Source organism: Grampus griseus (genome assembly GCF_964374135.1).
Source record: "Grampus griseus genome assembly, chromosome: 2".
NCBI classification, from domain to species: domain Eukaryota; kingdom Metazoa; phylum Chordata; class Mammalia; order Artiodactyla; family Delphinidae; genus Grampus; species Grampus griseus.
In genome coordinates this window covers 144,000,849-144,577,564 of record NC_139018.1, presented here as the reverse complement: position 1 = coordinate 144,577,564, position 576,716 = coordinate 144,000,849, and the positions used below count along the sequence as shown (strand labels likewise).

The 576,716-nt window shown below is 43.0% G+C and overlaps 6 protein-coding genes and 1 pseudogene across 12 annotated transcripts; 4 read left to right on the top strand and 3 right to left on the bottom strand.

Moving 5' to 3' along the window:
• Nucleotides 1–83,531: 83,531 nt before the first annotated feature.
• On the top strand, nt 83,532–96,478 carry MINAR1 (membrane integral NOTCH2 associated receptor 1; the record flags this gene model as incomplete). The annotated part of the gene is made up of 3 exons (XM_082648043.1): nt 83,532–85,835; nt 90,644–90,898; nt 96,281–96,478. The coding sequence occupies 3 exons, from the start codon at nt 83,532–83,534 to the stop codon at nt 96,476–96,478; spliced, it is 2,757 nt and encodes a 918-aa protein (XP_082504169.1).
• A 6,170-nt stretch (nt 96,479–102,648) lies between these two features.
• LOC309819333 (frizzled-3-like) lies at nt 102,649–104,178 on the bottom strand (annotated as a pseudogene). Its single transcript has 2 exons — nt 103,091–104,178; nt 102,649–102,686 (listed from the first exon to the last, which is right to left on the bottom strand). The product of its transcript is annotated as a frizzled-3-like (transcript).
• Nucleotides 104,179–132,881: 28,703 nt separating this feature from the next.
• Nucleotides 132,882–387,486, bottom strand: MTHFS (methenyltetrahydrofolate synthetase). 4 transcript variants are annotated; one of them, XM_082647170.1, is made up of 5 exons: nt 387,316–387,486; nt 379,325–379,586; nt 289,799–289,851; nt 146,179–146,271; nt 132,882–132,901 (listed from the first exon to the last, which is right to left on the bottom strand). In XM_082647170.1, the coding sequence occupies exons 1-4, from the start codon at nt 387,430–387,432 to the stop codon at nt 146,194–146,196; spliced, it is 510 nt and encodes a 169-aa protein (XP_082503296.1). In that variant the 5' UTR covers nt 387,433–387,486; the 3' UTR covers nt 132,882–132,901; nt 146,179–146,193. The 4 variants fall into 4 exon arrangements, with proteins under 4 accessions (XP_082503296.1, XP_082503294.1, XP_082503297.1 ...); XM_082647169.1 differs by lacking the exons at nt 132,882–132,901; nt 146,179–146,271; nt 289,799–289,851 and adding exons at nt 336,446–336,669; nt 342,496–342,545; XM_082647168.1 differs by lacking the exons at nt 132,882–132,901; nt 146,179–146,271; nt 289,799–289,851 and adding an exon at nt 335,127–336,669.
• On the top strand, nt 327,367–327,894 carry LOC309817871 (riboflavin kinase-like; the record flags this gene model as incomplete). Its single annotated transcript, XM_082647057.1, has 1 exon — nt 327,367–327,894. The coding sequence occupies one exon, from the start codon at nt 327,367–327,369 to the stop codon at nt 327,892–327,894; it is 528 nt and encodes a 175-aa protein (XP_082503183.1).
• Nucleotides 387,487–393,104: 5,618 nt separating the features above from the next.
• Nucleotides 393,105–401,728, bottom strand: BCL2A1 (BCL2 related protein A1). The gene is made up of 2 exons (XM_082648988.1): nt 401,284–401,728; nt 393,105–393,307 (listed from the first exon to the last, which is right to left on the bottom strand). Exons 1-2 carry the CDS (start codon nt 401,701–401,703, stop codon nt 393,200–393,202), a joined length of 528 nt encoding a protein of 175 aa, XP_082505114.1. The 5' UTR covers nt 401,704–401,728; the 3' UTR covers nt 393,105–393,199.
• A 58,662-nt stretch (nt 401,729–460,390) lies between these two features.
• Nucleotides 460,391–535,588, top strand: ZFAND6 (zinc finger AN1-type containing 6). Of its 3 annotated transcripts, XM_082649741.1 has the most exons (8): nt 460,392–460,600; nt 472,124–472,199; nt 511,247–511,370; nt 518,978–519,148; nt 520,396–520,504; nt 521,386–521,486; nt 531,737–531,850; nt 534,673–535,588. In XM_082649741.1, the coding sequence occupies exons 4-8, from the start codon at nt 518,995–518,997 to the stop codon at nt 534,819–534,821; spliced, it is 627 nt and encodes a 208-aa protein (XP_082505867.1). In that variant the 5' UTR covers nt 460,392–460,600; nt 472,124–472,199; nt 511,247–511,370; nt 518,978–518,994; the 3' UTR covers nt 534,822–535,588. The 3 variants fall into 3 exon arrangements, with proteins under 3 accessions (XP_082505868.1, XP_082505867.1, XP_082505869.1); XM_082649743.1 differs by lacking the exon at nt 472,124–472,199 and having other exon boundaries at nt 460,469–460,600; XM_082649742.1 differs by lacking the exons at nt 472,124–472,199; nt 511,247–511,370 and having other exon boundaries at nt 460,391–460,600.
• Nucleotides 535,589–546,228: 10,640 nt separating this feature from the next.
• On the top strand, nt 546,229–576,400 carry FAH (fumarylacetoacetate hydrolase). Its single transcript, XM_082647357.1, has 14 exons — nt 546,229–546,446; nt 550,755–550,865; nt 552,176–552,297; nt 552,786–552,835; nt 553,196–553,286; nt 560,504–560,601; nt 560,690–560,742; nt 563,087–563,186; nt 563,953–564,083; nt 565,871–565,946; nt 568,087–568,133; nt 570,567–570,668; nt 571,433–571,550; nt 576,158–576,400. Exons 1-14 carry the CDS (start codon nt 546,366–546,368, stop codon nt 576,235–576,237), a joined length of 1,260 nt encoding a protein of 419 aa, XP_082503483.1. The 5' UTR covers nt 546,229–546,365; the 3' UTR covers nt 576,238–576,400.
• Nucleotides 576,401–576,716: the final 316 nt, after the last annotated feature.

Below are 576,716 nucleotides of genomic sequence, written 5' to 3'. Positions count from 1 at the left end.
TAGAGCATGGACTTGAGGATATGGGGAGGGGGAAGGGTAAGCTGTGACAAAGTGAGAGAGTGGCATGGACATATATACATTACCAAATGTAAAACAGATAGCTAGTGGGAAGCAGCTGCATGGCACAGGGAGATCAGCTCGGTGCTTTGTGACCACCTAGAGGGGTGGGCTAGGGAGGGTGGGAGGGAGAGAGACGCAAGAGGGAAGAAATATGGGGACATATGTATATGTATAACTGATTCACTTTGTTATACAGCAGAAACTAACACACCATTGGAAAGCAATTATACTCCAATATAGATGTTTAAAAAAAATAAGTACAAGTGCTGATGCCCTAGGTCAGAAGTCGGATGTCCCAGCTCCAGCAGAGAAAGCAAATTCCTCTGCCTTTTTCTATTCAGTCCCTCAATGGATTGGATGATACCCACCACATTGGTATACAATCTTCTTTACTCAGTCTACCTATTCAAATGCTAATCTCTTCCTGAGATAGGCTTGCAGACACACCCACAAATAATATGTTACCTGCTCTCCGTGTATCTCTTAGCCCAGTCAAGCTGACATATTAAATTAACCATCACACCTGGGTTGGAAATATCCCCTTCCCTGAACTTCAGCTCTAGCAGGTAGATGTGAAAACGCAAAAAAAAAAAAGAAAAGATAGAGCCCCGCCCTAGGCTGGCTTGTCAGCTAGACTTTAGGCACTTCCTACACTTTGAGCCGTTGGCAAACCACATTGTTACTCTGGGTGGATCAGATCCTGAAAACTCTACCTACCAGAGTGGATTGATTGGTTTACAGAATCGAGGGACATGGACATTTCCACCAACTTCTGAGTATCAAGGCACGATTAGTAATCACCACAAGTTGCTTTGGGAGTCTGTCATCAAAGCAGAGGGCTGGCAACCTCTGTTAGGTATTCCATCCGGGCTGTGGTGGACCCTGGAGGATCACGCCTCACTATTACCAAGGCTGCATCTTGACTGACTGGAATCCAAAGTATCTACACCCCCCGCCCCCCCCCCCCCCCCCCCGTTAGCTGCTCTCTCTTGCAAGCTGTATTAGTTTGCTGGAGCTGCTGTAACAAACACCACAGACTGGGAGGTGTAAACAGCAGATTTATTTTCTCATGGTTTTGGAGGCTGGAGGTGTGAGATCAAGGTGTCAGCAGGGTTGGTTCCTTCTGAGGCCTCTCTCTCTGCCTTGTAAATGGCCATCTTTTCCTTGTGTCTTCACACAGTCCTTCTGTGCACGTCTGTGTCTAAATCTCCTCTTATAAGGACGCCAATCATATTGGATTAGGGTTCACCTCAGTGATCTCATTTTAACTTAGTTACATCTTTAAAGGCCTTGTCTCCAAATAGAGTTTCATTCTGAGATAATGGATGTTAGGACATAAATATGAATTTGGGGGAGATGCAATTCGGCTCATAACAGATGGAATTGGATAAATCCAACTCTTTTAATTTTTTCTACTTAAAAAAAATTAAATTACGTTCTTTTCAGAACCTCTATTTTGTCAAGATTAGATACATTTCATAGCTTGAATCAGGCACTTATTTCCCAGCTTCTTTTATGAGATATTGGTCGTACTCCAGTCTCATTGGGAACATGCACAGAGATGCCTGGAGTGCAGAACAGTTTGGTAGCAATCGCGTCCTGACTCTGCCATCTGGGAGCTGTGCAAGGGTGAGCAAATCACATGGTCTCCCCGCTCAGAGCCTCTGCGTTCTCATTTGTGATACGATGTGATATTAAGGGACATGGATAATGATGTTCATTGCAGCATTGTGTGTGGTGATAAAACATTGGTATAAACTAAATGTCCATCAGCAGGAAAAGAGAGAAGCAAAATGTAGTATGTGAGAATACTTTACAACGGTTAGAAATAAATAGAATAGCTCCCTATACAGCAACATGAAATGGTATTGAAAACATACTGTTGAGTGAAAAAAAAAAGTTGGAAAATTGTTCAGTGTGATACTACTTATGTATCACTAAGAACACACAGAAAATAGTATTCTGTATGGCTTATGGAAACATATGAATTTATGTCTGTGTGTATTAACTATACTATACATGTACATACTAAGATGATAAAGACACCCACTGAATACAAAGTTGTAAAACAAATGGTTACCTTTGGGAATGGAGGATGGGAAATGGAGATGGGGAGGGATGGAGGGGGATTTCTATTTCATCTTGGGGTATTCCTTTTTCCTTTTTTTAAATTAAAAAAATCTCAAGTATATATGACAAAATATTAGCATTTGTTAATTCTGGGTGGCACATATGTGGGTGTTTGTTGTATTACCTTTTGTACTTTTCTGTATTAAAAATTTCAAAAGCAAAGTAAATACAAGGATGGTAATAGTACTTACTTCACCTCTTAAGGCTATCGCAAGGTTTCCATAAGAGTATTTGTGAAAATTCTTTGCAAAATGAAAAGCTCTCTACAAATATTGTTTTATAGCTAATCTGTTCCATTTGCTGTTGATTCTGTTAACTTCCATTTCAAAAGTCTGCGTGGTCTGATAGCTTCAACCTTTGGGCGGTGTTGGCAGTGATTATGGTAGTGGTCATGATGGAGGTGACAGTGGTGGTGGTGATGATGCTGGTGGTGGTGAGGGTGGCGTGTGTGAGGAGTAAAGTCAGATCTGTGATCCAGTTCTGTGCCTCACCACGCACTGCCACAAAATATAATACACTTCTGGGCAGAGTGTCTTACTTCTACGGAACGAGTAAAGTCTACAGAGGCAAACTGCATGAATGTGTATCTCCCACTACTCCCAGCAAACACTGCTCGATGTACTGTATTTAGCACTGTATTTTTTTTTCCTGTAAATACCAAATGAATTCCATCTTTTTCTTGGAACTGCGGCAATATGAGGAATGACCACAAGAGGGCAATAGAGAAACATCAATAAAGCTTACTTTTGCTTGGAGGGTTGGGCTGGTTAGTCACTGCTTCGGAGCAGAGACAGGTGTGCTGCCGAGGAACTCAGTTCGTGGGAATTATTCAGGGCTATTCAATGCGTCACAGAATGCCATGGAATTTAAGAGCTGTTGAGAACTACCTAGTTCAACTACTTAGTTCAGCCCCAGCCAACATCTTGACTGCAACTCTATGAGACTCATCCAAGGAGATGAGGAGCTGTAGGCTGGAGGATAAAGTTTTAAAGGAGTTTTGCTCTAAAGCTTTGCTGTGTTTGAGCTGTAGCCAGAAGGAGATGTGGGGTAGACTGTTTCTAAAGAGGGTGGGTAGTGCAACATATGGGAATCTCATGGAAATGCTCAAGTAGAGAGAGAAAAGGGGGAATAGTAAAGAGAGAGAGGGAAAGCTACAAACTGAGATGAAAAAGACTACCAACTCAACGGAAAAAAATGGGTCAAGTGTCCAGAAAAAAATCTTTAATTACTAGTGCTTCAAAATAGATTCCTTCTCCTCTCTTTCCGAATAAAATACTTCATAAAATTAAATGGGGAAATTGGGTTTAAAAAGTCCTCTTTGACACACATTTATGTGGCACAGACCATTGGTTCCATTTTTGGACAATCACCCCCATTGCTGGCTCTCCAGAAAGCACAGGTCAGCATTCAAATTAGCTCTGGTACTTGGTGAACATTCAAGGCTCTCTACTCACCTGCCACAAGTCTATGGTTGTTTTTTTGGAGACAAACTCTGTCCAGCCCCAGCATGCAGGGTGTCCTGTGGTCAACCCCAAACAGGGCTGTCAATACGATTTCAGATACAGCAAAGCAGGGGGATGCTTACAAGGTTTACTTATGGGCCATGTTCCTTTGAAAATTGATTTTTCTTTATGCACTTAAGCTTTCAAAGTAAAATAAAAGTCATAATTTAAAAATAATCTTTATTTGTAGCCAAGACGATTCTGTATGTGGAAACCCCAGGGTAATTAATTAAAAATCTATTAGAACTAACAAGAGTACAGTAAGGAGGCTGGTTAAAAATATATACAAAGTCAATATTTTCTTGCAAACCAAGAGCTGGTTAGAAAACTTAATGGAAAAAAGATCCCATTTACTATAACAACACAATTATATATATTATACCACTAGAGGAAAGAGCTTTCTTAAATGTGCAGGAATGTTATGAAGAAAATAACTTCCTTGAGTTGTAAAGCAGTATCCACAGTACGGTCCCATTTGGGGTTAAAATATGCAAACACAGGGCTTCCCTGGTGGCGCAGTGGTTGAGAGTCCGCCTGCCGATGCAGGGGACACGTGTTCGTGCCCCGGTCCGGAAAGATCCCACATGCCGCGGAGCGGCTGGGCCCATGAGCCATGGCCGCTGAGCCTGTGCGTCCGGAGCCTGTGCTCCGCAACGGGAGAGGCCACAGCAGTGAGAAGCCCGCGTACCGCACCAAAAAAAATAAAAATAAAAAAATAAAAATGTGCAAACACACACACAACATGCACACACGTTCTTGCATAAATAAAAATCCCAGAAAGAATATCATAAAAATTTCACCACGTATTTTTTTTTCTTGATGGCAGATCAAGTGTGATATGTAGGTTTTTTAAAAAATATATATTTTAATTTTATTGGAGTATAGTTGATTTACAATGTTGTGTTAGTTTCAGGTGTACAGCAAAGTGATTCAGTTATACATATATTCATTCTTTTTTAGATTCTTTTCTCATATAGGTTATCGCAGAATATTGGGTAGAGTTCCCTGTGCTATACAGTAGGCCCTTGTTGGGTATCTATTTTTTATATAGTGGGCTATGTATGTTAATCCCAAGCTCCAGATTTATCCCTTCCCCCAGGTTTCCCCTTTGGTAACCATAAGTTTGTTTTCAATATCTATAAGTCTGCTTTTGTTTTGTAAATAAGTTCATTTGTATCTTTTTAAAATTAGATTCTACATATAAGTGGTATCATATGATATGTGTCTTTCTCTGTCTGACTTACTTCACTTAGTATGATAATCTCTAGTTGCATCCATGTTGCTGCAAATGGTATTATTTCAATCTTTTTATGGCTGAGTAATATTCCACTGAATATATGTACCATATCTTCTTTATCCACTCATCTGTCGATGGGCATTTAGTTGCTTCCATGTCTTGGCTATTGTAAATGGTGCTGCAGTGTGATTTGCAGATTTTGTTTTGGGTTTTGCTTATCTATGTTTTCTACTGAAAAAAAAAAAACTGAACACATATTCTATAATAAAACAAAATCTAAAAAAGAAGGAAGCCTCACTACCTTCAGCAAAATGGTGCCACTCCTTCATTTTTATTGATTCTTCCCATTGTGCAACGGTTGACCTCTTCGGGAGGACTGAGTGACCCCAGCTTTCCCATCACAAGCAGGGCTCCAGTCCTGGGAGTGGCTGGAGTTTCAAACCAGACCTCCATCATAACCAGTTACCTGACATGGCTCGACCACTCCATGCACCCTTGCCTGGCTTGGTGCACACTGTGACCCTCCCCAAAGGGACAGCAGATTAGAGAGTGGGAGAAGAACAAGTGCCAGTCTTTGCCCCTTGGTTCAGGTCTGGCTCAGCATCTGGGGTGGACGTGCTGGCAGATGTGAGCCTTCAAGAAATCCAGCTTCGGGGCTTCCCTGGTGGCGCAGTGGTTGAGAGTCCGCCTGCCGATGCAGGGGACATGGGTTCGTGTCCCGGTCCGGGAAGATCCCACATGCCGTGGAGCGGCTGGGCCCGTGAGCCATGGCCGCTGAGCCTGCACGTCCGGAGCCTGTGCTCCGCAACGGGTGAGGCCACAACAGTGAGAGGCCCGCGTACAGCAAAGAAAAAAAAAAAAATCCAGCTTCAAGGAGTCAGCCTTGACCCTATCCTGCCTGGCTTGTCCTCCCTTTCTCTGAGCCCGTCCTTTACCTTTTCCATCTGTGATTTTCTGGGAGTCAGCTGCTGCCCACTTTACAGCTAGTTTTTAATGGATTGACTGATCAAAAGTTCAAGAAAGTGCAATTTGATATTAAATTTTAAAGTGAGAGGTTTAATTGTAGATGTTTTGGCCCGAGCGAACGTCATTATTGTAAATTAAATGTCAGAGATGTCAGCAACCTAACAGTTTTCTCATCCAGCTCTTTGTCATTACTGGGAGAGCTGGCCTTAATGGAACATTCTGATGATCTGTTTGCTGACCCCCCGGCACGTGTCTGGTGTAGCAAGTACACAGGAAGAGACCACCTCTAGACCTAGAATCAGTGTGGGTCTGTGTGATGCTTTCCCGCAGGGATGCGGCAATCCAACAGAGTCTTGTTAGACTGGGGAGGAAAAACAGTCTGCTCTGAAGAGTTCAAAGTGTTCTCCAGCCCCAAATATTCCCCCACTAGAACGAGCCCTTCATTCACTGAATAACAGGGTGGGATTTTTGTCCACTTTCATTAGTGATGTATTTCCAGTGCTTTAGAACAGTGTTGGCATGTAATAGGTGCTCAATATACACTTAGTGAATGAAGGAAGGAATAAATGAGTGAAAAAATGTTTATTTAACGCCTATTATGTGCTAGACACTGTTTAAGACCTGGATCACACCAGTGAACATCTGCAGTTGTGAACTGACAGCGAAAGCCCCTCCTGTCAGGAGTTTCCAGAAGGGAAGATGAATGATAAATAAATGTATATCGTCTCAGATGGAGAACCAAAAAAAGCAGAGTAAAGGGATGGAGAAGGTCAGCAGATGGTGGCGGGCTAGAAAAGGAGATCAGGAAAGCCCACTCTAAAAAATACAATTGAAAGTGCTCATCTCTCTTACCTCGCATTTCCACTTTTAGAAATTTATCCTACAGAATCTCAGCAACGCACAGAGATCTATACGGAGATTCTCACTGCAGCATTCTTTATAACTTCCTTAAACTAGAAACAACGCAAATATCCATCAATACGGTAAATAAGTTAGGATATATCGACACTATGGATTACTAAGCAGACATTCAAAAAGAGGAACATTTATATGTGTTGACGTAGACAAAATGTACTGAATACATTAAGTAAAGCAGAAAAGCAAATCTCAGAATAGAGTGTGTAATACGAGCTCTCTTTTGTGAAAGAATGTATGTATCTATATGCGCATTTGTAAATAAATACACAAACATATACAAATATGTGTATGTTTATTTATGGATAAAAATGTTTGAAAGGATACACCAGCTGAGTAGCGAATGCCTCTGGGGAAGGGAGATCTGTTTTCCATGTTATACTCTTCTATATTTAAAACAAAAGCATGCATTAGTTTTAGAATTTAAAAAATTTTTTGTTTTTTGTTTTTAAACAAAACACACTCTTCTTGAACTAATGTTATACCTCCTTCTCCTTAGGGTCCTTCTGTCTGTGGATGTGTCTTCATACCCCTCCCCCACCCAGCTCCTGGGGCATTCAGAGCCCTCTCTGATTTCAGTTGATATCTGAGTCAGTAAGAAAAGCACTGGCCTGGAAAGCAGGAACCATGGGCTCTACTTCTTCATTATGATGGAAAACCATTGCAAAAGTCACTTCCCCTCCTAAATCTCAGTTTCCCCATCTGGAACACGGATGTACTGGTCTATAGCATCGCTGAAGTCCCTCCATGCTGTCATACCCTAGGATTCTTTGATCCTGTGATTGTAAGTCCAAATGTCATGAAAATTCTGTATCAACATCCTTCTTGGGAGATGAAACGCTTTGTTAAGCTACTGGTCGGTCCCAGTTTCTACATGAGCACAGGTTGGTTTACCAGATAAAGCAGACTACAGACCCCTAAGGGAATGGGCATGTGAAGGGTGCCTGTTTACGTGAGGAAAACCAGGACATGGGGACAGACCTGGGGGAACAGGCATGCCCATTGTCCTCCATCGGGGGCCCAGGGCACTGGAGAGTGGGCTGAGGGGTGCCATGCTGGGAAAGGCTGTGCTGGAAGAAGGTGGCCTGTCTTGGAAACCCTGTCATCAGCTAGGAGAGGTGGAGGCCTTGAGGCGTGCCGGACAGAGGTCAGGACTTGAAGCTAGCGCACCTGGGTGTGACACCCATCTCGCCGCTTCGAAGCATAAAACTTTAGGTGACTCACTCTTTCTTTCTGGGGTTTCAGGTATCAGACCTACAGGGTATGTCTAGGCAAATGGTCCACCAATGGGCCTGACTGAAGAAAGTTCCATTTTGTTGGCCACGAATTGCAGTTTAGACTGAGCAGGCTGCGAGTGACCGGTGCCTGACTGGGGTGGAAGGTGGCAGGGATGGAATGTGTCTTTTATGACAGTCACCTGAAGGAGCCGGCTTCAAGGTCAGGAGGTCGAGGACAAAGGCATCCCCTGGCCTGGTCCAGAATAGGTCACGGGTCCACACCAGGCCCTCTGACCACTGCCTCCCCACTCCATCAGCGGGAGTTATATTCAGCTAAGAAGAATTACTTTCAAAGATCCCAACATTTCCTTATCTGCCAAAGCTAAGAAGGAAGCTTCTCAGGAAGTAGGCCAGCTCTATGCAGCTTTCCCTGGGTGTAAGCTATTTGCATCTTGAGGAGCAGTTTGCAGAAAACTTTTCAGGTAAGTGAGTAACAGATAGCGGGGCAGGAGGGCTGTGATCTGAACAGGTCCCTGAAGGTCAGTCTGGATAAATCGGGGGAGCAGAGAGAAGGGGGGATGGGGGGGCTTTTCTTCCCACCTTGTCTGGACTGCACACCATCTCTGCACTTACTAGGGGTACGGGGGCTGGAACCCGAGAGTGGAAGCAGCAGTCCCACTTGTGGCAGGAGATACGCCATGGACGCCCCAGAGAGAGGTTCTCGGACAAATAAGATTTTGCCCAGGACGGGGAGACAATGTGGGGCAGGAGGCTTATGTAGCCGGAAGGAAAAATAAGCAATTCAGAACCAAAGCACTGTATCTGCATCTGTACACTTAAAAGTGGCCTAATTTATTTAAAGGTGATGGATCCTTATACAGAAAGATCACCTAATGGACCTCTGAGTTGAAGAGGAGGCTTCCCTTCCCCTGGGCAGGAGGGGAAAGAAAAGAGGAATACACGGCTCCCTAAATAAAGGATGCAGAGTTTGGGAGCTGTTTTCTGGCCGCTGGAATGACTGAGGGGATCTCAAGCACAGAAAAGAGAGAGAAGGGGAAATGAGAAGACGCGTGTATCAAAAAGGTGACAGTCAGTGGATCATACCCAGCAAGAGAAATACATGAGTACAGACACGTAAAGACCTTATTATAATACCTGGAAGGCCAGGAGCCCTCAGGAGTGGCTGTTATTTCCCCTTAGGTGCGCACAGAGCAGGTCTCTTCCTTACGATTCAGGAAGGCCCATCAGAGGAATAGTCGATACATTTTTAGGACATTAAAGTCTAGTGTTAGATTTAATCTGTTGCCTGTACTTTGCTGTAATCTCCCTCCATTACTCCAAACCTTTAGCAAAATCTGGTAAAGCCAACCAGTGATGGTTAGTGAGACTGCATGAAAATGGAGTTAGGAGCTGGGGCCAGGGTAGGGGGCGGCGAGTGGGGAGAGAGGAAGGTAGCCGCAGAATCTGGGAACAAGAGTCCAGAGAAAGCAACAGGCTGCAAGGAGGGCCAACCGGAGTATCGAATCTACTTGGAAATGCCTGGGACCTTTGGGGTGGGGCCGCGCTGGGCGGGATCCACACAGAACACGGGATGGGATTCGAGGCATCTTATGTGGGTGCTACAGTAGAGGGTCCAATATTTAAAGCGTACATCTTAATGAGTTGTGACATATGTATACATCCGTAAAACTATCACCATAATCAAGCAAATGCACATAAAATCACCTCAAAATTTCTTCATGTTCCTTTTGAGTGTTTCCCACCTCTTTTGCCTTCTTATCCCGGACAACCACTGTTCTGATTTTTACCACTAGAGATTAGGTTGTATTTTTAGGAATTTTATTAAAAAATTAATAATGCAGTATTTATTCTTTTTTATCTGGTTTCCTTCACACAGCATACTTATCTTATGATATATTCACGTGGCTGTATGTGTCACTAGTTTACTCCTTTTCATTGCAGTAATTTTTCTGTTTTATGAATATACCATTATCTATTCCTTTAAGTGTTGATTGACATTTGGTTTGTTTCCAGTTTGGGGATATTACAAATAAATATTCTATGAGCATTACAAAAAATAAATAAATAGAGGGTCCAGGTTTGCATGGCATGTACTTGATCATGCTGTCTGAAGAACCAGGGCTGTTTAGGTGCATAAACAGAATCTTCTGGTGCACACAGTTACTTTTAAATTTTTTTTTGATAAAGGACGTTCCTGAAACATAAGAAGGAGGCCTGCTCTGTACAGACTTAAGGGCAGAAGAAAAGGGACAATAACAGCTACTACTGAGGGCGTTTGATATCCCAGGCATCATAATAAGGGCTTTACATGTTTTTATTTATTTATTCCTCACAGGGACATACTGTGGTGTAACACTGCAACATGGGTGTCTTTGCACATCAGTAATTCAGAGCATCCCAAATGCAGTGCTTTAAATGGGTTATAGATGTCCTGAGACATAGGTGTCTAGAGGGCCAGAGCTGCAAGCTGGTTGTCCACTCAGCCCCATACAATATTTTCATTTTCTATATGTGCTGTGAAGTGAAAAACAGTCCAGAAACACTAAATTAGACAGTATTCTACAGAATCACGTACAATAAATGTATAATACTCCGTATAAATATATGTAATTGAGATTTTTAACCAATTCTCTGCGTTCAGGTTCCAATGCTGTCATTTGCCAGTGGTGTCGATTCAGCCTGCGTTCCTTCATCTGTGAAATAAGGACCCTAAATTTTATCTCGTATAAGTTTTGTGAGAATTAAAGGAGGTAATCCAGGTGAAAGTATTTAATTTTAAATCATAAAACTATTTAAACTTTCAATTATAGTTACAATTTTTACATATTTTGCCTAAATAGCTATTAAATTGATCACCCCAAGTTATCTCAAGAGAATCAAGTGAAGCATTTAGAACTAAAAGGAGATTTCAAAATGTGTCCTGTTATAAAATAAATATACCAAACCTAATTATTTTCCTTTATAAGAGCATTAATAACTTGGATAATATAAAGAATAAAAGATCGCATTAATTATTGAAAAATAGATACCATAGGAATTAAACATTCTAGGGTCTATGAGAATAATAAAACATTCTAGGGTCTATGAGAAGGAAAACAAGGTCATGAACAATGACTTACAGAAGTAGAACGACATTATTTTATAGGTCCTGGATTGCAAAACCAGTTAATTTATCAGAATTAGTTAATACATTTACTATAATTCCAATTCCCATTTCAGTGGGATTTTTGGGAGGGAAATTTACCAAACTATTTAAAGTTGATATAAAATATTTATTTACGCATATAAATGGCTGTAAAAATTAAAAAGGGGGAAGGATATGGGACTTCCCTGGCAGTCCAGTGGTTAAGACACCGAGCTTCCAATGCAAGGGGCACGGGTTCGATCCCTGGTGGGGGAACTAAGATCCCACATGCAATAGAATATTCCAGATCCAGATCAGGTATATATAAAAATTCATTAGATGACAAAAGTAGCATTTTATGTTGAAGAGGAAGAACTTGTCAATAAACAGATTAGGAATAACCAGACAACTATTTGAAAAAATAGATTTTGTGATCTCCTCCCATACATTAACATAAATTTCAGGTGGATTTAAATGTAAAAAAACCCCTCAAACAAACCCTTAAAATCACTAGAAGGAAATATAATTACTTACATAACTTTTATTTTAAAAGGACTTTTTACTCATAAAACAAAGGTAGAAATTATAAAAGAAAAGGTTGATAGACCCAGCTAATAACTCGTTCAACCTTTGTGTGTCAGATACCAAACGTGACAAATAACAAGCTAGGAAAAATCCTTGCAAACTGTATCACAAAGAAATGGCCAATAACTTTAATATGTAAGGAATGCTTACAATTTCCTTTTTAAAACTCCAAGTGGAAAATGACAACCAAAGGCAGGAAAAAAAATCATTCACAAACTACAAATGGTCAATAAATATATGAAAACGATTTCACCCTCTCTAACAACATATATTCATACTAAAAGAATAGGATAGTTACAACTGGGCAGCAAAAACAATAATTTAAAAAGCAAATTCTCAATTTTCTTCAGTTGTAATGTAAAGCAAAAGCACATTTGACTCTTTTTGTCCTGTGAGCGCCTTTCCATCATGCATGTCTTTGGGAAACCTAGTCACTGAGATCCCAAAGCAACTTGAATGTTAGGCACATAGCCTGGGGCTGACTTGCAAATCTAATTCTCCAGGGTGATGGTCAATGTCCCATTGGCTGTGTGACTTTGAGGAAGGCGTCACAGGACCCTTGGCACTGAGCAATCCAGCATCCCTCTGTGTATTTAACAGGATGTACTTTAAGATGCATTTTTTTCTTTCACCGATTGCCAAGTGACGGGGTTTGAACTCAGAGGATGCTAACTTCCAAGTCAGTGGCAGAGATTAACGATGGCTGCATTCTTGTTTTCAAAAGGCACAGAATAGTTTCAATTCCGTTTTCTATGCTCCCTCAAGATGAACGGATTCTTCAATACTTCCACTAAGAAAAAGTTGGAGATGAATCTGTGCCTTGTAAATTGTGGAGAGACAGGTAGAATTGTTCACTGATCACCCCCAGAGCCCTCCTCAGGTTGTCTGGAAGTGGGCTACCTGGGACTGAAGGTCACCTGCTGTCAGCTGAGAGAGGCTGGGCACACACTTAGTTTCCCATGGAACTAAAGGCTCCTGTGCCCCTGAAGCTAGAACGTCACTTCTTACAAAGTCACCAAGTTCTAGCATCTGGTGTGTGAACTCGGACAGCATGGCACCCGTGCACTGGCGTTTCCTCTCTCTGCGTGCCAGGCTGCTTTCATGCTGGCACTGTGCAGATGACGTAGCCAAGGCAGGGCCTACCCTTGGAGCATACCATGGTTTGCCCGACGTGCTCTGCCCCTTTGTACTTCTCCATGGATGAGGACAGAGCAGGGGACTGTATGTCTCATCGTACTAGCTTGTACGTTTCCCCGATAAAACCCGTTCCTTACACCCATTCATGTATAAGGTGGCCTTCGGCCTCCCCTGTCTCCACATGAATGGACCTTCTTTAAGTCAGTTTAATTCATTCCAAAGTAGGCCTCAGCACCCTGGGCATTCAGAATGGACTTAATACTTGGGTGGTTCGCATCTTTTAGTTCACAGAGATAGTGGTTGTTAAAAGCCACGATTAGCCCTCGGTCCTAGAGAAAGAAATAGGGAGTGTCTTCATGCATATTAATGATTTCTGGTAATGATCGAATGACCTATTATTGCTTTCATTCCTGTGTTTGTTGGGTAAGTGGATAAAAATAAAACCTTCCAGGTTGTCAAGTTCCTAAACGAATCATTTGGTAGAGCCTCTTGGCTCCAACTACCTGGTCTGGAGAGCTGAGAGGGAATTTCAATATTGCAATATGTCTAGGAAAAAAAAATTTCTCATTGGTCCTCAACTTTCCAGGGTTATCCTGGAGTTCTGGAGTTCTATACCTTATTCTGAATTATAAGCCCAAATACTAAACATTCAAAAATAAAATATATAAATATGTAGAACCAGACCCCACATTACACTGGAGGGGCTAGGGTTGCACCAGCAGTTTTGAGAATCTGTTAGCTCCAAAAACCATGAGGTGACCATGACAGACCTGGCTCAGTGCTGCTGTTGGTGACAATGACAAGGAAAAAAAGTGGCATTGGAGCGTTTTTCTCTGGTATTAGGAAAGAAGCCCCAAAATGCACAGGTTTTCACTCAAAATAGGTAGGTGAACAGCAATAGCAGTTAAGGGTGCTGTAGTGGACACGCATGGTTTTTCCCTGCTCGGCTCCATTTTCCCTAATTCTGGTCAGCGCTTCTCTAGCTTTCCTTGGGAATCACCCTTTTCCTTTTCCCACTCTCTGTGTGGTCCCGCTAGAGCTGATTGGAGCCCAAGCTCCATTTTTAACTGACCCAGGCTGCTAGGTCCTGGATTAGTCATGCAAAATTACAACACAGAGCGTTCCATTCTTCCTTCTGGGTGGAGGATTTGGGTGGAGACCTAGAGCCATCTTTAACTGAATGCACCTCATCTGGTACCCGACATAGGCCAATATTATGCAAGTATGGTACGAGAATAGAGCTAGTCAGCAGTTGACTAGATACGATAGAGAATTGAGTTAGTGAGGTGGACATGATTTCAGCACTAAGATGGAATGGATAAAGGATATTAAAAACAAGGAAAACTGTTGAGAAATAAGAGGAGAGATAAGAGGACAGTTCCAGGTGATTCAAAACAAGCATTGTGTAATTCATCCCATACACCTACCTCTTTTTTGTAGTGTGCTGGTAACACATCAATAAGCTATTAACCTTGGTTCTTAGCCAATGCTTGTTTAATTGCCTAGACTACCTGGTGACCACAAGGGAACTGGGGGTGTCTCAGTTGAGAGTATAAGAAAGAGTCGATTATAGGGTTTGGGCTTGTGGCAGGTGATCTGGGGGAGAGTTTAGGGAGAGGAGCTTGCTCTGGGCTAGATGCTGTCAGGAAGTGGGGTAATTCCATGACTGGGTGTCTTAACAAATCTGATCTAGAAGGATGGACGAGCAGTGTGAGGCCCAAATTGTCCTTGGTAAAGAAGCAGCAGATGCTCACATCAGCCAGAATGGGGATGTTTGCTCATGTTGTCGTTTGAACAGTACTCCTGTGTTGGCCAAGTTCACCCACGATGGTGGAGCGGTCGTGTTTGTGTCTTGCCTCAGCTCAGCTTGGCCAGAGTGATGGCCTTGTCTGATGTGGATGTTCTGTGAAAGGGTTCGTGTTCACAGGAGAAGTCCGAGGCCCGCTCCTGGCTGCCAGGGGCTGCTGGTCTCTGTCTCAGGAGGGAGGGAGATGCCTTTTTGCCCCCTGCATCTGAAGTCACCACCAGCAAGTGGCAACAGCAGCCCCCAGGCAGCGCAGGCTCCTGGGTTCTGCTCAAGCAGCGGCACAGAGCCTGGGCTCCGCTCCAGCATGAGTGACATCTGGTAACTCTAGGCTCCTAGTTGCCTGCAGCTCCCACGGGCTAGCGGACTCCGCTTTCTCTCTCTGCTACTCCTTCCCTTCTGACCCTCTGAAATTGCTAGAGTGGTTCCAGTTTTCCTAACTGAACACTGGTTGATAAGCTGGTTTATAAGCAGGCCTGCTCTTCAATGTCAAATGTCTACCTCTGCTTTTCTCACCTCCCAAGTGACAGGATTTAATGATTAACGAAGTGTTTTTCAAACGGAGGCCGTGGATCCTGAGGAATCCACAAGCGTCTTGAGACTGGGAGCTCTGAAATGGAAGGAAGGTTGGGGGAGCCCTTTGGCTCAGGGTGGCTCTGTGAAGAAAACCGTCAGCCTCGTGAACGCCTTCTGCCTGTGTGGCTTGCTTTGGCGTGGACACAGATCTGGCTTTTCTCTTTGTGGGGGTGTTTTCTATCACCTGAAAGTACAAGCAGCCCTGCACTGGTCAGAGCTCAGTCACAGGGGGTGTGAAAGGCGTCTGATTGCAGAGTTTTCCCAGCCAGTTTCTGCAGACAGGCAGACAAGCTATTAATAGTTTGCTGGTAATCGAGCCGAAACTATATGCGTTGGGTTCTCTTGAAACTGCCTTACGTTTTAAACTCTAAAACATTTGAGACTGTATCTTTAAAAGATGTGCCAGATAGGTCCCACTTCAGGAAAACCAAATACACACAGAAATGTGGATTCTTTTTGTTTTTTGCGGTACGCGGGCCTCTCACTGTTGTGGCCCCTCCCGTTGCGAAGCACAGGCTCCGGATGCGCAGGCTCAGCCCAGCCGCTCCGCGGCATGTGGGATCTTCCCAGACCGGGGCACGAACCCGTGTGCCCTGCATTGGCAGGCGGACGCTCAACCACTGCGCCACCAGGGAAGCCCAGAATTCTCCTTTCTTATCCGTGCCCCTACTGTACCCATAATGTGCTCAAGCCTTTTCAAGTGGACTTTCAGGTTATGTCCAAAAAATGAGCTTTTCCCTTGTTTGTCTGATCAGCTTGAAAGGGCGTATCCACTGTTTCTTGATTTATCTATATGGGATTGTCCAGACCCAGCTCACAGCCTGCCTTAGACCAATCTAATGAGTGGTGGTGGAAGGGAATGGAGCCCTTGTGTTTCTGATGTTTGCAGATTCTTTTTAAGATTTTTCTTTTTTTTTTTGATGTGGACCAATTTCAAAGTCTTTATTGAATTTGTTACAATATTTCTTCTATTTTATGTTTTGGTTTTCTGGCCCCGAGGCATGTGGGATCTTAGTTCCTTGGCCAGGGATTGAACCCGCACCCCCTGCATTGGAAGGCAAAGTCTTAAACACTGGACCCCCAGAGAAGTCTCTGCAGATTCTTTTTAAATTTTACACCTGCAAACAAGCGCCTACTAGTTATCTCTTGCTACACAATGAATCTGTGTTTTGTAAACACCACTAATCATGCAGATAAGACCAGTCATGGGCTGTTTTCTCTTTTACCTTCCAGTAAAGGAAAGGGCTGCATTTTCAACGCGATTATACCAGATTATACTGGTCTGGGAGCTTTGTCAAGAACTGTCCAGCAAGACATCTTAAATCTCTTTGGTTTCCCTCTTGGGCTATTTTCTTTGGCTGCTCAATTGTCTTCAACTGCAAAACGTTATAAATACAGCTTAATGCAAGCAAGCCCACCTTCCGATGAATTCCCCATGCCTCCCAATAGTACTTAATCATCTGTCCCTTTCACTGCTGCAGATGAACAGAAGATGAAGTACTGGTGTGAGGACAAACTCAGCATACAAAGCAAGGTTAGGCAGCCTCTTTGAGCTGCTCTGCCTCTGGGGTTCATGGGCTCTATAGTTGGTTTGAGGCCTTTCCTGCCTGACGTAAGGTGACCTTTTAGGATCTGTTAAGCAGCTAGAAATCGCTCGAAGCTTAGGTGGAGTCAGTTAAAAATTCCCACACGGAAAATTGAGTAGAACCTAGATGGAAACTGATGAAATGCAAATACATTGTCTCCTATCCCCAACCTCTCTCTCGGCCATATGCCTGTCCAAGTACCTGCTTCATTAACAAGGATTTGGGGGTTTAGGGATATTTCTGGATGAAGCATGGCTAATTTTGAGGGTCTTCTTATTTAGGCTGATTTGCAAATGAACCAAGGTCAACAGGTGGATCAGACCAACCCCGCTTTGGGCCATACCTCCTTTATCAAGTTGCCTCCCAGATACTGAGCCCCAAGAAACGGGGTCTAGGGGATGTTTCAAACTGACCAAAGCTCTTTGTTCCTGGAGAAAGCATCATCTCCAAAGCCTGCCCTTCTCCCTGCCCTGGTTGCTGGGCAGGGAGACCGGGCAGACATATGAAGTTCTCTTTTTCTCCTTCCTTAAACCTTCGCACCAGAGCTGGCCCTAAATTGCTAATCCGATGTCACCCCCATGCTGGATTCACCCATGGCTTTTCATGGCCTTCAGAATTCCATATAACCCTATAAAAGTGTCTAATCCTCAGAGTATCAAGGGCCTCATGTAAAGGGCCCATATTAGGAGCCTAGTAAACACCAGGTAGGCTGACATCGCTCTGGCCTTTTCATCCTTGTCAAGTCAGATGCAATTCCCTAGTCCTTTGGTGCTGGGCCCTGAGGAGGGAGAGGGAGAGAGGCTGTTTGTCCCTCATTCTCCAGGCCACCAAGTAGCACAATGTCCCACCTCTGCTCAGTCTCTCCCTGCTTAGATAAGAGCAGACATTCCCTGTGTCTCCACTGCTCTCTTCTTGGGTGATCCCTCTGTGTGCGCTGCTTGGGAAAAGAGGGTAGTGTGTTGGGCCAAAGCCGCCACCACAGGGGAACGGAGGGGACATGCTTTTAGGTGACATCAGAAGCCATGCAGAGAAGCAAGGTGGGTGGCTGATTGCCAGACCCATTCTGTTCTCACCCCCACACCCAAGGTAAAAAGTAGAAATATGGCCGCCAGGGCAAACCAGGTTAGAGTTAGGGTTACCTCATTCAATTAGTTGCCCTTCTACCAGACCTCCTCTGACGGTCACTTCCAAGTTCAGGGACTCACAGTCTTAACACTTAGTCTATTTACTTAACAGAAAATGTTTCTTCCATTAAATTAAAGTATAGCACCCTGTAATTTCTGTCCATCAGGACCTCTATTTGATCACTTCTGGAGTTCTTGGGTAATTTTAACAATAGCAGAGACAGAGGCCATTTGGAGATAGATTTTATTGGTCATTTTGCTTATTACAGTTCAAGGAAGTTATACAGTGTCAAAGATTTTGTAAATTCCAGAATTGCAATAACGCCCCAGTCCAACCCACTTCTTTCTCACCCCAGTTTGACCCTGCAATGACCCATGTGTTTGAATGGCAGTGGTGGAGGGAATTTATCAGGAAACTTCAGTTTGTCAGGGCTGCTTACAGACTGAGGCACCCAGATTAAAACAGTGGTGCAGCGGTGATCTGACCAGCACAGAGAGATCCCAAACGACCCCTCCTTTGTTCTGGAACCAAGGCTTCCATGAATGTCTCTAAAATAGCATTAACCTTTTTGTGGTCTCACTGAAGTGTTGACATGTAACCATAACCTCAGAATATCTTTTGTTTACCATTGTTATGGTGGTTGTTATTTATTTATTTTCATTATTTTTTAGGGTATGCGCAGACCTTGTTCCTCCTTCCTGGCTTCAGCCAGCTGGCCTAGATGGGATCACTGTTATAGTTTTTGCGGAACTTCAGGATTGCCATTCAGAAAAGCCTCAGGTCCCGTGGCCAGTCCAAGTATGAATTGTATTCAGTGGCTGCTCTGATCAATGGAAGTTGAGATGGGAGCTGTACATCCAGCTACTGGGGGGTCTTCATGAGGCTGAGAAAGCCTGGGAGTGCCCATTGGCAGAGCCACTTTGGGGAGAATTAGAGAGATATTACAGAGTAAAGATCACAGCTGCCGTTAAAAAGTACAGAATGTCTCGATGAACATGAACACTCTTTTCTTTACGATTTTAAGTTGGGTCATTTTCTTGTTTACACGGGCCCATTTTGTGAGGTGGAGTGGGTGTACCATCTGAGGTATTCAAATAGCAACTCCAAATGGATTAAAGCCTTAAATATGGGCTTCCCTGGTGGTGCAGTGGTTAAGAATCCGCCTGCCAATGCAGGGGACATGGGTTCGAGCCCTGGTCCAGGAAGATCCCATGTGCCGCGGAGCAACTAAGCCCGTGCGCCACAACTACTGAGCCTGTGCTCTAGAGCCCACGAGCCACAACTACTGAAGCCCGCATGCCTAGAGCTGGTGCTCCGCAACAAGAGAAGCCACTGCAGTGACAAGCCCGCGCACCGCAACAAAGAGTAGCTCTCGTTCACCGCAACTAGAGGAAGCCCTCACGCAGCAACGAAGACGCAACGCAGCCAAAAATAAATTTAAAAAATTAATAATAATAATAAAAAGACTTAAATGTAAGACCTGAAACCATAAAACTCCTTTTTCCATAGGGAAAATGTTCCTTGACTTTGGTTTGGCAATGATTTTTTTGGCATGACACTAAAAGCACAGGTAAAAGAAAAAAAAAGCAAAAATAAACAAGTGGGACTATATCACATTAAAAAGCTCTGTACAGCAAAGGGAACAATCAACAAAGTGCAAAGTCAATCTACAGAATGGGAGAAAATATTGTAAATCACATATCCGATAAAGGGGTGATATCCAAAATACACAAGGAACTCATACAACTCAATAGCAAAAAAAACAAATAACCCAAATGAAAAATGGGCAAAGGACCCTGAATAGATATTTTTCCAAAGAAGACATATAAATGGCCAATAGGTATATGAAAATGTGCTTAAGATCACTAATCGTTAGGGAAATGCACATCAAAACCCCAAGATATCACCTCACACCTGTTAGAATGGTTATTATTATTATTATTATTTTGCTGTACGCGGGCCTCTCACTGTTGCGGCCTCTCCCGTTGCGGAGCACAGGCTCCGGACGCGTAGGCTCAGCGGCCATGGCTCACGGGCCCAGCCGTTCCGCGGCATGTGGGATCCTCCCGGACCGGGGCACGAACCCGTGTCGCCTGCACCGGCAGGCGGACTCTCAACCACTGCGCCACCAGGGAAGCCCCTAGAATGGTTATTATTAAAAAGACAAGAAATAACAAGCGTTGGTGAGAATGTGGAAGAAAAGGAACCTTGTTCACTGTTGGGAATGTAAGTTGGTGCAGCTGGTATGGAAAACAGTATGGAAGTTCCTCAAAAAATTAAAAATAGAACTACCTTTTTGTAAATGCATGTTACCCTTTCATCAAAGGTATTCCTTATTTAAATTTCTGGGAGGAATAACTAAAAAGCTTTCTCAATTTGTATTAAGTGATGATGTCACCCCTTCACTTACATGCACCTTATTTAATCAGAAAGGATTGGGAAAATTGAAATTTTAATTTCAATATAATTTTGTCAACACAATATTAGTTTATAAAATGTCTTTACTATTTTACCTGCTTTATTTTACTTTATTTGTTTAACATTTTTATTGGAGTATAATTGCTTTACAATGTTGTGTTAGTTTCTGCTGTATAACAAAGTGAATCAGCTATATGTATACATATATCCCCTCCCTCTTGCATCTCCCTCCCACCCTCCCTACCCCACCCCTCTAGGTGGTCACAAAGCACTGAGCTGATCTCCCTGTGCTATGCAGCTGCTTCCCACTAGCTATCTATTTTACATTTGGTAGTGTATATATGTCAATGTTACTCTCTCACTTTGTCCCAGCTTACCCTTCCCCCGCCCCGTGTCCTCAAGTCCATTCTCTACATCTGTGTCTTTATTCCTGTCCTGCCTCTAGGTTCATCAGAACCATTTTTTTTTTTTTTAGATTCCATATATATGTGTTAGCATACGGTATTTGTTTTTCTCTTTCTGACTTACTTCACTCTGTATGATAGACTCTAGGTCCATCCACCTCACTACAAATAACTCAGTTTCATTCCTTTTTATGGCTGAGTAATATTCCATTGAATATATGTGCCACATCTTCTTTATCCATTCATCTGTCGATGGACACTTAGGTTGCTTCCATGTCCTGGCTATTGTAAATAGAGCTGCAGTGGACATTGTGGTACATGACTCTTTTTGAATTATGGTTTTCTCCGGGTATATGCCCAGTAGTGGGATTGCTGGGTCGTATGGTAGTTCTATTTTTAGTTTTTTAAGGAACCTCCATACTATTCTCCATAGTGGCTGTACCACTTTACAACAGTGCAAGAGGGTTCCCTTTTCTCCCCACCCTCTCCAGCATTTATTGTTTGTAGATTTTTTGATGACGGCCATTCTGACCGGTGTGAGGTGATACCTCATTGTAGTTTTGATTTGCATTCCTCTAATGATTAGTGATGTTGAGCATCCTTCCATGTGTTTGTTGGCAGTCTGTATATCTTCTTTGGAGAAATGTCTGTTCAGGTCTTCTGCCCATTTTTGGATTGTTACCTGCTTTATAAATATTTTAATTTTGGTGGACATCTTGGGACTTCAGATTTAGTGTATTAAGTTGATGGAAGATATTTGTCATATAACCTAAATAGCAAAGTCAGTCCTTGTTGGCAAACCAGTTAGTCAACTCAAGCTTACTTTCTTCATTTAATAAAATTAAAGAACACCAACTTCATTTTTCAATGTGTTTTAAAGAACATTATTTTTAAAAGAACAATTGAGAAAGAACTTAAACAGCACATCTAGTGGGATATATTACCAAAAGCAATCAATAACAAAATGATATATATATATATAATATAATTATTACTCTTTATTTACTAATATACAGTGTAAAGTGTAGTTAAAATATTGTTATTTTTGAAGCAAGGTGTATGAAGCATGGTATTTGCAAAGTATGTGCTTGTATATTGAACACTGATGTCGAGCTTTTTGAAATAATTCAATAAGAATCATGTATAAAAATCAGAAATAATTATGTTAGGTGTCACAAGCAAACTTTTTTTATGTATTTAATGAAAGTGTGAGCATAAATCAACCTGACAACTGGCACATAATTTTGTTTTTTGTTAAAAGGAGATAGAAAAATATTAAACACTTTATGAAATGAAATAACACATTTTGTGATATGATGTGTTAGAATAGGTTTCACTACCTTACAGAATGAAGTGCACCAAATCTGAAAAATTACAGAATGTTTTTATCTGCAGGTGGCGTTAATGGATATTGAAAAATGCTGGTAGCTCAGAAAGCATTCTAGTCATGCCTAAAAGAATCGGCATCACTCAGCTGCCCCTGTCCTTCAGACATAAATATATCTGAAAATAATCGTTTACCATTAAATACCGGGAGGAAACACATTTTCTGGGGCTCTTTGCTCTGTTCTCAGGGGATTCTCCCTCAAGAGTGATCCTTTATTGGACAGTATTTGGGAGATGGAAGAGGTGAAACCCCTCTCACTGCCTCTCTCTGCAATATATCCCACTTTAGAGCATCCTAACACAGGCCGACACATCTGGGTTCTAATGCTTTACTTCACCCTCATAGAAATGCCTCCAAGACCTGCAGACAGAGACTGGGCCATAGACAAGCCCACTGTGCTTTGATTAAAGGAGCTGTTCCCAAGGCAGTATTTTAAATTGTCTCTTTGACACCCGCAGTTTTTTACAGCTCGGCGCAATGTACAGTAGTAAGATTAAGGATGGGCGAAGGCGTTCCTTTCTTCTTTGTCAAAAAAGCCACTGTGAAAGGGAAGCTGGGAAAGGAAAAATCTCCATGGTCATTCCGACCTGTTCTCAGGCAGATTTTAGGAATGGGAGTTGAGGCATCTAGAAATTGATCCCCTTTTAACTCTCTAAGCAAGGGGGATCCTTGCAGAGTCTCTCCCCCCTCCCCTGCCCCTCCCCCTTTCCTCCAAATATCCCTCCTCCTCCTCCTCCCCCACTTTTTCTAAAATAAGAGAAAATCTCATTTTATAACTTAAAGATCAATTATATAGGCCAAGGGTGACTAAGGCATCCTTAAGGAGACTTCAGTCTTAGAAATCAGTTCTGAGAGACTTGAATGTTCTTTTTACATATAAATTTGAACTCATTAAGCCTCCTCAGCTTAACACACAACTAAAACTATTGAAGATAATTGCCAATAAATTACAACCTCTTAATTCCTGGATAAGACAGACAATGCATTAATAAAAAAAAAATGTGTATATATTTCACTCAGTGGAGGATACATGAATTTTCAGATCTTAAAGCAGAGTATATTCTTTTTCTTTCTTCTAGAATCTTTATGGTTTCATGGTTTTCACTCTTTTAAATTAATTTTTAATGGAGTATAGTTGCTTTACAGTGTTGTGTCACTTTCTACTGTACAGCAAAGTGAATCAGCTCTACGTATACATATATCCCTTTTTTGGATTTCCTTCCCATTTAGGTCACCACAGAGCACTGAGCAGAGTTCCCTGTGCTATACAGTAGGTTCTCATTAGTTATCTATTTATACATAGTAGTGTATATATGTCAATCCTAATCTCCCAATTCATCCCACCCCCGCTCCCCCCTTGGTATCCATATGTTTGTTCTCTATGTCTGTGTCTCTATTTCAAGCAGAGTATATTCTTATAATTTCCTTTTTAAACATGATTGATACATGATTTAAACATGCTCTTATAATTTCCTTTTTAAACCAACCAACAATTTAACAAGTGGAAGAAGGAAAGAGAAATCTACAATGTATATTAAGCTTTTGCTCTCATTAGCCAAACAAACATCAAATGAACGTGTTTTACCACATCTGCTTAACTTGGAAGACTCACTATTTTGCTCACTCTTGCTCTGGAAGTTTTATATGTTTTATTTTTATTTTTTGCAAAGTCTTCTTTTATCACGGTTTGATGCTCACTGGCTTAATTGCTCCATGGGAGGCAGTTCCCACTGCCGGGTGGCAGCATCCCCTAGTTGCTGGTGAGCTTTAAGGAGGGGAAGAAACAGGGGCAGGTCTGTAACCTCGACAGTCTTGACCCCATGACCTGCGCCAGGGCAAAGTGCACACAAGCCTCATGAACCCAAAAGGAAAAAAGCCACCAAAGACAGAAGCTAAGGTGAACATCTCTGAGCCTCATTTTCTGCTCACTTCAGCACGCACGGCTCAGGAGGTGCACACTTAGCAGAACAGGATGAAGCTTAAAAGGTCCTCGCAGGGAGCAGGGAGCAAGTGATCTGTGGGAAGAGTCCGCATTTTTTCCCCGTGGGGAAGCCCTGTGCCGTTAGCTCCTGACCAACTCACTTGGGTAGTAGCTTTTGTCTCGAACAATTGCTGGCTGTCACAGAGGGTCTGTTCCCTGCACCAGGGGGCCCAGGCTGGGAGGCCAGATTTGGTACCTTGCCTGAACCCTTCGGAGAGGACAAGTGATGCCACGGCCACTCTGACCTGGACACACCGCGATGGAGCTCCTTGCTGCCCCTGAGGGGGTGACAAGCACTTTCCTTTGCCTGATTCTGCTTAAAAGGCTCTATGTGCGGTGTGATTGCAAAGTCAGCCCTGACTCTCTGCTCACCAACATCAGAGGTGTCCCTCCTGTCCCCACAGCCCCGTCTCCTCCCCCCACCTCCACAGAGCTTAGGGGGCTGTCGATGCTGAGAGGCAGCCTGTGAAGTCAGGAACATTGCCCCCAAACGTGACCATTTCTGCCACTAGCCGGGAGGTGAGTTAAGCCTTCTGTGCCTCAGTTTTCTCATCCGTAAAATTATTTGCATTGAATTCTGCATTGAGTTCTCCCCTAAAGTACCTGCTTTAGAGGAGCTTCTATCCGCAGCACCTCCCCCGAGGATTAAGGCTTGGATTTCCCTGGACTTTACCTGAAGGGATCCCCTCCCTTCTTAGTTTTGCGCTCTGCAGTTGGTGACGTGAAACTCACTCAAACCTCCTGGTAGCCCTCAGCAATCTAAGCCCAGGAACAGACAGAAACCGAGACTACAATGCAAGCTCCCATGGAGGCCGTGGGCTCTCTACACGGCTGGCTTCTGACTCTGTCCTCAGGAGCCAGAATGAAATGATCAGCTATCCCGGGCATCGCTCCTGGAAGGAACTTCTTTCTAGGAAGGCCCTAAGCTGGCTGGACCTCCGACATTTCCTCTCTGATCTGCCTTACAGAAAACAATAGCTGCGACTAGCCCTAGCTTCTCTTAGTTGACAGCAGTACCTGCTTGCAGCTGCGTCTGCTGATACCCACAGGGAGAGGACCAGGCCAGAACATCGCTAAATGCTGGTGTAAAGGGATGAGCCATCCTGCCAGCGGACGCCTGGTCTGCACTGGCAGCGTGCACCCCACGGGGCACTGCTGGCCTTCCCCAAATTACCAGAGTCTGGTGTGGTCTGTCATCTGCTTCTCACAGTTCCTCTTGGTACTTAGCTGTTTTGGTTTGAGACCGGCTGGGACCTGGGACCCTTTGCTGCAGTGCTGGCACCTGGACACACCTCTCCTCCAGCGACAAAATACAAGGAAACCGTATGGAACTAAAAATAACTGCGTGCATGCGCAGTTAGGGCAAATTCAGGACAAAAGATACAAAAGACCAAAAAACCCAACTGCCATTTCTGAAGAGCCAGGAGCAAACGCAGGGTACTGCGCATGCCCCCTGCACACAACACCACCTAAGGGGATGGGCAGAACATCTAAGCCAACCCTCCGGCCCGACCCCTGGACGCACCCCTACCCTCACCCCATATAAGGAGCAAGCTCTCCCCAGGGGAAGGCGGGGGTGCCCAACAAAGCCTTGCCTGAATTTCTTGTCTGGCCTCTGATCAATTTCTATTGACTGGGGAAGGCCAAGAACGTTGGTTGGTATCAGATTTACAAGGTGGTTGACTCTGACCGCGCCCCCTCTGCTCCCTGCTGGAAATCCTTACTTTTACTCTTTCCTGTGTCCTCCACTTCACTGAATTTCTACCATCACTGCTATTGGCTTCACCAGCCATCTATCCTGCCTCATCCCCTATTCCTGGAATTTTGATCAGATCCTCTGCTTATGGAGTAGTGTTTTTAGACACAGAGGCTGGGAGCTTCCTTTGGATTGTATTTCATGAGTGTCTCATACGCTTGTTCCTAACAAAAGAGTATGTTCTTTATTCCCATTGACCCAAAGTCAACTGTAATGACATCAGTATGACCAATTTCCTCTCCAAGGGCCTCAGGGCTCCACCAATACCAAGACCACCACAAAGAGTTCCAGTGTGATCGCCATCTGGGATTTACCTGTTCTGCCTGTTTATTGCCAGCACGTGTTCCATGGGTCATGGCCCTCTAAGAGTTAGAGCACGAGGCACCAACAGCTCTACTGCCACACCTTGTCCCTCTCCCATGCACTGGTCATTGCTGGCCTTGTTATCTGTACAATCATCTGTCTCCAGCGACCAGCCAGCCACCTGATTTCCAATGTGGCTCACTATTTCCTGGTTTGGGAGACTATTTTCAAGGCTTTCAAAGATCATATCTTTTTGACCCCATGGTGCCCCCTTAGATGGAGAAAAGAAATGCACTGAACAGGAGCTCTGGAAGTTTAGGAGGTCTCCAAGACCACTCACAGGTTCAATGATTCACTGGGACTCACAGAACTTAGCAAAGCTGTTTTTCTCATGGTTATACCTATTACAGCAAAGGATACAGATTAGAATTGGTAAAGGGAAGAGGCACATAGAGCAGAATGTAAGGCCTGGGGTTTCCAGGTGTCCTCTCCCCGTGAAGTCATGTAGATGTGTGACAACATGCATGGAGTATTGCCAGTGAGGGCAGCTCACTTGAGTCTTGGAGACCTGAGTTTTTATTGGGCAGTTGGAGCTGTAGTCATGGCTACACTGGTCCAGCCAAACTTAGTCTCTAGCCTCAGAGGTCAAGCTGACATTATGTGGCCCATGGCCCCCACCATGAATCACGTTATTGGTGTAGACTCTCTGGCTTGGCCCAAGATAAACAAAACCTCTTTTAACATTCCACAGGTTAAAGGTTCCGTCGCAGGAGCTGGGGGCAAAGGGCCAAACCTTTTTTGGGTAAGGTTCATCCTTTACCGCACAAGCATTAAGATCCCAATAATTCCATGGTCCTGTTTCCTGGGAATAATTCAGTCCTGAGGGGAGATTGGAGAAACTCATCTCCCACCATCAAAGAGCTCCTGAATGTTCCATCCTTCAAAACTCTAGGAGGAAAATTCCAATGCATATGGGAGAGTGGTGGGCTCTGAGCTGGCCCAGGGGTCCTGATAGCTTCCTGTCCACCGCGAGTAGGGTAGAGGTACCAAGTAATGTACACCTTCTCATTTCTGCAACAGTCCCGAACCTCAGGGACCCACGCCAGGCTGCCTTCTTTCTTCTGTTCAGAATTTACTGCCTCCATTCTGGCATCTCCAAGCTTCTGTCCTATTCCATTGTATTTCCAGAGAAAATCCCACATGGGATCTCCTGGGAGGAGAAGAAGGATTGATTCCAGGGAGACCAAGCCCCTCCCCTTGAAGAGTTGACCATCTAGCAGGAGACACAGTAATGCAAATGAATAATTACAGTACTATGTGATTAATACTGAATGAAGGACTTGGAGGGAGAGGGAAAGGGAGGACTTGGAGAAAGAGCAGCATGTCTGGGAAAGGTGAGGGTGCTTGTACAGCTGGAGGAGAAACGTGTGGCCAGAGATGAGGCTGAAGATGGGGCAGGGGCCGGATGTGGAAGGGCTTCCTATGCGATGCCAAGAGCTGCGAGATTTATTCTGAAATCGCCTGGCAATATACCTACTGGGCTTAAGGGAAATCAAATGCAACAAAATTCCCTCTTGTCTACTGTGTCTAGTGTGCTAGGTGATGAGGTGGTGGGGATAACGTAGCATAAAATAACAAGAAATAATCAGACCTTTTTGCTACAAAGGCCTAGTGAGGCAGAGATGGGGAAAGCGGCCCCTGAATAGTGGATCTGCAGAGAGTTAATAGGAGTCATTTTGAATTCATTCAGTCTTTTTTTTTTTTTTTTTTTTTTTGCTGTACGCGGGCTTCTCACTGTTGTGGCCTCTCCCGTTGCGGAGCACAGGCTCCGGACGCGCCGGCTCAGCGGCCATGGCTCACGGACCCAGCCGCTCCGCGGCATGTGGGATCTTCCCAGACCGGGGCACAAACCCGTGTCCCCTGCATCGGCAGGCGGACTCTCAACCACTGCGCCACCAGGGAAGCCCCCATTCAGTCTTTTAAACCTGTTTTCTATTCTCTATTCTACTGTCTCAGATCCCCAGCCCCCGGTGTATAATATTTTGTGTGCAAATTTCTCTCCCCACCTGGACCTGTAGAACATGGTGATTAAGAATAATGGGTCTGTCACGCAGAGTGAAGTAACTCAGAAAGAGAGAAACAAATATCGTATATTAACGCATATATGTGGAATCTGAAAAAATTGGTATAGACGATCTTATTTACAAAGCAGAAAAAGAGACACAGGTATACAGAACAAATGTATGGATACCAAGGGGGCAGGGGAGGAGGTGGGATGAATTGGGAGAAGGGAATTGACATATATACACTATTGATACTATGTATAAAATAGATAACTAATGAAAACCTACTCTATAGCACAAAGAGCTCTACTCAAATGCCCTGCCGTGAACTAAATGGGAAGGAAATCCAGAAAAGAGGGCATATATGTATATGTATAGGTGCTTCACTTTGCTGTACAGTAGAAACTAACACAACATTGTAAAGCAACTATACTCCAAAAAAAAAAAAAAAATCAATGTTTCAATTTGAGTCCAAAGGTGGGAAAAAGCAGATGCCCCAGTTTGAAGGCAGTCAGGCAGGAGGAATTGTCTCTTACTTGGGGGAGAGTCAGGGTTTTTTGTTCTGGGCCTTCAACTGATCGGATGAGGCCCACCCACACCAGGGAGGGCAGTCTGTTTTATTCAGTCTACTGATAGAAGTGTTAATCTCATCCAAAATCATTCTTACAGACACACCCAAAAGAACATTCAACCAAATAACTGGGCACCCTGTGGCCCAGTCCGGTTTACACACAAAATTCATAGCCACACCCACTGTTCTGATGTGTCCCAGACTGAAAGGTTTCCCAAACTGGGACTCCAGGGTTACAGCTGAAAAAGTCCTGGCGTGAGTTGCCCATCCTACATTGCATGAGCCCAAAAAGCCAAGGAAGAAGAGGAAAGAGAGGTCCTGGGGGCATGGAACCCCCATAATGTGTTCAGGGGGCTCAGAAGTTCAAGGTCTGGGGGAATGGGGCCGGGAGTGGTGGCAGATAAGAGCAAGAATGGCACCCAGGGCCACACCTTGAAGGGCCTTGAATTTCATGCCAGGCAATGTGTCCTTTATCCAGCATGCAATGAAGGGTTTTAAGCCAGGGTTTTAATCTGATTTACATTTTAGAAATGTCTCCGACCTGCCTCGCTGTATTGGGTGGAACACTCCTGGTATTCATTACTCAAATGCCAACCTAAACGGGCTCTGGAAAGGCTAAATCAGAATTGCATCTGTGAGAACTGTCAAATGTACTGCTGCTCTTATCTGCAGCGCCAGCTGCAATTGGGGAGTGTGGATCCAAGCCAGCTGGGCTGGTACACGCTTTGGGATGCTTCGGTCCCCATGGGAGCAGAGCCTCTCCCACCCTTTGAGCTCCTGTTACAGCCAAGGACCCCTCTCTACCTAGCAACTTGGGTGATTTACAAGGTACACCAGATCAGGAAACTGCTTCCCCTCCCATACCCCCCAACACCAATGGCTTTCCACTGTACAGTAAGCCCCCTACCTATGAACAAGTTCCGTTCTGAGAGCGCGTTCATAAGTCCAATTTGTTTGTTAAGTCCAGCAAAGTTAGCCTAGGTACCCAACTAATGCAATCGGCTATATGGTACTGTACTATAATAGGTTTATAATAATTTTCGCACAAATAATACATAAAAAAAAACACAAAAAGTAAAGAAAACATTTTGACTCTTACAGTACAGTACCTTGAAAAGTGCAGTAGCACAGTACAACAGCTGGCATCCAGGGGCTGGCATGGAGTGAACAGGAAAGAAGAGTTACTGACTGGAGGAGGGAGAGGAGGTGGGAGATGCTAGAGCTGAAGGATCGTCAGCAACAGGAGACGGAGGGAGAGCTGTGACGTCACTCACGCCTGACGTGGATGGCACAGGGTCTGGTTCCTCGCTGGATTCAATTCTATCTACCCTCTTGAAAAAATGATCCAGAGATGTCTGGGTAGTAGCTCTTTTTTTCTTGTCATAGATGACATGGTAGCACTGGATTGCATTCTGAATGGCTGCTGCAACCTTCATGTACCATTCTACTTACATGATGGGACATGCGAACACACTTTTGCATCTTTGAAAGTTCGCTACTTGAAGGTTCATATGTAGGGGACTTACTGTCCTAGGGATAAACTCCAAACACCTAACCCCACCTCAAAGCCCAGCTCCTGCTTTTCTCTTTAGCCCGTCTCACTGTGCTCCAGGCACAGGAACCTCCTTTCTCTCTGTGAAACATGCTACACTCCAGCCTCAGGACCTTTGTACCTGCTCTTCCCGTTGCGGGAGCATTTTGCTCTGACTCCTCACATCACTGGTTCCTTCTAATTCTTTAGGTCTCAGCTTCGATGTCACTTCCACAGAGAGGCCCTCCTTTACCACCTCATCCAAGTAAATCACTCTGTTATTCTTTGTCATAACATTTGTTTTTTTTCCTTCCCAGATTCTTTGACAAACTGTAATCATTTCACCTATTACTGTATTTAGTTATTTCTTGTCCATCTCTCCTACTAAATTGAAGGTACCATGAAGGCAGGAATTTGGACTACCTTGTTCACCTTCAAGTTTCCAATACAACATTTCCTGGTGCATAAAGGCATTTGATAAATATTTGCTAATTAAATGAGCGATGCAAAAATAACTTCCAGGGTCTAGAACTGATGCAAACTATCTAATTACCGTTACTGCTAGAATGTCCATCACTAGGCACACTCAAGGCTGGTAATTGCTACATTTGCCCTTTTACGATTCATCCCTGGGTGAAAAAGCACCAAGAACATCTCAGAGAGTCCCAGAGGTTCCTTAATACACCTTTCAGACCCCATTGTGCAGCCACAACCCTTGTTTCTAGTGTTAATCAGAGACAGTGATCCTGCCAATGTGGTAACTCTTTTCCTTGCCTGCCGGTCTACTGGCCTGAGAAGCCCCACGTGACCAGCTGGTAGTCATAGCTTCCAGTGGAAGCTGGAACCTTACTGTATTCCTGGCAGAAGTCCTCCCTTGCTGGGAATCACAACCTATGACCCAGCAGAATTTAGAGCTATGGGGACAGAAGCATATGTTTTGCAAGAAAGTCATTGGGAATGATGATAAGAGAGGCCACTGCTACTTCTGCCTCTTGGTTCCCAAACGTGAACTTTCTATATGCTGGGGGCATAGCACCAGAATGGCCCTTGGTTCACTGCATGTATTTCTCTCTGGAGGAAAGAGCCCTAATTCTCCAGGTGTCGTCCCCAATTTGGCATTTACTCTCAAAATTGCGAACGTGCATTTTCATGTCCAATCACGTAAGTTAGTTCACGAGCCTGGAGTACATTGTCACATGTGTGCATCCTCTGCAAGTGGTTGTGTTTTGTGCACTTTACTGTACAGTACTGTAGAGAGTACAGTACCTTTGTTTCAAGCCCAGGATGTCTGGAAGCAAGCATAAAACAGCGGTATATAGACAATTGTGTTAGTTGGGCACCTAGGCTAACTTTGTTGGACTTAACGAACGAATTGGACTTACGAACGCGCTCTCGGAACGGAGCTTGTTCGTATGTGGGGGACTTACTGTAGTTGGATTCACGTTGATGAGGGAGAGCCCATGCGGTGGTGCCCATTTGTAGCATTTACACCTGCCTCTGTGGTCTCTCCATCCATGAGCTCATTGTCCAAGGTCTGGGACGGTTGAAGAGACCTTGGCTGCCACTCACAGGATACAGCAGCCTGTCCCCATGGCAGTTAGCTGCATGCCTCCTCTGCACCGGCTTCATGTAAGACAAATTCTGTACCCTCTATGCTCTTCCCGTATGTCTGTCCTCAGGTCTCTTCCTCAGTCTTTCTGATCTCTGCTCTCCCCACGTTGCTCCTTCCAGACCCTTGACTAATTAGCGAAGCATTTGTCCCTACTCAGCAGCTGACGTGCACTCTAACTTCAGGCCACTTCTCTGTCTATGGGTTTTTTTTTAAGATTTTTTGATGTGGGCCATTTTTAAAGTCTTCACTGAACATGTTACAATATTGCTTCTGTTTTATGTTTTGCTTTTTTGGCCCTGAGGCCTGTGGGATCTTAGCTCCCCATCCAAGGATTGAACCAGCACCCCCTGCATTGGAAGGCAAAGTCTTAACCACTGGACCACAAGGGATGTCCCGATGTCTAGGTTTGATGTGCTCAGCGCTGCTCGCTGGGAGGAATTCCCTTCACGGATGTCCTTCAGCACCACCCTTGAGTGGGGACGTTGGTGGCAGCATTCCTGTTTTTGCGCGAGCCAATCCATTTATAAACGAGGGCCGAGTTTTTCTTCCTCTGTCAGTTAATCAGTTAACCTCCCCAGCCCCCTGCCCTAGGCCATGGTATCAGCTGAGCAGCTGCATCACAGGTAGGAGACTTGGGGCTTTGGGCTTCCCATCGAGGCCACCTCTGAACCTGTTTGGACTCGATTCTGAATATATAACCTCCATTATGACTCAGCGCAGCCAAAAATACCAGCTTACAATTACTTAGCTCTAATCCCATAGTCCCTTGCAACCCGGGGTCAGAAACGCAGGCATGCCCAGCTGCGCGCTAGCCATGTTTTTCCGACGGCAAGCGGCTTCCTGCTGCAGATAGTATAGCCTTGATCTAGAACTCTAGGGCTCTGAGCCACATCTCTCCCATAAGGTTTGCCAGAGACTCCGCAGAGCACTCTTACCCACCACAGGTTCTTCTAGCCCAGCTGGATCCTCCAGCCTTATGGCCTGAGTGATACGGAGCTTGGTGCAAATGGCTGTCAATGTAAACTGGGACGTATTAGAGAATCCTCTCTCTCGCTCTTGCCCTGCTCAAAACTGGAAGCCTTCCAGCATGCCTGAGAAACGGGCTGGAGTAATATTCCCAAGGGCTGGGTATATGCTGCTTTCAAAATCCAAAAAAAGCCTACCAAACCTCATTCTCAGTGGTAGAGGGTACAAGGGTTAACAGCCCACCTTAGAGGGGAACGCCTGGCAAGGCTCAGACCACAAAATGCCTGGAAACTGCACCAGTGTGACCATCCTCTGAATTTCCATGGATTTTATCTTCCATATTCTGGAGCACGTGTTTTCAAATATGCACCACTTCCTGCTCATCAGGTCCAGTTAGCCTGACGTCATCCACATAGTGGACCATCAGGACGTTTTGTGAATGTCAAGACAATCAAGATCTCTGTGGGCTCTGTTGCGACAGAGAGCAAGAGGGTTACCATGGGCCCTACAGCGAGGCGGTGAATGTGAACTCTCGTCCTTCCCACAGAAAGGTGAGCTGATTTTTATTCTCTTTACTGATGGGGTTTGAAAGGAGCATAGGTGCCAGATCAATAACCACATCCCTAGTGCCCAAAGCTGTGTTTACGTCTTCGGGTAAAGATACCTCATCCAGCACAGCAGTTGCAATTGGGGCTATCATTTGGCTTGGTTTATAGCGTCCACCAGCAGCTACTAAATCCTTCTATTTTTTGCAAAAGACACATGGATGAATTGAATAACAGAGACATGATGAAAACCACCACCCTTGCATTCTTGGAATCTTAGTGGGTGGCACTAGTATTTGCCATTTCACCCAGGAGGTGGTATGGCTTCTAATTTGCTGTCTTGGTTGGAGTGAAAGGCTGTTTCAGGGGCTTCTGCTTGTCCTTCCTGTTTTATCTCTTCCTCCACAGGTCAGGGAATGAATGAGAAGTTCTGCCAGCTATGCAGCATAATTATATACTTGCAACCAGGAAAAATAACTGGAGGGTAGATCTGTGGATACAAGGGATCCACTGTGAGAGAACTTGGGCTCGAGCTCCAACTAATCTCCTAAACGCCTAACTGGGAAGGTGGGGACCCTTGACAGCATTTTGGATTCCTTACCAGGCTTCCACTGCAAGAGGCCTGGGTTCGATCCCTAATTGGTGAAGATCCTGCATGCTGTGCAGCGTGGCCAGATAAATAAATAAGAATTAAGTAATTAAAAAAAAATGCACACACAGAATTACTCTGGTAAATAGGCACAAGTCGCTTTGGAGGAGGACTGGGGGAAACGCTTATCTCGCCCCTGACCACGGGGTGCTTGCTATGTGGCAATTCTATCCCCTCCATTTACTATTTATGCTGACTGTCACCTCCATCGCCTAGTTCTATGGCAGAATTGTATACCGTCAATCCAGGCTAACAGATCACGGTGGCCGCTGAGCGTCTCAAAGATGCTTCTGCCGTCAGCAGATTTTGATCGCCTTCTGCACCTTTCCGGGGAAGTCTTCATGTGATGGATTCTCCCTTTCTCCCAACTCCCCGACCCCTCGTTAGTATGCTGCCCACGCTGATGTAGTATCTCTACTTCGTTTCCTGACGGCTATTGTTGTGTCGAAGCTTCGAGGAATAGCTGATTCACTTTGTTATAAAGCAGAAACTAACACACCAGTGTAAAGCAATTATACTCCAATAAAGATGTTAAAAAAAAATAAATTAAGGGCTTCCCTGGTGGCACAGTGGTTGAGAGTCCGCCTGCCGATGCAGGGGACACGGGTTCGTGCCCCGGTCCGGGAGGATCCCACATGCCGCGGAGCGGCTGGGCCCGTGAGCCATGGCCGCTGAGCCTGCGCGTCCGGAGCCTGTGCTCCGCGGCGGGAGGGGCCCCAGCAGTGAGAGGCCCACATACTGCAAAAAATAAAATAAAATAAAATAAAGTTAATTAATTAAAAAAAAAAACAACTTCGAGGAGACATGCCAGCAGCACGTTTGACTTGTTCCCCATGACCTTAGGAGAGCATTAAACGCTGCTTCGTGAGGTGGTGCTTCTATGCCAGCCAATTCCCCCCAGGGCAGCTTTATATTCTCCTCACCCCCCTTCCCTGCCCAAGACCCTGGGCCATTTGCTCCCCCAGTTCCTGCCAGCACGGATTACCCAGGTCTGGAAATGTCTTGAGGTTGCACACTGTGTCTTCCTGGAGTAGGAACCCTATTTCCCTGTTCTGGTCATGCTGAAGCCTGGCCTTTGTTATTGGTCTGGAGGCAACGAGGGAAGGAGGGGCAGACCTTGAGGCAGATCTTGGGGAAGCAAATATCATCTTGCAGGGTTTTAGGCCAAAGGCTGACAAACTACAGTCTGCAGGCCAAATCTGGCTCCCCCTCTCTTTTTTTTGGCCACGCCTCGTGGCATGTGGGATCTTAGTTCCCTGACCAGGGATCGAACCCGTGCCCCCTGCAGTGGAAGCACAGAGTCTTAACCACTGGACCGCCAGGGAAGTCCTCACCACCTGTTTTTGAAAATAAAGTTTTATTGGAACATCTCCCCGCTCATTTATGTATTGCCTATAGCTGCTCCCAGGCTGAAACAACAGAGTTGAATAGTTGCGATAGACTCTGGTCTGCAAAGCCTAGAACATTTACTATCTGGTCTTTTACAGAAAAAGTTGGCTAACCCCTGCTTTTTCCTGGAGCCTATAGATTCCATTAAGGATTTATAATATCTGCCTAATGAAACATAACAAAGAAGAGAGGAGTTAGGTAGGCAAGGAAGTGGGCCATGCACGGGTAGAGAACAAGACTGGATTTGTCCAGCCTTACAGCACTGCCTGTTACTAACTGCGAGACCTGGGACAAGTCACCCAGCATCTTGAAGCCTCAGTTTTCTCGTTTATAAACCTGAAAGTACTAGTTTCTATGCCTTCTACTTTACAAAGCTGACGTAAAGACCAAATAATATGATGGATATAAAAATCACCTGGAAAACTACAAAGGGCTGGAAAATTTGGAGTTACATTATTTGCTACTCCATGTCATGACCTTCAAAGGCACAGCTGGGGAAAAGGTCCTTCATCAGCCCCTTTCCTGTCTGACTGCGCAGGTCATCTCAGGAGGACCTGCAGGTTTGGTCTTCAGCCCTAATCTCAGGGCTGCAGCCTCAGGTCTTCTGCCAGGCTGGCTCTCACCTTCTGCAGACTCCCACCTGATGTGTGAACCCCAGAATCTTTTCAGACACCCACAGAATCTATGATATGGGTGCAGAGGAGGGTTTTGAACTTTCGATACTGACTTGGGGTGGTGGTAGTAATAGAGGGTCTTCAAAGAGGTGCTGCTTGAAACTATAAAAGGGATTGTAAACAAAATCATTTGAGGAGAGAAAAGAGAAGTGCTCCTAGGAGAGAAACTACAAGGATGCCTAAATTTCAGTGAGCGTAAGGAGGAAAGGATTGAACCAAGGAACTAGAGAAGGAGTGAAAAGGGAAATTGGAGGTGGGGTGGTGTTCAGAAAGAATGGCACCTGGAAGCCAGAAACTCTGTGTTTAATTCTGGGATTGTCATTTCTTTGTTGTGTGACTCTGGATAAATCACTTGATCTCTCTGGGCTTTGATTTTTCTCAGCTTTAAAATGGAAATGGTGAGCATTCCTGCCTCCCAGGTTTATTGTGAGATTCGGAAGAGAAAGGACTGTAGAACTACTGCATGTAGGGGCATTTTAAAAAACTCAGCATCTTCCCCAGCACAGGGAAGGAGCGTCCGCGGCGTCACTGTATTTACATTTTCATCTTGCTCTCAATCTCCCTTCGGGTCTCTGTAATTCCATTGTCTTAATACAATCTAAATTAGAAAGATAGGAGAAAACTTCACACAGATCCCCTTGTTAGTACATAACTTCTCTCCAAAGCTTGATTCTGTGATTGTTTTTTTTCTGAAGCCTATAACTTGCATTACTAAGAAAACAGCAAGATGTCCTGAATGTCTAGCAACCCATTTCCAACATGATGCCTCTTATAATAAGAACAGGTCAAGGAGTTACAGTCTGCAGGTGCAGAAAAGGCTTTTCTGGAGGAGCAAAGGTTTATTTGGTCTCAGTTGGGAGGCAGTGTTTTGGAACAGTTCAAGATTTTCAGATATTCAATGCCAAATCCTCTGGCCAAAAGATGTCCTCACAAGTTTCTATAGATAAAATCATTATAGGAAATCAATGTGCTCCTGCATTTTCCAGTATAACTCAGCCATAATGCCCCAGATACAGCCAGGGGAACCCAGAGCTAATGACTGGGCTGGGGTGAGGGGGAACTTAGGCTGCATTTGCAAAGTCAAAAGCACTGCTCAGAGTTCATAAAAATAGGCCCACTCAACAGTTATTTGATGGACATTTATTTCCCTATCTGAGCCTCAGTTTCCTCCACTGTCAGCTGAGGCCATTAGAATAGATTTCCTACACTTCTCTTTCAGAATATATATCCTGTGCCTTTACTGAACATTCAGCCAGATACAGGCGCTTTGTCTGAATGTTTTCCTCAACCTTCTGTTTTATTAGAAAGTTCTGGTTTGCCTTTTAAGAAAAGAATGTCTTTGGTTTGCCTAGGGCTTGCTGACAGCTACATATTGTGGGTGCAAATGTGTTCCAGAGGAGAAGGGGCCCCGGTCTGGCTGCAGCAAAAAACTCCCTGGGTGGCTTTCGATTAAGCATTTTGCTGTTCTGAGCCTTGCTTTCCTTAACCGTAAAACAAGCCATAGGACATACAAGAAGCTGGTAACCTTAGTTGCCCCTAGAGAAGTAAACGGATTAGCTGGGGATCAGTTTTAGGAAATGGTGTGCTGAATTTGCATAAGAGCCATACTCCATCAGATAGGTACTTTGCACCGTACCCTGCGTACCTTTTGGACCCTATGAATTTCATACACACACATATACCACCTATTCATTAAACAAATACATGTTTAAAATGAACTAATTCCATAGACCTAGGGAGTTTGTATATTTCCTCCTGGAAACAGAACATACTATTGTATTTCTTGTCCATGATTCTGTCTGCTGAGAATGGTTTATAACATTCCCTTCATTTATCACCTCATGATTTTATAAACAAGGCATTAAACATGATAGCTCTATACAAACCAAGTCAAATGACAAAGAACGCATCCCGTTCTAATGCGGATTATTAATAAGTGTGAAAAAGCCTAGTTCTGTCTGTGAGAATGAAGCCTCCATTCCCTTTTGCTGGCAGCAGAGAAGAGGACGCTACCATCAAATTGCATCTTTTTAACTGGCGGGAACCCTTGCAGGGGCTACTGTGATGTGGTCAGAAAAGGACTGCCAGCACCACAGAGAGCCGAGACAACAGACAGAATTTTCCCTGAAATTGCAAGGACATTGGTTTAGTTAACATAATAAATTCCACGACCAACTTAATTTAACAGGAAATGCCTGCTGTTTGGGACCTATGAAATGCTGCCTGATGATATCCCATAGGCGTTTAAGCTTCAGATTAGGGGGAAAATATAAGATAGATGTGTGACATATATATGTTCTTACAAATGTATATGTAGGAATGAGGGTACCTGGGATAAAGGAGAAACACAGTTATGAATGTTGGCAGCAACATCTCAGAAGCAATGATTTGAAGAGATTCAATCTAAATTATAATTTCCCAAGTCAGTCACAATAAATTTCCAGAAACAGTTCCTGCCTTTTGAATGCAGAATGTGTTGACAGGAAGATCACGTCATTACCATAAGGTGTTTGATGTGAGTCTTGTTGACCTCTGACCTCAAAGCATCCTCTGTGTTTTTGTCTTTCAGATTTGAAACCTGAGCGCTGGAAACATCTTGGTTTTTCACACTTGGCAACAGCAAAGAGATTTGCAGAACTCCAGGCCTGATAATTGCGTTTAATCACTTAATGTATGCAGGAAGAAACATTTTCAGAGAGGTTGGGTAACTCACCTAGGGTCACACAGCCAACAGGGACAAAGCAAGAACTAGAACTTGTTCAATACACTTGATGGTTCCCAAGAGCTGGCAGCTTCTGAATGGTGAAGGTGTGACCTTCCTGGGTAGGGGAAGATCATTCGGGTCACCATTCAAAGTAAATTATTCCCCAAAGAGCCTGGGTAACCAACAGAAATACAGCATGCAAGTGGAGGGCTTTATCCAGGCCCATTCATGGCTCTGAATTTGGTCATTTGAATCCTTTTGTCCTTTTTAACAATTGTCAGATTCAGAGAAAGGCTGTAGTTGTAGACGCTGTTCCCCAAATGCACTGACAATCACTTTCCAACATTGGCAGCTACCCTTAGAGCTCTGTGATTCGTCCCATTATTGACCCATCAAGGAGTATGACACATGCCAGGTGCTCTGCGGAACCCAGCGGAGGAGCTGCTCTTCTGTGGAAACAACCAGGAAGCTTTTTGTTTATTTATTTATTTAGGCTGCATTAGGTCTTTCTCTAGTTGCGGCGAGCGGAGCCTACTCTTCGTTGTGGTGCGCGGGCTTCTCATCGCGGTAGCTTCTCTTGTTGCAGAGCACGGGCTCTAGGCACACGGGCTTCAGTAGTTGCAGCACACAGGCTCAGTAGTTGTGGCTTGCAGGCTCCAAGGCGCAGGTTCACTAGTTGTGGCGCACAGGCTTAGTTGCTCTGCAGCATGTGGGATCTTCCTGGACCAGGGAATGAACCTGTGTCCCCTGCATCAGCAGGCAAATTCTTAACAACTGTGCCACCAGGGAAGTCCCAACCAGGAAGTTTTGATTCACTCTTTCAATGAACTTCTTGATTGGAGTAGTCATCTTCTCAAAATAGATGGAGAATGAGGTTTGAAGATGGGAAACTGTCATCCAGGTAAGGAACCCTTGCTTTGTCCCAGTTCAGTTGTGCAAAGGCATGTTCATTGAGCACAGATCATTGCTGGACAGTGGGAGGACTCAGGAATGGACTTTATGTAGTTCCTGTTCTAGCAGGAACCGCACTGTCTAGTTGGGATAAAGAAGGAGATGCAAGTCTTGGGCAGTGCCCATCCCAGCACCATGCAGTGGTGGGGATGCCTTAACACTAGCCTTATCACGACAGTCATAAGTGGCAGAACTGACCCAATTACAGAACTGGACACACCAGGCTGTTTTTTTTTTTTTTTGGTATGCGGGCCTCGCACTCACTGTTGTGGCCTCTCCCGTTGCGGAGCACAGGCTCCGGACGCACAGGCTCAGCAGCCATGGCTCATGGGCCCAGACTCTCCACGGCATGTGGAATCTTCCCGGACCGGGGCATGAACCCGCGTCCCCTGCATGGGCAGGCAGACTCTCAACCCCTGCACCGCCAGGAAAGCCCCACCAGGCTGTTTTAACTTCATGTTATTAAATTATCAGAGCATATTCACTGAGATGGACATGAATTGTTTATGGCTGTCCAGCACCCGTGCCATCTTCTGTTGAAAATACCAGCCAGCTTTTACTTCTCTGCCACTGGATACTGTCCTGGGGGTTAATTTGCTTAGACCCTGTCCTTCTCTAGTTGTCAGAGAATGCCTGCTAGGCTCTTTATACACGCCCTCCCTAAAGGTGAATTATAAGGGGAGAAACAAAGGACTGAAGGAGCGGCGGTCCCTGCACCTGTGATGCCAGACACTTGTATGGTCCGTGCTGACGTTCCAGCCTTCTTTCTTTCCTTTAGGCAACCTCACAACCTTCCCAAAAAATTCTCTTTTCACTTAAGCTATCCAGATTCAGATCCTGTGACTGCATGCAAAGGGCCCTAACATGTATATTAAGATCCCTTTGTATTGAATCCATACCTACCAAACAACCTTCTACTTATACACGTACCTTTGATCTTTCTATCTCCACTCATCCGGCACACAATAAGTGCTCGGTAATTTTTGTTGAATAAACGACTAACTAAACAATAAGTGTATACAAGTGATTATGTCAAGATAGGGGTTGCAGTCAGGACCCAAACTGTGAGAGTGGAGGGAAGAGGACAGCAGGCTGTGGGTGAGAGGCAAACCAGGGGTGATGCTAAAGAGAAAGTGTCCGGGGACTTCCCTGGTGGTCCAGTGGTTAAGACTTCACCTTCCAGTGCAGGGGTGTGGGTTTGATCCCTGGTCAGGGAGCTAAGATCCCACATGCCTCATGGCCAAAAAAAACTAAAATATAAAACGGAAGCAATATTGTAGCGGTTATGGTAGGGACTTTTTAAAAATGATCTGTGTCCAAAAAAAATCTTTAAAAAAATAAAAAGAGAGTCTGAGCTGAGGTTTTTGTTTTGTTTTGTTTTTTGCGGTACATGGACCTCTCACTGTTGTGGCCTCTCCCGTTGTGGAGCACAGGCTCCGGACGCGCAGGCTCAGCGGCCATGGCTCATGGGCCCAGCCACTCCGCGGCGTGTGGGATCTTCCCGGACCGGGGCACGAACCCACGTCCATTGCATCGGCAGGCGGACTCTCAACCACTGCGCCACCAGGGAAGCCCATGAGCTGAGTCTTGATGGACAGATCCAGTTTGGGGTAGGGTGGACAAAGAGGTTAAGAAAGAACGAGGATGGCACAGCTGTAGAGGGGGCTGCTCCTAGCATGGTTCAAGGCAGCGTGTGGCCTCCTTGGACTAGTCACCTCGATTTCATAAATATTTGTTGAGGACCTACTGTGTGCCTAGGGAGGCACTGTAGATTCAGAGATGAATAAAACCAGGTCATGTTGGGGTGGGTTGGGGAAATTACCCGGAGGACACCCATCATTATAGCTCAGTGCAGTACTCAACGAGTGCTCCAAGGAGGGGTGCAAGCCAGCACGCTGGGGCTCCAGAGGGGTTTAGAGCCTGAACATATCCCACTCGTGATGAAAAGCAGAGCTTTCCAGCAAGAGTAAGAAAAGTAAGTCATAAACTTCAACAGCAGGCCTGTGTTCAGAAACCATAGATTGAATCTTAGAGGTTGCTCATGTCAGGATGGGGAATTCACAGAGATACATCATTGGGTTCCTAATACAGTCCAATGAGGTTCCGGGATGGGTCTCACACAGGGGAAGGAGTGACAAGGTCCAGCAGAACAGAGCGGGGAAAGCACAGGATCTACGTGAAGAGCCGAGAGTTGCCCTTTGGCTCAAATGGAGACAGGCACACCCAGTGACCAACAGGCGCCTACTGGGAGGCCCACGACAGTGGGGTTGAGGGGTCTGCCTTACCAAGGTCAGCAGTGGGGAGCAGTCACCGACGCTCTCTGAACACGTCAGTGGCTTGATCAGGCCATGGGCCATTTTAATAAAGCAACAAATGTAACTTCTTGCCCCAAAGCAGGAAGGGGCCTGCAGATGGCCCAGTTTAGGTTGTTTGCCTTGTTATTAGCAATTTCCTAGTCACATTTGTCATTACAATTGGGGGATGGATTTATTACTTATTATTTTTCTGCCCATGGTGGCGGAATTTTTTGAAGTCACAAATCAAAATCAATAGTAGTTGTGGAAACTCAATGCAGGCACCGTCAAACCAGGTCACTTGGGACTGGCTGGATCTTTCCTTATGCGTTGTTCCAGGGTCTAATGTCTAAGTAGATCAAAGCCATATAAAAAGCAGTGCTCTGGGCTTCCCTGGTGGCGCGGTGGTTGAGAGTCTGCCTGCCGATGCAGGGGACACGGGTTCGTGCCTCGGTCTGGGAGGATCCCACGTGCTGCGGAGCGACTAGACCCATGAGCCACAACTACTGAGCCTGCGCGTCCAGAGCCTGTGCTCCAGTGAGAGACCACAACAGTGAGAGGCCCGTGTAACGCAAAAATGGAAAAAAAAAAAAAAAAAAGCAGTGCTCCCAGCAAGGTCAAGAAACACAAAACAAATTTTAATTGCAGGCCGTATGCTGAGAACATAGAGCTCAGGAAACAGCTCAGGGGATTTAATAAGCAAAGGTACCATGGTGTGACAGGAAAAATTTTTTTTTTTGGAGTAAGGTAATACTTTTAATGAAAATTTTATAGCAAAAACTAGCAACTCTTATCTCCCTTCCTACTCCATACTTCCCAATCCTTGTCCTCATGCAAAGGTATTTTCTTTGTTGCCATGGTAACGTGTATAATTCCTTTTGTAGTTTTTAAGCATAGCACACCATAAACTTTTTTCTTTTTCAGATACCACATTAATTTGAGTTTAGCGACTGAAGAACATGCCATCTAAGAGAGCGTACCACACTTTTCAGAACCCTTCTCTTAACACTGGAAACTTTTTTCTATCCTAGACAAAGCGGTCGCAGATACCGTGGTGGACAGCTTTGGGGAAATGTCACTCTTGGCTTCCTACTCTGGCTTTTTATAAATCAGACTTAAAATTCTCAGTTTGGCCTGTTAATTGGGCCCCTGGTATGGAAATTTCAAGCATCTGGCAAGTTTCTTGCCTGACGCTTCTGGGGAGGAGGGTCTGATTTGTGATAGGACAGACTTCTTGGCCCGAAATCCCAGCCAGCCAGGATCAGCTGCCCATTATCAGAAATTCCCAGCTTACCAGCTCCGTGATCTCTTTCCAGGGGCTCTCAGTCTCATCTTACCAGGAGAGAATCACTTCCCTGATGATAGCAGTGTTCTCTGATGGGGTCGTTTACTTTCAGATTCATGGAACAGTAAAGAAATCTCCAAGCATCCTGCAAAGTTTGATGTCTAAGGCAAATTTGAAGGTGGTGATGGTGGGGAGAACTATTATGGAAATAACTTGAGACACTGAAGGGAGTTAGAATAGAAAATGGGACAAGTGAGAAGAAATCTAACAACATACTCCTGACTGCTATAAATTCATAAGAGTGGAACAGACTGGGAACACGGTGGCTGGCTAATAGGGACATTGAGGGTCTACCGTCTCAGCTCACAAGTTTGCCCAGTCTCTAAGGACGTCCTCCCCCTCAGATTTATACAGTAAAAGAAGCCAAATGCCCAATGTGATCCCCCTCCACTCGGCATCCTTACCGTGACTACCCCATCTGGACCCAGGGTAGCTTGTGATGTTAGCTGACAATGAATTCTTTCCTCTAGGGAATCTGGAAAATCTCCCTCTTCCCAGGAAATTGTAAAGTTTCCCTTTAGGTGGACAACTGCCACGCACCGTATTTACAGCACAAGTAAACTTGAATCAGCTCACCTGGCCTTGTCTTCCTGCAGAGAGGGCTGACACGCTCCAAAAGGGACAGACTCTCTGTCCAAGTTCAATTCCTGGCAAGGGGCTGCTTTTAACTTTTCTGTCCGCTCCAGACATAAGAATTTGGGTTGCAAATATTGTTTGAGTTCACACAGTTCAGCTATATCTCCTTAACAATAATAAGAATATAAATCACACAGTTTAGCAAACTATTAACTTAAGCCCCTGTCTATTAAATTCCAGATAAGTTCCAGGCATCACTGCAGGGTGAGTCTTATTAACTACCAGTTAATAATACCTTCTTATCAGTGTAATATTTCTCAACTAGGAGTGGGCTTAGACATCACCTACGGCACTTGTGAAATATGTACATCCTGAAGACAGGATTCTCCTCCAAAGCTGCAAGGCTTTCTGCTGAAATGACTGGCCAGGCTCTGACCGTGATGGTAAATGCCACCCGGAGGGGCTTCTCCCTCATTAATTAGAGATTCCCTCTTCAGTCTGTTGTACCCGTTCCATTAGGCTGCAGCAGCTGCAGTTAGAAATTCTCTATATGCTGCTGCAGGACCAGAGTGTCTCTGTCTGACTATCTCATTTCCACTGCAACATGGGTTACTCCGTCTTTTACGAGGCAGGGAATTTTTTCCATTTTCAAAAGTAGGGAGCAAGCACGCAGCAGTGCCAATGGGAAAGAAGCCAGGCTTAGAGCAGACAAGAGTCCTGACCATCAGGAGATTTGGTTTGATGCTCTGGGTTAAAAGCTGGTTCCGGGTAGATATAAATGCATATGTTGCAAATGCTCACAGGGACTTGAAAAATAGCTACTTCTTAAGGCTATTGAACACTGGTTTGGCAGTGCTATTGATGCTGTTTATCTGCACTTGCGATGAAGTCATGTTTTACTAAACAAAGATGAACTTTGGTCCAGTCACTGAATTATCATATATTTAAATTAGTGTCATCCAAGTTAACGAGTTTTAATGTAATGCCAAGTGCAGACGCAGGGACTAGGAAGGGTAGAATGGATCATGTGATTTTCCTTAGCAATAAAGGATAGGAAAGCTATGAATTGTTTATGGGAATCTGGAGGTAGGAAGCCTGACTGCATTGGTTACACGCAGCTGCGTTTAAAATATAAATATAGGATTTTAGAGAGAAAGAAGCTTAAGATCATCTTGTCTACGTCTTTCATTTTGCAGGTGAAAAAAGGCAATCAAGGAGGTAGAATGATTTGCCCCAAGTCACACAGAAAAGCTATTAAGGGCCCTAAACAGATGTTATTTAAATAAGATATTTAGGTTTAAACTGGCTTTTAAAAACACCTCTGTGAAGACTGGTTTTAATGCCTTTGACTTGGGCGGTCCTCTGCCCTGACCCTGCATCCACCCTGCCCATCGACAAACTCCATAGAAATGATAGAAAAGCCTTTTCTTTTCTTTTTTTTTTTTTTTAAGTGTAGTCACCCTTGTAAACAACACTGGATGCTCTCAGCCTTGAATCTGTGAAGGGTCCCTGAAACATCAAAAATGGTCAGGATCGATATACGCTACTATGTAGAAAATAGATAACCAATGAGAACCTACTGTGTAGCACAGGGAACTCTACTCAGTGCACAGTGGTGACCTAAATGGGAAGAAAATCTAAAAACGAGGGAATATATGTATATGTATAGCTGATTCACTTTTCTGTAGAAACCAACACAACATTGTAAGCAACTATACTCCAAAAAACAAAACCAGTCAGGAACCAGCAAGGCAAGCCTGCAGAAGAGATGGCTCAGGACACCAGGGGTGAGTGAGTGCTGGCACAGAAAGGTGGGAACAGTACTGAGGCTGCTTTCTGTCAGGAGGTGGGAGAAGCTGGGGGTGGGGGAGAGAGTCAGGTGGGTTGACCCCATACAAACATTCTCTCCTTCCCCAAGCAGCAGGAATTATGTTTTCCTCCAGTGGGAAGAATGACTGCAGGTACTTGGACTGGAAAGGACAGGCAGAGCCTGTTCCTGGGAGAATGGGGAACATGCACACCTAGATGACCAAATTGCGCTGGGAGCCTGGCCAGCTTGCCTAACTGTACTGAGCACGGTGCAGACTGCAGGACTGCTTCTTCCTCTCCCCCGACCCCTCCCGGGCCAGCCGCAGATCAGCTAACTAGGAGTCTCAGCTAATAAGATGAGAGTCACCTAACAGTTGAGAAGAGCCATGCAACTCGTGCAAAAGATACAAGACATTCAAAAAAAGGACGAATTTAATCCTAAGGTAGCACACGCTGCCATGCTGTGACTTTGGATGTAAAGTGACGGGCGTGGGTCCACTTCTGCCACAGGGTATCATTCTTGCCTTTGTGGGGATGGGGAGAGAGGGCAAGACGGGGTAGGGAAAAGGCTGGCAGGGAAGCTGGGAGCAGAGTCCTCATGCTCAGGTATTATTCTGAGACTGAGCTGATTAAATGAGCCTAACTAGCTAGGAGAATTCCTGATGCCCTGGAAACCTCAGAAGCCACATGACTCAAACGAGTCTCTACTGATATTCAAACCAAAGCGGACAACCACTCTCAGGTTGGTACCATACTTCAGCTGGAACTTAGAGGGACTTGGATTTTATAGTTGCACCGCTGTGCATCTCAGCGGGCCAGCCGTGCTGGTTTGGGCCCTGGTCTTTCACTGATGGCGCCATTATGCACCCCTACATTGAGAGGGCTTTCCTGTGTAAGTAAAATAGCCTCGAACTTCCCCCACCCAAAGAGCAGATATAATTATGATATAAGAAAGAAATTTATAACCATGATCTTGGAAATAAAAAAATAAATGCTAAAATAAAAATTCCAATTAGTGAGTTGCATAGCCAAATGAATAGAATTGAAGAATGAATCAATGAACTGCAGATTGAACTGAGGAATTCTCTGAGGTCACGGTTAAAGGAGAAAGTGACAGGTTAAAGGAAATATTCAAAGACATGAAGGATAAATCCAGAAATTAAAAAATCCTTCTAATAACAGTTTTAGAAGAGAATAGACAGAAAGAGGGTTGGGGTGGGGGGGATGCAAGATCTGGAAAAAAAAAAGCTAAGAATTTTCTACAACTATAGAAAGACATTCATCTTCAGATTGAAAACGTCTACTGTTTGTTGAGTTGGATGAATTAGAAAACAAACCCACAGACAACACCTGGACAAACTGTAGTGAAATTTCAAAACTTCAAGGATAAATAAGGAAAATTCTAAAAACTTCCAGGAAATAAAGATAGAAGATTTATGCATGAATGAGAATCACATTTACCTGAGCAACATTGGATGAAAGACAATGAAGGAAAATCTTTAAGGTGCTGAGGGAGGGGAGAAAACCTTTTGCTTCTAGAATGGTCTATCCAGTAGATTATCATTCTACAGGAAGAATGAAATATAGGCACTTTTCTAAGGACTCAGGTAAACTTGCCACCTACAGATGCTCCTGAAAGAATGGCTACAGGATATATTCCAGCAGGAATAAGGAAGAGACTAGTAGGAAGAAAAAGAATCAATTATAAATAGAGAATATATTCATACATTACTTGTGCAATTAAAAATAATTTTTGAAAGATAACTTAAAAATATAGCTTTAATTAAACTGAAAATCCTAAATATGTTATAGTGGAAAAGGAAACAACCATATATTCGATGTTTAAAGTCTAGACAATATATTTACACCATAGAGCCATTTCAGAAAATCTCTAAAACAATTTTAAGGCTTTCAGTTCGCAATGAACTCAGACAAAGATGGTCTATTGACCATATGAGGTTATCGCCCTCTCTCTTATGAAATCCACTAAAATGATGGTAAGGGAATAAAAAAAAGGCACAGATTCCAAAGAACAGTGTGAGTATGAGAGGGGAAATCAGCTGAAAAAACACTTTTTTTTTTTTTTTTTGGAAAAATAAAGGAAATAGGGGAGTGGTAAGTGATCTAACCCAGGGAAGAAACTGTTCTCTTGTGGTGAGTACCGAGGTGAGAGCCAGTTTCCCCGACAAAACCTGGAGAGGCTGGCACTCGGAGGTACAAAAGAAGAGGTAGAGGGCTGAAAAGAAGGAGATAGGGGAGACTCAGACTGGAGACCAGATGACCCTCCACACCCTCTGCCCACTCCTCTGCACAGGACACAGGCAGCCAGGTCTCTCCCTAGGAAGACACAGGGAATGTTCACCAGAGAAATGGAATCAGAGACTTGAGGTGCCTGGAAGGATGCCCCATGTGTACACCCTTCCACCCCTCTCCCACTAAGTCTGATCTGAATTTCTACACCCATCCTTGGGATGGGTGTCGAAATTCATCCCCATATGCACAGTCCAGGCAGGCTTAGATTCCTCGACTCTCAAGGGTGAGCCTCCATCTTCCGTGACGCAGGTAGGGCCTATCATTACACACACCTCTAACTTGTGGGCAGTCTTTCTACCTCTGTTCACAGGTGGAGAAGCCCCTCTGGGGGCTTCCCCTCTCTACGCAGAGAGCTCACATACAGACTCCCGCTGGGCTGGAGGCCTTGACTCAGACTGTGCCCATGAGGGCATTGGTATTATAAGGCTGGGTTGGCAGACTTTTTCTGCAAGGAGCTAAATAGTAAATATTTTAGGCTTTTTGGACCAAGAAGCAAAATCAAGGGTACTTATAATATAACCATTTAAGTTGTAACCGTTTAAACATGAAAAAATTCTTACCTCCCAAACTGTACAGAAATAGGCTGTGAGCTGAATTTGGCCCCTGGGTCGTAGTTCGCCATCCCCTGTTCTAAGGGATATATTCAAGCCAGAGTCTTTGACAGACAATTTGCTCTATTCCAGCACATCCCTCTAACTCTTATAGTCTATTTCATCTCCTGCACCTGGTATTGCTTTTCTTTCTTGACTTTGAACTTGGCTTTATATTTCAAAAATTTTTTGTTGTTATACTTTATGCAACATTTGTATGTTTTCGGAGCAAGAGGTGGGTCTTTCCACATAAGTTTATTTTGTCATTCAGGCAGAAGTCCAAGTATCACTTTCATAAGGACAGCAAGATAATGAAAGTCTTTAAAGAAGTCTTTTTGAACGCGTAAGCATGAAATGGAACTAAACAGAACGTTCGAGTTGCTTTCCAATGGACTCCCTACACCCTTACCCCAGCCATCTATCCTGCAGGCACGTAATTGCTTCTTGGCACTGTAGTAACTGAAAACAAAGAGAGAAGAGATGAAATTCAGGTCAGAGTGGTCTCCAAACAACCTGGGCTACCCCATTTGCTGTGTGGATCAAAGCAGGGAGCTGACAAGAAAGCACTTTCAAAACAGAAAGTTTTGATGGGGGGAGGTCATTTCACTAGCATAGGTCAGTTCTGTCACTGGAAAGGAGTTTTGGTAAAAATACTCAGTTAAGTTTTTTGCTCAACAAGTTTAAAAAAAGAGGGAGTCTCTATCCCAACTAAAATGTGTTTTATTCATTTTTTCATGACAGATATTTTCAAATCTGGTTATATTAGCAGGTAGACTAAAAGGAGTTCTTAAAGAAATGTCAGCTGTTATAGAAAATATTTCTTCTTGGTAAATAAATGCTACCAGATGAGACCATAAAACTAATATCTTAAATATTACACAAGCTAATCAGGAACTCTTTTTTAAAATATTTATTTATTTTTGGCCGCGTTGGGTCTTCGTTGCTGCGCCTGGGCTTTCTCTAGTTGTGGCGAGCAGGGGCTACTCTTCGTTGCGGTGCATGGGCTTCTCTTGTTGCAGAGCAGTAGTTGTGGCACGTGGCCTCAGTAGCTGTGGCTCGCGGGCTCTAGATTGCAGGCTCAGTAGTTGTGGTTCTCAGGCTTAGTTGCTCTGCGGCATGTGGGATGTTCCCGGACCAGGGCTCGAACCCGTGTCGCTGTATTGGCAGGCGGATTCTTAAACACTACGCCACCAGGGAAGCCCCAGAGAGTGCCTTCTTAAGTCCAATTTGTTAGCCTAGGTAAGTCCAATTTGTTCGTAAGTCCAATTTGTAAGTCCAACGAAGTTAGCCTAGGTACCCAACTACACAGTCGGTTATATAGTATGTACCGTGCTGTAATAGGTTTATAATACTTTTCACACAAATAATACATATAAAACAAACAGACACAAAAAATAAACATTTTAATCATGGTACAGTACCTTGAAAAGTACAGTAGTACCAGCTATCAATACATCACCGCTGGTTTTTTGCTTGCTTCTGGACATCCTGGGCTTGAAATAAAGATGCTGTACTACCATACTCTATACAGTACTGTACAGTAAAGTACTAAAAAGCACAACCACTTGTAGAGGATGCACGTACGTGACAATGTACGCCAGACACGTGAACTAATTTATGCGGTTGGACATGGGAATGCACGTTCACATCTTTGAAAGTCCGCAACTTGAAGGTACGTATGTAGGGGACTTACTGTATATGGTTTCAGTAATTTAATTTTCTCATTTGATCTTCCTAATCACGCTCTGATGCAGTATGGCTTTGAAGTCACCTTGTTTTAGCAGAGTTTCCAAGTGTCTCCTGGGAGAGTTGATGGTTGAATTTTGCATAGTAATCCAACCTTTAATAAGTAAGTTTAAAATACTCACAAAGATTAATAGGACCTACGTTTTAGTTTTGATTCTGTTGTCGTATTTTATGTCATGCTTCCTAGTATTAGAGTTTCTTTCATTATATGCTTATTTGCTTACTTGGGGTGAAGTGACATTTGAAAACTCTCTTAAAACAAGGTAACTTCAAAAGTTGAAAATTAAAGACTGGACAAAGGCATACTGAGAAAATAGAGACAAACAAACGAAAAGAGCAAAGGTTACCATCTTAAATTCAGACAAGGTGGAATATCTCTGTACCAAATAACGTGGAAGGGACATTCATAAAGCAAAAACTATGGAAACTGAACGGTGAAACAGACAAAAACATATGATTACTAAGAAAGCTTACTTCAGTCAATGACAGAGCAAGGGAGCAAAAAGTGAGCATTAAAAAAAATCTAAGTAACATATTTAAAAGGTATAAATTGATATATTTTGAAGTCTATGCTCAGCAAACAAAAATTCAGAAAATCTGACCATTATTCAAGCCATGAAGAAAATGTCAAATTGTCCCCCAAACTGAAATCATGCGGATAAGTTTTTCTATTCTGTGGGGAGTGTGTATTGGTATAATCTAAATGGAGGGTAAAATTTTTTTTTTCTTATTTTGTTTTAACATCTTTATTGGAGTATAATTGCATTACCATGGTGTGTTAGTTTCTGCTTTATAACAAAGTGAATCAGCTATACATATACATATATCCTCATATCTCCTCCCTCTTGCCTCTCCCTCCCACCCTCCCTATCCCACCCCTCTAGGTGATCACAAAGCACCGAGCTACCGAGCTGATCTCCCTGTGCTATGCAGCTGCTTCCCAGTAGCTATCTATTTTACATTTGGTAGTGTATATATGTCCATGCCACTCTCCCACTTCATCCCAGCTTACCCTTCCCCCTCCCCATGTCCTCAAGTCCATTCTCTACATCTGTGTCTTTATTCCTGTACTGCCCCTAAGTTCTTCAGAACTGTTTTTTTTTTTTTTTTTTTTTTTAGATTCCATATATATGTGTTAGCATACGGTATTTGTTTTTCTCTTTCTGGCTTAATTCACTCTGTATGACAGTCTCTAGGTCCATCCACCTAACTACAAATAATTCAATTCCGTTTCTTTTTATGGCTGAGTAATATTCCATTGTATATATGTGTCATACCTTCTTTATCCATTCATCTGTCGATGGACACTTAGGTTGCTTCCATGTCCTGGCTATTGTAAATAGAGTTGCAATGAACATTGTGGTACATGACTCTTTTTGAATTATGATTTTCTCAGGGTATATGCCCAGTAGTGGGATTGCTGGGTTGTATGGTAGTTCTATTTGTAGTTTTTTAAGGAACCTCCATACTGTTCTCCATAGTGGCTGTATCAATTTACATTCCCACCAACAGTGCAAGAGGATTCCCTTTTCTCCACACCCTCTCCAGCATTTATTGTTTGTAGATTTTTTGATGATGGCCATTCTGACTGGTGTGAGATGATACCTCATTGTAGTTTTGATTTGCATTTGTCTAATGATTAATGATGTTGAGCATTCTTTCATGTGTTTGTTGGCAGTCTGTATATCTTCTTTGGAGAAATGTCTATTTAGGTCTTCTGCCCATTTTTGGATTGGGTTGTTTGTTTTTTTGATATTGAGCTGCATGAGCTGCTTGTAATTTTTGGAGATTAATCCTTTGTCAGTTGCTTCATTTGCAAATCTTTTCTCCCATTCTGAGGGTTGTCTTTTCGTCTTGTTTATGGTTTCCTTTGCTGTGCAAAAGCTTTTAAGTTTCATTAGGTCACATTTGTTTGTTTTTGTTTTTATTTCTATTTCTCTAGGAGGTGGGTAAAAAGGATCTTGCTGTGATATATGTAATTGAGTGTTCTGCCTGTGTTTTCCTCTAAGAGTTTTATAGTGTCTGGCCATACATTTAGGTCTTTAACCAATTTGAGTTTATTTTTGTATATGGTTTTAGGGAGTGTTCTAATTTCATTCTTTTACATGTAGCTGTCCAGTTTTCCAAGCACTACTTATTGAAGAGGCTGTCTTTTCTCCATTGTATATTCTTGTTTCCTTTATCAAATATAAGTTGACCATATGTGTGTGGGTTTATCTCTGGGCTTTCTATCCTGTTCCATTGATCTATATTTCTGTTTTTGTGCCAGTACCATACTGTCCTGATTACTGTAGCTTTGTAGTATAGTCTGAAGTGAAGGCGCCTGATTCCTCCAGCTCCATTTTTCTTTCTCAAGATTGCTTTGGCTATTCGGAGTCTTTTGTGTTTCCATAAAAATTGTGAAATTTTTTGTTCTAGTTTTGTGAAAAATGTCATTGGTAGTTTGATAGGGATTGCACTGAATCTGGAGATTGCTTTGGGTACTAGAGTCATTTTCACAATGTTGATTCTGCCAATCCAAGAACATGGTATATCTCTCCATCTGTTTGTATCATCTTTGATTTCTTTCATCAGTGTCTTATCGTTTTCTGCATACAGGTATTTTGTCTCCTTAGGTAGGTTTCTTCCTAGGTATTTTATTCTTTTTGTTGCAGTGGTAAATGGGAGTGTTTCCTTAATTTCCCTTTCAGATTTTTCATCATTAGTGTATAGGAATGCAAGAGATTTCTGTGCATTAATTTTGTATCCTGCTACTTTACCAGATTCATTGATTAGCTCTAGTAGTTTTCTGGTAGCATCTTTAGGATTCTCTATGTATAGTGTCATGTCATCTGCAAACAGTCACAGCTTTACTTCTTCTTCGCTGATTTAGATTCCTTGTATTTCTTTTTTTTTCCTGATTGCTGTGGCTAAAACTTCCAAAACTATGTTGAATAATAGTGGTGAGAGTGGACAACCTTGTTTTGTTCCTGATCTTAGAGGAAATGGTTTCAGTTTTTCACCATTGAGAATGATTTTGGCTGTGGGTTTGTCATATATAGCCTTTATTATGTTGAGGTAAGTTCCCTCTATGCTTACTTTCTGGAGGGTTTTTCTCATAAATGGGTGTTGAATTTTGTCAAAAGCTTTTTCTGCATCTATTGAGATGCAGGGTAAATTTTTAATATTGATAAGTTAAATTACATCTATCCTTTGACTCATCAGTTCTACTTTTGAGGATTTATCCTACAGATGTTTACTCTCAAAGGTGTGAAATCATCTGACCAAGAATATTCATTGTATCAATGTTTTAATAGTAGAACTTTTGAAATTACCTACATATCCATTCATGGAGACTCATTAAATAAATTATGGTCATCTGTACAATGGAATATTATGCAACCATAAAACAGAATAAGACAATTACATGTAAATCTACATATATCTCAAAATAAAAAGTTTAATTTAAAAAAAGAAGGGAGCTTGATAGATGTTTGATCCCCCAAATATCTTGTTGATGGTGAAAAAAATTAATTTATAAGACAACGTGTATAGAATGTTGTCGTTGTGTAAAAAAATAAAAGACTATGCTGATTTACTTTTATTTTCATAGTCTGTCTTTGGAGGGACAAGTAAGAAACTGGTGAGTCAGCTGTCTCCAGACAGGGTAATTGGTTGGTATCTTTAGAATATTGTAAAATTTTGCACTGTTGTCTGTTGTAAATGTATTACTTATTTAAAACAATAAATTAAACAATTTATTTAACAATAAACAAAGTACCACTCCCATGACTCCTCGATGGCCTCGCCTCCTCGGTGTCCCCATGCCATTCTGCACTCACTGATCACCCTGAATTATAAGGACTTCTTGGCATCTGTCTTTCCCAGTGGACAGTGAGACTTTTGAGGGCCATATGTCACTCATCTCAGTATAGTGTAAAGGTTCAAAACATAGGTTCTAGAGTCAGACTACCTAGGCTCAAATCCCTGCTCCAGGTCTGTGACCTCAGGAAGTAATTAACCTCTATGCACCTCAATTTTCCATCTGTAAATGGGGATAATAGTATTATCCATCTTACAGGATTCTTGTATGGATTAGGTAAGGTAAGACTCAGAACTGATATCTGGCATGTACTAAATTCCAAATGACTGTCAGCTCTTGGTGACATCTCTGCACTCAGGGGCAGCTAACAGAGGGCCTAGCACATTGTGGCACTCGATGTTTTCAAGGAATAAACAGGTGCATACCCCGCCGTGATCCAGTGCTCACAAAGCTGCCTTTCTTTTTGCTTAGCTGGTTGATAATTCTGGATGATTCAAGTTGTCCAGTAACCTGACATCCCTGACATGCTAAAGGAGATGGTTATTTCGGTAGAAACCTGGAGGCATGCCCATTTGTGTCAACCCTAAAAATATTTTTGTTTATCTCAAGGATCCAGATAACTCCAGGGAAATAATGTGATCTCAGAATGAGGCTTAGTTACCAGACTTTCAGCTAGAGAGGCCAGCCTTTATCTGCTCACAAAATAGCACCTGAAACGCCAGCAATTCAAGTACAGCATAAATGGATTTTTCTTAAGTACTCTTCTCCAATGAGTTTCCCTTCAATGAACTCCTCTTTGTCAGGAAATATTATTTAGGTTGGCTGAATTGAAATCCAGTTTCTTTTTGAAGTTCAGTCAAGTGGAGAAAATGTTAGATCAGCATTAGAGAATTCCTACTTTCTGGATGACCTTGGTGGAGTCATTTCATACATAGCGCTGTGGCTTTCTTCTCCTGTCTGTCAAGTCATGATAAGACAACAAACATATAAACCAAACCCCTGCTCCCTGACATCACGAGGATACTGTGAGGTTAACATCAAGCTTGGGCTGGGAACTGCCCAGATAAAACACTGTGGAAATATAGAGCTGATTCTACAGACAGGCTGAGCACCTACTGTGTGCCAGTCCTTCTACTTGGATCTGGGGACTTAAAAACGAATGAGATTCATGTTAAATAATTTTTTAAGAACACCTAAATCATTTGAAAAATATTTGCTGAGCCCCAAACTATGTTTCAGGCACTGTTTCACTGCCTGGGATACATAGTGATCAGAATGCACAAAAATTCATCCTTTTGTTTTCCAAGTAAATTGGGTGCTGTCAGATACTTGGGTGCTGTTGAAAAGAAATAGAAGAAAAGCCTAATTATTTCCCTCGGGGATTCATATTTCAATTCTCATCTTCTACCATAAGCAATAACATCTAGGGATTGTCTAAACATTCTTGTGTGATTATGGTCTCAGTAAGAAGGAGTCATAGTTTTTCTGTAACAATGCGTGACTCTTATCTCATCCGGACCCTGCAAATCAGTAGGCAATTAGGAGGCATTGTGTCCCCCAGACTGCGATGCCCAAAAGCTCTTGGTTTCCCCACTCACCCTTGTTCCAGAGCACCTGGTCTCTCTCCTCTCCCATCTCACACAATGAAATGAAAAAACTCAGGGACTTCCCTGGTGGTCCAGTGGTTAAGACTCTGCATTTCCACTGCAGGGGGCCCAGGTTCCATCCCTGGTTGAGGAACTAAGGTCCCACCTGCCACATGGTGCCACCAAAAATAAATAAATAAATAGATAGATAATTTTTAAAAACCACTCAAACCATGGACAGAACTCCTTTTCCCTTCCCACCACCTTCCTCCCTCACTCCCAGAAGCCTCACTCTTTGAGGGGATAAAACCTAGCAGTTAGGACAGTGTTCAGGGACTCTCTTCTGGGCACCCCTGAGACTTCCAGAGTATGAGAATTTCCAAGAGTGGAAAGCCAACCTCTCATTGCCAGTCAGGACTCTGGGTTGCCAACCTCAGGTCCTGACTCTGGTCTACATGGGTGAGAAGGGAATTTATTGGAAGGATCCTAGGAGTTGACTGAATGAGTGGGAAGGCCAGAAAATCAGGCTTGGGAAATGCACTGAGGGAAACTGGGGGTGGGGTGAAGCCTGAATCACAGTCAAAGCCTTGTTTAGGGCTCTGCTGTTCCCAGTACTGAACTCAGGGCATTGCACCCTAGAGGTCGCTGCCCCCAAGGGAGTAGAAATCCCAGACAGCAGACCAGGATGAGGTCCGGCTCCGAGCATCCAGCCACAGGGGAGCTGAACTCACCAGGCAAAGAGCGCTTCCTGCAGCCCCCCCTCCTGCCTGGGACACAGGGCCACGGCGCACATGAGCTGCCTGGTGTGCACTGACCAAGTAGGCAGGCGGTCTGGGCTCGGGCCCACCTCTCTCCTCTCTGGCTGTGTCACCTGGGCAAGGCCCTGTACTCTCCGGGCCTCTGTTTCCTCAGCTCGTCCGTGAGAAGCTTGCAAGGATTCTGGGATGCACAGAGGACAGTCACCAGACTGTCACCAGATTCTTTTGCACCATCACTGGCTTCAGATTCGTAGCATCAGGCAAGAGCGTTGGGTTGGCCAAGCTTCAGCCACATGCCCTATCCGCCGGGGTTCGGGAGGAGAGGGGGTATTGAAGTTTCACGAAGGGTCAACTTCCTCCAAAATAAGAAGAGAATTCAGAATCTGGGCAGCCAAAGAAGTTAACAAATGTCCTTTCCACCTGGCAAACAGCCCACCACAACAGCTTCTGCTTGGAAGGGGCCACATGCAAAGCGGAGAGTAGAACTCAAGGGTTCATATTCGACTAGGGTATGTCCAACCTAAGGCCCAGGCTTCAGAAAATGCCCACGGGTGCTGAGAGACTCACCTTGGTCTGAAGAGGCCCTGGTCTGCAGCCTGAGTCAGGGAAGCTCCTAGGCAGCATGGCGGTGCCTGAGAACCACTCCTGCCCCGTCCCGCCCCCGGCAGCATTTCAGGACATTTGGGCCGCAGCCCACTGTGAACACTGGCGGAGGATTCATAAGACCTCAGTCCCAGTTTCAGATCCGTTACTAATTCACAGCTTGACTTCAAAGTTTACAGCTCCTCTGGGCCTCATTTCATGACTGGTAAGCTGCTGACACAGTCTCTACCCATGTAACTCACCGTGAAGTAACTGGGGGTGACTGTGTACCCCACACCTGCACCTCCAAGTTGTCTTGAAAGCCTGTCACTGTACTTGAAATCCCTGCCACTGCTGCAATTCCCCTGGGAAAAGATATTACATCAGAAAGGCTTTCTTTGGGAGGTAAAGTAGAGACCACTGTCTTCCTATAGTTTGAAACCAACGTCTGAAATGATCTCTGGGATTTATTTCTACTCGATAGATATCTTTTTAAGTTGTCAGTTCTGATCCAGGACAAGTGAGCCTTAATAGGCTGGGATCTAGGAAGACCCAGGTTCAGGGGGAGGCCTACTGAGTTCTGTACTGGCAGGTGAAAAGCCTGGAATACACAGGAGCAGTAAGGATACAGGATTCTTGGGCTGCTCAGAGGAGAATCAGAGAGTGAGGTGCGAAGCATTAGCCATGGGGCACCCATGCCAGGGGCATGATGTTTTTTATTGTGCTGTTTGCCATTTTGTCAGGCCAGCAAAGCAACATCTCCTCTCGGGATCTAGAAGTAGATTACAGCTCAGCCTTTCAGGCCAGAGGAGGGAACAGTTTCCCTGTGCTTCAATTTCTTGTTCTTTGGTACAAACAAGATTTTGTCTAGACGCACAAGATGCAAGGCCTTCTCCTTCCTCCCTTCTCCCTCCCCTCCACCCTCCCTCCCTCCCTCCCTTCCTTCCTTCTTTTCTTCTTTCCTTCCTGCCATCTGAAAAGCCACAAACATCTGCTGAGTGCCTATTATGATACTTCCAACTTTGCACTTATTCGGTCTTCCCAATGAAACTATGAAGGTTCCTATTCCACTTCTGGAGATGATGAAACAGAAACTCAGAAAAGGTTAAGAAACTGTGTGTGTCAAGTCAGCAGGTGAGCTGGAGATAAAAATGTTTGCCTAATGATACCACATCCAGTGTCTTTTTCTAATACTTCAATATACTTAAAATGTACCCAGAGGAGATCTAATTATGATGGACCAAAAGGTATTAATGTGTGAATATACACAGCCTTCTCCCCTACCTCTATCACTAAAGAGAATTCTGATTTCGACCACAGTTTTCCCTTTCCCTGTCTAGAAGGAGGAGAAAATAGGTAGATCTACATTGCAGAGTAAGGGAAGGAAGGGGGAGAAGCAGAAAGATGTATGCTATGTACTTAGAGAGTATCTGGAGGATATCGGTGAGAAAGAGACCCTGAAACAGCTGAGGTAAGAAGGAATTACAGAAGACACAGCGAGGAAGATGTTAGTCCCTGAGAAATTCGGATGAAGGACTTGATTAATGATACATTTCTTTTGGCTGCTGGACTGTGTTTCATTGACAAGGATACTTTACTGAGACTGGGTCACGGGGATCCCCATAGACTGCTGAAGGTTTCATAATCAAGCTCGGATTCTGTCTGAGGGAAACCATGTTTCTCAGCCCACATATTAAACGTAAGTAAAATCCTACATTTCAAGTGTTAAAGGATAGAAAACAAGCCACGTAATTTGTCCATGTTCACACAGGTAGTTTATATCATTTAATGGATGTCTATAATCAGATCTTCAGATTCCAAATTTAGGGTTGTTTCTCTTACACCATGTTGGGTTTTCACATCTTTACCAATGATATTAAGAAATGCAATGTGGGGACCTGGGAGGGACTCCATAAGAAGTGGGGGGAAAGTCGAGGTTGGGGCTTCCTTGGTGGCACAGTGGTTGAGAGTTCGCCTGCCGATGCAGGGGACACGGGTTCGTGCCCCGGTCCGGGAAGATACCACATGCCGCGGAGCGGCTGGGCCCGTGAGCCATGGCCGCTGAGCCTGCGCGTCCGGAGCCTGTGCTCCGCAACGGGAGAGGCTGCAACAGTGAGAGGCCCGCGTACCGCAAAAAAAAAAAAAAAAAAAAAAGTGGAGACTGGATGGTTTCCGGGTGCTGATTCCATTTCTGTTTGTGGTCTGGTGCCTGGTCCCCCATCTCCTCCTCTGTCTCCTTCTGTTCTCCAGACGAGAAAAGGAAAAACAAACAAACAAAAAAACCCAACAGCAACAACGAAATTTTACTTACCCTGGGAGTGTAGTGCTATGAATTTATATCATTTTCCCCCAACTTTATGCTTTGGGTCCACAGAGAAATGGTGACTACGGTTTGGTATCATTCTGGCACAGTGAGTGATGCAGAGAAATGACCTTCACTCTTCCCCAGGAGGGCAAGATGGCATGGGTACCAGGATGTCCCTTGTGTCTGTAGAAAAGTAAAGGGACTCATAGAATTCCAGCCTCTGTCCAGAGAGTAATGCCAAAGCGGGTGGCCAACCAGAAAGTGAGAGGACTACCTCCCAAGGCTTCTGGGACAGGCTTAGGGAAGTTGGGAGCCAGGAGGGAAAGTCGTTTGTAACTATGGATACAACTAGCCACCTTCTGGGTAGAATCTAGTGATGTTAGGGTCTGAGATCTACACTCCGCATGTTCATTTTACGCTGTTTTAAGTTTAAAACGTTGGTTTCCAAACAGTTCTTCTGGAAAAAAATTTAAATCAATCTCTAGCCTGCCTCAGCTGAACTAAAGAGAAAAGAAGATTTTTGTCCCTTCTCACCTTTTCTCACTTTTGTCCATTTTGTCCCTTCTCACCTTTACAAAGTTCTGGTTTTTCCTCCCAGTGCTTAGTGTCTATGGTGGTATTTTGTGGAGAAATGGGAGAAAGAACAAGAAAAAAGTAACACTTATTGATATATATATATATATATTATATATATATATATATAAAAATTTGCTTAGGTCTCAAATAATTTTCCTCTGAACTCAAGGAGCAATGAGGATCCTGAGAGGCTCAAGGTCACTTCAGCTATCACTAGACCTCTTACCTTGACACACTTTATTCCTTGGACTTACGTCTCTCTTTGCCAAAAACAATATTGCAACAAAAGACAGGCAGTACTATTTACGATTTTTAAATCTCCGGGGCAAGGTAGAATGAATCAGACAAACTTTGCTCCCATCTTACCCTTTCAGATCCTTTCCCCCTCTCTATAGAAGGGGTTTCAACTTGCCTCACGAGAGGTACTAAGAGGCAAATGGATTGTAAACGTCGGGCAGTGAGGAGCTCTGAGAAAATCAAGTAGTCAGCACGTATCACCCCGATCAGGCATTATTTAAAGTATCCATTTATTAGCAGGTTCACTTTTAGAGCGCTGTCGCCAGCGACATCCAGGCAGCGCGAGAAGGGAGGCTGAAACACGTCTGAGTCCGCCCCCGCCCCGGGGCCGGCGCTCAGACCACAGGTAGCAAACGTCTGCGCTGGGATCCTGGCTGCGCTCCCGGAAAAGCCACCGACTGCGGCCCTGGGAGAGGGCTCTGTCCCCGCGGAGGTAAGCTCCTCAGCCATTCTGTTCCGCGACTCGGTAGGGGCCTTTGCTTTCCTTTTGCAATGGGATCTGTCGGTTCTGCAACTACACTCTTTTTGCTCTTTTCTTGACGAGGGGACCCAAAGTGCTGTTCATTGGAGCTTCCCCAGCCGCAGGGACAGGATCCGTATAGATGGTGGCCCCAGAGGCGGCTGCTGCGTTTCAGCCCCACTGCAGCGCGCCGGGCGACTCGCAGGCCTCCAGTTCTAATGGATGTATCCAATTTGACTTTTGGAAACCCTGGGCTTGGGGGTGTGTGTGTTTGTGTATTTGTGCGTGTTTGGGGAGGGGGTGATCACGTGACTGCCAGTCGCTCCAATCTGGGTACCATTTAAGCCCAGTGCAGCCAAAAGGGAAAATCAATGAGCGAAGTGACCACTCTGCCCTGGCCTTGCAAAGGACTGCGGAGTCGGAGGCCGGGGAAGGGTGAGCCGAGTGCACCGGGGAAGAGGAGAAGCGAGGACGCCGTTCGCCCCTGCTTGGCCGCTGGGGGCCGCAGTCACCTTCAGCTTAGGGGAGCGGGGAGACGCGAACCCCTTTGGCGGCTCCGGCCGCCGGGCTCCCTCCAGCGCACAGCCTCGGCTCGCTCACCCCCAGAGCTGCAGCCGCGACCCGGGACCGAGCGGACGTCGCCTTCCCCGAGCTCTGGCTGGGCCCCCATCCCGCCCTACCCGGTCGCAGCCTCCAGACAGGCAGCCACTCGGCGCGTCTGCCGCGCCCCTCCCGGGCCCGCCCCCTCCGTCCCCCGGGTGCGCGCAGTCGCTGCCCGTGCGCCCTGCCTGCCAGCGCGCCCCGGGCGGGCGAAGATGAGGAAGCTGAGCCGAGCTCTCTGCTGCCCGCTTCCCGGCCCGCGCCGCTCACCGCCCGCAAGCCCGTGACGCGGCGGCGCCGGCCGAGACACAAAGACCGCGGCTGGAGCCGCCCGGGGGCTGAGGCCACGTCCCGGGGCCGCTGCGAGCCAGAGAGCCATGCGAGCCGGTGCCGTCCGCCCGCTGCCCGGGAGAAGCCCGAGCGCCCGCCTTCGCCGCCGTGCGCCGGCCCCAGTCCCGGCCGCAGCCCGGTGGGCGCCGCGCAGGTGAAGGCAGAGCCCGACCCGGGGCGGCCGACGCCACAGCCGCCCCAGCCCCCGGGGTGCGGCCTCTGGTGCGGACCCCGGGGTGTCCGAGAGGCGGCGGGGCCCGGCGGGTTCCGGAGTCTTCCCGAGCCGCGGCGTCTGAGGCCGGGCTGACCCCGGCGGGAAAGAAGTGGGAGCCCCGCAGGGCGGCGTGGGCCCGGCGCCGGGGGAGCCTCGGAGGTAACTTCGTAGAGCCCGGGACGGGCGGGGGACGGGAGCGCACGTGTACTTGAGTGTGCCGGTGCGAGGTGTGTACGCCGTGTGCCCGCGGCTCGCCGCACACGCGCGCGGGGTGTGAGGTCTGGGGCTGCGGGCGCACCTCCCCGCCTCCCCTCGGCCCCGGAGCACTGCGGGCCGCAGCGTTGGGCGCTGTGATGGGCAAGGTGTGTGTGCGGTGCTGGGCTTGACCAAACCTGGTGGAGAGATCGGGGCTTCGTTAAGCGAGTCAACGGGAAAGGATCATGCAGTTTGGGGCAAGTTTTCATGGCTGAAAATTCCCTTGTAGAAAACGGTGTCTTGAGGGTTAAATAGGCGAGCACTGTGTGCAAAAAAGCCTGACACATCAGAGGCGCAAAGTAAGACGGAAAGCTGGACGAACCCCAGCTGGACCGACCAGTGCCTCCAATTCTTAAATTGAGATTTCCAGTCACGTTGACGTGGAATGGGATCGTTGTTCTTCCCGAGGAGATAAGGATGTTCAACTTCACCTGCCAGAAACACAGAAGCCAGGCCTGGCGGGTGAGGAGCGTGCACTCACACCCTGTCTACCTCGTACATCTGCAGCATTCCCTACCTGTTCCGCCCTCCCTCTTTAAGCGAGTATTCCTCCGGGCTACCACATCCAGCCAGGGTAACCGTTTGTCTACTCTCTCAAGGGTGCCGGGAGCTTCTGGCGGCATTTGAGCCGCTTCACTGGAACAGTGCCCAATCCAGCATTGTTTTGCTGGAAGACTGTAGCCGTATTAAACTGTTGTGTAAGGTGGTTGGGTTCAGGCACACTTTTCAGTGGGAATTAAGTATCGTTTGCGGAAGACCTCAGCTGGGGGATCCAGAGTCTCTGCGATAAACAATAGAGATCAAAAAAAAAATAGAGATCTATCTTAGAGGCTTCTAGCCCATTTGTCTTGTGCAAGGGGCAAAGTCCATGCTGCCGCCCTCATGGCTGTGATTGGGAGCTTCACTGCCCCAGCTGGCTGCGATATTACGCGTGGCATAGAGAGTTGCCAGGAGTGGTTTGGCAGCAGGGTATCGAGCCAGGTATGCACCCCTTTCTCCAGCAAACAAACTGTCGCCACCGCCTCCCCCAGATGGAAAAGTTGGGTAAATGACCCTTCCTTCCCATTTCTATGACCACCAGCATCCCTGGAGTCCGCTCTGCGGGTAGAAGACAGCAGACAGCTGTGGCCGCAGGATGTCTTTTGGAATGCGACCCTCGCAGCAGTATTTTGAGGACAGTTGAAATAACAGAAGGAGCTTCAAGAGAGTAGGGTGCCTGCTGCTGCAGGGAGAGTTGTACACCTCCCCGTTAGGGGCTTTCTTTCTGTGTATCAGAGGAAGGTAGAGCAGGAGACAGAAGGGGGAGTCTGCAGAAAGAACACATTTAGAGATTTTCTTAGGTTACTGGAACCTGGAAGGAAAACCTTAAATGTCTGGTCAATAGAGTCTGATTTTTATTGTGCGTGTCTGAGAGGTTTGTATAAATCTGAGTCTGTGTGCAAATAAATGGCCAGGGAAATAATAGCTCAAACAGTGTATTTGCATTTCTGATGATTTTGGTGAGGAAGTGTTGTACAGCAGTTAATACTTGGGAGACAGACAAAGGTTTCTTTGTTGGTGATGTGTTCTTTTTGAATTTTACATATATAAAGTCCTTTTTTTTTTTTTTTCCTGGCCAGTGCTAGAGACAAAATTGATACATCTTTTCAGCTTCCAAAGCTTTTGTAGCTATTAACCCTCTGATATTCCCTCCGAGACATTCAGTTGCCTCTGTGAGGTTAAGATGTCTGTCCTGTCTCTACCCACTGCACACAGAACTGGTCTGGGGGTTTTCTCACTCAGGAGTCCCCGAATAAGCCCTTTCTCAAATCTTGACAAAGGTGAAGCAGAAGGCGGTGTTGCATCTATGGCTTTGTGCTTGCGGGGGCAGGGATTTGATAACCAAGAGAAGGAAGGGGAAGACCCTGCTCCCTGCTTCTGCCAAGTGGTGATGTGTGTTCTCAAAGTAGCCGGGAAAGGTTCCAGATTCCTCTGTGGCTGTGTTGCTAAAGCCCACTGATTAGCTTTTCCCACTGACATTTGGAGCTTACCTGCAGACTTGGTGTAAATTGGAAAAAAAAAAAAAAAAGAGGGGTATGGAGTTTAGAGACAGGCAGAGGCAGCTGGTGGCCAGCCTCAGGTATGCTTCTAACTTCACGCTATGACCCTGGTAAGTTACTTAACTTTTCTGCATGTTTATATAAAATGACAGAGCATCAGACTAGACCATTCGTTTTTTTCCCCTCCTTCTCTCTCTCTAAGAGTAGAGCTCTTTAAGCGTAGAACTCTTTAAGTTAAATCTTATATGAAAGTTAAGTATATGAAACAGATTAAAGATGAGGGTGGGACATGGCAGCCTGTTCATTCCCAAGGTAATGTCTGAAGCACCCTCTTGGAACCGTTTACGGCACCCCAGAACACAGTTAAGAGAACCCCTAGAAGCCTTCTCTCCAGAATGTGCCATATTCCCCCTCTGAGTGTTTGAAATGAACTACTGTGGTCGCCTAGTTCTGTGTTATTAAGGAGGATCTGGCGCCTGGTCCTCTTCGATGGCTAGCTAACCCCCTACAACGTGGGCTCCAGAAAGATCAGGACGTCTCCAGCCCGAAAGCTCCTAAACAGAGCACAGTAGCTGGCAGGTACGTAGGTACTTAGTAAATGCCTGCTGCATGGATAAGAAAGTGAGGGAGTAAAGTTATTTTGACCGAACAGGGACTAATGGATGGAACGACTGCAGTATAAACCTTAGGAGGGCAGGGACTTTGATAGACTTGTTGCTGCCTAGCACAGACAGATTTTGGCTCATTGCAAGAAAAACCTTTAAACTAGTTCAAGTTGGGAACCGATTGCTCTAAGAGGTCAGCAGCACCACGCGTATGGTGGTTATTATTCTGCTAATAAAGAGTCTGACTGTCTCTCCTTCTGGGAACATGGAGGATTGCAGTTCCCTGGCCACATGAAATTAGTTGTGGCCTTGTGCCTTGTTTGGCTGGGAGCTTTCAGGGTTAGCAGATGCCTCACTTCTTTGTTCTCCCTTTTCCTCTGCTCCAGGACAGTCAAAGTTCCATGGGATTTCCCTGGCAGTCCAGTGGTTAGGAGTTGGAGCTTTCAAGCTGCTGTGGCCTTGGGTTCAATCCCCGGTCGGGGAGCTAAGATCCCATAAGCTGCACTGGGGCTGCCCCTCAGCCTGGGCCCCAGGCTGAAGGTGATGTGGGGCAGAGCCCCTGGCTGACTCACCTTGGTCATGTCCATGGATAAGAAATAAACCACTGGTGTTTTAAGCCACTGGAATCTGGGGACAGTCCTGCTGCAGCATAACCTAGCCTATCCTGATGGATGCAACGTGTAAAGAGCTTAGGATAATGCTGGTCTGGGATCAGAACACATCAGCATAGCAGTGTTATCCAGGAAGGCCAGAGGTTGCTGAGACAGGGCTTCATGGCGATTAGAACCTTGGTGTGATTGAGGCATGTGTTGTCATCTTTGCTGGTTGCAGAGTTCATTTGCTAATATACCCAGGCCAGTCTTTTAGAGAAGGACCCGTGATAACCAAAGGCCTGACGCATAAGACATAAAACGCTGGCTTAATAGGTTAGTGGGAAGAAAGTGAATCGTTAAGTGTGTTCACCGGTCAGGGAGAAATGCCCATTAGAAGGCAGATAATAAAAAGAAGCTCTTGGGCTTCCCTGGTGGCGCAGTGGTTGAGAGTCCGCCTGCCGATGCAGGGGACGCGGGTTCGTGCCCCGGTCCGGGAGGATCCCACATGCCGCGGAGCGGCTGGGCCCGTGAGCCGTGGCCGCTGAGCCTGCGTGTCCGGAGCCTGTGCTCCGCAACGGGAGAGACCACGGCAGTGGGAGGCCCGCATACTGCAAAAAAAAAAAAAAAAAGGAACTATTTTGTGAGCTTGGAATGAAATGTAGGGGAGTTAGTGGAGTGAGCTGCAGGGCCAGTGTCATACGGCTGTGACATGCTGTTGTTTCCTTTTTTATCCAAGTTCGAGAACTACCTGCTGAATGCACTACATACACACACACAGACACCATTTAATGCCATCTTTAGCGTGTGATGTGTTGAGCACGATTACTGTATGATTCTTCTGGGGCTCTGTTGTCCCATGTTCTCAGCCGACGGGAGCTTTCACGGCAGGCTTTTCTACTGGCTTGGCCTGTAGGAACGGTGGCCTACAAAAGCTCTCAGCCAGCGAGCCCCCCACCTCCTCTCCGCCGTGGAAGCCTTCCTCAGAAGCCCTTCCACCTGCTGTGCCCTCTCCTCCTGCCTTTCTCCTTGTGTCCTGGCGAGCAGTTTTGACTTCCAGTGGCTAATGTGCTTTGATTACCACGTTGCGGCCTCTGTAACATCACTGGGATTTTGAGAAAGAAAAAATGTATGCAGGATGCTAAACATGCAAGCTTTATGGTGACTTAAGGAGACTTCAAGTAAACAGCTGAGAAAACAAACCAAAAAAGGTCAATAGCCCAGTAGGGATTGATGGGAGTCCTGTGGGTGTGAAGGGCTCTAGAACCTCCTGGAAGCCTGGAGGGTTGACCACGGTCGTGAGAAGGCCAGCCAAGAGACACGGGAATGGGGCCTGGAGTTGAGGTTGGAGAACATGGAAAGCCGTTTGGCATTGTGGGTGCAGGATGGAGAGCAGGTGGCAGGCAGGTGGGTTGGGGGGGATGGAGATGGGTAGTGAGTGGGCATGGGTGCGGTGGGTAGTTGGCTCTGGGCCCTCTCTCCCTATCTGTCCCGCCGCCACGGGTGCACTTCCTGTGCCGTGTTGAGCATACCTTGTGCAGCTCTGCCTCTCCCACCGAACTGTGGGCCTCTGGAGGAGTGGGACAGTGTCTCAGTCCCCGTCTTGCCCCAGTGACCGGCACGGAACTGGCACAGGCTGGGCAGTGCAATAACGCTGTCCCTGTGGAGGAGGGAATGAGCATCGCGTCGGATGATTCAGAGGCCCTCTGCAGGGGCGGGGGAGGCCTGGCTCTGTAGCTGCCGCATGATGAAAAATGGAAAGATTCAGTCCGGTAACCTCCGTCTGAGTCAACAGTACGGTGTGGCCACTGGAAAGATCCTTAGCTGAAAGATGGCGTCCGGAACGAGGAAGGGGACATCCGTTATCTTCTGTACTTCAGTATAAGGAGGCTTGACTCCAGAAGCCCACGAGCCAATTGGAAATTATTTAAAGTACCAGGGTGCATCAATGCCAAGATGTGTCTAGTCCGGCATTCCCAGGCAACTGTCAGGGCAAGGACAGTACCAAAGCCTCTTGGGGATCTTTTATTGTACTGTATTGTATTGTATTTTTTAGATTAATTTTTATTGGGGTATAGTTGCTTTACAATGTTGTGTTAGTTTCTGCTGTACAGCAAAGTGAATCAGCTATACGTATACATATATCCCTTCTTTTGTTGAACTTCCTTCCCATTTAGGTCACCACAGAGCACTGAGTAGAGTTCCCCGTGCTATACAGTAGGGTCTCATTAGTTATCTATTTTATACAGAGTATCAGTAGTGTATATGTGTCAATCCCAATCTCCCAACTCATCCCCCCCGCCGGGGGGGTCTTTATAAATGTAGATTTCAGGCCTATGCCTGATCTGCATGGGCAGAATGGCTGGGCTTGAGGCCTGGGCCCCTGTTTATCCCCCCACGGTTACAAGTGCTGTTTGGAGTTGCCTGAGGAAGGGGAAGATGCGAGTCAGAGACCTCGTCCCCATCAATAGGAAGGATACAGGGCGGTTGCAGCTAGGTCCTGAAGTGAATGGTTGGAGGACGCCGGAAGGATCAGTTCCCTGTCTTGGGGCCGTGGTGCCCAGGCAGGCATGGGTCAGGGTTGCTGTGAGCTTGGAGAATGGGGAGAGGGATGTGACAGTATGACCTTGCCCGTGTCCAGGGTTTTAGGATGTATTTCAGGATTACAGTACAAGAGAGTCCTTATCAACATCACGAATTATCATTATCCTCAGTTGCCAGTCAGTAGAGGGTTCTACCTGACAGGCTGGGCAAACCAGATCTTATTTGATCAATTAGAGCAAAGCATTTGCCTTCTGAGAAGGACTGCAAACCTTCCAGCTATGTCAACCCTAAATATAAGAAAGTGGAGAGGACAAGACTTCCTTCCTTGCCTGTGTGCACTGGTGGTCAGGGATTCAGGCCCTCCATTAAAGAGGTACCCAGCCCCAAGACGGCCATGTCCTAACCCCCAGAACCTGTGAATCTGTGACCTTACATGGCGAAAGAGACTTTGCAGATGTGATGAAGATCTTGAGATGGGGGGATCATGCTGGATGATCGAGGTGGCTCAAAGTAATCACAAGAGTCTACCAACGGGGAAGAGGAGACAGAAGAGTTAGCGATGGAGATGTGACCACTGGAGTAGAGCTCAGAATGATGTAATTGCTGGCTTTGAAGCTGGAGGAAGGAGCTGTGAGTCAAAGGAAACTGGGCAGCCTCCTGGAGCTGGAAAATGCAAGCAAACAGATTCTCCCTTAGAGCCTCTGGAAGGAGTGCAGCCTTGCTGATACCTTGACTAAAAACCCATTTGGTCTTCTGACCTCCAGAACTCTAAGATGATAAATCTGTGTGGTTTTAAGGCACTATATTTGTGGTAATTTGTTACAGCAGCAATAGGAAACGAATACAGCACAGCCTCTGAGATGATCGATATTTGCCACCTAAGTGTTGGGAAGCCACAGAACTTTGCAGAACCAGAGGTGTAACTTTAACTTTTTCTGGGGAATCTGATCAGACCTGATCAGATCTTCACCTTGGTCAGTGTTTCTTGAATCCTAAAACTCTACCCTCTCTACAGTGAACTCAACAGAGGCCAAAGGTTCCATCGACTGCAGTTTCGGAAACACAGTAATAAAAGTTCAACACTGTCCCCAAAGTGTGAATAGTCACTGAGACCACATAGCCACCGCAGTTATAAGACAGCCACACACAGGATCTAGATTATGCATTTACATTTATAATGAAATGAAAATAAACAGGTAAATTAAGACAAATCATAGAAAAATGGCATACCATTTTTCCCAAACGGCATGTATAGGAAAATACATGCAAGGAGGGTTGGAAAAACTTTCCTAAATGAGAAATGAACTAGAGGGTTCTTATACTGTTAGGAAACATTTGACTTCCCTCAAATGGTATCTGTCTGTACCTCTTCATCCCAACAGTCATCATCTGGTCCAGGGCCTCATCTCTTCCTGGGAAGTCAAAGGTCAGGAGGGAGGCTGACATAGGGATGATTTTAGGTGGATAGAGGGGAAGTTAAGGATGCTCCCAGCTCGCATTATTTTTTCACTGTAAAATGGAACATGAGCGGTGCCTGAGCTATTTTTGGAGATGTTTTGGTAAAGAACATAAACACCTTGGAGCTAAATATTATATCAGAGACAATAAACTAATAAATAGTGTTTATTTGCGCATCATATTGTATAAAGTGCCTTCCTGGCCAACCAAACATGCCAGTCATGCTTCAGCCTCAGGACCTTTGCACTTGCTGTTCCCTCTGCCTGGGATGCTTGCTTTCCTCTGCATGTGGTTTGCTTGTGGTTTCCCAAATAGGTATTTGGGAACTTCATTCAGATGTAATCTTTCCCCTGAGGACTTCTCTGAACATCTTATTAAAAATTGCAAAAAAAAAAAAAAAAAAAAAAAAAAAAATTGCAGGCCCCATCCCTGGCCCCATGCTTTCTAACCCCTCCTCTATTTTTCTCCATAGCATTTTCCACCATCTAATGTACTATTCATTTTACTTATCTATTTTGCTTATTATCTGTCTCCCCACTAGAATATAAGCTCATGAGGGTAGGTGTTTTGTTTTTCTTTTTTTTGGTCTTTTTGAATACCCAGCTGTATTTCTTTTATTTTTTAAATTTATTTTACTTCATTTCTTTTTTTTTTTGGCTGCATTGGGTCTTAGTTGTGGCGTGTGGGCTCTTCATTGTGGTGTGTGGGCTCCAGAGCGTGTGGTCTCTGTAGTTTGCAGCATGCAGGCTCTACGTGAGGCATGTGGGCTCAGTAGTTGTGGCGTGCAGGCTTAGTTGCCCTGTGGCATGTGGGATCTTAGTTCCCCGACCAGGGATCGAACTCACGTCTGCTGCATTGGAAGGCAGATTCTTTACCACTGGACCACCAGGGAAGTCCCCCTGCTGTATTTCCAGTAGTTAAAACCATGCCTGACACATTCCAGTTACAAAATAAATATTTTTGAACGAATAAATGGGTGTCTCATTTGACCCTGTTAGTAATTCCAGGAGGAGGAATTGATATCTTACTTTTCTAGGTGAGAACACCAAAGATCAGAGATAATAATTTACTTCCCCAAGTTTCCATCGCTGGGGTTTGCCTACACATCTTTTCTTCTTTATTTTTTATTAGAAAATCACATATTCCGAACATTTAACTAATACAGACCTAAAACAAAGGGAAGGAAAAAGCACTGAGAGATAGTTTTTATTAACATTTTGGTATATAGGGTGTGCATATAGATAATTTTATATCCTATTACAATATGCCATTTAGAAGCACACTTTTTACTTAAGAGTACATCATTAAAAATTAAACACGTCAATATGTATATCTATGCAACATGGCTTATTAGTGGCTGCATGACTGCAATTTTATATAACCAATTGTTAGCTACAAAGGTTATTGCTGATTTTTTCTTATTATAAGCAACATTAAAGAGAATATTCGTAGCACTTGTTTTTACACATATCTGATTATTTCCTCTAGATAAGTACCTACAGGTGTGGATTTGTTTTATTTAAAGGATGTGCATATTTCAAGTTTAATGCAGATTACTTCCTGGAAGGATCACACAAATTTCTCTCTCTCCAACAGTGCTTGGGAGGGCCCACTTTCCCACATTCTCCCCAACAGTGGTCTGAGTCTTCTTAACCAATCCCAATTCAGCAGGCAAAAATTCCATAGCATTTTGGTGCTTCTTCGCCTTAGAAAGAAAATATCATTTTTATTTTCTTTAGATGTGTAACGATACGACAGTCAGACAAACTGCTGTTTTAGTTTACTTTCTTTGTTTATTAGGATGTTGCCCATTTTTTCCTTTGCCTTTCTGTCTTTGAATATTGACTCCTTGTCTTTGGGGTGGTTCATTCTTTCGTATTAATATTTAAAGTTTTCTATAAGATGCAAAAAGTTTCTGCATTCTTTTCTTTTTTCAATTTCTGTGATGTTTACTGACAAGGTAAGTCATTTTCATTTATCGAAGTTGACGAATCTTTTTCATCATGGTTTCAACTTTTGGAATCTTGTGTGGAAAAATCTTTTCACAACTTCAGATTATTTAATCCTGGCTCAGATTTCCTTCTTTACATTTAATCTGTTATTTACTTTTGTATATGGCAAAGAATGAGAGCTAACTTAATTTTTTACCAACTGTTTAACCGATTTTTCTAATAATACTTAACTATTACTTAACTATTCAGTAACATGCTTTACTGAATAAAACATTATTTTCTCGTTGACTTGAAATGACACCTTCCTCATAGAATGAATCCTTAGCTACGTTTAGGTATGCTTCTTGTCCTTTTATTCTGTTCCATTGATTTACCTGTCAAATTATACTTATAGGAGCTTTGTATAGTAGGCTTTAAAATTTGTCTATCCAAATAGATTGCCATTTCGACCCAGAATTCTTAACTAATTAAAATAAAGCAAATAGCTATTTAGCGTTCCCTTTAACACACAGGCCTCTCACCATAAAAATGCAAAATCAGCAAAACATAAGCAACAACAAAAAACTGTCATCAATTTTCTTAATAGTTACCTTTACAGCCTTATTTATAAAAATTTTCTTTTGGCTCTGTTTTGACAGGTCTAAGTGGGAACTTGTTTATCTAGTTTTTAAAACTGATGTTCATTTTAAATCAGCACATATTTTTTAAAATGCAGAAAAGTACAGAAAATAACCTAAAAGATGTCCACGTACCATGGAGATTAAATAGGTGTTAACATTTTGTCATTTTTGCTTCCATGCTTTATTATTTTTTTTAAAGAAAAGACAATGTGGTAGTTCAAGTTCTACCTGTTCCTCCTTTTGTTTAATCGCCAGCGATTCACCCCACTGGAGAAGGAGGATTCTGTCCCTAGGGTTATGGGAATGGTCGCCTGACATCTGACTCTGGAAGATGAGACTGAAAGCAGCTTGTTAATCACATAGACTCACAGTCTGGGGGGAAGACACAGCACATCACACAGGGCCACACCGGGATTGACTTGGGAGCAGAGTGAACAAGCAGGGTCTGAGAGGGGCAGGCTTCATAGTAACAAGAGGGTGAGGTGACCCCTGGTTCCTGTGGGAGGATGTGATTGGCTTGTTTGAATATCCCTGGTCTGGCAGGGTACCAAACCTGCTACCCAGGGATAAGTAGGAACCACCTGGTCCCTTTGATGAGGATGGTAATTTGGCCAGGGGATCCTATCTGTGGGAACACAGTAGGGAGAGGAGCTTGTGGCTAGATCATTCGAGACCCTCCAGGTCTCACCAGATGTCAAGACAGCACATAATATTGGGCCTTAATTTTAGGCGTTAAACCACATTTTTCCTTCCCTTTCTTTCTCTCCAAAGGAAACCACTCTGCCAGACGTGGTATATGTCATTTCCATATATGTTTTTGTACTTTCCTTTTTATATATACATCCCTAAACATTCTATTTTTTTAAAAAAATTATGTCAATGATATACGTCCATTTGCAATTTTCTTTTTCCATGCATTTTTATGTTTTTGAAGTTTATCCTTAAATTTATTTTAAATAAATGCATTCATATTAGTTGCTGTATATTATCAATTATTTGAATAACCCCAAGTTTATCTTTTCCTCCACTGTACTATTTTACTATTAAAAAGTATTTTAATAAACAGTTTTGCCTCCTTCTGAGCCCATGTGAACGGTTATCTGTGGTAACCATAGATAAGCAACATAACCAGAGGTGGATTTGGATGGCAGTAGGATTTGTTTATCTTGAGCCATATCCATATTGCCAAATTGCTTAATGTTTGCCAGACGTTAGTACGTATAACATGAGATAGATACTATTATCATCCCCATTTTACAGCTGAGAAAACTGAGACAGAGAGACTAATAACTTGCTCAAGTCACACAGCTGGTAACTGGAAGAGCTTGGATTTAAACTTGGGCAATTTAGCTCTGGAGTCATGACCTTTAACACTTACACCATTCTGCCTGTAACAGATACCAACTATATTCTGATTTGGTTTTGACTGATACTATCTTATCCCATCTGCATACTTTCATCCTTTCTGTGACAACATGTTTAGGTATGTCTGTTATAGGTAGCATTTGACTGCAATATTTTAAAAAAAATTTTTAATCCAATTTGAGAGTCACAGTCTTTTAACCAGTAAATTTAGCCTATTTACATTTTCTGTGTATGTTGTATTTGGAAATATTTCTGTCATCTTATTTGTAATTTTTACTTGTCCTAATGTGTCTTTGCTTCTTTATTTCCCACTTTCCTACCTTCTTTCTATTAATTGATTGACTTTTATTTATTCCATGTTTTCTGTACACTGGTTCAGTAGTTTTACATTAAGTTCTACAATTTCTTCCTGTTCTATTAGTGGTTATGCATAAATTTTTTCTAATATACATTTTTTTACTTAACATTAAATGTATTTAACATCCCTTTTCTCCTCTGGAGAATACAGGTAGTACTTAGAGAGTTTTAACCCTGATCATTGCCCCTTCCATTTTACCTCTAAAATTAGTAATTGTTTTATACAGAATTAACTATATGTTTACCTCTTTCTTTAATCTGGGCTCACTTTCCTTCTCTCTGAAGGAGCTTCTTTAATAGCTTTTACAATGAGGAGTGTGAGTGACAAACTGTCTGAAATTATAATTTTTTCTTTATTTCTGAATAATAGTTTATCTGGTAATAGAATTGTAAAACTATAAGTTATTTTTCCTTAGCACTTTAAGGATTTTATGCCTATGTCTTCTGATCTCTATTTTTATTCTTTAAAAATCTGTTTTTAGTTTTACCATTTTCTAGGTAATTCATTTACCACCTTCCCATTTTAAGGCTTTCTTTTCGCTTCTGGTGTTCTTCAATTTCAATATGATGTGTGTTGGTGTCTAAAGGTGAATTCAATTTTATATGCCTTATTTGGAGTGTATGTTGCACTTTGAGAATTCAAGTTTTTAATTCTGGAGCATTCCCTAGACATTATCTCTTTAATTATTGACTTTCCACCATTTGTTTTTATCTTTTCTGGAACTCCTGTTAGACATTTGTTAAAACTTCTCCTTTGCTCTATGCCTTTTAACCTCAATCTCATATTTTAAAAATCTTTTTATTTCTCTGCACTGCATACTGCTAAATTCCCTTAGATATATATTCCAGTTCAACAATTTTCTCTTCCCTTATGTCTAATATGTAATTTGCTTTGTCCACTGTGATTTTTATTTCAATGATTATTTTTAATTTCTAGAAGTAGTGTTTCATTCTTTACCAGATGCATATGTTCATTTTTTCACATCTTCTTTAATTTGGATTTCCAAAATGTTTAAATATCTTTACTTATTTAAAATATACTTATAGCTTTTTAAAGATTGTTTTCCATTTTGTGATGTTCTTGAAGTTCTAATCCTCCTGATTATTTTGTGTCTGCTGACTGTTACTGTTGTGTATTCCCTCTTGCGTGTTGTAATTTTTAAAAATAGTATTCAACATTAGTGTGGCTTCTTTTCTCTTTGGGGCACCCTTGATTGTTTGGAGCAGTTTTGCACTTGTTTTGCTTGTATCCAAAGATATCAGCAACATAGAACCTATTTGCACATTAATTTCTTAACTCAAGAGACCTTAAACCATCCAGCAGCATAAATTGAGCCCTAACGTATTTAAGGCATCAGCCCTGTTTTACATTCTAAGCCCTGTTTTACATTTAACCGAGAGCCCAGGCAGAAGCTGACGAGTCTCCTTGCTTCCTGTGCTCATAAGCAGGTTTTCCCTCTATTTCAGACTCTCACTTACAGTTAGAGAATAGTCCTTAAAGGGTCCCGTCTTTCTGCAGACATCTTTCCCACTCACCATCTCATGGAGGGCCGCTTCTATTCTAACTTAGTAGAAACCTCCTGCACCAGCTCCCCCAGAGCAGCTCCTGCACCAGCTCTGTGATTTTCAATCCTGTCTCTGTTTCTGGCACCTGGAGATTACCTTGCTCCCTTGCAAGCTTAGCTGCACACATTAAGAAAAAAAAATCATATTTTATCCAGCATTTCTAGGTGTTCATAATGGGAAGCTCGTCCCATTTTCTAAGCTTGCCTTCTTGCCAGACCTGGGAAATGCTTCATGTCTTGATTTCTTAATCAAGGGCTTTGCACTAGGGTTGAGCTCTGTGGGGATACATCTTGGCAAAGAGGAGCAAAGCCCCCTTCCCATCTCTATGCTGCCCTCTTTAGCAGCTTTGTGGAGGAAAACTGCCATTAAGAGAGAAAGGGGTCTCCTTTCCGTTTGAAATGTATCATAGGTGACACAAGGGGAGGTAGAAATTCCCATCCATAAATTTTAGATTCCTAGAGGAATACCTTCCTTTCGTAGTTTCATTGAATCCAGAATTTCACTGAATCACAGTAGCATTCACCATCCTGAAAAAAAAACAAAATCCAAAACAACAAGCCAGGTCAGTATCTGGGCTGGAATTACACAAATGCTACAGAGAAATGCTCTTTACTGTGCTTTTCATGAGTGTAAAGTGAGAACATTGTGCCCACGTTCCATCTTGGCCCATTATTTCAGTGTTGGAAAGATCGATATATCATGGCATATGGGAAAGCTTTAATAAGAACACTTCAGGGACTTCCCTGGTGGTGCTGTGTTTAAGAATCCGCCTGCCAATGCAGGGGACACAGGTTCGATCCCTGGTCCAGGAAGATCACACATGCTGTGGAACAACTAAGCCTGTGCGCCACAACTACTGAGCCAGCACCCTAGAGCCCGAGAGCCACAACTACTGAGCCCGCGTGCCACAACTACTGAAGCCTGCTCGCCTAGAGCCCGTGCTCCGCAACAAGAGAAGCCCCGCTCACAGCAGCTAGAGAAAGCCTACGCGCAGCAACGAAGACCCAATGCAGCCAAAAATAAATAAATAAATAATTTAATTTAATTTAATTAAAAATTTAAAAAAAGAAAGAACACTTCACAACCGAGTTTTGCTAATCCAGTTCAAGGTTGGTGTCATTTGTTCTCATCAGATTTTGGAGTTCTTGGCAGAAGGGAAGATGAAACCTTTAAGGGAGTTGGTGGAAATGAAATTCAGAGAGCTTGTCTTCTGTCCAAAGATTCATGCAGCAATCCTGCAAGTTATATCCCTAAATCGTGTCCTTTTCTTCTGCTCTGTTTTGATCAACATCCGATGTCAAGGCTTTGAGCAGATAAAAATGCAGAAGGTCATGAAAAGGTGAACATTCACTTCAGCCTCTTACACGGAACAGCTATATTTGTCACAGTTGGAGCATGACATGAGAAAGACACACAGTGTCATGAGGTAGTGGGAAAAAAATCTGGCATCCGTTTTCTGCCCTTCCCAAACCTACAGACTGCTGTGTGGTGGAAAGAGCCATGGATCTGGAGCTGGAAGAGCCTGGAGTGGTCCTCCTGGCTGTGTACGTGCAGGAAGCATTGCCGAGGAAGAGAATGTGGACCCCGGTCTGTGCACCCTGTGGGCGGGTGCCCACCTGAGCCACAGGCCCGGCCTCTCCAGCACCTGCTCTGTTGGTGCTCCCAGCTCCCACTGCCCACAGAATCGAGTCCAGACTCCCAGCCATTCAGCGCCCTGCCTTCTCTAAATGCCCTCTGCTTGCCCAGCTCCACAGTCAGACTCTGCCCCGCCGTACCTTCACGCCTCTGCCCTTTGCCCTGGAATCTGCCCCCTGTCTCCTTCCTCCAGACCATGAAACACCGTCTTCCTCCTCAGTCTTCGAGGCCTTTGCAGATGGTGCCTCCTCTGCGATGCTGGCCTTTCCCTGTGGCTGGGATTCTTCGCACTCCCTCCGGGTCCCCGGCTTCTTGTTTATGCTTCTCTGGCACCTGACAGCCAGGACTGGCGTTTCTGCACAGACACTTGTGAAGATAGGCAAGGTGTCAGAAGCCCTGCGTCCTGCGGCCGATTCTGCCAGTAACTCTCCAGGTGGCTTTGGAAAATGATGGCCCTAGGCCCTGTTTTCCAGTTTGTAAAGGCGAGGGGCTTAGCCTGGGTGCTCACCATGGTCCCTTGCACAGTGCCATGTACACACTGTTGCTCAGACAGTTTGTGAAGCTCCGAATGGCTGCAGAATCTTCAAGAAGACCCGAGGTAGTTGCCCGGGGTGGGCATCAGGAAGGTGACAAGGGGGGCCCTGTCTTAGAGTGACGTGTGATAAGGGGGCTGAGAGGACACCCCTGTTTATTCTGAGTGGATAATTCCAACCTCTGGCCTCCAGAACTTCCTCATGGAATCAGTTTATGAACTTTCTTCTTATTTAAAAAAGAGATGAATAAAGAACTCTGCGCACAACCTGTTCTCCTCTTGAGGTGTAATCCAGAGAGGCAGTAACTCACGGGTTTAATGCGGATCCCTGAAAGCACATGATTGAGGACAGAGTTTTCTACAGTGGGAAACTAAAAGTCTTTTTTTTTCAAATAAATTTATTTATTTTATTTATTTATTTTTGGCTGTGTTGGTCTTCGTTGCTGCATGCGGGCTTTCTCTAGTTGCGGTGAGTGGGGACTACTCTTCGTTGTGGTGCGCAGGCTTCTCATTGCAGTGGCTTCTCTTGTTGCGGAGCACGGGCTCTAGGTGCGTGGGCTTCAGTACTTGTGGCACGTGGGCTCAGTAGTTGCAGCACACGGGCTTAGCTGCTCCGCAGCATGTGGGATCTTCCGGGACCAAGGCTCGAACCTGTGTCCCCTGCGTTGGCAGGTGGATTCTTAACCACTGCACCACCGGGGAAGCCCCTAAAAGTCTTTGAAGAGATTGAAAATGTGAAAACTAGGGAGGCCAGAATGCTGCTTTGCACAGGTGTGTCTTGCTTTCTCTGTAGAATGGAGTCATTGCCCCAAAATGCTCACGTGGTCCTACTTCCTAACCTGCAGGAGGTGCTGTGAGGCAGAAACCCACGGAAACTACTAGATTTCCCACTGCCACCGCTGTTCCATGAACGACTGCTGTCATTTGTGGAAGGGCTGTCATTGGAGGACACTTTATGAAGTGCTGTACATGAGCTTGTTAATTAACCCCATTGTTACAGGTGAGGAAAGTGAGGTTGGGGACTGTAGGTGACCTTCTGGAGGTCGTGTAGCTAGTGACGAGCAGGGCTGGAATCTGTGAGCCCATCTTCTCAACCTTTAGGTTGCACTGCCTCTTGCAAAACCCAGCTCCTTTACTTTCTTTTTTTTTTTTTAAGCTCAGTCAACATTTTACTCAGAAATTCGTTAAAGATTTGAAACCTTTTTTAAAATTAATTTTTATTGGGGTATAGTTGCTTTACAATGCTGTGTTGGTTTCTGCTGTACAGCAAAGTGAATCAGCTACACGTATACATATATCCCCTCTTTTTTGGATTTCCTTCCCATCTAGGTCACCACAGAGCATTGAGCAGAGTTCCTTGTGCTGTACAGTAGGTTCTCATTAGTTATCTATTTTATACACAGTGGTGTATATATGTCCATCCCCATCTCCCAGTTCATTGCACCCCCCTTTCCCCCTTGGTAACCATAGGTTTGTTCTCTACATCTGTGTCTCTATTTCTGCTTTACAAATAAGTTCATCTGTATCATTTTTCTAGATTCCACATATAAGTGATATTATACAATATTTGTTTTTCTTTTTCTGTCTTACTTCACTCTGTATGACAGTCTCTAGGTCCATCCACGTCTCTGCAAATGGCACAATTTCATTCCTTTTAATGCCAGCCCCTTTACTTTCTAAATGGGGTTTCTCAATCCCTCAGTCTGAAACCCGACGCTTCAGAAATACCTGGGTGGCTTTAACAACTCCCGAGATTCTGGACTCCTCCCAGGAATTCTGATTTAATTGGTCGGTCTGGGGTTGGGGGGCCAGATCTCAATATGTTTTAAACCATCTGAGGCAAGTCTTTCCTGTGTGAGAAACACTATTACCAAGGTGCGGACAGAGGCCCGCTGAGCACCGAGAAGGGAGCAACCGATTCCAACTGAGATCAGTGAGAGGTTGGGGGAAAGCAAGGCTGTTGGAGGCGGGCCCTGGAAGGGAAGCAGGGTTCCCGGGGTGTGGGCCGTGAGAGGGCACAGGCCTCCCTGGGGGAAATGCAGAGTGGACATAGGAGATGCAGGCAGGGGAGGCCTGGGCTGTGAGGATTGAGCTGGGCGGGCGGTTGGGGACCACTGGGGGTCCTGATGAGGTCCTGATGGGTCTGAATTCCAGAAGCCCGGCTGCTCACGGGCTCCCCAGGCCGGACTTCCTGCCCCTGGGGGTGGATGCACGTTACTCAGCAGGTGGCTCCCGAGTGCGGGCTGGGGTGGGACCCGGCCAGCCACGTCTCAGCGCCTTAACGGGGGGGGGGGGGCGTGTTCTCCTGCCCCGGGAGGGTGGGGGGGGGCGTGTTCTCCTGCGCCGGGAGGGGCTGTGCAGCCCTGTGAGTGGCGCCTGCCGCCTCCAGGTGCATCCCGTGATTCCGCAGAGACCGCAGAGACCGGTCGCTGCAGGCGGTGTGCTGGGGGTGGGCGTCCAAACGCCAGGGAGGGGGGCTCTGTGGACGCCTTGGCCTTTCCGCAGAGGCACATCGGGCTGTGCTGGGAGCTTAAGAATGTTCAAGCCCTGAGGACTCGGCTGAGAGAGCCCAGAGAGAGAAGGGGTGTGGGTGAGAGGGGGTGTGTGCCTCTCCACGTGGGTGTGGCAGTGAGGGCGTGTGTACGTGTGTGAACTGTGGCCGAGAGTCGTGTGTGCGGCTGTGTGTGTGAGGGTATGAGTGTGTGTGTGCGTGGGCGTCGCTGTGTGTACACACACATACACGTTCCACGGCAGGTTCACTCAGCCCCCAGAGCTTTCGGGCCGATGTTCCTTCCTTGCCCTTTTGTCACTGAGATGAGAGCCTGGGCTTTGGCCTTCTACCGATTCGGCTTCAGGTCCTCCTCGTCCGTGTAATCCCTCCGGCCTCATTTTGCTCACGCCTCCAGCAGAGGGTGCAGAGTGGTGGTGCCTACCTCTCCAGGCTGTTGCGGACGTTTCCTGTAAAGCCCCGGTGCATCGTTTCATGTGTTTGTTGGCCATCTGTATGCCTTCTTTGGAGAAATGTCTATTTAGGTCTTCTGCCCATTTTTGGATTGGGTTGTTTGTTTTTTTGATATTGAGCTGCATGAGCTGCTTGTAAATTTTGGAGATTAATCCTTTGTCAGTTGCTTCATTTGCAAATATTTTCTCCCATTCTGCGGGTTGTCTTTTCGTCTTGTTTATACCCTGAGAAAACCATAATTCAAAAAGAGTCATGTACCACAATATTCATTGCAGCTCTATTTACAATAGCCAGGACGTGGAAGCAACCTAAGTGTCCATCGACAGATGAATGGATAAAGAAGATGTGGCATGTATATACAATGGAGTATTACTCGGCCATAAAAAGAAATGAAATTGAGTTATTTGTAGTGAGGTGGATGGACCTAGAGTCTGTCATACAGAGTAAAGTAAGTCAGAAAGAGAAAAACAAATACCGTATGCTAACACATATATATGGAATCTAAAAAATAAACCAAAAAATGATCATGAAGGACCTAGGGGCAAGACGGGAATAAAGACGTAGACCTACTAGAGAATGGACTTGAGGATACGGGGAGGGGGAAGGGTAAGCTGGGACGAAGTGAGAGAGTGGCATGGACGTATATACACTACCAAACGTAAAATAGATAGCTAGTGGGAAGCAGCTGCACAGCACAGGGAGATCAGCTCGGTGCTTTGTGACCGCCTGGAGGGGTGGGATAGGGAAGGTGGGAGGGAGGGAGACGCTAGAGGGAAGGGATGTGGGGATATATGTATATGTATAACTGATTCACTGTGTTATAAAGCAGAAATTAACACACCATTGTAAAGCAGTTATACTCCAATAAAGATACTAAAAAACAAAAAAGCCCCAGTACACAGGAGGTGGTCAGGCTGCACTGCCTGTCCCACTCAGCCCGCCGCCTCCACCAGTTCACATCTGTCCCTTGTGGCAATGCTTTTGCTCCTCCTGGCATGAGACAGAGCCTGCTACGCATCCCACAGCATGCCCTCATCCCGGGCTGTGGTCTATTGGGGCCCTAGCCCCATGGCAGACCCCAGGCAACTCAAGTTCCCTCTCCCTTCCTCAGTTTCCTCATCTGTGAAAAGGGAGTGCTCTTCGCACACCACAGAGCTGTTCGTGTGGCCAGAAGAGGTAGCTGCCAGGGGCTGCGTGCTGCAGGCTGGATCCTGTTACAGTCACAGAGCCAAGAACTCTGCCTTTTCCTTTGAGCCTCTCTTTTGCTCCTTAGTCCTCTATGGCTTTCGTTAGCATAGTGTGGAAAATCTACATGGAGTTTCTCTATGGTGATTCACCACCACATGCACACACACCAGGCCTGTGGCCATGTGCCCATTTGCACAGGGGCACTTGCCTGTCTTCCCGGCCATTCATAATCCCCTCAATTTCAGTCTTAATAGAAAATGACTCAGGGTTAGCAGATCACTTGTGCTTCCTTTATTCACTTCAGGAGACACTGGGCCTTGGTTTTCCGAGTTCTTTTTGGACCTGGGATTAATACAGTTTTAGCCACACAGAATAGAACAGAAAGTTGAGACAGTCTCGTGGGAAAGTGGGGTTGGGCTGCAGCTCTGATGATTCTAGTTGCGCCTAGCTGCTGCTTTCAGTGCTCCGTGCCTGTTTCCTCATCTGTCGGAGAGTAATAGTGAAAGAATCCTCCTGAGATTGTTATGAGAATTCTAGCAAAGAGTATCTCTGAAAGTGCTTTGTGTCACCAGACTATGAAATATGATGTGCATGAGTGGTAGTTGCTCTTCCCTCAATTACATTCATTTGTCCTCCACGCTGGTTTCTGTGCCTATTTATTTCCTTGCAGATCAAGCGTGGCAGGTTGTCCCCACCTTTAACTAACCAGAACATCCTGACATGCAGGGCTTCTATCACACGGACTGGGCGGCTGGGGCGGGGCAGGGAGAGCTGCGTGGGGAGACGTGGGTTTTCTGTGACTTGTTCTGGGCAGGAACAGAGCCTCTCGGGGCTTCATTGCCTTTTCCATACAAGAAAATCCAAACCACTGGTCTCTGCGTGTCCCCGCAGACGTTCGTGGAGAGAGCTCACTAATGTGTATAGATGCCCATGGAGAGCACTGCCCTCAGGGTGGACAGAGACCCCATGGTCCAGAGCAACTGAAATTTAACACCCCCCCCAACACAGACACTGTTTCCCTAGAAAATAGTCTGGCTGTGTGTGGGCTGAGTCAATTTTTTTTTTTTTTTTTTTGTGCGGTACGCGGGCCTCTCACGGCTGTGGCCTCTCCCGCTGCGGAGCACAGGCTCCGGACGCGCAGGCCCAGCGGCCATGGCTCACGGGCCCAGCCGCTCCGCGGCATGTGGGATCTTCCCGGACCGGGGCACGAACCCGTGTCCCCAGCATCGGCAGGCGGACTCTCAGCCACTGCGCCACCAGGGAAGCCCTAATATAATTTTAATGTTTGTAAGAAGTCATCGTATATGGTAACCCGTTTTATTTATGCGTTCCCCTAATATTTGGATATTTAAGATGTTTTATTTTTTCACTATTATAAATGCCATTGTAATGAACATCATTTTTTTATAATTGTAACTATTTTTAAAAAAATTTTTGTTGGAGTATAGTTGATTTACAATGTTGGGTTAGTTTCAGGTGTACAGCAAAGTGAATCAGTTGTACATATACATAATGAACATCTTTATGCAAAATCATAGTCAATAATTTCTTTAGGTAGATTACTGGGAAGCGAATTACAGAGTATATTATAAATATTTTTAAAGCACTTATGACATTTTTTAAACCTTAAAAAGTTTTTCCTTGCATTTCTTTATGTGGTTCATAACCAGCTTGACTTAAAACTCCACTGGTGTTTATAATCCTTTCTCCCCCGCTTCTCTTTTTCAATATTGTCACCCCGTAGAGCTGACTCGAAGTTTCAGTGTCATCAGCAAGGCTTTGAAATTCTAAATGATGGAGACCAATCAGGAAACTTCCCTCTTCTTGGTGAAAATCTTGGAGGAACTGGACAGCAAGCAAAATACCGTTTCCTACCAGGACCTGTGCAAATCCCTGTGCACCCGTTTTGATCTGTCCCAGCTCTCCAAACTGAGAAGCGTCCTCTTCTACACGGCTTGTCTCGATCCCAATTTTCCAGCCACGTTATTCAAAGACAAGATGAAATGCACCGTGAACAACCAGCAATCGAAGAAAATCATGGTGGCGGCAGATATCGTGACGATATTCAACCTCATCCAGATGAACGGGGCTACAGCCAAAGAGAAGCTCCCCAGCGGCCGGCAGAAGATGCGCAAGAAGGAGGCGGCCTTTGACTTGGGCCGCTCGGACACGGAACTCTGCACCGCAGCCCAGTGTGAGTCCCTCAGCTGCGAGCTGAGCGACCAGCCTTTCAGCCGGGGCTACCCCACCCGCCAGTCTTCCAAATGCCGCAAGATGGACTGCAAGGACTGCCCGCAGTTTGTACCTGCCTCCGAGCCCAACTTCCTGCTGGGGGTCAGCAAAGATGTGAAAAACCGGGCGGCTTCCCTGGACAGGCTGCAGGCTCTGGCCCCCTACTCGGTGGCCAGCCCTCAGCCCTGCGAGATGCAGAGAACCTATTTCCCCATGAACATCGAGAGCGAGTCCATGTCCGATCAGGACTCCCTGCCCCTCACCCAGGGCATCAAGGAGACTTTCATCTCTAATGAGGAGCCCTTCGTGGTCCAGTCCTGCGTCCAGAAAAGGAACATCTTCAAAGAGGAGTTTCACAACCTGATGACTGTGTCCCCCGAGTTAGCCAGCCCCGCCAACAAGGCTGAGGGCGAGCACGGGAAACCCCAGGGCCGCAAGGAGTCCCACAAGACACCCTTCCCCAATCACAGCTTTGAGATGCCCTACAACAGCCAGTACCTGAATCCCGAGTACTCCCCTGTTCCTGACAAAAGGCGGGCAAAGCACGAGAGCTTAGATGACCTTCAAGCCTCCACGTATTTTGGACCCACTCCAGTGATGGGGACCCAGGAGGCCAGGCGCTGTCCCGGGAGGCCGGGTAAGCAGACCCCCTGGCCGGCCAAAAGCTGGAGCCTAAACACTGAAGAAGTTCCTGACTTTGAACGGTCCTTTTTCAATAGAAATCCCTCCGAGGAGAAGCTCCGCTATCCAAATCCCAGCAGCCAGACCGCCAACTTCCCAACCCCAGACAGGCGCCCAGCTTACCTCGTGCCGCAGGAGCAACAGCCAATGCTCCCCGTCGGCTACGCGGCCAAGCCAAACGGGCTCAAATCTAAAGAGATCTCGTCCTCCGTTGACCTGGAGAAGCATGAACCGGTCAAAAAGTTTAAAGACAAGAGCATTAGCTGCACCAGCAGGCAGCTCAGCTCAGACACCAGTAGCGTGGGCACCCAGACCGAGCAGCACGTCCTGGAGCCCAAGAAATGCAAAGACTTGTGTGCCTCTGGGCAGGGCAAGTACAGTGACAGGCACGCCATGAAGCAGTCAGATGACGACTCGGAAGTCGTCAGTGATGACATCAGTGACATTTTCCGATTTCTTGATGACATGAGCATCAGTGGCTCGACGGGAGTGATGCAGTCATCCTGCTACAACAGCACAGGATCTTTGTCCCAGCTTCACAAGTCGGACTGTGACAGTTCACCGGAGCACAACCTAACCAAAATCGCCAACGGGCTCCCCAGCAGCAAAGGAGAAAAGGGCAACCGGCCTGAAAACAGCCACCACTCGGAAGAGGAATTGAAGACCAGCGTGTGCAAACTGGTGCTCAGGATCGGTGAAATTGAACGGAAGCTCGAGTCGCTGTCGGGTGTCCGCGAGGAGATCTCCCAGGTCCTGGGCAAGCTCAGTAAGCTGGATCAGAAGATACAGCAGCCCGAGAAGGTGAGTGTGCAGATAGATCTGAATTCCCTGACCAGCGAGGCTCCGTCCGATGAGAGCGCCTCTCCCCGGATGTTCCGTGCACACAATGGTTCCCACGGGCCCAAACTGGAGAACTCGGCCGACTGGTGCTCCTCAGACGCCAGCGGAAGCAACAGCGAAAGCCTTCGTGTCAAGGCGTTAAAAAAAAGCCTCTTCACCAGGCCATCCTCCAGGTCCCTGACGGAGGAAAACAGCGCCACAGAGTCCAAAATCGCCAGCATCTCCAATTCGCCCAGGGACTGGCGCACCATCACTTACACCAACCGCGTGGGCGTCGGAGAGGAGGATGTGAAAGACAGAGGCCCTGGGGAAAGTAAGGACTGGCATCGAAAATCTAAAGAGGTAATGCGCGTGTAAGCTCGCGTAACTAGGCAGCAGCCTTACTATATAGCCCTGGTCTGTTCCCAAGCCTGGAAGCTTACATTACACGAAAAAGAGGCCTGCCCTTCTTGTGCTCGTAATCCTTCCAGACCTTCCACGTTAGAGCAGAGAGGACAGCATAGCCTGGTGGTTGGTCCCGCCAAATTGTCCATCAGCCCGGAGGAGCACACGCTGCTGTGTTGCCGATGGGAGAAAGCATGGCTCAGATATTGGACTGGTGGTTCAAGACCTGATTTGCATAGAATGGGGAACATGGCAGAGCAGACAAGCATCACCAGCGATTTCTTCCCGTCCTTTCTGAAAGGGCAGGGTGCAGGCAAAGCAAAGGAGGGGAATGACTTAAAAGCGAGCTGGCTCCTATGCCCCTTTCACATACTTTGTGGCACGCGTGGTGTTCCTTTTTAAAAGTTTGAGTTTTTTTCATTTTAAGATCAATAGATGATTCGTAAGAAAAGAAGATAAATTAAGGAAATTATTCACAGTTCCACCGCCCAAGGATGGCAACTCTTAATATGATGTCTTTCTTTGCTTTTGAGGTTTTTTCCTACAGTTTTATGGGAACGTGAGCGTTTTTACCTTTATAGTCAGCATCTTTCTGTCAGTGCTGGAGTGAGCACACACACACATACTCACATTCTTTCTTCTTCTCGTCCCCTGCAGTAGGGATGATTTGTTTCAGCGGTACTTGTGGCCGCTGTTCCTCCTTCTAAGTAGGTTCCATTGAACCCTTTCTGGCCAAAGTGATGCCATTTCAACTTGTTGCTCGTCTCAATTCCCTTCCCTGATTCCAAAGGTCAGTGGACAGACCACGGGGCCTCCTGAGGGCTCGGAGGACCAGTCATCAGAGAGGGAGTGAAGAGGTGTGGCTGCAGACATTGAATACAGAGAAGGAGGCTGAGTCCCTCGAATGCCAAGAAGGGCAAGCTTAGAAAATGGAGCCCTAGGGAAGTTTTCAGGGTCCAAAGCAGGGAAAGAGAGTAAAATAAGAAGTGATTTTTTTCTGATCCCAAAGGAACCTCTGGTACCTGTGCCGGCCACTGTTCTCTTCGGTAGCCACTTACAACACGTGGCGTTGGACAGAAATCAGAATATATTATGGGCCGACACTCCGACGAGATGCCCAGCTGTGGGTCTTCTCCTCTGGTGCTGCTGTCGTGTCAATTAGCTGCTAGAGTCTGGCCAGGTTCCTGGAGCCCTGGGTCTTAGGGAGCATTGAAAATGGCCATTTAGAGCACGCCAGTGGTTTGACACTTCTGTAGGTGTATCAGGTTTAACTGAACTAGCCATGCGTCCAACCCATAAAATGTCAAAGCCCCCAGAAACCACCAGAAATAAGCTTGAGAAGGACCCCTTGAACTGCACAGCTCAAAGCTGCTGGTGTTTGGGGTGAGCGGTCTTCACTGGGCCTCCTTCTGTGACCTCATTTCTGCCTCCCGATGTGTGGCTCTCACCACCCCAGGGCCGATGCCTGCTGTGGTGGGGACCAACCCTGGGGCCCTTCTGAACTTTGCTCCCAAATCTCAAACTGCTGAAGGCCAGCTCCCCCAGATGTCTGCCGTGGGCTGAAATCTGCGGGTCCCAGCTAGATTTCCTGTTCCTTCAAAGCCAGGCTTCCCTCTCCCTGTACCCATCCTGGGGTCGCCATTCTAGCCATTCCCCAAACTGAAGGGGCGTCTCTCACCTCTGACTTCCCTCGTTGGCTCTCTCACATCCAGCTGGGCTACTCGACCCTGTGGATTTATCTTTTGTGATGTTTCTTGCCGCTTAAATCCACCCTCCCTCCCCCAAGTCCAGGCTCCTCCCACCTCCCACCTGGGCTTTGGGGGCACATTTGTAACTGGTCTCTCTCGCTCATCACCCCCCCACCTCTGCCGCCACTTCCATCTCATCCCATCCACCACTGCTGTGCTTCCTTTCCTAAAGCTCCACTCGGGGGTGTGCAGTGCCTCCTGTTCCCAACTCCTCCTTGACTCCCCTTTGCTCAGCAAAAAGTTTCAAGCCACTCAGCCCGGCCACTCAGAGCCTGGGCCTGTCATGTCCTTCTCCCCAACAGGAGGGCTCCAGGTCACCTGGACCGGGCCCTCCTCCACCTTGATACGTCTGCCTGGTTTTCCTCAAAAGTGCCACCCTCGTTCACTCAGTCACTCATTCAGCAAGTACTGATGAAGCATCTAGGATGGCCAGGCCCCATCCCACTGTCAAACCTTCACTCACGTGATTCCTTCATCAAAAGTTTCCTGTCCAGGGACTTCCTTGGCGGTCCAATGGTTAAGACTGCACCTTCCAATGCAGGGGGTGTGGGCTTGATACCTGGTCGGGGAGCTAAGATCACACATGCCTCGTGGCCAAAAAATCAAAACATAAAACAGAAGCAATAGTATAACAAATTCAATAAAGAGTTTAAAAATGGTCCACATCAAAAAAAAAAAAAACAGTGTCCTGTCCACCTGCTCGGTGCTGATCTAGACCCAGTTCCCCTCAAGGCCTCTTCATTCGTAAGCCTCTGAAAGCATCCCAAGATCATTGCTGGTCTCTGATCTCCTGCCTTTCATTCTCTTTGTTCCGACAGAGTAGATACCAACCTTTATTTTAAAAGTATCTTAGGTATACACACCGACTGCCATGCTAGAACGCAAACGCCTCCACGGTAGGAGCAGGGAGGCAAGCGTGGGCAGCGGGTAACTTTCCATCTCAGAAGCGAGAACAAATTCAAATCCTGGCTCTGCCACTTCCTGGCTGTGTGACATTGGGCCAGTTCCTTAACCTCTCTAAGCTGAGTTTCCGCATCCACGGCGGGGATTATAATGTTATAGCCTTGCCGATGTTCTCGAGAAGCTGAAATGGGATATCGCGTGTTCAGCCCCGAGCACAGCAGGAGACACGCACAGTCAGCCCTCAGTTCATTGTAGTTATGATGCCTTGTTGTTATTATTGGCACCTGCCCTGCCCCCAGCTCGGCACGGGCCCTGCATGCCGTGGGAGCCCTCTGAGTGTTCGGTAGTGGTGATGAGCTGAATGAATAAACTCAGTGACACCTTTTAGAAGATACTTGGGTTTGATGAGCTAGAAAAGAAGAGGACACCTCACTTCCTTATTTGGATTTGGCCAAGTTTATCCTGCTTTCTCTGTAGCAGCATCAGCGGTCCTAATGGTTTGGAAGGGCTCCGAGTTATACTGTATTTGAGCAAGGGCCGATGGGTCTAGTTTGCTGGGAGCTGGGAGCGTGCTTCTGGTCCCCATCCACGTGTAGGATACGCACACTCCCACTCACACACGTTATCTCATCAGCTGCTCACACATAAACTCTCCCTTTCCTGACACCTGAGCCCATTCCCCACCTCTTGCTTATCCACACCGTCCCTCACTCATGTTCTTATGTTTCCTTTCTCTTTGTCTGTTGCTCACACCCACAGCTCTTCTGGCTCTCTGTTTCATGTGCACGACTCCATGATGTTGGGATCCATCCCTTTAAAAAGATTGGAGTGCCTTCTCCTTGGTGGTATGATTTTGCTGAGCGGGTGATTAAAAGGTGCTCACTGGGCTTTCCTGGTGGCGCAGTGGTTGAGAGTCCGCCTGCCGATGCAGGGGACACAGGTTCGTGCCCCGGTCCGGGAAGATCCCACATGCCGCGGAGCAGCTGGGCCCGTGAGCCATGGCCGCTGAGCCTGCGCGTCCGGAGCCTGTGCTCCGCAACGGGAGAGGCCACAATAGTGAGAGGCCCGCATACAGCAAAAAAATAAATAAATAAAAGGTGCTCACTATTGTGCCCTGCCTTCGGGGAACTCACAGTCCGGCGGAGGAGACAGACAGACAAACAGGCAGTTACAGTTCAGTGGGACAGTGCTGGCCGCAGGCTCTGTACACAGTCTGAAGGGGTCACGTAGATGGGCGCTGACCCGGTCTTGGTCAGGGAGTACTTCTGGAGGACGTGACATCTATGTGGAGATCGGAGGGCCTCAAGGACTGAGAACGTAAGTGATGGCAGCTGTGTTGGGCACCTTCCTGCCTCCAAACTGTGGTCCACACTGTTCCCTTGTCTTGAAGGCCACGCAGAGGTCTCTGAAAATCACTAGAGGCTCCCACCACGTGCTTTCTGGCTTGGCTTCTTCCATCCAGAGACGCAGTGTGGCATCAGTGGTTTCAGCCAGCTCCTAGGGGGAAGGACCCCATATCTTTTACTCCTCAGTGCCAGGTAGAAATTGGTAAGAGAAAGAGGGGGCAGTGACTTCCCTGGCAGTCCAGGGATTAAGACTCTGCGCTTCCTTTGCAGGGGACGCAGGTTCGGTCCCTGGTCGGGGAACTAAGATCCCGCATGCCGCGTGGTGCGACAAAAAAAGGAAAAAAAAAAAAGGGGGGGGGGAAGTACTATGCAGTAGTTAAGCAAAGCTTCTCTGAAGCCAGATGATAGATTTAAATGCCAGCTCCTCCCGTTGGCAGCTGTGCACCTTGGGGTAAATTACTGAGTCTTTCTGGGCTCCATTTCCTTAGCTGAACAATGCGTGTTAATGATAGTAGTCATGGTATGAGGGTTAGATAAAATCATCTCTTCCTGGCATAGAAATGTTGGGTCGTTTGAGTATTATCAATGTCATAAGCTTTTCCTAGTAAATGTCCCCCAGTCCAGATATTCTTTTTATTTGCTCGTGAATAACTGCATGTTGCTACCCGGGCAGAGCCCAGTGGTGAAAAGCTGGTGTCTGCCCACTGGCACTGTGGGCTCTCTGACGGCATCTGTGTCGCTCTCTGGACTCCTCTGTGCCCCTCTGCAGGCAGACAGGCAGTATGACATCCCCCCGCAGCACCGACTGCCCAAGCAGCCCAAAGACGGCTTCCTGGTGGAGCAGGTGTTCAGCCCTCACCCCTACCCCGCCTCCCTCAAGGCCCACATGAAGAACAACCCTCTGTACACAGACATGCGGCTGACGGAGCTGGCGGAGGTGAAGCGGGGCCAGCCTTCCTGGACCATCGAGGAGTATGCTCGCAACGCGGGCGAGAAGGGCAAGCTGACAGCCCTGGACCTGCAGGTGAGCCTCTCACTGCCCCGGGTGGGGGGAGCCCAGCCACACCCTGGCGGATGCAGGAATGGATAGCGGATGCCCTAACCGGCCCGCTCCCTCACCTTCAGCTCCCTGGGTCCCCACCGTGGAATTCGGAACCTGCATAACATCGTAGAGCAGAGATTGTTCGCAAGGAGATTGCTATTTCGCTTATTGCTTCGTAAACATGTAGCAGTGGGAATGCTTGCTTGATTGATTGATCGACTTTGGCCATCCGATTTGCTAACGATACGTTTAAGACCCCATACCAAGTGCAGATTCTCGTATTTGCTCACAAGACCTCAGCCCAACTGTTTAATGAAACACAAGCTGATTTCTCCTTCCCCATGTAGCACGTGGGATAAAAGCATATTTGTGGGAGCCGAGCTATGGATTATGTTTCCATACGGAGCAGTCCCAGGTAAGCACCGTCCCCGGAAGCTCTGTGAATACAGTTGTGGCTGGAGGGCATGCTTTCTGTTCAACCACAGGCAGGGCTGGGTGTTGGCCACTTCCATTGTGGTGGGCAGTTCCACCTGGTTCCATCCGTACTGCGTCTATCTGTGTGTCCGCATCACCTCGGGAGCACAGGAAGCACCCTGCCCCCACCTGCCAGCTAGCTTGGTGGGCGGCGAGGCTATCATCCCAACGCCACCACTCACGTACGGGTCCCGGCAGGTCCACACCACTTAAAGGGCAGTTGGAGAGATGCCAGTGGGGGGGTGGTGGCATGGCAGGGTCTCCCCTGAAATGGCCTCTCCCTAAAGCCAGGAGGGCTGCAGGAGGTGCAGTGCAGTGGCGAGAAAAGAAATGTGTTTTCCCGCAGTGTGTGGGTTCTAAGCCAGGGTTCCTTTGCTGTGTGGCCTGGAATGTTCACCTGTTTGAGCTTTGGTTCCCTCACCTGTTAAATGTCCATAATAATATCTAACTTTCAGAGTCACTGTCAGAAATGAAAATAATGTATTTAAAGTACCTGGCATTAAGAAGTCACCGAAAAGGCATTTTGGCGCTGTTGAAATGATGCTGAAATCGATCCACTCTGTATGGGACTTTTTTTTTTTTTTGCGGTACGCGGGCCTCTCACTGTTGTGGCCTCTCCCGTTGCGGAGCACAGGCTCCGGACGCGCAGGCTCAGCGGCCATGGCTCACGGGCCCAGCCGCTCCGCGGCGTGTGGGATCTTCCCGGACCGGGGCACGAACCCGTGTCCCCTGCATCGGCAGGCGGACTCTCAACCACTGCGCCACCAGGGAAGCCCCGTATGGGACTTTTTAATCACGGTCTCTCACACAAGGCACAGTGGCCTGCAGGCGGGAGTGATGATGTTCATCTCAAGTTTATAAATGAGGTACTCGAGGCCCCAAGAAGCACAAGAACTTGCTGTAGGTCTGACAGGTCTAAATTCATAATGGACTATCTGGCAATAAGACTCCTGTACTTCCTCCTATGTTGCCTTTCCACCATGTCATTTTTCTGTTGATGACAGTATAGTAGAGCTTCATGTCACACAAATGACTGCAGCGACGTTTGTTTATGTTGGGCCCTAAATGACAGCAATTATGGGAAGGGACATCTCTGGCCAGATCTTGAGAGTCAAGTGGGTGGTGATATCAGGACCACCTCAGAGGTACTCCTGGCCCCTGTCACCTCCTGCATGTTTTGTCCCCATGCCAGCTGCACGCCACTTGACCCTTCAGGCCACGTCCTCTCCTGTCACCATCTTGCTGGCAAGCAGTCTAGATAGGATTTGCTTCTCCTGCAGGAGGGTCCCAGTGCTCTGCTGTGGCTACCACACCACAACCTGTGGGTATTAGGATGCCACGAGCTGCAGGCGAGTCACAAAAGGCCCAGAGGTGTGAATGGCTCACCTGGTGGAATAATCAATGTTTCACCAGTATCATGGGATGACCTTGACAGGAGCAGGTTAATTGGATGAGTCATAGACTGAGAAACATCTTTTTAAAGTTTGGGAGGCAGAGTCTGGGAGATTTCGCTCCTACAGATACATGCAATTTTAAAGTGCCAATTTTTAGGAAGCGTAAAGGCAAAATTATAAAAACTAAAAGATCTTTAGATTAGAGAGCTTTAGGTGACATCACTTAAAAATGCAAAGGATAGTGTATCTAGTCTCAAAAAAATATAAGACAGGAAAGAGTTCGATAGCCTTTCGAGGGTGTTTGCAGCAAAACAGAACAGATATCAGGAGCTCAATGAAGGCAGAAAGGCACCACCTTACTTGTTTTCATCGCTTTGCAGAGACCCAGGTACTGTCTTAGGGCAGCTTCCGCATCTGGACCATCTTCTTGGGGCCCCATGGCGTCAAGATGTAAATTTGCCATCTATGGCCACTTGAGGGTGCAGCAAAGGTACAGGCCCCGTTTCCATTTCCAGCGCTCAGCGGGAGTAATTAACAACCGAGGATGCCCCCTGTGTCCCACTGGGTGGCACGAGAGCTTGCGGTTATTGGAAAAAGTAATTAAAAATAATAGACTTCACAGGATGAATCCCAGTCCCTAAAGCATAGCTACCTATGAAAGGAAGCCAGTTTCCTTCTGTCTGAGCTGGAGGGAAAAAGACAAAATCTGATGTGTCGTTTACACACTGCTCACTCCTTGGCCCGCCTTGGGAATATTGGGAAGAAGAGGTGGTGTTTCAGCCTCCCTGGTCAGAGCCTGTCTCCAAAGTGTCAGAGCAGGGAGAGCTGCCCCTTCAGCCTTCCACCCAAACCCGCCCAGCCCTGCAGACCAGTCCCCAGCTTAACATGCCCACCTGGCTCCCTGGCTCCCCTCTAGGGTACCCAGGCAAACAGACCGATCCCAAGTGCCCATGGAGGACAGAGCTGTGTTGGGCAAAGAGCTGCAGCCCAAGCATAAGGACACTTGTCCTAACAGCCGCAGCTGGGCAGTGGCAGAAGTGCCCTGGGCAACTCAGGGAGACCGTGGCTCCTGGGACTTAGCGGAAGTGCTGGAGTAGGAGCTTCTTGCAAAGTCTGAACAGGCAATCCTGCGTTTTAAGGACTCTTCCATCATGGAGCATGTCCTGTTTCTCATGGTGTGGGTCCTCGCAATGGCCAGCATTGCCTACCGCTCCTCCCCGCCCTTCCAGATAACATGAATAATTGGAAAAGTCTTTGAACATTGTGCCTCCGTGAGGAAGGGGACCTGGGAGGATTTCAGGGACCCCGAAGTCCCATTCTCTTTTCACTATGTAACGTTGTACAGAATATTCTAGAATATTGGCACACTCTTCTCTAAAGGGCCAGAGAGTAACTGCTTTAAGACTCTGCAGGCCTTACAGTCTCCATCACAACTGCTCAACTCTGCCAATAATTGTCTCGAGCAGCCATGGGCAACTTGTAAATGACTGGATATGACTGTGTTTCGACAAAATATTATTTTGGGACACGGAGATTTGATTTCATATGATTTTCACATACCGCTGACTATTGTTTTCCTTTTATTTTTTTTCAATGATTTAAAAATGTGAGAACCGTTCTTAACTGGTAGGCTGTACGAAGGCAGGTGCTGGGCTGTATCTGGCGCCTGGGCTGGAGTCTGCTGGCCCCTGTACTGGGAGGCCATTAGAAACAGGAGAGCAGGGACTTCCCTGGCGGTCCAGTGGGTAAGACTCCGTCCTCCCAATGCAGGGGGCCCGGGTTCTATCCCTGGTCAGGGACCTAAGATCCTGCGCGCCGCATGGCCAAAAAACAAAACAAAACAAGAACAAAACAGGAGAGCAATAAAGCAGCCAGAGGAGTCCACGGCATGTGGGTCGTCCGCATCCCGGCAGGAAGCAGATGGCATACTCACGGGTGATGCGAGCGGGAAGGAGGGGACTCTTGGCGGAGGTGTAGGCAGGGTTTAGAGCCCGTAAAGCGCCCAGGGACCAGCATGAGGGAGAGGCTGTTGCTGCCCTTGGATCTGAAGGCCAAGGAAAGGGAGCTGTTTCTGAAACCCACCAAGACCCACAGCTGTGAGAGCAGGTACCTGATAGAACTGTGGCCCATCAGGGAGGGAGCAGGGGGAACTGTGCCCCACTGACTGAATCCACCTGGGATGTGTCCATATTGGCTGGTCTCCTGGGGGTACAGAGCAAGACAGAAAAGAACAGAGAATGGTTCTGAAAGGACAGGTGGAGAATGACTAATAGGGGTTAGAATAATCAATATTCCAATAACATAGTACATAGTGCGTGTGTGTGTGTGTGTGTGTGTGTGTGTGTGATATGTAACATGCCCACCTTTATGAGCATTAAACAATCTGAGAAAATCTTCAAAATGGATATTTTGCTTGTGTTTCAAAGATTTAGACGACCTCACTTGGAATTGCAATGTGTTGCTGCTTTTATGTGACAGTCGCATTATTAAATGTTTGCCGTGAGATGAGAACACACTGCCTTTCTTTATGGAAATAGATTATAGCCATCCACGGGGAATGGGATTCCTGGGTGATAACAGGTTAAATATAATACTTCTCCTGCAGACAGGCACTAATCTCAGGGAGGCTGGGAGACAAATGGCAGTGGGTGGGGGTCTCTCCCACTGGGGACCCTGCACCTGGCCTGGGGGTGGCCTGCCCCTGGTCTGTAGACCTGGCCTGTGAGCAGTGGCCTGACAGATGTTTGAAATGGAAATATTTTTATGTTTTGTTTGACCTGCTTATCTGGGAGGTGCCTTTGATTGTTCAGTGAGGCTTTACTGAAGAACTGGGAACCAAATCAGAGTAGTACAATAGCCTTGCTTTAGGCACCTCTGTTCTTAGGGACCGTTAGTGGAGAATATTTTTCAGCGACTTTCCCTGCTTCCCATGCAGCAGGGCCAGCCTGTTCTTGGCCGTACGCCCTTGAGGCGTAGAGGCTGGTTTCTCGGCCCTATTTTGCTTGCTCCCAGGAATTCCCTGGGTTTTCCTGTGTCAAGACCATTGTGACCTGTTTTTTTAAAAAATATTTATTTATTTATTTAGTTGCACTGTTAGTTGTGGCAGGCGGGCTCCTTAGTTGCAGCACATGGGCTCCTTAGTTGTGGCATACAAACTCTTAGTTGTGGCATGCATATGGGATCTAGTTCCCTGACCAGGGATCGAACCTTGGCCCCCTGCATTGGGAGCACAGAGTCTTATCCACTGCGCCACCAGGGAAGTCCCCCATCATGACCTTTGTAGTAGGAGAGGGGCAGGTACAATCTGGGATGTGCGGGAGCCCGAGTCCTTGGTGGTCCACCTCGGGAGGGGCTGGTGGGCAGCGCTGGGCTCCTCGGTCATCTCCCCTGCAAGTTGCAGACAGCCCTGAGATGCTTCAGGGGTGATGATTGTCGGAACGTCTTGAACCTGTTGCACGTATTCACCATATTTCTAACATCTTCTCTTCACTTTTAGACTCAAGAATCTTTAAACCCAAACAACTTAGAATACTGGATGGAAGATATTTATACTCCAGGCTACGACTCATTACTGAAAAGGAAAGAAGCCGAGTTCAGACGAGCCAAGGTCTGCAAGATCGCTGCTCTGATCGCTGCAGCGACGTGCACAGTCATCCTGGTCATCGTCGTGCCCATCTGCACGATGAAATCATGAGCCGCTGGACGTGCAACGTTGCCTACGGCTCATGACGACCGACGTCTCCCTCTGTAGTTTAAAATCACGTGCCAGTGGGGCCACGGTTTGTTGAAATAGAAATCACAGAGGCTTTTCTGCAAACACTGACGATGGCCTTCAGAAAGTATACATTCTAGAGAGATATCTACCTACCTATTAGCTTTGACTTAATTCCATGGATGAATTTTAAGAGTGCAATATCTTTTCCTACCAAAAGAATGTAATGGACTACCAGTAGATACAAACTGAATTCCAAGCAAAAAAAACAGAGGAAGATTAATTGGTTGGATTCTTTCCATTTTGATGAACTTTCATGGCGGGGAATATGTTATAGAGGAGATGGTTAATCCATGCCTTTTTTAGGGAAGCTAAGGGAGATAGCAAGATGAGAATAAAAAAAAAAAAAAAAGCATGGGTTCTCTTTCCCTTAATGTTCTTAGACCATCACTGGCAAAGAAACAGGGTATGTATCCATAAAGGGGGTTACTTCTCTGCTGACTTTTATCAAGGGCTACCGACTTTTCATTCTTGCCCTTCTGTCATCATTACAGTCTTCATTGCACATCTTCATGGAAACGTTCTGGACCTTCTTCCTGGTGCCCCGGGTAGGAAGGTGCTGGACTGTCAAATCAGGCATGGCGTGAAGTGTGCTCTCTGCTCAATAGGCCAAGGTATTCAGGCCAGGAGACCTTCCTGTGCCCACCTCAAGGTGTGGGAGAGTTGCTTGCTCACGACGTACGATCGATATCTGAAAGTCACGGCATCCCAAAGGGTCTCCCATTCTTGCTCTGGTGTGTGGTTCCTCTCAATCTTCTGTCTCCTGGTGGTACCCGTTGCTCTGCTTCTCACACATGAGTTGAAGAATTTGGAACTTGTCCTTGTGCCTTGAAGAGTAGAGACAATGGCTGAACTTTCACATTCTAACTATAAACCACGGTTTCCATGCACCACTAATACCAACCATTTCCAATGGCTTTAAAAATTTTTTGAAAGCTTGTCAATAATACGACAAAGGCTGTGAGGTATTCTCAACTACCCCAACACCTACTCCAGAGTTTTGAATACTTGTCAGCTGTGCAAAAAAAAAAAAAATGATCTATTTAACCGTTTATCTATCTATAATGTCTATCTAAATACCTAAGTTTGGTTTATTGTCATCTCTGTTAAATAACTTGAGAGCAAGGTTTCTCCAGTGTAAGGAAGCCGTTGTAATTTCATTAGAATTTGATCTCAGTTTCCACCTGCTGAATGGTGCTTTGACATAATTGGACGGAAAGAATCCTTTTCGGCATTTGATCCTACTGTCTTGTTACAGGTTAAAGGAAAACGATTGATAGAAACTAGCTACCTTAATTCTTCTGAGAACAAGGTGGATTATAAATAAATGCTGGTGGTAAGAATCATCACTCTGGATGATATAATGCACTCCGGAAAGAGAGGTTTGGGAAGCATCTCAGATTTTAAAGCAATAGGCGTTCAGCTTCCATCCTAAAATCTTCCAAATAATGCTTAGCTTGTTGGGTCGAATCCTATTGTTCACTGTAAAGGGCAGTCAGAACATTTCATGTTGTTAATAAATAAGGGATGGATGCTTTCATCTGTAGTGAACCTTCGTTTTTAGACGTCTTCATGTCACCTATTTCTAGTCTCACGTGTATGTACAGATTTTCAGCTAGGTGACTGCAATTTAAGCCTTAGTATGGAAAACTGAGGATTTATCATTGAAAATGAAAAAATATATATATTACTGTCTACTGTCAGAATTTTAGTCTTTTGGTGCTCTGTTTGGGGTTGGGCACATTCAGTAAGGTTGTTTCTTTCACCCCAAAAGGGATTCTAGATGAATACCCTCGGGAGTTGGGTGTTGCCATCCCAGCTCTCCTCCCAACCAGTACGGCTCTAGAACACATCCCAGTCCTGCCACTGTCACCTTTATCACAGGTTAAGCCACGAGAGCAGCAGAGATGGGTTGTTCCCAATCTCTTGCTCTATGATTGGCAGAGAAGTGGAGATGCAGTTACCCAGGATAAGAAAAATTTGTCAGATCCCTTTCGGACTCCTTCATTTGCCAGGTAGGATCATGGTGGATGGACCAAACCACTATTGCCACTGCCCTTGGGTGAATCTATTCCTAATGGGCCCTGTTGGGGCCATGTGCCTAGCTCCGTAGGGAGGGCATGATTAGAAGCCCCACCCCACGCATGGAAGAGAAGGGACTCTGTAGAATTTTCTTCTACTATTTTCATATCTGGAGAGGTTGTGAAAGAAATTTAATCTTGCTCTAAGTCCAGTGTAGCTTTAAAATTCAGCTCAGCATCGTTGCCACGTAATGGAAACATCCAGACCCGACAATACCCCTGGGAAACCACACAGTGGTGGCCCAAAGGCAAGGTGGTTTCCTCTGGAAAGGGATTATCCACGGCTTGAACCCTGATGGAGGCTTGGGGCCTTGGAATCTAGATAAGGTGAAGTTCACAGTTGGGTCCTTTCTCTGCATTGATCCCAAGCTTGTTACACCTTCTTTCCCTGGACCCCAGACTCACTCCAGTTCCTCCATCCTGTTTGCAGAAAGGGTCAAGACCAGAGTCTGGCCGGGAAGGAAGCATCTACCCATCCCTCTAACACCTGCCTCTAATCTCCTGCTGCTGTGAGCTCCCTGGAGGTGACATAGGGACTGGCCTGACTTCTGTAGTGGGCGCCAACTTCTACCACGCTCTCTGGCATTTTCACGTGAAATATGATTTCTTGTGCCGAAACCAAAAATCACTACACTATCAAAACTCGCTTCATTTCTCTTGCATTTAAAAAAATGAACAATCAGATGTCGTTAAGGGATTGTTCTGAAATTAGATCTCTAGCCAATGATTAAAGTTGGAATCATTTCATCCTCTTTTTCATTCTGAATTTGCTTGGAACACAGCCTTGCAGAGAAGCAAAAGAATTTCCCAGCTCACAGTTTTCAGATATTTTACGCCAGTATCCTCTCCTTTAAACGGAAAATACAAGTCAAGCAAATCATACTTATGTCACCCATTACTAGCTGATCATAAATTGTTAGTATCTTAGGGCATGTAGCTATGTAGTTGGTATCTGCAAGGCTAGCTTGATAGATGTGCTAAAACTCACTGTTCTGAATGTGCCGTAAGTTCTGACACCCTTATTGGAATCAAGGCAGTGCTGTTTTTGTTTACAGTTTATCAATCTAAGAGCAATGGCACCTCGTTTTCTTAACAAAAAAAGCTCTGCCAATAGTAAATGATTCTGTTAAGTGGTATCAAAATGTGTGAATGTTGAAATTCAACATGCTCCATATTATAACCAACCTGCAAGAATATTGTGGTCAACTGTGTGAATACCAAATCAGAGTATACTGTATATTGTACTTCGGAAATTTGTATTTAAAGGCAAAAATATTAGGAATAGTTGGTATACTTGGGGAAAAGGGTATTACATATTTATTAAGTAACAATGAGGAATGCAACAAACTTCCTTATTTATGCCTTATGAGTAAAGGGGTGTGAAGTATTAGGTGAAGTTTTATGCGCAAGACTCTAAAGGAATGGGTATCCGTGAAGGCAGGGACTTGTCTTTTCTATGTTTGTTCTGAAAAGCTCTCAGCACACTCTTGGTGCTTAATCATTGTTATATAATACCAATCACTAAGCACATTTTTAGATCTTTTTTCAAATGGCTTGTGTAAACTTTGGTTAATGTATAATGGTTGGTTTGAAGCATCTGCCTCTCCAAATATAATCGAAAATAAACTGAAACCTGATAAAATAGCATGCCGTGAGATTTTATTCTACGCGTGAATTGTAAGTTGTCAGTTTCATGCACAGATCATAAGCGTCCAGCTTGATGCTTCTTCACAAAGGGAACACATCCATGTAATTGGCACCCAGATCAAAGACCAGAACATTCAAGCACCCCAGAAACCTCCCTCAGGCCCCCATCCAGCGAAAACCTTGCAAAGAAGAACTGTCCTGACTTTTAAAGGCACGTGTTAGTTTTGCCTGTTTTAAAGCTCTGTGTGAATGTATTTCATGCAGTGTGTACACTTTTGTATCACTCAACATGATGTTGTGAAAAACATCCATGCTGTGGTGTGTGGATGTAGTTTTCTCATTCTCATTGCACTGATTGTGAATATAGCACGATTTATTTATTCATTCCACAGTTGATGGACATTTGGGTGGCTTCCAGTTTGGGGCTGTGAATATGCTTGTATGTGCATTTCTGTAATGGGTATACCTAGGAGTAAAACTGCTGCATCATGAGATGTGCTTATGTTTTGCTTTAGTAGACACTGCCAAGAAGTTTTTGAACATGGTTCTACCAACCTACAGCCCCATCAGCAGTATATATGGGAGTTCCACGTGCTCTACATCCTACGAAACAATTGATACTGTCTGTCTCTCGTCTGAGCCATTCTGCTCGGTGTGTAGTGGTATCTCATTGTGTATCTAATTTGCGTTTTTCTGGTCACTAATAAGACTTGCTACCTTTTTGTATGTTTATTGACCATTTAGATCTCATATTTTGTGGAGTGCCTGTCCACATTTCTGCCAGTTTCTATTAGGTTTTTGTCTTTTTCTTATTGATTTGTAGACATTCTCTACAAATTCTGGAAATGAGTCATTTGTCAGATATACATTATAAATACGATTTTCCATTCTGTGAGCTGCATTTTCTACTCTTTTAACGGTGTCTTTTTGATCAATGGAAGTTCTCTATTTTAACATAAAATTATTTTATCATTTTCTTCTTATGATTGGCAATTTGAGTCCTGTTTGAGAAATCTATGCAGACTCCAATGTCATGAAGATGCTGTATACTTTCTTTAAGAAGCTTTATTTTATTTTTCATGGTTAGATCTGTACTCCTTTTTTTAAATTTTTTTAAATATTTTTAACCTTTTATTTTATATTGGAGTATAGTTGATTAATAATGTTATGTTAGTTTTAGGTGTACAGCAAAGTGATTCGGTTGTACATATACATGTAACTATTCTTTTTCAAATTTTTTTTCCATTTAGGTTGTTACATAGTATTGAGCAGAGTTCCCTGTGCTATACAGTAAGTCCTTGTTGGTTATCCATTTTAAATACAGCAGTGTGTACATGTCAATCCCACACTCCATATCCCTTCCCCCCACCTTTCCCTGCTGGTAACCATAAGTTCGTTCTCTAAGTCTGTGAGTCTGTTTCTGTTTTGTAAGTAAGTTCATTTGCATCATTTCTTTTTAGATTCCGCATGTAAGTGATATCATACAATGTTTCTCTTTCTCAGTCTGACTTCGGAGAGAGACAATCTCTTCTTTCTTCTGTATGACAATCTCTAGGTCCATCCATGTTGCAGCAAATGGCATTATTAATAATGTACTCTTCTTGGGGGGACTTCCCTGGCACAGTGGTTGAGAATCTGCCTGCCAATGCAGGGGACACAGGTTCGAGCCCTGGTCCGGGAAGATCCCACATGCCACGGAGCAACTAAGCCCGTGCGCCACAACTACTGAGCCTGCGCTCTAGAACCCGCGAGCCACAACTACTGAAGCCCACATGCCTAGAGCCCATGCTCCGCAACAAGAGAAGCCATCGCAATGAGAAGCCCATGTACTGCAACGAAGAGTAGCCCCCGCTCGCCACAGCTAGAGAAAGCCTCCGCGCAGCAACAAAGACCCAACACAGCCAAAAATAAATAAATAAATATATTTAAAAAAAATAATGTACTCTTTTTGGAATTGATATTTATACCCGCTATGAGGTAGGGGGTTAAGATACGTTTCTTTCCCATTTGTATATCCATTGATCGGTACTATTTATTAGAAAATTCATCTTTCCCCCTTTGACATTGGTCTGTTGAAAGTATATATGGTTTTCTGGACTTTTTATTCTGCTCCATTTGTCCTGTCATCTGTTCTTGTGTTAAACACAACATTGACATAATTTTTTCAACCCTGAGACGTTAGGCATTCCTCGCCATGAAGTAAATGAATGATAGCTTACTTGGGCAGAAGGCTGAGCTTGTGAAATCATATCATGGAGGATGGTGAAGAGGGAATTCACCCAGCTTCTTTTATGTCATCCTGCCACTCACAAACGTCACTGAGTTCCCAGCTTGAGTCATTAAAGAAAAGTGATTAAACATGAGTCACGGCACTTTGGCAAAAGCAATTAATATCTTGACACCTAAACACAGAAAGAGGCCTCTGACGAGACCTTGGAGAATGTTAGAGAGACTATACCATGCTGGGTATAAGAATGCTTTTTAGTTTTATGATAAAATATTAATTCAGACCCACAAATCCAAAGTTTGCATACAGATGGACTGGACCTGGATTGAATTTTGCCTAAGTATTCTGAAAAAATGAATTAAGAAAACAATATAAGTAATCTTTTTTTTTTTTTTTTTGCGGTACGCAGGCCTCTCACTGTTGTGGCCTCTCCCGTTGCGGAGCACAGGCTCCGGACGCGCAGGCTCAGCGGCCATGGCTCACGGGCCCAGCCGCTCCACGGCATGTGGGATCTTCCCGGACCGGGGCACGAACCCGTGTCCCCTGCATCGGCAGGCGGACTCTCAACCACTGCGCCACCAGGGAAGCCCCAATCTTTTTTTTTTTTGATATTGTCACTTTCAATTTTATTCATCACTAAAAGGATGATAGTTGGAGTCCCAGGATGCCCCACGGCACTGGCGTGAAATAGCAATGCTTTCTTCTCAATAGCTTCACTATCCCACTTTGGCACAGCCACCAAGAACCACGTGATGGTAAGAATTACCCACCAAACGCTGCCAGCCACAGTAAAATAAACAGAGTACAATTAAAAGCATGGTACAGGCTTTATTATGAGATCCTTGTGTCACTGTGGAAGCCTTATACTGTGCAGGGCTAGATGCATTGCAGGCTACTTGGTCCTCAAGCAAAAACACAATAAAGAAAATTAATGATACCATCATGTAGCAGACTGCATAAAATATAATAGGTCTTTCAGGATAATGGAATCTTGTGACATCAATCAAAAAAGTTAAAAAGTAAATAATGTGGCAGAGAGGCAAATGATTGAAATCAATCCTATGAAATACGGAGCAAATGAAAGTTCTTCTCTCCTAAAGTATATATTTGGACAAGGAGGTGAACAATCACACACGTGTGAAAAAGAATAGCCAAGATCAGGATCAATTTTCAACTCTCGGGGACACCGAACACCATAGTCCCTCTGCACTGCCACTGGGGCTCCTTCAGTAGGATCTCCAGCTAAATTCACATCCACAAGTCGAGGATACGGCTCATCACAATCTGGGAACCTACTGCATTCCATATCTTCAGGCCAAGGAACACCAAACATCTCCATGAGCTTCAAACACTCTCTGTAAGCCCTCTGACAGAGCCTAGGGCAGGGAAGTGTGACATGTCCGTATTCCATACAAACAGAAGCATAGAGTGCACAAATGGCTGGAAATCTCGAGAACAATCCAAATTCACCCCAGGGTGGAATGGCTTCATCGCTAAAGCTGCTGTCTGTTGGTCATAATGTTCAGAAGATTAGGCATGAAGGTGGTATTATGAGGCAAATCTTGGCACATCCTGAAGGTAATAGGTTCACAAGAAAACAAACTGTGTCCACCTATATGCCCCACACACAAAGTCAAGGGCCACAGAATGAAGACGACCCAACTCATAGCCACGCTTCCTCGACTGAATGAGATTCAGATGATCAGGCCTCCTCAATATGTATTTTAGATCTTTATACACGTGCAGGCCTCAGCTTGAAAGTACTTCTATCTTACTGTTAAGTTCTTCAAACAGATACTCTTTGCAGCGTCAGAGGTCTGTTAGCTTGGTCTCACAAAAGGCATTTGTTTTTGGTTTCACAATATGGGAAAATGACATCATCTTGCCTCTTCTTTTCATTTTATTACATAGGGCACCACCTGGCCCACATATCAAGTTGATCAACCACATTCGCAAACCACAGATTCCATCTTAGGAGAAGAGCTATTTCTTCCTTTGACTGAAATATCTCACACCTCGGGGCCAGGCTCCTGGGGGCCTGCAGCGCCGGCCGGGGGTGGCCGCGGGTCCGTCACGTACATGGAGAGAACGAGGACCGCCGGCGAGCACGCACGGACCAATATAACTAATCTTGTAGGAGAAAATGTTTATTCTCCCTAAGAGGACAAATCAATTGCAATATGCCATTGTACGTCATTTTAATCCTACATTAATTTAGAGTCCTCCCCCCAGGTACTAGCAAAAGTCAATACTTGGTTAATATTGGATGTACCTTTTTAAAAAGCATACACCACTTCTTTCCTCTAGAATTCAGGCTTGGCCATAGCTGCCCTTGGCTTTCTCCAGGGTGAGCCTGAATTATTGAGATTTTGCTGTACCTGGAATTGGTTTATGTCTTCACTACTCCTTGTAACGGAAAGAAGAGGGAGAAGGTACATATGACGTCACATAGAAGTGATAGTGTGTTACGTGAAAAATATACCCGTCTCCAAAATCAGGAAAACTTTGGAGTTCCTGGCTGGAACCAGCCACCGCACTTCAACTCACACAAACACTGTTGCTTTGCTGTCTCAAAATTGACTTCAACTTGTAGCAGTTTTTGAAATTCCCTGAAGATTCATTACATCCTGGACATAAAATTATTGTTAGGAATCAGTAGTGCGAGTGTGGCTAGAAAGGATAAAAAAAAGACATGATGAGGAGGACCAGGGGAGGTTGGAGGTTCAAGGTTCTGGGGAGGGGAAGATTTGAAGGGTCAAAATAAGAGATAATGATGATCGAGCGCTTGTTACATGGGAAACACCCAGCGTGCATTACCTCATGTAGCTCTCAAAACCACCGCCCAGTATGGCAGGTGCTCCTTGGGGCCCCATTTCACAGATGATGAAACTGAGGCCTGGAGAGGGAATGTGAGTGACCCAAGGTGGCACAGCTGGTGAGTGGCTGAGCTGGGATTGGAAGTCAGGCCTGTGCTCTGGCCACGCACTACTCCACCCTTACCCCCAGCTGAAGGGGGCGGTGCTGGTACCAGCACCAGGAGGCCTGGAGGGGATGCAATTGAATTGGGCACAGCAGACCCCAGGGAAGCCATGAGCAAGTGTCATTTAAAGAGACTGGAGGTGGAGTAGGTGGACAGCTCATTGTGATGTGCAGGAGAGGAGGAAGCAGGAGCTGAAGAGCAATATTGTAAATATTGTATTAATACAGTAAGTTCCCTAGATACGAACCTTCAAGTTGCAAACTTTCAAAGATGTGAACATGGGCTTCCCTGGTGCCGCAGTGGTTGAGAGTCCACCTGCCGATGCAGGGGACACGGGTTCGTGCCCTGGTCCGGGAAGATCCCACATGCCGCGGAGCGGCTGGACCTGTGAGCCATGGCCGCTAAGCCTGCGTGTCCGGAGCCTGTGCTCCGCAACGGGAGGGGCCACAACAGTGAGAGGCCCGCGCACCGCAAAAAAAAAAAAAAAAAAAAAAAAAAAAAAAAAGATGTGAACATGCATTTGCGTGTCCAACCACCTAAGTTAGTTCACGTGTCTGGCATACATTGTCACGTGCACGCATCCTCTACAAGTGGTTGTGCTTTTGTGTACTTCACTGTACAGTAATGTATAGAGTACAGTAGTACCGTACCAGTAAAAAATAGAAGTGTTAATTTCTTTGGTACTAGTGCAGAACTTCTTGGAATATGCAACCTTAGAATAAAATATTTCAGGACTTCCCTGGTGGTCCAATGGTTAAGACTTCACCTTCCAACGCAGGGGTTGTGGGTTCAATCCCTGGTCCAGGAGCTAAAATCCCACATGCCTTGTGGCCAGAAAACCAAAACATAAAACAGAAGCAATATTGTAACAAATTCAATAAAGACATTAAAAATTATATTTCAAGCCCATAAAATAATTTCACTCTGAAGAATTTTGAATAGGAATGTACATTAGATATTAGAGATATTGGGTTGATAGGTAAAACTCAGTTACCATTTTTTAATCCAATTACTTCACTGTGACCACGTTTGTTAAAACCAAGTTCAGTATTATGTGTGGTCTTTATGATTTATTTGGATCCCTAGTATCTATGTTTATTTCAGCAGACATAATATAATCGTGTGAAAAGTATTATAAACCCACTACAGTACAGTACTATATAGCCAATTGTGTTAGCTGTGTACCTAGGCTAACTTTGTTGGACTTAACAAACAAATTGCACTTACAAGCGCGCTCTCAGAATGGAACTTGTTCATATGCAGGGAAATTACTGTAGAGTAAATGATGAGAAGGGGGTGGGTGATGGAGGAGGCGTCATCAAGGGAGGCTTTCTTTTCTTTTCTTTTTTTGCGGTACACGGGCCTCTCACTGTTGTGGCCTCTCCCGTTGCGGAGCACAGGCTCCGGACGCGCAGGCTCAGCGGCCATGGCTCACGGGCCCAGCCGCTCCTCGGCACGTGGGATCTTCCCGGACCGGGGCACGAACCCATGTCCCCCGCATTGGCAGGCGGACTCCCAACCACTGCGCCACCAGGGAAGCCCAAGGGAGGCTTTCTTTAGGAAGCAGAAGATTATGGCCTGGTTACAGGTCAAGGGACAGAAGCCCAAGCAGACAGAAAGGTTCGTGTTTTGAAGGAGAGGGACCCAGGTGCAGATGGAGGGCTTCACCTGGCGAAGAGAGAGCAGAGTGAAGACGTGAACAGGTACAGCGCGCCCGCTGTGTCTGTCCTGCTCCTTATCTCATTTACTTACTGATCCCAGATTCAAGGGGTCATGGTCTGCAGATGAGGAAATTCAAGATCAGGACAGGCTGACAGACCTGCCCAAATCTGCACAGACAGAAAGCAAGCAGGCAAGAACCAGACCTGTGTCGGTCGACTCTGAGGCCCGTGTGTGCGCTTCCTTCCTTCCCCCAGGCCCTGCAGCCCATCTCCTGCTGGGACGGGGGCGGGGGGTGGTGGTGGTGGGTGGGCAGAAGAGCTGGAGGGGACAGGGAGGCCAGGGAGTTTATCACTTGCTGGGAAAGACAGAGAGGTGATGGGCAGTTAGGTTGCTTCCATGTCCTGGCTATTGTAAATAGTGCTGCAGCGAATATTGGGGTGCATGTGTCATTTTGAATTAGGGTTTTCTCAGGGCATATGCCCAGTGGTGGGTTTGCTGGGTCATATGGTAATTCTATTTTTAGTTTTTTAAGGAACCTCCGTACTTTTCTCCATAGTGGCTGTATCAATTTACCTTCCTACCAACAGTGCAAGAGGGTTGCCTTTTCTCCACACCCTCTTCAGCATTTACTGTTTGTAGACTTCTTGATGATGGCCATTCTGACTGGTGTGAGGTGATACCTCATTGTAGTTTTGATCTGCATTTCTCTAATGGATAAAGAAGATGTGGTACATATATACAATGGAATATTACTCAACCATAAAAAGGAACAAAACTGGGTCATTTGTAGAGACGTGGATGAACCTAGAGATTGTCAAACAGAGTGAAGTAAATCAGAAAGAGAAAAACAAATATCATATATTAACGAATGTATACGGAATCTAGAAAAATGGTACAGATGAACCTGTTTGCAGGGCAAGAACAGAGACGCAGACCTAGGGAACAGATGTATGGACATGGCGGGGAGGGGGATGAATTGAGAGATTGGGATCGACATATACACGCTACCATGTGTAAAACAGACAGCTAGTGGGAACCTGCTGTATAGCACAGGGAGCTCAGCTCGGTGCTCTGTGATGACCTAGATGGGTGGGATGGGGGCGAGGTGGGAGGGAGGTCCAAGAGGGAGGGGATAGATGTATACGTATAGCTGATTCACTTCGTTGTACAGCAGAAACTAACACAACATTGTAAAGCAACTATACCCCAATAAGAAAAAAAATAAAAAACAATATTAAAAAAAAAAAGCTCAATAAATGCTCATGACTATTATAAAAAAAAAAAAAAAAAAAGACAGAGGGATGAAAAGGGATGGTCCGAAGGGGCTGGTGTGGGGAATTCTGCAGCCAGCAACTGGGGAGACCTGGCCAAGGGAGACCTGGTCAACTGGGAAGGCGCGCAAGGCCCAGCTGGGCCTGTCAGCATCAGCAGCTCCCTAATGGGAGGGGCTCAGAGCTCAGCAAGGAGGGCCACACACGTGAGGGCGGAAGTGAAAGGCCCGGACACGGCTTCATGTTTTCTCTTCTCTCACTTTGGCCAGGATGACTCACGTGTGCACCGCATGCGGTTGTAAGTATGCGTGTGAGCGTGTTAGCATACCCGAGGCGTGTGTGGGTTTCCGTGTATGGGTGTGAGAGAGTATGTTTATGTTTGTGTGAATGTGTGGGTGTATGTGTGAGGGTCTGTGTGCTTGGCCAGTGGAGAAGAGAAGCCTCCCTGGCTGTGCGGCTGGAAGGCAAACACATCCCTCTGAAATAAATCACTGTCTGCAGTGCTGGCTCCAAGCTACGTGCCAGGCTTCCTGAGGCTCGGGCTCTGGCTCCTCCGGCCTGGTTCCCTATCTCCCCTCAGAGTGGCCCCAGATCTTTGGGCACGAGGATGTTCTGTGCGGGTCTGAAGGGCACCGTCAGGTGGGAGCCAACCTCGTGCAGGGTCTGCAAATGCCTGTGGTCACAGCTGGGGCTCTTCTGTGGGGCGTCCTGACCCAAGTGCACCCACCTCCTGTGTGTCTGAGTCTGCGTGGGAAATCCGGGTGCATAGGTTATACCCGAAGTGTTTTATTACTGAAATGCAAGCAGCAGGGATTGAATTAGAGAGAGAGAGAGAGAGAGAGAGAGAGAGAGCAAAGAGGCACATTTGTGGCCCAGGAAGTGTAATTCAGCCAAACATGTTGCGTGTTCCTAGACTTTCCTTGTTTGCCTATAAACTGATTCCCTCCCTCCCTCCCTCCTTCTTTCCTTTCTTCCTTCCTTCTACAGACTGTTTATTGAAGCCATATGATGTGCCAGGGACAGTGCCGGCTGCTGGGCCTAGAGGAGGGAACAGTCAGACACAGGTCCTGGCCTCATGATCTGAGTCTGTCAGGAGAGACACACATGGAGCAAGTCTTCACCCCCATGGCACACGAGCGTGGAAGGGGAAAGGTGTCCTGGGATCTTGTAATAAAAGGCTCTTAGTCCCGGAGTGCGGGGTGGTGAGCTAGGTGACAAGAGCTTTCAAAGAAGCCCTCCTTGGGAGTGAGAATCACCTTGTGCTCTCCGTGGTGCCCACCCCAGTGTGAGACCCTGTGCCTTTAAGGAGGCCTCGTCCACAGGGAAGGACCCTCCCCAGACCTGCCACGGGACTGGAACTGCAGTGAACCTCAGTCCCAGGATGGGATACACAGGCCTGACACCAGCCCAGGCCCCAGGTCTCACCTCTGAAAGTCTAGTTGGCCGTGACTTCTGACGCTCATTCAAGACCCATGGGATTTGATGATTCCAGCTGTGTTATGCCCCTTCTTCGTGTCAGCTCACTCCATCCACGGCCAACTAAGAACAGTAGACTCTTACAATGAGCCAAGCATCACGCTTGTGTGCACCACCATTCTTTGAAGTGGGTACTATTGTTATTGCCAACCCAGTTTTACAGTGGAGGAGACAGAGGCCCAGAGGGGTCAGGTAACTCATCCAAGGTTAAAAAGTGGGGATGTGGAATTTAAACCCAGGTGTTGTGGAATCAGAGTTCACATTCTTGTTGACTCTGCTATGCTGCCTTTCAAAGCAAAATCTAAGTTGGCTTCTCAGATCTCAAAGATTCCTTCACCCCTTCACTGCATGTTTGAAAGCCATTGTACCTTGAGATCTTACTATATAACGACACTGGGCTAAACTCTTTATTCATCTAATCAATCTTAATAAAGTGCCAGCTATGTGCTAGACAGAGTCCTAGATGCTGAGAATACAGGGGTGAACAAAACACACAGTTTTCCTACCCTAATTATAATTGAGTGGGGATACATAAGATATACAAAGAAGCTGAAGAATAATAGAATAGAATATCAGACATCGATAAATGTCATTTGTCTCACTCAGTATTTACCCCATCTTTAATAAGCAAGTATTGTTATGCCCATTTTATAAATGCAGAAACTGAGGCTCAGAGCGATTTGTAAATAGATCCGAAGTTACACAGCTACCAACTTTGAACTTGGACTTGATTCAAATCCAGATTTCTCCAACTTTGAAGCTGAAGTTCTTAGCCATCATACACTCAGGCCGTCGTCAAAGAAGGAAATACTACTTTCATTTATCTTTGCCCCCTCCCTCTTTTCTTCCAGCATCCCTGCTGAAAAAAGAGGTGGGGGGGGGAACAGAAGCTGAGGGCTGGGCGGACGATACTCCGGAGCCACCTCCTGAGGTCACCTGGCCATTCTCCTGTCCTGGGGAAGGGCTATCCTCATACGTACAGACTACCTTGTCTCATTCTGAATGAGAAAGTCATGCAGAACTAAATCAATCAGAGGTCTCTTTGACATTAGAACTTCTTTCGTTTATTTTTCTCTCCACCTCTTGTGCTGACAAATGTGTTCATGTAAAGACAGAAAAAAAAACAGCCGAGCAATTTGTCACGGGAATATCTTCCCTCCTGGCCTTCATAATGAATTGTACTGGTTAAAGTTAATCAATCATTCCCATAACTGTTCCTGTAGATGCTTCTTTTTTTAAAGGGCCCCCAGACTGGTCGCTTGAATGTACTGTTTCCAGGGACTCTGTGTGCACATGGGTAAACCCAAGTGCTCCTTGAGGGGGAAGAGAATCACAGTGAGTAGGAGTCCGTGTCAGGCACCAAGCTGGCTGCTGTGGATGCATTACCCCATCTCCTCCCAGCAATCCTCCCACATCCTGGGAGTCTGGAGTTTCCTCCCTTTTACAGGTGATCTTACAGGGAGGCAATCAGGGGAGGTCTGTAGGCTAAGGGGACTCAACGTCTAGGGAGCAGAGCTGCGATACAAACCCAAGCTTGCGTCTCCAGAGCGTCCACTTTGCCCTTCTGCATTCTAGTGAATAGGATAACCCTGGCCCCTAAAGATGCATTGCATGTCCTTACCAGATGTTCCCAAGTTTATTCTCAAGAGCATAAACATGTGTTGCTGTTCTCTGAATCCCCAAATCTTAATTTCTGCCATCTGGCTTTGTCCCTGTGAAATGGGGACCTAACAACTCATCTTCTCATGCGAGGCATTAAAACCACAGATTCCATAATCCCAGAGGCCCTCCCAAGCTCCCCCGAGTCTTCATATCGCAAAGCTTCACATGTTCCCTGAATAGGAGGTAGTGAGAAAATGGTAAAGACTTGAAAAAATTCGACCATAGGACATATATTAATTTCTTGTGATGCTGATGCTATGGGAGAAATATTGAGTAGCTGAGCTCTGAAACCAGCAAGCATTTAAAAGAATTGAAATTATTTGTGTTTAGCACTTTCATTACTTGTCTTCAATCTCACCGTTGCCAAAGCGGTTTGAAGAGGACTTGGATGTTGTTTCCGTGTATTTACTCATGTTCCACTGGGTTAAATATTGCCCTGGTATCCATTCCTGATTCGCACAGCAAGCCAAAGCAAAGGAGCCCAGATGAACTGTCACACATCCCCACTTAATGTGGTTTTAATTCTGAGACAAATAGGATCACAGTGAATTTCAGTGAACTGTCCGGATTCTTTTATTTGAGTTTGCTGGGATGATTGGTGTGTGGAATCAGAGGGCTGTGGGTTGAAGTTCGGCAACTGTTTCATTAGGCAAAAATTCCGGTTGCCGTAGTGCTCATTGTAACAGAGTCTGAATTGCACGTCCCATTATCTGTACTAATGAAGGACAGGAACACCACCAATAGATGTCAGCTTGAGACGGGTCACAGGCTTCCTTGGAGCCCGTGGTTCTTAAATCTCCATCTCTACCACATCTAAAATTTAGCAAAAATAACATCATCTTATTTTCTCATGATACCTCCATTCCTAGGAACTCTTACCCGTTTTCATGAAATCAACTGTAGGAATATTGTAGAAGAAACTGAAATTATAGATGAGGGACTGGACTCCTTGATTTTTGAGGTTCTTTTAGGTTCCAAAATTCTGGGCTCATCTAAGCTCTCAATAGCTCAGTTAGCTCGGAAGATATGGTCCAATTCTTTTTCTTTTTCCCTTCCCCCCACCCATCCCCCCGGTAACCATAAGTTCATTCTCTAAGTCTGCAAGTCTGTTTCTGTTTTGTAAATAAGTTCACTTGTATCATTTCTTTTTAGATTCCGCATATAAGGGATATCATATGATATTTCTCTTTCTCTGTCTGACTTACTTCACTCAGTATGACAATCTCTAGGTCCATCCACGTTGCTGCAAATGGCATTATTTTGTCCTTTCTTATGGCCGAGTAGTATTCCATTGTGGATCTGTACCACATCTTCTTCATCCATTCCTCTGCTGATGGACATTTAGGTTGCTTCCATGTCTTGGCTATTGTAAATCGTGCTGCAATGAGCAGTGGGGTGCACGGATCATTTCAGGCCATCGTTTTCTCTGGATATATGCCCAGGAGTAGGATTGCAGGGTCAAGATATGGCCCAATTATTGGCATAAGTCCAGAATTACCTATATTTATTAATTCAGCAATTAGATACTATTTGCTCACTCTGGGGTAGGCACTGAAGACATAGAGATGAAAAAGCTTGGACGGTCCCTGCCCTCCAGGAGCACTCTATCTAGTGAAAGAGATGGTCGTGATGACTCCAACAGAATGTCTCATCATCACCTCAGCTTTCTGTATTGCCTGCTGGAATATAAACCTCCTTAAAGGCAAGATTACTTCCTATAAACAGATCTGTCCCCCAAACCCAGAATAGGGCTTGGCACTTAGAAGACATTCAAACAATATCAATCAGATTAATAAATTTTTGGATGAATAGCATTAAGGAGATGTGATTAAAATATGGTAGGGAGAGTAGACAATTTCCTTTCTTGTTTTGAACTGTGTTTCTATTTTTTTAACCTTTTATTTTATATTGGAGTATAGCCGATTAACAATGTTTTTTCAGGTACCCAGCAAAGCGACTCAGCCGTACATATACATGTATCCATTCTCCCCCAAACTCCTCTCCCATCCAGGCTGCCATATAACACTGAGCAGAGTTCCCTGTGCTATACAGTAGGTCCTTGTTGGTTATCCCTGTTAAATATAGCAGTGTGTACATGTCAATCCCATACTCCCTGACTATCCCTTCCCGCCACCCCTCCCCCCAGTACATATATACAATGGAATATTACTCACCCATTAAAAAGAATGAAATAATGCCATTTGCAGCAACATGGATGGATCTAGAGATTGTCATACTGAGTGAAGTGTCAGAGAAAGAGAAATATCATATGATATCGCTTACATGCAGAATCTAAAAAGAAATGATACAAATGAACTTATTTACAAAACAGAAACAGACTCACAGACTTAGTGAACCGTGTCTCTTTCAATGCAGCTGCAGTAGGACCTTAAACAGTACCATAAGATTGGTCTTTAATCCCCATTTTCCCATGAGGAGACTCAAAGAGGGGCAGGAATTTGCTGAAGGTCATACAACTAAGTAAATGACCTAAATGAAAATCTAAATATCTGATACATACCTAAGTGAAACTTGACTTCAAGCCTGTGTGCTTCTACTGGACTCTTCACCATAACTTGTCCTAACCACGTAATGAAAATCTTAAGCACTAGGTCCTTTAAATAAGTCACCCTACCTGATTGCTAAAGGAACCTGCAAGGTGGGTTTTGGTCCTCTTCCCATCCTAATCACTTTTCTTCAGCTCACCAAGGATTGGCAATGACCTTGTGTTATTGCCCTTCTATAGATTAGAAAACCAAAGGTGAGCAGTGAGTAAATGTCAGATATGTCAGTAAATGTCAGAACATTGGTCTTTCTGTTTCCAGACCACACACACTCCACAGCACTTTCACACCATGTGGGTGTCTTCAGAATCCAATCACGTGTTTACTCGTTAAATGTACAGACAGCTGGACAGTGGCTAACTTTCAGTTGCATTGCCCACACCTATACCTGTACAGTTACCTTTTTGTTTTGTTTTGTTTTAATCTTAACTTCTGACACACTGTTTTATTTTATTTTTTAACTTTTTATTTTGTATTAGAGTACAGTTGATTAACAATGTTGTGTTAGTTTCAGATGTACAACAAAGTGATTCAATTATACATATACATGTATCTATTCTTTTTCAAATTCTTTTCCCAATTAGATTGTTACAGAATATTGAGCAGAGCTCCCTGTGCTATGCAGTAGGTCCTTGTTGGTTATCCATTTTAAACATAACAGTGTGTATATGTCAGTCTCAAACTCCCTAACTATCCCTCCTCCCCCCGTTCCCCGCTGGTAACCATAAGTTTGTTCTCTAAGTCTGTGAGTCTGTTTCTGTTTGTAAATAAATCCATTTGTATCATTTCTTCTTACCTTCTGCATATAAGCGACATCATATGATATTTCTCTTTCTCTGTCTGACTTACTTCACTCAGTATGACAATCTCTAGGTCCACCCCATGTTGCTGAAGATGGCATTATTTCATTCTTTTTTAATGGCTGAGTAATATTCCATTGTGTATATATATATATATATATATATATATATATATACCACATCCATTCTTCTGTTGATGGACATTTAGGTTGTTTCCATGTCTTGGCTATTGTAAACAGTGCTGCTATGAACACTGGGGTGCATGTATCCTTTTGGACCATGCTTTTCTCCAGGTATATGCCCAGGAGTGGGGTTGCAGGATCATATGGTAGTGTACAGCTCCCTTTTTGGACCTGGCTGTAGGGCTTCACTTTTTTTTTTTTTTTTTTAATGGTGAGATGGAACACATCAGACTTGAATCAGCTCTTAAAGTTTGGTCATTAGCACACTTTGTCTTTCAGAATGAGGAGTACAGCAGCAAAACTCAAGCACGTGAGAACAGAAAAGCATTCGTTCCTCGCTCTGAGTCTCCCCTGTCCCTTGGTGAGGTAGAGGACCAAGTTTCTGAATGACTGGGGAAAACTGTATAAGTAATTGATAACCAGAAAAACACTACTTGTAATTCTATGCTTGACAGTGAAGATAATGCCTTATCTTGGCAGTTTTCATTAGGGTCTCCTGCCATCAGCCCCTCCTGATACAGGTCACAAATACTGGCAATCTAGACCCTCTTCCGGCCCCACTCTCCTAAGCGGGCAACGTCAATGGGAGAAATGCCTGCTGTAACTAGACTATGTCATACTGTTATAGCCTGTGGGGCAGATATAATAACAGAAAGCAGGAAACTTCCTTTCCTCCATTCACTCCATCGTCTAATTTACAAAATGGGTGCATGACGTACGTCATGCCACACAAATGCCATGGTCATGTTGTAGGAGATGATTAGGGCTGGGATCTGCCCTCCACTGTGCTCAAATATTCTGTGACTTTGAGACGTCACCTCCTTCTTCTGGACCTCGGTTTCTCCATTAAAAACAAACATATGAACAAGCAACAACAGTAAGACAGTCAAGATGATTTAACTTGAGAATCAGCAAGTTCTCTCTGAATTCTCATATTCCATGATGCTATTTTAGAATTTTCAGGGATATTTTAAGTCCATCAAGAATTATACAGGTTCCATACGTATGTGTTAGTATATGGTATTTGTTTTTCTCCTTCTGACTTAATTCACTTTGTATGAAGTGAAGTTAAGACTCTAGGTCCATCCACCTCACTACAAATAACTCAGTTTTGTTTCTTTTTATGACGGAGTAATATTCCATTGTATATATGTGCCACATCTTCTTTATCCATTCATGTGTCGATGGACACTTAGGTTGCTTCCATGTCCTGGCTATTGTAAATAGTGCTGCAGTGAACATTGTGGTACATGACTCTTTTTGAATTATGGTTTTCTCAGGGTATACACATATGGAATCTAAAAAAAAAAAATGGTTCTGATGAAGCTAGGGGCAGGACAGGAATAAAGACACAGATGTAGAGAATGGACTTGAGGACACGGGGAGGGGGCAGGGTAAGCTGGGACGAAGTGAGAGAGTAACATTGACATATATACTACCAAATGTAAAATGGATGGCTAGTGGGAAGCAGCCGCATAGCACAAGAAGATCAGCTCATTGCTTTGCAACCACCTAGAGGGGTGGGATAGGGATGGTGGGAGGCAGACGCAAGAGGGAGGGAATATGTGGATATATGTATACATACAGCTGATTCACCTTGTTATACAGCAGAAACTAACACAACATTGTAAAGCAATTATACTCCAATAAAGATGTTTAAAAAAAAAGAATTATACAGGGCATCACATCCATTCTTCGGGAGATGCAGGTCCCACGTGAAACTCACATTTTCTAGTCATCAGGCTTGGGAAGAGAAATATCATTATTTCACAATGTCCCTCAAAGAACAGAGCTGCCAAACTGTGTCATTGTGTGGACTCCCCGCAGTGATACCCTCATGTGGTTTCTCACCGGTTTCCTCACAGGGTTAAGACAGAGGAGGTTCTTGTGCACACACAATTGAACAGGGGAAAGGTAAACACCCAAGCTACTTGAATTTAGAAGCACCTTTGTTTTGTCCTCACTTGAATTTAATTTCCAAATCACAATATTACAGATTTAAATAGAAGGTCCAGAGGTGCCAGGGAAGAGTAAAAATAGAAGCTAGAATGACAGAGGGGACCATCCTCCAGTAAGTGGTATCTGACTTATTAACAGACGAAACAGAAACGAAAATTGATTTATAAATGATCTTGGGGAGGTAAAGGCTGCTGCCTACATTTTAAAGTTAATGTGCAATTATATATGAAATTCTTAATTACACTTGTAATCCTTAATTACACAAGCAGTATAGGAATACATTTCCCTTTTCAAAAATTAAAACAATGTAGATAGGGCTTCCCTGGTGGTGGGTGCAGTGGTTAAGAATCTGCCTGCCAATGCAGGGGACACGGGTTCGAGCCCTGGTCCAGGAAGATCCCACATGCCACGGAACAACTAAGCCCGTGCGCCACAACTACCGAGGCTGCATGCAACAACTACTGAAGCCCGCGTGCCTAGAGCGCATGCTCTGCAGCAAGAGAAGCCACCGCAATGAGAAGCCGGCACCCCAACAAAGAGTAGACCCCCTGCTCGCCACGACTAGAGAAAGCCCACGCGCAACAACGAACACCCAATGCAGCCATAAATAAATAAATAAATAAATAAATAAAAACATTGCAGATAAGCTGATGTCCTCACTGATCAGACCTCACCTTCTCCATCCTGAGTTCCTGTTTGATGCATATCCTGTAAGAACATTTTCCTTGATTTTACATAATTTTGATATATATTGATAGATCCATAAAATTATATCATCTAGTAGTACATTAATTGTTATTGATTTTAATAGCACATATAATTTTATTCTACAACTTGTCACTCAATGAAATGACTTGAGTTTCCACCCACGTTCCTATATACATTTATGTTGTTTCAAGTTTTTCACTTTAAACACGACTGCAGTGAGCATTTCTGTACCTGCCCCTTTGGGTACATATGGGTCGTGGGTGAATTGTTCTTCAAAAGCAGCTGTATCATTTTATAGTTCTACCGTTTCCTGTTTAAGTGTCAACACTTTATATTATTTCCAAACTCTCTTGATCTTGCCACTCTATGGGTGAAAAATGGTGTCTTATTGTTTTAACTTGTATTTCTTTATGAGAGAGTTGAGTATCTTTTCATTGTATATTTTCTGTTATTTACTGTATATATTATATGATCACTTTTCTATTGGGTTATTTGCATTGATTTTTAGGAATTGATTTTTAGGAATACTGATTTTTTCCAATATTTGTTACAGATGTATTCTCCCAAGTTGCAGACACCATGCCCCTTCCCCCCTTAAGATATTTGTGTGTGTTTCCTAAGAATAACGATATTCTTTTATGTAACCACAGTCCCGATATTAAATTCAAGAAATTTTACATTGAGGCTATAATTTTATCTAGTCTAACCACTCATATTCCAATTATTTATTTGTCCCAATAATATTCTTAATAACCTTCTTTATTCTTTTTTTTTTTTTTTTTGCGGTACGTGGGCCTCTCACTATTGTGAGAGGACCTGCTTGCCCTTTTCTCATACCTACTGAGAAAAATACTAGCCTGTATCCACCCAACTGCCTGCTTCTTCCAGTCCAATACCTTGGCTTCTGAGTACTGTTGGAGAAAATTGAATAACCATGCAGATTAGGGTCATTACAGATGTGTGACCTCTGAGCTCAACAAGGCCTTCCACATTGCTTGGAAATACTTTCTTATTTCTCAAGTCAGCTTTCATTTACATTTTTTCTCAGTAAACTCTCCTGACACCTCCTAGCCACCCCACCACTCATCTTCCACCCACCTTCTCTTCCCCTGATATTCATGTACACACTGTCCATCGGGAAAGTAGAAGTTGTCAGACTAGACTTCTTGGAGCTCAGTATTTTGGAAATCTGTTTTATTGTCCGGGGTTTTAGTTTTGATGGTGTCTTTTTAGTACTCATATAAATTCTTACTGTAGGTTTCTGGAAGGAAAACCTAATACAGTAAGTCCCCTACATATGAACCCTCAAGTTGCAAACTTTCAAAGATGCAAATGTGCATCTAGTTCCAGCAAGGAACCAGAACCTGTGCCATCCACGTCAGGCGTGAGTGACATCACAGCTCGCCCTCCGTCTCCTGTTGCTGACGATCCTTCAGCTCTACCATCTCCCACCTCCTCTCCCTCCTCCAGTCAGTAACTCTTCTTTCCTGTTCACTCGATGCCAGCCCCTGGATGCCAGCTGTTGTACTGTACTACTGTACTTTTCAAGGTACTGTACTGAAAGAGTCAATGTTTTCTTTACTTTTTATTTGTTTTTTAATGTATTATTTGTGTGAAAAGTATTATAAACCAATTACAGTACAGTACTATATAGCCAGTTGTGTTAACTGGGTACCTAAGCTAACTTTGTTGGACTTAAAAATACATTGGACTTACGAATGTGCTCTGGGAATGCAACTCGTTCATATGTGGGGGACTTAATGTACCTGTTCCAACTTTCCTAGTTTTCCTTTAATCAAAAAACAAAAACAGGGCTTCCCTGGTGGTGCAGTGGTTGAGAGTCCACCTGCCGATGCAGGGGACATGGGTTCGTGCCCCGGTCCGGGAAGATCCCACATGCCACAGAACGGCTGGGTCCGTGAGCCATGGCCGCTGAGTCTGCGCATCCGGAGCCTGTGCTCTGCAACGAGAGAGGCCACAACAGTGAGAGGCCTGCGTACTGCAAAAAACAAACAAACAAACAAACAAAAAAACCCAATCCCTCCCCTCCACTACCATAACAACAACAACAAAAATACCTTCAAAGATAATGGAAAAAGTCAAAGTAGTACACAGGCAGAGAAATTAGTTTCCTAGAAGGAAAATCAGCTGGCTCAGACTTTTCCTTCACAATATTAAATTCCAGAAGATAATGAGAGTTTTTTGCAGAACATTTTTGTGGAAAAGAAATCTAAATACAATAATTTTTTAATGAGAGAAGGCAAAGAATGACATCATAGATAAACACATGACCATACATCCCATCACTCAGATACCTTTCTTGCAAAAACTACTCAAAATTTTCCTGTGGACAGACATAAATTAAATACATGAGTGGAGAAGCTGAAGCTTAAAAGGAAGTGGGGGGGCTTCCCTGGTGGCGCAGTGGTTGAGAGTCTGCCTGCCGATGCAGGGGACACAGGTTCGTGCCCCGGTCTGGGAGGATCCCACATGCCGCGGAGCGGCTGGGCCCATGAGCCGTGGCTGCTGGGCCTGCGCGTCCGGAGCCTGTGCTCCGCAACGGGAGAGGCCACAACAGTGAGAGGCCCGCGTACCGCAAAAAAAAAAAAAAAAAAAAAAAAAAAAGGAAAAAAGAAAGTGGAAGAAAGCTTGGAATTCCATTTAATGATAGAATGGATTATATCTATAGTGTTCGCAAATACATTATAGTTAGAAAATTGAAGGAAAAGGCCAAAAAGTTTCTTGTAAAGATTTAGAAGAGAAATAACAACAATCATGTGAAGCTCATCTAACTCTTAAGTCTATGTAGACCTCACCACAACTGCCCATTCCCCAGGAGCTGGACCCGATCGACATGAACAGACCACTCAGCTATGTCTGTACTAGGTGATTCTGCTTCACTGGCCACAGGTAGGCATCTGACTCAAGCTAAGTCATTAATCATCCCTACCAAGAGTCTGAATCTTGTACCGAGAGACGCAGCACCTGAGCACCTTTAAACGGAGCTATGTTAGAGTCCTCCAGAGTGAAGGCTCGTGAAGCCCTCCAACTAGGACCACTGAATCTGCCCTGGTCCCTGTCCATCTCAAGGCATGGCCATAGCAACAAATGTCCTCTTTAAGTTAAGCTAGCCATGGTCCATCTCTGCTATTGTTGACCAAACGAAGCTTAACTAATGCAGAAGTTGCTGTGAGCAGTGGAGATTTTCAATTATCAGGATTTTAAAAGGAGTGTGGTGAGGAGAGAAGTGAGGATGTGCTTGAGACAGGCTGGGACCTGGGACCTGGGACCCTTTGCTGCAGTGCTTGCACCTGGACACACATCTCCTTGAGAAACAAAATACAAAGAAACTATAAGGGACTTAAAATAACTGCATGCATGCACGGTTGGGGCGAATTACGGACAACAAGATACAAAAAGACCAAAAACCCAAGTGCCATTTCTGAAGAGCGGGAACAAAAGCAGGGTACGGCGCATGTCCCCTGCACACGACACCACCTAAAGGGTGGGCAAAACACCTAAGCCACCCCTCCAGCCCGACCCCTGGACACACCCCTACCCTCACCCCATATAAGGAGCAAGCTCGCGCCCCCCCCCCTCAGCTAGTGAGCAAGGGAACCTGGTGTTTGTTCTCGCTCCCCTCTGCTGCAGCAGGGGTCCCAATAAAGCCTTGCCTGAATTTCTTTTCTGGCCTCTGATCAATTTCTATTTATTGAGGAGGCCAAGAACTCTGGTCAGTAACATGCTCACCTTCCTATCCTTGTCTGGGAAGGTGGCAATATTTTCCATGAAATAGTGACATAATTAGTGAAACTGTTGCCTATTTGCTCTTGGGACTTGATTCAACAGTAATTTCATAGGATTTTAGCATGTTTCAGTTACTTCTTTAGACTTTATGGTACAAGATGAGAGATACAAACTCCAGTCCAAGATAGCCATTCTAAAAATTGATAGAGAATAGCATAAAGTATGTGACTCTGTGAAACAAGGCCTTTTATGGACATCACCAGAAATCTGAAGCAGCTGAGGATCAAATAATCATATACCTTGCAAACTGCAGCAGTCAACTTGGCCGGTTCATCATAAAGCTAAAGTTAGTGTCCTGATCAGAAAATGGTAGAGTTACGGCACTTAGGAGATGTCATGTCTGGGAGAGGCCAGAGGAGTCTGGGCATCCTGGGATTTCCCGTTGCCTCGTTTGTTCCTCTAAATCACCTTCAAAAGAAAATGAGTGGAAGGGGATTTCCCTGGTGGTCCAGTGGTTAAGACTGCTTCCAATGCAGGGGGTGTGGGTTCGATCCCTGGTCAGGGAGCTAAGATCCCACATGCCTCGCGGCCAAAAAAACCCAAAACATAAAACAGAAGCAATAATGTAACAAATTCAATAAAGACTTTAAAAATGGTCCACATCAAAAAAATCTTAAAAAAAAAAAAAAAAGAAAGAAAATGAGTAGAAGAAGGGATAATCCCCAAAGACTGTGAGCCTGGAAAAGAGAGGGTCAACATCGTGTTAGATTTCCTTGCCAGATGGGACTTCAGCTCACCTCCCATAGGGGAAAAGGAATTTGGTGAATCACACGAAGTAGAGCCCTATTTGCATGTATGAGGGAAAAGGATGTGTGCATATATGTTTGCACATGCGTGTAAGCCTGTATGCTGGGAAGTCAAGGGGAAGAATGTAGTGAACATCTATTGCTTGATTCGCTCACCTTCTCTTATTTTTCTGGAAAAGGACTTTGTTCTCCTCCATCTACATGGAGAAGAGGAAGCCGTGTTTACACGATATTGCCCTGTCTCCTGGCTACCTAACTCAAGCTCTATTGGATTCAAGCTGAATCAAAGTCCTTTCTCACAAATTTCAAATTCGAATTAAGATATCGAAATATCAGCCTGTCTGCTCTCTGTGTCTGGATGACACATTCTGGAGCCATTACCAGTGACTGAATTCCTTCATGTGAACTAGAGAAAGAAAGCTGGACTGCAGGGCAAGCGAAGTATCAAAAATGCATGCTGAGCAGAACACATAAGAAAGATCTGCCTGAATCTTTAACGCTGCTCCAGTGTGTCTGTGAAAGCTGACTGCATCCTTGACTGGGATTTAGGATTTCCTTGATTTGCATAATTCCTCTAAATTCTTCATATAACATACTTAGTAGTAGTAGGCACCCTTTGGCTTAAGGTTTCTATTTCTAGCAACCAAGAGAATTTTAATAGCCATGATCATATATAGAATTTACATTTTTTAACTTTATCTTACATGTATCACCCTTCTCTCAAGTTTCATCAACAACTTTAACGAAATTTTATCACAGCTCTTATGACAGTGAACAGTAATTATTTTGCACATAGACCACCCACTATACTATGAATTCATGAAGAGTCAGGATGGTGTGTGTTCATCTCTTTTTTTTTTTTTTTTTTTTTGAGGTACGCGGGCCTCTCACTGTTGTGGCCTCTCCCGTTGCGGAGCACAGGCTCCGGACGCGCAGGCTCAGCGGCCATGGCTCACAGACCCAGCCGCTCCGCGGCATGTGGCATCCTCCCGGACCAGGGCACGAACCCGTGTCCCCTGCATCGGCAGGCGGATTCTCAACCACTGCGCCACCAGGGAAGCCCTGTTATTCATCTCTTGATCCCCAGACTATCAAGGGCTAAGTTGTCTCACTGAGCACCTAAAACCAGGTGGCAGTGTCTGCAGTGGGAACAGAATTTCCTGCCTTGGCTACTGTTTCCGAGGGAAGCTCCTGACTCACCTGAGAGTCATGATGTGTCCTTGTCACCCCAGCACAAGAAGGCCAGGAGATTGAGATAATGGGAACAAGTGGAAAATTTCTAGGGGAATCACAAGCTCCAGCACGTCTAGAGCTGTACTGCCCAGTATCCCAACCAGTAGCCCCACGTGGCTCATTGAACACTTGAAACGTGGCCAGTCCGGAGTGAGATGTGCTGTTAGCATAGCATACACACTGGCTTGTGAAGACACAGTAGGAGAAATACAATATAAAGTATCCCGTTAATAATGTTTACACTGATTACATGATCTATACTATATTGCTTTATATAAAATATGTCATTAAAATTAATTTCACCTGTTTCTTTGTACCTTTTTTTCCAAATTCTGTTTTTTTATTGAGGTGTAATTAACATATAGCATTATATTGGTTTTAGGTATGCTACATAATGATTCAATATTTCCATGTATTATGAAATGATCATCGCAATAAGTCTAATTAACATCCGTCACCACACATAGTTATAATCTTCTTCTTGTGATAAGAACTTCTAAGGTCTATTCTCTGAAACAACTTTCAAATAGGCAATACAGTATCATTAACTAGAGTCACATGCTGTGCATTGCATCCCCTGGACTTACTTTATAACTGAAAGTTTGCACCTCCTGACCCCCTTTACCCATTTCACACCTCCCCCCGACTCCTGACCTCTGACAGCCAACAATCTGTTCTCTGTATCTTCCAGTTTGTTTTTTTCTCTTTGTACCTTTTTAACATAGCTACTAGAAAACAAAACGACACATGTGGCTCTCCCTGCGTTTCTGCTGGACCGTGCTGTAGACTTTCTTTGACTGAGGATAGAGAACAGGGAAAAAGGAGGAGACGCAGGAGGGGGGAGAGGAAGGTGAAGGAAGAGGAATTGTCTTTTTTCCGTGAGGAACTTTGCTTCAAAGTTAACATTCATTGAACACTTACTATGCTGTAGGCACCAAGCAGAGAACTTTTACATGTAATATTTCATTTAATCTTCACAACAACCGTATAAGGTTTCTATTACAACGATCCCCACGTTATTGGTGAGGAAACTTAGGAAGTGCAAGTAATTGGCCCAAGGTCCTATAGAGAGGGAAATGGTAGAGCTGGGGTGTGCACAGGAGCCACACCCACACTCTCATCCTTTATTCTTCATCCTCTGTCCTCTGTGTAGTCCAAGCTAGAAGCTCTGTGTATGTTCTTGCTGACTTCTCCCAGAATCTCTGGGCCAAAGCTGCATTGTGTAATTTTCTTTAGGAGAGAGTTCACTGTTTTTTCCTTGAGCAAACATAAGAGGAGTCCTGGTGGATTCAGTGATTCTGCATATCCGATCTCAAACCCAGCCTCCCTGGGACCATCACCACCCTGCATCCCTTCGTGGTAGAGATGGAAGACGCCGGATTCTCTGAAACCCTGGCTCAAGAAAATTGGATGGGACCTAATCAGCTGAAAAAACAAGGCTGCAAATTGATCCTGACATGGGAAGTCATCAAGTACCTGCAACGAAATTTCCAAGCTGTCAAAACTGTTCAATATGCATTCACTTAGAGCGTGTGGGATTAAGAATTCCAATTCTCCACCAGACACCAGTGATGAGCGGAGAAAATGAATGGGGCATTATGAATCTAATCTTCTGATGCTAATTATCCCTGGAATAGCACAGGACACAAACACCATCTTCCCCTGTAGCAGCCTTGAGAGTGCAATTGGATTTCCATCTGGTTCTTTGTAACCAGGGACCCCACCACTTGGAAGATGAGCTACAGTGCTTACTTAACACAGCAGGGATCCAGTCCTGATGATGGCTGTGCACCTTCTGGCCTCTCTTGGCACCAGACAGCAATGCTGGGTCCTTTCAAGTCAGGCGATGGCACCAGGGCTCCCTGGAGTTTCTCAGTCCAGGTCTGACTACAGGGCTGAATGCAGGACACACACCCCAGGAGCTCTGGTGTATCAGTGTCCTAGGGCTGTCATAACAAAGTACCACAGACTGGGTGGCTTAAACAACAGAAATGTATTGTATCCCAGTTCTGGAGGCTAAAAGCCCAAAATCAAGGTCTTGGCGGTGTTGGTTCCTTTTGAGGGTTGTCATGGAGAATCTGTTCCATGCCTCTCCTCTAGCTTTTTCTGGTTTGTTGACAATCGTTGGGGCTCCTTAGCTTGTAGAATCATCATCCCAATCTCCACTCTTGTGTTCACACAGAGTTCTCCCTGTGTGTGTTTGTCTCTGTGTCCAACTTCCTTCTTTTCATAAGAACACAAGCCATACTGGATTAGGGTCCACCCTGATGACCTCGTCTTTACTGGATCATCTACAAAGACCTTGTTTCCAAATAAAAGTCACATTGACAGGTGCTGGGGTTAGGACTTCAGCATCTTTGGAGGAGACGCAATTCAGTCCACAGCACCTGGGATGGCCGGTGTTCCCTAGGAGGACAATCCTGTCCCTAAACAACGGTCCAGCTTGGAGGCAAAGTCATCTGTCCACTTGACTATTCCCTGCCACAGACATGGTTTTTCCCTGGGACCCTTGCTGTGGTGGCTGGGGACAGGCAGTGCCCTGTTCTCTCTTGAGCCCCTGGAGCCCTTGGGAGAAAAAGTTCCAGAACCATGACTGTCTTGCTCTGTGCCACCTCGGGCACCCAAGGGTGGGGTGGGTGGGGGCAGAATGTACCTGTCTCTGTCTTTATTCTTCGCCTGCACCTGTAACAGGCAGTGTGTCACCTAGATCCATATTCAGGTCTAGGCTCTGCCATTTACCCTCCGTGTGACCTTGGAATGTTCTTGGACCTTGTTCAGCCTCATTCTTCTCATCTGTCAGTAGGGACCAGGATGCTCACTTCCTGCCACACGTGCTGAGGAGGCGGTTTGGGTAAGGCACGGAACACAGGGTCTGGCGCAGAGTTGGTGGGTAATAAACAGTAGCTTCCATCACTAAGCCTCGCTTAGGCAGAGCCTGACTTGGGAGGGAAGCAGCTCCCACCCTCTGAGAGGCCACCCAGCAGATGTCATTCTGAGGACCAGCATTTCCAGCAACCATTTCTTCTGACTAACCACATGCGTGCCTGGCTTCACACACTCTTGAAGATTCTCACTGTACAGCCTATCGGCATTTGAGTCCCAGAGACAAATGCTGGGCTCAGCAGCCCTGGAGTTGGGAGCAAGATGCAGAGAGGGAGAGAAAATGCATGTTAATGAAGGAGACTGGAAGACTAATAAGAATTCCATTCGTGAGGATCTACCAGAAAAACAACACCCTTTGACCAATCTCCCAGGGCCCAATTAGACCACTGCTTTGGCAAACTTGATTTTGAGAGGTGAGTATTCTTTCATCTGTGTCTTAGAGAAGAAAGGAGAAAAAGAGGGAGGGAGGAAGGAAAAGACGAGAAGAGAGGAGAGGAGAGGGTAGGAGGAGAGGGGAGGGGAAGGGCGGGGAGAGGGACAGAGAAGGGGAGAGGGAGAGGAAGCAATTGAGAAAAATCTATGCTCCTCTTCCTAGAGTACACGTTCATCTGCTCTGATGAACTCTTTCTCAAAAGACTGATGCACGAGTTACTCGGACCCCTCTGGCTCCAGGGATGGGTCAGCTAAAGGCACATGCTCATTGCTTCCACAATGCTCCATGGGTCGCCTTGGAAGTCTGTGCCATTCTTGTCTATTCATGCGCCTGCCATGAATATCCGGTGACCTCCTGGTGGCAGAGACTCTGCCTTATTCGCCTTGGACTCTCAGGGACACGGTAGGTGCTCAGAAGGTTTGTAAAACAAGGCAACGCAGTTGAGTTTTACAACGCAGATGAGATGCGTCCACTACCACACACATACGAGGAGGAAAAGAACGGTCAGCAAAGATGCTGTCCCCCCAAATCCTTGATGCCAGCCTGCATTTTGTCAACAGTTGGGATCCATATCAGGCCAGGAGTCCTTGGAGGGGTGTCATCGTCTCTCCTTCCTGCTGGCTTCACGCCTGGTGTAGGGTGGACCAGGCTGGCAAGACGGAGGGCTCTCCTTCTGGGAGCTACTGTGTCCTCTCACTGTTGCCCTGCTAAAGAGGTATTGCATGAATGAAGTCACCTTCTGTCCTTCTCTGGGACTTAGTGTTTCCATCTCCAAGACAGGAGTGGGTGGACTAGACGACCTCTAGGTGTCCTTTCACTATCAGCGCGTCTCTCTACCAACCACCAAGGCAGGTTGCATTGTGCACAAAAGTTACCCAACTGAGGAAGCAGGTCACTCTGGGAAACCAGCGTGCACTTCATGTGCCAGGCTTTGCTCCATGGCTGAGGCCACACCCACAGGAGAACATAGGCACCTGTTCCTCCTTTGTCTGCCCAGAAGGGTTACCCTTTTCTAATCCAACTGCCCAGGAGGGGCTATTTTCTGATTTGTCCATGAAAGGGAGTCTTTCTTCTAATTCAAAAAGAAGTACTGGGACTTCCCTGGTGGTCCAGTGGTTAAGACTCCATGCTTCCACTGCAAGAGGTACGGGTTCTATCCCTGGTCGGAAAACTAAGATCCCACATGCTGTGTGGTGCAGCAAAAAAAAAAAAAAAAAAAAAAAAAAAAAAAAAAAAAAAAAAAGATAATAGATTGAAATGTCAAAACATAGCCGAAATTAAAAAAAAAAAAAGAAGTACTGTGTGGGCTAACATCCACCCTACAATCAACTGCAACAAGAATGACCCAGTAATTTTCATCCAAGTGTGGGAACAGGAAGCTCATCTTAGGCTTCAGTTTTCTAGATCTTTTCCAGAATGTTCTGTGAAGCCAGGCTTTGAGGTTATGCTCCAAAAGGTACTTTCCTTTCCTTGAATCTTCATGATGCAGTGATGGGGGGAGGGTGGCTTCCCATTGATGTCCATTATTAACACCTTCCTTATGTGTTAGAGCCCCAGGCTTACCGCGCTGGCCCACGCCATGCCTCTTTGAACTTACGTGACGGTTAATTCTGTGTGTCAACTTGGCTAGGTCACCATTTCCAGATATTTGCCCAAACACTGATTCAGACACTGCTGTGAATGCATTTTTTAAGATAAGATTAACATTTAAATCAGTGGACTTTGAGTAGAACACATTAGCCTCCATAATGTGGTAGGGGGGCCTCATCTGATCAGTTGAAGGCCTCAAGAGAAAAAAGATGGACTCCCCCAAAGAAGAGAGAATTCTGCCTCCAGACTGCCTTGTGGGCTCAGGCGGAAGCATCAACAGCTCCCTGAGTCTATACCTTATTTCCAGGCTGTCTCCCTCTCTGACTTGGTCCTAGTTTTGTGCCCCCTGTGAAATCTAGGTCTTCAGGAAAGGGTGTGCTAGGAGAGTGAATGAAAGAATTTTTCTGGGTTTCCAACCAAATACGTCTCTCCATATCTGTTGAGGATGCCAACAGGAAAACAAGTCTGGGTGGAAGGGCTCGAAGCTAGGTAGCGACAGGCAAGCCTGTGGGTGATAAAAAGTCTGACCCCTGGGACAGAAGAGGGTAAGCTGCCCTCGCCATCCAACTCAGCACCTGCTGACCCAGGTGAGCCACCCAAGCCCGCTATTCGCATCCTAAGGTCCAGGGCACTGCCCTCCAGATTCCACTCCAAATGAGCCTGGTTTAGGGCATTATACTTACTGAAAAATTGACGAGTCATATATCTCAGACGTTGGACCCATTTCCTGAAGGGCCTACTCTAGTTACAGAATCCTACCTTCAAGCCCATTCTACCAAGGAGAATTCATAACCAGTGACATCCGAAGGGAAAATCGCCTGCCAGGAGAAGGCAGGACAGTGCCTGAGAGTGGACAAGAAGTTCCTCGAGGGGAGATGTTGGATCTATTGGCCTCAAGATCTCCAGGACCCAGCACAGGACCTGATACAAAGGAACAAACCTCTGCTCAGCCGAAGGCCAGAACAGAGCCCGGAGGAAAAGCCTGGAACACGCAGGATGCAAAAAGGAAACTGCAGGAAAAGGAAGGCATCTGGAAGCTTGGAATGGGCACAGGATTAGGACTTTTCGGTTTATAAAAAGTACTTTCTGTTACCCTCCATCAGCTCTTTCTGAAGCCACGAGGATTAGGGTTACACATGTCTCAATCCCCATGTGATAGACAGAATCTCAGGAAAGTCTATCGACTTGCCCACCCAGTCAGAGCCGGAGCTTGAACTTGAACCATCTCCTTCCAAATTCCAAGCCCTGTGGAGGGAGGAAGGTCCCAAGAAAGGAACTGGGGTGTTCTTTTCTTTTTTAAGATTTTTTTTTTTTGATGTGGACCATTTTTTAAGTCTTTATTGAATTTGTTACAATATTGCTTCTGGTCTATGCCTTGGTATTTTTGGCTGTGAGACATGCGGGATCTTAGCTCCCCGACCAGTGATTGAACCCACACCCCCTGCACTGGAAGGCAGAGTCTTAACCACTGGACCGCCAGAGAAGTCCTTGGTGTGTTCTTGATGAGATGACTCATTCCCTTCATAATAATCGGCCTGGGGCAGAACTGGATGAAAGCTACCTCCAGGCTAATTATTTTTCCCACCAAAGAAAAGCCGCTATCCACAGATGCAGTCTAGTCCCCCGCATTCTGACACCGATTCCCATGCGGAAGGACACGAGAACAGCTCAGCTCAGACCAGTCCCACTCTGTAGCCTTGCTTCTAGCAGCTAAAATTATCATCTTTGTGCATCAATTCGTATCAGGTTTGCAAATTTACCAGCGGCACTCCGATTTGCAAAGAAAACATAACTTCTTCATTTTCCACGATGGATGTAAGGAAATTCAATCTGATCTAATAATGTAAAACAGTCTCTTTAGAGAACTCAGCTTCTTTTGGATAAACGTTTTGTACTTTTTAATCCCTTTTCACCTCGCTTATCTCCAAGAGGGCATCTGGAGGTGTTGATACAAGAGAGCTGGTCTGTGTGACCTAAAGGTGACGAGAAAGACCTCGGATCCACACGGGCCACAGGCCCACGGTCCCTTCCGGCTCCTGTAGTCTGTATGAGGATGCCGCTGTCCACCTGATCGACAGGAGCCCTGCTGGCACCAGAGGCTGAAGCCTGCCCTCCTTGGCTCTGTCTGGGCTCGGCAGTCCTGCTATCTGGAGTCCAAGTCAATCCTCTCTAGGACCGCGTGTCCCCTGAGGTCTAGCTGTGCTGCATGGCCAGTTCTTGGTCGGGATGATCTGCCATCTGGCCCGCAGCTACAGTGTCCCTCACCACAAGGCAGCAACACCCGTCTCCCCGAGTCAACCTCCCAGCCAACGCCATCAATCCCTGTGATCTTCTAGGGGGACCAGGAAAAAGGGGACAATGTCCTCGCCCTCCCGCCCCAGCCCCAGGAGCTGAGGAAGCCTCTGGAGGCTTAGCTGGGAGGTTCCTCACTTCAGCTGGGAGAGGGTCAGAACACACCTCTTTCCCTACTTACTCACCTGCTTCTGACAGCCTCCTTCCTCCCGCAGTTTTTTTGAGGCCAGAAGGGGTGGGCTTTCCCCTTCCTTCTTCCCTGATAGAGACATCCCCTATCCTGTACTTTTAGGAGGCATCTGTCGTCCCCTTTCCTGGCACTTTGGTGGTGGAATGGCTGCCAGGAAACGTCACGTTTGGGTGAGAAGGACGAAAAACCGTCTGGTACTTTTGAAAGATGACCTCAGTACACAAGAACACCAGTTCCTCTGGCCAAGCTTCCAGACTGGGCAGAAAACCACTCTTCTGGCCACGCGTGCTCTTAACACCTCAAAGATAGGCAAGCAGAAGGGAAGGGAAATTACTTAGACCCGAAAGAGAACCGATGTTTTATAGCAAGGTGAACATTTATTCCAACACAGAGCAAAAAGCTACACTTTCAAATTGGTCAGGGGAGCCTCATGGCTGAAGTCCAAGCACTGAGCCCCTAAAGACACAGACTGACCTTGAAAAATGTTCATTTTATAGGAATATTTTGCTAGTAGCATTCGGGGCAAAATGCTCAATATCTGGCAATATCTGAGGTGTCCAGCCCAAACGTTTGACATGGCAGCCTCATTTGCCAAGGTCGTGCCTCTGGGTCCCATATGGAATGAGAGGACTCTGGTTCCAGGACCACAGGCTGGCTCCCTGGGGTAGGCCAGCTGCAGCAGAAGTCTGAGCTTTTGGTGTTAACGGGAGGCAATATGAGTGAGTGAGTGTGGCTGACTCAACACTGTAAGTTATCCCTTTGGAAAAACATGCATCTTAAAACTCACATTCTACCAATGTAAGAACCATGGTTCATAACCCTCCTGAATCTGCCAACAAATCAACAAAATGTGTGTGTGTGTGTGTGTGTGTGTGTGTGTGTGTAAGTGAGAGATGAGGGGCGTAAATTGATTTGTTTTGTTTTTTCCAAACATTCAAAGGGGTATCAGACCTGTATCAGCGTCCGATGGAATGAATTTACTGCAGGAACTTGGTTACACTGGTGAAATGTGGAGAGGAGGAAACAGCAAATAATAGGAATTCATGAAATAGAGGACGAAATCTGTAAGAGAATCAGCAAAGCAAAATAATGGTTCTTTGAAAACGTTAATAAAATCGATATCTTTCTATAGGGGCTTTTAAATGTGTCCACAAATTCTCTGACAATCTTCTCAAAAGTGGACCCTAATCCTGCTCTCCTTGTGGGTGGGCTGTACCTCTTAACTCTCTTCCAATGAGAGGAGTAAGTGGAACTGATGATGTGTGATTTCAAGACTTTGCTGTCACTTGGATCCCTATCTCTGGGGGAGGCCACCTACTATGTTGTGAAGACACTCCAGCAGCCATAGAGAGAGATTCACATGGTGAAGAACAGAGGCCTTGAGGAATCCGAACCGCCTGCCAACAACCAGCAATGACACGCCAAGCATGTGACTTAGCTAACGGGGAAGCAGACCCTTCAGGTCCATTCCCAGATGAGTGCAATCTCAGACGGCACCTTGACTGCAACCTCGAGGGAGACTCTGAGCCAGACAGCCAGCTAAGTCATCCCCAGGACCCACTCCCTCACACAAGTTGTGTGAGATAATAAATGCTTCTAGTTTGAAGCTACTGAGACTTAGGGTAATTTGTTATGCAGCAAGACATAACGAATACACCCGTTACTCCCAAAGGAAAGCTAATCAAGGAAAAAAAGAGAGAAGGCACAGGTCAATATCAGGAATAAAAGAGAGGATATCACAAAAGACCTAACAAACATTAAAAAGTTGTAAAAGTTATTTGCAGAATCTTGTGGTCATAATTTAAAATTTTAAAAAGAAAAAATTCTTAGAAAAACACAATTCACCCAAACTGAACCAAAAGAAATGGAAGACTTACAGAAAGAAAATTCCAAGCCTGGGTCCAAAGAATGCCAACTCGTTTCATGAGGCCAGTAAAACTGTGATAGAAAACCTGAGAAGGACATTACAAGAAAAATCAAATATAAGCCAAACTCTTTATGAATATAGATGCAAAAATCCTAAATAAAATATAGCAGTTCAAATCCAGTGATATATGAATTTTTTTTTATTTTAGCAATGTATGGTTGCTTTAACATTCAAAAATTAATTATTATAATTCACCACTTTAATGGAGAAATAGGAGAGAGGTCATATGATCATTTCAAATACGCACAGAAAAAGTATTTGGTGAAATTCAGTATCTGCTTATGTTAGAAACATTTAGAAAGCTAGGAATAGAAGAGGATTTCCTTAATCTGATAAAAGGTATCTACAAAAAGCCTGCTGCAGTCATTACACTTATGGAGGCCTCCCCTGAGGCTGATAATGTATCAGAGTTTCTTGCTACCCTCAGTTTACTCAACACTTCACAGGGGATTCTAAACCATTGCTAAAATAAGAAGATAAAGGAATTAGAAATGAAGGGGAAAAAATTATATTTAGTCATAGATGGCCTGGTCACATAAGAAAAATCCAGAGAATATGGATATTTTCCTCGAATTGGTAAGTGCACTGAGCATACAAGCTCCCTGTTGCCTGTACCCCAGACCCAGGCTTCCAGAGCAGTTTCTTTCTGGAACCTTGCCAGTCATCAGTGTGAGGAGAAAGAGCTGATGAACCATGATCTGACTCTGAAATCTTTTGCCCGATGTAACCCGCATTACCTGTGTCACATGTCGTTGGCCAAAGCACGTGACACAGCCACTCTACAGGGTAGGGCACGTCATCCTCCTGCAGGGAAGGGCATGGGAGAGGGGAAGTGATGCTACAACCTGTCCTAAGAGTAAGGGGCAAAGGTGTGGAGGACAGAGAAAGAAGCAGGGAGAGATACAGGAATGATGGCAGGTGACAAGACACCAGGATTACAGGAGAAAAGTAGCCAGTGAAAACTTCCTGGGGCAGAGTTGCCAAAAGAACAGGTAGGTCTCATCCTCATCTTTATACAGTAAGTCCCCTACATACAAACGGGTTCCGTTCCGAGAGCGCAATCATAAGTCCACTTTGTTCGTAAGTCCAGCAAACTCACCCTAGGTACCCAACTAACACAATTAGCTATATCATACTGTACTGTAATAGGTTTATAATACTTTTCACACAAATGATACCTAAAAAACAAACACACAAAAAGTAAAGAAAACATTTTTAATCTTACAGTACAGTACCTTGAAAAGTACGGTAGTACCAGCTGTTTTACTCTTGTTTCCGGACATCCTAGGCTTGAAATAAAGATACTGTACTACTGTGCTCTACACAGTACTGGACAGTAAAGTACACAAAACCACAACCACTTGTAGAGGATGCATGCACGTGATAATGTACACCAGACACATGAACTAACTTTTGTGATTGGACATGCAAAAGCAAGTTCGCATCTTTGAAAGTTCACAACTTGAAGGTTCGTATGTAGGGGGCTTACTGTACTTGTTTGCTTTGGTATAACATGAACTCCTATTTCACAAACATCTGATAAAGTCCATCACATACATAAACGCTCTGCAACAAGAGAAGCCACCACAATGAGAAGCCCATGCATTGCAAGGAAGAGTAGCCCCTGCTCGCCGCAACTAGAGACAGACTGTGCACAGCAACGAAGACCCAACACAGCCAAAAATAAAATAAATTTTTAAAAATAAATAAATTAATTAAAAAACATAAAACAAAAACTTAAATAAAAAACTTAAGGAAATTAAATTTTGCACGTGGCCAAACATGTGCTGTGTGCCAGCACATTGGACGTTGCGTATCGTATGCACCCTTCTGTCTACGTATAGACAGAGCCTTAGAACAAGTAAACACCAGGTCTTCATCTATCAGCATTCAGTCCATGTGCTGGTTTGGGTTTCCTCAAAGACAGACTTTACGTTGAGGGTGTGAGTGCAGATAGTTTATTTAGGAGGTGATTCCAGGATGCAGTCATAGGAGGGAGGAAGTGAGATAGGGGAGAAAAAGTAACCAGTAAACAGTGTGTTAGCGTGCAAAAACCCGACTGGGATAAGGAGAAAACTGGATATTAATCCTAACCCAGAGCCATAGAGCCAATGTAAAATACTTGTGTCAGAGTATTGCCAGAAGGGGCAAGGGAGCTGGGGTATACCCCAGTTGCCTTCAGTCATTCGTTAAGGGCTCCTTGAAGCAAGGCACTAATTCTCCAGTACTTCCAGCTTGTCCCAGGCTCTGCCATCTACAAAAGCCCTCAGGCAGAGGGATGCAGAGACTGGCAGATGGAAATCAGCCCTACTAGACCATAATGCCCAGAGCTGAAGAGACACAGGTGGGGCTCTGACAGCCACCTCTGCTTCCATTACATCTCCTGTCTTCCAAACCATCCCTGTTTGTCTGTTCCTTTATGTTCTAGCATTTCTTGCTGACTTCTATGCAGATTTTGATGAGGGATAGGGGGTCTCCTGTCCTCTGCTCTGCACTACCCTGTTTTAAGAACCGACATCAAATGTTTACCCACCAGTAGGGTCTGAAGCGGATGCAACAGAATGACCAGGACAAAGGCTTAAAGTGATCAAAGTGTTTTCCATCCCGATCCACAATGAAGAAGCAGCCTCCGAAATTAGCCCCATGGTAGAACAAGCGTCAGCCAGCCGGCTGCTTCATTCTGCCAGCGTAGGCTCCACCCTTATTCTGAGACACTCGCTCCCTCCTGGAGAAGAGCCCCCATGTGCTCTCTCGAAAAGCCTCACCAGGGACCTTCAGCTGTAAATAAAGCCGTGGCTGAACCAAGCCCCGCTCAGAATAGCAAGTATCTAAGAAGATCTGCATGGCACTGTCTTCCCAGCAGGGAAACGCTGCCACGGTGCCCATCACACCCTTCCTTAATTATCTCAGCATAGCACAGAAGCTAGAAAGCCCCCATCATTAACTTTTATGGAGGATGTTTTCCAAGAGGATGCCCATGTCCCACCCCACTCTTCAGAACTGGCAAGTGATATACCCAGAGCTTGCAAAGAGTTTGAAAAGTTGAAGGTGGCCACGATCCATCTAAGACAGTTATTCTCAACCAATGGTGTTTTTTTTGTTGTTGTTGGTTTTTCTTTTGGGCCGCTCCGTGCTGCATGTGAGATCTTGATTCCCCAACCAGGGGTTGAACCCGTGCCCTCTGCAGTGGAAGCACAGAGTCTTAACCACTGGACCACCAGGAAGTCCTCAACCAGGGGTGTTTTTGCTCTCCCCTTCCACCAGGAGACACTTGCAACGTCTGGAGAAATGTATGAGAGTGTGCAGGTGCTAGCTGGCATCTAGTGGGTAGAAGCCATGAAAGCTGCTGAGTGTTTTACAAGGACAGGACACCCTCCCACAATAAAGAATTATCTTGCCTAAAATACCAGTGGTGTTGAGGTTGAGAAACCCTGTTCTAAGGAGATAATTCTGCTGGACCCTTAGACACCCCCTTGCAATCGTATTTCATCCCTTCAACCCTGACTCTGCCCCTCGCAGACTTCCTGTTTTGCTAATTAAGCTCTAAACAAGACCTCCTTCCACTCCCCAACCCTGTTATGGTCTCAGAATTCTCTCCTCAACTCAGCAGCTGGTCCCTTTCATCATTCTAGTCTCAGAATTTCTCTCGCAATGTCCCCTCCCCAAATCTCTTACATGTCAAAGTTCCTCTTCCAGCAACCATCTACTTTTCTTCATTCTAAGCCCAGAATGTCCCCATCTCTGCTGTGAGCCCATCATCCCCCACACAAGCCTTTCTTGGTTCTTGGATCCCAATGAAGAGGAACTTCTATGATGCCCTCCCAGCTCTGAAACAGCAGCTCTGGAGCCAACCCTGCCCAGGGAGCAGACATCCGAGTGTCTGGCTAAGAAGATTCTAGGATTCGGGTTCTGACAGCTGGAGCTCTCATTTCGGGTGCCCATGCTACCCGGTAATGGTGAGACGGAGGCCTCTCTGTGTGCTGGCTGCGATAGCAGACAGGCTCCCTGCTGTAGTAGCCAGCCCTCCCTCAAGCAGAGTCTTCTTTGGGCCTGGGGTTAGGATGAACAACCTGAAAGCTTGAGCACTGAAGGTCCAGGGATGGTTGGCTTGGGACTGTCCTGGTTTTAAAAATGAAAGTCCTCCTGGGCTTCCCTGGTGGCGCAGTGGTTGAGAGTCCGCCTGCCGATGCATGGGACGCGGGTTCGTGCCCTGGTCCGGGAAGATCCCACATGCCGCGGAGCGGCTGGGCCCGTGAGCCATGGCCGCTGAGCCTGCGCGTCCGGAGCCAGGAGGGCAGAGCAGAGCTGCGGCCTCACTCTCCACTTGGGCTCATTTGGGACAGGGGGGTTCTCCCTGATGCTTCTTGGGTTTAGGTCTGGAAGTCTGTCTCAGAAACTCAGACTTGATAGTTTCACGCCATGTAGTTAGGTTCAACAGACCTCCTCGGAGCATTGCAATATACTTCCTACTCCTTGCCATGGGGACAGAAGACATGAGACCACGGCTCCTGCACCGGAGGACCTCTGGGTCTAGTGATGTGTGGAAAGACAGACAAAGTGCAGAGTGGCAAGAGCTATGACAGAGGCCAGGGATGGGAAGGAAATGGAGAAGGCAGTCAGGGAAGGCTTCCTGAAGGTGTCAGCACCACAGAGTGCAGGCCGAAAGGACAGAGAAGCTTTGCCAGGCAGCAAGGGAGGATTAAGGAAATATTTTCCAATTGAATGAAATAACAAGAAAATAAATACATTGAGAAGCCTTGGCAATGCTTATAGACTTAGATGGAGTGGAGAGAAATGCAATTCTCTTTGATCATGGAATGAAAGCATATCTGTATACTTATAAGGTAGGCTTACCATTTTTGAAGACGTATCTCCACCTATTGCCCGTTTTTCATTTTCATAACCCCCGCTTGAGGGTAGAGACAGAGACTGTTATTCCAATTTACACTGGGGGAAGTTGGTCCCACAGAGATAAGCAGTTTGTGCAACTCACATGTCTAGTTAACGTCTCCAAGTTTTGACCTTGAGGGAGGCTGCTGAGTACAGCGTGGACCGCCTGGGCTTTGGAACCAGACAGACTTTGCAAGATCCCACATTCTTTTTTGTTTTGTTTTGTTTGTTTGTTTTGCGGTACGCGGGCCTCTCACTGTTGTGGCCTCTCCCGTTGCAGAGCACAGGCTCTGGACGCGCAAGCTCAGCGGCCATGGCTCACGGGCCCAGCCGCTCCGCGGCATGTGGGATCTTCCCGGACCGGGGCACGAACCCATGTCCCCTGCATCGGCAGGCGGACTCTCAACCACTGCGCCACCAGGGAAGCCTGATCCCAGATTCTTTACTTACTAACTCCATGACCTTAAGCACATTACTGAGCCACAGTTCTCTCTTGTAGGAAATGGGGAAAATAACATCTCCTGTGCAAGGGCTGTCGTGAGGATGAGATGAGGAAACCGATTTCAAGGGTCTAGTAAGAGCTTGGACCAAGTAGGCCATTAAGAAATGGTTTCTAACAGACATAGAGAACAAACATATGGATACCAAGGGGGGGAATTGGGGGGAGATGAATTGGGAGATTGGGATTGACATATATACACTACTATGTAGAAAATATATAACTAATGAGAACCTACTGTATAGCACAGGGAACTCTACTCAGTGCTCTGTGGTGACCTAAATGGGAAGGAAATCCAAAAAAGAGGGGATATAGGCATAGGGAGAGTTGATCCACTTTGCTGTACAGCAGAAACTAACACAACGTTGTAAAGCAACTATAATTAAAAAAAAAAAGAGAAACCAAAAACAAACAAAAAAAGAAATGGTGTCTACAAGAGTTTGGGCTCTTAATTATGAAGACCAAAGGATAAGTTTGCTGTTAAACTGAAGAAGTTTCCCCTGCTTAGATCTTTCGTTTGTGGGTTTGCTTGCTTGTACTTCCATAACTCGATTCTTGGTGTGCTCAAATTAATTAAACAACCTTTCTTCAAGGATGAGAAAGCCGATGTGCTTTTGAGGGGCTGCTAATTACACTTGATGTCTCCTTTAATAATGTGAGATTAAAAAGAGCTGAAAGTGAGATTCTTAAGTGCACAAGACAACCATGGTGATGACACGTGGATCTAGACTGAATCCGTAAACTTGTGTACTTGGATTCTTTTCTTCATGTAGTGCTTATATATATATTGAAACCAAGGAGCAGAAGATATTATCACTGATAAGCCACTTCAAATGGCGATGCAGTCCAACCTCCACGCTTTTATGACAAGCAGCTGAGGAGAGTGGATTCATGCAGCTCCCTTATCCCTGACCCAAAGCCGCTCATAGGATTCACCTTCCCCCCTGACTGCCTGGTGATGGCCTTGGTCATTGTTGCTGGCTTCAACTTCAGTCTTATTTGTTCCTTTTAAAAAATAAAAAATAATAGCATTCTTCTTCCCCTTTATCTACATAGAAAGAACAGTTACCATTTCCTTGGAGATGCTCTTTCTCTGCCAACGTTGAGGGGTGAGGACCCTGAGGGGACATTGACCCCATGTCTGCCCCCAGCTGCTCCAAGTCTCCCTACTTCATCTAGGAAACAGCAACACAGATGAGAAAGAGCACAGGCTGGTTAGACAGGCCTGAGCTCACATCTTGACTCCGCCACCAATACTGTGACAAGGACCGTGTTTACAACTTCCGCGGAATCTCCTTTGCCTCTAAAATGCAGGTGGTGAAAGCTACCTGTAGAATTGCTATGAAGATTAAATGTGGCCAAGTCTGTAAAGCACCTAGAACAGGGCCCACACAAGGTAAATGTTAAATCAATGAGGTTTTCCCCTTGCACGTGGTCACTGCCTCAAAATCCAGCCACTGCATTCATTACTTTGAGTCTCGCAAAATCTATTACAAAGACCTGAAAGCAGATGAAACCCAAAGTGATTTTAGCCAGTACCACTGCTATAGTCATTATTCCATCATAAGACTCCAAGGGCTCACTCCAATAGATAACCTACACATCAGAGTCTACCATGAGCCTTCTGTGTGCCAGGCACTGAAGTCGTGTCTGTGACCAGGACATACATACTCTCTACCTTCTGGAGATGATAAATAATGGGTGAATGTCCACCTTCAAAGTAGCATAGATGGTTTCTGGGGGCTGGGGAATAGAGATGGAGATTGTTACCCACAAGGAAGGTGGCTATGATTTTCCCAAAACGCAGCAGGGCAGGCAGAAGGGGCCATAAGCAAGAAGAACCTCCATCGGGGAAAGGTGCGTATTTCCAGTCAGGGCTACAGTAAACCCCGGGGGCTACCTGGGAGGACCAGTAAGAAGTATCTCCTAAGGAGAAAAAAGCAATAAGGGGCAAGCCCAGTCCAGGGAAAGTCAACGCCTTTGATCCGGCTCCGCCGTTGCTACAACAAGGCTCTAAGAATCCGAACATCTAGGATACCTTAGTAAAGGATGCTTAGACGGAAAGTCACACGGTGTGGGGGAAGGGTTTATCTAGTAGCCATTTGACCAGAAGCGTGAAACTGCCTAAGAAAGCAGAGACTGATCAGGAGCTAGAGTCAGGCAATCCTAGTACCAGCGCTCTAGCTGGGAGGCATTTCTGCACCATGGGGTTTTGTGCAATTCTCAGAGAAAGAGAGGCTGTGCCGTGCTGACCTGTGGCTGAGGAGAAGAATCCTTGGGGTCTGAGTCACAGGTCAGGATCCAGATGCAGCAGGAGGCTGGATGACCTCTTTACACTGCAGCCAGTTCAACAAGCCCAAAGTGGAGCTCAAGAGGCCACGAGCAGACGTGACATCACAGTGGTTCGTGGGGGGCCAAACAGGATGCTGATGTCCTTGGACAGAGTCCTCGGTCACAGCTGCTGCTGTTCACAGCACTGACAGCAACCCCTAACCAGAAAACATACAGCAGGCACTACTATATCTTCTTTGCATATGCCAAGGGAAATTATTTATATTGAACTTGGATACACGTTTAAAATTGTTTTGATTCTGTTTTTGCTAAGTCACTTGTTTACGCAAAGTCCCAAAGGTCTCTTTGAATTAGAAATTTTAGGTCTTATTGAACTAGAATGACCCCAAACTAACTACACCCAACTCATCATCCCGGGGCAGTGGTTCTCAACTAGTGGTAATTTTGCCTGCCTCCTTCCCCACAGTCCAGGGGTCATTTGGAAATGTCTGGGACGTTTTTAATTATTGTGATCGGGTGGTGTTATTGGTGTCTGGTGGACCCAGGGATGGTGCTAAAAATCCTACAATGTTCAGTACAGTTCCCACAACAAAAAATTATCCAGCTTGAAATGTCCATATTACTAAAGATGGGAAGCCCTTCTTTAGGGCAGCGCTGCCCCTAATATTCGCAGGGTCTAGAACAAGTATGCAGACACAGGGCCTTGGCTTGTGCCTGCCCCACCCTTCCCCTCTGCCCCAGCTCCTTCCTGCACTGGGAGAGGCCTGGCACACACTTATGCAGACAACCCTGTCTGCACGTGGAACTCTGTCCACACCCCCATAAACCTAGAGGAGCACGGATCATGGGGACAGCTGCAGGGAAAAGCAATATAGACTCTGGTTGCAGACTTGGGGACCATCGGGGCAGGGAATTCTGAGGCCCTGAATACTTGAACAGTAATGTGGCGGGGGAGGGGGGTCACCATTTCATTGCCCCTTAGAGCAAGTTACAGCCAGAGGAGAGCTAGGGCAAGGCCCTGTAAAGCCTGGGCCCCGGGCCAGGGGCCCTTCAGCCAGAGTCTGTGGGCAATGCCGCTGCAGGCTCTACGCAGGTGTGAACCATGAGTCCAGGGCATGTGACGCCACCAGAGCCGGGAGCTTAGGGATGGTTAGGAACTAAACATGACCCTCTGAAGACCTTGGCTATCTATTCGGCCCCGGCCCCCCTCTGTCAGCTGTTTGGACCCCAGAAGGTGGGGGAAAACCAAGTTTCAGAAGAAAGGCTCATCAGAGAGCAAAGGCCTGAGAGCCTGAGAAAGAAGGAGATCCCAGGGTGAGGACAGCAGAAGGGGAAGAAGCAGCGTGAAAACAGCCATGAAATTCCAACCATCTGCCAGTCCTCTTTGATTCCCCTGACTCTGAGATAGAAACATTTCAGCTCCTTTCCCTCATTTGACTTCACCTAACTTTATGCTCTGGAAAATGACCCGGTGAAAATGATGTGCCCAGACGTAGAAATTGGAGAGTGGAATGAATGACCCGCTGCTCCCAGACGTGTGATGTGCGATGTCTACCTGCCCTGGCATCCTTACCTCCCAATGTCCTTCCCATCATTCCCCTTGCTCCACCCCTCCCCCACCTCCATCACTGTCTCAGTTCAGGTGCTCATTATTTCTCCCATGAACCATGGCAACTGCCCTAATTGGTCCCCCGATAACAGTCTCCACCAGTGCATCCTCCACATAGGCTGCTGGAAAACCCTTCCTGTAACACATCTCCAGACACGCCACCCCAAGTTCAGAACCCTTCCGCGGCTCCCCTCGCCCACAGAGTACTGCCCGCCTGCCTTAGCATGTCACTGTCCCCTGACTCGATGGTTTCTGCTCCAACTTCAAGGTTCCTGTTTTCATGCCTGGACCCACCAACCTGGGGAGCTTTCCAGGTTTATCTCCCAGAACTCAAAGCCCTGTTACATCTGTAACTTCTCCAATAATGCCTCTCAGACCTGACACCTTCAGGGCCCAGAACTTTTTCTACATTTCCAGTGTAAGTCCAGGGGAACGGCCAACAGAGGAATCATCACCGCATCCCAGAGGCGCTTCAGAAATACCATCAGGGACGAAAGCTGAAGAGGTTTGTAATAGACACCGAGATGCACTGCCCAACTCTCCCTTCCAGGAAGGACCTACCCTACTGCAAGGCCAGGAGTCAGCAAACAGCTGTGGTTGTCAGCTCCTCCAGGGCCACCTCTGCTGCAGAGACCTGCCTTGCCGAGATGCCCTTCCCTGTGCAGCTCTCACCTGGTGACTGAGGTGGGAGTATAAAGGCCTGGTCATTTGGGTCCAAAAGAATGCAACTCTAACGACCACTGCTTGCTCCAGAGAGCCCTCTAGGAGCAGCAAGGTTTTGTTAAGCGTACATTGCATTTTCACCTCTCCTTTTGCCCAGTTTGACTGGAGCCTCCAGCAGAGGATTCGGTTCTATAGGAAGACGAGAAAACACACTATTTACCAAACCCAGAAGGAATGCGCCCCCACTGCACTAAGTCCAGCAGGGGCCTCCTCTGTAGGCCAGGGCTGACAGCAAAAGAGGCTGTTACAGAATCTGGCTTATGCAGGGCATGGGGGCTTAACCACCAAAAGCCAACAAGTTGCAATTATTGTAATGACCAGTGAGGACAGAGCAGTAGCTATGGGACCATGACCCATAATAGACTATGGAATCTCTAGAGGCCAAATGTATGGGCAATAAACAAAGGTACTGGCCAGCTTATAGCAGCAGAAGAATTCAAGGCTAGATGACCAGTAGGTTGACAGAAGTTGCCCCAATGTACAATGCTACAACTTTTGCCTGGTTTCTGTACCTGAGTCAAATTTTAGACTGAGAACTCATGGACCAAACAGGTGGCTGGGTCCCCAAGAGGAAGGATCCCGCAACATTCTGGCAAGTATGCACATCAAATAATCTTCCTGTCCTTTCACAAAGGAACCTACAACTATGTACTAAGGTAGCTGTATACCAAGGAGAGGAGAACGCCCAGATATTTCAAGGATTGTTAGTCACAGTTGACATTGATCCCTAGAGACCAAAAACTTCATCATGGCCCTGCTGATAGGGAAATATGGGGGCCAGGTAATAAACAGATCCCTTCCCAACGTCCAGGTTATGGAGGGTCCGCTACATCCACAGACTCATACAGTGATCACTTTCCTGGTCCCCAAGTGCATAATTGGGATTGTAACACTCAGCAGTTCATTGGGTCCCTGGCCTGTGGGGTACTAGCTGTCTAGAGGAAAAGCCAAATGGAAACCTCTGAAATAACCCCATCCTGACAAGAGAATAAATCAGAAATCATATTGCATCCCTGGGAAGGAGGCAGAGATAAGTACTACCCTCAGGTAGGAGCAGAGGTGTTGTCACCCGCATGTCTCCAGGTAATTCTTAAGTATGGCCCCTCTGCAGAAAGCCCATGTATCCTGGAGGATGGCTAGAGACAACTGCAAGCCCAACCAAGTGATAACCCTGATCACAGCTGTAGTTTCTTTGTTAGGACAGATTAATATGGCTTCAGGTACATGGTATGTGGTCACTGATTTGGCAAATATGTTCTTTCCTATCCCATTCAGAAAATAGGAATGGAAATAGTTTGTATCCACATGGAATGGACAACAATATACATCTACGATTTTGCCCCAGCCTGTTTGTGTGTTCGGTGAGACCAATGGGAAGATGAGAGTGTGGATTCACTGTGGGCAAGTTGATGCCTCAAAGACCCCCTTGTGCTCTGAGATTATACAATTCTCTCTCTTATTAAAGCCCAGAGCACATCTTTTCATCTCCCGAACATTCCCAAGGAACCAGAAGCCATTGATGTGTATCAGCAATTTAAATTGTTTTGTCGATGTGCATTAAGTTGCACTTATCTGCATTAAATTCATTAACCATTGGACCACCTAATTATCCCATGTTTGCAGAGATTTGAGAATTCATGGTCCTTCCCTTCCTAAGGAAAAAAATTTTTTACGGGCCACGCCTCTGTCTCCGTGCCTTGCCAATGCTTCAAGGTGGCAGGCATGCCGAGTCAGGCAGGATGGCCTTGGAAGCTCAGGAACTGACTCAGCCTGGACGGGGGGAGAAACAATGAAAGAAAGGCAGCCTGGGGTCCAGAGACACCAGAGGGTGGCTGCATCATCCCTGCTCTTGCCTTCAGATCTGGCCCAGCCTCCTCCTTCCCTGGACTCATGACACATTTAATCCTGGCTTCCGCCCCAGCAGCCCCATGTGCTGTGGGGCCCCAGCCTGCCATCTATGTTCCGACGGGATGAGAAAGGGATGAGAAAGGAGGACGAAGGAAAAGAAGTAAAACCTGTAAAATTCATCTTTCATAGGCTATAAAGGGGAGTTAAAAGTTGTGCTTGTTTAGAAAGTTTAGAAATGCTGACTGTAGCTGTAAGAATGTTCATGGAATGTCTCATTGATCGTAAATTATTTTTTAAAAATTAGAGGGTTACTTTTTAAAATTCTTTAAGACAGAAAATGAAGTATAAAACAATCGTTTATCAAAACACACATCAAAAATCAAAAGAGAAGACAGAGGACAAGTAGACATAAAGTGGGATGACAGATGATAAACATGGTGTGGTGTTTATAAAAATGAATGTAAGTGGCCTACCAAGCTATTTAAAGATTGTACAATTTTTCTCTTTTTGGCTGTGCCTCTCGGCCTGTGGGATCTTAGTTCCCCGACCAGGGATTGAACCTGGGCCACAGCAGTGAGCGTGCCGAGTCCTAACCACTAGACCACCAGGGAATTCACTAAAGATTGTATTTTTTTTAAAGTTACCGTTAAGTTGTCCGTAAGATATGTTTCTGCAGCAGAAAGATTCTAAAAGTTAAAAATAAATTCACGGGCCAGAATATGCCTGTCAAATTCAAACCAAGGAACAGCCAGATGAATTCTGGACAGCACAGTGTTTAAAAGCAAAAGTTTTACATAAGACTTGCAAGCACATACAGCAAAATACTATAAAAATGCACAAGAAATGAAACAAAAATGTGCTTTTTTGGTTGTTTTAGGGAGAAAGTAATTTACCGTTATCAGTCTATTACAGATGCAAGTAGACAAGAGATTAAATAAGGACATAGAAAAAATGAAAGACACAATAAATGCAGTACCTATAACAGACTTATACTAAGTTTCATAATCCACAAATATGGATTACTTTTTCTTTTGAAGTATACATACCTGGTCTATAAGCAAAAAATGATTGCATACTAAATCATATCTATAAACACAAGAGAAAAAGTTTTATAGATAATACTTTGAGATCACAATGCAATAAGTTAAAAATTCAAATAGATATTAAAAAGAAAAAATACTCAGACATCTAGAAACTAAGAATAACACCTTGCATGTTGCTGAGACAAAGAGGAAATTGAAACCGAGAGAGACAGAAAGAGACAGGGAGAGATTGGAGAATAAGTGAGAATGAACTTAACACTTTTGTAACAGAAAATCACATCAAGGGAAAAATAAATACCAGAAAAATAACTGAAGGAAAGAAGCAATGGAATAAGAAGAAAAGAGAAAAGCAGTGAAATGTAGGGTTTAAAGGGCTCCAAAGGGGAAGTCAAATGGACCTGGGTTGCTTGTCTTCACTCCAACACACACAGCTCTGCAACCTTGGAATATCTGGTTAATTTCTCTGTGATCCATTTTCCCACGTTTCTCATCTGTAAAATATGGGTAACAGTGCCATTTTTATAGGGTTGTTGTAAAAATTAAATTCAATAATGTCTGGTAAAGCTTAAAGCACAGTGTCTGGTAAAAAACTGATAAAGGATGAATGAATCTTAAGAGTTTGAAGTGGTAGTTACTGTTTCTGTAAGAATGGTAGTAGTTATAGCAGTGTTACTAAAAGCTACAACTCTTAAAGGCAAACAGAACAATCAGAACAAGCCTCTGGTCAACCTTTTACCAATATAAGAAATATAAAATAGATCATTAAATATGAGAATGAGATTCTAGTAACTAACAGTACAGGAAACATTTTAAGTATATGGCAATATTACATATAGTTGTAGGATAAGAAATTTATCAATTTCAAGGATAGTTATTCCTCACGTGTGTGTGTGTGTGTGTACGCATGCGACTGTCTGTATGGGTATGAGTATGTATAAAGATGACACAACACACACTCACACACCCCTAAAACAGACAGGGTCAAAAGCAAAAGGAAACACGAATAAGTCATTAAAATTTCTCAAAGGTCCTCACGGATTTATTGATAAACCTGTCTAAATATTTAGGACATTTACAATCTCCACCCAACACCATAAGTTCTTAAGTACTAAAAAATTTTTAATTCATCCTATTTGTTTCTAATTTCTACATCTGAGAAAAAGTTTGAAATGGATTAGAAGAAAACATCAGAGAATATTTTTATAGGCTGAGAGTAGGGAATTATTTCTTAAAGGTAAAAAGCACTGATCACAAAGAAAAATATTTTAAAATCTGACTACATCAAAATGACAATTTTTTTATTTGAGGTATAACTGATGTACAATATTATGCAAGCTTTAGGTGTACAACATAGTGATTCACAATTTTTAAAGGTTATACTCCACTTATATTTATTATAAAATACTGGCTATATTCCCTGTGTTGTACAATATATCTTGTAGCTTGTTTATTTTATACATAGTAGTTTGTACCTCTGAATCCTTTACCCCTATTTTACCCCTCCCTCTTCCCTCTCCCCACTGGTAACCACTAGTTTGTTCTCTATATCTATGAGTCAGCTTCTTTTTTGTTATATTCACTAATTTATTTTATTTTTCAGATATCATACAGTACTTGTCTTTCTCTGACTGACTTAATTCACTTAGCATAAGGCTAAGTCTATCCATATTGTTGCAAATGGCGAAATTTCATTCTTTTTTATGGCTGAGTAATATTCCACTGTATATATGAACCACATCTTCTTTATCCATTCATCTGTTGATGGACACTTAGGTTGCTTCCACATCTTGGCAATTGTAAATAATGCTGGTATGAACATTGGGGTGCACGTACATGTTGGAATTAGTGTTTTCTCTCTCTCTCTCTCTCTTTATTATATATCCAAGAGTGGAATTACTGTGCCAAATGGTAGTTCTATTATTAGTTTTTGAGAAGCCTCCATACTGTTTTCCACAGTGGATGCATCAATTTACATTCCCACCAACAGTGCACAAGGGTTCCCTTTTCTCCACATCCTCACCAACATTTGTTATTTCTGGTCTTTTTGATGATGGCCATTCTGACAGGTGTGAGGTGATATTTCATGGTGGTTTTGATTTGCATTACCCTGATGATTAGTGATGTTGAGCAACTTTTCATGTTCCTGTTGGCTAACTGTATGTCTTCTTCGGAAAAATATATTCAGATCTTCTGCCCATTTTTTTAATCAAGTTGTTTGTTTTTTTGCTGTTGAGTTGTATGAGCTGTTGATGTATTTTGAATATTAACCTTTTATCTGTCATATCACTTGCAAATATTTTCTCCCTTTCAGTAGGTTGTCTTTCAGTTTTGCTGATGGTTTCCTTTGCTGTGCAAAAGCTTATAAGTTTGACTAGGTCGCATTTGTTTATGTTTACTTTTATTTCCTTTACTTTAGGAGACAGATCCACAAAAACAATACTACGATTTATGTCAAAGAGTGTTCTGCCTATGTTTTCTTCTAAGAGTCTTATGGTTTGGGTCTTACCTTTAGGTTTTTAGTCCATTTTGAGGTTATTTTATCAATATATGATGTTAAAGAATGTTCTGAAAAATGACACTTTTTGGCATGATAAAAATGCAATAAAGTTAAATAAAAAGATTAGAAAATATATGTGTGGCACTTCTAAAGACAAAGAATTAATTTCCAAAATACCTAAAGAGCTTCTACAAATTAACAAAGACAAGAACAACAGAAGAACAGAAAAAGAATGAGCAAAGATAATGACCAGGCGATTCCAAGATATATGATGCACAACATAAAAAATACAAATACCTCTATGTTCTCTAAAAATAACAAAAATCACAGCAAAACCAGGGAAAATACTCTGGAAGTATCCCTATCAACCATATTGCAGTGAAGTGATACTTTGGTTTTGACTCTCTCTCTCGCCATCCCCATCCCTGCACTGTATTAGGAAATGGAACATACATATATCTGTGTATCTTGCACTGAATGTGCTGGGCACATAGGCCCACAATCAATGTGGAACTGCTGAACTGAATTATGAATTATATTAGGGGCACAAGGAAAATGGTTATTTACAAAAGAGGAAATCTGACTAGAAAACTGACATATGGAAAAAGATTTAGGCTCCCCAGTGATCAAAAAATTGCAAATTAAAACAACCAGGCGTTACCATCTTTCACCTACTTCATCAGCAAGAAGTCAAACAAGATCACAGCCTGGTGGCCTCAAGCAACAGGGCAGCCAGGTTGTGACCACTCTCACCCCCTCACTGGAGCAGAAGTTGCTGAAGATTTACCATGGTGGCTTCAGCACTGCTGTTTCTTTGATTTGCTTACCAAAAAATGCAGTGAAAACCAAGTGTAAGCACCTTGGCTGCCAGAGACCCTGAATGCCCCATCTTTCCCTACTAGCAGTTACCGAAGAACCTCAGAAGGCCATTTTAATTTCCTCTCCCTGTTCATCTGAGATCTGGTTTCTCAGGCAGCCGAGGTGCTGGATGAACGCAGGGAAACCCATCCATCAATTCTGTGGCTGCCGTAGCATGGCGATTTTGAATCTTGCAGTAAAACAAGATTAATGGGCTTGACTTCAGTCGGTTTGACATTTCAGCAATGAGGGTTGTTTGCCAGGTTTCTACACCCCTTTCCTTCTTGTCTCCCAGCCATTTTGTAATCAACAGCCAGGTCTCTCCTGCTCCTTTGGATTCCTGAAGAGAAATCATGGAAAAGGAACAAGTATGGCAAGCTTGGAAAAGGCAAATCACTCTGATTTCTGCTCGCCTTCAAAAGCTAGTGGGGATTTCAGTGGGAAATGGACTCTCACAGCCATGGTGATGGGACCAAGCATTAATTGTTGAATTGTCTGAGTGATCATTTCATCCAGCCAAATGCGCCTGCCACGTATCCAGCACTGTGTGGGCAGCTGGGAGAGGGGAGAGGGAATATAGAAAGAATTCTAAGGTGTCTTCTCTAAAGGGGACTGAGGGCTGTTGGCATGGTTAGAGCTCAGGGACGTGGTTCTAAATAAAAGTACAAGGAAAGAGCAAATGGGTTAGAGAGCTGAGGACAGGCTTCTTGGGGAAAGTGGGATTTGAGTTTTACTTTAAAAGAAGATGGGGGGCTGGAAAAAGATGGCGGACTAGGAGGACACGGAATTCACGTCTCCGCACAGCTAGGGCACCTACCAGGCACTGGTAGGGGACCACAGACACCTAAGGGGATGGGAAGAACCCCCAGCGACCAGGTAGGATGTGGGGCATGGGGAGGACTGAGGGGGGAGGAGAAGTGGAGGCGGGATGAGACTGGCGCCCCTGAGGGGTGGCGGGGGGAGGGGAAGGGATCCCACGCCCAAAGGGGGTTAATTGGGGGACAATTTCCGGGGGGCCAGGTTTCCCCTGCCCACTTGGGGAGGAGTTCCTACACCCAGCGGGACTCACCCATGGTTAGGGGTCCAGTGGGGACAGGAGAGACCCTGGGGGAGACAGTGGGGAGGAGTGTAAAGTAACGGAAGGGAACACGGCCAGTGCGTTCCCTGGCCACTTAGGCACCAGGGAGCCTATTGGGCTCCCAGGCCTAAACCTCTGCCCTCGGAGCCTCCCTCCTGCCACGCAGAACCCAAGCCCCACCCCACACCCCCATCCAGGGCCCTACATCTACACTCGGAGACCCCCTTCAACTCGCTGGGCCTAAACCCCACCCACATACCCTCACCCAGGGCCTTACCTGGAAACTCCACACTCCAGAGGCCCTCCTTTCCTGGTGCTGCCTCTCCCCTTCCACACAGGTCCTAAGCAGAGGCCCCGCTCCTTGAATGTCGCCCCACCTAGGCCCCGCCCCAAGGCCTTTTCTGGCTGCTGTGTCCTGACCCTAGGCCCCACCCCACACTCAAACATCACCCCCAACCCTGCAAGGTCCACCCCACCCTAAACCCCTCCCCTGCCTAAGTCCCACCCCCACCTAAACCACACAACCATAGACAAGGCTTTTTTTTTTTTCCTCTTTTAGATTGGGGTTCTGTTTTACCTTGTTGATTCATCGTTGTTGATTCATTTATATTTTTATTTCTTCTAATAAATATTTTATTTTTCTAATTTTATTTTATTCTTTATACTTTGTTATTGTTCTCTCCTTTTGGCTTGTTCCCCCACCCTCACCTTTTGTTTTTCTTTTTTCTGTTGTGGTTTTATTTTACCTTGTTGCATTTGCTTCATTATTTATTTATTTATTTTTAACATCTTTATTGGGGTATAATTGCTTTACAATGGTGTGTTAGTTTCTGCTTTATAACAAAGTGAATCAGTTATACATATACATATGTTCCCATATCTCTTCACTCTTGCGTCTCCCTCCCTCCCACCCTCCCTATCCCACCCCTCCAGGCGGTCACAAAGCACCGAGCTGATCTCCCTGTGCTATGCAGCTGCTTCCCACTGGCTATCTACCTTACGTTTGGTAGTGTATATATGTCCATGCCTCTCTCTCGTTTTGTCACAGCTCACCCTTCCCCCTTCCCATATCCTCAAGTCCGTTCTCTAGTAGGTCTGTGTCTTTATTCCTGTCTTGCCCCTAGGTTCTTCATGACATTTTTTTAAAATTCCATATATATGTGTTAGCATACAGTATTTGTCTTTCTCTTTCTGACTTACTTCACTCTGTATGACAGACTCTATGTCTCTCCACGTCATTAAAAATAGCTCAATTTCTTTTCTTTTTACGGCTGAGTAATATTTCATTGTATATATGTGCCACATCTTCTTTATCCATTCATCCGATGATGGGCACTTAGGTTGTTTCCATCTCTGGGCTATTGTAAATAGAGCTGCAATGAACATTTTGGTACATGACTCTTTTTGAATTATGGTTTTCTCATAAACCTTGGAAAATTTAAGAAAATTAAAATCATATCAAGCATCTTTTCCAACCACAATGTTATGAGATTACAAATAAATTAGAGGAAAAAATGGTAAAAAACACAAATACATGAAGGCTAAACAGTGTGCTGCTAAATAACCAAGAGATCACTGAAGAAATCAAAGAAGAAATTTAAAAAATACGTAGAAACACATGACAACAAAAACACAACAATCCAAAATCTATGGGATGCAGAGAAAGCAGTTCTAAGAGGAAAGTTCATAGCAATTCAAGCTCACCTCAAGAAACAAGAAAAATCTCAAATAAACAATGTAACCTTACACCTAAACAACTAGAAAAAGAAGAGCAAAGAAAACCCAAAATTAGTAGAAGGAAAGAAATCATAAAGATCAGAGCAGAAATAAATGAAATAGAAAAAAAGAAAACAATAGCAAAGATCAATAGAACTAAAAGCTTTTTCTCTGAGAAGATAAACAAAATTGATAAACCTTTACCCAGACTTATCAAGAAAAAAAGGAAGAGGACTCAAATCAATAAAATTAGAAATGAAAAAGGAGAGATTACAACTGACACTGCAGAAATACAAAAGATTATAAGAGAATACTACCAGCAACTATATGCCAATAAAATGGACAACCTGGATGAAATGGACAAATTCTTAGAAAAGTACAACCTTCTAAGATTGAACCAGAAAGAATTAGAAAATATAAACAGACCAACAGGTAATGAAATTGAAACTGTAATTAAAAATCTCACGACAAACAAAAGTCCAGGACCAGATGGCTTCACAGGCGAATTCTACCAAACATTTAGAGAAGAGCTAACACATATCCTTCTAAACTTCTTCCAAAAAATTGCAGAGGGAGGAACACTCCCAAACTCGTTCTATGAGGTCACCATCACCCTGATACCAAAACCAGACAATGATATCACAAAAAAAGAAAATTATAGACCAATATCACTGAAGAACATAGATGCAAAAATCCTCAACAAAATACTAGCAAACAGAATCCAACAACACATTAAAAGGATCATACACCACGATCAAGTGGGATTTATCCCAGGGATGCAAGCATTCTTCAGTATATACAAAACAATCAATGTGATACACCATATTAACAAATTAAAGAATAAAAACCATATGAACATCTAAATAGATGGAGGAAAAGGTTTTGACAAAATTCAACACCAATTTATGATAAAAACTCTCCAGAAAGTGGGCATAGAGGGAACCTACCTCAACATAATAAAAGCCATATATGACAAACCCACAGTAAACATCATTCTCAAGAGTGAAAACTGAAAGCATTTCCTCTAAGATCAGGAACAAGACAAGGATGTCCACTCTCACCACTATTATTCAACATAGTACTGGAATTCCTAGCCACAGCAATCAGAGAAGGAAAAGAAATAAAAGGAATACAAATTGGAAAAGAAGAAGTAAGACTGTCACTGTTTGCCAATGACATGATACTATACATAGAAAATCCTAAAGATGCCACCAGAAAACTACTAGAACTAATCAATTAATTTGGTAAGGTTGCAGGATACAAAAGTAATGCACAGAAATTTCTTGCATTCCTATACACTAACAACAAAATATCAGAAAGAGAAATTCAGGAAACACTCCCATTTACCATCACAACAAAAGGAATAAAATACGTAGGAATAAACCTACCTAAGGAGGCAAAAGATCTGTACTCAGAAAACTATAAAATACTGATGAAAGAAATCAAAGATAAAATAAACAGAGGGAGAGATATATTTCCAAAGAGGACATAAAAATGACCAATAGGTACAGGAAAAGGTACTCAACATCACTAATCATCAGGAAAGTGCAAATCAAAACCACAATGAGATATCACCTCACACCTGTTAGAATGACTATTATCGAAAAGATAAGACATAATAAGTGCTGGCGAGGATGTGGAGAAAAGGGAACCCTTGTGCACTGTTGGTGGGAATGTAAGTTGGTGCAGCCACTATGGAAAACAGTATGAAGGTTCCTCAAAAAATTAAAAATAGAACCACCATATGATCCAGCAACTCCACTCCTGGGTATTTATCCAAAGGAAACGAAAACACTAACTTGAAAAGATATCTACACCCTCATGTCCATTGCAGCGCTATTTACAACAGTCTAGACATGGAAACAACTTAAGTGTCCATCTATTGATGAATGAATACAGAAAGAAAAAATATCTGTGTGTGTGTGTTTGTGTGTATGTGTATAAAATGAGATATTGATACCATTTGGCCACAATAAACAAGGAAATTCTGCCATTTGTGGCAACATGGATGAACCTTGAGGGCATTATGCTAGGCGAGGTAAGTCAAACACCACACGGTCACACTTATATATGGAATCTAAAAAAACAAAACAAAAAACCTAACTCATAGATACAGAGAACAGATTGGTGGTTGCCAGAAATGGTGGGGGGAAGGGTGAAATGGGTGAAGTCAGTTCAAAGGTATAAACTTCCAGTTACAAAATAAATAAGTCCTGGGGATGTAATGTACAGTACGGTGACTGTAGTTAATAGTACCTTATTGCTTGTTTGAAACTTGCTAGGGAGTAGATCTTAAAATTTCTCATCACAAGAAAAGAAAATTTGTAACCTTATTCATAATCATATTCATATGCATATTATTCATATTCACATTCATAGTATAATCAAGCATATGATACTGGCATAAAAACAGACACATAAATCAATGGAGCAGAATAGAGAGCCCAGAAATAAACTTACACATATATAATCAACTAATATTTGACAAGGATGTCAAGGTGTGGTGATGGGTATTCACTAGACTTATTGTGGTGTTCATTTTGCAAAACACACATATATCGAATCATTTGAATCATCACTTGAAACTAATATAATGTTGTATGTCAATTACATCTCCATTTAAAAGAATTTACTTAAAAACGGATATGGAATGACCAGCAAGATATTAATTAAGTGAAAAAGCTAGGTATAAACCAATATACCATGCGTGTAATATATATATACATATATATACACACATACACACATATATACATATAATTAATATATACACACATATACATACATATTCATATATGTACCTATAATCTGGATATGCATGCAATATCTCAGGTAGGATATATAAGATTCCAGTATCACTAGTTGCCTTTAGAGAAGGGCAGTAGGTGATGGGGGCCAAGGAAGGGGGAGGGATCCTTTCTTTTCCCTATGATCCCTTCTGAGTGTTTTAAATTTGGTATATATGTGTATATTGCCCACTTAAAAGCAAATAGGGAAAATTTCTGAAAAATATGTCAGAAACTATTCCCACTAAAACAACTACCAAAAAACTATTACAAACAAAAAGCAAACACTCTAAATAGGAAGTCAATTGGGCAAAAGACGAGACCAAACAATTCTCAAAAGAAGAATGGTCAGGGACTTCCCTGGCTGTCCAGTGGTTAAGACTCTGTGCTTCCAATAGAGGGGGCATGGGTTCGATCCCTGGTTGGGGAACTAAGATCCCACAGGCTGTGCAGCGTGGCCAAACAAACAAAAAACGGTAATAAAGGTGTATTACAGAGAGCAGTCAAAATAAATGTCAACAATTGGTCCGTTTCACAGAGAAACAGCCCCCAAACCCCACAGTTTCTCAACCCAAAGTGCAGGACGGGCCAGTGATCGGCTTAGATTCTCCAGCGTGGATCCCTAGAGGGAGGGGGTAAAGAGGAAAGGAGGGAGTTAGGAAGGAGCGAAGTAGGAGAAGGAGGGAAAGAGATAAGGATGGAGGGATGACACCTGATCTGGTCCTTGGGTGGGGAGTGACAGGCGGGAGACTGGGACAATTTTCTCCCCTGAGTGGGAAACAGGATCCGAGGCTACATGTTCACTTTTCCAATCTAAGGCTTATCATCCCTTACAGTATTTATAATCACAGCCCCATGCAAACTTATGTGACTTTTCTTCCCTTTCCCTGTTTTAAAGTAAAACCTTAATGAGTCAAAGAACAGAGCCTTCAGGAAGAGATTCTGAATGAGCTCAACTGCCTCCTTCACAAGTTAACTGTTTCTAGAATAGTCATAATGGCAATTAGAAACAATCCAAATGTTCAATAATTACAAGCTGTTGGTTGCTCTGCTCTACTTTTCATCTCACCTCATTGAATTCCCCCAATAGCCCTATAAGTTAGGATTTATTTCCATTTTATAGATGAAGTGGTGGAGGCTCAGAGCATTTCAATAACTTTCCAGGCATCCCACACGCCAAACGTGGGGTGGCCAGGGTTTAAAACCAGGCTGCACGGTCCTCTTACATGATTTCCATATGGAGACCATTTTCTCTCTACGTCACAAGGCCGTACAAATAGTGTGGAAGGGATGGCCACATTTATAGCCAGGGATAGGCATGTCCCACCCCACCTGTCACCACACCCCACATGGATCAGAGCCAGAGTGAGGAGACAGAGCCAGGACGGGTCACTTGCTGACATTAGCACAAAGAGAAATGATTAACAAATCAATGAGATGAGTTTCCATGGACGCCATCCACCTAAAGTGATATCAGTGTGCTCCTGGATGGATGAAGGAGCTTCTGAAATCTTAATAACCAGCCTCAAGGAAGACAGGCTGTCAGGCTGAAAATTGTAAGATCCCATTGTTCAACCTTTGTTTAAACACCACTGGGCCAGGCAGTAGAGTGGACAAGAAGCTCTATTGCAGCCAACAAAGCTTCTGTTGACTAATAAGGAATTTAAGAAAAGTGAAGTTGGATGAGTCACTAGTACTTGTCCGTATCTATCCAGGAGTGAGACCTATCTGAAAAGCATCACCCCAGACACTACACGTCATCTCTCGTCAGTCCTCATGTCACTGCGCCTTTGTGCTATTTGATCACACCTGCCCTCTCGTCTTCCTTTCCTGCCTCTCTGTGTTACTCTCTCAGTGTCCTAACCTGGGATCTCTTCTCTGAACACCCCAGTTGTTTGTCCGTCTTCCACTTCCTCTAGTGACCAGGACTTTCCAGGAATGCCTACTGACAAGCCCCAAGCAGCATGTTCAGTCGTTACCCCATCTCCACCTGATGTCTCTCTAGCACCTGTAACCTCCTCCAAGCTGAAATCACCTTCCCCTCCTACCCTTCTGTCTCCTCCTTCAGTGCCTATCTTGGGTAAAGAGACCACCATCCTGGACCTAGAGACCATCACACAGAGTGCAGTAAGTCAGAAAGAGAAAAACAAATATCGTTCAATATCACTTATATGTGTAATCTAGAAGAATGATACAGATGAACCTATCTGCAAAGCAGAAACAGAGACACAGACGTAGAGAACAGACGTATGGATACCAGGGCGGGGTGGGGGGGAAGGGGGAGTGGGATGAATTGGGAGATTGGGTTGACGTATATACACTACTGATACTCTGTATAAAATAGATAACTAATGAGAACCTACTGTATAGTACAGTGAACTCTACTCATTGCTCTGTGGTGACCTAAATGGGAAGGAAATCCCCCAAAGAGGGGATATGTGTATATGTATAGCTGATTCACTTTGTTGTACAGCAGAAACTAACACAACATTGTAAAGCAACTACACTCCAATAAAAATAAATAAATAAATAAATAATAAATAAGAGACCACCATCCTTCCAAGCACCTGAAGGAATAGACTCAACCATTCCTTTTATTCATCTCCAGCGTTTCATCAGTAATCATTTTCTAATTGATCTGCTTCCTCAACATCTCATAGATCTAGCATCTCTTTTCCATCTCCGTTTATACAACCTCGGTGTGGGTCCCATCATCTTGAAGCTTGCTCTATTGAAAGTACCTCCTAATTCGTCTTTTTGCAACTTACCTAACCCTAGCTATGTGCCATCATTAGTGCTAACTTTCTACAAATCCAATCATGCTTTCACTGTTTAAAAGCCTCCATTGTTCCTGAGTCCACACAGCCCATTAAAATCTGACCTCATCTCTGTTTTATTCTTGTCCTTGTTCCCCTCCCTCCTCTGTCTCACTGCCCCTTGTCACTCACAGAAGGCAGTGTCCAGCCTCCGGTTTCTTGGTTGGGACCCTCATGTCCCCTCTCCAGTCAGGGGAGACCCACTCTTCCTTCCACACTGGCTCTGATTCCCTCCAGAGGGAAAGCCTTTCCTGACTTCCTGGAGAACACCCCTCTCCTCTGCTATGTGCCCACAGCTCTTTGTTCATCAAGATAAAGAAGACGAGGGATCAAAATAACAGGAGCCAACTCTTCCTGGGTGCTTGTGAGCCATGCACTGTGCTCATCGCTAACTTAGTGCCTTATCTCGGTGAATCCTCACCATAGCCTTCCGAGCCCACCTGCTTTAAAGGCGAAGAAGCCATTATCAGCACGTGTGTTCCGTATCCTCTGTTTCCTTACCTGTCTCCCCATTAGATTGTATATGAGCTCCTGGGGATAGAAACGGTGATGTGTATATTCTATTCGCAGTGCCTGGCAAAGACCAGACACGTGATGAAAAGCTCATTAACCCCTGAATGGAGGGAGGAAGAGAGGGCGGGGCGATAAAAGGGAAGCGAGAAGGATAGAAGAAAAAACAAAGGAGAAGGAGAAGGAGAACATTCCAGACTCTTATCACAGCCTCAACCTGCAATTCCACAGGAAGATCCTGCTCCCTTTGCTCCAACTTCACACATACCAAGCATCCTTCTGACTTGCAATCTGTCTCCTGAGCACACCTTCCCTGTCACTGGTCCAGGCTCTCCAATAACAAATTAAGAAAGTATCGCTGGACTATACTTGGCCTCCCGTGGGTTTTTAAAGTTTTCTTTTATATTTATTTTATTTATCATTATGTGTTTTTTGCTGCGTTTGGTCTTCATTTGCTGCGCGTGGGCTTTCTCTAGTCATGGCGAGCGGGGGTTACTCTTCGTTGAGGTGTGCTGGCTTCTCATTGCGGTGGCTTCTCTTATTGCAGAGCACGGCCTCTAGGTGCGTGGGCTTCACTAGTTGTGGCATGGCGGGCTTGGTAGTTGTGGCTCGCAGGCTCTAGAGCACAGGATCAGTCGTTGTGGCACATGGGCTTAGCTGCTCCGCGGCGTGTGGGATCTTCCCGGACCAGGGCTCAAACCTGTGTCCCCTGCATTGGCAGGTGGATTCTTAACCACTGCGCCACCAGGGAAGCCCCTCCCGTGGGTTTAATGTGACTTGTGTTCCCCGGATCTGGCTCCTCTGTGTGACCAAATAAAGCCAAGGTTAAGATCATCCAAAGCTGGTTCCAGACCTCGTGCGGCCTCCAGGAAGGTGTAAATCTGCCTTGCCCTGTTCTACCATCCCCCAGGCTACGCCTAAACACTTTCTCTGTCTCTCCCCCACTGTCTCTCAAACCACCTTCACCACAAATAGACAAGCGATGCACCAAAACTTGACTTTCCCATTATTTCAGTTTCCCTCCCTAGACAGCTCTTGGGGCCTAAAGTTGATCTCATATTCAGATCTATGTACGTCATGTTGACAGAAGTATCCAGGCTGGCTGGCTCAACAAGCTGAGTCTTTCTTGCATTAAAGCAACAAAGAAGCTGGCTTCTGATTAACAAGGAAATGACTAGATGGGAGAAATTTCCCAGGCTCCCATCCAACAATTCATATAAGGTCAGAAGAGGGTACTGTTCAGAAGGCAACGCCACAATATTGACTTCCTGAGATGATATATCGGAGCAAGAAGAAGGACTTAAAGAAATCAATCTCACTGAGCTTGGCTGCACAGAACTGGTTTTGTTGTGTGATGTAGCCCCAAAAGCTCAGTTACTTCTTTAATGCATGTGAGTCTGTGCCTCGTTTTTCATTAAATCTGTCATTTGACAAATGCAGGTTTCCACATGGCCATCCCCGGGGGTGGCTGGCTGGGAGAAGGCCTGTCTGGAATGGCCATTTTGGGATCCAAGGGAAATTAAAGTATACCAAGGCCATAACAAAGGCCCTGTGCAGCCTGGGGCTGGGGTAGGGACACAGGGTCAGGCTTGGTCATTGTTCCGCATTAGGGGGAGCCTGTTCCAGGGTCTATAACCAGACCAAGAACACAGGGGAATCAGGTCTATTCCAGTCCCTTCCTTTAGCTGATGAGTTTGCTTTTCTCCAAGGAAATGAAAGGGAACAGAAAAAGATTCAGCACATATTAAGCACTTACTGTGTGCCAGCCACTGGGCATTGTACTCTCTATATACCATCTCATTTAATTCCTACCACAGCACTTTGATCAGGACATTCTACTTCATGGATGAGGAAACTGAGGCTCAGAGCTGGTAGAACTTCGCCCAAAGCCACATAGCTAGGAAGAGGTGTTGCTGGAACTTGGGGTCAATTTCCTTTGGCCTGTGTGACTTGTGCTCCTGGATAATTTTGGCCAGAGGGACAAGGACTAGTCTTACAAAAGGGTCTCCCAGGCCATTAGATGTCTTCAGGCCCAGAGGAGACCCTGTTACAGAATGAAACTTCCCAGTGAAAGGTGATTCAAATCCTGTAATTCATGCTGTCTGCACAAAATAATCTCACACATTACAAGGTTTCATACATGCATAAAAAATTATTTAAAGTGAATCTATCCATTGATACTTAGATAGATAAGATGTTTATATACTTGATATTAACCAGGTCAGTCTGTGTGTTTTGTATTTATATCTGAAACAAGGCATGTGTCCAACACGCACATGACAACACAATAATATCTTACATGATACCATGGTTAATAGGAAATGCAGTCCTAGCAAAACAATGAAGATGTGTTTGATGAAAAAATATTCTATACTACTTTAATTTTTAAGTTTAAGTTTAAAGTAATTTAAAAAATAAATAATTCAGTTCCTCAGTTGTACTAGTCACATTTCAAATGCTCAATAATCATATGTAGCTAGTGGCTGCCACATTGGATACCACGATTTTATATTACTTTAGTTCTACTTTCTTATTAGCCTTCCAAAAATTAGTTCTTTTTGATATTATTAGTTTGACAATAAATGCTTATTTAGATAGCTTCTTATATCCCAAATGTTCTTTTGCACCCAGTGTTTTTCATATTGTATTATATTCTTTAGTACTTGTTTCAATAATGATCTATAAGTAGTAACCTTTTATTCAGACTTTGAAATTTTTCTCTTATATTCTCTCTCTTGAATAATAACTTACCCAGGTTTGGAATTATAAGTTGTCAGTTATTTTTCCTCAGTACTTTGAAGAATAACATTTAAATTTTTATAGTCCCTAATGATGTTGAAAAGAAGTCTTCTGTCATTCTAATTACGAGAAGTTTTTTGCTTTGTTTTTAGTTTAATGACTTTTTTGCTTTTAAGACATTTTGTTGTTACTGGTCTGTCATCTCATTATGCTATGACTAGTTATGGAGTTTATCTTGCTCTGTGTCAATGCACTTTTTCAATGAACAGAATTGTATCTTTAACTTGGAAACTTCTCATCTACTATTTTTGCAAATATGTTCTCTGCCCACTCTTTCTGGTACCCTTATTAAATACATGTGAATCTTCTCTTTTCTTTTATGTCTCATATTTTTAATCTCTAAACTCTGTGCTATACTCTAGGTGGGTTTCTCAGATCTATCTTCCAGTTTACTAATTCTTTCTTTAGCTCTGTTTAAACTGCTATTTAACTGATCCAGTGTGTTTTTCAGTTTAATGACTGTAAATTTAATGACTATATATATATCTTATCTATGTAGGTTCTGTTTTTTCCTATATACTTTTTAATGTATTGTTTAGTTCTTCCATTATTTTAATCACTTTAAACAAATTTATTTTGTGGTCTCAAATGGTTTTAATATTTCTAATTGTTTGGGCAAAAATCCTATTTTTTTGTTGTATCTGCTTTACCTCACAGTGATCCAATTCCTTATGCAGTTTGTAGTTTATTATTGTGAGCTCATATTTACTAGATATTGTTTTTTTCCCTGAGATGTCCCATATGCCATAATTTTGGACGTATCTTACAGAAGGATATTTTATTTTGTTGGAGCCCCAGGAATTCTGTCCATCCTTGATGCTTGCAGTTTACACATCTGGTGGCTAGTAAAACCCCATAACCTATACCATGTAAGGTATAGGCTTGGGACTTCAGTTTCTACTCAGAGCCCCAGGTGTGTAGCAAGCTCCCCTGCAGTTTCTCTGGGCTAGTGGATAGAATTTCTATTGCTTCTTTTTATAGAGTAATCCTAGCATGTTCAGGTTCTTTATACAGTTTACTGCCTCAAACATGCCTAATATTTATACTGGGACAGGTTTTGTCCCAGTATAAATATTAGAACCCTCAGTACCTATATCTGGTCCCCCTACCTCTTAGGGTTTACACTGCATCTGCTCAAGTGACCTCCTTCATTCCTAGAACCTAGGGACTTCTCTCCCTGTTTTCAAGCTTGGCTACATATTTCAGAAAAATTATATCATTTTTTAAAATTTTATTATTTATTTATTTTTGGCTGTGTTGGGTCTTCGGTGCTACGCACGGGCTTTCTCTAGTTGCAGCGAGTGGAGGCTACTCTTCGTTGCGGTGCATGGGCTTCTCATTGCAGTGGCTTCTGTTGTTGTGGAGCATGGGCTCTAGGCGCACGGGCTTCAGTAGTTGTGGCACGTGGGCTCAGTAGTTGTGGCTCATGGGCTCTAAAGTGCAGGCTCAGTAGTTGTGGCGCATGGGCTTAGTTGCTCCATGGCATGTGGGATCTTCTTGGACCAGGGCTCGAACCTGTGTTCCCTGTATTGACAGGCGGATTCTTAACCACTGTGCCACCAGGGAAGCCCAGAAAAATTATACCTTATAAGCAAATGAGCGTGTTTTTTGTGGGAAGAAGGTATACACCCATGTCTCCATGCAAAGGTTTTTGTCTTGGATGTTCCTCCAGCAACATTTGAATTATACAGTATGAGCAGAAAGAGAAACAGCATTTATCAAGCCAAGGGGAAAAAAAAGTCTTATTACTGTCTTCCCTCAAAATTGAAAAATACTGTTCAAATTCTTTCTTCCAGGGCAAGAATGTCTTTTCAGATCTCTTACAGATGTGGACAGAATTTGTTAACTCTTAGCTGCTCTTACTGACAAAACCATTAAGGCACTCCTGTGCCTGCCCTGCCCTCTCCGAAAGACCTTATTTTAAGAGCAGGGCAGCTCAGCAGGAACCACAGAGAGCAATTCCGTCCTTAAACTCAGAAGCCCTCGTATATATCACTCTAACACTTGGTTTTTCTTATTCCTAAGGCCAAAGAAATGACAGCTTGAAGAAAGAGAGAGTGGTATGAGAATAAGTTCCAAAAAGCAATTGATTCATGTGGAACTCTCAGGAATGCTTTTGTTTGTTCCTTTAGGACTGTAGGGAGGTGGATAGATAGTCTGGCCGGTTGGCAGGGGCAGAAGTCAGTTATACATCCCATATAAGCTGAGTCCAAACACACACACCAGCTGCTTTCTCCCCTCTGGTCCTGGGACATAGCCGTACTCTAAGTTGCCTCTTTCCGTGTTACCTCCAAGTGCATTAAGGTAAAAGAATATGGAAAAATCCATTTACTCCTTTAGGGAACAGAGCTTGATAAAAACCTTTATCACAGTTTTGTGTACTTATCCGTACTTACCTGTCAGGATCCTTTGACTTCAAGCAACAGAATTGATTCTAATTTAAAAGGAATTTTTTTGCAGGAATACTAGGAAGCTTGCTTTCCTTGTGTCAGTCTTCATATTCCCAGGCAAGAGAGTCTAAATGGCATCACTTGGGTCACATGTCTATCCCTTGGTGATGGTGGGGGTGGGGAAGGAGATGGGGTATCATTACTGACAGAATCAACCATTCCACAACGAACGGGGAAGGGATACAGGAAGATAAAAATCAACAAACCTCCAAGGCCTTATGGGAACCAGATACAGCTACTGGGGCTGGAGCCTTCACATTCATACTGAGACAAGATAATGGACTTAAATTACTTAGCACAGGACCTGGAATATAGCAGGTACTCAAAAATATATTTTAGTTCCCTTCTTTCTTAGAACTTTACTTTAAAAAATACACCTTGGGCTTTCTTGGTGGCTCAGTGGTTAAGAATCCACCTGCCAATGCAGGGGACACAGGTTCGAGCCCTGGTCTAGGAAGATCCTACATGCTGCGGAGCAACTGAGCCCGTGCACCACAACTACTGAGCCTGTGCTCTAGAGCCTGTGAGCCACAACTATTGAAGCCCGCACACCTAGAGCTTGTGCTCCACAACAAGAGAGGCCACCACAGTGAGAAGCCCACACACCGCACCGCAACGAAGAGTAGCCCCGGCTCGCTGCAACTAGAGAAAGCCCACGCGCAGCAACGAAGGCCCAATGCAGCCAAAAAAAAAAAAAATTAAATTAATTAATTAATTAATTAAAATAAAAAATACACATTCGCAACACCTCTAATCTTTTCTAATGTAATGTGATTATTTATCTATCACTTAGTTATTGAACAACTGAGTTTCAGGTGTTGTGCTTGGTGCCATGACCAGCTATGTCCTGGAGTGAGATGTGGCCCCTGGGAGTAGAGAATTTGGATTGGAAGAATGTGAGGGGTGGAAAGGACCTTAGAAACCATCAAATCAGAATTTCTCTTTTTCAAATGGGAAAAAATGAGGCCCAGAAGTGATAAATGACTTGCCTATGGTCAAAAGGACAATTTGTGATGTTGTCAAGGGTGGGACCCAGGTTTCTTAACTCAGTGAGATACCCTAAGTAAAGCACCCAGTGCTGGACCTGATGTATAAGATGTTTCAGGGCTTGGGAGCTTCCTCTTATCTTCCAAACTCTAAGATAAGAGCCTGTAGGGACCAAACAATAAATAAATGAGTAAAGTAAATAAATGAGGCAAGCGTTAGAAAACCTTCACAGTGAAAGGAAGATGGTTAAGGACAAATGACCCTCGGCTCAGTGGTGGGACTGAGGCAGACTAGACTTCCCACATCCTATCCGAATCCAGGATTGGCCTCTACCAGCCCCAGCTGGCTGCTGCCATGCTGTGATGTAAGCCCAGTGATGCAAGATCTCTAATTTTTCAAGAGAAGCTCATATTTGGGTATTTATATGAATTCTCCATGTTTTAAAATGTTGCTTCAAATTACTTTTTATTGTAGCTTCACAAAACATAGTTTGGGTTCACTCTAACCTCGGGGCTACCTAATTTACCTTCCAGGAGTTTCTATAGCCTGAAACTCTGTGGAAAGAATTCAAGGGATCTGTGAACTTGGTTGGGAAAAAAATTATATCTTTATTTTCACTTACCTCCAGCTTAAATTTAGCATTTAATTCCATTTTAAATGTAGGTTACAAGTCTCATTATCAATACCTGTAACTTTTGTCCCCAGTAGAAATCACAGATGCTTTTATAAGGCAAATCAGTTGTCATAGATATTTAGAAATATAGTTTACACTCCCACTACTTTGAAATTAAGTGGATATTAAACTCTCCCCTGGATCTCAATCTTCCTGCCTGCAAAGGCCACAGCCGACCAATGATTGAGCATGCCTGCACCTGGTAGAAGTTGATGAGGTTGTGCGATTTGGTTACTCCCAGGGGATGACCTAGTCACCTATGTGGCTTTCCATCATTCCCTCTATCTGCAATTGCTGGTTGATTAATATGAGAAAGACGTGAGTCAAAGATTATCCCAGGGTAAAACGTTCAATTCAAGCTAGGCCACGACCAGTTCATTATGTTTTTAAAAAATAAAACTTAACTTTAACTTTCCTGAATTTTAAACACATTTCCTCGTTATTTAATGGGTTAATAAAGAAGTACAAAGTGACTATATCTCATATTCTTCATATCATTTTTAGCATTTCTATAATTATATATTAATACATTTGGTTAACTCTGTAGTCCTTTGAATTTTATTTTATGCATTTAAAAACTTGATTCCACTATCTAAAATATAACACAAATGAGCTTATCTATGAAACAGAAACAGACTCACAGACATAGAGCAGGCTGGCGGTTGCCAAGAGGGAAGGGGAGTTGGGGAGGGATGGATTGGGAGTTTGGGATTAGTAGATGTAAACTATTATATATAGGATGGATAAACAACAAGGTCCTCCTGTATAGCACAGGGAACTATAGTCAATATCCTGTGATAAACCCATAATGGAAAATAATATAAAAAAGAATGTATGCATATGCATAACTGAATCACTTCGCTGCACAGCAGAAACTAATGCAACATTGTAAATCAACTATACGTCAAGAAGAACAAAATTTTTAAATAAAAAAAATTTTAAAAACCCCGACCATGCTACTATGCCCTGGAAAGCTAAAGTGAAAACAAAAACAAACAAAAAACAAAAGACTTGATTCCGCTAAATGCCATGTGGTATCCTGGATGGGATCCAGGAACAGAAAAACGATTAGTGGAAAACTGATGAAATCTGAGTAACATCTGGAGTTTAGTTCATAGAAATGTAGCATTGTTAATTTCTTAGTTTGATATCTATACCATGGCTATGTAAGATGTTAACAGTAGGGGAATCTGGGAAGGGCATACATGAATTCTTTTACTACCTTTGCAACCCTTCTGTAAATCTAAAATTATTTCAAAATAAAAAGGTTAGAAAATACTCTCACATTTCCAAAAAAAAAAAAAAAAGTCCATAGCCTCATGAGACTGCTGAAGGAGTCCACAATGCAGAAAAAATTAAGAATCTGTGCAAGGTAAGACAGGTTTTCTTAGAGCCAGGGCTATATTGATGGGAATTTGGGCTAAGCTAGAGGGTGGACACTGGTTCAAGTCCAGCAGGATCTCAGAGGAAAGAAAAGGATCTGACTGCATTCAGGGAACTTCTGGGATCTTAACCAGGCATCCTAGACTCCCTTCAATCAAAGCAGAGCCTCATTTCCAACCAGTCTCCAGAATACTTCTCAAATTTCAGCTATGATGAGATACTGGCTCCCTCTCACTTCCGTGTCTCTGATTCTCTGACTTCTTTTCTGGATCAAATCATATTTTTCCAAGATTCAGTTTACTCACTACCTTAGGAAGCTGTCCTTGATCTCCTACTATCACATCCCTGCCTGCATCCAAGCTGGGACGCATGATTCCACACGTGTGGCGATTCCTCGGGGATTCCACAGAGCCCAGGGCTTCCACCCATGTGGCATTTTCATGTCCTAGTGTGTTCATGTCTTCCTTTGTCATCCCCCTCACTAGGCTGTGGGCTCCTCCGTGGCAGAACTGTATCCTGCTCATCTCTGTATTCCACAAACAGACTCCCTGAGATGAAGTAGGTACCCATTTGTTGAAGGAGTGGGACAGGCAAAGACTCCGTGTGGAGAAATTAAGAAACAATGTCTTTAAGGGCAATAACAGGCATGTAAAGGCTTCCTGAGACCTTGAACTCTTGTGCTACTCAAGTCCAGGCCTGGGAGCTCCTGAACTCCTTCAGAGGACCCCAACAATATTAGGGACCATGTTATCAACCTTAGCAGGACCCCTGAGCCCCAGAATCAGCATTCAGATCCAGATGTGTTCCCTGCACTAAGAATCTCCTGGCCTCACAACTCCTGGAGCTTAGGAAGTAGGATGGGGTTTTTCTCTCCTTGCCCGACCCAGAGGAATGAGAAGGAAACCCTTGTTCCAGAAATAAGCTCCACAGACCTCTATCTCCAGCCCAGCTGTCCCCCACACCCACGTCAGCCCCACAAGGTTTCCATGCCTGGCTGGTCTCTGTGCCCACTGACTCCAAAACAGTCCCCTCTGTAACGTCTGAGACCCTCCTGAAAGGGGGAAGCTTCGTGGCAAAGAAAACAGGCTTTGCAGTCCATGGAACACGGGTTTAAAATCTGGCTCCATCCCTTGGCAACTCTCTGAAAGGGAAAGCTGCTTGCTCTCTCTCTGTCTCAGCTTCTGAATCTAGGGTAGGAGTGGACATAGGACCATGTGACCATACATGAGCTACTGCACGTGAAGGGTTTGGCATGACCACAGAGAGCGGCTGTAACAAATATAAAAGGCATCCTTTGCTAGTAAGAAGAACAAAGTCTAACAAGGAAGATAGACAAATTAAAAAAACAAAACTATCAATGTGCAGTAAACTGTGTGGTCTACTAGAAATAGATGGAAAGAAGTCCCAGGAGCCATGGTAACCCAAAGTTAGTGACGTCTGACCTGTAATTTCAGAGATGGGCCAGGAAGGAGTCAGTGGTGGTGGTGGAGGGGGAGGGTACATATTGACAATCCTAGAGATGAGACAAAAGCAAGGCCTTTCTAGGGAATTACAAATAGTTCAACAGGGTCAAGAGAGGGCCTGAGCAGTGGGTGCTGCCTGAAACATGAAGCCAGAATGTTCAGCTCAGCCTCCCCTAATCCCCTGGCATTTGCTAGGGCCTCAGATGGGGCTCTTGCCTCAAAGCCTTGATGATACTGCAGTTCTACCTCGGGCTGAATTTGCCAGAGACTCTTGTGCAATTTCTTTTCTGGATTTTATAGCAGATCATCGTCAGAGGGGTCTTCCTCTGTGTCTCTCAGATGCTGTTCCCCATCCTTTATTTGGCAAGGTTTTTTTTGGTAGAACCCATTTCCATCCATGTGGCACTCTCATGCCCTAGTGCGTTCATCTCTCTCCTTGTCATCCCCCTCACTAGGCCGTGGGATCCTCTAGGGCAGACCTGTAACCTGCTCATCTCTGTATCCCAGGAACAGACAGCATCCCTGAGATGAAGTAGGTACCCGTTTGTTGAAGGAGTGGGACAGGCAAGATATGATCGTTAGCAAAGAAGATGGTTGTAAGCAAACAAGGTGGGAAGACTGCCCTTGATCTGACTTTCTGTCTCCTTTTGAAATAGCCAAATGCCTTCCTTAGATCACAGTCGAAGATAAATGGACATGTGCAGATCCCAGTGTAGTTCCCAGATTCCAGACAACGTCTATCTACTGGAACTCTAGTGAAACTTCAACCCTGGATGCCATTTCTCTAATATCACGGACTGGGGGAACTTTGAAATTCCTGTTCCTAGCATACACTGACTGCTTTCAGAGGTTTCCCACTCTTTCAGGAATTGCACTTCCTGCGATATGATGTGTCACTTCCTTTCCTACTTACCACAGGGTTCTTTTCTGGGAGTTTGCTGTCAATAAAGCAGAAGTAGCGGGCAGCCCATGAGGAAACAAGAGCCGGAACACTTCATATATCACGCGGGCCGTGGGCAGTTTTCTAGGTGGCACAATCCCTGGTCACTGGATCAAGAGAAAGATACAGGAGGCAGCTGGGTACCATCTTTCCATGAGCCTTCAGGTGGCCTTGGCATCATGCCGCATAGCCCAGGACTTCCATGGGAATCCTGGTGGGGGTCCCTTGACCCAGCTCCACCGACTCGGCGATTAGTAGAGCTCCACCCAGATTCAGACACAGGTATGTCTATCAGCCCTAGGCGTAGGGGGAGTGAATCTCTATTTTCGATGTACCTTCACAGGTATAATGGGGGCTGTGGAGAAGCTGTGATGAAGGTTGCTGGGCAGACATTGTTATAGACCTAAAGCCACCAGTGGTCTGTTACTAACAAATCTGAGGACATTTTCTGGCCTCCTCTTCTTGGATTCTCTGTGTTTCAGACACTGTCAGCTGTTTCCTCCCCATCTGCTCCCACCTCTACTCCAGCTCTGCCTCTGCATACTGCTGCAGAAACATCTGCAATTCTCTGGACCCGTGGCTCCCACTCTTCTGAGACTTTCCACACTTCCTTCTTTTTGGCCATTCCTCTGCCCCTTGCCTATCTAGAAGACTCTCTCATTGTTAAATACCCTTGACTGAGGTTAAGTTTCCTCGGCTCTCCCACAACATGAGCCAAAACAGAACTAAGTTGACTCATGGACACAGAGGTATATTTCTTGCACACATGAGTTTGCAGTAGAAGATGTATTGCCTCTCTACGCCCCTCTTGGTCTAGACTTGGGATACTTAACAGAGGGGTCCATGTCTTATTCACCTTTATCTCTCTAGCGTCTCTTATGGAATTATATAAGTGCTCAATGAATGTGTACTGAATAACAGTTTTAAATTAAAAAATGATTCTCAATTATCTTAGCATATTAAACTGACATTCTTGACTGGCCATCTGACTTCTCCATCCGGTGAGGATGTCCTCAAAGGCAAACACTATGTTATTGCCTCTGGATTCCATTCCCGACGTTTAACTCAAGGCTGGGAGCATAGAAGACAGACACTCAGAGATGATTGGCCGATCAAAGGAATGGATGAAGAAGTACATGAAAGAGTATGCTGGTGGGAAAGAGAAAAAAGGAAAGCTGCCTCTTTCTGAAACTTCCTAGCTGATTTCCTCATCCATAAAATAAAGATAATATCTATTGCACGGAAATGTTTTGACGAGGAAGTTAAAGGCAACAGCATTTGCGAAAAGACTTTGCAATTCAAAGCATGCAGGAGGCATCTTAAAAATGTGAAAAACAAAACAATCAAAAATCTTACTCATTGATTACCTACAGATATGCCATTTGAAATATTCATTCCCCCCCCCCAGATCCAAAACAAGAATAATAGTCCCTGTCTCTGTGGAATGAGATCTACTTGGAATTCCTTATAGGTGCATAGATTACAATTGCAATGTTGGTTAAAAAAGAAATAAAACAGAAGAAATTCCCTAGAGAATAATGTTTTTTTTTTAAAAAAGGAATCCAAAGTCAACCCCTAAAATGTTTATTTAAAAATTGAAAATTGTGAGCCCTATTGCAAATATAGTACTGTTAGATTACCTGACATTATGATTCATAAAATATCACCAGGCTGCTCAAGTACATATTATAAATCGTCTTCCAGACACCTGGCTGGACACTGTCTCTGACGGCTGTTTCCACAGCCAGGAGCGTCGTCAGAGTTGGTGGGCGCCTCACCTCGGGAGCTATGACTCATACAGACCCGCTGGGAAATTCAGTCATTAGAAGCAGTGCAGTAAGGCTACAAAATGGCAGAGCAAGGGGTCCCCTTGGAGGCTTTCTCCATGCTTGCCAGCAGGGGTGAAGTGCATTCTATGGCATTTGAGGTCACATAGCCTCCCAACCTGCATGCTTCCTTTTCTCCACTGTAGCCTCCAGGGGAGGGGGGGATGGATTACTTTGCTCAGAAGGCAGAATCAGCAGATGTTACTGATAGGGGACTGGAATTCTGCACTGTGGCTACCACACAAGGCTTTTTTTTTTTTTTTCAAAGCCAAAGCAGCATCAGTAAAGGTTTTAGCAATAAGCCTGCAGTTGCCATTTTAATAGATTCAGTGTTGGGTCATATGCAAGATCTGCTATTTAAGATGTGCGTTTACAGGCCACCATTGAAAATAGCTGCCTTTAAAATTCCTTGGGCTTCAGACCTTCTGCACGGGGCAAGACTCTGTCACCAGAGTTGTAGCTTTTATCAGCATCTGTCTTCCCTGGTCTGCTGGAGACCCTGACCTCCTATTGCAGACATCTCTACTAGGGCATGGGATATGACATTTGCCCCCTTTTTGTCTCTGATAGCAAATGAGAGATCAAGAACACTGGGCATTGGCAAATGAGAGTGAAACAATCTAAAAAGAAATAGAATTTAAAAATCTTCTCTGTGAACGCTCTGCCCCTAAGAGTATGCTCCAATCACATGACCTTGCCTTTGACCCATCAGTTTTACTCTCCAGGGGCTACTCATGTGGAGTCTTGAGCTTCCCCTAGAGGCCAGGGCATGTTAGGATCAGGAACCACAGCTCCACGTGAGAGGAGGACATAGCCTTCCTCTTGTGGCCAAAGATTTAGCACCTGAGGAGAGCCCTGGACATCCTATGTCCATCAGGTCAGAGTCTTTCCCTGACCCTCACCTTCATTTCTGAGTCCAACACAAATGATACCTCCATTCCCTTGCCTGGCGTCCCCAGCTGATAACTGTTAGGCTGGGTGGGGACCAGGATGCTGAGCCCTGACCTCAGAACTTCCAGCTGCTGGGTGCTGCTCTGAATGGTCCATTCACCCGGAAACAAGATGTCCATGATGACACAGCACCTTCTGTCCTTACGCCCCACCCACCGGAGCACCCCTACCCCCCCCACACACACAGAGAAATGGCCGTGCCAGCCAGGCATAGGTCAAAATCAACCCCAAATCATTATCTAATAAACCTTGATTTCTCTCCAAGGGCCACTTACAGCCCAGACGATGCTCCCAGGCTCCAGTCCTGCAGAATCCGAACTCATCTTCCCTTTCCATTAGCCTTGGGGGCTGAGGTATCCACTTGCCTAGGCAAGTCTCCCCCAACCCCTCATGAGCCAGGCCCTGTCCCCAGCACCCATTCTGAAGAAACACAGTTCCGGAAGTGGATGGGTTCACTGTCTGCTCCAGCAGACACAGAGGTGGGTCTTTCCTGAGAGGAGAGTTAAGCGCTCCCTCTGCTATAGGCACTATGTCAGCACACCCACAGGACTGGGTTTCCCACGAGGTCTACTAAGGAGATGGGCAAGGCAGAGATGTAAAAAAAATGGAGAAAATAATTTTTTAAAGAATATGGATATTTCCAAAAAGGAACTTTGAATTATCATAAAAGGAAAAATCAGAATTTTGGGGGACTTTCTCTCACAGCTTTTATGGTTCTGTGGTGTTTTAATTTGAATTATGTATGAGACCAAGGTGTCAACATGGATCTTCATGCTAAGGCCTCTGAAGGTCAAGTCCATCTCTTCCTTGGGGGTTCAGGAAAAGCTCCCCAACAATCGCTTTCTGGAGCCATTTAGACAAAGAAGGGAGATCCTCTTCTGCTTTATACCATGTTTCACTGCCGTCTTGTTTAACAGAAAAATAAACCTGTTGGGGACGGGTTTGCATGTCTCTGGGTACAGTTAAGGACAATGGGTAATATATTGTCTCAACAAATATGTAACCACATTTCACAGTACCCTGGGGAGGGGCCGTTTGCTGCTGCCAGCGGCTGGCTCTATATCTTCGAGAGAACCATATTCTAAGCACTGCAGACATGATACATCAGCAGAAAAGGATGGTATTGTATGAGCCATATGAATGGGAGCTGTAGGAAGAGAAGCTTGAGATAGCGGGGTGGGGGGCGGCACATAAGCTTCATATAATTACTGCCCCTGAATCCAATCTTGAGATCTGCATCACACCCTGAGATTCTAAGGGGGACCACACCCCTGAGATGGATAAAATGTTAAAATGCTCACTTTCTCTGGCCTGCTCTCTTGCCACTAGCTGTGCCCTTGAGATGAGTTTGAGATAAGCTGGGACCTGGGACCCTTTGCTGGGATCTGGGACCTTTTGCTGCAGTGCTGCAGTGCTGCAGTGCTTGCACATGGACACCCCTCTCCGCGAGCAACAAAATACAAAGAAATTGTACGGGACTAAAAGTAACTGACTGCATGCGCAGTTGGGGCAAATTCTGGACAAAATATACAAAGAGACCAAAAAAAAAAAACAAAAACAAAATGCTACTGCCACTTCTGAAGAGCCCAGAGCAAAAACTGGGTGTCGGGAGCAAAAGCAGGGTACTGTGCATGTCCCCTGCACAAAACACACCTAAGGGGTCGCAGAACACCTAAGCCACCCCCTGGCCCGACCCCTGGACACACACCTACCCTCACCCCATATAAAAAACAAGCTTGCCCCTCCTCAGGGAGCGAGCAATCAAGGGAACCTGTTGTTTGCTCTCACTCCTCCCTGCTGCACAAGGGGTCCCAGTAAAGCCTTGCCTGAATTTCTTGTCTGGCCTCTAGTCAATTTCTACTGACTGGGGAAGGCAAGAATCCCGGTCGTTAACAGGTTTAAAAGAGCCCGTTTATCCCTAACTCCCCTACACAGTATCTTGTACCATGCAGAACCTTCAGATGGGTTGTTTCCATTTGTAGAACTTTCCTCTCTCTGCACTCCCCTTCCCTCCACTGTCTGTAGTAGTTCACCCTGTAGGCCTCCCTATTAGATAGCAAGCTTCAGAGGGTGGACACCACATCCCACCCCTTTCTGGGCATCCATCTCCCACCGGGGGTTGGGCTGAGCACATGGTGAAGAATGGCTGCTTACTAAAAGCTTGTTGAATTGAGATTCATCAATTCAGATTCATCAATCCATCAATTCAATCATCACAATTCAGATTCCTGAAGATTCAGTTCCCGAGTTTAAATACATCAGAACGATTTTCTTCACCTTAACACAAGTTAGCAATTTCCCCAGCTTGAATCTGCCGTGGTGAACTCCTCCAGCAGAAGTGAAGCAAGACTATAAACTGTGCCCGAGTTTGGGAGCTTTTTAAGGAAATGGGAAGTGACACGTTTGTTGGCAATACGCACGAGTGGGAGCCCAGGTCTGGCCTGAGTAGACGAACAGAGATTCCTCCGGCCGTTACAACGTTCACCTGGGTCAACCTGTGGGAAATATCCACATCCTCTTAGCTCAGTAAAATCACTGTCCGTTTCCCTGTGTATCAATACAGTGCAAAAGACCAGATTTCAGAAGGTGAAAGCCAGGCATCTGAAAGACCAATGGCTATCTGTCTGCTCGGAGGTCCTCGGCTTGGTAACACCATGGAGCTGCAGAGCAGTTACAAGTATCATTGGCTGAGTTCCTCCTAAGTGCCAGCATGCAGACCACACAGGTTACTTAGGACAAGGTCCCTGAGCTCCAGGGGATCAAAGTCTATCTGGAGACAGAAATGAGTAATGTTACGTAGTCGTTACTGCATAGAGTTAGCACCAGGGACAAGCGTGGTGAAGTGGCACTAGACCTGACCAGGGGTGGAATGCCAACCACAAAGACTTCCCAGCCCCCTGAGCTGCATGTTGAGAGACAGGAAAGGATTACATGGATGAAGGAACAGTCAAGGGATGAATGAAGATCACTGAGGCCTCCTGCAGGAGGGAGTTATATGTAGTTCAGAACCGCTGAAGTATGCATGAGGAGGGGAGAGGCTGGGGAGGTCTGCCTGGGATGGGACAGGGTAGGGGGACCACGCTAAAGAACATGAGCAGATGTTTCAGCCCAGAAGCAGCAAAGAGTCGCGAGGGGTCTTGGGTGTAACTGGGGACTTGCTCTGTGTTATAGAAAGATCATTGAGACACAGGTCTGGAAAACAGATTTGAGAAAGGTAAGTCTGGAGGCAGGAACACCACTTAGGAAGCCACCAGGTGAGAGGCAAAGGAGAAAGAATCGAAACCTATTAATCAGATTAAATTAGTGAAGCCAGTGATTAAAATAGACACAGACAGGAGAGGAAAGCAGAAGTAAAGGGTGCTCGTTCCAGGTCTCTGGTAACTGGGAGGAGGACAATTCCATGGGAATGGCTGAAGGAAAGCACTGAAGAACAAGGAGGCTGGTTTCCAACGTGTCTACTTTGAGGTTCCTGCAAAACATTATACGGGAGAAATCTACACAGCTAGACGTATGGAGCAAATCACAGGAGAAGAAGGCTGGGCTGGAATTAAAGTTTTTCACAAAATATTATTGCCTGTGCCTTACAAAGGGAGACTGAGTAACTGAGTTTGGGAATACTGTATTCTGTATCCTAGACTATACCCCCATCTTGGAGACCCTCAAGGCACTGTAGCATATTAAGTTTCCAAGATATCCTGCAACAAAGACATCTTCTTCATTTCATGTTGCCCAAGCTTATTTGTCGGTGGAACGCCTTTTCCAATAAGGAAATGGCAACCAGATGTTGACATTGAGGGCCACAGCTGGGGATGGCCGGTCATAGATGATGGGTAAAGCCACAAGAGTGCAGATTGGTCCGTGTGTGTGTGTGTGTGTGTGTGTGTGTGTCTGTGTGCCTGTGTGTCTGTGTGTCTGTGTGTTGGTGAGGTGAGAGTTAAGGACAGAATCCCAGCAATATTCACTCGTAACATCTATTTAAGCCACTTGAGTCTACCCTTACACTATGGTGCTGATGGCCACAAAAGGAGAGCTGTGGCCTTTTCTGCCTCATCTTTGGTCATCACTGAGTACCTGCCTCACTTGCCTATTGACTTTGTGTAATAAGCAATACGCATTGATTCAACAATTACTTAGTGACCAGCACTGTGGCTAGAGAGACAAAGGAATCACTGGCTCATGACCTTGGGGTTGTACAGTCTCACCTACCTACCAGTCCCGTCTCTTCTCATCTGCCCTACTGTACTTCAGACTGTCTTCTAAGGACCTAGAAGACTTAGGCTTACTTCACTGGTCTTTTCCCTCTGCTGGCCATCTTGATTAAGACTACCTTCTCTGATTTGTATCCCCAGAATCCAAGTCTGTGAGCAGCCCTGCCTAGACTTTGGAGGACTTTTAGAGAGATCACAAAATGTATTGATGTTGAGTAGGGAAGGGAAACTTGCAAACTTCCAAAAAAAAAAATAGTACTCTGAGAGATAAGAAAAGAACCAAAAGAGTTCATATAAGTCAAAATAGAAAAGCATTTCTAGGAGATTGATCAACAGTATTCAATGTCCAGTGAGGTCCAGAAAGGCAGCCATGAGACCTGGCAAGCAGACACCATTAAGGACTTTCACGAGAAGGATTTTGGAGATGGACTCAAACACTGAATTCAAGTGGTTCAAAAAATGGATGGGGTGAGGAGAAGGACACAGGTGTCAACTTCGCTTTTGAGAAGTATCATTCTGAAATAAAGTGTAAAAGAAGGCCATGGATAAAGGGAAGAGGGCTAAGGGAGACTTTCCAGATGAGAGAGGGTGAAACAATTTGATGTAGAGGAAGAGTCAGGAGAGAGGGAAAGTTGAAAATACAGAGGGTCACAGCAATCCCACTCCTGGGCATATACCCAGAGAAAACCATAATTCAAAAAGATACATGCACCCCAATGTTCACTGCAGCACTATTTACAATAGCCAGGACGTGGAAGCAACCTAAATGCCCATCAACAGGGGAATGGATAAGGAAGATGTGGTACATATATACAATAAAATGTCAGCCATAAAAAATAACGAAATTGTGCAATTTGTGGAGACGTGGATGGACCTAGAGACTGTCATACAGAGTGAAGTCAGAAAGAGGAAAACAAATAACGTATAATATCGTTTATATGTGGAATCTAGAAAAACTGTATAGATGAACTTATTTGTAAAGTACAAATAGAGACACAGATGTAGAGAACAAATGTATGGATACCAAAGGGGGCAAAGGGGTGGGATGAATTGGGAGATTGGGATTGACATACATACACTACTATGTATAAAATAGATAACTAATGAGAACCTGCTGTATAGCACAGGAAACTCTACTCAAGGCTCTGTGGTGACCTAAATGGGAAGGAAATCCAAAAAAGAGGGGATGTATGTATACACATAGCTGATTCACTTTACTGTACAGCAGAAACTAACACAACGTTGTAAAGCAACTATACTCCAATAAAAATTATTTTAAAAAAAGAAAATACCGAGGGTCAGAGAGCTACTTCAAGGAGTGAGATCTCTGAGAAGCTGGGAGGGATAGAACCCAGCGCTCAGGAGAGACTTGAACGGGAGGAAGGGCACCAGGGCTGGAAGGAAGGAGGAGAGACTAGCATATTAGTTTCCCAGGACTGTTATAACAAAGTACCACAAAATGGGTGGCTTAAAACAACAGACGTTTATTATCTTGTAATTCTGAGTCTAGAAATCCAAAGTCAAGGGGTCAGCAGGGCCTTACTCTCCCACATTTGCAGGGGAGAATCTGTTCCAGGCCTGTCCCTTATAGCTGCTGGAGTCACCGGCGACCCCAGGCTTTCTACGTCTTGCAGCTGCGTTGCCCCAACCTCTATTTCCACTGTCACTTGGCACTGTCCCCTGTGTGTGTCTGTCCAAGTTTCCCCTTTTCATAAGGACACCCAAATCATACTGGGTTGAGAAGGTGGTGGTCTGTTTTTAAAAGCTTCCTCAAGGTAATTAGAAAGAAATGTTTGGATGTGAATTGCCACCGGGTGCCTACTATGGGTCGGGCTGTGCATTTGCATAAAGTACCTCATGCCTAGTGCCCAGAAATTCCATCCATCGTTAACTTTAACGTTCCCGGAAGAGAGCTTTGGTTCCGGAAGAAGCGCCAGGTTGGTCTATGGATCAGTGATTCACTCAATTTACACCTAATGAGACTCATATAACTAATTCTGCCACTCTGTTGCTCAGAAAATTGCACTGGTTCCCCCTTTAAAGTTACAAAATAAAGTCCAAGTTCCTCATCTGATTCTCACGGCCCCCACGACCTGTGTAACATTATTTCCTGCTATTTTCCTTTGCATACCCCACACTAGGATACGCCCCTGCGTTGCATCTTCCCCCTCGCTCACACTCGGAGGGAAGAGTGTGTCGGGTCTCACACTCTTCCCTCCGTCAAGCACACCTGCCTCACTGCCATCACTGCTGTCACCCTGACTGCTTCAAGATCCACTACATATGCCAACTCCTTTAGGGACTTTTTCCTGACCCTTTACAACCGGAAGTAACATCTCTCCTCTCACCTGTACACATTTATCTGCATCCCCATGACATGACCATGATCAACCTATCACCACTCTCAAGTGAGAATAAATAGGGAAATTTTATAAAGGTGAGCTTCTCAAAAATCAGAAGAGACCACAAATTATATGATTCCATTCATATGAAATGTCCCCAGTAGACAAGTCCATACAGACAAAAGTAAATTCGGGATTTCCAGGGAATAGGGAGTTACTGCTTAAGGGGTTCAGAGTTTCTGTTTGGGGTGATGAAAAAGTTCTGGAAGTAGTGATGATGACTGTACACATTGCGAATGTAATTAAAACTATGGAACTGTACACTTTAAAACGGTTAAAATGGTAAATCTTTTATGTATTTTACCACAATAAAAAAATAGTAAGAAAATCAGGTGGTAGATTTTTACATTTCAAGTATAAGAGAGACTATACATTTACTGTTGTTTTTTTTTTTTTTTGCCTAAGACAACACCCATAATAACGCTCATAATTCCTGCCATCTGCCGTCTGGGTTCCCCTTTTGGGTTCCCCTGTCCTCGGGCTCACTTTGCTGCAGTGGTGATCACATACAATGTTTGCTGGGCTTGTGGACACCCACGGTGAACCTCAGGACTTAAGCTGGTCTGCCTGCACTGTTCTCAGGGCCGGTCATACGCAGCTGGGTCCGCAGAAGCCTGTGGTCCACAAACAGATGGGAGTTTCCTCTCAATTTACCCCCTGTGAACTCCTTCCACACCACTTAGCAGTCTCCTCTCACAACCAGACCCTGAGGGTCAATTTGGAGGTTGATGACACCCATATGGACGATGCTTGAACTGAACGTGGGTGCAGCTGTTGGGGGCTACTAGGACCAGATGTTCAGCTAATGATCTTCTCGGGCTCAAGAGGAGCTCGTCTGAAGCGGTGTTCATAGGAGACTGCCTGCTGAGAAACTACTGGTCTGTCTTAGAAAACCACTGTCTTTCAGTGAGCCTTAAATAGCCTGAGTTTCAAGGACTTAAGGAGAGAGAGAGAGAGGCGAAGGTGTGGAAAAGCAGAGGTCACCCACTGGTAGGTGTGTGCCTTGCAGCTATGTTTTGCTCGGCCCTCCCTGAATTTTTAAAACTCAGTTTCCATGATTTACAAATTGCTCACCCAGTCGCCACCTCCTACATCTCACACCTGGCTTGCTTTCTCTTCTTCACTTCACCTGCCTGGCCAGAGCATGCGTTCATGTTTGTTCTTCCCAGTTTTAGGACTCTGAGGCATGACGGTGATATCGACTAGGGTTCTCGGGGCCTTACCCAGTCAATAGAAATTGACTAGAGGCCAGACAAGAAATTCAGGCAAGGCTTTATTGCGGCCCCTCTGCGGCAGCGGGGGGAACGAGAACAAACAACAGGTTCCCTTGCTTGCCCGCTCCCTGAAGGCGGGTGAGCCTGTTCCTTATATGGGGTGAGGGTAGGGGGGGCTTAGGTGTTCTGCCCGCCCCTTAGGTGGTGTTGTGTGCAGGGGGCATGCGCACTACCCTGCTTTTGCTCCCAACACCCAGTTTTTGCTCTGGGCTCTTCAGAAGTGGCAGTGGGGTTTTTTTTTTGTGTGTATGTGTCTCTGTATCTTTTGTCCAGAATTTGTCCCAACTGCGCATGCACGCAGTTATTTTTAGTCCCTTATAGTTTCTTTGTATTTTGCTGCTGGAGGAGAGGTGTGTCCAGGTGCCAGCACTGCAGCACTGCAGCGAAAAGTCCCAGGTCCCAGTCAGTCTCAACAGGATTCAATGACTCCTCCTGAGCTGCTGTTTCTGGGTGAACGTTGAAGAGTGGCTCATAGGCAGAATAATCATGTCTTGTCTTTGTTTCTCTAAAATGGAGGAAATCTGTTTTCAGCTCCCCTTCAAAGAACACAATGATTCTTTTTAGCGAAAGGAGTTTTGAAGCTCTCACCCGATCATGCAAAGAATACAGCCACATCAGAGATCCTATAGGCCCACGGGGCAGTCAGATAAGGGATCCTGAGTTCTGAGATCTCAGCCACGACTGTCACCAGCCACCTGTTGAAGGAGGCAGAACATTCGTACGTCTCAACTGATACAACCTCGTCCGTCGAGATGGTTCTTTGTGTAAAGGGCATGCCGCAGACTCTCATACCCCAGTTCCTTGTCCTTCTGGGGGTTCAGAGGCCACATTTCCCAGCCTCCTTTGCACTTTGGCAGGGCTTGTGGCTGAGTTCTAGCCAGCTGGGCTGAAGCAAGGTGTTTCCCACGCACAAAGCTCCATCCTCTCTCCCTTTCCACCGGTGGCACGGAGAGGGGCTTGGATGTAGAACAGAGCCACGAAACGGAAGAAGGACCCTGGGTTCCTGAGTCGCCGCCACCTCCCACTGAAATGACTGCTCTTCCCCTGCTGTCCTTCCTCATTCCACACTCCGAATCTCAGTGCTCTCCAGCATGGAATTTTCAGTCCTTTCCTCTCCTCATGACGTATGCTCTCCTTATGTGACCTCAGCTACCACCTATGGGCTAGTGCCAAACACCAAACACCAGTCCACATCCCTTCTGACCAGACATCTCCATCCCAGGGGAAGGGACATGGAGAATTCACGGGCACATGCATTAAAAAGTAAGAACATGCTAGATAGTGATAAGGGCTTTGAAGAAAATGAAAACAGGGTAATGAGACAAAAAGGGCCTGAGAGAAGGGACTTGTTAGTTTCCATGACGTGCTTGGCTGAGTGAATCCTGTGAAAGATGAGGATTAGTAACAGCTTCAGTCAAAGCCTGCAAGCTGGACCAAGCTCAGTGAGTCAAGGAGACTGAAGCGGGGCCAGAGTGGCCAGAGCCCTGTGAGAAGATGGAAAGGAGCTGAAGGAAAGACCAGAGAAGAAGGCAGGGGCAGATGGTGCAGAATATTTCCAGGCTTGCTAGAGACTTGCACTATTAAGAGTGTATTAAAGGGCTTCCCTGGTGGCGCAGTGGTTGGGGGTCCACCTGCCGATGCAGGGGACGCAGGTTCGTGCCCCAGTCCAGGAGGATCCCATGTGTCGCGGAGCAGCTGGGCCCGTGGGCCATGGCTGCTGGGCCTGCGCGTCCGGAGCCTGTGCTCCGCAGCGGGAGAGGCCGCGGCAGTGAGAGGCCCGCGTACTGCAAAAATAAATAAATAAATAAATAAGCCATTGGAGGATTTTGAGCTTGCGGTTGTTCTCATCTGATTTACGTTTTTAAAAGATTACTCTTGCTGCTCTGTGAAGAACGGAGTGTCAGGACCACGGACCAGTAAGCAAGCACTGCAGTAGTCCGGGGCAGGGTTCCAGGGCCTGGGACTAGGGTGGTTACCAAGGAGGTGAAGAGAAGTGGGATCTGAGAGCAAGGCCAGGTCTTGCTGCAGGACTGATGGAAGGGATGAAGAAGACAGAATCAAGATTACAGATTCATCATTTAGGCAGATGGAGTGGAACCATTCAATAAAGTAGGGCAGGCTGCAGGAGGAGCAGGTTTGGGAATATAATGAATTTAGTTACAGTTGGTAGTGATAAAGACAGTGGTCATGGTAGTGGTAGTAGAAGCAGAAGAAAATCAGAATAGTGTACAGGAAAACCTCATTGTTCCTATGGAGTCCTTAGGGAGATAATTTATTTTAAAAGCATGTTTCAATTTAGAATATGTATATGGAATTATTGAGGAAACTTTTTCATTTCATTGTTAATAGAAAGTCAGTATAACTGAATCTAACATCCTAGTTTAAGAGATGGAAGTTAGCTTGTATATAGAACAAGGTCATTAAGACTTTTTTTTTTTCAAATGAGGCTGTGTGTGTGTGTGTGTGTGTGTGTTTGCTGAACTATTTTTTTAAATTATGTAAGTTTTGGATATACAGCATCACAATTCAACATCTATATACACTATAAAGTGATCACTACCACAAGTCTAGTTACCACTCATCACCATATAGTTGAGCCCTTTCACCCATTTTGCCCACCCCACAATGCTCTTTCCCTCTGGTAATTGCTAATCTGATCTCTGTATCTGAATTTGTTTTTGTTTTATTTTGTTTGTTCACTTGTTTTGTATTTTTAGATTCTACATATGAGAACAATCATATGGCATTTGTCTTTCTCTATCTGACTTATTTCACTTAGTGTAATACCCTCAAGGTCTATCGCTGTTGTCACAAATGGCAGAATTTCATTCTTTTCTATGGCTGAGTAGTATTCCATTGTGTATATGTACCACATCTTCTTTGTCCATTCAACTGTCAATGGGCCCTAAGGTTGTTTCCATATCTTGGCTTTTGTAAACAATGCTACAAAGAACATACAAGTGCGTACATCTTTTCAAATTAGTATTTTTGTGTTCTTTGAATAAATACTCATAAATGGAATAGCTGGGTCATATTGTACTTCTATTCTTAATTTTTTGAGGAATCTCCATACTGTTTCCCATACTGGCTGCTATGAGACCAATATATAGTCCCACCAACGGTGTACCCAACAGTGTAACAGGGTTCCCTTTTCTCCACATCCTCTCCAACATATGTTATTTCTTGTCTTTTCAATAACAGTCATTCTAAGAGGTGTGAAGTGATATCTCATTGTGAGATATCTCATCTCAATAAATGCCAAAAAAGCATTTGACAAAATTCAACATCTATTTATATTAAAAAAAAAAAAACCTTTCAGCAAAGTGGGTGTAGAGGAAATGTACCTCAACATAATAAAGGCCATATGTGACAAACCCATAGCTGACATCATACTCAATAGTGAAAAGCTGAAAGCTTTTCCTATAAGATCAAGAACAAGACAAGGATGCCTACTCTCACCACTTGTAATCAACATAATATTGAAAGTCCAACCATAGGTATTAGGCAAGAAAAAGCATTCAAATCAGAGAGGAATAAGTAAAACTGTCACTATGTGCAGATGACATGACACTAGACATAGAAAACCCTAAAGACTCCACCAAAAAATACAAACAAAAAAAAAACACATTAGAACTAATAGATGAATGAAGTAAAGTTGCAGGATACAAAATCAATATACAGAAATCTGTTGCATTTCTATACACTAGTAGTGAACTATCAGAAAGAGAAATTAAGAAAACAATCCCATTTACAATTTCAACAGAGAATAAAATATCTAGGAATAAATTTAATCAAGGAGGTGAAAGATCTGTACACCAAAAACTGTGAGACACTAATGAAAAAAATTGAAGAAGACACAAATAAATGGAAAGATATTCCATGCTCATGAATTGGAAGAATTAGTATTGTTAAATGTCTATACCCAAATTCAAAGCAATCCTTATCAAAATTCAATGGCATATTTCACAGAACTATAACAAATAATTCTAAAATTCGTATGGAACCACAAAAAATTTCGAATAGCCAAAACAATTTTTTTTTTTTTTTTTTGCGGTATGCGGGCCTCTCACTGTTGTGGCCTCTCCCATTGCGGAGCACAGGCTCCGGACACGCAGGCTCAGCAGCCATGGCTCACAGGCCCAGCCGCTCTGCGGCATGTAGGATCTTCCCAGACCAGGGCACGAACCCGTGTCCCCTGCATCGGCAGGCAGACTCTCAACCACTGTGCCACCAGGGAAGCCCGCCAGAACAATTTTTGAGGGAAAAGAACAAAGCTGGAGGTATCATTTTCCCTGACTTCAAACCATACTACAAAGCTATAATAAGCAAAATAGTATGGTACTGGCATGAAAACAAACACACAGACCAATGGAACAGAATGAGCCTAGAAATAAACTCACACATATATATGGACAATTAATTTATGACAAAGAAGCAAAGAACATACAATGGAGAAAGTATAGTCTTTTCAGTAAATGGTTCTGGGAAATGGGACAGCCACCAAAACTGCAAAAAAAAAAATGAAACTAAACCACTCTCCTACACCATACACCAAAAATTAACTCAAGTGGATTAAAGACTTGAATGTAAGACATGAAACCATAAAATTCCTGGAAGAAAACATAGGTGGCAACCTCGCTGACATTGGTCTTAGCAATATATTTGTGGCTCTGACTCCAAAGGCAAGGGAAACAAAAGCAAAAATAAACAAATTGGGATACATCAAGTTAAAAAGCTGCTCCACAGCTAAGGAAACCATCATCAAATGAAAAGGCAACCTACTGAATGGGAGAAGGTATTTGCAAACCATATATCCACTAAAAGGTTAATATCCAAAATATAAAAGAACTCATAAAACTCAACAACAAAAAACCAAACAACCCAATTTTAAAGAAGGGCAGAGGATCTGAATAGACATTTTTCCAAAGAAGACATACAAATGGCCAGTAGGCACATGAAAAGATGTTCAGCAGCACAAATTATTAGGGAAATGCAAATCAAAACCACAATGAGATTAAGATTTTTATCATTATCATATTAGCTTCCCCCCAAATGATTATTTTTTTAATTCCTCCATGAACTCTGAGTAGTTACTATATGAACTCACTGTCCAATAGGGGAGTTGTGAGCCACATGCAGCTGCTAAGCACATAAAATGTGGCTCATCTGAATTGAGATTTGCTCTAAATGGAAAATACACATTAGATTTGAAGACGTAGAGAACCAAAGAACGGAAAATATCTCATTAACACATTACATATTGATTACATTTTAAATGATCATATTTGGGGCATATTGACTTAAGTAAAATAAAATATTCAAACTAATTGCAACTATTTATCTTTACTTTTTAAATGTGGTTACTAGTAAATTTAAATATAAGTAAATATAAGTTCACAGTCTTATATGGGCATGATTTGTGGTGCCCCCAAACAATTACAATAGTAAGATCAAAGGTCATTGATCACAGATCACCATAGCAAATATAATAGTAATGAAAAGGTTTGAAATATTGCAATAGTTACCAAAATGTAACACAGGGACATGAACTGAGCAAATGCTGTTGAAGAAATATTGCCAATATATTTGGCCAGCACACGGTTGCCACAAACCTTCAATTTGCAAAAAGTGCAATATCTGTGAATTGCAATTAAAGCAAAGCTCAATAAAACGACGTATGCCTGCAATTTTTAATAGGCGTCATTTTGGGTTTGAGTTTAGCTACACGTAACAGAAACCTACTAACAGTGAATTGACCAAATAAGGGTTTATTTTTCTCAGGCAACAGCTAGACCACAGTTGCTAGCAGCTCAAGGAGGGCAGGGATGAAGCCTCTCTGAGTCTCTTGGACTTTGATTCATGGTCACCAGAAGGTGGCTGCAGCTCCAGCTATCACATCCAATATAAACACGGGAGACAAGCAACAAGATGTCACCTGTGTTTGGTCCCCATTAAAAAAGTTTTCCCAGAAGTCCCACCCAATGGCTTCTTTTTTACATCCCATTGGCTTGGAACTATGTCATATGGAGACTAAGAAATGTAGGTTCTTAGCTAGGCAGACAGACATCCCTGCCACAGCAATGGTTGGAAATACCCATTATCCTGCCAAAGCTGTCTGCCTGGGAAATAGTCATTGCCTGATTGTCACTATTATTCCATCCACCTCCCCTTATTTTATGTACAAGGCTGACTAGATCAAAGAAAAAGAATCAGGATCATATCAGTTCTACAAGGTTCCAACCACTGTTGTGTTAACATTGCTCAAACCTATCAGGTAGATTTCCATTAAGTCATATCCTTCTCATTCTTTCAAAGTAAAATTACGATGCAGTTTTAGGGATACACTATATGCATATGTTTTGCAAATTCAGTGGAGGAGAAATGCTTAATCTAATGCAAAGAGAAAGTCACTCAAAATTATCTGTCCATCTCCAAGAGCACATCTCTGTTAGGCACTCAGGATTTCACATGGAAAAAGGACTCCTGTTCTCAGAGAATTTGTAGGCTACTGGGAGGGTGGGGTAGGAAACAGAGATGTCACATGCACACATATTTGTCATAATATTTAGTATGCTTATTGCAACAAATTTTAAACTTCTATCATTGAGTTGCTTTCAGGGAACAGGAAGAGCTTGCCATACACATAATTACATGTCACTGATTAAAAATATAAAATATAGTGCACTATGCTTGGTGTGCCCTGGGTATTGTGTGCACTATTGACTGCAAATTGCCTCATTTGCTCCACTGAATAGCCACCTTCACGGTAGGAATGTTTATTATGCCCATTTCAACACATGAGAAGACTAGACTGTTTGGCCCTCTCTACCGCTCTTCACAGTCTTTATCATGATCACCACTAAATACATAACTGTGGGATCACCTGTTCACTACTGATGCTTCCTGCTGGAGGGTCAGCTCCCTGAAGGCAGGAACCACATCTGTCTCATCCTCCACTGCATCGCCAGGGCCTGGCTCAGCGCTGGGCACAGAGTGTACACTCCCGTTTTTCTGTCCAGTGAATTCATTAATAATTAGATCCAGGGTAGCAAATCTATTTGATGGATAGAGTCTGCTTGCAGAGCTGGGTTAAGAAGACCTGACTGATCTAGAAAAGGACTGGGATTTATCAGTGAAGCTCATGTGGGGAATGAGAGTGGGGAAGGGTGGCACCTGTGTTATGAAGTTGCCAGCTCCGAATTAGATTTCCTGAATTCGATTCCAAAGCCCTTACATTATGCTGCTTTTATATGAGTCATAGTAGCCAACCAGTACTAAACATCTAGTAAGTAAACAATTGCTTTAATTAATTGATTTGGTGCCCGGCTAACGATCAGGCACCAAAAACTAGTTTTATTCAGTGAAGATCATCTTTAAAATGTGCTCATCAAAAAAGAAGGCAAAAAAACCTTGTTAATGCCCCATTACCTGGGACACCAATCTGGAGTTCACAGATAGAACTCAGGATCCCCAAAGTCTCTAAGGAGATTCATCAAATTCTGCATCAGCCTGGCCAGCAATGTTTGCCAACTTTTCATATATTTCTTCATCTTCATACTGGAAACAAGGCTACTTCTCAGCCGGAGATATTGAGAAGCATAAATAATCAACAAGCATTTGTAAAGCAGTTGACACCAGCTAAAGGGCTTGCTGACTGAGAACAAATGAGAGGATTCATAAACCCCATTTCCATCATTCCATCCATCTCGACCTCTCCCTGTCCATTTACTTACCATCATTTAGTTTAGTTTTGTTTTTTTGTTTTTTTTTGCAGTACGTGGGCCTCTCACTGTTGTGGCCTCTCCTGTTGCGGAGCACAGGCTCCAGATGCGCAGGCTCAGCGGCCATGGCTCACGGTCCCAGCCGCTCTGCAGCATGTGGGATCTTCCCGGACCGGGGCACGAAGCCGCGTCCCCTGCATCGGCAGGCGGACTCTCAACCACTGCGCCACCAGGGAAGCCCCATCATTTAGTTTTAATCAGAAAATAAGTTACCTCAGCACAGAGGAGTTTTTAAAGGTCACATAGAAAATATGACAGAAGGAGATCAGGTGTAGGTTATGGAAAATGCACTGACTGCCAGCAAACAAGGGATCCAAGTTACTCAAGCCCAAGCTATTTTCACTTATCCTTGGCTCCCGCTGCCTGCTACCTGTATTCCTCAAGGCATTTGAGAGCAAACTATGATATGCTTCCCTTCAAGGCCTTGTATGTGGTTGCAGTTAGCCCCTTGAGCCAGAGAAAACAGAAAAGACAAAGAAGTAAAGAAAAGAAAATCAATAATGAAATGAAAAAACAGAACACAAAAGCTTGAGTGTATGGGTGTCCACCTGTAACCAACACCAGCATGTCTTGTCTTTTTCTTTTTTTAATTAATTTTAAAAGTATTTATTAAGTAAAAGGTGGGATAATACATTTGTACATATGGGAACCTAACAACTTAGTAATGAAATTAAGAATACAATTCTATTCCAAATAGCATCCACAAGGAAAAAATACTTATGAATAAATTTAACAAAAGAAATGTAAGACTTGTACACAAAAAATTTTAAAACTTTGCTAAAGAAAACCTAAATAAATGGAAGATAGTCCATGTTCATGGAAAGAAAGACTCAATGTTGCCAAGGTGATTATTCTCTCCAGATTGATCTATAGAGTCAATGGATTCAATGCAATTCTTTTTTTTCCTTGTTATTTATTTTAAATATAGCAGAGTTTGGGATTGACATGTACGTATGTCTTTTCAAATGTTTGTTACTGTCTACTTGACCTGCTGTGGACACTCCAGAGAACGGTTGATTCGTTAATACATCTAGGTAGGTGTCAGCTGTTGAGCAGGCATTCAATACATCATTGCTACACATGGAATTTACTTCAAATGAAGCAGCAGTTAAAACTAAATCTTTACCTGGCACTGATACATTTCAAAATAATTATGATACTGTACTAATCTTTAGCATTTCTCTTAGTTAAAAAAAAAAAAGTCTTCTGCCTTGCCAATCCCCTGCCCCACAAACCTGTCATAAAGCTTATTAATTCCCAAGCAGATGCTGAAAAGGTCCACAAAAGCAAGGGAAGGTAACTTTGAACGCCATGAGAAAGAGTTCCGACTTTATTCTATAGCCCCTGAGGGATCAGCAAAATGTTTTAAACATGAAAGTAAAATGATGAGGTTTGTGATCAATAAAAATTATACTCATGATGATATGGAGGAGGAACTACAGGAGAGACGCCGGATGCAGGAACACCAGTTAGAAAGGAGGCTGCTGGCAGTAGTTGAGGGGCAGGTTCCAAATGGGATTGTTTGGAACACGATTCCCCCACCCAGACTGTTACGGACATAGGAAACTGGGGTGTGCATCCCATGAACCTGGGGTCAGCAGCACTGTGGGACTTCTCAGGAAGAGCACTTAGGGAGGAACTAGAGAGAACCAAGGAAGGCGCAAGTTGTATTCTTGTGTACAAGTGCCAGTCCAGTGAGACTCACCTAGAAATTTTGGGCACAGCAGATTCACTGTGGGCAATAAACAGGTGGGCACATAGCCACGGTGTCTCCCCTATTCACTACGCAGCCTCATAACCAGAAGAAGCCTTGAGGCAGAAGACAGCTGGGCTTGGCTTTCCTCATGCCCCGTATGAAGGTTCTGGTCTAGAAGCAGTCTGCACAGCTTATTGCTGATTGCTGTCCTGACCCTTCCTGAGACAGCAGCATCTAGACCTGCTCCGTCACCTGACGAGCAGGTCCATTTGGCATTTCACAGGTACCAAGAGGTGTGGAGGGAAGTCTCATGCCAGAAGCCTCCAGAGTTGGTGCCCTGGTTTCTGCAGTGAAACGAAGACAGATGGGCTGGAAACAGGAAGCAAAACATCCTGTACAGAATCACATGGGGAGGGGCACCCCGACAGAGCAGTTGTCTCCCAGGAGATTTGAAGCTTTAAAGGAAACAGCTCCAAGCACCTTCTAGGAAAGGAGAATGTTTAAAGGACGCAAGGCAGTGTTTCTCCCTTTCCCTCTTGTCAAACATCATTTGCTAAACTGATTTTTAGCAAAAGTGGGTGTCCTATACTCAGAGTCTCTTTTCACATTAAATATACCCCTAGTTCATTTCTCTCTAGCCCTGGATGAATTTGACACGGCATTGAAATTGTCAAGGGAAATCAGTTGAGGAGACAGTGTCAGAAACATTGTCTGAGCTGAGAGCTTGAAGAAGTTATTTTCAAACAAAACAGCAAACAAACAAAACAGCAGCCACAAAGAGGAGATGGGCAGCTGTCTGTGGGGTAGGGGGAGAGAGGGAAGCACCTAGGCGCCCCCAGGGGCGGGGTGCAAATCACAAGGAGGTGTCAGACAGTCCATGCAGAAAGATTCTGAGCGTCACACCATCAGACATCACCCACTTCCAGACATCAAATGAGATAATTCATGTAAGAGCGCTTTGAAGATATAAAGCATTCAGGAGCCATAAATGTCATAATTATTGTTACTCTCATTACTAAACCTGTGGTGCTGGCTGTCTCTCTTGGGGAGGACACTTTCAGACCCGAGGTGGATGAAAAATGTCTTTAATACACATTTGGGCTCTCTTCTCTATATTTCTCAACTCCCACATATGAGTCAGGCTTATAAAATGGAGCAAGACAAGAGGACGCTCTGTTTCAACAATAACCATCCGTCAGGTGTGCAGAGGAGCTCACAGTCTGCAAAGCACTTCCACTCCCATCACCTCGCATCTCCTCACCACTGTCGGGAGCTGAGTCCTCTCCCCAGGGTCAAGGACAGAACTCTTGGCCTTTCTGCTTTTGTCTCCCTGACATAAGAACTCTGCCCTCCTGGTTTCTCTGAGGTGATCCATCTTTGGAAAAGAAAAGACAGAACAGTTGGAGGGTGCACCAGCTCATAGACTCTTTCTGTTCCGGAGGCCCTTTGTCAGAGAAAAGAATGTGTGCAGGTAACTTCTTCCTTTAGCCCACACTCATGGTCATCCGTGCATCTGGGAAACACCAGGGCTGGCCCCTCCCCTTTTATTTTCACATGTCTACGTGCCCCACCAGACGGTGCGCAGCTTATTCACTGCAGTAAGTACACTGGTTAGCACATATCAGGCCTTAGGAAGTGTCCAATAAGAGACACTGAATGAATGAATGAGTGAAAGGCCTTTGGCATTGCCAAATTATTCCACTGGCCAGTGGACTCCAGTACCTGGGCCCTAGATCCTTGATCTTTCCCACATGCTACAGAGGGTGCTTTTTTTTTGCCATTCCCGCCTTCTTCCTTCCTGGCAGAGCGTGATTTGTTCTGGAATCTACCCACACTGCTCTGTGCTTCCAGATCCAGCTCATGCTCAGCTCCAGAGATGGACCCTGATGAGCCCAAGCTCAACATTTCACTTTACATGGAAATCCTTTAGAGTGCTCATTGGAATGCATATGCCTGGGCCCCATCCCTAGTGAATCAGACCCACTGGGCCTGGGAATCTGAACTTCATGAGCTCTGCAGGTGATTCTTCTATTTGGGTAACTCTGGCGTGCCTCATCTAAGCTAAGTAATGTGTCAGCCCCTTGGCAGTTTTATTGGTTCAGGACAGCAAGACCTAATCAGACTGAAGGGAAGTGTGAACGTCCTGTGGTATAGGGAGAGGTCTCTCAAACTCTGTAGCTGGCTGTGAACAAGAAAGAATATATGTTGTCCTGAAGGCTGCTGCCACCCTCCTGTACCCACCAGGGGAACCAGCCCAAAGATCCAGCCACCTGCTCACCGAGGTTGGTAGAGAGGAGAGACAGAGACAGTGTGTCCTTGATAACAACACTGGGACATTGAATCAACCAACCCTGGAGCCTGTCCTAGGTTAAACTTCTCATTATGTGAGATAATAAATGTCTTTATTGCATAAGCCACTGTGGATCAAGTGTTCTGCTCCCTGCTGAAAACATCCTGATTAATTCAGCTCCTGGCAGGCAGCAGCTATACACATCTGAGCTGCACACCTAAGCAGCCGAAATCCAAATAGTAATAAAAATAGTGAATACGAACTGAGTTTACTATGCCAGGCACTGTGCCGAGCGGTTTGTATCGATTATTTCAATCATTCTTCATAGCTATCCTATCAGGTGGTGAGTTATGGGCTGCCCTCATTTACAAATGAGGAAACTGAGGAAGAGAATGTTTAAATAACTCATCCAAAGCCAGTGGCAGAGCCAGAATGTGAATCCAAGGAAGCTGACCCCGGAGTTTACCGTCTCAAAACCAAACTGAGATGCTGCGTGTTGAAGCCTACTGGTGTTTGAACAGCCCCTCTGGTGGGGCTGAATTCTGTCAATAGGATTTTACCATCTGGGACAATTTGTTCAACTCCACCAACCTAGGTACTAACCCATGCCGAAAGCATCAGCCAATAGAGAAATACCAGCTTCCCATTGGAAGAACAACGGCGGGGCTGGGACCCTCGGTTGGGGCTTCCGTTCAGCCTCAGAGACCTTGACTATGTCCAGTCCTCAGACACCAGAGGGAGGAGGGGCCCAAGGAAGGAGCCATTGATGATCTTTTCTGTTCAGATTCTCCTGCTGTGTGAATTGTTCGGCAGTAACCCCAGCTGAAAATCCGGACCCATATGCCGATTTTAAATTCACCTGAGTGGATGGGCAAGAGCAGGGGATTCAAATGACAACTGAACATGTTCCAGTCACTTTACAGGACTCATCTCTGTTTCCCTTATTTCTTGAAGTGGAGTAACTTCGCATCGATTTTAAAGAGGACTGCGTCTTTAAAATTGAACAGAAATGAAATACCGCTCTCCATACATAGAAACATACGATACACAGACTAGGTCCAAATACACTCCAGTCTCCAGGGCCACAATACAAAGCCAATTCAATCAGCTAATGAAAGACCAAAAAAATGTCGGCCAGTTTTTGTTCTCTGTTTTTTGTCTTAATTCATGCAGATAACTAGTCTGTAGCTTTTCCTTTTCAGCTGCTATTCTAGCAGCTAAAAGCATGGTAGCATGTCTATTTATTTTTAAATATATATGTATATACACACAGCCACCTCTGTTCCTAATATGTTCATAAATGCTTTACAGTTCTCAAAGTATATGTGATATCTCACTTGATCCCAGAACGTTTATGCTGTTAACAAACACTGAATGAGATCCTGCTTTAGCCTGGGCACTGTTGGGCATTGAGACTTTGCTACCCGGAGCAGGCTCCCCCGGCCAGCAGCCTCAGCATCACCTGGGAGCTCAGTAGAAACACAGCATCTCAGCCCCACCCCACACCTGCCAACTTAGACTCTGGTGACTCCACTGCACTGCTCTAGAGCAGTGGTCCCCAAACTTTTGGGCACGAGGGACCGGTTTCACGGAAGACAATTTTTCCCTGGATGGAGGGGTGATGTTTCAGGCGGAAATGCGAGCAATGGGGAGCGATGGGGACGGCAGATGAAGCTTCTCTCGCCCGCCGTTCACCTCCTGCTGTGCAGACTGGCTCCTAACAGGCTGCGGACCAGTAGCGGCTCATGGCCCAGGGATTGGATAAGATGACAAATAAAATATAGTCCTTGTCCTCAAGGAGCTCAGAAACTAGAGGAAGAGAGGAACACAAAATCGGGGCATCACAATCCAGCGTGCCAGTTGCCGTGAGGGAATCAATCCCAGCGGGTGCTGGGAGCCCAGAGGAGGGTGTGCTGGCCCTGGGAGGTCAGGCAAGGCTCCCGGCAGGAAGTGATCTTGAGCTGGCCACAGTGGAGTGGGGGAGACACCCTCCCAAGAAGGTATGGGAGATGGCTCACACAGAAGAGGGGCCCCTGTTGAGAGAGTGAAGCTGTCTGGGATGTTCTCCACATCCAAAGCCTTATTGGAAAACACTGGCAATGATATTGTTTAGGCACCAGTGGCCTTTGCATACCACAGATGAAGAGGGGACTTTGTTTGCACCTCTGAATCTGGGAAGCATGGATGAGTAGCTGTGGAAGATGAGGCTGTGTGTTTAGCAACAGAGATGTGATCCCTGTGATATGCCATAATGCTTTCATTTTCACTTAGTAACAATTTAGTTTGCACGTGCTCCTTGGGTAATCCCTCAGCCAGCCTTAATAGCATGCAGGGACATCTGAGTCCCCTACATAAGAAGCAAATGAAAGAAAAATGCCTCTCTCTCTTTTTTTTAATTTTTAAATTAATTTTTATTGGAGTAGAGTTGCCTTACAATGTTGTGTTAGTTTCTGCTGTACAGCACAGTGAATCAGCTATATATATACATATATCCCCTCTTTTTTGGATTTCCTTCCCATTTAGGTCACCGCAGAACACTGAGTACAGTTTCCTGTGCTATATAGCAGGTTCTCGTTAGTTATCTATTTTATACATAGCAGTGTATATATGTCGATCCCAATCTCCCAATCCATCCCACCCCCACTTCCCCATCTGGTATCCATACATCTGTTCTCTACATCTGTGTCTCTATTTCTGCTTTGAAAAATGCCTCTCTCTTGACCCATTGCATGGAAGAGGTCACTGACACCCAAGAATGTCATTTCTGGTACCTTCCAGTAAGGCATACATGACTGAAGTCAGACTTTACAGAGTTGATGGACTCAGCCCAAGATTCCACAGGCTCTGCAAAAGTCCTGGTCATCATATGTCACAAGCTGTGATCTGGCAGGTGGAAGAAGAGGCTAACACAGGGAGGGTCTGCCGTATGCTTCACAGCAGCCCTGGGGGTGTGTATTACTTCCCCTGGTGACAAAGAACAAAGCGGAGGTGAGGGAGAACTCTGTTGGTTCCTATATCAGACTCCAAACTCCTCCATCTCCACTCCTATTTCTCATACAAGGTACTACATCCCCCAAGACTTCTTTTTTCTGTGCCATCCCTCCCCATCTCCATCCCTCTCCTTCCCTCTCTCAACCTCCCATCCCCCCCCAGACTCTGTGTCTCAGGCTTTCAATAACAGTACTCATCACTATGGTGTCCATGGGTCCTGCTGATATCCCATTAGTGTGAGCTTCAAAATGCATTTCCATCTGCAGTTCTGCTGCTGATTATTTCCTGCCTTTTAAAAGCATTGATCTGGATCTGCACTGCAGCTCTCTTCTGTCTTGCAACCCCCTTTCTGAGAGATCACTGTGGGGTTTTCACCTCTAACATCCTGTATCTTACATTCTAGCAGCTCCTTAGTTTTCAGTTTCCCCCTGAAGGACACATGGGAAGGCTCATGGGGACCTGATACTGGGAGGGTAGTGATGTTGAGACAGGACCAGGGTAGAGATGAAGCAGGCAGGGTGCTGAAACCACGTGGCCTGGGGAAGAAAAGCTAGCGAGAGCCCATACAAAGACCATGCCCAATGTCCGATACCAAGAGCAAAGTTCCAACATAAATGAGACAAACAAGTAGCTTGAATGACAAACAAGTCATTCCAGAATCGTCCTTTTATGCAACGCTGCAGTTTCTACAAGTGGAACTTGAAGGAACCTGCAGCTCTGATCACACGTCGCTTTAAAAGCTCTTCCCTCTGGTATGGAAAGCTGGATGGCCCACCAACAGGACAACACTACCTTCAGTTTGAAACCTATTCTTTCTGTCCAATTCCTCCTTGGGTGGTTTAATCAAAACAACAAAAGCAGAATGCTGCCTTACTTCTTCTAAGCATCCTGGTAATCATTTTCTGAACCTTCTTTGGGTGCATCTATTTTGAATTTTGTGGAATAAAGGGAAACATATTCAGACTTCAGAGCAGGATGAACTATTTTCAGCTACAAACTAAGGAAAAATGATCTTCCCCCTACACACGCATACCCCTGCACCAATGACTAAACAGCTACTGTCAAGTCAGTGGCAAGAGAGAGAAATAGTTTAGAACAGGGTCACCAACTTTGTGTAAAGGGGAGATAGTAAATAGTTGATATCAGAGAGCACAGTCTCTCGCAACTACTCAATTCCACTGCTGCAAGAAAGCAGCCATAGACAACATGTAAATGAGTGGGTGGAGCTAGTTTACAATATTTGAATTTCATATAATTTTCATATATCATGAAACATTATTCTCTCTTTACCTTTTTTTTTTTTTTAACGATTTCAAAATGTAAAATCCATTCCTAGCCCATAGGCCAACAAAAGTAGACAGCGGGCTTGATTTGGTCTTTGGGCCATAGTTTGGCAACCCCTGGCTTAGAAGGTCCCTATGCAAAATGTGATCCTGCTGGTGACTTCCCTAGTGGTCCAGTGGTTAAGACTTTGCCTTCCAATGCAGGGGGTGAGGGTTCGATCCCTGCTCGGGGAGCTAAGGTCATGCCTCGTGACCAAAAAACCAAAACATAAAACAGAAGCAATATTGTAAACAAATTCAATAAAGACTTTAAAAATGGTCCATATCAAAAAAAAATCTTAAAAAAAAAAACAAACTGCGATCCTGGAATTAAAAATAATTTACTTTCCAGAATATTAGACGTTCTCCTATCAGTGGTTCTTAATCTTGTAGGCAAATAAGAACATCTATTGATCTTTTATTTAAAAAAATACGAGGGCTGGGACTTCCCTGATGGCACAGTGATTAAGAATCCTCCTGCCAATGCAGGGGACACGGGTTCGAGCCCTGGTTTAAGAAGATCCCACATGCCATGGAGCAACTAAGCCCATGTGCCACAACTATGAGCCCATGTGCCACAACTACTGAAGCCTGCGCACCTAGAGCCCGTGCTCCACAAGAGAAGCCACTGCAATGAGAAGCCTGTGTACCACAACAAAGACCCAATGCAGACAAAAAAAAAAAAAAAAGAAAGAAAAATGAGGGCCAAAGCTACCAAATTAGAGTCTCTAATTAGAGGGTTATTCTATGGAATTACTATATCATAATTTAGTGATATGCCATAAATTATTGAATCCCTTATTGGTGGACATATAGGTTGTTTCCAGCTTTTCACTATGATTGTAAAAAAACTAATGAATGTCACTGTACACATATTATCCAATTGTGTCCTTAGGATAAATTCCTAGATTTTTAATTGGTGAGCCAAAGAGTATAAAAATTTCCAAGTTTCAACTCTGTTCCAGATGGTGCTGTGAGTTTGCACTGTAAGACACAAAACACAATCCTCTGCTCCAAACTGAAGCAATGCTCAATCTTAAACATTGTTGTATTAAAAAAAAAAAAAGTGATAAACATCCTGATGGACCAGAAATAGGAGGTTAATACAGAGCCTTGGGCAGGGCTAGAGCTGTGGACCTTCTGGGCTCCAAGGCCATTAATAGACAGAAGTAGCCCATATTCAACTTCAGTAGGGGGCCGATGTCAAGCCTGACTTGTGAAATCAGGAGCTGGAATACAATGAGGCGGGGCTCCCTTACCCATGAGCAAAGGTTCAAAGAAGCTGGCCCAGCTCCCTGGCTGTATTCTCCATTAAGCTGTTGCCCAAGTTAGCAGGAGGGATTAGCCATTTACTCAGGCAGGACTTGGACCAAGCTACCCATCGGTTCCAGAACTAGATCTGAAATGTCCTCGTGAAATAAGAGCTTCAAGCTTCTAACATAAGTCCAGGTTTTGAGCTGCAAAGCTGAGGTCACTATAAAGCTTCTAGACATAAAGAAGGTGAGTAGGAGACAAAGAACAGAAAAGGCCAAGAATGGTTCCTCCCCATGAACCACAGACTAAAATTGCAAGACACATCAGGACAACCGATGCCATAAAAGACAGACATTTACCACAACTTAGAGATCATTCAGTCCTGGGAAATTTAAGAAAATAAAGCAATTTTGTAAAAAAAAAAAAAAAAAAAGCCTCTAAGAAAACTATGGTCAATATTATCAAAAAGATAATGGAAGTTACAGTTACCTATTTTTTTTTTTTTTTTTTTTTTGCGGTACGCAGGCCTTTCACTGTTGTGGCCTCTCCCGTTGCGGAGCACAGGCTCCGGACGCGCAGGCTCAGCGGCCATGGCTCACGGGCCCAGCCGCTCCGCGGCATGTGGGATCTTCCCGGACCGGGGCACGAACCCGTGTTCCCTGCATCGGCAGGCGGACTCTCAACCACTGCGCCACCAGGGAAGCCCTACAGTTACCTATTTTAAACTTTGAGGAAAAAAAATCAATTTTTGGATATAAGTTAAAATTTTAAGGAAAAAGAAATGCAAGGCATAATTTACACATTAGCAAAAGGGAGAGAAAGAAAGGGAGAGATGGGGGACAAAGAAAACTTTACTAATCCAAGAGAAAGCAGGAAAGGAGAAACAAATAAATAAATCACACTATAGAAAATAGAAAATAAGATAGAAGAAATAAGTATACTGTACAGAAACCAGAGAAAATGTAAACAAATTAAACCCATATATTTAACTTAGAGACTATCAGTTGGATTTTTTACTTCAATTATGTACTGGTGAAAACAGACGTGTTTAAAATCTAACGGGGTCAAAATTTTTAAAGTAAAATTTCAGGTGAAAGTTATCATTATAAAGAAGGAAAATTGACCAGGAAGAGACTTCCAATGAACATTAAACATGGCAGATTGAACACTCTGTTGACTTCAACCCTTTCGATCCCAAAAATGACGATAAAGAGATGAAAGGGTTAAAGCTCAAAACTGGCACAGCATTGTTTTCATTTCATTCTGTTGGTCAAGCAGTTACAGAGTTCAGATTCAAGTGGAAAGGACATAGACCTCACCTCTCGGGATCAAAGAATTTTGGAGCTATGTTTTTAAAACCACCACAATTATGAAGAATAGAAATTAAAGTATCAGCTATTGTCTAACAGCAGCCTGAAATGGTGAAAGAAACAAATGGAGGAAAGGAAAATCTACTGACTGAAAATTTCCCAGAATTCAACTATGTAAATTCTTGATATAGATGACTCTTAAGAGTATGGAACAGAATAGGCAGGAGGGGGAAAATACACGGTTAGACATTGTGGTAAAATTAAAGGACACACACACACACAATCCTAGGAGTTTCCAAAGATAAAAAGGAACAAGCATCAGAACAACAGAATAGGAATAAAAGGGGAATGTATAATTTTAAAGTCAGCAGAAGAGAATGTTCAATAGAATAAATAAATACATAAATAAATAGAAAAGACAGGGGGGCAGAAAAAGTTCTACTACTCTTACATTAATTACAATAAATGCAAATGGAGTAAACTGACCCAAACAAGAAGCTCTCATATTGAATTTAAGAAAGAAAAAGAGAAAGAGGAGCAATAAAACATAACATTCAGCAACATATGGTCTCCAACAGACACATTTTTAACAAAATGATACAAAAAGGAGTGGGGAAAAGATACCAGGCAAAGATGAACCCAGCTGAGAAAGCAAGTTCAGTATCAGACAAAACAGAATTTAGAGGTAAACATGATAAGAAACAAAGCTTTATATTATACACAGGTAAAAGAAAAAATAGATGAAGATGATACATGTACCTAACAAGATACCCAAAGAATATGTACAACAATGCAACAACTAATAAAAATATGAGGAGAAATAAATCAACAATTCTAATAGGAGATTGTAACATTTCTCTCTCAGAAACTGATTGCTCAAGAGACTAAGAAATAAGCAAAGATACAGAATATTTGAATAACATGATGAGTATACTTAAATTTTTTTAAATATGTAGAGAAGTTTATTCCCAACAGAAATGTAGCATTCTTTTGAACCCACATAGATTTGGTAGATGGTGCATTTTAGGCTGTGCAGGAAGCTCCAATAAATTCAAAGAATTGAGGATGTTCCCTGACCATAATGTAATAAAATTAAGAATAAAGAACAGAAGCTGTATTTTATTTTCTTAAAACCTATATATCTGCAAGTTTAGAAGTATACTATTAAACAAAACAAAATCATAAGGGAAATTGTGAAATACTTGTTGCTGAATGACTGAATATTATATGTCAAAATTTGTGAGACATGGATAAAGCAAAAGGGCATTTTTAGTTTTAAGTACTTTTATAAGAAAACAAGAAAAGTTGAAGTAATAGACAAATCATTCAACTCAAGAAGCTAGAAAAAGAAAAAAAAGCAGGATGGAAATAATAAAGATTAATGCAGAGAGAGAACTAGAAAATAGTAGAGACAATTAATTAATTATCCAGTAAAGCTACTGGGTTGAAAGACTTCTGGTGAAACTGACCATGAGAGAGACAGAGAGAGAGAAAGAAAAAGGATGAAGTGAACAAAACAAGAATAAAAAGGGGGAAATAATTACACACAGCAGCAGAGATTTAAAATATAATGAGAGATAACTTTGAAAACAAACATGAAATGAACACATTTCTGGAAAAAAATTTAAATGGCAAAGTTGACAGAGGGGAAATAAGTAGACCAATGAACAGTTAAAGGATTTAAAATGGTAACTAAAGATCTCTCCTGCTAGCAAGATGCCGCTTAAATATATATCTCCCCCAATCCCTCTATAAAAACAAAAGAAAAGCCATAGGCAACATCTTAAAACTAGCTGATAACGGGAATTCCCTGGTGGTCCAGTGGTTAGGACTCTGCCTTCACTGCTGGGGGCCCGGGTTCAATCCCTGGTTGGGGAATTAAGATTCCCGCAAGCCGTGGCACAGACCAAAAAACAAAAACAACAAAAAACTAGCTGATAACATATTCCCAAGAACTTCAGAATGTGGGCAGCTGGGGGTAAGCCAACAACATCAAGAGTCTTACAGCTGTGTGGGAGCAACCCAGGGGCACATGGATGGACTAAGAAATAAGAAATCCAGAAATTACCTACCAGTACTCACCTCCAAAAGGACGGAACCCTCAGATGAAGACCCTACTAGCTAATATGAGAACACTAGTCAAAACGGGAGTAGCCTCCCAGGTTCTAGGGTATAGGTGAGTTGTCCAAAGATTAGGACAGAAGTTCTGGAGGGATGGGGCAGTCAGAAATCTCAAGGGAAGGAGAGAGCCCTGCACCAGGGAGAAACAGCTAGGAATGGAACACAAATTGATCAGGACAGGCATGCATGGGCTGAAGGAGAAAGGGGGTTTGGATATTACCGGGGTAGAGAATCTAGGAAGACAGATCTCAGGAAGGAGAATTCAATATTAGAAACCCATTAACACAATTCATCATATTAATAGAACAAATTTTAAAAAGTCATCTCTATAGATTCTGAAAAGAAAATTTAATACCCATCTTAAAAACACTCAGTAAAATAAAAACTGAGGGGTGTTTCCTGAAAATGATGCACAGACCTCAGCCTAAAACTGCCATCTGACTTAAAGAGAAATCACTAGCAAGCATTCTCAATCATATTTGTTAATCTATGCATTAGATGGGTAAAATAATTACACCTTTATTTTCACTAACCTCCAACAGAAATTTAGCTTTTCCTTCAATTATGAATGTAGGTAATAAACCACCGTGGTATTAGAATTACCTATGACTTTGTCACTAATAGAAATCACAGATATTTTCATATCATACTACAGTTGTTGCAGGTTTCTCAAAATAGTATTTATGCCTCTTATTGCTTTGAAATCATGGTATTTATTAGACCTGCCACTGTATCTAGTATTTAGTGCAGTAGTAATATTTCAATAACTAGTTTAATAGTTTCTTTTGCAGTCCTATGTATTTTATTTTATACATTTAAACTCTTGATTCAGAGAAGGGGGTCCATAAACTTCACCTGACTGCCAGAGGGGTCCAGTGCACACACAAAAAAAGGGGTTATGAAACTCCTGCATTCAGGGGGGAAAAGGAAGGTGGGATGAATTGGGAGATTGGGATTGACATATATACACTATTGATGCTATGTATAAAATAGATAACTAATGAGAACCTGCTGTATAGCACAGGGAACTCTACTCAGTGCTCTGTGGTGACCTAAATGGGAAGGACATTCCCAAAAAAGTGGATAAATGGTATACATAGAGCTGATTCACTTTGCTGTACAGTAGAAAGTAACACAACACAACACAATTGTAAAGCAACTATACTCCGATAAAAATTATTTTTTAAAAAAAGAAACTCCTGCATTTGTCACTTTCCTAATAAAATTAGGAAGAAAAGATGGATGTCCATCATCTCCAGTGGTGCAAAGGATCCTCAGGCCGGAAGTCTAGCAAATTTGCAAATGATAATCGAGCCTTTACACACATACACATGCAGTCAATTTTTATTTCTTGCTAAGTGAAAAGCTAGGGCAGGAAGATGAAGAATGGGAATGGGAAAATCAATCCCAAGCAGGATGCAGTCCTGCCGCCAACATTTGCAAATTTCTAACCCTCTCAACTGAGGGTACAGCTTTAGCCTGCCTGGGTTCCCAAGAGAATCCAGGCCAGACCTAGCAGGAGGCAGCAGGTCAGCTCCAGCAGCAGGGGGCACTTGGAAACAAGGGTCCTGTCTCCGTCCAGTGCCCAGCGTGCCTCGTGGGGTAGCTGTGGGCCCACCGGAGAGGCGCCAACATTATTCCTCTTCTACTGCTCCTTCTGGCTCTTTGGGCCTCCCTCGACTCTTGCACACGCTTTGGTTCCCTTGCAGATATTACAGCCCTTTGCTGAACCTCTGTCCATTCGTCTGGAGCCCCGACTCCTTATCTGGCTTTAACAAACCTTCTCCCCGAATAAATGGGAAGAGAAGGGGTCAGGGTCTGTCCTGGGCTCCCAGGGGCTCACTGGAACCAATGAGGCCATGATGTATCAACCTGACAATGAAGACTGCCGTTACTTAGTGACATGTTGCAAACCCAAAGTTTGCAGAGGTTCCAGCATCTATATACAATATATTAGGGAGTTAAGAGGTCGGGAGCTGAGATGGAACAAGCATCTTCACCTAAAGACATTTAAAAAAAAAATTTATTTTATATTGGAGTATAGTTGATTTACAGTGTTGTATTAGTTTCAGGTGTACAGCAAAGTGATTCAGTTATAATTTACACATATCCATTCTTTTTCAGATATTTTTCCCATATAGGTTATTACAGAGTACTGAGTAGAGTTCCCTGCGCTATATGGTAGGTGCTTGTTGATTATCTATCATATATATAGTAGTGCACAGCCGTAAAAAAGAACGAAATACTGCCATTTGCAGCAACACGGAGGGACCTAGAGATTACCATACTAAGTGAAGTAAGTCAGACAAATATCACATGATATCACTTATATGTGGAATCTAAAAAAATGATACGAATGAAGTTATTTACAAAACAGACACAGACTCACAGACATAGAAAACAAACTTATGGTTACCACAGGGGAAAGGTGGAGGGGAGGGATAAATCAGGAGTTCACCTAAAGACATTTAAATAATGTATAAAAATACAGGCGCGGGCTTCCCTGGTGGCGCAGTGGTTGAGAGTCTGCCTGCCGATGCAGGTGACGCAGGTTTGTGCCCCGGTCCGGGAGGATCCCACACGCCGCGGAGCAGCTGGGCCCGTGAGCCATGACTGCTGAGCCTGCGCGTCCGGAGCCTGTGCTCCGCGACGGGAAAGGCCACAACAGTGAGAGGCCCGCGTACCGCAAAAAAAAAAAAAAAAAAAAAAAAAAATACAGGCGCTCCACCAAGTAAGTCAAACAAAGCAAGTCTGCAGGCTTTGTTCAGCCCCAGGGGCCATCAGTTTGCAAACCTCCAGCAATATGTGCGGCCTCTACAAATGTCTCAGTCCTGAGCAGAGAAGCTATGCCCGAAACTAAACCTATATACACGATAGTCTGTACCCCATCATCTGGACTATTTGTTCCCTGCAAGGCCTGCCACATCAGATTCCTTGTTTCTTATACTCACCAGCTCAGCTGCTGAGCAGCCAGCACGCCTGGGGTCTGGCTAATGACCCAGGTCAGCACACCCTCCTGTGAGTTCTCAGAGGCTCTCTTCCTAAAAACATACACACAATTGATGCTATAACCAAAGAGAATATTTGGCCAAAGAAGGTGCATGCAGAATCTAAATATAGTTATGAGTCATGTGCAATATTCTCCATTGAAAGGAGAATATATAAACTGGAAATTTCTAAACTCTTGGAGTAGAATATGACTGTGGGCTTCATTCATGAACCAATTCTTTTACATAATTCATGCTTATTTAAAAATATCCTTGTCATTTGACAGCCTACAGAAAGGTAGGTTGAGTAGAAACTTAGCATTAGCACTGCCTGCAAATTGCAGGTTTTAATAGTTCTAGTCACAGTCAAAGAAATAACCGGAGAAGACAAAATTAAGGAACTGGAGCAACCCTAAAAGCCCAACAGAAAAAAAAAAAAAAAAGCCCAACAGAAAGGGAGAAATGGAAGTCCTTACCATTGACACAGCAGCCCGCCGTTTGCAAAGGGCTTTCACGTTTATTATCCACTGATCCTCACAGGCTATGTGTGGAGGGCTTATTACCCCAGATCCACAGGTGAGGAAACAAGGTCCACTGTGGTCCTCTCAGCACCCCAACTAGTAAGTTCCAGAGCCAGGATTTGAAGAGGGATGTGCTGGCTCTACCTTCCATGCTGCTCTGCTACATGGGTCAGCAAAACTTTTCTATAAAAGGCCAGACAGTGGAATTCCCTGACAGTGGTTGGGATTCCGCTCTTCCGCAGCCACATTTTTGCATGGAACCAATCCATTGGATCTGAGTAGCTAATGTACCCTTTCAAGAGGGTGTATATTCCAGAACAAGTAATTCTAAAAGTTGTATGGAAACACAAAAGACCCCTAATAACCAAAACAATCTTGAGAAAAAGAACAAACCTGAAGGCATCACATTCCCTGATTTCAAGCTATGCTACAAAGTTACAATAATCAAAACAGTATGGTACTGGCCCTAAATAGACACATAGATCAATGGAACAGAACAGAGAATCCAGAAATAATTGCCCACACTCATATGGGCAATTAATCTACAACAAAAGAGGCAAGAATATACAATGAAGAAAAGACAGCCTCTTCAATAAATGGTGTTGGGAAAACTGGACAGCTACATGCACAAGAATCATACTGGACCACTTTCTTACATCATGAACAAAAATAAATTCAAAATGGATTAAAGACTTATATGTAAGACTGAAACCATAAAGTTTCTAGAAGAAAACATAGGCAGTACACTTTTTGACATCAATCTTAGTAATATTTTTTGAATATGTCTCCTCAGGCAAGGGAAACAAAAGCAAAAATAAACAAATGGGACTACATCAAACTAAAAGCCTTTTGCACAGTGAAGAAAACTATCAACAAAGTGAAAAGGCTGCCTACAGAATGGGAGAAAATATTTACAAATAATATATCTGATAAGGAATTAATATCCAAAATATACAAAGAACCCATACAGCTTAGCATCGAAAAAGCAAACAACCTGTTTAAAAAATAGGCAAAGGATCTGAATAGACATTTTTTTCAAAGAAGACATACAGATGGACAACAGGTGCATTAAAAGATGCTCAGGATCACTGATCATCAGGGAAATGCAAGTCAAAACCATAATGAGATATCCCCTCACACCCGTCAGAATGGCTGTCATAAAAAAGACAACAAATAACTGTTAGCAAGGATGTGGAGAAAAAGAACCCTTGTACACTGCTGGTGGGAATGTAAACTGGTGCAGCCACCAATGGAAAATAGTGTGGAGACTCCACAAAAAATTAAAATAGGACTACCATAGGATCCAGCAATCCCACTCCTAGGTATTAATCTGAAGAAAATGAAAGCATTAATTAGAAGAGATATACGTGTTGCAGTATTATTTACAATAGCCAAGATATTGAAGCAACCTAAGTGCCCATGAGTAGATGCATGAATAGAGAAGGAGTGGTGGGTCCCTGCCTCGCATAAAATGGAAGTCACTCTTAGTTGCCTGTACAACAGATATTCTTCCCGTCTTCCTGACTCAGACCCAGAACCCCAATTTTGTTTGGAACAGCAGTTTCCCAGACCTGGCGATTAATGGTGATTTGACCTAATCTCAGCATTCCACTCTTGTTCCATTTGCCAAACACATGACTTCCCAGCATCCTTAAAAGTTGACATGTCTCCTAGCTCCAGACAATGCAACTTAAGGGGAATCTGCTAGAAGCACTCAAGAAAGATTTGGCTCTCCTGATTAACCGAGTAGATGAAGATGGTACTCCATGCACCTTCCCACCTTGAAGGTAGCTGTGATGCCTGGGGCTACAGAAGCCATCTGGTAGCCATATGGGGGACAAGCTGTCACATTAAAGACAGCTGAGCAACCAGACAGCAAGAACAGAAGAGAGGTAGACCCTCACAACATCATGGAGCCCCTGCACCATCCTCGGACAGCCTCTCTTTGGACCCCTTGTAATGTGAGAGAATTAAAACCTTTATTACTTATGGTACTATTAGTGCTTCTGTTGTTTGTTCCTGAAAGAATTCCTCCTCCTTCCCCTTTTCTCTGGATTTCCAAATTCATTTTGTTATACTGAAGATAATTTATGTATTTCATCTAGAATAATGTCTGGCTCACAGTAGGCACTCTGTAAGTCACTGCTATTCCTGCTTCTGCAATTCCTTGTCTTTAAGACTCAGATCCTAATTCTCTTCCACCTCCACGATTTCAATTGTCTGGGTCAATGCTTTCATAATGAATCACATAAGGTTGCCTAAAATGCATATTGAAATATCACTTTTTCCTGGATATCTTTTCTCCTTTGCTATGTTATGAACTCTTGAGAGGGCAAAATGTATCATAGTTTTCCCCCACAATATTCTGTTTGGTCAGATCTAAGGTGTCATTCGGTTTTAAATGCACCATTATTTTATGAACTACAAAGAAAGAAAAAAAACCGTGTCAATTTAATAACGCCATGTTGTACAATATCAGACATAACCTAAGTTCAGATATGTTGAAATATGGGAGGAAAAGGTGCCTTTCAGAATTGAGAGGCTGAATGTACAAAGAGACAATGGCCAGACCCTGTACCAAAAGAGCGCTGACTCACAACCTGTGGCATAACAGTCAGCCCCAGACGCTCAAGGCTTGAGCAATAACCGACAGCTTCTCTCATTTTTGCCTCCACTTCCAACTTAGTGCCAACTGGGGAAGGCCCGATATGAACCCCTAACTGATCACAGAGGATGCCACGCTTCTCCCGCATCCCCACGCCAACAGCCTCCCCTCAGGGCACACCTGAAGCCTTCCCTATTGCCCACTCCAAAGATATCCACTCCTCTGCCCGCGTTTGAGTCTCTGCCAAACGCAAGGGATGAGGCTGATTCCCCTACGGCGGCAAGTTCAGAAAAAATAGCCTTTGCTTGGTTCCATTCGGGCCGTCTGTGTTTATTTCCACAGAATCAATGACTTTCCATAGTAGTAGTTTTCAGGGCAGTGTTCATTTGCTCAGCAAGCATGTATCTTCTGAGTAATAGGAACAGCGAAGCTGAATCTGGCCTCTGTTCCCTGACACCAAATTAAATCTCAGAGACAGAGTTTTGGGTGAAGTAGAAAAGAATAGCTTTATTGCTTCACCAGGCAAAGGGGGCCACGGTGGGCTAATGCCCTCAAAACTGTGTGTCCCAGCTTGGAGAGGGTAGTGATCAGCTCATGGACCTTCTTCTGATTGGTTAGTGGTGAGGTAACCGGGTGTCAGCATCATCAACCTTCTGGTTCCAACGGGTCTGGGGTCTACATGCTTGTGGGCAGCACGCCATCATTAATGGCTAACTTCTCCCACCTGGTGGGGGTTTTAGCATCTGCAAAACAGCTGGGAGATACTGCTGTGTGTATCCCTTGGAGGGGCACCAGGACTCTGCCCCAAGTCTGTACTATTGTTTCTCTTGACTGTTTGTTTCTCCCTGGTCCCACATCCCCTCCCTTCCCTAATTAACAAGTGCTTGAATCTGCCCGTTGGAACCCAGGGAAAGTCATGGAGGCTGAATGAAGCCTATATTCTGTAATCAAGAAATGGGAGACACAGAAAGGCTTTTGTGCCCAGGAGCCCCACAGGGCCCTGCTTGGTATCAACAGTACAGGATTTCAGCTTGGGGGATATTTACAGGGAGGGGCTGGACCAGGGAACCAGTGATTGTAATAGTTTAACCGCGGGGCAACTCAAGCCTGAGACAAGCGGATAGCTGTGAAGAGACAAAGGAGCATGGGATTGGGTACAGTCTAAAGAAAAGAGATGACAAATTTGAGGTGGAATCAAAGCAGAAGGAGAGGCCACTTAGGCTGAGGACAGGGAGAAATCCCAGGGGACCCCAAGACGTGAAGCCCCGTTAGGCCAGAGGCTCTGAGGACACCACCGTAGCTCCAAAAGGTCAGGACAGAGAGCAGGTTCTACAGAGGAGAGCTGACCCACAGATGCTGAAAGAACACCCTTGTCACCATGAGGAGGGAGGGGAGCAGGGGAACGGAATGGCGGTGTAGTGTGCGGCACGGTGTGTCACACGTGTGTTCTTTGAAGGGAAAAAGATGAGACACAGGGCCACCGCTGGATACGGCTGAATGTGACTGTTCCTGGAAGGCATCATGGCTACTAGGCTGCATTTGGTTAACCTATGTTCCATGGATGTCGCTAATGAGGTGAATTAACTGGAACCACGAAATAAAAGTTAGTCATTTGTCAGGCCTTTCTTCCTAAAAGAACTCTCTTTTGGAATTATTGATGCCTTGGAAATGATCGGGTGTGCCCCTGGATGTGAAGCTCTGGGTAACAAGTGAGCAGAAGACTGGAGAATTCATTCATCGAGTCTGTGCCATTGAATTCATCCCTTTAAAAGCCTCAGGAGGCCGAGTATCATTAAACAACATTAATTAAAATACTAAAGACCAGAGAAGGGCAACCGGCAGGAGGGGCAATGGACCGACATCAAAGAGATGGAAAATAACAAAAATAGCAGCCATTGCTATGCATTAAAGCCCAGGAGGCTGACAGCTCAGCTGGAGCGCCTGCAGAGGAAAGCTTCATGGACACCAGCCCTTGAGCACAAGAGGAAACATGGTGGCAGGCAGGAAGGGACCCAGGGGTGCACAAAGGGGTTCCTTTCACTTTCCACAGACATCCGAGAGGTTCAGGCTTGCGCAGATCATAATTAAACACTGTCCTATGATTAGCTTAGAAGTGTCTATGAACACAGAACGTACCACTGCCTTTGTACTTTAATATGCTGCTGCATAGTCTCAGCGTTTTAGGTTTTATTTCAAAAGGAGGAATTCTAGCATTTTGCTAAATTACAGAATGATTCTCTCACACAAATTTCTCTAGCGCAACCTCTATTAGATGTAAAAATAAAGCACCTGAAGCCACCGTGAGTAGTGGTGTGGTTCCAGTTCAAGGTGGGGAGATATCAGTACATTGAGGATGGATGACCCCCAGGTGGAGGTGTGAGGACCATGTCAGACCAAAAGGGTATTGACCTCAGGCAGCCTGGCTCTGAGTTCCTCTCCCCAGAGAGAACAAGTGTCGTCAACTTCTTGTATATCCTTTCAGAGATAATCTATGCACAGATCAACAAATATATGCAAAAATACATTATTTTTTTTACAGAAAAACTAATACATATAACACCTATATAATTTGTTTTTCATTTAGAAATATAAATTGAAGGGTCAAGCTGTTCACAGAGACAGAGATCAGGTGAGAAGGAGTAGTTTTCAGTGCTGAAGAAATGAAGCCATTCTTGGCGTGTTAGATTTTGAGGTATTTATGGCATATTCAGGTGGATGTTTCATTAAACAATTAGAAGTACAGCCAAACTGCAGTGCAACTGCCCAGGAAATCTGCTGAATAGAATTAATGTTAAAGTGGGTGTACATCAACAGCTCTCTGTGAAAGCCTTATCAGTGCAAAATAAAAGAGTTTAATAAATAAATAAATGAAAATACGTCTTGGAGACCTTTACATACTATATGCCAAAGTCGTCTCAATACCCACGGGAGTATTCCATTGTATATATTTGCCATATTTTGTTTAATCCGTCCTCTGGTTAAATGTCCACTCTTCATTACAATTAGTGCTGGAATGAATAACACTGTACATGAATCAGTTTCATATGTGCAAAGATAGATATAGGATGCATTCTTATGAATGAAATTGCTGGATCAAAGAGTATGTACAATGAAGATAAAAACAGCATCTACTTCCTTGAATTGTTTTGAGAATTACATGAGCTTTGCATGTAAAATCAGACTAAGATCTCAACAAAATAGATGTTGTTTTGCACGGCACTGTGTTGGCCACTGTGGAGAGGAACGGCATGGGGTACAGAAATTCCTAAACAGAAGTGGATTCACAGTCCCTCCCTTCAAGGCTTCAAGTCCAGTTACCCCCTGGTAATTCTTGGTAGCAGGGCACACTAGTAAAGGCTATCTTGGGCATATACACACAACTCTAAAAAGTCCAGGGAAGAAATGGATAAATTCCAAGCGGAGAAGTTTTCACAAGAAATGGAGTTTATGAGACGGGTTTTGAGGTTGGGAAGGATCCAAATAGGCAGTGAGAAGGGAGAGGCGAGTTTCCAGATGGAAAGAATCACAGGAGCAAAGATCAGGCCGCCAGAACTGACCCTCCGAAGACCATGGAATTCTTGGAGATCAGGTTAGTCGGTCTGGATAAACCTCACTTTGAGGCCACTTTGAAAAAAATCCGATACGGACTGGCCAAAATACTCAAACATAGTCAAGGTTGGTGCAGAGTCTTGGTTGATTTCTCTGCTCTGAGACAGGGGCTCCAGGAGTTGGGAGGTTCTTCTTAAGTCTTCAACATGGAACACTCACTCGCTCATGCAAAGTCCCCTGAGAAATTACCGCAAAGCTTCCTCACTGGTGTGCACTTCCAGAATCAAAAGGAATAGTGATTCCAGGGGCCTTTTAGCAGAAACTGGTATCTCATCTAAATGTTGCAACTACCACATCTGTTTTTACTGATAACAGTCTCTTCCTGGGGAATAGAGACTGACAGTTCACATTTCACAACTTGGCTTAAAAACTTATGGGCACCGCGCGGCTTAGCTGAATCTCAACGGTGTCACTGAAAAGTTTACAAAGGAAACCTGCAACTTTCTATGAATGCCTGAGAGGATTGCTGTACAATACTTGCCTCTGGAGTTCTGTGGATGTTTCCTGAAGCGGCCCTCCTAGTTGGGGCTGAGAGGTGGCACCTGGTATAAGACCACATTGCCCAGGAATAGCTAGCAAGGACATTCTCCCCAGCCGGTTTCCCGTCTGTATATTGGGAGTAACAGGTCTCGAAAAACATGAAACTTTTCATGCAGGAAAAGAACATTTACAGATTTTATGTACCAGGAACTCATTCCTTATATAGTAACTGTTGGATCATTTTATAAAATTCTTAGGTCAGCCCCGCTGACATATCGTTCAAGCTGCAACTCTCAGGGCCATCTTTTGATTCCTTTCTTTCTTATCTCCTCCCCACCTCTGCCATATCCAATCACTTCTACTGATACCTTTGCAGTGTCACATCTGCAGACCCCGCCTACCTTTCTCACCTCCATGGCCCTAAGCTCTGGACCTCATCCTCTCTTCCCTGCATCATTGCAGCAGCCTCCTAACCAGTTTGCCCTGCACCTGGTCTCCTTCGGGCCTTTTCCCTTCTCCATGCAGCTGAGGGAGGCCGGAGAATGTCACCCCCAAATATACCACTTGAGCATATTGATTATTTGGGGTTAAGGGCCTTTGAGAAAAAGCACATGCAAGAAAAGCACTCTGACCCTCCATTTTATTCCTGAAGGCAGGAGATGAAATTCCTACATGAAAGATGTCCTCCCTATACCAAAAAGAAAGTAACATTCTTATCATCAAGGACGAGAAGTTGAGACCCAGAGAATTCTAAACAAACAGACGTTGTGAAAACAATTCTGATCTCCCCTTAGCCTCCCACATACTTGAGTTACTTTTCCACAATTGCCCCTTTTTTACAAGCTACTATAAAACCCTGTCGCTTCTGCCATTTCTTTGGGTCTCTGTTCCAGTTGAGGGCTCCCTTGTCACTAGAACAATATCAATTTGCAGGCTTTCTCCCGTCGGATGTCCGTTTAATAATCAGACCCAGCTGAAAACCCTAAGAGGGGAAAACGTCAACGTTTGCCCCCCCATTCGGTTACCAGAGGGCTCTTTCTGAAACCTAGGTCTTGTATCATTCTCTCTTTAGGGTGTGCTCACGGCCTCCAGAACAAAACGTAAAGTCTCTGGCTCGGCGTTCAGGATCCCTCCTGGTGTGGCCCTGCCACCCGTCCAGCTTCATCTCTCTTCCTTCTCTCCCATTCCCTGAGCTGCCCACACAAGCTGAGATTATTTGGAGTTCCTGGAATAGACCATAAACTTCTAGGGCTTCATTTCTTCACTCCCACTGTTAATTCTGCCTGGAGGCCTCTTCTTCTCCCTCTCCTCTCCCCATTCCTTAACCCCCAGTTCCTGCTGGAGCTTCCCAAACAACGACCAGGCAGAGGCACTAAACCTCCACGTGGCTCCAAGGGCGCCTTGTGTCCCTCCAAAGGCCTCCCCCCAAGAAGACTGCGTCTGAGAAGAAGTCAAATCCAAACCATCTTTATGGGAACAAAGTTCCAAAAGGCAAATTTTAAAGTCTCTTTCGATATTGTATGATATCACTTACATGTGGAATCTAAAAAAAAAAATGCAACAAACTAGTGAATACAACAAAAAAGAAGCAGGCTCGCAGATATAGAGAACAAACCAGTGGTTACCAATTGTGGGGAAGGCGAGAAAGGGCTGGGCGCTTGGGAGGTACAAACTATTGGGTGTAAGATAGGCTCCAAGATGTATTGTACATCGTGGGGAATATAGCCGATGCCTTGTAATGACCGTACATGGAGTGTAAACTTTAAAAATTGTATAAAAGTTTTAAAATAAAATAAGAAGGAAAAAATAATAAAGTCTCTTTGGAAATGCATGGGATTGAAATTCACAGAATTCTGGGAAAATTTTTCCCACTTCATAATGCTATAGATCTATGTGCTTAATAGTCAAAGACAGTCCCAGCTTGCCTGGCTGTGAAATATGGGTCTGAGTGAAGAAAGTAATTTCTGATTCTCCTACATCCTATAAAATGAAACCATCCCTATGTTTCCTCCTTAAGACTGCAGGTGCTTACGTCAGCTTGTTCAAGCACAACCCTTACTGTTTTACATTTGATTTTGTGACACACTGTCATTAAAATCTTGTTGGAAAGGTTTTTTGAAGACTAATGATCATATCATCTTATTTGAATTATATATACTAATTATAAACGTTCAAGTAATACCTAGATAACTAAAAATATAAAAAGAAAACAAACCCCCAACATCTCCCCTAAATCCATCCCCCCATGTAAGTCTCATTCATATTGGTGACCAGTTCAAATACTGCTCTTTTTGTCATATAGAAACTGAGATTGTGCTACTTGTGTTATTAAAATCAGAGATATTTAATGTAATTTTACTTGTATTTAACAGAACAAAGAGGAACTGACGAGAATTCGAAGAAATTCCAAACTTCAGGCAAATGTTTCCTCACCACAAGAGATAATCATTCCTTAAACTTAGGAAAACTTTAATTAGGAATGACGGCATGAGAGCCCTTTTTTTAACTTCATATTTGAATTTGGGCACAAGACTGGAATTCATTCATCTATTCATTCATTCACTGACCACATGCAAGACTGTGTTCAGGCCCTAGCAATTCAACACTGCAATTAATAAATATAATTTCAGGTGGAGGTGTGTGCTAGGAAGAGAAACAAAGCGAGGTAAAGTGTTAGGGGGCTAATTAAGATCAGATAGGCATAGACAGCTTCTCTGTGGGAAAGAGAAGGAACCTGAATGAGGTAAAGAAGTAAACCATGAAAATATGGGGAAAGAGTATTCCAGGCAGAGAGAACTGCAAGTGCAGATGCCCCAAGGCTAGAGTCGGCTGGGGTATAATAGGAAGAGCAAGGAGGCCAATGTGGTGGGACCTGAATGAGCAATAGGGGAAGGGGCGGGAGATGAGAAGAAGCTGGAGGCCAGATGAGGCAGAGCCTTATAAGCCTGGGTAAGGCATTTAGATTTTTGTCCATATGCAATGAGAAGCCATTGGAAGGTCCTGAGCAAGGGAGTGACATGACCTGGTTTGCTTTTTGAAAAGAGCACTCTAACTGAAATACGGAAAATAGTCTGTGGTGGGCTTGGGCAAGAGTAGAAGCAGGGAGGCTAGTTATCAGGTTCCTGCAAAAGTCTAGAAGAGAGAGGACCAAGGCATGGGCTGGAACGTGGTGATAGAGGTCAGAGGTGCCAGATTCAGTCTACCTTTTGAAGGTAGAGAGCCAAGATGACCTGCTGGTGGGTGGACCGTGGGGAGTGTATTAGTGTCCCAGGGCTGTAGCAGCAAAGTACTATAAGCTGGATGGCTTAACAACAGTAATTGATGATCTCCTAGTATTGGATGGAGGCTAGAAATCTGAACTCAAGGTGTCCCTCTGAAACCTGTAAGGGAATCCTTCTTTGCCTCTTCGTAGCTTCTGGTGGTTTGCCAGAAACCTTTGGCATTCCTTGGCTTGCCGTTGTATCACTCCAATCTCTGCCTTCACTGTCACATGGTTTTTCCCCTGTGTCTGTCTCCACATGGCTGTCTTCTCACAAGGACACCAGTCATATCGGATTAGGGTCCACCCTACTCCAGTATGACCTCATCTTAATTAAGCACATCTGCAAGGAACCAATTTCCAAATAAAGTCACATTCTGAGTGTTGGTGCCCAGGGCAGGCGGCCCCCGAATTTGCTTCACTGGCATATTGATTATTTTAAATTAAAGTTACTTAAGAAACAAGTGGTACAAGAGGGACACTTTGACCTGCCTCTCTGCCTCCCTGAAAGCGGGAAATAAATCTCTCATGTGAAAGGTGCTCTCCCTGTACCTGGAGGTAGAAGGACACCCTTATTGCCAGACGTGGGGAACTGGCGCAGAGAACCCTGTACAAACAAACCTTGTTATTCCTTTAATTTACTCTCCCAAGCCCAAACTCAGTTTAGATTCTTCACTACTTAACCACTCAAAGTTTCTTTGTCTTGTCAATTCCTCACAAATTTATTATTTCTTTGTCTAAAAAGTATAAACGCTGCCTGCTTTGGCCACTTCTTAGGTCCCATTTCTATGAGACCTGTGTGCACAGGAATTACAATTTGTTTCTTTTTCTCTTGTTAATGTCTTGCGTCAATTTTAATAGTAGTCCAGCCACAAGAACACAAGAGGGGTAGAGGTGGAAATTTCCCCTCCCCAATATGAGGTACTTGGAGTAGTTAGGATTTCAACATCTCTCTTGGGGGGAGAAGGAGGGCAGGGAATGGGGGGCAAACACAAGTCAACCCGTAACGGGATATAAAAGAAAGAGGGGAATTGAGAAAGATGTCTTGGTTTTTGACCTAAACAGTGATGTGAATGGTGTGCCATTTATGGAAATGGGAGAGAAGGGATGTCTCCAGGTGGGACCAGATTTGTGGGGGAAAGTAAATAAAGAATTGTTTCGAAAACGCGGTGTTTGCGATATCTATGGGACGCTTGAGTTGCCGGTATAGAGAAAACAGTTGCATTTTCAAATTTGGAGATCAGAAAAGAGGTATGGGCTGAGGAGGTAAATTTGCAAATCGTTGGTTTATCGAGAGTTTTTTTAAAGCCACAAAACTTGATGAGATTATCTAGCGAAGTAAACGCAGGGAGAAGAGAGCAAAGATCTAAGAACTACACCTCGGGACACTCCAACATGTAGAGGTGGTGAAGAAAAGGAGGATCAAGCTAAGAAGACAGAGACAGAGCTGGCAGTGAGGTAAGAGGAAAACCAGGAGAGTGTAGAGTCTCAGGAACCAAGTAAGAAAGCATTTCAGGAAGGAGGGAGTAAACTGCTGCATTAGATGCACTGAGGGCGTGTTTTCTCAATTAACCTATACTCTCTTTGGTGCTAAATATCTAAAAGTCATTTAAATGAGCACCAACTGACCACAACTCTCTATTCCTTGAATGAGATTTTATATACTCTTACCCACCTTTACAGGTCTTCTATTGGAAAAATATTTTTCTCAGAAATTTGTTTCTGGAGAACAATGAGAACAAAAGAGTTTTCAATTAGGCAGAATCATTTTCCTATTTTAACAAAGGAGACACAGGGTTTGAATTGGAGTCAGCCTTGGAGGGAGGGGTGACCCTAAGTCAAAGATCAAAGTAGCCCCCCTACCCCTACCCCACATGCCTTTAAGGGGCCTGAGAATGCTTCATGCCCTAGCTGACCAGCAAATGTTACCACCCCTTTTCATTTCATTTAATGCTGTTTATCTGCTAGTGGGTTTGATGCTTGTCCTGAGAACGTGCAGCCTGCCAGGCTGCCAGCCAGCACTGCTCTTTAATTCAGAGCTTCCCCCCGGGAACCTCATTCCTGCTGTTCTGTAACCCGGGCTCTCAGGATTTCCTGCCAAGTGGGACATGGCCTTGTCTCACATCTGCACGTGTGGCTTATTCTCAAAGACACCTGTTTTCTCCAGTGACAAGACTCACACTTCAACAATCAGCCAGGCTTTAACACAATGGACCTTGGCCACATGACGTTTTCATTTTTCTTGAGTCAGAGGCTTGACTCTCAGGTTCAGTCCTTGAATAGCTTTGCAGAAAAGAAGCTGACATGAATGTCATGCGCTTAGTTTTTCCTATCTAATTGAATTTTTTAGAATCTATTCTTGAGAATGTGTCACATGCGAGACACAGGTCTGAGTGCCGGGAATATAGCAGCTAAGCAAGGCAAACTCTGGGCCGACTTTAATAAAGCTTACATTCTTTGTGGGGAAAGAAATTGAGAGAGAGAGGATAAATAAATAAACAAAGAAATAAGAAAACTTCAGATGGTGAACTGTGCTTTGAAAAAGATAAAACAGGGTCATGCGATGGAGGGAAGCTTCTCTGACTAGATGATGTCTGAGCTGCAACCTGAATGTTGAAGAAAAGCGAGCTGTACAGTGATCTGGAGGAAGAGCGCTCCATGCAGAGGGAACAGGAAGTGTAAAGGTCCTGTGGCTGGAACAGACTTGGGATGGCTGCGTGTGAGAGAAACAGAAAGCTGGCTAGTATAAATAATGTAAATTGATGAATGTGGTACAGTTTGTCAGAGAGGTGGGCAAGGGCTAAATCATGTCATTTAATAAAATGTGCTGTTTCTTAATCTCTCCCTCTCTCTCCGATCGTATATATATATACGAGAGACAGACAGATACAAATGTCTCCTGTGAGGAGCAGCTCTTATGTGGGGAAGGGAAGTGCAGTGCGATATGCTTCCAGTGGCACAGGTAAAAACTGAGCTTAAGTAACCATATACTGATAAGCTATACAATATCCTTATCTCTCCACTCAATTTAGAATCTCAAGTACATGTGTATTACTACGGATACCATGTATCCTTGTAATAGTGAATAGACACTAGCTGTCTATTCAGTAACATTTATTCAGTACATAAGTGGTGCCAGATGGTAAGCTAGAACAGGGATCAACAAACCTTTTCTGTAAAGGTTCCGATAATGAATATTTTAGGCTTCACAGGCCATATAGAGTCTCTCTCACGTATACTGTTTTGTTTTTTTGCCACTCTTGAAAAATGTAAAAACCATGCCTAGCATGAGGGCTGTACGCAAACAGGCCACAGGCTAGATTTCCCCTGTGGACCATAGTTTGCCAGCCCCTGGCCTGAAGGTCAACAAGACATGTCCCTACCGTAAAGATGCCCAAAATCTGGTGGGGGAGAAGACAGACCTGATAATACAGAGTGACAGTGATGAGTTCACAGCAGGATGAAAGGACTCGGGGAGGGCAGTTAACCCAATACCAGAGGACCAAGGCAGGCTTTCTGTGGAAGCGACGTCTAAGAGCATGGGTGGGAGCCAGCCAGGTGAAGAGGGGAAAATGAAGATTCAAGCAGGAAGAAAGACAGCACAGGCAAGGGCCTGGAGATGAGCACAATCACAGGGTAAATTCCAGGAACAGCAAATCTCTTCACTGTGTCTGGAATCAAAGGTTGTAACCACGAATGCTATAGAGGTTGGGTGGTGAGACCACAGAGGACAGCAGGCCATGGGAGGGGCCGCAGCACCGCACAGCGCTGCTGACCTTGGGGTCAGCCTCTCGGGCACGGTGAGGGGCGGTGGAGACTGTGCCCTGGCTAAAGAGCGGCTGGCGCTTAGCTCCTGCTGATGGAACGTGGCCCAATGTTGGCAAATCTGATTCTTCAAAAGTCAGAAGAAGTTTTGATTTTAAGGTGAGATTCCATGTTTTCAAAGATTGGTGATGAATTTTTAGTCAATGTAAATACCGTGAGGATCAATATTCTGTGGGCACAAAGCTGTCTGCAATTTTGGGCACTTGGCCTCTGGTTTACAGGCTCTGGACTACAGCATAAAGGGCGGGGGTGAGACCACAGAGCCCAGTCAGGGCCCTAGGGACTGGACGATGAAGAAGAAGGAGGAGAAGAAGGAAGGAAAGGGGAGGGGACGGAGGAAGAGGAGGACATGGGTGGCAGGGGAGGGGGAGGGGGAAGACGAGGAGAAGGGGAAAAGAAAAGGAAATCTGGCCACGCATGTGTAACTGGACCATACGATGTAGTTTGTATTTGTAAGGGAGAAATGGTGTGGGTGAGCTAAGCCTGCAGAGCACACGGCTGCACTGATCTGGGAGGTTGGGGGCCTGGGGGGCGTGGGAGACACTCGTACCTTCTGAAGAGGGGTGGCAGGAGCAGAGAGGTCTCTAAGACTCTGAACCTGCTGGGAGACAGCCACCCATGTAAGATGAATCTCTCTCTGGAATGGCGCGGTGGAAGAGAATAAGAATGGGTTCCAGCATAAATACACTACCAAACGTAAAATAGATAGCTAGTGGGAAGCAGCCGCATAGCCCAGGGAGATCAGCTCGGTGCTTTGTGACCACCTGGAGGGGTGGGATAGGAGGGTGGGAGGGAGGGAGACGCAAGAGGATGGAGATATGGGGACATATGTATACGTATAGCTGATTCACTTTGTTATAAAGCAGAAACTAACACACCATTGTAAAGCAATTATACTCCAATACTGATGTTAAAGAAAAAAAAAGCATGGGTTCCAGGCTCTGGACCAAGTTCATGGGCAGCTGGCCAGCCACTGAAGCTGCAGACTGACAGAAAACCGCAAACTGAACTGAGAACACCCAGTATGAGGAAAACAGGGAGATGAAAGCAGGAAGTTTAGAGTCATTGTTAAGAAAAGAAGATATGCAGAAGATAATCAAGCAGCAAAAGAAAACCCTGCAGAGGGAATTGGGGGAGGAGATGCTGGGCCAGGCGCCACCTGTCCTCCGGGGCCAGGCTCCAGCCTCCACACCCTGGCTGCCTCTCATTCCTCCAGCTCGGAGGCTCAGCCACCTCACTCAAAGCTGCTACTGGCCGATGTCTTCCATGAGATCCGGTGCCGTCCCCCCATCAGGCCCTGGAGAGTCCCTCTACCCTGCTCTGGGTCCCTTCAGACCAGTGGGGCATCAAAACTGGGTTCCCCAAGTAGTCCTCAACTCACGTTGTATTTCAACATAAAAATCTGTAGTATTTTCCATCTCCTAACAGAAAAAAAAAAAAAAAAAATTGTATCATAACTTCTAGACTGATTAGTTTTTAGTGGTGTTTAGCTTTCTCTCTCAGTTAATGTGTAAGGAGAAAGTGGGGTCATGCTGTCTCATAAAATTAGTGGAGTTATTTCTCATCTTTATATTTAACTCATTTAATTATTTTCCAAAGCAGAAAACCAATGTTTGATACACAGACACATACACATTTACCAGACTTGTTTCATAAATGTCCTTTTGCGTACATATAACATTGCCAGATTGCAAATTCAGTAGGAGAAACTGCATATCGATTTATGATCTTCTTTTTATAACATTATAAAATGGATGAATTAATTACATTAGTTCTGCAGCATTTTAATCCTGACTTTTCTGCTTTTATTATCTATCCCACAAGATGGGTTCTATAATTTTTTTCCAGTGGTATTTATAATAGTCCTTGAGATCCTCATTAGCATGTTTGACTGAATTGAAAAAAACATCAGATGTTTGTCACAACGGACAGTAAGAACTTTCTGACTGACTGGTTTTACAGTGAGGATTAACTTTGCCAAACAGATTATATGGCAGACATTTTACATATATTCAATAAAACAAACTCATAGTTCCAAGGCTTGATGAAACTGTATTCAAAGCACATGATAATAAAAAAAACACTATATCAAAAAAGATTGTCTCGGGCTTCCCTGGTGGCACAGTGGTTGAGAGTCCGCCTGCCGATGCAGGGAACACGGGTTCGTGCCCCAGTCCAGGAAGATCCCACATGCCGCGGAGCGGCTGGGCCCGTGAGCCATGGCCGCTGAGCCTGCGCGTCTGGAGCCTGTGCTCCGCAACGGAAGAGGCCACAACAGTGAGAGGCCCGCGTACCGCAAAAAAAAAAAAAAAAAAAAAAGTGCTACTAACCACCGCTGTCCAACTTCTAAGGTTAGTATAGGATACAAGGAAATAAATCTTGGTGAGGAATGTTTAGAAATTGGAATTCTAATACATTGCTGGAGGGAATGTCAATCTTTCCTGTATACCAACAATGAAAAATTGGAATTTGAAATTAAAAACACAATACCATTTACATTAGCACCAAAAAAAGAAAGGAAGGGAGGAAGGGAGAGGGAAGGAAGGAAGGAAGGAAGGACGGAAGGGGGAAGGAAGGAAGGGGAAAAAAAGAAATAGGTATGAAGGGCATCTGTAAAAAACCCACAGCTAACTTCATACTTGGTGGTGAAAGACTGAATGCTTTCCCTGTAAGATCTGGAACAAGACAAAGATGTCCGCTCATACCATTTGTAGTCAACATTTGTACTGGATGTTCTAGTCAGGGCAATCAAGCAAGAAAAAGGAATGAAAGGGTTATTAAAGAAAAAAAAAAAAGAAATGAAAGGGCATCCAGATTGGAAAAGGAGAAGTAAAACTATTTTTTTGCCTATGACATAATATGATATATAGAAAATCCTAGAGGGACTTTCCTGACGGTCCAGTGGTTAAGACTCCGCATTTCCAATGTAGCGGGCATGGGTTCGATCCCTGGTCGGGGAACTAAGATCCCACATGCCGTGTGGCATGACCAAAAGATAAACAACAACAACAAATATATATATATATGGAACAAATTGGGAAGAAATATTTGTAACATATATAATTTTTAAAATTAAAAAAAAGAAAATTCTAGAGAATCAAAAAAACCCTGCTATAACTAATAAATGTGTTCAGAAAAGTTGCAGGATACCAGATCAATATACAAAAATCAATTGTATTTCTGTACACTTGCAATGAACAATCCAAAAATAAATTTAAGAAAGCAGCTATATTTACAATAGCATCAAGTAGAATGAAATACTTAGGAATAAATTTAACAAAGGAAATGAAAAACTTATACTCTAAAACAAGAAAACATTGTTGAAAGAAATTAAAGGAGATCCAAAGAAATGGAAAGGCATCCCGTATAACACTGGTACCAAATTGATCTCCAGTATCACAGCAATTCCTGTCAGAATCCCAGCTGACTTCTTTAGGTAAGTTAACAAGCTCTTTCTAAATTTCTTATGGAATTGCAAATAACCCAGGATAGCCAGAACAATTTTGAAAAAGGAGAACAATGTAGGAGAACTCATACATTTCAATTTCAAAACTCACTACAAAGCAACAGTAATCAAGAGAGTGTGGCACTGGTACAGGATAGGCATATAGATCAGTAGAGTAGAATTGAGGGTCCAGAAATACATCCATATGTCTATTAATATTTGACAAGAGTGCCAGGACCATTCACTGGGGAAAGAACAGTCTTCTAAATAATCACCTCCAACACCTCCCACACTGATACTATACTTTTATTAATTAAGCCTAATAGACAACCTGATAAGAAGCAGATGGTTTCTCATTGCAATAATTCTGAAGAGTGACTGCTTTGTTTTTGATTTTGAAAATAAAAATGCATGGCAAATCTTGGAATTTTTGAAACTGGAAGAGACCAAATTTATCATATAAGAACTCGTCTAATCTTTGCATTTTACAGCTAAAGAACTCCGTGATTTGCTCAAGAACACACAAATAACTGTCGTAATTGGGAAAAGGACTAACTAGTCAGGTTTCCTGCCTCCCAATCCTGGGTTCTTTCCATCTAATGAATTTGTGTCTCTAAATTATGTCTCTTCTATGCAGGTATGAAGAAAATGACTAACCAAGGCAATCTATCAGAGTGACTAAACACACACATACAACACATCTTATTCTGTGTAACTAGCATAGAAACTTATGAGAAAGATCCTCTTCTTGTTTAAAGCATGTACAAATCTGGAAAGATGTTTTAAGAAGAACATTAACGGTCTTAGAAAAAGAATTGATTTATTCAAAATGTAACTCAATATTCCATATGAATTAATGCCTGGTTTATGTATGAGCTGTCTAGATTCAATTTTTTTATTAGTCATAAAGATTATTTGGACCACAGGTTTTGCCCTACCCGTTTCTAGTTTATTCCCTCCTCCATTCAGGTCCTACACTCCATGGTTCACTTCTAAGACTAGGAGTTGTGTCAGGAGAGGGGAGCAGTGCCCCATGCCATAGGTGTTTGTGCTTTTATGCTATCAGTTTTACCCTATATTGACAACAGAGAGAGTTAAAAGACATCTTCCCTCCCTCCCTCCCTTCTTCCTTTTTCCTTTCTTCCTTTTTCCCTTAACACAAAGTGTGTAACCTCATTCTCTTTGTAAAAGACTGAAGTAATATGAAATTACGAAGCATAAAATGTGACTGTTCCTTTGCAAACCCTCCTACTGCCCTCCCTGGACATAACAACGATTCATAATTTGGTGGGTCGTCTTATTCCATAGTCTCTCTCTTTATTCCTTTTCATCCACACATATGTAAGTATGAACATATTTTTATTGAAATGAAACCACACTCTATATATTGTCCTGCTTTCTTCATAATAGTTTGAGATGATACTGAATCATTGCACATTGGCCCACCTCATTTTTTTTTAAGTGATCTGTGATAAAGTAGCTAGTACTTAGGTAGAGGTAACTATGTGTAAGGATCTGTTCAAAGTGCTTTACATTATTAATTCATTTAATCCTCACACTAACTCTATGAGATAAAGGAAATCCTTATGCTTAATTTATAGATGAGGAAATTGAGGGAGTGAGGTAATTTTCCCAATGACACATAGCTAGTTAAGTGGTGGAGATGAGATTCAATCTCAGGCAGCCTGGCATCAGAATGCCATGCATTTAACTGCTAGGCTGCATTACTCCTCCATGATGTAAACGTTCCATAATGTATTTAAATAGTTCCTTATTAAGGAATCTTTAGATGGTTCCTAATTTTTCACCATTATAAACAATGCTGTAATTACCTCCTCATACATGTAATCAAGTCTATCAATCTTCTCTTTCACAGCTTCTGAATTTGCATCTTGTGTGGGAAGGCCTTTCCATCCCCAGGTTATAAATAATCCTTCATTTTCTTCTATAACTTTTATGGTGTGGCTTTATTCATTTAACACTTGAGTTCTTCTGGAATTCGTGTTGATGTATGGCGCAAGTTAGAGGTCTAATTTGATTGCCTTCCATATGGATAGCCAATTGTCCCAATATCATTTTTTTCATTTTTTTTTTTAGTTGAAGAGATATTTCCCAAGAAAATCTTTTAAGACTTAAACAGCTTACATCAACATATTCAGATCTATGCATGCTTAATCAACTGTTGAGAAATATAATCATAGGGCTTCCCTGGTGGCGCAGTGGTTGGGAGTCCGCCTGCCAATGCAGGAGACACAGGTTCGAGCCCTGGTCTGGGAAGATTCCACATGCCAGAGCGGCTGGGCCCGTGCGCCACAACTGCTGAGCCTATGTGCCACAACTACTGAAGCCCGTGCACCTAGAGCCCATGCTCCACAACAAGAGAAGCCACTGCAACGAGAGGTCTGTGTGCCACGGCGGGGAGTGGACCCCACTCGCCACAATTAGAGAGGGCCCGCACACAGCAGCAAAGACCCAATGCAGCCAAAAATAATAAATAAAATAAATAATTTTTTAAAAAAAGAAATATAATCATAAAATGTCTCATTAAACCTACAGGAAAACATTTACAGGATGGAGAGAACAAGGATAGAAACCAGGGATTTCCCCTCACCCCCCATATCAAATGCACTGAATGGATATTTTATCACGGAAAGATTTTGAACTTAGTTCAGACCCTGGGTCTGTCCCTTAAAAAATAATTGGTCTTGAGTAAATCTTCTATGCCTCTGTTTCCTCATCTGTAAAAGGAGAAGATAGTAACACCTGTCTCAGAAAGCAGCTGTAATGATGAGAGCACCTGGTACTCATTAAGTGCATCATCTATGTGAAAGGTTTGATTTCCCTTTTTTTTTTGTTAAAGAACTAAAGTGTCCCCAAAAGACAGTCCTGTTCTTATACCCAAAAGCCTTTAGGTGATACAATGTCTGTTATTTGAGAGCATTTGCTTTTATGAGACATTGTACAATGTTCTCAGTTTGACCTTGGTTTCAAGGGACAGAGTTCCAGAAGCAGATGTAAAGGTTATTGTTGATTTCTTGGTAAAAAAAAGAGAATTCAAGTCCTTTTATTTATCTTTACTGGCTCAAAAACACTAGGAGAAAAAAAATTGTTGAAAGTCAAGTTATGCCTCCCTTTGTCCTATCTTTCTTCTCCATAGCTGCTATTTCAAACCTTGTTCTTTGTCTGACCTTCTACTCTGCCACGACATTTGACAACTAGCCTCATCTCACCTCCTCCATCAGAGAAAATGAAACTCATCTTCCCTCAACTTCCTGCTGCCAAAGTCACCAGCACTTGCACCTATACTTGATCCATTCTCCTTCCCACCAGTCCCTCCTGCCCAAGTACTGGTTATCTGTCTGTCTCCCTCACTGGTTTATGAGCATAAGGACCAGGTCATTGGAATACTGTTTCCCATCACCTAGCACAATGTAGGATCAGAGTAGACACTCAAAACACTAAAGGAAACCAGAATATATCACCCCAAAATACGTCTCTTTGACATAAAAATTATTTTAAGCTGGCAGTAAACATATTAAGAAGCAGTAAACATAAAAATTATTTTAAGCTGGCAGTAAACATATTAAGAAGCAGTAAACTGGGCTTCCCACATGGCACAGTGGTTAAGAACCTGCCTGCCAACGCAGGGGACGCGGGTTCGAGCCCTGGTCCGGGAAGATCCCACATGCTGCGGAGTGGCTGCGCCCGTGCGCCACAGCTACTGAGCCTGCGCTCTAGAGCCCGCGAGCCACAACTGCTGAGGCCCGCATGCCTAGAGCCTGTGCTCCGCAACGCGAGAGGCCACGGCAATGAGAAGCCCGTGCACCACAATGCTGCAACTGGAGAAAAACCCACACGCAGCTACCAAGATCCAGCACAGCCAAAAATAAAGAAAGAAAGAAGCAGTAAACTTATGAAAAGCTCTCTCTAACCTCCTCTTTTTCTGCCTAAAGGCTGGATATAAATTCTACTTTTATTGAAGCCAGACTCTTGACAGCACCAGGAGAATCTGCAAAGAAACCTAACTGCACTAGTAATCCTCCCATATATTACCTTCCACAGTTTGCTGCCCTTTGAAGCCTAAAACTTCTTTCCTTAGTCCTGTCATTTCTCTTCAAACTCATTGTTCTTTGTTGAAGATGCTACATAAGCCAGAGTTCTAAGCCACTATTTTGAGTTACTCTTCATTCAGTTTTCTCCCATGTATGCTGCATGAGTTAATAAACAGTTTTTCTCTTATTAATCTGCCTTTATTTTTAAGGAATCTAAGCTGAAAACCTAATATGGGTAGAGGTAGATGTTTGCCTCTCCTACAACACATTTTTAAATGAATGAATGAGATCTGCTTCCTTGGTACTCACTATCTTATCAGGAAATGTTATACCTACAAACATGGTACTCTAACCCGGACAGTTAGTCAAGGTTAAGCGGAACATATAATTGATATGGTCTTTTTATTTGAAAAAATTGCTATCAGTATTTATCAAAATAAATTCTATTTAAAAATTATAATAAATGAGGTGCCATTTATGGCAAAATTTTTCTTTTAAAGGAACATCCCTGCACACCTGGAGATGCATTCCACCTCTCACTACATCACAGATGACTATTTCCAACCTGACTCTATACAGAATTCTTGCTACTTCCCACCTGAAATTCCCACTCACAGAGCCCAGGAGCCTGTCCATGTCCTCAGGAGACCTGGGACATCTTGCTCCAAAATGGATCAGAGGCATCAGGACTCAGCAGAAAAGTGCCTCTTCAGGATTTGAATCCTCCGTTTTTGCAGTTGCAATATTCGACATCAAATTTCTTTACATCCCAGCCGTTTTATTGGACGTACTAACAAACAAACTCATATTTTCCTGGTATGATTCACCTGAACTGAAACTAAAGCTTTAATAACCCAGCATTCTACACGGCACCCCTCTCTATGCTCATCAATAATAATCAGTCGTTCACCACAAAAACTCTCAATGCTTTTTCCTAGCAAGGAGCCATCTAAGTAGTCACCTTACAAACAATGGGTGGTTATGAATTTATCTTTCTGCTGCCCCCTCAAAATCACTGGAAGTGTGCACTTTACCCTGTCAAACTGCTCTATTAAGAATTGAAAGAGGCAACATTGTGCAGAGAACATGGAGTTGCAATAGTAGAGATCTGAGTGTGACCTTGGCAATTTACTTAACCTCTCTGAGATCCAGTATCTGAAAAAAATAGGAATAATACACCAGCTTCATAAGGTTGATGGTATGAGGATATTACCACCAGCGATTTTGACTTAATTATCCAGGTAGTTTCAAAGCATCTCCGGGTGATTTTAATGCACAGCCAGGGTTAAGAACCGCTGGGTAAATGCTTCTCAAAAGTATTATCTCCATGACCACCCTTCAGAAACTTTAAAATGACTTTTGAATATTAAAAGCAGGATTAAGAATATAAAACAACCTCTTTTCACCTGTGTAAGCAAAACCAGAATATGCTTAGGAATAGAAAATGCTAACGTTCATAGTAAAACTGTCCAACAACTGAGTTAAGAATGAATATACATGCAGGGCTTTTGAGGAAAGCTTTGTCTTCAACAAAGAACCTAGAGTTATATATCTGAATTATTATGTCCCTCCAAAGTATTACTACATGAAGATAAGCTATAAAACCTATTTTAATGATGCTGCCACTGTGGAAAAATAAATTTATTAGAGAGAAATTGCCCTTTGAGACTGAGGTAGATTTGCTAAAATGTCTTAAATGGCGAAAAATTTTGATCTTTGGTTGCAGATTTAACTTCTGGAATCAATAAAGTATCATTTGAAGTCAAGTCAGGTGAGTTGGTAGTTAACCAAGATGGGAGCTCTCATTGTAGGCATTGGGCCCAATGTCTCTGAGGGGCTCTTGCTACGTATCATATCCCTCAGTAAGTAGCACCCAACCTAGCACAAGTCACGGCTCAGTGATTGAACTTAAATGAAATATTCGATACAAAGACAGATTATCACAGGTGGCCTTGAAGGTCATTTCATTCTCAAAGAAAAGATTAGAAATGGTTGGAGCAATATTGAACTCATTAGAATAAGGATGTGGTTTTCCAGACAGGCAGTGTTCATGCCACATGTTTGTTACAAAGACCATTTCAGTTCTTCCTAAATATGTTTGGATTAAAGGGGAGTGACCCATGGCAAAACCATGGTATCACTAAGAGATGGTGGTGGCTGTGTCTTCAGAGCTTTCACAGGGGGTCATTCATTATAGTAAATAACCCAGAATGTAGGTCTGACCCTTGGCTGTACAGGCTCAGACCCATAACTACCAGTTTGTGGAGAATAGGTCTGACTCTTGAGGCTGGACTCCCATTAATCAACATGATGAGAATGATGTATAACACCAGAATTCCAATTAGTTATGTTACAAAGAGAAGTATAACAGTTGTAGGGCCCAGAGACCTCTGGTAATTATGACCAGCACACTTTCTTTCAGAAAGCAGAACTGGGTGGGAAGTTCAGGTCCATCAGAAGGTGGCACAGTGAACAGGAACTTGAGATTGGGTGAATGAATCTCAAGGATTCATTGGGTGAAGGAATCTCAATGAATCTGAAGGCCTCCACAGCATCCAGTTGGGATAACCTGAGGACTATTTCTCACCATAGGGAGAGCCCTTTGGTGGGAATGCCACACTCAAGTTCAATGACCAGGATTGCTTCTCCCCCTTATTTAGGAGGAAATGGCTCAAGTTCACCTCTCCACTATCTTTTAATGTTCATTTCCACCGCTGTCCAACTTCTTTTCTGACATATTTATAATCTATATTAGTACATTCAGTCATGTTACATCATATCTTGTGAGTCCTAAAAACAGTGTCTTTTTAAGACGACTTTGCACCTTTTGCTCTGGTCTATTGTGAATTGACCTTAATGCTTGACTCTTATTTCCCTGTTTCCCAAATTTATGAAGTTCAGGAGATAACTAGCCCATTATGTTCTGACAATACTTATAGTACCAGAAGTCTCCCATGTAAAAAAAAAATTTTTTTTTGGAAGAAAAATCCATTAGTCTCTCAACAAATATCAATTGCACCAGATATTTTTCTAAATGCTGGCAATTCCATGGTAAACAAAACAGATAAAGACCGAAACCTCATGGGGCTTATATTCTAGCTGAAAAAAGGAAATAAATGAGAGAATAAATACTTATATAAAATAATTTCATATGGTGATAAATTGAAAATAAAATTAGAAACTCCTACTAAAATGTTCATTTGTAAATTAAGAGAAAATTCTTACCTCTGGGAGATTTTCAAGTCTACCTTACATGGTCCCAAGATGACTAGAAATATCATGGTCAAAGTAGAAAAAAAAAAGGGAAGGTCCCACTCGAAAAAAAAAATACAGAATAATATGAAATCAGGGACCTTGGAAATTCACATACCCATGACAATGAGAACAAGACCGGTGTGGTTCCGCAGTTCCAGAAATCTATGCCTGTGAATTTTCTCCCCGCTAGTGCTGCTTGTATTTTTGACAGTTTCCTCAGGATCTATGGCCTTAAATGATGCATGGAGAAGGGGGAAAGTGGAATTACTCCTTTATGCCATACCTGAATTTAATGTCTTGCAGCAGTGCTCCAGATTTTTACTTTGGGTCTTGCAAAAGTAATATCTCTTGGGGAAAAATGGAGGCAAGAAGTACCTGAACATAGAACCATCATATTTAGCCTAAGAAAAAGGGAAGTGGCAGCCAGAAGTAATTATGATCGTTATAGCATGTATCATTTATTGAGTACCCACTATGTCTCACATACTGAAGAGGCGTTTGCGTATTTTACCCAAGTAAACTCAGAGACCCTGTGTAACCCGATTTCCAGGCAAAGGCACATTCAAAGAAATGCAAGCCAGTAGTCAAAAGAAATTTTAAAATAGTTCTGTTCATTACTTGCATTTGAAATAAACTCCTTAAAATTCCCTTTTGTCCCCTCTCTATTCTCATATACCCTCTGCAGTTCTACAGTCTCTTATCCCAGCCTCACCCTCCACTTCTGCACAGAATGCACTGAAAACCCATCACCACTGGGATAGGCTCTGGTCTCTCCTTTTTCTTCCCTTTTCTGCCTGTTTTTATGGTTCTCCATCTCTAACCATTCTCCTGATTCTAAATCACAGACACCCAGAGAGTCAGATAAGAAAGGCAGAAATTATAAGAAGGGGAATGGGTGAAATTGGAAAGACAAAGACAATATTATCTTTATTAAGTTGGGACAGGGGGAAGTAGCAGGAAGGGGGAAGGCTGAGAACATTCACATGTTAATAGGTGTGAGAAATGATTATAATTATGGCCCTAGTGAATCCCCTTCCTTGCTCCCAGCCCTTCTGCAATGAGACATCCCACTCCTTAAATCTGGACTGGCCTTGTGATTTGTCTGGGTCAACAGTATGCGGCAGAAGTGATATTATGCAAGGTCTGGAATCTTGTCCTGAAGAAGTTTTGCAGTTTCTGGTTTTGCTCTTGGAACCCTGAGACCATCGTGCTGTGAAGAAACTCAGCCCAGCCTGTTGGAGGATATGGAAGAAAACCAAACCATCCCAGCTGCCAGCCAACATCTATGACCAGAAGTGTGCCTGAGGCCATCTTGGACTCTCCAGCCCCAGCTGAGCCATCAGATGACACAGTCACATGAGGGATTTCAGGCAAGATCTGAAGTAGAACTGACGAGATTGCCAACCCATAAAATTATAAGGAAGCAAATCATGGTTTTGGGATGGTTTATAACAGAGCAAAGGTCATTCCCATATAAATCATTAGCTCGTGTAATTCTTACAACACAAAGTAGGTTATTCTTATTTTATAAATGAGAAACTGAAGTTCTGCAAAATTAAGTATCTCATTCAAAGTCACAGAACTTCCAAATGATAAAACTAGCTTGGTATCCTGGTCTGCCTGCTTTCAAATCTCATTCTTACATGGTCCTTTTACTCTATCTCTGAGATCTATGAGTTACGACTACTAAGAATCATTCCTTCTGTTAAACTCCTAGAAACTGATCACTGAAAACAGTCTCTTAACATCTCCCCCTTCCCAGCAACTTTAGGACTTATACCTGCACATCCATACTGTTGGAAATCTGTACACTTTGTGTTCCAGTTTGTGTCTCCATGGCACATAATATATGGTTAAGGGCATTGTTCAATTTGGACTTTTAAGGCATTTTAATGGCTGTCTAACTTCATCTTTGTTCATTTATTTACTCTCATTAATTAGCTATCATAATTACTATCAACTATTGAATGTTTACAATGGGTTGGACACTCTACTAAGCACTCTGCATGCATTATCTCATTTAATCCTCACGAAAACCCTACCGTGTTGCCATTGTCACCCCCGTTTTGCCAACAAGGAACCCGAGGTTCAGAGAGTCATCCAGCTAGGAAGTGTTGTAGCTGGGACACAAACCCAGGCCTGTCTGATGATAAAGCCTGTGCATTTAACCAGTGGATTGTACCCAGTGGTGTTCTGGTAAGTAGTTTACAGCTGGCTCTATGAGAAAAAGAAAGCCATGATTTGTAGCTTTTGTGATTCCCGTGGTATAAATACTCATATTATCATTGAGGTCAAGCTAACAGACTGACTTCACTGAAGGCAAAGTTGGGGAAAGCAGAAAATCTAGAAAAGCCCCTAACCCCACCATCCTCTCCAACAGACAGACATGGCTTATGACACGGGAGGTGCAAAAACTTGGCTGACAGCACAGCTGGCCATCGTGAAGCAAGAAAGCTGATAAAGAGCTGTGGCACAATCCAGAAAACTCAACCAACAGTCAGATGTCCCAAAGATGTTTCTGTTTTCCCGTGACACCCTGCCTATGCACTGGCCACTGTTATGGCAGACCATTTTCCAAAAAGCACCACATGAATCACCTAGTCCAAAGCTTTCAGAGCCCTCAGAAGACCCCTCATCCAAACTCCATCTCTGAATAAACCCCTTTCTCCTCATGGCCAGGGTATTGGCTTCATGGGTTGGGGGTTCCAAAGGAGCTGAAATGAGGGAATGGACTTCTTTCTTTCTTTTCTTTTTCATAAATTTATTTATTTATTTATGGCTGTGTTGGGTCTTCGTTGCTGCTCGCGAGCTTTCTCTAGTTGTGGTGAGCGGGAACTACTCTTTGTTGCGGTGTGCGGGCTTCCCACTGGGGTGGCTTCTCTTGTTGCAGACACGGGCTCTAGGCATGCGGGCTTCAGTAGTTGTGGCACGTGGGCTCAGTAGTTGTGGCTCACGGGCTCTAGAGTGCAGGCTCAGTAGTTGTGGCACACGGGCTTAGTTGCTCCTCAGCATGTGGGATCTTCCTGGACCAGGGCTCAAACCCATGTCCCCCGCATTGGCAGGTGGATTCTTAACCACTGTGCCACCAGGGAAGTCCCAAGTGGGTATGGATTTCTACTGAGTCAGCATAGGGCGTGGGCACCCAGAAAGTGCAAGTCAAGTCAAAGAAGCAGGAGAGGAAATATGGCCTGATGTCTAAGAGTGTGAACTCCAAAATCAGAGAAATCTGGATATGATTCCCAATTCTACTTACTATTAAACATGGGACCTTGGAAAATTAATTTTTCCATGCCTCAGTTTCCCCACCTATAGAATGGACATACTAATAATACCTTCCTCATAGAGTTATGAGAAATACATATGCTAATGTACATGAAGATCTTAGCACAGCTCCTGGCACATGAAAACATTCAGTAAAGAATAGTTCTGAGGGACTTCCCTGGTGGTCCAGTGGTTAAGACTCTGAGCTCCCAATGCAGGGCGCACGGGTTCAGTCCCTGATCAGGGAACTAAGATCCCGCATGTTGCGTGGCACAGCCAAAAAAAAAAAAAGGACACATTTAAAAAAATAAAAAAAGAATAGCTCTGAGCATTATTAGCTACTTTTTTTTTTTTTTTTTTTTTTGTGGTACGTGGGCCTCTCACTGTTGTGGCCTCTCCCGTTGCGGAGCACAGGCTCCGGACACGCAAGCTCAGCCGGCCATGGCTGATGGGCCCAGCCGCTCCACGGCATGTGGGATTTTCCCGGACCGGGGCACGAACCCGCGTCCCCTGCATCGGCAGGCGGACTCTCAACCACTACGCCACCAGGGAAGCCCAGCCACTACTCTTTAGGGAATGCTGAAGCTCAGATACCAAGAAGATGAAACATAAGTACTGAATGTGATCAGCAAGAGCAGAGTGGATGTCACGCCACAAAATCAACAATGGGGAGTTTTAAAGCAAAGAACCTGATTTCAACTTTTATTTTACCAGAAAACCCTGGCCGGCTTTAAGAGTATGTTAGACCAGAGAAAAGGAGACCCCTGTCAATCCAACCGAGCGATCATGAAGGCTTGAACTAGGAGTGGAGGTGGTAGGAGAGTTTTGAGAGGAATACCAGGGACGTTAACAGTGTGAGAGCTTCCAGTCTCTGGTGAGGGCGGTCAGGTAGATTGGTGCGGCTGCGGGAAGCACAGGAAGGCTGAGGGTGTGTCTGATGAGGAAAGCTGTGGCCATGGTAGGTCAAGATTATGTGGCAGGTGGCTGGGGAGGTGAGTCTGGAGCACTGGAGGCGGAATCAGGAGCCATCGGGCCTGGGGGTTCCTATCTCCTGCAACCAGCCACCCATGGTTTCTCCTTCAGGTGCCAAAGCTCTTGCCAACATTTATCTAAACCTCAATAGAGCATGGAGTGCTGAAAAACTAGCAAAAAGGTAAAAGAGTTCTTGTCTGAATAAATAAGGAGGTGATGAACAGCAGCTGCTGGAAAGATAACAGCTTTACATGGTGGTAAATAGGATCTTGTAGAAATTAAAAAGTACGGAAGTATTTTAGAACCATAGCAAAACCTCTCGAGATAGCGGTAAATATAACAGAAGTCAAAGAAATTAGAAAACCAACATTCCATTTTAGGAAGAATTTTTTCCCATAAAATAAGTTTTCCATTTTTTGTGTATATAAGAAGATTAGAAAGTGACCGAAAAATGGAAAGAAGGAGAAAACTATAAAATACAGTTTCATACAAACAATGTAGTTATAAATATTTTAGAACTGTTTTCTTCCAGTCTATGTTTACTATGTGTAAAGTTCTTTTCTTGTATAGTTGAAAAAATATATATGTATTATATGTATATATACATATAATACATATATATATCTTTGTATTTTGCTTTTCCACATAACGTTATAACAAAAGCAATTTTTGCAAGAATATACAGCATAGTTCATTCAACAGAAGAACTAATCTTAAAATAGACCATTTCATATGGAAGAATTTATCAAATTATAAAAGGAGTGTTAAAAAACAATGAGAAAGGGAAGGTTTATCAATATAGTGCTGGAAAATTGATTAGCAATTTGAAAAAAGCATTCATTTAAGACCCTATCTTCTCCCTTGCACCAAAATGAATTACTGGTGGATTTTTTTAAACGAATTTTTTAAATCAAATACAAAAACTAGAGCAAATAAAATTAAATATTTATTGGACTTCTGGAGAAAAAGGACTGTCTCCTTTCTAAGCTAATAGTTGGTAGAATAAATCAAATGTAAATTACAAAGGATTAATATCGTCTCTCCTTTGAGAACTCAATCAAATCAATAAGAAAATCACTAATCCCCTAATGATAAAATGGTGGAGGCCATAAACAGACAAAGAAGATAGTCAACCAGTCAATAAACAGGAAAACGTGTGACTCCCGTAATAATCAAAGAAATGTAAACTAAGCACAATGTTGCCTTAATTTTTTTTTTTACCCATTAAATTAGCAAGCTTTAAAAACTGTACTCAAGAAAGCAATTAGGAGAAGCTAGTTATGCTGTAATAACCACCACAAAAAGTAAGGGACTGAAAACAGCGATTAACAAATTTTTTCTGTAAAGTGCCAGACAGTAAATATTTCAGGCTTTGTGAACCACACAGTCTCCGTTGCAACTACTCAACTCTGTCATTATACCAAAAAAAAAGCCCCCATAGATAATTCATAAATGAATGGATATGGCTCCGTTCCAATAAAATTTTATTTAAAGAACAGGAAATGAGCCAGATTTGGCCTGTAGGACAACAGTTTGCCAACTCCTGGCTTAAATTTTTTTTTTTTTTTATATTGGGGTATAGTTGCTTTACAATGTTGTGTTAGTTTCTGCTGTGCAATAAAGTGAATCAGCTATATGTATACATATATCCCCTCCCTCTTGGACCTCCCTCCCACCCTCCCCCAACCCACCCAACTAGGTCATCACAGAGCACCGAGCTGAGCTCCCTGTGCTATATAGCAGGTTCCCACTAGCTATCTATTTTACACATGATAGTTTATATATGTCAATCCCAATCTCCCAATTCATCCCATCTCCCCTTCCCCACCCCCTGTCTCCACATGTCCGTTCTCTACGTCTGTGTCTCTACATCTGTTTTGCAAATAGGTTCATCTGTACCATTTTTCTAGATTCCACATATATGCGTTAATATACGATATTTGTTTTTCTCTTTCTGACTTACTTCACTCTGTATGACAGACTCTAGGTCCATCCATATCTCTACAAATGACCCAATTTCATTCGTTTTTATGGCTGAGTAATATTCCATTGTATATATGTACCACATCTTCTTTATCCATTCATCTGTCGATGGACAATTAGGTTGCTTCCATGTCCCGGCTACTGCAAATGGTACTTAAGTTTTATTTCTTCCTCATGCTACATGTACATTATAGGTCAGCAGGGATGTTCAGTTCATTATAGACACTCAGGGATGCAAGATGCTGGAGGCTCCAAATCCGCTTCTGCTTCTACAGTTACTTTGTCGGGGGAATTCTAGAAAGTCACACACAGACAATTCAGTGCTCTGACCTAGAAGTGACATACATCACTTCTGCTCACATTTCACTGGCCAGAACTCGTCATCTGCTCCTGCCCAACCACAGTGGGGCAGGAAGATCAGATTTCTTTCTAAGCAGAGCTGGTTACCAGTGAGCAGCGCTAGTGATAACCTCACTTGGTACCAGTAAGGATGAAGGGAAGCAGGCATCATCACCTTTGGCTGAATTTGGATGGCTGTCCATACGCAGTAGCATTGCCTGGCGTAGCAAATCAAAATACAGGACAGCCAGTAAACTTCATATTTCAAATAAACAACAAATGACTTGTTTAGAATAGACATTCCCAGCCACTCCTTTCTGCCAACTTGCATTAAGTGGCAGAAACTATGTCTGCCATGTTGGGACCACCATGCTGAGGATACCGGAATGAAACAGCAGCAAGAGTTCAGGTTTCTAAAACTACTCGTACCAAGTGCTGACTTTGTGCTTGGCACCTGCATCGTGCTTGAGAGCAATCGTTTTCATTTTACCAGAAACAGAGACTAACAGAGTTTAACTAACTTGCACAGATCATAAATGTGGCAAATGGTGGATCAGAGGTTGGATTCTTAACCTCCATGCTATACGGGCTCCCTACTACGCTATCAAAGGGAATGTCTGGGAGATGCAGGGTTCTCCTCCTCGGTTTCCTATCAGTGGAGTAAAGGGGCACACCAGGAGGTCTCTAAGGGGCCCCTGGTTCTGACAGCCTCTGAATCGAGGATGCTTTGAAATCAATCATTTCAACACAGGAGCGTTGCAGGACAAGAGATGTGTATTTCTGAGAACTGTTCTAGTTTAACCAATATCATCACCAGTTTTGGCGATTTCAAATGATCAACTGTGCCAAACCCAGTGACTCACTTACACCAAAGAAAAGTGCCTGCTCGGTGGAAGACAGTAGGACCTTCGATGTGGAGACCTAAAGAAAGAGCCCATGTGTTGGTCTAACCTGGGAGCCAGACCCCCTGGAACTGACACCAAGCTCAGCCCTTAACTAACTACGAACACTCAGGCAAGTTACTTATGCTTTTTGTGTCTCAGTTTCCTTCTCAGCAAAAGGGAGGTAATAAGAGACAACGCCTCGCAACATTTTTGTAAGGAGTAAAGGAGATGATACACAGAACGCACTTAAAACACATCGCCTGGCTTATACATTACAAATAAGTAAACAAAAAAAATAAATGATAAATAAATGCTACACTTTATTATTATCGTCTTCCTCCTGAGTTCACTCTCCTTGTTCCTTCCCTTCAGCTTTTGACCCTTTGACCCTCGAGAGACCCAGGAGATTTGAACATCATACTTGCCCTGCTAAGACTCTGACACCTACTCTTTAGGAAATGCTGAAGCTCAGATACCAAGAAGATGAAACATAAGCACTGAATGTGATCACAAGAGCCCCAGCTTCCTCTCTCCTGCTAGGATAAGACATATTTCCAGGGCTCACCTAGGATCACCCCAAACCCTGACTTTGGCTTTATACATCTATTATGGCCCCGGAATCCCATATATGCCCCCCTTCCCTGAGCTGCAGACAAAAACCCGTCCATACCTAGTTTGGTCCCATAACTAAAGATTCCCTCCCCTGAGGCAGGCACTGATTCAGGGAGTGAAGAACCCAGCAGAGAGTAAACAGGCAGTCTTCCTGCCCTTGAGAGTGACAATGCAGGTGGCAGGTAATAAACCATCAGGGACACATCTGCAGGTGGAGATGAGTGCAGAGGGATACAGTGACCACCAGGGTACTATTTTTGCAGACAGTGTGGTCAGAGTTGAATGACAAAGTTCATTTTGTTCTGCGAAGTACAGTGAAGAACCGGGCTTCAGCTGCTACTTGGAAGAAGACAGCTGCGTGTAGCACACATGGAGAAACAGGGAACATTCCATACTATGAGAAAGAAGTCTTTCAAGGAAGCCTAGGAGCCATTTAGCTTTTCCAGTGGGAGTACATGCTCACGGAGGCTACAGCCCTTGTAAGTATCAGGGCTTGGATCCTAGTCAAATCTCTCTACTGCTAGAACCCTAGAGGTTTCAATGGGGCCGGTCATCTGTGGTCCCTGGGTTAGTTGTATGGGACTCCAGGGCCATATCGCAAGTCAGCATAAAGCTCTTGGCTTCAGAAGCCACCTCAGGATGCCGAAGCCAGGCTCCCAAAGCAATGTGGGCATCATCTCCACGTGGGAATATCTGAGCAAAGCCCTCTTGATTCCTTGAGGACATTTGCAGCGGGTCCTTATGAACCCAAACCACAGAGAAGGTGCCTCCTTTCAAACCTTCCTCGTCCTCCTCCCCCCCCACCCCCGCCCTTCTTCACACCTCTTCACAGAGGGAAGAAACCTGATCTCTGAGAATCTTAGGTAAGAGGATGGTTTCTGGTGGCCCCTGGGACTGCCTCACCTTCCCTGAGAGAAGTGACCAAATGCCAGTGTTGGACGTTGACCCTGAGAGGAATCTGGGGGAAGGGCCTTGGTGGAGGATCCCTGTCTGCAAAGCCCAAGACGCAGAAACATCACAGCCCCCCAGCCTCCTCCCTGACCCACACAGACTCGTCCCCTTCAAAAAGACAAACTGTATAGGAAAACACTGGCATGCTTCGTAGAGCCTCTTATTCTAAGCAGAACAACTTCATTTGAATTGGCAAAAATAATAATAATAATGTTTGTAAGGGAAGTCATGCGCAGCCAGGGGCCTTGGGGGGAAGGGGACCATAACATGCCCAAGGGCTTCCTGTCGGTGAGGTTGGCAATCATTTCAGAACAAGGTATGAAAATGCATTTCATTCATAACCAAATTAAAAGGCTTCAAGCTCTGTGAGTAATCTTGGGCTGGTCTCTCTCTCTCTCTCTCTTTTTTATTATCAGTCTCCTAATTTAACCATCTGGAATTCTTCTAAAAGTGCCATCCTATTCAGCATTTAGAAATGAAGGACTTGACTTTAAATGGGAAAACCTCCATTTCATTTTGAAGACAGAGCTCAAGTTCTCCTATTCTGCACAAATCACAAACATGTATGCTTAGCGATGGTAAAGGTTAACTCCAGATAATTCATTTCACACATGACAGAAGACATGTAAATGTAATGAACTGACTGAAAAACCTGAAAAATGCACCCTCTCTCTAGGGTCCCCAGGTCCTAAGATATCTTTTCCAATCATGTGGAATGTTCGGTGTCGTCTATACTAAATAATATTCAGGTGCAGGGTTACATGTATTGTGTGATGTAATCGTGGGCTGAGCTACTTGTCCTGGTCCTGCCAACACAGTTTAAATCAGTCTTGGTTTCTTGATCTCTAGATTGGAGCTGAAAATGAACCTCACAGTGTTTTTATGATGCTCAAAATTTAAATAAAACATATTCTTACATTCTTGGGAAATCCCAAAGCACTATATAAACGTTACTTTCCAAATAAGTATAATTCTAGGGTCTAAGAATTGGAGGTCTCAAAGAGCCATGGAGGTAGGAAAGAGGTGCTTGAGTCCCCTTACTAACTCAGCTGTCATTTGGTAAAAGCGAACTCTGTGAGAGAAGGCAGTGGAGCCGGTCAACTGCTATGTGCAACAGAGCCAGGACTGGGAGACTGGTTACATGAAAGGGATTCAGTAAATAAGTCACGATATTGCAGGTAACTGGAGCCAGGTTGCACACTGTCAAAGAAGAAAGGTGGCAAAGAGAAAGACTAGAATATATCCTGGGGCAGTGGATTGGAATTGGAGTATCAGTGTGAATTTATGATTTTTAATGGAGAAAAAGAGATAAACGTCTTAGCCCCCCAGGACCTCAGAATGTGACTTTACTTGGTCACATATCTCTTGACCGTGATAAGTTAAAACTAGGTCATTAAAGTGGACCCTGATCCAGTGACAGACACAGGGAGAATGTCATGTGAAAATAAAGGCAGAGGGACTTCTGTGACAATCCAGTGGTTGATTTTGCCTTCCAATGCAGGGGGTGCGGGTTCGATCCCTGGTCAGGGAGTTAAGATTCCATGTGCTTCGCAGACAAAAAAAACAAAACATAAAACAGAAGCAATATTGTAACAAATTCAATAAAGACTTTAAAAATGGTCTACATCAAAAAATCTTTAAAAAAAAAAGAAAAGAAAGGCAGAGGGTGGAGTGATCCTTCTACATGCCAAGGACCACCAAAGATTGCCAACAAACCATCAGAAGCGAGGGGAGAAGCATGAAACAGATTCTCTCTCATAGCCCTCAGAAGGAATAAACCCTGCCTAGATCTTGATCTCAGACTTCCAGCCTCTAGGAATTATGAGAATTAATTTCTGTTGTTTAAGCCCACCCAGTTTGTGGTACTTCGCCAGGGTAGCTCCAGCAAACTAATATGATATATGTGCATGTGTATGTACTTACATATACATATTTCCTAGCTCTTTCCATTAAGAGGGCCAAGACTTCCCAGACCACAGAAGGTCTTCCAGATCTTGGCTTTTAAATACCATTCTTCACCAAACAGAGCAGGACTCCATGAAGAAATGGCTAAGTCCAAGGCTGACACAAAGAAAATACAAGATGAACCTGGAACACCTTGATATGCCAGAAAGTCAGGAAGTACTCAAAGAATGATGAGCATATCTCAAAAGGACATAGAAGCTAGCCTGAAAAGTCTCCCACTCACCAAAGATGGAAAGATTTGAGCATCAAAATAACTGATGATAATAATGGATTAGATTCCCTTCAATAAAATAAGAATCCATGAGTCTGCATTGATATAAATAAGTGAATGAATAAATGTATAAAGGGAAAGCTCTACCTTATAGTTGAATGCCAACTAATAAAGGTAGAAGAAATGATGGAATTAGAAAACACTACAGTGATAATTATTTGGGCAAGAATCATCAGTAGATGCAAAAATCTGTGTGTAAAAGTTTGATGAGGAAGAAGATATTTACTTATTCCCAAAGAACCTCTCCATAAAATACATTTTAATCACTGAGCACAAAGCACTTATGAATTTATACACACACACACACACACACACACACACACACACAAATATATGAGGAAGAGAGATTCAGAGAAAGAATGATAACACATATGCGGTAAAATGTTAATAATGGGGGAATCTGGGTGAAGTGAGTGTATGGGTGTTCATTATATTCTTGCAACTTTCCTGTCAACTTCAAACTATTTCAAAATAAAAAGTTAATTTAACAAAATGGAACACACACACACACACACCTACTCAGGATGGTATAAATGTTGTGATATGCTGACCACTTCTCCAGATCTTCAAGGAAAGCACAAGCCTTAGGTCCAGCTGCCTTTTCCAAAAGCGGAAGGAGACGGGCACACAGATATTTCAGGAGAGCTCCTTTCTGCCTGTGGTCAGTAGTGAGATACCACTGTCCATCAGATAATCCCTTGTTTTTGGAAGTGTCAAAGCCAGCTCCTCCACCCCAAGATAAATGTAGCACAGACATCATGTAAGTGAAGAGAAAACACGTAGAGGATAAGACTGAGACCTAGGCGGAGCCAGAGAATGAGGCTTCTCTCAAACCTCTCCTGCTGACAGATACAGGTGGGTGAGCCCATCTATGATGGTGCTACCTGAGGTAAGGGCCTGATCTCCAAGGTCTATTGCTTCATGTTTCCCCAGGCACTATCTGAGGGAAACTATAAAGCAAAACATCAAGGCATATTGCTAAGATGGAGAATTCAAAAAGATGAAAGTTAAATTCAAAGAGAACTTAACATTTACTCAGCACTTTTCTTATATAACAAGAAGGCAAGAGGTAGCTGGCTGCTGACATTGATCCAGTAGCTTTAAGATCATAGGGCTGAAGTTTCTGAGATTTACTTGGCCTTTCCCTCATGAATGCAAAATAACTGCTGCAACTCCAGCCATCACATCTGCATTCCAGGCAAAAAGAAAAAGCACATCAGCTGAATCTGTTCCTCAATAGACAAGAGAGCTCTTAGAGAACAAAATGAAAGGTAGTCACAATGACTGATGACTCACTCCACTGTCAGAGAAGGGAATTGTTGTTTTTCCTATAAAGCATGACCAGTGACCACAGCATGCTGTTTTGCCTTCTTTCCTTTTCTAAGATGAGGTTTTGTTGTGGTTAGCCAGTATAGAATTATATTATGTTTCCTGCAAGTAGTAATGCATGACAGAGGCCTAAGCAGTGAAAACATTTAATTATCTCACATAGCAAGATGGCTGGAAGAAGTGAATTCTGGTTTTGGTGAGCAATTCAAGTATATCAGCAAAAACAAAGCTCTTTCTGCTCTGCCATTTGCAGTAGGTTAGCTTTTTTTTCTTAGCTGTATAGTACTGAGATATAGTCTCAGGAGAGATTTTCTCTCTCTGCTGGGGGTTTCCATGCTGGGAAGATGTGAATCTGAGGCCTTTGGAAGCCAATTTCCCACCACATGAAAAGAGAGTGTTAGCAGGAGAAAATATGCAAGAAAGAGCCAAGACTCAGAACAAGAGACAGCACCCTGGAACCCCACTGGCTGGAAGTTCACCTCCAAGTGTCCCTGTTTCTGTGCCCATGGGTCATCTTCCTTTTTAGTCTTTCCTCTAGTTTTTGACTAAAAAATTGAGTAGTCCAGAATCCCACTTCTCTGTACAAACCCCCCCCAAATTAAAAGCAGTGTCTTGAAGAGGTAGTTGTACACCCAAGTTCACAGTAGCATCATTCACAATAGCTAATATATGGAAGCAACTCCAGTACCCATAAATGGACTCATGGATAAACAAAATATGGCATATACATGCAATCGAATATTACTCAGTCTTAAAAAGGAAGAAAATTCTCACACATGTTACAACATAGATGAACCTTGAGGGTGTGAAATGAAATAAGTCAGTTACAAAACGACAAACACTGTGTGATTCCACTGATTTGAGGTCCCTAGAGTAGCCAAAAATCACAGAAACAGAAAGTAGAAGGGTGGTTACCAGGGGCTGGAGGAGGAGGGAATGAGGAGATGTTTAATGTGTATTAAGTTTCAGTTTTGCAAGATGCAGAGTTCTGGAGTTTGGTTGCACAACAATACAAATGTACTTAACACTGCTGAACTGTACACTTAAAAATGGTTAAGATGGTAAATTTCATATTATGTGCATTTTGCCAATTTTTTAAAATTTTAATGAACTGAGTGGTGTTTCTGTCATATAGAACTAAAAGTTTCCTGACTTTAAAACCCCCAATGTAGGAGGCCTGGGTTCAATCCCTGGTCAGGGAACTAGATCCCACATCCATGCTGCAACTAAGAGTTGGCATGACACAACTAAGAAGCCAGCGAGCCACAGGTAAGGAGCTCACCTGCCTCAACTAAGACCTGGCACAACCAAATAAATATTAAAAAAAAAAAAGAATAAGAGGAGGAGGAAACATGCTATAGAGAAAGAAGAGAACCCATTGGAGAACCCCAACATTTAAGGTCAACCTGCAGAAAGAGTAAGAGTGTAGATGACAAGATGAAGTCTCCCAAAAATGAGGGTGATGAGCCAGGAGAAAATGATGGCAAGGAATCCAAAGCAGAAAAGTCTCAGGATGGAGGGGATTCGTCAACAAATATGAGTGGCCTTCTAGAGGCTAAATAGTGCAAAAACTGAAAAGTGTCGATTGGATTTGACGATTAGAAAGTTTGTGCAGAGCAGAAGCAAGAAGAACTACAGTCCTGCAGCCTGTGGAACAAAAACCACATTCACAGACAGAAAGACAAGATAAGGCAGAGGGTTATGTAACAGATGAAGGAACAAGATAAAACCCCAGAAAAACAACTAAATGAAGTGGAGATAGGCAACCTTCCAGAAAAAGATTTCAGAATAATGATAGTGAAGATGATCCAGGACCTCAGAAAAAGAATGGAGGCAAAGATTGAAAAGATGCAAGAAATGTTTAACAAAGACTTAGAAGAATTAAAGAACAAACAAACAGAGATGAATAATACAATAACTGAAATGAAAACTACACGAGAAGGAATCAATAGCAGAATAACTGAGGCAGAAGAACGGATAAGTGACCTGGAAGACAGAATGGTGGAACTCACTGCTGTGGAACAGAATAAAGAAAAAAGAATGAAAAGAAATGATGACAGCCTAAGAGACCTCTGGGACAATATTAAACGCAACAACATTCGCATTATAGGGGTCCCAGAAGGAGAAGAGAGACAGAAAGGACCCAAGGAAATATTTGAAGAGTTTATAGTAGAAAACTTCCCTAACATGGGAAAGGAAATAGCCATCCAAGTCCAGGAAGCACAGAGAGTCCCATACAGGATAAACCCAAGGAGAAACACACTGAGACACATAGTAATCAAACTGGCAAAACTCAAAGAGAAAGAAAAATTATTGAAGGCAGCAAGGGAACAATGACAAATAACATACAAGGGAACTCCCATAAGGTTAACAGCTGATTTCTCAGCAGAAACTCTACAAGCCAGTAGGGAGTGGCATGATATACTTAAAGTGATGAAAGGGAAGAACCTACAACCAAGATTACTCTACCTGGCAAGGATCTCATTCAGATTCGATGGAGAAATCAAAAGCTTTACAGACAAGCAAAGTTAAGAGAATTCAGCACTACCAAACCAGCTCTACAACAAATGCTAAAGGAACTTCTCTAAGTGGGAAACACAAGAGAAGAAAAGGACCTACAAAAGCAAACCCAAAACAATTAAGAAAATGGTCATAGGAACATACATATCAATAATTACCTTAAACGTGAATGGATTAAATGGTCCAACCAAAAGACACAGGCTTGCGAAATGGATACAAAAAAAAGACCCATCTATATGCTGTCTACAAGAGACCTACCTCAGACCTAGGGACGCATACAGACTGAAAGTGAGGGGACGGAAAAAGATATTCCATGCAAATGGAAATCAAAAGAAAAACCAAATGATCATTTCAATAGATGCAGAAAAAGCTTTTGACAAAATTCAACACCCTCAACATAATAAAGGCCATATACGACAAACCCACAGCAAACATCATTCTCAATGGTGAAAAACTGAAAGCATTTCCTCTAAGATCAGGAACAAGACAAGGATGTCCACTCTCACCACTATTATTCAACATAGTTTTGGAAGTCCTAGCCATGGCAATCAGGGAAGAAAAAGAAATAAAAGGAATACAAATTGGAAAAGAAGAAGTAAAACTCTCACTGTTTGCAGATGACACGATACTATACACAGAGTATCCTAAAAATGCTACCAGAAAACTACTAGAGCTAATCAATGAATTTGGTAAAGTAGCAGGATAGAAAATTAATGCACAGAAATCTCTTGCATTCCTATAAACTAATGATGAAAAATCTGAAAGAGAAATTAAGGAAACACTCCCATTTACCACTGCAACAAAAAGAATAAAATACCTAGGAATAAACCTACCTAGGGAGACAAAAGACCTCTATGCAGAAAACTATAAGACACTGTTGAAAGAAATTAAAGATGATACAAACAGATGGAGAGATATACCATGTTCTTGGATTGGAAGAATCAATATTGTGAAAATGACTCTACTACCCAAAGCAATCTACAGATTCAATGCAATCCCTATCAAATTACCAATGGCATTTTTTTACAGAACTAGAGCAAAAAAATTTTTAATTTGTATGGAGACCCAAAGACCCCAAATTGCCAAAGCAGTCTTGAGGGAAAAAAGCAGAGCTGGAGCAATCAGACTCCCTGACTTCAGACAATACTACAAAGCTACAGTAATCAAGAGAGTACAGTACGGGCACAAAAACAGAAATATAGATCAATGGAACAAGGTAGAAAACTCAGAGATAAACCCACATGCCTATGTTCAACTAATCTATGACAAAGGAGGCACGGATATACAATGCAGAAAAGACAGTCTCTTCAATTAGTGGTGCTGGGAAAACTTGACAGCTATATGTAAAAGAATGAAATTAGAGCACTCCCTAACACCATACACAAAAATAAACTCAAAATGGATTAGAGGCCTAAATGTAAGACCAGACACTCTAAAACTCTTAGAGGAAAACATAGGAAGAACAATCTTTGACATAAATCACAGCAAGATCTTTTTTGATCCACCTCCTAGAGTAATGGAAATAAAAACAAAAATAAACAAAAGGGACCTAATGAAACTTCAGAGCTTTTGCACAGCAAAGGAAACCATAAAGACGAAAAGACAACCCTCAGAATGGGAGAAAGTATTTGCAAACGAAATCAACGGACAAAGGATTAATCTCCAAAATATATAAACAGCTTATGCATCTCAATATTAAAAAAACAAACAACCCAATCCAAAAATGCGCAGAAGACCTAAATAGACATTTCTCCAAAGAAGACATACAGATGGCCAAGAAGCACATGAAAAGCTGCTCAACATCACTAATTATTAGAGAAATGCAAACCAAAACTACAATGAGGTATCACCTCACACCAGTTAGAATGGGCATCATCAGAAAATCTACAAACAACAAATGCTGGAGAGGGTGTGGAGAAAAGAGAACCCTTTTGCACTGTTGGTGGGAATGTAAACTGATACAGCCACTATGGAGAACAGTATGGAGGTTCCTTAAAAAACTAAAAATAGAATTACCATATGATCCAACAATCCCACTACTGGGCATATACCCAGAGAAAACCATAACTCAAAAAGACACATGCACTCCAATGTTCACTGTAGCACTATTTACAATAGCCAGGACATGGAAGCAACCTAAATGCCCATTGACAGATGAATGGATAAATAAGTTGTGGTACATATATACAATGGAATATTACTCAGCCATAAAAAAGGAACGAAATTGGGTCATTTGTTGATACGTGGATGGATATAGGGACTGTCATACAGAGTGAAGTAAGTCAGAAAGAGAAAAACAAGTATTGTATATTAATGCATGTATGTGGAACCTAGAAAAATGGTACAGATGAACTGGGTGCAGGGCAGAAATTGAAACACAAATGTAGAGAACAAACGTATGGACACCAAGGGGAGAAAGTGGTGGGGGGTGGGGGGGGTGATGAATTGGGCGACTGGGATTGACGTGTATACACTGATGTGTATAAAATTGATGACTAATAAGAACCTGCTGTATAAAAAAATAAAAATTAAAAAAAAGAAGTTTTTGCAGAGCTGATTCAGTAAAACCAAAAGAGAAGGTTCTGAATTACAGTGAGTTGAAGCATTCAGAGGTGAAGAAAAGAGACAGAAAGCACAGACAGTTTTTTAATGACCTTGCAAGATGGTCACTTAGAATCAATTCCATAAGCATGGTTTACAACCAAGAACAATAGGAGGCAAAAGTGAAGAAGCAGCGCTAAGTGTGACCACATTGGGAGGAAAGACCCGTGGCCCTGCCCAGTGGATTTTCTGCTGACAGCCTGCTTTGAAGACTCAGGCTGGCCTGCCTCCTGCATCAGCCCCTCTTCTCCCTTAGAGTGGCCTGTGGATCCCCACCCTCGCCTTGGCCACCAGCCTGAGTCTGATCTTGGCCAGGAGGGTTTTAATCAGGACCAGCCCCACACCATAGCACTGAGCCCCAAACTGTCACATGGTAGGATGTCCCTGCCTTTTTCACCTGATGCTGTTATGGAGCTGTCGCCTCATTCCCAAAGACCAGTGCCCCCCTCCTGTCCCAGTTGGAGGGTTCCACTTGCTCCATTTGTTTACAGTAAAATCACCTGTCTCCTGTCTACTGCCCATCCTCAGCAGTCCCTATTCTCACGCCCTATGGCTAGACCCATCCAAGAGTCTTTGCATGTGATAGACTTTTTAATATTCACAATAATCCATTAAGGGTTGGACCAGTGTAGAAACTGGTTCCCTGAGAGACTAACTAAATTGATCAAGATCAGAGGGGTAGGGGCTTCCCTGGTGGCACAGTGGTTAAGAATCCACCTGCCAACGCAGGGGACATGGGTTTAAGCCCTGGTCCGGGAAGATCCCACATGCCACGGAGCAACTAAGCCCGTGCAACACAACTACTGACCCCGTGCTCAGCCATAACTACTGAGCCCACGTGCCACAACTACTGAAGCCCATGTGCCTAGAGCCTGTGCTCCGCAACAAGAGAAGCCACCACAATGAGAAGCCCACGCACAGCAACAAAGACCCAACACAGCCAAAAATAAATAAAATAAAATTAAAAAAAAAAAAAAAAAGATCGGATGGGTAGGAATGAACTGACCCAGGCACCCCACCAGGTCATCTAGTTCCAGGGTCGATGTTCTTCCACACCACTTCAGCTGCCACTCACAGCATCCCACAGAGGCACACTGCAGCTGCGTATCTCTGAATGCCAACTGCTTTTTGTCCATATTACTATCCTTCACCACCTGTACAAACGCTCCTATCATCCTTTCACTCTGACAACTATTTTTTGCCTGAATGTCTCATACCTGCTGCCACCTGCTGAATACCATATTTTCTTGCTACTTGACTTGTGGACCACAGACTAGCAGCACCAGGCATCACTTGGAGCTTGTTAGAAATGCAGAATTTGCCCCAGATCTACTGAATCAGAATCTGTATTTTAACAAGATCCACAGGTATATGCACATGGAAGTTGAGAAGTGCTACTGTATATTATTTGCCAACTGGGCTTCCTCCCTGACTTAACGGCTACAGCTGGTCCTCCACCCTCCCACCTCATGTGGGCAGGTCTCCTCCCAGGTCCAAATGTCTGAAGTTAGCCCTGTCCACACTGCAGGGTGGCCATGCCAGGCAGAGTCCAGAAATATGAGTTCATCCATGACTTCCATGATGTGATAACACAGTTTAAGACCTTTAGAAAGATGCTGTCTCTGTAAGCGGCATTTGTATGCTTCTTTTCTTGGGTTCCTTAGTAGGAGTGTGAGTGTTTGCATCTGGAAGCGATTTTCATTTTTAGTCCTCTATAAATAAGCCAACACATGATTTCCTTCATTACACTCTGCCTGGGGCCCCTTCACTCATTCATCAGCACCCACAGCTGGAGAAGTCCACACTCCCACTTCCACCCTCCCCAACCCACAGGATCAGTGTCATCACCTGTCCTGTGGGCCTGGCCTGGACAAAATGCCGGAACTCACAGGTAGCTCCTGCTGGAGTCCCAGTCAACTTACCTCAGCTTGTACTTCCAGGTCGAGGCTTCATTCCTGAGTTTCTGTTTTGGTACCTGTCCATACCCATTCCCCCTTCTGGAGCCCTACACTTCCCTTTATAAGCTCCTCTCGTTACTGTGGCTGAATCTGCCAGACGCTTAGCTGTTAGGCTTGGTTCTCCTGCTAGGACACCTACCAATTTATCTCGCCAGTTGTTTGCCAGTATCATCCAGAATCTGCCATAACCTTCCAAACTCTGCATTGATTTAAGTCTCAGACTGACTGCTCGAAGAGAGGACACGCTTGGCAGGAGATATGGGAGGAACTTCAAAAGGACTCATCTGGTTAATGTTTTTTGAGGTGAACAGAATGGATGTTATGTCACCATAGTTTTCACATGAATGCTTTATACCATACAAACTGTCCTACTTAATATCACTTTCTTTTCAAGGCTGTCTGGATGCCCCTGGAACAGTAGATTGCCCAGGGTTCTGGCTAGGAATCACACCTCTGGGACCTGGATGGTGCCAGAATTGGGAGGGGCTCACACTCAACTCTGGGGCGTGGCATAAGTTTGAGCCAATAGAGCCCTGGGATTAAGGTAGCTCTGGAATTGCAGCCCAAAGATGTCAAGTGGAAAAGGGAGGCAGGCAAAGAAGTAAAAGTCAGGTCTAAAGTAAAGAATCCACCATTGAAATCAGCAAGACAGGACAGAAACAGGAAGAAGACTCTGCAGAGATTCCTGGGGATGCAGGTCCTAAGAAAGTGGGAGCACAACTTTAATACAGAGCCCATAAATTTGTCATAGGTCGGGGGAGAAATAAAAGGGCTAACCTGGTTCACACCAAACAAAGCAGGGCAAGGGATGCTAGCTGATGCTATAGTACATAGATCCTGGACTGATAGCTTCATTGGAAAAAAAAATTGGATACAGGCCATTCTACCAAGCTGACATACCAGCCCAAAGTCAGGAGCATAGCACTATAGGACACTGCACAACATGGCCAATAAACACACAAAAAAAGTTCAGCATCATGAGTCATTAGGAAAATGCAAATCAAACTATAGTGAGATATCCTCCTATGGAATGGTTAAAATGTTTGAAACTGACAATACCAAGTGTTGGTGAGAATGTGGAGCAACTGGAACCCTCATAAACTGCCGGGAGGAATGTAAACTGGTATAACCACTTTGGACAACCTCCACTCCCAGGTATGTACCCAAGATAAATAAAAGCATATGTCTACACAAAGATTTGTACCCAAATGTTCTTTTCACCATTTGTAATAGCCCAAAACTAGAAACAATACAAATTTCCATCAACAGGTGAATGGATAAACAAGTTATGGTATGTCCATACAATGGACTACTACTCAGCAATGAAACAGAATGAACTACTGATACACACAAAGCATGGATGATTTCTACAAATCATTTGCTGGGATGAAGGAAGACAGTCAAAAAAGAGTACATGCTGTATGATTCCATTTATAGAAAATTCTAGAACATTCAAATAAATCTAAAGTAACTGGAACTAGGTCATTGTTGCCTGAGGACGAAGGTGGATGGAGGTGTGGATGGCAAAGAGGATGAGGAGTGTTTTTGGGGTGATGGAATTGTTCACTTTCTTCACTGTAGTGAGGGTGTCATACATCCATTTTGATCCATTTTGCACGTGTCAAAATGCAAGAAGTTATAAACTTTAAGTGTATGCAGTTTATGACACTTCAGTTATACTCCCGCCCCCAAAAAACTGAATAAAAGCAAAATAAAATAAAACAAACAAAAAATCCAGTATGCAATTCACCATGTTCCCTTTCTTCTTCCTGCCATGGTGACCAGCAACCAACAGATGACAGTGAAGCTTCTGTCAGTCTCCATTCCTGAATGAGACACGGAAAAGGTTTGCCAGCCAAGCTGGGACAAACATGTAGCATAAGCAAAAAATAAAACTTGATTCTTCTAAGCAAGTGAGACTTAGGGGTTATTTATTACCACAGCATAACCCTAACCCATCTGACTGACAACAATCCCCAAACCCAACATATTATCCAAAGTCTCATTAAAAAAAAAAAGTTGACAGTCCAAAACATAATAGAATATGAAACACTACAGTATATAAAATCTGCCTAAGGAATTTATGAAACATAAATCAGACTTCTATTTATTCGAGTAACAGAGTAATTATCAAGGTTAGTTCAAGATAGAAATTCTTGAAGACATCCATCATCCATCACAACTTAGGTGGTTAGAGGAGAGATAGAACATGATAGGGACAGATGGGAATTTTGAATATGCCACAAGCCACTCCTGTATGACACTACGATACTCTTCAGAGAAGACTGAAGAACACAGAATACACTCTAAAGAAAGAAAAAGACAGTAACATGATGGTCACTAGCTGTGAGAAGCACTGAAACATCTCCCTACTCTTGGGGAAGAAATTTGGTTACACAGAGACTATTTGAGGATCCATCCCAGATAGTTTAGACAGGACTTTCTCAATTAATACGGGGGCTCCTTGGAATGAGAGCCAAAAGGAGATCAAGATTAATGTTTCACAAGAAGTAGGGCAAATGGAAAGGCAAGTTCCTGACAAGAGACTACACTGGCCTTTGGAAGAAAATTAATACTTGATGTGATAAAGTATTTCATCTTGGGCATTTCAAGAAGGAATCAGAGGCCATCATCACTAAGAAAATGAGACCAGAGTGTGGGTCTAAGGCAGGGTCTATCACGGGAGATGTCAGATGGACCACTACGCTCAGCCATATATCTTCCCAAAGGCCTCAAAGGTACATATTTTGACGTCATCTCCAGGTGAGACAGAGTCACAGAGCACACTGATAGGACAGAGAGATGATGCTTTCACCAGGGAGCATTAGACGTGTAGCCCATCATCAAATCCACTGTACAGTGTTAGCTATAGGACATTTTTGTAGTAGAAGTATTCACTTGTAAAATGTAAACTTTAAAATAGGATCATTTTTGCAACCACACTTCATCTTCCCTTCATTTTTACAAAAACAGTGCCCCTCTAATAATGAGAATGGCCTGGGTATTCTCAGTTGCTGAGAAGCTGCAGACAAAGCATTCGTATCCACACCCCTACCCTGCCAACTACCCACACCACCCGCAACCTACAGGACTAGGCCTTTTCACTCCCTGCTTCGGAGCCAGTAAACGTTTAGGGCAAGAGCAATGTATTCTGAGGAAGGATGCAGCCATCAGGTGACAGAGCTCTCATAAAGGGGGCTGTGCGAGAAATAGAAAGAGGACCAGGGAGGTAAAATTAGGAAAATAAGAAAGTGTCCATGGAGGATGCCCTCTGAAAGTCTCAACCATAATGTCTTGTCCACCTTTTATCCCATGAATGGTTCAAGGGACATTGTTCATATAAACTTTCCAATGCTATTCTGCTTGCTCCAGGTTACTGGAATTTTCTGTAAAGTGAGTCAGCTAAACTTTCTCCTGAATTCAAATCTTCCCTTCCAATCTCCTCCCAATTCAGTCTTTGAATGCCTCTGGTTATATGGCTTATCCATGGCAAAGTTAAAACGCTCTTCATTCCTATCTCTGTTCACTTTTCCCAATACCAGACACAGTAAATAGATTTCATGTCACAGTCAACTATCACTGATTGGTAATGGCACCTGAAGGAGAGTGTTAAGAAAGATTTTTGAGATTGTACCTAAGCTTGATGTGAAAGAGCATCCTAATTGATTACTGATTTCTCCCATGGGGAGGAAGAGTAAAGGCAGAAATGCCCGGGATGTGCTACCCCCTGCACTGTCTTACACTCACTTCTTTACCCTGGGTCTGGACTCAATCTTATTTTAAGACGAATCTGTAATTAGACTTCACACTGTCTCTATCTCTAAACCACACAATTCCTTTGGGAAGTATACGGGTATAACTCCTAAATAATAGAGCCAAGAAAAATATATGTGTAATTAAAATAGCAAGATTATAAGGAAAAAATCTGCAGAAGTTGGTGTTCCTCCGGAGACGTGCAATTCATGCCGCGTTAGGACAGCATACCTTCCTTCCCCTGAGAGCACACATTCCCTTGACACAAAAATAATACAACGGGTGGGGGAATTAACCTCAATTAAATTCCAGATCTGGGTGGGACGCAGTAGAGAGCAAGGGCATGGTTGTGTCAAAGACAGACACCGATTTTCATTTCCAGAAATCCATTATAGAGCAAAAAGCATAGTTATGACAATTACACAATAAACACAGAATATGCTCACAATATACCAATATAAATATGACTGCCCTGTGATGAAATTTTGTGTGGCCATCGGCAAAAGCTTGAACAGAGCACAAATAAATACAAATAGCTTGATCTGTTGTAGTCATTAGAGCATGGGTTAACCTTTACTTTCTTTTTAGTTTGGTTTCCAACCATGTTGTTCGTACAACAAATAATTTGTAAGAAGCCATTAAGGTGACTTGGTGACAATTGGAAAAGCAATTATAAATTCCTGCATCTCTGAAATGAGACTGAACCAATGGTGCAGAACCAGAGCAGGGAGAAGCAGAGCCTCTGCACTCAGATTTTTTTTTTTTTTAATTTTGCCTGAGTAAAAAGAAGGTTTGATTTAAAGAGAAAAGACATCTTTATCTGAGTATCATTTATCTATGTTTTATTCTAAGAACACGACCTATTTACGAAGGATTGCTCGAATGGCCTCTAAGCTTTACCCCATGTATTAACTGCCGAGTAGTTTTGTTAGGCACTGACCTACTGCCACAGTGCCCCAAGTTGTACTATTAATCACTGCCTTGGGGCAAGCTGTGCATCTCCTCAAGGCTCTTCTGCATGCACTATTCTGATACCTGAAGGAGCCACATGATATCAACTGCTCCATGATCAGTGCCTTAGCAAAGTTGGATTGACTGCTGGTCCCCGAGCAATGTCCTCAATGTCCTGAGGTGAGGGAGGAGCCAGGACTCAGAGCCAGTGAGTGGATTCCACCCAACCCCCGATGTGTAGCAGTTTGAGGGTGCATCCTGACTGGTCTGTCAGGCCTGGTATTCCCATCCTCTTACCAATGAATGGGTCAAGACCCCTGGAGGACTTTAATCAGCACAAGGTTTTCCTATGTCCTTACGATCGTCCTAAGTGGGGCCAGTGAGACTCTAGAAAAGGTTGCTAGGCATTTCTTTCTTTGGATGTGGCTGCATCCATACATGTGAGGTCTAGAGCTCTGTTGCTAGCCTGATTAAAGCAGAGTCAGGAGGATTACAGGAAAATAGAAAGTGTGCCACTGGATTACGTCAACCGCAAGATCACCCCGCCCTTGAATTTCTAGTCATATAGCCCTCGTTGTTTACGACAGCTTGAATTCCATCTTCTGCTGCATCCTAACTGATGGCTAGACCTCATCTCTGACCTCCCTGTTGAGCCAGACAAAGGAACCCAGATGACACTGAAAGTTGAGACAGGCAGGCAAGACATTCCTCCAGGGGTTCTCTTATCCTCTTTATCCCCATCCATCTCCTGCACATTCACACACATTTACCTGGAATTCAGATGACAAGAGAAGTGAAACAGGCTGTAGAGATCATCTTAATTAAACTTCTAATAAAACTGATGAAGAAATTGGGATTCTGGAAGGAAAAGGAACTTGCCAAATACTATTCTGAGAGGCAGAACTATATCCTTTGATATTCAATCAAAATTTCAAATTCTTGGCAAACTCCCCAATAATCACCTCCCCCACCACTTTCCCAAGCAGAATAGGTTACTTCTAATTCATTGGCATCAATATATTTGTACCCACCTCTATTTGAAATAACCCTATAACATTGTGTGATTACTGGCCCCCACTAGACTGTGCAGTGACATATAACATTATATTAGTTTCAGATGTACAACATAATGATTCAATATTTGTACGTATTGCAAAATGATCACTACAATAAGTCTAGATAACATCCATCAGCATACATACCTACAGAATTTTTTTCTTGTGATGAGAACTTTTAAGATCTACTCTCTTAGCAACTTTCAAATATGAAATACAGTGTTATTAATCATAGTTGCCATGTTGTACATTACATCCCCATGACTTGCTTATTTTAAAACTGGAATTTTGTTCCTTTTGACCCCCTTCACCCAATTCCTCCAACAGATTGGCAGCCACCAATCTGCTCTCCGTATCTGTGAGCTCGGTTTTTGTGTTTGTTGGTTATCTTGTTTTTGTTTGTGTGTTTGTTGTTAGATTCCACATATAAGTGAGATTCCATGGTATTTGCCTTTTTCTGACTTATTTCACTTAGCATAATGCTCTGTTTGTCCATCTATTTGTCACATATGACAAGATTTCACTTTTTTATGGCTGAATGATATTCCATTTTTTAATACATGCCACATTTTCTTTATCCACTGATCCATTGATGGACATTTAGGTTGTCTCTATATATTAGCTATTGTAAATAATGTTACAGTGAACATGGGGATGCATATATCTTTTTGAGTTAGTGTTTTCATTTTCATTGAATAAATACCCAGAAGTGGAATTACTGGATCATATGGTAGTTCTATTTTTAATTTTTTGAGGAACCTCCATACTGTTTTCCAGAGTGGCCGCACCAATTTACATGTCCACAAGCCATGCACAACGTACCGTTTTCTTCATGTCTTCGCCAACACTTGTTATTTCCTGTCTTTTTGAGACAAGCCATTCTAAGAGGTGTGAAGTGATATCTCATTGTGGTTTTGATTTGTATTTCCCTGATGATTAGTGATTTTGAGCATATTTTCATGTACCTGTTGGCCATCTGTTTGTCATCTTTGGAAAGATGTCTATTCAGATCCTCTGCCCATTTTTAATTAGATTGCTTGGTTTTTTGCTACTGAGTTGTATGAGCTGTTTATATATTTTGGATATTAACCCTTTATCAGTCATATCATTTGCAAATATTTTCTCCCATTCAGCAGGTTGCCTTTTCATTTTGTTGATGGCTTCCTTTGCTGAGCAGAAACTTTTTAATTTGATGCAGCCCCACTGTTTATTTTTGCTTTTGTTGCCTTTGTATTTTGAGTCAAATCCCAAAAAATCATTGCCAAAACTGATGTCAAGGAGCTTACTGCTTATGTTTTCTCTCAGGATTTTATGGTTTCAGGTCTTACATTCAAGTGTTTAATCCATTTTGATTTCATTTTTGTATATGGTACAAGATAGTGGTCCAGTTTCATTTTCTGCATGTGGCTGTTCAGTTTTCCCAATACCATTTATTGAAGAGACTGTCCTTTCCCCATTGTATATTCTTTGGCTCCTTTGTCATAAATTAATTAGCTGTGTGTGGGTTAATTCTGGGCTATTCTGTTCCACTGATCTATGTGTCTGTTTTTATGCCAATACCATACTGTTTTGATTACTATAGCTTTGTAATATAGTTGGAAATCAGGGAGTGTGATGGCTTCAGCTTTGTTCATTCTCAAGATTGCTTTGGCTATTCAGGGTCTTTTGTGATTCCATACAAATTTTAGGATTGTTTGTTCTATTTCTGTGAAAAACACCATTGGAATTTTGATAGGGATTGCCTTGAATCTGCAGCTTGCTTTGGGTAGTATGGACATTTTAACAATACTAATTCTTCCAATCCAGGAGCACAGAATATCTTTCCATTTATTTGTGTCTTCTTCAATTTCTTTCATCAGTGTCTTATACTTTTCAGTGTACAGGTCTCTCACTTCCTTGGTTAAATTTATTTCTATGGGCTTCCCTGGTGGCGCAGTGGTTGAGAGTCCGTCTGCCGATGCAGGGGACACGGGTTCGTGCCCTGGTCCAGGAAGATCCCACATACCGCGGAGTGGCTGGGCCCGTGAGCCATGGCCGCTGGGCCTGCGCGTCCAGAGCCTGTGCTGTGCAATGGGAGAGGCCACAACAGTGAGAGGCCCGCGTACCTCAAAAAAAAAACACAAAACCAAATTTATTTCTAGGTATTTTATTCTTTTTGTTGCAATTATAAGTGGGATTGTTTTCCTAATTTTTCTTTCTGATGGTTCATTATTAGTGTATAGAAACAGATTTCTGTATATTAATTTTGTAGCCTGCAACTTTACTGAATTCATTGATTAGTTCTAACAGGTTTTTGGTGGTGTCTTTAGGGTTTTCTATATATAATATCATGTCATATGCAAATAATGACAGTTTTATATCTTCCTTTCCAATTTGGATGCCTTTTATTTCTTTTTCTTGCTTAATTGCTCTACCTAGGACTCCCAATACTGTGTTTAACAAAAATGGTGAGAGTGGGCATCGTTGTCTTTTTTCTGACCTTAGAGGAACAGCTCCCAACTTTTCACCATTGAGAATGAAGTTTGCTGTGGACTTGCCATATATTGGCCTTTATTATGTTGAGGTACATTCCCTCTATACCCACTTTGTTGAGAGTTTTATCATAAATGGATGTTGAATTTTGTCAAATGCTGTTTCTGTGTCTACTGAGATGATCATATAATTTTTATCCTTCATTTTGTTAATGTGGTATATCACATTGATTGATTTGCAGATGTTGAACCATCTTTGCATCCCTGGAATAAATCCCTCTTGAACGTGGTGTATGATCCTTTTAATGTGTTGTCAAATTCGGTTTGCTAATATTTTGTTGAGGATTTTTGCATCTATGTTCATCAGGGATATTGGCCTATAATGTCCTTTTCTTGTGGTGTCTTTCTCTGGTTTTGGTATCAGGGTAATGCTGGCCTCATAAAATGAGTTTGGAAGTAATCCCTCCTCTTCTAATTTTTGGAAGAGTTTGATAAAGATAGGTATTAATGTTCTTTGAATGCTTGATAGAATTCACCAGTGAAGCTGTCTGGTCCTGGACTTTTGGTTTTGGGGTGAGACTGTGCACTTCTTGCAGGCAGAGACTACTGTCTTCAGGTGCCTGGTACTAGTAGGTATTTCACTGTTTGTTGAATGAACAGAGAAAAATCTTTAATTCAGTAGAACCTCATCATGTTAAACCCATTAATTCTAACTTTGTTCACATAGAATCTGTGATATTTCTGCATGGGGATATGGTAGGCAGAATTTCTAAAATGACCTCCCAAATCCTTCATAACCTGTGAATATAATGAGATACCACTCCTGTGATTATGTTATGTCATATGATACCATTGGCCTTTAAAAGGAGCCATTAACCAGATGGGCCTAATCTGATTACAGGAGCCATTAAAAGTAGACAACTTTCTCTGGCTGGATGCAGAGAAGGAAAGCAGAAGAGAAGTCAAAGAGATCTGAAGCATGAGGAGGATCTGATGCACCACTGCAGGCTTTGAAGACAGAGGGGTCATGTGCCAGGGAATGCAGGCAGCCTCTAGAAGCTGAGAACAGCTCCCAGCCAATAGCCTGCAAGCAAACGGGGACCTCAGTTCTATAGACACACGGGACTGAATTCAGGACCTGTCAACAACCTGAAGGGGCCTGGAAGCAGACTTTCTTCTAGAACCTCCAGATCAGAGTCCAGGCCACAGACACCGTGATTTTAGCTTGGTGAGACTCTAAGCCCAGAACCCAGCTGAACTTGCCAGGACTTCTGAGCTAAGAAACTGTAAGATTATGAATGGGAGTTTTTTAAGGAGAGGAAATATTGTTTTAAGCTGCTAAGTTTGTGGTAAGTTGTTACACAGCAATGGAAAACTAATACAGAGGGTTATTAGGGCAGTGGGGGAGGGGAGTTTTGCTAAGCAAATGATTAGAGTAAACCAGATTTCAATTCTCATGCTAACCTACTTAGAAACAATTGGTCTCCAGACAGTTTTTTGAAAGGACTTTGGGGATCATTTGACCCTGAGGAAAGAGGTTGCATCTCAAGCCAAGTCCAATCTCAATTCACACGGCTACCAGGAGTGCCCTGTGGAGAAGAATTGTGAGGCCAAGCCTGGATTCGAGGTAAAATCAATCTGTAATTGATCGACAACATCTTCCAGGAGCAGAGAACATAGCAGTGATTGTATGCATGACACATAGCTACTATTCCAACTCTAATCCTAACCTACCCATTTGGGAACTACAACTCCAGGGAAAGGATAAGATCACATAGTCAATAAAGAGTAGAACTAGGACCCCAAGCCTCCTAGCACCCAAATCTAACTTTCTTTACACTGTGCAGAGTTTACTAACTTCTGCTGAGCTAAAATATCGATCTTGTTTTGATTCACACCTCAAGACTCCCCTGGCCATGGCAGCAGCCCATGGCTCACATCATGAGTATTGGTGTCTGCCTGGGGACAGAGTCCATCTTGAGAAGCTTACAGTCCTGCAACCCACTATGTGTGGTCAGAGCTGGCCAGTGGAAGGAGACCATTTTTCCTTCTCCTCTCCCTCTCTTCTCCTAGGAAGGCGGAAACAAACTACAACCCTGGCATGAAATGAGAAGGCTTCAGTCCATGGAGAACACCAAAAGGAACTCAGAGACACATGGTGAAAGTCAGTGGACGCAGCAGAGAAGAAGCAAGCAACTCACAGACCCTGGGGAACTCCCCATGCCACTGTGTGTATTGTTACACACGGGGTGGCAGGCCTCGCCAGGCAATACAGAGGCTCCTCTTGGAATCTTACAAGGGCCCTGGCAATGGCCATTTGTTACTCAGGGAGTTGTCTGATATTTGGTTTCTTCTGGAAAGCCTGTGATTATGACTGAACAAACTCAAAAGCAGCCTCTGGAAAAAGCTGTCTGAATTCTCTCTCCAAATAGTTGTTTCTGTACGAGATAGATCCCAGACCCATCTGTGTGCTCCGGAAGGCTCCTTCCTCTTGCTGGCTTCTTCGGGTTCTGCTTAATGGACTTCTGATTATAGCAGCCCCAGAGTGAGCCCCGTTTATATATGAGGAAAGGAAATCAGCAGGGAACACTCACCTTATGATGCATAGAGAATGTGCTTCTCGCTGGAAATGCAAATTTTGAAGGATGCAAATCTCACTTCTGAATACATAATGGTCCCTAATTAGCTCACAGGTAATTAGCGCAATTACCAAGGGCCAGCACACTCTTAAAGCTGTGTGCCTAGGGTATTTTTCCCTAGGGAAAATAAACTCAAATGGTTAAAATTCCCTTTCAGCAAAGATTATGTTTTTCCACACATTAACATTGAACCAGTGTTGGTTGTATGTGGTTATAAACGTTCCTGTTTACAGCCTTCTTTGTAAGTCATTGCCAGCAGGATCTTAGCTCCACCCTTAGTTCAATAATGAATGAAGCCGGTCTGACAAAGACATAGAGATGTAGGGGAGCAAAATTTGCCACACCAAAATGCCTCTTTGGCATGGGATGATTTGGAGCTGAAAACAATCAAGGCCAAAAAGACTCAAGAAGAAAATTTGACCTTCTCCCTCACTGCCTAAAAGAGGACCTGTTCCAGAAGGGAGCTGTCACCACAGGTAACTGTAGTGTGAACTAGGTGTGGTAGACAGGGAGGAACCTAGCAAAGTCTCTTTCTTAAAATCCCTCTCTGTGTCCCACTGTCTCTGCTGGTGCAGCAAACATTTGTTTACCAAACACTTGCTTTTCAATCTCCTGGTCAATTGCTTTCCTCCCCTTTGAAGTCACAAACCACTATCCCCAACATCCTCTTTTGTCTTTTGCTGAAGATGGTATTTAAAGTGGGGACTTGGCCATTTTAGTGAGCTGCTCAGCTTTCCTGGATCTTTCCCATGTATACATGTTATTAAACTTTCATTTGATTTTTTCTTGTTAATCTGTCTCATGTTAATTTAATTCTTAGATCAGCCAGAAGAACATAGAAGGGTAGAGGACAATTTCTTCCTCCCCAGCTATAGTCATCTACTGGGTGAGCCAAGGGCCAGGGTAGGAGGTGGGAGTAGATTTGAAGTTAGTTATAAAGTTCTCAAAGGCATAGGAATATTCATACTTTTAAATTCAGTAACCCCACTGTGGGAACCCTTTTAGACAAAGGAAGTCATCCTAAATAATGAAATAACTCTATGCACTGTCTCAGCCTGGGTTGCTCAGACAGCCAGGGTGAAATTTTAAACATTTATGTACCACTCCTTTATTATCAAGGAAGCAGGAGTGGGGGAAAAAGGGAGAATGAGGCAGAAAAGGAGAAAGAACCAACATGGGGGGCGAGGAGCTACCCATTGCTTGGTGTTAAGCAAGACTGATTATTTGATCTCACAAGACTGTTTTGGGGCTTCCCTGGTGGCGCAGTGGTTGAGAGTCCGCCTGCCAATGCAGGGGACACGGGTTCGTGCCCCGGTCCGGTAAGATCCCACATGCCACGGAGCAGCTGGGCTCGTGAGCCATGGCCGCTGGGCCTGCGTGTCCGGAGCCTGTGCTCTGCAACAGGAGAGGCCACAACAGTGAAAGGCCCGCGTACCGCAAAAAAAAAAAAAAAAAAAAAAAAGACTGCTTTGAACAAGGCCGTACAATGACCATGAATCAGCACAGTCCATCTGTCAAGAGGAAGTGAAGAAATTATACCCAGCTTCCATCTCCCATTGGTCAAAGTCTCCCCAATGAGGCATTAATTCCTTCATACTTCCAGGCTGCACAGGTGTGGATGCCAACAAGGTCCCTCAGTGTCTCACACCTCAGATTCCACAAGGGATCCTGGGGCATGCAATGAAGTGCAGTAGGATGTGCACTGAAGTTGGACAGAGTCTATCCGGATGTGGTCACCACAGAGGCAGTTGAGGCTGGACTATATGCCCCAGAGCCATAGAGATGGGGAAGCTAAGAGGATCTGAACAGGACTGATACATGCACAAAAATGTCCATCTCAGTGTGGATTCCAATCAAAAAGCACAACTTTTGCAGTTAAATCATCTTCTCTGTGAATCCTAACTCTACTCCTCACTAGTTGTAGGACTTAGGGCAAACTAATTTCTCAGCACCTAGATTTCCACATCTATTAAATGGAAATAATACCTACCACATAGGAATGTTTCAAGGTTTGAATGAGATAATCTGTGTAACACATGTGGACTAGAACTAAACTTAGCAAAACTAAATTCCCCTCTCCCTATAATAATAAATTGAAAATAACATACATTTCCAACCATAGAGGAATGGTTAAGTAAATCATGATGCAGCCAGGTAATGGATCTTCTCTGTGCATCCTTTAAAAATGACAATGGGGACTTCCCTGATGACACAGCGGTTAAGAATCCTTGCTCCCAATAATGCAGGGGGCCCGGGTTCGATCCTTGGTCAGGGCACTAGATCCCACATGCATGTCACAACTAAGAGTTCTCATGCCCCAACTAAGAGCCCGCCTGCCACAAGTAAGGAGCCCGCCTGCCACAACAAAGACACGGCGCAACCAAATAAATATTTTTTTAAATGACAAAGAATATGTGGGAAAATGGAAAATGGCTTATGTATCGAAGAAAGGCACAGTACAAAGTTGTGTGAGTACAATGCAGGAGGAGGGTGTTGTATGCACACAACATACTATGTGCAAATACTTAGCAACGTGAACATGTGGCATTTCTTGGGGAAAGATTTGAAAACACTAATGAGTAATGCTACTAATGACTAATATGTTTGGAAAATACTAATGTGTAATGTTAGTCAACACCATTCATTCTTTTTCCTTGTTAACAGAATTCCAAATTTGTTCAGAGTGGCAATGTGCCCATCACCAAATGACCAATCATGATTTGTTTCAACCAGTCTGGAAACTCTTTCTCTCCAAATTCCCAACCACCCTAGCAACTGAAGAAGGCCATGTGATATGCTTCTGGAAAAAAAAGTGGTCTAGTGGAAAATCTGCTCTATGGAGTTTAGGAAAGCTTTGTTTTCCTGATAAAAAAAAAGAAGAGTAATATGGCAGGTGCTGTCCCTTCCCCTTTCTTTCCTTGGATGTAGATGTAAAGTCTGCGACTACAGCAACCATCCTGTGAACATGAGGTGACCAGCATGAGAGGAGGGTCCAGAAATTCAGCCCTGTCGTTTTTGAGCCACTAAATCAACATCAAAAACTACTTTCAATCTCTACACATTTATTTGTTTAAACCTCTACGGTCAGGTGTTCTGTTACTTGTAACCAAACCAACTGATATAAGACACCGTGCTAGTCAATTTACATTCCTATATCATTGATTTTTACAGTAGACATTTAAGGTATGTTTTATCAATATAATTCCCAGTTACAAATAAGTAAACTGAGAACCTAAGTGACTTATCCAAGGTCATCGCACTATTACATCTCCAAACCAGAATTCATACCCAATCCTTACCTTAGAGTCCTTTCCACAGCCTCCATAGAACATAGTTGTGTACAGAATACAAGGGAGGTTATAAGGCAGAGAAGCCATGAGGCTGGTAAGAGGCACCGAGTCCAGGTTAGAAATGGTGTTGTGTGCCATGCTAGGGGTTTTGACTTTATTGTATGGGTGAAGAGAGCAGCAATATGTCAAGACCTACTCTTCAGCAAACATCGCTGCCATGTTCCCAAGGCATTGTGCATGATAGAGCTCAATAAATAATAAATGAATCCACCCATCAATCAATAAACCAATAAATAGTCGGATAAAATTCTCCATGTACACATGGAGAATGAATCAGAGTAGACAAGGTTAGAGGCAAGAAGACCATTTAGGGGATAATTGCAATACCTATTCCACATGAGAGATGTTAAGTAATGAACTATGGCAGTGTCTATAGGACAGGAGAGGGGAACAAATTCAAGATCAATTCAGAAAACAGAATTGATAGGGTCACAATTCTCACATGGCTACCGGCTTGTCTTCTTAAAAGAATACTTTTATTAAGCCACTTGGCTGACCAAAAACCTGGTTTCCCACTACTTGCAGATAGATTACATCCTAAAGTTTGCCACCTGGCATTCATGGCCCTTCATTAGATTCTAGCTCTAAATCTTCAGAGTAACTATTCATCAAAAACTGTTGAATAGAAAGACAAGTTAATTAATTATTTAATTTGCATAACATTTAATCATGTACAAATACCTTCATCTACATTATTTATTTGTTTGAGTCCTCCCTCATTTGCTATTAATTGTTTCCCAACAACCATGTGAGTTAAGCAGAGGCAGGACTGGGCAGTTACAAGTTGCATGGTCTTACAGATGAAGAAACCAAGATTCAGAAACACCAAGTGTGAAGTTGACCCTCTGGTCAGACCCTCCCCATCTGCTGCCTCTGTACTCAAAATGAATCCTATACTGCAACTTGACCCCAAGGTCATGGTCAACTTACTCAGCTTATTGGCCCCAGAACAGAGGGCATGCCTGGTATCCACTGACTCTGTCCAAACCTCAGATGAACTCATGATCAAATTCCACATCCAGAAAGGTTTCTGAGCAAGAAAACTGAAGTCATCACTCTTAACCCAGAAATTGGTTTACAGATCTCTGTCCCACACAGATGGGTCATAAACTGCTCTGTTGAACACTCTGTCAAATATGAAACTTCTGAGAGCTTTTCAATGGGCAAAGATGGTTCTAAATCTTTCACAAATCTTCTCCTAATGATTGCTGTGGCAAATATTTTCCCTCTGGCTGGACTGTATGTCAATATCTAGAGTTTCTGACTAACCATATCCTCAAGTCCATTCTCTAGTAGGTCTGTGTCTTTATTCCTGGCTTACCCCTAGGTTCTTCATGACTTTTTTTCCCTTAAATTCCATATATATGTGTTAGCATATGGTATTTGTCTTTCTCTTTCTGACTTACTTCACTCTGTGTGACAGACTCCAGGTCTATCCACCTCATTACAAATAGCTCAATTTCGTTTCTTTTTATGGCTGAGTAATATTCCATTGTTTGAGGCCACCCACTGAGGTCCTTGGAGAAGAGCTTCAAGTGAGTATTAATTTCCCTTATGTCTGTAGCCCCCAGAGGTTCTATCTTCTCTCACTAGCCTGTACCTGCCTTTAACATTTTGTTTAAAATCTTAGCTGAATTCTTACAAATATCCAGAAGCATCTGCCCCAGGTAAGCCAGTGCATATGTCCTATCTCTCCTTCCTTATTATTCAAGTCAGTTGGTTTTCCTACAGCTTCAAGTCTCTGGTAGATTCAAAGAAAGTCATGAATCTGTAGGTTTTCAAGTGTTGTTTTGGTTATCAGTGTAGAAATTATTCTCTTTTCAGCTCTCTACATCACAAACAGGAGCCAGAGTTCCTGATGTGGATTATTTTAAAATTATAAGACACTGTGTTCAACTTTATAGTAATAAATTTCAAAATGTATTTATTTCTGCAAATCTTGCTTTCAACTTAAAATTATAAAATATTTTGCTATTATTATGAAAGATTGGAGATAGGTAACTGGTTTTTTTTTCTTTTTTCTTTCTTTTTTTTTTTTTTTTTTGATAACCTGAACTCAGTGGGACACAAACCTAAATTTTGTTTCTTTCCAATCACTGCAACCTTCAACTCTGCCTTGTCTGTTTCTCTTATCAACACCCTGATGACATTGAGGGCAAAACCTATAGCTTTCTGGTCAGTTTTAGATAATTTTTTTTTTTTCGGTTCGCGGGCCTCTCACTGTTGTGGCCTCTCCCGTTGCGGAGCACAGGCTTCGGACGCGCAGGCTCAGTGGCCATGGCGCACGGGCCTAACCGCTCCGCGGCATGTGGGATCTTCCCGGACCGGGGCACGAACCCATGTCCCCTGCATCGGCAGGCGGACTCTCAACCACTACGCCACCAGGGTGGCCCTAGATAATTTTTTTAAGTCCAATCCTATTTAAAACTTTAGGTTCTTATCATCCTACCCATCTCCCCATCTGCTCTCTTGGCTGTACTGACTGGGCAGCCATGTCCTCTGCAGAACAGGCACCTGGCTGGTTCTCAGGGGAGACCACCACAAGTTCTTCAGAAGGTAGTCTCCATTGTACAGTTGTCCAATGTGGGAAATCAACCCTAGCCTGCCCTCTTCTGAGTCAGGCTCAGCCTCTGCCTCGTGGTACTTCCCCGAAAGCTTCTCACTGTCAAACCTCCACTCTTAGCTTAGAGGCATGGGGCTGATGAATTCTTAAATGTTTAGTCTTCTGCTCAGTGGTATAGTTGACACACCAAGTGAATGATTTTGTTAACACTCCCATCCTCTACAGGACAAAATTATTTTCAGCAATAAACATGAAATGAAACAAATAATCATAGCCAGGAAAAAAATGCCAGAGAGAAAAATGGTCATTGAACTTCGTATATACAATCATGCCTATAAAAAATGAAATAAAATAAATATTAAAGCACAAAAAGTTCAAATGTAAGAGATTACTTCTTTTTAGTTAATCTAGTTTTAAAAAGAAAAACTTGTCCCTACATATTGGCCTGTCACAGTAATGAATAATATCATTATGGTTTCCATCTTCAAGGCTTAATATCTGCACGTTTGTCAATGACTTCTAAAAATTGATGTTCTTTTCATGTTCACATTCAATAGACAGTATAGCCAGACTTATCGTGTTATTTAGCTTGTAGTTGATAAAAGAACACCCTTTATAAATTTTAATGTCAAAAAAGTTTCTTTCACATGAAGCAAGAGATATACAAATAGTCAGGAAAAATCTTGAGTATAAGTTAGACAGAGATTCATTAAAAATCCAATTTCACAATAAATTCCAGAAATCAAAATAATGTCCGTGTCTTTGTTTCTTTGGGACTGACTCTGGAGACATTCAGATGGAAAATTTTCACTAAAATGTTATCACCAGAAAATTCAACATAAAGGTCTATTGCATTTGGTAAAATCTTCTGAAGTTTTTCTTCTTCTGCAAAGATCAGAAAAAATGGCTGATAATAACAAACAGAGACACTATTTGACCCACTGCTTTAGAAAGATTGCCTGCTTTTTGGTGAAAATAATTGCCCTTTTGGCTTCTCCTGGCAGTGAGGACCAACATCTTTTGTCATTTCTCCGGGCATTCATATAATGATAGAATTGAAGTCACTCAGGTCCTATTTCTTTGTCTTTACAATCACTGTGCTGCACTTATAACGTGTTTCTAATCCACTGTATAGTTGTAGATACGTATAGTACAGGAATGGAGATACCAATTGTTCCTGGAAAAAGCTCAAATGATTCAGAATCCTTATGAACTTACTCTCCAAAGAGTATCTGTATCTGAGTCCATGGGCAAGGAGTGGGGAGGGCCATGTGCCACTGGGAGTTGTTCGAACTAACTTCCATGTAGATTACAATGTTTAATAAATAAGTAATAAATATGTGCAAAGGTGAGGCATAGAGTAAGTCCCCTACATACGAACGAGTTCTATTCTGACAGCGTGTTCATAAGTCCAATCTGTTCATAAGTCCAACAAAGTTAGACTAGGTCCTCAACTAATACAGTCAGCTATATTGTACTGTACTGTAATAGGTTTATAATACTTTTCACACAAATAATACATAAAAACAAACACACACAAATAATAAAGAAAACATTTTGACCCTTACAGTGCAGTACCTTGAAAAGTACAGTAGTACAGTACAAGAGCTGGCATCCAGGGGCTGGCATCGAGTGAACAGGCAAGAAGAGTTACTGACTGGAGGAGGGAGAGGAGGTGGGAGATGGTAGAGCTGAAGGATCGTCAGCCAACAGGAGACGGAGGGCAAGCTGCAATGTCACTCACACCTGACGTAGATGGCAAAGGTTCCTTGCTGGAACCAGTTGCACATTCCTCCTCAAGGGCTATGGAGAATATTCTGAGCCATATCCTGTGAGCTGCCTTATAGCTACTGAAACCCTCACCAGGTGGAAGACGTTAACTGTGTGATGACCAGACTGTAGCCATGACACAAGCTGCCACAATTCCGAGAACTGGCCTCAAGGAAATGGGAACAAACCAACCCTGGAACTGAAGATTAACTGTACCTAAAACAATCAAGATGACACTGATCAGACCACGATAACCAAGTTCAAGATGACTGTCAGAGCTGCCTGTGCTGTTTCTGCATGTGGCCCACCTCCTTCCGTCTACAAAAGCTGTTGCCCACTGATTGTCAGTGGTGGGGAGTCGGCCTTCGGACAGGAGTCCGCCCTCCCACCCAGGTTGCCGGCATCCAAAACAAAGCAAACTTTCCTTTCACCAACTTTGCCTCTTTATTGGCTTTTGAGCAGCGAGCAACCAGACCCCACTTTCAGTTGCAGTAGGAGGTAGGTTCCCTATCCCACTAAAATGTCCACATAAGATGCCAGGTAGAAAAAAGAAAAGGACGGCCATTGTGAGGACATAAACCCAGAAATCAGGCCAGCTGGCAGGGCAGATGAGAGGAATGAGGTAACTCTACCAGAGCACATTAGCAGGGGGTTGATGAGAGGAGACCAACAGAAAAGATTCTGGTCTCAGAAGCCGGCTCAGTTGAGCCCATTATGTGTCTTCTTATAAACAGGTCCTTTTTAAAAAACCCAACAGACCGTAAATAATTATGTACAAACTCAATTTCCACTTCAATGAGTCTGTGTTAAGCAAGGTCTGATGAAGAAAAACTGAGTCACTTAAATTGCTGTTTCCATAACCAGTACTGAGTATCATATTTAAATTTGTAGAAACAGTGATTAGGGCACAGAGGGTCATCATTTCAAACACAGCATCCTTCTCCTGTGTTGTATTAAACACCTCTTCTAGCTGTTTGCCTGAATGTGTGGTCCTGATTCATCTTCTAATTGTTGTCAAGATACAGTTCAGTGGTGGAGGTTAAAAAAAACAAAATGTCTAAATCAGCAGAGAAATGAACATGTGTGCTCCTTCCCTTTCAGTTCATCTTTTTAAGGCTGTTTGGCATTCATCATTGGCAAGATTTTCATACTGACTGGTGGCATCACAGGTAATGTTCATCTAGCCCACACTGTCACAAGCAGCATCCCTCTGTTTATGGTCAGTACCCACAACTGACAGGTAGCTGTACCATAGTGGACATGAAGTATTTTAATACCGGCTGATAGAGCCTTTGGGGCAATTGGCCCTTCTTTTTTTTTTTTTTTTTTTTTTTGGCCCTTCTTTTATAATAAGTCATGAAACAGGGATTTGGAAGTGACCTTCCAGGGCCTACTCTAATTTCACAGGTGTTAAAAAGAGAGGACAGAGAAAGAAAAGGATTTCTTCAAAGATGTGCAGCAACTCAGTGTCTTTCTGGTTTCCCTTCCTGGTCCAAGATGGGAAAGGAATGAAAATACTATACAATAAGCAGTACCTGGAACAGCTCTGTTCCAGTAGCCACATTTTTTAGAAGTTCAAAAAAGGCAGGTAAGATAAGTACTACTAATATATATTTTTATTTAACTCAGTAGATCCAAAATATTATCATTTCGACATGTAATCAATAGAAAAAATTAATATGAGGTATTTTACTTTCTTTCCTTTATACTATTTTTACGGCACACCTTAATTGGGAGTGTGGCTAGTGACTACTGTATTGGACAGCATAGAAGCTGTTTTATTTTTGCATCTGTGAAGTTCCTTCTCTAATTAGAAAATGAGTTCTCAAAACATCTTTAAGAGTTGGCAGAATGAGAAAAATTAATCAACCAATTAGAAATTTAAGGTTAAGCCTTTGGAAGAATTTCACTGCCTTGCAATGTCTTTCCAGGGAAGACGAGTACATTTCCCACTTTGGCGATTTCAAGGAACAATCGAGCTCCACAGATAGTCTTTGATGCCGGCTGTGCTGGGCTCTAGGGAAGCCCCATCAACAAGACAGGCTTTCCCTGCCCTCCAAGTTCTTGCCCCTCAGCAGAGGAGTGCTCTGTGCTGGGAGGGTCACCAAGGGCTGAGGGTGGATGAACACCACATCTATTCTAGCATTGCTTTGTGAGAAGCCTGTGGCCACATGAAAGAAAATAGTACGAAGTGTTGGAATTGAGAGTGCTAAGAAAGCACTCCTCTTCCCTGTAGAGCTGAACCAACTGAGAGATGCCACAGAATTCAGATGAGCACCACTGTGTCAGTCTGACGGCTGCTAGTTAAACCCATGGATAAAACGGGCTTTCTTCTCCCTCCCTGTGGATTAAATGCCCTCCTAGTCATAGAGAGAATATCTGGACAACTCTTAGCGGGCTTATCACGTGGAGGAGGATGCATGCCAGAATGCCTGCAGCCTGCCAGGAGAAAGAGGGCCAAGGAGAGGGGAAAGTGGGCTCTGCAGAGTCAGTGCCCTTTTCTAGTCTCACCGTCAGATGAGTCATCCCACCTCCCCTGGGATGGTAAGGGTGGTGCTTTCTCCCCAACCTCCATAACTCAGGATCCCCAGGGAAGAGGCTGGTCAGGAACTCCTGGTGTGGAAATGTCAGTTCCTCTTACACACGTGTTCTGTGGCCTTAACGCTGAAGCACGTGGTCAGCCAGGAGTGCTATCATCCCCTGTGAGGTGGGACAGAAGAGACCAGCCTTTCATCGGGACAGGCCCTCTCCTGCTTTGTGTGCATCACACTGCGGACACAAACCTCTCTTCCGGGACTGGTGATGAGCTGTTCAGCTTTAGGCCCCAGAGAACCCTGGAATGGAGCCCAACAACACATTAACTACAGGCCACCCTGAACTTTAGGCCAAAAATACACTCACTAGTCTAGCTCCAATTTTGAATTATGCCAAGTCACACTGTCTAGAACAGGCTACTTGGAGACAAAACAACAAGTACGAGTGACAATACAGAATTTCTCCAAGAATTACAATGCCAGTCCCATAGATAATGCCCTAGCTGGAACTATTCTGAACCCCTTCCCATTTCTTATTTCCTGAGAAAAACTGAAGTCCAAAAATTTAAGTTCGCTTCCCTTGTAACTTGAAGTTTGTGCAATTCTCACAAATTTTTCTCTTCCTGGTCCCTCAATCTGGCATTTCCAGCCATGGTGGTTTCACCCAGAGTCTGGGTGGAGAGAAGTTTCTTTCAGCATCTTGAAGTCTGGGTTCTCTATTTTTGGAGTGGTTGAAGCTCTTGTAGGTGCAACATTTTAGACTCCAAGTGTCCATAGGATACAGAAAACTATCACAGCACCAGCCCTCAACCATAGTCACCCTCAGACCCTAGAGCAGTTACCCCAGGGAACCATGCCCAATGGCACCCAGACCCACTTTGCTATTGTCGGCAAATGATCAAGTAGAGATGTAGTGGCCTCTTGGATAAACTGAAAAATCACAAGAGGAAAGTGAATTCCTTCTTTGTTTCAGCCCTGCCAAGGATGCTGGCCCGTCTACACTGGCTGTCTAGAATTCCCCATCAATGAGCATTCACTCAAGTGGAAGGAATCCCTCATTAAGGGTGTAATTGTGCTCCCAAGTCCTTCCCTTCCCAAACCAGGCAGAAGGCCAACTGTCCCTCAGCCCTGGGGCTTCCCCTAGAACCCTGAATAGAGGCAATGCCCTCTGCTACATGCTCTACCCTGAATCGTGCCTTTCCAGCTTTTAATGTCCCATGCCTTAGTTAAGCTTCTCAATTTCAATGGGAGTATAACCATTCCTTTCCACCAACCTTTTCCCTGTTCCAGCAGGGTTTAATTTCTCCTGGCTACCAGTCCCTTAACCAGAGCTAAGAAAGAGGATGAAGGTGGAAAACAAGCAAAAATACATTTACCTTCTACCCCTCAATGATCAGCAGTACATAAATTGTAAAAGCTAGAAATCAGAGCACGCGCACTTGAGCCTTATGCCCCAGGGACCAGAGTAAAAACACCATGGAGGGTCTTACCCCTACCCTGCAATCTAGGAGGAAGCAAAGCCCTTGCCCTCTCCATGTGGGACTCTGAAGTTCCCAAGGACTGAAGCTGCTTTTTCAGAGGCAATTCCCTAAGAAAAATCTTCCTGGGACTCTACCTCGGCCTGAGACTAGACTTCTGCATGCTAAGAGGAGGTTCCAGGCCAGCCCATCTTGCCTTAAGATGGACACAAGGCAGAGCATTGCTTGGGTAAGAAACTGATCCACGAGGTTCGCTTGTAATAAAGAAGTTTGTTTAGCCGGCATCTATTTAAGGCGACTACACACCTACAAACATCAGTCATGATGTAAGCCCGTTGCAGATCACAAATAGCAAACAGTCTAACTAAACCTTTCAACCCAGCTGAACCAGTCAAATCTTGCCATGTACGATTGTGGTCACTGACTTTTTTGTTACGTGGCTATTTTATATACATTTTTATTGAAGTATAGTTAATGTGCAACATTATGTTAGGTTCAGGTGCACAACATAGTAATCCAACAATCAAATACATAACAAAATGATCACCACAACAAGTCCAGTAACCATCTGTCACCACACAAAATTATTACAGTATGATTGCCTATATTCCTTGCGCTATGTATTACATTCCTGTGACTTATTATTTTATAACTGGAAATTTGTATCTCTTTTTTTAAATTAATTTTTATTGGAGTACAGTTGCTTTACAATGTTGTGTTAGCTTCTACTGTACTGCAAAATGAATCAGCTATACATGTACATATATCCCCTGCTTTTCGGATTTCCTTCCCATTTAGGTCACTGCAGAGCACTGAGTAGAGTTCCCTGTGGTCACTGACTTTTGACAGCTTCTTATTAGGGGTTCCCAGTCAGTCCATCATATGGTGAAGATTCAGGGTGCTAGTTAATCACACCTCTCTCCATTCCACATTGTGAGAGACAGACACAGAAATTTTATTGCTGGTACAGTTGGATAAAATTAGAAAATGGGACTTGGACCCAAGGGCAAAGTGCTCTTTTTTCCCCTCCAGCTGCAAGCAGAGTATCTGAATATCTGAATAATATCCTCAGGTCTCTCCGCCATCCCCAACCCCACCATGCCCCCACAGGGGCAAAGCCTGCCTCTGGTTACTTATCATGTGTAGGAGGCAGAGAAGAAGAGAGAAGGCAGTGATAGAAAGATTCTAAAATAGAGAGAGCTATGGAGAAGGTCAGGCAACGACACACCTGTGCGGTGGCACTTTTCCAAACCTCACCTATTAGGCAGGTCACCCCTCCCACAGGAAGAGCAAAGAAGGAGTGGAGAGAAAAGCAGACGCCACCTCCCAGCGCTCTCAGGGGGTAAGTTCCCATTTTTCCGGCTGGCAGTAAGCGGGGTGGGGGGGGCGGGATATGACATGGATGATTCCACCTGCAAAAATATAGGAATAATTTGCTCTGATACAACTGTTCAGTAATTAGTAAAATTTCGCCCCAAAATCGCTGTTAAGACCCCAGAGAAGCTAACTGATTTATTCAAGGTAATGCAATAAAGCTAACCTGACATCCCAGACCTTTTATCCTGGGACCAAGTATGTTAATTTATTTCTTTCTTAAGCTAACAATTACTAATCACTCATCATATGCCAAGCATATGGTATCTATCACACTTAATCTACATAAGAATCTTATGAGGTGGGGTCTATTTTATGGTCATATTATAGATATAGAAATCTGGGCACAGAAAGGTTAAATAACTTCCCCAAGGTCACACAGCTAGTAAAAACAAAAAACACAAAGTCAGGCTTCAGACTCAGATAGTCTGGCTCCTGGGTCTGTGCACTAACTGTACTGCTACAGTCAGGCAGGAGCCTGCTCCCAGAATCTAGACCTATGATTCAATCACTCTTCTCCCCTGTTCCTGCCTTGTGGGAGATGCATGCTCAGGCATGGAATGGACCTGGTAGGATTGTCAGGGGGCTCTCTCCCATCTGCCCAGGAGGAGGCTGACCTCCTTATCTCCTCCTACATTCACAAAAACAGCCCCAGACAGTTACTTGGTTAGAGGTAGAGTGGTTAGCAAGACATTGTCCCTGCTCTGTGGAACTCACAGTCTTCTCAGGAAGACCAGCATTGAAAATAGATTATTACAAGACCATGTGGTATGTGCTCAAGCAGAGGGTGTGTACAAGATCCATGAGGGTACAGAGGAGAATGTGATTAACTTCTGTATCAGGACACATATGACACATTCGAGCTGGGTCATTTGAAGAGAGACTAATAAAGGGACTACCTGCAAAGGCGAAGCCGGGGATTAGGTACAAAGCCTGGGACTTGCAACCGCCAGAAGCCATCACCACCCCTAAGTCTGCTGGACAGACCTCTAGACATATGTCCCCTCTCCAGATTCCAGAAACTACATATCATCTCCAGGAAAGGTGATACTGTAAAAACTAATTCTGCCATATAGCAGAATCGCCAAATTCCCAGTTCCCTGAAAGATATAGATAAAGGCCTGACACACATTTCTAAGCTGTTGTTACAGGAAGCAGATCTCCACCCGACGAAAACTGCTGACCACAAGAACATAGACCCTACACTGTTTGAAGCCAGAAGGTTGATGATTCTTGAAACTTCACCTTGATGCCAACCAATGTGAGAACTGTCCAAGAGCTGATCACGCCCTACTCTTTGAACACTATAAAACTGCTCACTACCCACTCCAGGGTGGGTCACACAGTCTTGAAGGCATTAGCCCACTAAGGCGTTGAAGTCTTAGCCCACTGTGGCCCCCTTTGCCTGGCAAAGCAATAAAAGCTACTCTTTTCAGGGACTTCCATGGTGGCACAGTGGTTAAGAATCCGCCTGCCAATGCAGGGGACACAGGTTTGAGCCCTGGTCCAGGAAGATCCCACATGCTGCGGAGCAACTAAGCCTGTGCACCACAACTACTGAGCCTGCGCTCTAGAGCCCGCAAGCCACAACTACTGAGCTCATGCCCCACAACTACTGAATCCCGCTCGCCTAGAGCCTGTGCTCCACAACAAGAGAAGCCACCACAATGAGAAGCCCGCGCGCCACAACGAAGAGTAGACCCCGCTCACCACGACTAGAGAAAGCCCGCGCACGGCGACGAGGACCCAATGCAGCCATAAATAAATAAATATATAAATAAATAAATTTATTTTTTAAAGAAGCTACTCTTTTCTACTTCAAAAAAAAAAAAACACAATTTCTGTGGACAACTCACTGGATCCCTGTTACTGGATCCCTGTTGCTCTCCACTGAGAGGAGCATACTGGCAGTTTTTAAAGACTGCTCTTGGCTGCTGGATATATTTTGCTGAGTATGACTTTGACTTATACTGAGCCACTTGAAGCCCCAGCTCTTATGTGGGTTACATGTTTACAGAGATTCATAAAATCGTGCATTCTGTAGGAAGGTTGGTGGAGGCAGAGGATAGAGGCAGAAGACATAGAGAACAGAGCTTGCTGGAAATCTGGTTAGAACCAGATTGAGAGTATTCTTGTAGTCTGTGGAATGCCTGCTAGGAAAATGCAGAGAGAGAATCCTGGGTCCAATGCAAGACGTGAGAGCTGAACCAGGAGGTGGGGAGAGACAAGTCCTAGACCGGGGAGAAAAGCAGGAAGGTTGATTGACCCAGGCAACAATCTACAAGAATTGAAGGGCTAGAAAGCTGGTGGTCAAGGTGAGGGCTGACTAGCGATTGCTGTGTCTCCCTGAATGAGCGTGCAGCTGAAGTGTTTTGCTGACCTAGGATTAATTCTGAAAAGGCAGAACCTCTAACTGGCATGAGACTCCTCCAGACTCTCTCATTAAGGTCACCTTGCGGTCCTGGGCAAGCTGGAAGATGAAGCCCAATCACAAAATGTACTTGCCAAAGTCAAGCCGTCTGAGTTTGAGTTGGATGGCTGGGCTTATGTTTAGAGGCCTGCTTCCCTGGCTTTGAGGATTTCTATCGTGGAGTGGGAGAGAAGGGAGTGATAAAGAAAGGCAGCCGCTGTGGAAAAGCAGAGAGTAACTCCATCAACAACAGCAGTGGTCCTGGCCCTAGTCTCTCTTTGCAGGCAGAGGAAACAGGATACAAAGTAGCCAACCATGGAGGGTTATCAAATACCCAAGGACAAGCTGACAAGGCCAGTGACAGTGGGAAATCTCGGGAGGGTCTGATGGGACACCCTGTTTTCCAACCCATACCCTCTGCTCTCACATATTTAGATGCCTGTGCAAAAGGCATGAGTGAATTTAGAGACACGTCCCTTGGCTCGATGGGCAATCAGGATCAAATGTTAATATAATAACTATCCTTATCACAGATGATCGCTAAATCTAGGGTCCTTTTAAAGGAAAAATCAAATATGGATATTTGAGGCTGAATGGATATATTTTTAATTAAACCACATACCCAAGTATATCAAGCGTTGGAAAAGTGGTTCTGTTACACTGAGGTTTCTGTTATTCACTGAGAATTTAATGAGCCTCTGTCTGAAATAACATCACTGAGAATGCTTGCAAATCATGTTTGCTAAGCATCAACAGCTGAATTTTCAGTACACCTCACTCAGAGATTAGCATAGTGCCTTGAGAGTAATTAAACATCATTACTTTAGAACCAAAATGTCCCACACAGTGGGTAAAATAACTGATATGTAATTGTCTAGACATCTCTTTAAACAAAAGAATTCCTAGCTTCAAATGGAGATGGGTGATGGAATGGACAGACTATTATATTGGTTTTGTTTTTCTACACAAACCTGGAAAACCACAGTGGTGGTTTTCATAGTTTTAGTGTTATGTTTTCCACTAAGAATAGGAAATTTTTTCATGTTGACTTGCGAAGCTCAAATTTCCTCTTTAATATCTTCATCTCTCTTACTGCAAAGTTAGTGTTTACTGGTACTACCTGCTTACTCATGTTGAAGCCCTGAGAACCCAGCCTGCCAAGACTCCTGGCCCCAATCACTCACATGCACATGCACACACACACTCCAAGCCTTACAGCAGCATTACTGATATTTGGGGCTGGATAATTCTTTATTGTGGGGGACTGTCTTGTCCATTGTAAGCTGTTTAGCAGCATCCCTAACCTCTACCCACTATCTCTGCCTGTGATACCCTCCCCATGTTATGGGAACCAAAAATGTCTGCAGAATTGTCAAATGTCCCCTAAGGACACCACTGACTAGACAATCAAGGTCTGTAGCAGAGCCCTACCTCTTTTAAAAGTGAATGTGAAGAAGATGTGGTACATATATACAATGGAATATTACTCAGCCATAAAAAGGAACGAAACTGTGCCATTTGCAGAGACGTGGATGGACCTAGAGACTGTCATACAGAGTGCAGTAAGTCAGAAAGAGAAAAACAAATACCGTTTAATATTGCTTATATATTGAATCTAGAAAAATGGTACAGATGAACTTATTTGCAAAGCAGACAGATATAGAGAACAAATGTATGGTTACCGAGGAGGGAAGGAGGGGGTGGGATGAACTGGGAGAATGGGATTGATATATATACACTACTATGTATAAAATAGATGACTAATGAGGACTGACTATATAGCACAGGGAACTCTACTCAGTGGTCTGTGGTGACCTAAATGGGAAGGGAATCCAAAAAAGAGGGGATATATGTATATGTATAGCTGATTCACTGTGCTGTACACTAGAAACTAACACAACATTGTAAAGCAACTATACTCCAATAAAAATTAATTTAAAAAATAAAGAAATAAAAATAAAAGAGGGAAAAAAACAAAATTAATGTGAGATCAAGGGCCTAACTTATGGGAAGAACTTGGCAAACATTTGCTCTGTGCCCTAAAATGGGCTGCCAGTCTGGGCACCAGCAATGACACATAACAACCTACACAAATGGCACGAGGAGATTGCTGAACTGGTTTCAGAGCTACTCTGTTTTACTCCATTGTGATTGAACTGTTCACAGAAAAGTACAGCTCTGTTAAGGAGTGTCTGACAGAAGACAAATGTTAAACAAATGAAGATAGCAAGTAACTGACCAACATAAAGCAGTCATAGATTTTTTAAAGGAAAAGGATTTAAAACAATTAATAGCTTATGAAGGTTGGTGATTGGCTGATGGTGATGTATATCCCTATCTGATTCCCAAACATTTTTGAGACTATGAATGTGGTTCTTTTGAGATTTGTCCTGGATGGACAGAAACCATGGCAAGTTTTTGTCCAGAAGAACGTCAGGTAGCATGTTCTTTTTTTCTCTCTGTTTCTGGTGGAGCAAGAAAGACAAATGAGGAGTGAAGGTACCACAGTGATGCAGTTTAAGGCCTTTCCCAGAAGAGACAGAATGGGGCAAAGGGAATTAACATTTATCTAGAGTCTGTTCTGTACTAAAAACTTCACCTGCATGGTAACCTCATTTTAGGGTCATCTTGTCCTTTGAGATTTAGATAAAATTGACTCAAAGTCTCTCTTTCAGGCCCTTAGGGGAATCCAATCCCTCTCTTAAGATTTCTGTGAATTCCCTAATTATTAGAGAAATGGAAATCAAAACTACAATGAGGTATCACCTCATACTGGTCAGAATGGCCATTATTAAAAAGTCTACAAATAACAAATGCTGGAGAGAATGTGGAGAAAAGGGAACCCTCCTACACTGTTGGTGGGAATATAAGTCAGTACAGCCACTATGGAAAACAGTATGGAGATTCCTCAGAAAACTAAAAATAGAATTACCATATATGATCCAGCAATCCTACTCCTGGGAATATACCCAGACAAAACTATTGTATAATTCAAACAGATACATGCACCCCTATGTTCATAGCAGCACGGTTTACAATAGCCAAAACATGGAAACAACCTAAATGTCCATCAACAGATGAATGGACAAAGAAGATGTGGTACATATATACAATGTAATATTACTCAGCCATAAAAAAGAACAAAATAATGCCATTTGCAGCAATATGGACGCAACTAGAGATCAACATACTAAGTGAAGTAAGTCAGAAAGAGAAAGACAAATAGCATGTGATATCACTTATATGTGGAATCTAAAATATGGCACAAATGAACCTATCTACAAAACAGAAACAGACTTACAGACATAGAGAACAAACTTGTGGTTGCCAAGGGGGTGGGGATGGGGGAGGGATAGATTGAGAGTTTGGGGTTAGCAGATTCAAATTATTATATACAGAATGGATCAACAACAAGGTCCTACTGTATAGCACAGGGAACTATATTCAATATCCTGTGATAAACCATAATGGAAAAGAATATAAAAAAAGAATGTATGTGTATAACTGAGTCACTTTGCTGTACAGCACAGATGGGCACAGCATTGGAAATCAACTATACTTCAAGTTTAAAAAATAAAATAAAATAAAAAGATTTCTGTGAATTCCTGCAGCCTTGCATTCTCGTTGGCCACCTTTACTCAAATGCCCTGCTCCTCTGGCTTTCTCTGTATCACTCACGTCTCACTCTATTTGTTTTTTCCTTCAAATGCCGAACAGTCTCTTCCCTTGACTTTCTCAAAATATCTGCTTCTTTCTTTCTTTCTTACTTACTTTCTTTCCTTCTAAATTTGTCTGTCTTTTAGTCTTTCAAATTGACCATTTATTATGCACCAGGCAACTCTGATAGGTCCTGGGGATAAAAAGATGAGTAAAACCAGGCATTGAACTCAGAGAAGAGGGACAAAAATCAAATAAAGGGGGCTTCCCTGGTGGCGCAGTGGTTGAGAGTCCGCCTGATGATGCAAGGGACACGGGTTCGTGCCCCAGTCCGGGAAGATCCCACATGCCGCGGAGCAGCTGGGCCCGGGAGCCATGGCCGCTGAGCCTGAGCGTCCGGTGCCTGTGCTCCGCAACGGGAGAGGCCACAGCAGTGAGAGGCCCGCGTACCGCAAAAAAAAAAAAAAAAAAAAGAACAACAAAGGAACAATCCATGAGGCTTGAAAGCATTTCATAACCCGGAGAGTCAGGGAAGACTTCGCTGGGTGAATGACATCCCTAAATTCTGAGGGATGAATAGGAAGAGGCAGAAGAGAATTCAGGCAGAGGGAAGAACATATCCTAAAACGCTACAGCAGGAAGGAGCCAAGGAAACAAAAGAATGCCAAGTAGATGGGATGCAGAAAGGTAGGATAAGTGTAAGGAGAGATGGGGAAGAGATGTAGGAGGACCAGGACATGCAGGCCAGGATAAAACTCTATGTGATCTTTAACCGGATAGCAGAGAGAAGACACTAAAGTATTTTCAGTGTTGGTGGAAAGGAGAGCCTGGTGATGGGATGACAAAGTGTTGAAAGGCATGGTTAGATGTGAATTTCTCTTAGAGAGATATAACTTACCTATAGAAAAAAATGCATATGGACCGATGAAATGTAAATGTAAACACCAGTATAATCAATATCCAAATGAGATATAGAGCAATTCATCTCCCCAGAGACCACTGCTTAAACTCATCAACCTCCTGATCCTTTCCCCACAATTACCACTGTTCTGAAATCCTTCACCATAGACTAGTTTTGCCTGCTCTTATAATTCATATAAGTGGAATATACTCTTTTGTATGAGGCTGCTGTGTAAACAGCAGATTGTAGAAAGACAATGGTGGATGTGAAGAGACCCAGAGAGAGATAAAGACCATTCAATCCACCGTGGATACGGTGGAGACGGAGAAGAAGTGGATGGATTGAGGAAGGAGCTATTTTGGAGGTAAAATCAATGGTGAGGGATTGGCTACAGAGGTTGAGAGAAGGAGGTATCATGGATGGCATTAAAGTGTTGAGAGAAGGAGGTATCAATGTGAGGAGGTATTAATGTGAAGGTTTGGAGTCTTGGAAAGCCCAATAGTGCCAACAACTTGAATTGCACATGACAATGGTGGTTCCTCAAAATATTAAACATAGAATTACCATGTGATCCAGCAATTCCACTTCTGTGTATATACCCAAAAGTATTGAAAGCAGGGACTTGAACAGGTATTTGTGCACCCATGATAGCAACATGATTCACAATAGCTAAAAGGTAGAAACAACCCAAATGTCCATCAGTGGATGAATAGATGAATGAATAAACAAAATGTGGTATATACATACAATGGAATATTAACTATTCTACCTTAAAAAGGAATGAGATTCTGACACAGGCTACAACATGGATGAATCTTTATGAGAGTACGCTAAGTGAACTAAGCCAGACACAAAAGGGCAAATATGTATGATTCCACTTTTATGTAGGTACCTATAATAGTCAAATTCATAGTGATATAAAATGGAATGGCATTATCAGGGATTTGAGAGGAGGGAATGGGGAGTTAGTGTTAACGGATTCAGAGTTTTAGTTTGGGAGGATGAAGAGTTCTGGAGATGGACGGTGGTGATCATCACATAACATCGTGAATGTACTTAATACCACTGAACTGCTTACTTAAAAATGGTGAAGATGGTAAATTTTATGTTATGTATAATTTACCACTATAAAAACATAGGAGGAGAGCATAATTTGACCCTCATTTTCTGTGTTAATTAAAAGATTAAACGTTTAAATTGCACATAGATAGCCTTCTTAAAACTTCTCCAGCCCTCCTTGACTATTAAATGGTGGGTGGGTAGGGACCAGGTACTTTTCCACGAGTCCCTACCCACCCACCCAGAATCATACTCCCAGCCATTCTCTCTGTCCCTGCCATCTCTGCCATGCTCCACACCAGTTTTCTGTCAATTTGCTTATTAAAGTTGGTGGGGTTTTTTGAATTATTTTACAGCAGGTTCTTATTAGTTATCTATTTTATACATATTAGTGTATATATGTCAATCCCAATCTCCCAATTCATCCCACCACCACCACTGCCCCCCCGCTTTCTCCCCTTGGTGTCCATACATTTGTTTGCTACATCTATGTCTCTATTTCTGCCTTGCAAACTGGTTCATCTGCACCATTTTTCCAGATTCCACATGTATGCATTAATATATGATACTTGTTTTTCTCTTTCTGACCTAGTTCACTCTGTATGACATTCTCTAGGTCCGCCCATGACTCTGCAAATGACCCAATTTCATTCCTTTTTACAGCAGAGTAATATTCCATTGTATATATGTATCACAACTTCTTTATCCATTTTTCTGTCGATGAGCATTTAAGTTGCTTCCATGATCTGGCTATTGTAAGTAGTGCTGCAATGAACATTGGGGTGCATGTGTCTTTTTGAATTATGGTGGTTTTTGCTGAGTATATGCCCAGCAGTGGGATTGCTAAGTCATATGGTAGTTCTATTTTTAGTTTTTTAAGGAACCTCCATACTGTTCTCCATAGTGCCTATATCAATTTACATTCCCACCAACAGTGCAAGAGGGTTCCCTTTTCTCCACACCCTCTCCAGCATTTGTTGTTTGTAGATTTTCTGATGATGCCCATTCTAACCAGTGTGAGGTGATACCTCATTGTAGTTTTGATTTGCATTTCTCTAATAATTAGTGATGGTGAGCAGCCTTTCATGTGCTTCTTGGCCATCTGTATGTCTTCTTTGGAGATATGTCTATTTAGGTCTTCTGCCCATTTTCTGATTTGGTTGTTTGTTTTTATAATATTGAGCTGTATGAGCTATTTATATATTTTGGAGATAAATCCTTTGTCCATTGATTTGTTAGCAAATATTTTCTCCCATTCTGAGGGTTGTCTTTTCATCTTGTTTGTAGCTTCCTTTGCTTTGCAAAAGCTTTTAAGTTTCATTAGGTCCCATTTATTTCTTTTTGTTTTTATTTCCTTTACTCTAGGAGGTGGATCAAAACAGATCTTCCTGTGATTTATGTCAAAGAGTGTTCTTCCTATGTTTTCCTCTAAGTGTTTTTATAGTATCTGGCCTTACATTTAGGTCTTTAATCCATTTTGAGTTTATTTTTGTGTATTGTGTTAGGAAGTGTTCTATTCATTCTTTTACATGTAGCTGTCCAGTTTTCCCAGCACCACTTATTGAAGAGGCTGTCTTTTCTCCATTGTATACTCTTGCCTCCCTTATCAAAGATAAGGTGACCATATGTGCGTGGGTTTACCTATGGGCTTTCTATCCTGTTCCACTGACCTATATTTCTGTTTTTGTGCCAGTACTATACTGTCCTGATTACTGTAGCTTTGTAGTATAGTCTGAAGTCAGGGAGCCTGATTCCTCCAGCTCCGTTTTTCTTTCTCAAGATTGCTTTGGCTATTTGGGGTCTTTTGTTTTTCCATACAAATTGTGAAATTTTTTGTTCTAGTTCTGTGAAAAATGCCATTGGTAGCTTGATAGGGATTGCATTGAATCTGTAGATTGCTTTGGGCAGTACAGTCATTTTCACAATGTTGATTCTGCCAATCCAAGAACATGGTATATCTCTCCATCTGTTTCTATCATCCTTCATTTCTTTCATCAGTGTCTTATAGTTTCCTGCAAGTCTTTTGTCTCCTTAGGTAAGTATATTCCTAGGTATTTTATTCTTTTTGTTGAATGGTAAATGGGAGTGTTTCCTTAATTTCTCTTTCAGATTTTTCATCATTAGTGTATAGGAATGCAAGAGATTTCTGTGCGTTAATTTTGTATCCTACTACTTTACCAAATTCATTGATTAGCTCTAGTAGTTTTCTGATAGTGTCTTTAGGATTCTCTATGTATAGTATCATGTCATCGGCAAAGAGTGACAGTTTTACTTCTTCTTTTCCAATTTGTGTTCTTTTTATCTCTTTTTCTTCTCTGATTGCTGTGGCTAGGACTTTCAAAACTATGTTGAATAATAGTGGCAAGAGTGGACATCCTTGTGTTGTTCCTGATGTTAGAGGAAATCCTTTCAGCTTTTCACCATTGAGAACGATGTTTGCTGTGGGTTTGTTGTATATGGCCTTTATCATTTTGAGGTAGGTTACCTCTATGCCCACTTTCTAGAGAGTTTTTATCATCATGGGTGTTGAATTTTGTCAAAAGCTTTTTCTGGATCTATTGAGATGATCATATGGTTTTTATTCTTCAGTTTATTAATATATAATAAACTGTGTATCACATTGATGGATTTGTGTATATTGAAAAATCCTTGCATCCCAGGGATAAACCCCACTTGATCATGGAATATGATCCTTTTAATGTGTTGGATTTTGTTTGCTAGTATTTTGTTCAGGATTTTCGCATCTATACTTATCAGTGATATTGATCTGTAATTTTCTTTTTTTTATAGTATCTCTGTTTGGTTTGGGTATCAGGGTGATGGTGGCCATGTAGAATGAGTTTGGGAGTGTTCCTTCCTCTGCAATTTTTTGGAAGAGTATGAGAAGGATGGGTGTTAGCTCTTCTCTAAATGTTTGATAGAATTCACCTGTGAAGCCATCTGGTCCTGGACTTTTGTTTGCTGGAAGATTTTTAATCACAGTTTCAATTTCATTACTTGTGATTGGTTTATTCATATTTTCTATTTCTTCCTTGTTCAGTCTTGGAAGGTTATACCTTTCCAAGAATTTGTTTCATTTCTCCCAGGTTGTTCATTTTATTGGCATAGAGTTGCTTGTAGTAGTCTCTTAGGATGCTTTGTATTTCTGCGGTGTCCATTGTAACTTCTTTTTGATTTCTAATTTTATTGATTTGAGTCCTCTCCCTCTTTTTCTTGATGAGTCTGGCTAAGGGTTTATCAATTTTGTTTATTTTCTCAAAGAACCAGCTTTTAGTTTTATTAATCTTTGCTATTGTTTTCTTTGTTTCTGTTTCATTTATTTCTGCTCTGATCTTTATGATTTCTTTCCTTCTACTAACTTTGGGATTTGTTTGTTCTTCTTTCTCTGGTTCCTTTAGGTGTAAGGTTAGATTGTTAATTAGAGATTTTTCTTGTTCCTTGAGGTAGGCTTGTATTGCTATAATCATCCCTCTTAGAACTGCTTTTGCTGCATCCCACAGGTTCTGGATCATCATGTTTTCATTGTCATTTGTCTCAAGGTATTTTTTGATTTCCTACTGATTTCATCAGTGATTTCTTGGTTATTTAGTATCATATTGTTTAGCCTCCATGTGTTTGTGTTTTTTGCGTTTTTTCCCTGTAATCTATTTCTAATCTCATAGCGTAGTGGTTGGAAAAGATGCTTGATATGATTTCAATTTTCTTAAATTTACTGAGGCTTGATTTGTGACCCAAGATGTGTTCTATCCTGGAGAATGTTCTGTGTGCACTTGAGAAGAAAGTGTAATCTGCTGTTTTTGGATGGAATGTCCTATAAATATCAATTAAATCTATCTGGTCTATTGTGTCATTTAAAGCTTGCGATTCCTTATTAATTTTCTGTCTGGATAATCTGTCCATTGGTGTAAGTGAGGTGTTAAAGTCCCCCACTATTATTGTGTTACTGTCAATTTCCTCTTTTATAGCTGTTAGCATTTGCCTTATGTATTGAGGTTCTCCTATGTGGGGTGCATAAATATTTACAATTGTTATATCTTCTTCTTGGATCGATCCCTTGATCATTCTGTAGTGTCCTTCCTTACCTCTTGTGACAGTCTTTATTTTAAAGTCTATTTTATCTGATATGAGTATTGCTATTCCAGCTTTCTTGTGATTTCCATTTGCATGGAATATCTTTTTCCATCCCCTCACTTTCAGTCTGTATGTGTCCCTAGGTCTGAAGTGGGTTTCTTGTAGAGAGCATATAGATGGGTCTTGTTTTTGTATCCATTCAGCCAGTCTGTGTCTTTTGGTTGGAGCATTTAATCCATTTACATTTAAGGTAATTATCGATATGTATGTTTCTATTTCCATTTTCTTAATTATTTGGGGGTTTTTTTACTTCTCTTGTGTTTCCCACTTCGAGAAGTTCCTTTAGCATTTGTTGTAGAGCTGGTTTGGTGGTGGTGAATTCTCTTAGCTTTTGCTTGTCTGTAAAGCTTTTGATTTCTCCATCGAATCTGAACGAGATCATTGCCAGGTAGAGTAATCTTGGTTGTAGGTTCTTCCCTTTCATCACTTTAAATATGGCATGCCACTCCTTTCTGGCTTGTGGAGTTTCTGCTGAGAAATCAGCTGTTAACTTTATAGGAGTTCCCTTGTATATTATTTGTCATTTTTCCCTTGTTGCTTTTAATAATTTTTCTTTGTCTTTAATTTTTGTCAGTTTGATTACTATGTGTCTCGGTGTGTTTCTCCTTGGGTTTATCCTGCCTGGGACTCTCTGTGCTTCCTGGACTTGGGTGGCTATTTCCCTTCCTATATTAGGGAAGTTTTCGACTATAATCTCTTCAATATTTTCTCAGGTCCTTTCTGTCTCTCTTCTCCTTCTGGGACCCCTGTAATGCGAATGTTGTTGTGTTTAATGTTGTCCCAGAGGTCTCTTAGGCTGTCTTCATTTCTTTTTGTTCTTTTTTCTTTTTTCTGTTCCACAGCAGTGAATTCCACCATTCTGTCTTCCGGGTCACTTATCCGTTCTTCTGCCTCAGTTATTCTGCTATTGATTCCTTCTAGTGTAGTTTTCATTTCAGTTATTGTATTGTATTTTTCATCTCTGTTTGTTTGTTCTTTAATTCTTCTAGATGTTTGTTCTTTAATTCTTCTAGGTCTTTGTTAAACATTTCTTGCATCTTCTCGATCTTTGCCTCCATTCTTTTTCTGAGGTCCTGGATCATCTTCACTATCATTACTCTGAATTCTTTTTCTGGAAGGTGGCCTATCTCCACTTCATTTAGTTGTTTGTCTGGGGTTTTATCTTGTTCCTTCATCTGGTACATAGTCCTCTGCCTTTTCATCTTGTCTTTCTGTGAATGTGGTTTTTGTTCCACAGGCTGGATTGTAGTTCTTCTTCCTTCTGCTCTCTGCCCTCTGGTGGATGAGGCTATCTAAGAGGCTTGTGCAAGCTTCCTGATGGGAAGGACTGGTGGTGGGTAGAGCTGGGTGTTACTCTGGTGGTCAGGCTCAGTAAAACTTTAATCCACTTGTCTGCTGATGGGTGGGGCTGGGTTCTCTCCCTGTTGATTGTTTGGCCTGAGGCAATCCAGCACTGGAGCCTACAGGCAGACTCCGGGAGGGCTCACGCCAAGGAGTACTTCCCAGAACTTCTGTTGCCAGTGTCCTTGTCCACAGGACAAGGCTGTGGTGAGCCACAGCCACCCCCCAACTTCTGCAGGAGATCCTCCAGCACAAGCAGGTACGTCTGGTTCAGCCTCCTAGGGGGTCACTGCTCCTTCCCCTGGGTCCTGAGGCACACACTAATTTGTGTGTGCCCTCCCAGAGTGGAGTCTCTGTTTCCCCCAGTCCTGTTGAAGTCCTGCAATCAAACCCCACTAGGCTTCAAAGTCTGATTCTCTGGGAATTCCTCCTCCCGTTGCCAGAACCCCTGGTTGGGAAGCCTGATGTGAAGCTCAGAACCTTCATTCCAGTGGGTGGAATTCTGTGGTATAATTGTTCTCCAGTTTGTGAGTCACCCACCCAGCAGTTATGGGATTTGATTTTTTTGGGATTGTGACCCTCCTACCGTCTCATTGTGGCTTCTCCTTTGTCTTTGGAAGTTGGGTATCTTTTTTGGTGAGTTCCAGTGTCTTCCTGTCAATGATTGTTCAGCAGTTAGTTGTGATTACAGTGCTCTTGCAAGAGGGAGTGAGCACATGTCCTTCTACTCCACCATCTTGAACCAATCTCCCCTATTAAAGTTTCTTTAATCTGTTGCCCTGATTTCTAGTTCCACCTTACATTCTATGAGTTTTCCCAGTGACCTTCCAAAAAGTCCTACATCTTTGCTTAAGCTACTTTGTTTTGCTGCTTAGGATTTGGTACTTGGAAGCCAAAGAGAAAGTAACTTTATTTGTTTACAGTAAATGTAACACAAAACAACATGACAACTGAAACCAAACCTTTCACTAATATGAATAAATGTAAATAACCTAAACTCACTTAAAAATCTATATGTATATATAGATTTTAGATCAGTTAACAAAGCCAATGAAACTCTATGCTTTTTTAAGGGACACATACATAAAACCACTTCAGAAAAGTTAAAATAAAGGGTAAAAAAAATTTTAAGGTAAAGATAAAATGAAAGCAGGTGTTATGATCTTTGTGTCAAATAATCTATAATTCAAGATTAAAAGCATTGGGACTTCCCTTGTGGCACAGTGGTTAAGAATCCGTTCGCCAATGCAGGGGACATGGCTTCGAGCTCTGGTCCAGGAAGATCCCACATGCCGGGGAGCAAATATGCCCGTGCGCCACAACTACTGAGACTGTGCTCCAGAGACCACGATTCACAACTACTGAAGCCCGCATGCCTAGAGCCCATGCTGCACAACAAAGAGAAGCCACCGCAGTGAGAAGCCTGCGCACCGCAACAAAGAGTAGCCCCCACTCACCGCAACTAGAGAAAGCCCACGCACAGCAACAAAGAACCAGTGCAGTCAAAAATAAATAAATAAACAAACAAGCCACTGGAATAAAAAAAAATGATTAAAAGCATTAAAAAATACAAAGAAGGATACTTTATAATGCTAAAAGCGATAACGCATAATGAAGTTGTACATAAATTTCTGTGCACAAAATAATATAGCAGAAACTTTAATAAACCACAAACTATAGAAGATAAAAGGAAAACTAGACAAATCCACACTAATAATAAGAGAATTTAAAACACCTTCCTCTGACCTAGACAGATTAATGAGAAAATATCTAGCAAGGATAAAGAAAACCTTAATACATAATCAATGAAGTATATCTTAAGCTATATATCAACCCTGTCCCATGATAATACAGGATATTCCTTCTTTTCAATTACATTTAGATCATTTATAAAAATAGACCATATTTTAAGTCAAAGAAAATCTAAATTAATTCCAAAGATAGAAATATTATTAAGAGCATTCTGACCAGAATAAATAGTGGTTGTGTCATGGTATCTCACTGTGGTTTTGATTCGCATTTCCCTAATAATTAGTGAGTTGAGCATCTTTTCATGTGCTTATTGGCAATTTGTATATGTTATTTGGAGAAATGTCTATTCAGATCCTTTGCCATTTTTAACTGGGTTTTTGTCTTTTTGTTATTGAGTTGTAAGAGATCTGAATACCAGTCCCCCTACAGATATAGGACCTGAAAATATTTTCTTCCATTTTATGGGCTGTCTTTTAACTTTCTTGATAGTATCCTCTGAAACACAAAAATTTTTAATTTTGATAAAGTCCAATATAGCTATTTTTCTTTTGTCACATTTGCTTTTGGTTTCATATCTAAGAAACCATTTCTTAATCCAACATCATGAAGATTTACTCCTGTGTTTTTTCCTAAGAGTTTTACAACTTTGGCTCTTACATTTAAGTCTTTGATTCCTTTCAAGTTAATTTTTGTATATGCTTTGAGGTGGCTGTCCAACTTCATTCTTTGCATGTGGATATACAGTTGTTCCAGCACCATTTGTTGAAAAGACTACATATTCGTTCCCTTATTTGTTTTAGCACTCTTGTCAAATATTAATTGACCATAAATGTGAGGGGCTTCTTTTTTCCTGTATCCTCAATTATATCCCATCGATTTATATGTTCATCCCTATGTTAGTATCACACTGTTTTGATTACTGTACCTTTGGAGTAAGTTTTACAGTTGATAAGTGTGAATTCTCCAATGACTTTTTTGGAGGGGGTGTGCTATTTCAGGTTTTTTGCATATTTGCATTTCTATGTGAGTTTTAAAATCAGCTTGTCAATTCCTACAAAAATAGCAGCTGGGGCTTCCCTGGTGGCACAGTGGTTGAGAGTCCGCCTGCCGATGCAGGGGACACGGGTTCGTGCCCTGGTCCGGGAAGATCCCACATGCCGCGGAGCGGCTGGGCCCGTGAGCCATGGCCGCTGAGCCTGCACGTCCGGGGCCTGTGCTCCACAACGGGAGAGGCCACAACAGTGAGACGCCCGCGTAACGCAAAAAAAAAAAAAAAAAAAAAAAAAAAAAAAATAGCAGCTGGGATTTTGATAAGGACTGTACATTTTACATCTTGTTTTGCTTCATTTAGTTTCAATGATGGGGTTTTTAATCTATGGACACTTTGATCAAAGTGTACTCCACTAAGCAGGAGACACTGTGCTGTTTGCCCTCATGATGCCAGCAGACATCCTAAAAGTCTATGAAGTGCCCTAATAGACAATGAGCCAAGTCAGTCTGTCTTTCCCTGTGTCACCCTGTGAACCCACAGGCCACCACTACTAAGGGACAGGAGGTCTGAAAGTGGAGACAAAATATTCTCTCCTCACCCCCATTTCAAATATTCTTATAAACTAAAAACCCTGTCTGAATATTGCAATTAATGTTCTCAGGTCAGGAGTGGACATAAATCAGCCCTTTCACTAAATCATACCAGTTTGAGTTTGCTACCCATCACACACACACACACACACACACACACACATACACACACACACACACACACACACACACACACACACACACACACTTCCCATTTGCCCTGCAAAGACTTAACACTTCTAGATAAGCTCAATTATGCATAGAAAAGTGTTTTTTCCTTCGTTTGACAATAGTTTTCAAGAGAGGCCTGGCAAAAGCTGAAAACTCAGCTGTGGGGCTTCTTTTGAAAGAAAAATTGGCCTCTGATTGTACATAAGTGATAATGAACAAGGAATACATATTATGTTGGCCAGATTTCATATGCAAATTAGACTAGCTTCTCTTCTTAACTTCTCTTTCTCCAGCAAAAATATGGTAGGGGAGGCCTTAGTCTGATTAAATGTAAATATTCATGTAGACCTCAGCCATCTTTTGGTGAGTTAGGAGCCAGTATATTGAATTACATCAGACAGAAAATCATTCTCGTGATTTCCCTGGTGGCACAGTGGTTAAGAATCTGCCTGCCAATGCAGGGGACACAGGTTCGATCCCTGGTCTGGGAAGATCCCACATGCCGTGGAGCAATTAAGCCTGTGCACCACATCTACTGAGCCTGTGCCCTAGAGCCCATGCGCCTCAACTACTGAGCCCATGTGCTGCAACTACTGAAGCCCATGCACCTAGAGCCCGTGCTCCACAACAAGAGAAGCCACTGCAGTGAGAATCCCGTGCACCACAACAAAGAGTAGCCCCTGCTGGCCACAGCTAGAGAAAGCCCACGCACAGCAACGAAGACCCAATGCAGCCAAATATATATATATATAAAAGAAAATAGAATAAAAAAGTAAATCATTCTCACATCTATGTCCTAAATGTGGACTAACTTTGCATTAAATAAATTTATTTTTTCTTCTTAATGAACTTAAAATGGAGGCTGACACTATAAATAGGTGTGCATAGCTGAAATCCAGGTTTGACAGCATACTAAATGCATTCTTTGTAAATTCATCCTTCAGCGACCAGACCCATGCTTTGAATGTTCTGTACATAGTAATCAGGTAAAAATAGTAACATATTGCTGACCTGGCAGACTCTCATCTCTACAGGTTCACTTGTAGTGCTGGAAAGCAGAGAACCTAAAAGCAGGAAAAAAAAATTAGGTGAAATAAGGTGATTTACACAGATGGTGCTTTGTAGGCTATTGTATGATAAAAATGTTATTTATTTCTATGATAGTGATTATTATTATCATCAGAGTATAAATCAAGAGGCCTTGATTCTACTCTCTGGCTATGTTATATCTTTTTTAGTTTTCTGATACTTTGGGGACCCTTGGCCAGATGCAATAGAAATTAACCCTTTCTTTCATGGGAAGAGTAGGATTTCTATCCCACAAGAATGGGATGAATGGGGCTATCTTCTTTTCTGAGTTGGAGACTACAGGCCTCTAATTTTGGGATTAACCTTCAGAGCCTGATTCCAAGCTCTTAGACTCTCCATCTCTTCAACCCCTCTCCCCTCCCACCCCTACTGCACTCCATCTACCACCTGCCAACACCGTCTGAAAAGCTGAGCCTACACATGAACAACCTTAGCCTTGGAAATACAACCCATCAATGACAGATGTACAGGACCCACAAGGAGAAAGCTGAGGAGGCACAGTCCTTAGGCAGCAAGACACAAATTCTGACTTAAGACCTGTGGTAATCCATCAACAGAGGAATGGAGATTCCTTTAAAAACTACAGATAGAACTGCCATATGACCCAGCAGTCCCACTCCTGGGCATATACCAAGACAAAATCATAATTCAAAAAGACACATGCACCCCAATGTGCATTGCAGCACTATTTACAATAGTCAGGACATGGAAGCAACCTAAATGTCTGTCAGCAGAGGAATGGATAAAGAAGATGTGATACATATATACAGTGGAATATTAGTCATAAAAAGGAATGAAATTGGGTCATTTGTAGAGACGTGGATGGACATAGAGACTGCCATACAGAGTGAAGTAAGTGAGAAAGAGAAAAACAAATAACGTGTATTAAAGCATATATGTGGAATCTGAAAAACTGGTATAGACAATCTTATTTACAAAGCAGAAACAGAGACACAGACGTAGAGAACAAACATATGGAAACAAAGTCAGAAAGGGGGGTGGGATGAATTGGGAGATTGGGATTGACATATATACACCATTGATGCTATGTATAAAATAGATAGCTAATGAGAACCTACTGTATAGCACAGGGAACTCTACTCAGTGCTCTGTGGTGACCTAAATGAGAAGGAAATCCAAAAAAGAGGGGATATATGTATACGTATAGCTGATTCACTTTGCTGTAAAGTATAAACTAAAACAATACTCCAAAAAAAAAAGAAATTCTGACTTACGACCTGTGGCAGTCCATCAACAGAGGAATGGATAAAGAAGACGTGGAACAGAGGTGCAAGGCCTTCACATGCAGCACCATGTGAGCAAGTTAAACTGTACCAAGCACAAAGGAAAGAAAGGGGAGACCTTCGAGGTGGTGGAGGAGTAAGATGTGGAGATCACCTTACACAAATACATCAAAAATACAACTACATGTGGAACAACTCCTACAGAACACCTACTGAACGCTGGCAGAAGACTTTAGACTTCCCAAAAGGCAAGAAACTCCCCACTTACCTGGGTAGGGCAAAAGAAAAAAGGAAAAACAGAGACAAAAGAATAGGGACGGGACCTGCACCTCTGGAAGGGAGCTGCGAAGGAGGAAAAGTTTCCACACACTAGGGAGCCCCTTCATTGGCAGAGATGGGGGTGGGCAGGGGGGAAGCTTCGGAGCCATGGAGGAGAGCACAGCAACAGGGCTGTAAAGGGCAAAGCTGAGAGATTCCCGCACAGAGGATCAGGGCCGACCAGCACTCACTGGCCTGAGAGGCTTGTCTGCTCACCTGCTGGGGCGGGTGGGGGCTGGGAGCTGAGGCTCGGGCTTCGGAGATAAAATCCCAGGAAGAGGACTGGTGTTGGCTGCGTGAACACAGCCTGAAGGGGGCTAGTGCGGCATAGCTAGCCGGGAGTCCTGGAAAAAGTCTGGACCTACCAGAGAGGCAAAAGACCACTGTTTCAGGGTGCACAAAGAGAGGGGAGTCCTTCCCCATCTGCCCACAGAAGGCAGAGCACCGCCTAAATGAACTTCAGAGATGGGCGCAAGCCACGGCTATCAGTTCAGACATCAGAGACAGGCGTGAAATGCTAACGCTGCTGCTGCAGCCACCAAGAATCCTGTGTGTGAGCACAGGTCACTATCCACACTCCCTGCCCGGAGCCTGTGCAGCACGCCACCGCCAGGGTCCCGTGATCCAGGGACAACTTCCCCAGGAGAACACACTGTACGCCTCAGGCTGTTGCAACGTCACGCAGGCTCGCCCCGCATTCCAATTATAACTACTGTACCCCTTCCACCCCCCAGCCTGGTTAAGCAAGAGCCCCCTAATCAGCTGCTGCTTTAACCCCATCCTGTCTGGGTGGGAACAGATGCCTCTATATGCAGAGGTGGGGCCAAAACCAAAGCTGAACCCCAGGAGTTGTGCGAACAAAGAAGAGAAAGGGAAATTTCACTGTGCAGCCTCAGGAGCAGCAGATTAAATCCCCACAATCAACTTGATGTACCCTGCAGCTCCAGAATACCTGAATAGAAAATGAATCATCCCAAAATTGAGAAGTAGACACATGTTAATCAAACTATCAAAATTAAATACAAAGAAAAAATATTAAGAGCAGCAAGGGAAAAGCAACAAATAACATACAAGGGAAACCCCATAAGGTTAACAGCTGATCTTTCAGCAGAACTCTGAAAGCCAGAAGGGAGTGGCAGGACATATTTAAAGTGATGAAAGGGAAGAACCTACAACAAAGAGTACTCTACCCGACAAGGATCTCATTCAGGTTTGACAGAGACATTAAAAGCTTTACAGACAAGAAGAACCTAAGAGAATTCAGCACCACCAAACCAGCTTCACAAAAAATGCTAAAGGAACTTCTCTAGGCAGGAAATACAAGAGGAGGAAAAGACTTACAAAAACAAACCCAAAACAATTAAGAAAATGGTAATAAGAACATACATATCGATAATTACCTTAAATGTAACTGGATTAAATGCTCCAACTAAAAGACATAGACTGGCTGAATGGATACAAAAACAAGACCCATACATATGCTGTCTACAAGAAACCCATTTCAGACCTAGGGACACATATGGACTGAAAGTGAGGGGATGGAAAAAGATATTCCATACAAATGGAAATCACAAGAAAGCTGGAGTAGCAAGACTCATATCAGACAAAATAGACTGTAAAATAAAGACTATTTCAAGAGACAAAGAAGGACACTACATAATGATCAAGGGATCAATCCAAGAAGAAGATATAACAATTGCAAATATTTATGCCCCCAACATAGGAGCACCTGAATACATAAGGTAAATGCTAACAGCCATAAAAGGGGAAATCAACAGTAACACAATAATAGTAGGGGACTTCAACACCCCACTTTCACCAATGGACAGATCATCCAAAATGAAAATAAATAAGGAAACACAAGCTTTAAATGACACAACAGACCAGATAGACTTAATTGATGTTTATAGGATGTTCCATCCAAAATAACAGAATACACTTTCTTCTCAAGTACGAATGGAACAGTCTCCAGGATAGATCATATCTTGGGCCACAAATCAAGCATCAGTACATTTAAGAAAATTGACATTGTATGAAGTATTTTTTCCAACCACAACACTATGAGACTAGATATCAATTACAGGAAAAAAAACTTTTAAAAATACAATAAACAATATGCTAAACAATACGCTAATAAATGACCAAGAGATCACTGAAGAAATCAAAGAGGAAATAAAAAAATACCTAAAAATAAACGACAATGAAAACACAATGACCCAAAACCTATGGGATGCAGCAAAAGCAGTTCTAAGAGGGAAGTTCATAGCAATACAATCCTACCTCAAGAAACAAGAATAATCTCAAATAACCAAACTAACCTTACACCTAAAGCAATTACAGAAAGAAAAAAAACCCCAAAGTTAGCAGAAAGAAAGAAATCATGAAGATCAGTTCAGAAATAAATGAAAGAGAAATGATGGAAACAATAGCAAAGGTCAATAAAACTAAAAGGTGGTTCTTTGAGAAGATGAACAAAATTGATAAACCATTACCCAGATTCATCAAGAAAAAAAGGGAGAAGACTAAAATCAACAGAATTAGAAATGAAAAAAGAGAAGTAACAACTGACACTGCAGAAATACAAAGGATCATGAGAGAATACTACAAGAAACTATATGCCAATAAAATGGACAACCTGGAAGAAATGGACAATTTCTTAGAAAAGCACAACCTTCCAAGACTGAACCAGGAAGAAATGGAAAATATAAATAGACCAATCAAAAGCACTGAAATTGAAACTGTGATTAAAAATCCTCCAAAATACAAAAGCCCAGGACCAGATGGCTTTACAGGTGAAATCTATCAAATATTTAGAGAAGAGCTAACACCTATCCTTCTCAAACTATTCCAAAATATAGCAGAGGGAGGAATACTCCCAAACTCATTCTATGAAGCCACCAACACCCTGACACCAAAACCAGACAAAGATGTCATAAAACAAAAGAAAACAAGAGACCAATATCACTGATGAACATTGATGCAAAATTCTCAACAAAATACTAGTAAACAGAATCCAGCAGCACATTAAAAGGACCATACACTATGATCAAGTGGGGTTTATTCCAGGAATGCAAGGATTCTTCAATATATGCAAAACAATCAATGTGATGAACCATATTAACAAATTGAAGGAGAAAAAACATATGATCATCTCAATAGATGCAGAGAAAGCTTTTGACAAAATTCAACACCCATTTATGATAAAAACCCTGCAGAAAGTAGGCATAGAGGGAACTTTCCTCAACATAATAAAGGCCATATATGACAAACCCACAGCCAACATCCTCCTCAATGGTGAAAAACTGAAAGCATTTCCACTAAGATCAGGAACAAGACAAGGTTGCCCACTCTCACCACTCTTATTCAACATAGTTTTGGAAGTTTTAGCCACAGCAATCAGAGAAGAAAAGGAAATAAAAGGAATCCAAGTCGGAAAAGAAGAAGTAAAGCTGTCACTGTTTGCAGATGACATGATACTATACATAGAGAATCCTAAAGATGCTACCAGAAAACTACTAGAGCTAATCAATGAATTTGGTAAAGTAGCAGGATACAAAATTAATGCACAGAAATCTCTGCATTCCTATACACTAATTATGAAAAATCTGAAAGGAAATCAAGAAAACACTCCCATTTACCATTCAACAAAAAGAATAAAATATCTAGGAATAAGCCTACCTAGGGAGACAAAAGACCTGTATGCAGAAAATTATAAGACACTGATGAAAGAAATTAAAGATGATACAAATAGATGGAGAGATATACCATGTTCTTGGATTGGCAGAATCAACATTGTGAAAATGACTCTACTACCCAAAGCAATCTACAGATTCAATGCAATCCCTATCAAACTACCACTGGTATTTTTCACAGAACTAAAATAAAAAATTTCACAATTTGTATGGAAACACAAAAGACTCCGAATAGCCAAAGTAATCTTGAGAATGAAAAACGGAGCTGGAGGAATCAGGCTCCCTGACTTCAGACTATACTACAAAGCTACAGTAATCAAGACAGTATGGTACTGGCACAAAAACAGAAAGATCGATCAATGGAACAGGATAGAAAGCCCAGAGATAAACCCACACACGTATGGTCACCTTATCTTTGATAAAGGAGGCAGGAATGAACAGTGGAGAAAAGACAGCCTCTTCAATAAGTGGTGCTGGGAAAACTGGACAGGTACATGTAAAAATATGACATTAGATCACTCCCTAACACAATACACAAAAATAAACTCAAAATGGATTAAAGACCTAAATGTAAGGCCAGACACCATCAAACTCTTAGAGGAAAACATAGGCAGAACACTCTATGACATAAATGACAGCAAGATCCTTTTTGACCCACCTCCTAGAGAAATGGAAATGAAAACAAAAATAAACAAATGGGACCTAATGAAACTTCAAAGCTTTTGCACAGCAAGGGAAACCATAAACAAGACGAAAAGACAACCCTCAGAATGGGAGAAAGTATTTGCAAATGAAGCAACTGACAAAGGATTAATCTCCAAAATTTATAAGCAGCTCATGTAGCTCAATAGCAAAAAAACAAAAACCCAATCCAAAAATGGGCAGAAGACCTAAATAGACATTTCTCCAAAGAAGATATACAGACTGCCAACAAACACATGAAAGAGTGCTCAACTTCATTAATCATTAGAGAAATGCAAATCAAAACTACAATGAGATATCATCTCACACCAGTCAGAATGGCCATCATCAAAAAATCTAGAAACAATAAATGCTGGAGAGGATGTGGAGAAAAGGGAACCCTCTTGCACTGTTGGTGGGAATGTAAATTGATACAGCCACTGTGGAGAACAGTATGGAGGTTCCTTAAAAAACTAAAAATAGAACTACCATAAAACCCAGCAATCCCACTACTGGGCAGATACCCTGAGAAAACCATAATTCGAAAGGAGTCATGTACCAAAATGTTCATTGCAGCTCTATTTACAGTGGCCTGGAGATGGAAATAACCTAAGTGTCCATCATCGGAAGAATGGATAAAGAAGATGTGGCACATATATACAATGGAATATTACTCAGCCATAAAAAGAAACGAAATTGAGCTATTTGTAATGAGGTGGATAGACCTAGAGCCTGTCATACAGAGTGAAGTAAGTCAGAAAGAGAAAGAAAAATACCGTATGCTAACACATATATATGGAATTTAAGAAAAAAAAAAGTCATGAAGAACCTAGGGGTAAGACAGGAATAAAGACACAGATCTACTAGAGAATGGAGTTGAGGATATGGGGAGGGGGAAGGGTGAGCTGTGACAAAGCGAGAGAGAGGCATGGACATATATACACTACCAAACGTAAGGTAGATAGCTAGTGGGAAGCAGCCACGTAGCACAGGGAGATCAGCTCTGTGCTTTGTGACCGCCTGGTGGGGTGGGATAAGGAGGGTGGGAGGGAGGGAGACGCAAGAGGGAAGAGATATGGGAATATGTATATGTATAACTGATTCACTTTGTTATAAAGCAGAAACTAACACACCATTGTAAAGCAATTATACTCCAATAAAGATGTTAAAAAAAAAAAAAAGACAGACTCTGCCCTCCTGGAGTTCTATTACGGATGCCCGACTTAAACCATCACAAAGACAAACATGCACTTACATACAGTCATGAATGTCATGAATGATAAGTACATGTCATCTGAGTTGAACGGCGTGTAGGACAAGGGGACATCAGGGAAGGCTGCTCTGAGTAAGTGACACTTAAGCTCAGACTTAAAGGCTGCATAGGGGTGGCCAGGCGAAGGGGAGGGAAACTCCAAGCAGATGGCCTAGCATGTGCAAGGGCCCCGCGGCAGAGAAGAGCTTGGCTTTCTCCACGTGCTGGAGAACATGTCTGGGGCCTGGTGGGAGGGAACCTGCTGGGAAGTGAGGCTGGAGAAGGATGGAGGGTCAAACCAGGCAGCCTAAGAAAGACTACGGATCCCATCCTGAGTGCCTTGGAGATCAGTGAAGGGTTAAAGCAAGGGAGGAACGGGATCCAGCTGGAATTTGGGGAGCTACTGTGTGGAGACAAGACACCTGGAGCAGCTCTAGTCATTGTGTTACCTGGGCCCAGCTTGATGTGGGGCTTCAGGGAAGACCAGCCTCCTAGGGGAGCTCTGGTGGGGACAACACACAAAAGAAATGTCAACATCTATAAGACAGGTCTAAATAAAAAGGTTCAGAAGAGGTGAGAAGGGGGAGATGGCATTTTGAGGCAGGCCTTGGAATATGGGTGATGTTGGACCTGAGGGTAGGTGTGGAGAGGGTGCCCAGGCAGAGGGGCCAGAGAGACCAAAGGCAAAGCAGACCAGGTAGTTGTCCTTGGTGTCCATCCGGGCAGGAGGGGGCCTGAGAGGGCACAGCTCCTCTGCTCCTTTTGCCACCACATTCAGCCTCGTGACTGCCAGTGCAGGTCATGGTGATGGTTCAAGTGTCTGGAGTGGCTGCTCTGATCCCAAGGGGCCAACATGGTCACTCAAGCCTGGGTGGGAGATCAAAGATGCCTGGGAGTCAGCAGGAAGCCACCTGAGGTCGTAGCTGGACGTCTGTTGGATGGGCTGGATGGTGGGTTTATTACTTCTAGTCAAACTCGCGGGCTTCCCTGGTGGCGCAGTGGTTGAGAGTCCACCTGCCGATGCAGGGGACACGGGTTCGTGCCCTGGTCCGGGGGGATCCCACATGCCGCGGAGCGGCTGGGCCCATGAGCCATGGCCGCTGAGCCAGCATGTCCGGAGCCTGTGCTCCGCAACGAGAGAGGCCACGACAGTGAGAGGCCCACATAACGCAAAAAAAAAAAAAAAAAAAAAAACTCGCCCTTGCTCCATTCAAGCCCCACACAAACAAATGAATAACCACCTAAAACTACTTTTCAGTTTGGGAATTTCAGCAAACCTGCATGTGTGTGCGTGTGCATGCACACATGTGCACATTTGTGTCAATATGAACATGCACCTGCAAGTGTCCATGAATGTGCCCCATGTCAACATGCATGTAATTAACAGCTCAAGTTCACAGAGCGCTCACCACCACTCTAGGTTCTCGCTTGAATCACCTTATTTAATCCGCACCGTGGCCCTGGGCAGTAGACAATATTGTCATTCACACTTCACAGACTGGGAAACTCAGGTGGGATGTTAGCCAGATACCTCTCTGTGTGCAGAATGCTTTCTTGCTCCCAGAATCCTAAATCATACATCGACTCCTAGAAGGAGAGAGCTTTTCATCTTTCATCAAGGTCACGCACAGAGACAACAACCCATGCTTCTTTCCTGTAAAGCCCTTCAAAAAACTCGAAAAAATTGGACCTGAAATAAAACTCTAACATTTTTCATGTAGTCTATTAGTAGGTGTCTGCTAGAATATTAGGAAAAGGCATGCAGTTCACCCAGGAAAAAGAAAAATAACATGGTAGAATGCAGCAGAAAATGGCATGTTTCACGATTTCTCTGCTCTCTAATAAAACAAGTCATGGGGGCTTCCCTGGTGGCGCAGTCGTTGAGAGTCCGCCTGCCGATGCAGGGGACACGGGTTCGTGCCCCGATCCTGGAAGATCCCACATGCCGCGGAGCGGCTGGGCCCATGAGCCATGGCCGCTGAGCCTGCGCGTCCGGAGCCTGTGCTCCACAACGGGAGAGGCCGCAACAGTGAGAGGCCCGCATACCGAAAAAAAAAAAAAAAAATTGTAGGTAAAAGGCAAAGCATTCAAGCCATCTTGGCTTTCCCATCTATTAAATCATTTCAGCCTCAGTCCAGCCTTTGACTATCCAAACTGACTTGTAAAATGACCCCGTTAATTAGTGTGGAGGAATGTAGAGCATGTCCGTGAAGTTGCTGGCCTTCCCTTTATGATGACTCCAAAGAAAACCGTGCAGATCTTTGTGAATCCACCCTGCTGCCTTGCCCTTTGCTCATTCTTTCCTAAGGAGAATCCACAGCACCCTTAGAGCCATGCCTGGCACAGGTAAGCACCATAAAAGCATGAACTACAAGCAGGATGCTGATGGTCCCCACCACTGGCTGATTTCCTCCCCTGTTCGTGCATCCTCTCAGCCCACAAAAGAAACAGCGTCCTACAACCCCTGCCCGCCCTGGAGTTTATCTTAGAAGTCAACTGAGCACCTCACTTTTCACCACACCACCCCATCTCTCCACTTCCACCACCCTGACCTTTCTTGAGTCCTTCAAATTCGCTCTTCTCCCTCCGACAATAAGACCTCGCACACCGTTCCCCAGCCTGGGACACCCTTCGTCCCTCTCCTCCCATTTGACTCTTGCTCAGCCCTCAGACTGCTCCTTAGGTGTGGTCTCCCCAGGAAGCCTTCTCTGAGCTCCCCGAGAGTCAAACCGCCCTGCAGTGGACCTTCACCACCGCTTCATGTCCTGCTCCCTCAGGGCGCTGTGGGGTGAACGTTCAACTTGTCTGATGGATGGTGTGTCCCCCTAGTGCATCTCCCCAGGTGGACTGGAATTCAAACGAGGCACGACCACAGCGCCCCAGAGCTGAGCACCTGCTCTGCAGCATAGTAGACACTCAGCAATACTAGCTGCATGACTTTACACAAAGGGGGTTGAAATAACAGCGTGAAAGGGAAGGGGCTAGAAAAGCGACAGCAAGAATGAGAACAGATGCTCTCCTTGGCTCTCCTTCATCCACCCTCTGGGCCTCTCCATCCCTATCCTGGTCCTTCCGCAGCCACGAGACACAGGCCCATGCCGGTCCCTTCAGAGCCCATCTGGCTGCAGTGCAATCACTCTCCCCAGAGCTCTTAGGATGCACCTGGTACATCTCAGTGAAGAAGTGGCTCCAAGTAATACCCAGTCCCTGTGTCCAACCCTCCTTTCCTCTCCCTGCCCTGAGGGGAGCTCACCACATTCCAATGCCATCTGCTTGGGCACAGAAGGTCAGGCTTCCCCTGGCAGGAAGGGCCCTGTTGGCAACAACGGTCCCTGGGCCACCATGGAACCGGCAACCAGAGTAGGTGGGCAAAAGGTGGACACAATGGTCTGGGGTCAGGGACACAGTCCCAGCTGCTGAGTCCCATGGAGGACATGGGAGGTGAGCCAAAGGTCTCCACGGAAGGCAGGATGGTGGAACGGGCCGGCTCTGGGGGAAAACTGTCACAAGCCATGAGGGATGGCGTCCTGCTGGCACTGGGTGTACCCTGAATCCAGAGGGTGAAAGTAAAGAAAGAATGCAGTCAGGAAAAGGTGAGGAGTCTGGCTCAACACCCCTAAAGGCCAGACTGGCTGGAGAAAAGGGGTGTTGGGACTTTGTTAACATCCATTAGTAGAGCCCTGGGTGGGGTGCTGGATGGTAAGCCATGGTTCAAAGGGCCACAAGGGAAGGTGAGGTAGAGAAGTCTACTCCTCCCAGGTCCTGGGGGTGGTCTGTGGCACACCTGGAGAGACCCCAAGGGGCGGTCAAGGCACGGTGCAGACAGTGTGAGCAGCAAGATCGGGGGCACGTGCCTTTATTAGGGTTCAGGGTGGAGTGTTTCTGGGGTTCCCAGGCTAAGGCAGGAGAGCAGGGCTTTGGCAAGCTCCGTGGGGTTCTGATCTAAGGGACACAGAAGGGGAAGGAGCTGGGAGGAACAAGAGACTGTTCATCACCAAGCCCTTTGGGGAAGTCATGTCAGGAACTGACACTCACGTGTGACTGTGGGCTGTTACCTGGGGCGTGCTCTCAAGGGAGGGGCTCTTGTCAGCTCACGGCCCCTGCAGGAGGCTCAGCCCACAACATGGATGCCAAGGCAACAGTGTTAAGCAGTTGTTTAACTAAACTCTCCACAAGGGGCTAATGTGTGTCCTCATGCACCAGCTGGAGTCAGGATCCAGTCTACACCAGCACAAGAGAAGGCAGGAAACATCATCCAGACCAGGAGAGAGGCCACCAACAGCAAATCCACAGTACTGCTCAACTGCGACAAGGCCCTTGGTGCTAAGATGAAGGCCACCTGCCATCTCTGAAACAGGCTTGCTGTGTGGTACTCCCTCAGGAATGTTAGTAGAAAGAGCAAGGCTTGTAAGTGGGGAGATGTGGGTATGAATTCCAGCTCATCCCCTACCAGCTGTGTGACCTCAGGTAAGTCACTTAACTTCTCTGAGCCTCCTCATCTATATGGGATTTGTAAACACTGCCTCACAGGATTAAGGAAAAGATTTAGGTAAAGTGCTTACTGTGTGCCAAGCTGTGAGCAAGGCTCTGTAGATGAAATTGTGAGCAAAGCCAGGCATGGCTCCTGCTCTTATAGGACTCGGGGCCTAATGGGAAAGATGGACATGAAGCAAGTTATCTCACAAATAAATGTTTCATCACAAATTGCAGTAAACGCTAGAAATAAAATGTATCAGAAAGCTCAACATCTCTAATAATTAGGGAAATGCAAATCAAAACTACAATGTGATACCCTCTCACACCCATGCAGATGGCTAGTATCAAAAAAACCAGAAAGAAACAAGTGTTGACCAGGATGTGGAATAATTGCAACTTTTGTCCACTGTTGGTAAGAATGTAGAAATGGTACAGTTGCAATGGAAAAACAGTATGGGGGTTCCTCAAAATATTAAACACAGAATTACCATATGACCCAGCATTTCCATGCCGGGGTATACACCCAAAAGAAATGAAAGCAGGATCTTAAATAGATATTTGTACACCCAAGTTCATAGCAGCATTATTCACAAGAGTCAAAAGGTGGAATCAACCCAAGTGTCCATCAATAGATAAATGGATAAACAATATGGTATATATACAAGGGAATATTATTCAGCCTTAAAAAGGAAAGAAATTCTGACACCTGCTACAACATGGAAACACCTCGAAAACAGTACATTAAGTGAAATGTCAGTCACAAAAGGACAAATACTGCATGATTCCACTTACATGAGGGCCCTAGAGGAGTCAAATTCATAGAGACAGAAAGTAGAAGGGTGGTTACCAGGCGCTGAGGAGGGGGATGGGGAGTTAGTGTTTCATGGGTAGAGTTTCATTTAGCAAGATGAACAGAGTTCTGGTGATGGATGGTGGTGATGGTTGCACAACAGTGTGAATGTACTTGATGCCACTGAACTGTGCACTTAAAAATGCTTAAGTTGGGGACTTCCCTGGTGGCCCAGTGGCTAAGGCTCCACGCTCCCAATGTAGGGGGCCAGGGTTCGATCCCTGATCAGGGAACTAGATCCCACATGCTGCAACTAAGTGTTGGCATGCTGCAACTAAGGATCCCACATGCCACAACTAAGGCCTCGTGCAGCCAAATAAATAAATATTTTTTAAAAAAATGGTTAAGATGGTAAATTTTATGTTTCATATATATTAACACATAGCATTTTTTCAATTGGAAAAAAAAACCATCAGAAGCTAGAGAGTGGGTAACAGTAGGCCTTGACCTGGTGTAGTTTTGGGGTCCTCCTGGAGAAAATGGCATCAGAGTTCTGATGGGTGAGCAGGCAGATCAACAACAGCCTAGGATTAAAGGGGCGGGGAGGGGAAAAGAGCACCTGCCAGGAGAGAGGCGTGTGTGGCAGCTTGGGTGGGAGGACCTGGCACTTTGGAGGGACTGAGAGGAGGTCACAGAAGCAGCCGGAGGATCCCAGAGGGCACTGTCACCCCAACAGGAAGCTGTGACAAGCCTCCTAGGTCTGGCTTAGCATCCATCAGGAGGGCAACCCTCAGCCTTACACGCAAAAGAGCACAGCACCTACCTCAGGATGGTTTCCAAGTTATTCAGACATTCCCCCAAGAGCACAGGGCAGCCTTGGTTGAGAAATCTTGGAGGTTTCTTGATTGAGAAGCCTCTGAATTGAGAAATCTTGATCCCTTTGTCCCCAGATCGGGCCTTAGTCCCCAAAGGCCTCTCTACTACTGCTCTTGGAAAGCCCAGCACATGCTCAGGACAAGGGTTTCTGGGAGCCAGGCTACGATCCCAGGATTCTCAGGATGGGTGTGCACATAAGGTGCGCTCTGCACCTACCTGCCCCGGCACCCAGCCTGCTCACTCAACAGGACGGACCACGGTGCTTACATCCACCAATCTCCTTGTCAAAGCACCAGCAGAGATTCTTCTTATGTATTTCTCGGCTTTCTCCCCCAAGTCACCTTTTCTTAGAGTCTCTGCCCACAAGCTCCAATAGCTACAGCTTTACAAAAGGGGGAATGCAACACAGCAGTTTCCAACCTCTCAGCTCCCTTAAGTCTCTGCCTCTTCTGTCTCTCTCTGTCGGCTTTGCCTCTTCTCGAGTGTGTAATTAAACCAGAAGAGCATGGAAAACCCCCTTCTAATCAATAAATCAAAACGTTGGTCCCCTGTGACATTTTTTTCATTACAGTTCTGTAGGTCAGGCATTCATTAATTCTCCCAGATGGAGTTCCCTGCTGGGACATCCAAGTAGAATTAATGTAGCCTTTGAGTAATTATGTATTTTTAAACTATCCTCCTTTTCTTTCCTAAACAGCCAGAAAGAATTGTTTATAAATGAAGGAAAATGCTATGGTCTCATGAGTTGGGTATTTGTAAAGAAGGAGATTCAAATGAGGGTACAAATTAGAGTAGCAGGAAACATTTGGGGTATTTGCTGAGTCAAGGAAGACCCATTTAGAAAGAGGTGAAAATAGTTCAAGCACCGTTTAGAAACTCCTGACATGACATTTCAGCTTTATAATGAGTACAACTGGGGTACCAGTGGCCTTGAGCTCTCGTCCTTATGCCCTCCCCCCACCCCCACCATCCCATCATCTCTTTCTTCCTAGCTGTGATAGACATTGCTAGCGGCTTATCCAACACTGATTCTCTCCTTCTCTCAATATTCTATTCCAATAATAGAACCCTGATTTTGTTCAGCATGTCAATATGTCTAATTTAAAACATCTCCCCAACCCCACTGCAGGTAGAGGTGACCTGGTGAATCTGACTAGCCAGTGATATGTCAACAGTAGTCTGCTGTGTGGGACCTTAGGGATAACAAAACCAACTCACCTGGCAAATGGCTGTGCCTTTCTATCTTCTTCCTGCCTGGGATGTGAAAGTGATGCCTAGAGGAAAGGCAGCCATCTTGCAACCATGAGGATAAAACCCACAGGTTAAGAATGACAAAGCAGAGAGCCAAAAGAAACCTAGACTCTTGTTTTCTCCCTTAAGCAGCTGTGCCGGCCCTGAATAGGCTTCTTTAGGAAATTCCTGTGTGTTTAAGCCATTGTTAGATAAGTTTTCTGTGACATGCAGCCAGTGCAAGCCCTATATGATGTACATTTCTAGCTATCAGGACTTGCAGAGCCAACTAAATCATCCCAATTTGCAAGAGTTTCCCTCTGTTAACTGGAAAACTATTACAACAACCCAATTCAGGCAGGACTGCTAATGACCTAAGCAGTAATCAGCAAAATGTAGCCCACAGGCCAAATCTGTCTCTCCACCTATTTTTGTAAATAAAGTTTTATCGTAACACCCATTTGTTTATGTGTTGTCTATGGCTGTTTCGCATTGTAACCACAGAGTTGCGTAGCTGAGAGAGAGACTCTATAACCCTCAAAGCCTGAATGTTTACTATCTGACCCTTTACAAAAAAGTTTGCCAATTCCTGGCCTAGATCCACCACGTAGGGCGTCTGCTGAAGGCAAAGGAAATATTGAATGAGTAATGAAAGAAGGTAATTATAAATGCCAGCTATGACCAGTTGTAGAAAATGAGACTATAATACTCATGAATATTTCTTTCTTATTTTGATATAAATATTAGTACAAATAAGCCAAGTACTTTTCCCTTTATCATCCCCTGATCATCTGCATAAGCTGTGTTAATAGCAGTTAGCCTTATATGTCAGTATTTAATATCTCAAAAGGAGAGTGTGAATTGGCTACGAAAAGAGCGAACATTACCCTAAGACCAAAAAAGGGACTTTATATCCTGTTCTGAGGAAGATACACTGAGTATCTTCCAAATGCAAGATATGCTTGAGGAGCTGCTGGCAGAGGAGGGGACAGAAAGCAATACCTGGAGCTCCCACTGTGACAGAAGGAAAATGGGTTCCAATGGTTTTTTTTAGATTATTCATTCCTTTAATTTCTCCTCAGATGCAACCATAAATCCATATTATTAGATTTTCAATGAATACTAATTTCTTAAGGGAAATACATAGATGCTCTAATTTTCTTTTCCCCTCCTAGGTTTATTGAGATGTAAATGATGTAGGACATTGTATAAGTTTAAGTTATACAAAGTGGTGATTTGATACAAGTATATATTGTGAAATGATGACCACAGTTGGGTTAGTTAACACCTCCATAACCTCATATAATTATCTTTTTTAAAATTAATTTTTATTGGGGTATAGTTGCTTTACAATGCTGTGTTAGTTTCTTGTTATACAGCAAAGTGAATCAGCTCTACGTATACATATATCCCCTCTTTTTTGGATTGCCTTCCCATTTAGGTCACCACAGAGCATTGAGTAGAGTTCCCTGTGCTATACAGTAGGTTCTCATTAGTTATCTGTTTTATATGTAGTAGTGTATGTATGTCAATCCCAATCTCCCAATGGACACTAGGGGGTGGGGGGAGTGGGATGAATTGGAAAATGTGTTCCAATTGCTCAAATAAAAAGGAAAAGGGGATAAAGGCCACAGAACAGGTAAAAATAATGTGCTGCAGGGGTGTGGAAGTAGCTAGAGCTTTGGAGACGGCCAGACCTGAATTACAATCCTGGTACCACCACCTACCAGCTGTGTGACCTTGGTAATGTCACCCAGTAGATGCCTTTGTTCCTTCCCCTTTTCTATCTGGAAGGGAACTTCAGGGAAATGACATTTTTTGGTGGTGGGGAACACGTCAGGAAACGTTTCATAGAAAAAGATGTGCAACCAGGCCTTGCAGGAGAGTGGTTCGTATTTTTCCATGGCGTGTAGAATGACTTAATGCATTTCCGTGGGACAGAGTGGGAAAAGGTCATTCTGCAAATATTCAAAAGCAATTTCATGAAACAGTGAGCTCTCATCCATCTGCTGTAACAAACTGGCTGGGCACTGTGGAGCCTTAAGCAGTATACATTCTGTGAAATTATGACTCCCACCGGGGATATATCATATTTTCTTCAAGGCTGAAATGAAAAGATATACAGTACACTGTACACATAGGCCTATTAGGCTGGGAGAAATCTCGGAGCCATTTTGCTGTTCATGGAAGATCAATGATAAATCAACCTGTGTAATCTGCAACCGACTGTTTCATTTGTTCTTTAATGTTCCTCTGATCTTTTGGAGATGAAGGAATTTCACATAAAACAAGTAGTCTGATGAACTTTAATCTTGCCCATAATTGGATAATAAAATTGGGTACGTGCAGTAATTAAAAGGATTGTGATAGAAGAGTCAATTTGCAGTTTCATATTGAGCCTCTTCCATAAACAGAGGAGTTCAGTTCAGGACACACTCAGCATCAAAAAGTGGCCCCATGGGCAGGAAAGCTACACTTTTTTGTTAGAGGAAAATGTATTTATGGAGAAGATATACCATGTCAGTCATGGCTCATACTACCACCTAAGGCACCTTGAGATCAGGGACATCAGTTTTAAAGATTAGGCTCCAACCTGTTAGTGAGCAGGAGGTTAACCGCTCGATTTTTACTTAAGTGAGTTCATTTTTCCAGGTTATCTGTAGATTGGTTCATCTATTACCCATTCTCCACTGCTGCTGGTTTTGCATAAGTGCAGACTTGCAACTTGCACACAAGTCTGCATGTGTCAAATCTTTGTTTCTGGGCTCCCTAGTGAGGCCTGCCATGCTTGCTCCCAGCCTTAAAAATCTCCAGCCTCTCCTCTGCCCAGTTGGGTCCTGCTGGGCTGGCTCCAACTCTTTTCTTAGGGCCTTCAAGTCCTATATCTGGACCCTGAGCTGGACCTCCAGTGAAACCACCTTTCCTGGGTCAATCCCTGCACCCTGAGGAGCTTTCTCCATCATCACTTTCTAGGTTTTCCAACACTTTTCTTTGGCCTGCTCCAGTCCTGGCCATGGCTTGCTACCAACCTCTCCATCCTCAACTAGTAACTGACCACAGACCCAACAGTGTGGACCATCTGCCACCCAGATCCTGCCCAGCTTTAACTCGGCTACCACACCAGGCCATTCTAGTTCCTTCAAAGCCTTGCCGTTCGTGATCTTTTGGAAGCCTTTCTTTGCAATACAGCACATAAAAATATGATGGATTTCTCATTTATCAACTGATAATAAAATAGCCAATGGCCTACAAATTGTTGATCTCCTTTGATCAATCCTGCAAGATATAGTTGTGAGGACAAAATCAAACAGTGGATTAAAAAAAGGATCTGTAATCAGGAAAGTCCTAAACACATATGAATGCTATTACATGGAGCAAGGGCTGCCTCTATTTTACAGATAAGGAAACTGCCCCCGAAAGAACAAAGGTGACCTGCTCTAAGCCTCTCAAAGCACAGGAGGCAAATTCAGGACTAGAATGCAAGCCACTCTTCCTACACTCTAGTGATCAGTATTACTGCTTTCTTTCTATTGTCTTTAATAAATCATGTTTCTTTGATTTTTGTGTATGATAAAACAAACAGAGATATAGCCATATTAACATTTTAGTACATATTCTTCCATTGATTTTTTTTCCTACAAAATGCAATTGCTGTCTTTTCCCCACAAAGTGCAATTATTGTGACATATTGCTTTGTAACCTGTTTTTTTTAAAACCTGAGAACTTGAACATTCCTCCTCTTTAAACATTCATCAACTATATATATATATACATATATATATATATATATATATTTTTTTTTTTTTTTTTTGCAGTACGCGGGCCTCTCACCGCTGTGGCTTCTCCCGTTGCAGAGCACAGGCTCCGGACGCGCAGGCTCAGTGGCCATGGCCCACGGGCCCAGCCGCTCAGCGGCATGTGGGATCCTCCCAGACCGGGGCACAAACCCGTGTCCCCTGCATCGGCAGGAAGACCCCCAACCACTGCGCCACCAGGGAAGCCCCATCAACAATATTTTAAACGGCTATGCAGTGTATGATTGGTATAAATGTGCCAGTCCCCCATCATTGTGTGGCTATATTTCACCAGATAACACAGGTTATCACTATGAAAACAGCCCCATGCTGAACATCTTTGTTTATATCTCTGGGCAAATAGCTTACATTATTTCACTGGGATAAATTCCTGAAAGTAAAAATACAGGGTCAAAAGTCATGGAACATTATAAGATATCTGTTACATTTCGCCAAATTGCTTTCCAGAAAGACTGAAAAACTTATACTCTCACAGCAGTATATAAGAGTGTCCATTTCCCTGCATCAGAGCCAAAACTCACTATCATTGTTCTGATTAGTTTTTAGCACTCCTATGGTTTGACTTGGAGCTCTACGATGATATATGAAATTAAATATTTCTCACATATTTGTGGCTATTTATGTCTCATTGTTTAATTATTTTTTAAACATCTTTATTGGAGTATAATTGCTTTATAATGGTGTGTTAGTTTCTGCTTTATAACAAAGTGAATCAGATCTACATATACATATATCCCCATATCCCCTCCCTCTTGCGTCTCCCTCCCACCCTCCCTATCCCACCCCTCTAGGTGGTCACAAAGCAAGAGCTGATCTCCCTGTGCAATGTGGCTGCTTCCCACTAGCTAGCTATTTTACATTTGGTAGTGTATATATGTCCATGCCACTCTCTCATTTCGTCCCAGCTTACCCTTCCCTCTCCCTGTGTCCTCAAGTCCATTCTCTACGTCTGTGTCTTTATTCCTTTTCTGCCCCTAGGTTCTTCAGAACCTCTTTTTTTTTTTTAGATTCCATATATATGTGTTAACATATGGTATTTGTTTTTCTCCTTCTGACTTGCTTCACTCTGTATGACAGACTCTAGGTCCATCCACCTCACTACAAATAACTCAATTTCATTTCTCTTTATGGCTGAGTAATATTCCATTGTATATATGTGCCACGTCTTCCTTATCCATTCATCTGTTGATGGTGTGTCTCTTCTTTTATGAATTACCTTTTCATGTCCTTTTCCCTTTTTCCACTGGGCATATTTCCTTGTTTTCCTATTGATGTGGGTAGCATTTACTGCATAGTCCATGCATTAGGACAGTGAGAGACCTCCAAAGTGGGACGTGACCTCCTGAGCCAGAGAGAACTAGGGAAACTGGTCTTACCATACAGTCCAGAGAAAAGGAATTTGACAACTTTATCCTCCTGCCTGAGCTCCCATCTGCTGAGAGGTGGTTCTGGAGAGAGCTCTGGTGAGGAATGATAGAGGGAAGGTACACGAGAGGATACTACAGCCCCTGTTCTGATTCTGGAATAGGGAGAAGGAAGAAGAGGGGGAGTGGTGTGAGGAGAAGGAGGAGAGGAGGGAAGAAGGAGAGAAAAAGGAGCTAAGGAAGAGAAAACAAGGGGAAGACGTTAATGCAGGAAAATGTTATTGGGGGACTCAGCAGAACGGCAGGGAATCAGCAAGGAGATGGCAGAGGAGCCAGCAAGGGTTAAAAAGGATGTCAGTGGTGAAGTTCAGCACTGCACTCTAGTCTTACGACTGGCAATTGGAGGATGACAAACAGATATAGTCAAGCAGGCAAAGGGAGCTTACATTAATGCAGGGAGGAGAGGTGGTGGTAGGGACGCCCACAACTCCTAGGCCACCAAAGTACCCTGGGCTCATCCCTGATCCCCAGATTGCAGGTCCCTTTCTACATTATCACACTGCCTTCTGCGCTAAAGCCATTGCAAATTAATGGACTTCTAAGAGGCAAATAACTTCCTCTTAGACTGAAATGCTGGCAAAAGACCAGTCATTTTTCATCTCTGATTAAAACGTCTAAGGAAGAAATTGGAAATAATTCAGCAAAAGGAAGCTCCCACTCTTGAAGGTGCAGAGTGCAAAAGTAATTTGGAGGGGGTAGTAAAAAGGCAGCACCCTGCCCTCTCTGCCAGGCTCTTTCTCACCAGTATACACAGGGGTTATTTGTAGGTAGGTAGGGTCACTGGGGTAACTGGAATAAGCTTAGGCAAGCAGAATACAATTGGAAAGTGCTCAGGACCCTAGAGTCACTTGTTCATTGTTTCCAAAATGTGCCTTTGTTAGAAGTACTTGTTAGAACCACAAATTACCAGTCTTTTCCCCTGGAGACTGTGATTCAGTATGCCTAAGTCAGGACCAGGAAATGAGACTTTTAAACGAGGGCCTCAGGTAGTTCTTATGATCTAGCAAGGAGTTGATTCTGTCCAGTGCTTCTCCCACTAAAACCCCCGAGAAGATCAGACAAACAATACCAAGGAGTTTCGTTCTATGGCACACTAACTTATACAGATCAACATTTCTACTGCAAACAAATAGAAACTATGAACAAAAGTACATTTTTCAAAAATTCTGTTTACAAAACAACAGAGAGCTAGCAAATGTGGCAAGATCTCAAGGCACTGAGATCTCAGAGAGGGAAATCACAGGAGGTGAACCTGACATTGGGCACAGCGTTTGGCCTTGAAGCATTTGCTGATTCTTAAGAAAATCCTAAAAGCTGAGAAGTTGTGTTTTGTAGAAACTGATCAGTGAAGAAGCCAAGAGAAGGAGAAACAAAGATAGAAACCAGCAGCCAACAGGGCGTGAAGTTGAACAGTGTTTTTGTCGTCTCGGCAAACTGGGGGAGAAAAATAGAGGCTCAGGGCAAGACGGGGTATCCTGGTACACACCCCAAGATTTCAACTAGGATCTGAAACCTAGGAATAAGGACTAACCAGAAAGAGAGCCTTTTTCACAAAGACTAAAGCCTAGTTTCAAATCTGCTCAACCCAGACTGGATTATGGTGATCTGCCCCTCCCTTAACTTCCAAAAGCAAAAGTAGATCCTCTCAGAGTCTCAAATTATCTCACAATTGTTCATACACAATATCTGACATTCGATAAGCAAATTACAAAGTATCCTAGGAGGTGTCAAGGGCCAAAAACCAAGAGAAAACATAGACATAGAAAGAGATCCAAGGAGATGCCAATATTGGAATTATCAGATAGGCTTTCAAGACAACTGTGAGTAATATGTCCAAGAAAATGAAGGACATAAAGAAATCCAAATTTCACTTTGCTGTACAGCAGAAACTAACACAATATTGTAAAGCAACTATACTCCAATAAAAATTAATTTTAAAAGTATTAGTCATCACAATAAGGATTAATAATGAGTTCCAATCTGTAAGTTTGACTGAAGCACTTATCCTGCCTCTCTTGTAAAATCTATACCTCAATTAATCAAATAGTTGATGAGTGGCAGTTGCACCTTTTAGATGTTTTCCAGCTAATAATAAATGAAGATAGAATGATAGAGAATAGGATAGAATGCAGCCATTTTGCAATCCTAATAAATAAAGAAAAAAAAAGAAAGAAAAGAAAATGAAGGACAAGGTGGAGAATATTAGTAAAGGATTAAAATGTATTTTTAAAAATCAAATAAAAATTCTAGAACTGAAAATATATAACTAAACCTAAGAACTCCATAGATGAGTATAATAGTGAATTAGGCACAGCTGAAGAAAGGATTAGAAACTTCAAAGGTCACTAGAGAATATCTGGATTGAAAGAATGGAGAGAAAAAAATAGATGGAAAATATTGAACAGGGATGGGGAGGCAAGTATATAAGACAAAATGGGACATGGCAAACAGGTCCAACACACATGTAATTGGAGTCTTGGAGAGGAAAGAGCAAATGAACAGAAGTAATTTTTACAGAGATAATGACTGAGAATTTTCCAAAACTGACCAAAGACATCAAACCATAGATGAAAGAAGTGTTATGAACCCCAAACAGAATAAGTACAAAGAAAACCATATCTGGGCACATCCAGTAAAACTGTTAAAAACCAAAAAGAAACAAAAAATCTGTACAACAACCAGAGATAAAAATTAAATTAAATTTTAATTTATTAATGTATTTTATTATTTACTTTCATTATTTTATTAATGACCAATTATATCAGAATCCCTGAGAGTTGGGCCAGGACACAGAGTGGGGAGTGCTTTGTACATATGTAGGTTCTAGAGCCCCACCATCAGAGATTCTGATTTGGTCAACACGGAGAAAAGCCCACGAATATGCATTTTCAACAATCCATTGAGGTGATTCTGATGTAGAAGTTCACGAAACACACTTGCTCAAACCTGGCTATCTCCTTATCCCTTTATGTTATAGCTGAGGAAAATGAAGCCCAGGCCAGTTGCAGGGTCACAGTTAGTGTACTGCATAGTCAGGGGTCAATTCTGAGATGCAGCTCTTCTAACCTGGTACCTGCAGCATCCTAGTCCACTGCAGGGAGGGCCTATAAGGACTCAAAACCAGAGGAAAGATGGCAGGGAGGTATTGGAAATTCCTGATCACCTAGATGAGACAGGCACTATACAAGGCACTTTCACAGACTTCCTCTGATTCTAAAAGTGGGCTCAAGCTATATATACCATTTACCCAACTTACGGTGTGCCAGGCACTGTATTCAACGCTTTATCCATTATCTTTTTAACCTTTACCACAAACCTACAAGGTAGATATTATTACCATTCCCCATTTTATAAAGAGGCACAGAGAAGTTAAGTACCTTATACAAGGTCACACAGCTCCTAAGTGGGGGAGCCAGGATTTGAACCCACAGAGCTTGATTTTAGAGTCTATACTCGTAACTCCTATGTTCCACATGCCCCTTTCACCTACCAACTCTCACACATTTACCGCGGAGGCCAAAAGATGGCTCCTTTAACTGCTCCCCATCTAGACTGTTTTTGGTGGTGGGGTAGCCTGATAGAGCAGAAGGTGCACATGACCAGGACTTGGAAAACCCGGGCTACAGCCCTAGCTCTGCTGCTTCATCCTGTGGTTCTGTATTTAAATTCCCTCCCTCCTGTGCTCACCAATTTTCTTCACCTAGAAAATAGGGGTAATAATATGTATCTCAGGATTGTGGTAAGGATTAAATGCCTCTGCAGACCTATAGCTAATCCAAGAGTGAGCTCCAGGGTGTGGCTTGACACCGGACGGGATGAGTTTGGGTTCTACTGCTCTTGGACAGACCTGGACACTTTGCCTGCAGGGTGGCTGGCTGCACGGTGGCAGGTCCTAAGAAGCTGTGAGGCTCCATCTGCAGTGTGACCCCGTGCAGCTGGCCTGCAGCATGCCACAGTGGTTCATTTCCGCAACAGCCAATGCCAGCTGCCCAGGGTGAGCTCATCCTCTGTCCACAATCCGCACCACCGACAATTCCCACATTATTAAGTGGCTCGCCTAGCCGCACTTGTTTTTTTAAAATGGCATGAGCAGTCATGCAGTTATCTATAGGTTTTCAATAAGCTTAGAAATCTGATCATCTCATTCTCTGAAATTTCCCTTCTAGTGCCTAATGTGGATGGGATTTTTTTTAAAACTTTATCTAAGTCTTAATTAAAAAATGGATGGATTCAATGGTAGAAATCAATGCATTTACAGGTGATAATAACACTGGCAGGACTAGGTCTGGGCAAAACTATCAAGAGGTTAAAATGAGGTATGGAACCCCTCTCCTTTTGTCACCTGCTCTCTCATTCTGGGGGCACAGATACCCACTTTCACCCCTGCAGCATCTGCCCCAAGTCCAGCACCTTCCAGTGATTTTCCATCATATTCAGGACTCCTTTATGGTCCCTTAGTCCCTAGCAGAACATACCCAGGGTACTGCTTTCCGCTAGATAACATTGGAGGTCTCATAATCATGTGACAAGGACCCTTCCTTTGCAGAAAGCCCTGTCCCCCTAGGGTTCAAAGTGAGGGTGTTGGGGAAGAAGAGAGGGGAAGGGAGAGACGTAGAGATGGGAGACGGATTTGGAGGGAGACAAAGAAAGAGGGAGAGAGAGAAGGAAAGAGAGGGAGCAAAGGGATGAGAGGGGAGGGAGATGGGAAGGAAGGAGAGAAAGATAAGGGGAGGGAATGCAGATGTGTAATGGTTGGACCATCTATAGAGAAACTGGAAAGCAAGGAACATAACCACTTGGTGGATGACAGAAAGGCTTCTAAGGAAATTGAGAGAAAGCGCAGACTTGGGGAAGCAGCCCACTGAGGACTGGCTGAGTGCTGGCACTTTGTGGTCAGAGAGAAGTAAGCCAAAAGGGCATTTCTGTAGGACTTCCCTGCAGTCTGGTAGTTAAGACTCCAAGGTTCCACTGCAGGGGGCGTGGGTTCGATCCCTAGTGGGGGAACTAAGATCCCACATGCCATGCGGCAGAGCCAAAAAAATAGAGAAAAGCAAAAACAAACAAATGAACAAAACAGAAAGGCATATCTGAGTTGATAGAGAAACCCCAGCTGGCCCAGTCCTGGAAAAAGCTGATTTCACGAACTGATTTCTATAGACCCAACTGGAGGGGCTGAGCTACAGCAGCTGTCCTCACGGGGCCCAGGGCTCCCCAGTGGGAGGCCCAGTGAGACCACTATAGCCACCTTTTTGGCCTTATGATGACAGCCTGGCCTGGCCCACAGGCATAGGTCCTGAAGGGGAGACCAAAGTCCAGCTCCACATGAAGGGACCCCTCTCCCAGTCTTCCCATTTACGCCAGGTGACTGTCTCTTCCAATCTGCCACATGCCCAACGTCGTGGACTCAAGTACTCGAGGGAACTCAAGCAACCAAGCCCAAACTGAGCTGGTGGCCCCAGGACCCAGGAGAGCTCCCTGTAAGCGTTCAGGAAGAGATCGAGGAGCATCTCCTTTCTCCAGCATTCTAAATGAAGATGGGGGCACGGGGTGGTGAAAAGAACATGGGCTTTAAAATCAGGAAAGCCTTGGTTCAAATCCTGAGCCTCCGCTTATTTGGAATATGATCCTGGCCTCAGTTTCCTCTTCTGTGAATTGGGCACAGTCCTACCTCCTAGAGGGACAAGGCCCTGAATATGTTAGTGTATGTACATACATGGGGAGTAGCTGTCCTGCACTTCCGTGTCCCTGGCTCAGGTGGGAGACTTCAGCCAGAGTAATACTCCTGCCCTCTCTCCTTTCCTCCTTCCCCCACTGGCTGCTAGGATTCACAGAAGGACCTTGGAGTTTGAAGGATTCAGCCTTCCCTGGTTTCTTTGTTTTGGACCTGTCTCCCCATAGAGAAAGTGCTCTCTGCCACACGCTGAGCTCTTGCCCTGCTCGGAGGGCCTGTGGGTGTCTGGCCAGTTGTACTCATGACTGGCTGAGGATGAGGGCGGGAGCAGCCAGGCAGGAGCCAAGTCTTAGGAAGCCCTACATCCAAGCCCCATCCTCCACCCACTATCAACAAAGCTGAGTCACAGATGTAGAAAACAAACTTAGAGTTACCAGAGGATAATGGGGGTGTGGGAGGTGTGGATAAATTGGGAGATTGGAACTGACATATACACACTAATATACATAAAATAGATAACTAATAGTAACCTGCTGTATAGCACAGGAGACTCTACTCAATACTCTGTAATGGCCTACATGGGAAAAGAATCTTTAAAAAAAAAAAAGAAAAAAGAAGAGTAGATACATGTGTATGTATAATTGATTCATTTTGCTGTATACCTGAAACTAACGCAACATTGTAAATCATCTATACTCCAATAAAAATTTAAAAAAACAAAGCTGATACTTGACTTACCCTCTATCTGAGCCCTGTGTCTGTCTCTCAGCTGGTTCTGAACTCAAGAGGAAGAAGAAAGTTAATGTTTGGTGGTTCCTGGTACATAGAAAGCACTCCCTAAAAGCCTGCTACATATGCATCCCCCAGAGGGAGGGTCCCTCCACCAAATCTGGCAGAACTTCCAGGATTCTCAGTCCACCTGAGGGACACTGTTCCTCCTATAAGAAGCCACCCAGCAAGGAAGAACTAGTCAACAAACCTGTCTCCCATTTCGGTGATGCACCCTGATGGACTCTGGGTAAAGTTTCCAGGGTTTTATTTCCACTTGCTCCTGCCCCAGGGTCAGGGGCAATCCTGTTTTTGGCAACCTGTGAGCCGTGGCACCCTCTGTTTAGAGCTCCAGTCCTCAGCTAACATATTCAACTTCTTCCTCCAAAGAAACTCCAGATACCATGGTCCAGAAGACACTTACTGTTTTTCTTTCTTGTCTGCTGCTTCATGTAGTTCTGATGGGGCTGCAATCACAGGGCCCTTCTTCTTGACCTTAACAAGCCCATCATATATTCCCTCCCAGGAATGTGAATATTGAGCAGAGATGCCCTGACATCCCTCTAAAGGATTTACAAGTTTCTGCCACTAGGATCCCCAGGGCTGCCCTGTTTTCTGTCCTTCGTGCGTTTAGTTCTTCCTTCAGTTCTGTGAACTCCCAGTATCAGATTTCCCAGGAAACAAAGTGAGTTGGAGATTGGTGTGCTGGAAGTTTACCGAGGAATGCTCTAAGGCTTTGAGGGGGGGAAAGAAACAGAACTGGGCAGGGAGAGAACTGGAACTGCAATGCAGCTGTGCACAGCACACAGGCCTCAGCCAGTCCCATGGGAGCTGCAGCTGGGATGGCCCTTCAGTGGTGGCCTGCCTTGAAGCAAGGAGCCAGGCCTTCGTACCTCTACAATGACCAGACACTGGGTATGGGTTGTCACCAAGAAGGGGCGCTAACCTTGGGAAAGATGACTTTGTTTAGCCAAGAGCAATTCCAGGCGAGGGCCTCAGCTCTGAGCTGCCAGCAGCCAACATTCTGGCAGCTGGAGCAAAGCATATTTCAGTCCTAAAAGGGGATCAGGCAGCTCATCACAGCACCCACTGCTCCTTCCAATATCTCTTTTTCTCTTACTTAAGTTCGGTCTCTGCTTGAAGTAAAGGACCATAGCTGATATAGTCAGACACAAAGTAACCTCAGACAGTAGACTCCAATTTACCTCCTGCCTTTGGAGAGCTCTCTTCAACAACTAAATCAAGGTTGATCTGTCCACTGTACATCACCCACATTCAAAAACGAGAACAAGAACGTGAACTTCTATCAACAGGAATGCCGTGCAGACTACTAACCACCATGGAGTTCCGCTTCAGTGATCAGTCTGTGCCTGTCAGCTATCCATGTACAATTACCATGTGTAAAATGTTGCTCCATGGGGCTTTTCCTTGTCCCTGGAATTTCTGCAGTCTCCATGGCAGGGACAATGGTGACAGGTATCTACACATTCTAAAGAGAAGTGATGGACATGTTGTTTTAGCCTGGTCCCTTGAAAATCAGACCCTGGGACAAGGAAATGCATGCAGAAGTATATTGGGGGAAGTGGCCCGAGAAACAGGAACGGGGGACTGAGAAGAGGAAGCAGAGAAAGGTCACGGAAGTTCAGCGCTACTAGCCTGGTGATCCTCTGAGGAGCAATGCAGAAGAGAACTCAGAATTGTCTGCCCAAAGGTTGGAAGTGGAGAGAATTCATCGACGGGCTCCTGACCTGCACTGGTCAAGCGCTGCCCCTTGGGATGCTGACTTCCCCACACTGCAAGGTGTGCACATGCGCCAGGGTGACTGAGAGGGCTCTTGCAAGGGTCTTACTCAGACATGACATTCCGGGGTGGGAAGCCCTGCAGGTGAGGAGAGATGCTGTCTTCACCTGTAGGCAGACAGTTTGCTGCAGCAACGGCTGGAGAAAAACACAGCCCCAGAGGACATAGGAGCAGCACAAGAGGTGTCCAACACACATATCCGTGCCGGCTTTACCAGCAGGTAAAAGGTAACCAGCATGGTTCTTCAACTAGCCACCACAATCATCCATCTCCAGGTTGTATTAGAAAAGATAAGAGATTAAGACAATTCTTTGAAATAAGGGACTTTGCAGCTATAGAGAAGGCTGTGTCATTTTCCTTGCCCTCCCTGTGCCTCTGGAGGGCAGGGGCTGGGAAGAGGCTACCAGAGGTCAGCGGGAGAGTGGATCGGTGCACGCAGTCCCAGCAGAGATTCTCACAAAGTGCCTCTATGAAAGATAGCCCGTAAGTGGGCATTTGGCATGCAGAGGCACTGATGGCCAGGTTACACCAGCGCCCACTCAGGTGAGCTTTGTCCTTTTCCTCCATTGTCAGAACTTTCTGCGCCGGAAGACAGGAGCAAGGGAAGTGAAATACCACACCGAGACCTCTCCCCACTTCCCCACAAGTGGAAGAAAGAAATAAGCATGGAGTTGGATGAGAAAGTAAACTTTTGATATAAGGTTGGACTGAATTTTTTGAAACCTGAGAATGGAACTTCTTTTTATATCTGAAGGTGATCCAAAAACTAGAGGATCTGCCCAAAATATGTTCCTGCACAGAAAAGGGAGATCCAAAAGATCTAAAGAAAAAGAAGAGAACTATTTCTGGATTGTACTAACCTGGGTTGAGAGTCATCCCTGAAACTGAATGCAGCCTCTAGTCCACACAAGATATTAGCACCCGGTGGACCAGGAGGCATGTGGGATCAGAGAACACATCTGGGACAGGCTGCACACATGCAGAACACTCCTGGCTTGAGCAGTTTATACCTCTTCCACCCTACATGGCTTTGGTGTCAGAGGTCAGCTCCACCAGGTGAAACCTACTGCACCTGTAGACAACTGGACATATTTCCCATGGCTGACAAGAAGGGCATTCCAATTTAAGCTGAGCTGCTTCTCCATGTCTGTCTCTGATATTTACCTATTCCCACATTAGACTTATCTCTAAACATCAGACTTTACAACTCTGTAAAAGTTTTCCTATAACTTTAGCATGCATAAGAACCCCCTGGGGTGCTTGTTTACAATGCAAATTTCCAGTCCCCTATCCCTAGAGATTCTGATTTCGTAGGTGACCTGTAGAAAACAGTCTGAAAAACAGTGCTCTAGAAAACAGTGCTGTCTAATAGAACATTCTACGGTGTTAGAAATGTTTCATCCCTGTGCATCAATACAGTAGGCACTTGATATGTGGCTAGTGTGACCAAAGAAGTGAATTTTAAATTGTATTCAGTTTTAAACAATGTAAATTTAAAGAGCTACATGCGACTAGGGCCGCCATCCTGAACAGCACAGCTTAGGGCTTTGCTATTCAGAGTGCACAGCAAACCAGCAGCAACACCTGAAGGTTTGTTAGAAATGCAGAATTTCAGGTCCCACTGTGGACCTACTGAATCAGAATCTGCATGTAACAAGATTCCCCAGGCGGGACTTCCCTAGCGGTCCAGTGGTGAATACTCCACGCTTCGAGTCCCCGCGCGAGCCGCGCCGCCACCGCCGCCTCCAGCCGGAGCCGGTGGCACAGGCTGCGCTGCCGTTAAGTGCTTCTTGCACCCTCAGCGGCGGCAGCGGACCGATTCCCGGGTCTGCGCCGGGTGGGGAAGCCCGAACTCACAGAGGGGAATCCCTCTCGCTTCACCCCAGCCCCCGGCTGCACCCGCGGTGGGGTGGGGACGCTCTGCCAGCCCGCGAACGGCAGAGGCAGCGGCCGCGACCAGACCCATGCATGCGCCTCCTGGGCAGGAGGAGGAAGGAGCGAACAGGGCACCCCGCATCTGGAGGGGACAGCCGCGCGCCCCGCCCCTGCGTGCAGAGCGAGAGAACTCCGAGCCTCCCACCAGGCAAAGCACAGAGGAGCGGACTGTGCACCCCGGGACGGAGGAACCTTGCGCTCCAGACCCCTTGGCAGTGGCCGTCCGGGCCCAGCGGTGCTGACTCGCACCGCACACAGCTGCACCCAGCCTGCCGCCCACAGGGCAGGGTTGACCTGCCAACAAAGTTGTGGACAGCGTGGGAGAAGCCAGCACCCCCTTTCGCCATCTCCAGCTCATGGACGAATGATTCTGCCTGTCTCACCAAGGACTGATGCTCCAGAGTAAGTAAACTGCTCAAAGAACTCAAGCAAGTGGAACTTACAGCTTCCTTGATCAGACTCAACATTCAGATATCAAAGTAGACTGCAATACCTGTGTGGAAATAGAGGACAGAAAGCTGCGTGGAGGACACGCTCTTGGTGCTCCAGCTAGGTGTCAGAGCTGTGCCACTGAGGTGGGAGAGCCAAGTTCAGGACACTGGTCCATAAGAAACCTCCCAGCTCCACGTAATATCAAACGGCGAAAATCTCCCAGAGATCTCCATCTCAATGCCAAGACCCAGCTCCACTCAATGATCAGCAAGCTACAGTACAGGACATCCTATGCCAAACAACTAGCAAGACAGGAACATAACCCCATCCATTAGCACAGAGGCTGCCTAAAATCATAAGGACACAGACACCCCAAAACACACCACCAGACATGGACCTGCCCACCAGAAAGACAAGATCCAGCCGCATCCACCAGAACACAGGCACTAGTCCCCTCCACCAGGAAGCCTACACAACCCACTGAACCAACCTTAGCCACTGGGGAGAGACACCAAAAACAATGGAAACTACGAACCTGCAGCCTGTGAAAAGGAGACCCCAAACACAGTAAAATAAGTAAAATGAGAAGACAGAGAAACACACAGCAGATAAAGGAGCAAGGCAAAAACCCACCAGACCTAACAAATGAAGAGGAAATAGGCAGTCTACCTGAAAAAGAATTCAGAATAATGATAGTAAAGATAATCCAAAATCTTGGAAATAGAATGGAGAAAATACAAGAAACGTTTAACAAGGACCTAGAAGAACTAAAGAGCAAACAGAGATGAACAACACAATAAATGAAATTAAAAATTCTCCAGAAGGGATCAATAGCAGAATAACTGAGGCAGAAGAATGGATAAGTGACCTGGAAGATAAAATAGTGGAAATAACTACTGCAGAAGAGAATAAAGAAAAAAGAATGAAAAGAATTGAGGACAGTCTCAGAGATCTCTGGGACAACATTAAAGGCACCAACATTCGTATAATAGGGGCCCCAGAAGAAGAAGAGAAAAAGAAAGGGACTGAGAAAATATTTGAAGAGATTATAGTTGAAAACTTCCCTAATATGGGAAACAAAATAGTTAGTCAAGTCCAGGAAGCACAGAGAGTCCCATACAAGATAACTCCAAGGAGAAACACACCAAGACATATATTAATCAAACTATCAAAAATTAAATACCGGGCTTCCCTGGTGGCGCAGTGGTTGAGAGTCTGTCTGCCAATGCAGGGGACACAGGTTCATGCCCCGGTCTGAGAAAATCCCACAAGGCGTGGAGCGGCTGGGCCCGTGAGCCATGGCCGCTGAGCCTGCACGTCCGGAGCCTGTGCTCCGCAACGGGAGAGGCCACAACAGTGAGATGCCCACGTACCAAAAAAAAAAAAAAAAAAAATTAAATACAAAGAACAAATATTAAAAGGAGCAAGGGAAAAGCAACAAGTAACACATAAGGGAATCCCCATAGGTTAACAGCTGATCTTTCAGCAGAAACTCTCCAAGCCAGAAGGGAGTGGCAGGACATACATAAAGTGATGAAAGAGAAAAACCAACAACCAAGATTACTTTACCCAGCAAGGATCTCATTAAGATTTGATGGAGAAATTAAAACCTTTACAGAGAAGCAAAAGCTAAGAGAATTCAGCACCACCAAACCAGCTTTACAACAAATGCTAAAGGAACTTCTGTAGGCAGGAAATACAAGAGAAGGAAAAGACCTACAATAATAAACCTAAAACAATTAAGAAAATAGTAATAGGAACATACATATCAATAATTACCTTAAATGTAAATGGATTAAATGCTCCAACCAAAAGACATAGACTGGCTGAATGGATACAAAAACAAGACCTGTATATATGCTGTCTACAAGAGACCCACTTCAGACCTAGGGACACATACAGACTGAAAGTGAGGGGATGGAAAAAGATATTCCATGCAAATGGAAATCAAAAGAAAGCTGGAGTAGCAATTCTCATATCAGACAAAATAGACTTTAAAACACAGACTATTACAAGAAACAAAGAAGGACACTACATAATGATCAAGGGATCAATCCAAGAGGAAGATAAAACAATTGTAAATATTTATGCACCCAACATAGGAGTACCTCAATACATAAGGCAAATACTAACGACAGTAACACAATCATAGTAGGGAACTTTAACACCCCACTTTCACCAATGGACAAATCACACAAAATGAAAATAAATAAAGAAACACAAGCTTTAAATGATACATTTTAAAAGAAGGACTTAAATGATATTTATAGGACATTCCATCCAAAAACAACAGAATACACATTCTTCACAAGTGCTCATGGAACATTCTCCAGGATAGACCATATCTTGAGTCATAAATCAAGCCTCAGTAAATTTAAGAAAATTGAAATTATATCAAGTATCTTTTCCAACCACAATGCTATGGGACTAGGTAACAATTACAGGAAAAGATCTGTAAGAAATACAAACACATGGAGGCTAAACAACACACTACTTAATAACCAAGAGATCACTGAAGAAATCAAAGAGGAAATAAAAAAATACCTAAAAATAAATGACAATGAAAACACAGTGACCCAAAACCTATGGGATGCAGCAAAAGCAGTTCTAAGAGGGAAGTTTATAGCTATACAAGCCTACCTTAAGGAACAGGAAACATCTCAAATAAACAACCTAACCTTACACCTAAAGCAATTAGAGAAAGAAGAACAAAAAACCCCCAAAGTTAGCAGAAGGAAAGAAATCATAAAGATCAGATTAGAAATAAATGAAGAAGAAATGAAGGAAACGATAGCAAAGATCAATAAAACTAAAAGCTGGTTCTTTGAGAAGATAAACAAAATTGATAAACCATTACCCAGACTTATCAAGAAAAAAAGGGAGAAGACTGAAATCAATAGAATTAGAAATGAAAAAGGAGAAGTAACAACTGACACTGCAAAAATACAAAGGATCATGAGAGATCACTACAAGCAACTCTATGCCAATAAAATGGACAACCTGGAAGAAATGGACAATTTCTTACAAATGCACAACCTTCTGAGACTGAACCAGGAAGAAATAGAAAATATGGACAGACCAATCACAAGCACTGAAATTGAAACTGTGATTAAAAATTTTCCAACAAACAAAAGCCCAGGACCAGATGGCTTCACAGGTGAATTCTATCAAAAATTTAGAGAAGAGCTAACACCTATCCTTCTCAAACACTTCCAAAATATAGCAGAGGGAGGAACACTCCCAAACTCATTCTACGAGGCCACACACTCTGATACCAAAACCAGACAAAGATGTCACAAACAAAGAAAACTACAGGCCAATATCACTGATGAACATAGATGCAAAAATCCTCAATGAAATACTAGCAAACAGAATCCAACAGCACATTAAAAGAATCATACACTATGATCAAGTAGGGCTTATCCCAGGAATGCAAGGATTCTTCAATATATGCAAATCAATCAACATGATACACCATATTAATTAATCGAAGGAGAAAAACCATATGATCATCTCAATAGAACAAGAGAAAGCTTTCGACAAAATTCAACACCCATTTATGACAAAAACCCTCCAGAAAGTAGGCATAGAGGGAACTTTCCTCAACATAATAAAGGCCATATATGACAAACCCACAGCTAACATCATCCACAATGGTGAAAAACTGAAAGCATTTCCACTAAGATCAGGAACAAGACAGGATTGCCCACTCTCACCACTATTATTCAACATAGTTTTGGAAGTTTTAGCCACAGCAATCAGAGAAGAAAAAGAAATAAAAGGAATCCAAATTGGAAAAGAAGAAGTAAAGCTGGCACTGCTTGCAGATGACATGATACTACACATAGAAAATCCTAAAGATGCTACCAGAAAACTACTAGAGCTAATCAATGAATTTGGTAAAGTAGCAGGATACAAAATTAGTGCACAGAAATCTCTTCCATTCCTATACACTAATTATGAAAAATCTGAAAGTGAAATTAAGAAAACAATCCCATTTACCATTGCAAAAAAAAGAATAAAATATCTAGGAATAAACCTACCTAAGGAGACAAAAGACCTGTATGCAGAAAATTATAAGACACTGATGAAAGAAATTAAAGATGATACAAATAGATGGAGAGATATACCATGTTCTTGGATTGGAAAAATCAACATTGTGAAAATGACTCTACTACCCAAAGCAATCTACAGATTCAATGCAATCCCTATCAAACTACCAAGGGCATTTTTCACAGATCTAGAACAAAAAATTTCACAGTTTGTATATGGAAACACAAAAGACCCCGAATAGCCAAAGCAACCTTGAGAAAGAAAAATAGAGCTGGAGGAATCAGGCTCCCTGACTTCAGACTATACTACAAAGCTACAGTAATCAAGACAGTATGGTACTGGCACAAAAACAGAAATATCGATAAATGGAACAGGATAGAAAGCCCAGAGATAAACCCACGCACATATGGTCACCTTATCTTTAATAAAGGAGGTAAGAATATACAGTGGAGAAAAGACAGCCTCTTCAATAAGTGGTGCTGGGAAAACTGGACAGCTACATGTAAAAGAATGAAATTAGAACACTCCCTAACACCATACACAAAAATAAACTCAAAATGGATTAAAGACCTAAATGTAAGGCCAGACACCATCAAACTCTTAGAGGAAAACATAGGCAGAGCACTCTATGACATAAATCACAGCAAGATCCTTTATGACCCACCTCCTAGAGAAATGGAAATAAAAACAAAAATAAACAAATGGTGCCTAATGAAACTTAAAAGCTTTTGCACAGAAAAGGAAACCATAAACAAGACGAAAAGACAACCCTCAGAATGGGAGAAAATATTTGCAAATGAAGCAATTGACAAAGGATTAATCTCCAAAACATACAAGCAACTCATGCAGCTCAATATCAAAAAAAAAAACAAACAACCCAATCCATAAATTGGCAGAAGATCTAAATAGACATTTCTCCAAAGAATATATACAGATTGCCAACAAACACATAAAAGAATGGTCAACATCATTAATCATTAGAGAAATGCAAATCAAAACTACAATGAGATATCATCTCACACCGGTCAGGATGGCCATCATCAAAAAATCTACAAACAATAAATGCTGGAGAGGGTGTGGAGAAAAGGGAACCCTCTCGCACTGTTGGTGGCAAGGAAAATTGATACAGCCACTATGGAGAACAGTATGGAGGTTCCTTAAAAAACTAAAAATAGAACTACCATATAACCCAGCAATCCCACTACTGGGCAGATACCCTGAGAAAACCATAATTCAAAAGGAGTCATGTACCAAAATGTTCATTGCAGCTCTATTTACAGTAGCCAGGACACGGAAGCAACCTAAGTGTCCATCAGCAGATGAATGCATAAAGAAGATGTGGCACGTATATACAATGGAATATTACTCAGCCATAAAAAGGAATGAAATTGAGTTATTTGTAGTGAGGCGGATGGACCTAGAGACTGTCATACAGAGTGAAGTAAGTCAGAAAGAGAAAAACAAATACCGTATGCTAACACATATATATGGAATCTAAAAAAAAAATGGTCAGAAGAACCTAGGGGCAAGATGGGAATAAAGATGCAGAACTGCTAGAGAATGGACTTGAGGATACGGGGAGGGGGAAGGGTAAGCTGGGACAAAGTGAGAGAGTGGCATGGACATATATACACTACCAAACGTAAAATAGATAGCTAGTGGGAAGCAGCTGCATAGCACAGAGAGATCAGCTCGGTGTTTTGTGACCACCTAGAGTGGTGGGATAGGGAGGGTGGGAGGGAGGGAGATGCAAGAGGGAAGAGATATGGGGACATATGTATATGTATAACTGATTCACTTTGTTATAAAGCAGAAACTGACACACCACTGTAAAGTTATTATACTCTAATAAAGATGTTAAAAAAAAAAAAGACTCCACGCTTCCATAGCATGAAGCACAGTTTCGATCCCTGGTCGGGGAACTAAGATCCCACATTGCTCGCCGTGCAGCCCCCCAAAATAAATAATAAATTAATTTAAAAAAAAAAAGATCCACAGGCAATCGATAAGTCACTTTTGAGAACATTTTGGTTCCTCATTGAGATCTCCCATTCCTGAACTACGTGCTGTTAACACAGCTCTCTTATTCTAGATGCTTTCTAATAGCCAACTGTATAATGATCTAATCTAGCTCTTACCCAGAATATGGGATTCTGATGTAACTAGAATTATTGGTCTAGAAGAAATGAGGTGTGTGTGTGTGTGTGTGTGTGTGTGTGTGTGTGTGTGTGTGTGTGTTGAGAGAGAAAGAGGGAGAGAGAGATAAGAAGGGAGGTTGTAATAAAGTTATAAAGGGTCCTAGATGCTAGCCAGGGGTTTACATTTTATTCTTTGGGCAACAGAGAACCATCAAAAGCTGTTAAGCAGGCAAGCGATATAAGTAGAGTTATATATTTTACGACGATAACGCACGGAAGCGTGGAGGATGTGCCTCCCCACATTGCTATCTCCATTGTCCACTGGGTCTTATATCAATATTAAGCATTACTACAGGGAGTAGCATTGGCTACCTTACCTTCTTGTTAGATTTGAGGAACAGCAAATATTTAGAACTTATAGGATCTATCTATTCTCCAGCATCAACGTCCACAAGTATCCAACCCAGATCTTCAGAATAATATAGTACTCGTTCTCTTTTCATGAGAGGAAATAACAAACACTTTTTGCATTTCAATCCTAAAGAGATTATTTCTCAGTGATAAACCAGATGTTCACCATTTCTAATAGTGAACTCCTTGGGATCTGATTCACCACTGAAACAATTGTTTGCTTCTTAAGTATACTTTTTAAACATATCATTTTAAGACTAAAAGTATAGGTAGGGACTTCCAAGGTCGCCGGCGTTCCGGAGCCCAGACGCAGCCTCTGAGTCGCCCAACACCTTCTTTTCGGTCAGCTGCGTGAGGGTCTCGCCGGGGCATGTCGTCCGTGCCGCTCGGCCCGTTGTACGCCTGTGCGCTCGCCCCGCCGGCCGGCCTGCGGAGCTCCCGCCCGTGTCCCCCAGCGGGTCCGGGAGGTCCTGGCACCGCCTCGATGGCGGCTCCGCCGGACGCGCAGACTGTACCGCAGCCCGCACCCCGAGCTGACGGCGTCATGAGGCACCTGCCCTACTTCTGCCGCGGCCAGGTGGTGCGGGGCTTCGGTCACAGCTCCAAGCAACTGGGCATCCCTACAGCTAACTTTCCTAAACAAGTAATAGATAATCTTCCAGCTGATGTATCCACTGGCATTTACCATGGTTGGGTCAGTGTTGGAAGTGGAGACGTCCATAAGATGGTGATGAGCATAGGATGGAACCCATACTACAAGAATACGAAAAAGTCCATGGAAACTCGTATCATGCATACTTTCAAAGAGGACTTCTATGGGGAACTTCTCAATGTGGCCGTCGTCGGCTACCTCAGACCAGAAAAGAACTTTGATTCTTTAGAGTCACTTATTTCAGCAATTCAAGGTGATATTGAGGAAGCTAAGAAACGACTAGATTTACCAGAACATTTGAAACTCAAAGAAGACAATTTCTTCCAGGTTCGTAAAAGCAAAATAATGAATGGCCACTGATGGAAAGGCATCTTATTTATTCATTCACTGTTTTCTAATATTTTACTGCTCATAACTCTACAGCTTCATCCTGGTTATATTTTAAAAATCAAACATTTTCCTACAGCTGTGAATTAAACAGTACAATGTAGTTACCATATTACGTTCCAACTGTTCAATTAAACCCATCATGTTACAGTACTAAAAAGGTTCATTTTAAAAATCAAGATTCTTTTTTATGTAATATGCTGATTAAAATGTACGCTTGAAAGGTCTTAAGTGTTTTTTAATAGAAATGAAATATATATAAATATGGGTAACAGGCAAGTCACTAGTTTGAGATGAGAACTATAATTCTCATGGTAAAATTTTAGCATGCATGTACTGTGTAGCATGCTCTGCTAATCAGAAGGCTTATAAAAGTAACTATATTAAGCAGAGGTTTGACAGTTTATTACAAACCTAAGGGGAAAAATCCAGACTTCGTATTTTTGATATTTTGTGCATTTATATATTATTATAGACATAAAGACTTGTGAAAATTCATTTCAATTAGTCATTTCCTTTAAGGGCTCAAATCATTGTACTGGGTTCCATTTTTGTTACAGCTGCCTCAGTTCTAATTGGTCTAGACTCTCTCCCTATTAGTTTTTTGTTTTTCTTTTAAAACAGTAAAATGAGTGTTTTTCGAATGTCTAGGTCTCATTGTTGTGTCGTATAACACTTCCCTCTTTAAGCGTAGATATTCTTCAACGTTTTTCTTAACCTTTGTTTTCTGTAAACAATTGTGTGTCAGTTTTTCCATTTAGAATATCCAACTCTACATTTACAAAATGTAGAGTTTCATCTGCGTCTGTATCTGCCATCCCATCCCTTCACTATATGAAGAGTGATTAAGTGCATATCTCTTGCATTTTAGAAAAAACATCCAAAACTTCATCTGTAGGTTTCCCCAAAGTTTAAATGAACACCTAGCAGTTCATTTATATATACCAGTTTCTTAAACAACACAAAATACTTGTTTCCCCCCTAGGGAAACTAGTTAAGAGCCAACTAAACTATGAAATACAAAGTTATTTGTTTTTAATGTAATTGTATGTTCCTGAGCAAATGCAAACTGTTGTAGCTGTGTGTGCACAATGTAATTTAAGGCTAAAGAGTGCTATCTAGAAGGTAATTTTAAAGATAACTCATTATAAAACCATTTTCCCCTAATCTGCATAAATGAGAGAACTGATTTTAACAAAACTGTTTATATAATATTTAGAAAAACATCTAAAGCTAATGTTGGAGAAGGGGGAAGCAGGAATAAATTCAGTTGGATTGTTTTGATTTTTTGGTGTATGAATTTACGGCAAACAATGTAGTATGTGTCTTTTTCATTTCTTATTTATAGAAATACTTAGAAAATGTAATTTCATGTTAGAAATCCTATACTTGAAAGAAGCCCCAATTATCAGTGGTTCTATGAAACAAAGTTAAAAACAAACATGGAAGGTGTAAAAAAGATGTGTTTCTTTGAGTAGCTTGCGACTGATTATATCCTCATTAAGTGTGAAAATTCTTTGATATTGTCACCTTACATTTTGTTAAATAACTATTGTTTTTGAAAAACCTATAGTGTGTGGTTTAGGACTTAGTTAATAGTGTCTACAATTTTTTAATTTTTATATTAAGTGTTTATATATTATAAGAAATGGCAGTAGGGCCACTTTTGATTAGTCAGTGTTTTCAGGCCTTGAAATAAATCTTGATCAAGTGAAAAAAAAAAGTATAGGTAAGATATTTACGGGACACATATAAGAAAAACAGCTGCAACTGGGGGGTGGGCAGAGGTATGAAATGCAAAGAGAATTGAAGGACTTAAAAAGTGCTCCTCGTCTTTTATTTAGGCTCAGAAGTCCTCTGATGCACCCAAACAGTGGATACTGGTCAGCCAGGCGAAGTCTGAGAGGAAAAGAACCGAAAGAAAGGCATCTGCTGTTTCCTAGGTGACAGGGTTCTTTAAGGCACTCTGTTTGTCAAGGACTAACTTAGAGAAATTATTTTCCTAGTACTCAAAACACTGTGGGCAAGAGAACAGCCCCAAAAGAGCACTCAGAAGACAAGGAGACCAGTATTGGTACACAGGGCATCAGCGAGATGAAAGGGTCATGGGAGGTCAGATACAAACATGTGGTCAACAAGAGCCAAGGAGAGGAGGGGCGGATGAAGTCAGTGCCCTGCAGCTCAGGCCGCCTCTTAATGGAGGGACCAGAGAACCAAACCCTCTACCCATCCAGCTGGGAGGACATGTTCTTAGAGCAGTGGTCTCCAAACAGGGTGACACGCCCCAGGGAGTGGGCAAGGTGAACCACTGGGGCTTGGGAAGAAATTAGAATCTCTAGTTATATTTATTTTTTATCTTTAAAAGACAAGGAATTAAGTTTTGCTGAAGCTTAAAACATAGACTGATGTCGGCCCCTCACTCTGCCAGCACATCAGAAGGCCCCATGTCCAGTTAGTATGCAAGCCAGAAAATAGCTGTTGGATACTGTGAAAGGAAGTGTTTCGTTCCTTTCAGCATACTGAGACGTACTGTGTTATTTTAATATTTCCAGGCACATGGATTTATGTGTTACATTATGTAGTTTTTACTAAACCAACCCTCTTAAAATGGAAAAGTGGCTTAAAAAGATTCTTGCAAAGAAACAGTAGCACAAAGATAATTCGAATAATGCAAACACAAGCGAGCAACAACAGCCGATATACTTCTGCTACGGGTAAAAGCTATTCATCAGCCATACGACAAGGAAAAAGAACAGTGAGATTTGCCAGCAAGTGAGCTGCCAAACTTGAAATGATCACAAAGATATTTTGTATCAGGGATCTGTGCTCATCATAGTAATGATGAACCTCACTCTTCAAATATATATTGAAAAGTGTGAAGCCACTGTGGTTAGCAGAAGATATGGGTCCAGAAGATGAAGACAAACCTCCATAATGTTTTCAGTAATATTTAATATCATGAATTACTAACTAATATACTTTAAACAATGTTCCCTAAATATAATCCTAAATGTTTGTCTTTTTTCTTCCTTAATAGTAAAAACCCAAAATGTAGCATACCATGTAGAAAACACTTGTTCTTCCTGCCATGGAAATATGGATGAAGTACTCATAAAACAATTTAGGGGTAAAAATATCTGGGCACATTTGTCAAGATATACTATTGGATACCATGTAGAAAGCACTGCTGGGACTTCCCTGGTGGTCCAGTGGTTAAGACTCTGCACTTCCACTGCCGGGGGGCCTGGGCTCGATCCCTGGTCAGGGAACTAGATCCCACATGCATGCCGTAACTAAGAGTTTGCATGCCACAACTAAGGAGCCCGTGTGCCACAACTAAGGAGCTGGCGAGCCACAACTAAGGAGCCCAGAAGCTGCAACTAAGGAGCCCAGATGCGACAACTAAGGAGACTGCCTGCTTGGACTAAGACCTGGTGCAACCAAATAAATAAACACTAAAAAAAAAAAAAAAAAAGATGAATTTTGCACGTTTTTTTTACACAAAGGTTGAGTGTTCAAAACTTTTTGACTTTTCTATGATTATAAATGGCCACCAGTAAATTGCTACCTAAGCAAATATCTCCCTGCATTCCACACCTCCACACCAAATACATCTCATTTGAATCCTCAGGGTAAAAGTCATATATCATCTAAGACACAGAAAGGAGCTTTTTTCAGAAAGAAACATGATATGGAGAGAGCATACTGAAAACGGTTATTTGGAAATATTTTCATCATTATATGATTATGTTGCGATAAACTATGCTTGACACCTATAAACACTTTGGTATCTGCACAACTAAAAAACTTGGAAGCAGAATTTTTCTAACTCAGTTTAAAATCTTTCAAGGAGTTTCAATAAGTTTAAAACCCATTTACTAACAAAGTAAATGTGCAGCATCTTCTGATTAATATGCAAGAATAATCCACCTCAAGAATATGGATACTTACTCGCCCAATTTCAACTTTTTAAAAAATTTGCAAAACTGACAGAACTGCAAATTTTAGTGTAAGGGCAGTACTGCTTCCATGTGGATCTGCTTATTTCTGGAAGGCATCTTTTTCAGCTATAGAAGCCCTTAAAACCAAATACTAAAATAAACTGAAATTAGAACCAGACTTTTGAATCATTCAAAAGGGGTTAAAATAAGGTTTTCAAAAATAGTAAATTTCCAAAAAACGTCCATCACGTTGCTCTCCTTTATAGAAATTGAGTACATTATATTATAAATTATAGATATAACTGTTTCAATGATCTCATCTTTTCCTTTTATGTATATGTTTCCTAACATACATAATTATTATTTAAAAAGAAATTTGCCACTTACTTTTTTAACATCTTTATTGGAGTATAATTGCTTTACAACGGTGTGTTAGTTTCTGCTGTATAACAAAGTGAATCATCTATACATATACATATGTCCCCATATCTCCTCCCTCTTCTGCCTCCCTCCCACTCTCCCTATCCCACCCCTCTAGGTGGTCACAGAGCACCGAGCTGATCTCCCTCTACTATTGCCCATCTCTGGAGCTTGCTTAGGTGGTGTTCTGCCTTCTGTGGGCACACTGGGATGGAATCCCCTCTCCTCATGCACGCCGAAACCAAGGTCTTTCGCCTCTCTGGCAGTTCCAAACTTTTTCCCCGGACTCTCTCCCAGCTAGCTGTGGCGCACTAGCCCCCATCAGGCTGTGTTCATGCAGCCAACCCCAGTCCTCTCCCTGGGATCCACCAAAGCCCGAGCCTCAGCTCCCAGCCCCACCCGTCCCGGCGGCTGAGCAGACAAGCCTCTCGGGCTGGTGAGTGCTGGTCGGCACTGATCCTCTGTGCGGGAATCTCTCCGCTTTGCCCTCCGCACCCCTGTTGCTGTGCTCTCCTCCGCGGCTCCGAAGCTTCCCCACTCCGCCACCCGCAGTCTCCACCCGCGAAGGGGCTTCCTAGTGTGTGGAAACCTTTCTTCCTTCACAGCTCCCTCCCACTGGTGCAGGTCTTGTCCCTATCCTTTTGTCTCTGTTTTTTTTCTTTTGCTCTACCCAGGTATGCGGGGATTTTCTTGCCTTTTGGGAAGTCTGATGTCTTCTGCTAGCGTTCAGTAGTTGTTCTGTAGTTGTTCCGCATGTAGATGTATTTTTGATGTATTTATGAGGAGGAAGGTGATCTCCACATCTCAGTCCTCCGCCATTTTGAACATCTCTCCACTTATTTTTAAGCACATAAATAAACATATATTTGGGGCAGGGGCTTGCAGGGATTAGAGATCACCCTTACAGGGCAGGAGGCCTAAGACTGCCTGGACATAGGAGGAAAGATGACCATAAAGATGCAAAGAAGAAATGTATTAACAAGGCCAAACAGCACAGATAATGCAACACACACATATGGACTGGCCAAGGAAAGAATTGCAACTGCAGTAATAGAAAATGTGTTCCAGAATAATCCAACCCTGAGATGATGCTGAAAGGAGAGAATCTCAGCAGCAAATAGCAACCAACGTAAAAACCGGCAAGGTCACCACGCACTCAGGGCAACAAACACATTGGTTCATTCCTTCATCAAGGATTTATAGGCCATTTATTTTGTGCTAGGGACTGTGATAGGTACTGGAGTAAACCATGAACTTGGCAGAAAATCTTCCTTTGAGGAGGTGACAGGCAAGTGGAGGAAATAAGCATGTTAACTTATGACTAAATGCAATGTGATTAACTGAATTTCAATGATCTCTGAAAGGAAAAAAAAAACAAAAAAAGAACTGGGACCAGAAACCAATAAGCTTCTGCACCATGTCATCCACGCCTAGACATAAGACACAGTTATCCATCTCTTACTTAGTAGAATTCTGTAATTAGTGTACTGTTCTTGCTGATATCTGTCAGATGAACTAAAGTTAATGGTTTACTTTCTGGTTAAATTAAGCACAGTTCTATAGAATAGGCAATTATAGACATACATATATTTCCAATTCTCCAATAATAAGGATTGTTCTGTTCAGATCTTGTTGCTCTTTCTCTTCTGCCTGGACTGTCCCCTCACCTAAGACCATAATCATTCTTCTTTCATGTTGGCTCTCTTCCTGAATTTGAGGCCTTGTTCTCAGCCTCTGCTTGTGTCATCATCACCTGCACCGTCAGGGCTTTTTCCCCTTTCCTATACCCTCTGCGCAATGACCACTGCCCATTAATGGTCACTAGGGAAAGGTCCTCTTTCCAGGCGAGGGACCCTGCAGCCCTCGGGCTTTCCTGAATCTCAGCCCCTGGGTCTTCTGGCCAGTTGATTTTGTGTTCTGTTTGCACTTGAGGAGCTGGGGAGGGGCTTTTCAATGCTCTCCTTTGCCAGAAGAACAACACAGATTAAGTTCTAACGTGTTAAAGTTCTAAAGTTTCCAGACCTGCAGCCGTCCAGGAATTTTACTGTTTAACCACTTCAGACCAACAGCCATGTCAGCTATGTTAACTTTCACCTTAACCTTATGGTTGAAGTAACCCTTAAGATTTCTCACCAGTACGGTAATGTGGTTTCACAGCTTGTAGAAATTCTGTCTCCCTCCCATTTCTCACTGTATATACTGTATATACTATATTGTGAACATTTGATTTTAGCCCAATTGACATTTTTTAAGTGTTTTTAGTTTTGTGCATAAAACACCAAATCATATGGTATTATGAACAGGGATGCATGTTTCAAATGAAACACATCTGAATGTATTCAACTAACTCATTCAAAAAAAATTCTCATTGTCATACTAGATAGTCAAAATCTGAATCAGCACTTCTCCATTCAGACTGGCCACACGTCCAGAGTTCAACGGCCACATGTAGCGCTTATGCTGGCCAGTTCTAGAAAACCGATTTGTTCATGTGGATGAGAGTATCAAATGAGGAGAGACACAGGTCACTAAATAAATTGTTTCTTCACAAACTAGAAAATATGTTTCTGGAGTCGAAAACAATGCCGAAGAAGTAAAGTCTTTCCTCCAAACTAACAAGTATTAATTTCTAGGCTAAATAATTTTATGTCAATATAAATTACAATTAGCAATCTAATAAATTCTAGTACCTTGGATTTTTAAAAAAATTATCTAACACCCACCATTGTCTGTGTGTCTACCGAAAGGGGGAAGTATAAAGATTATCCCTGTTCTTTGGCACTCACAGTCTGGTGAAAGGGTAGACATGGCCATTAATATTTGACATGTAGGACAATGTGATAAGGAGGACAATGACCAGGGCCACTTAAACAAGTGAAGGAACACAGGAAGACTTCACAGAAGAGGTGACATTGGAGCTGAGTCTTGAAGGATAAACAGGAGTCTTCCAAATGAACAAAAGAGGAAAGAGCACTGCAGCCAGAGGAAAAGCACACTTACAAGGCACAAAGGGCAGAAGCAGCTGGCAGTGTTTAGGGAGCTATGTGAACGTTTGCATAAGTTGTACAGAAGAAGAATACGGGGAGAAGAGAGGCTAGAAAGAGACAAGTAGGGGTCCTTCATGATCAGGTTCATGTTTGATAAGATCACTTTGACTCTAGTTTGAGAAATAAAATGAAGAGGACCAGACTGAAGGCAAGGAAGCCACGGCTGAGGCTCTTGACCAGTTCAGCTTAGAGATGCTGAGAGACTGGACAAAAGGCATGACAGGGCGAGGAGAGAAGGGAACAGATATAAGAGGGTTTCCAGAAGCAGAATCAACAGGATCTGGTGAGAGGCAGGATGTGGGGTGTGAGTGAGAGAGCAGGACCCAGGAAGCCCCCTGGGTCTCTGGTTATAACCAAATCCTCCCCCCACAAAATTCCCTTTCCCTGGCTGTGATGGCATCTGCCAACCTTCAGCCCAAATTTCATTTCCAAAGCAGATACCACCCATAAACAGAAATAATTTCTAACTTACAGGATATCAGATCTTAAACTCGTAAGTGACTGACACACAGAACAGCAGAGATGGAAACAAATCGGCCGAAATTAAAATATTTAAATCAGAAAAGGTTTCAGTCCTTTAACCATCAAAAGCTCCAAACTGTCAGACATAAAATTTCAGGTTGAGCAAGTGAAGCCATGATGAAAGGGTATAATATTCTTGGAGAACTTTGTACACAAAGCAAACACCAATAAATCATTTAATAATTGCTGAATCTCCATATGCATGCCAGACTGACCCAGGCCCATGACAGGACTTAATGAAAGTGTCCACTACAGATGAGTTTATTTTCCCCTCACGCTCTGAGTTGGAGCATAGTGCCTCATAAATATTTAACTTAAACTATAAAACAGAAAGATCAACCTGGGACAGAAAGTTAAGCTGAAAATCATATGGTGATAGCCTCCGTTTTAATTAATGTTCTATTACACACACTGCTATTGATTTTTTAAAATGGTTTCATGTTCGGTATCTAACAATTACACTGAAAACACTACAGCCCATATTCACATTATTGTGCAATTTCCACTAATTTCTGACAAGGGAAAATACACGTTTGGCTTTTCTCTGGCACAAAACCTTGATTATTTGGCTGTGGTCATCAGGATTTAAGATGCTGAGGAGTCTTCGTAAAGCACTTCATCTACCTTCATGTCATTTTCATCCACAGGGACCTGAAGGCAAATCTGCTCTTTGAAAGCCAAGGCCAGGGTGTAGGGCCTCACATCCTGGGACTGCAGACAGCGCTTCAGGTAGGCATCGTAGTAGCCCTTGCCCCGCCCCAAACGGTTGCCGTGTTTGTCAAACCCAAGACCCGGCATGAAGATGAGATCAAGTCCCCCTGCGGAAATGAGGAATAAAGTTACGAAGGTTAATGGTGTCTGGAAAAGACTGATCGCTTCCAGATCTGGTTTTTGTTTTTTAATGACATCATTTTCTCTGATTTTTAAAGAAATACATGATCACTCTAGAAAAATCCTAACAGTAAAGAGTTGGACAAAGAAAGAAGTAAAAATTACTCAGCAACTAGTAAGTCCGTCATCCATCCCCTAGCCGTTCTTTCATGTATACCTGTACAGAAATGCCAGATTCCCAGGCCCCGTCCACACCTAGTTAAAGAGAATCTCCAGGGATAGGGCCTAAGAATTCCTTTTTCTCTAATTTTCTTTCTTTAAGCATACAGCTGACCCTACATACTGTCCCAGGACACTGACAACTGAAGGAGTGGGAGAGGGTCAGAAAGAAGCCAGAAAGGACGGAGCTATTCTCAAAGTCGATGAGCAGAAGGAGGGTTAGCTGTTAAGAGGACCAAGCTTACCCTCTTCATTTCCCCTCTTACTGGAGAGGGAAGGCCGGGTTGTCCTGCTTCCCTGGATTCATGTGAGAGCAACCTTCGACCCACTCAGGAACATTCCAAAGGTACAAGATGGGGACCCATAATTGGTCCTCTGGCTGGAACTCTCCCAGGGAACACAGGGACCAGAACTGGCCATGGCATCATCAGGGCAGAGCTGGCTGCTGGGGCTCAAGGTAGAAGGCAGGGTCTTGAAAGTTATAAAAAGCTGACCACAGTGAAAGGTGTGATGAATGCTATAAAGGTCACGAGGATGTCCATGGATTTTGTGAGGTCCAGGGGATGGTCCCCCAGCCCCTTGCAGGGAGCATGACGCACCAGCACTACTCAAGAGGCACATCGCTTACGCAACGCAGCAGTCTGTCTGGAGCCTTCCTGTACTGAGCCTTGGCCTTTTGAGGGCTGTCCTGGGGGCTTCTGGGTGACCTACAGCTTAGCAAGGGCTAACCACTCATACAGCATTGCTGGCAAGCACATACCAGGGTTGGAAGCCATGAATTCTCTGGAACAGAGTGTTCAGAGTAGAGGTATTCAGACTGCCAGCTAGGCTGGCCCCACTGTAGCAGCTGTTACGACTCCCTGCAGAGCCATGAGGTGAACTCAGCTTCTCTCCGGCTCCCAGCACACACCTGTAATCCCTTGCCTGCAAAAACCTGGCAGAGCATGCCTCAGATTACAGTCCTGACCTTCTCATGGAAACCTGCTCACCTACTCCAATCCCAACTTGCTAAGAGGCCCTGGTCTCTGACTTTCATCTTTCCTCCCTGTCTCTGCCCTGCTCATCTCTCTTGGGAATAATGGTGGCTTGTGCACTTGACTTTGCTTCCTCCAAGTCCTCCTGCTGTTGCCAGAGCACTCTTGGGCTTAAAGTTCAGCTCCGTCATTATACCCAGAACACACACGCACACAGCTTTTCCTAGGTTTCTTGCGTCTTTACAGTGTGGCAAAGGTGCTTTGTAAAGTCCTCTGGGGGATACACAGATACATCCCTGCCCTTCAGGAGACGGAGTTCAGTTAACATAAAAAATGCACACGCGTAACATCCATTCCAACGTAAGGCAGCAGTGCCTGCCAATTGCCCAAAAAGTGTTAGGGACAAGAAGTCCTAGAGACTTCAGCAGAGGGACAGCGACATGGCTGGGTGGTCAGGGAAGGATCCATGGGCAACTTTGTCTTGACCTAGGTTTTTAAGAATGTGCCAGAGTTGGATCTGAGTGTATTTCAGAAACCAAGGGAAGGGGCTTCCCTGGTGGCACAGTGGTTGAGAGTCCTCCTGCCAAATAGGGGACACGGGTTCGTGACCCAGTCCGGGAAGATCCCACATGCCGTGGAGCGGCTGGGCCCGTGAGCCATGGCCGCTGAGCCGGCACGTCCGGAGCCTGTGCTCCACAACGGGAGAGGCCACAACAGTGAGAGGTCCACATACTGCAAAAAAAAAAAAAAAAAAAAAAGAAAGAAACCAAGGGAAGAATGGCAGGAGCAGAGTGATGAGGAGGGAATAGGGCAGAAGGACCAGGCTGAGGAGTAGCAGAGGCATGTGGAGTTCATCAGGTAGGGGCAAAAAGATTTAGGAGATAAAGGCAAAGAGACCCCTACAACCCAAAAACAAGTAACCCAATTAAAAAAATGGATGAAAGACTTGAATAGACATTTATGCAAAGAAGACCAAAAAATGACCAAAAAGTATATGAAAAGATGCTCAACATCATTAAATAATCAGAGAAATGCAAGTTAACACCTCCATGAGACATCACCTCACACCTGTTAAGACAGCCATATTTTTAAAAAACAGAAAACAATAAATGTTGGTGAGGATGTGGAGAAATTGGAACATTTGTGCATTGTTGCTGGGAATATAAAAAGATGCAGCTGCCGTAGAAAACAGTATGGAGATTCCTCAAAAAACTAAAAATAGATCTCCCATATGATCCAGCAATCACGTCTCTGAGTATTCACCCAAAAGAACTGAAGTCAGGGTATTGAAGAGATCCTTGTACTCCCATGTTCACTACAGCATTATTCACAATAGCCAAGAGTTGTTAATAACCTAAATGTCCATCAACAGATAACTGGATAGACAAAATGTGGTACATACAATGCAATATTATTCAACCATGCAAAAAAAGGAAAATCTGTCATACGCTACAACGTAGAAGTACCTTGAGGACATTAGGTGAAGCAAACTAAGCCAGTTGCAGAAGGACAAATACTGCATGATTCCACTTACAGAAGGTATCGAAAGGAGCCAAACTCATAGAAGCAGAAAGTAAAATGGTGGTTGCCAGGGGCTGGGGGAAGAAGTAAATGAAGAGTTAAATCTACTGTACAACATTAACAAGCCTGTACCATATATTTTAAAATCTGTTAAGAGGGTGGATCTCATGTTATGTGTTATTTACCATAATTTTTTTTTAAGGCAAAGGTAACAAAAGGACAGCCAGGAAAATTTCCATCAGAGTCAACACACGAGAAAAAGAAGGTAGAACTTCAGAGCATTCACCTGTGGGCAGTTGGCAGACGAGAATGAAGGAAGGAAACAGAAAGCTAAGAAAACAATGTTCTCAAATCCCTCGCGTTAGAATTAATGCTGCCGCCTCTATTCCTGCTCCTCTCTGTACTCCGATTATAGCTCTCCCGGAAGTCTACCTTGTACTACAGCTGTTTGTATATGTCTCTGGCTGCCCTACCAGATCGAAAATTTCCTTGAGGACCATAATTTTTTCCAAGTCATCCTCCATGCTTGAATTTTAATAGAATTCTAGGCCAACCTGAAAGATGAGTATATATATATATATAAATGATTTTCTTTTATGTGGACCATTTTAAAGTCTTTATTGAATTTGTTACAATACTGCTTCTGTTTTATGTTTTTTTTGGTTTTTTGGCCATGAGGCATGTGGGATCTTAGCTCCCCAACCAGGGAGTAAGGTGAGGACAAGACAATATCATTAGATTCAGCAACAAGGGAATCAGCAGGGCAAGGATACTTTAAGTGGGGAGATGGGGACAGATGCTGAGCTGCAGAATCTTCACTGACCAAAAAAAAATGAGGAAAGAGGCTTCTACAAAGGCCTTTATTTATTCTTGAGACTGAAAGTCTGTGCTAGGCACTGAGGATTCAGTTCACCTTCACAAAACATTCTTTTTAACTCTGGCCAAGGAGGCAGCAGCTGGGCCACAGACACCTCTTAGGATGCTCTGAATTCAGACTCCCCATCCTGGGTTCTGCAGAAGAATATAATCAGCTCAGCCAGTGGACTATCTTTGCCCTAATACTAAAGAGAAGGCTGAAAACAGTCAGTGTGAGAGCCCAGCAGTTAAACAGAGCTTTCTAACCCTACTTTCAACATGTCCTGTGCAGAGCCTTCTATTTCTTTCTCCTCTCTCTTCTTTCTAAGTCGGGTGTCATGGCCATGTCTCCCACAAAGTCCTCCTCAAGAACTTCATTACTCAGGGACTCCTTCTCCAGGCACCTCTCTGCACTATTGCCAGAGTCCTCAGCTCCACTTGTGATTCCGAAGGTGCCATTTCTCCCAGAAGTCCAACTACTCACCCCACCTCCAGGCACTGCCGGTCCCAATCCATCCTAAAACGTGGCCTTCATCATGACTCCCCATGCCCCAGAACTTTTAGTCACTAACGATCTCTTAAAGATAACATCAAACTGGGTATGCGGAGCCCACTACACTCTCACCCCAGTCACCTCTCCAACAGTACCTCCCGTTCAGTTATACTTGGGAGATCCTAGTTAAATGGATGGACTCGTTATCCCACAAGGCCACCCCCCAACTTCCCGCTTTTGCTCTTGTGACGCTATTTTCCATGCCTGTAAGATCCTTCTAATCTTTTTATTAATTTGTCTAATCACAACAGTCCTAACAAACCTCAGTGAAACCTCCATCTAGTCCTCCCTGCCCATGCAGTTCAGTGTGACCAGCTCTTATCCTACACTGCGAGGTGCCCATGGTCCATTAAGTAGGATGAATCCTTTCCCCTACCTCTGGGAGCAGAATTGTTGTGCTTCCCCAGAGAGATGCTGAGCTCAGTTATATTTACTATGAAGGGAAGAATGAAAGTAAAAGACAGAATGAGATGTCTTGTGACCATATTTATCTTAGTTCCCTGACTATATTCAAGAAGTTACCAATCCCAGGGCTTCCCTGGTGGCACAGTGGTTAAGAATCCGCCTGCCAGTGCAGGGGACACGGGTTCAAGCCCTGGTCTGGGAAGATCCCACATGCCGTGGAGCAACTAAGCCCGTACGCCACAACTACTGAGCCTGCGCTCTAGAGCCCAAGTGCCACAACTACTGAGCCCATGTGCTGCAACTACTGAAGCCCATGCACGTAGAGCTCATGCTCCGCAACAAGAGAAGCCACCGCAATGAGAAGACCACGCACCACAAAAAAGAGTAGCCACCACTCACCGCAACTAGAGAAAGACTGCGTGTAGCAACGAAGACCCAGTGCACCAAAAAATAAATAAAGTAAGTAAATTTATTAAAAAATAATGTTACCAATCCCACTACTGGGCATATACCCTGAGAAAAGCATAATTCAAAAAGATATGTGTACCACAATGTTCACTGCAGCACTATTTACAATAGCCAGGACGTGGAAGCAACCTAAATGTCCAGCGACAGATGAATGGATAAGGAAGATGTGGCACATATATTCAATGGAATATTACTCATCCATAAAAAGAAACGAAACTGAGTTACTTGTAGTGAGGTAGACGGACCTGAAGTCTGTCATACAGAGTGAAGTAAGTCAGAAAGAGAAAAACAAATAACATACGCTAATGTATGTATATGGAATCTAAAAAAATGGTACTGATGAACCTAGTGGCAGGGCAAGAGTAAAGATGCAGACGTAGAGGACGGACTTGAGGACACAGGAGGGGAAGGGGAAGCTGGGACGAAGTGAGAGAATAGCGTTGACATATATACACTACCAAATGTAAAACAGATAGTTAGTGGGAAGCTGCTGCATAGCACAGGGAGATCAGCTTGATGCTCTGGGACGACCTAGACGGGTGGGATAGGGAGGGCAGGAGGGAGGTGCAAGAGGGAGGGGATAAGGGGATATATGTATACATATAGCTGATTCACTTTGTTGTACAGCAGAAACTGACACAACACTGTAAAGCAATTATACTCCAATAAAGATGTTAAAGAAAAAAGAACAAATAGATTATATGAAGGCAGAGCAGGAGCAATAATCTATAAAAATACTAACTGAGCTTAATGCAAAAATGCAAGAAGAGAGCACTTCAATAAAATATCCTTGCATGAAAAAAAAAAAAAGAAGTTACCTGTTCAGACCATCCTACGCAGCATCTAACTCTCATCCAAAATCCAGCTTCTGGAAGAGGAGAAGAAAGCAGAGAAGCTAACACTTGTTAAGTCTACAATTTGTCAGACACTATTCTATGCCCCAGGGATAGAAGGATGAATTAAATCAGTTGCTCAGTACATCTACCTGGTGAGGCAGGAGGGCAAGGATTACTACTCTCCCCTGAAACTTCACAGGTGAAGAAACATACACAGTGCTCAGAGAGGTCAAATTGCTCCTTAAAGGCATTCAGCTTATAAGAAATGAAGCTGCGGGCCGGCTGCCCAGGTGGATCACGATTTGACAGCACACAGTGCTCCTACTGCCAAAAGTACAAGTGGCCTTAGGCAAAGGCACAGAGGAAACATGACCAGGGGAAGCGCCTTAGAGACAGTGGAGCAGAGGGGTGGCGTGTGCAGACTTGGAGACAGCCTACCTGGGTCTGAATCCCAGCACTACCACTTATTAGCTATGAAACATCAGTCAAAATTGCCTTCACCTAAAATGGATAAGCATACTATGCTGTAAAGAGTCTCTAAGCTATTAATACCAAATGTCAACTTAATCAATTGCTGCATGCATACTCCTTAGGCCATGTAGAGACACAGGCGCTTCCATTAAACAGGCTGCTCAAACATAAAGAAGCTGAAACCCTAAAATAAAATACAGAATCAATAATTCTTAATAGCTCTTATGGTAGAACTCTCAAAAATCAATACCACATGCTTTGAATTCATTAATGCCTGCCTCGGAAAGAACAGATTGAAGCACGACCCCCTTGAATCACTTGATAAATGGAAAATTTATAAATGGAATATTTCCTGCCATATCAATAAACAAAGGATGTCACAGTCACCAATGATTGCAGCCCTCCAGCGTGAGCTGGTGAGCCAGGGCTGAAAAGAATACTTGCCATCTAGCAGCCATCAGACTGCAGCCACTCCCTGCGGTGAGCCCTGAGGAAACTCGGGATGTGAAAATACAGGATACAGCCCCCAGATAGCTGAGGTGCACATCAAAGGAATGATTTCAGTGAGCCCAGACTCTTGCATCTTCCCATACATAGAAAAGTGCTAATTTTCTTAACTTCAGATATCTGGTTTTCTTTGTTTAACAATAATCTTTTGACATTCCCGACTACCTGCCCTTTGTTGAAAAATTCCTATATATCCTGGCTCCTCCCTTGCCCCCTCGGAGCAGTTTCTAAGAGCTATCTGAGATGCTGCCTCCTGGGCTGCAGTCCTCATTTTGCCCCAAATACAACCTAACTCGCAACTCTCACATTGTGCATTTTGTTTTAAGTCAACACTCTCTTCATTGTAAAACAGTGGAGAGCATACAAGCTAGTAAACAAAACCATTTATGTGCTCATAGTCATAAAATATACTCAAGTTCTGATTATATATAAAAATTGGGTTTTCAAAAAATGTCTTTCCCTGCAAATCCATAATGCTCTTAAAGAGTATTCAACGAAACCACCTAACGCAGACAGCTATTTTTAAAAATCTCATTGTAAATGCACCTCCACTCTTTCTGCTATGTTTGGTCACAATGTATTCTGCCCACTTGGGAATCTCCATATAGAATCAAACGCACTATAGTAAAAACCATCTATTAAAGACACGATTATCATATGATTGATATTTCTGTGTTGTTATTATAAGATCCTTTCTTTTAGCACAGGTCCTAACTAACATTCATGTCAAAATACAGGAACTGTATTTGTCACAAGAGCACTGGGACAAGCACCCAACACCATGTGAGGCATCCGTTCCCCTAGGATCCCCAGGTATGACAGGTCACTCCACTAATCAGCTAATGAGGTATTCAGAATGTAAGACAATCTCTGTGTGTCTTATATTTAAAATCTAAGTGTTTCCAAGTTCAAGCTTGTAAACCCTGCAAACACTGATTATGTGTTTAAATGAAGGAAGTAGGAGATGATAGAAATTTAGATTCTTCTAGGTAAAGCTGAGAGCAAAGAATTAAGAAACATGAATAGTATTTGGTGACTTAGCTGCTGAGTATCTTACCAAAAACATCCTCCTCCTCCTCCTAACCCAGGGAGCCCTGAAAAATATCGAGGACAACAGGACAGAATTTGAGCTAAGATGGATTATAAAGACCGATCACTCTTTTACCTATAATAAATATTGGTAAACCCCTATAAGAATATCTCAGGAAGGATCCGAAAAAAAAACAGTAACAGTGGTTGGCTCTGGAGAAAGGAATCAGGGAACAGGACGACTTACGTGGGTGGGAAGGACACTTTACACTTTCACTCTATCCTTTGGACAGTTTGTATTTTTTAACATGTGCCTATATAACCAAATTCTGCTAAAACCTTTTAAAACATGAGCCTTCTAGTGTTTCAAGGACAAGAGCCTTGGAGGTTATATAGCACAGCAATTGAGTGTGCCGGCTTCTAGAGAGACTGCCTGGGTTTGAATCCCCTAACTACCACTTACTAGCTAAGAAACATTAATCAAGTTACTTACTCTCTCATAATTCTCAGTTTCTTCTCCTTAAGACGGAAATAATACTACTACCTCCTTTGATAGAGTGACTAAATAAATAAATAAAGGCAGGTATATAAAAGCTCTAGTAAATGTTCAATAAGTGTTAGCTGTTATTATACTTAGGGTATGCATAATACTTATTCTCTTTCTGTGAACTCTGAAAGTTAGCTCTTGTTGAATAATCAAAACAGTCCCAGCACTAATACTCCAACAGTTACGGTACGTAGATTTCCAATTAGCCCAAACCACCTGTAATGGTGGGTAGACTCTCTACTGCCAACTGTGTGCAGGCCAGAGATATCCACAAGTGAGTGCCCGAGCCTTGAGCAAAGCAGGGGGCCACGTGGACTCTCTGAAACACGAAGTCTCTGAAATAGATGTCATGGAAAGGATCCCGCCTGTTACAAATGGCCTTTCCCTTTACAGAGATCCTTTGAAAAGAAGCTGTTGGGACTTCCCTGGTGGCGCAGTGGTTAGGAATCTGCCTGCCAATGCAGGGGACACGGGTTCCAGCCCTGGTCCGGGAAGATCCCACATGTCGCGGAGCAACTAAGCTCGTGCGCCACAACTACTGAGCCTGCGCTCTAGAGTTCATCTGCCACAACTACTGAGCCCACATGCTGCAACTACTGAAGCCCATGCGCCTAGAGCCCATGCTGCGCAACAAGAGAAGCCACCACAAAGAGAAGCCCACGCTCTGCAACGAAGAGTAGCCCCCGTTCACCGCAACCAGTGAAAGCCCTCACGCAGCAACAAAGACCCAATGCAGCCAAAAATAAATAAATGTATTTATTTTTTTAAAAGTTAGTTATGGGGCTTCCCTGGTGGCGCAGTGGTTGAGAGTCCGCCTGCCGATGCAGGGGACACGGGTTCGTGCCCCCGTCCGCAAGTATCCCACATGCCGCGGAGCGGCCGGGCCCGTGAGCCATGGCCGCTGAGCCTGCGCGTCCGGAGCCTGTGCTCCGCAACGGGAGAGGCCACAACAGTGAGAGGCCCGCGTCCCGCAGAAAAAAAAAAAAGTTAGTTATTTCCTTAAGTGCTTTTTATTCTATCATAAGGCTAGCAAGATATATAGGAAATAACTCTAAAATTATGTCAATAGGAAATGATAATTTGATACACATTATTTTCTAAATCATCACCATCACCATAAACAACTACAACTGTCTCCTATATGAGAGAGCAAGTTAGACGCTAAAGACCAAAAAAGTGAAAGTGAAGGTCCCAATACTTTACTATAGGGGCTGGAAAACTATGACCTATGGGCCAAATCTGGCCTGCTGCCTACTTTTGTAAATAAAGTTTCAATGGAACACAGACATGCTCTGCTTTCACACTAAAAAAGCAGAGCTGAATGGTTGCAACAGACATTGTTTGGCACATAAAGCCCCAAATATTTACTATCTGGCCCTTTACAGAAAAAGTTTGCAAAACCCTTATTTGGAGCATCTACCATAGGTTAAAAAAGAAAAGAAAACAAAACAAAACTATATTTCAGCTTATCCTACCTTCGCAGATATCGACCAAATAAATCTTACTGGAAAAAAAGAATTAAACTGTCTTTATTGCAGATATGCAAAAATGCTTTGCAGAAAATAGATCAACAGCAGCAGTAGCTTTATCCAAATGGCATTTTCTATATGTTTACTTTGGCTCTGAGTTTGGGATACTTTCACCGTTGTTCATAATCAGATGGACCTTAAAAAGTTCAACAAAACTGAGAAGAAATTATAGAACTTCCTACGATTTTTCACTAACCTCAGGCAACGTCTGGTTGTCTGATTTTTCTCATCTGTAAAATGGATAGATGGAAACCTTCAATTTCCCAGATCTCTTTAGATTCAAAGCTTAGTGATTCTGAGAATTTTAAGGACAATTCCCTGTATATCTGTGTGACACAATCAATAAATAAATTAAGCCAGTCACAAAAAAGCAAATGCTAAATGATTCCACTTATATGAGGTATCTAAAATAGTCAAATTCACAGAAACAGAAAGCAGAACGGGGGTTACCAGGGACAGGTGGGAGGGGGAAAGGGGGATTGTTTAATGGACACAGTTTCAGTTTTGCAAGATGAAAAGGTTCTGGAGATCTGTTTTACAACAATGTGAATATACTTAACACTACTGAACTTATACACTTAAAGATGGTTAAGAGGAAAACAAAGGAAAGATCAGCGGCTTCAGAGAACCAGGCAGAGTCTTCAGGAAAATCAGAACTCCACTGGCAGGTGGGGAAATCATGGAGAACAAGCAGGCAGTATCTTCAAGATTACAGACAGGGGAGAATGCAAATAGATCTTTTCTGCCACTTAAAAAAACTCGACATAGAATATTCCTAGTTAAGCGGTTTCGTTCCTTATAAAATTTATTACAAAACTGCCCGCTCTTCCTACACACTACCAACGATATGTCAGAAGGGACTCCTGAGAGGGCCCTTGTCAGCCAGATCTCTGGGCTGCAAACAAGACCCAGGACTCTGGACACCACAGTTCTAGCCCTCCCTAGCCATAGAAAATTGGATTTCCTTCGAAGCTTTTAAAAATCTTTAGAAAGGGTAAGACAAATACGTTCCTTTGTAGTCAAGAAACTGTTCTGTATTTTGATAGTTGTAGTGGTTACACAAATCTATACATGTGACAAAACTGCATAGAAATATGCACACACATACATATAATGAGTAGATGTTGAAACCTGAATAAGGTTGGTAGATGGTACAAAGTCAATGTCCCATTTTCGACCTTGTACTACACTTGTGTAAGAGATTATTATCAAGGGAAAATGGGTGAAGGCTACTTAGGACCTCTCTGTACTATTTTTTTCAACTTATTATTTCAAAACAATAAACCTTTAGGAAAGCATCACATACTGTGACTTCCACCTCAGAAAGTCTAAAACCATGATACAACCACTATGGAGAACAGTATGGAGGTTCCTTAAAAAACTAAAAATAGAACTACCATATGATCCAGCAATCCCACTCCTGGGCATGTATCCGGAGAAAACCATAATCCGAAGAGATAAATGCACCCAATGTTCAATGCAGCACTATTTACACTAGCCAAGACATGGAAGCAACCTAAGTGTCCATTGACAGATGAATGCATAAAGAAGATGTGGTACTTACATACAATGGAATATTACTCAGCCATGAAAAAGAATGAAATAATGCCATCTGCAGCAACATGGATAGACCTAGAGATTATTATACTAAGTGAAGTAAGTCAGAGAGAGAAAGACAAATATCATATGATTATCTCTCATATGTGATATCTAATTTTTTTAAATGATACAAATGAATTTATTTACAAAACAGAAACAGACTTACAGATATCAAAAACACACTTATGGTTACCACAGGGGAAACGTTGGAGGGGAAGGGATAAATCAGAAGCTTGGAATGAACACACACACTACTATATCTGACAGATAATCAACAAAGACCTACTGTATGGCACAGGAAACTCTACTCAATATTCTGCGATACCCTATATGAGAAAAGAATCTAAAAAAGAATGAATATATGTATACGTATAACTGAATCACTTTGCTGTACACCTGAAACTAACACAACATTGTAAATCAACTATACTCCAATAAAATTTTTTAAAAAAAGTCTAAAGCCAAACCAGCCCAAACCTACCCTCAATCTTACCTTCGTTTCATTGACCTTAAACTCTAAACATAATCACCTTTTCACCAGGTGTCCTGATAGATTCACTTTCTAGCCTTCACAGGCTTGTCCCATGTTTCGAGTCTCTGTACTTTGTGGAAGTCCCACCCCATCTTTAAGATTCAGTCCATGGGTACTTCCTTCACCTTCACACCAATCCACACGGGCTCTCACTCCTCCAAAATCAGGTGAGCGCTGATGTCAGAGGGGTAGGTACTTAGCATATGTACCCTGGAAGCTTCCACCTCTGTGATGAAGATTAAATGGCCTATATTTTTTCTATAAGCAGATATTGATAGGGAAGAGTCAGCTGATTAAAGGAAGGCTATTTCTCTGAAACTGTCACTTTGCCTACTTCATAACTTTGTCTAAAGCTGCCCTTAAGTGTTACCCGGGTTTCTTTACCCTGAATTCTCATAAGACAGAATAAAAAAACATTTTTCTATTACTTGCTGTATTTACTGGAAAAGATTATAGATTCTTGGATAATACTTTCTGACACAGGGGGTACTGAATGATTTATATCATTTCTCTTAAACATAACCAATAGGCTGTGCAGAGAGTGGGCAGGGAGTTGTTCCATTGGCCGTATACAAGTTCTGATGTTATATCTACAGTATGAAGAACAGGACATTCTATCAAAGGTCACTTTCACATCCAATAATTCTACATTCAGGTAACAAAAGCCAACTGTTTTCTGTTCATTTCACCCAATTATTATTATAATCTAAGAATCTAACATCTTGTTCATAAAAATTTTTTAATATTTACCTACCCAAACAAATGGAAGAGCATCTGCTTCCCTTTCTCCCAAATACAGCTTCTATACTGGACTCTACACGTTTTCTTCTCTGTGGTTTTGGTGACTATCTTTTACCAGTCTTTCAGAGAGAGGGTGTTTCAGAAACAGGAACACCTGAGTTTCAGCCTCACTCTGTGTGACTGTGTGACCTTGGACAGGTCATTTCCCATCTACTACACCTGGTTCTTTCTTCTGCAAAATCAAAGGACAGACTTAGATGATCTCCAAAATCTCTTCCAGTTCAAATAATCCCCAGTATGCTAATTAAATGACTAAAGAATATATAAATGTGGGAGACTGGAGACAAAACCTCCACCTCAGACTAATAAATTTATAAAACACTGACATCTGCTGGAAATTGGTGAAACTACTCAGCCCATCCAAAACATAGCAGCCTTTAAAAACCTAGTCTTAGATACCTCACTTTGAAAACATGTTATCAAAGATGCAAGTTTCTTATGAAATTAAGTTTTCTAAAATTTCATTTTATAGAACTTAAAATTTTGAAGGAAATAACTTTAAAATTACTTCAGAGACTTCTGGAACCAGAAGTCTGGTTCAAATAGAACCATTTGGAAATTTGAGCCTATGTTCCTAAGCCTTCCTATATGACAAAAATAACCAACTTGAAAATATAATGGAGGAGGAGCTTCAAGTTGGCGGAACAGTAAGACGTGGAGATCACCTTCCTCCCCACAAATACATCAGAAATACATCTACATGTGGAACAACCCCTGCAGAACACCTACTGAGTGCTGGCAGAAGAACTCAGACTTCCCAAAAGGTCTTTTTAAAAAGTTTCATCATGGGGGGCCCTGAACCAAGATGGCGGAGTAAAAGGACGTGCTCTCACTCCCTCTTGCAAGAACACCAGAATCACAACTAGCTGCTGGACAATCATCAACAGGAAGACACTGGAACTCACCAAAAAAGATACCCCACATCCAAAGACAAAAGAGAAGCCACAGTGAGACGGTAGGAGGGGCACAATCACAGTAAAATCATATCCCATAACTGCTGGGTGGGTGACTCACAGACTGGAGAACACTTATACCAGAGAAGTCCACCCACTGGAGTGAAGGTTCTGAGCCCCGCGTCAGGCTTCCCAACCTGGGGATCCGGCAATGGGAGGAGGAATTCCTAGAGAAACAGACTTTGAAGGCTAGTGGGATTTGATTGCAGGACTTCGACAGGACTAGGGGAAACAGAGACTCCACTCTTCAAGGGCACACACAAAGTAGTCTGTGCACACCGGGACCCAGGGGAAGGAGCATTGACCCCATAAGAGACTGAACCAGACCTACCTGCTAGTGTTGGAGGATCTCCTGCAGAGGTGGGGGGTGGCTGTGGCTCACCATGGGGACAAGGACACTGGCAGCAGAAGTTCTGGGAAGTACTCCTTGGCGTGAGCCCTCCCAGAGTCCACCATTAGCCCCACCAAAGAGCCTGGTTAGGCTCCAGGGTTGGGTTGCCTCAGGCCAAACAACCAACAGGGATGGAAACCAGCCCCACCCATCAGTAGTCAAGCAGATTGAAGTTTTACTGAGCTCCGCCCACCAGAGCAACAGTCAGCTCTACAGACCACCAGTCCCTCCCATCAGGGAACTTGCACAAGCCTCTTAGATAGCCTCATCCACCAGAGGGCAGAGAGCAGAAGCAAGACGAACTACAATCCTGCAGCCTGTGGAACAAAAACCACATTCACAGAAAGATAGACAAAATGAAAAGGCAGAGGGCTATGTACCAGATGAAGGAACAAGATAAAACCCCAGAAAAACAGCTAAATGAAGTGGAGATAGGCAACCTTCCAGAAAAACAATTCAGAAAATTCATAGTGAAGATGATCCAGGACCTCGGAAAAAGAATGGAGGCAAAGATCGAGAAGATGCAAGAAATGTTTAACAAAGACCTGGAAGAATTAAAGAACAAACAAAGAGAGATGAACAATACAATAACTGAAATGAAAACTACATGAGAAGGAATCAATAGCAGAATAACTGAGGCAGGAGAACAGATAAGTGACCAGGAAGACAGAATGGTGGAATTCATTGCTGCAGAACAGAATAAAGATAAAAGTATGAAAAGAAATGAAGACAGCCTAAGAGACCTCTGGGACAACATTAAATGCAACAACATTCACGTTATAGGGGTCCCAGAAGGAGAAGAGAGAGAGAAAGGACCAAGGAAATATTTGAAGAGATTATAGTAGAAAACTTTCCTAACATGGGAAAGGAAATAGCTACGCAAGTCCAGAAAGTGCAGAGAGTCCCATACAGGATAAACCCAAGGAGAAACACACCGAGACACACAGTAATCAAATCGGCAAAAATTAAAGACAAAGAAAAATTATTGAAAGCAGCAAGGGAAAAATGACAAATAACATACAAGCGAACTCCCATAAGGTTAACAGCTGATTTCTCAGCAGAAACTCTACAAGCCAGAAGGGAGTGGCATGATATACTTAAAGTGATGAAAGAGAAGAACGTACAACCAAGATTACTCTATCCGGCAAGGATCTCATTCAGATTTGATGGAGAAATCAAAAGCTTTACAGACAAGCAAAAGCTAAGAGAATTCAGCACCACCAAACCAGCTCTACAACGAATGCTAAAGGAACTCCTCTAAGTGGGAAACACAAGAGAAGAAAAGGACCTACAAAAACAAACCAAAACAATTAAGAAAATGGTCATAGGAACATACATATTGATAATTACCTTAAACGTGAATGGATTAAATGCTCCAACCAAAAGACACAGGCTTGCTGAATGGAAACAAAAACAAGACCCATATATATGCTGTCTACAAGAGACCCACTTCAGACCTAGGGACACATACACACTGAAAGTGAGGGGATGGAAAAAAATATTCCATGCAAATGGAAATCAAAAGAAAGCTGGAATAGCAATACTCATATCAGGTAAAATAGACTTTAAAATAAAGAATGTTACAAGAGTCAAGGAAGGACACTACAAAATGATCAAGGGATCAATCCAAGAAGAAGATATAACAATTATAAATATATATCCACCCAACATAGGAGCACCTCAATACATAAGGCAACTGCTAACAGCTATAAAAGACAAAATTGATAGTAACACAATAATAGTGGGGGGCTTTAACACCTCACTTACACCAATGGACAGATCATCCAAAATGAAAATAAATAAGGAAACACAAGCTTTAAATGACACAACAGACCAGATAGATGTAATTGATATTTACAGGACATTCCATCCAAAAACAGCAGATTACACTTTCTTCTCAAGTGCACATGGAACATTCTCCAGGATAGATCACATCTTGGGTGACAAGTCAATCCTCAGTAAATTTAAGAAAATTGAAATCATATCAGTCATCTTTTCTGACCACAATGCTATGAAATTAGAAATCAATTACAGTACGGGAGAGAAAAACATAAAAAGCACAAACACATGGAGGATAAACAATACATTACTAAATAACCAAGAGATCACTGAAGAAATCAAAGAGGAAATCAAAAAATACCTAGAGACAAATGACAATGAAAACATGATGATCCAAAACCTATGGGATGCAGCAAAAGCAGTTCTAAGAGGGAAGTTTATAGCTATACAAGTCTACCTCAAGAAACAAGAAAAATCTCTAATCAACAATCTAACCTTACACCTAAAGGAACTAGAGAAAGAAGAACAAACAAATCCCAAAGTTAGTAGAAGGAAAGAAATCATAAAGATCAGAGCAGAAATAAATGATATAGAAACAAAGAAAACAATAGCAAAGATAAATAAAACTAAAAGCTGGTTCTTTGAGAAGATAAACAAAATTGATAAACCATTAGCCAGACTCATGAAGAAAAAGAGGGAGAGGACGCAAATCAATAAAATTAGAAATGAAAAAAGTTACAACAGACACCGCAGAAATACAAAGCATCCCAAGAGACTACTACAAGCAACTCTATGCCAATAAAATGGACAAATTCTTAGAAAGGTATAACCTTCCAAGACTGAACCAGGAAGAAATAGAAAATATGAACAGACTAGTCACAAGTAATGAAATTGAAACTGTGATTAAAAATCTTCCAGCAAACAAAAGTCCAGGACCAGATGGCTTCACAGGTGAATTCTATCATACATTTAGAGAAGAGCTAAAACCATCCTTCTCAAACTGTTCCAAAAAGTTGCAGAGGAAGAAACACTCCCAAACTCATTCTGTGAGGCCACCATCACCCTGATACCAAAACCAGACAAAGATACTACAAAAAAATTATAGACCAATATCACTGATAAATATAGATGCAAAAATTCTCAACAAAATACTAGCAAACAGAATCCAACAACACATTAAAAGGATCATACACCATGATCAAGTGGGATTTATCCCAGGGATGCAAGGATTCTTCAAAATACGCAAATCAATGTGATACACCATATTAACAAATTGAAGAATAAAAACCATATGATCATCTCAATAGATGCAGAAAAAGCTTTTGACAAAATTCAACACCCATTTATGATAAAAACTCTCCAGAAAGTGGGCATAGAAGGAACCTACCTCAACATAATAAAGGCCATATACGACAAACCCAAAGCAAACATCATTCTCAACGGTGAAAAGCCGAAAGCATTTCCTCTAAGATCAGGAACAAGACAAGGATGTCCACTCTCACCACTATTATTCAACATAGTTTTGGAAGTCCTAGCCATGGCAATCAGAGAAGAAAAAGAAATAAAAGGAATACAAATTGGAAAAGAATAAGTAAAACTGTCACTGTTTGCAGAGGACATGATACTATACATAGAGAATCCTAAAGATGCCACCAGAAAACTACTAGGGCTAATCAATGAATTTGGTAAAGTTGCAGGATACAAAATTAATGCACAGAAATCTCTTGCATTCCTATACACTAATGATGAAAAATCTGAAAGAGAAATTAAGGAAACACTCCCATTTACCATTGCAACAAAAAGAATAAAATACCTAGGAATAAACCTACCTAGGGAGACAAAAGACCTGTATGCAGAAAACTATAAGACACTGATGAAAGAAATTAAAGATGATACCAACAGATGGAGAGATATACCATGCTCTTGGATTGGAAGAATCAACATTGTGAAAATGACTCTACTACCCAAAGCAATCTACAGATTCAATGCAATCCCTATCAAATTACCAATGGCATTTTTTACAGAACTAGAACAAAAAATCCTAAAATTTGTCGGAGACACAAAATACACTAAATAGCCAAAGCAGTCTTTAGGGAAAAAAACGGAGTTGGAGGAATCAGACTCCCTGACTTCAGACTATACTACAAAGCTACAGTAATCAAGACAATATGGTACTGGCACAAAAACAGAAACATAGATCAATGGAACAAGATAGAAAGCCCAGAGATAAACCCACGCACCTCTGGTCAACTAATCTACGACAAAGGAGGCTAGGATATACAATGGAGAAAAGACAGTCTCTTCAATTAGTGGTGCTGGGAAAACTGGACAGCTACATGTAAAAGAATGAAATCAGAACACTCCCTAACACCACACACAAAAATAAATTCAAAAATGGATTAAAGACCTAAATGTAAGACCAGACACTCTAAAACTCTTAGAGGAAAACACAGGAAGAACACTCTTTGACATAAATCACAGCAAGATCTTTTTTGATCCACCTCCTAGAGTAATGGAAATAAAAACAAAAATAAACAAATGGGACCTAGTGAAACTTCAGAGCTTTTGCACAGCAAAGGAAACCATAAACAAGATGAAAAGACAACCCTCAGAATGGGAGAAAATATTTGCAAACGAATCAACGGACAAAAGATTAAGCTCCAAAATATATAAACAGCTCATGCAGCTCAATATTAAAAAAAAAAACAACACAATCCAAAAATGGGCAGAAGATCTATATAGACATTTCTCCACAGAAAACATACAGATGGCCAAGAAGCACATGAAAAGCTGATCAACATCACTAATTATTAGAGAACTGGAAATCAAAACTACAATGAGGTATCACCTCACACCAGTTAGAATGGGCATCATCAGAAAATCTATAAACAACAAATGCTGGAGAGCGTGCGGAGAAAAGGGAACCCTCTTGCACTTCTGGTGGGAATGTAAATTGATACAGGCACTATGGAGAACAGTATGGAGGTTCCTTAAAAAACTAAAAGTAGAATTACCATATGACCCAGCAATCCCACTCCTGGGCATATACCCAGAGAAAACCATAATTCAAAAAGACACATGCACCCCAATGTTCACTGCAGCACTATTTACAATAGCCAGGGCATGGAAGCAACCTAAATGCCCATTGACAGATGAATGGATAAAGAAGATGTGGTACATATATACAATGGAATATTACGCAGCCATAAAAAGGAACGAAATTGGGTCATTTGTAGAGACGTGGATGGATCTAGAGACTGTCATACAGAGTGAAGTAAGTCAGAAAGAGAAAAGCAAATATTGTATATTAACGCATATATGTGGAACGTAGAAAAATAGTACAGATGAACTGGTTTGCAGGGCAGAAATTGAGCACAGATGTAGAGAACATTCATATGGACACCAATGGGGGAAAGCGGCAGGGGGGTGGGGGTGGTGGTGTGATGAATTGAGTGATTGGTATTGACATGTATACATTGATGTGTATATAATTGATGACTAATAAGAACCTGCTGTATAAAAAAATAAATAAAATTCAAAAATTAAAAAAAATACAGCTTCCCTGGTGGCGCAGTGGTTGAGAGTCCACCTGCCAATGCAGGGGACACGGGTTCGTGCCCTGGTCTGGGAAGATCCCACATGCTGCAGAGCGGCTGGGTCCATGAGCCATGGCCGCTGAGCCTGCGTGTCCAGAGCCTGCGGGAGAGGCCACACCAGTGAGAGGCCCGTGCACCGCAAAAAAATAAATAAATTTAAAAAAATAAAAAATATATATAATGGAAAAAAATTCCATTCACAACAACAATATTAATTGATTAGGAATACACTTATGTAGAAATGTGCAGAAACAACATGATTAAAAGCAAAAACATCTATAAAGGAGCAAAGAAAAAGTCTTGATTAGGGAAGCATGCCATATTCCAGGAGAAGGCTAATGTAAAGAAATCCATTTTCTCCAAACTAATCTAAAAATCTGACACAATTCCAACCAAGGTCTCTAGAGGATCTGAGGGGAGAAACTGACAAAATAATTTTTAAAGTTAATCTCAAAAATGAATGTTAAGAATAGTCAGCTAAGTTTTTTAAAAATAAGAATAATTAGGACTTATTCTACCAGGTATTAAAATACATTAAACAACCTTTATACAGCTATGTTAATCAAAACACCATAGCACTAGTGCCAGAATAAGCAAACAGATCACTGGTAAAGAACTAAAATGTCCAAAAACAGACCCAAACATATACAAGAATTTATACATGAAAATGGTGCCATTTCATACCAGCAAGAAAGGGGTATATTATTCACTAAATGGTGTTAGGACACCTGGCTATTTTTTTGTTTTTTTGTTTTTGTTTTTGTTTTTGTTTTTTCGCGGTACGCGGGCCTCCCACCGCTGTGGCCTCTCCCGTTGAGAAGCACAGCCTCCGGAAGCACAGGCTCAGCGGCCATGGCTCACGGGCCCAGCCGCTCCACGGCACGCGGGATCCCCCCGGACCGGGGCACGAACCGTATCCCCTGCATCGGCAGGCGGACTCCCAACCACTGTGCCACCAGGGAAGCCCCTGGCTATTTTTTCAATAAAAAGTTAGGTTCCTTCTCTATACGTTAATGCACATTCAAAAAGGATTAAGACTTTAATATTAAAAAACATGAAATAATAGGATAAAATGAAAATTTATAGATTCTCAAGAATAAAGATTCCCTAAAAAGAAGCCAAAGGTAAAGATAGTAAAGGAAAAGACTGACAGATTTCACTAATAAAATTTTAAAATATCTGTATCCCCCCCAAAATAAAAACATATACAAAATTAAAAAGAAAATAATAAAATGGATAAAAATATTTGCAGCATACATTACAGACTAATGATTAAATTTAATATATAAATAATTGTTACCAACCAGAAAGAAAATGATGAATACAAAAAAAAAAAAAAAGATAAATTCTCCAAAAGAAATGGGGCCAAAAAAGCACTTTATAAAAGACAAATTAGGAAGGGTTAAAGAACATACAGAGAACCTTTGTACACTGTTGGTGGGAATGTAAATTGGTACAGCCACTAGGGAAAACAGTATGGAGGTTTCTCGAAAAACTAAAAATAGAGCTACCATACGATCCAGCTCCACTCCTGGGTATAGATCCAGAAAAAATGAAAACACTAATTTGAAAAGATACACGCACACCAATATTCATAGCAGCACATTTACAATAGCCAAGATATGGAAGCAACCCAAGTGCCCATCAACAGATGAATGGATAAAGAAGATGTGGGGTGTGTGTGTGTGTGTGTGTGTGTGTGTGTGTGTGTGTGTGTGTATTTATATATATATATATATATATATATATATATAATGGAATATTACTCAGCCATAAAAAGGAATGAAATTCTGCCATTTGCAGCAACGTGGATGGACCTAGAGAACATTATGCTTAGTGAAATAAGTCAGAGAAAGACACATATTATATGATGTCACTCATACATGGGATCCAAAAGATAATACAAATGAATGTATGTGCAAAACAGAAACAGATTCCAGATATAGAGAACAAACTTGTAGTTACCAAAGGGGAATGGAAAGGGGGGAGGGGCAAATTAGGGGTATGGGATTAAGACATACAAACTACTACGTATAAAATAGATAAGCAACAGAATATTTTATATAACACAGGGGATTATAGACATTATCTTGTAATAACGTTTCATAGAGTATAATCTGTAAAAATACTGATTCACAATGCTGTATACCTGAAACTAATGTAATATTGTAAATCAACTATACTTCAATAAAAAAACATACAAAAGCTTATTATATATTTTGACATTTTCCATAATGAACACATATTAACCACTGTTAATTTTCTGAAGGAGGAAATTAAAATAAAATTGAGGATTACTCTTTTGATTAACTCTTCAAAACAAAACCAGAAACATTGATAAATCAAAACTAAGATATTTCTAAGGTTGAAAAAATTCAAGCAGTAGGGCTCATAAGATGACCCAAATGAATTTCTTCAGAGACTGTTAACCAACTTTTTCAATCTATTTATACATTGAGTATACATTCAATATACTAGTCAGGTTTCCTGTGGCAATGCACTTTTTTGAGAAACTTATTAAAAAGGATATATTTCCTCCCAATAAAACCTCATAACAAACTACCATTCACACTTAAAGACTCGGCTCAGATAGTACTTCTCTTCCCAAACACTTCCGGGCAAAGAGAACCCTGTCCTGGGTCCCCAGAGCACTCTGGGCGCATACCACCCCCAGTGATCCTTACAATCAGGACTGAAATCGCTATTTCATGTAAAAGAGTCGTGATCCTCCTCATCATCAAGCACTAACTATGTACTAGGCATTGTACTAAAAGCTTTATACAAATTTTATTTCGTCTTCATAACAATGCAGTGAAACAGATACCCATTTTCAAATGAAGGAACAGAGACTTAGAAAGAGGGGGTTTACTCATGTCCATTTGGCTAGCACACAACAGGACCAGTAAACAAACCCAGCTCCATCTGAGACCAAAACCCCACTCTTTTTTTTTTGGCTCTGTTGGGTCTTTGTTGCTGCACACGGGCTTTCTCTAGTTGTGGCGAGCAGGGGCTACTCTTTGTTGTGGTGGGCAGGCTTCTCACTGTGGTGGCTTCTCTTGTTGCAGAGCACGGGCCCTAGAGCGCACGGGCTTCAGTAGTTGCGGCACACAGGCCCTAGAGAACTTGGGCTTCAGTAGTTGTGGCTCTCGGGCTCTAGAGCGCAGGCTCAGTAGTTGTGGCGCACGAGCTTAGTTGCTCCGCGACATGTGGGATCTTCCCGGACCAGGGCTCGAACCCGTGTCCCCTGCATTGGCAGGCGGATTCCCAACCACTGCACCACCAGGGAAGTCCTGATGCCTCTATCATTTTATCCTTCCCTTTCTACAGTAAAAGCAGAGGTACCAAAAAAAAACTACCTTTAACTGTAGTCTCTTAATTCTAGCCCATAATTCATACTCATTTCCATATACGTAAGGATTGCTGTTTTCTCCTTTCAACTAACCCTTCCCAAATTTATATTTACAGTTTCTCTCCACTTTTACAATTATCCTAGTCTAAGAAATAATTTCAAAATCAAAATGTGACCTAGAAACCTCATCTAGAATGAGGAATTAATATTAGTCTGGCCCTATTTGTCATAGCCTCATCTTCTAGCTACCAGGCTCCTGTCTGTAATCTCAGGATTCACCCCATAACCATACTCTGATGACTCCTGAATCAGTATCTCCTGTTTCCTAACCTCCAGATCTATACATCCAACTAGCTATCTCCCAGAAACTCCCTGAGGCCCCAGAGAAACCTCAACTGGGATTCATTCTCTGCTACCTGAACCCCACCAAACCTGCTCTCCCTCCTGCATTCCCCCTGCCTCAGTTAATAGCCTCACACGCAGATGGCAAAGCCAGACTGTCCCTCAATATCCTCAGACAGTCAGTCACCAAGGCCAGCAGGCTCTACATCCTGCCAGTACCTGCATGTACCCCTCCTCTTCAATCAGGTGGTCATCATTTCTCATCTATTCTATTCCATCAGATTCCATCTGATGCCTCACTCCTTTGGCCTTCATCCCCCCAGCTGGCAGAGCAATCTTTCCGAAACACAGAACTGGCCATGTCACTCCCCTGACTGAAGTCCTTCAACAACTCCCCAGCACCGACAGAACAAAGTCCAACCCCTTAGGTATGACATACAACACCCTCTGTGATGTGGACCTGCCAGGCTCCTCCAGCCTCGGGTCAGCCCACGACCACCAACCGAGTCACAACCTGCCTCGGGCTGAGCATGGTACAGGCTGCTGGGGGCCCACCTAAACATCCATTCTCCCCTTCCTTCTTAGTGGCAGAACTAGGACTTTATTCAGGAGGCCATGAATCCCACTGTAAGACTGTATTTCTCAGCTTCCTTGGCAGCCACATACGGCCTCGTGCCCAAGCTCTAACAAATGGGGTTGACGACACAAGGGGTGCTCTTTTTCCCACACCACCCTCTTTTTCCTCCTGGTGCCTGGAATGCAGAGTTGACAGCAAAAGCTTGAGATGCCATGCTGGACGATGTGGCAGATGAAACAAGACTTGTCCCTGATGACTGTGGGGCTTCCACGGCAGCCACAGACTTCTAACACTACTCCCAGACTTCTTTTCCAAGTAACCCACTGTCACTTTAGGGTTTTCTGCCATATACAGCCAAACCTAATTCTAACTGACAGGTTCAACATGCCCTCCTCTTATTCTCAGCCATGCACACAATGGCAGCAAGGAAGGGCACTGTGCTGTGTCACAAAGAGCGTGCCTTTGGGGAAAGCAGCCCTGGCAGGAACTCCTGGCTCTGCCTCTTAACTGCAGCGTGTCTACAAATAAGGGCCTTTCTGAGACTCATTTTCCTCATCTGTGAAACTGACAATATTGTTGTCATGATGAATAATGAGGTTCCTTATATAAAAGCAGTTAGCATAATGCTTAGTATGTACGAAGACACTCAAAGGGTAGCTACTCATAATTTACCAGTATCTCTGCTTCTGAACATAAAGTTCCTTGGGAGACTGCTGCCTCACCTTCTGTGCCCACTACGATTAAATCTCCAGAATCTGAGCTCTCAGAGTCCTTTACACACCTCATGGTGTTTCCTCCTGTAGAGTCTAAGATACCTGACCCTTATAAGCAGGCCTCGGGCTATGCCAACTTAGTACTCTCATTCCTGGCACAAAGCCTGGCACATAGAGGGCGTAGAAAATATGTGCTGCATAAATGATTGAGCAAATAAAACATTTTAGAAAGAAAAAGAAAAGGGCAAAGTTATATAATTGATCACTGGGCTCCATTTCTGATTTTTACTTGCCTAATTCTGACTTCTTTTGGACATTTAGAGAATGTCTTTAATGGCTGGCACTTAACAGTTTCTTAGAGTTAAAAAAAAACACAAAAAAATTTTGTTCAGTCCACGCAGATTTCCAAATATTGTGATATGGTTTTTGTTTGCTTCAAGGGAGGGGTTCATAAAAACAAAATCCTGTAGCAACTTTTATGGATAAATCCAAAATGTTATCAGTAACATAACTGCCACAGTTCACAAAGAAAAATCTTGATTTGCAAAAGATACACAATTTCTACTACAAGGAGACAAGGTAGAAACGAACCTGAACTTGTCAAATTACCATTATTAAGAAATAAGTCTTAAAATTCAAGATAAGGACCTCAGCACACCTATCTGACTTTCTATACTTCCAGTGAAATGAACAAAGGAAAATAAACTTGGGAGAAAATATCTGTTAGTATTAGAAACCAGGAAAGGATGCCATGTCTATGTCAGAAACTTTGAGGTATTTTTACAAGGTAAAATTTAGGAAAAAAAGAAGATGATAATGAATCACCTATTAAAGAAAAGCCTGCCTTGGGAACAGCTGGAAGAACAACAGCAGAACCTCAGTCAAGTCACAGGCCAGGAAGAGCAGGTATGTTATGTAATGGTAGGTCTCTGGGCAGCAAGCATCCAGGAAGCAAACTTTGACCCTTCTAGGGCCTTGGACACCCAGTGCAAAGTCAATTTAATAAGAAAGATGCCTGGGTCCTCATCCCAGCTTACACTTGGTGCAGTGTGCTGAGCGAAGTGTAGGTACAGCCACAGCTCCTAACAAAGGCTCCAAGACATAGAGTTTCTGCCCCTTCAAATCTAGGGCTGTCACTACAATGCAGAAAACAAACTCTTTTTTTTTAAAGTTTAGGTATAATTGGCATAGCATTGTATTCGTTTCAGATGTAAAATGTAATGATTCAATGCTCGTATATACTGCAAGATGGTCACCACCATAAGTCCAGTGAATATCTGTCACCATTACTCAGCCATAAAAAGGAACGAAATTGTGCCATTTGCAGAGATGTGGATGGACCTAGAGACTGTCATACAGAGTGAAGTAAGTTACAGAGAGAAAAACAAATATCGTATAATATCACTTATATGTGGAATCTAGAAAAATGGTACAGATGAACTTATTTGCAAAGCAGAAATAGAGACGTAGACGTAGAGAACGGATACTGGGGGAGAAGGGAGGGGTGGGATGAGTTGGGAGATTGGGATTGACATATATACACTATTAGGTATAAAACAGATAACTAATGAGAACCTACTGTATAGCACAGGCAACTCTATTCAGTGCTCTGTGGTGACCTAAATGGAAAGGAAATCCAAAAAAGAGGGGATATATGTATACTTATAGCTGATTCACTTTGCTGTACAGCAGAAACTAACACAACATTGTAAAGCAACTATACTCCAATAAAAATTAATTATAAAAATATCTGTTACCATACATAGTTACAAAATATTTTTTCTTGTGGAGAACTTCTAAGATCCATTCTCCTACCTATTTTCGAATATACAGTTCAGTATTATTAACTATAATCACCATGCTGTATATCACATCCCTGTGACTTATTCATTTTGTAACTGGAAATTAAAACAAACTTCATACACTGGCAAAGTTCTCTCCAGCAGTTGCCTACAACACACTTGCTCCCTGCTCCCCTCACTTTATTACATCTCTAATCAAGGAAAATAAACTAGCACATTTAAACTTTTCCCTTCTTTCTCTATCTGGGCCTGAATATTCAGGCACATAATCTCTAACAGAGCCCATCAGAAGTACCAATATGGGACAGACCTAAACTTCTTTCAGAGGAGTGAAGAAGGAAAAACCACTGCAGTCTGAAGTTTTAGAAGTTTAATTAAAAAGAAGAGAAGGAACAGGGGCACCTTTTTGCCTGTGTGACAGCTATGATGGCTTTTGAGAGGCTAATGCCTGAGGATAAATACAGTGGAAGGAATATAGGCAGACCTCATGAATAAAAGGATTTGTGTTTTTGTCCAAGGGAGGCCCTGATCATAGGTCTAGAAGACCACTGCTTTGAGTTCCACAGTTTCCTTTCAGCCTCTAAGTTCTCCCTTCGTTGTCTCTCATGATTGTCTCTTTATGTGAATGTTAGCTTTACCTGTAAGGTATACTGTCCAAACATTTACCTTGACAGAGAGTCTGAATCTACACTTCCCAGAGGTTACCCAATGGCATTTAAAAAGAGCACTGAGAAAGAGTCCTGGATACAGCAGAATGAAAAAACCTCTTGTTGGAAGTTAGGATCAGGGCAGAACCCAAAAACAAAAGGGGAGCTGATGTGGATATGTCTACAGTGTGGTGGGGTGACAGACAGCAGCTTGATAAAACAGATACACAGGCCATATAAAGCACTGCACTCTAGGTGTGCAGGGTCTATGCAGTGGCAACACTCTGGGGCTATGTGATCTACTCAGTGAGTATGCATACACAGGGATGTGAATGCAAACATACAACCTCCAGAACATTTTTCTGCAACAACTTCTAATAATAAAAACATACTCCTGGGACTTCCCTGGTGACGCAATGGTTAAGAATCCGCCTGCCAATGCAGGCGACACGGGTTTGAGCCCTGGTCCGGGAACATCCCGCATGCCACAGAACAACTAAGCCCTTGTGCCAGAACTACGGAGCCTGCGCTCTAGAGCCCGTGCTCCGCAACAAGAGAAGCCATGGCAACAAGAAGCCCTCACACAACAACAAAGAGTAGCCCCCGCTCGCCGCAACTAGAGAAAGCCTGCGCGCAGCAACAAAGACCCAACGCAGCCAAAAAATAAATAAATAAATTTATTTAAAAAAAAACATACTCCTTTAGTATCAAAAAGGCAAACCTGCAAAACCACGTGCATCAACTATTTATTTTACTTCCCACAGTTTCCCCCACTCCCCAGCCTCCGTCTAATTCACCTCTCCTCTGAAACAGCTTAAGACGATGTTAAATATTTCTATTCAAGGTAGTGCAGGTATATCATCACCACTCTCCTCACTAACTCTCCCAACTCAATAGAAACGTAAAAGTTAGCAAACTATGCAAATGAAGCACAATTCTTGATTGATTCCCATCATCAATTAACTGTTGAGGTGATTGTAGAAAGCCAGATTCTCAATGGAGTAAAATCAATATGCTGTTTCCAAAGACAAAAGATTGCATAGCAAAAAACCACTTTTTTAAAAATGGTGAAGGGACACAGGTTTCCTGTGTGCCTCTTTATGTACATTTCCATATGTCACATATGCCAAATATATAATATCATTTTCATTCATTATTTTGATAGATATTTTTCTTATGGTGACCCAAAATAAATAGACTGCCAGATATTTCTCCAGCAAAGACGGGTTTATTCAGGATCTGCAGAGAATTGCAATTAGGGGTCTGCAACCATGGTGAGCCACATGCAAGTCTCCCCACGGCAAGGGAAAGAGAACACTTTTATGGAAGGGGAAAAGGAAGCTGGAAGTGGGGAACTATAGGAAACAAAGAGTCCATGCCTTTCATTGGCTGAGTCCTTGCCAGGAAAGGAGTCTATTCTTCCCACTGGGCTCTGCTATCACCCCAGGGCATGAGTGTTCCCCGTTTCTGGTCTCCTGACTATTTAACTGAGGCTTGTGTTTATTAATTTTTTACATTTATACTGCAGCTAAGTCTCTTTTTCCCTTGAAGCTTGTTATAACCATCAAATTCAGAAATATTTCTTAAGTTTTTTTAATGTGGATTAGTGAAAAGTATAATGAGTAGGAAAAAGTAAGATGGTCAGAAAAACCAACAGAAGTTTTCCAACCACATTTATTAAAGACACCTAGTTACCAGTGAGCAACTAGAACAAGTGTGGGGAGAGGGGCATACCTAATGAAAGTTCTAAGAACTTTTTCTAATGAAAGCTTCTATCACACTATGGAACTTGTAACTTGTCCAATCTAAAAATTATGTTTCTAAATAAGAAGATTAAGAACCAGCACTAAAGAGGCAAAATTTTAAATCCATAGAAGTCTTCAAACTCTTCAACTTGGAGACGTATCTCCAGTTAACACACAGACCTACAATTTAGTGAGAACATAGGAGAAGACATGTTGAAGCTTTGGTACAAGTGTATGTGGGACAGAGAAGAGGGGAGGAGAGGAGAGACAGAGAGAGAGAGTGTGTGTGTGTGTTCCGAGCTGCCCCAGTAATCAGCTATCCAAGGTCAGTACGGGGCGCTCTGGAATTTTTGATTTATGATTTCAGTGAGGTCTGAATGTTCCCTAAATGCTTTGTGATTTGTAGCGCAGTGCCAGGAGACATAAAAGCAATAAGCAAGGCGCTGCATGCAGAACGAAGTATCTAGCTTGTTTTTAAGCACTCTAAACTTAAATAGGAATTTCCACTGAAACTGTATTCAATTCAATTGAATAAAAGAGATTAGAGAGGAAGACAAAATATGTAATCGTTTGTACTTTATATTAACTTTTTCTCTCCCATTTCAATATGTTATAATAAATTTTCTGCCAGTTATAATTTTATGATGTGAAAATGAGTCATCATTGAAGGAGCTCTTTATTGGGTTTCTGAATAGAGCAGACACTTTCTTCACAGAAGATAATCTTCTTAGATTCAAAGTGAAATATAACTTGTATTTTGCAGGCTTTGGAGAGAGATATTTCTAGGTATGTTTTTCAAAATGTAGATCTTTTCATGAAAAAATGAAAGAATGGGGAGTGTTGCTGGTTTATTTGGTAATATAAATATCAAAGCACTGAGCCCTAACTACTGGACCACCAGGGAATTCCACTAAGTATCAATGAATTCATAAAATTAATGAGTATGAAATTTGTAAATTTCAAAGATAATAAAAATTCCTAAAAGAACCCAAGCAACAAAAAAGCAAGTTTCTTACTAAGGAAAAAATGGATATGACACAAGACTTCTCATCTACAGCGCTAAATACCACAAGAAAATGGATCAATTGTCTGGAACAGGTCAAGAAATTACAGCCCCAGGGCCAAATCTGGCCTGCTGTCTGTTTTTGTAAATAAAGTATTACTGAAACATTGCCATACCCTATATAAATATTGTCTATTTTATATTACAACAGCACAGCTGAATTGTTGTTACAGAGATCCCACGGCCTACATATTTACTATCTGGCACCTGACAAAAAATGTTTGCCAACCCCTGGTCTAGAATTTTGAGTGAAAAAAAAAAAGTGTGACCCAAGAATTCTTACTCCATTCAAGAATTCACTGCATATACAAACACAGGCTCAAAAATAAAAGCATTCCAGGGCTTCCCTGGTGGCACAGTGGTTGAGAGTCCGCTTACCGATGCAGGGGACACGGGTTCGTGCCCCAGTCCGGGAAGATCCCACATGCTGCGGAGCGGCTAGGCCTGTGAGCCATGGCCGCTGAGCCTGTGCGTGGGGAGCCTGTGCTCCGCAATGGGAGAGGCCACAACAGTGAGAGGCCCGCGTACCGCAAAAATAAATAAATAAATAAAAATAAAATAAATAAAAGCATTCCAAAAATATGCCACCCACAGATCATACTGAAAAAAATTACTTAAAGGAATACTCCATCTGACCAAGAAATTAATAAAAATACATGTCAAGAATGAGGAAGACATGATTTAAAAAGCAGAAGCAATGAACCATGAACCTAGGAAAATTTAGAGTTGACTTTAAATGACTGTTCCTTATAAATATAGTAAGAAAATAATCAAATGTCAAAAAATTCCTTAAAGAATAGATACACATTTTAAAATTATTATTATTGATTTTAAATCCCAGTTTATGTTTATTAAAATCTAGGACAAAAAAGCACATTCACTTTCTTATCTTTTACAGGAGTAAAAAAGTCAATCAATACTATATTGATAATGCTAATGAGAATTTGAGGTTCAAAAACATGTTAATGTAACCAGTAATAGAAATGGATACCTGACTATGAAGTACTAAAGAGAAAAAAGGATACAAAGGAAAAAGAAATGGCAAAAAAAATTCTTTTTCCAAAAACAGAAACCAAGATAACAAGTAACAGAAGGGAACGCCAAACACACCAGTTATCACCAAAAAGAGGACAGGCTGAACCCTTCTGATACAAGAAGACTCCCAGTTGGGTGCAAAAACAAAAATCCAATTGTATGCTATTTACAAGAGGCATGCCCACAGACAATGGCACCAAAGATTCAGAAGAAAGTCAAAGGCATATTCAAACACAAAGAGGTAGCAAAATTGATAATAAGGTAGAATTCGAGACATAGAGCTTTACAGGGAAAAACAAGGTTGGTTTATATCCATTAACAAAATCCACAATTAAACACAATAGTTAAGAAGTCTTCAGTGCTAAGAAACATAGTGTTGAAGCATATAAAACATGTTAAAAGTTAGAGAAATTAACAAAACTTGCATTTGTTTTCACCAAAATGTTTAAGTAAAATTAACACTTGAAGAAAATGTACTGTTTGTCCTATTGTTCAGTGAGTCCACTGATATTCCACCAGGGGCCAACTAAAAGATACACGCCCTTTTGAGAAGTAGATGCATAAACCAGTGGCTTTCAAACTTTCTGGAACCTACAGTAAGAAAAACACCGTGACCCATTTTATATACTCATAGACACAGACATATACACACGTATGTACACGTACACAGATACACATAGACACACATGCAAATCTTTACTTAAATAAAAGGTTTTTTTCTATGTCTTTCTTGTTTGTTTGTTTTTTAATGCTACTAAACTGAATTTAAAAGGCCCAATGAGTCAGGCTTGAAGTGTGAAAACAACTGGTCTAGACAATCAGATAAACTAATTCATCCCAGGACTTCTTACAAGTGATTCTGGCTTCCAGCATCACTACACCCAAAGAACACTTATATTATTATGTGTATTTGCTTTAAACCAAAGTAATGAGATGGGCAGTTAGGAAGACATTTTTTGTTTCTGTTCAATTTCCATCTCATAGCTCCCTGCCCACTTCATCCAATAGTAATATTGGCTTGTTCTGCTTGCTTATTTGTGGATAATTAGTTAATACATACCTGATTTTATAGATGATGAGGAGGATAAAAAAAATAAACATTGGTAGATTATGTTCGCATTTCTTTGCAGCTACTATCAATCATTCATTCAACATACAATCATTAGGCTTATAGAATTTTTTTTTTTTTTGGCTGCGTTGGGTCTTCGTTGCTCCGCGCGGGCTTTCTCTAGTTGCAACGAGCAGGGTCTACTCTTCATTGCAGCGTGCGGGCTTCTCATTGCAGTGGATTCTCTTGTTGCGGAGCACGGGCTCTAGGCGTGCAGGCTTCAGTAGTGGCAGCACACAGGCTCAGTAGTTGTGGCACACGGGCCTTAAAGCGGGCAGGCTCCAGTGGTTGTGGTGCATGGGCTTAGTTGCTCTGCAGCATGTGGGATCTTCCCGGACCAGGGATCAAACCTGTGTCCCCTGCATTGGCAGGCGGATTCTTAACCACTGCGCCACCAGGGAAGCGTGGGGCTGTTGATGTCTTAGAGAATGTCTAACCACAGGTTAGGGATAGCCTCCATCTTATCCGTTTTATGGGCAGGAGCCCAGAGGATCTATTTCCTCAAATGCCTTCAGCAGTGAAAACAGCCCTTTAAAATTCTTCATTAAAGCATTCTGAGGGGACTTCCCTGGCGGTCCAGTGGTTAAGACTTCGCCTTCCACTGCAGGGGCTGTGGGTTTGATCCCTGGTTGGGGAGCTAAGATCCCACATGCCTTGTGGCCAAAAAAACCAAAACATAAAACAGAAGCAATAGTGTAACAAATTCAATAAAGACTTTAAAAATGGTCCACGTCAAAAAAAATAAAAAACATTTTGAAAGGCCACAAGACTGGGATGTTTCTTTATGATGAATTATAACCTGTTCTTCTTTCCAGGGAAGTGACTTAGGGAATTTTCTCCATTGAAAAATGAGGACAAGAGATGATTTCAAGGAAGCTGGGCCAGTAAAGTGAAATGAAGTTCTGCCTTTGTCCACTTGGCAAATGTCAGGGCTGAATTCTCTATCTTAGGTTATTGTGGTGACCTCCTAACTGGCCACCCCTGTCCAAACACTTGACTTCTCTGTCTCATGTTCCTGCCAAAGTGACCTTAAAACTCACCTGGATTGTATCACTCCACCACTTGAAAACTTTGTTTTCACCCGCTCGCCGCAACTAGAGAAAGCCTGTGTGCTGCAATGAAGACCCAACACAGCCAAAAATAAATAAATAAATTTATATTTTTAAAAAAAAAGGACATCAACAGCCCCAAAACTGTTCCATTAACCCTTGAGGACGGAGTGAGAGAAAAGGAGAGAGGACTTGCCGATGAAGAGAGCAGGAGTGGGGCACGGACACCCGTGGTGGTATTTATTTACAAACCAGTTTTCACCGCTCCGACTTGAGGTTTAAGGATCAGAAGACGAAACTAAAAACAACTTATTTTTTTCTAACTCAAACTCCTCTTAAAAATTCTGCCTCGGGACTTCCTTGGTGGCACAGTAGATAAGACTCTGTGCTCTCAATGCAGGGGGCCCGGGTTCAATCCCTGGTCAGGGAACTAGATCCCACATGCATGCTGCAACTGAGAGTTCACATGCTACAACTAAGGAGACTGCGAGCCACAACTAAGGAGCCCACGAGCTGCAACTAAGGAGCCTGTGAGTTGCAACTGAGGAGCCCGCCTGCCACACCTAAGGAGCCCATGTGCCGCAACTAAGACCTAGCGCAACCAAATAAATAAATAATTTTTAAAATTCTGCCTCTTCTCTCAATTTAACATATACAGAAACACACATAAACCTAATAAACATTTTAATGTCTTGATTAAAGGTAATAAAATAAAAACTGAATTGGAAAAGGAGTTTAAAAACCTGAAGTTCTATAGGTAGAGAGTTTTAAGTCACCTAGGTTAGCCCTTTTAATGACACTTAAGTGTTCCACAGTACATTCAATGAATCACTATGTTTGAACAGAACATTTGGCAGGCTAACGCATCTTGGCAAGAATAACAGGCCATAATCCCTAAGGAAGTATCTTTTCATCTTAATGGGCTTGGAGTTAACAAAAAGTAAACCACCACTCTCGGAAATGAGAATATAGTCTGAAGTTGCTGCTGCAAAAGATAAGATAGACAATCCTGGAACAGCTCCAAGGAAGCCTACCATGTGTACACTTATCATTCATATGAAAGGCCCTGTTACAAGTGAAAGCCTAGGCTGTTCTTCCTGTGCATTTACTTGAATATAAAATGACTGAAAAAAAAGCTTAACTTCACAACCAGTGTACTTTTAGATACATGTGACTTAGCGCAAGTTCTTCCTTGGGAAAATATGACGATGTTCCCATGCATACAATTACCAACAGTACCTGTTCCGTGAATAATGGTTCTGGTGCAGTATACTGTCAGGAAAGAAGGAAAGTCCAGGTGGTAAAGCAACATTAATGCATGAGGTGTTAAGAAAAGAAATGGCACTTCAAAGGGCACTGGAGTGGAAAACAGGAGAACTGGGTGACCATTGCATTGTTATTAACTGCCTGTATGAACTTGGGGAAGTCACTTGACCTCCGTGGGCTTCCATGATCCCCTCTGAAAACAAGGAAGATGGAACGAGGACCATTAGTGTTTGTTCCATCTCCCCCAGTGCCTAACTCTGAAGGCAACGTTCTCAACTGTCCTGAGGGAGAGGTCACCCAAAACTCCTGCGAAGGCCTGTGGAGTGTGCAGAAGAACATGGTACGTTAATGCCCACAGACTGGATTATGAACGCAGCAGGGACCCAGAGGCTGTTACACATTTCACCGGGCACTCTGACTCAGGAGATGCAACAGACTTCAGTTTAGGTATGACTGTGCGTACTTGGCATTATAGAAGGACACAGAGCAGCATCTCCACCTCCTCCTGGGCCCAGGAGCTACCCCAGCATGCAGCTTCTTTTGCTCCCTCATCCACATGGGGTGCATCAAGAGCCAAGGTGTGTGCAGGTCCCCTTGAGACCTGTGAGTTCCTACCAGGTTTTTACATGGGTCAAGACTCAGAGACCCAAGGCCTATGCACCAACTCATAGCTCCCAACCCAGGTGCAACGGCACACAGCAGACACGGCAGGTACAACATTCCACCTGGATCTTAACTCTACAGCTTTCCCAAAGCGAGTGCTGGGAGAAGATCAACTGCAAGGTTATTCCAGCCCAGGTCTAACGTGAAACCTTTATTCCCAAATACCAAATAAAAGTGTCACAGCATCTTATAAAACAACTATTTCTGATATACTTTTTAAAGTGCCCCTAGGTAGATGCTTATTATTTTTTAAATCCAGCTTTCCTTTAATGACTATAAAATATTGATCATCCATAAATTTATATAAGCATTCTTTGAATTCATAATAGTGTTGGCTTTACCTCAAGACACTTTCACTGAAAGTCTGATGTGAACAACATGATGCTGGGGGACTTCCCTGGTGGCGCAGTGGTTAAGACTCTGCACTCCCAATGCAGGGGGCCCGGGTTTGATCCCTGGTCAGGGAACTAGATCCCACATGTATGCCGCAACTAAGAGTTTGCATGAAGCCACAACAAAAGAGCCCGCCGGCTGCAACTGAGACCTGGCGCAACCAAATAAATAAATAAATAAAATATTTTTAAAAAAATAAGAAAACAAACAAAAAAAACATGATGCTGGCACCAAGAGTACAGGTGATTTAGGAGAAGGGCTCTGCTCTTAAAGAGTCCAAGTCGGGGCTTCCCTGATGGCGCAGTGATTAAGAATCCGCCTGCCAATGCAGGGTACACGGGTTCGAGCCCTAGTCTAGGAGGACCTCACATGCCGTGGAGCAACTAAGCCCATGCGCCACAACTAGTGAGCCTGTGCTCTACAGCCTGCAAGCCACAACTACTGAGCCTATGCTCTAGAGCCCATAAGCCACAACCGCTGAAGCCTGAGCGCCTAGAGCCCTGTGCTCCACTTGCTGCAACTAGAGAGCACCCGCATGCAGCAATGAAGACCCAATGCAGCCAAAAACAAATAAATAAAAATTAATTAATTAATTGAAAAAATAAATAAAGAATCCAAGTCTCCAATGCTTTTCTCCTGGGCCACCAAGCAATTCTCTGACATCCAGCTGGGTGTCCTACAATTCAACTCAATTCTGACACAATCCACCTGGGGACAGTGTCAGATCCTACAGGGTAAGGGCTCAGTCCCACAAGACTGCCTGCCCTACCTGCAGCCCCCATGCCAGATGCCAATGGCAAGTCCAGGTTGTTACCTGTACTTCTGACCTACAGGCTATACATCGGAGGTTCCCTCCTTGGGTTGGATTAACTTGATTAATTTGCTAGAGCAGCTCACAGGACTCAGAGAAACATTTTACTAACTAGATTACCAGTTGACTGTACAAGGATACAGCTCAGGAGGAGATATACAAGGCAAGGTACAGGGAAAGGGAGCACAGCATCCAGCAGCTCCACAGGCTTGCCAGCCAGGAAGCTCTCCAAACCCCATCCTTTGGATTTTTATGGAGGCTTCACTGCAAAGGCATGATTGATTAAATCATTGGTCACTGGTGACTGATTCAACATCCAGCCCCTCTCCCCTCTCCAGAAGTCAGTGAGGTGGGGAGACTAAAAATTCCAACCCTCTATTCAAAAGTTGATTCCCCTGGTTGCTTTCCAAAGTTACCACATCAACATAAACTCAGGTCTGGTTGAAAGGGGTGTGCTATGAATATCAAGACACCTTTATGGCTCTTATTACTTGGGAAATTCCAAAGATTTTAGGAGTTCTGCCAGAAACTGGGATGAAGACCAAATATGTATTTCTTATTATAAATCACAAAGTCTCTCAGCAAAGAAAAGAAATATACCCCCTAGGAGAATTTGTACAACAGGTGGATATATGTTAAGTGCTGGGTGAGTAAGAATTAGAGAAGAAAGGGACTTGAGGACTGGAGGCAGTCAAGGAAGGGTTAGAGAAGGTGAGAACAGCTTGTTGTTGACAGTAACTGCCATTCTTGATCCCTCACTACATGAGCCAGTTCACTACAAGGCACTTCACCTACATCATCTTACTTTATCCTCTAAACAGCACAATGAGTGGCCACTGCAACTATCCCTGATTTCATAGGGAAAAATGTGTACTTTGTGATGTTGAGTAATTTCCCCAAATGGTAAAGCCTAGATTCAAATTCAGATCAGTCTGACTCAAAAGGCAATGACATTAAGCGCTAGACTAAAAGATACCACCTGGAAGGAACATCGAAGACATTCTAGCCTTGAAAAACAGTAGGTGTAACCAAATTTCACAGTAATGCACATAGTGTGTTGTCAGATGACAACTCAACCACTGCAAAAACAACAGAATCCGCATCAGCAACAAGAGCCCCTTTACTGGGCACCTACTATATGCCAAGCACTTTTCATTCAAGCTTCATAACAGACCTGTGAGGTAGCTTCATCCACTCACAGGTGACAAGACTGACACTCAGAGGAGTTCAACAACCTCCCCAAAGTCACATAGTTAGAAAGTAGCAAAAGTAGAACTCACATCCAGGCTTACCTGATTCCCAAGTCTGGGTTCTCGATTGCTACGAAATACTGTCTTCCAGCAGACTACTTTGGCTGAAGTAGAGGAGCTGCACCAGGCGGAAGAAGGAGTCAAGGTAAAAAGACAGAGCGGCCCAGACAGTGGCCTGAATGTTTACATGTTATCCAGTATCCCTTCTCTTGGCAACAGTTAGCTAGCAGGAACCTCAGTCTGCTCAGGCACACAGACCTATGCTGGGTACCGGGAAAGGCCTGAACAGGGTAGATGGCCTGTACAAAAAGAGGTACTTTAGGAAAGGCAATATGGCCAGAAAACCAACTGGAAGTGTATTCCAATGGAACAGATACGAAGAATCAAAACTGTAGACAAAGGATCCTCTAAAACTGGAATTAGAGAAAGACAGGTGATAAAAATATTACAAAGAAAAACCTGGTAATACTTGATAACTGGATGGGTAGAAAAGAGACAAGAATAAGTCTATGTTTACAAACTGGCTACTAACAGAAATGTGAAAAACACAAAGAGAACTATAAGAATGAATTCTGACATGCTGAAATCCAGGGACAGTGGGACATCTAAGTGGCAACAAAAAGCTGAACAGGACAGCACAAAGGAGAGGGCCCTGTGATATGCTGGCACAAACCTGCCTCCAGAGGACAACAGGTTGGTTAACTCCACAACTGCAGGGACCAGGTCCACCCTGTTCCCCGCTGCATACCCCATTACGCCTCCCACAGACGAGCACTCACGAAATATCTTCTGAATAAAGTATTACGACCCAACCCAAATTTTTCCACCCTATCGTCAAGGATATCACAACTCTGCCAAATGCCTTGATGAAATTCATACCCACTCTCTTTACTATATTCTTGCAGGTGCCACGCAACCTACTGAAGAAAGAAAGGAGCTCAATTTAATGGGAATGACTTCAATAAACCAATCCTAACCCTCCCAAAAGTACTGATCATGAACAACCTAGAGGGATGTTACACATGTCAGGTTCAAAGATTCTGTCCTTGACACTGCCCCATTCAGTCATTTTTAAATGTTTTGGTTGAGGACTAGAAAGTCTTCATTATGATCATTTATTTATTTCAGTTATGTGTCAGGCACCCACACATAGGTATGAATTCCTAAAGAGCTTCCAGAAAGATCAAAAATAAAAAATCAGCTCTGACAAAGTTATGACTGCAAAGAGCCTGTTATATTCTATAGAATTTCAGAAATGATTGACAGCATAGGTGAATTTGACTTTGGACTGTCTGGTATCCATTGCCCTTGTTCTGGAAACCGTACTTCGTTTTCCTGTGGTGAATCGCTTCCAGCCCACTCTCAGCTCAGTGGTTTGGGTAGGGCCGCACAGGTGGGCACAGGACCGTGTCCAGTCAGTCAACACATCCTTTCTCCCTGGTTACAGTGCGTGGCTCAGGGATGGACAAGTAAGACCCAGGCCTAGGTCACTCAGCCTCGTCCATGTCCTTGGCCACAGTGATTGATTTCAGGATGGCCACTTGACCCAATTCGGGTCAATAAGAGTTAAGACCAGGACTTTACTGGGACCGTTAGAAAACAGACTTGCTCTTTTCTGCTGGGACTGCTAGCAGTAAGGATGCTGTGGAACCTGGAACTACCACGGCCACCTGTGGCAAGAAATGAAGCCAATATAGGTGAAAGCGGAGTCAAAAGGCAGAGATAGAGTAGGTCCTAATGACTCTGATCTGGCCATGTCTAAAGCTAGCCCTTCTGTGGATTTTTCAGTCTCTGGGCCAATAAAATCCTATTTTTGCTTAAGCCACGTTGAATTAGATTATGGCCTTTCAGTGGAAGGATTGCTGGCTAATCTAATTGCCCAAGCAGCCCTCACTTTGAGAACAAATGCAGTAAAGAGGCAGCCCCTCCGCTTCTTTTACACTTCTGTTATTTTGCTATATACATAATACAAAAATAGCCCATGTGAAATTTTTGCTTACGAACTTATATTTGCAACTGAGGACACCAGAGCTCACTTTTTTCTAACCTGCCATAACGTGAGCGAACCAGAAAGATAAGCAGGCTACATAAGCTATACTGGGAACAATCTGAGCTCTAGTCAGCTTGTCACAAACACGATGAAGCTAGATTTATGCTGTAGCACTGAAGATGCCACATTCTAAACTGCTGATGTGAGCAAAAATCCACGGTGCAGAATGTGATGCTGGGAGATAACAAACAGCAGAGACTGCAAATCGAACATTCTATAAACAACAGCAAAGAGCATTAGCTCCCAGGCTGCAATTGCAAGAAACTACAGGTATAATTCCCTAACGCTTTGCAATGCCAATTGCAAGCATCTGCAAAGAAAAACACATGGGGAGAAAAAGCAACCCGTCCCACAAATACAGCATGAATAAATGGTATGGAGGAGAAAAAAAACGAACAAGCAGTTTTGTGAGTGAACTTTTTTCTATTCAGGGCCAAGCTCTGAACTTCTATATTCTTAATATTCTTTTCATTTGACTTATATTTGATATATACAACAGGTTGGGATAGTCATTCTACTTACATATGTTTTCTGTCTCCCCAGCTAGAGTGTGAGCGCCTTGAAGTCCAGGACCTTATCGTCCCAGAGCTAATACAGTGTCTGATACAAAGTAGATGTTCAGAAAATGTTTGTTGGAAATTATCAAAATGTTAAACACTCAGGTAGCATTGAGTTGACTGCATAATGAATAATCCTGCCTTCCTTGTTTAAAATTAATAATAGTTACCATTTACTGAATAGCTCCTATGTGCCAAATGATGTGCTAAAACCTATATATAAATGATTTACCTCACTTGTTTGAACTGAGTTTATCCTAACCAGGAAGTACAGCTAAATTAAGAGGAAAGATCATGCTTCTTCCTTACTCTTCCCCGCTATCGTACTTAAACAGAAATAGAACTAATGCATGAAGGTTCAGGGTGACACATTTTAGGTCAACCAAAGGAATATATTCTACAAGGAGCAGAGTTGTTCTACAAAGACAATGGGCTGCCTCTGGAGAAACTGGTTACTGGAGGATACCAAGTAGCATTTCAATTAGCCAGGACATCACAGAGTGATGCAAGCATGGAAGGAGATGTTAATATGGTCAACCAGAATTAGGAAAGTGCCCTGGGCTCCACCCATAAGCCCGTGAGTCTGGAGAAGTAGCTGATGAAGTGTGAGCAATGCCAGAGCCCACAATTCCTATCTTTCCTTATCTATAAGCCTGGGCTGCCTCCCAAGATACACTACATTCCCTTATGTTTCATTGTCTTAAAATTTTTATAATGTTGGCATTCATCTGGTCTAGGAGGTAGATCTGAGTGTACTTTTGGTGTCTAAACATCTAGCAAAGCACAGGACTGTATAATATAGGAGAAAAAGTAGCAAAGTAAATAATCCCCCTACTACCATGAGACCTTGACTCTGTCCCTTCCCATGCTGTCATACTGATTTTACAGGTTATGTTGTAAAAATGAAAAGGAACAGAAATTGAGAGAAGATTGCATAAAGCTTCACTGGGATTTCTTTGCAACTGTTTAAGTCTTAATCAAAAATACATACCTCTAAGACAGGTTTGAGGCATTGTAGTACAAAATAGTACCTTAGCTTGTTTTGCTTCCAGCTCTTCGACTGCTTGATAATGATTAAATCTCCCAAGTGGCTGTTGGCCAGGGAATAGCACGTATAAAGGTCCAGCAGTAGAAAAAGCAAAATGGGGTTGGCCTAATTTGAAAAGATACATACACTCCAGTGTTCACAGAAGCTATCTGCAATGGCCAAGACATAGAAACAACCCAAGGGCCCATCAACACGTGATTGGTTTAAGAAGATGTGGTGTACATGTGTGTACACACACACACACACACACACAATGGAATACTACTTGGCCATAAAAAAGAATGAAATATTGCTACTTGTGGCAACATGGATGGATATAATATCAAATATTATATGATGTCACTTGTATGTGGAATCTAAAAAAATAATACAAATGAATCTATATACAAAACAGAAACAGGCTCATAGACATAGAAAACAAACTTACGGTTACCAAGGCGGATAAATTAGGAGTATGGGATTAACAGACACAAATTACAATGTATAAAATAGATAAGCAATGAGGATTTACTGTACAGCACAGGGAACTATATTTAATATCTTATAATAACCTATAATGGAAAATATACATATATATATGACTGAATCATTTTGCTATACACTTGAAGTTAACACAATATTGTCAATCAACTATATTTCAATTTTTTAAAAATGGGGTTGGGAAACTGGGAGAGATTCAGAGTGGCTGAAACTCAGACTATAAAGTGAGGGAGTAGAAAGATGTAAAAATGGAAAGAATAGCAAGGCCAAATCAGGAGGAGCCTTGTTAAGGAATGTTTGATTCAAACTAAGGGCAGCAGAAAGTCACTGAAAGACTTTAAACAGGGGAGAGAAATGGTCAGCTTTGCATTTCAGAAATCTTGTTTCAATTACTACATAGATAATAGACTGAGAGGGAGGAGAGGAAGAAGAGTTAGGAGGCTGTTATAATAACCCAAGCAAGGGAAGATGGTGGCTTAGACTGCAGTGGTAGCAGTGGGATTAGAGAGGAGTGGACAGGTTCAATAAATAACTCAGTAAGTAAAATCACCAGGGCTCAGCAATGGGCACACATGGAACGTGAGGAAAAGAGAAGAGTCAAGGATGATCTTGAGATTTCTGGCACGGTGATGGGTGGTGATGGTACTATACACTAAGAGAAACACAGGATAGTGGGCATGAGGCAATATGATTCAGTTTGGAACATGTTGTGTTGGAGATGACCATGTGATACCCAAGTAGTTGACAGGTCTGAGCTGGAGATATAAATGCTTATAGCGTTAATAATAAGGTACTCATTACCATATAGACCATAACTGAAACCATGGGAAATGCAATATTATTCAGGGAAAATGTATAATCCAACCCACAAGGTCAGGGCAGGAGTCTGTGAAAAGGCAACAATACCTTAATACTTTACTATTACAGTTGACACTACACAGTTTACAGAGGGCATCGCACCCTGAACTAGGTTAGGTCGGTGTCTTGGAATATAAGTGAAATACAAATTCATCCCTGTAGGAAAAGTGACCCCCACTGACCCAACCATAACAAGCGGATCAGAGGTCTAACAACCCATCACAGCCTGAGAGCATCCTAAGGTGCGGATTCTAATAACCATAACACTCACCTGTGGACAAGGCCTCCTCCCGAACCTCGACCTCACTGGGCTGATGAATATTCCAGGATGTTTTGGGAAGTGAAGAGATTTCCTCAGGCGATGCTAATTTCACCATATCCATGTGATTGCTCTGGAACTGGTACCGTGGGATAAAGCAGGTTTTGCCTTGTTGGAAAATGTCCTTGATGATCTCTTCTGTCTCAATTTCATCTTGCATGCTCAGAAAGATGGAGATTCTTTTGGACTTTTGATATTGACTATGGGTAAACACCTAAATGGGAAATGATGGCGGTTATAATTTCCAAGGTTATACTTTTAAAAACTAGTGGCTCCCCTTAACAGTTTTAATGCTTTCTCCCTTTTCTCTCAGCCTTCTCCAACCTCTTTATCCAAAAACAAACAAACAAAAACAGCAGACTAGTATATAATAGGTCAAATAGTACGCATTCTGAAGCCTGACTTGAACTTCTGGACCCAACACTTACTTCTCTGATCCCTTTACACTTCCCTGGCACACCTACTCTGGCAGTGTGACAATTCATTAAAAAGTCACTGTGAGGGGCTTCCCTGGTGGCGCAGTGGTTGAGAGTCCGCCTGCCGATGCAGGGGACACGGGTTCGTGCCCCGGTCCGGGAAGATCCCACATGCCGCGGAGCGGCTGGGCCCGTGAGCCATGGCCGCTGAGCCTGCGCGTCCGGAGCCTGTGCTCCGCAGCGGGAGAGGCCACAGCAGTGAGAGGCCTGCGTACCGCAAAAAAAAAAAAAGTCACTGTGAGGCCCTGCTGTCTACATCAGGAATTCCAAGCTTGAACCCCATCTACCCGTTCTAGCAGACTTCAATCCTGTCACCCACTTCCCTGAGAGTCTCTTCTTTATTTTAACTCTGAAGCTCTCACAAGCTTCTTTACTCCCTGGATGGTCAGCCTTCTCTCCTGCCCAATTCTACCCATTTAAGTCCAACTCAAGGCCTAACTTTTCCTGACTCCTAGAGAACCCTTACTATGTTTAGAGTCACTATACAACCTAACAATTATGTGTTGTCATAATTTGATTATTAATTGTTTGGTGTGCCCTAAATGTAGCATCCTGGCCAGTCTGTAAACTCCCTGTGGCGGACAACATGCCATACAGTTCTCTTAGCTCTACCCACCTCCGTCGCATCTGCTATAAGCTCTTCCGTTCAAATGAATGTTAAAATGTTCACAAAGACGGAAGGTAGGGGGATCCTGGAGAGGCAAAGACCCTCTAAGAGCAAGTGCCATGTTGTAAAGAAGGTGCACCTGGGGGAAAGCATCCCTTTGTGCTCAGTTTAATTAATTAATTAATTAATTTTTTGGCCGTACTGGCGTGCGTGATCTTAGTTCCCCGCCTAGGGATTGGACCCGTGACCCCTGCAGTGGAAGCACGGAGTCTTAACCACTGGACCGCCAGGGAAAGTACTCCCTTTGTACTCAGGTTAATCATTCATGAGGCAGAAGAAACGGGCTGAGCTTTGCTCACATTAGAAATTTTAATAATCTCAGAACTTCCCCAGTCTCAGAAGTTAGCTCTTAGTCCCCTTTTTTGTTTTCTTCCTCTTCTGTTCTTCCCCGTTCTCCGAGCTAAGAAGGAAAAGTTACTGCAGAAGTGACTTATAGGGCTTTCCTGGTGGTGCAGTGGTTAAGAATCCACCTGCCAATGCAGGGGACACGGGTTCGAGCCCTGGTCCGGGAAGATCCCACATGCCACAGAGCAACTAAGCCTGTGCACCACAACTACTGAGCCTGCGCTCTAGAGCCCGAGAGCCACAACAACTGAGCCCATGTGCCACAACTACTGAAGCCCGTGTGCCTAGAGCCTGTGCTCCGCAATAAGAGAAGCCACCACAATGAGAAGCTGACGCACCACAACAAAGAGTAGCCCCAGCTCGCCACAACTAGAGAAAGCCCGCATGCAGCAACGAAGACCCAACGCAGCCAAAAATAAATAAATAAATTTATTTTTTTAAGTGACATAAATACGAGTGCCAGAAAGACACAGGCACAGAAAGTCAAGTTACTCCTAATAAAAAGGGACACAGAAGTTAAGTAAATAGAGCACACCAAACCAGTGCTAATGAAGGAAGTTAACTCTACCTTTCCAAGCAGTTACATAGCTATTATCAGGCCTGAAGTGGGCAAAGCAAATGGAACTGTGAAACCCAGACGTTGGGCAGATCTGAGGCTTTTGGCGCCCAAGTACTTTCTGGGAAAGTTAAATGTCTATCTTGTTCTGTTTAAAGCAGAAAACAGTAAATCAGAAGCTGAATAAGCAGTAATAAACATCAGTTAAAATTCAGTGTGAGACTATGTATACACACTTATCTTTCTTTCTTCCTCAAATCTCACTTATATGACAGTAAAAAAGCACACAAAAAAGAAAGCCATGATAGCCCTGATAACAAGAGGATAGAGATTTGACTAGTTTCTGCAAGACAGAGTGGATGGGACAGTATTTACAGACAAAAGAGTAGCAGATCACAACACTTGGGGAACATGGGTGTAGGTCAGACAGAATCCATTCTTCCCATGGAATTCCAAAGTGACTAAAAAAGCAAAGGAAATCCCCATTAGCTATCACACCTTCCTTCATAAATATGTACAGACAGTAATGGTTCATCAAACATTTTAGAAAGCCAAAACACAAATTAGAAGGATTTTTTAAAAGGGGAATTGATACAGCCACTATGGAGAAGAGTACCTTAAAAAACTAAAAACAGAACTACTATATGATCTAGCAGTCCCACTCCTGGGCATATACCCAGAGAAAACCATAATTCAAAAAGACACATGCACCCCAATGTTCATTGTAGCACTATTTACAAGAGCAGGACATGGAAGCAACCTAAATGTCCATCAACAGAGGAATGGATAAAGAAAATGTGGTACATATATACAATGGAATATTACTCAACCATAAAAAGGAACGAAATTATGCCATTTGCAGAGACGTGGATGGACCTAGAGACTATCATACAAAGTAAGGCAAAAAGAGAAAAACAAATTAATGCATATATGTGGAATCTATAAAAATGGTGCAGATGAACTTATTTGCAAAGCAGAAACAGAGACACAGATGTAGAGAACAAACATATGGATACCAAGGGGGAAAGGGGGAGGGGGTGGGAGGAATTGGGAGATTGGGGTTGACATATATACACTACTATGTATGCAACAGATAACTAAGGAGAACCTACTATATAGCACAGGGAACTTTACTCAGTGCTCTGTGGTGACCTAAATGGGAAGGAAATCCAAAAAAGAGGATATATGTATAAGCATGGCTGATTCACTTTGCTGTACAGCAGAAACTGACACAGCAGTGTAAAGCAACTATACTCCAATAAAAATAAATAAATAAATAAATGAAAATAAAAGAAGAGGTGGGTGGAGTGATCCAGCAGGAAAGTGAGATCATTATAATTCAGAGAACATGGATTTTTAAAAATTCTAATTAGTTTTCTCAGACAAGTTCAAGAAGATAGATGCATCTATAAAACAACAACAGGCTGCTTTGGAAAGAAAGCAATCGGAGAATTAAAAAATACCTGGAAATTAAAATTAACATTACCAAAATTAAAACAATTCAGGAGAAAGCCTCAAGTAGGGGAAAAAGACAAAGACGTGGGGAAAATAAGAAAAAATATTAAGAGACATAGAAGATCAATCTAGGATTTTTACTATTTGATTAACAGGAATTGCAGAAAGGAAAAGAAGTAATCAAAGACATAATAGGTAAAGATACCAGTCTTCAGATTGAATGGAGGTCATGGATGCTGAGCAGAACAAGGAAAAATAATTTTAAACTTGAAATTCAAACTCTCAATCAGGTAAAAACATTTCCTAATGTATAAAGTATTGAAGAGTTTACCCTCATAGATATTTTCTCCCCAAAAGTTACTTGAGAATACAATCTAATAAGATAACAACAACAACAAAAGGGGCTTCCCTGGTGGCTCAGTGGTTAAGAATCTGCCTGCCAATGCAGCGGACACAGGTTCGAGCCCTGGTCCGGGAAAATCCCACATGCCGCAGAGCAACTAAGCCCATGCACACAGCTACTGAGCCTGAGCTCTAGAGCTCGCGAGCCACAACTACTGAAGTCCATGCGCCTAGAGCCCGTGCTCTGAAACAAGAGAAGCCCCCACAATGAGAAGCCCGTGCACCCCAACAAAGAGTAGCCCCCGCTCACCACAACTAGATAAAGCCTGCACACAGCAACGAAGACCCAACGCAGCCAAAAATAAAGAAAGAAAATAAAGAAAAAGAAGAAGGAAGGAAGAGGTCTAAGAGAGAAGATACTGGATTCAAAAAACAGCCCTAACTTAAAAGCAGAGAAAGAGGAACCCCAGGGCAATGGCTATAGCACAGACTCAAAGTCGACCAGACCAGAGGGAGCAGTGGACTAGAGTGCTTTCAAGAAGAAAGTGGATTTATTTTAACAAACAAAATGAAAAAGAATCTATTGATAAGGCATATTCTTATTTTGCCAAAAAGGAAAAACAAAGGCAATCGGAAACTTGAACAGAGAGCTAAATTAGAAATTTATACTCCAAATAGGAAAATTAAGAATGCCATAATTTCGAGCAATTATAAAGCATAAGAAAAAAGAAAGTATTTGATATTAACACTTGATATATTCCCCTCCTAGCCACACACGTCTAGTGACATTGAATTGTATATCCTTTTCTTACATATTCAATGATACAATTTGGTTCTGTAGTGAACACTATATATATAACCACAATACTGTAAATACTATTTACTTGAATTTCAAGTTTGGAAATCAGGCACAGAAAATGCTCAGTAGACTCATTACAGTTACAGAACAGAGCACAAATATTATAAAAACTTGGCAATGTAAATATAACGATAAAGGTGTCACAAATTGGCAGATAGAATGGAAAACAAAATGAGTACTTGGCACTAATTTCCTCAACTTATTTGTTGAGGAGTCAAGATATGGCATAAAGTATAATCTCTTTACCATACATTACTTTTCTGATAAACTTGTAAATTATTAAAAAAGTGCTGTGTCAATAAGAATAAATTTGCCTTTTTTTTAATTATTGGGAGAAAGGCATCATTTAATACCTTTACTGTATTGAACATGTACTATGGCAAAACATTGTTCTAGTCCCAGTATGTTGATATTTTGGGCCTTGATCCATTGGTTGGTCATGAAGTCAACAGTGGATTACAATCAGCAAATGAAATAGAAAATATTAAAGTTCGTTGTATATAGTAAGAGTTGTCAAACACCTGGTTGTGAAATAGATTTCTTATATGAGTACATTTATTTGTATGGAGTAAAATGTGTTTATTACTGGGAGTCATGGGTCTGCTTTTGAATTTTTCTCTCTCTGATGCCAGCTCTCAGTTGTCAATCTCTGGTATCAGTGGTTCTGTCTCTATATGGCTACTATTCCCACCTGGAGTTTTTTTTAATTCTAATCTACTATAGACAAACCAAACTGAACTCATCTTTATTGTCCCCATGCCCCTCCAAAATCTGCTCCAACTCTTACCTTCCTTGTGCCTAGTAATGTTCAAAACCCTTTATCCACAGCTCTAAAATTTGGAATCATAGGTGGCTCCCCTTTTCCAGTACTCTCTCTTCTCCATCCAGTTAATTGCCAAGTCCCGCTGATTCTCACTACATAGTCTCCCATTCACCTGCTTTTTCCCCTCACCTTCACTACCCATGCCCTCGTTTACATCTTTATTACCTCTCACCCAAATTATCACAACAGCCCCTTACTGGTCTCCATGTATTTTTTTCTCATTCTTCCACCCCCAACCCATTTTCCAAAAATGCTGCCAATATTCTCTTCCTAAACGATATATCAAAAATATGTGAAGCACTCAATGCATCCCTTAACACACTGCTTTAACCTTCACAATAGGTCTTCAAGGATGACATTATCCTTTTACAGATAAGGAACCAGAGGCTCAGAAAGGTTAGAGGACTTGTCCAAGGCCATATGCAGCTAAAACACAGTGGAGCCAGATTAAATCCAGAGCTAAAGAGTTCCAAGACCCATGTTAAATTGTCTTTCCTTCTCTTGCCAAAATATTCCTGCACATGTTCACCCACCCTATCTTCCCTTCACCTGACAAAATTCATCTTGTACTACAAAATATTTCTCAAACTTCTCCCTATAGAAAGCAAGCCTTCTGATTCCCCCTCCCCTAAGCTAGGTTTCTACAGCTTTGGTGTTTACCTTTACCCTGTATCTCAAAGCACTGCAATTCTTTATTCACATGTCTGTTTCCTCTTGAAGACTCTCTGCTCCTTCAGAGTAACAATTCTACCCTAATATTTATTTATTTGGCTGTGCTGGGTCTTTAGTTGCAGCATGTGGGATCTTTTAGTTGCGGCATATGGGCTCTTAGTTGCAGCATGCAGGATCTAGTTCCCTAACCAGTGATCGAACCCGGGCCCCCTGCATTGGGAGCGCAGAGTCTTAACCACTGGACCACGAGGGAAGTCCAATAAGCCTATCTTTTTCATTCCTACAACCCACTACATAGCAAAGTATGGCCCACAGTATGAGTTCAATATATGTGAATTAATTCGCTAAACTTTAAGCACCTAGAGAGTAAGGATAAGATCCTATACTTCTCTACATCTACTAAAGCAACTAATGCCTTCCTCATATAGCTAAAAGTACTGAGTTTGAATAAATAAGCTAACATCTGCATAGATCCCCTCCCGCACACCTATGTATATGGAGAGGGGAATGAAATGCTTGTATTTGCTTTACTGCTTTAACCCATAGGAACCTTGAATTTGAGAAACTAATGGATGATAGACTAGTGAAGGATAATTAAGAAATTCTTACGGCATATCTAATTTCAAGGGACATCAAGGAAAAGAACTCCCATGCTAATTTCCGAATATAACATTGGTATCTATGTCAGAGACAGGATGCTGGGGAAGAGGGATCATTAGTTTGACTTAGAATTACTAACATTTACTTATTCACGGGACATCAATTTTTTTTCCTTCGTGCGTCCAACAAAAACCAGTCTCCCAGACACGTGCCTTCCGGACAGGATCTGTCCGCCATTTTACCGATACGAAAACTGGCATTACATGAACGTGTATTATACTACAAGGTAGTATATAACAAGTCAGTGTGCGAAAGTAACAAAATCGAGGTATTATAACCAACAGGCACGAAACTGGACTCATTCCTCTAATTTCTCTCTTCTGCTTCCTATCTTCTTGGGCAGCCTAAGTATGAGAATCAGGTCTTTCATTAATTCAAAAAAGCATTTAATGTTCACCTACTGAGTGATGAGAAGGCTAGGCCCTGAGGCTACGGAGACAGGGCTCTGCCCTCCACAGGCTCAGTGAAGGGCTTCCATCCTTGAGCATCTCTGCACCCCATTTTGGGCTCCCTCGTCTGAAGTAATTGCATCTTTCTCTGTTCATTTTACTGCTATGACTGGATTCTAATTTTTTTTTTTTTTTTTTTTTTTGGTCGCGCTGCGTGGCATGTGCGATCGACCAGGGAGCCAACCCGCGCCCCCTACAGCGGGAGCGCTGAGTCCTAACCACCGGACCGCCGGGGGGAAGTCCCCTGTAATTCATTAAGACTCTAAGACTCACTGAAGCCACACTGGCGCTCAGGTGTCCGCCCGTCTCCCCCTCCAGATCTTTCTGCTCTCACGCTGCTCTTACCTCAGCAGTCTGTCACCCACTTCCATCCTCTCCCTCACAAACCCCATAACTCTCCACGGCGCGAACACTGAACCCAACAGCGTTCCAACACCCACAACTGGACTTGCGCGCGCTGAGGGGAACACTGCGCGCCCTCAGAGGAACACTGCGCGCCCTCAGAGGACGTGCGCGCGCCGGGCGGCCGTGCGCGCGCCGGGCGGCCGTGCGCGCGCCGGAGGCTTGCGCCTGCGCAGATCCGCAGGCCTGGAGGCTTCCGGGTCCGGCGTTACAGCGGCTGTTGTCGCGTTCTCCCACCTTCTGGGCCAAGAAGCGGGACTGGCGCAGCCGCTCCTCGGCGCTCAGCGCCCGCAGACGCCGCTTCAGCTCGGCCCGCAGGCTCCGCTTGGCGCTGCTCACGGTCGCCGCCGCCATCTCGCGGGTGCGATCCGGGTCCCGTCCGTAGGCCGCTGGGTCCGCTGGCCTCCCGCTTCCGGGTCGCCGGGCGCACCACGCCTCCCGCCCTTGGTACCCGAACTACGTGCAGCCTTCGCGGTCAATGTACGCCCCTCCCCCAGCAAGTCGAGGGCAGCCGTGACAGATCTGCACGCCTGACCTCCCTGGGCCGGCGGTACTACTGCAAGGAGTTATATAAAGACTCAGGATTCCCTGGGTGCCACGTGTCGTGTAATACTGGGGCTCTCTGGGGCCTGAAAAGGCAAAGGCAGGCCGAATAGAGAAATTTACATGATACACAGACCTGTTAGCTAAAGGGAAGATGACTTTTTTTTGTCTGCAATAACGCCTTCCTCTTTTTCTTTTCCAGTAGCTGGGAGGGAGCTGGTTTACTGCCGATGGTCGGGACAGATGCTTGATGAAGCAAGTGATTTTCTCTTACTATCAGCATGTCTCTTCTGTTCACCTCTGGAGAACTCAGGACTGAAAGTTAGTTCATTACAGGCTCAAGGTCCAACAATATCTTCACTGTAGAATAACTGGAACTTGCTCCTACTATAAAAGTTCTGTTTCGGGACTTCCCTGGCGGTCCAGTGGTTAAGACAACGCTTCCAAAGCAGGGGGTGCGGGTTCATCCCTGGTGGGGGAACTGAGACCCCACATGCCGCATGGCCAAAAAAATAAAATGAAATTAAAAAAAAAAAGAAAGTTCTATTCCTTCAGAAACTGAAGACTTGAGGAAGTGGAGACACCAAGAATTTTTTTCTCTTGCAGGGCATGTGACCTGGATTGGGAGGAGAGAGGATAGTAGCTCAAGGGAATAACTAGGCGTGGAGAAAGGCTCAGTAATCTGATGAAAAGGTGAGAAAGTTAATAATTCGGTGGGTAAAGAAAATAAACTGAAATTGTTGGAAGTTTAGAGAAAATAAGCAGTGTGGTACTGCCACTTGAATATACAGTGTGGTACTGCCACTTGAATATACAGTGGACCAGTGGAATAGGATAGAAAGAACAGAAGGAGACATAGAACAGACTTACTAGCCTCCATAATCACATAAGCCAATTATTTATATTCTCTTTATAGATAGATATTGTCTATTTGTTCTGTATCAATACATACATATATATATATATACACATGCATACACATATATCAGGAAATAATATTAATAGGAGATATATTATCAGGTATATATAATAAGATATAAGATATATATCCTACTGGTTCAGTTTCTCTGAAGAACTCTAATACAGATTTCTATATGCTAACAATGAATAATCTGATATTTAAAAAACAATTCCATTTACAAGAGCATTAGAAAAATAAAATACTTAGGAATAAATTTAACAAAGGGAGAGTTAAACTTCTGAAAGCAACATAGCATTGTTGAAAGAAAGAAAACCTGTATAAGTGAAAGGACAGCTCATGTTTATAGATCGGAAGACTTAGTATTTTTAAGATAGCAGTACTCCACAAATTAATCTATAGAATCAATGCAGTCCCTATCAAATTTGGCCTTTTTGCAGAAATCAATAAGCCAATCCTAAAATTCATATGGAAATGCAAGGAACCCAGAATAACCAAAACAACCTTGAAAAAGAAGAACAGAGTTGGAAAACTCACACTTTCCAACTTCAAAAGTTACTACAGAGTTACAGTAATCAAGACAGTATGGTATTTGCTTAAAGATAGATAGGAAAATGTCATAGAATTGAGAGTCCAGAAATAAGCCTTTACATTTATAGTCGATTTTTTGTTTTTTTGACAGAAGTACCAAGATAATTCTATAGGTAAAGAATAGTCTTTTCTAACAAATGATGCTGGGACAACTAAATGTCTACATGCAAAAGTTAACTCTAAGTAGATCAAAGACCTATATATAAGAGCTAAAATGAAACTCTTGGAAGAAAACATAGGCATAAATCTTCATCACCTTGGCTTCGGCAGTGGTTTCTTATAACACCAAAACCACAAGCAAGAAAGGAAAAGTAAATTGGACTTCATCAAAATTAAAAACATCTGTGCATCAAAGGACACTATCAAGAAAATGAAAAGACAGCCTACAGACTGGGACAGAATATTCACACAAGTCATATATCTGACAAGGGACTTGTATCTAAAATATATAAAGAACTCAAACTCAACAATTAAAAAAATATATATATAATCCAATTTAAAAATGCACAAAGGACTTGAATAGACATTTCTCCACATCGGATATCCAAATGACCAATAAGCACTTAAAAAGATCACCATTAGTCATTAGAGAAATCCAAATCAAAACCACAGAGAGATACCACTTCTTACTAGGGTGGCTATAGTCAAAAAAACAAGAGATAAATGTTGACAAGGGTGTGGGGAAATGGGAACCCTTATAATGTTATACATACAAGAAGGGTGTGGAGAGAAGCCAAAATAGAATACAAGCAGGGATGAACAAACTGAACTGTATTGTCAGTGATTAGCATAACCACAACAAGTGGGTGGAGAAGGAAAAAAACTAAGTTAAGTAAGTTTGGAAAACAGTATTTTGACTGTATACTGTAAGGCCAAAGACAAAAATAACTTTATACAAATATTGCACTCTAGTTAGTACGTTTATTTTTCACAGGGGTGTATATTAACAATTGTGAAGCGACTTTATTCTAGAATTGAACAAATAAGGAAAGATATTATGGATAATGAGTCAGGTTTCTCCTTGTTGGAAAAACAAGTTACACATAAAGAAAGAGGGAATTCGGGAATGAACCCTGTGGTGCTGGATAATTAGAAGTGTCAGTATTGAAACTAACACAACATTGTAAATCAACTATACTCCAAAAAAAAAACGAAGTGTCAGTATGAACCCATGATTTTAAATATATAAACAAATGGATAGATACAGAAATAAATAGAGATATGTATGTTAAAAGCACACATATATTTCCTAGCTCTGTTTGGGAGAGGGCCAGAAGCAGTGACACTGCAGTAACAATGAAATCTAGCATCCAGATCTTGATTTCTAAATATTCTCTGATAAACAACCAGGGCTTCTTGATTCTAGAGTTGAGGCAGGAACAAGATGGGCCTGGAACAAATTGTAGGGCCATAGAGTAAGGAAGTGATTTTTTTAAAAATAAATTTATTTATTTATTTATTTTTGGCTGTGTTGAGTCTTCATTGCTGCATGCGGGCTTACTTTAATTGCAGTGAACAGGGGCTACTCTTCGTTGCAGTGCGCTAGCTTCTCATTGCAGTGGCTTCTCTTGTTGCAGAGCACAGGCTCTAGGCGCACGGGCTTCAGTAGTTGTGGCTCGCGGGCTCAGGAGCGCAGGCTTAGTAGTTGTGGCGCATGGGCTTAGTTGCTCCATGGCATGTGGGATCTTCCTGAACCAAGGCTCAAACCCATGTCCCCTGCATTGGCAGGTGGCTTCTTAACCACTGCTCCACCAGGGAAGTCCCTATGTTTTTATTTCTTTTGAATAAATACCTAAGAGTGGAGTTGCTGGGACCTACAGCAAGTATGTGTTTAACTATATGAGAAGTTGCCGATCTGTTTTCCAAAGCAGTTGTACAGTTTACCATTATCACCAGTGGTGGATGAGAGTTCCAGTTATTCCACATCTTCCTCAAGGGTGGTATTATTCGTCTTTTTTATTTTAGCCATCCTGGAGGATGTGCAGTGGTCTCATTGTGGTTTTAATTTGCATCTCCCTCATGATTAATGGTGTCCAGCATCTTTTCCATGTCTGTTGACCATCTACTTTTGTGTGTGAAGTGTGTTCCAATTTTTTGCCAATTTTTTTTTTGCGGTACGCGGGCCTCTCACTGTTGTGGCCTCTCCCGTTGCGGAGCACAGGCTCCGGACGCGCAGGCTCAGCGGCCATGGCTCACGGGCCCAGCCGCTCCGCGGCATGTGGGATCTTCCCGGACCGGGGCACGAACCCGTGTCCCCTGCATCGGCAGGTGGACTCTCAACCACTGCGCCACCAGGGAAGCCCTTTTGCCAATTTTTAAATTAGGTTGATGGTCTTGTTGTTATCTAATTGTACGAGTATTATATTTATTCTGGATACAAGTCCTTTGTCAGATAATAATGTGACGTATATTATCTCTCATTCCATGGCTTGCTTTGAGATTTTTTTTTAAACAGCTTTATTGAAATATAATTCACATACCCTCTCTTTGAGTGCTTAACTGTGTCTTTTTAAAAGAATTTCAAAATTTTGGTGATTTCTAAATTACCATTTTTTTCTTTTCTGGTTCAGGTTTTTTGTGTTGTAGCTAAGAAATCTTTGCCTACTCCAAGGTTGTGAAGATTTTCTCCTGTGTTTTCCTCTTGGAGTTTTATAGTTAACATTTAGGTCTGTGATCTGTTTTCACTTTCATTTTTGTGTTTGGCTTGAGGTAGGAGTTGAGGTTCATAAAAGTCTTTTTTCTTTTAAGCAAAGTGCTAAACAGAACACACAGTGAGCTGCACTTTGAAAGACCAGGTCACCAACCAAGCCAGAAATGGTCAGTGATATCCCAGTGTCACTTTGTTAAATAGATCATGGCAGTGTAAAAGCCAGGGTTTGTGGTTTCTTGTGCAAGTGTATTCCAGGTAGCAGTACCCTTACACATGCTTCCTGTTTATGTCCGTTCATGACTATTCATTCCCACCACTTACCTCTGATTAATGCAAAAATGAATTAAAACGTAACATATTTCAGAAGGGGGAGGGGAGGCACTTGGCTGAAGGAGGAAGAAGAAAATGCTCCCTGCCTCCTGCAGACACAATCCCAGGTGGCCTAGGTAGTTGCCTCTCAGATGTGATTTGATAAGTAACCAAAGCTACTTTTGTCAAAAATATTTCCATGCTAGCTTGCCCCAAAGTCCTAATCCCCACCGTTAATAATCACTATGAGAGGTAAAGCATGAATTAACTGAAAGCCCCTGTGAAAATGCCCATAGCCTGAAGGGGGTTGCTGGGGAGGGAAGGCTCTGGTTTCTTTATTGGATCAATCAACAACTTCCTAGGAAAGGAAAAGCAAGCCCCAGTGGGGCAGATATCGTATTGAGGGAGGAAAAGGAAGAGTGGGAAAGTCGAGAACAAGGTACCGTGCTCCCATATCGCAACCAGATTTGCTGACCTAAAAATCGGAACACAGGGGCTAATAAATGACATAATTTTCTACTTTGTGAAATTTTTAAATAGAGAGTTTAACAGTGGCCCAATGTTGAATCGTTTACCTGTCTTTGTTCAGACTATCCCGGAGTCTCCTCCATGTCTGGTTGCCATATTCGTCAACTTTACATGGCAACTCTAAAGTGTGGCAGAGAGGGCATTGGTGGAAAACCCTACGTAAGCATCTAGGGGCACTGGGGACTCCAGAAAGCTTGGAGCCCAGAGGTGCATGGGAAGCAGGCCTCACCCATCATCAGTCTAGACTGGTGACACCGAAAATGATTTTTGGGTAATGGACACACCCTTAAGAAAATCTGCCAAAGACATCACCTTCCTGGTCATCATTCTCTTAATTCAATCCCTGTACCCTGTATTGAGCTTTACCCTTTTGTTGGACCCACAGGCAGGACACAAATTACGTATAGAAACAAATACATACAATTTATTCATTAAAATGGGGACAAAATTCCCATAACTCTGGAATGTCAAGTTATATCATCAAAGTTATTTGTTTAGAAGTAGAAGTAAGTGTTGGCAAGTGCTTCTTGTACGATTCAAGAAAATTAGGCAGATTTCACAATATGGAGTGTCCTTTTTGGTCAATAGTACTGCTTCAGGAGACATAATATTTCACAGATCTTTCCTGTAACTTCCAGAAAAGTCAGCCAGCCAGATTTGGGTTCAAACTTCTTTACAAAGCCATTTTCCTATGAGAGAACAAATTTAACATTTTAACAATTAGTGGAGACTAAGTTTGCTGGAATGAAAAGCAAAGAAACTTTCATTTAAATAATGCAGGTAGTCAATCTTCTCTGTACTTTCACCAGTTTTATTCTATTCATCCTATTATCATTCTCTATCTCCCATTCCAGACTGCTCTAGAGCAGCGCTGTCCAATAAAAATATAGTGCGAGCTTCCTATGTAATTTTTTTTAGTAGCCACATTTTTTTTTTTTTTTTTTTGCGGGATCTTAGTTCCCCAACCAGGGATTGAACCCACACCTTCTGCAGTGAAAGCACAGAGTCCTAACCACTGGGTCACCAGGGAATTCCCAGTAGCCACATTTTTAAAAGTAAAAAGAGGCAAAATTAATTTTTCAAATATATTTAGTTCATCTAAAATGTTGTGATTTGGGGAGTTCCCTAGCGGTCTAGTGATTAAGACTCTGCACTTCCACTGCAGGGGGCGTGGGTTCGATCCCTGCTTGCCAAACTAGGATCCCGCATGCCTGCCTCACAGCCAAAAATAAATGAATGAATGAATGAGTAAATAAATAAACTGTTATGATTTCAATATGTAATCAATATGGAAACAAGATATTTTACTTTTTTTTGTACTGAATCTTTAAAACCCAATGTGTGTTTGTACTCAGGGCATCTCTTAATTCAGACCAGCCACACTGCAACTGTTCAAGGGTCACAAGTGACAAGTGGCTGCTCTATTGGATGGCATAGCTCTAGAGGACAGAAAATCTATCTTTTTTTTCCCTCTTTTTCTTTCAAATGTCTGGTATTGAAATATGCATTTATATTTGTAAACCCCATTGTGCTGAGAGACATGAGGACTCAACAGGAAAGCGAGATTAAATCAGTGCCTCTGAGCCTGTGAGAACATTGTGGTTTCCATTACAGTTCATTCTCTTTGATTAGACATGTTTTTTTTTAAATAAGAGTATAAACCGGACACTGTATGTAATTAATTTATAATCTATTCTTATAGAGCATCCTCACTGAAAAGTACCTATGAGATCACCCGGCCTAATGCCCTCTCTTATTTTCACAAATGAGGAAACTGAGGTCCAGAAAAAAATAAGTTACATAAGGTTACCTGACTTCTTAGTGCTTGGACCTCTACTGGGATGCAGACACCGTTCTTTTCACTCCGTAAATTTTCAAACCACCACCAAGAAGATTAGAAAATAGTTAAAATAATTTTTTTTTAATGTTCGTCCTGTAAACATTTGCTCTACCTCCAGCAAGTTCCATTTCTGGGGGTTACAAATGCCTTCAAGTAGTTCACAGTCTAGTGTGACTAACATCAAAATGTAAACCAAGCAGATTTCTTTGACAGAGAACTCTGTAGTGCCTTGGAATTGTCTTTTTGAGCATCACTGGCAGCGCAGACAAACACCAGTCAGGTGGATTTTCCATTGAAAAGACAGAGCAAGAAAGCCAGCGTCCACTAACCCTCTGTGTGAAGGGTGGAGTCATGCTGGGAGATGCATGCTGTCACCTGCTAACAGAGGAGACAGACTGCCCCTTCTCTTCTTCCTCTGTCCCCTGCCCTTACACACTCACACATTTCCCGTACATTCTAGGTGTGCATGCACTTCAGTGCTCGCCTTCCTAGAATTTTCACAAACCCCGTGTTAATGGGGCACTCTAAAATGATTTTTATTATTGTTACAGTGATCACCATCTATTACAATTAGGCAGATAATATGTCATCCTCATATATATTAAAGTTCTAAACTAAAGCATGAACAAAGGAGGGACTTCCCTGGTGGTCCAGGGTAAGACTCCGTGCTCCCAATGCAGGGGGCCCGGGTTCGATCCCTGGTCGGGGAACTAGATCCCGCATGCATGTCACAACTAAGAAACCCGCATGCGACAACTAAGACCGGGCGCAGCCAAAATAAATAAATAAATGAATAAATATTAAAGCGTGAACAAAGGAAAAAACTGACAAATTCAGCAATATGAAGATGAAAGTTTTTTTAAAACGATAAGAAACTAAAATAAGAATACAGACCAGAAGACTATTTACATTTGCCATGAAAGAGTTCGTTGAAATGTAAGAGAAAAATCATCAAGTCCTTAATAGTTAAAAAAGGCAAAGGCTGGGCTTCCCTGGTGGCACGGTGGTTGGGGGTCCGCCTGCCGTTGCAGGGGACGCGGGTTCGTGCCCCGGTCCGGGAGGGTCCCGCATGCTGCGGAGCGGCTGGGCCCGTGGACCGTGGCCGCTGGGCCTGCGCGTCCGGAGCCTGTGCTCCGCGGCGGGAGAGGCCACAGCGGTGAGAGACCCGCGTACCAAAAAAAAAAAAAAAAAAGGCAAAGGCTGTTAAAAAGAGAAATATATATCATTAACAAGTATATGGGGGGAAGAGGGGGTGGGATGAATTGGGAGGTTGGGATTGCCATATATACACTAATATGTATAAAATAGATAACTAATAAGAACCTGCTATATAAAAAAATAGAATTGTCTTTAAAAAAGTATATGGGAAAAAATTCCACATTACTAGCAGTTAAATAAATTCACATTTTAATATATGGTATTGTTTTTTAGACCTATTAAATTGACCTTGTTATCTTAAGCCTATTAAACCCTCAAAATTATATCTAATGGTTCCGCCCAGTGCTGGTAAAGTTGTGACATTGTCCCATTGATACAAACCTTCTGAAAGCAATATGTATTCCAATATGTATAAGTAGTATAATTATACTCATATATGAACCAATCATTCTGGTGTTAGAAAGTGATCATGAGGTGGTCTTCTAAAATGTGGGGGGAAAACCATCTTCATGTTCAGTATTGAAGCATTATTTCTAAGAAGGGAAAACAGAAACCAACCCAAATGTCTAACAGTTGGGCGTGGCTTAAGTAAATTATGATGCCTGAAACTGGAGGGATATTCTGTAGACACTGAAAGTGTTAACATGGAATAAGTGAGGCAAGTTGTTTAAAAAATCACTCTGACTGCTATGTGGAGAACAGACCATCGCAGGGCAAGCATGGAAGTAGGGACACTGATAGGAGGCTCTTGACATAGTCAAGTGAGAGAGGAAAGTTGCCTGGAGGCACTGGATATGCAGTATTTCAAAGGTGCCCCCAACAGAATTTGCTGATGAGTTGGACAGAGGGTATGAGGGAAAGGGGTCACGGGTGACTCCCAAAGTTAGAGAGCTGAACTTAGGTTTCCTGAAGGACCCACAGGAAGACTTGAACTATGTTTCACCTTAGTTTTCATTAAATGATTTTTAAATCTCAAGTTAAAATTCAAAAGAAATACAAGACGAATCTGGCCCCCAAATCTATTTAATCAAAGGATACGTACGAATTCTTGAGATTGTATTTCATTGCTGCTAGATCTTTACGCCTTTTGGAGATGCCTTTGCCGGATTGAATACTTAGTCAGTCGTCTACATGCCTGTGTGTCCTTTTATTTGCCTTCACCAGACCATTATTTAAAGCAAGACGATCATAAAAAAATACAACCTACTTTGCCTAACTCTTATGACTCAGACTTTAATATACTGGTCACTTGGAAAGCACCAATTCTGACTGTACATCCCTACTTTCAAAAGGGGCTTTCTTTTGGTATTAGAGTAGTTTTAAGAATTACATATTTAAACTTTCTGGAATTTCCCATATAACCTTCATAGTTGTATTAATATCTGACAGTTTACAAAGCACTCTTACAGAAATGTCCTTTAATCTTTTAACTTCCCTTCTAAGGTACGTATTACTGTCTTCATTATATATTACATATAACATAATATAATATTTATTATATTTATTACATTAGGAATCTGAGTTTCAAGTTACTTCTGAAACTCACTCAAGATCACACTTCTAGTGAATGGGAAAACCAGAGTTCAAATCTCAGTTTCTATGCTAGTTCATTCAATCACTCCATCAACAAATATTTGTTGGCTACCTTCTATACCATAGGCCCTGGGCCAAGCATGCAGTATTCGGTGGTGCATTAGGTAGACATGATTCCTCCCGTGTGGAGCTGAGGGCTGAGTGTCCTTTCTACTCAACCAGCACAGGCACAGGAGAATGCTTAACTGAAGAGGGCAAAAGTAAGAAAGCCACCTAGCTGCAAAGGAAAGGCAATCCCAAGGGGTGAGATGAATTTCATCCCAGGTACATTCTAATGGTTTTTAAGAACCAGCCTTTCCTCATGAATGCCAAAGACTGATAAAAAACAAATAGCACTAGCTCTCCTGTGAGATCTATGAGAGCCTATTCGTTTTCAGCACGTCAAATTGGCAGAGGGACAGGAGGAAATAACGGTAAATGTGGAAGAGGAATAGAAAGCGAGATGAGAAGCAGCAAAGAAAAAAGGAAAGAAAGAAAAGAAGGGAGAAAGGGAGGGAGGGAAGGAAAAAGGGGAGGAAGAAAGGAAGGAAAGTAACTCACTTAATGTCATAAATAATCTAATTTATGAGATTATGACCCCATTTTTGATACACTGGTCTTATTTTTTAACCTTTAGGGCATCTGTTTTAGATGGTGGCTAATATCTAACTATAGTTGATGATATAATTTCTGGAGATTAAATCTATTCAGGGAAGTTAGGCAATACTACTACTAATAATAACAATAGCTCTAAGCTTGTATTGAGTTCTTATTTGTAGAAACTGTGTTCTGGGTGCTTTATATATAATATTAATTGATTTAATCCTTACACCAGTCCTGGGAGATAGACGGCAATAGTGTCCCCATTTGACACATGAGGTTTAGCGAAGTTAAATAACTTGTTTACGTCACACAGGTAGTAAGCATGAAATGAACTCAGGTCCGTCTGATTCAGAGTTGGTGCTCTTATTATCTCTGCTGTCCTCACCTACCACATTCTTGATCCAAAAGTTTTCATAAAATCTCTGGGCACACTTAAAATTTAATTAAATATGGGTACTCTCTAGGTGTAGGTGAAATGCCCCTCTCATCTCTCATTATAGGCATGCATCTTTAATCTGGAGCCAGTGACAAGCACATATGAATGACTGTGGACAGGACAAGAGATCAGTGATTTTTTTGGAGAGTTTTCCAGGATGGTAGAAAGTCAGACGTTGGTGCTTGCTTCTTGATGACGTTGTAAAATGCCTCCTCATCTTCCTCTCTTCCTATGGGCCACCTGACTCCACTAGCACAGGCATGGGATTGTACCCTTTCCCTGGAAGTAAGTCAGTCAAGAGTAGGTTCATTCATTCGAGCAGATTTGTCCACATCAGTATACAAAGAAGATACTGGTTTGCCATGCTCGTCTGTACTGATTCAAAAAAGCACTGCCCGTCTTGAACAGATTCAGTGTCTCCTATGAGCTGGGAAAGGACTATTGAGGTTGCTTTGAAATGACATCTTAAAGGGCATTTCTATTCTGTCTAAGCTGTTCAAGTGGAAAAGTCAAGAGCTTAAAACCTACATAAGGACTTGGTGAAGGCTGATGTGTGTGTGGGGGGCACATGTGTGTTTATATCCTGCCATACTCACTCACACTTACACCTGTACCACCCCCAAAAGATGAGTACACTTCTAGACTTTCTCAGAGACAATTCCACACCCTCCACCAATTATGAGTTCCAGGAGCTTACAAAATTTATTAAGAAGTTAAAATTTTCAGTAACGTTTATTCATTTTCTGGGTGTTCCAAACACAGTGCAAACTCATGCAGAGCTTGTAAACTAGTATGCTCATACGTGGGCCTCCGTGCTAACAAACTTCTGCCTTCACTTGAAACCTACACAGCGTAATAGCTGAAATTTCCACCCGTCCTTCAGTATAGCTTTCCACAGCAACCAGAAAAAAACACGACCAACTATCTCACATGCTTTGTCTAGCCCCAAGTCAGGCTGAGTTCCAGGAAGAAAAGGTGATGGAGAAAGGGGAGTGGCTGCAGTAAGCCCTAACGTTATGCAGAAAGACCTCAACAAAATGCAAAAAACATCAAGTAAAAGATTTCATCAACGTTTAAGACATAAGCACCGAAGACATCTATAGTTTTAAAAGACAACAAATTAGAAGATATCTACCACATATATAAAAATAATTTGTGTCCAGAATATTCCAAGAATTCCTACGAATCAGTGAGAAAAAGACAAAATAATAGGAAAACAGCAAAGGATATAAATAGGCAGTTCTCTGAATAAGAATTACAAATGGTCAATAAACATATGTAAAGACGCTCAATATGAAAAGATGTTTAACCTCACTAGTAATCAAGGAAACAAGAATTAAAACAAGATAAATTAGGTATATATTTTTAAGCCAGCAGAATAGGGAAACTATGACAGACTACTATAACCTAATGTTAGTCAGCCGGGAAGGGAGGAAGTGTGGGATATTTGAACAAGCTGTGACGGGAGCATGACTTGGTAGAACCACTTTGGAGGACAAGAATCTAGTAAATTTTAAAAAGTGTTTACACCATGACCTAGCAATTCTATGTCCCAATATCCATCCTAGAAAAACACACACACAAGGGAAGACATGATTAAAGATATTCAATGAAGTATTGTTTGTGATAGCTCTGGAACTAAATAAATATCCATCAGCTAGAAATAACCATTCAACAGCATTTACATACAACAGCGTATACGTATGTAGTACTTTTTTTTTTTTTTTTTGAATATGCTGCGACTGAGCCCCCTGCAGTGGAAGCTCGTTGTCTTCATTAACCTTGGACGGCCAGGGAAGTCCCTGTAGTACTCTTTTAAATACTTATTAACGTGGAACAACTAAGCCCATGCACCACAGCTACTGAGCCTGCGCTCTAGAGCCCGCGAGCCACAACTACTGAACCCCTGTGCCACAACTAGTGAAGCCCATGCGCCTAGAGCCCATGCTCTGCAACAAGAGAAGCCACTGCAATGAGAAGCCCACACACCACAACGAAGAGTAGCCCCCGCTCACCCCAACTAGAGAAAGCCTGCACACAGCAACAGAGACCTAACACAGCCAAAAATAAATAAAAATAAATAAATTTTAAAAAATAAAGTGCCCTTGGATGAAAAAAAAAGAATACCATGTACTATTTATACAAATAATTTATAAATACTATAAATTATTTAGTATTATATTAGTATTGTTACATAGTATTTAGTAATTTATAACAATTGTTTTTACAAAGAAGTGCTGAGTATATTTTCTATGGATATGTTCAACAGGCATGTTTTGCATGTAAAAGAATTGATACCAGTGGATAGCTCTGGGAAGAGGGGAGGCCAGGGTTTGTGTTGAAGAGAGGACATAAGTGCTGTAAAAAATAAGTATTCAGTGTATTGGGATATAAAGAAAAGCATATAGGTCCAGCTGGGAAAGGCCCCTTATCAATATGAGTTGTAATATAGGCTCCCTGCACGATCTTAGCTTTTTGAGACACTGATAATAAAGTGAATTTTTATTTGGAGATTCTTGAATAGTTTCTTGCTGGTGGTGCAGTACATTATTTTTTTTTTAGTCACCAAGCTTTACCAGCCAGAATTTGTCATATTAGAAAACTGAAAAAAGAATCAATTTGTAAGCAATGAACTTGCAAAAATTTACACCTGTCTTTTGTAACATAATATCTAAATATAACAGCATCTAATACCAACTCTTTCTGTACTAATTCTACATTGTCATGACAACGCTAACAAGAGCTAAGTCTCAGACTAGACTCTGACTCTAAAGATGCATTAGGGAGGTGCATCTTTTATTAATCCCCAAAACTCACTCCTGCAATTTACATGGTTAGGAATAAAAACTGAAACCACAAGAGTTTTCCAACTATAAAGTTTTAAGATTCATTGGAAATGAGCTAGAAATTTTATTTTAAAATTTTAAAACTTTTAAAACAAACTACCCAAGGAAAATATAATCCTTACGTAGTTTTTTTTTTTTTTAATCAGCAAGGAAACTGTCAATTCCTATTTCAAAGTAAAGAACAACGAAGAATATTTCCATCACACATACCCAGCCTCCATTCTGCCTTATCCATTCTCCTGTGTTTTTGGTTATGAACTCTGCAACAAAGTAAGAAATCTCCTTGTAAGCGTCCACATCTGGGGCAATTCGCCTTCCTAGAAGTTTCTTGATGAGAATGCCTTCAAATGCAAATATGGTCACAATCCTTCCCCAGTTAACGATGCCATCTTCAAATTCCCTTTCCATCACTTGGTTGAATATTGTTCTGGCGGTGTCTATGGACACAACATCAATATTGTCCAAGCATGGTTTCAAATTCTTTTCAACTTCGTTTTGGACTGAGAAAGCAACGTCTTGTAACACCCTGGATGTTTTGCTTGGACCAGATCCAGGTTGCGGTATCTGCAAGACGTACTTCAGGTAGTCCTGGGCCAGCATGTGAATATAGCCAAACTCGCTGTCGGTCATCTTCTTCCTGCTGGAGAGCAAAGTCTTGAGCTTGTTCACCTGGAAGTGACCAAGGCAGTCTGAAGCACAAACTCACGCAGCTTCGCGTAATATGACACATGGTATCTGGAGGCTGGTGGAATTTCTGTTTGCATCACTTGATAGTATCCTTCCTCCTTGTCACTTTCATACGTAGGCTCTGTGTGAAAGAGAAAGTTTAACATGTGAAAGAAGAAAATGTTTCAAAGAGAGGCCACTTCCTCATCCTGTAAGTGATTAATGCAGGTATTTTTGGTTGGTTTTTTTTGGGGGGGGTACGCGGGCCTCTCACTGTTGTGGCCTCTCCCATTGCGGAGCACAGGCTCCGGACGCGCAGTCTCAGCGGCCATGGCTCACGGGCCCAGCCGCTCCGCGGCACGTGGGATCTTCCCGGACGGGGGCACGAACCCGTGTCCCCTGCATCGGCAGGCGGACTCTCAACCACTGCGCCACCACGGAAGCCCTAATGCAGTATTTAAAGTTTTAAATTCAAGGATGTGGAGAAATTAGAACCCTTATACACTGCTAGCAGGATTGTAAAACAGTGCAACCCCTGTGAAAAGTTTAGCAGTTCCTCAAGAAGTTAAATACTATAGGGACTTTCCTGGCACTCGAGTGGTTAAGATTCCGCTTCCACTGCTGGGGGCACGGGTTCCACCCCTGGCTGGGGAACTAAGATCCCACATGCTGTGCAGCGCGGCCAAAAAGAAAAAAAAAAAAGAAAGTAAATGTAGAATTACCTTATGACCCAGAAATTCCACTTATAAGTATATGCCCAAAAGAACTGAAAACAGGGACTCACACAAATCCTTACACACGAATGTTCACAGCAGCATCACTTAAAATAGCCAAAAGGTGGAAACAACCCAAATGTCCATCTGCAGATGGTGAGATAAACAAATTGTGGAAGATTATTCCGCCATAGAAAGGAAGTGCGGATACATGTTACAGCATGGATGAACCTCAGAATCATGATGCCAAGTGAAAGAAGCCAAACGTAAGAGGTCACATATTGTATGATTCCATTTATGTGAAATATCCAGAATAAGTAAATCCAGAGACAGAAAGCAACTTGGTGATTGCCGGAGGCTAAGAGGAGAGGGGAGTAACTGCTTAGTAGGTACAGGCTTTTATTTTGTGATGAAAACGTTTTGGAACCACATAGAGGTGGTGGCTGCACACCATTGTGAAGATACTAAACGTCACTAAATTGTTCACTTTAAAATGGATCATTTTAGGAACTTCCCTGGTGGTGCAGTGGTTAAGAATACGCCTGCCAATGCAGGGGACAGGGGTTTGATCCCTGGTCCGGGAAGATCCCACATGCCACAGAGCAACTAAGCCTGCGAGCCACAACTGCTGAGCCCGTGTGCTGCAACTACTGAAGCCCACACGCCTAGAGCCGGTGAACCGCAAAAAAGAGTAGACCCCACTCACCACAACTAGAGAAAGCCCCCACTCAGCAATGAAGACCCAACACAGCCAAAAATGAATAAATAAAATAAATAAATTTATTTAAAAAAACTAAAGGGGTTCAAGCTTCTCCATCCCTTTCCTTTCTGTTATTCATTTCCTAAGTCCAGTCTCCTGTCAAAACAGTCTAGTATCTATGGCTGCCCTAAATGTAAGAGATCCTCTAAAAAGTCACACTAGGAAATTAGTAGCTTGATATTCTACTCCCGAGCACCAGGATTATAGAAGAGGTTGATTAGAAAGGACTCCTTAACCCAAAGGAATTTACCTAGGATAGATTTCCTGATCTAGACTTTCAGGTGGATCATCATCCTCGTGGCAGTTGTGGTCACAGCCACTAAAGGTGTGATCACGGTGTTCCAAGCTCTCTTGACGGCATTTTACTCACAGTAATTCAAATACGTTAATCTTTACAACCCAAGAACTTCTGATAGAAGACAAAAACCTGCTATAAGCCAATACCTCTAATTCCTCTTTTTTTTAAAAAAAAAAATTATTTATTTAGGCTGCACTGGGTCTTAGATGCGGCATGCGGACTTCTTAGCTGCGGCTCGTGGGATCTTTAGTTGTGGCATGCAAACTCTTAGTTGGCGGAATGCACGCAGGATCTAGTTCCCGGACCAGGGATCGAACCTGGGCTCCCTGCATTGGGAGCTCAGAGTCTTACCCACTGGACCGCCAGGGAAGTCCCCCTCTAATTCCTCTTAAGTCAGCCAAATTGTCCAATGTGTGGATAGAAATTAGGAGCCAGAAAGAACACTAGACTTGGAGTCAGAGGACCCAGCCTCGGTCCTCCCCAAATCCCTGCTCCCTTACTATGTGCCCCGGGTTTGTAAAATGCGACCATACACATTGACCTCAGAGGGGTGAGGTATGAAACAGATGACCCCTGTAGCGCCTACAACCACACCTGGTGCAGTGTGGGGGCCTAATCAGCCCTGGTTCCCCATCATTCTTTTACGGACTAATGAGAAATCGGGCTTCCCGGGAAAGGCATAACTTCCTAAGTGCACAGTTTCAAGTGAAATGCAAATCTGCCATTTATTTAGCTTTGGCACCAATTCTGGGAAACAGCTGGCAGACGTGGTGAAATTACTGGCTAAGAAGAGCACTGGGGGTTTGGGGGCGGATTTCAAGTCTCTTCACCAGAGTACCTGGCAATTAAGGCAGTTAGGGAACCATATCCCTGTCTGCTGGCTGCGTCTTACTGTCGACTGAGGAGCCAGTCTCGCTAGTAGGCAGGAGTAGTGGGTGGGAGAAAGAGGAGATAATGCAGGGTCCCTTGAGAAACGGAATTCACTTTTTTGTTTTCTATCCACTTATGGAGTAACTTTGATTCTTTGCATCAGTGTCTCTGAAGAGCTGCAAATAGGAAAAAAAAAATCCATTTAACTTGTAGTTCTGAATTATCTCCAGAGAAGGAAGGGAGAGATGGTGCTTAGGGTGCTGGTTCATAGGAACTTGTGGGCCATGAAAACGCACCTCTCAGACCTCATACCACGAGAATGTAATTGACTAAGGGCCCCAGGTGCCGGGCCCTGAATCTACTGCCTACCCGCCTCTGCACTGAGGCCGCGCTACCCACAGGCAGTCCCAGGTCAATGACTGGGCAAGGCAGGAATAGGAAGAGCGATTCCTGTAGGTCAGCCTCCTTCGAAAGGTGACTTTGATTCAGTGACTTGCCATCAGCTTTGTGAAGCCTTGCTTAGACTGCACTCCAGCCTGAGGCTCTTCTTGCCCAATCTTCCTTCCTCCTGGCTCTTCTTCTGCCAGGTCAGCCCTGCGCTGTGGTCTGACAGCTCTCCCAGCCTCTTCCACCTCCCTCCCCGTCCCCCCCCCCCCACAGGCATTTCCCCCCACTAAATCTCTCACACATCTAATCCTCTCTTGGCATTTTCTCCATGGAGTTCTAAACTGACACGGGACCTGTATAGAACAAGGGAGCATACAGACACGTGGTCAAGCCACTTCTCCAGGATGTCCCCTGGGGAAGTCGCCCCCTCCCCTCCTAGAGGATGCCTGTGGGTTCACAGGAAGCCAAGGGCAGGCGGCTTTCTCTCCTCCAAGCATCGTAAGAACCACCACAGGGATGGGAAAATTTATTTTCTCCCACCATTACATTCCCATGGTGATGAGCATTTCTGGAAAAGTAGTATAAGCATGTGGTTTAAGAGTGGCAATTAAGCCTTCCAAGGTCAGGGTCTACCTTTTTTCTCTCTCTTGCCAGTGTCGAAGCCTGGACCCAGGGAAGCCAGGTAGTTGATCTTTGTTGAACAAATGAAATGCACTGATGTCACAACTGGGGCCAACTACGTTAAAGGCTCTATATTCCTGACCTTCTGGATCTGAAAAGGAATTATTTTAAAAATTCTGAAGTATGGTAGCCTGCTTTAGTTTATCTTGGAGCATTTCCAAATACTCACTTTTCAAGGATAGGTGGAAGAAAGACAAAGTCTTTTCCAAAAAGAATTATTTGTATATAAAGTGCAGAGACTGGAGTGGGGGTGTGTTGCGGTGGAGCAAAGTGTGGGACAGAGACAAGTAGCCGACCAGGAACCAGGCAGGGGATAAAGGGAGGTATCCTTTCTCAATGCCACTGTCACCTGAGTCTGCATTCGCCAGGGTCCTGTATCTAGGCCATTAAGGACCAGCACATGGTTCCCTATCTCCTGAGCAGCTCTGTCCCCATGAGGAGCTTTGTATGAAATCAGGGGTTCACCTGAGTACAGTCTGAGGGAGTCAGCCAGAATGGGTGGGGTCTGGAAACCATATGTGTACATTTTTTTTTTTGAGGTATAGTTGTTTTACAATGTTGTGTTAGTTTCTACTGTACAGCAAAGTGAAGTAGAGTTCCCTGTGCTATACAGCAGGTTCTCATTAGTTATCTATTTTATACATATTAGTGTATATATGTCAGTCCCAATCTCCCAATTCATCCCACCCCCTCCCTTTCTCCCCTTGGTGTCCATCCGCTTGTTCTCTACATCTGTGCCTCTGTTTCTGCCTTGCAAACCAGTTCATCTGTACCATTTCTCTACATCCCACATATAAGTGGTATTATATGATATTTGTTTTTCTCTTTCTGACTTAATTCACTCTGTATGACAGTCTCTAGGTCCAACCATGACCCTGTGTCCAACCATGTCTCTACCATATGTGTACTTAATTATTCCATAAACACACACTAAGCTGCTACTGAGTACTGGGGTTTGTGTTAAATGCTGGAGAAAACTTTCTGCCCCTAAAGAATTTTTAATCTAGAAGAAACTATGCCACATTATAGGGAACTGCATCAAAGGAACTGCAGAGTGAATAATTAGAGGAAGTTGCAGAGGTATAGCTTCAAATATGGGGATCCTTCCTGGAACCCATCCTAAGGCCATGGAGCCAGGCTTCTGAGAGTCTGGAAGTGCGCACGTATGACACTGATCTACTGTGGACTGAGGGGTGCAGATGGATGGGGGAGGGGGGTTGACAGTAGAATATGATTTCCCAAATCTGTGCACACCTAGTAAGCACCTATGTCCTGATGAAAGTGTTCTCCATACTGCACTCATTTTGCCAGAAGTTTCTACTGAAGAAGCATGGCGTCTTGGCTAGGGCTGAGGGAATTACTAGTGTTTGTCATGAAAATAAGAATAGGAAGAGTATGAAGCCTCCTAAGAACTAATTAACAACTTCTTCCAGTTGTAAAGTACTGGGGGCTGCAATGTTGTAATTATTATCACAAACATATATGTGAACTACAACCTCGTGTCTAGCCATGGTGTTTACATGAATTGCCACATCCATACACGTATGTTGTCTATTGCTTTCTAAATGCTTTCTAACAAATCGGCTTCCAACACTTAGTGGCTTCAGACAATAATCATCTGTTTTGCTCATGAATGTGAAACGTGGGCCGGGCTCAGGAGGGATAACTGGTCTCTGCTCCACGATGTCTGGGGTTTAGCTGGAATGTCTCAACAGCTGCGGCTAGAACAGCTGGGTTTGGCCGGGCAGCTCTCTTCGCGTAGTCTCAGGATCTCTCTGCGTGGTCTCTCCAGTGTGGCAATCTCAAATTGGTCATACTTCTCACATGGTGGCTGAAGATCCTAAGAGCAAGCATTCCAGTGACAAATGTAGGAGCCGAGTGGTCTCTTATGACCCAGTTTAGAACTCACAGAGTATCATTTCTATCATATTCTAGTGGTAGAAGCCATTACATGCCTGCTCAAATTCAAGGAAAGGAAACACAGACACTTTTTTTGATAAGAAGAGTGTCAAGAATTTGCAGACATGTTTTAAAATTGCCACAATGTGCAACTCACACGCAAAGTCACTTATAGACACAATCATGTTCGTGTACAACGTAACCAATATCATCCTCATACAATCCTTTGGATTGGAAAATCAGGGAGGCAATTCTAATTTTGGGGTGATCCTGCCCACCTCTACAACCATCAGGTTACTGCAGGGCTGAGAATCCTCTGGATTAGATCCTCGGAAGCCAGAAGTCTTCTAAGTGGGTTGAGGCACGATTGCCTGGAGAAGACCTCATTTAATCTCCTTCCTGATGGCAGAGATCTCATCATGCCATGAGCCCACCTCCTGCTCTGACCAAGAAGCAGAAAGCAATGACTGACAAAGGTTAAGTTTTGATGGGGAATATGAGGGAAGAAGCCTGAGGCCACCCTGGCTGATGACTGGCTCGAGGACTGCGTGCATGACCTCAGGGAGAGGCTGCCGAGGTCAACTTCTCTTTTCCCCAAAGGCAGACCTTGGGCGGAAACTTGCTTGGCTTTTGGCTGCTTCGGAGGAGGTGGCCCAGGGGAACTCCCACCGTGGTTTACTCTTTAGCTCCTCTGAGCTTATCATGACTGCTTCCCTTTTCCAAGGCTCCGGCTGGGGCAAATTCTCTGCAGAGAGCAACAGTCTTCAGTGGGAACACCATCGTAACACAAAAGGGAGGGGGGAAAATAGAAGCCACCTGGGTGCCCCCCCCACCCCGCCCCGTCATCTCCCTTGGTCTGGTGGAGCCAAGCCTCGATAATCAGAAAACACAGTGGAGGCAAGTCCCCTCCCTGTCACGAAAAGCCAGTAGCCCAGCGAGACAGGGCTCCCGGTGGGAGCTTGGTTCCTATCGGAGGAGACGAATTTCCAGGAAGTCCTAGGAGCAATATAAGCAGGTGGGACTTCCCCCAGTTCTCCTGTTGTCTTTGGGAACAAGGCTGAAACTGGGCCCTGGAGAGAACAACCAGCTGTGGACCAAGGGAGCTGAGAGGCAGGGAGGGAAGATGAGAGGTATCACCAGATGCGGCTTGTGGGGTGGGGTTTTGACTAAGGTTATAGAGGCACAAAGGAGATGGAGGAGGAAAAAGAGTAGGGGGTGCTGAAGCCAGGGGGAGGTGGCAATTATAAATGGGCCCACATAAGACAGAATGTCTGAGTGCAACATGTCCTCCTGCACTGATTTGTCCCTCATCCCTTCTGCACACCTGTGTGGACAGGTGTGTGCTCAGACCATCTTTCCTCACCCTCTCTGGATCTCACTTGAATACCCACTGCTCATCCCGCTCCCCAGATCAGGATCCTCCAAGGGCTTCCTGCTGTCTCTGAAGAGGAGCCCAAACTCCTCGAAGGGTCTTCGTGCTCTGACTCGACCTCACCTCACCCCAGTCCTGCCCCCTGCCCTGACTCTGTGGCGTGCTCTCCTTGCTCCAGGAATTTGTTCTTCCTGCTGTCTCCCACGGCAGCGGCTTTCCTCTTTCATCCGTGTGTTGCCGAACCTTCTCCATCTTCAAGGCCCAGTCAAACCAAACCTTCCCTACTCACCTGAGCCGAGAGAGATCTCAGTGTGTGTTTCCACGGGACCCTGCGCCCGAGCAATAACACATCTGGCGTGTCTTATACGGCAGCTGTGGTGCTGTCTGGTGCCCTTGGCTGGCAGCTCTCCTAGGAAGAGAGCTGCCTATTCATCTTTGATTTCTTCAGCAGGCCCAGCACAGGGACTGACACGTGCAAGACACATGTTGACTGGATCCTATTATTATCATGGCCAGTAATGTTGAGTATTTGACAAATGGCCTACTTCACAATTAGACTGATACTGTGGCTGAAGCTATATTAGTATTTCGGTTAAGTTTTACTTGGCAAAGCGAAAGTAAAATTATCTCTTCTTTCCCCAAATGTCATCTTGGGGGAAGTACAAGATAAAACCCTATTTGAATAGGACCTTCAAGTGACTTGGGCAGAGGGCCTCGGACTTTCCACTGCCCTAAATGGAATGGCAATAAGACACAAGGCAAATGAAGGAAGCAGAAGTGTGCTCGGTAAGAGCAAGTGAAACTGGGCCCCTTAAGGGCAATTCTCTGTTGGAGACGCAAGAATTCAGATTTCCCCAAAGAGCAAAGTGCAGACGGCCAACAGCCGCTCACTCGGCCAACTGCTCAACCAACTTTACTGAGTGCCCACCACATGCCTGGCCCCGCGCTGGGTCCGGGGATGCGTATGCAGGGGTTTTGTTTCATTAACACAGGTGTGAGGGGATATGACACAAACCACCAGAAAATTCAAATGCAGAATAAGTGCCACAAGACTAAATGACATCAAAGTTCAGTCTGGAGAAGAAAGAAAGGACTTCCCAGAGGAGGCTGGGAAGTGGCCATGCTTCTCTCTTTGGAAAGGCAGTTGGTAAAAGTGAATGAAGTCCCTGTGCAGAAAGGAGGGGAGCTGACGAGTGGGGAGAGGGTCCTAGTGCCTTCCAGTCCTTGGTTGCAATCGTTCCATCCCACGTTTAGGTATCTGAGACTCTCAGAATGCTTCCGGTAAATTCTTCTTTTTGTCAAAGTTAGAGTTGTTTCGTGGAAGGGCTTCAAAACAAATGTATTTCCCCAACACAGTGCCATCAGGAGAAGAACAGGCTTTGGCTCGACTGAGAACATTCTTGAAAAACGGTCAGGATTAAAGTTTCCTGAGAAACTCTGTTCATAGTAGAGTGGGGTGAACAGTGGCTGCCACGAGGTGGAGGCATAGTGAGTGTCAGGGGTTTCTCCCTTCCCAGCATGGGACGGTGGTCTCATGGCCTCCATTCTTGAAGTTCATGGGACTGCACTTTGCTGGAGGTACGATTCCATGTGGTCTGGGTAGGACTGTCCTTGGCCTTCTCCTCCTGTTTCCGCTGCCCCCTGACAGGGAAGGCACTAGCTCCTGCCCCTTCTTGCCTAGGATTTGCTCCCTCAGTTACCTCCACAGTCTCCTGAACCGGCAAATCTGTTCCTCCCTACTGGATCATTCTCATCAGCAAGATCAACATTTAGGAATTCCTCTCATCTTAAAGGAAAAAGAAAAAAGCCCCCCTTGACTCCCGTCTACCTACAATTACTACCACATTTTTCTCCTCCTCAAAAGAATTTTCTATACTTTCTGTCTCCATTTCCTCCCATCCTATTCTCCCTTGAACCCACTCCAACTAGCCCTTTATCCTCACGATTCCACCCCAACTGTCCTTGTTGAGGCATGACCGTCTTCCCTCCGGCCAGTGCGGAAGTGGAGGGCACCAAAGAGCCTTCCAGACTCTCTCTTTCACACCTCTCAGTGTAGGTGTGGCAGGGGTGGAGTGGTGTGGTCTGACCCAGAAAGTAGAATTCTGGGACTTCTTCTTCCCACCCAGTCTATCTCTCCAGCATGCCTTTCCTCTGAACTGCAGACTCATATACCCAACTGCCTACCTAACATCTGCCCTTGAATATCTAACAGGCATTTCACATCATCATGTTGGAATCAAGTTTTGAGTTTCCCACATGCCCCCTAACCTACCCCTCCGGCTGTAGTCCTCATCTCAGCAAACGGCCTCACCATCCACTCAGTCCAGAACACTTGGGACCATGCTTGTCTTCTCTTTCGACCACATACTCCACGTCCAATGTATCAGCACAGCCTCAGAACTCTACCTTCAAAATATCTCCCCAGTCTGACCATGTCTCACCACGTCCACTGCCACCAAACCTAGTGCAAACCTCCATCATTTCTTGCCTAAAAAACACAGCAGTCCCCCAACTGATGTCTCTGCTTCCACTCTTGCCCTGCAGTCTATACTTCTCAGCACCACCAGTTCCCTTCACTCACTTTGCACTCACCCCCGCCCCACCATCTCTCGAGTCATCACTCTCTCTGTCCACACCAGGCTTGCCACTATCACCTAACCACCAGCTATAGCAGGTCACCTTTCTCCCTTGAAGAGGCTCAGCCTGGCAGATAAGAAGTGAGAACAAGAGGAAGATCTTCCAGGAGTTTTTTGAGTTCACTGAAACAAAAGTACCTGCCACCTGTGCGGAAGATGAACTTCTTCTGAGAGAAAGTCGCAGCTGTGCACCATCTTTCCCATCGAATAGCACGGTACCTGGCAGGGGTACCAGAAGGCCGAGGCATCCTCTTAGACACCTCCTTGAGGAGGTAGCTCTCTACAAGGACATTTAGCACCAGAAACCTTGAAGCCTGTGGAGAGAGATTTTTGTATCAGAGTTTCCAGCTTTCATTGCAGCAAGTGATGGAGCTGGATATAAGAATGTGGTGTGGGCTTCCCTGGTGGCACAGTGGTTGAGAATCTGCCTGCCAAGGCAGGGGACACGGGTTCGAGCCCTGGTCTGGGAAGATCCCACATGCCACGGAGCAACTAGGCCCATGAGCCACAACTACTGAGCCTGTGCATCTGGAGCTTGTGCTCCACAACAAGAGAGGCCGCGACAGTAAGAGGCCCACGCACCGCGATGAAGAGTGGCCCCTACTCGCCACAACTAGAGAAAGCCCACGCACAGAAACGAAGACCCAACACAGCCATAAATAAATAAATTAATTAATTAAAAAAAAAATGTGGTATGCTGATTTAGACCAAAAGTGTGAATTACAGAAGTCTGGTGTTTCTATGGCTTTTAAAGTGACATGGACAACTTGCGTTCTGACACGTAGATTTTCCTAATTGACACTTGCATTAAAGATTGGAAAGAGGAGGCCTTGCTCTTCAAGGCTACTGAAATGATGCCCTGTGTAAAAAGGCCGTCTGGGCCTGGCTGGGGACAAAGGAGCTGCCATGGAGAATGGGTTGTACCTTTGTGACTGTGGAGGAGCTTCTGCACTAACATTGCGCCTCAAGAAATGAGGATCCATGCCTGCGATCACATCTTCCAGTGAATTTCCTAGCAGCAATGAGGTTTACACAAGTGACTTTGCTTACCTAATATTTAAACACTTGTTTATACAAAGAAATAATTGTCAGCGCTATTAAGATGGAATGAGAGGGGCATCCCTGGTGGCGCAGTGGTTGAGAGTCCGCCTGCCGATGCAGGGGACGCGGGTTCGTGCCCCGGTCTGGGAAGATCCCACATGCCGCGGAGCGGCTGGGCCCGTGAGCCATGGCCGCTGAGCCTGCGCATCCGGAGCCTGTGCTCCACAGTGGGAGAGGCCACAACAGTGAGAGGCCCGTGTACCGCAAAAAAAAAAAAAAGATGGAATGAGAGCTCCTGAGGCCTTGCCTTGAGGTTTATTGGAATGAACTGCACTTTAATGAGGCAGTAGCTGGCGTCTGTAGCAGACAGACTTATGCTAGACCTGGGTTTTAGAAAGATTTTGGAGCAGAAGATCCGTTTGACTTTCGTGTGTATGTGGTAAAACATGCATAACATAAAATTTATCATCTTAACCATATTTAAGAATACAGTTCAGTGGCATTAACAACATTCACATTATTGTGCAATTGTTACCAGAATGTTTCCATCATCCCAAACTAAAACTCCACACCCGTCTTCCCTCCCCGCCCAGACCCTGGCAACCACAACTCTACTTCCTGTTTCTATGAATTTGAATTGCCTCATCTAAGTGAAATCATGCAATATTTGTCCTTTTGTGACTGGCTTATTTCACTTACTGTAATGTCCTCAAGTTTCATCCATGTTGTTGTATGTGTCAGAATGTCTTTACTTTTTAGGGCTGAATATGCCACTGCGTGTACATACCTCATTTTGTTTATTCACTTGTCAATGGACAGTTAGGTTGCTTCCACTTTCTGGCTATTGTCAATAATGCTACTATGAATATTGGTGTATAAATATTTGTTTGAATCCTTGCTTTCAAATCTTCTGGATATAGTATATCCATAAGTGGAATTACTGGATCATATTCAGTTGACTTTACGAAGAATATGTTCATTGGAAAAGAAGACTAACTTTTTGGAGTGTAGGAAAGTAAGAGCAGATGAAAATGATGTCAAGTTCAACAGATAATTCTTTTACCTTATAAAATAACAGAAGACATGCTTTTATTTCACTGCTTCTCTTTTTCCTTCCCCACTCCCTCTCACATGCATGCACACACACACATACACAGAGCTACTTTAAATGTATTAAGAAGCTAGACCATGAATTGACCATAATGGGGAAAATGTCCATTATTGGCATCTCTGAAACTACCTCGAAACCAGCCTGTGGTGTTACTAGTGGTGTCACTTAGGACATGAGGTATCTAAGGCAAAAGCTAGATTGTTATGAAACTTTGGGAAAGTGCTGACAGTGTTTGGCTTTTGCAAGCAGGCTGACTTTTGATGACTTTTCTGTAACTGTACCATCAGCAATCCTGGCTATAAGAGGGGAGACCCATAACCTAGTTTGATTAACCCTCAAACTAAAGATTAAATACTTGATTACCATTAGGCAAATGAAACCATATTGAATTTTAAGATATCAACCTCATTACTTCAAAGCAGACTTTAAAGTCTATTTACTAAATAGTTTGTATTGAAAAAAAAAACCTGGCACTTTAACAGGTTTTATGTAGGGTCAAGGTTTAAAATACACATGTATTATAATTTATGACACTCTCCTGTTTGAAACCCTGTTATGGCTTCCTTTAACACCGGAACAAGATTCCAAACTCTGCACCATACCTCCAATAGTCCAGGCCATCTGGCCACTCCCCTTCCTGCCTAGTTCCTGTCTCCCTTCCGACTGCTCAGCTCACTCTGACCACACCTGGTACACACTGTGCACATCCTGCCCCTCAGGGCCCTTACACTCATGGTCCCGTGCTACTTGGAATCCTCCCCTCCAGGTATTTGCATGGTTTTCTTCCTCACCTTACTTACTTTATAGCTCTTATCACTACCTGGCACTAGATTACTTATTTGTTTACTTCCGTTTTTATTGTCTGTCTCTCCCACTAAAACATAAGCATCCCAAGGGCAGAGGCCTCTCTTTTCACCACTGTAACCTCAGCATCTGGAACATAGTGGGCACCCCATCAGTATTTGTTGATTGAATCCACGAATGAGTGGAGAAAGCCTGTTTGAGATCTGGAGAGTGACAGAGCCTCAATGACACCATTTCAGCCCCTGCATCCAGCCAGACCTGTGCCAGATACCCTGCTGGACTTTTCAATTACGTCAACCAACAGAATTGTCTTTTTTGGCCATTAAGATGTGGGAATTGTTTGTTACACAGCATTATTACAGCAATGGCTGACTAAACACTGACTTAAACAAAACAGAGAATTTTATTGATATATCTAGTGCAGGTATAGCTGGATTCGGGGGCTCAAATGGTGTCATCAAGGTGTTGAGGGGGGGAGTCCACATGCCTGTTAGCTCCACATGCCTCTTATTCTGGGACCAGCAGCTACATACTATCGTAAATAGTGCTGTAGCGAGTAGAGGTTTTAAACTTGCTTCGGAGTTTGGTGTGGCCTCTTGGGCTTCTGCTATGTGTCATGAGAAAAGTGTGTCCTATATAGCTGTGGCCAGGACATGGAAGCAACCTAAATGTCCACTGACAGATGAATGGATGAAGATGTGGTACATATATACAATGGAATATTACTCAGGCATAAAAAGGAATGAAACGGTCTCATTTGCAGAGACATGGATGGACCTAGAGATTGTCACACAGAGTGAAGTAAGTCAGAAAGAGAAAAACAAATATTGTATATTAACACATATATGTGGAATCTAGAAAAATGGTACAGATGAACTTATTAGCAAAGCAGAAATAGAGTCACAGATATAGAGAAGAAATGTATGGATACCAAGGGGGTAAGGGGGAGTGCAATGAAGTGGGAGAATGGGATTGACATATATACACTACTATGTATAAAATAGATAACTAATGAGAACCTGCTGTATAGCACAGGAAACTCTACTCAGTGCTCTGTGGTGACCTAAATGGGAAGGAAATCTTAAAAAAAGGGGATATATGTATATGTATGACATTCACTTTTGCTGTACAGCAGAAACCAACACAACATTGTAAAGCAACTAAACTCCAATAAAAATTAAAAAATAAAATAAAATAAAACCTCTACTCACGTCACATCTGCTAACATTCTATTAGCTTAGCCAAATCCCAACGAGGCAGGGAAATATACTCTGCCTACTCTAGTGGGAAGTTTTGTAAAGCCTTCTGGAAAAAAGGTGTGGATTTATGACTTCATTACAGGGAAGGAGTGAACAACTGGCAACGATAATCCAATTTATCACGTTCAGTGAGCATCTGTCGCTTGGTAATTTAAAAGTCTTGGCAAATATACGTGAAACTTTGGGCTAAAGTAACAGAGAAGAGGCGAGGGGCTTCTCTCTGAGAATCACAGAATGGCAGAGAGGGAAGGGAACTGGAAAAGGTGTCCTTAGGTCCAAACGTCTCATTTTACAGATGGTAGAGGGAACTGAGGCCTAAAGAATCTCAGTGGTTTAATCAGAGTCACGTGGTTCATAGAGAAAGCTTTTGCAAAAAAAAATAAATAAATAACTAAATAAACAGAGAAGAAGCTGTCCTAAGAGAAGTGGTGATGGAGGTCAGAGGTAGAGACAGGTGGGCCAAGAGGGCCGTGTGAGTGCTAGCGGGGCCCCGGGAGACAGCATCAGGAGGAGACAGACAAGGACGGCAGCCCTGGGCACATGTTCAAGCAGCAGTGGTGGCACAGCCATGTTCCCCGGGAGCTGAGGCAGACAGGGAGGGGGATCTACGTTCTGCCTTCGGGGGCCAGGTGGCAAGGGTGGGAAGAACCAGAGAGAACAGAGCTCTGATCCCAGCTCGGCCAACTCCGTGATCTTGGATTTGATCTTGCATTTGAGGGTCTTTATGACCTTTACTTTCTGGCACCCTCAAGAAGTAACCATTCCTAACAAAAGGTACCTTCCAAAGGAAACTCCCTCTCATTGTCATCTTTGTTGTCCCCATCTCCATCCCTGCAACAGAGAGCTTCAACAGCCATACTGCTCCAGCATTAGAAAAGCTTGGGGAATTTCCAGAATCTTCTATTCCCACTTCCCATTTCTTAAGAGATGAACTATCACGTACATACAGAAAAAAGTCACAAACAGGGGAAAATTCAAATCCTTGGCCAAGTTAGGGATTTTAAGGAAGGCTCCCAGTGGAGCTCCTCCCTGCTGAACTGTTTGTAGTTTAGGGTCACCTGCTCAGTTCTTCCCTCAGCCAGAAGGAACTTGGGGTCTCTCTCCTTTGCCAACCTGGCTGGGCTGGCAAGCCCCAAGGAATGTACTGCTCCTCCCAGGCCTAGGAAACGACTCCCAGGGAGATGCCTGACCTATTCCCCCAGGAATAGAAGGGCTGGCAGGATTACTGGGACTCAAACAGAACCCCAAACAGAAGGAGAGGAACCCCAGCCCACCCACCGTCTCTGGCTCTGTGTCCTCTCTGCCTGCCAAGCCAGGGTGGCAAGTGCCGCCTGCTGGCTCTGCCCACAACAGGTGATCCTGTGTCTACCTTGAGGAGCTGCACGCCTCTTCACAGCCCAGAAGGGCCGCTTTTCTAACAGGATTGCAGGCAGGCTTTCCAGACTCTCCAGATGGCGCGTGCAGGCAGACAAGCCTCTGGGATCACTGGCAGCAAAAGTACCAGCTCAGATTTTACCAGATTTTCTCAATTGTGTGTTTTATGCAGAAACAGCCACCACCCTAGACCTAAATAACTTAGGTTTTTATCTGGCCCAGGAAGAGGACCCTGGGGTGGGGGCATGAGGAGAGGACTGCTGTATTTAGTCATCGTCCTTTCATGGAATATTTACTGAATACCCGCTAGGTACCTAGCTCTGAGCTGGGTGCTGAAGCTAAAGAAAAATCAGACAAGTCCTGCCCTCAGGGAGTTCCCAGACCAGAATAAGTAGCAACAAGACAGGTATAGAAGCTATAAAAAAAAAAAAAAATAGAAAGCAATCAGTGTCAAGGAGGCATAGAAGGTGATACAAAAACGTTTAAAAGGGAAAATGAATATTCCTCAACCACCTAGCATGTGCCAGGAATGATGCCAGGAACCTTGCAAACGTCATTTCGTTTAAAGCTCACAGAGTATTATCTCTATTCCACAGGGGAGGAATCTGACACCCAGAACTTGACAGTTCACACAGCTAGAAGCAGCAGAGCCAGGAGTAAAACCCAGCACTGATTCCAACATACGTAGATAAAATGCTACTTATAAGTTTTTCTTAAATTCATATATGCACATAGATGAATATATGCAAACATCCGTTAGCTCTATTCATCATAACAGGTGAAGTGTCAGTCTTGCCACTGATTCTGGATAATCGGGGCTCCCCTGTTGCTGGGCTGGGCAGGCTGATCACCCAGAACCTACCTCCGTAGGCCTCCGCAGAGCGCCACCTCGTGTTTCCAGGTAGAACTGCAGCAGAGGAACAGAAGCCTTTGCCTCTCTAATATCGGAGTGGAAAGCGCTGCTGTCCCCGTTACCAAAGGTTTGGCCTGGACTGAGAAAACTCAGAGGCCCCTGGCAAGCGGCAATAGCAACTCCTCATGGCGAAGCACCTGCAAGTCAGTGTGGCTACGTCTGTTTTGTTTGCAATACACGTCCCTTGTATTTTAAGAAATCCCTTGTCTGTGACAGCCCTTTGGTAGGCACCGGAGATTTGGCAGGGAAGATGTTGGCCCTTGAGCTGTTCCCAGTCTAGTGAAGGAGACAGCCAAGTGCACGATGATCGTAATCCCCTGGGCCAAGTGCTCTGATACAGGGGAACACAGGGTGAGAAGGAAAGCCTCCCGACGAGATGACAACGGAGCTGACGCTTTAGCATGTGTAGGAGTTTGCCAGGCTGAGAAGGAGGCATGGAGAGATGGGGCGGGAAAGGGAACAGAAGTTCGGGGTAACTGCAACTTCAATATAAACCAGAGCCCAACAACCAGGGGAAGAAAGGTGAGCCGTGGTCAGGGACTAACAGGAGTAGTACTTACCCTGTGGATAGTGGGGCTTAAAGCAAGGCACTGACTCAGTCAGATTTGCATTTGAGAAAGAACATTTCAGGAACAGAGGAGACTTTGGCTGGGAGAGGATTGGAAATGATAGAGGCTGGGGAGGATGCTTTTGTAATTCTGCAATGCTTGTGTAACTAGGAGAGACATGCTTGGGACCCAAATTAAGGTAGAGATCATGAGGATGGAGAGGAAAAGATGAATGAGAGGCATTCAAGAAGCAGACCCACAGTGACTAGCAACAAGGCAGTGAGGAAGCTGGAGGCGTTAAGGAGGTCAAGGACACACTTGCTGAGGTAAGAAACGCAAGAAGGAGGGCATGTTCGGTGGAGAGGATGAGACCCGCCCAGGACATGCTGGAGGCACCGACGGAATATTCTAGGGAGGTGGTCCAGCGGGTCTACAGCTCAGGAGAGATGTGCCTGGAGGACTCCTGGCGGGGAGAGGGGGAGTTACAGGATCCGGGCTCTGGGACTACCCTGGCTGTCCAGTAGTTAAGACTCCATGCTTCCAATGCGAGGAGGGGGGGTGGGGGCGGGTTCAATCCCCCTGGTCGGGGAACTAAGAGCCCGTATGCTGCACAGCCAAAATATAAAATTTTAAAAATAAATAAATAAAAGGATCCGAGCTCTATGCTTTCCCCCAACGCCCCCCACCTCCATCAGAGCACCTCCATTTGTATGTCTTAGTGGTGGGCTCTGCATAGGAGTTCAATTGGAAAAAGGGTTCTGTTGCTTTAAAAAAAAAAAAAGCTCACTGCAAGACCTGGTGACCTCTAGGGCTTTTTCTGTTCTGCTTTATGTTTCTCTTGAAAGATTTATTCACTCATTCCCTAGACATGCATGGAACACATACTATATAATGACAGGAACTAGAAACCTGAAGATAACCACGATGTGCCCCTCCCTTCAAAGGGCTTAGAATCTGGCAAAAGAGACAGTAGGGGAAGGGGAGATCACACAGAACATGAAATAGGGAAGGATTTTAAAGAGGAGATGGTGTTACCCAGTCCAAGCTCGCTCTGATCGCCGCATGACAGCCCAATTAATCGGAGACGAGCTGTTGAGGCAAAGGAGTATGACTTTATTCGGGGTTTGGATGCCAGTTTCTTTTACAGCAAAGAGAGTGGGAGGAGATGAGGAAGTAAAGTAAAAAGGCCATGAGTTTTTGAAACATACCCTGGAATGGCCAGCCTCCCGGAGAGGATGTGTTAATTTCTTCTTTCTTGCAGCCATCCACAGGTGGACAGGGTCAGGATGCTTCCCTGAACAAAGGCACTTTGGTTTAACATTCAGGCAGAGGGGCAGGGTTCCCCGAGGCAGGCCATTATGTATCCTTTTAGTGAACAAAAGCAGCAGAAAGCAAAGGTTAAAGTAGAAGAAACAGATCCAACATGTAGTCGGATTTGGCTCTTCCCTGTTACCATGGCATTTGCATAGACTTTGAAGAATATATAGGAGTAGGATCTCCACGTCCAGTGATGGTGCACTAAGTGATTTAGACCAGCTCTCCTGAGGCTGACCTGAACACCTGCTCACCAGGAGCGAGGCAGGAGTGAGATAGGAAGACAGCATTTGGGGCCATTTCTCCCACAGGGCCAGTTACTGGTTCTCAGTGGTACTGCTTAGATGCTACAAGCTCTTCTGATGTATGCACATCATGACAAAGTTGGGCTGACTCCAGAATTCAAAAGTTGTTTAGTATTTTTAAAGTTATTCAGTATAATTTTCCAAATTGACATAAAAAGGGAAATGGTAGGATCAAGTCAGGAAGTGTAGAAAAACTTTTGATAAAACACAATATGTATTTTGAATTTTAAAAAGGTAACACACTAGTAATAGAATTTCCTTGATCTAATAAAGAATATCTACAAAAAAATACCTGCAGCTGACACAGAATTATTACATGACCAAGCGATTCCACTTCTAGGTACATACTTGAAAGAACTGAAAACAGGTGTGCAAACAAAAATGTGGACATAGCAGCACTATTCACAATAGCCAAAGGGTGGAAACGATCCAAACATCCATCAGCTGATGAATGGATAAACAACGTGTGGTATATCCATATAATGGAATATTATTCAGTCACACAAAGGAACGAAGCATTGATACGGGCTACAACATGATGAACCTTGAAGACATTATGCTGAGTGAAAGAAGTCAGGCACAAAAGGGCCACGTATTGTATGTCCATTTTAGCGACTGCCAGGGACTGGAAGGAGGGGAGAACGGAAAGTGACTGCTTCGTGGGTACAGAATTTCCTTTTGGGGTAACGAAAATGTTCTCGAACTTAATAGTAGTGATGGTTGCACAGCACTGTGAATATATTAAATATAACTAATAATAAATTTTATGTTATGTATATTTTACCACACACACACAACATAGCATTTACCAAATGTTGGTGAGGAGGTGAAGCAACCGGAATTCTCATGACTTGCTGGTAGAAATGTAAAATGGTACAACCACTTCGGAAAAGAGTTTGGCATTTTCTTTTAGGGTTAAAAGTACACTTGCCATATGACATCCAATTCTACTCAGGAATTTACTCAAGAAAAATGAAAATACATGCTCTATACAAAGTTTTATAAAGAATATTCTTAGCAGAAATTTACATAATAGCCCCAATCTGGAAACAGATCAGTTGCCCATCAACAGAATGCTGTAAAAACGAACTGTAGTACATACATAAATGGAATACTACTCAGTAATAATAATAATAAAAAAGAATGAACTACTGATACGGGCAACAAGAGGGATGGATCTCAGAAACCTTATGCTAAGTGAAAAAAAAACCTTACAAAAAAGTAAATACTGTATCATCCCATTTATATGAAATTCTAGAACAGTCAAAACTAAGCTACAGTGGAAAAAAAAAAGTGGTTGTCTCTAAGGGACAAAAGTGGGGACTGAATGCAAAGGTTGTAAGAGAACATTCTGGGGTGATGGCAATATTCTATATCTCGATAGGGGTTCGGGTGATATATGCATTATCAAAATTGAGCAAGTGTACATGCATCATGAAGAATCTCGTGTGCCCTTAACTGACTGTAAATTTTACATCCAAATGAAAAACTATAAGCAAATATTAAATTCTAGTTAATAATGTGTATGCTGAACTATCCGGAAGGACTGTACTGATGTCTGCAGTTAACTTGAAAATTGACTAAAATAAAATAGGTTAATCAATGGATAGAGTGATGAAAAGATGGATTGTTATGTGATAAAGCCGGTAGAGTACAAAGTTAATGGTAGAATAGGTATATAAGTTTCGATGGGTACACAAGTTTTCACTGACTATAAAAGACTTCTGATTTTTGCATATGCTTGAAACTTTTCATAATAAAATGTTAGGGAGGGGAAACCCTTTGACCCAGGAATTCCACCCCCAGGTATTGACACAAGAAAAATGAAAGCATATGTCCACGTCACAGGCTGGTGCAAGAATGTTCATAGCAGCTTTATCCATTCTAACCAAACAAGGGAAACAACCCAAATGTCCATCAACAGAAGAATGTATAAACAGAGTGTTTATCCATACATACAATGTAAAACTAATCAGCAATAAGAAGTAATGAACTACTGGTACATGCAACAAAGTGGAGGAATTTAACAGATATTTGCTGAGAGAAGGAACCTGGACACAAAAGAGTTTGTAGTGTATAATTTCATTTATATGGGATTCTAACATGGGCAGATCTACTCTAAAGTGAAAAAGATATCACAAGAGTGGTTGCTCTGGAGTCTGGGGAAGATTGACTGGGAGAGGGTATGAGGGAATTTTCTGGGGTAGAAATGTTCTACATTTAGACGTGGCTCTGTTTTACACAAGAATATCCATTTGTAAAATTCGTACTGCTGAGACATGTGCATTTCAATGTATATACATTTTACATCAGGAATAAAAAACTATAATAAAATGATAATTGAGTGGAGGTGGGTGGTGAGCAGAGGTATACTTGAAACAAGAAAGGCAGGATGTTGAGTCGCATTAAAGCTGTATGATGGGAGTTCATTAAACTGTGCTGTTTATTTTGCATATGTTGAAATTATTTCCATAATAAGAGACTTTTAAAAAGACATGATCTGCATTAGCGTTCAAAAATATCAATATAGCAATAATTTAAGGAAAGATGTACAAAACCTCTGCAGAAAACTATTAAACATTATTAGGAGAAACTGAAGAAAACTTAAATAAATGGAGAGATACAATGTGTTTATGGATTGGAAGACTATCTGTTAAAGAAGTCTATTCAATGTAATCTTGAAAAAAAATTTCAACTGCTTATTGTAGTAATTGACAAGTTGATTCCAAAATGTTTGTATGGAAATGTAAAGGACCTAAATAGCCAAGACAATGTTGAAAAAGAAAAGCTGGAAAACTTGAATTACCACATTTCAACCCTTACTATAAAGCTACATTAGTTTAGGACAGTGTGATTTTAGGACAAGGATAGGGAAATAGACCAACAGAACAGAATAGAGTCTAGAAGCAGATCCATATGTTTCTATGAGTTTGACTTTTTTAGATTCTGCATATAAGTGAGTTCATGCAGTATTTGTCTCTCTGTGCTTGGCTTATTTCATTTAGCATAATGTCCTCCAGGTTCATCCATGTTGTCACAAATGACAGGATTTCCTACTTTTATAAGGCTGAATAATATTCCACTGTATGCATATGCCATATTTTCCTTATCCATTCATCACTGATGGACACTTAGGTTGTTTCCATGTCTTGGCTATTGTAAATAATGCTACAATAAACATGGGAGTGCAGATATCTCTTCAAGATATTGAGTTCATTTCCTTTGGATATAAATTCCCCCCAGAAGTGGGATTGCTGGATCATAAGGTAGTTTTATTTTTAATTTTTTGAGGAACCTCCATACTGTTTTCCATCGTGGCTGCACCAATTTACATTCCCACCAACAGTGTACAAGAGTTCCCTTTTCTCCACATCCTTACCAACACTTGCTATCTTCTGTCTTTTAGATAAGAAACAAAGAGTAGAATGATTGTTGCCAGGGGCTGGGGTAGGTGGGGGAAATGGGGAGACGCTCATCAAAGTGTACAAAGTTTCAGTGTGCAGGATTAAGTTCTGAAGTTCTAATGTAGGCATAATGACTATAGTTAATAATAATATTGTATTGTATACTTGAAATTTACTGAGAGTAGATCTTAAATGTTCTTACCACAAAAAAGATTAAATATGGAAGGTAATGGATATGTTAATAAGCTTGATTGTGGTAATCACTTCACAATGTACACATATATCAAGACATCACATTGTACACTGTAAATACATGCAATTTTTATTTGTCAATTATGCCTCAATAAAGTTGGAAAAAATTAACCCATACATATAATCCCTTGACTTACAATTCAATGAGGGAACAGATGATATTTTCATTAAATAGTAGTGGGTAAAGTGGATACTGTACATGGGGGGGAAAAAGAGAATTTTAACTCTTACCTCATATCACACACAAAAGTAATTTGAGCTGAATCATGAACGTAAGTGTGAAAGGTAAAATAATAAAGCTTCTAGAAGAAAACACAGGAGAATATTTTCAAGACCTCAGGGTAGGCAAATAGTTCTTAAACAGGACACAAAAAGCTCTATTCATAATAAATAATTGATAAATTATACTTCATTAAAATTTAAAACTTCTCTGAATTAAAAGGCACTATTAAGACAGTGAAAGACAAACCATGGACTGGAAAAAAATATTTGCAAAGCATATACCCAACAGAGGACTCATAACTACAGTATATAAAGAACTTCCACAAATCAATAAGAAAAAAAACAACCCGATTTCTTTTAATAGACAAAGGATTTGATAAGGAACTTCATAAAAGAGGATATACAAATGACCAATAAATATATAAAAAGGCATTCCACATCGTTACTTGTTGAGGAAATGTGAATTCAACTATAATATGATACTACTAGCTGTGAAGAAGAATGGCTAAAATTAAAATGAATGACAATACCAAGTGTTGGTGAGGATGTGGAGCAACTGGTACTCTCTTACATTGCTTTTGTGGGTGTAAGCTGGTGTATCGCTTTGGAAAAGGTCTGGTGATATCTACACATATGTCAACACCATGACCTGACTATTCTTTTCCTAAGTGTGTGTGTGTGTGTGTGTGTGTGTGTGTGTATCTATCTATATATAAGAGAAATCTGTGCTATGTCCACAAAAAATGTGTATAAGAATGTTCATAGCAACTTATTTATAATAGTCAAAAACTGAAACAACTCAGATATCCAACAACAGGAGAAAAGATAAACAGATTTAGAACAGTGGCTCTCTTAGGGAGGAGGTTATAAGTGATTGGAAAAGGCGCTGGAAAGTCTTTTGGTTTGCTGTAAATTTCTATCCTGATCTGAGTGGTGGTTACATGGGTATATACATCTGTAAAAATTCATTGAGCTCCAGTACTGTATATACTTTATGCATATTATATCTCAATTTAAAATATTTTAAAGTTCCTATTAGATACTAGAAAAAATATATTCATGACAAGTATTTCCTAAGTAGAAAATTAAAGCACTAACAGTAAGGAAAAGACTGATAAATTCGACCACATAAAATTTAAAAACTTCTCTTTATCAAAGGATTCTGTTAAGAGAATGACAAGCCTCTGAGTGGTAGAGAGATTTGCAATACATGTAACACACAAAAAGCATCACATTCACATTACAAAAAGAACTGATTATATATACATATATGTGTATATATTATATAGAGATAATTTAACATACATTTATATATGTACTATATACATTTATATATGTACGTATATACATACGTATGTGAATAAAATATACATGTATTCTATTATGTGTTTATTATATATATATGTATGGTATATGAAGGCACCTATATACATACATGTATATTTTAAATATATATGTATACATATATACATATACATATATATATATATATATATATATCCAGAATAAGGAAAGAAAGAGTACACAGTAAAAAAATTAGTGAAAGACTTGAATAAGAACTTTGCAATAGAGAATACTAAATGGCCAATAAATAGATATAAAGGTGTTCAATCTCACTAATCTTCAGAGAAATGCAAATTAAAACCATTTACCCGCACCAGAATGGCTAAAATTTAAAAGACCAACAATACCAAGTGTTGGTACAGATATAAAGCAGCCACTGCTCTCATAAACTGCTGATGGGAACATAAATTGATACAATCACCAGTTTGCTGGATTTGTTAAAGCTGACAATATGCATATCCTAAGATCCAAAACTTCCACTCCAAGGTTTGTATCCAGCAGAAATGAAGGCCTGTATAGAACAGGAGAGATGCAAAAGAATGTTCACAGCAGCATTATTCATAATCACCAAAAATTAGAAATAATCCAAATGTCTATCACAGCAGAGTGGATAAATGATTTGTGGTGTATTTATACAAAGGAAATCTATACAACATTGTAAGTGAACTACCTACAGCTACGCACAGCAACCTGGATGAATTTCACAAGGACAAAATTGAGGCAAAGAAAACACCAAGAGTACATTCTGTATGATTCCATTTATATAGCGTTCAAAAAAGGCAAAACTAAACGGTAGAATTTAGGGTTGCATTCCTATGTGGTGAAAAGAAAAAAGAAAACGCAGGGACGTTTGCATAAACATCAGAATGATGGAGAGAGAAGATTGTAATTAGAAGAGCCTTTGGGGGAGGGGAGTAGAAGTGGGAGGAGGCGACGCTGGCGGATTGAGAATGTTCTCTTTCTTGATCTGGGTGTTGTTACTTGGATATTTGCTTTATAATAATTCACAGAGCTGTGAATTTATGTTTTTTACACTTTTCTGTGTGTGTCACATTTCACAATATTTTTTAAGATGAGACAAAAATTACTGCGGGGAAAAAAGAGTATAGAGGACTTCACCAGGCAGAGAAGGGAGAAGAGCATCGGAAAGATACGGGCCCGCAGAGCCCACGCCATAGTGGGGCAGTAGGGTTGTCTGGTGGTCCCACAACAAAGAAGGGAGCAATGGCAGATGAAGCCAGAAGGACAATTCGAGACTAGACGATGAAGGACCCTGAATACTGCCGCCACGTAAGCCTGTGAGGCTGTGCTCCACTCACCCAAGAGGGCAAGGGGTCCAGCCTGGCGTGTGCTGCGGGGAGGAGGGGACTCTATTCTGCACAAAGCTCCACCTCCTGGAGGACGCAGTATCTCCTTCCATTATCTCCTCCTGTAAGTGTGAAGCTTTTTTTTTTTAATATGGTAAGGACATGGAACTTTACTCAGGAGGCACAGCGCATGATAACGTGCTCCACGCACCAACATCAGACTCCTCAAGTCTGTGCAACGCTTGCCTTGTGGTCCAAGGAGGGGGCTCCCGAAGAGGAGACTTTGGCTTCTTTGCCACCCCTGCCCCTGCCGTTCCCAACAACCTAGAGAGCACTCTGTGTCTGGCAAGGGTTCCTCAAACACGGCAGACTTCGCTGACTGACGGGCTCCACGCCTCCACTTCCCATCATTACGGAGGCTGAGCCCCAAGGATGGCAGAAGAATTAAGCCACTATAATCATTAGTGGAATGAGGCGATCTCACGGGGTGGGGGTGGGGGGCGGGTCCCAGCTGCTACAAAATACAAAATACGCGAAGGCCAGACTGTTTGCAGAGATTTTACTCTGTGGATGGTGGTGTCAAAAGGACCAGTGAAGAGTCTTACAGAGGTGCCCACGGCCTGGGGCCATGCAGGTGAATTTCCTCAATCCCTCCTCCCACCCTACTCCCTTGCACTTCCAGCTCCTCGCTACAAAGTTCTTGTATTGGCTGAAATCTTGGAAAGCCTCCTCTCCCCATCATTAGACGGGTAAGGAAACTAAGTATAAACAAACATTCTTCAAGCCAGCTGAAGGTGAGCTAAGGAAGATGGGTAGGAAGCCATGTCATGCTGACTGTCCCTCGTGAGCACATCAGCACCTGTCATGCTCCCTGCTCTCCTCCTTTCCTCTCTGTGGCTCTCTGACTCCCATCTGCCCCAGGCTCCTAGACAAGACTTAGGGGGCCCCAGGGGCATTGAGGGCCTTCAGCAACAAGGCAGTCTGGCTGCTGATCGTATAACCCAGAGTCCCCGTGTCGCAGGGACCTGAATCTCTTTGCCTGGGCCTCAGCTCTCCGAGAAGCTGTGGATTCTGCCTGGGTCTCCAGCTCGTGCCGTCTCCTACTTTCCCATTCCTGTCCCATTCCCTGTGCTGAGGTGAGGAGTCCTGCCATTTCTTTTATTTATTTATTTAGGCTGCGCCAGGTCTTAGTTGCAGCACACGGGGTATTTAGTTGCAGCATGAGGGCTCTTAGTTGCAGCATGCATGTGGGATCTAGTTCCCTGACTAGGGATGGAACCCAGGCCCCCTGCATTGGGAGTGTGTAGTCTTAACCACTGGACCACCAGGGAAGTCCCCTCCCGCCACTTCTTGCAGGACCTCCTGGGCAAAAGCTAATACTCAGAGTGCATCTTTGCTTTTAGTCTTTATACTGATTGAATGGCAAAAATGGGACGTTCACCTTATAGCAGAAGAAGAAAACATGGGAATCCAGCTTCATAGCCGATAACATACTCTATCTTGTTTTATGTCCAATTATATTATTTTGCCAATACATTCCTTCCGTGCTCTGGAAAGTCAGGATATTGGGGTGACATGAGTAAATGATATTGAAATGTTGGGAGAGAGGCATGTTATTATGTACACAGGGATATGAATCCCTCCATCCATGCTATACCCTTGTTCCTAGAGGCCAACCATTCACCTGGACCCATCCACACCTCTTGACAACGTGCTCTCTGGTTTCCACACCAAGAGCCCAATGGGCACATCTAGTTGCAGGTTCTTGGCCCTTTTGACCTACTTCATCTAGCTGGAGTTAATTGCTCCATATTCAACCACGTCACAAAAAAAAAAAAAACCCGGAGGTGAGGTAACTATAGTTCAAAAGCTGGCCATCCTAATGTGATGCACGAATACATTTTGCATGACAGTTAGGAAGATGAGGCATTAAGTGGCTCAAAATGAAACTCGGTCATGTATAATTACCATGCAATGAAAAGAATATAATTTAAAACTATTAAATTTAAAAAAAGTGTCTGCATTGAGAGTTAGAGTTCTTCCATTAAGAATAAATCTTCATGAAACATATGGCTTATAGTGGCCTAGGGGTCTCGCTTAAACCTCACCAAAGGTGAGTTCAATTAAAAGTTCATCTTAGCTTCAAACTTTATCAAAGCCTTGAATTCATTAATATTTTCAATAGCTCATCTCTCTCATTTTAAGCCCTTCAGGCTCCATTACATCTAACTGTTTGCTGGATTTGGACCTCTTAAAGTCTTTTTTTTTTAAACCCAGGTCTTTGGACAGAGCCATATTTTAATTATACAGTATAATTTTTCAGTTCCCATTTTCTAGTCTCTCTTATTGTCAACTATTTATCGGCAAATGCTTAGACACAACTATTCTTTCTAGGTTGAAGAAGCCAGAAACTATCCTCATACTATAAGAATCTCAAACTATACAGGTTTTTCCCACGGCTTAAAAAAGTGTGGGAGGGCTTCCCTGGTGGCGCAGTGGTTGAGAGTCCGCCTGCCAATGCAGGGGACATGGGTTCGTGCCCCGGTCCGGGAAGATCCCGCATGCCGCGAAGCGGCTGGTCCCGTGAGCCATGGCCGCTGAGCCTGCGCGTCCGGAGCCTGTGCTCCCCAACGGGAGAGGCTACAACAGTGAGAGGCCTGCGTACAGCAAAAAAAAAAAAAAAAAAAAGGTGTGGGGAAAAAGTTGTGTCTCTTCAAGTAATCTTTATTTTTTGGCTGTCTTGGGTCTTCGTTACTGCACACAGGCTTTCTCTAGTTGCAGCGAGCGGGGGCTACTCTGCATTGCAGTGCGCAGGCTTCTCACTGCAGTGGCTTCTATTGTTGCAGAGCACAAGCCCTAGAGTATGCGGGCTTCAGTAGTTGCGGCACGTGGGCTCAGTAGTTGTGGCTCGTGGGCTCTAGAACGCAGGCTCAGTGGTTGCGGTGCACAGGCTTAGCTGCTCCGCGGCATGTGGGATCTTCCCAGACCACAGATTGAACCCGTGTCCCCTGTGTTGGCAGGCGGATTCTTAGCCACTGTGCCACCAGGGAAGTCCTTCAAGTAATCTTTTAAAATATGTTTACACTGTATGTTCTCACATATTTATAAAGAGTGGCCAGCAACTCCACCTGCAGAAGTGGAAGCACAGAATATATCCCGCATTCCCCCACTCCTCCCAGCCCCCAGTCAGTGGGGGGTGAGCAGGGGGTAGTGGGATTCTGGAGGAGGTCCCTCAGAACTGAAGAACAAATGGGGCCAATCGACCAAATGGTATAAAAAGGCTGGAGGTAAAGGTAGAGACGGGAGATGCAAACAGAGGGGGGATATCTGGGACTGAGGGAGATCCCCAGCAAGGATGGGAATGGACTTCGGAATGTGGGAGGTGAGAGGTAAAATCCCACAAGAACACTCCTGGGGGGCAGGTCAACAAGCAGCATCAGAGGGCTTTGGTCTCCCCACCCTCTATTTTTGTGTGGCACCAAATGTTGCCTTGAATCTGGGGGAACCAGAAATTTAGGTCAGCTCCCTCCCTTATGCGATGACTGAGCAGCTCATTGATACAGAACCCTGGGTGGTACTCTGGTGAGGATACCAACGGACACTCAAACAGTACCACTGTGGCAGAATTTTTCAGCCTACTTGCCTTATACCAGCCCTGCTTGAGCAGTCATAGGAAAGCATGGTGGTCAAGAGCCATGGGCCAGTCTGGATGGGTTCAAATCCTGGCTCTGCTACTTATTAGCTGCACGATCCTGGGCAAGTTACTTAATTACCTTGTGACTCAATTTCCCTATCTATCTGTAAAATAGGGATAATAATAGTACGTATTCTACAGGGTTGTTGTAAAGATTTCATGATTAATACACATGAAGATCTTACAACAGGGCCTGGAACACAGCAAGCACTCAATAAATACTAGGTACTATTATTATGTGAAGTAAGTCAGAAAGAGAAAAACAAATATCATATAATATCGCTTATATGTGGAATCTGGAAAAATTGTACAGGTGAACTTATTTGCAAAACAGAAATAGAGACACAGATGTAGAGAACAAACATATGGATACCAAGGCGGGAGAGGGGGTGGGATGAATTGGGAGACTGGGATTGACATACATACACTAATATGTATAAAATAGATAACTAATGAGAACCTGCTGTATAGCACAGGGAACTATACTCAGTGCTCTGTGGTGACCTAAATGGGAAGGAAATCTAAAAAAGAGGGGATAAATGTATACATATAATTGATTCACTTTACTGTACAGCAAGAAAGTAACACAATATTGTAAGGCGACTATACCCCCAATCAAAATTAATTTTAAAACAAGATCCTACAACAGGGTCTGGAACATAGTAAACACTCAATAAATACTAGCTACTATTATTATTGTTTCCTCTATCTTGGTTCAAGGTCCTGGCGTCTGAAACCTCCCTCATAATTCTTCCTTCCTCCCCCAGAATCCTCCAAATTCCCACCCACATTTCTTTATCCCTGTAGACCAAAAGTCCTTTTTCTCTCATTTTTTTTCTTACAAGAGGCCTAGAGTTCCTATCAGGCAGATCCTGATTGCTTCACAAGGAAGCCGTCCAGTCACATAAACAAAGAAAAAAAATGAGAAACTGGGCTTCACCAAAATTAAAATTTTCAAAGGACATTATTAAGAAAATGAGATGACAAATAGCAGACTGGGAGAAAAAGTAAACAGAATACATGTATCTGACAAAAGACTTGTATCCAGAATATACAAAGAACTCATAAAATGACAGCACAACTTTTAAAAATGAGCGCAAGATTTAAAAAGGCATTTCACAATGGATAAATGGCCAATTAGCACATGAACAGAAGCTCAACATCATTAATTGGTATGGAAATGCAAATTAAAACCACATTGAGAGAGTTGGCAAGGAGGCAGAGAAAAGCGAACCCTCATACACTGTTGCTGGGAATGTAAACTAGTGCAGCCACTATGAAAAACAGTATGGAGGTTCCTCAAAAAGTTTAAAAATAGAACTACCATATGATCCAGCAATCCCACTTCTGGGTATATATCCAAAGGGAATGATATCACTATGTGGAAGAGACATCTGCACTCCCATGTTCATTGTACTATTTATTCACAAACGCTAAGACACGGAAACAATCGAAATGTCCATTGAGGGATAAAGAAAATGTGGTACATACATACAATGGAATGTTATTCAGCCATAAAAAAGGAAGGAAATCCTGCCTTTTGCAACCACATGGACAGGTCTTGAGGGCATTATTCTAAGTAAAATAAGTCAGAGAAAAACAAATAATGTATGATCTCACTTATATGTGGAATCTAAAAAAAAAAAATCAAATTCATAGAAACAGAGAGTAGATTGGTGGTTGCCAGGAGCTGGGGAAAACAGGGAGATAAACTTGTTTGTCAAAGGTTACAAACTTCCAGTTATAAGAAGAATAAGTTCTGGGGATCTAACGTATAACATGGTGACTATAGTTAATACTACAATATTTTATACTTGCAAGTTGCTGAAAGTAGATTTTAAGCATTCTCACCAAAAAAGAAAAAAAAAAAAAAGACAACTCTGTGAGGTGATGGAGGTGCTAATCACCTTGATTGTGGGACTCATTTATTTCACAAGATACATGTATATCAAATCATCACATTGTACACTTTAAATATATTACTAATTTGTCCACTGTACCTCAATAAAACTAGAAGAAAAATGAAAATAAAACACGTTGAGAGATTACCTCTCAATATCCTCTAGAATGGCTGAAATAAAAGAAACAAAAAAGAAAAACATGGTCCAAAAGGTTACATGCACACCCCTATGTTCATTGCAGCACTATTTACAATAGCCAAGACATGGAAGCAACCTAAATGTCCATGAACAGAGGAATGGATAAAGAAGATGTGGTACATACATACAATGGAATATTACTCAGCCATTAAAAAGAATGAAATAATGCCATTTGCAGCAACATGGATGGACCTAGAGATTATCATACTGAGTGAAGTAAGTCAGAGAAAGAGAAATATCGTATGATATCACTTAGAAGTGGAATCTAAAAAGAAATGATACAAAAGAACTTACAAAACAGAAACAGACTTAGAGAAGGAACTTATGGTTACCGGGGGGAAGGGTGGGGGGAAGGGATAGTTAGGGAGTTTGGGAGTGACATGCACACTCTGCTGTATTTAAAATGGATAACCAACAAGGACCTACTATATAGCACAGGGAACTCTGCTCAATGTTATGTAACAACCTAAATGGGAAAAGATTTTGAAAAAAGCATAGATACATGTATATGTATAACTGAATCACTTTGCTGTACACCTGAAACTAACACAACTTTGTTAATCAACTATACTCCAATATAAAAGAAAAAGTTAAAAAAAAAAGAAACAAACAAAAAAGATTGACAACACCAAATGTGGCAAGGATACAGAAAAGTTGGGGCCTCATACACTCCTGGTGGAACTGTAAAACAGAACGGTCATTTTGGAAAAGAGTTTGGTAGTTTCTTATAAAGTTAAACACAAATTGACCATACAACCTCACAATTCCACTGTCTGGTATTTCACTCAAGAGAAATCAAACTATATCCACACGAAGACGTGTACTCAAATGTTCACAGCAGCTTTATTCATAACAGCCCCAAATCAGAAACAACCCAAATATCCATCAACAGGGGAACAGATAAAAGAAATGGAACATCCATGCAATGGAACACTGATGAGCGATAAAAACGGATTGCCAATACGTGCAACACCAGGGAAACGTTTTCAAAACGTTATGCTAAGTAAAAGAAGACAGACACACAAAAATTCTTTTTTGTGTGCGATTTTCTGTGCCATCTGATTCTTTCACAGGAAATTCCTGAACAAGCAAAACTAATCTTATAACGGCAGAGAAGGCAAATCAGTGGTTTCCTGGGGCTGGGGTCCAGGAATTGACTGCACAGGGGCATAAGGGAACTGTTTGAGGTGACGGAAATATTCTGTATCTTGATTGTGCTGGCTGGTGGTTACATGGGTTTCAAAACTTGTAAAAACCCACTGAACGGAAAAACAAAAAAACCCCACGTGAAATTGTATACTTAAAATGGGTGCATTTTATTGTATGTAAATTTTACCTCAGATCATTTGATTTTTTAAAAAAGCAGCCAATCTGGTTTCTTTAGCAACAGAAAAACCAGTTCTCCAAGTCAGGGGTGGCAGGGGGTAGGAAAGTTGGTAGGCGGGGGTGGGGTGGGGTGGGGTGTCAGTTTTTAAAAAACACAATTACTTGAATGGTGCTCTCTGGGAGGAAAACTGTTTCATGAGTCCCGGAAAAGTTGTTCTACCCTGCCCTGCACCCCTCCAAAAGGCCAGACGACTCCTTTAAGGCATCTGGCGGGTGGGGGGTCGGGAGGAGAACATGTGTGTCCTATCACCCTGCGGCTCCCTCTTCCCTCTGGTACTTCAGTTCTGCTGGGGTCAGGGCAGCAGAGGTAAAGTCCCTGGTCCGAGTCCTCTTGTGGCACAGGTTCCAGAGACAGGCAGGGAAGCGGAGCAATAGATGCTTTCACACCTCTGCCAGGTGTGTGAGCCCTAGAGAGAGAAGCTGGACTCAGGAGCTGGGCCTGGGGCTCTCCAGGGCCTGTTCTCCCGTAAGGGTAGAGCTGGTTACATGGGAGAAACAGGCTGTTTAGGCCGACAGTCAGAGGCCCCACCTCCCTTCTGCTCAGGATCTGACGGCCCCAGAAGGCCAAGGTCTAGACTGAGCTGCAGCACAGCCTCCACTCCCCGCTCTCCATCACTCCCACCTTCAACCCATCACCAAGTCCTGTCAATCCTCATCCAAGCACATTTCAAATGCCTCCCTTTTCTTGATCTCTCCTGTCCTCACCCCAGTTCAGGGCACTCTGCATCTTTGTACGTATCTCCCTACTCTTCTTCCTGCTCCCATTTTTTCCTCCCTACACTCCATCCAAAGCAGTCAAGTGATCTGTTAAAAAAGTAAACTAGGGCTTCCCTGGTGGCGCAGTGGTTGAGAGTCCGCCTGCCGATGCAGGGGACGCGGGTTCGTGCCCCGGTCCGGGAAGATCCCACATGCCGCGGAGCGGCTGGGCCCATGAGCCATGGCCGCTAAGCCTGCGCGTCCGGAGCCTGTGCTCCGCAACGGGAGAGGCCACAGCGGTGAGAGGCCCGTGTACCGCAAAAAAAAAAAAAAAAATAGTATACTAGATAACTCTTTGCCCCAAACCCTTCAAAGGTAAGTCATTACTTTTAGGAAGAACTCCAAAATCCTTAAGCTGTCCTTTGAAGCTTTGCAGAATCTAGTCCTGCCAGCCTCTCTGGAACCATCTGATGCCTTCCTCTTCTCACTCATGATGCTTTGGCCACCCTAACCCTCTCTCCTCTCCTCTCGCCTCTGGGCCTCTGCACATGCTATTCCCTCTCCTTTTGTGGTCTTCTCCTCCACTCTTCGCCTGGCCCGTGCTTCAGGTTTCAGTTTAGAAGCCACATCCTGCTCCTTTATGCTCACGTAATACTCTGTAATTTTTTTTCTTCATACATTTTGTGATATTCTGTAATTATACATTGATTGATGTGACTCTTTGTTTCATGTCTGTTGCCCTAATTACACTTAACAAAGGCAACAACAGCATCTGATTTGCTCCTCACTGGATTCTTGAGCCCAAGCATCGTGATTGGCACTTAAGAGGCCTAAGAAGATATTCTTTAAATGGATGGATGAATGAATAGAGGAGTGTTTGTATTTATTTATTTATTTTCGTGTAGTTCTTTTTATTATACCAATTTATGTGCAAAGAGTTACTTTCCACTTAATATAAATACAGTTTCATACTAGAAATTCCATGGAGTTCAAGCCAATCCTTACTTGCATTCCTTGAAATGGAGTATACGAACTGGACAACCTTCCTTGTGTAGGAAATGTGATATCACATGTTGACCATGCGCTGACCCTCTCAGCTTAATCCCCCAATACTGTTCCAAAGTCCTAATTTGCTTGGTTTAGCCTTTCCAAAGTCTTTTTTTTTTTTTTAATGAATTTTATTATTATTTTTTTTTGGCTGAGTTGGGTCTTCGTTGCTGCACGTGGGCTTTCTCTAGTTGTGGCGAGCGGGGGCTACTCTTCGTTGTGATGTGCAGGCTTCTCATTGCTGTGGCTTCTCTTGTTGCAGAGCACGGGCTCTAGGCGCATGGGCTTCAGCAGTTGTGGCGCGAGGGCCCAGTAGTTGTGGCTCACAGGCTCTAGAGCGCAGGCTCAGTAGTTGCGGCGCACAGGCTTAGTGGCTCTGCGGCATGTGGGATCTTCCTGGACCAGGGCTCGAACCCGTGTCCCCTGCATTGGCAGGCGGGTTCTTAACCACTGCGCCACCAGGGAAGTCCCCCAAAGTCTTTCTTTATCTTAGCTTTTTTTTTTAAAGATGTACTTAAATGAGTTATTTTGCTGGTTGCTTCCATATTGCTTCATTCAAAATCCAAAATGGAGTTCAGAAAGACAACAAATAAAATTACAGCTAAAGTGCAAACTACATTTCTGAGTATCTGCCAAGGAGACACACCCAATCCAGCGTGCTCCTTCCAGTTCAATGGATTCCCCATTGGACCACCCGTGAAAATGTCAGTAGTCTTCATGAACCCCACAGAACTTACTGTCTCTTAGTTTCCCTTCTACTCTTAACCTTACCAACCGCCTATCAGGTACTGCAGAGAAGTGTTTTTAAAATCTAGGCTTTATTATTTTTTTAGGTATGGCAAGGCCAACAGATCAGGAGATGACTACCATTGAAAAAATAGTTTGTTAAACCCACAGATCCCAAGAGAAGGGGGCATGGCAAACCATGGGGGCACAAAGGGAAGCCCCAGTGTCGGCCAGGTGTCAGAGGCAGTGAGGGGGAAGTGTGGACAAGAGCCTTCACTGAGGTTTCCTCAGTAAGTAACAGGTGAGGCAAGGTAAGAAGGCTGAGGATTGGTTAGTTTGAATAATCTCATTGGATTCTGGGCATATTTGGGGCTGTCCTTAGTTGCCTTAGTGGGGCCTTGGTCCTCAGGTGATTAGGGCAGGTAGATCATGGCTGGAGCAGAAGAGCCCAGTAGAGGAGGTAGGTGGGGGTGTGGGATCTGGATTGGTTGGTTTGCAGTTGAAAGGTACACTCCCAGGTGAGTTGCTTACATCTCTAGGAACTGGCTAATCCCAGGAAGGGCAGTCTCTCCAGAGTCAGCTGGGCCCCAAGAGGTCAGAGCATCAGAGTACAGCAAATAGGAGATGTGACAAATTCAAGGGGCAAGCTGAGTATTTAATTTGAAGGAATTCCCCCAGAGGACTGGTCCTTCAGTTATTCTCACACACGCGCGCGCGCGCACACACACACACACACACACACGCGCGCGCGCATACTCTATACCCAACCATGGGACAGTAGGAACGAGCACAGCTCTCTGCTTTCTTTCTAGAAGCCGGACAGACACTTCTTCCTTCTTGTTTCCTTTCTACCAGGGATATTAGGACCAGTAACCACCTTCCCAACTAGAAGCTTGTATAACTCCCAGGGCACCTGGGCTTCTGATTCAGAAAAGAACACCCATTCAGCTGGAACCAGAGCAGTGACACGCTCTGGGGAGGGCAGCACGCCTGCTCCACGCGCAGAAGGTGACTATGGGAAGGGCTGTGAGTTACCAGGAAGAACCCAGCCACCCGCAGATGCATTCCTCCCGGGGGTGGCGGGGTGTTGGTCAGAGTTCTAGGTTGTGGGCCACAGAATCCACCCCAGCTAGTTTGAACAGAAAGCTTTACGCAGGGTTAAAGACAGATCGCAGAATCAGTGGAGGGTCTCAAGGAACAGACACCAGCAGGAGGCTCCAGGAAGCACTCCCCAGACCACAACACAGAACCGTGCAGCCATGGGACCTTCCGCTCGTGCACGACTAAGCAGCTTCAGAGGCAGGCATCTCCGAGGAGCTGCTTCCTAAATCAGGAAGCCACCACCAGCAGCCACCAGATCCATACCGCCTCTCCCACAATCCCTGTCCCATCTTCCTCCTGACATAATCCAACGTCACATGCGCGGCCATCTGGTTGGTAGAAAGTAATTCACGTCCTGTACTCTAGGGGCAGGGGAGTCTGGGAAATGCCATTTTTAGCTCCGGCCTCTCATTTAGAGTGTGTGTGTGTGTCTATTAATCCATGTGTCCACCGCACATGGTCTGGTACCTTTCACTGGGCCTAGTATATGTTTTTAAAGCACCGAGCATGCTTACTGTTTTAAAACTGTGAATTATTGGACAAAATTCTCTGTCCCTAAATCTCCGTGGCTATGGCTGTACTCCCCATGATCCAATTTTCCAGATGCTCAAGGCCCACCTTCCTGGACATTTAAAGATGACTGTCCTCTACCCTCTGTTGGCATATACATGGCTTTTTAGAACGTAGAACCTAACATTTGCGCAAAATCCAACTTAAGATTATAGCTGCTTATCTAGCAGAAGATCACATTTCCCAGCTAGATGAGCCATTATTTTCTGCTGGGCCAGCTCAAGAGGCTTAGCAACTGGTCTTGACTTTTTCTGTCCCCTGAAATGCATTAAAAAAAAAAAATCCCTGTAACCCATAAGACACACAGGTGAGGAATACCTTATCGGCATCCTCAGGATTTACATCAAGATCTCTGAGTTCAAATCCTGTCTCTCCCATGATTTCTATGTGTAATTTTGGCCAAGTCATTTAACTTCATGAAACAGCAATTTTCTCACCTATAAAACAGGCCTGGTAGCGACTACTTCATAAAGCTGTTGAGAAAAGGAAACAAGATAATAATATATAAAAACACTGTGTACACTGAAAAACTATTGAGCTAGCAAGTAGGCTTCATCTCATGAGCCAAGTCCCATGAATTTATTAGCACTGCCTGAAGAAGTGGGTTGAGAAGGATTCTGAGGCTGTGTCTGGGCTCACCGGGAAACAGTGTTGTTGACTGGCAGAAATGCCTGTTGTGATTACCAGAGATTGTTGGCATTTGAAGGGCATCACAGATGCCACCTATTTGACGTTACCACTCTGGATGTGTGGGTGTTGTAAGTATCATTATAATGGCAGAAGTCTTCTGGGGTGGCCTTAAGAAGACCGTCATTAAAGAAGCAGCAGAGGGACTTCCCTGGTGGCACAGTGCTTAAGAATCTGCCTGCCAATGCACAGGAGGACAGGGGTTCGATCTCTGCAACAAGAGAAGCCACCACAATGAGAAGCCCGTTGAATGCAACAAAGAGTAGCTCCCGCTCGCCGCAACTAGAGAAAGCCTGTGCACAGCAACGAAGACCCAACGCAGCCAAAAATAAATTTATTTTTAAAAAATCAGCAGAAAATCACCTGAAAAAGAACAAGGCTTGAAAAATCAAGTGATTCATTTTGTCAGACGAGGAATTGATTTCCCAAAACGGCAAACTCCAGCAGGGCCACAGTGCGCTAGGAACAGAGCTGAACACTTGGTTCCTTCGCATTTCCCTTGGGAGCCCCTTCTCCTCTGCTCCTTTGTCAAGTCTCCAGGCCAGGCCCTCTTCCACTGCCATGACACGGATTCCCAGAGCGATCTTATCCCCTCCCATGTCTTCACACCCTTCCACGGATATCTCTGGCCCAGATCTCCCAAGAGCTCTCCACCTGTGTCCAAACTGCTATCTGCACATTTCCACGCAGTCTGTATGAGACCCAGTGTCTAGCTGCAAGCAACAGAAAACACCTCTGGCATGTGTATGCAGAAAAAAACCTTCATTTAAAAAGATACCAGAGAGAGACTTCCCTGGTCCAGCGGTTGAGACTTCGCGCTTCTAATGCAGGGGGCGTGGGTTCGATCCCTGGTTGGGGAACTAAGATCCCACATGCCGCATGGCAAAAAAAAAAAAAAAAAAAAAGAAGATATTAAAGAGCTCATGGAATCTCTGAAAGGACAACCAGGCAACACAGCAGAGAACAGTGTCAAAGGTCAAGCCACAGAACAGCCACCAGAGGACACAGGCACAGCGTCTTGAGCCACTGATCTCACGGACGCTGAATAGTGGATACTGCAGCTATGACAGCTGCCACCACAGCCTCTCAACACCGGCCACCGCCTCGCTCACCTGAATGGATTCTGCTCAGCTGCTGCTTCTTTGAGTTAACTTACAAATCAAAGTCCGGGGGGTGAGAAATGTCTGAGTGCCAGAGCCTAGGTTGTGTGCCCATGCTTTTGACTCAAGTAAGTCTGAGAAGGCAAGTCTTGATTTTTCGCTTTATGGTGGGAGGTAGGCTCTGCTTCATGAAGTTTGGAAGAGGGTTTGGGTGCTAGGTGGCACTTTCAGGCCAAGGTGGTTAAGAAGTAGGTATGTGTTCTTCACTTTCTCCCCCCTTTAGGTCTAAGGCCCTGGGAGATGGTGGAGCCACAAGATGGAAGGATGCTGAGTCCCTAAACCACCATGTCACCATGCTGACCCTGAATACCTGCACTGGAACATCATGTGGACCAAGAAAAAGGTTTTTTAATAAAAACTTTTATTATTTTAGGCCACTGATATCGTGGAGTTTATTTCTTAGAGCAGCTAGTACAGTAAGTCCCCTACATACAAACGAGTTCCGTTCCGAGAGCACATTCATCAGTCCAGTTTGTTCGTTAAGTCCAACAGAGTTAGCCTAGGTACCCAACTAACACAATCAGCTATATAGTACTGTACTGTCATAGGTTTATAATACTTTTCACACAAACAATACATAAAAAAACAAACACAAAAAAATAAAGAAAACATTTTGACTCTTACAGCACAGTACCTTGAAAAGTACTGTAGTACAGTACGACAGCTGGCATGCAGGGGCTGACATCTAGTGAACAGGCAAGAAGAGTTGACTGGAGGAGGGCGAGGAGGTGGGAGATGGTAGAGCTGAAGGATCGTCAGCAACAGGAGACGGAGGGCGAGCTGCAACGTCACTCACGCCTGACGTGGATGGCACAGGTTCTGGCTCCTTGCTGGATTCAATTCTATCTACCCTCTTGAAAAAACGATCCAGTGATGTCTGGGTAGCAGCTCTTTTATTCTCGTCATAGATGACACGGTAGCACTGGATTGCATTCTGAATGGCTGCTGCAACCTTCGTGTACCGTTCTACGTCCAGGTCCTGTGCCTCAAAAACTGACAGTGCCTCCTCAAATACAGAAACTTCCCCTTGCCATTTCCTGCGTCACGAATCTCTTTGGTTCTTCAGTTACTTCTTCTTCCTCTTGTCTCTCTTTGTCCTTTCTCTGGGCATGTTCACACCTTTGAAAATTTGCAACTTGAAGGTTCATATGTAGGGGACCTACTGTATTATCCTAACTTTCACAGTGGCCAAAATTAAAAACTTCCACTTCATTGACTCAAGAGATACCTCAAATTCAGGAGGTCATCGTCTTTATCCAATACCTCCAAACTTGCTCTCTTTCGTTGTCCGTCTCCCCGGTCCTCAGTCAGAACCCTGGTTGTCACCTTGCATTCCTCTCTCTGTTTCCCTCCTGAAATTCAACCAGAGACCAAATCCTGCAGATTTTCTCCTGTCAGTCCTCTCCTCACTGTTCCCCCTTGGGCTGCCTTGGCCTATTCACCGATTCTCATCTTTTTCCTGCCCTGACTATTGGGTCAGTCTCCTAGTTGGTCCCTGCCTTCATTCCACCTCAACTCTCGTCCATCCATCCATCTATCCGACCATCCATCCAAAGATCCACCCATCCATCCATCCATCCATCCAATCATCCACCCATCTATCCGTTTAATTTCCATTTATTAAATGCATCATCCTATGCTAAATAGTGTAAATACTACAATAAATGAGTCTCTGACAGAGATGACTGGGAGGACCAACATTAATGAAATAGTCTCACTAATAAATAATGAATAGGTGCTATGAAAGAAAATGACACGTTGTTCTGAGAGTATCATTATGGGGCCTAAAACTGGTCAAGGGGCCAAGGAAGCCTTCCCCGTGGAGATGACCTCTGAGCTGAGGTCTAAAGGATGGAGAAGGCAAACCGGCAGGGGTGGGGGTTGAGTGGAATAGGACTACGATCTTGCAAGCAGAGGTAACAGTGAGTGTGAAGGTTCTGAGGCAGGGGGGATCAAGACACGTTTGGGAACCTGTAAGTCCAAGGCAGCACAGGAACCAGTCTTTTTTATCATCATGCTCCCCGGACCTAGCAGAGTATCTGGCATATAATAGGGTTTCAACAGTTTGCAAATGAACCAGTGAAAGAGTGGGAAAGGGAAGGGATGGGTAACAGGGGACAGATGGACAAGATATTAAGCTGAAATGCACGGCACGAGGTACAACCAAGAAACAGAGCTTCGGCCTCCTCCTCTCCCTGCTCCAGGTTTGCCCAACTCCAACCCCTACTCCAGCCTAGGTCCACAGGTGCTTACACCCATCATAGCACTTAGTACACAGTGTGTTACTGACCGGTAACTGTCTTCCTCCTCCCCGCTAATAATGAGCTCCACAGGCACTTGTCTTGTTTACCAGCACTGCCCAGCACCCAGTCCACTGCCTGCACAGAGGAAGCACTGCATAAACATTTAATGAGTTCATAGGCATAGGAGGCAAACACCAAGCATCAAAGTCAGTGGGGGCAGGAGAGGGTGGAGTCCGTTGTGAGTAAAACATGAGTCAGCTGCAGGCATCAGGTGGCACAAAAGAGGTTGAAAGCACACATATGCCAGTGGCATTTAAGAGCCACATCTGGAGACAAGCCCAGAAGCAGCACAGGTGAACAAGGACACAGGTGTGGGAGACACGGGGCAGGCCCAAGTCACTGGTGATGGCCTCCTTCTGGCTGCTCGAAACGTTCTGACTTACACCTGCCAGGTCATGCCATGGCCTTCAAAAAGGAAACACCCACACCTGACACTTCACAGCTTCTCTACTGCAATACAGCTGTGTGTGTGTGTGTGTGTGTGTGTGTGTGTGTCTGTCTGTCTGTCTGTCTGTCTGTCTGGGCTGAATTCCTGTGGGACACTTGCACCCCACCAAGGGAGCTCCCTTTTCTATTAGCCTCAGCACGCTGCTAGTGCCCTGCCCACTGCCCTCTTAGTAGGATCCAGCAAATGTGTGTTGGCGGAATGAACAGCTGGCAGAAGACCTGGCAGTTAGACCAGCTGGTGGGGAGGACCCTAAACAAACAGAACCTTTGGCGGGAAATCTAGCAACACCAGGCCCCATGGATGACTGTGAGGTTGTTGTCTGAATGCTTCCTGTTTGCTTGCTTGAACCCAAACTTCCTACAGTGTCTATTCCGGTCCTCTCGTTTTGACTTGCCATCTTTCAAAATGATCAGCTTCATCACGTCATCCTGTCCTTTGGGCTCCTAGGTTCTGCAACAACTAAATTGCATCTTCATGTAATTACTCATTAAGCATTTACTGAGTCTCTATTAAATGTGCTAGATATTAAATCTTCAGACTCAAGATTCTGAAGAATCTGGTAGGGAACACAGCCAAAGAATAAACACGCACAATTCAGGGTGATAAGAGAACAAAGCACCCAGGGGTCACTGGGAAAAGACACCCAAATCAACATAATGTACGATTTTATCTTCAATGTTTTTTTCTGACTTCATTTCCTCACGTATAAGAATGACTAATGAACCAGAATTGGAGGAATTTGGGTCAGAAATGCCACTAACTGTTTCCCACACACCCAGCTGTGTGGTCCTTCAGAGCATCTGGGAACAAACACCAACCCTGCATTGTTCAGGTTTCCAGGGCTCAAGCCTAGGGATTTCACCTCGGGGCCAGCAATTACTCACTTTGTGTGCGGCCACCCCTCATTCTCAGCTGCCCAAGGACCTCAATCCTTGGGCGTCATCACTCTATACTAGAGTGACCAACTGTCCCAGTTTCCCCAGGACCGGCTCAGTTTTTTTGTTTGTTTGTTTTTTAAATTTTTTGGCCGTGCCGCATGGCATGTGGAATCTTAGTTCCCTGACCAGGGATCAAACCCATGCCCCCTGCATTGGAAGCATGGAGTCTTAATCACTGGACCACCAGGGAGGTCCCCTAGTTCAGTGTTAGCACTGTCCCGGGAAGCCCTTCAGTCCTGGGTAAACCAGGACAGTTGATCATCACCCTACACTCTGTAGCCTTTGCTGCACATGCTGGTCTGCACACGTCCCAGGGCAGCTGGTCTGGGGCTCACAGAGGGAGAGGCGGGAACTGCTGCACAGAGGATCTTGGGGTCAGCACCTGCCTCTCTGATCTGGCGCCCTGCCAGCCCCAGCTCCCAGGCTCCAGGCCATTCAAACCTGCTGCCTGCTGACTCAGCCACACCTCGTCTGCTGAGTCAGTCCCGGTGGGGAGGCAGGAAGGGCGGCTTTGAGATCGTTCGCGAGGAAGGGTGGAGATCCTGCTGCTTCTTGTTCGTTCCTCTCTCCTCTATCTTAGCACCTAGCTCCACGGAGCAGGGGCCAATGGTGAAAGAGTTCAGAGTAGCCTGGGTTTCTCCACTCAGTGGGGCTTAGAGGAAGCCCTTGGCCCAGGCCACAGGCCCCCCTTCTCAGGTCTCCTCTGTGGCCATTTGGACACAGGACCTCCAGACCCCAGGGACCAGCCTAGAGCACCCATGTTGCCTGGAACGCAGCCCCCTCTCATTTTCCCACTCCACAGGGACTCTTCAGGGCTGCCCGGGCCCCTTGGCCGATATCTGACAAGCACTCTGTCCCCTCCCACCCTGAAGGGGCCTCGCCTTGTTGCTGCCAGCGTCCCATGGCTCAGGGCCAGGGCTTCCACCTCCTGGGCTGATCTCAGGGCGTGGGTTGCCCAGTTGCCCACAGTTTGAAGTCTGGCAGCTGCCTGGACTAGGATCCCGTGTTTTACCCTATGCCTCCCCGTACAGGGAAATCTGTACGCTGACTTTTCTGAACCTCTGAGCTGGCAACTCCCGTGCGTTCTGTCCCACCCCACCCAGCGGCACTCTCAGGGTCAGTTACAGTCAGGCAGCTGATGCAGTGAAAACGAAGCACCATGGGAAGTGTCAGTCCTTCCTCCTCTCCTTCCCAATCAACGCTTTCCCCACCAGCTAGCGGCTGGGTCCCTGGAGAGCTGTGAGGAGGGTGTGGGAGGAGTACGGGACTATTTCTAGACTCACTACCTCCGAGCTGGAAGGAACCCAGCCTCCCACCTGTGCGGGAAAGGAATCTTGCTGCTCTCTGCAGAGAAACGGCCTTTAGCCTTTGCTTAAATCTGCCACGTTCACTCCCTTTCCGGTGTCTAGTGACTGGTTGGGTCGTGCCCACTGACAGCGAGTTTTCCCTCCATACTCATCTCTTACATGGAAACCAGCCCCTTATACATGCCGTACTCCAGTGTTGAGCTCCTAGGTGAGCTTAGTGGGAACCGTTGTGTTTGGAGTAACAGCTCTCCCAAAGGACATGCCCAGCCCCGACTGTATTAATCAGGGTCCCAACAGGCGGCTCGCTCATTAGAATAATGCGAGGAAGATTTATTGACAAAGGGACTCTTTTCCAAGTTGTAGGTGAGATATAGAACCACAGGGATAGTGCAGTGACCGCCTCAAGTAGCAGTGGAGATCTTACTCCGTCGGCCTGCAGGACGAAAGGAGGAACCCTGGGCAGATGGCGTCCAGTACAAGAGGCTGTCTACCGGGACTACCTGGGGCTTCCCAAATACACTCTCCACTCCAGACTCCCAATGCTTGGGTGGGACCCAGGGGCCAGGGGCCCAGGGGCAGGAGTGGGGTCTTCAAGTTTCTTGGAGCAACTACCAGTGAGTGCAAGCTGGATTACCAGCACCTGCAGAACAGAGACTCTGGATTTTACCATCGAATATGCCAGCTGAGTCTGGGGCTGAGACAGAGCAACGTTTGAGGGCTCAGGATTCAGGCAGCTGCTGGCCTGAGCAGGAAACCTGGGCAAAGTGCACAGAGACCCAGTGAGAGGCCCCGCAAATGGGGTGAGTGCATAGGGTCTATTGCTTTTGTTTGTTTTGACTGTGCTGTGCAGCATGCAGGCTCTCAGTTCCCAGACCAGGGATCAAACCCGTGGCCCCTGTATTAGGAGCGAGGAGTCAACCACTGACCACCAGGGAAGTCCCCATGGGGTCTACTGTAATTGGCCTCTGGCCGTGGTCCAGCCTGTGTTGCTCCCCGAGATTTCTTTGCTGCTCCAGACCCAGGATCCATTTCCTTGAGTAAAAGATCACTCCTTCCTCTCCCCACCAGAGAGCTCCTTGCCCGTCCCTGTCAATTCAGATGGGTGACCCTGTCCTGTCCTGTTGGCTGGTCCAGCTCAGCTATGGTCTCTCCTTTGGGCCTGGAGCCTTGTTCTGGGGGCCCATGTACTGCCCAGCCAGTCTGTGATCCAAACCAGTGCTTCTTAAAGTGTAAGATGGGTAAAAATCCTCTGGAGATCTTATTAAAATGGCAACACTGATCTCCACCAGGTCCTAGAGGACTCGGAGGTGATGCATTTCCGACAGGCTCTCAGATGATGCTGATGCGGCCTGTCCACAGACCACACTTGACTAGCAAGGCATTAACCCAGCGGTTTTCAAACTTTGGATCAGAACCACCCAGAGAACATGATAAAAACACAAAGGCCCAGGGCCTTTTCTCCTTCCAGGAGCCTGGGTCTCAGTGGGCTGTGTTAGCTCTCCAGGGGATTCTGACACACACTAGAGTTTGAGAACCACTGCTCTAATCCACCACTGAGCCTTCATGTGGCAGCTGGCCGGCCTGATTGGGTGGCACTGGTTACCACCTACACCTGAGACCCTTGCACGACCCCCTGGCAAGGGCTCCTGTAAGACTCGGTTTCATAGGGATGGCCTTAGGTTGTAAATCCTACAGGGAGGGTCTGCAACCCCTCCCTTTAAACCACAGCTTGACAAGGAAAATCGTCTCTGTCAGGATATAAATTAACATGGAGCTCCTAATAACTGGAGCTTTGAGGGAGTAAAACGTGCTCAGTGTGGAGAGGCCGGCGGCCAGGCCACAGCTAATGGACACTTCCATGGAGGCCTCTGTGTTTACTTTCATCAACCAGTTAGCATACTGTATCGTTTTATTGGGTTTTTCTTTTTTTTAACCTTTTGGTTTTTTAAAAAATTATTTTCAGATTATAAAATACAAGGTCATTGGTGAAAATATGAAAAATACACGAAAAAAGAAGGTCAACGGGGGGACTTCCCTGGTGGCGCAGTAGTTAAGAATTTGCCTGCCAATGCAGGGGACACGGGTTCGAGCCCTGGTCCGGGAATATCCCACATGCCACGGAGCAACTAAGCCCATGTGCCACAACTACTGAGCCTGTGCTCTAGAGTCTGCAAGCCACAACTACTGAGCCTGAGAGCTACAACTACTGAGCCCGTGCACCTAGAGCCTATCTTCCACAACAAGAGAAGCCACTGCAATGAGAAGCCTGTGCACCGCAACGAAGAGTAGCCCCCGCTCGCTGCAGCTAGAGAAAGCCCATGTGCAGCAACGAAGACCTAACACAGCTAAAAATTAATTAATTAATTAAAAAAAAAAAAAAAGAAAGCCAATAGGAGACTTCCCTGGTGGTCCAGTAGCTAAGACTCCACGCTCCCAATGCAGGGGACCCAGGTTTGATCCCTGGTCAGGGAACTAGATCCTCATGCCACAACTAAGAGCCCACATGCTGCAATGAAGATCCCGCACGTGGGGGCTTCCCTGGCGGCACAGTGGTTGAGAATCCACCTGCCAATGCAGGGGACACGGGTTTGAGCCCTGGTCCAGGAAGATCCCACATGCTGCAGAGCAACTCAGCCCGTGTGTCACAAGTACTGAGCCTGCGCTCTAGAGCTCACGTTCCATGACTACTGAGCCCGTGTGCCACACTACTGAAGCCCACGCGCCTAGAGCCTGTGCTCCACAACAAGAGAAGCCCCCTCAAAGAGAAGCCCGCGCACCGCAACAAAGAGTAGCCCCTGCTCGCCGCAACCAGAGAAAGCCCACGCACAGCAACGAAGACCCAACGCAGCCTAAATAAATAAATTTATATATATACAAAAAGGGTACCGCACGTGGCAACTAAGATCGGTGGACCCAAATAAATAAATATTTAAGGGGGAAAAAAAAGCCAAAAGTAAAAGTCATCCACAATCCCATTACTCATTACTCAGAGAAAACTATGAACATTCCCCATCTATCTTCCTAGGCATGCATATGTGTATGTATATATAGATAGATACATACATATATAAGGTACACATTGTTTAATTTAGTTTTTAAAATGAAATATATATTCATTATAAGAAATTTAAATACTTCAGAAGTAAGTTTCCTCTTACCACTCAAATCCATCCCTCAGAAATAAGAGACACTATTTTCAATGTGATATGTCTTTTCAGGTACTTATTTTATTTGTATGTATACATGTGTCTATATTTTAACATAAATATGACCTTAACATAGTACTGCTCTGTGACTTGCCTTTTTCACTTATATATTACTGAAATATTTTCATACTCAACTTTCTCTCTTGCTTTGTTCACTTAACTTCCACAGGTAGTTTACGGACTCTCTGTAAACTGAAATATTCAACTGAACGGATATAGTTATTGAAACTCACTTAGCATTTCTTTGTTGTTGTTGTTATTCTTTCTTTTTAATTTATTTATTTTTGGCTGCGTTGGGTCTTCGTTGCGGCGAGCGAGGGCTACTCTTCGTTGTGGCGTGCGGGCTTCTCATTGTGGTAGCTTCTCTTGTTGTGGAGCATGGACTCTAGGCGCATGGGCTTCAGTAGTCGTGGCACGCGGGCTCAGTAGTTGTAGCTCGCAGGCTCAGTAGTTGTGGCTCGCAGGCTCTAGGGTGCAGGCTCAGTAACTGCGGCAGATGGGCTTAGTTGCTCCACGGCATGTGGGATCTTCCCAGACCAGGGCTCGAACCCGTGTACCCTGTATTGGCAGGCGGATTCTTAACCACTGCTCCACCAGGGAAGTCCCGTTGTTGTTATTCTTGATTTTAACTTAGTTTTTAAATTACAGAAGCAATATGTGAGTACATTCAATCTATAAAAAATTCAAAGTACAAAGAAAAAAGAGCAAAATCTCAGTCTCCTTCCCTCCCCACCCATATTCCTGTCCAGCAGCAGCCCCTAGTGACAGTCTTTTCTGTGCATTGACATATATGTACATATTTACTTAATTGGAATCACACTGTACCTATTGCTCTGCAACCTGTTTTTGCCATACACACAGAAGTCAACAGGGCCTTCACTAGCTTTGAACTGCCTTTACCCTTTACCAGATTTAGAAAAAGCACTCCTTCCTCAAATAAAGTATTTTTGTTAGGGTATTACCGCACAATCTGATCCACTCTGCCCAGGGTGCGCAGCAGCCTGGCTGTGTACCCACAGCACCCACACTGTCACCCACATATACCCTGAACTCCCTGGACACCAGGGTCCTTGGGCTTCCAAATGGTGCACGCTCTATCTCCAGATGAGGAATGTGTGTGAATCTCTAGATTCAGAGTTGGGAAGGAGGCAGGAATTGGTGTAGCAGGTGAACAAGAAGAGACTTCAGTGGGCTCTCTCGTGCCGTGGACAACCTGGAGATGAACTTGACCGTATTCAACAGCTACATAGCCGTCCATAGGACGGCTGAACAAAACTCAGTCAGATGTTCCCTTATGGATGGATACTTAGGTAGTTTTATATCTACCTACCTACCTACCTATCTACCTACCTGCGTACCTACCTACCTACCTATCTGCCTAACAGCTGTCTCTGTTGTTATTATCAATACAAACAATGGTGTTAGAAATGGTTCACACTTTTTTATGTGAGTTTCTGTGGTCTAGACTACAAAAAGTACAATTACTGGGACAGAGACAGGTGCATTTTAAATTTTGAAAACTATTGTGTTCTGGTATTTTGGAGCCCCAAACTGCATGATTGAGAGTCCTTGTTTCATTGTGTCCTTTCCAGCTTTACAAATTATTAAAGCAATTCCCTAATTCTGGAGGCAAGACATGGTCTCTTCCTATTGTTTTACTTTGCATTTCTTTGCTTCCTAAGTTAGGTTGAACATGTTTACAACTGTGCTGGGCAATTCCTTTTAGTTGCTTGCTAACTGTCTGTGTGTGTCCCTACTCATTTATCTATTGCAAGAGGCCATCTAATTCTAGCCACGGCTGGGTTAGATAACTAATTAGATAACATTTATAATTACTGTTTACTGAGTATTTTTGTGCCAGACACTGTGCTAAGCCCTTTGCATAAAATGTTTTTCATTTAATCAACCTAATGAAGAAAATATAATTAACTCCACTTTAAAGATAAGGAATTGAAGCTCACGGAACTTATTAAACAACTTGTTCCACATCACTCACCTGGTAAGTGAAGGAGCCACAATTTGAGCCCAGCACTGTGCCCAGCGTTCTAACCACTGAGCTGTTTTGTCGCCAGGGTCTCTTGCAACTTTAATACTTTGTGATTCATTGACTGACTCATTGATTTGACAGACAGACAAGGGAGCAAACGCACATCTACATGGTATCCAGGCACCGTGAGGTTGCCAGGCGCTACCTCTAAGGGCAACACCCGTAGCGCTGAGTGAAGGCTGTGCTGTAGGCTGATAAGAGAAACGGGAAAGGGCTGTTATGGGAACCTGGATGAGTAGCTGAACGGAACAGGTCACATGACAGGAGCTGTGGACCTTGGTAGAGGAATATCATTAACTTTCTGTGGCCCAGCAGGAGTAGAACCAAGAATCAATAACCCGACCTCACGGTCCTCCCTCCCTCCCATCTCCTGCCAGTGTTTCCAGTTGGAAGCCAAAGGACAAGGATGCTCTCTGAGGCAGTCTATGTGGGTCAGCCTCTCAGGGCACAAAGTTGGGGGGAAATATGAAAAAAGTGTATCCAAAGAGGCAAACAGAAAATATATTAAAAATTAAAATTAAAAAAAAAGGAAAATATCCAGCATCCTGTCTTCTGCATATCAGTGGTGGGTTCCCAGCAATGGCTGGGAATCCATTTGTCTTGCTCACTGAAAAGGATACACCTTAGAAGTGGCCAGGGGTGGGGTCTATTGGCCCAGGGCCCAGCCAAGGCAGGTCACTGACACATGAGAGGAAACAGGTTCTGATGAGTGTTTGAGGGGTTACTGAGAGTTGTTGGGTTGTTTTTTTTTTTTAATTATTTTAGAATAGTTTTTAGATTTACAGAAAAGTTACGAAGATAGTACAGAGCACCCAGTTTCCCCTACTATCAACTATTACTTATGGTACATTTGTCACAATTAATGAACCAATACTGATACATTATTATTAACTGAAGTCATACTTTATTGAGATTTCCTTAGTTTTCACTTAATGTCCTTTATTTGTTCCAAGATCCCACCCAGGATAGCACATTGCATTTAGTTGTCATGTGTCCTTCTGCTCTTCTAGACAGTTATGCAGACTAAGATAGGCTAAAAGAAGTAAAATTCTGAAAATACAAATGAGAGGAGCCTAGTGTAGAAGAAACAAAGCCAACATGGAAATCAAACAGTGCGGGACCTCCATACGGAAGAGACACAGCTCAGAGGTAAATTCACCATCATAAAGGCTTCTGTACAAGAGAGATAATAAGAAAACAGACACTTTATGATTTTAGGGGAAGGGGAAGTATCCTATAAAACTATTAGGAAGAAAGTAATTAAGTATTTAAATTAATTAGAAACTATAAAGAAAGAGAATTGATAAATAAATACAAGATGGTACACTTTTAAAGTGATGATGAAAAAATGATAATCCTCTGAACCTTAGTCAAGAAGTGGGAGTCATTACAATTAGAGCGAAGAAAAGGGATCTACAGATAGGTTTAAGAGAGTTCTATGTCTAGAGAATGAATGCTTAGCTTGGCCATCCTAATGTTGTTAGGATGCCCTGCCTGGGTGAGGCCTGTAGCACATCCCCTGAGCGGCTTCATGGGGTGGCATTCCCTATCCTCGTGTGGTTACCTCAGGCCCTCAGTCTTGCATCTCAGAACACTGGTTTTGTCATCAGATTCATTTCTCATAGAGGGACTCGCATTAGCCAAGTTTGTAAGATTGATACATAAATTCAAGCATCAATTTGCAAATTGAAAAATGAGAAATATAACTGAGGCTAGAAAACAGCCCAATCATATTAACTCCTAACAAAGGAAGTCAGATATGGAGCACTTCGTAATCAAAATAGCCTTGTAGAGAATGGAAACCAGATAAACGCATCCCCTTACAAGGATGGTCTTGCCAGCTAGACCAGCATATATGAAATCCAGCTGCTGAAACTATGCCCCGGACAGTGCTGAGATGGGTACTGCCAACGACTGCATCTCTGCCTCTCCTTTGTCTCTGCTTCTATGGTGATGGACTCTACCCCACTTATAACTGACACATGCTTGTTTCAGATAGGTTAGTGCATTGGAAAAGGCTACATTAACAATGGAAGGCCTGGGGCCACTCTCTAACTATGAAGTCCATGGACATAGGTCCATGGTCCATAGATAGGTATAGGAACTCCCTAAAATAATTTTCCTTATACCTAGTTTGCACAGTTTTCTAAGGAGAGAATCCATAGCCTTTATCAGACCCTCAAAGAGGTCCACAAACTAAAATCTTTTAACATTTCTACTATAGTCCTAATGAGTTGGGTTTGCAGTTCAGTTCTCAGCAGACAATTTTACATCCTAGTGCTTGGAGGCAACCCACATGAGCCCTGGAGTACTCACAGTACAAGCATATACTGGCAAACTTGAAAATCTCAATGAAGTAAACCGTTTTCTATAAAAACATATATTGTCAAAATTGATAAAACATGGAGTGAAAAACCTGACTCCATCAGTAAGTCAAGCAGAGACTGAGAAGGTTATCAAGAATAATACTGGAGGGCTTCCCTGGCAGCACAGTGGTTGGGAGTCCGCCTGCCAATGCAGGGGACATGGGTTCGAGCACTGCTCCGAGAAGATCCCACATGCCGCAGAGCACCTAGGGCCATGCGCCACAACTACTGAGCCCGCGTGCCACAACTACTGAAGCCCACGCACCTAGAGCCCATGCTCCGCAACAAGAGAAGCCACCACAATGAGAAGCCCGTGCACCACAACGAAGAGTAGCCCCTGCTCGCCGCAACTAGAGAAAGCCCGCACGTGGCAACGAAGACCCAATGCAGCCAATAAATAAATAAATAAATTTATATGTTAAAAAAACCCCTAACTTTTGGAATTGTCTCTGGGCCCAAGGGGCAAGGCAATGGGTATTCCTGCATCTGATCAACTTCACGCAGGTGGAACTTGGGACCTGGAGAGGAGAGGGGAAGGATTCGGTTCAGGGGTAGACTTTAGTCCTCCCAGCTTCCTTGCTGCTGGTAGTAGGGGAGTGTCTGAATACCAGCCCTACCACTGGGCAGAGGAACTACTGCTGGAGCAGAAAGCAAACATGGATAGGACTGCCAGGACGCTGACAGCTGGAGCAACGCAACCAACAGTAGAATGAATAGCAGAGACTCTTCTGCCGATTTGGCTGATGTACTGGTTTTCTCTCTTTGAAGATAAGTATCCTTTGGCCTGAGTAAGTAAGTCCCCCGGAATTATCATGGGAGGGAGGGTAAGGGAGAAGAACCTTTGCCATAGGTAAATTGGGAGTTTAGAATCATTTAATGTAAGTTCATTTGATACTACTGATGAATTGGGCTATATCAAGTAGATATAGATAAAGAAACCTAAAATAGAATAGTAGCAGATGTAATTAAACCACGTAATGAAATAAAAACTCACCATAGCTACATGAAGTAATGCAAGAAAAATGCAATATAAGTAAATCTACTGATACACTACTTTACAGCTGTGGATCAAATCTGAAAATGATCTCAGAAATGATCTTCAAAGATGGGGAAAAGTCAGTCATATAACTCATAGTCATTTCTAATAAAAACTAAATGTAAAAATACAAGTTACTTCCTTAACATCATTTTTTTAAAGGTGTTTATTCCAAATAAATCAGCATTTGTCAGAAACTAGCCCAGAGTATCATATATTGTCAATATTATTTAATTTCCTTGGAAAATTCTGGCTACAGCAATAAGACATGCAATGTAATAAGTATCAAAACTGGAAAAGAGAGAGAGAAAATACTATTTCATTAATGGCAAAAACAACGAAAGAATTAAAAACTATTTTAAAAGATCAATTAAATGGTCAGGTATAAAAGAAATATACAGAATTAAATAGCATTATAATATTATAAATGACCAGTTTGAAAATATATTAAAAAAACTTTCATCCACAGTATCGACAAAGCATAATACAAGTGAGTTATTAATGACAAATGCTATGATCATGTGCATTTCTCCAGAGAATGCCAAATGTCCCCAGGGGGACAAAATCATCCCTAGTTTAGAACAATTGTTCTAGATCAAACTATTCTGAGAATAAGAATCACCCGGAGGCTTACTAAAAATAGATTCCCAGGCTCCTTCCCTAGAGATTCTGATTTATTGTGCCCAGACTATGGACTTGCAATCTGAATTTTTTAAATGTTCCAGAACTTCTTATTGGTGGAGTTGAGAACTGCTCCATAAGGAATGTTGGCCCAACAGAGGTTTCGTTAAGGGAAACACTGACTGAAACGGCCCACCCTGGACAGGCACCACAGTAACCATTTGCACGAGTTCTCTTAAACAGAAGCTCCTGGTAAGGAACACAGAACTAGCAAGCCACCACCAACTGGAAGAATTCAGGAAAGGTCAAAAGGAGACACCAGTCTGTATGTCCTCCCAACCTCAGAGAATCTTCCTCGCTGGAATCCACCTTGGCTGAGCGATGTGGGCACCACCAGTAAGGACCCTGAGTCAGAACGATGGCCAGAGACGACCCGGAAACTAACCCCATCACCATAAAACCCGAGACTGCGAGACACGTGGCAGAGCAGTACTCCAGGGCTCCCTTACCCCACGGCTCTCCCCGGGCGCCCCTTCCCCATAAAGTCTCCTGCTTTGACAGCACGTGTATCTCCTCGGACAATTCATTTCTGAGTGTTCAACAAGAGCCCGCTCTCGGGCCCTGAAAGGGGTCCCCCTTCCTGCAACAGTCTGACCTGCTCACTTTGTGTTTCAGGAAGATCCTGGAGGCAGCTGGAGGATCAACTGGGTGGGCTGTGGAGGATGTAGAGAAGAGAATAGGAGTTGGAGGCTAGTGTGTGTGTGTGTGTGTGTGTGTGTGTGTGTGTGTGTGTGTGTGTGTGTGTGTGTGTGTGTGTGTGTGTGTGTGTGTGTGTGTGTGTGTGTGTGTGTGTGTGTGTGTGTGTATGCGGCAGTGGGGGTGGGGTACATTTCAGAGAGATCGCTAAGGCAGAATCCGCGAAATTTTTGTGACTAATTAGATGTAGGGGAGGGGAGAACTTAAGAAAAGGGTGAGTCAACATTTAAAACTTTAAAATTTTGATACCCTTAAGCAAGCGAAAGGACAACACACAAATGGGAAACTATATTTCCAAATTATGTATCTGATAAGAGGCTTGTATTCAAAATATGTAAAGAACACTTACAACCAACAATGAAAAGATAAATAACTCAATTTAGAAATGGGCAGCGCTTCCCTGGTGGCGCAGTGGTTGAGAGTCCGCCTGCCGATGCAGGGGACACGGGTTCGTGCCCTGGTCCGGAAGGATCCCACATGCCACGGAGCGGCTGGGCCCGTGAGCCGTGGCCGCTGAGCCTGTGCTCCGCAGCAGGAGAGGCCACAACGGTGAGAGGCCCGCGTACCGCAAAAAAAAAAAAAAAAAAAAGGCAAAGGATCTGAGTAGACATTTTTTCAAAGACAATATACAAATGGCCAGCAAGCACATAAAAAGATGCTCAACATCATTAGCCACTAAGAAATGCAAATCAAAACCACAAGATACCACTTCATACTCATAGGGTGGTTATAATCAAGAAGACAGATCAATAATGTGTCGTCAAGGATGTGGAGAACGTGAAACTCACTCATTGCTGATGGGAGTATACAATGGTATAGCCCCTCTGAAAAACAGTCTAGTACTTCTTCAAATGGTTAAACATAGAGTTTCCATAATTCCACTCTTAGGTACCTACTCAAGAGAAATGAAAACATGTCTCCAGAAAAGCTTGTATACAAACACTCAGAGTAGCACTATTCATAGGAGGCAAAAAGTGTAAACTCAAATATCCATGAAGTGACGGATAAATAAATGTGGTATATCCATGTAATGAAATATTACTCAGCAACAAAAAGAAATAAAGTATTGATACAACATAGATGAACCACGAAAACATTATGCTAAGTGAAAGATGCCAGTCACAAAAGACCACATATTGTATGACTCCATATTTATGAAGTGTCTAAAACAGGCCAATCTATAGAGACACAAAATAAGATTAGTGGTTGCCTAGGGTTGGGTGGGGGGATTGGGGGAAAAAGGGAGTGACTACTAATGGGTAGAGGGTTTCTTTTGGGGTTATAAAATGTTCTAAAAGTGATTATGGGGATATTGGCACAACTCTGTGAATATGCTAAAAACTACTGAATTGTACCCCTTTTAAAAACTGAATTATAGTTGATTTACAATATTGTGTTAGGTTCAGGTATACAGCAAAGTGATTCAGTTATATATATATTTAAAACTTTTCCATTATAGGTTATTACGAGATATTGAATAAAGTTTCCTGTGCTATACAGTAAATCTTTGTTGCTTATCTATTTTATATATAGTCATGTTATCTGTTGATCCCATACTCCTAATTTATCCCTCCCACCGCTTCCCTTTTGGTAACCATAAATTTGTTTTCTGTATCTGAGAGTCTGTTTCTGTTTTGTAAATAAGTTCATTTGTATTATTTTTTAGATTCTGCATATAAGTGATATCATGTAATACTTGTCTTTCTCTGAACTGTATCCATTGAATGGGTGAATTCTATGGTATACGTATTAAATCTCAACAAAGTAGTTTTAAAAAAATTTTTTTAAAGAAAGGAAAACGATGAGGTTCTAGCTCTAATAACTATAAATGAGGTGTCACCATTGGCCAAAATTGGGACCACAGGAGGCAAGAATGTGTTTGGGGGAAGAAAATGAACCTTGGATATATTGAATGCCTCTGAGAAGAGACACTGGATACCGTGGTCTGGAGCACAGAAGAGAGGAAGGACTGGAGATAATAATGCAAATTATCATTTATTGAGCATCTATTAGGTAGGTACCTGTGCTGTAAATGTATTGTTTATGTATACACTGCCAATGAGAAGTGTTATATTAATTTAAACACGTCAATGAGAGGGGGCCCTTTAGCTCTCTTACTTCCTGCTGTATCCTGGTTGTTAACAACACAGGCTGGCAGAAAGTCAGCATGCAATGTTCGCTTGATGAGTACAAATGTAGTATCTTTTAACCCACATAACAACCGTTTGAGGTAGGTTTTTGTCCCATTTTACATGATTTGCTTAAGACCACAAAGCTAATTAGTAGCAGCGGTCTGTCTGAATTCCAAATCACTATGCAATACTGTCATCTCTCAGTACAGACTTGGAACTAAAGGGAGCAAAAGAGGCCATGTAAACCTATGCCATGTAAACCATGCAAATTCATAACAAATATACGTGAATACTCAACTGTGTTAGGTGCCAAGGTTAGTATAATGATAAACTGGGCAAGAATCTGAATGAAAAGAAATTTAAGATAAAATCCCTAGGAACTTGCTCATATCCTTGCCAGTTCACAAAGCTCTTTCACACATATTATTGCATTAACCGCCCCCCATCAAATCCCTAATAAATACTATTGCCACTCCCATCAGGCTTTTACCCTCCACCTAAACTATATTCTCCAAGGTGATTTCTATGTTGCTAAATGCAACAGTCAATTCTCAGTCCTCTTCACACTTGAACTATCAGCAGCTTTTGATACTTGGTCCTTAACCCACTTTTTCACTTGGCTTCTAGGACACCAAACTCTGTTTTCCTCCAACCTCCTGTTTCCTCCTTCTTGGTCTCCCCTGTGAATTCCTACACTTCTCCGTGAACTCTCAATGTCAGAACCCCCAGGGCTCAGTCCTTGGTCTGCTTTGTACTCACTTCCTGCTCAGTCTCAAGGCTTTAAGTACTATTTATATGATGAATCTCCTGATCTCCATCCTGTTCCCTCTTTCAGTTGCACAAGCCAAAAACCTGAATGTTACCTTTGACTCTTCATTGTCCCCCACTACGTCCCATCTATCAGGAAATTCTGTTGGCTCTACTGGTCCAAGTCACCGCTCTCTCTCACGTGGATGCAGACAGTATCCTCCTAAAAGTTCCTGCTCCTACCCTGTTTGCGCTGTTAGTCCACTCTCAACATGACAGGAAGGATGATCCTTTAAAATCTAAGTCAGATCATGTTACTTTTCTGCTCAAAACCATGCACTGGCTCTACTGTAAAAGCCAATGGCCGCCCCAGGCCCTACGTGAGCAGGTCCTCCCTACCTCCCTAACTTCCTCTCCTATTCTCCCCAGCTCACCTGGCTCTAGGAACACCAATTTCCTGGCCGTTCCTGCCTTGGGGCCCACTGTTCTAACAGTTCTCTCAGTCTGGAATGCTCTTCTCCCAGGTATTCAGGACTACACCCTCATCTCTTACAATTCTATTCAAACCTCACTTTCTCAATGAAGCCTACCTTGACTGCTCTGTTTAACACTGCAACCCACCCTCCCACAGCCTCTACCCTGCTCTACTTTTTCTTCAGTCTATACCGCTTACCATCTTCTAACTTACAACATACATACTTATGTTTTTCGTGTCTCCCCCATTAGAATGAAAAATCTATAAAGGTAGTGATCTTTGTTTTGTTTGCTGATGTTTCCCAGACTCAAAAAATTGAGACCCAGAGAGGTTGAGTATTGCTCAATGTCTCTGAGTAACACGTTTGATTCGCGATCTGAACCCTGGCCAAAAACCTAAGTTCCTTTCATATAGTTCTTCTATCCAGTGACAAGAGGGCAGTGAACAGCTGAAAGTACCCCAGGTGGCCCAGGCTGCAAAATTATTCCTAGTACCAGAAGAATCCACCAAACTTTTATAATTCACCATTTCCTCTCCTTATAGTTCTTGTTCTATAATGGCTTCCCATTTCCCACTAAGTAAAGTCAACTACTCAATTTGGCTTCGAAGATCTGTAAAATAATTGACCGTAACACCATCTCTAGTCTCCATTATAACCTGATCTCCAGTCCCCATTATCAGGGATGATGTCCTTGGGCAAAATCCTCTTTTGCTGCATTAGTCCATTGTTTGTATGTATGTTTTTAAAATTAAACTTGAATGCATTTTAAAACCACATTTTGAATACCTTTAGGTCCTGGGCAAGACCCTCCAGTTTACTACTGTCCCCCTTCTTTGGCTTACACTAGGTGTAACTTCACAGAACACTCCTTACCTTGCTCCTGAAGCATCTGTTTGACACCGCATAACATTTCACATTCTGTTCTTCAAACCCCCACACTGCATCTTCCAGCCTCTTTAGGAGAGCAGGAAAATGCTTCTTTTGGTTCCCAGCAGGCTGGGCCGTATGCACTCTTCAGTGCCAAAAACCAATGCCACCTTCTCCTTGAAAACTTCTTTCTGGCCCCTATCTCTCCTCTATAATTAACTGCTTCTTATCCCAAAGCCGTATTTCAAAACACCTTACCTTTACAGTCAGTCACCTCAAAATCTCTCCCCCCAGCGCCACCCGACTAGGGTGAGGATAGTGAGATACTTCAAGCTTAAAATTTAAAGGGGCACCAAAAAGCTCAGTAATCAAGATAAATAATATTTCAATTACTATATATTTTTAAAATTAAATTCATTCACTTTTTTTGGCGGGGCATGTGGGATCTTAGTTCCCCAACCAGGGATCGAACTCTCGCCCCCTGCATTGGAAGCGTGGAATCTTAACCACTGGACCGCCAGGGAAGTCCCTAATACTATATTTTCTTAAACATCAAAATTAGTTCCAAAAAAAAGATTCATGAACAAAACATCAAATATAAAATTAAAGAGGATCCTCAGGACTCGGTCCGCCTCCTACCTGCCGGCCCCATCCGAACCCCTCTTTCACGGTAGGACTGAATATCCTCGAACTCCGATCTTGTACTTCTTGAACTGCACGTGAGCCCGAAGGCCGAGAAACTGCGGGGGAACCATTCTCATCACCCCACGCCCCAGCGTAGTAGCGCGGCCTGCTCCACTCAGCCGGGAAGCGGACACGCGCTTTTGGAAACGCTGGGAGCTGGGTGCCTGTGGGGGCGTGTGTGTCGGTGCGTATATATGTGTGTGTGTGTGCCACACGTGTGCACGCGCGCTTCTCTTCTTCCTTCTCTTTCCAAGCCATGGCTCAGGGCGGGGCAGAGTACTGCCTTCGAGTACGCACCCGGACCCTGGACTTTGCGCTTGCAAAGATGGAGTGGGGGCACGAGGTTGCACGTGGGGAGAGCTCGGAATTCCTCTTGCACAACTGGCAGGTGGAGCGCAACTCTTTCTGGCGCCTCAACCCGGGACAGGAACATGGGACACCCTTCGAGGTAGCAGAGGGACCTGAACCTACTGCCCCCGACCCAACACATCACCGCACAACGCCTCGAAACGTCCTCCTGCCGCCAGGAAGAGGAACCAAGGGAGACCGGAGGAAAGGACAGTGGAGGCGGAGAGGGCGGAGGAGCGTCTCCCCTCGCTCCGCCCCGCCTCTTCTCTGGGCCCTAGCCAATCGCTGCGCGCTCCGAGCCCTGGCCCCGCCCCTCACCACGGGCTCCGGCCTGCGGCTCCGCCCCGGCCGGTGATAATTAGGCTGCGGGCGGGGGGTGCCGCGTCAGCGCTAGGAGCCGGCCAATCTCGGAGCTCTCCACGGCGGCCGCGTCACAGGCCGAACAACCAAACAGAAAAGTTTAATAAACAGCAGGCGGAGGGGCTGGTGGCGGCGGCCGGGCCGGGGCGAGCGGGGTTTTGGTGGCCTCACCTGTCCCCATTCACCGGCGGCGACCGGCGGCGGCGGGCAGCGCGTCAGGCGGAGAGAGCCGCCGCCAGGTGAGGACCGCGGCCCACAGGGCCCTGGCGGCCCGGCGCCACCCCTCCCCCTCTCACTCCCTTCCCCCACTCGGTTGAGGCTGAGACGAGGCCCTCCCCCGGCTCTTCCCGGCCCGGGGGAGCCGGAAGCTGAGGGCGGCCGGCGGGCGCAGCAGGTGGTGGGCTGGCCGCTCGCTCGCGGGCCCGGGCCGGGCGTTTGCTGAGGGGCGAGGGGATTCCCGGCCCCGGGGGCAGGGGCCGGGGCGCAGCGGGCCCCCTCGGGCGCGCGCCCGGCGCTCGCGGTCCGGGGCTTACCGCCGGGGGCGGGGGCTGGCGCGCAGAGGTCGGATTCCTACTCCCTGCGGGCCGCGGGGGCCGCTGCGCTCGCCGCTCGCAGCCGGTGCCAAGCAGTTGGCGGGTGAGGGGTCGGAGGGACCTCGGGCACCCTCGGGCGCGTCCCTGTCACCAGCCCCGGTCAAGTTCCCCGCCCCGCGGCTCCGAGCCTGAGTCCTTTTTGAAATGTTTTTCACCTGCCGTGTTTTCAAAAGCCGGCGAGGGGGAAAGTCTAGCAAGTCGGACTAGAAAAGGGGATTGGGGTCGGTCTCTTTTTCCTCTGCTTCTGTTTGGTGGACTCAGGATTTCTGAATTTTCCTCTCAAATAGTATTTTCAAGTTGCCGTCTAGCTACGTAAACAAGTACAGCAGAATATTGTGTTTGAAATAATTTTAACTTTACGTTGAAAGCTTGTGCTAAACCACACGATTAAGGTGCTCTGATGATGTATGTTCACAGCTAGAAGGTCGTTCAACATTGTGAAGAAGTTAAGGGCTCAGGGTTACACACAGACCATTTATGTTTAAAGTTGTTTGGCGGTAAAAACTGGTTAGTTTATAATGGTTTAATGCTCCGAGAAAGAGATTTAAAGTCCTCTTGCAGATCAAATTCGGAATGTGACTTTTTAATGTAAAGTCCCTTACACTTTTAAGGTTAGTTATGTAATATTTATATTGCCAATTTTAGGACACTTGCCAAGTTTCCCGTAGTCTAGGGCTTCAGGGGAAAATGTTCTCTTTCTGCAAAATTCCCAAACAGGTTGTCTTTTAACTTTTTTTCTTTAACGTTTTAAAACACATTTAATGAGACAGGGATCGCAAAGGTGTACAGGAGGAGTATTTAGGGGTTGTTGGATTATTATCTCGATTGTAGTGATAATTTCCTGTGAAATTATCACGACAGATCACATTTTACACTTTAAAGTGTGTGCACTTTATTGTATGTCACTTATACCTCCATAAAGCCCTTTTTTAAGAAGCCAAGTATTCAAAGTATATTTGATACCACAAGAGTATGAATACACACAGTGCGGTATAAAGAGATAAAATATAATAAAACTCCTGATTTGCACCCCCAAACCAATAACTGGAACATTACCAAAACTTGCATATGTTTATGAGTTTCTTACCTGTCTTATACCTCTGCCTCTTCTTACTGAGGTAATCATTTCAGTGTAGTGGATTTTGTTTACCATTCTGTTTCATTTTTTAGAAAGTTTCATCACATAACGTTTGTGTGCTCAGTGTGTTTAGTTTGCTTTTCTTTTGAGCTTTATAAAAGTAGCATGCGGCTGTAGTTCAGTCCTTTCATTGCTGTACAATATTGTGTTAATCTTCCATAACTCATGGGACTTCAGATTATGTTTTTGATTTTGTTTTGCTGTCAACAGCTGTGCTTTATGAACATTTGTTTCCTGGCTCCTGGTGCACAAGTGCCAGAGTTTCTTTAGAGTGAATGTAGATTTCATTGGGAAATTTTAGATAGTCAGGAGTAAAAGAGATTGAAATACTAGAAATAAATGAAAAACTTTAGGATTCTCTTTTATGTTTTAATGGAAGATTCATATCCGTAGTGGTTGGTTCACAGTTTTTGAACATTTGCATGAGAACCCAGGATTTCTGTTGATCTGTATACAATGACTCTTTTCCTTGGAAATCCCGTGGTAAGAAGTCTGGCACTATTTGATACCTCCTTTTTCAGTGCAAAATGTAAACATAGTAGAAAAAAACACTTGATTGGGTATAAAATAAATCACTCTGTGTTCCTCCTTCCCCCTTTGTAGTCTCTGGCAAATTACTTAAAACTTCTCTTGTGCCTTAGTATACTCATGTAAAAGAAACCTGTCCTAAGTTTATCCTTTCAGTTATGCAGACTTTAGTTAAGGGAAGCACATATCGAATGGCAGAGCCTTTAAGGAAAAGGATTAGAACCAAAGTGTATTCTCTGGAATTACATTGAGTGTGTCCTTGGGAACATTTTTGGAGAAAGGTGTGTGGTGAGTATTTACCAGGATATGTTAATCACACATTTAAGTACTTTTTCTTTCCTTTGCCTCAGATTTGGGAGTGCTTTTATTTATCATGCAAACAGCAATGCAAAGACAAATTAGGGAGCAGTATTAACTTCCTGAAAACGGTGTGTAAGTAATATGAGGTTATGTATATCTTTGAATAAGCTGTTTTTTATTTAAAGGCATGAGAGATGGGGTGTGTGTGTGTTTTGAACAGGGTATGCAGCCTGCAGACAAATGTCAGGATGCTTTGTTTTGATAGGGCTATTTTATCGTGTTAAAAAAAACAACTCACTTTTGTATTTGATTATAAGGGCATTTTTTTTTCAAACTTTCAGAAAAGTTACAAAGAATAAATAATCATTAACATTTTGGCAGGTATACCCCCAGTCTTTCTGTTTTTGTGTATTCTTCATATCCTAAACAACTAAATGTTGAATTGTAAACAATACTAGACTGCTTCTATCTTCAAAACTTACCCCAAATATGATCCCTCTCAACATCTTTGTTGTACAAAAGATGGTGGTAGTAGTCACCTAACTGGTACCTTTTCTTCAATCTGTCCCCTACCGTCTACTTGCTTTTCCTGTGCAGAACAATCATTTAAATGTATAAATTAGATTATGTTATTCCCAGACTCAAAACCCTCCACAGCTTTTCAGTACACAAAATAAATTCAAACTTTTTTATACCCTAGACCAGCGATGTCCAATGGAAATATAGTAGGAGTTACAAATGCGAGCCACATAAGAAACTTAAAATTTTCTGATAGCTGCATTTACAAAAAAAAGGGAGAGAAACAGGTGAAATATTTTTTAACCGAAAAATATTATGATTCAACAAGTAATCAATATAAGAAATTATTAATGGGGTATTTTACTTACCTTTTTTCAGACTGTCTTCGCAATTCGTTGTGTATTTTCCACTTCAGGTACTTTTTAGACTGGCCTTGCTTGTGGCTACAGATTGGATGGTGCTGCTCGAGACTATCAGGCCTGCCAGCTTCATACACTTATATCCTGCCACTCTCCCCTGACTCATGTACCCCCAGTAATACTGGTCTTTTGGGGGGTTCATGAGCATGCCAAGCTTAGTTCTTAAAATTGTTGTTCCTTCTGCCTGGAACACTCAGTCGTGTTTTGTTCAAAAGTCACTCCTTTTGAGATGCCTTCTCAGACCACTTTCCCTGACAACTCTGTTACCCTTCTTCATTTCCTTTTACAACCTAACATCTGAAATGATTTATTTGGTTATTGTCTGTATCCCCTGCTTGAATGTAAACTGTTGGGGGCCACAGGATTTCCTCATGTTTATCATTAGGTCCCCATATATTAAAAATATAATTTTTAAAAGGTGCATACCATTTCATCTTATGAAATACTGTAATTTAACTAGTCACCTGTTGTGTATAACGTGTTACTTTATCCCATTTTCACTATTATAATGTGGTAAAGAACATCTTAAGAGCTAAATCTTACTATGTATTTCTCATTCCTTTATGATTCAGCCTGTCTTAAAATTGCTTAAAGGATATGAACATTTTTTGTCTTTTCATAAATACTGACAAATCTTGTCTTAAAAGTTTGACTAACATTATAGTATGAAGTTGACCAAACCTGTGTAAAGTTTGACTGAAAATATGAGAGAATACACATTTCCTCCATATCTTTACCAAGAAATAGTATTTTCTTTCCTTCTTTTCCTTTCCATAAGATTTATTATTTATTTCTTAGATTAATTAATTATGATAATGAGTAGAGATATAGGTGTTGGACATCTAGTTTGTCTTTGGCTCATTTGGGGTGGTGTTTTATGTTTGCGATACCCTTTTTAGCCTTTTATATATTTAGGATAGCCACTGTTTGACACATACTGCAAACATTTTCCCTGGCTCTTCATTAGTCTTTCATTTGTTTATGATATATATTTTTTAATAATGTAGAAGAGTTTTTACCTTTTAAGAAGTTTAGGTTAATACTTTCCTTTTATATTTAGCTTCTACTTTCATATTTAATGGATTCTCCTACCCAGATAACTGTTTTCTTCTAGTTGTTTTGTGGTTTCATTTTTCATATCTATCTCTCTTCTGTTCATCCAGGATTTATTTTGACATAACATGTGAAGTGAAATAATTGTCCTTATTTTTCCTTAATAGTCAATCAGTTATTTCAGCCCCATTAAAGAAAACTTTTTCTTTTGTCTTCAAATAAAGCTACTTTTGTCATATACTAAATACATATATGTTTGGTTCTTTTTACCTTTTATTCTTTTTAGCTTTTATTCAATATAAATCAGTGCACATGGTTTTAGTAACTGGGAGTAATAATGTGTTTTTATTTTGTTATTGTTAAGTCTTACCATCCCCCTTTTCCCCCCAAATTTTTGGTTGTTGCTTTGTTAGTCCTCGAGTTTTTTAGTTGATTCTTTAGGGTCGTTTTAGTTGATTCTTTGGGTTTTTGGTTTTGAATTTTTAAATTAAAAAAATATTGTGTTATTTCTACACTTAATGTTTTATGTTGTATAATGAAAAGAATTTTAATGCCATTAAGTTTTCCTTTGAGCCTAGTTTTAGCTCTGTTCCTTAAAATTTGACAAGAAATATTTTTATTAAAATCCCTGCAGTTGCAGTTTTCATTCTTTAAACCATTGCTCCATGCTAGTTGGACATTGTGCTAAGTGCTGAGGATACAAGGATGAAAATGACACAGGGTCTTTGCTCTCATGGAGTTTACAGTCTGTTGGAAAAGCTAGGCTATTAACAAACCAATGAGTAAACAGTTTTCAGATTTTGACAAGTGCTGGGAAGGAAAGAAATAGGGTGTGCTGATAGAGATTAGAAGGTGCTAGTTGGATGTCCTGAGATTATAATGTTTAAAGTTAGTGGTGATACTAAAGTGTGTTTGAGGAGTTTTCTTAGCTTCCCCAGTCTGTCAGAACATTAAAAAAATGACACACTGAACTTTTTCTGTAAAAGTTTTTTGTAAAAATTGCCTTGCAGACAGCTTCAAACTCCACCCTACCCCCTCCACCCCGTATCTTCCAGTTGGATTACTGCCTTAACGCTTGTCCTGTATAGAAAATTTGGAACTGTGATTCTGAGTTCTAAGATCAGGAAAGTGCTGGGGGAAGTTTCCCAAGTAAAGGGAACTGCTAGCACAAAGGGGACGAAAAGTACCTGGCTTGATTTAGGATTTGACCGAGATTGGAATGACTGGAGTTTACTGAGTGAAGAGAGTGGGACAGACTTTATTGCCAGACTTATTTCCAAGTGGTAAGGCTGCTTCCACTTCGCCGCCACCTTCCTATCCTATTTATATTCCATGATCCAAATCAGTCGCCTGCAAATAACTTTGTTTTGCTCCTTGATACTTTCTTTCATTATTTCTACTGTATTTTCACTTTTTCCCCATTCAAGATCTTTGCATATGCTGTCCCCGTTTGCTTAATTGTGATTTTCTTGATGAATTAATCCTTAATGCTGGCAAAAGAGGTTAAGTTCTTCTGTTGGCTATATTTAATCTTTTCACATTGGACACATTTGCTTTGTTTTAGCATCTTTTTCTTCTAAAGCTGTGCTTTCCAATCTGGTAGTTACTAGCCATTTGTGGCTGTTTATTATTAACTAAAGTTAAATAATATAAAAAATTCATATCCTCAGGCTTACTAGTCACGTTTCAGGTGCTCAGTAACCACATGTGACTAGTGGCTATTATAATGGACAGCAGAGATAAAGAGTCTTTTACAACGATGAAAATTTATCTTAATTTATAAATAATCATGTGGCTGATAGCTACAGTATTTTATTTAAGTTTAAGTAGCCACATCTGGCTATTGAAATATGGCAAGTCTGAATTGAGATGTGCTGTAAGTATGAAATAAGAACTCGATTTCTAGCACAAAAAAGGGACAAGAGCTCAATTTTTAAATTATTGATTACATATTGAAATAATTCATTACTTTAAAAAATGCTTTTACATGTTTTACATTAAATAAAATATTACATTCAATTTAACTTTATTGAAATGTTTTAGCGTGGCCACTAGAAAATGGAAAATAGTATGTGGCTCGCATTGTTTTTTTGCTGGACAGCACTGGTCTAACTCTAGACTGTAAGTTTCTACAATGGAGAGACAGTTCACCATGGCATCCACAGCAGCTAGTGGTGCCCAGCATATAGTAGGTGTTCAAAAAGTTTGATGGATGAATAAACTTTTCAATAGGTAGAGAATGCTCCCTATTCAACTTGTGCTTTTTAAAATTTTTGGTTTTCTTCATGACTAAAATTAAATGTTTTCCTGTGACTTGAGAAGAGAAGCTTTTCTTTTGATAGCTATATAAAAATTATCCTTATGAAATAATTGCTACGCATCATTCGTCTTTTGGGTTTTTTGGGTTTTTCTGGGTTTTTTTCCCTGGCTTAGGCTGCTAAAGAAAGGGGAATTTAAAGTCTGCCAATCTGTTTTCTTTCATTTTTCTATATCTATTGTGTGTTATTTGGCACATGAAAATTTATGACTATTAAATCTAAATAATTGAGGATTATGAATGCTTTTTCCTTTACTTATACTTCGGTCTCAATACTATGATCTCTGTTCCTTTTTAATTTACTTTATTGGTAACCTGTTTATTCCTTTAGATTTAAAGCAATTTACTGTCTTATAAAAGACATCAGCTTGGTTTATGCTTTCTAATCTGTTTATTTTCTTAATGTTTCCTTTGTGTTTAGTATTTTGCTGAATGGGCCATCACCACCCTCCCTCTCTCCCCATTCTCACCTTGTATTCTTTTCCCTTAACGAGTTAGAAGGTAGTCATCAGGAGTTGCAAACTCAAATACATACCTCACTTCTGTAGACACCATGTATTTGTCAGGGAAATATTTCTTAATTTTTTCTTCCTCCGTTAGTTGGTGTTTTTCAGACTTTATCCTTAGTGACCCTAGTCATGTTTTTGCTAATGTCAGGGTGGTCCTTTCACCTACTACTGCCTTAACTACCTGTATTTATATTTTATATTATATATAAAGTATATTTTATATTATACCTGTAATTATATTTATATAGCACCCAGGGATACTACTGCCAAGGATTAATTTCTGTTGTAGGAAGAATAGTTTGAGCTATTCTCAGTGCTTAAAAATTCTGTGGAAGTTTTCACCCTGCTCTGTTTGTACCAAAAGTTGTTCCTAATAGTCTAGGTATTGATTCTTTATATAGGGTCTTTTTAATCAAAAGTGAAATGAGACCAAGTTGTTCAGTGGCTTGTGCTCTTCTAAATTGTTTTCAGTTGATAGGTTTGGGAAAACCTCTGAACTCCCACAAAGAATATACAATACGTCCTTTGAATACTTGATGTTCAAAAAGTGATATTGTCACATGCAATCTGGGAGCCTTGAAGCTTTTGCAGCCTCCCTGTTCCTATGAAGCAATATTGTTTTCAAATAATCTCAGTTGTGGTAATGCTTTCTTTTCATTTATTTTTGCTGTTGTTTTCTTCTACTATGGATTTAGGAGAGGAATAAAATACCCTTAATTTTAACCTGTAAGCCACCTAAAATGATATTTATCAACTTGAAGTTCTTTCAAGTAGGTCCTGGAGATCTTTGAACAATCTGGAATAGCTAAGTCTATATTTCTCTTTTCTGTTGGTTATAGATTGAGAGTGGTTTTGGTGTTAAATTAGTGTATGTTCTATGCGTTTGTTTTACACAGATAATTAACTTCAATGTGAAAATCTGGCGTTAGAACAAAGGTTCTTTTGGTTCCCATAACTGTCTACTAATTTTATGCTTGGCACATTTTAAGATTAAAATATTTGCCATCTTTTTTTCTATAACCCTGTAAAATTTTGGCCATCTAAAACTTGTTTTATGATTAACTCAAGTTCTGTGCTGTAACTCAAATTATGTATTTTTTCTATTGTTTGTTCCTGTACCTCTTCTGCTTCCAGTGTCCTTTTGCAAGTGTTCACACAGTGGGAAGAAAACCTGAACTTGACTCGTAAAGTACTGGGCATTCACAGCCATGAATCCTTGCAAAGGATTTTGGGACTAGACCTCTGTGAATTGGCTCTTTCAATTTGTCCACTTAAAAGGCATAATAGATTATGCAGCTGTTTGGGCTTCTGCAGGGTATTACTCCATATTCATGTCTAGTTGCAATTATGTGAATTTTCAGTTTCTTACAAAGGCTTCTCTTTGTATTCAAAACAAGTTTGTTGGCTTTATGTTGTTCTAATATATGAATTTTCTTTGAGGAAAAATGCTTGAAAGGTTTTTAACTTAGAAAACTAAATTCAAATTTAAAATTATATAAACTTACTGAATATGTTTTAAGAAGGAGCTACGCTAATTTGCTTTAATTTTGAATGTGTTTTTATAAATCAGTCAATTTTTGGTAGAGCTTAATATTATTTAAATGTCATTCAATCAGATAATGATTAATGTCAGAGTAGTAGTTAATGGGTCAAGCTCCTAAAAACACACTGTTCTAATTAAAATAAACATAATAAAATACAGCAAATTTAGTAATGTACAAAGTGACTGTAGGTCTTTTTTGTTGAAAAATCAGAATCTCTGTAGTAAAAATAACATTTAACATAACTTACTGTTTTAAGAGGTGTATGTATACCCTTCAGCTGTACCTTAGGGTTTCCATGCCACGTTAAAGTAATACTTAAGTAGGGTACAAAATAGTGTCCAACCATCTCTTAAAAAAATAATAATGATTTTTTAAAAAACCAGCTTAAACCATTCCAAACTTTATACCTGAACATGTTCATTAGAACAAGTTGCCTTCTCCTTTTATAGATATCCATTTGCAGTGGATAAGCATTATCCTTGCAAAAACGCACAATGTCAGACCTGTAAATGTGGTAATATAGAAATAATGTTTCTGCCTCATTTTTCTTCAGTTTCAAATAGAATTATCAGTCTGATGTCACTGAAAATTTCATTCTATTCTTGTGATACTGAGAACATAAGTATCAGTGAATTTGATAGCTTAGAAATGAAATTTTTGCATTCAGTGTTTTAGTGCTATGTATTTTCACTTAAGATGTGGTTTTATGTTTAAGTCGTAGAGAAAAGACTGTTTTGTTCTTATTAGCAAAATTTTGCAATGGATTTTCTGTTGCCGTTTTAAAATTTTCATACAAAATGTGAACTGTATTGAAAAAGGAGTCTTTATAAAGCATAACTTCACCTTCAGGCTCTGTAAAAAATATCAAATGATTTAGCTTAAAAGCATTGTATTTTAAACAGTTGGTTGCTGAACTGCAAATTAATGCTGCATCTGTGAGATTTTCATTTCTGTTACTTGGTTTATTTATTTTTTACCTAGACAAAAGAGTAAGCAAATAGTATGTGATGGGAAAACTGAAACATTACCTACTGTTCCTTTAAGAAACCAGCTTATCCAGGGGGTTTTAGAGTGTTTACCTAACCTGCTAGCAAGGAAAAGTTCTTTAAAATAATGGATATTAGCTGTATCCAATCACAATTATCAGTTTCACTAACAGGGAGGAGATTTTACTCTTCAGCCACTAAAATTGGAGAAGGTGGAGCTTGGTATTCAGGTTTGGTTGCTTTGGAGTACAGCTTCAAGTGAAGTTAATCTGAGGTGAAGCAAACAGAAAATTGTGGAGGTTTTGTTGGTAGGATTTTTGTTCTAATCTTTTAATGATCCTTTATTTTACACTTTTGCTCCTTTATGCTTCTGTGTATGTTAGGTTTTGTCATTGTTGCTATTTTCTGATGCAAACTGAACATTAAAATTAAGCAGGGAAGCAGAACAAAAGGGCTGTTTGGACAGGAAATAGGTGTTCAGAGAATCAAACTTGACTTTCTTTATCATTACTTTGAGTTCAGAATTTAAGTGTCATTAAAAAATACTTGAATAAAAATCATCTCCAGTAACAGGCTTTTCTCTTGGATTGGATGTTTGAGGAGTCATTTGTCAGTTTTTGTAAATGACATCTTGAGAAGGTCTATTTGATATGTCATTTTCCTTGAACTTAAAATGTTATTAAGTTGCTAAAAGATATATGTGGTAGGGTTAAGTTGGTCCTTTTTAAAGAATTGAAATGCCAGCTGTTTAATTTTTTTTTTATCCCCCAGCATACCTCCCCTTTTTTAAAACTTCAGTATACTTTAAATCTAGCAATATTGTTGGCATTTTTAATATGCTTATAATTTTAGTTTTGTTTTTTAAAAGATCATGGATTCATTTTATATAGAACAAGGTAAAAACTTTCTCCTTCCTTCAAACTTCATTTCTTTCAAAGGTGGACGTAAAGTAATTGACACCCTTTTGAAACAGGAAATGGATGGATTTCTATTTTTCAGAGGTATAGGTAGACTACCAAAACTTAAAAAAAAGTATCTATGAATCTAGTGACATTTCTTACTTATGAAATAATTGTAGTATGTTTCAGTACCAGAAGTTTCCTTTAGAGGCTCATGTCTTTATATTGTTGCTCTTTGATCGCATAGAAATTAAGGTATAGAATAATTTGAATAATCAGTATACTTGTATTTGCTATGCTTCTTCTTCCAGATCATGTAAAAGTTTTTAAATTAATGCTTTTCTGCTCTATCTATTGCATAAGCAATACTATAGTAATAATAAAATCAAGAAAAGTCACCCAGATATCCACAAGATCATCATGAGGTGGTCTTATTTTTTTCCCCCTCTTCTATTCTGCACCATACCATATTCTTTTATTTTCCCCCTCATTGTAAATAAAGGCAGTTTTATGTTTTTTCGTTAAACTATATCATGTATTGTTAAAATTGTTTTCATTTCATTTGCTATATAATTCTCTTAGGTTAATGGGACCTTAATTTACCTAGTCTTTTACCTGTTTTACGTTTAGATTGTTCCTAATTTTTCACCATTTTAAACGGTATTGCGTTGAACAAACCTCTTTGTGTACATTTTAGAATACTTTCCTCTTTATTTCTTTTGGAAAAATCCCCTGGAGTGGGCTTACCTAGATCAAAGGATATAAACACTTCAGTAGCCAAATTGCCTTTCGAAAAGGTTATTCCAATTTATATTGCCACCAGAAGAATGTGCTTCAAAAATTTCTCTAATGGGTAGCCCCTGAAGTGTTCTCATTAAAGTGTGCCTCTGAAGCTCTCTGACTTGTTGATTAGTTTTTGCCTAAACTAATAGCCTATTTTAAATTCCATTTTCCAAGATGTAGATGGATCTAAATCCATTCTCTGGACATTAAGATCAGCTGAAGGAAATTGGGAGCATTTTTACCCACTTAAGTGAGTAATTATATCTTTGTTGGTTAATATTGTTATGTATTGCTTCATTTAAGTAGAGGGCTTAATGTTTTGCATTGGCATTGTTGTTCCCGCCAGCTTTCCTCAGTACATGTTTCTTTGGTAAGCACATACCAGAAGAAGTATTTTCTTTTAAGAAAGTACATCAGAAACATTTTTTTGAGAGGGGGCGGTAGTATTTGACTTAACTCTGAACAGGTATGAATAGCACATTTCTGATTTTTTAAGTACAATATAGAAACAATTAGTGTGTATAGATCAAGGTTTTAAGATGATATATTACACCTTTCCAGTATTTCACAGGCTTTCAATTGAAGGTAAAATGACTACACACACGTAGTGTGTTACTAGTCCTATGTTGTTTCCGTTTGTCTGTAAGAGCATTCTCCATTTGACAATAACTTCTGCATTATGTATGTACTCTTGCCAGCTAGTCTGTTAAATAGAATAGGCTATAATTGTTCAGGATAGGAACTTGTTAACTAATGCACCAGAATAAAATTAAAAAGTTGTTTTAAAGCAAAATTCTGTAAGACGTTTAAAAATTCTAATTTTAATTTATAAATGGGAGCCAGTATTAAGTCATGAGTTAAGCTCTAACTCACTGATGGAACCAGTAGTTGAGCATGTATGTATAATCTTGAATTAAATAGTCTAGCTCATTTTGCAATTTAAGTCATTTATTTTCTGTAAATTTTTGCTGATAAATTTAGTATCTCTAATTTTCAGAGCTAACGTTGGTATGTTGGTGACTTTGTTTGTTACAGGGGGAAGTGTTGTTTGTTTGTTTGTTTTTCTTTTAATGCCTATTTTGTTTTTCATGGCTTAAGAGTTTGATTTTTCCAGATACTTTGGTTTTCTTAACATTTGGAATGGAAGAGAAAAAACTTAAAACTCATCACTTTTAATTAATGAAATAATTGTTGCAAAATACATTTTCTCTGCATTTAAATTTGCTAGATGTGTCAGAATTTTATACAGATAATCTAAATACTGTATTCATGAGTAGAACAATTGTTTAAGTTTCACCTGAATATTTAAAATTTATGTTGGTGCTTAAATATTTATATCATATTTCTTTTGTTCTGAATTTGAAAAGATGCATTTAATTTTCTTCTTAAGAGATTCATCTTATTGCTGCCAGATAGAGATGAAGGTACTTGTAAATATAACAATTTTAGTGAAAGTCATTCAAATTTGGCTGTAGATTACATTTTGATGGGTACCCAACATAAAGGTTTACCTACTCCTCTAGTACTCTGGTAACATTAGAACCTTGAGAACAGATAATCTTTAATTGTTTCTCTACTGTACTGGTCTCTGGTTGCAGAACTAGGGAGTATCCTTTTTAGTACACTAGTTTCATTCGGAGTGTAGAAGCCAGTTCTCTAGAGGGAGAAGAATCTCTAAATGACCTAATATTGAGGCAAGATAACAATAGTGATAGCCCTATTTTATTCTTTTAGAATGGAGAAAAAAAGTGATCTAGAGGGGAGATATTAAATGCATTCACAGTCTCTATTGTTCATCTCCATTCAAGGGGAATACAGTGATTTTTCATTTTCTTAATGACATAAGGAAAAAGGTTAAGGGGCAGCAAGTTGGTAAAACTTGAAAGAGCCTAGAAACCGTGGCTTAGTAATTACAAGGTCTCTTTGTTCTGTGTAATAGGGGGACTTTACAGTTTTGCAATGTTTTTCCTGTATGGCTTCTTTATAAAAGTAGGTAAATGTTTTAGGAGGGTTTTTTTGTTTTTGTTTTTAAATAACTTAGGAATGCTTATTTATTAACTGATGTGTATATTAACCTGTTTGGCTGAATCTGATTTTCTGCATTTGTATGTCATTAGGAAAAAAAAAGAACTCAAAACATTATTGTGGCTAGTAATGTTATGGTAGAAGGGAACAGATCCATCTATCTCTCTATACCTTTTTTTTCCCCTCCCCAAATAAGCATCTTGGGTACTTCCCCTACTCCCATGTTTTTTTGTTTGTTTGTTTGTTTGGTCAGTACTTGATTTCTTAGCAAAATTTAGCACTACTGACTACTCTTTATTTCTTGAAACTCCTCCCATAAGTTTAATGATATGCCTGGGCTTCCTTCTGTTTGTGATCTCTGTCCTTGCAAATGTTTCCTCTTTACAACCATTAAGTATTGGAATTTTGTAGGATTCTGACCTTAACACTTTTCTCTATATACTTTTTGGGTAATCTCCAGTCCCATATCTTCAGTTAACATCCTGTATATATTAACAATTCTGAGATTGGCATCATGAATAGTTTTTTTGTTTGCACTTGAGACCTCTGTTCACCCAGCTCATGAATATTTCTTCCATACCTGTGTTAAACTCAACAAAGCTAAACTTACCTGCTTATTTTGTCCTCCCCAGCAGCATCCCTCAAGCCCTTTTTTCCCTCCTCTCACAATAAGTGGGTATTACTATCCATGCCAGAACCCAGGTGTCATTCTGATTCTTCCTTTTCTTCATCCCCAGTTAGCCACAACTTCCTATTGATTTTAAACCAATAGTACCTCTAGGATCCATCCTTCTTTTTCTTCACCATCTTAGCACACGTCATGCTGTGGTTTCTCAGATTACTAAAACAGCATCCTGACTGATCTTCACTTCCAGTTTTGGCTCTCTATAATACATTCTTCACTATGCATTCACATATGTCTCTCTGCTTAAAATTCTTTAGTGATTTCTTATTGCCCTTTGAACTTTCTTAACTACCAGCTAATTCTGTGCTAAGTATTCTCTGAGGTTGTCACCAAACAATCTTAAGAGGGGAAGTATTGTTACCTTCATTTAACAAGTGAGATGATTTAATGAGAACCTACTGTATAGCACAGGGAACTCAGTGCTCTGTGGTGACCTAAATGTGAAGGAACTCTAAAAAAGAAGGGGGTATACGTATACGTATAGCTGATTCACTTTGCTGTTATATAGAAACTAACACAACATTGTAAAGTAACTGTACTCCAATAAAAATTAATTAAAAACACAAGTGAGATGATTTAGAAATGCTTGCTGATTTGTCCAGGGTTGCCTTAGCTGGTGAGTGGCTAGCATACTTTGAACTGAAGTTTGCCACATCAGACTCCTTCCTCTTAACCACCCAGCCATGTGCCTTCCTAAGCTAAGCCTTACTTACTTCTCCATCTTTTTTCCCCACACCATTCCGAACTATTTGCAGTCCCTCCTTCTAAGACATACTCAAAACTTGTTGCCTGAGGGACTTCCCTGGCCATCCAGTGGTCAGGGCTCTGCGCTTCCACTGCAGGGGGATACAGGTTCGATCGCTGATCGGGAAACTACGATCCCACACGCTGCTCGGTGCGACCTAAAAAACAAAAACTTGTTGCCTGAGCCTAAAGTTGCTTTAAGGAAAACAAACATTTTCAAAGAAGAATTCCTGACAATTTTTTGGAACACTCCAAAAAGATATGACATTTTAGCATCCCTAGAATGTAAGAAGATAAAAGAATGAGACATAGGAAAAATAAAAGTAGTTTTCCATATGGGGTTAGTTTTGAATTTCAAAGCTGTTGAATTCCTCACATTTAATAAAAGCTTGAGACCTAGTTGTGTAAGAGGAAGATTAGGGAAAGTGTGAAAGCACTTTATCTGAGCTATTTGAAATGCTAATGACCTCCTTAAATAGCTGTTAGCCAGGACATTGTGTTCATTTTTTCATCCAGGTGTATAAAGAATCTACCTGTGAACACAAGTCATATGAGGTACTGAGTAACTTATAGGTAGGGAAGTAGGCTCCATATATTTGTTTATATATCAAGTATATCATCAAAAAAGTTAAATATTGCAGTGAATCTTGCCTAGAAAGAAAATTGAGATAAACTGAGAAATAGTTGACTTGGAATCATTTTCACTTCAGTTATTTTATTTCTTTCCTCTCTCTCTCTCCACCGTCTCCCTCCAACATATTTTAAGGCAAAAGGACCTCCCCTGGACCAAAAAACCCCAAGAACCTTTTAAATCTATAGCTTTTAAAGAAACTTGGTGTTAAAAGAAAAAGAGCAAGTAGATAGAGGTTTTGTAAATATAGGTAAATAATAGTCTCTTTGAAGGGTTTGATTTCTTAACTATAGTTGGGAATTAATGTAATTATAAATTTTTAATAAAAATCCATGGTTGCCCATTATAAAAACAGAAGTTTTTGTTTTTACCATTAAAGTATTTTAGAAGTGGAAAATGCCATACTACTCTCAAGTTTTAATTTGGTATATTTTACTATCCAGAGTAATCTTTTGCTTTTTTTTAAATAATAAAATCAACTAACAGCTCATTTAATAGATGTTAAATGTTATAATACATTCATATAATAATAATAAAACAGAAGAAATTTGAAAATAATGTATTACTTAGCTTTGATAAATAAGAATACACAGTTATTTCTCTTAAATGTTTAGATAGTTACTTAAAATATATAATGTACCCCTTCTGAATGAGAACCAAATCTTGATAGCTATAGAACTTTATAAAATACATTCACTTTTAATAGGAAAAATAAGTCTTGGCAGATTAAAGTGGAAACCTACACTGAAAAGGTCTCATTAATTGCCTAAAATAATTGTTACAGTAAGCCAGTTCTTAGCTGTATGCATAGAGGCTAGTTGGTTGTCAAACCCAGTTGACTAGTCAGGTGAGTTTACAAAGTGCTAAAAGACTGGTCCTTCTCTGAAGGATTCCTATCTTATAAGTCAGTATTGTATATTACTGAGTGCCAAATTGTGGTTTGTTAAAAATGATTGCTGTAGGAGACAGAGTCAAGATGGCATACTAGGAGGATGCAGAATTTGTGTCTCCTCACAACTAGGACACCTACCAGGCACTGGTGGGGGACCATGGGCACCTAAGGGGACAGGAGGAACCCCCAGTGACTGGCTTGCAGGATCTTGGTTCCCAGGCCAGAGGTCGGGCCCGAGCTCCTGTGGTGGGAGCTCCAAGTCCAAACAGCTGGACTAACAGAGAACCTCAGACCCCAGGGAATATCAATCGGAGTGAGGCCTCCCAGAGGTCCTCATCTCAGCACCAAGACCCAGTTCTATCCAACTGTCTGCAAACTCCAGTGTTGGACATCTCAGGCCAAACAACCAGTGAGACAGGAATACAGCACCACCTATTTAAAACAAAAACAAAAGGAACAAAAAAAATTGTCACATACAGTGGAACAAGGTAGAAACCTACAAGACCAAATAAATGAATAAATAGGCAACCTACCTGAAAAAGAATTCAGAGTAATGATAGTAAAGATGATCCAAAATCTCAGAAACAGAATGGAGAAAATACAAGAAACATTTAACAAGGATCTAGGAGAACTAAAGAGCAAACAAACAGTGATGAACAACACAGTTACTGAAATTAAAAATATTCTAGGGCTTCCCTGGTGGCGCAGTGGTTGAGAGTCCGCCTGCTGATGCAGGGGACACGGGTTCATGCCCTGGTTGGGGAAGATCCCACATGCCGCGGAGCGGCTAGGCCCGTGAGCCATGGCCGCTGAGCCTGCGCATTCCGGAGCCTGTGCTCTGCAATGAGAGAGGCCACAACAGTGCCAGGCCGGCGTACCGCAAAAAAAAAAAAAAAAAAAAAAAACCAACTCTAGAAGGAATCAATAACAATAACTGAGGCAAAAGACCAGATAAGTGAGCTGGAAGATAAAATGATGGAAATAACTGCCAGGGAGCAGAGTAAAGAAAAATGAGTGAAAATAATTGAGGACAGTCTGAGAGACCCCTGGGACTACATTAAATGCACCAACATTCAAATTATAGGGGTCCCAGAAGAAGAAGAGAAAAAGAGAGGGTCTGAGACAATATTTGAAGAGATTATAGTCGAAAACTTCCCTAATATGGGAAAGGAAATAGTCAAGTCCAGGAAGCACAGAGAGTACCATACAGGATAAACCCAAAGAGAAACACGCCGAGACACGTATTAAAGTATCAAAGATTAAATACAAAGAAAAAATGCTGAAAGCAGCAAGGGAAAAGGAACAAATAACATACAAGGGAATCCCCATAAGGTTAACAGCTGATTTTTCAGCAGAAACTCTGCAAGCCAGAAGGGAATGGCAGGACATATTTAAAGTGATGAAAGGGGAGAACCTACAACCAGGATTACTCTACCCAGCAAGGATCTCACTCCGATTTGACAGAGAAATCAAAGGCTTTACAGACAAGCAAAAACTAAGAGAATTCAGCAACACCAAACCAGCTTTACAGCAAATCCTAAAGGAACTTCTTTAAGTGGAAACACAAGAGAAGAAAAAGACCCACAAAAACAAACCCAAATCAGTTAACAAAATGGTAATAGGAGCATACGTATCAATAATCACCTTGAATGTAAATGTATTAAATGCTCCAACCAAAAGACACAGACTGGCTGAATGGATACAAAAACAAGACCCTTATATGCTGTCTACAAGAAACCCACTTCAGACCTAGGGACACATACAGACTGAAAGTGAGGGGATAGAAATTTCCATGCAAATGGAAATCACAAGAAAGCTGGAGTAGCAATACTCATATCCCATATAATAGACTTTAAAATAAAGACTATTAAAACATATAAGGTAGGACAGTACATAATGATTAAGGGATCAATCCAAGAAGAAAACATAACAATTATAAATATTTCTGCCCCCAACACAGGAGCACCTCAATACATAAGGCAAATGCTAACAGCCATAAAAGGAGAAATTGACAGTAACACAATAATAGTAGGGGACTTTAACACCCCACTTAAACCAATAAACAGATCATCCAGACAGAATATAAATAAGGAAACACAAGCTTTAAATGACACAATACACCAGATAGAGTTAATTGATGTTTTTAGGACATTCCACCCAAAAGCAGAAGAATACACTTTCTTCTCAAGTGTTCATGGAACATTGTCCAGGATAGAGACCCATATCTTGGGTCACAAATCAAGCCTTGGTAAATTTAAGAAAACTGAAATCGTATCAAGTATCTTTTCCGACCACAATGCTATGAGACTAGATAATCAGTTACAAGAAAAGAACTATAAAAAATACAGACACATGGAGGCCAAACAATATACTACTAAATAACCAAGAGCTCACTGAAGAAATCAAAGAGGAAATCAAAAAATACCTAGAAACAAATACAATGGAAACACGACAACCCAAAACCTATGGGATGCAGCAAAAGCAATTCTAAGAGGGACGTTCATAGCTATACAATTCTACCTCAAGAAACAAGAAACATCTCAAACAACCTAACTTTACACCTAAAGCAATTAGAGAAAGAAGAACAGAAAAATAACCCCAAACTTAGTGGAAGGAAAGAAATTATAAAGATCAGATCAGAAATGAATGAAAAAGAAATGACGGAAACAGTAGCAAAGAACGATAAAACTAAAAGCTGATTCTTTGAGAAGATAAACAAAATTGGTAAATCATTAGCCAGACTCATCAAGAAAAAAAGAAGACTCAAATCAACAGAATTAGAAATGAGAAAGAACTAACAACCGACACTGCAGAAATACAAAGGATCATGAGAGATTACTACCAGCAACTCTGTGCCAATAAAATGGACAACCTGGAAGAAATGGACAAATTCTTAGAAAAGCACAACCTTCTGAGATGGAACCAGGAAGAAATAGAACTATAAACAGAGCAATAACAAGCACTGAAATTGAAACTGTGATTAAAAATCTTCCAACACACAAAAGCCCAGGACCAGATGGCTTCACAGGCGAATTCTATCAAACATTTAGAGAAGAGCTAATACCTATTCTTCTCAAACTCTTGCAAAATATAGTGGAGGGAGGAACACTCCCAAACTAATTCTACGAGGTCACCATCACCCTGATGCGAAAACCAGACAAAGATGTCACAAAACAAGAAAACTACAGGCCAGTATCTCTGATGAACATAGGTGAAAAAATCCTCAACAAAATACTAGCAAACAGAATCCAACAGCACATTAAAAGGATCACACACCATGATCAGGTGGGGTTTATCCCAGGAATGCAAGGATTCTTCAATATATGCAAATCAGTCAATGTGATAAACCAGATTAACAAATTGAAGGATAAAAACCATATAATAATCTCAATAGATGCAGAAAAAGCTTTTGACAAAATTCAACACCCATTTATGATAAAAATCTCCAGAAGTAGGCATACTGGGAACCTACCTGAACATAATAAAGGCCATATATGACAAGCCCACAGACAACATCATTCTCAGTGGTGAAAAACTGAAACCATTTCCTCTAAGATCAGGAACAAGACAAGGTTGCCCACTCTCACCACTGTTATTCAACATAGTTTTGGAAGTTTTAGCCACAGCAATCAGAGAAGAAAAAAATAAAAGGAATCCAAATTGGAAAAGAAGTAAAACTGTCACTGTTTGCAGATTGACACAATACTATACATAGAGTATCCTAAAGATGCTACCAGAAAACTACTAGAGCTAATCAATGAATTTGGTAGAGTAGCAGGATACAAAATTAATGCACAGAAATTTCTTGCATTCCTATACACTAATGATGAAAAATCTGAAAGGGAAATTAAGGAAACACTCCCATTTACCATTGCAACAAAAAGAATAAAATACCTAGGAATAAACCTACCTAAGGAGAAAAAAGACTTGTATGCAGAAAAGTGTAAGACACTGATGAAAGAAATTAAAGATGATACAGACAGATGGAGAGATATACTATGTTCTTGGATTGGAAGAATCAGCATTGTGAAGATGACTATACTACCCAGATTCAATGCAATCCCTATCAAACTACCAATGGCATTTTTCACAGAACTAGAACAAAAAATTGCACAACTTGTATGGAAACACAAAAGACCCTGAATAGCCGACACAGTCTTGAGAAAGAAAAACTGAGTTGGAGGAATCAGGCTCCCGGACTTCAGACTATACTACAAAGCTACAGTAATTAAGACAGTATGGTATAGGCACAAAAGCAGAAATACAGATCAGTGGAACAGGATAGAAAGCCCAGAGATAAAGCCACACACAAATGGTCACCTTATCTTTGATAAAGGAGGCAAGAGTATACAATGGAGAAAAGATAGCCTCTTCAATAAGTGGTGCTGGGAAAATTGGACAGCTACGTGTAAAAGAATGAAGCTAGAACACTTCCTAACACCATACATAAAAATAAACTTAAAATGGATTAAAGGCCTAAATGTAAGACCAGACACTATAAAATTCTTAGAGGAAAGCATAGGCAGAGCATGCTGACATAAATCACAGCAAGATCCTTTTTGACCCACCTCCTAGAGAAATGGAAATGAAAACAAAAATAAACAAATGAGACCTAATGAAACTTAAAAGCTTTTGAACAGCCAAGGAAACCATAAAAAAGATGAAAAGACAACCTTCAGAATGGGAGATAATATTTGCATACAAAGCTACTGACAAAAGATTATCCAAAATATACAAGCAGCTCATGCAGCTCAATATCAAAAAGACAGACAGCTCATTCCAAAAATGGGCTGAAGACCTAAACAGATATTTCTCCACAGAAGATATACAGATTGCCAACAAACACATGAAAGGATACTCAACATCACTAATCATTAGAGAAATGCAAATTAAAACTGCAATGAGGTATCACCTCACACCAGTCAGAATGCCCATCATCAGAAACTCTACAAACAATAAATGCTGGAGAGGGTGTGGAGAAAAGGGAACCCTCTTGCACTGTTGTAAAGTGGTACAGCCACTATGGAGAACAGTATGGAGGTTCCTTAGAAAACTAAAAATAGAACAACCGTATGACCCAGCAATTCCGCTACTGGGCATATACCCTGAGAAAATCATAATTCAAAAAGAGTCATGTACCACAGTGTTCAGGCAACACTATTTACAATAGCCAGGACAAGGAAGCAACCTAAGTGTCCATCAACAGTTGAATGGATAAGGGAGATGTGGCACATATATACAATGGAATATTACTCAGCCACAAAAAGAAGTGAAATTGAGTTATTGTAGCGAGGTGGATGGACCTAGAGTCTGTCATACAGAATGAGGTAAGTCAGAAAGAGAAAAACGAATACCATATGCGAGCACAAATATGTGGAATATAAAAAAAGAAAAATGGCTTTGATGAACCTAGGGGCAGGACAGGAATAAAGACACAGACATAGAGAATGGACTTGAGGACACAGGGAGGAGGAAGGGTAAGCTGGGACGAAGTGAGAGAGTAGCACTGACCTGTATACACTACCAAATGTAAAATAGATACCTAGTGGGAAGCAACTGCATGGCACAGGAAGATCAGCTCGGTGCTTTGCGACCACCTAGAGGGGTGGGATAGGGAGGGTGGGAGGGAGACGCAAGAGTGAGGGATATGGAGATATGCATATAGCTGATTCACTTTGTTATGCTGCAGAAACTAACAACACCGTAAAGCAATTATACTCCAATAAATATGTTTAAAAAAAATGATTGTTGAAGGTTGTATATGTTTGAGTCTGCCCAGGTGATGCAGTGCTGCTACCAACTTTTTAAAAATTTAATATAATTTTATTTTGGATATAGAGCAAAAGCTTTAATTCTGTTCACCTGGAAAGGGACCACCCCAAAATGGTAAAGCAGGAAGAGTAGTAGAGGGACATGCTCCCTTCCACATTTTCCTGGTTCAGCAGGTTCTATGTAATTTTCCACTTGCCCAGGAAGCTCCAACTTCATGGGATTCTTCAGGTGATGAAGAGGCATGGCAAATACACTCTGTATGTGAGAATGACGCGACTGTGAGCAGTGGTGAACTATCGAAAGCTTCTATGCAGAGAAGTGGTGACAACAATGTTAAAGAGGATTAATTTAATAATTACAACACATATACTGAACATTGTATCAGACAGTTTACCTTTTTTTTAGTTTTAATATTTAAGAGCAGTTTTAGGTTCACAGCAAAATTAAGAGGAAGGTACAGAGATTTCCTGTGTATCACCTGTGTCCCCACACATGCATAGCCTACCCCATTATCAACATTCCTCACTGGAATGGTACATTTGTTAAAAATGATGAACCTGCATTGACACATCATTATCACCCAAAGCTCATAGTTTACTTTAGAGTTCACTTGTTATATATTCTGTAGATTTGGGCAAACATACAAGGAGATGTATGCATCATTATAGTATCATAAGAGTTTTTTCACTGCCCTAAAAATCCTTTATATTCCTCTTGTTTAACCCTTCCCTCTCCTCCTCTGCCCCTGACAACACTGATCTTTTTACTGTCTCCAAAGTTTTACCTTTTTCAGGATGTCATATAGTTGGAAGCACACCATATGTAGCATTTTCAGTTTGGCTTTTTCTCTTAGTAATACGCATTAAGCTTCCTTCATGTCTTTTCATTGCTTGCTATCTTATTTCTTTTTGGCACTGAATAATATTCCATTGTGTGGTTGTACCACAGTGTATTAATCCATTTCCCTACTGAAAGACATCTCAGTTGCTTCAGATACTTAACTCTTCACAGAATATTCCTTTGTCACCTGCCCTAACTGAAGCTTTCCCAAAGACCGCCACTTTCCTGTGGTCTTCTCAAGCGGTGGCTGTTGATTCTTGTTAAAAGGGGAGTGAGGTCTGTGTTTTCTAACTCCCTTTGTCAAACCATTGCTCTTCCAAGCAGAAATCCTGTGATCCTTCTAATATGACTGTTTCTCCTGTCCATTGTCTCATCTATATCATCTTCATGTTTATTGAGGATTTTGGCACCTGATTTAAGTTCTTTTTTCTCCTGTTTAGCCATCCAAGTGACTTTCCACTTCTATGAATTCAGGGATTTTGGTTTTTTTAATGTATTCTTTTTTTTTTTAATGTATTCTTTTATCCTCAGTGCCTAGAACAGTGGTTGGCACATAAATGTGCTCACTTAATATTTACTGAATCAATAAACTTTTAATAAATTTTTATAAACTTCCTGACTTCTGTCTCCACAGAGCTTTAGCAATCTATTCCAAAGACCAAGCCTGAGACCTTATCGCTGCTTGAAACAATTCCACCCCAGAAATATTTTTCTGAGTATAGAAGTATAATACATGATAATTACTAAAAATTCAGTAAATAGACAAAAAAAATCGTTCATAATCTAGCTATCTAGAGATGAAAATGGATATTTTGCCTATATCTTTTTTTCCTCTACACATATGTTTTAAAGTTTTTGGAATGAGGAGTCATAATGCAAATACTGTTGAAAACACCCAGATGTTTTATGTGTGTGTAATTTTAGGGTTTATTGTGAAATCTTACCATGTAATTATTCTTTATTCACTCAAAGCATATTAATGCCTGCTCTGTGCTAGGCAGTGTGCCAGTTGCTAAAGATACAACATTAAAGGAAACAGCCCCTGCACTAAAGATGCTTTACATAAATCTCTTAAGTGATGACATCATTGTCAATGGCTCCATAGTGTTCTGTTGTATGAAGTACCATAGTTTGTTTAACCAACCCGCTATCCTTTTTGCTTAGGGAGTAATTTTTTTACTCTGAGAAACAGTGCTGCCATCAGTATGTCCTTAGGATAAATTCATAGAAGTGGAATCTTGGGTCAAAGTGTACATGCATTTTTAAGTTGTTCTGGGGAAAAGTTGTACTACTTTATATTCTCACCAAGAAAGTATGTATTGGGTTGGCCAAAGAGTGCTTTCGGTTTTTTAAGTAAAAATAAAAGACACATTTTTCATTTTCACCAAGAACCTCATTGAACAACATATTTACCCTTTTGTTCCACTGCCTTCTGCCGTTTTTCAGGCAACTTCATAATTCCATCTTCCCAAAACTTTTTATCTTTTTGAGCAAACAACTGTTCCAGGTGCCCTTTACAGTATTCCAAGAAATCGAAATTTTTCCATTAAGAGAATTTTGTAAAGACCTAAATAAATGGAAATCTGAAGGTGCAATATCTGGTGAATACGGCAGATGAATCAGAACTTACCAGCCAAGCTGTAACAGTTTTTGCCTGGTCATCAGAGAAACATGCAGTCTTGGGTTATCTTGATGGAAGATTATGCGTTTTTTGTTGACTAATTCTGGACACTTTTTGTCGAGTGCTGCTTTCAGTTGGTCTAATTGGGAGCAGTACTTGTTGGAATTAATCGTTTGGTTTTCCAGAAGGAGCTCATTATAGAGGACTCCTTTCCAATCCCACCGTATACACAACATCACCTTCTTTGGATGAAGACCAGCCTTTGGTGTGGTTGGTGGTGGTTCATTTCACTTGTCCCACGATCTCTTCCATTCCACCTTATTGTACAGTATCCACTTTTCTTCGCCTGTCACAATTTAAAAACAGAACTTTTTCATTACATTTAAGTAGAGAATTGCATGCAGAAATATGGTCAAGAAGGTTTTTTTTGTGGAACTCAAACATCAGAGCAATCAACATAACCAAGCTGGTGCAAATGATTTTCAACGCTTGATTTGGATATTTTGAGTATGTTGGCTATGGTCCTGCGTGGTATAACGTTTATTGTTCTCAATTATGTCTTGATTTGATCACTATCAACTTCAACTGGTCTCCCCGACCGTGGAGCATTGTCCAGCAAGAAGTCTCCAGCACAAAACTTCACAAACCACTTTTGACACATTAGATCAGTTAAAGCACCTTCTCCACACACTGCACAAATCTTTTTTGGCAATTCAGTTGCATTTTTACCTTTCTTGATATAATAAAGCGTATGCCAAAAATGTTTACACAAAAATTCACCAATTTTGGTAAGTTTTTCTAATGCATGCTGATATGACAGCTGTCACATACAATCTAACAAAATTGTTTCGAATAAGTTAAAGGCAACTAAGTGCTACTAGAGCCATCTTACAGAAAACCCGAATGAACATTTTGGCCAACCCAATAAAAGCTAGTTTAACTACATAATAAACCAGTAGGTATGTTCATTTTTGAGTGATTGCCAATTTGGTGAGTAAAATTTTTTTCTTTATTGAGGTGTAATTTCCATACCATAAAATTCACCCATTTAATAAGTGTTCAGTAATTTTTAATAAATTTACAGAGTTGTGTAATTACTACCACGCTGCAGTTTTAGAACATTTCCATCACTCCAGAAAGATCCCTTGAGTCTGTTTTTAAACAGGACTCATTTCCATCCCCAGTCCTGGGTATCCAACCAATAGTCTGCTTCTCTATCTCTGTAGATTTGCTCTTTCTCAGCATTTCATATAAATGGGAATCATAAAATACATGGTCTTTTGAGTTTGGCTTCTTTCACCTAGGATGTTTTTGAGGTATATCCGTCTATCATTAGCTTCATCCTTTTCTTTTTTTTTCCCTTCCATATCTATAATTAGCTTGGTCCATTTTTTTCTTTTCTTTTTTCTTCTTTTTTTCCCCCTTTTTTTCCTTTTTTCTTAAGTGGAATTAAACAGCATTTATCCTTTTGTGTCTGGCTCATTTCACTTAGCATGATGTCTTCAGGGTTCATTCATCTTGTAGCATATATGAGAATTTCACTCCTTTGCAAGGCTAAATAATATTCCATTGTATGTATATATGTCACATTTTGTTTATCCATTCATCCATCCATGGACATGGCGTTGTTTCTACCTTTTGGCTATTGTGAGTAATGGTGGTATAAACATTAGTATATAAATATCTGTTCTAGTTCTTGCTTTCAAATCTTTTGGGTATATGCCCAGAAGTGGAATTGCTGGATCATAGCAGTCCTATATTTAGCTTTTTGAGGAACTGCCAAGCTCTTTTCCATAGAGGCTGCACCATTTTACATTCCCACCACCAACGCACGAAGCTTCCAATTACTCCACATCCTTGCCAAAACGTACTGACTTTTTGAGAATAGCCATCTTAATGATATGAAGTGGTATCTCATTCTGGTTTTGATTTGCATTTCTTAATGATTAGTGATATTGAGCCTCTTTTCATGTGCTTATGGTCCATGCTTGGGTGTACCTTCTTCGGGAATATGTCTATTCAAGTCCTTTGCCCATTTTTGGATTAGGTTGTTTGTTGAGTTGTAGGAGTTCTTTATATATTCTAGATATTAATTGCCTATCAGGTAAATCATTTGCAAATATTTTCTCCCATGCTGTGGGTTGTCTTTTTACTCTGTTGATAGTGCCCTTTGATGGACAAAATTTTACAGTTTTGATAATGTCCAAATTATGTTTTTCCTTTTTTTGCTTGTGCTTTCGGTATCATATCCAAGAAATCATTGCCAAATTCAGTGTTTATATCTTTTGCCATATGTTTTCTCCTAGGAGTTTTGTAGTTTTAGCTCTTATGTTTAGGTTTTTGATCCATTTTCAGTTAATTTTTGCATGTGGTATAAGGTAAAGGGTTCAGCTTCATTCTTTTGCGTGGATATCCTATTTTCCTGGCACTGTTTGTTGAAAAGGCTGTCCTTTCTCCATTGAATTGTCTTGGCTTAATCATTTTTTATTGCCAAATAGTATTCATTGTGTAGATATATACCATATTGTATTTATCCATTTACCAACTGATGGACATTTGGATTGTTTCCAGTTTTTGGCTAGTCTGAATAATGCTGCTATGAACATTTATGTGTAAGTTTTTGTGTGGCATACATTTTTGTTTCTCTTAGGTAGAAACCTAAAACTGGAATTAGTGGGTCATGTGATAACTGCATGTTTATAGGAAATGGCTAAACTGTTTTCTTAAGTTTCTGTGTCTTTCACATTCCTACCAAGTAATGCATGAGTGTTTCACTTTACCCTCACCAACATTTAGTATATATAGTAAGTCTTTTTGAATTTAACCATTCTAGTAGATGTGGAATGGCATCTCATTGTGGGGTTAATTTGCATTTCTTAAATGACGAATAACTAATGTTGAATGCTAATCTCCTATTTTTCTGGCTGTAGCCTGTCATTCCAATTCTCGCTCCCTTTTTCCCACCACACTTAGTCTTAAGCTTGATTAAGACATCCACTTTCAACACCTGTTGTTTCGTCTTTTCCTTAGCTTCAGTTCCTTCTTCAATTACTTTTCTTCCCAGTATTCTTAGCTTCTAGTCTTGGAGCAATTCTACTGTTTATATACTCTGCTTTTTTTTTTTTTTTTTTGCGGTACAAGGGCCTCTCAGTGGTTGTGGCCTCTCCCGTTGCGGAGCACAGGCTCTGGAAGCACAGGCTCCGCGGCCATGGCTCACGGGCCCAGCCGCTCCGCGGCATGTGGAATCTTCCCGGACCGGGGCACGAACCCGTGTCCCCTGCATCGGCAGGTGGACTCTCAACCACTGCACCACCAGGGAAGCCCTATATACTCTGCTTTTAAACCTAAGCTGCTGAATGCTACCAGAGAAAGTCACAGAATTTTATGTTTTGATACCATTGTGAATTTTTCTGTAACTTTTTAAAATTTTTTATTTTATTTTATTTTTGGCTGCGTTGCGTCTTCGTTGCTGCGTGCAGGCTTTTCTCCACTTGCACTGAGCGGGAGCTACCCCTTGCTGCGGTTTATGGGCTTCTCGTTGTGGTGGCCTCTCATTGCAGAGCACAGGCTCTAGGCACGCAGGCCTCAGCAGCCGCGGCACATGGGCTCAGTTGTTGTGGCACGCGGGCTCCGGAGTGCAGACTCAGTAGTTGTGGCTCGTGGGCTCCAGAGTGCAGGTTCAGTAGTTGTGGCACACCGGCCCAGTTGCTCCGTGGCATGTGGGATCCTCCCAGACCAGGGTGCGAACCCGTGTCCCCTGCATTGGCAGGCAGATTCCTAACCACTGCGCCACCAGGGAAGCTCTTTCTATAACTTTTTATTTTGATTTAGTTTCATATAGAAGTTGCATAAACATTACAAAGAGCTCCCATTCCCTTTTCCTAGGTTATCAATTGTTACGCTTTGTCCCATCTGCTTTATCATATTCTGTCTTCTGTGTGTGTGTGTGTGTGTATGTGTGTGTGTGTGTGTGTGTGTGTGTGTGTGTACAAATATAGGCATATTTTTTCTGAATCATTTGAGAGTTAAGCTGGAGACTTGGGTTATATAGCTATTAAGTGGTAAAGCAGGGATTTAAATTCAGATCTTTCTTTGGTCTCCCTTGTATCTGGCACGTACTTGGTGCTCTGGGAATGCTTCTTGAATTGACCAGTCACTACAACTCACCTGTTAGAATCTATATCATGTCTCTTCTTGGGGTTTTAGCATGTATAGGTGCGTGGGCTTTGAAGTCAGACTCCCTGGATTCAAATCCTTGCTTTACCACTTACTAGCTGTTTGACCTGAGCAAGTTCCATAATCTCACGAGGCCTCAGTTCCCTCATTTCTAAAATGGAGGTGATAATATTCCTACTTAAAATTGTGAATATTAGAGGAGACAATGCAGGTAAAGAATTTATCATGGACCCTCTCATTTCTATTCTTATCTTGTCCTGCTACTCTGATTGAGCTACTAGCTTCTCTTAGTTTGTCCTGCCCCATGATTTTTTAACTGACAGAGTTGATGAGACATCTAAGTGAATTTCTAGGCAGTTAGCAAAAAGAGAACTCTGGAGAAAGTTCTAGGCTAGAGTCATACTTGGAAGACATTTACTCAGACCTGCTAGTTAGAGCTTTGAAACTTGAACTTTGTAGATAAAAAGACAAATAGCAGGTGATGAGATATTGAGATACAAGTCCCAGGAGCCATACATCTTTGGACATTCCAGTTTTCAAGTATTTTTTATTGGCTTCTAAACTTTTGAAATATTTCAGAAATATCAACTTTTTGGCATCCATAAAATACAGTCACATACTTGGAAGCAGTACAGAAATTTGAGGTACCCTGATGTTTCTGCCCCTTTTCTACACCCTCTCCAAAGGTACATGTTTTTTTCAATAAAATATTCTATCCTGTTAGATCACACATCCTAGGTTTTGATTCAGAAGATAATGATCATCATAGGTGTGACCCATTTGACAAGTAGGAGGAAAAGAAATCATCAAAGGAATTAATTCCAGAGTAAGATTTCATTAAATGTTATATTGTCTTTTTTTTTTTAACTGAGCAGTCATTCTTTATTTTTTTTAACATCTTTATTGGAGTATAATTGCTTTACAATGTTTTGTTAGTTTCTGCTGTATAACGAAGTGAATCAGCTGTACATATACATATATCCCCATATCCCCTCCCTCTTGCATCTCCCTCCCACCCTCCCAATCCCACCCCTCTAGGTGGTCACAAAGCACCAAGCTGATCTCCCTGTGCTATGCAGCTGCTTTGCACTAGCTATCTGTTTCACATTTGGTAGTGTATATATGTCCATGCCACTCTCACTTCGTCCCAGCCTACCCTCCTCCCTCCATGTCCTCAAGTCGATTTTCTACATCTACGTCTTTATTTCTGTCCTGTCCCTAGGTTCTTCAGAACCTTTTGTGTGTTTCTTTTTTAGATTCCATATATATGTTAGCATACGGTATTTGTTTTTCTCTTTCTGACTTACTTCAGACTTTAGGTCCATCCACCTCACTACAGATAACTCAGTTTCATTTCTTTTTATGGCTGAGTAATATTCCATTGTACACATATGCCACATCTTCTTTATCCATTCATTTGTCGATGGACACTTAGGTTGCTTCCATGTCCTGGCTATTGTAAACAGAGCTGCAATGAACATTGTGGTACATGACTCTTTTTGAATTTATATTGTCTTTTTAGTCAGTAAGATGTCAGTAACTATTCGTTAGTTGCTTTATTTATCAGAGGAAATGGGGCAAGGGGGACATGCACATGAAATCAGAGAAAGTGTAAATGATAATCAGAGAAAATGTAAATGATCACAAGAATCCCTGATGAATTTAGATGTTTAATTGCCAGCTTGTATATGATTAAACTCCAACCGTATTTTATTCTTCTAATTTGATAGTTTTCTCAGAATAATTATCCCTTTGAAGGAAATGGGTTACCAGGACCTCTTGTCAGATTCCTTTTACAGAATGAGTTCCATGTAGATAAAATTTTTATAGTGCTGTCTTCCCATGAAAATCAGGAGTAAAATATTTTAGAAAAATAGCACAGAGCCTTGCCAATTTGTCATCAATATCCTTGGTTTGGTTGTCTGTAATAAACAGATTCCGGACTTCCTTGGCGGTCCAGGGGTTAAGACACTTCCACTGCAGGGGGCATGGGTGTGATCCCTAGTCGGGGAGCTAAGATCCCACGTGCTGCACATCGTGGCCAAAAAAATAGAAGAAAAAAAAAAAACAGATCCCATTTTTCAATACACGCATACCTTTAATACCTCACTCTGACCGTGAGTGTTAACAGGTGATAAAATTCTAGAATTTAAAATTTTACTGTTTGATAATGAGAAAGCTTATTTCTCAAGTTAAGACCAAATCAGTTGCAGTGATTATTCATTTGACATTTTGGGGTAGAAACTTTTATATTTTCAGTACCTTAACTCTTAAAATGAGAATGCTACATAAATTGAGGATGTTTATTAGTAAAGAGAGAACAATATGCTGGTTTGCTGGTTGTGGCCACTTGATTTCACATTTATGGTATATCTTAAGACAAAACAAAAATGTATGAATAACTATAGAAACACAAATATATTTCATACTAACTAGAAATCTTGCGTGTCAGATGAGTCTAAGTGACTGTCAGTTTTTTTAGCAGAGGAAAATGAAACTGAGTGTTTATTAATAGGAAAAGGTAGAATTATTTTGTACTGCAGGTGAAATATTTTTTTATTACCTATTTGTTAGACCTAGCTTCTTAAATAATTAGGAGAGATAAAAAGGTTTTAAGTAATATTCACAGTACATAGGTAGCAAGATAATTATACCCCAGAGTGTCTATAAGGTGTTAGCCACAGCTGAGCTTTTTTTTTTTTTCTTTTTCTTTTTCTTTACGCGGGCCTCTCACTGTTGTGGCCTCTCCCGTTGCGGAGCACAGGCTCCGCGGCCGTGGCTCACGGGCCCAGCCGCTCCGTGGCATGTGGGATCTTCGTGGACCGGGGCACGAACCCGTGTCCCCTGCATCGGCAGGCGTACTCTCAACCACTGTGCCACCAGGGAAGCGCCAGCTGAGCATTTTTAAATGATCATAATCCCAGGAGGTCTAATTATTTCATAGTTTACATTTGCTTAATCAGAATATATATTGAATGGTCACTCCATCTTTTTGATGGAAACTTTTATTTCATAGTTGGTTTTAGAAGTTTAGAAAAAGCAAGAAAAGAAACCACGTTAACCACATTAACCACACAAGTTATTCTCTGCAAAATTCACCTTGGAATAATACAGGCATAATGGATATATTGTAACTTCGTTCTATGAAATCAAACTTTTGTACACCTGCCTCATGTGTTACCTTTTTTATTTAAAAAAAAACAGGGAAAAATTCATACAGTTCTCAGTTCTTTATGAGAAATAGCCATCTTGGTGAAGAAGGGCTTGTTTTGTCTTTTCTGTTAGTATAGGAGGATAGCACTGACGGTGTTCCCATGTGGTTAGGTCCTCACCCTCTGGAAATGATTGAGGCAGAGAGCGTGATGCCAGGGTTTTTTTTTCCTATTAAATACTTATTCATTTTCTCATTGGGGTGCATGTATCTTTTTGAATTAGTGTTTTGGGATGTTTTACATATATATCTATATATATACACACACACCCAGGAGTGGAATTGCTGGGTCATATGTTAGTTCTGTTTTTAGTTTTTGGAGAAACCGCATGTTTTCCACAGTGGCTGCACCAGTTTACACCCCCACCAACAGTGTACGAGGGTTCACGTTTCTCCACATCCTCGCCAACATTTGTTATATGTGTTCTTTTTGAAGATAGCTATTCTGACAGGTGTAAGGTGATATTGTGGTTTTGATTTGCGTTTCCCTGGTGATTAGCGATGTTGAGCATCTTTCCATGTGCCTGTTGGCCATCTGCATTTCCTCTTTGGCAAAATGTCTATTCAGTTCTTCTGCCCATTTTTTAATCAGGTTGTTTGGTTTTTGATGTTGAGTTGTATGAGCTGTTTATATCGTTTACAAATATTTTCTCCCATTCAGTAGATTGGTCTTTTCAGTTTGTCGTTAGTTTCCTTTGCTGTGCAAAAGCTTTTAAGTTTAATTAGGTCCCATTTGTATATTTTTGCTTTTATTTCCTTTGTTTTAGGAGATGCATCCAAAAAAATATTGCTCAGATTTATGTCAGACTGTTCTGCCTTTGAGGAAAACTCAGACTTCTTAAACTTGCATATCTCTTGAAATTTTGAATCATACTCTCCTTGGTCTTTGGTTCTGTATGACTTAAAGTCAGGTCCTTGGGACTTTAACTTCCTGGCAGTATATTGAGGCTAATGTTAGAGCTAGTTGGACTTCATCCAGCAGATTTAAGACAAATAAATGAGGAGCTATTATAGGGCCTACTGTTGATGAAGTAGAAACAATTTTCAGCTGAATGCTAAATGGCTTCAAAGAGTATGGTGCCTAGTAATTTATTTTGTGTTTTTTAACTACACATGGAAACAGAAGAGAAAAGCCTGATCTTGGAATGACTGATTTAGGCCTGCCAAACAATTACAGGTATCACTAACATAGGAACTTAAAATTATCGAGGTGATCTCTACGTAATATTGAAACAAGATCAGTGGAGATTCACGTGTTGACTTTTAAGTAGTTTTAAAGCTAATATGCTGCTTTTTTTCTTAATTAAGGGAGACTTGAAAATTACTTAAATTACTGGTGGTTTTTTCAGCATTAGAAGTAGTGAAAATATACAGATAGGATTTTTTTTTTGGCTGAATTGGGTCTTTGTTGCTGAGTGCAGGCTTTCTCTAGTTGCGGCAAGTGGGCTTCTCACCGCGGTGGCTTCTCTTGTTGCGGAGCATGGGCTCTAGGCTCACGGGCTCAGTAGTTGTGGCACACAGGCTTAGTTGCTCTGTGGCATGTGGAATCTTCCCGGACCAGGGCTCGAACCCGTGTCCCCTGCATTGGCAGGCAGATTCTTAACCACTGCGCCATCAGGGAAGCCCGCACATAGGATGTTGTAATGCTGTGAAAAAGAGACTACTTTGATTGTATTTGTATATAGTTTTTATGTTTTAAATGACCTATGGGTTACATTAAATTCCTGAAGAGAATATAGTACAAATTAGAAAGTTTTAAACACAGACTTGTCATCTGGCACACTAATTTTAGATTGTCATAGATTAATCCGCTTCACTATTTAATGGCCTGAAGGAGGAAAGGAGCTAATTTAAACTGGATTAGTGTATTCTACACTGTTAAAGCATTCCCAGATAGATCCTAAAAATTAAAGATGGAAAAGACTGGTAATTTGATTTTTACACAGGTGATTGGATTTCCTATAATTGATATATATAGGGGTTCAGGGTTTGTTTTCGTGATGTGGGTAAATGCAAGTGTTAATCCATTGTATAAACATTTGAGTGCCTAGAACACCTGTTCTATGCAGGTGTGCCAGATACTAGAAATACAGTGGTGAGCAAGACAGATGGCTCCTAAAATTTCGTGTTATTAAAATGTAGTGGGCTGAATTACATGGTCTAAATTTGACCAGGAAAGTGGCTTGTGTATTAACATGTGCTTTGTTTCTAAGTAGTGGTGTTTTTATATTTACTTTTCTCCATATATACATATCTCACTTGCAACAGATAATATTTATCTGCAAGATAACTATTAACTGGGATAAATGCAAGAGGATTTATAGACAAAAAATGGTTTGACGTTTATTGGAAACTTTTAAAAAATCAACTATATATTCTCAGTGAACAGAACATGGTATTTAAAACACCAATTATTCAAATTAACATTTTTATTAGATGGGTAGTAGCAGTTTAATTTATTCAAACTTTTAAATGGTAAGAGTTATGAGAACAAAGGACCACACCTAACTCATTGAGGCTGGATTTGTGTCTTATTTTTTTTGTATCCCTCACAACTCTGCATATAGTCAGTGATGAGTGAATGGGTTCATTGAAGGTGTTTACCCGGGAGTGTTTTATCTTGGCAATTTTGATATAACCATTATACTAATAGAATTGAGAAAAATTGTTTAAATAAAAGGCTACTCTTTTTTTAAAAAAATAGCTGCTGTTTTGAGCATTTCAACTTTGTAGTAAATGAGTAAAAATGTGTCAAATTACAGGGTTTTTTTTTAATACTTTAAGATTCTTTTAAGTTCTCTGAAGAAATCTCTTGGCCTCAAATTACCCAGCTTATTATAAGGTAATCTTTAGGTTTTATATTTGATTACTGGTTACTAAACTCTTCAGGAGAAGGACTTTTGTTTTTAATGAAAGTTCTTATCTGATAAACTCTTCAGGAACACAAATTAGTTTGTAGCATAACTAGTAATTGGACAAAGAAGTGTGGGGAAATTGCTTTTTCTGTATTTTATGAAGAATTAGGAAACATTCAGAGGTGATTCTTGATGAAAGGAATAAGCTATGCTGCCTTTTATTTTTAAAAATAAATTTATTTGTTTCTTTGTTTATTTTTGGCTGCATTGGATCTTGGTTGCTGTGTGCAGACTTTCTCTAGTTGCGGCGAGCAGGGGCTGCTCTTCATTGCGGTGCGTGTGCTTCTCATCGCGGTGGCTTCTCTTGTTGCGGAGCACGGGCTCTAGGCGCGCGGGCTTCAGTAGTTGTAGCTCGCTGGGCCTAGAGCGAAGGCTTAGTAGCTGTGGCGCATGGGCTTGGTTGCTCTGGGGCATGTGTGATCTTCCTGGACCAGGGCTCGAACCCTGGTCCCCTGCACTGGCAGGCAGATTTTTAACCACTGCGCCACCAGGGAAGCCCCAGTAACATGTTATTTTAAAAAGCAGTCCAAGTTGATCTTGTTTAAGGTACCAAATCATTTTCAGGTTTTGGAAATTATATAAGAAGTTGATATGGAGAGAAGGTAAGAAAGGGAAAAGTTTGTTTTTCTGCTTATATCTAAATGAGGATAATTTTTTAGAAAATTATTTTAAAATGTAAAAAATAAAATAATTACTTAGTGGAAAACTGATACTTGGAGAAACTTGAACTCATTAGTTATGTGGCTCATCTTGGTGTAACTCATACTTGTAATATTTATCCTTTACCTAGCATAGGTATAAATCTGAGTAATATTTTGAACCAAAATGACTTTCTCTACTCCATTGTCCTTTCTTCTTCTTCTTCTTCTTTTTTTTTTTTTTTTGCGGTACGCGGGCCTCTCGCTGTTGTGGCCTCTCCCGCTGTGGAGCACAGGCTCCAGACTCGCAGGCTCAGCGGCCATGGCTCACGGTCCCAGCCGCTCTGCGGCATGTGGGATCTTCCCTGACCGGGGCACGAACCCGTGTCCCCTGTATCGGCAGGCAGACTCTCAACCACTGCACCAGCAGGGGAGCCCTCTTATTATTTTTAAAAAGCAATTTTATTGAGATAAATCTGCATACAATAAAACTTACTCATTTAAAATGTGCAGTTTTAGTTACGAGAGTTGAAAATAGTTGTGTAACCATCACTTTGATCGTGATGTGGAGCATTTCTGTCACACTTTGGAGTTAATCTTGTCTCCTACCCCTGGTCCCTGGATCTGCTTTCTGTCATAGTTGCTTTTTGTAGCAATTCATATAAATTGACTCATACATTATATAGTCGTATCTGTCTTTTTTCACTTAGCATAATAATTTGGAGATTCACCCATGTTGTTATGTTCATAAGTAGTTCATTTCTTGTTATTACTGAATAGTATTCCATTGTGTGGATATACTGCAATTTGTTTATCCATTCACATTTGAAGGATATTTGGATTGTTTCCAGTTCTTGGCTACTATAAATAAGGCCACTATGAACAATTGAGTACACGTCTTTTCAGGGACATGTGTGTAAATACCTGTAAATGGGAGCTTTGCTGTAGTTTAAATGTAAGGCCTTGTTTCTTAGTTTTGATGGGGGAGATAGAAAAATTTATGTTAAACCAGAAGGTCAAAATTTATCTCAGAGAAAGAGTCAAATTGCCAGCTATTACTCCTATTCTTATACTTCTGTTTTATTCTTTATCTTCCTTCTCCCCAAAAAAGGCTATTACCTTTTCCCTTAACTAAAACGTCTTATAAAATGGCATTCCTTATTTAAAACTCAAATTTATAAGAATATGCTAATTTCTTTTCAGCACAGTTGTTCTCAAAGGGCTTTTTTTTTTTTTTAAGTATAGTTGATTTACAATGTTGTGTTAAGAATATGCTAAATTTTGAATGGGCTAGTTGAACCATGGCTATTTTATACACTTCCTGTCCCCTACCCCCTAGTATTTCCACCTCCTACTAAACTTTATTGTTTTGGAGCCTTTTTTCATTTCTTTCTATAGCACCCCCTTTCTCTTCAGAATAGGGACCTGTATAGTACACATGACTTAAGGGAAATACAGAAGAAGCTACAGATAAAGGTTCATGATTTGTCATGTCATATATTAGGGGTTTACTGGAGATTGAGATGCAGACCATGTTGATCTGACTTAATGAAACCTGTGAAGTAAGCTGTATTTGCTGACTCATCTATATATGTTATAATCTCTTCTGCAGTGTAGTTAAGAATTGATTTAGAAGCAGGTGATACCTGAAAACTTGCTCCCTGCCCTCCCAAATATATTCATATGTATACATACAAATGCCCATATACACATCCCATATTTCCTAAGTTATTTTGAGTTGGTCAGATTTCACTCACGGTGTGGGTTATTCTAATCCTTTTATTATAACAGCATTTACTGCAGCATTTAGGGAAATGGAGTTTGAATTGAGGTCAGAGGAAAAATTTGGAGAGTTAGCAGGTAGATTGGGTAGGGTAGAGTATTTGACACATGCTACCTGAGAAAAAGGGAGAGAAGGCAGGGAGTGGAATAAAATAATTTTGCCTGTTTTGCAGTTGGGCATTCTACAAGTACTTATTAAAATTAAAATGCCTTTTTTTTTTAACAAGGTAATGTTTGGTGCTGTTGAGTTACAAAGATTAATCTGATATAGAGCCTGCCTGAAAGAAGGCCACACGGCTCAGTAACACTGTTCCAGACCTGGAATTAACTAAAGTACCAGTAAATATTGTACCAGTTAACGTTGCTCATACCTGATAAGAGGGTATATCCAGATTAGTATAGGAGACTAAAATTCAGCCCTTTGTCCCAGGTCAGCTTTGTCCTGACCCTTCAGTTTTGCTGGCTATCTACCCCTCCAATTCCTGCCTCTGTCTCTGTTAGACTGTGAGCTAAGTGACGTGTTATTCTATTCTGCTCCTTTACAAGGTGGATTGTTTGTGAGATTTCCTACTAGAGAGACTGCTGTTCTGAGCGTCCTGACAAGTAAAACAAAAATGGAGTACGGGCATAGACTGCAAATAATTACAATATAGTCAAAGCGGTGCTCTTAACAACTGTCGCAGCCTTACAAAGACTGACTCTTATAGTAGGTAAAAGACAATCCAAAATAAGTTAAAACCAGGGAGAATTGGTTAAGCCATTGGAGAGGAAGGAGAACATGAAATTAGTGAGGTGATAGTGAGGATTTTCTCCTTTATGCACATTTTATTTTATTCATTTTCTCTCTTTTTTTTCCACCTCTTTCTTCCCTCTCCTTTAATTTATTTTGTGGTTTTATGCCACTGAAATGTTTGTGTTTTATCCATTTGTGTTTTGGCCTCTCAGTGATAAACATTTTGTTACCTTGTCTTTTCCAGGTGCTCTGTAGGTCAGTGTGTGCTTTGCTGGCTTCTTATTGGCATTACAGAGTTTGGGTGGGACGTTTGTTTTAGTATTTCCCTTGTATATTATTGATCACTCAACTCTTGCTTTGGTATTGCTTTGCTACCTGGCATAACTAGAAATTAACTTAATTTGGAGTTTTTAACAAGGACACACCTGCTACTGCATATCCAACTGAGGAATAGCCCTGCTTTATTGGAGAAGTTTGTCTCTTTAACTGCAATAGAATAAGAAGGTTGAGAGGAGGCATTCACTTGACTCATAAGCATTCACATCTGATGTTTTCAATGAGCACTATTTCTTACAGTTGATTAAAATGGATAATCACAAATCAGTTTAGATTGCCATTGAATTAGAGTTTGAGTGTATGGAGATGAGATAGGAAATAATAGTTCACTTGTTATTGTTAGGTATTTGGTTGAAATCCTTAGAACATCAGGTCCAAATATTTATTTTTCTTAGGTCTTATTTTGAAATAATCTCAAATTTATAGGAAGTTGCATTAATAATACAAATAATTCCCATATACCCCCGGCAAGATTCACTCATTGTTAACATTTTGCTACATTTGTGCTATCATTCTGTTATATTATTTTTTTTTCCTAACTGAGAATAAGTTGCATGCATCTTGTCCCTTTACCATATAGTACTTAGACATATACTTTCTAAAAACAGCATTCTTATATTTTCAAGGACATTCCAGTTATCATATCAAGGAAATTTAACACTGATATAATACAATTCTCTAATATACAGCCCACATTCAGATTTCTCTAGTTTCCTCAGTAATGTTCTTTAATAATTTTTTTTCCAGTCTAGGATCCAACCCACAATATTCATTGTGTTTAGTTGTCATGTCTCTATTTTCCTTTAATCAGAACCATTTCCTTAACCTTTCTTTGTCTTTTATGACACTGACACTTTTGAAGAGTGACAGACCATTTATTTATAGAATATCCCTCAATCTGGGTTTCTCTCATGTGTCCTTGTGATGAAATTTAGGAAATATAGTAGTTTGGGCAGGAATGCTACATTACTGCCATGTGCTTCTCAGGGCATCACATCAGGAGGCATATGTCCATTTGTCCTGTTTTCAGTGATACCAACTTCGATCTTTTGGGGGGGTTTTTTGGGGTTTTTTTGTTGTTTTTTTTGTGGTACGCGGGCCTCTCACTGCTGTGGCCTCTCCCGTTGCGGAGCACAGGCTCCGGACGCGCAGGCTCAGCGGCCATGGCTCACGGGCCCAGCCGCTCCGTGGCATGTGGGATCTTCCCGGACCGGGGCACGAACCCGTGTCCCCTGCCTCGGCAGGCGGACTCTCAACCACTGCGCCACCAGGGAAGCCCTATAAAGAAACATTTGAGTTATTTTGAATGAATCCTAAAACCTTTATCCATCTTTTATGGCATAGCAAATACACAGTCAATTTTCAGCATTAAGTAAAACTTTAAAAATTAGCCAGTGCATTTTGAGTGTTTGGATTCTATTTCTTATGATGTTTTAAAGCCATGTTGTTAATATAAATAGTAAATTTACTCTGTAAAATCCTAAAACTTTTCCTAAAATTTACTATAGAAATTGGGGTTAATAATATACCTTTATGGGGGAAAAATAGTTATCTAGCTATTTTAGGACATATTGATTGAACACAGTTTTATTTTCCAGACAAGCTTTCTATAACACTTGAGTAACCTGTCGCAATAATTATACTATAGAAATTTTAATCTGTGGGGAAATGTGGTGTAACCCTTCATTGTAAATGTTAGAAATATGGCTCCTCTTGCTGTCACAACGGGACCAAGAGTCTCTTTCTCCCCAGTCAGGAGGGTCCCAAAGGATATTCTTGGGACACTGAGGGCACCCCGCTATCTCCTTGTAAAAGTTGTTCTTTAATTGGTGGCTCTTTATGCTAAAGAAATTAGCTAAACTTTAGAAAAAAAGAAAAATACCTAGTTTTGCTTACTTTGGGTACAAATGATTATAAAAAGTAATTCTTCCTCACCTAGCCTGTGGCCAGGTGAAGAAAAATCTATATGTTAAAGTTACATATTGTCAAATTATACATTGGTGTCAGATAGCAAATGAAATGTTTTTCTTAATTTTACATAGCAGCCCTTTTTATATAGCTATAATAGTGAAAGCACTCCTTAAAAGTTTAGACAATTAAAATGTACATAGTCAGTTTGAACTGTCTCAACTCTGTTTCATGTTAAATGTGTTACAAGAATGAATCTGAAGTCTGCTGCAGTAAAACACTGAAGGCTTTAAAATGTTTTCTTGCATAAAACTCAAAGTTTAGCTGCTTATGAGGGTAGGGAAGGCAGGAAGCTAATGTCTGTCTCAAGATACAGGACAGCTGTAAGCTCATCAACCTCAACTGTGTGAGTAGACTTAAGCCTGTAACCCTATGTAATTAGGCATAATAATTTAAAATTTTTTAAATCTAAAGTGCTTAAAGATAACACATCTGTGTGATGAGATTTTTTTAGGGTCTATTTTTTTTCTGGTGGGTGCGATGTTGAGGGTAGAGTGGGTGGTAGATTTTTATTTATAAAATATTTTTGAGAATATCACTTAATAACCATGCATCTTTTTTCATCATTATTCCATTCCTGTGAAGCAAAAGAATATAAATCTTTAGATCCCGTTATTTTGCAGTTGATTTCAGCCTTTTAAAATTAATACTTTAACCAAACAGTCATGAAAATGTATTTTGGGAATATGATGTTAGATATTAATATAGAAAATTGCTCTTGGAAATAATTAAATAACTTAAATTATAATTAATAATTTTTTTAATTTATTTATTTGACTGTGTTGGGTCTTTGTTGTAGTTCACGGGCTTCTCACCGCAGTGGCTTCTCTTGTTGTGGAGCACGGGCTGTAGGCACACAGGCTCAGTAGTGGTGGCATGCGGGCTCAGTAGTTGTGGTGCACAGACTTAGTTGCTCCACGGCATGTGGGATCTTCCCGGACCAGGGATCGAACCAGTGTCCCCTGCATTGGCAGGCGGATTCTAACTGCTGCACCACCAGCGAAGTCCCTAAACATGACATTTCTTGATGACACACAGCTGTATTTGTCTGGAACATGAAAGATTGGTCTTGCATCAGATGTAACTCCACAAAAGAGGAGGAAAGGAAGCAAAAATATGTCTTAAAGAATGTTGGTGAAAGTTAGGTATATTTTCTTTGGGTTTTAGGTAAAGTGATTTTTAGCAAATTCAGCAAAGTCATTGTAATGTTATTTTAAAATAAAGGCATGGATGGGTGAATTAAATGGTGTTGCAGGTTTTGAGTTCTGTCAGTAGTGACTGCTTCTTGGATTAAAGTGAGCCATTTTTTTACATTTAGATGCTGGTAGAGTGCTTTCTAATCTAGAAGCACTGGTAGTGTTATGGATGGTGCATTAAGTCTTTCAGGAAGGATTAGGTGTCAGTGGTTTTATTGTAAGAGAATCTCCTGTGTTCGGGATGATCCTACTAAAGCCTAAAAGTAGTCTGGGTTTCAGCACTGACCATCACTCTCACTGTGTGTTTAGAAACATGGTGGGTGTTGTGGGGGGAGGTTGTAGCAAGAAGTAGAAACACAGCTTTATGTTCTGTAAGAACTTGCTGTTTACTGGAATCTAATCAGGGGCCTGAACACATCTGAACAGATACCCATTCTAACTGAAAATGGGAAAGGGGGAGATTATTTTAAAAGATATGTGAAAATCTTGTGGAATTGGCAAGAAGTTTACAGCTTTGGTACCTTTCTATGTGTTTGGTGTTCTTCCTCTTCTCCACCCCAACCTTTTCAGATTGGTTCATTGGGTCAGTTTTTCACCCGTGTCTACATAACTTTTCTGGAGATATTATCCCATGGTACCAATGGAGCAACAAGAGTTAAGACCTGTAGGTAGTACAGGTTGTATTAAAAGGGAATGTTAACAAGGAGTCAATAGTTGGCAAGTCTAACTGCAATTTCTTTAACTGATTAGGAAGCAGGGAGGGGGCTGATAATATTACCTTCCTCATACAGATATGGTGAAACTAAATGAGACAGTTCATCTAAAGTGCTTAGCACAGGGTCTAGTACATAACAGCTAATGTTTTCAGTGAGTACTTACTAATGCATATCGAAGTATGTACTTTTCTAATCTGATTTTTTAATTTAGGGAGAAGATTTGGAGAACTTAAGATTAAATGATGACCTATGGATACCTCACTCAGAGCATTTAATTCAGAGGTGGAGTGGCTGTCTGACTGGGCTGGTAGTTATGCCCTAAACTGTTCATGATATTCTATTAACCTTAGATTGGCTTACTGTTGAGCATTGTATGTTTTTAATCAGGAGCTTAGAATAGTTTTTCCGTATTTGTTTTAGCCATTTGAACCCTTTGTTCAAATGAAGTCTTTTACAGAAACCTGGTATTTAAAAATAGTAAAAAGGAACTGTTCTTGAAGCAGAAATGTTCAACCCAATCTACCATCTCAGTTTTCTCCTCACCTGTGCCCTCTGCCTTGGCAGTCATTGATAGAATGCATAGTTATAAGAAGTAAAAGCACACTTATGAGAAATTAATTTAGTGAATGATTGCCTGAATGGATAAGCATGCATAATCCCATACACACGCTTAGATGTTTTAAGATTTTATTTTTGACTCTGGCTGCTTGTAGACTGGCTGTTAACTGAAGTTGACCATGATACTGGTTTATCTTGAAAGGTGGTACTAATAAACAACCCCAGAAACTTGTATTTTACTTTACAGATATTGTTGACCATACCACATATCACATTGTGTTCTCCTTATAAACTATATGTGAAATACTCACTCTTATGTTATCTGAGTCAAGGTTAATTGTATTTCTGAGTGAATGATTTCATTTTTCTTTTGAATATTGTACCTCTTAACTAGTCATATCCTTTGCATTGGCTGTTAGGAAGAGTAGAGTCAGCTGAATGGCTTCTAATTAGTAAAAAAGCCCTATGGGCATGCGTTTTGTTTTGACAATATACCTGACCCCTCATTTTTTCTACCACTTTGTCTTGGATTGACCATTTTTGCTTCTGTCTAATGTCATATAGCATGCATTTTAAAAGTCACCTTAAATCCTTTTCAACACACCATGAAGTATATAAAAAATCATAGTGATGCGTTTAGTGAACAGCACTTGTTAAACCCTCCGTCCCATTATAGGGTGATGCTTGTAGGTTTAAATTCAGACACCTTAGCGTGGATACAAAGCCTTCACTATATGGCCTTACTGTTTCTAGGATTAGTCCATCCTGTATTCCAGACACACAGGATTCTCTCCCCTGATAAGATACCGTACTTACTTTATCCTGCCCCATAAGTATAAGTAGTAGGTATAAGCACTTACTAATCAATGTATCCTTTTATAAACTTTGATAGGAGGATGTTAGAAACCTTTCCCTCACACTTGTAATCAAGAAATCAGCTCGGTAGGAAGTAAGATTAAGAGATCTCCTAACAGGCGATCACTGTCTGTGAGACAAAGGACACCTTTTATGTACCTGCCCTTTGTGAGCTGTGGGTAAAGAAGGAGTCTTGGATTTATGACTGTAAGATGTTATGGAAAAACCCGAACGAACTTTTTGGCTAACACAATATTTGTGGCTTCTTTCTCACAACTAAAGTGGAGTTGAGTAGTTACCACAGACTATATGGCACACAAAGCCTAAATTATTTACTTATCAGGCCCTTTAGAGGAAAAGTTTACCGACTCGTAATATACAGTGTTGGGGATACAACCCTGAAAAAACTAAATAATCATTTTGTGTATTTTATTTGGTTTTTCTCTTTTTCTATTAGTCTTTACAGACTATATTATTTGTTCATCGTTCATATTTCAATTCATATTGAAATTCGATGTTGGTTACTATAAATAGCTCTCATAACTCTGAGTTTGTGGGGTATGTGTCCTTAGTAGGCCTTTCCCTGAAATGAGAAACTAAGAGCCGTATGCCCAGATTCTGTCCAAGGGTAGACTTCAATTTGGGGTATGTGGGTAGGAAACTAGAATGAGGGAAGACTTTACTGTGCAGTACCAGTATCCCACAATAGGTCAAAGAGGAAGAATACAATGAAGTATAATTAGTTTCAAGATTTAATAAAATTAGTACTTTTATTGTTTAATCAAGAATATTCATAAGTGGTACTTTTTGGGGGGGAAGAAGGTAAGAGTATGGTGATGAAGAATACAGTGGCTGCTGACTGCTAGTACAGTTTGGTGCATGAAGCCAAGGCTCCAGTTTGTTTTACCTTCCCTTGCTTTTACGCTGCCAGTCGACACAGTGAAAAGGCAAATAACAAGTTCTTATTTTTATGAAAATAGTTTTGACCCCCTGGGCCTCTGAGAGAATCTCAGGGATCGGATCCCCAGGGGGTCCACAGATAAGCTTTGAGAATTACTGACCTAGGGCATGGACTCTAGCCAGACTGCTAAGGTTGACTCTTAGTTCCATCACTTACTACTAGCTGTATGACTTAAGCAATTTACTTTAACCTCCCCATGCTTGTCTGTGATATGGTGATAATACCTATTGCCTAGGTTTGTTATGAGGATAAAGGAGTTGAGGTTTATAAACGTGCTTAGAACAGTGCTTGGCACATAAAGCACTATATAAATATTATTAAATAAAACCAAATGGTAAATCCGGTTATTTGTATAAAAAGTGTTATACAAAGTTTCAGAAGAACAGGAGAGATTTAAATTCAGAGATTGACCATACAATGGAAGAAATCAGGGAGAAACATTCATTTACAAGTATTGGAAACTAAGTTGGAGATTTGCCTTAGGAGAAGAGATTTCTTAAAGGGGCTGGGGACAGAGAGGTGAAGCACAAAGTCAGGCGTGTTGAGTTATGAGGTTTAAGGTCACAGAAGAAGAAATAAAAAGAAGGTTCATACAAGTGGATCTTGCATACATAGAGCTTATTTTGTTAGTCTTTTGGAGAATAAAAGTGAATGAAAGCCCATGAATGTGGAAACCAATGGGAAAATTTGAGTGGGTTCCCCATTTTGCAAAAAAAGGTATTGGGTTGCCTTGTGCAGATAGTAACTAATTCTTTAAGATATGCAATATGGAACCTAGGTCGGTTTGAGAACATAAAATTGACTGCAACTTTAATTATAAAACTACTAGGTTTGGTATGCCAACTTAAGCAAATTGCTAAATGAACCTCTCTCTGAGTGAAATGAATTAGAAAAGATACCCCAAAACTTAGAGTGTGAGGCTAAGCATCTTTGTTCAGTGTACAAACTGTATAACATATGTATTGGGCCCTGCTGGCAAATCTAGATCTTTTCTCAAACAGCAAATTCAGTTTCTTTAAAAAGAGCCTATTGCAGCCTGTTTGCCTTGTGGTAAATACTTGGTTACCACAGGTTGTAGTACAAGGCTGCGCTACCTTGCCAGCACAGTTTCATTCATGCATTCAACAAATATTGAATGTCTACCATGTGCCAGGCATTATTTTAAGCATCAGTGAATAAAATGGACAGAATCTGCTGTTACAGAGGTGACATTTTAGTAAAGGGACGAGAGATAAGTGTAATTTAATAGTAAATTAAGATCAAAGGCATTGAAGAAAAATAAAACTGGAAAGGGTAATAAAGGATGCTGGTTGCAATTTTAAATGGGGTAAAGGAAGCCCTCTCTCAGAAGATGACATTTGAGCAAAGGTCCTGAAGGAGATGAGGGGACCTAGTTGTAGTGACTTCTGGAGGGTAGAAGTTACAGCAGTTACAAAGGCCTTATGACAGGAGCATAGCTGGCATATCTGTATATGATCAGGGAGGAGTGGGAGAGGAGGTCAGGTAATGGGGGAACAGATTATAAAAGAGCCTTTAAGTCATGGTAAGGAGTTTGGCTTTTACTTGGTGAATTGAAGGATTTTGAGTAAGCAAGCAGTGTGATCTGCTTTAGATTTTAACATAATCACTGGCTGCTGTATTGAAAATACACCATAGGAAGATAAGAACAGAAGCAAGGAGACCTATATACCAGTAACTATATTAGTTATCAATTGCTATATAGCAAATTATTCCAAAAACTTCATGGTTTAAAACAACAAACACTTATTGTCTCACACAGTTTCTGTCAGGAATATAGACGTAGCTTAGCTGTATAATTTTGGCTCAGAGTCTCTCATGAGGTTGCAGCTCAGAGATTAGCCAAGGTTGCAGTCATCCAAACACTTAACCAGGGCTGAAGGATTTGCTTCCAAGTTCACTCATGCACCTTTTGGCCAGAGACCTCAGTTCTCAGCAAGTGGGGCTGTCCTTATGACAGTGGTAGCCGCCTTCCCTGGAGTGAGTGATCTACAAGAGAGAGAGAGAGCAAGGCAGTAGCCATAATGTACAGTGTCTTTTATGACTAGACTCAGAAATGACAAACCAACACTTCCACAGTATTCTGTTGGTTATCCAGACCAACACTGATAAAATGTGGGAGGGGACTACAAAGGGCCAGAATATCAGGAGGCATGGGGATCATTGGGGGCCACCTTGGAGGCTGGCAACAAATAGAAAATGAAATTTTAAAAAGATACCATGAATTGCCTTTTAACAAATACCTAGGAATATCTACAAGAAATATGCAAGACCTGCATGAACACTGTCAAAACATTACAGGGAACTTAAAGAAGACCTAAATTTAAGAGTCTGCTGTGTTTGTGTGTGTGTTCAGCACAACGCTAACAGGTCCCCCTCCCATAGAAATTGACAAACTGAATCTAAAATTTGTATGGAAATGGAAACTGCCAAGAATAAGCAACACAATCTTGAGGAAGAATAAAACTGATACCAGCTATCCAAAATCTATAATAACTTGAAACAGGATAGACAAAATAGACCAGTGGGATAGAATTGAGAGTCTAGGAAAAGACCCGCATTACATGTATGATAACCCATGTATGGACAAGAGTGAGACTGCAGTGCAGTAGGGAGAGGACAGTCTTTTCAATAAATGGATTTGGGTTAATTAGATAACCATATGGAGAAAAACATGAATCTTAATCCCTACCTTATTCCATACAAAAAATCAACTCCAGATGGATTACAAATCTAAATGTGAAAGGTAAAATAATAAAATTAATAGGAAAATAGAGAGCATCTTCGTGACCTTGGAGTAGGCAAAGATTTTTAAAATAGCTAACTATAAAAGATAATTGTTAACAAAATCATATTAAGGTGAATTTTGGTTTCAAGACACCATTAAAAATGGAAAGACAAACCATCGTGGAAGGTAAAGTAAGCAAAAGGCAATCCAACAGAAAAAAGTGCACAGAAAACTTAGACACTTAACAAAAGAGGATTTTAAGAATATTTAAAATAGAAAGGCAGATGTATTAATTTCTTAGGGCTGCAATTACAAATTAATACAAACTAGGGAGCTTAAAAACAACAAAAATTTATTCTCACACAGTTCTGGAGGCCAGAAGTTCAAAATCAAGGGGTTGGCAGTGCCATGCTCTGTACAAGCTCTAGGAGAGAATACATTTCTTGCTGCCACATTCTAGTGGCTGCATGCATTCTTTGGCTTGTGGCCACATCACTCCAGTCTCTGCCTTTGTCTTCATGTCACCTTCTCCTCTGTGTCTCTCAAAACTCTCTCTGCTTTTCTCTTATAAGTATACATGTGATTGCATCTTAAGCCCAACCGAACAATCCAGACTAGCTCCTCTTCTTAAGATCCTTAACTTAATCATCTTTTGCCATATAAGATAGTATTCAGAGGTTGCAGAGATTAGCACATAGACATGTCTTTGGGGCTACCATTTTGCCCAGTATAGCAGGCAGTACTAAGTATTGGTGAGGTATGGAGTAACCGGAATGCTCATACTTTGCCAGGGGCTCTAACGTTGCCAGGAGTGTGTAAATTTGTATAACCCGCTTTGGGAACTGGTAGTATCTGCTTAAAGGTGAACATACATACACCCTGTAACCCAACGTGTCCCCTCCTAGGTATATACTGAGTAGAAATGTGTATGTATGTTAGTCAAAAAACACATAAAATAGTGTTCATAACAGCAATATTTGTCATAGTCATAAGCTGGAAAGTTCCCAAATCCCTGTCATCACTAGAGTAGATAGTGGTTTATTCATACAGTGTAATATACTAGATAGCAAAGAGAAGGAATGGACTGTGGTTGGACACATTAGCGTGGTTGAATCTCAAAAACAATTTGAGAGAAGCCAGACACAATGTGTGTACACTGTATAATTCCATTTATTACAAGTTGAAGAATAGGAAAAGCGAATCTAGAGTATTAGAAGTCAGCATAATGGTTATCCTTGGGGAAAGGATAATATTTGGAAAAGAGCATGAGGAAGCTTTTGAGGGGTACTGATGATAATCTGTTTCTTTTCTTTTTTTTTTTTTTTTATTGCGGTACGCGGGCCTCTCACTGTTGTGGCCTCTCCCGTTGCGGAGCACAGGCTCCGGACGCGCAGGCTCAGCGGCCATGGCTCACGGGCCTAGCTGCTCCGCAGCATGTGGGATCTTCCCAGACCCGGGGCACGAACCCGTGTCGCCTGCATCGGCAGGTGGACTCTCAACCACTGTGCCACCAGGGAAGCCCGATAATCTGTTTCTTGATTGGGGTGCTTAGTTACCCAGTTGTGTTCAATTTGTGAAAATTTAAGCTTTACACTTGGGACTTGTATATGTTTAAAGAAAAAAAGAATGGGAGTTGTTGGTTACTTTTGTAGGTTTCTTTACTGCAGGACATCTCAGTTGAACTAATGGGAGTATCTTTCATTTTGATATGCATTGATTATTCTGTTCTGTTTGAAAGTTTTAGTAGAGCAACTTGATTATAACATTTGTAAGGACTTTGAATTGCAAGTGACAGAAGCCCAAAGCAAACTAAAGCAAAATGAGAATTTGTTCACATAATTGGGAAGTCTGAGGGGTGGAGCTGTCCTCAGTAAGCCTTTGTCTTGGCTGTCTCCTTCCTACCCATTTTGGCTTTGCTTACCTTATTTTAATTAATTATGCGGCCTCTTTCTCCATTGTGGCAGAGACGGCCACCAGCAGCACCAGGTTTACATTGTATTGTCTTCAATGTAATCTCAGAGCAAAGTCTGCCTCTTTCCCAGTAGCACCAGTAAAATCCAGGAGGAATGAATGATTGGCTCAGATTGAGTCATAATGCCCAGGCTTGGATCACGTGCCCATCACTGAGACAGGTCTGGCCCTGAGGAGGAGGGCTTAAGCCTACCCAAAGCAAATGAAATGGTCTTCCCACAGGAACAAGAGGTTCTGTTAATCTGAAAGAGGAAGGAAACATACCAGGCAGACAGAAACTATCAGTTTCAGGAATATGGATGTCTTCCCAGTCCAGTTATTGAATGATTTTATAATTATTAAGATACCACAGATTTTATTTAGCCTTGGTGAATAGAAAACTGTGTGCTAAAATAGAGGACAGTTTGTACCAATTACATTACTGTCATTTTTCACATCATAGCTACAGCTTTCTGTATAAACTATACCTGGTGATACAGATTTGGATGAAATATTGCCTTTCATAGTTCTTTCCCCTTATTGGGTGATGAACATATACTTAAATAAGAGATGAGGCTTAGCAAGAGCAAATAATACTTTAAATTTACATTACTTGGATTAGAGACTCCCACAGTTAATAATATTACCTGTGCTTGAGTCCCATGTCTACCTAGCCTCCCCACATCATCTTCAGTGATGACCGCATTAAAGTCATTTGCTTATTTAATCCAGAGGTTGGCGGATTTTTGGTTCATCACCTGTTTTTGTTCAGCACATGAGCCAAGAATGGTTTTTGCATTTTTAAGTGGTGGGAGGAAAAATCAAAAGAGGGACATTTTATGATGTGAAAATTCTGTGAAATTCAAATTTTGGTGGCCATAAGTATAGCTCATTTGTTTACATATTGTCAGTGGCTGCTTTTACACGACAACAGCCGAATTGAGTAGTTGTAACAGAGACTGTATGGTCCTGAAGCCTAAAATATTTACTGTCTGGTCATTTACCAAAAGGTTTGCCAACAACTGATATACACATTTTTGGGCAGAATGTGACAAATTAGAGTCAGATGATGGGAATGCCAATCAGAGTTTTTCTGAAACCTGTCTTCTTCAACTGGAGACACTTACAGTGGCTTCTTTTTGTGAGATTTATCGTGCCAGTCAATGAAAACTTTCCTTATATCAATAACTGGGAGGTTTGTGTATATTAGAATTAGCTTTGGAGTCTCTTATCCTTACATAACCTAGTATGTTGAAATTGATGAATTATTTGCTGGGAAGGAATATATAGTATCCTCAAAGATGTTATTCTCATGTTAGCTGGACTCATGCCTTTTTGTCTTTCAGCCCAAGAAACAGCAGGAAAGACAACCTGACATAGGGAACTGGGGACTGCTATACAGAGAGAGAACTACAAAGCATCCTCAGTGCAGTAGGAACCCTAATCCAAAGTCCCTATACTTTTATCAGAGTGAGTAGCATTCGTCTCAACTGTTCTATATTGAGTCATACTTTCTGATCTATTTGCTTTATGAACTTTCCTAGATATTTTGTAATCTCTGCAAAGGTTCTTGACCTCCAGAACATATGTATGTTGCCCATATGATAGGTATCATCATAGGTTAAGATTAGGTAACTGAAAGTGAAGGTAGCCTTGAATTGGAGAGTATAAGCTCTATCTAAGAGCTCTATCTAAGGGTCCTAGCTGATTGGTTTTAATTTTGGGAACATCAGTCCACTGTTGTCAGGTCTTGCTGTTTTTCAAGAGAAGCTGGAAACCTGGGATTTTTATTTGACATTCCCCAATTTCTGAATGCTAACAATAATTTTTAAAAGTTAATATGTGCTGGCTTACCAGACATGCCTGTGGGTCAGATTTAACTTGTTTGCCAGTTAACAACTTCTGTATTTAAGTCATCATTATAAATTATATATCCTCCCTATTTATTTCAGGAGCAGGGAGAAGAACAATGAAATGAAAAATTATATATGCCTTTTGTAACTGGCTTGGGTTACTGATCATTCTTGCTGAATGACTGTTTCAGTATATAAATTATGAGTACTGTGATTGAAACATTTTTCATCAATCTGTTGTCGCCCCTTTTCAATGGAAAATGACCATTTTTCGCCTGATGTGAATACTTCTAACAATAATGAAATGTGTTTATTCAACAAAATATTTTGTAATATTCATATAGGCATAAAGGGGATTTGAAGAAGAAACTGTTTAACTGGGAAATGATTTGTATACCTGTAAAGCACTTGAGTAATGGTAAGCTTAAGTGCCCCAAAAGGGTGGTGTACAGACAGCTTCTGTAGGAATACAGAGCAGAGGAGGACCGAGGTGGACAGAAATGAACCCAGAAGAAGTAGAATTTAAGCTGATTCCTTAATAGGATTGTTATAGGCAGAGTGAAGAAGTGGACGACATTTACGAAGGAAAGAGCAGTATGAGCTGGAAGCTTGTTTCCAGCAACGAGGATGATTTGTTTCAAACAGATAGGCGCAAAAGGACCCTCTGCTTTTAGGCAGAGCAGAGTTAGAGCAGTTACTGAGTTTCTGCTAGGTGCCAGGCACTATATGGAAGCTTTCTGTATACACTGTCTTAAATAAATATGAGCACACTTTTAAAAATAATTAATTAATTTAGTTTTGGCTGTATTGGGCCTTTGTTGCTGTGTACAGCTTTCTCTAGTTGCAGCTAGTGGGGGCTACTCTTCGTTGTGGTGCACCGGCTTCTCATTGCGGTGGCTTCTCTTGTTGCAGAGCACGGGCTCTAGGCGCCCAGGCTTCAGTAGTTGTGGCTCGTGGGCTCTAGAGCACAGGCTCAGTAGTTGTGGCACGTGTGTTTAGTTGCTCCAGGGCATGTGGGATCCTCCAGGACCAGGGTTCGAACCCGTGTCCCGTGCACTGGCAGGCGGATTCTTAACCACTGTGCCACCAGGGAAGTTCTGAGCACACCTTTTTTTTTTTTACATCTTCATTGGAGTATAATTGCTTTACAATGGTGTGTTAGTTTCTGCTGTATAACAAAGTGAATTAACTATACGTATACATATATCCCCATATCCTCTCCCTCTTGCATCTCCCTCCCACCCTCCCTATCCCATCCCTCTAGGTGGTCACAAAGCACCGAGCTGATTTCCCTCCCTCTGCTATGCTGTTGCTTCCCACTAGCTATCTGTTTTACAATTGGTAGTGTATATATGTCAATGCCACTCTCTCACTTCGTCCCAGCTTACCCTTCCCCCCCCCCCCCCGTGTGCTCAAGTCCATTTTCTACGTCTGCATCTTTATTCCTGTCCTGCCCCTGGGTTCTTCAGAACCTTTTTTTTTTCTTTTTTGGATTCCATACATATGTGTTAGCGTATGGTATTTGTTTTTCTCTTTCTGACTTCACTCTGTGTGACAGTCTCTAGGTCCATCCACGTCACTACAAATAACTCAATTTCGTTTCTTTTTATGGCTGAAAAAACATGGAACGCTTCACGAATTTGTGTATCATCCTTGTGTAGGGGCCATGCTGATCTTCTCTGTATCGTTCCAATTTTAGTATATGTGCTGCTGAAGCAAGCACCTGAGCACACTTTTAAGGAGTTGAACTTAAGGAAGTTTAGTAACACGTCCAAGCTCTTATAGGTAATTAAAACGGCAAAACTGGGATCTGACCCCCAAGCCTGTTCACTTTTCACTCAGCTTACTTTCCAGGGAGATTGGGCTGGTTAAGGTAAATTATGTAGAGCATGAATGCCAGGTCTAGTACTCCTTTCTGGGGAAATTATTTAGTAACTAGAACAGAAGTAATACGATGAGAACTGAGTGTTTTAGGAGAATTTAAATAAGTGGATTGTGAGGAGAGGCAGTAAAACAGAAGAAAAAAACTGTTAAAATAACCCAGATGTGAAGTGATAAAGTCAGAATTGGGATGCAAAGAAGAAAAGAGCATGAGATATTTCAGAATGAAAATTATTGGAACTTGGTGACTTAAAATTCTATGGGATGAAGCAGAGGGAAATAAGTTTAATTGACATGTATTTGCAGTTATAATTGAGTCTGTTGCATTCATTGCTGTCCTTTTGTCAGAATTTGAATAATTGGTAATGAATTTTCTTTGCAATCTTAATATTTGATCTTGAATTTTTATGCTAATGAGAATTTTTAGGTTAAAAGACTTAAAGGAAAAACAAATTTTCTCAAGAACTTGGTTAAGCTAATTAAAGCTGCATAATATCTTAAGGTTGAATAAATGAATGAAAGTTTAAATTATCTTTAAATGAAAAGAATAAGAATTCATAAATGCTCATGAATTTATGTTTGGCAGGGACAGGATGGACTTTGAAAGTCATTCTCTTTGTTTTTTTAGATCCAAAAAAAAAAAAAAAGGACATTGACCTAATTGCTTACTAGATATGTGACCTTGGGCAAGTTATTCAGTCTCTTTGAATATCAGTTTCCTCATTTAAGAATGGGGATATCAGTAATACCAACATCATAGGGTTCTGGAGAGAATTAAATGAGATAATATAAATAAAACAATAAAGACAGTTTTTGGCCCATAGTAAGCTCTGAATAACTAAGTACTATCCGAGTGGGGTAGGGAGGACAGTCAGTTATAGGTTTAATTATGAATGTTAAGAGTCAGAAATCACATTTTCTGAATTCTCTTTAATTTGTAAATTTTTTTTTTAATTACACCATGCTAATCCATTTTTCTCTGTATGTCTGGTAATCTCATTCTTTACCTCCTTGGATTTCTGGTTTTCTAATCCCACAATACATAGAGCAATTAAGGAATTGTTCTGCCTTCTCATGCTCTTTCCTCTTTTTCTTTCCTGAATGCCAAGCTAATGGGTCCTCCAAATTGTTTACCTACCAAAAAGGTACAGTAGCAAGGGGATGCGAGATTTCCAGTTTCTCCATAGCTACCCCATCTTTGCCACTACACATAAAGATAAACTAAGATACCCTTTTATGGCTTTTGGTCTTTTCCTGAATCTTCATGGAAAGGTACATTTTGTGGCCTAAAAATGAATAACTAACACTGATTCTTTTCCTTTTTCTCTTTCTCTCTCTTTTTTTCTTTTCTTTTTAAGTAAGCTGTGAAATCTTTTGTGCTTTTTATCTGCCAGGATAATAGCTTTTTATAAGAAAGCTCTTGACTTATGAAAATAATTGCTAGTTTGCAACTGTGCAGGGCAGTTTGGCTTGGGGAAATTGCTAGTGTTACATGTTTTAAATTTTAGTCTTACTATTCAGAAGCAGGGATTGTGATATAAAAAACTTGGTGGTCATATTGTACTTTTAATCTGTGAATATTTACTTGAGTTTTTATAGAAATAAGATATTTATCTTCTCCGGATGCTTGTACATTGCCAGTATATACTGAAAGATTTATCAGTACCGGTGGGGAAGGTTCTTTAATTCTTATAACATATCATTTTAATGTCATTAATAGGTAGCATAGAATAGTTGGTGATTTAGAACAGTGTTTCTCGAGAATTCCCTGGCAGTCCAGTGGTTAGGACTCGGTGCTTTTACTGCTCGGGTTCCATCCCTGGTAAGGGAACTAAGATCCCACAAGCTACACGGCGCAGCCAAAAAACAAAAGTGTTTCTCAATCTTTTTTCCTTTATTGCCCTCCCCCCCATCCCCAGGAGCCTTTTAAAACAGTTTTTTCCTAATTGGCTTCCTACCTCCATAAAATTTTAATCCCACATATATATAATAGTTATCTATTTATGTATTATATGTATAGCTGTGTTTTATACATAAATAGTAAGGGGTGTTTTTTTTTTTGTACTCCCATTCCCCAGAGAATCAGTGCTTGCCTTCTTGAGGTGATTCTGCCTGCATTGATGGTTTACAGAGTGGATTCTCAAAATTTTTGGTTTCAGAACCTTTGTATTCTCTAAAATTATTGAGCACGTTGAAGAGCTTTTGTTTATGTTTGTCATATCTAGCGAAAATTTTATCATGCTACAAATTAAAGTGAGAAAAATCACAAAATATTTATTAATTTATTTGAAAATATTTTATGAAAAATAACCATTTCTCCCTCCCCCCTGCCCAAATGGTTTGGTGAGAAATGTGGCATTGTTACACATTTTTGCAAATCTCTTTAAGGTCTGGCTTAATAGCAAACAGCAGGATTCTCATAGTTGCCTCTGCATTCATTCTGTTACAATGTTAAAAAGAAAAGCTGGTGTCATACAGATATGTAGTTGGAAAAGGAAGGAGTATTTTAATAACCTTTTCAGATAATAGAGGTTTCTCTTCTTAGATATTACACCAAAATGTAACAATTTGTAGTTTCTTAAAGGGATAGTTGCAATGTAGGATCTCATACTATATAAAAACCTTTTGTCTGTTACTCTAAAATCCAGTGTTCTTTCACTTTGAATAAATCTTTTGTTCATGAATAATTTTGTACTGTCATACATTGGTCACTTAGGAAATATTGGTTAACTGACTTATGCAGACCTTCCAAATGTCAATAGTAGTACCAACTACTCACATGTCATTAATATAACCACTGACCTTATCAAAGACTCTCTAAAAATTGGAGAAACTTGTCAAGCTTTTTTTCATTTGAATGTTGTCCTCGGCAATAAATAGTATTAGTTTTTTTTCTTGAAGTGACAGGCTTATTACTTCATTCATTTTTGAGAAGATATCTGCCACATACTCAAGTCTGAATAACCAGAGTTTGTCATTCGTTCTTTGAAATAAAAAACTTGTTCTGTGAAAAAGGTGACTCGGTTAGGTCGTAACTCAGACAATTGCACAAGTGCTTTTTCTTCAGTCATCATACTTCCTATATGCAGCAGGAATGCTTTATGTGTACTTCCCAGTTTGTCACAAAAAATATTAGCAAGACGTGTGTTCAGGCTCAAGATTTAATAAAATTAATAATTTTATTGTCACAGTGTGGTGATGAAGAATAGAAGGTAGTATACTTCACTGCCACTGTTATGGTTTGGCTCCTTGATGAAGCTCCAGGTTTTTAGCCACCATTGCTTTTGTACCGCAAATGCACATGTCAACATGGTGGAAAAGGCAAACTAGTTAGCATTAGTATGAAAACAGTTTTGACCTCCCCAGGGGTCCAAGGAGCAAACATTGAGAACCACTGATTTAGAGCTTGGACTTCTACTGAATCTCAGCTCCATCACTTATTAGCTACATCCATGACTTTGAGCAATTACCCTGATTCCAAACCAGACAACCACACTATTCCTCATGAATATAGGCCCCCAAAATCAACAAAATGTTTGACATTTGCTTTTCTATCCTAACATTGTTAATGGATTTTTTTTAGTTTGATACACTGTATATGTATTTACAGAACTACAGGAAAGGGAGGGTTTTTAAAAGTAGCATAATGTATAAAGCAGAGCAGCCAAGATTAGATTCTGAAATGACTTGCCATCATGAAGTAAAAAAGATGTTTGTCAGAATCCCAAATTACATTCCTAGGCCTAAAGATCTTTTATTTCTATTCCCAGGCCTAAAGGTCTAAAGATTCTAAACAGTTTTAGGTTTTTCTTTTTAAAGGCAAATGCTAAACCTGCTTTGTTTTGTAGAGTCAAATGCATTATTGCTCTTGGTTCTGAAATTTGCATTAAATACCCTCCCCCCATTCTACAACTGTCTTTTCAAATAATTTAGGTGAAGAAAAAAAATCTGTTAATGGTAAACAGTGAATGTTTATCAATTCAGGGAAACTTCAGTGGCAGAACAGTGTCCTTCGCTTAGTCTTGTCCTGTATGATCTTTGAACATACACTCATCTGTAAATACACATACGCGCATTTTGGAGGAAACTTCATTTCATTTGTGAGGCTTTTGTTTTGTTTTGTTTTTTAATAAAGTGAGATAGAACCTCTTATTACCTTCTCATGTTATTTATGCCAAAGAGCCACTTGCTGTATGGGAGAAATGGCACATGGGGTTCTTCCATCTGCTGTAATTGATTATTGCCTGTGTGGTTCCCAAACAGTTCCTCTGCCTGTTAGTTTTTAAATTTTAAATAACTCTAAAAATAAATAAATATTTTGTTCCCAATTACATAAGTAGTATCTTCATTTAAGAGGATTTTAAAAGTACAGAGAAGGTACAAATCAGAAAAAAAAAAAATCACAGTTAGCTTTGCCATCCTTGGATATATTCTTTCTTATCCTTATTGATGGTTAATAGATGCATTTTTTGGTCCTAATTGGCAACATATTGTATATACATTTCATATTGTGCTTTTTCATTCATTATCAGCAATTTCCTCCTTCAAAAAGAATTCTAAAATATTTTTAATGGCTGCTTAACTTTTGAAAAAAATCCATTCTCCTAATATTAGATATTTAAGTTATTTTAAGTTTCTCAGCATTATAAATATACTGTAAAACACATCCCTTGTGTGTGTGTGTATGTATATATATATATACATATGTATGTATATATAATTTTCTCCTGATTATACCCTAGTTATTCTATTGAACGAGAATTGGTTCAAAAGGGCAATCTTTTTACAAGGCTCTTAAGGTGAGTTGCCCCATAGCTTTCCAAAAAGATTGACACAACTTCTCATTTTTCCAGTGTTCTGCCAATTTCTCCACATCTTCACCAGCATTGATATTCTGTTCAATGCTTTTTAAACAGAAAACATTATGCAAGTTAAAACATGAACTTTCAGCAAAAGTTTAAATGCTTAAAAGTTAATAATATAACACATAGCGAACTGTATTTCTCATTACTAGGAGTCCAAGCTGAACCTAGACTTAAAGGATTTTCCTTAACATTCTGATGGTGCGGAGTCTTTAGTACAGATTCCCTTCTCTAGTTCATAACATTTTTTGAACCAGTACAGACCGACTTGTATACAGTGGGTCGGAGATAAAAGTTCAGTTTGTATCCTTTTGATCTTTATTTTTTTCTGTCTCTACCTCAGCCTATGTGTTGAGGCAGCTGCACAGAGTGCTTTAGGGCAGAGTATAAGTGCATTTTCCTTTATTATATAAAGCAAATTTGGATAATGTATGATTGTAGTGTGTGTCTGAGTTCTTTGCTAATTCTGTGTAAATTTCAGGTGTGCAACAGAGGAACATGGCTCAAGAAACTAATCACAGCCAAGTGCCTATGCTTTGTTCCACTGGCTGCGGATTTTATGGAAACCCTCGTACAAATGGCATGTGTTCAGTATGTTATAAAGAACATCTTCAAAGACAGAATAGTAGTAATGGTAGAATAAGCCCACCTGGTAAGTAATTCTTACCTGGTAAGTAAAACACAGCACTATTCATAATTGAGATATACCTGAATAGCACAGGGTACCCAGTACCTTTTTCTACTTTCACATTTTACTTCTTTTACTACACTTACATCAGGAAAATGTCTCATTACATAATGTGATTATCAGTGGTAGGGAAACAGGAATAGGAGTATCTTTACCCATTGAAAAGAACTACTTCTTACTTGCTGTGTTAGAGAATTCTATTATCTTATTAAAATAGAGGCACACTTCATTCAAGTATATATAGCTGTCTTGGAAAATAAGGTGTAAGGGAGTGAGGGCTGTACGAGGACCTTGCTTCTTTTATCTAGGATGACTTTTGAAGCCAAGACAGTTGTAGAAGGAAAGAGTGAGTTATATATAGCCACAGCTGACTGTAGAAAAAGCCTTTCTCCATTAGGAAGGAGAGATGTAACAGTTTGACTCAGAGAAAGGGATGTTCATCCCCAGTTCATTTGAGTTCTTTATGCATTTTTATGTCAAAGGATTTTCCTGGAAATGAAGTGGCTTTTGTTTCAGTAGTTGTGTAAGAAGGATCATGAGGATTTTGAGTATAAGCTTTGCAAAAGTAAAGTGTTAATGGTACTCATCTAGGATAGTTCTCATGTAGCTTAATGCCTAAATGTATAGGTTTTCGTGGTGAATGAAAGTGCAGGCTGTTACTTAGTTCATTTAAAATTGTGTGTAGAGTCTTTCTCATCATTGCTTCCTGTTGAAGCCAGAAGCTAGAATCATTCAATCAAAACTTCTTTACTTAAGGCTAAGATCAAATGAATATAAATTATTGTTTTTTAAGTCATCATCTACATTTCTGCCTTATAAAGAACAGGTAGAATAATATAACCTGAGCACAGATTTTAATTTTGAACTTATGTTTGCCTTACTGCAAAATTCTTTTTTATTTGAAATATTTGTGCGCTAGTACTTGGAAGACATTTGTGAATTAAAGGGTTTGGGTAATAATCAGTCCTAAGAAATCGTAGTTTAATTTTGGGTATATACATTTTGTATATGGTTTCCTTGGTTAAAATCAGCATTCTTTTCATAGGCAAACTATTGAAAAAATTTTAACTAAAGTAATGAACCGGCTTATTATATAGTAAAACAAAATCCATATACTATATTTCGTGGAAAACTGATCTTGATTTTTGTAGATGAGGTGTTGGCCTGCCCAGGGTACAGAGTCACTAACCTGAGATGTGGTCCTGTTACAGCACCTTCTGTCAGTAGTCTGTCTGAGTCTTTACCAGTTCAGTGCACAGATGGCAGTGTCCCAGAAACTCAGTCGGCGTTAGACTCTACATCTTCATCTATGCAGCCAAGGTAAGATGTAGCCTCTGAAGTGTGATTGGAAAGCTATTGAAAAGTAAAGCATATATTCCATATGATCAGTTCTGTTAAGAAGGAAAACTGTGTAGTCAGCTTAGGATTAACTGGCATAAAATTATTATTATTAGTGACTAGTCAGAAAAATCTTTTTATTGGTTTTAAATTGGGGTGGGAGTAGGGAGTTGTCTTTTTAAGTCTCAGATTTCCTTTCAGACAGGTTTTTCTTTATTTCTTTTCATAATATATCCTGACCAACCCTTGAAGTCCTTCTGAAGCATGTTCAGTTCTTCTAGTCGTAGGCTTATTATGCAAGTACTAGTGCTTTGTATTAAAAAGTACAGTCTTGTCACAGGTTCCCTTCGTTTAATATCATGATGTGGTACTGATACCTATTTGTACTGTAGTGTATTTTTTCTTTTTAACTTTGAAGTCACATCATTTAGAAGCCTGAAAACACAGAAATGTTTGTTTTATTCTTACTCTACTGTTAGGAAACAGATATTAAGTTTCTACTCTGAAGTTCCTTTTTCCAGTTTATGATGGGAGATGTTCAGTTCTGCTATGCAAGTGTATCATATAGAACTTTGTATTAGGGTTCCTGAATTATGTCTTTATCATACTAGTTTTCATTTAGTGAATTCATACACAGTGGACATATACTGTTGCTTTATTTTCAAAGCAATAAACTTCTGGTCCAAATTGGTCTCAAGTTTCAAAGCTCTGTAGTTATGTTTAAGTTATAAAAAAAAGTATCTCTGATTAATTCTTGTCTTAATGATCTACTTACATATGTGAACTCTTACTTATTAATCACTTTAGTTACTCTTCATGCATAGAGATCATCTTTTAAAATCTAAATATTTTTGCTTTTCTAGCCCTGTATCAAATCAGTCACTTTTATCAGAATCTGTAGCATCTTCCCAAGTGGACAGTACATCTGTGGATAAAGCAATACCTGAAACAGAAGACCTGCAAGGTTTGCACATGAACTAGCGTATATTTTGTCATTTATTTAACATTTGAATATTACAAGCCAGGCACTATCTTAGATGCGTATGTTTTTTAAATTACCTGCCTAAGATAACGTATTTTTACATTTGTTTTCTTTATGAGCAGAATATTTTATATCCTCAAGTATTTAATTGACTGCAATGTTGGGAGCCATTTCCCACTTATATATAATTAGGTCATCAGCATAAACATAGAAAATTAAAAATCTGTTTTGTTTAAGAAATATAATTAAATGAATAAGTGGTGGTATTATACTGTTCTCTTTTACTGTTTTGCCCAATTTAACCTAAATACTATTTCCTCTCCCAGCAAACTGGGGCTGCTGGTTTGAGAGGAATCTCTTGCTTTTGACTCAGGTTATCTAAGTGACTGATTATTTTGACTGGCAGTGACCCCCTCTTTCCCCGTGTGTGACTTCCAGCACAACAGTCACATTCAGTTACTCTTATTTATAGCATGGTGTCTCTTGTTCTTGCCCATGCTCTTTATATCCACATTATGTGGATTAAAGTGAAGTGGATCTAGGAAGACTTGAAAATGTGTTTGAAGGCTTTCTTAGTGGGCAGAGATGGTGGAGGAGGCATTTAGGATGCTGTTAAAAATCTGTGCTTAGTTATATTCTATTACTGTGTGGAAACAATGTGTAAATTGAGAAGGATACTCTGGAAAGACAAGTCCAAATATGAGCTGTGTGTCATTTTACCTATGGCATGATTTAAAGGGAGAAGATGCCATGCCCAGTGAAACCTTTCCATTGTACATGGTGTTCACAGGGTGGTGACAGATATATCTGGCAGTCCTAGCTGAAGTTTGCTGAAGTTTAAATTCAGTTAAGCTAGCTAATTCCCCTTCCTCTGATTTCATGCCCAACAAATGATTGGCATAATTTGCCTCTTTGTAGATTTTGCCATAGAAAAATATACTGTCTGACCAACATAAGTATTCCAGTATAACATAAGTATTAGGTGAATAATTTTTATTTTTTAGTTAAATAGGAAAGTTTAAGGTTGGGCAGAGATAAGGAATATTTTAAAAACAGAAATAGAAAAATTCCCCAAATCTAGTTATCCATTAGACGTGGGAAATAAGACAGGGGTGGTATTAAAGCTTTCGGTTGTATGACAGTTGAAATGGCAATGGTGTGGTTGTTTGCGACAGGGAGGTTGAAAGAAGTAATGGTTAGACAAGATTTTAGATAGAGTAAATTGGAAGTGGTCAAATTTCAAAACTTAAAATCTCAATTGGAGGTTGTAGATAGTTAATAGGTATTTAAATGTATGATCAGTATTATGTCTGAGATTTGGAAGTCCTTGGCATAGGTTGAAAATGAGAGGCAAAATCAAGAAGAGCAAGTAGGATAATGAGTCAGCAAAGGGGAGAGGAAGAAGTCATCTAGATCCTGGTTAGTTTTAGGCCACAGATGTCAACAGAGAGTTTTCAAGAAGCAAAGGTTGCTTAGCAATTTTGAGAGAGAGCTAAGTAAGGAAGAATGAGAATAGGCTGCCAACCATGAAGGTGTTATTTATGTCTTACAATCGAACAAATTTTAGAATGTTGCTAGTGGGAAAATATATGCTGCTTAAGAATAAAATAGCAGGGATTTCCCTGGTGGTGCAGTGGTTAAGAATCTGGCTGCCAAGACAGGGGACACAGGTTCAGTCCCTGGTCCAGGAAGATCCCACATGCGGCAGAGCAGCTAAGCCCGTGTACCACAACTACCGAGCCTGCACTCTAGAGCCCGTGAGCCACAACTACTGAGCCCATGTACTGCAACTACAGAAGCCTGCACACCCTAGAGCCCGTGCTCCTCAAGAGAAGCCACTGCAATGAGAAGCCCACGCACCACAACAAAGAGGTAGCCCCTGCTCACCACAACTAGAGAAAGCCCACACACAGCAACGAAGACCCAACGCAGCCAAAAACAAAATAAATAAATAAATTTATTTTTTTTTTTAAGAAAAAGAATAAAATAACAGTTGTTTTGCAAGTTTGACAAAAAATGAAGATTGTGTGAACTAATGTAATATGAAGTGACATTTATGGTGTATGGAGAACAATATAGTTTTCTCCACATAGCCATAGATACATTAATGCAAACAGTGGTCTTGATGCCATATTAGGAGAAATTGTAGAGGGGTTTTAAATTGTATAGCCTCCTTTTTTCACTGTAATTTCAGTGACTTTTAAGTTAAACCAGTATTAACTTTTAAGTACCTTTTAAAAACTTAGCATTCATAATTTCAGCATAGCAGAATCTTTGAACAATCAGATGTAAGTTTCATCTGAGTTTGAGAGGATTCGTTTTCAATGGGTAAAATCTCTTAACAGCCTAGTTTTTAAAAAATGTCTTATACTGTTGAATTAAAAATGTCTTTTATTATAAACATGCACACGAATATGTGTATATATATACACATACACTCATAACACATAATGTACTTGTGACTTCCCTATTTGATAGGAACAAATGCAGAAAATATTTTTTCCATCTACTTAATAGATGGACGAAAAGAGAAGTCTTTGACTCAAGTCCTGTGGTCATTTGAGCTGTAACTGGAACCTAGGCACCTGACTCTAGGCCATTATTCTTTCCACGAGACAGTTGTGGTGCTTCCTGGACTAGGATGTTCTTGTGTGTGTTTCTGTTGCCATATCCAGCCCTCCCTCAGTTCCCAGGGTAGGATCAACTGGTTTGGTGACCTACCCAGGTATCTCTTCTCTTCCTTATTATTCCACTTGTATTCCTCAAGGGAAATTTTTTTAGATAGGAAGATCATCCCAGGTAGAAGAGAGTACAAGAGTAGCATCTGTGTGCCTAAGCCAGAATTTCCTAACATTGTCGTTGGAGTTTTCAGAATAGTGTCCTTGAAACAGCTTTTTTTCTCTGTAGGTATTCTGCTTATAATTAGGTAAGTTGCCACCAGGTGGTTGGTAACTGCTTCCATTTTGTCCTCACGGCTCTGAATAATTTTTCTCCTGTTTAACGGAGAAGCTCTGAAGAATTTTTTTCATGTTTACCTGAGAATTTACCATATTACTGCATCTTTCTCATTTAATTATGCCTTTTAACTTAATAAACAACAGTACCTCACTTACACAGTATCAGTTAGGAATGACAGATTTCCAGTTTATGAAAGCTTAGCTTTGTATTAAAAAAATTTTTTTTCAAGTTTTTTTTTTTTGGACGCATTAGGTCTTTGTTGCTGCACATGGGCTTTCTCTCTAGTTGCCGTAAGTGGGGGCCACTCTTGGTTGTAGTGCGCGGGCTTCTCATTGCGGTGGCTTCTCTTGTTGCGGAGCACGGGCTCTAGGTGCGCAGACTTTCGTAGTTGCGGCATGCAGGCCCTAGAGCACACAGGCTTCGGTAGTTGTGGTGTGTGGGCTCAGTAGTTGTGGCTTGCGGGCTGTAAAGCGTGGGCTTAGTAGTTGTGGAGCATGGGCTTAGTTGCTCCTCGGCATGTGGGATCTTCCCAGACCAGGGCTCGAACCCATGTCCCCTACACTGGCAGGCGGATTCTTAACCACTGGACCACAAAGGAAGTCCCAGCTTAGCTTTTTAAAAATGAAAACTTTTTTAAGTGTCTTTGTGCACTCTAAACTATCATACTTCATTTCTATTAGAACAATATGCTTAACTTCAGTTAACCTCTCAGTCCCTCAGGTATTGGAGCAGAGTAAAAAGAATATGGAATTTGGATTCAGAAGTCCTATTTTCATATCTTGACACCTCCTCTTCTCTGAACCTTATTTTAATTACTTTTGAAGGAGAATAATAACCATGTCCACCTTAGAAGTTATTAAAAGTCAGTGAAATAAGATGAAATGTGTTTTGTTAATAACTACAAAGGATATTCTTATTCTGTATAATACCAGTGTTTGGGGAGGCTTAGCATAAGAGAATATTGAAGCTTTGCAGCAGTAGAATGTAATCATGACTAAGGTGGTGAGCTCTCTGTCACAGAAGTGTTTTCAGAGAGCTGACTTACTGTCAGGAACAAAGTAGAGGGGATCTCTGCACTGAGTGGCAGAGTAAATTAGAATTCTCATAGTCTTTTCAGCTCTGAGGGTTCCTTTCTTCATACCAAGTTGAATTGTCAGATCAGTGGTTCAGAGCAATCAGAGAGGAATAGTCCCTTTCAACTAAAAATCAGGAATTTGTGTGGATTAAAAATCAGAGATTGATTTTTAAAGAGTGGGTGATAATAGCCAATACAATCTGGACAAAGTTGGAGGACTAACAATTCCCAATTTAAAAACTTAATACAGGCTACAATAATCAAGACTACATGGTACTAGTATGAGGATAGTCATATAGATCAATGTAATAGAATTGAGAGTCCAGAAATAGCATTCTCACATTTACAGGCAATTGATTTTCCAACAAGGTGGTGCCAAGATCATTCCATAGGGAAAAAACATATGATGCTGGGCCATTTAAACAAATAAAGTTGGATCCCTACCTCACTCGGTACACAAACATTTACACAAAATACATCAAAGACCAATATGTAAGAGCTAAAACTATAAAACATGTAAGAGAAAACAGGCATAAATCTTCATGACCTTGGATTAGGTTTCTTTTGACATGACACCTACAGCTCAGCAAAGAAAAAATAGACACATTGAACTACATCAAAATTAAAAACCTTTTTGCTTCAAAGGACTATCAAGAGTGAAAAGACAACACAGAAAGGGGAAAAATTTGCAAATTGTATATCTGATTAGAACATATAAAGAAATATAATTCTACAATAAAGAGAACCCAATTTTTAAAAGGGCACAGGGTTTGAATAGGCATTTCTCCAAAGAAGATCTAAAAATGGCCAAAGTGTTAAGGATGTGGAGAGATTGGAACCCTCATTCATTATTGTTGGGAATGTAAAATGGTGCAGCCACTTTGGGAAACAGTTTGACAGTTAAAAAAGTTAACTCAAAGTTAAATAGAATTAACTAAATGACCAAGAAATTCCATTCCTAATTCCCAAGAGATTGAAAAAATGTGTTCACACAAAAACTTATATAAGAATATTCATAGCAGCATTATTCATAATGAACAAAATATGGAAAGAACCCATATGGCTGTCAACAGATGATTGGATAAACAAGGAGTGGTATATTCATACACTGGAATAGTATTCGGCCGTAAAAAGGAATGACGTTCTGATACGTGCTGCAACGTGGATGAACTTTGAAAATATACTAAATAAAAGAAGCCAGGTACAAAAGGCCAGCGTATTGTGTGACTCCATTTATGTGAAAGATAGGCACCATGAAGAGGGCTTTTTTGCTGGAGAAGAGTTTGTAAAAGCAAAAGCATACTGGTAGGAAAACACGAAATTTGGGAGATAGAACAACAGTTGCTAGAGTGGCCAGTTCAGACAAGTATGTGTTGGAACTAAAGTTGGAAAGATTGTCTAGAATCAGGTCATGGAAAATCTCTACGGTATTGGGTTCTAATCCATGATAAGGGAAGAGAGCCATTTTGAAGGTTGGTTGCTTCTTTTTGTTTGTTATAAGATGACACAAAGTTGTATTTTAAGGATTCATTTAACAGTGTTTTGCCTCCAGATAGCTGCTATTAGAAACTGATCTCATTTACAGAGCTGCTCTCTTCAGGATGGTGGCCACTAGCCTCATGTGATCACTTGAAATGTGGCTAGTCCGAAGTTAGATATTTAGTGCGTATTTATTTGCCAGTTACACTCTAGTTGTAACATATACAGTGCTTTTGAAGACTTAGTAGCAAAAAAGACAAAGTGAAATATTCTGTTAATACTTTTCATATTGATTTTTTATTTAAATGATAACATAAATTAGTTTTATCTGTTTCTACTTTTTAACATACCTGCTAGAAAATATAAAATTAAATATATGATTCTCATTATTTTTTTTTGGACCCTATTTTTTTTGGACCATTAGCCCGCTATGCAGGCTAATTTTTCTCTTGAATATTAAAAAAAATTTTCATTTTGTAATGGATTTTTTTTTGCTGTGTTGGTCTTCGTTGCTGCGCGAGGGCTTCCTCTAGTTGCTGTGAGCAGGGGCTACTCTTTGTTGCAGTGTGCAGGCTTCTCATAGCGGTGGCTTCTCTTGTCGCGGAGCATGGGCTCTAGGCGCACGGGCTTCAGTAGTTGTGGCACATGGGCTCAGTAGTTGTGGCTCATGGGCTCTAGAGCGCAGGCTCAGTAGTTGTGGCGCAGGGGCTTAGTTGCTTCTCGGCATACGGGATCTTGCCGGACCACGGCTCGAACCCATGTCCCCTGCATTGGCAGGCGGATTCTTAACCACTGCGCCGCCAGGGAAGGCTTGTAATGGATTTTTGAGCTAAGAATAACATAAAGATCATTTCGTTCTCCCCCTTATTTTGCAGGTAAGAAAGTGAAGTCCAGAGAAGGGAAATGAATTTTATCCCAATGGGTCATTGTAAAAGTGTACATTTATTCACTCAGTATCTGTTGAGCAACCACTCTGTGTAAGCACTGGGTATACAGTGGTGAACAGAAATAGTCCCCACCCTCAGAATGCTTAGTCTAATCCTTGAATGAGACTTGTCATGACAAGTTATATATATGGATATATGTTATATATATAACATATATCCATATATGTAAGGTATATATGCTATATTACATAGATATTGTATCTACTGTAAGATAATGTTTGGGGATTACGTAATAATGTCATCTTATGTTCAGTTTTATTTTTCACCATGTATCTTGACTATGCCCCCAAACAGGTAGTGCTAAATAGTTTTATGTACTCATTGTTATATTTGTGTACTTTTTTCTTTCTTTTCTTTCTTTTCTTCCCTCCCTCCCTTCCTTCCTTCCTTCCTTCCACAGGATGCAGAGCATAGGGCCTTGTTCCTCTTGAATGTGGTCCTCCATGTGGGTAGTTAAACCAGTTTTACCTGCCTGGTGCTTTTTGAAGTATCTTTAAAGTAGTGGTCAGAAGGCTTTGTCTAGTTGAGATTACCATTAAAAATTATTAGCAAGTGCTGTACAGTTTATCTCTCAGCCTTTATGCCATTGCATAGGCCTCCCAAATAGCCCTTTAGGACCACTGGATGCAACACAGGCAGCCACCTGTTCTTTATCATTAACAAGTGGGTATTCTCTGTTTACAATTCTCAATTCAGAATATGAAAAACTGCCTAGTTCTGAGGAAACTGTCCTTATTTTGGCTTCAGGTTCAATAAGAGTATGGCCCTTTGGCCCTTAGTCTACTGTATGGCTTGCTTGCTTATTTATTTATTTAGTATGGCCGTTTTAAAAGATTGTTTCCTTTTACGTAACTTAGAGTTTGATAATTATGGTTTGCTTTGATCTTAAATCTCACATGAAAATTGGGGAAACAGGAGTAATTTCTAAGAATCTTAGACTTTTACAAAATACTGTTATCATCTTGCCCATGAATTCATTTGGTAAATGTTTAAATTCAGGTACCAGCCATTAACTGCAGGTAAGCTAAGGTTACCTTAGTCTGATGAGGATATAGTGGACATTGGTCAGCCTCAAATTTGAACCCTAGTTTATAAGCTTTTAGCGTGCCACCTGATCCTTCACTTCAAAGGTTATGCAGTTACCTCAGTTAAAGAGAAACCGTTTGCTTTGACAGATCTTTAGGGTTAATACTGTGAAATGTCTCTGTTGAGGTATGCAGTAGCATTTGTATCCATAGTAGGTAAATGTATTTTCACTATTCCAGATACCAAAGTTTGTGTCTCAGTAGTTAAATTGGTTCTGTTAAATATGTAATCTTGTGGGATAGTGGTGTTGTTACTGCCAGTAAAGCATTATTTATATTAGTATATTTGAGTATCAGACTTGCTTGGGAGAATAGGTATGCCTTATAGATTTCAAAGGTAATAAATAGAATAGATTCTTTTCTGATTGCAAGTTAACTATTTTTGAGCTCTTTACACACAGCCCAACCTTATCTGATACTGTTCTAGGAGCTGGGGATAAAACAGTAAGCGAGACATTCAGCCCCTGCCCTCATGGAGCTTACATTCTAGGGGTATTTACTTATTAAAAATAAAAGGCTTTATGTATCCACATTTTGTTTTAAAAAAAAAATGTAGATATTGGTAGCACTGTCTCCCATCTAGCTTTAGAATGTCCAGGTGGAATAATCATGTTATAGAGTTCTTCATTCATGCATATTTATTTGTTAGTTTGTGGTGTTTTGCCTTTTGTCATATTTTGTTAATAATGTGTTGACATGAGCAGGTTAGAATCCATTGCATCAAATGTTTGAGCATCTACTGTGTGTAGTTCACTGTGATAGGTGCTGGAAATTCAAACAGGGAATAGGTTGCTATCCCTCTTCTCAGCAGGCTTACAGTATAGTTGGGGAAATGGAGCACATAAATACAATAGGTAAATAACTCAGTACTAATTCAGTTCAACAGATATTTATTGAATGCCTGCTGTGTAGTAGGAGGCACTGGTAACAAGGATGAAAATGACAGGTTCCTGCCCTGAAAGGTTAAGGGCAGGTTAAAGTCAAATAGGCATTTACAGGGCTTCCCTGGTGGCGCAGTGGTTGAGAGTCCGCCTGCCAATGCAGGGGACACAGGTTCGTGCCCCGGTCCGGGAAGATCCCACATGCCGCGGAGCCTGCGCGTCCGGAGCCCGTGCTCCGCAACGGGAGAGGCCACAACAGTGAGAGGCCCGCGTACCGGGGGGGAAAAAAAGGCATTTATAATATAATAGTGCAGAAAGTGCTACCGGGCATAGTAGGGTTTCCTAGTCTAAGTTGTGGGGGAGGGAATGGAGTAAGAGCTGATAATATAAGCTTAAACAAAAAAGACACATTGGAGTTAGCCAGGTAAGGAGGAGAGGGACAAGGGGGCATAGGAAAAGTGTTCCACATAGAAAGGACAACTTTTACAAAAAACCCAGAGGTAAGAGAGAATTTAGTATGTTCAGGGAAACTGCAAATACTTCACTATGCCTGAAGCATGGATTATTGTTGAGGAATGGTGAGAGACAAGGCTAGAAAAGAAGGATGAGAAAAATCCTGAAGGACCTCTGGGCTTTATTTATCCTGGGGGTTAGTGGGGAGTCGTCAAAGAATTTTAAACATTGGAGGGCACATCATTAGATTCTCATGTAAGGCAGATGACTTGGATGCAATGTGTGAAGCATGGATGGAAGAGGGGGCTCATGTGAAGTGCCCAGAATTTGGTAGAGAGTACTTAAGGGAATTAAGGGTAATCAGAATGAAACGTTGCAAGAGAACTGAGACAGGGTTTCCTGGAGGCTTTAAAGGGCAATTGAATGGTGAAATGAGAGAAAGGAAGCCCTTTTGAATTGGTTGTACACAGCAGAGGTACCTGGCATAGTCCCATAGATTGGTTAAGCAGTAGATTACTGAAGAAGGAGGACTGGTTGGTGATAAAATTGGAGAGGTTAAATCCTTGATCCCTGGCAAGTCACTGACTGTTTTAGCACAAGATACCATGTCTGCTAGGTCACCTGATAGATTCTAACTCTAGTAACAGCATTTGGGAGGGCCAGGGTAGTTAGTGAGAGGGAGTGGCAGGGGTCACATTAGTTAGGATTTAGGGGCAATAATTAGACCTGAATTTTGATGCAGCTGGCCTTGGCTTCAACACTTAAATCAATTTATTATCTTAATTGTAACATTTTAATCAATTTATCTTATTCTCAATATTTTAAAGGTTTTATATGAAACATTCTGAGAATTTTGAACATACTTAGTATTCCACTAAATCTTGGTTTCAGGCTTTTTCCCCTTATTCTCTTTGAAGTCTACGTAGTTCTGAGCTCAACAGTATTTAGAAGTTTGCATGTGACCATTTTCTTACACACTCCCTTAGAATACCCAAGTAGTATTTGTGTTTTGTATGTCTTTTATTGGTCAAATACATAATTATTAGAAATTTTAGAAAATATAGTGCTTTTAGAGTCACTTGTTAACAAGTCAGTGTATAGTCTAGATTTTCTCCATGTGTGTATACATACATGCATACTTAACATATATATATGCATTTCACCAAAAGGGGGTCATATTATATAAACTACTTTGTAACTTAATGTGAGCATCTTTCCATGCTAGTAAATAAATAAATTACTCAGTTATCCTCTGAATAAACAGATCAGTGGGGGTGGGGTGAGGGGTAACAACCACCCAAATTTCAAAATCTCATTGAATAATTAAATTTTACCACCTTCCTATTTTTATCAGCTTCAGTATCAGAAACGGCACAGCAGCCATCTGAAGAGGAAAGCAAGTCTCTTGAAAAACCAAAACAAAAAAAGAATCGCTGTTTCATGTGCAGGAAGAAAGTGGGACTTACTGGTAAGGGCCTAAATCACATGATTTAAAATTAAGATTTTATTTATGATGATGCATGACTTACTATTAATGGCTTCAATTAAGATTGTTTTTTTGTTCCCATATGAGTTAATAATAGATATGCTTCACCTTCTGAATTTTCTTAAATAAAAGTAGCTTTAATTACATACCTAATAGTAAAATGAATAGCTTTTCTTTTAAAAATTCATTTCAGCTGAGTTTGAGAATATTAGACAGGTAAGGTCAGTGCGCCAGGTGCTGTGAAGGGGCAAAGATGTGGCTCCTGCCTTCAGAGAGCCGAAATTGTTGTGTGTGAGAGAATATTTAAGTCCTTGGTGAGCTGTGAAGTACTTTCTCTATGTAAAGTAGCTAGTCACAGGTTGTCATGAGGGTTCAGAGAGCTCATATGTGAGGTGATAGCCGCGTGCTGCCACGCAATAAGTAATCAATACATGTTGACTACTGTAACAGAGCTGTTAGCTGGGATTGTTATTAAGAGAGGAAGGGGCTTCCCTAGTGGCGCAGTGGTTGAGAGTCCGCCTGCCGATGCAGGGGACACGGGTTCGTGCCCCGGTCCGGGAGGATCCCACATGCCGCAGAGCGGCTGGGCCCGTGAGCCACGGCTGCTGAGCCTGCGCGTCCGGAGCCTGTGCTCCGCAACGGGAGAGGCCCGTGTACCGCAAAAAAAAAAAAAGAGAGCGGGAGAAGAAAATGTTTGAAATATTACTTGGATATTTGGCAAAGAGAGTACATTTAAGTGCAGTCAAATAGATTTCTTTGGGAATTCAGGGATGGATGTGATTAATTTATATAAAAGAAGAGGAGTAGAGGCCCATCAAAGTCATGAAGGTAGAATGTTTCAGCTGGGTCTTGAAAGATGAGTAGGACTTAATAAGTGATGGAAATGGGAGCATTTCAGGCAAAAAAAAAAAAATACCTTGAACAAAAGCTCACAGAAAGGATAGGGCATGTTTAGGGGACCGTAAAAGGGGATTGTAGCACAAAATCTATGAAGAAGGGGGTTAGATACCACCATAGAGATAAGGCTAATGATGTGTACTGTGGTTAATTGATGGGGAACAGTTGCAGCTATAAATAGTTACCATTTATTGTTTACTATGTGCCAGACATTGTGCTGAATACTCTAAGAAATTGGCTTAAGAGGAGATAAGTTTGTTTGTTTTTTTAAATTTATTTTTGGCTGCGTTGGGTCTTTGTTGCTGTGCGTGGGCTTTCTCTAGTAACAGCGAGCCGGGGCTACTCTTCATTGCGGTACATGAGCTTCTCATTGTGGTGGTTTCACTTTTGCAGAGCACAGGCTCTAGGTGCGCGGGTTTCAGTAGTTGTGCCACATGGGCTCAGTAGTTGTGGTGCATGGGCTTAGTTGCTCCGCAGCATGTGCGATCTTCCCGGACCAGGGCTCAAACCCGTGTCCCCTGCATTGACAGGCGGATTCTTAACCACTGTGCCACCAGGGAAGCCCAAGATAAGATTTTGAGTAAATTGTGTTTTAGGAAGGTTTATCTGGCTAAGGTGTAGATAAAGAGGAAAGGAGATTTACAGTCTGATATCAGAGATGTTTAAGACTGGCCCATGCCTTGGCAAATGTATTTATTTAAAGAGTACAGACGTGAACAAGTAAGGCATTTTAAAGTGTACATATTTAGCATCAAATACTGTCTTTCTAAACCTCAGAAACTTGGACTTCACGATTAGAAAGAAGGCTGCGACTTAGTAATTTCTGTCTTGTCAGTCTAGTATTATTCTTGGCTCCATTTTTCATTCATTATTATGAAGTTATAGGGGAATTCCTTGGCGGTCCAGTCGTTAAGACTCCACACTTTCACTGTCGAGGGCCCAGGTTCCGTCCCTTGTCGGGGAACTAAGATCCCACAAGCTGTGTGGTGCAGCCAAAAAAATAATAATAAAATTTTAAAAATAAAAGAAAATTATGAAGTTACAGAGTATCTTTTTGAAGTTTAAAAAAATTTGGTAAAGGAAATTTACATCAAATGTCAGTGTTTAAAATTTTGATTCCTATCTTCCATTTCCAGTAATTCCATCATACCATAAAATCCTAATTTGGGGGTGCAGGACTGGTTTTATTTAAAGACTATCCACACTGCTTATTTCTCTGTTTTGGCTTCAGTTCTTGGGGCATTTCCCTAAAATCAGTAGCATTTATTGCATGTTTACTATATGTTAGGCACTTAATACTTCCTCATTTAATTCTTACTGTAACCGATTCCAAAGTTAGAGATGCAGAAGCTAAGGGTCAAGTAATTTGCCTGTGTTAGTAAATAGATTCAGGCTTAGGCAACCGTAACATCTCATGCTGTAAATCACTCAGCCAGATTACAGTTCACCTCTCCATTGGAGGTTAGCCAAGGAAAGCTAATATACTATGCTATTTGTTAACAGTTCTGTCAAAAGTTTCATTTCCTCTTCCTTAATTAAATCTTAAGATTGCCTTCTGACAGTATGCTTATTTTTTCACATTGTAGTATTTGAGGAGTGTTTCAATTTAGCAACCCTGTTTTTGATAGGAAGCAATTTGTGTCACGGGTGAAAACTTGAGCTCAGAGAAGTGGTTATGACTTGGTCTGCTGATACAAACTTGTATTTGTATTTGTAGGTAGGAAAAAGAAATGAAGCTATCAGCTATGGATTTTGAGAATGTTACTAGGTTGTGAAACTGCTTGTTTGGAATGATTCTTTAGATTGCTGCCCTAAATATATGATCTTTTTAACATTAATTATGCTAGAGAGTTTAATATTTTTAGACCTTCCATTCAACTCACGTATGTGTATTAATCCATTTTCAGGGTTTGAATGTCGGTGTGGAAATGTTTACTGTGGTGTACACCGTTACTCAGATGTACACAATTGCTCTTACAATTACAAAGCTGATGCTGCTGAGAAAATCAGAAAAGAAAATCCAGTAGTTGTTGGTGAAAAGATCCAGAAGATTTGAACTCCTGGAATACAAAATCCTTTGACCATCTGCAAACTAAAAATTGACTTGAGGTTTTTTTTCCTAGTCATTGGGAATGTAGAGCAATGTATCTTGCATAGACCTTTTAATCATGCATGTCATCAGAAGAATAGATTTTTGTTTTTGTTTTGAAAATGACTCTGAACATTTATTTACATTGCAGTTTCTGTGGCTGAAAAGACTTAAGTAAACTTTACAAGTATTATCCTTTTAAGATCATTTTAATTTTAGTTGAGTGCCGAGGGCTTTTATAACAAACGTGGAGAAATGTTGGAGGGCTGTGATTTTTCCAGTATTAAACATGCATGCGTTAATCTTGCAGTTTATTTTCTCATTGTGTATGTATATATAGCTTTTCTCTGCAGCACGATTTCTCTTTTGATAAATGCCCTTTAGGGCACAACTAGTTATCAGTAACTGAATGTATCTTAATCATTATGGCTGCTTCTGTTTTTCATTAACAAAGGTTATACATATGTTAGCATATAGTTTCTTTGCACCCACTATTTATGTCTGAATCATTTGTCACAGGAGAGTGTGTGCTGAAGAGATTCTAAGTTTGTGTGTTTTTAAATTTTTTTGAGCAAGGGAAGGAAAAGCTGTATGCATTTCATTGCTGACTGCAGGTTTCTTTCAGATTGTGTTCATTGGTCTGTGTGTATACAATATGAAGAATGATCTGAAGTAATTGTGCTGTATTTATGTTTATCTACCAGTCTTTGATTAAATAAAAAGGAAAACCATAATGTTCCCTTGTATTACTTTTTCTCTTATTCTTTCTGGTAGTTCATTTTGACTTTGGTCCTTCAGTTTTCTACTTTACTTAATTTTGTGAGATGAACTCACATCTGTTTGTGAGTAATCTTAGGATGACAAACTGTGATCTTACATTCCTGTGAGTCGAACATGTCATATTTTGTAGCTCTTGTCTGATTCTCTGTTCTGAACTCTGTCACACTGAATTAGCATCTAGCAGAAGCTTCGTTTTGGTAGGATTAGAGAAACAAACAGCATAGCTCAAACACGGCAGTTGGAGAATTGTGAAGTAGAAAGACCTCCAAAAGACCATTTGTCCTGTGGTTTCAAACTTACCTGGCCGCCAACCTTTTTAAAACTTGAAATATGTAAACAGATTAAAATAGTATTTTACAATACAAATGTCTATGTTTACATTTGTTTGCTTACTACTTGTGTACTCTATCTTAGTATGTATATTCTACCTTCATATGTCATACGTAATGATGGCTTAGCATTGAAATCTGTAAATAAGAGAAAACCATTATGACTATCTCAATAGATCCAGTTAAAGTATTTATTAGAATTTAATACCCATTCATGATAAAAACCCTTGATAAATTAGGACTAAAAAGGAATTTCCTTAAAGTGATAGTTTCTATGTAAAACCAAATAAACAAAAGACAAGCATCTTCCAAAAAGAGGAAAATTCGTTTCCCTTTAAAGTCAGAAACAAAGGGCTGGTTTTCCACTATCAGTGCTTATATTAAAAATCGTGTCAGAGATCCTAGCCAATTTTATAAGAAATAGAAAGTAGTAAACTCATTATTTGTACATTACGTGTTTGTTTTTTAGAAAGCCCAAATAAATCTAAAGAGAAAGTACCAGAAATACAGGGTTTTGTTAGGTGGTAGGTGTAACATTAATTTTCAGAAGGCAGTTGCATTTCTTTATAGCAGAAACAACTAGAAAACTGGAGGACATCTTTTACAATACCAAGTACCTAGGAAATTAACAATGTATGTTGAAGACCTCTTTAAGAAAAAATTCTTAAACATTAAGAGATAACTAAGACCTCAAAAAATAGACATGTTCGTGGTTAGGCAGACAATATCATGAAGATGTCATTTGTACCCAAATAGACCTATAGATTCAAAGCAATTCCTATCAAAAATCCCACCAAGTTTTCTCTTGGAACTTATTAAAGTGATTCTAAAGTAAAAGATAAAGGAGAGCAAAAGGCTAGGACATTTCAGAAAGGAAGGAGCAGGGAGGTGGGCATTTTTCCTGCTGATGTTAAGACTCACTGTGAAGCCATGTTAATTAAAATAGTGTGGTATTAGCTAAGGGCTGTACAGAATCCCAGTAGATTAGACCAAAATGCCCAGAAAAAGCCATGCATGAGCTGAACTTGGTATAAGAGTGGTGGGACACCACACTGGGGAAAGGAGACTATTAGATACTGAGAGCACAACTCAGTGTGGAAAAAGGTGAAAATTGATCCCTATGTCATACCATAGGGGAAAAAAATTAATGTCTTAAATGTAAAACAAAAGTTTTAAACTCTTAAAAAAAAAAGATGATTACTGCTTAGACCTTGGGATACAGAAGGACTGTTTAAGACACAAAGCATTAACTGAAAGTATTATTGATGAATTTGTCTATTAAAATGAGGCATTTTAAACCAAAAATACCTTAAGGTATCTTCAAAGAAAGGGAAAAGCCAAGTTTCAAACCAGGAGAAGTTACAGTGCAAATCAAGGCCATAGTAAAATACTATTTTACACTCATTCAATTGGCAAAAATGTAAAAGTCTTGCAGTATCTAGTGTTGGAGGGATTCCACACAATCTCTTAAAGTTTCCTGATACTAACCAAAAGTGGTTCAGTCCTTCAAATGCTTTGGTAATTAATACCTTTTAAAGTTGGACTTTCAAACATCCTATAATCCAGAAATTTTACTCCTAAGCATATACCCAAGACAAACTTGCACATAGGTGTAACAGGAGACATAGGAATTTTCATAGCATTGTTTACAGAAAGCAAAAATCCAGAAACCACTCAAGTCCCCACTGAAGAATGATGGGTAAATAAAATGTGATATATTACAATGGAATAGAAATATAGTGATCAGAACTAGAGATCCCTACAGACAACAAAATAGAAGTACCAGATAGTAAGCCAACACCTTTTTGCAAGTCACGTAGATGGAATTTATATGAAGAGAAGGCAGGGTAGTGATGACAAAATTCAGTATGATATCCTTAGATGGGAAGAGGCCAGGCATGTGGTACCATATGATCAAGGCCTTGACTTTTTTAGACATAACTAAAAGCACGCTATGTGTGAGCCAATGCTGAGAGTCTTATGAACCAAGAATTATGATTAATCCAATTTCCTGTACCTGAAGTCCAAAGTCATAATTATGAACCTTTTTTATGACCACATGTTAAAATCGGGAGTTTTGGCAATGATTTGTTTGTTATTTTTTTTCTCCATGCACATGGTTTATTCTTAAAAACTTTTATTGAATATTTAGGAAAAAGTCCAAAATACAGGTAAATGAGTCAAAAGAGGTAATCCTTTTTAAAGATAATTATACAAATTGCTTAATTGCGACTTTAGTTCTAAGTAACTCAGCTTACTAGTATGGCTGACCATTTCTAATGTAGATGGTTAGTTGTTCCATGGTGTTTCTAGATAAAACACCAAAACCATGATTCATGAAAAAGATTTTTAAGTTGGACTTTTTTACAATTAAAAATTGTTCTGCAAAAGACATTGTTAAGAGAACAAAAAAACAAGCCACAGACTGGGAGAAAATAGTAGTAAAACACATAAAAGACTTGTAAATATAAAAATAACTCTTTAACTGTATGAAAACAACCCAATTAAAAAGTGGTCAAGGGGCTTCCCTGGTGGTGCAGTGGTTGAGAGTCCGCCTGCCGATGCAGGGGACATGGGTTTGTGCCCCGGTCCGGGAAGATCCCACATGCTGCGGAGCGGCTGGGCCCGTGAGCCATGGCCGCTGGGCCTGTGCGTCCGGAGCCTGTGCTCCACAACGGGAGAGGCCACAACAGTGAGAGGCCCACGTACAGCAAAAAAAAAAAAAAAAGTGGTCAAAACATCAAGACACCTCATCGAAGATATACAGATGGCAAATAAGCAAATGAAAAGATGGTCAACATAATATGTCATTGGAGAATTGCAAATTAAAATGAGATAGCACTACATACCTATTAGAATAGCTAAAATCCAAAACAACACCAAATGCTGTTGAGGATGTGGAGCAACAGGAACTCTCATTCATTGGTGATGGGAATGCAACATGGGACAGAAGAAAGTTTGGCAGTTCCTTAAAGCTGATCAGAGTCTTACAACCTAGCAGTTGCACTCCTAGGTATTTGTCAAATGAATTAAAAACTATGTCCACTCAGAAATCTGTACCCAAATGTTTTTAGAAGTTTTATCCATAATTGCCCCAAATTGGAAGCAACGAAGATGTCCTTCAGATGTACCAGTAAACTGTGGTATATCTATATAATGGAACCGTATTCAGCAATAAAAAGAAATGGGCCGTCAAGGCACAAAATAACATGGAGGAACTTTAAATATATTGCTCAGTGAAATAAGCTGTCTGAAAAGGCTTGCTACTATATGACATTCTGGAAAACGCAAAACTATAGAGACATTAAAGAGTGGTGGCTATGGGTTTAGGTAGAGGAAGGAAGGAATAAATAGGTGAGGTAGAGGAAGGAAGGAATAAATAGGTGAAGCACAGGGAATTTTAAGGCAGTGAAACAGTCTACGTGACACTGTAATGGTGTATACGTAACAGGATGCATTTGTCCAAACGCAGAACTGTACAACACAAAAAGCAGAACCCTGGGAATTCCCTGGTGGTCCAGTGGTTAGGACTGGGCGCTTTCACAGCCAGGGGCCCAGGATCGACCTTGATTGGGGAAGTCAGATCCCACAAGCCACGAGGCACAGCCAAAAAAAACCCTAAGGTAGACCTTGGACTTCAGTTAATAATATTGTATCAATACTTGTTTATCAATGATGACAAATGTACCATACAAATCCAAGATGTTAATAATAGAGGAAACTGTGTCAGGGCAGGGGTGTATATGAGAACTCTTTGTACTTTCTGCTTAATTTTTCTGTGAACCCGACACTGCTGTAAAAAATAAAGTCTATTAGTTAAAAAGACAAGGAAAGTGGATGTCCTCTGTTGGTAGGTTCAGACAACTCTGTAGAGACCCCTGCAGAGGATGCCTGGGACTGCTTCTTCTGGCTTTCTGGTTTGGTCTACTTTTAGGTAGCATAGCACACCTTTCACCTTAAAGAAAAAAAGTCACGTTAAATTTCAGGGCCATGGGACACCACTACATACAGCAGAGTCTATAGGTGTACTGTCTAGTAGAGTAACCACTAGTTTATACGTGGCTTTTTAAATTTAAGGGACTTCCCTGGTGGCGCATTGGTTAAGAATCTGTCTGCCAATACAGGGGACATGGGTTCGAGCCCTGGTCCGGGAAGATCCTACATGCTGCGGAGCAACTAAGCCCGTGCGCCACAGCTACTGAGCCTGCACTGTAGAGCCCATGAGCCACGACTACAGAAGCCCGCGCGCCTAGAGCCCATGCTCCACAAGAGAAGTCACCGCAATGAGAAGACTGCACACCGCAACGAAGAGTAGCCCCCGCTCACGGCAACTAGAGAAAGGCTGCGCGCAGTAAGACCCAAGGCATCCAAAAATAATTAAATAAATTTATTAAATTTTTTTTTAATTTAAATTTTTTTAATTTATTCTTTTTGCGGTATGCGGGCCTCTCACTGCTGTGGTCTCTCCTGTTGTGGAACACAGGCTCTGGACGCGCAGGCTCAGCGGCCATGGCTCACGGGCCCAGCCACTCCGCGGCATGTGGGATCTTCCCGGACCGGGGCATGAACCTGTGTCCCGTGCATCGGCAGGCGGACTCTCAACCACTGCACCACCAGGGAAGCCCAGGAGTAGAGCTTTTGATCTGAAAACCTTAGGTAAGAGAGAAGCCGGTCTAAACTTAGTGCTGTATTTCTGGGTTTTCTTAGAAAGGAAGGAGCAGAGATGTTTATGAGAGACATATTTCAGTGGGCAGTTGTTGTTGACAGGAAAGCAGTGTTTGGGGAGAGAGGCACTGAGAATTGTCTCTGCAACTATGCCAAACAGGTTGGATACAGAGTACATGTTAAATGTTGAAATTTCTCTGCATTTTTGGGTACAGGATGTGACCCACAGCTAAAGCTCAAAAAGACCCTGAAAATTCAGATGGGAAAAGGAAAAATTTGGATGGGAAAACTCTTCAATAAGTATTCATACAAAAAAGCAAAACAAAGTTATAAGTATCTTGTTGAAATCACAGAGAAGGAGGATCTGAAAAGTTGCATGTGCTTTGATAACAATAAACGAAAGCTCCTTGTATGGTACACATTATTATCCAGTCAGTTGTCACTGATATTCTCTCTACTTAACATGCTGCTTATTTATGGGTCTTTCAGATCCTGCTTAAATCCAATATGGCTTTGAGGTAGTATTCCGTCAAAACATGGAAACAATAGTACCTGAAACAATTAAAGCAGACTAAAGACAGAATAAAAGAGGGCAGGAAGAAGAAAATTTGTCTTGCAAAAAACCCAGCCCTGATTGAGCTGGTTCATTTGGGTCTACTTCAGAATTATCAAGAAAAAGAGGAAAAAACAAAACAAACAAACAAAAAGGGAGCTATGATAGAGACCGAGCTCTTCAATGAAGCAAATATCTTCTCTCCTTAAGGCTCAGGCTCAGAAATGCTTATTGTGAACGTTTTAGAGGGGACACCATGTGTTTGGCATGTATACCATACACTTTAGCATCAGAGGGCTGTGTATCATGTGCAAACATGAGTGACATTCTGTTCTCTCCAAGGAGTTCAACCTTTAGAGGACCTTGCAACTGGACTCAAGTAATTCAAGTGCAAGTGAAATTTGTAGGGTGGGGAGAAGGCAATGGATGGATTCCTTAGGGTTGCCCAAAAAGGCCACCCTCCTTCTCCCAGTGCAGGCAGAGTCCACTTCCTGCTTATCTGGATGGCAGTTGCCAGCCTCTCGGAGCCCTTGCAAGACATCTGCGCACTGGATTCAGAAAGCCCTTTCCAGTTCTCTTGTAAGGGAGTCAGGGGCATGCTTGTGTGAACGAGGCCAGCAGTGCAGCTGTTGGAGCCTCTTGGGTGCTACATTTTAGCATCCGAGGGAGGTACTGAATTTGGTGCTACAGAGGCTCAAACCAGCCCTTCGTGATGGAGGTGCCAAAACTCACTTCCGGTCCTGAAAGCACCCATACCCTTCGACCCAGGAATTTACCCTCCGGCAAAAGTGTAGGAAAAGGAAAACATTTTGTGCATGCAGATCTCATGGCTCCATTATTATTACAATCCCGAACATTGCAATTTCTTCAGGTGATGAAAATGATAATGATGAAACCTATTTGACCACAAGGAAAAATGTTCAGGAGAAAAATGTAAGGAAAGACTGAAAAATTGCCTCTCTGTAAAGTTCACAAAGATGGAAAAATCATGTGCATAACAAATGGAACGAGCAAATAACATGAAAATGTGAAAACTGTAGGATGGTGGGATTACAGGCAATATTTTTTCCTTAAAACTCTTTTTTATAATTGTTGTAATGTACATGCTCAACACACTCCCTCCCAAAAGAGGAGAAAGAAAAAATATAGTGTATTTGCAAGTTACTTCAAATGTTTTTTTCCAAATAGAGAACAGCTTTGGTGTCTTCAGGCACTATATATAATTAGTGGGTTGGCAAGTCTATTTTAAAACTAGGAAATCTTCCTCCCCCTTCAACTATCTCATGCCCACACCCCTTCCCATACACACATCAGCCCTATACCCTTCCCCCCAAAAGTTTTCTCTTTACATGGTTTTTATCATCTAGGCTTTCATTAGCTTGTGAGTATCCAGGGGAAGCTCCTGGCCCATTGCTCACACAGCCCATGCTCAGAAAATAAGGAAGCTGCTGTGCAGTATGCCCAGGGCCTGGATGGGGTGGGGGGCAGGGGAGGAGGCTCACTGGTTATTGATTCATTGCCTTTAGTCAGTAGTTTCTTATTATTTACTTAAGTATTTATGGAGTACCTATTCTGTGCTAGGTGTTTTGCTGGGCGTTGACAAAGCTACACAAAGAATAAGAAAGACAGTTCCTGTCTCTAAGGGGAGGGGCAGGGCCAGTACAGAACAAGTAAATAGTTTATTGCCCTGCAGCTAAAGAGTCACTAGAATTCTGTAGGTATTAGGTGCTGCCTGGAAGAGTAACCAAAAGTGGGGTCCGGCTGCTCGCTGCTCAAAAGCCAATAAAGAGGCAAGGTTGGTGGAAAGGAAAGTTTGCTTTATTTTGGATGCTGGCAACGGAGGGGCGGGGAGGAGGGTGGACTCCTGTCCGAAGGCTGACTCCCCCCACTGACAATCGGGGGCAAGAGCTTTTACAGACGGAGGCGGGGGGCTACATGCAGAAACAGCACAGTCAGCTCCGACAGTCATCTTGAACTTGGTCATTGGTGGTCTGATCAGCGTCATCTTGATTGTTTTAGCTAGAGTTAATCTTCAGTTCCAGGGTTGGTTTCTATTTCTTTGAGGCCAGTTCTCTGCATTGTGGCAGCTTATGTCATGGCTACAGTCTGGTCATCATGTGGTTAACTTCTTCCACCTGGTGCGGGTTTCCGTACCTACAAGACAGATCACAGGATATGGCTCAGAATATTATCTGTAGCCCTTGAGGGGAAATTAAAGGTCCTTGACTTTGCTTACTGACTGAACTATTATTGTTTAGTCCTGTTTGCTTTTCTTTGCTTCTGCATTTTCTCACTTCTCTGATTAAACTTATCCTTTGGCTAAAGTTTTTCCACAGACAAAAGGCAGGTGGAGGACATGGGGGGCATAGACCATAGCGTCCTGCTCCATTTCAGAAGGCTTCTTATTATAATAAGGCCACAGAACAAGAGTTGGGACCCTGTCCTGTTTCTTTTCCCCTTTCTGGAACCTGCCAGAATGAGTCAGAACATCTACCACTGCCAGAGACTGCCCTTCATCCCCCCACCCCACCCCCCCCGCCAGGGCAGACTTAACCAAAACTGAGGTCTACCCTTGGCACAGACACTCGGGGCAGGAGATGAGAGCCGAGAACAGGTTGAGCAAGAGGGAGCCCCTTGCAGGGTGACCACTGGTCAGCTCCAACCATCTGGACCTAGGGAGGAGGTTCAGCAGCCAGCCCTACTTGTAATACCCCCTCATCTCAGGCCTTCTGGTTTCAGGCCCTCTTATCTCACATGATGCCACCAACCCAGCCTCTCCTCTCTCCAAGCCAAACTGCAGGGCAGCCTCCCTAACTCTGCAGAGTTGTGTGTATGTATTCTTTTTTTAATTAAAAAAAATTTTTATTAACTTTTTGGCTGCATTGGGTCTTTGTTGTGGTGCACTGGCTTATCATTGCGGTGGCTTCTCGTTGCAGAGCATCTGCTCTAGGCGCTTGGGCTTTAGTAGTTGCAGCACACGGGCTCAGTAGTTGCAGCACACGGGCTCAGTAGTTGTGGTGCACAGGCTTAGTTGCTCCTAGGCATGTGGGATCTTCCCAGACCAGGGCTCAAACCCATGTCCCCTGCATTGGCAGGTGGATTCTTAACCACTGCGCCATCAGGGAAGTCCCAGTCACCCACAGTTTTAATACTTGATTCTAACTACAAGCTCTTTGGTACACACTTTACTGCTGATCTTGTTGAAAAGGCAGCGTTGTTTTAGAGTTGAGGACAGAGGAAGGAAGACAGGGAGGAACAGCTGGGAGACTTGGGACTGGCTGTTGGCAAATGTGTTTGAAGAATGAAGATGACTGAACCTGATTTAGGGAGCAGGATAGTGGATGAGAGGAGATATGGGCAAGACATTGCAGGCAAAGGAGGTGCAACTTCTTATTTACTTTTAGGTCTTTCCATCTATCATTATTATTCATTATGAAATGTTTTTGAAGGGAAACTGTTATGTTTACAAACCTTAGGATGATTCTGCCACCTTTAAAAATAATTTCTAGGATTTTGGCTTAAATTGGTTTTCAAATTTGTTTTCAGACAGCTCTGCTTGTGTATCCATTAATTCTTTAACTTTGGACTCTACTGTCGCAAGAATTCCCAAGCAAATTAATCAAAAGTCAGTGTTGCAAATACTGGTTTGTGTATTGATGAGTATTGTGCAGCCTATACTTTAATTTTAACCCACTTAAAGAAATAATTTTGTTAGGTTTCTAAGAAATTGCATTTCTATTATAAATGTATTTTCAGACAGTGCTGACCACTTTACCTTTATAGCTGTGTTCTCTCCTTTTTTGATTGTCTTCTTCAAAAAGAAAAGCAAAACCCAGACACAAAGAAATGGCTACCTTTCTGGTTGGATGTCCCTGGGGGTAAAAAAGTAGTTAATTGATAACTAACTCTGTGCCAGGCATTATTTGACCATCACAGAAATCCTGGAGTAGGTATTGTTATTATGTCTGTTTTACAGATGAGGAAACGGATGATTGGAGAGTTTAACTTGCCTAAAGCTAAACACTTTTGGTGCTGTCAGAGGTGGATCTCAAATCTTCCTCCTTTTTGCTGTTAGTCACCAGCATTGCAAAGAGGATTAAGGTGTAAATTTGTTCTTCCTCTCTCCCTCCCTTCCTTCATTTTTTTCTCCCTCACTCCCTTTCCCTCTCTTTCTTTTCTCTCTGTATTTTTTTTCTCAGTCTCCCCTTTCAATCTTTACACACAAATAGTTTCTTTATGCCAGGCACAAATGCTCCATAATTAATTCAATTCTCCTATCAACTCTGTGGAGTAGAAACCATGATCATCAATGTCATACAGAGAAGAAAGCTGAGGCAGAAAGGGGTTAAGTAACTTGTCCAAGGTCAAACATCTTGTCAGTGTCATTTTAACACTAGAATATGAAATAAACAGGTGAGTTATATTTTCTAGAATATTAATCTCATTAATGTAAGCCACAAAACAGGCACGACTGTTCCTTTCCCCGATAAAGTGGAAATGCCATAGCTGACAGATTAGCATGGTTTATGAAGGCAGAAAGGACGAGACTGGAAGCATTGTACCAGCCCCGGAGGCAGCGTCTGGCGTCAAAGGGTCTGCTGTGTCCCAGAAACCCAACAAGACTTCTGTTGAGCAGAAGAGCGGGCCACGCAGCCGGGGGAAAACGAGGCTGAAGTCACCAGGGGCAGAGCCTTAAACGCCAAGCTGGGGATCGCTCTCGGTAGAACCAGGGCCCCTGGGCCTGGCAGCTGGACCGAGGTCTCCCGGGAGGTGGACTCCGGGACGAGGACCTTCAAAGAGGAGGCGGGGCTGCTTGCGAAGGGTCAAAACTGTAGTGGGAGAGCCCGGAAGGACTGTGCGGGGGTGGAGCTTGCGAAGCTGGAGTGACAGGGAGAGGAGGGATTGTGCAGGGGTGGAGTTTGCTGAGGAACAGGCCTAGTGGAGGGGCGGTCTCTTGGTGGGCGGGGCACGAGGGCAGTCTATTGGTGGGCGGGGGCTCCAGGAGGGGCGGAGCCCTAGGAGGGGGCGGGCAGGGTCCTACCGTGTCACAGCGTCAGCTCTGGAGGGACGGGCCTGAAGGGGCGGAGCCCGCAGGGGGCGCGACCCTGCCCGACCACCTCTGCGAATCCAGTCCTGCTGGTCGCGCGCAGCTCGCAGCTCGCCACCCTGCTCCGTGCCACCAGCATGTCTTTCGTCCCAGTGGCCGAGGATTCCGACTTCCCCATCCACAACCTGCCCTACGGCGTCTTCTCCACCAAAGGCAACGTGAGCTGCAGTGTTCGGCTTCCGGGCGCGGGGAGGGAGGGCTTCCCCTCCGCCCGGGACCTCCACGCCACCTTCCTGCTCCGCCCCTGGCCTCAGCCCAGCCCTGCCACCTCCGCCAGCACCCGACGGAGCAGGACATCGGGCCCGTCGTTTCCCTGCTAGACGCCTCTCGCGAAGACCGCCGGTGTCATTTGGGGCCTAACGAGCGGTGCCTCGCATTCTCCTCCCTGGGGAGTGCGATGGGAGGTGGGGTGGAGGCAAGGGCCTTTTTTCTTTGGAGGGGCCGATCATGGAGAGTACTTGTAGGTTCAGATCCCTCCTGGTAACTTTCTAGATGTGCAAGTTATTGAAATTCTCAGCCTCAGTTTCTGCAGGTTTGTGTGAGAATTAAACGCAAAATGAAACGGTACATATGAGTCTCCCTTTCGGGTAGGCAGAGCAAGTTCTCTTATTATTACAGAGGAGTTGAAACACAATCATACTGCCTACTCCGAAGTCATTTGGCTTTGTTGTCTCCCCCCAAGGCACCACGTTGTAACCGGTTGTTTTCTCCCAGGTTAGCCTCTAACCCTAGAACTCGGGAAATATTAACTGACCCGGTATTTTCAGTAGCTCGGAGGGATGAGCGCCTTTGCTGGCAGTAGAGGCCTGGGATCTAAGAGGTTACGTTTCTTTACTTCCAGCTGGCCTTCTTTCAGCTCCCTGGGCTCCCTGGCATTCCCTTGCTGATCAGAAGAAGCCCTTTTGGGCAGAGAAATGAAATTTCACTTAGTAAGTGTAGTCTGATTGGCAGAAAGAAATCTTTGAAAACTGGGGGTTTATCAACAAATATATAAGAAGGTCCCTGGGTGGGGAAAGCAGATTCCCCTGGATTTATTCATGGTATTTTGGGCTTAGCTTTCTGCTCCCAACTTTAAAGGTAAACTCCTGATTCATAGAAGCCCAGAATCTGCTTGTGCCCAAGTGTTCGGGAACTGTTTGCTAAATGGAGTTCCTGTCAGTTAGCCCCTTCCTGGAAACTGGGTTCCCTGCCCCCATGGCAAAAAATGCCTAGGTCTAGAAGATTCAACATGTGGTTTCACAACTGCCTGGCCTGGCCAGTTGTTGCAAGGATGCAAAAAGGTAACACTCAGTCCCCTGGAGGGCTGCAAATACAAATAAGAGGCATGTTAAACCTTAACCTGCGTTAGCCAAGTGCACTCTGCTGGCGAGCCCTCCCCTGCACTCCTCTGACACTTTGTCCTCAGCTGTGTGTCCTCAACCTTTACTCCACAAATCCATTAGGCAGAAGCCTTTGGAGGGGGGGGTGCTCTGACTTGCTCTCCCAGAAAATTCTGGAATGAATGCCCCTTAGGGTATGGCTAGTGGCTTTCAGACTCCATGCCCCAGCTGTTCCACATTAGAATGTGCAAGGACAGCCACTAGGGAGGTTCACTGCCCTCTGAAAGGAGTGCTGGGGGTTGGGAGTGGGCCCCCTGGGCATTGCAGAAGGCTGAGGGCCTTCAAGTGGAACAGGCTGTGTCTGAAGCTATGGCTGCAGGCACTGGACATTCCAAAGGTGGTGGCTGCCTCTCCAGGCTGACCTAGTCGCCCACGCACAGCCTCCCTCTCCTCCATGCCAGTGGCCAGCCGTGCATAATTTGGGTGGAACAATAGTGAATTAATCCGGCTTTCATTTTAGTCATTCTTTTATTCAGTGAATGCTTATGAACCTCAACCCTGGGCCAGATTCTGGGCTGGGAGTTGGGGATCAAAGGCACACGGGACACCCTCCCTCCATCGTGGGTTGCTCATGGACTAGTAGAGCAGACCCTGGCTCTCTCTGTGAAGACAGGGACCGTGGCTTCTGAGAAACAGACGCTGCAGTAATCTGGAGCTGACGGCCAAGGTGCTCAAGTCCCCATGGTTCCGGCCCTGCCTCTGCCTCCAGACCCTCTGCTCTCTCTAGCCACACTGGCTGCCTTTCAGTTTCTGAAACATTCTTTTTTTTTTTTTTTTAAATATTTATTTATTTACTTTGGCTGCGCTGGGTCTTAGTTGCAGCACTGGGGATCTTTTAGTTTGCAGCAAACTCTTAGTTGCAGCCTGTGGAATCTAGTTCCTCAACCAGGGATCGAACCCAGGCCCCCTGCATTGGAGGCGCAGAGTCTTAACTGCTGGACCACCACGGAAGTCCCAGTTTCTGGAACTTTCTAAGAGCAGTTTCCTGCCTCAGGACCTTCACACGTATTGCTCTTTCTATCTGGAATACTCTTTTTTTCCTACTCTGTGTATGCCTGATTTCTTCTCACTCTTCTGGGCCCAGCTTAAATGTCACCTCCTCAGAGAGAGCTGTCCCCTAAGCACGCTCACTGAACTCCAGCCACAGTTATCGTCTGTCACCTCACCGTGTGCTTCCTTTTGCTTCTGGAGGGTGGGAGCCATGTCTCTCCTCTATCCTCAGTGCTTCTGCAGCCTTAGTATACTGCTGGGCTGAAGGAGATGCCCCATAAATTTTTTTGTCTGAGTGAATGTCTGCCCTGTGTCTGGTCTGGTGATAAGAGATTTACAGATGTTAATTAATTGAATTCTCACTACAAACTTGCTGTTGGGCTACTGTCCCCATTTTACAGATGAGGAAACTGAGGCTCAGGCTAAGAGTCCTGCTCCAGGTCTCACAGCCAGTAAGAGGCAGATTTGGGGTTGCACCCCACAGCTGTGAGCTCCCAAACCCCATGCTTTTCCCTCTGTCAAGCTGGGAGGTGGGTAAAGATCTCCTTTGGACAACATTCTGTGGGATATGACCAAATGTTATAAAGCGGAGGCAATGCACACGCATTCTCTTAAAGTTAGACTTAGGATATCTCTTACTAATTTGTCTCCCTCAGGTTATACATGGGAACCTGAGGCCCTCAGAGGACCAAGGACTTGTCCAAAATGATAAGATGGTGAATGACAGAGTAGGCAGGACCCCAGGGATCGGGAGTCCAACGCTGAAGAAAATAACTCCCAACAGTTAAAGTAGAGGGACTCACTGTCTCACGTCTTCACGTCTAGGTCTAGAAGATTCAACATGTGGTTTCACAGTTGCCAGGGTTTGGAACACAAGGGCGGCTTCTCGCCATGCTTGCAGCCGAGGAGGCAGGCAGCCACACTTGGGACTAGGTCTCTGATGTTGCTCAGTGGCCTCGGCTCCTTCCTGCAGCTTGGTGTGGGGGCCAGGGTCAGAGAAGTGGCCCAGGGGTCTGCCTGCATATCCCTTAAGTGGGCAGCCGCTGGGGTCCAGGTGGCCCAGCTCATTGCCCAGGGAGATGAGGCCCAGGGAGCTGGGAATGAGAACCACCCTCTCCAGGCAGCTTCCTCATGAGCAGGGTCTGCCCGGGGCCTCAGGGCCAGGTGAGGGTGTGGCTCCGGTCTACCCCTGCGCACGGAGGGATAGCCATCTTCTCTCAGCCCCCTGAAATGAGCAGCCACTGGAGATAAGGCCAGCCAGTAGCCCCACCTCTAAACTCCCTGGAACTGAAATGGCAAAGCTGGTGGTTCAGGAGAGCTGGAAGCTCAGCTCAGGACAGAGCTTTAGGAGGTCGAGTCTGCAGACATGCTCTCAAGTTCCTTGTTGATGAGCAAATTTCAGGGCCATGTGGACAAAGGTCAGGCTTTGCCAAATATTTGCGACATTGTCACACTCAGGGCTGAAGCTGGGATTTGATGGTGCAGAAAGGAACTTTTCCTGCCTGCTCTGAGCAGTCTGGTTTCATGCTCCCTGGTGACCCGAGCTCTGCTCTGTTTGAGCCATAATAGAGCTCATTAGTCCAAGCCCCTGGCCCTCAGCACTGTGCCTGGGACACGCTCTGCTGTGCAGAGGAATTGTCCCCAAGGGAAGGCCTAGGTTAAACCTGAGAAATAATCCAGTTGCCCGGTGAGGTGGTGAGCTTTTCATCATCAGAGGCATTTAAGCAACACCTGAGGAGCTTTGCTGGGGACTTTGCCTGGATGAGGGGCTTGGACTAGGCCTCTTTCAACTTACCCACTCCAAGGGGTGTTTGATTTATTTTCCATTGAGGAAACACAGATTCTTTTCCCTTCTTGTCCTAGAGGCAGACATGGCACCAGGTTCTTCCCGGACAGAGATCACAGGGTCAATTTCAGCCCTCTGAGAGGCAAAGGGAGCTGGGGTACGGTGCTAAGGATCCAGTTCCTCAGTCCCTCTCCACAGAGGGCCATGTAAAGACAAGAGCCAGGGGCTCGTAAACAGACAGACTTGCTGGGTAAGTGAGCCAAGGCCGGCTGAGGCTGTGCCCAGTGCTGACCATGCCACCTTCCTCCCAGCCAAGACCAAGGATCGGCGTGGCGATTGGTGACCAGATCCTAGACCTCAGTGTCATTAAGCACCTCTTCACTGGGCCTGTCCTCTCCCAACACCAGGATGTCTTTGATCAGGTAGGACATTGTGACATGGCTTGTCCTGGATCTCAGTGGCCTTTGTTGCAAATGCCGCTAAGAAAATGCCCTTTGCCTTCCGTTTCTGAGAGAGGTAGTGCCTTGAGGGCTCAGAGATTTTACTTGGGTAAGGTTGGGGGGTGGCTGTGAGACAGACAGGCTGGCAGGAGGTAGCCTTGGGACAGCGCAGGGTGGGTTCCTGGATGAGAAGAGTGTCAGTCCCGGGCTTCCCTAGTGGCGCAGTGGTTGAGGGTCCGCCTGCCGATGCAGGGGACGCGGGTGCGTGCCCCGGTCCGGGAAGATCCCACATGCCACGGAGTGGCTTAGCCCGTGAGCCATGGCCACTGAGCCTGCGCGTCCGGAAAAAAGAGTGTCAGTCCCTCCGCAGTCCTAGGCCCTCCCCAGTTGTCTCTGAGATGATGCTCTCCAATAACTGGTTCATTTCCTCATTTTAAGCTGGTTGAGTCTCTGCTTGTTCCAGGCCGGTGCTGGGCCCTCCGAGGGAGGGAGCCATGAGCCCTGCCCTCCAGGTTTGATTCCAGCCTGGGAAGAATGGACAGCTTGCCCCAAGTGCCCTCTGTGTTGCCACCATTTTAGGAGTCAGCCTGAAGGATACATACACGAGTGATGGACGTGAATTTACTTCCCTGTAAACGGTCCAGTGCTTTGGTGTGCATCCTCCCTCCCGTTCCACGGAAGGAAGATGATATATATTGAGGACCTCCTATGTGTCAGGAGTTTTACACACATCTCTTGTTCAATTATCATGACGACCCTCTGGCATAGGAATGGAATCCTCATTAGATGAATGAAGGTCTAATCTGAAACGGGACACAATTCTCCCAGGTCACATGGCTGCAAGGATTGGAGCTGGGGTTGGAACTCTGGCCTTGAGAATCCACAAGTGCTTTTTCTGCTACACTTCACTGGCTCAGAAACCTCTTCTTAACTTACGTGAAGGGGATTGGTGTAGACTGCAGTACCCCTGCAGACCGGAGGCCCCCACTGGAGGAACGCAGCCATCTTCACTGCAGGCGGGGCCAAGCTTAACCAGGCAGCTGTCCCAGATAGGAGCTCCCAGGCTTTGCCAATTGCAAGTCCATGAGGGGATGAAGCCCCATCAGGAAAGATGACACGTCTCCCCAGCTCGATGACAGAACTAAGAACCAAAGTCCTGAGAGTTGGAATGAACTGGGATAAGTGACAGGGGACCCAGAAAGCTGGCCAGGCTCTCTCCTGTCAGTAGGAGGGGTAGCACAAGGGGCTTTCCCACGTGTGATCTTCTTTCTTCCTGTGCATCTTGGTCCTAGCCAGCTCTCAACAGCTTCATGGGCCTGGGTCAGGCTGCCTGGAAGGAGGCAAGAGGATTGTTGCAGAACCTGCTGTCCGTCAGCCAGGCCAGGCTCAGAGATGACACGGAGCTTCGGAAGCGGTGAGGAGCCCGTGGACCGTGGTGGGTGGGGAGGAGGGGACCTGGCTTGTCGGAAGAGGACGGTGTGGTCGTCAGGGACGTTCTGAGTCACAGGTTGGCTGCCTTGGCTTCATCCAGCCCGGACCTGGGCTGCATTTTGGTGAGAGGGCTCTGGGCCGACTGGGATTACCTCTCTGCCTGGACTGGGGTGTCCAGGCCATGCCTGGCCCACCGGCCCACTCCCTTGCTCACTCAGCCATTCCTCTTCAGCATCATTTGTGTCCTTGTCTGGTTTCCAAACAAGGGGTAATATAGCCCATTGCCTAGAGTGGAACCTAGAAGCGGGGGAGAGGCAACTTGTCTTTAGTGGGTGGATGCCCATCCTGGGGTGGCCTCAGGCCAGTCTGGAAGCGCTCGCTGGAGATTGTGAGCAGGACTTGGGCCATGATCTAGGCTGAGCCTGTGAATGACCAAAGCTTGACCTTGAAGCCCCTTGTTCTGTGTTTCAGTGCATTCACCTCCCAGGCTTCCGCCACAATGCATCTTCCGGCCACCATAGGTGAGTCCAGTCCCTTTACCAGGATGCACACGGAGCAGCTGTTGCTCAGGGGCAGGCACAGCTGGAGCAAAGGCCTGGCGAGCGGAGCCCGTGGGTGGGAGGGGGGTCTGCCACTCTTTTGCAAATTCCATTGTCTGTTTCAGGAAGTCTCGGCTCCTTGTTTCTTTTTCGTTTCTCAACTGGGAGTTCTCAAAACGAATTTTTAGTGAGGCGAATTTGTGTCGCATGTCTGGCGTGCTCTCCCGGCCCCTTCCGCCCACCCCTCCTTGTTCTCCCGCTCTGACCCTGCCTCGGAACTGGCCCTTCTCCGACCTGCGGAATCCAGGTCACTGAAGGCATCTCCCGACCTTTCCCCCGCAGGCGACTACACGGACTTCTATTCCTCTTGGCACCACGCCACCAATGTCGGAATCATGTTCAGGGGCACAGAGAACCCGTTGATGCCCAATTGGTATGTTCTGGACCAGTGTGTGGCTAAGTTCCAAGTCTGTCTTTACGTGCCCGGTAGCGTGTTGTCCCAGGAGCTGCCAAGTCCTCTCAGGTTAAGGAAACCCGGGAGGAAAGCTAACAATGACCATGATGTCACCACTTCTGGAAACAGTGGCCTCAGACTCTGGTCCTCCTCTCCCTTCAGCCCTGGACCTGCTGTGGGATCATGGGGACTTCCCTTAAGCTCTTTGATCTAGAGAACACGGGTTGGAATTAGATCCTGACTCACTAACATCCTTCCGGATCCTTTTGTTTGTAAGCTGTGAATTACGGTTCTATTGGCAAGTCTTCCATGCCAGCATTCTCCATACTTAGACTCTTCCGATGGATGAGAATCCTCAAGTGTGCCCAGTGCCGTGTTTTCTCAAAGAGTGGTCAGCTCGAAACGGGGGCTGCATTTATTTATTTGATCCTCATAGAGGTTCTTTGGGGTCGCCAAGGCTATGACTGACACCCCCATTTCACAGGAAGGGAAACAGACTTAGAGAAGGAGCAACTTGCCTGAGGACAAACAGGGCCAAAGGCTGTCTCCTAACACCCAAGTCAAGGCCATTGCCGGAGCCTAGAACGCAGAGCCAAGATCGTTGCCCTTTGCTGTGTGTTGTCCTCTAGATGTGATGGTTATTCAGAGCACAGTGGCAGGCACATGCCCCAGGCCGAGTGCCCTGGGCCACACACAGTTACTGTGGTGGACAGAGACTTTCCCCTCTTTTAGTGGGTGTTTCAGATAAGCTGTGCCAGAAGGGGCTGCGTCTGTCAGAACCAAGAGGAAGAAGGGGGAAGAGAGTGGGTTACGACCCAGAGAAGTTAAGCAACCAGGCCAAGGTTGCAGAACAAGGCCAGGGTGCGTCTAGGACTGCAGGAGGCCAATGAGTCACGACTCTGGCCCTGTGCATGGTCCAGGCCAAGTGGGGGAGTCCCAGCCCGTTTCCTTCTGCAGGGTAAGAGCAAACGGGCTTTCTCTCTCAATGTTTGATGCAAAGTAGTCGGCGGCTGTGCCTTTTTTACTTTATGCATATATCCTTTATTATAAAGGTAATATATGCTTGTTGTGATTAACCGAAACAGAAAATACATAAAGTACATAAAGTAAAAATTTCAAATGTGCATACCATTGGACACACAGTCTTACTTTCATGCATCTATCCTACAGAAATAATGTTTGAATTCAAGGGCAAAGATGTTTACCAGCAATCTTTCTAAGGACCCAAAGCTGGAAGCAATCTGAATGGTTATTGGTGGAGGACTAGTTGAAAAATCATGGTCTTTTCACAATATGAAATGTTTTGTAGCTGTCGAAAGAAAGATTTAGGATCAAAAGTCATGTGCATGATATACATATATATTTTTTTAAATAGATTTTATTTATTTATTTATTTTTGGCTGCGTTGGGTCTTTGTTGCTGCGCGCGGGCTTTCTCTAGTTGCAGAGAGCGGGGGCTACTCTTCGTTGCGGTGCACAGGCTTCTCACTGCAGTGGCTTCTCTTGTTGCAGAGCACGGGCTCTAGGCACGCAGGCTTCAGTAGTTGTGGCATGCGGGCTCTAGAGCACAGGCTCAGTAGTTGTGGCTCGCGGTCTCTAGAGCGCAGGCTCAGTAGTTGTAGCTCGCGGGCTTAGTTGCTCTGCTGCTTGTGGGATCTTCCCGGACCAGGGCTGAAACCCATGTCCACCGCATTGGCAGGTGGATTCTTAACCACTGCGCCACCAGGGAAGCCCCACTTTCATGATATATGAAGTGAAGGTATTGTGTAAAGTGAGTTCTCATTTTTATAAAAAGACAGAAAAATATATGTACATTCATACTGTATTAGTTTCTTGTGGTGGCTATAACCAATTACCACAAACTCGGTAGCTTAAAGCAACACAGATATATTCTCTCACAGTTCTGGAAGTCAGAAGTTTGAAATCAGCTTCACTAGGCCAAAGATAAGGTGTCGGCAAGGCTGGTTCCTCTGGGAGGCTCTAGGGGAAGAATCCATTTCCTTGTCTTTTTCAGCTTCCAGAGGCTGCCCACGTTCCTTGGCTTGGGACCCCTGCCTCAGATAACTCCACCCTCTTGGTTCTGTTACCCACCAGGGTTCTTGGCCTTCCCCAAGCAATAGAAATTGACTAGAGGCCAGACAAGAAATTCAGGCAAGGCTTTATTGTGCCCCTGCTGCAGCCACGAGAACAAACAAAAGGTTCCCTTGATTGCTCGCTCCCCGAGGGGGGGCAAGCTTGTTCCTTATATGGGGTGAGGGTAGGGGTGTGTCCAGGGGTCGGGCCAGGGGTGTGGCTTAGGTGTTTTGCCCACCCCTTAGGTGGTGGTGTGTGCAGGGGGCATGCGCAGCCCCCTGCTTTTGCTCCCGACACCCTGTTTTTGCCCCAGGCTCTTCAAAAGTGGCAGTTGGGATTTTTTCGGTCTCTTTGTATCTTTCGGGTCCAGAATTTGCCCCAACTGTGTATGCACATGCACGCATTTATCTTTAGTCCCATACAGTTTCTTAGTATTTTGTTGCTCATGGAGAGGTGTGTCCATGTGCAAGGATTGCGGCACTGCAGCAAAGGGTCCCAGGTCCCATCCTGTCTCAGTTCCATCTGCAATTGTCCTAATTCCTTCTTTGACCTTCTTGCCTCCCCTTTGTAAGGACCCTTATGATTACGTTTAAGGACCACCTGGATGATTCAGCATAATCTCTCCCATCTCAAGATTATTGACTTAATCACATCTGCAAGTCTCCTTTGCTATAGAAAGTAACATCTGTAGGTTCCAGGGAATAGGACCTGAATATCTTTTTTGTTTTATGGGCCGTGCCTCATGACTTATGGGAGCTTAGTTCCCCGACCAGGTATCAAACCCACTCCCCCTGCATTGGAAGCATGGAGTCTTAACCACTGGACCATGAGGGAAGTCCCAGGACCTTGGTATCTTTTGAGAGGCTATTATTGAGCCACACACACACACATGCACACTCATACATGTACACACACATATACCTACACACATACCTACACATATACACACACTCGTACATACACACACACACACATGCACACATTTGCATAGACTGCTATGAGCATAGAGAAAAGTCCAGAATAATAGATTCCAGACCAACTTTACTTCCTTCAGGGGAGTGGCTGGATGGGGAGAGCTGACTAACTTCTGTGCTGTTTGAATCATTACATGGAATGTAATTGCACACAGTTGTATTTTATAACTTAAGCCAATAAGGGGAGTAAAGGGGGAGAAGAGGGAAACCCCCAACCCACTCCCCAGAGGCCATTACTCTGAATGGTGGCTGGCCCATCGCCTTCACCTCTCCAGGTTACGGGTGCGCGCACACACACACACACACACACACACACACACACACACGGACACGCACGGCCACATACACGTTTCATTTCTTTAGTTAACAAAACGAGACCATGCTGACTGACATTTGCGTTTTTCACTTTAATATGTCATTTACATTGCTCCGTGTAAATAAACTTAAATCTACCTCAGTCTTTACGAAAATAGATTTTTTTTGATTAGGTAATATAAAGGCAAATGCGTGGTAAATTGCCGTTTATCTAACAAGATGCAAAAAATACTAGACAGTGGTAAATGTGTATAGAAATATCAAGGGACAGTAAATTCCAGGTGGTGGCCCCCTCCGGGGTGGGGTCAGGAGGGGTGGGAAGCAGAGGGAAGGGACCGGGAGGGCTACCAAGGGGGTGTTATTTTTATTTTTCGGTGTTTCTGGCCACGTGGTACACGGAATCTTAGTTCCCAGACCAGGGGTCTAACCCATGCCCCCTGCAGTGGAAGCGCGGAGTCTTAGCCACTGAACCGCCAGGGAGGTCCTTATGAAGGGGGCGTTTTTAATTGGCTTAGACAGCCTGTTGGTGCTGTGTGGTTATTTGTCTTATTATATCTTTTTGTATATCATAAATATTGCAAAATACATATTCAAACATTTAAAAAACTAAAAGCTACAAAAAATCATCAATGCATGTACATAGTCCGGAATTCCAAAGGAATGTATGGGTAAACAGTGGGAAAAAAGCAAGATTCTGCCACCCTGTCCTTCATCCTCCTTCCTTTCTCTGAAGGCAAAACCTTTATCAGCTGCTTAGAGATTCTTTCACAGATACTCTACACAGTCAGTGCTCTCTTATTAACTTGAAAGACTGTTTTGTGCTGAATAGAAATTAACCCTTTGTTGTAATGCGGTGCAACTCTTTTCTCCCATTGTGGCATCTTTTTACTTTATTTGCTCTTTCTTGATGCAGAAGTTTTACCTTTCTATAAAGTCAAACATGTCCATCATTTCCTTCATGGCATTTACTTTTTTTTTTTTTTTCGGTACGCGGGCCTCTCACTGTTGTGGCCTCTACCGTTGCGGAGCACAGGCTCCGGACGCGCAGGCTCAGCGGCCATGGCTCACGGGCCCAGCCGCTCCGCGGCATGTGAGATTTTCCCGGACTGGGGCACAAACCCATGTCCCCTGCATCGGCAGGCGGACTCTCAACCACTGCGCCACCAGAAAAGCCCGGCATTTACCTTTATGTCGTGCTCAGACTTTCTCCACCTCAGGAATTTGAAGATTTGGGGAGTATTTTTTCCTAGTACTTCTTAGAGCCTTACTCTGCATAAATTCTGATCTATAATCCACTGGGGATTTCCTTTTGTGTGTGATGTGAGGTGTGGGTCTGTATTCGTTTCCTGGACTGCTGTAACAAACATCCATACGCTGGGTGGCCTAAAACCACAGACATTTATTAGCTCGCGGGTCTGAAGGCCGCAGGTCTGGAATCTAGGTTTTGGCAGGGCCCCACTCCCTCTGGAGGCTCCAGGGGACAGGCCGTCTCCCTGCTTGTCCCGCTCTGGTGGCTGCAGGCCATCCTTCCTGGGCAGCATCACTGCAGCCTCTGCCTCTGTCTACACAGGGCCTTCGCCTCTTCCCTTTGTTTCCTCTTGTGTGCCTCTTATAAGGACACTTGTCACTGGATCTAGGGCCCACCTGGCTAATCCAGGATGACCTCATCTCAAGATCCTTAACTTAAACCCTTTTTCCAAATAAGGTTGAGTTCGCATCTTCTAGGGGTCAGGACGTAGACATACTTCCAGGGAACCATATTCTACCCATTACAGGATCTAACTTATCTTGTTATGCAAAAACGTTTTTCACTTTTTATGTATTATGTTCTTTGTTTTAACCAGCTTGTTCAATTGGTCTGTTCCTAGCAGTACCGTACCGTACCGTAAATCACCTTATGATGGTGTTTGGAAGTTCTTTCCTCTTTCATTTCCTCTCCCATATTTCTGTCTTATAAACAGAGCTCTTGACGGTGTTCCTGTGCTCTGGATGGCTCTCCCGCTCTGAGCTTTATGATCTAGTCCCCGGGTCCCATTGTAGTAGGTAGGGAGGGGGCTACAGGGGAAGCAGCAGAACTTTGTGGTCGGAGAGACCCAGGTTTGAATTCCAATGGCAGCACTTCACACGGGGTCACCTCGGCCAAGCCTTGGACGCTCCTGAGCCTGAGTTTGCTCAGCGCTGTCCCATTACGCCTACTGTGCAGGGCTGTTGTGAGGAGGGCATGAAAAGGGAAACAACAGGAAAGCACCCCGTGTGATGCTGCGTATTCTAAGCGCAGAGTACGTCCACAGTAACCATTTCAGTTATTCTGCGTGTATTTGCATCAGCACCATATTGATGCTGGAGACAAGGATGGGAGGAAATCATACTTTTTCCCACTGTTTAAGTACCTTTTGCTTTTTTGAAAAATGTAAATTGCACATAACATAAAATTTACATCTTAAGCATTTTTAAGTGCACAGTTCAGTGGCATTAGTACCTTCATATTGTTGTGCACCCATCACCACCATCCATCTCCACAAGTTTTTCATCTTTTCAAACTGAATCTCTGGACCCATGAAAGAATAACTCCCCGTTTCCACCCGCCGCCCCGCCAGCCCCTGGGCACCACCATTCTACTTTCTGTCTCTATGAATTTGACTCCTCTAAGTACCTCATGTAAGTGGAATCAGGCCGTATTTGTCCTTTGGTGTCTGGCTTGTTTCACTAGCACAATGTCCTCAAGCTTCGCCTGTGGTGTAGCCTGTGTCATTATTTCCATCCTTTTTAATGCTGAGCAATACTCCATTGTATGTATAGACCTCATTCTTGCTTATCTGTTTATCTATTGCTGGACACTTGGGAGTACCTTTCGATATTTCAACCATGTATATATGTGGACTCCCTTTCTTTTTTTTTTTAACTTTTTATTTTATATTGGAGTATAGCCGATTAACAATGTTGTGATAGGGACTTCCCTGGTGGCGCAGTGGTTAAGAATCCGCCTGCCAATGCAGGGGACATGGGTTCGATCCCTGTTCCGGGAAGATCCCACATGCTGTGGAACAACTAAGCCCGTGTGCCACCACTACTGAGCCCGTGTGCCACAACTACTGAAGCCCACGCGCCTAGAGCCTGTGCTCCACACCAAGAGAAGCCACCGCAGTGAGAAGCTCGCGCACCGCAATGAAGAATAGCCCCCGCTCACCGCAACTAGAGAAAGCCCGCACGCAGCAACAAAGACCGAATGCAGCCAATAAATAAATGAATTTAAAAAAACCAAAAAAACCCCAATATTGTGATAGTTTCAGGTGTGCAGCAAAGCGACTCAGCCATACGTATACATGTATCCATTCTCCCCCAGACTCCCCTCCCATCCAGGCTGCCACTTAACATTGAGCAGAGTTCCCTGTGCTATACAGTAGGTCCTTGTTGGTTATCCATTTTAAAGCTCTCTTTTTCTCATCCACTTTTTTTTTAATATTTATGTATTTATTTGGTTGCACTGGGTCTTAGTTGCTGCAGGTGGGCTCCTTAGTTGCGGCACATGGGCTCCTTGGTTGCAGCCCATGGACTCCTTAGTTGTGGCATGGAACTCTTAGTTGCAGCATGCATGTGGGATCTAGGTCCCTGACCAGGGATCAAACCTGGGCCCCCTGCATTGGGAGTGCAGAGTCTTAACCACTGCATCACTAGGGGAGTCCCTGGTTATCCATTTTAAATATGGCAGTGTATACATGTTGATCCCAAACTCCCTGACTATTCCTTCTCCCTTTCATTTTTAATTTGAAAACATTTTGAAATTTACTTTGCACGTGTAACAGTGTTGATGCTTTCTCTCTCCTTCCTTCCTCAGGCTGCACTTACCAGTGGGCTACCACGGCCGTGCTTCCTCCGTCGTGGTGTCTGGCACCCCAATCCGCAGGCCCAAGGGACAGATGAGACCCGATGACTGTAAGTACCCTGCCATGCTCCGCTCTGTGTCCCCACACCCTGAGTTCCACGCCTGGCACTCACTAGCCTCTTTCTGGTATGATTCCAGCTAAGCCTCCTGTGTATGGTGCCTGCAAACTCTTGGACTTCGAGTTGGAAACAGTAAGCCATGTCTTGATGTTTTATTGGCATAGGGTCTGTATATACACTAGGGCAGGAGAGCTCCCTGGGATGGCCGCCCTGGACGACAGGCCGTTCCCCCATCTCAGCCACGTTAATGGCAGTCCTGGGTCCCCACTGGGCCATCGGAAGTACTGTCCATCCTCATTATTCTCCTGCACAACCTCAAAACTGGTTATTTCAGGGCTGTGCATTTTTTTAAATTAAACTTATTTTGAGATCATTGTACACTCACGTGCAGGTGTAAGAAACAGTACCGAGAGCTCCAGAATCCTTCACACACTCTACCCCAGTGTAACATCCTGCACAGCAAGATGGTCATCTCACAGCCAGATGTTGACATCAATCCAGTTGGTTCCCTCACCCCAAGGATCCCTCATGCTGCAGGGCTGTGCATTCTGAGAGGGACACTGAATTCCAGGAAGCCCCCAAGGTCAAGGGACGGGGAAAGAGATGGGAAGGAAGAGCTGAACTGGAGGGGAGTGTCCCGGGACACCGGCAGTGTCTTCAGTCTCTGCTGGGTCATCGGATGCTGGGTAGCGGAGTCAGGCCGGGGCAGGGAGGTGCGGGCAGGCCGTGGAGGGGGCTTCTCAAAGTCAGCACTCAGGGCTTCAGGTGATGCTCAGAGTGTCTCCTCATGCAGGTGGAGGGAAGGGGCTGCGGAGTGCGCTGGTAGGGCTGGGGGCGTGGGAATCTAGGTTGATTGGAGGCAGGCTGGACCTCCCTGTAGTTCCAGCCCTGCCTTGTGATTTCTTTAGATTCTGTCCAGAGGAGGGGAACAGGTGGGCACTAGTCCCCTAGTCCCAGCAGGGCGTTACCGGCCAGCCCTCCGCCCCCTGATGCCTTTGTGAGGCTGCCCCGTGAACCCTAAGAGGAGGTCTCCCAACCCAGATCCCCCAGAGCAGGGCCCCCTGGTTGGGGGCCAGGGTCTTCTCTCTGGGGGAACGGAGGACTCTGCAGACAGATGCTTCACCTGTGTTGGTTCCTGTTTCTGGGGGAGGGAGGCAGGGGGTGGTGGAAGGGGTGGGCATGATATCGACCAGGGTTCTTGGCTTCCTTAATTAATAGAAATTGACTAGAGGCAGACAAATTCAGGCAAGGCTTTATTGGGGCCCCTGCTGCTGCAGCGGGGGGCAGCGAGAACAAACAACAGTTTCCCTTGCTTGCTCCCTGAGCTGGGGTGGGGGGGTGGGTGGGGGGGCGGCAGGGGGGCGGGGCGGGGCGAGCTGAGCTTGTTCCTTATCTGGGGTGAGGGTAGGGGTGTGTCCAGGGGTTGGGCCGGAGGGTTGTCTTAGGTGGTCTGCCCACCCCTTAGGTGGTGTTGTGTGCAGGGGGCATGCGTAGTACCCTGCTTTTGTTCCCAACACTGGTTTTGTTCCCGCTCTTCAGAAATGGCACTTGGGTGTTTTGGTCTCTTGTATCTTGTTGTCCATAATTTGCCCCACCTGTGCATGCACCCAGTTATTTTTAGTCCCGTATAGTTTCTTTGCATTTTGTTGCTCAAGGAGAGGTTTGTCCAGGTGCAAGCACTGCAGCAAAGGGTCCCAGGTCCCATATGGTCTCAGGCAGAGGAAAAATAGAAAGTCATAGTGTGGAGAAACAGTGACGGGTAGGGAGCACAGATAATCTTGACGATGGTGGTAAGATTCTCTATAAGATGGCATCTTTTTTTTTTTTTTTTTAGAATCTTGACAAAATTTGCAACATTTAAACACTGTCACAGAATGGATATAACTGCAACCTAGGTCCTGCAAATGTCATAGCTGATTTTGTGTGCTTTTGAGTTATCTTCTCAATTTTTCCCCCCAATGATGTCTACGTATTCTCTTGTTTCCTGGACATTGTGCTGGTGGTGCTTTCCTCTGAGATGGTGGGTGATGGGTTGGGGTGTGGGGTACGCCCCGGCAGGCTCTCTTTGCTGCATCACAGAGGCCTTCTTAGTTTTGTGAGACGAATACAAACCCTGATATTTTCATTTTTCACAAGCCTGGTGTAGCTGTCAAACCTTAAAATGCAGAGCACGGTATCGGGTGAAGGGGAAAGGGCAGAGGTGTGGGGTGGGCTGAAGGAGGGAAAGGGGGCTGCCTTGGTGATCAGGGGCCGTGAGTGGGGGCCCTGGGTGGGTACTGGCACGCAGCTGCTCACCATGTCCCCGGGGTAGCCGTCTATCTACTCAGGTGCTGGTCATGGCATAGAAACTGTGGATTCGTACACAACGGTCCAGGTCCCTAGCCGGGGTTTGGAAATACCTGACCTTTACCCTCCAGGCAAGTGACCTGGGGCAGCAGGTCAGAGCCAGATTCTCATCAACTGTTCCCCTTGTCAGGCTTTCTTTGTAGGCCCCGGGAACAAATTTGGAGAGCCGATCCCCATTTCTAAGGCCCATGAGCACATTTTTGGAATGGTCCTTATGAACGACTGGAGTGGTAATTACGGGATGTCGGGCATCCTGGTGTTGAGTTTCCTGCGCGCACTCTGCTCTGGGTGAAGGCTGGGTATTTGGGAAGCCATGGATGGTCTCCTGGGTCTGGTGCCGGTCAAAGTGGCTGAGAGCACAGGCTTGGGTATCAAACAGACTTCTCAGCTCTGAGCTCTTGGCCAGTTACTTCACCTCTCTGAGCTCCAGTTTTCTTGTAAGATGAACAGGGACAAGGCTGATGTCACAGCTAGTACGTTTGAGCAATTTTGTGCCAGGCCCAGGGCTGAATACGTCACATGGACTCTCCTGTCAGGTCCCTGCGAGACACTGATAATATTACTACTCCTGTTTTACACGGGTGAGGAATGAGGCACAAGGACGGCTTCAGCTAGTTGCTGAGCTAAGATTTCAAACAGAGCAGTTTCTGGGCCCAGTTTCTGAGCCCATCTCAGCCCCTCTGCCATTTGTAGGAGGACCGTGGTGCCGTGAATCTCAGCAAGTGTTGCCTCCCCGTATGAGGATGAGCTTCCAGCCCCTTCATGGGGAAGTATCCTGCCTGCCCTTTGGTCATCCTCCTCTTTGCTGCAGCTTGGCACAGTGACCTCAGAGGACCTCTGTCCTTGGTCCTGGGGCAGCCAGCCTGGTTGGGGCCAGAGCACGGGGGTGGGGGAGGGCTGTGCTGAGTGTCTGTGCTCCTTGGTCAAGGGAAGGGGGGAGCCTTGCCGCGGGGCCCGGTCAGCCTTTGTAAGCCCTGCTCGGCCTTTCTTCTGTAGCTCGAGACATTCAGAAGTGGGAGTACGTCCCTCTTGGGCCGTTCCTCGGGAAGAGTTTTGGAACCACCATCTCTCCGTGGGTGGTGCCCATGGATGCCCTTATGCCCTTTGCTGTGCCCAACCAGGAGCAGGTAAGCACGCCCTCTGCAAGAAGTCCAGGCCCCTCTGCCTCCGAGGCTGTTTGCCCAGCAGGCATGGAGAGGGCCTGGAGGATGCCCATGTGCTGGGGGTCCTGGTTATGGGGACCTCCAGGCAGGCATGGCACTAATCATTCTGCCTTGTGCTTTCCCTGCCCCCTGCACAGTTCTTGAGGAGGACATGGAATTTTGTAACCTTTAGAATCCTCTGAGGCCGGGAACTGTCCAGTTGGCAGGAAAAGGGGCCCCTTCCAGTATCACCACATTGCACAACTTTCCAGGTCAACAAGTTGTGTTCTGTGTGATGGCGCCCCCTGGAGCCCAACTGATAGAATGCAGCATGGGGTCCGACAGCAAGGCGTCCGTCCTGGCGCTGAGCCTCGGCCTTGTGTTCCCTGAGCCTCCTGTCCCTGCACCACTGTCCAGGCCCGTCTCACAATCCTAGCCCTCCTCAGCCTGTCACAGTCTAGCCGCTGCTTCCACCCCATCAGCACCGGTGGTCTCACCAAAGTGCCCAGTGACCTTGGTCAGTGCGGGGACCTTGTGCCCTCTTCAATGTGGACCCGTTGGTGGCCCCCTACTCTTCCTAGGCGCTCTCTCCCCCTGGCTTCTGGCATGTGACCTGTCCTGGTTCTCCTGTATCTCCTAGAGTCCTGTGATGTTCCAGCCGACTCCGTCCTCCACCTGGGGGCAGCCCTAGCTGAGCTCTGAGCCTTGCCCTTCCCCCGGTCCCATTCCCCCTCGCCTGGCTCACACGTGGACACCTCTCAGCCTTCCTGTCATCCCAGGGAGCTGTGCTTCAACGCTTGGAGTCTTTCCCCACAGACCGGTGCCTCGTGAAGCTCCCGTGCGGCTCTCGCCCTGTCCCCTTGCTCCCTCCTCTACCGCTCCTGCCACAGCATCTCCCTCCCCATCATTTTCAGTCTCCCAGACTTGTCTCTTCCGTCTTTGGTGAGTCCTGCCCTCCCAGGACCGCCTGGCCTGCCGCCACACCCCCTGCTCGTCCCCTCCAGGCTCCATCCCTGGTCCAGATCTCTGTTCACAGGCACTGCTGCACCCTCGCCAGAGACCTCTGGGCTCTGTCTCCCTTCATGCCAGCCCTTCCCAAATACCCTTTCCGTGCAACCTTCACGACCCTTGCCACTTCTGAACAATTATTTATTAAATGCTTTTTCAGCTTCCATCTGAAAACTCTCATAATGTATTTAGAAAAGGAACTTTATGTCCCTATCTTCGTTAGTAGCCACCAAGTTAATCATAAAAAGAATCACAACCATTAAAATAAAATCACCCCGCATTGTCTCATGGCCCACTAGTGATTCAGGTACATGTTGCTCTTTGGGAAAACACTGCTTTTGGCCAAAGTTCAGACCTTCTACCAAAGCTCTGGCTACCAAAGCTGCCTGCACACTGAATCCAGCACTAGAAGGGCTGAGCGCCTCTGCCGGCCGCCCCTGCCTTCCGCCTTCCCTTTCTGTTGGCCTGGCCTCTCCCTGCAGGCCTGGCTTTGTTCCCGCATCTCTGGCCTTCCCACTGTCCCCCTTCCCCAGTGCTCCCCTCCCTGGCTTTCTGGGTCCTCTGTCTACCTTTGACCTGCCGCTGCCCCTCCCTCGGCTGCTTTTCCCAGAGTCCAGCACACATGACCACCCTCGCCCCCCAGTGTCCAGGGACACAGTGCTGGGCCCTGGAGAGGGGACACCCTTCTCCCTCAGGTTCTCTCTGCCAGCTGCTCTGCTGGGCTGTGGGGCTCAGCCCCTCTGTGCTGTGCTCTGCCCTCACAGGACCCCAAGCCCCTGCCGTATCTCCGCCACGACCAGCCCTACACGTTCGACATCAACCTCTCTGTCACCCTGAAAGGTACTGTCGTGGGGTCGAAGGGTGTGTCCAGCAGCTGGGTGGACCCCTGTGCCCAAGTGCCAGTGCCCAGGTGGCTGCTGAGCTTCTGAAGGGGGGAGGGGATGGGGTGCCACCTGCTGCAGACTGGGAGACACGTGGGGCTCTTGTAAAGGATGGGAAGGGACACCCTTGTGCTCATTGCGAGCCGCACGGGGCCCATGTGGGCTTAGCCCCATAGCACCGGGCTGTCAGCTGTTAGGGCCAGAAACCGTGGAGTCTGGGACCTCCACCCTCCACATGAATCCCCTCTCCAGCCTCTCCGACCAGTCTGCCCAGCCTCTGCTCACACGCCACTGCCAACCCCTCACCCTTGGGTGGCATGTTTTGTCCAGTGCCCGTTTGAAAGCCTGTCCTCGTGGGCCTGGCTCGGTCCTCTGGGACCACACGGAGCCAGCACCCCTAGCCCCCGGGTCCTGCTCTCAGTCAGCCCTGAGAGCCTCGCAGCAGGGCCTGCGTCCCCCTGAGGCTGCCCAGCTGGGCTGAGGTAACAGGCCAGTGGAGCAGTAGTAAGAGAGAACCGGGCTCTGCAGGCCACGGCTGGGGTTCGAGTCTTGGTTCTGCCCCTGCCCAGCGGTGGGACTTCGGACAAGTTACTGAATCTGTCTGTGCCAGTTTGTCGTCTGAAAAGTGGGATAATAGTGGTATTGACTTCAAGGTGTAATTGTGAGCGGTAAGCAAGGTGATTCACATCAAGGTCTAGAACAGCACCTGCACCTGGGTAGAATCAGGTGCCATTTTCCGATCCTGAGGGGGGCCCTTGGCGCTGGGAGAGGGCTAGTCTGGGGGCTGCACACAGACCTCCTGGGCCACACTCTGGCCAGTCTCTTTTCTTCCTAGATCTCTCTCCTCTTTTTGTCCTGTTTACATACCCCAGGCTCTGCTGTGGCTCTCTCGCTGCAGCTTCCAGGGTCTCCATCCTTCACGGGGGTGATTCTGGCAGCAGGCTGTGTCCGCCAGGAAGAGGAAGGAGCTGTCTCTCTCGGGGGGAGGTTGCTCCACACAAGAAAGGGCTCCTAGGAAGAGCCTCGCAGCCGCCAGAGCGCCCCTGGAAAACTGTGCTGGTCCCACTCTTTCACGTTATCAATTGGGAAAGTGAGGCTCAGAGAGGAAGAGGGATTCACCCCGAGTCATTTAGCCGGCCGACGGAAAGGCTGAGACTACAGCCAAATGTCATAAGCCCTAGGCTGGTGTCCTCCTACCCACAAATGCCTCTTTGGAGGTCATTTCTCTCTTGTTTTCCTCCTGACCATCTGGAAACATCCAGGGGAGTGCACTGTCGGAGAAAGGGACAAGATTATCAAGAAGTTGCAGTGCCCAGAGATGTAGAAAGACCTGGAAGAGGGAGGACCGGGTGCAGGGATGGCTTCCAAGACCCTTCCCCACACCAGTCCTGAATGTGCATTTCTGATGTTCTGAGTTGGGGTCTGGGTGAAGCAGGCTTGGGGGACCCTGACCTTCCATGGGGCCGATGAGCTCACCTGTGCAGCCTCAGAAAGGAAGACAGGGCCAGGGGAGGAAGGCCCGTCCTTGGGGAGTAGAAGAGCTTTCTGATATTAGCACGCTTCAGAAATGGTACAGCAATGGCCTGGTACCTTGTGTGTAGTAGGTGTGTAATTGTTTCATAAATATTGTTGAAATAGTAGCACATTATCCATCATGGGAGGAGTCTGGCAGGGGACAGATGGCCCCAGCTGTCCAAAGGGCTCTGGCGGGTGTGGCAAGTTGGTTTCAACTTGTACAGCATCTCCAGTTGATGATCAGCTTCCAGGAGCATCGTGTTAAGCGGGGTTCTGAGGCTACATCTGATCTCAGAGGATACCAGAACTGTGATCAATTTGTGCTGTCTGCCGTGGGTGTGGGAGGAGGAAATGGCGTCTTGTGGGCATCTCTTTGCCATCCGTGGACTAGATCCTCTCTGTGCACGCCTCCCAGCTCTGATATCCTATGAGCTCATTGGTTCACGGACTCTTTAGGTAGAATCACATTAGACAATGGGAAGCTTAAACCACAAAACAATTCCCCCTACGAGGTGGGTCCCTCCCTCCTTGATGAATAGAATTAGGTCTTTTTGTCAATGTTACTTGTCTTGTCTACCCAACAGGAGAAGGAATGAACCAAGCAGCTACCGTATGCAGGTCCAATTTTAAGGTAAGCTTTGAAGTTAGGCAGACTGCTTTTTGGAAGTGAGGGAGACCTTTCTTCCCGGGAGGACCAGGGGAATAGCATCCACTTTGGGCTATGATGATGGGTCAGCGTGTGGGCCTAGAGCTTCCATGGCCCTGTATCTTTCCAAAGAGGCCAGGAGGTCACAGAGACCCCTCCAGATGGAGGCTGCATGGACACGGCCAGTGCTTTTCCTGGGGAATAATAGATACTCCTCTGAGGGGCTAGTCCCTGACTTCTGTCTTGCCAGGGGCTGGGTAGATCAGAGTGACTTATTTTTTTAAAGTGAACTTTTAATTGAAGCATAACACATAGATATGAAAATGCACACGTTATGAGTGTACAGCTCAATGAATTCTCACAAAACAACATCCCTGTGCAACCAGCACCCAGATCAAGAAACGGGAAACCTCCAGGACCTCAGCTGTGCCCTGGGGCCCCTTCCAGGCACATCACCGCTCTCCCTGTCAGGTGTAAACTTTCTCCTGACTTCTCTTACCCTCCATTCATTTTGTCTGTTTTTTAAATTTTATAAAAACAGAATCATACGGTATATACCCTTTTCTATCTGGCTTCTTTTTTTTTTTTTGCGGTACGCGGGCCTCTCACTGTTGTGGCCTCTCCCATTGCGGAGCACAGGCTCCGGACGCGCAGGCTCAGCGGCCATGGCTCGCGGGCCCAGCCGCTCTGCGGCATGAGGGATCTTCCCGGACCGGGGCACGAACCCGCGTCCCCTGCATCGGCAGGCGGACTCTCAACCAATGCGCCACCAGGGAAGCCCTGGCTTCTTTTGTTTTAACATTATGTTTCTGAGATTCAACCATGTTGCAATTTGCAGTGACAGTTCATGATTCTTAGCTGTTGTATTGTGTTCACAGTATAAATGTTCCACAATGGATTTTTCCATTCTACTCTTTTTTTGTGTGTGTGTGGTAAAAATATGGAACGCTTCACGAATTTGCGTGTCATCCTTGCGCAGGGGCCATGCTGATCCTCTCTGTATCGTTCCAATTTTAGTATATGTGCTGCCGAAGCGAGCACTCCATTCTACTCTTGATGGACGTTTGGGTTGTTTCCGTTTTTGGGGGGAGAGTTACTGTGAACATTCTAGTCCAAGTCTTTTGGTGCATGTATGTGCGCATGTCTGTTGGGTGGATATCCAGGAATGGAATTGCTGGGTCATAGAGGATATGTATCCATACTCAGCTGAGGGGTACATCCAAACACTTCTCTAAAGGGCTTGTTCCGATTTATACTCACACGCGCAGCATGTAAGCGTTTTGGCTGCTCCACATCCAAGTCAACATGTGACGTCGCCGGCCTTTTCATTTCCGCCTTTCTGGGGGACTGTGATTTCCGTTTGCATCTCCCTAAAGACTGATGCAGGGCTTCCCTGGTGGCGCAGTGGTTGAGAGTCCGCCTGCCGATGCAGGGGACGCGAGTTCGTGCCCCGGTCTGGGAAGATCCCACATGCCACGGAGCGGCTGGGCCCGTGAGCCATGGCCGCTGAGCCTGCGCGTCCGGAGCCTGTGCTCCGCAACGGGAGAGGCCACAACAGTGAGAGGCCCGCGTACCGCAGAAAAAAAAAAAAAAGACTGTTGCAGCCGGGCACCTTGTCATATGCTTGTTGGCCATTTGAACATCCTCTGATTCAATATATTCCTTTTTCCTCCAGTCTCCCTTCTAATTTAACTTTATTCTGGGCTCCTTAGGCTACTAAGAAGGAATAAGGGGGCCTCCCTGAAGGGGTCTCTTGGGTAAGAATCCATTTCTAAGATTTCCTCTGCCTGGAGGTGTAGCTCCAGGAGTGGCAGATCTGAGAAGCTGTGACCTTGCAGAGGCGCAGGCGTGCCGCCTCTGAGCTGCTTGGGGGGCGTGTGGTCCTCAGCCCGCCCCCACCAAGCCTGACCTCCTTCAGTGCTCCTTCGTTCCTCAGTGTGCTCTGAGGTCCTGTTTGAGTCGTTCAGCTCTGTTGCCCAGTGTCTGTTCCAAAGCCCAGGGTGGGAGAATGGAAAGGAGTTCTTTGCTCATGAGAAGCTTCTGCTATGACGAGGACCTAGACCTTGTCAACTTAGGACTTGGGTAATCGCAGGACAGGGTGGAATTATGGACAGATGAGCACATTGCAGATTGAGAGTCTGAGCAGTGAGGTTGGCTCCTCGGGGAGCGCTTCGTGGAGAAGGTGGGTTAGGGGAGGGCTGGAAGGGGCAGAGGAGCGGGGGCTGTCGCTGGTGAAGGGGTGGGGAGAGAGGTGGGGAGGGTCACAGGGTAGCTGCAGGAGGACAGCTTGTCCTTGCTCTGAGGGCCGGGAGAGAGCCCAGGGAAGGCCTCAGTGAGTGGCGCAGGCTGGCAGACTGCTCCAGGAGGCTGGGAGAAGCCCACCCTGCCTGTCCCCGCCTCTGTGTCCCTCGCCCGCAGTATATGTACTGGACGATGCTGCAGCAGCTCACTCACCACTCTGTCAATGGCTGCAACCTGCGGCCGGGGGACCTCTTGGCTTCTGGAACCATCAGCGGGCCGGTGAGTGTCTGCTTGCCTTGGGGGCTGCCCACCTGGGGCACCCCTATTCCCCCTACAGACTGCAGGGCCCTCAGCTCTCCCCTGAGAAGGGATTCCAGCCCGAAGCAGGTGTATCTTTCAACTCTGTCCTACTCAGAGCTTCATCCATCTCTGGGTGCAGGAGGGCCTTCTTTTTCAAATTCAGGAGAGGCTGGTGTAGGGATGAGAGGCTGTGTCTGTGTCCTGGGGGAGAGTGAGAGTGACACAGGGGCAGACGCAGGAAGCCACTACAGTGTCTGGCTGTCACCACCTCACAGTGCCCCCACCCAGGAGGAGTGGCCCACTGATTCCCCCCAGCCCCCTTCCACAAGCCCTTGGTGATGACTTTTGGGTGGTGCATGTACCAGTCACTTCCGGCAAGGTCGAGACTGCAGGCTCTTTGATGGAGAATCTCTTCCCAGTGGGTGGGGTCAGGCACGACAGCGTCTGGGTAAGCCGCAGCCTCTGGAGCCAGCAGGGGCCTGGCAGGAGGGGCCTGGGCACGCTCGTCCAGCATCCCGCACCTCCGCGTCCTGGATGGAATGAGCAGGGCAGGTAGAGTGCCCGGCCTCGAGGACACTTCTGCAGTGGTCCCACCGAGGCAGGGTCTCTGAGGGCCGCGGGATCCCCCGCCCCTTCCCAGCATCCCCTGACCCCCGCCTTGCTAACCACTGCCCACACCAGATCCGCCACGCTCACCGTGATGTAAGTACATATCACACCTTCTTCCCTTTCCCGTTATGAAGGAGCCAGAGAGCTTCGGCTGCATGCTGGAGCTGTCGTGGAAGGGAACGAGGGCCATAGAGCTGGGGAATGGACAGACCAGGAAGTTTCTGCTGGACGGGGATGAAGTCATCATCACAGGTGAGGGGGCCGGGGCCCGCGGGCGTCCTCTCCTCCTCGGCCGCGGGCGCTGTCCTAACCGTCTGGCCAGGAAGCCATCTGTCCCAACTCGTCCCCACTCTGGCAGTCCCAGGTCTGTGTCTGCTTATACTGGCCTTCGCCCCAGCGCTGCCTGCCGGGGACTTTATCTTGGTTTAAATTAAATTTTTTTTTTTTTATCTTTTGGCTGCACCGCGCGGCACGTGGGATCTTAGTTCCCCGACCAGGGATCGAACCCACGCCCCCTGCATCGGAAGCGCAGAGTCTTAACCACTAGATGACCAGGGAAGTCCCTGCCAGGGACTTTAAATCGGAGTCTCCTCGAACCAAAAAGACTGCAGAAATCCAGCTTTGTCTCCTTCCTCCCTGAGCGAAATTCTAAAATAATGGCAGGTTCCCATTGTTCTGGACTCTGCAGTGCAAAGACCCTGTGTCCTATGACCTTGTGCCCTATGACCCTGTGCCTTATGACCTGGCTGAGTTAGTGACGAGATTTCCCAGCAGCCCATTCCGAGGAGGTCAGGGCACCCCTTACATCTTGGGCGGTCGTTCTGCCCACCACACATCATTGCTGGAGAGGAAGGAGCCGCCGTGGTCAGCAGCCTGCTACTCAGGGTCAGGTGCAGGTTGGACTCCCACATCCCCACCGGCCCTGTGACCTTCCTCAAGTTATTGAACCTTTCTGGACTCAGTTTCCTCATCTTTAAAATGGAGTTGATGATAGATACAGTAGTTAACCTCACAGCATGGTTGTAAGGATGAGACGAACCAGTCTATTCCTTCAGGGGACGTTTCTGGAGCAGCTGCTGTGACTCCCGTGCTGGGGTTCAGGGGTGAACAAGGCAAGCGCAGGATCTGCCCCCTGGGGTCATGTTCCACTGTCACTGCTGCACCTGCATTTTACAGGTGGGAAAATGACTTGCAGGGGGTAAATAACTTGCCCAGGATTTGCAACCAGTAAGTCATGAAATCAGATTTCGCATCCAGGCAGCTTATCTTCAGAACCCCAATTCTTAAGCCCTTTGATAATATCTAAAGAGCCCTCAGTGCTTAAAATTGGTGACGGTCTTCACCGTTGTCCTCATTGTCATTGCTGCTTTTTCCAGAACCCGGTTTTGAGAATGCCCAGCATCCTGACTCCTCCTTAATAGGAGTCCCTACCTGAAGCGTGGGAATCAGCCACGCCCATCTGCCCTGCAGGCAGGTTAAGGGGGCACCCGTTCTCTGCACTCGCTCTCCACATCCTGGTCTCTGCCTGCCGACCACACATTTCCCTTCCTGGGTCCTATTGTCGCCCCTATTTCCTGGAAAACTGGGCTGTAGCTGTAGCTATGGATTCTCGGTCCCATTGGTGGGATGGAGTGGGGAAGAGGCAGAGGGTCAGATTTCAGGAAAGGGCCAGTGAGATCAGATAACATTCCAGAGGAGATGAGTATACTTTTCGCTTCCATTTCCATGGTTGATGGAGCCCAACCCAGGGAGGCAGGGAGCTGCTTTTCCCCTCTGCCCAGGGCTCGGTGACACGCTCTGACTTGGGTGCAAACTTTCCTCATGCTCTGGCCTCTCGGGGCCCTCTGTCCCTGCCTGAACGCACCTGCCCCCAGCTTCTCCTCCCTGCACTGGAGAGCAGCAGCTTGGGAGCCTGGAAAGACCTTCCTCAGCTGGGTGCAGAGCCTCACTTTTCATCCTTTGGGCCAGTGGTCTCAACCAGAGTGGCTTTGCCCCTTGGGGGACATTTGGCGACGTCTGGAGACAGTTCTGGCTGTCTCCGAATGGCAGCCAGGGACGCTGCTAAACATCCTAAGTGGACAGGACAGCTTCTCATGAGAAAGAATCATCTGACTCAGAAGGTCGTCTCTGACGTTAAGAAACCCCATGTGGACCATCTGCTTGGCAGCTGTAAAATGGGGAGGAAGTGGCCAGCTTTCCCACCAGGATGTAATCGTGCATCTGTTCTCAGGCAGCAGGCAGGGCTGTTTGCTGGGGGTGGTGGCTCTGTTGTAACCCAGGGCAGGAAGGAGCAATGTGAATGACAGAGCACCCGGCGTTGGAGTGGGGAGGAGAAAGACACCCTCTGAGTATTTGCAGCTCTCCAGGAAGAAGGCGCTTTAAAAATGCTGCAGCTTAGGGCTTCCCTGGTGGTGCAGTGGTTGGGAGTCCGCCTGCCGATGCAGGGGACGCAGGTTCGTGTCCCGGTCCGGGAAGATCCCACATGCCGCAGAGCGGCTGGGCCCGTGAGCCGTGGCTGCTGAGCCTGCGTGTCCGGAGCCTGTGCTCCGCAACGGGAGAGGCCACAACAGTGAGAGGCCCGCATACTGCAAAAAAAAAAAAATGCTGCAGCTTGGAGTGAGCTGCTTTGATAGATGATTGATGAATTTCTGCCAGGTTTTGCTTCCATAGGCTTTTTTTCCCCCCCAGGGACACGAATATTTCTGAGCATTGAGATTCTAAAGTGACTGATGGAAAAATAATGAAACAGAATAGGCAAGGATGTTGCTCTGGACAAAAGGTGACACTGCGTGTTAAGGGTCAGTGCTGGGGTGGCAAGGATGTGCCTCGGTGATGCCGGGGAGGGTGAGGGGCTTGTTTGGGGATGTTGCTGGTGTCCAAGCTGCCACCTCCCCAGAGAAGGCCAGCAGTCAGAGCAGCCCTCACAGGGAGGACCGGTGGGATGATTGGGCAGGTGGGAGGAAGTGGGAGGAGACAGGCTGGGTAGGCTGTACTGAGCTACAGGTGGCCGTGAGGACTGTCCCTGCACTCACTGGAAGGGCTCATTGAGGCGTCCCTGACCCCGTCTCCCAAAGCTGTCTTTGGTCTCAGTGTTCAGTTGGCTGGGAGTCCTCTCCGCAGTGAGCTTCAATTTGTTTCTCTCAGTTGTGGGAATATCGCAACTCCTTGCTTTCCCTTCTTCACATTGGGTAGCAGAAGGCCTAACTCCAGATTTGGGGGTCGTCCTCGGCAGGTGAGGGGGTCTGGTGGTGTTTTGTGTAACTCAAGGTCACGGGCATCCCCTGCAGTGGCCCTCGTGTTCGTCATGGGCAGGTGGCCGTCACCTCAGCACTGCCGTGGCTCATGGTGCTTGAGAAGCATCTCAATCTGGGGAGCCTTGGAGCCTCTGTATAGGCCTGACACCCATAAACCTATGTGCTTCCATCTGTCTTCTCTCTAGGGGCCACTGGAGAGGGCGCTGTTTAAAACATAGCTGTAAAACACAGCTTTCACTGTCTTGCTGAAAACTCCTGAGTCACCTCAGTGCCCTTGGGAAAAGGTTCAAACTCCTTAACATGGCTTCTAAGAATACTCTGTACTCTGGCTTCTCAGGGGACCCCACACAACAGCTTCACTGAATAAATGCACCTCGTGCATCTCTCGCCTTGGTCTCCGTGTCTTTGCACACGCTGTTCCCTCTGTCTGGCACACCCTTTTCGTTGTGTCCCCCCTGGTGAACTCGTATCCACCTGTCAAGTCCCAGCTCCGATGTTCCCTCCTTTCTGCTCCTGTTTCCTCCATGCTGCTCTCCCAGCTCCTCATAGACTTGTCTGCTCTGACTCAGACAGCTGCTCCTACTCAATGGACCCTTCTCAGGTCCAGGGACAAGGGCCTCCTCCTCTCTGCCTTTCTGTTGAAGTGGAATTGAGTGAATTTGTTTAACATCTGCTCTGGGAGAGATGTCATGCTAGGGCTTCAGCCACGTGTTGCATCGAATCCTCACAACCCTGAGAGGTAAGGATTGCTATTCCCATTTGCAGACAAGGGGGCTTAGCTCAGAGGTTAAACAAGTTGCCCCTAATCCCCCAGCTTATAATCATCATAATAGCTGACACTGAGCATTTCCCCTGGGCAAGGCACTCTTTTGGAGTTCTCTGTGTATTAACTCATATCATCTTTGCAACAGCCCTGCGCAGTGAGTACTATCATTAGATCCATTTCACAGATGAGGAAACGAGTTCCAGAGACTTCCCTCGTGGTCCAGTGGTAAAGACTCCACACTCCCAATGCAGGGGACCCGGGTTTGATCCCTGGTCAGGAAACTAGATCCTGCGTCCTGCAACTAGGCTAAAGGAGCCTGCATGCCACAACAAAGATCCCACGTGCCACAACTAAGACCCGATGCAGCCAAATAAATAAATAAATATTAAAAATAAAAAAAAACAAAAACAAAAAGAAAAGAAACTGAGTTCCAAGGGGACTCAAGGTCATGGAGCCAGTAGGTGGAAGAGCCAGGCTTTGAACCCAGTCAGTCTAGCCTCAGGCTAATTAGCAAGCCTAGGATTTGAACTCAGACTTACTTAGGGAGAGTTGACCTATACCTATTGCTTTACCTCTCAGGAAAGCCATTGTGCCATCCTTGCACCGCTTGTGAGGGTCCCTGACAGTAGGGCGGGCCTGGAGTTCCATCTTGGTGCTCCTGTAGCTCTGCCCAGCTTCTGGAGAAGGTGGTTTTTCTGTCGAAAATACCTGTTTGTCATTCAGATGGCGCCTTCCTGCCTTGGGCCCAGCTGTGTGCTGACCGGCACCGTGGCCGCTTGGGCGTTGGTTCCCCTGAGCCCAGCGGCTTCGTGGCTGACCCCTGTCCTCCTCTGTTGCAGGACAGTGCCAGGGGGACGGGTACCGCATTGGCTTTGGCCAGTGTGCAGGAAAAGTGCTGCCTGCCCTCTCAGCGGCCTGAGGTTCTCTCTGCCTTCCTGGAAACACAAGCCTTGAGCACTGCCCTCTCCACCTCCCTGTGGGGAACCAGGGGCCCCCACTGAGGCCGCAGGCCTGGTTCTTCATTCAGTAATAAATAAAGCCATCGTGCTTCCTCTCCGTCTGGGCCTGGCACGGCTCTGAGTGCGCAACGTCTCCTCGTGTTCTTGGTTTGACCCAGTGGGTCAAGGTGTGTACCGCTTCCTTGAGAGACCAGTTCGTTTTCTAGTTTTTATTAGTGAGGCTGAGGGTCTGCTGTTTCTCCTCAGACATTCTAGAGCTCCCAGTATTCTCTGGAACGTGGAAGAAAGAACGGCACTTATATTAGCTCAGAGTCCTCCAGAGAAATGCGACCAAGTAGATGTGTATAGAGAGAGAGACATTTATTTTAAGGAACTGGCTTATGTGATTGTAGAGGCTGGCAAGTCCAAAATCTGCAGGGTGGGCCGCAGGCTCGAGACC

Coding starts and splice junctions, on each gene's coding strand:
- MTHFS (XM_082647168.1), bottom strand. CDS start 387,432: ATGGCGGCGGCGACCGTGAGCAGCGCCAAGCGGAGCCTGCGGGCCGAG. Junction 379,587..387,315: donor CCCGCTTCTTGGCCCAGAAG/GTGGGAGAACGC, acceptor TTTCCCATTTAG/GTGTTTACCCATAGTCAATA. Junction 336,670..379,324: donor GGAGGAGGCCTTGTCCACAG/GTGAGTGTTATG, acceptor TCATTTCCGCAG/GGGGACTTGATCTCATCTTC.
- BCL2A1 (XM_082648988.1), bottom strand. CDS start 401,703: ATGACCGACAGCGAGTTTGGCTATATTCACATGCTGGCCCAGGACTAC. Junction 393,308..401,283: donor TAAGGCAGAATGGAGGCTGG/GTATGTGTGATG, acceptor GTTCTCTCATAG/GAAAATGGCTTTGTAAAGAA.
- ZFAND6 (XM_082649742.1), top strand. CDS start 518,995: ATGGCTCAAGAAACTAATCACAGCCAAGTGCCTATGCTTTGTTCCACT. Junction 519,149..520,395: donor TGGTAGAATAAGCCCACCTG/GTAAGTAATTCT, acceptor GTCCTGTTACAG/CACCTTCTGTCAGTAGTCTG. Junction 531,851..534,672: donor GAAGAAAGTGGGACTTACTG/GTAAGGGCCTAA, acceptor ATCCATTTTCAG/GGTTTGAATGTCGGTGTGGA.
- FAH (XM_082647357.1), top strand. CDS start 546,366: ATGTCTTTCGTCCCAGTGGCCGAGGATTCCGACTTCCCCATCCACAAC. Junction 565,947..568,086: donor CCTCTCTGTCACCCTGAAAG/GTACTGTCGTGG, acceptor TCTACCCAACAG/GAGAAGGAATGAACCAAGCA. Junction 568,134..570,566: donor TATGCAGGTCCAATTTTAAG/GTAAGCTTTGAA, acceptor CCTCGCCCGCAG/TATATGTACTGGACGATGCT.